General features: G+C 48.9%; 7 protein-coding genes, 4 long non-coding RNA genes, 1 other non-coding gene and 1 pseudogene across 31 annotated transcripts; 9 read left to right on the top strand and 4 right to left on the bottom strand.

The window, feature by feature from the left end:
- The first annotated feature begins 6 nt into the window (after window positions 1-6).
- SNX12 (sorting nexin 12) lies at window positions 7-8,365 on the top strand. The gene is made up of 4 exons (XM_038416715.2): window positions 7-22; window positions 3,876-3,971; window positions 4,275-4,399; window positions 6,079-8,365. The coding sequence occupies exons 1-4, from the start codon at window positions 17-19 to the stop codon at window positions 6,179-6,181; spliced, it is 330 nt and encodes a 109-aa protein (XP_038272643.1). The 5' UTR covers window positions 7-16; the 3' UTR covers window positions 6,182-8,365.
- Window positions 8,366-15,270: 6,905 nt separating this feature from the next.
- LOC119861887 lies at window positions 15,271-27,355 on the top strand. The gene is made up of 9 exons (XM_038417627.2): window positions 15,271-16,935; window positions 21,074-21,284; window positions 21,461-21,592; window positions 22,050-22,205; window positions 22,570-22,683; window positions 24,061-24,164; window positions 25,980-26,052; window positions 26,354-26,422; window positions 27,062-27,355. The coding sequence occupies exons 1-9, from the start codon at window positions 15,271-15,273 to the stop codon at window positions 27,115-27,117; spliced, it is 2,580 nt and encodes an 859-aa protein (XP_038273555.2). The 3' UTR covers window positions 27,118-27,355.
- Window positions 27,356-31,132: 3,777 nt separating this feature from the next.
- On the top strand, window positions 31,133-52,196 carry SLC7A3 (solute carrier family 7 member 3). 3 transcript variants are annotated; one of them, XM_043492115.1, is made up of 12 exons: window positions 31,133-31,359; window positions 42,433-42,841; window positions 43,450-43,608; window positions 43,796-43,976; window positions 44,387-44,499; window positions 46,008-46,230; window positions 47,825-47,964; window positions 48,049-48,151; window positions 49,162-49,367; window positions 50,396-50,562; window positions 50,900-51,008; window positions 51,570-52,196. In XM_043492115.1, the coding sequence occupies exons 2-12, from the start codon at window positions 42,472-42,474 to the stop codon at window positions 51,698-51,700; spliced, it is 1,902 nt and encodes a 633-aa protein (XP_043348050.1). In that variant the 5' UTR covers window positions 31,133-31,359; window positions 42,433-42,471; the 3' UTR covers window positions 51,701-52,196. The 3 variants fall into 3 exon arrangements, with proteins under 3 accessions (XP_043348050.1, XP_038272531.1, XP_038272532.1); XM_038416603.2 differs by lacking the exon at window positions 31,133-31,359 and adding an exon at window positions 34,614-34,743; XM_038416604.2 differs by lacking the exon at window positions 31,133-31,359 and adding an exon at window positions 40,156-40,595.
- Window positions 52,197-58,859: 6,663 nt separating this feature from the next.
- Window positions 58,860-65,643, top strand: LOC119860927 (annotated as a pseudogene).
- Window positions 65,644-67,580: 1,937 nt separating this feature from the next.
- Window positions 67,581-74,350, bottom strand: LOC119861198 (nuclear cap-binding protein subunit 2). 2 transcript variants are annotated; one of them, XM_038415938.2, is made up of 4 exons: window positions 74,139-74,350; window positions 71,764-71,945; window positions 68,998-69,136; window positions 67,581-68,304 (listed from the first exon to the last, which is right to left on the bottom strand). In XM_038415938.2, the coding sequence occupies exons 1-4, from the start codon at window positions 74,223-74,225 to the stop codon at window positions 68,206-68,208; spliced, it is 507 nt and encodes a 168-aa protein (XP_038271866.1). In that variant the 5' UTR covers window positions 74,226-74,350; the 3' UTR covers window positions 67,581-68,205. The 2 variants fall into 2 exon arrangements, with proteins under 2 accessions (XP_038271866.1, XP_038271865.1); XM_038415937.2 differs by having other exon boundaries at window positions 74,124-74,284.
- A 1,985-nt stretch (window positions 74,351-76,335) lies between these two features.
- Window positions 76,336-206,237, top strand: TEX11 (testis expressed 11). The gene is given in 32 exon segments (XM_043492957.1): window positions 76,336-77,555; window positions 80,379-80,500; window positions 83,274-83,313; window positions 83,316-83,366; window positions 93,826-93,905; window positions 102,103-102,183; window positions 102,282-102,401; window positions 104,727-104,807; window positions 108,168-108,253; window positions 113,544-113,601; window positions 114,444-114,539; window positions 122,500-122,598; window positions 129,907-129,986; window positions 131,601-131,731; window positions 131,734-131,751; window positions 144,588-144,673; window positions 145,652-145,789; window positions 147,977-148,036; window positions 151,539-151,641; window positions 156,215-156,339; window positions 159,718-159,803; window positions 160,540-160,593; window positions 162,803-162,843; window positions 169,782-169,868; window positions 172,044-172,114; window positions 183,801-183,917; window positions 185,270-185,342; window positions 190,808-190,957; window positions 192,647-192,755; window positions 199,755-199,875; window positions 202,169-202,333; window positions 205,848-206,237. Coding segments are annotated over 32 exon segments (2,841 nt in total). The 5' UTR covers window positions 76,336-77,521; the 3' UTR covers window positions 205,926-206,237.
- LOC122455936 lies at window positions 195,016-198,387 on the bottom strand. The gene is made up of 2 exons (XR_006274472.1): window positions 196,458-198,387; window positions 195,016-195,777 (listed from the first exon to the last, which is right to left on the bottom strand). It is a non-coding gene; the product is annotated as an uncharacterized LOC122455936 (long non-coding RNA).
- A 5,648-nt stretch (window positions 206,238-211,885) lies between the features above and the next one.
- Window positions 211,886-397,000, bottom strand: DLG3 (discs large MAGUK scaffold protein 3). 13 transcript variants are annotated; one of them, XM_038415195.2, is made up of 25 exons: window positions 396,430-397,000; window positions 393,274-393,405; window positions 378,685-378,777; window positions 374,353-374,501; window positions 367,675-367,833; window positions 308,339-308,392; window positions 289,637-289,687; window positions 282,925-283,049; window positions 280,622-280,791; window positions 280,033-280,169; window positions 277,374-277,518; window positions 276,920-277,079; window positions 268,410-268,566; window positions 264,820-264,922; window positions 245,965-246,079; window positions 233,262-233,438; window positions 231,710-231,785; window positions 230,861-230,960; window positions 225,655-225,696; window positions 223,949-223,999; window positions 222,763-222,864; window positions 222,381-222,553; window positions 221,689-221,798; window positions 216,820-216,911; window positions 211,886-214,617 (listed from the first exon to the last, which is right to left on the bottom strand). In XM_038415195.2, the coding sequence occupies exons 1-25, from the start codon at window positions 396,443-396,445 to the stop codon at window positions 214,511-214,513; spliced, it is 2,796 nt and encodes a 931-aa protein (XP_038271123.1). In that variant the 5' UTR covers window positions 396,446-397,000; the 3' UTR covers window positions 211,886-214,510. The 13 variants fall into 13 exon arrangements, with proteins under 13 accessions (XP_038271123.1, XP_038271124.1, XP_038271125.1 ...); XM_038415196.2 differs by lacking the exon at window positions 225,655-225,696; XM_038415197.2 differs by lacking the exon at window positions 378,685-378,777.
- On the top strand, window positions 285,444-292,953 carry LOC119860965. Its single transcript, XR_006274473.1, has 4 exons — window positions 285,444-285,840; window positions 289,757-289,860; window positions 290,148-290,190; window positions 291,712-292,953. It is a non-coding gene; the product is annotated as an uncharacterized LOC119860965 (long non-coding RNA).
- A 3,236-nt stretch (window positions 397,001-400,236) lies between the features above and the next one.
- On the bottom strand, window positions 400,237-437,105 carry GDPD2 (glycerophosphodiester phosphodiesterase domain containing 2). 5 transcript variants are annotated; one of them, XM_038416988.1, is made up of 17 exons: window positions 437,013-437,102; window positions 418,332-418,538; window positions 415,401-415,546; window positions 413,441-413,544; window positions 413,264-413,357; window positions 410,245-410,304; window positions 408,768-408,866; window positions 408,095-408,188; window positions 407,078-407,223; window positions 406,157-406,239; window positions 405,361-405,511; window positions 404,498-404,713; window positions 403,094-403,245; window positions 402,711-402,858; window positions 402,471-402,553; window positions 401,848-401,876; window positions 400,237-401,368 (listed from the first exon to the last, which is right to left on the bottom strand). In XM_038416988.1, exons 3-17 carry the CDS (start codon window positions 415,500-415,502, stop codon window positions 401,316-401,318), a joined length of 1,614 nt encoding a protein of 537 aa, XP_038272916.1. In that variant the 5' UTR covers window positions 415,503-415,546; window positions 418,332-418,538; window positions 437,013-437,102; the 3' UTR covers window positions 400,237-401,315. The 5 variants fall into 5 exon arrangements, with proteins under 5 accessions (XP_038272916.1, XP_038272920.1, XP_038272917.1 ...); XM_038416992.1 differs by having other exon boundaries at window positions 404,498-404,710; window positions 437,013-437,092; XM_038416989.1 differs by lacking the exon at window positions 418,332-418,538 and having other exon boundaries at window positions 437,013-437,105.
- LOC119861632 lies at window positions 426,837-431,567 on the top strand. Its single transcript, XR_005294968.1, has 3 exons — window positions 426,837-426,859; window positions 429,772-429,865; window positions 431,516-431,567. It is a non-coding gene; the product is annotated as an uncharacterized LOC119861632 (long non-coding RNA).
- Window positions 431,623-441,842, top strand: LOC119861633. The gene is made up of 3 exons (XR_005294969.2): window positions 431,623-431,679; window positions 439,379-439,593; window positions 441,538-441,842. It is a non-coding gene; the product is annotated as an uncharacterized LOC119861633 (long non-coding RNA).
- LOC119861968 lies at window positions 437,720-437,822 on the top strand. Its single transcript, XR_005295084.1, has one exon. It is a non-coding gene; the product is annotated as a U6 spliceosomal RNA (small nuclear RNA).
- Window positions 441,843-478,882: the final 37,040 nt, after the last annotated feature.

Here is a 478,882-nt window from a genome sequence, read left to right as displayed (position 1 = left end):
CAGCTACGAGCTCCGCATGCGGGTGAGGGGCCTGGGGGCGGGGCCGGGCGTTACAGGGGCCCCGCGGGCGGGGGCGGGCGTTAGAGCGGCCTCGGGGCCGGGCGTTACAGGGCTCCCGCGGGCGGGGGCTGGCGTTAGAGGGGCCGCAGGCCTCGGGGCCGGGCGTTAGAGGGGCCGCAGGCCTCGGGGCCGGGCGTTAGAGGGGCCCGCGGGCGGGGCCGGGCGTTAGAGGGGCCCCGCGGGCGGGGGCGGGCGTTAGAGGGGCCCCGCGGGCTTTCTCTGGCTGCCAGGCATTGGCACCGGCCCGCTCGGGTCCGGGCGTCTCTGCTGTTGTCGGGGCCCCTTGGCTCCCGCAGTCCGCCGCCTGTCTGGGCTCGAGTCGCCCTTCCCGGGCCTGCAGCGAGCCCTTGCTCTGGGCAGCCTGGAGCCGACTCCCGGGCCGTGGGGGGCCGCTTATTCAGGCACGTGGCTGCAGGCAGAGCGACCGATGGCAACATCCCCACGCCCACCTGCGGGGTAGGGCCGGCCGCCCTCCGAATGCCTCTGGGAATTGCTGCACGCCCTGAGGTGCTGTGTCTTATAAACCAGGGGTCCTCACCAGCAGCCCAGGGGCTGCCAGCAGGTCTCGGGTGGCCCTCCAAGTAAGGCCAGCATTAGACTCACGGGGGCCCAGGGCAGAAAGCCAAAGCCCCACCGCATGGGGCTGAAGCCCAGGGCCCTGAGCCCTGCTACCTGGGGCTGAAGCCAAAGCCTGAGCAACTTAACCTTGCGGAGGCCTTGTGGCATGGGGCCCCGGGCAGTTGCCCTGCTGATACCCCCTAATGCCAGCCCTGGCTTTTTTATGCAAAAAAACCAGTTGTTGTGGCACAGGTGAGCCATGGAGTTTTGTATCCTGTTGGGGGGGCCTCAGAAAGAAAAAGGTTGAAAACCCCTGTTAAAAACAGTACTTGGGGCCTCATACAAGGACCCCAAAGGGTCCCTTGACCTCCTTTCAGCAGCCTCTGGGATGACCAAGCTAGCCTCTTATTTTCCAAGTGCAGACTATAAAGGGAATGCTGTTTGGAATTGGGATGACAAGGTTTTCTGCTTCCTTTCTAAAACAGTCCTCTGCAGAGGCTTCTCGTGAGCCAGGCCCTTGAATAACATTGGTCTATGAACACCCTGTACTGGAGACAGAACCCACAGGGGGATGTCTGCAGTGGGAGGGTGGCTTCCAGCTGCTGACTGGGTAGACAGGCTCATGCCAGTCAAGCTCAAGCTGGCATGCTAAAAATAGCAGTGTGGATGTTCCAGCTCAGGCAGCAACCCAGTGCTCTCCAGCCACCTGACCCCCTGGCTCTGAGTGTGGGCGGCCAGGATTTGGAACCCCGAACTCTCCACACCACTATTCTTTACGTGCTCACTCGAGCCCTGCTAGCCTAAGTCTCTCTACCTGAGCAGGAGGCTTGCTCCCAGCAGCAGTGTAGACAGACCCACAGAGGCCTGGGCCATTTCACTCTATTTTGTTGGGTCGCATGGACCTCTGTCTCTCAAGATATCTGGCTGCATGTTGAACTGTGGGAAAGGATCTCAAGGTCAGAGTATCTCTACAGCCAAGTCCTGTCCAGGAAAACAGGCTTTATCATCTTGTTGGCATGGCTGTTTTCTGACTTGAGCGTACTGATGGAGGTGTAGGATCTCACCGCATTCTGTGCCTCCGAAGTCTGCAATCCTGTAGAAACCCCGGTCTGACCTCAGAAGGGTTTGATCAAGGCCCCCTGGAATTACCAAACTTTGAGAGGGATACACTACCATGTCTAACAGAGGATTCCTGTCCAGTGCTGCAGAGAAGGTGGTAAATCCCAACATGTCTGCTGAATCTCAAGAGGAAAGAAAACTTCTTGTCTCCTCACCTCTACATCCCACGAACCTGGTGCAGTCCTCACTCTATATATGTGAACAAGAATGGTGGTGGTGAAGCACCAGGTTCTGCTTAAATCCAAAGTCAGTGGTTTTATGCACTCACCAGTCCCTCTTAAGTGGATTCTGCTGGCAACAGTGAATCACAGAATATCAGGGTTGGAAGGGACCTCAGGAGATTATGTAGTCCAACCCCCTGCTCAAAGCAGGACCAATCCCCAATTTTTGCCCCAGATCCGAAATGGCCCCCTCAAGGATTGAACTCACACCCCTGAGTTTAGCAGGCCGGTTGCTCAAACCACTGAGCTATCCCTCCCCCAAGTGCAGCCACTTTGTGCCCCTTCTTGGTGCGGGAATTCGCTCCAATTGGGGCAGAGAGAAAGAACACTATTTAGGGGAGGGGGACTTTTGTCTGTGTCTTGGCTAGCTGCTAGTTAACAGCCTTCCTAGATAACGGTGCTGAATGGCTTTTGTATTTGGTTGCCAATCTAATTGCCTACCAATTATCGACAAACTCTAGTCCTAAAAACAGATATGCTTATACAAATGAGTAGTGCAGCCCTGGAGGTTGTGCAGTACAGCCTGCCTAATCGGTATGGCTGAGCACTCCTTGTGTACTCAACATCCCTTTGCCTGGTCTTGTCCTAAGTGGTGAGCTCTTCGAGGCAGGGTGTCCTTATAAGGTGCGATGCATTGCCATGGTGCCATCAGTAATAAGTTAGACTGAGAAGCTCCAAGCTTCCCCTGAAATTTACACAATCCACAGGAGAGGGGAGTATGTTGTGCTTGCACTCGGTGTGGTAGGTGCTTTCCAAACCATGGAAGATACAATCCCCTGCCCCCTTAGAGGCTACAGTCTGTCCTCGTTAGCTAATTTTACCGTTCCTCCTCACACCCTACATGACTGACTTTTCATCTGAGGATTGGATGATGATATTCCCCACTTCCACAAAAAACTGTCATTGTTGGTTCTTCAGTCAGCTAGAGGTGGCTGCTAGAGAACAGTAGGAAAACTATCTCCAGAGTTTCTCTCTGCAGTTCTAGTCCCTGGTGGGCACCATACTCAGTCCCAAACAGATGTACAGCCTAAAAGCTGATCAGAGGCTTAGTAAGAACTTTTAAATGTAGCAGCAATAGGTTTAACATGAGGGTGTATCTGGTCACTAAAAAGCTCATCCAAGAGCTTTTGTTACCTCCCCTTCTCCCTCACTCTCCCCATAAAGTTCTGTAACTTCTTCAGGGGGAGGGGGTCAGCATTGGGAAGGTGGAGTTAACATAATCACCAGGTGAGAGATCAGGCTTCAGAGCTAATGCAGCTTTGGGAAAATTCCTACAAGCTCCTGGCTAGATCCAAACTACACAGGCTAGACATGCAAAAGCCTTTCCTTGCAATGGGGAGGGTTGCTACTGCTGTTTGGAGATCTTAAAGCAAGGTCTCTGCAGCCTGTTGCTTGGATGTAGTTGGGGATTAACCTCCTTCCTCATCCTCTCCAAAAGGGTTGTATGGTCTGGGGTTGCAGTCTGCTGCGGTGCAGAATGGCAGTGTGTATCCCTCTGTAATGCTGCTTTGAATTCATAAGGGTGAACATCTGAAAGGGATGAGGCCTAGACTTTTCTTGTAATTACAAATAGCACATGCAGAATGGTAGCATAGGCACCACCAATGCCCCGAAAAGGGAGACTGTGCATCTGAAAGCATGGCTCATGGAGTGTGAAGGACACAGAGATGAACAGTTCTCTCTTCTCTGCCCAGAGTAGTCTCGAAAACACCTGCTTTTTTCTGAAAAACCGCAGGGAGGCTTGCAAATGCTTTCATGTATTGCAGCATTCTATGCACTCTTTACTGACCTCTAATGCCTAGAGTGTCTAGAGGTTTCAGGCCTCTGCATGCAGCTCTGCAGACTTTAGTAGGACACAGTAAAGTCAGCCTGGCTTCTACAGCAAACTGCAAATTAACAACCCCGCCTTCCTTGCAGACAAACCTCCCTATCTTCAAACTGAAGGAGTCTTGTGTGAGGAGGCGATACAGTGACTTTGAATGGCTGAAGAATGAGCTGGAGCGAGACAGTAAGGTGAGGGCCTCTGCACACAGACCTATTCCTGTTACCGTTGCACCAATCCTGCTCCTGAAGAGCCCAGTTTTAAACAGCTTGGGCCTATGAGAACAGTCTGTGCAGACCTGCACAGAGAGGCTGCTGTGGGTGACCATCCCAGGAAATGAGAGGAGCTTCCGGAACTGACAGCCTTGCTTTCCCAGCAAGCTAGTGAATGTTGTAGGAGCACAGCCTGTGGGCCGGAGGGGACCACTGTGAACACTTGAGGGGCCTGTCCATTCCTACTCCACTGCTAGCTCACACTGGTGTGTGTGTTTTTAGATTGTAGTTCCACCGCTGCCTGGAAAAGCCTTGAAACGACAGCTTCCATTTCGAGGAGATGAGGGGATCTTCGAGGAGTCTTTCATTGAGGAGAGGAGGCAGGGACTAGAACAGTTTATTAACAAGTAAGCTTCATGTCCTGGGCTTGCCCTGTATTTGATATGCTGGTTAATGGCCCTGGGAACAGGGATGGGGAGGAGGGCTGTCCCAACGTCAGTTCTGGAGTCTTGATCCAGTTCCGTCCCCCACCCACCTATCTACCTAAAGTCTCACGTTTCGGCCACCATTACTCTGACCGGATAGTCAAGTGGCAGCTCTGAAGGAAGTCCTTTGTAAAGGGAGCACTGATGTGCAACACAGTGTAGTTCCCTTTGTTATACCAATAAAATAAAAACCAGCAGGATCTTATTAAAGGGGAAAAGGCAAAATGCCACACTTATTGTAAATACAGAAAGAATCATAGTAAGCAGGTACTTATAGCTATAACATTCCATTCCATTCAATTTCATATTTACATGCGCACGCACGTTCTGCAAGGTTGTTATCATAGTTACCAGCCTTAGTGTTCCTCATGCTAAGCCACTGGCCAGGTGGCCTAGACATGAGGAGGGAGCAGGGCCTTGTCAGATGCACATCTGATGCTCCTGGAAGTTGGTTTGCAGAATCAGACCCCAAAGTTCTCACTTTCTAGAGTCCATTTTTATAGGAATTTCTTCCTATGCCAGTCTGTGGGAATTGCTTCATCATGCTGTTGCTGAATCAATCAGCCGATGGCACGTTCCTGACAGCTCCGTGCTGCCAGATGTTATCTTGTTCTTTGGTTCTCCCATCCTTGAGGCTGTTGGGTGCATTCCAGTCTGCCCTCCGGGGGTCCTCTGGTTGTTTCCACTTGACGCCGCCTTCAGCCGAGGGACACTGGATTCTTAGGCTGGTACCTCCCTGATTGTTCAGTTATTATCCACACCCAGCATCCATCCACATACATCCTCTATCTCTATTTTAATCACAATTGTTAACAAAGCGAGATGAATACAACAAAAGGGTGGGGAGTCTCTGGGTGCTGTTTCTGGTGTTAGAGTATTGCTTTGCGTCTCTCTCTGTGTGAGTAGTAGTTACGAAGAATTGCTGTGAGAACAGACTCTGTCTTAGGATGTACTAACACAATTAGCAGCTTGCAAGTTTCACACAGAGAGGGAGAGAAACAGTACCAAAAACCAAGAGACCTCTTAATTAGTAATACCCTGGAATTTAAACTATGGGGATTCAAACTCATTTGTGATTTTAATACAGAACTTCTTTAATATGATCCAACACCTTCTCCTCTGGGGGCTCAGTGCAATGCATCTGCAGCACTGTTGTCCTGAGGGAGAGATTGTTTAGATACTTCTCCGCACTTCAGTGTGGCACTGAAGTGTGTAAAATCCTGGGCCTGCCATCTTCCTCTTGTGCTAGTCTGGTATTGTGAGGCTGCAGAGCTGACCATCACTGCTGTTGTCACAAGCAATTCTGTCCTCCAAGAGCTGATTGTCTGGCAGTGGATGTACTGGGAGTGGGGAGATGAGTTATGCACCTGCCCCTCTGTCCTTAGCAGAGCTGATTAGGTGCATTGTCCATATGTATAGACTCTGACTCTGGCAACATGTGTAAGTGCTGCAGCTTCTCTCTTCCTCTGCCCCTAATGGGAGTGGAGTTGACCCTTCATTCTACATGGCTCTGAGGTCCAGGTGTTTTCCTTTATTCTCTTAAGATGGTGCTCCAGCTGGTGCATGTGTGCTAACCTCTGCTCCTCCCTGTTCCCTTGCAGAATCGCTGGACACCCGCTGGCACAGAACGAGCGCTGCTTACATATGTTCCTGCAAGAGGAAACTATAGATAGGAATTACGTCCCAGGGAAAGTCCGTCAGTAGGAGATCCTGATGCTCTGTCTTCCTCCATTCCACCCACCCTCCTGCAGAAATGACATTTATTTTTACACTAAATCTGTCTCTCCTGAACCAGCTTTTCCTCTCTGAACCTCCCCGTTTGTCCAGTATTTTTCTTTTTTGTATCTGGCAGCAGTGTTGCGTTCGGATGAGCTTTGATATCTGCCAAAGGGTGTGAAGATTTAAGCCATGAATCTGCTATTGTGCACCCAGTGGCAGGAGTGAGTAGGTGTGAGGGTGGTGCATGAACTGTCTTGGGGCATAATTACAATGTCACGAGGCTGTCTCTTCCCTGTGAAAAGGGGTATAAGATGTCCTTCCAGCCTCGTCCTTCACCCCCCGTCCATGCGGCCTCAAGCATTGTAAAGAACACCAGAGCAGAACAGTGATTGTCATATAGGTCAGTGACTGCAGCAAGTTTTAGGATGTTGGTAGGGTTTAACCAAAAACTGAGCAAGCAGGTGCCAGGTAGGATGTCCAGTCCCTTCCTTATCCCCACGATAAATCCCCTTCTACCCTGCATGAAACCTTCATCCTGTGCTGTCTGCAAGTGCTGAGACCCAAGATTCCACTCTGACCCTGCTCCAGATCTCCTGCATTACAGGCCTGCTCAGCATAGCTGTATTTATCCCTCTCCTCTCTAACATGCTGCTGGCAGCTTTGGGGGTGTTCGTACTGTCGGTGCGTTCTCTAGATGCTCTGAGAGTGCAGCCTGGTGGTGGTGTGAAGGTGGGTGGAGTTGGGCCTGGGCTGCCCAGATAGCAGAGCATGGACAGCTGATGAGTTCAGAAAATGCCACAGCTTGCTCTTGACTGGTATGGTGCAGAGGATGTCTCAATAGAGTTGCACTGGCCTTGTCTCTCCAAAGACCTGGTTTCCAGCGCTGTACCTAGAGGGAAAGGTCCTGCCCATCACTGAGAGAAGAGAATGGAAGGGGGGAATAGGGCACAGCTACTCCCAGACTGCATAGTGCTGAGTGGCTGCTATTTCGCTCCCATGCAGAAGCATTCCAGTCACCTGAATCGGGAGGCAGGAGATTTGTGACCAGTAATCTGCACTGGAAGTGTGCCTTTAGAATGGCAGCACAACTATCAGCCGTCCTCAGCCCTTCCTTTTCACGCCTCCCTTGCCCCCCCCCCCCGTGGTGGTTTTGCAGGCCAGGAATGCTTTTGTATGGGGGACAAAAGACATAGGAACTAGTCATGTAGCTGCTCTTTAAAAGCACTTTCCTTTGGTGAGAGGGTGCAATGGGCTGTGAACTGCTGATGCACCACAAATACACATTCCCTTGGAGTAACCATAAAAGATGAAGTTGAGCTCTTTGCTCAGGGGTTCCCCAAAAGTCAGGCCCAGGATCACAGTTTGCTTTGCAGTGTCACTAAGAACTTAGCAGAGGAGGTAAGCTCTGGGGAGAGTGCACTATGTCAAGAAGCACTGAGTGTCTGGGTTCTAGAGGGAGGCATTTCCTAAGTTCTCGGAGTTGTTTCTATGCAGTGACCTGATTTTTCTGTCTTCACAAAGAAATGGGATGACTAGGCCCCCCACTGTATCCACAGAGATTCCTGCCAAACTTATTCACAAGGGTATCCGCTGTTCCCGTGTTTGTGGATTTTTTTCCAGTGAGGAACTTGTCTCGGGGTGGAATGGGTAAAGCTGAAAAAACCCAAATGAAGAGTGAGTCACTGAAGTAGCCCGGAGAGAGCTGCTCTTGGGAGTGACACAAATTGAGGAGTGGCTGATTCAAAATGTACATGAAATATAATCCTGGCACTAGATTCAGAGCCAGCTTGAAAGGTGGATCTTTGACTTGTAATGCAAACAAGGAGAGGGTTCCAGAAGGAGAGTGTGGAGTGTCTAGGTCTGCTCCTTTCCTCTCTGAACTCTGCAAAGAAGCACTCTGCACTGACCAGTTACTCTGCTTTTTTGGATTGAAGTGGCATATAGGTCCTGCCTTGCTAACTTTTTGTTGTTTGAAGCAATCTGCTGCCTTTTTGATCTATATTAGTCACTTTTTAAAAACTCCCTTCATGCACAAGAGCTGAGCGATTGAAGGCTGTTTCTGCTGTGTATATATCTTGATGTGGGGCTTTAATTCACAAACTGTCTTCATTCTGCTGTCTGATAATGTAATGTCCAAGTTCTGTTCATATTAAACCACTGTGAAGCCAATATGTCTGCATGTTGTGACCTGTGGAAAAAATGAGGGGTTCTTCTAAATCTGTTACGTCATGCTTGTGAAAATGGAAACTAGTAGCACTAGTTGGAGCCCCAGTCATAGTTATGGCAGGCTCGGTGGGCTCTAGGTCCCCCGGGTGTCTAGCCAGCACGCCTCAGTTACAAGCTCCATCAGCACCACTGTGCTCCAGTTGGGTGAATATCCACTGTTATACTGAACTGGACAGTATATTTTGCAGGTGCAGTTAAGGAATTGGTTGGAAACCAGAAGTCCACACATGAAGCTTCTGTCCATAACAACGAATTGAGCACAAGTCTCTAGAGGTGAAAAGATCTTGTATTAACCCGAGTCATCCTGTTTACTAATCAGTTTAATTTGATACTGATGATGTGCTTGTGTTGGTCAATGACTTGTCTAGGTTGCTTGCAGGATGAGGTAGACATAAGTGTACTTACCAGATCACAAAGAAGGAACCCTAGGTTCCTATAGTTCTGTCTCGGCCTTCTGGCAGGATGACCATTTCTCCATAAGCGTATCCAGAAATGTGATGCTTCTGCAGATGGATATATTCTGGCCTTTGCAGGCAGACAAGCGACTGGTTCTTCCTAGACCCAAATGTTCAAAAATCATGGCTTTTTTTTTTTTTTTTTAGGCTTGGCTCATAAGGTTCTTTCCTTCTTGATTTTTAGAGTGCCCTTGGCACATATATTCAAGGTTTCCTCTGCAATTGTATGGATGAGAACCCTCAATTTTTCTTTAAATGAAAGCTGAGTTGGCACACTGTGACTTGTTCTACTGTAAGATTTTAGGGATTTGATCGATTCAGACATGCCCTATTTTGTGTAGGAACCAGAGAAATAAAATTGCTTCCATAACTGAACAATGAAACAGCAGTTTAGAAATCCCTGTGTCATCACTGCAACTAAAGGTGAATCTACTTGCATGGATTTTATTTTTCTTCTCATCTTTGAAAATTAAAGAGTATAAATGGGGATAAACCAGATTTTCTGTTTTCTATTTAAAATTTTAAAATTTTCTCTTCTAATCTAACCTTACACTTGAGAAGGATGAGTAAGAGTAGACCCCTGAGGACTTATCTATAATGGGAAACATGAGCGGCGGTTTAGAAAAGGGTGTATGCACTAACTTTGACCCAACTAGGACCATTTCACTAGAAGGGTAGCATTGCGATTCCCCTTGCTGTAATGGAGCAGCTGGAAGTAAGCACTGGGGAAGCCTAGCAAACATTTTGTCCTGTTTTGAGGGCAGGAAAGGATGTGTAATGGACTTGCAGGGAAAAGGTGGAGGATAGGTGGGGAGGAATAGCTAGTTTTCTAGCGTAGGTAAGCATAAATGGTTAAACTTAATCTCTTAATAAACTAAATTACAACAGCTTTAAAAATCAGCTCCCTTGGTCTCCCTTTCAGCTAGGAGCACCTGTCAGTGGTCTCAGACAGACAAAAGGACAGTGATTGAGCTGGTAGCACTACCTATAGTTGATTGCCCAACACTGGAGATCAGTTACAGCTTTGTCCAACTTTTCTGTTCAACATGGAATTTTCTATGCTAGGTGTCTGCCTTAGGGCAAATTTCTTTGGAAAGTTTCAGCAAAAATTATTCAACCATTTCTGAGAATGAGATGGGGGAAATGTATGGTTTTGCCCACTTTTTTTTAAACACAGCCATTTACCTAAGAAACGCTGGTGCCTCTATGTTTTGTAGGAGGGTCTTGAAATTTGGCAGAAGGGGTGCCATGGTATGTATGCCTTGTGTTGTTCCTGTGGAAAAACTACCCAAACTTGACCAAATTATCAGCATTGGGGGGGGATCTGCTTTGCACACAGAGACTTGTTATAAGTGTGTAAAGCCCTTTGTTTTTACCAAAATATTCCTGGATTTTACAAAAGCTACTCTGTACTGATTTTTTTCATGAGAATTTCAGACCACTCAAGTATAAAAATAGTGATTGTTAGGAAAATCAGATAATTACATTAGTTAATAAATGAGTCTGTCTGTTAAAGCTAGGGCCTATAGTGGAAGATGCACGCACACACACACAAGCAAGCATCTAGGTAGATACTGATAATGTACAGTTCATGAAATAAACCACCACATTAAACTGCTTTTACTTCAGTACTCTTATCTGTTGCTTTTTCTATCTTCTTATCCCCTGATATTTACCCAGAACACTGTGATGTTATTTTTGTGCACTGATTTTCACCTGTTTTTTGGTAACAAACACCAATAAGTTCCCAGGAAACGTTAAAATAAAAAAACAGAATCACAGGGATCAGATGAGGAGCTCTGGGGAGAGGTCTGGGACTGACTGGGCAAAGATATTGAGGTCTCTAGTAGATGGGAGGGGACTGAAATTGGACAAAGGAGGGGGGAAGATAGGACCAGGGAGACTAGGAAGAGGAGACTTGGGGAAAGACAGGATGGAGGGGATGGGCAGAGGTTGTACTGGAAAACCTGGGAAGTGGGCGGGCACAAGTCCACCCATTGCTAAAGGCCCCTCCCCCAACCTAACAGGAGGGACCACTGGACCCAAGGATCAACTGATTACGGGGGACAACTAATGAAAAACAGGGATCGGAGTGAAGGTCAGAGGTTCAAAATAAGGATATCAGAGGGCAACATCAAGCAGAAACCCTGGATGTGGGGACCATGGCCAGAAGAGTCTGTAAACACTAGACCATTCCTCCAGAACCTTGAGCCTGAATATTTCTCTGCTGTCAGCAAATATCTGTGGAAACTCAATGGCAAAGTGTCTCATCCCCCTCCAGTGCTGGTCTACCAGGATGACAACCTACACCTGCTGTCAGTTACTCTGTTAGCTCAAATAGCAAACATCTGTGTGGTGGATCTAAAGGTTCCAACCCTGCTGATCACCCTTCCATATGATGAAATTTGGTTGTTTTAAACCGCAGAAATTACATTTAAAATAAAGAGAAAACTGTTAGGTTAAAGTTTCGATGTCAACCACTTGACAGGAAACACCAGGATTATGCCAGCTTATGATCACACTGCTTTTTCCACAGGACCCTGCCTCATTTAGTGCACAGGCTGGGCCTGCCCTGGGTCTGAATCAGTGTAGTGAAAGTAGGACCCTGCCTCGTTAGCTGCAGAAATTTGAAGATGTGTAGTGAATGAGGAAGAGAAAGGATAGTCTCATGGTTGAGGCAATTGAATGCTGCCTGGGAGAACTGGACTTTTTTAACCCTGTCTCTGCCACAGAATGCTTGTGCATGATGCTGGGTAAATCACTTAACCAAATTGTCACAGGTGGTCACTTATTGGGGGTTCCTCAATTTCATGGTGCCCAACCTGCTAGCTTGGGCCAGATTTGGTGACGTACTAAGCACTTTCAGCTGCAAAGAAGCAAGTCACCTGCCTTTTGGCGGAGGACGGCGCCCCCCTCACAGATCTGGAGGAGATGCGTGGAACGGACAGAGCCTTCTACGCCGGCCTCTTCTCCCTGGATCCAACGGACGCCAATGCTTGCAGAGTACTCTGGAATGAACTCCTGACGGCCAGCGCGGGCAACCAGGACCAGCTGGAGCTGCCTCTCACTCTGGCTGAGTTCTCAGAAGCCCTCTATCTCATGCCTACTAATAAACCTCTAGGCATGGATGGGCTGACTGTGGAGTTCTACTGCATGTTTGGGAACATCCTTGGCCCGGATCTTGTCACCGTCTGGGCCACGTCCTTGGGGAGCAGGGTCCTCCCTTTGTCATGTAGGCGGAAGCTGTGCTTGCCTTGCTTCCAAAGAAGGGGGACCTCCGTAACCTTCAGAACTGGTGTCCTGTCTCACTCAGCACAGACTACAAAGTCGTAGCGAAGGCCACATCACTGCAGCTGGGGTCCATGCTAGTGTACGTAGTCCATCCTGACCAGACCTACACCGTCCTGGGTCATGCCATATTTGGTCCAGGATCTCCTGGAGCTCAGGTATAGGGATGGTCTGTTGTTCACCCTCCTGTCCCTGGACCAGGAGAAGGCATTCAACATGAAGGACCCTGAGTATCTCCTGGGCACTCTGTGGGCGTTCAGCTTCAGGCCCCAGTTTGTGGGTTCTCTCCAGGCGTTGTATGCTTTTGCAGAGTGTTTGGTCAGGCTCAACTGGACCGTGACCGAGCCAGTCAGCTTCGGGTGCGAGGTGCGTCAGGGATGTCTGCTGTCAGGCCAGCTGTATACTCTGGCAATCAAGCCCTTCCTCTGTCTCCTCTGCCGGTAGTTGATGGGGTTGGTGTTTCGGGAGCTGGAGCAGCAGCTGGTCCTGTCGGCGTACGCCAACGACATGCTCCTTGTGGTCCAGGACTCCTTTACAGTGCAGGTAGCTCAGCGTGGAGCACATTGGTGCACAGCTTCCTCTGCCGTCGGCAAGGGCTCTGATATGACCGGGAACTCTTTTTTTCTCCATCCAAGAGGTCTTCCACCAGGACCTCCTCCAGACCTGGAGGCTTGTTTCAGCAACCAGGTCATGGTAGCCACCGAGGGGGTAGATTTCCTTGTCAAGCCCCTGCTACACAATCCCCATCTTTGTGTGAAGGTGGCAGAGTCCCCCTTGATGTGTCGGAGGTTGGTCCTGGCGGGAGTCAACAAGATCGGAGACAACCTGGACTATGACGTGGGGGGTTGGGTGGATCCCCAGGCACTTGGTCGGCGCATGGAGTTCTCCACCCTTACAACCCCCCGGCGCTTACTCCAGGAGATGGAGTCAGCCCTTCCCCCCCCCATGCCTTGAGTAGGTTCTGTGAGAGAGTGCATCCCACCCGCCTCTCACTCCCGGCCTTCCAGATCTTTCCATTGGTCCACTGCCCCATGAGCCTTCCCGGCCTCCCCTTCCCGTAGTCTGAGCCGGCTGCATGCTATGTAGCCGGTTCATTTCCAAACCGCGCCAAGAGACAATCTACACGTGCCCGTGCTGCACATGCTTCATTGCCCCACTTTTGGGTCCTGCCCAGATACCAAGGGGCAGGACCTTTTACCACCAGTGGAGGGTGGGGAACCCTGGTGGGCCAGTTTAAATTCCAGCTTAGTCCCGCAGCCTGCCGAGAATATCAGCTGGTAGCTCCTTCATGGAGTCGTGAGCACGGGCATGTACTTGTTGCGGTTCACCTCTGTCCCTGAAACCTGTCCCTTCCATGGCGAGGGAGACCCTGGCACATGTGTACCTTCAGTGCGCCAGCCTGCAGCCCCTCTTCCAGCTCCTTTTATTCAGGGTCTGCCTGCACTATTCCCTGAACCTGTTTATTTGCGCACACCCGATCCGAGGCCCCATGAAGTCGCAGGACCACCTCATCAACCTCCTCCTAGCCATGGCCAAGGTGGCCATTCGCAACACCAGGGAGAGGAGGTTGGCTGGGAGGGACTTTGCGACTGGAGGGACTGTTTTCGTTCCTTTATCCGTTCACGTATCCGGGCAGAGTTCCTCGGGGCAGCAGCCGGCGGCTCTCTCGACGCCTTCGCAGAGCAGTGGGCGTTGTCCGGGGTCTCTGATGGGCATCCCCTTCTGGCTCCCTCATCTTGGCCCTTTGACCCTCATGCCTGTTCCCGCTATTGCCTTTGTTGTGTCCCACCCAGGGATTCCTGTTTTTACAGGCTAGACTTTCAGATCATTAGTTTAATCACCAGCCCTTTCTTACCTGCCTCTGCTTGAAAAAAAGAAAATACTGACCTCTGCCCAGGGCTGCTCCCCTGTGCAGCTCCAGTGGCGGTGAGGTTAGGGGCCGCCCTGCCGAGCTCCACCTGGGAACACCCAGCCCCCCGCCCGAGCTCCACCTGGGAACTCCCTCCCTGAGCTCCACCTGGGAACCCCCAGCCCCCCCCCGCCGAGCTCCACCTGGGAACTCCCTCCCTGAGCTCCACCTGGGAGCCCCCAGCCCCCCCCCCCCGCCGGGCTCCACCTGGGAACTCCCTCCCTGAGCTCCACCTGGGAACACCCAACCCCCCGCCCCCCCGCCGAGCTCCACCTGGGAACCCCCAGCCCCCCCCCGCCGAGCTCCACCTGGGAACTCCCTCCCTGAGCTCCACCTGGGAACCCCCAGCCCCCCCCCGCCGAGCTCCACCTGGGAACTCCCTCCCTGAGCTCCACCTGGGAACCCCCAGCCCCCCCCCCGCCGAGCTCCACCTGGGAACTCCCTCCCTGAGCTCCACCTGGGAACCCCCAGCCCCCCCCCCCCGCCGGGCTCCACCTGGGAACTCCCTCCCTGAGCTCCACCTGGGAACCCCCAGCCCCCCCCCCGCCGAGCTCCACCTGGGAACTCCCTCCCTGAGCTCCACCTGGGAACCCCCAGCCCCCCCCCCCCGCCGGGCTCCACCTGGGAACTCCCTCCCTGAGCTCCACCTGGGAACACCCAGCCCCCCGCCCGAGCTCCACCTGGGAACTCCCTCCCTGAGCTCCACCTGGGAACCCCCAGCCCCCCCCCCGCCGAGCTCCACCTGGGAACTCCCTCCCTGAGCTCCACCTGGGAGCCCCCCGCCCCCCCCCCCCCCCGCCGGGCTCCACCTGGGAACTCCCTCCCTGAGCTCCACCTGGGAACACCCAGCCCCCCGCCCGAGCTCCACCTGGGAACCCCCAGCCCCCCCCCCCGCCGAGCTCCACCTGGGAACACCCAGCCCCCCGCCCGAGCTCCACCTGGGAACCCCCAGCCCCCCCCCGCCGAGCTCCACCTGGGAACTCCCTCCCTGAGCTCCACCTGGGAGCCCCCCCCCCCCCGCCGGGCTCCACCTGGGAACCCCCAGCCCCGCCCCGCCCCCCCGAGCTCCACCTCGCTAGGGGGAACTAGCGGCCTGGGCCACGCGTGACGGCGGCCCAGGGCGGAGAGACCCCGCCCACTCCTATTGGACAAGGCCGTTTCCGCCGCGCAGCGATCCCCCTTCCTATTGGTGAGCAATGGGCACGTGCCCAGGGGCGCGGCGCGGTGACTGGCTGAGGGAAGGGAGGGCGCGGATTGGTGGCGAGGCGCCCAATAGGCGTGAGAAGCGGCGTATGAACGCGGGGCGGGCGGAGGGCTCCCCCTGCCCGGGGCGCCGCTCGCAGCTGGCCGCGCGTGTCCGCGGCATGGAGCCCCCGCAGCCCCCGCCCGGGGCCGCGCACGCGTGGGGCGCTGCCGGCGCGGAGGAGGCCGCTGTCCCCGGCGCGGTGCCCGCGTGGGGCGGGCGCGAGGCCGGGCTCGGCGAGGCGGCGGCTCGGGGCGCCGCGGTCCCGGGCGTGGGGGCCGCGCCGCCGGCCAGGGCCCGGAAGCCGCGGCGCCTGAGCCCGCTCTGGGAGGAGGCGCCGGAGCTCGCCGAGCCCGCGGGAGCGGCCCGCGGCGGGGAGCGGGAGGCGCTTTCCCCCGAGCCCCCGCTCTTCCGCAGCTTCTTCGCGGAGGAGTGCCTGGCCATCGCGCGGCAGCTGGGGCGGCCCGGCCCCGAGCTCTCCGGCATTGAGGCCGAGCCCCTGCCCTTGGAGGCCGCCTGGTCTCTGCTGGGGGGGCGGCCGGGCCCCCGGGCCGAGTGTGAAGCGGCCCGGCGGGCAGAGGCGCTGCTCTGCTGGAGCCCGGCGGGCAGCGAGCCCGGCCGGCGGCAGCAGGTTCGCCAGCAGGACGGAGGGGGGCTCCGGGACCGGGACCGGGACCGGGAGCGCGGCGGCCAGAGCCACGGGGCTACCGTGGAAGTCCTGCCTGCCGGGGCCGGGGGAGCCGTGCCCGGGAAGGGCGCGGAAGATGCAGAGCAGAGGCGATTGCCAGGTCTGCAGGCGCTGGCTCTCAGTGCGCTGAACCTCACCGTTGAGCTGCAGGGGCCTGGTCACGCCAGTGCTTCCCTTAGACAGATGACATTTGAGATCTCCGCTGCTAATCCGCTTGGGTCGACTGTGACCTTGCCTGTGGAAAGGGAGCGACTGGCTGAGCAGTCAAGCTTCAAGGATTCAGAGGCAGATGATCTAGAGCGGAGTGGGTCTGCTTATAGAACCCAGGAGCTGGAAATGGTATCCAATGAAAGCACGGTCTCTCTAGGCTCCAGTTCCTTTGCAACCTCCACCCCACTGATGGGACCAGCAAAGTTTCACTTTGTGACAGGTAGTCCCCTAGGAGAGGACTTGGAACAGAGGGACCCAAACTCCTCTAGACGTTCAATGCCAAGAGAGCTAACCTGCCCACGTCAGGCTGGCTGTAAATCTGCAGCGCCCAAGGTAACCCAGAGCTCCCTGTCCAAGTGCAGGAACCTACCTGAAGAGACCTGTGGCAAGGTCACTCTCAAACCACCTCAGAGGAGTACTGCATTGCCTGTGTCTTCTAGAAACTGTTCCAGTGCTGAAGGCCAAGCTGCTATCAAATCACTGCCCCTGGCCTTTACCACCCCAAGAGCAAGTAGGAGTCTGGCCCTCACTTCCTTTGAATCTCGGAGAGCTTCTCGAGAGCTGCTGAGAGCAGGCCTGCCTCCAAGGAGCAGAGGCATCACCTTGGAGGGGAAAGCAACAAGACTGTCTCTAGGTAACTCACGACCCAGCATGCAGAAAGCAGCTGCCACTAGAAAAACAAGCCAGGGATCCAATGTGGAGACCCAGCCTGCTGCCCAAGTAAGTGGGGGAGGGTGCTACAGCTTCCTGCTGCCTAGTAATGCCAAGTGCCTCTTCCAACTGCCCCTTACTTCAGCATCCCATAGGAGCAGCGTGAGGGAGGGCCCAGGAGCCATTTCAGATTTTTTGGGGGTCAACTTCAATCGTGATTCCAAGGGTTACTTAGGCACCTGGGAACTCTAGGGTGTTTTTTTGTGCAGATAATTCAGAAATTAGCTGATAGGAGCGCTGTATCTAATTCCTATGTTTGTTAGACCCACTCAGCTCCAATACTAACTTGTTCTCACATGTTCTGTCAAGTCACTTAAGGAACACTGGTTAGGTTTAAAATTTTAATGTATGTTCTTTGTTACTAACTCTTAAATACAACCATTCTAGAAAAATCTAGATGACTTTTTATCACTTTTTTGCAGTTCATCAATCTTGGAATAGATCATTTAACTTTGGAAACATCCAAGTAGGGCAAAGCCCTCAGAATTTATACTGCACCTGCCTGGAGTTGTTGGGGTGTTACCTCACTACAAATAATAGACTAGAAACTGACCTTAAACAGGAGGGAAAGTGACACTTTCAAGTCACTTTCACAGTATTGCTAATCCCAAATGGTCAAAAGTCATGAATCAGGCTCACCAAAAATCACGAGATTGGCTTTAAAATCATGAGATTATGTAAAAATAACAGATTTGGGGTTATTTTTATTTACCTTCTGCTTTTTTGAGCCTTTCGGGGTCACAATTATCATGAAACTCATGACAAAATCATGAGCCTTGGTAACACTGCTTTTATTTCTGTTTAAAGGCTAGTTACTTTCCAGAAGGCTCTTAAGCATAACGCTACAGTGATTGAGTTGCAGTTCTCACAGGAGGATATTTAAAACTAAACACCAAGCAAATTCTATATTTTAAAGTTGAGGAAAAAAAATAAGATTTCTGAGGTATATCAGGGCCACTGCAGGCAGGAAAGGGAAATAAACAGGCACAGGAGCGCTGGGCAGTTCTTCCTCTTGAAAGAACATTGGAGGGTCAAATCTTCTAGTTCTTAATCCACTTCTGTTGCCATCAGTGCCTCAACTCATAGATATAAACATCACAGTGACCATGTGATAATGTGTGCGATCAATAACTATACACTTCACACTTAAATATCTGAGCCATCTTATCCAGAGTTACACAGCTTAGATGCATTGGCTCAGGGACTGGATTTTCTGGCATATTTTGAACAGTGCTGAGCACACAGATGGTGCCCAGTGAATAACACAAATCATGGCAATAATGGTCGACTTTATGAACTCGGTGGATGTAGTTTCTGTTCTTTGTTGTGGAATTGGCCTGGATACAGCTGAAACCCTAAGAATTTGATGTATAATCGCATCTGATACTCAGACGATAGTTTCTCATTCCTTCCTTTTTCTCAAACTCAGAACAAAAAATCACAAAACAAAATGGTTTTCAGTTAAAATTGCACAGCAGCCATTGCTGTACAACCCAGCGTGGGGCAGAACCTGCCACCCCTTGGGAGTTAAGTGATCTCCTCTCATCTGACTCTTTCTCCAGCCTTCCTAACCTCTGTGCTGATTTTTATGCTGTCAACCATGACCTCCATCCCGACCTCCTGGGACTGATTGCTGGAGTCTCGGAGAACTGGCCGCCTTGGTTTTGCTCCCATCTACCAGAGTCCTCTCCTCCCTCCCACCACCTGCTTTCTCCCCCCCCCCCCCCCAAGCATACAGCAGAGAGAGCAGCTGGTCTGCTGGATAGGGAGCTAGCTCTGAAAAACTTGGATTCTACTCCCCCCATGGACTTCCTGTCTGACCCCAGGCCAGTGCTTTAAGGACAGAATTTCTAAGACTTTTAGGCCCCCAAAGATGCTGCTAGGTATCTAGTGGGATTTACAAAGAACCAAAACTTCTAAGTGCATTTGAAAATCTCACTAGGTGCCTGAATACCTTTGAAAATCTGGCCTTTAGTTTGTGTGTGCCTCAGTTCCCCACCTGTACAATGGAGATGAGATAATAGCACTGCTTGACCTCTTTGAGGGGCAGGGAGGAGAAATAGGCTAGACCTTGCGAGGCGCAGCCTTGGGGCTTGTCTACACTTACATTTTATAGCGCTCTAACTTGCTGGCTCAGGGATGTGAAAAATCACCCCCCTGAGCGCAGCAAGTCTGAGCGCTTTAAAGCGCTAATGTAGAGCACTGGGAGCTTGGAGCTAATCACCTTGAGGTGGATTACCAAGAGAGTGTTCCCATGGCAGCACTTTGAAGTTTCCAGTGTAGACATTCCCTTAGATACTATGGTGATGAGGCCACGTAAGTACTGCAGGTAGTGTGGGCACTTCTCTATATACAGCTAGCCCTGCCCTGGGTGTCTGACTCCTTCTTTTCACCTGCACCCCCAAATCTCCCCCTTTTCTGAATGTAACCTGGGCTCAATGCTTTGCTGTATTTTTTTCTGAATTCTCCCCCCGCCCCCTTGTTCTCTCAAACAATCTCTCCCCCTCCATGGGGAGATTCTTCTTTTACATCTAAATATCCATACCCTTCATTTAATCACCAGCCCTTTCTGAACTTAATCACCCTGCCTCTGTTTGTAAACAAAATACTGACGCGCTGCCCCAGGGGCACCTCTCCTCTGTAGAACTCACATTTCACACCAAGGCTGTGTTTACACTGTCACTTTCAGCGCTAAAACTCATTCAGGGACAAAAGTTTTAGCGCTGAAAAGCGCCAGTATAGACCACGCTTTGTCCCGATGATAAAGCGACCACCCCTCATTCGGGGTGGCTATTGTTTATTGCCAGGAGAGCTCAGCTCGTGTCTCCCCCCACCCCCACAATAAAGCATGATTACACTGCCCCCATCACAGCGCAGCTGCGGCAGGGTGGCTCTGCTGTAGCCTGGGCAGTGTAAACTACAGCACAGGATTCGGGTATGTCAAGAGCTCAGTCTGGGAGCTTGCAGATCCCTGTATGAAACTCAGAGCAGAGGCTCCTGCCTCCCCAATTGGTACCCTTGGGAGGAACATGCCCATGTTTCTGGGAGAATAACTGAACTGAGGAAAGAGTTAAGTCAGGAGCCAGGGAGAAGACACTGAGTCAGGGAGGCTGCGCCTCTCTTGCTCCACCCACAGGTGGATCCACTGGGGGTAGAGAGAATGTGGGTTGCCCAACCAGTCCATAGAGGAGCTGGATGTCTACCATTCCTAAGGGATGTCTACCATTGTGCTTCAGAGCATGTCTCCCTGGGGTGGGGAAGGAGCTACTCCATAATTCCTCACAAGGGGGGCTCACAACTTCTGAAGCACATGGTACAGGATACTGTCAGATGGGATGCTAGACCTTGGTCTGTCTACACAGCAAAAGTTGTCCGTGGCCAGCCTACCTGAGCTGGATTGAATCTAGGTAGCATGGGTAATGACAGGGTGACCTGGGTACCCAAGGGATGGGTGGCTGACCTTCTACTGTTGTGGGGGACGCTTGAGGCAAAGCAGCCCTGCCCTGGTGGCTTGGGAAGGATGAATGTGAAGTTAGAGGCAGGGGATGTTGGCTTATGTTGACCCTTAGAACACCCTGGTTTGGATCTGTGAACTGGAGGGCCTTGTGGTAGAGCTAGGAGTTGGTGAGACTGTTGGTTTGAGGAAAGCCGGTACAAGTGGGTGGATACTAAGACTGGGGCTATGGACCTCTCAAAAGCTGGCCTAGGCTTAAACCCAAGATATGTGGGAGGTGACTCCACTGTGGAAGCTCCCCATGCCGGGGGAGCCTTGGCAGTCGCACAAGGAGTAGCAGGGGGAGCAGAGGGCTTGGGACTGACCATCCGCAGGTTCCTGGTGCTTCTCTGGAGACCTGGTTTATTGCTGTTATGATGCTATGATGGCTCCAGAAATGCCATTTCAGAGGGGCTGCTCCTTCTCCAGCGGGGGGTGGGAGTGAGCCATGGACTCCAGGCCAGGGGGTGTTCAGGAGGCAGAAGGGTCCACCAGAGCAACCCCTGGGCTGGCCGCTGTTCTGGAGGTGGTATTGGACAGACTCGGGGTCTGAGCCTGCGTCTGAATGGTAGTAGGGGAGGGGGCAGGAGAGGCCTGGCCTGCCTTCCTGCTTGCCATCAGGGTCTAATCCATGGCTCATCTGTCTGGCTCTAGCTCCCTGCCAGCAGCACTGTGAAGAGGAGTGCTACAAAGCTACCTTGCAGTGACAAGTGCCCCTCATCCCTCCGGCCTCCTGCCAAACTCCCAGGACGCAGCAGCAGCAGCAGACCCTTGCTCATGGGATCCCAGGTTTCTCTGGGTCCAGGGATCCTCTGCATGAGCAAAGAGGCTGGAGCTCCTGGAACCAAACTCCCAACTCACCCAGGTGAGCAGACTCAATGAAAGGAGGCCAGTAGTGTTGGGGAGAGGCTGGGAAGGAGGGTCTGACCTGATGGTGAGACCAGCTGCTGTCTGTGGCAGTGCCCTGGCTGGACGTTTCCGCTTCCCTGGCTGCGCTCTGGGGCTGTGAAATCCTTGTTCTCCTTTTCTTCTCATCCCCAGGTACCAGGCTAAGACTAATGAAGCCCAGACCCAGCAGCGTGGAGCACACCAGTGGGACCCTGCAGCCAGCATGCTCTCTTCCCAGTGGGTATCCAGGAGCCAGATCCAGCCCCCAGGACAAAGAGACTGAAAGTAACTGCCCGTAATCCTGCTGGGTGCAGAGCAGGGAGCTCCTGTAGTGCTGCAGGCAGGGAGCAGCGTTGTGGGGGAGCTGGGGGAGCACCCTCAACGCTCATCGGGAGAGTTGCATGGGCTGGGAATGGAAGGTGCCTGCTCACTTGTCTTGGGATTCCTGTGCTGGACCCTAGCTCCAGCTCTGTGGTGGTCTGTGAGCTGCCGCGGTCTTGCTGGCCTTGCTTTCTCTGCGCCTTGCGCTCACTGTGTGGTGGGAGTGCTGCGTTCTGGGCAGGGGAGGCCGTGGGGTTCCTGAGCTGGGGTTGGAGGCTAGGGGGGCAGAGGGTGAGGAGCATGGGTAAGCACTGAGGTTGCATACGCACATGCTCCAGTCCCTGGCATTGCTACTCTGGGGCCAGCCCCTCCGTAGCTGGGCTAGATCTCCTCCAGGCTAACACTCCTCATCTCCTTGCAGGTGTTGCCAAACTTAGCTGCAACAAGCTGCCTGTTCGAAGGGCTGCCACTGCCACGATTCCTGCCAGGGCTCCCCACTCCCGGCTGAGACCAACAGGGAGGACAACAGCCTCCCCCAAAAGGCTCCCTTCCCCCAAGCGAGCTCGCCTAGGTAAAGGTAGGTCTTGGCAGGGAAGAGACTCTTAGTCCTGTTGCCTCCCTGCTGCAGGCAGGGCTGGTGGACAGAGAGGGCTCAGGGCAGCACCGAGAGCTGCAGGGCCAGGTCAGATTATCCATCTCCTCCCCTGTCTCCAGAGAATCGGGCTGATTCCCAGGGCGGGGGGTGGATGCTGGCTCCGCAAAGGGCTGCCCAGTGTGAAGCAGAAGTGCTCCTTTGAGCCTCCTTCCCCAGGGCCCTGCTGGGCTTTCCCAGCCTGGAGCTCTAGTCGTGGGCTCCATCATGGAGTGTCCTGGTTAGTGCAGATCCCACTGTCTTGACGCTACCTGGGCAGAGGCTGACGCCCTTCACCATCACTTTCTAGACACTAACTCAGCAGCAGCTGCACAAGCCGTGGAGCCCAGTGGAGGAAAAGTGCTCTCTGCAGACACTGAGGATAAACCAGCGCTGGCTGTGGGGCAAGACTTACCCAGTGCAGGTGAGTGAGCGGTTCAGTGGCTTTGGGATGCTGTGAGACATGGTTAGCAGTCCGGGGACTGGGTTCTTGGCAAACGGAGCAGGAACTCCTGCCTGAGTGGTTCCTTCACCAGGTCTGCTTCTCTTGGCGCTAAGGCACACCTTATCCTTCCACTGGAATTAGGGAGCCTCTCGGGTGGGGGGCCTGAAATGATTAGACAGCACACAAACCTGGCATCTATCATCACCCCACCCCTTCAGAGCCACTGTCCTAGGCCAGCCACTGGCTGCTTAAGGCTCCCACCCATGTTCATGGCTCCTGAGATTCTCTGATTTGCTGGCCAGGGCTAAAGGGGAGCTGGCAAATGGCATAGTGTGTTTGGGGCCCATCTCCACATCCTCCATGGGCTCCTGGCAGGAGAGTCCGTGCTGAGCTCTGCTCCTGAAGGGGAGGAAAGACAGCAAATCTCTGCCAGTAAACAATTAGAAACTTAGTTCCCTGAAAAAAGAAAAGGAGGACTTGTGGTACCTTAGAGACTAGCAAATTTATTTGGGCATAAGCTTTCGTGAGCTACAGCTCACTTCAGCTTTTTTCCACTGAATGCATCCGATGAAGTGAGCTGTAGATCACGAAAGCTTATGCTCAAATAAATTTGCTAGTCTCTAAGGTGCCACAAGTCCTCCTTTTCTTTTTTGCAGATACAGACTAACACGGCTGCTACTCTGAAACCTGTTAGTTCCCTGACTAAGCCAGTGGACTGTTCCATGCTCTTGGGGCTGGAGCCTGTATTGCCCTTTGTGCAGCTGAGATTGGCAGGGTTGGAGCTGCCAGATCTTGTCTCCAGATTGCTCTGGGGCAGGAGGCAGGGCCTTCCCCAAGGGCTGCAGCTCTGGAGTGATCCCACCCTCCTATGCAATGCCCCATCCTCCAGGAGCTATGCTCTGGGTGGCAGGGCCTTTCCCACAGCCCATCAGGATAATTCTTGGCTCTGCCAAAGAACTGCACTGATGCTTGGGGCATTGCTATGCTGTTCCCATCCCTTGGTAGAATTGGACTAGCCTTGGTGAAGGCATTTGGGGCATCTGAACAGTAATCAGTATTAAGACTTGCTCGCCCCTCGGGTGCCCATGGGCAATTTGGGGGAAGTTTTAAGTGGTGCAGGTGCAACTTCTTTCCAATGGAGGGCAGCAGCATCCCAGGAAAATGCCCCATGCTGGAACAAAGACTTGTCCTGTGCCGTGAGTGGCAGCTGTTCAGACTGCAGCACGAGTGGGCAGGGCAAGCCTGGGACCCTCCCCAATCCAGGTGCCTGGAGCAAGGCTTGGGGGGTGGGGAGGGAGGACAGGAGAGCAGATGGGCCTGGATAGTTCTGCACCATGTCTGAGTCTCTCTTTGCAGGTGAAATGGCCCAGCCTCAGGCAGGTGGGAATTCCCCAGCTTCTCTCAGTAGTTTCCTCCCTGACTCTGCCCTGGAGAGTAGAGGTGCAGCGCCCTCCATGCAGGTAACAGAAGGCCGTCTCCTGGCATCACTCAGCACAGCTCTCAGAAGGTGTCTGGGGCATGGCGCAGCAGGGCCAGAGGAACGGTGGGATGAAGGAGGTGCTCTGTGGGACTGGGATGGTCCCTGGGATACCTGAGCCTTTAAAACATGGGCTCTTTAGGGCAGGGGCTCTTGTGACTTTCGGCCAGGCCGGGGCTGAATGCAGAGCAGCTCCCAAAGCTGCACCCAGGTACCAGTAAGGTGAGACTTGGAGGGGAAGGAAGAGCTTCAGAGCATTCTCCTCTCCTTGGCCTCTCACCCTTAGTCGCCAGCAGCCTTGGGACCCCCGGATTTCTACCGTTGCTTGATGCCCAGATCCCACAATGGCAAAAACCACCCACATCTACGTGACTAGGCAGGACTCCATGTTCCAGCTAATGGACATGGACTGGCCACGGTGATGTGTGTGTCCTGGAAGCTTGACTGCTGCCACTCTGAAAATCGAGGGCTGAAGCCACTCATTAACTGGTCCAAAGTGCACCCTGCCAGGCAATTCTGATCTCCATGAACACATCGTCCCAGTGCTGCTCTCAGCAGTGGCTCCCTACTCCATAGAGCCCTAGAGCTGCACTCGTCCTGCTAACGAAAGCCCTGCCTGGGAGCGGCCTGGATGTGTGAGGTGCTGCCCCCTCTGCAACCCTGACCTCCCCTGACCAGTCTCCCCATTGGGAGATGCTGGTGGCCACAGGAGACAGAAATGTCATAGGAACTGGGCACAGGCCATGGAGCTCTGCTGCAAGGGGGAGGAGTGAGCAGCTCTGACTCAATGCAGGACCATTGCTTTGACTTGGCTCTGCCCAGACGTGTGGCCCTGTTCACATGCAGCAGACGGACTACAAGCCAAGCAGATGGGAACAGTGTTCTTCTAAATGCTTGGGAGGTGCCCAGCGCTGTGGTGATGGGGCCATGTCCGTTCTCTGCCCTCTCCCCTATGCAATGCCATGTCCACCTCTGGTGCTCAAAGCTCCCACTTCCCAAGGAATTACTTCCATCAGGCATGTGCCAGCTACAGACTGTCACGATGCCATGGGCTGTTCTGGTCCCTGCCTGGGTGGGGCTGGACACCAGGGTCCCCCTATGAAACTCTGCTCCAGACCCCTGCAGCATCAAAGTGCACTAGGCAAGGGGCAGCAGAACGGCTTGTATCTCACTGGCTTCCCTGATTGAATCATAGAATCATAGAATATCAGGGTTGGAAGGGACCCCAGAAGGTCATCTAGTCCAACCCCCTGCTCAAAGCAGGACCAAGTCCCAGTTAAATCATCCTAGCCAGGGCTTTGTCAAGCCTGACCTTAAAAACCTCTAAGGAAGGAGATTCTACCACCTCCCTAGGTAACGCATTCCAGTGTTTCACCACCCTCTTAGTGAAAAAGTTTTTCCTAATATCCAATCTAAACCTCCCCCATTGCAACTTGAGACCATTACTCCTCGTTCTGTCATCTGCTACCATTGAGAACAGTCTAGAGCCATCCTCTTTGAAACCCCCTTTCAGGTAGTTGAAAGCAGCTATCAAATCCCCCCTCATTCTTCTCTTCTGCAGACTAAACAATCCCAGCTCCCTCAGCCTCTCCTCGTAAGTCATGTGCTCTAGACCCCTAATCATTTTTGTTGCCCTTCGCTGTACTCTTTCCAATTTATCCACATCCTTCTTGTAGTGTGGGGCCCAAAACTGGACACAGTACTCCAGATGAGGCCTCACCAGTGTCGAATAGAGGGGAACGATCACGTCCCTCGATCTGCTCGCTCTGCTTGGTGGTGAACAGCCTTTCTCTGTCAGCTTCCAGGTCAGCTGCTCTCCCAGGAGCTGCAGAGAGTAAGGAGTGAGCTGCAAAGAGTGAAGAATGAGCTTGGTATGTGGGGTAGAAACCCCTCCCCCTCCTAGACTGTGCCATGCTAGTGTGTAAGTGGGAGCTGGAGTGCTGCTGCTGAAACATGGCCACTGGGTGGGGTGGAGGTGCCCCCTCCAGTTCCTGGGAGCCCCAGGAACCATGCTGCGGTTGGGCACTGAGCCATTGTGTCCCTATCCCATGCAGTGGAAACAACCACAAGAATCCTGCGCTCGGGCTCCCTTCCCCTCTGCCCACAAGCATCCCCGTTGGGTGCTCTGCTGGGGCTGGCTGGGCACACGCTGAACTCTCCCCTGTTCCTCAGCTGCAAGAGATGCCCAATGTGAAGCCTATCAAAGGACGATCTCCTCCCTGGAGGCTCAGCTGAGAGCAGGTAGGTGATCCCCTCCTCTGACAGTGGCCATGCCCTGGAAATCCCTCTTGCCAACCTTCCCAAAGCCCCCTCCTTGCATGAGGAAAGGTGGCACTGTGAGCCCAGCGCCTGGGGAGAATTAGACCCGCAGCTTCACCTCTCACCCAGCAGCTAGAGTGCTGTATGTGAGGTCACCCCATTATGGACCAGAGCCAGTGAGTGCACCCTCTGCCCCTGGGGCAGACAGACCATGCACTCCCTTACAGTGCCCAGGATGAGGTGCTGTCCTTAGCCCAATGTCTCCAGCCCCTGCAGAGAGTTGGGTCAGGAGCTGGGAGCATCTTGTCTTGTACCAGCCTCCCTGGGCTGGGGTCCTGGGCCTTTCCCTCACGGGTGGGCCAGGCTGTGCTGGAGTCTCCTTCCTGCAGTGCCCTTCCTGTAGGCAATGGGAGCGTCATTATGCAGACTAGGCCAGGAGTTAAGGTTTCATGCTACCGGGCAGCTGGCCTGCTTGTCTGTGCCAGCTGTTCTCCATGTCCCCTGGTCCTGCTTGTGGCTGCCTCAGACCCAGGCATGTGCTGAAGTGACAGGAGTGAGTAGCAGTGACTCGCTCTGTCTCTTTTGTCCCATGATGCTCTTGTTTGTTCCCCCCTCCCCCAGGCTCCCTCTCAGAGGGCTGGGGAGAGAAACAGGCATGTGCCTTGGAAGGCGAGTGACAGCGAAGCATGGAGGGTCTGTCTGCCTGTTACAAGAACCCATCTAGCAGGCTCCTCGCAAGGGTGCCAGGCTCCTCGCAGGGGTGCACTGCTCTGGAGAGCCTGAAGGAAAACCCTGCAGCCCAGTTCCGAGAGCGAGCGGTGACTGTTTTCATGGACACCTGTGGGGGGGATGGGGACTCTTAATTGTGGCTTTTGTTTTTTAAAAAGTAAATAAAGTTCTCTTCCTTCCCCTTGAGCAGCAGGAGGGCTCTGCAGCACCCCCGGTGGCATGCGTTACCCCCCTGGCCGGGGGGGCTGCAGCCTCGCAGGACCTAGTGCTCCTGGCAAGGCCAGCTGGAAAGAGCCCCCCAGGCTCGGTTGCAGCCAGTGCCCAGCACAGGAAGTACCACTCTAGGGTCTGGACGTGGCCCCATTGCAAACTGGGTCCTGTTGTCTTGCCCTGAGGCAGCCTGGGATGTCTGTGGTACATGGGGTCCCATAGAGCACCTCCCCAGCCTGCCCTGGGCACAGCTCCCTTGTCGCAGCTTCCCTCTGAGGCCCTTACAGGTGTGGTGTGAGGTACTCTGCTGTGGGGCTGGTACCCACGGACCCTTGGGCTGTGGGTCCCTCTGTGGCCCTCACTCACATCACAGCATCTGTCAGCTGAGCAGGGAGTGAGGACAGACTGGCTCTAGCAGTGCTACCTGCTTGGGCTTCAAGGAATCCTCCTCTGCACTCTTGAGGGTGCCTGTCTCTCCTGGCAGGGGGGAGAGGCCATAGACCCCTCCCTTCCGTAGTGCCCTGTCCCAAATCACCCTCCCTTCCTCCCCGTTAGAGGAAATGTCCCAGGGTGGTGGCTGGCATGGGGTCATCACAGCATCTTCTAAGCCTCCTGCAGCTGAACTGGGGGTGGGTGAAGCTTCTGCCACTAGCTGGTTCCAGCCTTGAGTTTGCGGCAAGGAGAAATCAAAGTCCCATCTGCTAGCGCTGTGCCAGTGGAGGGAGAGGCAGCGTGGGGAGGCAAGGGGAGATGTCTTCCCTGCCTGGGCTTCCTCTGGCCTCCTACTCAGAGGCACAAGCTAAAGGAGGGGGAGGCCGACGTGTTCCTCTCTGAACTCACTCCTCCAGTGGGGCATGCCTAGGCCTCTTGGTAGAGGGATTACTAATCCCTTCCGAAGTGCAGGCAAACAGCCAGCATGTCTCATGCAGCATTAGCCTCTGGCCTAGGAAGGTCTCTGCAAGCTGTACAGCTGGGGATCGCTACCCTGGGGCTGAGGAGGTGCCTGGCCTGCAGCCCCAGTCACTGTTACCTTCCTTCAGAGCTTTGCTTAGATTTCTGTCCGTGTGGCTGCTGCCACTTGTGTCCAGTCCTGGTTGCTAGCAGAGGCTGGGCCTAGAAGGGAGCCAGCTAGTTCTGGTTAAAGCCAAAGAGGGCAGTGTGATGCTGCCTGGCAAAGGAAGCCTTCTGTGGAACTGGCCAGGAAGGTGTGAGCACTTCTGTCACTCACCCAGTGTCTCTGGGGGCTGGCTTGACTCCTCCCTGCACTAGATTTCCAGGAGCATGCCCCCACAGCCAGCTCTTTGTGCTGTACCTGTGCCCTTTCCTGTGTGATCACTCCAGTGGACTGCTCATGGGGGGTGAGCTGAAAGGTCCTGGGGGGGAGGGGGCTGGGGCTCTGCTGCCAGCCCCCCCACCCCAAGGTGGGCTCTGAGATAGTGGCACAGAAGCACTTTGTGCTAGTCACTTTCCAGCCAGAACACACACCCTGAGCCTTGCTCTGGGGCTCAAAGGGCTTCAGGCCTGGCTGCCTCTGACCTCTGCTTCAGGCCTGGCTGCCTCTGCTGTGCTCAGCTGCCCTGGGCATGAGGCCAGAGGAAGCCAGGGCAGTTTCTCCCGTGTGGAAGGTTGTCCTGGTGAGCCTGGGCAGATCAGTCAGATGTGTGGCCTCAGCTAGCCCTAGTCTACAGGCTGGGGCACAGCCAGTGCTCTAGCCGGCGGGGCCCAGGTTCTTAGCTCCCTAGGCTTGGGCAGTAGAGCACATCCAGCTGACGCAGGGCTGGATGCTGCAGAAACACCAGAGGCTTGGACTGGCCACCTCAGGCCTGGTGGGTGGACCTGCTTCCCAGCCGTGTTATCAAATCCTGCTGGTGCTGCTTTCTCCTAGCTTCTCCTTCGTCCACCCACAGCGTTCCTTGGACGTGACTTCTCTCCAGGGCACTGCAGCTGGTCAGACTCACCCACTGCTGCACTGAGTCCCTCTTCTCCCCCTGCGCTGGCTCCAAATGCCTCACTCCGCAAGCCAGGACCTGTGCCCGTTCAGTGGGGCCATCTTCTGGGGATGCCTCAGAACCTCCTGTCAGGCAGCCCTGAGCCTGTTCCCTGCCTGCCCTGGTCTCTGCTCTAGAGCTGGGAGAATGTCTGAGGAATAGGAAATTTGCCCATTTTGCAGGGCCCTGAGCTTATTTGGCAAATAGATTAGGCCAAAATAAAGCAACTTTGGAATGACTGAAACAACCCACCCCACCTCGGGATTTGATTTTTCACTTCAGTGTGTATGGAACCCACACAGTCGTCTTCAGTATGAAACAACACCAGGTATTTTTGTTCAGTAGGGGGCTGAACCAGTCACTTATTGGACCAGCTTTTTGTTCCCTCGAGCTGCTGCATCAGTACCCAGAACACACCCTCCCGGCATGCAAGAGGGAACTGAAAGCAGTTGAGGTGCCTTTGCCCCTCCTGTGGCACCCTGCTCCGGCTGCCTCTAAGGGAAGCAGGCCCAGGGCCCAGTCTCTTGTGAGTAAAGCCCCCAGGCACAGATCAGCTGGCTGAGAGCAGCCTGGACTGCGCTGAGTTGCTGCTGATTGCCATCAGCTCCCATGCTCTGCTCTCTGCTGTGGAAACAAAAAGGAAGGGCCAGTTGCTGCCTGCCCCAAAGAGCACAAGAAGCCAGATGACAAGGGAATGAGTTGCTGGAGCCTGGCCATGCCTCCTAGATATTTGATGCTCCTTGACCCACTTGTTGGCTAGCTGCCTTTTTGCAGGTCTCGGGAGGGTGTGAATGCCGAGGGTGCCTGCCAGGCTGGGCCCTGTGTTGCGAGGATGGCCTGGAAGCAAAGGCAGAGGTGCTCGTGGGAGCAGCACCCGGCTAGAGGAACACGGCTGGGAGCATGGGCAGAGCAGGGCATTCAGCCATCTGAGCAGGAGCTGCAGCTGTTGAGAAGGGAGGGCCTGACAGACTCCGGACTAACGCGTTACCATATGTTCTGAATCTAGCAGCTTGGGGCTGAACTTCTGCAGCTTCCCGTCAGCCTGCCAGGGATGTCTGCTGCAGTCGTTCTCAGTCTGCAGCTCCAGTGCCATGAAGGCGAGTGAGGGGGCTGGCTGGGCAGTTCTGTCACCAGAGCTAAGGGGGGTTGGAGGGGTTGCCCTGAGCCAAGGGAAGGGTGCTGCGGGCTGTAAATGCTCCCATGGCTGCTAAGCGTGCAGAATAAAGGAGTGGGAAGCTGGGTCTAAGGGGAAGTGGGTTCTTGCCCCTCGTGGGAGGTGAAAGCGGGGGAAGAGTCTGGGAATTACTGCCCACTGTTGTTACAGGAGCAATGCCATAAGATGCTTTCCCTTTGCTGGCAGGTAAACCTGCCCCCCTCCAGCCCATGATCCCTGCCAGAGGTTCCCTGCTGAAGAACAAGGAACTTGTGCTCTGGCTACCTACAGGGCTCTGTCTGAGGCGCCCTGAGCACCAGCTCGTACCAAGGGGCAGAGACTGGAACGTTTCTCAGGCCTGGCATGTGCACATTGCCCCAGATGTATTTCTGGGCTGAGCAGTGCTGCCTCGTCCTGCGGGCATTGCTTGAGAGAGTGCTTTTCTTTAGCTACAGTAATAAAGGGGCCTCCCTCCCAGCCAGCCTCAGAGGACACAGGCTGCCAAGGGCATTAGCATAGGTGCAGCAGGAGTGTTAGAGGCCCCCCCTTGCTGAGATCCAGGCAGCTGAGGTGTTTCCGGGCTCTCGAGCATGTGAACACATGGTGCTGTACTTTTCCCCGGCCTAGGCAGGTTTCCTTCCTTCTGAGCAGCAGGGAGTGACTCTGGGACACTTCCTTCTGAGCAGCAGGGAGTGAGTGACTCTGGGACAGTGTCTGCTTGTCCCTCTGTATCTCAGCCAACGCAGGAAGAAGTGGCAGTTTCTGTCCCTCTGGTCACGGAGCCCGGAGCCCAGCAGCAACCCACCTCCAGCTGCGTGGGAAGAGGTCTGCAGTTAAGGGTGGGGCACTTTTGCTTCCCTTCCCTGTGACTCAGCTCTGCCCTGGGGTAGAGCAGAGGGTTCTCAGCAGGTTTTACTGTCTCTGCTTCCTGGAGCTGGCTCCTGAGCTCTGGGAAGTGGCTGGGCCCCCAGCCAGAAGGGTGTGATTGGGGGCTGGCCTGGAGTCCTGTTGTGCACACACGCTGTTCAAGTAGCAGTTGAGTTGGGGTAGCAGTGGTGGGAACCTGAAAGCCTGAGTGTTTCTGCACTAGAAACACGGTAGTCTAGACACTTACACAGCAATGGAAGAGGTTCTTCCATCACTGTCATTCAGTGGTTCTCAAACTTCAGTGCACTGCGACCCCCTTCTGACAACAAAAATTACTACAAGACCCCAGGAGTGGGGACCAAAGCCTGCCCTGCTGCCCTGGGCGGGGATGGTGAGGGGCAAAGGCTAAGTCCAAGGGCTTCAGCCCCAAGTGGGGGGCTATAATGTGAGCCCTGCCCCTCGGGGCTGAAACAAAAGCCTGAGTACTGCCTCCTAAGGCATTAGGGCTTAGGCTTTGGCTTCAGCCCCAGGCCCCAGCAAGTCGTAGGCAAGACCCATTAAAATGGGGTCACGACCCACACTTTGAGAACCACGGCTTGTTGTGAATCCACTTCCCCGGAGCCAGGTGAGTGAGGAACTCTGTAGCAGGCTGACGGCAGCTTGACTCTGGCACAGGTAGTTTGAGTGAGCCGACAGCGCGCTCCGCGAAAGGGCGGCTCGCTGCCTCCTGCTGCACTTTACATCTGAGCTGCTGGGTGCAGAAGGAGATGATGACACTCTGGGGCCGCTTGCAGCAGTGGCAACACACAGCATTCTGGGAAGTGTAGTTCTGAGCTGGTCTATGTTGGTCTGACAGAACGAGGAGTAATTGTCTCAAGTTGCAGTGCGGGAGGTTTAGGTTGGATATTAGGAAACATTATTTCACTAGGAGGGTGGTGAAACACTGGAATGCGTTACCTAGGGAGGTGGTGGAATCTCCTTCCTTAGAAGTTTTTAAGGCCCGGCTTGACGAAGCCCTGGCTGGGATGATTTAGTGGGGATTGGTCCTGCTTTGAGAAGGGGATTGACCTCCTGAGGTGCCTTCCAACCCTGATAGTCTATGATTTTATGTCTCAAGGCTTTTGTTTAACAGGCAGCAGGTTTAAAACAAACCTAGGGAAGTACTTCTTTCCTCAAAGCACAGGCTCTGGAACTCATTGTCAGAGGACGTGGTGAAGGCTAAGACTGTAATGGGGTTCAGAAAAGAACTAGAGAAGCTCATGGAGGACAGGTCCATCAAGGGCTAATAGCCAGGGGTCAGGGATCCAATCCCATGGTCTGCGTGTGCCTAGCCTCTGACTGCCAGAAGCTGAGTTTGGACGACATGGGATGGATCATGTGATAACTGCCCTGTACTGATCATTCCCTCTGAAGTGCCTGGTGCTGGCCACTGTTGGATGACAAGACCCGGGGCTAGATGGACCATGGGTCTGACCCAGTCTGGGGGTAAAGATGTGCAGCGCTAGCGCTCTCGCTACTATAAGGGGCTCACAGGGCCAAACTGCACTGGAGGGGCAGAGGTGAGGCACAGGGGAGTCCTACAGGGCGCAGCCAGAGCCCCGGGGTGAGTGCAGGGGCAGCACTGGTTGGAAAGTTGCATTGAAACATTAATACACACTTTAAAAGCATACATATGAGAAAATGCTTGTACTTGAAAAAGCATCATAGGTTTGAAAAATATGATTGAAGACTGGCTTCCTCACACCGCTCTTTGTTATGACAGTGTTGGCACATTCATTTCAGTGATGTTGGCTGACCTAATGATTTCAAATTATGATTTATAGATCATCAAAGTCCCAGGCTGACATTTATTGGTGTTTAACATGTGGGCCGAGAGTTAGCGCCAAATCGCCTTGCTGACGAAAACGTACAGCCCACCTTTGCCCTCACGGTCTCACTCCTCAGCCCTGTGCGGGGCCCTCTCCCTAGGCCCTGCCCTATCCTGCGTGCCCCCCCTTCCTGCGCCCCGTGCGGGGCCCCCCTCCCTGCGCCCTGCCCCATCCCGCGGCCCCCCCTCCCTGCGCCCTGGGCGGGGCCCCCCTCCCTGCGCCCTGCCCCATCCCGTGGCCCCCCCTCCCTGCACCCCGGGCGGGGCCCCCCCCTCCCTGCCCCATCCCACGCGGCCCCCCCTCCCTGCGCCCCGTGCAGGGCCCCCCTCCCTGCGCCCTGCCCCATCCTGCGGCCCCCCCTCCCTGCCCCATCCCGCGTGGCCTCCCCTCCCTGCGCCCCGTGCGGGGCCCCCTCCCAGCGCCCCACCCCATCCCGTGCGGCCCCCCCTCCCTGCGCCCCGTGCGGGGCCCCCCTCCCTGCGCCCTGCCCCATCCCGCACGGCCCCCCCCTCCCTGTGCCCCGTGCGGGGCCCCCCTCCGTGCGGCCCCCCCTCCCTGCCCCATCCCGGCCCCCCCCTCCCTGCGCCCTGCCCCATCCCGGCCCCCCCCTCCCTGCCCCATCCCGCGGCCCTCCCCTCCCTGCGCCCCGTGCGGGGCCCCCCTCCCTGCGCCCTGCCCCATCCCGCGGCCCCCCCCGCCCCATCCCGTGCGGCCCCCCCTCCCGGCCCCATCCTGCGGCCCCCCCTCCCTGCGCCCCGTGCGGGGCCCCCCTCCCTGCGCCCCACCCCATCCCGTGCGGCCCCCCCTCCCTGTGCCCCGTGCGGGGCCCCCTCCCTGCACCCTGCCCCATCCCGCACGGCCCCCCCCTCCCTGTGCCCCGTGCGGGGCCCCCCTCCGTGCGGCCCCCCCTCCCTGCCCCATCCCGGCCCCCCCCTCCCTGCGCCCTGCCCCATCCCGCGCGGCCCCCCCTCCCTGCCCCATCCCGCGGCCCTCCCCTCCCTGCGCCCCGTGCGGGGCCCCCCTCCCTGCGCCCTGCCCCATCCCGCGGCCCCCCCCGCCCCATCCCGTGCGGCCCCCCCTCCCGGCCCCATCCTGCGGCCCCCCCTCCCTGCGCCCCGTGCGGGGCCCCCCTCCCTGCGCCCCACCCCATCCCGTGCGGCCCCCCCTCCCTGCCCCATCCCGCAGCCCTCCCCTCCCTGCGCCCCGTGCGGGGCCCCCCCCTGCGCCCCACCCCATCCCGTGCGGCCCCCCATCCCGGCCCCCCCCTCCCTGCGCCCTGCCCCATCCCGCGTGGCCCCCCCTCCCTGCCCCATCCCGCGGCCCTCCCCTCCCTGCGCCCCGTGCGGGGCCCCCCCCTGCGCCCCGCCCCATCCCGCGCGGCCCCCCCTTCCTGGCCCCGCCCCTTCTACGCTGGTGAAAAGCGGCCGCGTCCCGCGCGCCGGCCCTTCATTAGCTGCGGAGCTGGCGGGGCGGACGCGCGCGTGCGCGGTGAGTGGGGCCGGGCCGGGCCGGGCCGGGCCGGGGCTGCCGGCGGCGATCGCGCAAGCGGGGCTCGAGGTTACATCAGCCGGGCCGGGCCGCTCGTGGGGCGCCGGGGCCGGGCCGGGCGGAGCGCGGGGGCTTCCGGGAACGGCGGGGCCGCCCCGGTTCCGGAGCCGGGAGGCGCCGGGTGCCGGGTTCGTCTCCGAGCCGGCGGGAGGATCCGCCTCTGATCCCGGCCGCGCTTTGGTGCTTTGGTCGCGGGCTCCGGCTCCGCGGGGAACTGGGGCCTTCGCGCGGAAACTTCTGCCGAGGGGCGGCCGGGCAGGTCCCCTGCGAGCCTCGGCTCCGAGCCGCTGTTGCTGGGGCGGAGGCGCCTCGCTCCTCGCCTTCGCTCGGCGTCTCTGCCGCAGCCCCCCGGGCCGCTTCCTCCTCTGGGCGGCCGCAAGCGCTGCTGCCCGGGGCTCTCCGGGAGGGGTGCGGGGGCCGCCGAGCTCTGCCGGGGGCAGAGCCCCCCAGCTGGAGATTTGCCTCGGTTTACAAGAGGCTACATGAAAAGCAGCAGCGAAGTCACTGCAACCTAAAATGTCTCACAACGTGGACTTGTTTGTCCTGCTCTGTGTATCGCACACTGACCCGCACCCGCAAGCTTATTGGGACAGGTTTCAGAGGAGCAGCCGTGTTAGTCGGTATTCGCAAAAAGAACAGGAGGACTTGTGGCACCTCAGAGACTAACACATTTATTTGAGCTTAAGCTTTCGTGAGCTACAGCTCGCTTCATCGGATGCATTCAGTGGAAAATACAGTGGGGAGGCTTATATACATATAAATACATATAACATGATCTCTGTGTATATAAATCTCTCCACTGTATTTTCCACTGAGTGCATCCGATTGAGTGAGCTGTAGCTCAGGAAAGCTGATGCTCAAATACATTTGTTAGTCTCTAAGGTGCCTCAAGTCCTCCTTTTCATATTACGATAGCGGCTTGTGGGGGTCCTGCTGCAACTGGGGACAAAGCAGTGAAACGGCTGGGCGTGAGCGAAGCCTGGCCTCCTTCCTCACCCTCCAGTGTTGGCTGCCTGGCCTTGTTCCTTCTGTCCGATATGCCTCTGCACAGAGTAGCAGTCGTAGCCTTTGACGCTGCTCCAGGCTGGCCATTCCTGCCTGTCTCTTCGTCTATGAATCGCTCTGTTTAGAGCGCGAGTGACGCACTCACCTCGGCTTTGGGTTGAGCTCACAGTGGTGGTTGCATTCGGCAAGACTTCCACATAGGCAGTTCTGTTAAGAGCAATGACAAGGTGGCACCCCAGGCAGTCATGGGTGTTGAGCAAACGCTGAAAACTTCCAGGGGGCCTTAGGAGTCAGTACAGTGTCTGCCATGTCCGTTTCCCTCGGCTGGCTTTCTGGCATTCCAGTACCAAACCTGCATGGCAATAAGGACCAGGAATGCTCCTCTGGAGGAGAATGGCTGGCAATGGAGCACATGAGCATGGCTCTGGCTCCTGTCAGTTGCTGCTGGATGTGCTCGCTTGCTCCAGACTGCCCCTTTCAGAATGTGACCTAGGCTAGGCTGTGTAGGACTTCAGAGGAGACCATCTGCTCCTGATTGGTTTGGTTGTGGAACCTGAGGGCATTGAGGCAGCTGGAGGAGCAAACGGGGCCATCTCCTTTCCTCCCACGGAAAGGAAATTGTTTTCCGTAGACAAAAATGAGACTTCGAAGGATCAGCTGAAATATGCTGAAGTGATAACACTTGATTTGTAGCCTTTTCAAATCGGCAACATAGCATGGGATGCTTTCAGTCTGCGCCCCTCGCCCTGCAAGGGTGCTCATGGGAATTGCCCCCCCACACACCACAGGTGTTGTGTAAATAACAGCTTTAGGAGCAGCTCCATGCCAGGTACTCTTTACAATTGAGCGCTTTTGGGCCAGTAGCTTGAGTAAATCAAATTCTGTCTCTAAAATATGCTTCCATTACTGCTGTACTTTCTCTTCATTCTGGTTTATCTGGAGGCTCATGGTGAATGGCACAATTAACAGGAACACCTCTCCCTTTTTCCCAGACTCGTGCCTGCTTTGATTCTCTCCCCTCTTGTTTCAGTCTGGCTCTTCAGAGCCTGGAGATGGTGGCTCACGCGTGCTGTGCAGCACTTACCACGAGGGAGTGCTCTCACTCCTCAGCGCTGTCAGTGTTTGCTTCTTGCACTTGGATTTAGCATTGATGCTACTGACTTGCCTCTCAAAACATACCTAGGCATACCCAGACTTCTGATGCTCTCCCAGCTGCTCTCTCCTACAAGTGCTGGCACCCTGAAGACTGGTGTAGTGCTTCTCCACTGCCTAGCCCCGAGGAGAACTTGGGGTCCCAGTTGGCAGGCAGCTGTTTCTCATGGGGGTTTAATAGCTCTTTAAAGCCCACTTGTCTTTATTCAGATAGATGTTGCCCAGCTTTGGCAGACTAGCTAGAAGCATGTGCGCTGTGGCCAAGTGAGTTTTGCTAGAGGAAGGTTGTGTGTGTCCCTTGAAATGCTGCTGTTTTACTGTATTAGGCTGGAGTCTGCCTGGTGTGTGTTGTATGTGCTTATAAAGCTTCCTATTCGAACATGCTAAGGCCTCCTAAGTGCTTAGCCTTACTGTTGCAATGCTGTCATTGCTTAGTTCCTGTAGGCAGCACGAGGAGAATGGTTTTCTGTGTGGTTTAATTCTATGTGGCTGTTGTTCTCCCCCTCCCCAAACAGGTGCTACTGGAGTCCTGTGCAGTACCTGGCAGATCTGTGCGGTCTGTATGACTGCAGCTGGTAGGCTCCACCTGGTAACAGCCAGTTTGTTTCTTGGGCAGTGAATTTTGGAAGGCTTGAGCTGAGGTTTGTTTCATGTCTGACTCAGATGACTGTTTGAGAAATGTGGATGGCGGCTCGTGGATGCTGAAAATAGATAAACCCAGAAGTTTATGTAAAATAACACAAACCAAATTACTGGGTATTTACATAGGGCTAATGTTTCCTGTTTTGGTGGAGGCCAGGTCAATCACATGTCCCGATTTTATTGGGGCAGTCCTGATATTCAGGGCTTTCTTATAAAGGTGCCTATTACCCCTCATCCCCGTCCTGATTTTTCACTCTTTCTGTCTGGTCCCCCTAGTGGCGGCTGACCGCTGGTGTGCCTGGGATTGCAGTCTGAACTGAACTTTGTTGCTATTGCCAAGGCCACCCTCTTTTGTTCTTCTGTCCCATCTCCGCTTTACACGTTTGTTATTGAACGCCGGTGTCATGCTGATAGCCTGGCTCGCTGGGACATGCTTCTGAACGGCCAAGGGCAAAGCTTTCCAACGGCCACGATGGAGTTGAGAATTCCTCCCTTGCAATGGCTCTGATTGCGGCGCTTTACTGCTATAGCTCATATCCGCATTCACTGCTGTACTAGGACATGAAATGTCCAGAGTTTTATCGATCCGTGTTTCTTTTGTGATGAGTGTAATACCTCCTGCTTCAGCCCATCTCTGTTAGGGATTGGGAGACCTTCACGAAGAACAGGTTATACTGCATTTCCCTACCGCAGGGTTTCTTACACCTTCCTTCCTCTGAAATATCTGGTATTCGTGACTGGAAACCTGCTACTAGAGTAGATGGACCTTGGGTCTGATCCACTCTGGCAGTTCCTATCTTTGCAGTTTTCACACTTCACCATCCAAGCTTGAGTTCCCTGAAGCACGTAACAAGCCATGCTTGGAGGTGCAGGAGCTACCTGCCTGGCACTGCTAGCCACACGCGATTGGACAACAAGAGATGCATATAGGCCAGGCCTGAGGTTTGAGTTCTGCTGGGTTCGTTAGCCCCTGTAAGGTGGGTGGTGGTCAGAGTTTAAAATCTAGAAAAACCTCTTCAGCTGCGTGACTCAGATGGTTGCAGTTGTTCATCACTTTCACAGCAATAGAATCACCATTGGGTAGAGGCCAAACATGGACAATTCAGCTCCAGTAGCAATTGCTGCCAGAATTGGATCATGATGAAGCAGCTGGTTATAGTGGAAACGATTTTGCAATTATAATTCCGGTGGTCACTATCAGCAACTACTGTAATTCCTCATCAGCATTACTTAAACTGACAGTTTGAAAATTGCTGGGGATCCTATCTGTGTGCCTGCATATTCCAGCAATACCTCCCAAAAAGCAAGTGATCCTACACTCCAATGGCTGCAGTGATCAGGTGGACGAACAAGCCTGCATGTCTGGCATCTGGCTGTCCCCGAATCTTAGCAGGACAGCTCTCTTCATACTCCTGGAGTTCTGTGGAGAGGAATTGCTATGATTTGATTTGTGCTCTGTTAGAGCAATCTGTCATCCTGTGTGACAGCTGAGTTAAAGGCAACTGTGTCTGTTCTCCAAAGCAGAATGGATCAAGAGTCATGGGAAGTTAGGTTTAAAAAAACAATGCAAAGCTCTGAGTGTGCTGCTTCATTTAGGGATTAGGTGCAGCTGCACCTAAGGTGTGGTAACCATCTTCCAGTAGATTGTTGGTCTCTGCTGTAACTCTGGCTACATCTACGCTACAGGGCTGACCGTGTAGCGTAAGCACTTGTGGTGGAGATGCTCTAAGCCACTGAGCGAGAGCTCTCCCATCCCATTAAATAACTCCCGCCTCCATGAGAAGCAGTGGCTAGGGTGGCAGGAGAAGCTCTCCTGCTGACAAAGCGCTATCTACACTGGTGCTTACATTGGTGTAATTTATGTCGCACAGGAGGTGGATTATTTACACCCCTGAGCGATGCAAGTTATATCGAAGGAACCTGTAGCATAGACAAGGTCTCCCTTTACCAAGCTGGCCTTGCAGGTTGTGGTGACGTGGTTTGGAAAAGCAAGTCTCTCCTGCTCCGTTCACGTTTCCATTAGAGAGAGTTGCACTGTCTTGGCTTGCTCTGCTGTTGCTAATGTCTGAATCCAGTGTAAATCCCTTGCTTTGGAGTCTTACTCTTTCATTAAGTATTTGCCTGGTGTTGAAACTTGGCATGTAAGAAAGAGCTCATGTTACCACATTCTGAAGATTAGTTTGTCCAGTTCTTGAATTGTGCAAGGGAAAAATCTGGCTCTAAACTTTGTTGCATTTCAAATATCTCATTTTTAAATGGTGCTTTCGTCAGTGACTTCTGGAATGCTGCTGGGCTTTGGACTTTGGGGAAAATGCTTTGGAGTTTGAACAGCCAAAATGAGTACTTGTGGCACCTTAGAGACTAACAAATTTATTTGAGCATAAGCTTTCGTGAGCTACAGCTCACTTCATCGGATGCATTACGATGAAGTGAGCTGTAGCTCACGAAAGCTTATGCTGAAATAAATTTGTTAGTCTCTAAGGTGCCACAAGTCCTCCTTTTCTTTTTGCGAATACAGACTAACACGGCTGCTACTCTGAAACAGCCAAAATGTTAGCATTTGAAAACTGCTCTGCCTTGTTGAATTTCAGATGGTTAGTGAAGGTCCAGCAAAGGGACTCTGTCGCGATGGGCTTGTCGTAAGGACCGAGAGAGGCACCATTCTGGTCTTTTGGGCACTGTGTGTACTACGTTCTTTCCAAAAGGAAATGAAATACGAAAACTCTGCTAATAAAATAAATTTCCCAGTGGTTGAAGCGAGGCATTTCCAGACTTTCACATGTCAACCGTAAATGTGCCTGGCCAATGACATTAACTCCAGCATGATGTTAGAAATGCCATAAAGACCGTGCAGAGTATTCCAAAAGTGAATTCAAAGTCCCTTTTTCCTGCTGGGTTCCACGAACGCTGTGGCTCTCCTGCCCTGTGTAACCCATCTCCATCGCACAGGAGTCTCCTGGGGCTTAGGGCCAGCCACCAAGATGGGTCATCAGGTGAGCAGGGATTTCAGCGGATTGTGTGGATGTGTAGAGTTCAGCTGCCCTTCTGAGAGGCTGCGTGATTATGAAGTCCTTGGAGATCCTTGGATGAATGGCATGCTCTTACTTGAGGGTCCAATATAAGGTCATGAGAAGTTTTCCAGACCTGCACCATATACTGTAGGGCCTTTTCCCGACCCTGTCCCTATTCCCGGGCTCATGAACTAGCTCCTCTGGTTGTTGGCATCATCAGCATAGTGCTTGCTGGGAATCTCTGCAGCGCTGACCGTGACTTAGTATGAGAGGCTGGTCTGGGGTGCAGGTGCTGTGCTGAGCCAGGCTGGGAGTCCGGCCAGGCACCATGGAGAGGAGCTTAGTGTAAATGCCAAGGGAAAAGTTGCCTCACCCTAGTGACTCAGCCCAATTTACCCGATTATCCATTTAATTGGCAGAATGTTCCGTGCTGAGATGGTCTCTGCCATCCATGCCCACAGACTGTGTCATGACAGGAATATTCAAACAGTCACATTTGGGCCAGGGGATGTCTGGGCTGCCAAGCGGAGTGGGAGTACGCACCAGACAGCTAACTGGTCATGAGACCTGCCTTTAGGTGTTGATGGGTGTGGAGTGTTCAGTGCTTGCATGGGGAGTCTCCAGTTTCTACAAACAATTGCTGGGCTTGTCCTTTGCTTGTGCCTCCTACCACTGAAAAGCAAATAAGCCAGAAGTTGATTCAGCGGGGGCTGGGCTGCAGACAACGCTGGCTCACAACCCTTAGCCAGTGATGGGGAATAGGCACCAAGCAGGGTAACGAGTGATGGGCACCATGAAAGGAGGGCTGATGCTCATCAGTGTGGTGGACTAGGTAGCACTCTGCGCTAGTGGGATCAGTTGACATGCGTTGGTGGGGCCTAGGACTGTTCCCCAGGGTTCTTTGAACCCAAAGCTCTTGGTGACTCTTGCTCTGTGTGAGGTGGTGTCAGGAAGTAAATCAGGGGAGACACGGCCGGCTGACCGATAGATGGCTGGCACAAACAGGACAACACGAGAGTGCTTTCACTTAAAGCTAAACTGTATTTAGTCTCAAGCACTTACACACATGTCCGCAAGAGGTTAGTAAAACACCCCCAACCCTTGATAATTACCGAAGCTGAGTGTGGCTCTCGAGTGGCACAGTGGCAGCCTGTCTGCCGCTGGGAAACACAAGTTGCATCCAGAGAGAGAGAGTCCAGTCCTGAAGAGTCCCCCTACCTCAACTTTCCCCCTTATTTATACATTAGTAATAGAATGACATGTCCCTTAAGAGAACTTGTTAAGCAAGCAGTTCCAATGGGCAAGCAAGAGGCTCCTTCTGATTATCAATTAACCAGGGGTGGGTTTTTCCAGAGTTTGCAGCCTTGAGGCCCCAGTAGATATTCCTGGGGCACATCCTGCTCTTCTAAGATGCATGCATCAGCAACTTCAACACAATTCTTCTCAGGAAGGATGCGGGGTCAAGCTGCCTTTTCTATGGCACCCAAAACCCCCCCTCCCCTCCTGCCTTGGTTAAGCTAAGTCTGCTGACTTGGCTAATTTACAGCGTGCTGACTTGGCTGCTTTTAGCAATAAGCCATAGTGGTTTCAGGCACTTGACTGGTTTGCCAAAGTCTCCCCGTACAGTTTGTCTTCACCAGGGATGCAGCAGTGAGGTCACTGCGAAATTCCAGCTAGCCTAGCCTCAGGGTTGCCGGAGCGCTACAGCAGGGTCTCCTCCGGTTGGCTGTGGGCTCTTGAGATCTCTGCAGTCTAGTCTTGCTGACACTGTTGCTACCTTTAACGTTCCTTGTGGTAATGGGGTGACCTTTTCTTCCAGGGGTTTTGAGTAGTCAGACGCCTCCTGGGAGTGGATACGATGTTTGAGAAAACAGTGACTGGCTTTGGCAAGAAGCTGATCCGCCGCCGAATCGTGGATCTTGGCGTGGAGGACTCCCGGCTGGCCCGCTGCCTCTCTACCCTGGACCTTATCGCCTTGGGGGTTGGCAGCACGCTGGGGGCAGGCGTGTACGTGCTAGCTGGGGAAGTCGCCAAGGAAAAGGCTGGCCCCTCAATTGTTGTCTGTTTCCTGGTTGCCGCACTCTCTTCTGTGCTGGCTGGGCTTTGCTATGCAGAGTTTGGGGCCCGGGTTCCCAAAACTGGCTCTGCCTATCTCTACAGCTACGTCACCGTGGGAGAGATCTGGGCCTTCACAACTGGTTGGAACCTGATCCTGTCCTACGTGATAGGTACGAAATGGTGGCCAAGCTGCTTAGGCTTGCTGAGGAGGAACTTGGAATGGACTGGGGCAAGCTCTCCCTAAACACTCCAGTGGGCGGAGGGCAGGGGGGAACTTCCTGAGTTTGTTGTTCTCGGGGAGGCATCGCTGCTAAGATGGAGGGTCTGACCAAGCCCTCCCGGGGTGGGGGCTCTCTGAGGCTGTGGTGGCTGTGCTTATTGGACATCTGGAGCACGGGGGTCTTGGGACAGAGTTCAGGGTTCATATGCCAGGCCAGACAGTGCTGGGAGCCCCTCTCTGGTGACCCCAGTCTAGGCAGCGCTTGGTGTTTCCAAGGCCCAAAGAGCAGTAGAATGAGTCAAAGGCTTAGGGGTGGTGCGGTGAGGAATGGCGATCCCAGAGGAGGCCCCACAAGTTCTTGCCTTCAGGCACAGTAATGCCCTGGTGATGGTGCTAGAGGGCTCTTGTGACAAAGGCGGGTATGCTCCCAGTGCTTGGTGACAGAGCTGGGCTCCCTGTGATGTGGGGCAGGGTCTCCACAGCTCTGACATGTACTTGGGAGGAGGTGGGGGGAGGAGGCTTCTCTGGTTAATGTGCAGCTTTGCTCTTGGTTGCTAGGGACGGCGAGTGTCGCCCGGGCCTGGAGTTCTTCCTTTGACAATATCATTGGCAACCACATCTCAGTCTTCTTTAGAAGCAACACCTCCCTGCGTGTGCCGGGTGTGCTAGCCGAGTACCCAGATTTCTTCGCACTGCTCCTGATCCTGCTGCTCACAGGTGAGAGGTGCCAGAGCTCTGTAAAGATACATGAGCTTTGTGACATAGGCAGGCGAGTTTGGGAAGGCCATGGCTGGTGCTAGCCCCAGGGGAGTGTTTGAGGGGAGGGTATGGCCCAGGGGCATTGATCGTGGGGAGAGTGTGGCTGGCACTGCTCCTCCAATCCCCTCTTGTGTTCCTTTCCCAGGTTTGCTGGCATTTGGCGTGAGCGAATCAGCCTTAGTGAATAAAATCTTCACTGCGGTGAACCTGCTGGTTCTCTGCTTTGTCATCATCTCTGGTTTTGTGAAGGGAAGCGTCAAGAACTGGCAGCTGTCTGAAGAAGACTATTACAACCACTCAGCCATGGCCATCAGCCAGGACGTTAGGTAGGTGGAACATCCCACTCCCCAAATTCTGCCCTCTAGCAGGAGCCCAGCCCAGCTTTTTGCCCACAGTTGGTACCTGCCTAGGGAGTCCATGCCCGCTCTGGCTGCTGCTTGCTGTTCCCCTGGCAAGTCGGGTTCCAAAGGGCTGTGCCCTACCCTGGATTTGTCCTTGGCAGGGAGTGTGCCATGCAGCTTCCCCTGCAGTTGACAGTTGCACAGTCTGGTTTGTGCCTGTCGCAGGCTGTTAAGCTGCATATTGATGGTGACTGTAGACACCTGCTCCCATGGCAGGGATGTCTTACACAGGATAGCATTTGCTCAGGGCCTTTTCAGCTCTGTCTCCAGCAGGCAGAGGAGGTAGATGTTAACGGAGACTCCTCCAGAACAATGACCAGTCTTTCCTCTTTCAGCATTGGCTTCCTGGGATCAGGGGGTTTCGTTCCTTTTGGATTTCAAGGGATCCTCGCTGGAGCTGCAACATGCTTCTATGCCTTTGTGGGATTTGACTGTATCGCTACAACAGGTAAAGCAGTTGCTTATGCATTATCTTCCGGGAGTTTGGGATGGGGTATTTCCCCACATTCTCCCCGTGAGTCACCATCTTTCGTGCAGTGATCTCTGGTTGCAGAATTTCCAAATAGGTTCTGGGTGTGGGTGGGCAGTTGGCAGCTGCACTTGCCAAGCCAAAGGATCAGCTCTCTGATATCCCTGCATGGCCCAGGGTGAGTTGTTGGGGGGCCTTTGAGTGTTGCCAAGAGCAGAGACTTCACTTCCTGATCTGGGAAATGCTCAGATTTATGAGCCTTTCTGCAAACATGGGGATTTAGCCATGCTAATTGGCACTGTGGGTACAATGAGATTTCACCAGCCTGCACCTAGAAAACTGATTCTTGTAAACAGTCTGCACCATTTAATAACAAAACACCCAGCAGGCAGATGGAGTCTTTTCCCTGAAGTGTCGTCTGCTTTCTGATGCAGAGCCTGGAGTCTGCTCTCCCCACCATGTGTGTGGGCTCCTGAGAATGCTACTAGGAATGGCACGCCCATGGAGGCGAGCGTATGGACTATGGCTTGGATGCCTTGTGTTGACATCCCAGCCCACAGTAATTTACTCTAAATCCCCGAGTTCATTGACAACGTGCCCTTTGCTGTGAGGGAGCCTCAGCTTCCTCCCGTCACTTCCAGGAAATGCTGTGAGCAGGCTTCCGAGTGAGATTCACTGCGTGGCCCCAGGCCCCAAGCCGGCAGGATCTCAATGCAGCCCTCGCCATGTCTGCACCCAACCGAACCGAGGCCGTGGCAGTGACAGGAGCAGGGTGTTCTCATGCCCCAGGAGTCCCTATCCTCTTGTGCCTGTTCACCCCTTTTTGAGCACTCTGCAGCGTTGTCTGACCTGGCAGATGGGGCTTGAAAAACGTACTGGACATCCCTAGTCAGAGCACTAAACCTACTAGCTGTAGAGGAGGCTCCACGGTGACATCCCTGGGCAATCGCCTCATGACGAGCCCTGCCCTGACTGGTTCTGCTGTGAGAAGGGGAGAGTGCTGGGATTTCTACTAGGATGTTGTACCTTTGGCCTGCTTGGATGCTCCCTCTTCCATGTCTGCTTGTGGCTAGTGCTGTATTTCATTTTAGGGTCCTGCACCATGGAATAACCCCGCAATCGCAGCAGCTCTATGAAATCAGCCTGATGACTAGCAGCTTTACTGTTCTCTCCAGGTTCTGGAGCTGACCCATCTTGCTGATTTCACTGTGTAGCCAAGCTCAGAGCAGCAGCTGCAGTGGAGGCCCTGGAGCTGTGGGTAGGCTCAGGCAGACAGCACTACACTAGGGCACGTTGGGAAGGCTCTCCAGCTTCCTGGGCTTTCAAAGCAAAGCAAAACTTCCTCAGAAGCTGACTTCATCTCCACACATCTGCAGCAATGGGGTTGCTGAGGCCCCTTTTATCACGTTCCAGTGGCACAGCACGTGTGAATGTGTAGGAGAGGGAAGATGTTAGTGTTCCAGGTCTCATCTCTGTTCCTCTTTCAGGGGAGGAGGCCAAGAATCCTCAGCGTTCTATCCCCATTGGCATCATTGTGTCTCTCCTGATCTGCTTTGTGGCATATTTTGGAGTTTCTGCTGCCCTGACCCTCATGGTGCCCTACTACCTGCTGAACAAGGACAGTCCCCTGCCCGAGGCCTTCAAAGATGTGGGCTGGGAGCCTGCCCGTTACGCTGTAGCCGTTGGATCTCTCTGTGCACTCTCAACCAGGTAAGGAACTCAGGACTTCGTCCAACACCCTGCTCCAGTACAGCTTCCCCAAATCTTGTTCTGGCTCTGGAAATGATGGAGATGGTGTCTGGCTAACAGTGATTAAGTGCAGGAGGCTAGATGGCCAGGGGAGAAGTTTATTTCCTTCCACAACATGGCAGTAATTGTTTACATCTCTGCTAGACCAATTGTAGCTTTAAACCAGTATAAGCGGCAGTCACAAAATGTACAGGTATTCTAGTGTATATGGGTGAAAAGCAGAACCTTGCCCAGCCTCGGACAGGAACGTTCCCTCCCAGACAGCTCACCCTTGTGTGTCCAGTACGGGCCCATGCCCTCATTGAGGAGCCAAGCTCCCCAGGAACCTTGTGAGCCCAAATGTCTCCTAACCGGTCACGAATGACCTGGGAAGACACCAGTGACAGGCACTTGATGCCGTTTGCACTGACTCCATGCAGCCAACGGCCAGGAGAATGAGAAACTCATGTGGTGGGAACTCGCAGCAACAGAATTCAAGCGATGGAAAGCAGGGGCCTTTGTCTAACATCTGTGTACTTGCTCCGAGATAGCCCAGGCCCACCAGAAATGCATAATTTGTGCCTCTTCTATAGCTTCAGATCCTAGCAAATGAGAATCGCTGAGTCTGAGTCATTTGTTTATCTGAACAGTATGGAAGCCCCAAAACCTGTTGTCTGCCTGCTACCACAGCACGTGGATGTAAACCAGGCGTCCATGCAATGCAGGCTGTTTCTCGGGGTGGGTGGTACTTGTCAGCCCATCTTGGGGCTTTTCCTGAAGAGCAGGAACTCCCTCCTGTGGCCAGTTCCTCACACACCCCTCTTCATTTGAGGCATTGTTTTAAGTTGTTGTCATGGTTCTGATGTGCTGAGAGCTGTGCTTAGAAGTTCCATTCTCATGGCTCATGGTAAGAACTTGTTCTTATCAGTGCAACAAAATAAACTGAAACAAAAGCCCTAAGTTCTAGCCATGGCTTCTGTGGCTCCTCCTGCTCCGTGTCACATCTGTGTGGCTCTGGTTAACTGGCCTTGTGTACATGCCCGAACTGTACTAGCTGAGCTGGGTTGGCTTAGGAACAGATTTAGTTCGACTGTGCGACCCGTTGTGGGGAAGCACTTGCTGTGCTTTGAGTGCCATGTGTCGATCTGGCCTCATTCAGTAAGGAATCTAGTGGGGAGTATGAGCCCACAGAACCCTGCCCCACCGCTGACTGTCAAACATGGTCGTCTGTGTTCTCTTCTCTTCTCCTCCCCCTCCCTGTGTCGTGTGTGTTTGTCCCAGAGCTGGGAGTGACCCTTCCTGGGGGAGATGGCTGTGGCTGCCATTGCTGTGAGAATGTTATCACCGGCCATCAGTGGGGCATCCCCTACGTTTCTCCAATTTACACCGACTCCAAGAGTCAGATCAGAATGTACCAGCTGTGATCTAAAGGAACCAGACGAGATATGAGGGGTCCTTCTGGGCTGATCTCACTACTCATTGCTTTTGAAAAGGCCACAGTGACTGGCATGGTGGTGAGAGGTCTGGATTGAAGTGGCAAATACTGAATGTGTTGGTGAAATCTTTCTCCCTGCAGTTTGTTGGGCTCCATGTTCCCCATGCCCAGAGTGATCTATGCCATGGCAGAGGACGGGCTGCTTTTCAAGTTCCTCTCCAGAGTGAACACACGGACAAAGACTCCCCTGGTGGCCACCGTTGTGTCTGGCATCGTTGCTGGTAAGCAGATACTTGCTTGTGCTTTGCTGCTGTTTGGAGAGCAAGCCCACGGCTTTTGCTCATGCTGTACCTGTCGTCTTGCAGCTCTGATGGCGCTCATGTTTGAGCTGAAGGACCTAGTGGACCTCATGTCGATCGGCACTCTGCTGGCGTACTCTCTGGTTTCTGTTTGCGTGCTGATTCTCAGGTGGGTGTCTGCCTACAGCCTGCCCCTTGGAGCATGAGCTGCCTTCTGAACAGGGCCACTTGGTTCACGTACTGGAGAGCGTGTGCTGCAGCCAGAGCTTCCTGCCCCCAAAGCCCCCTGCCCAGAAAAGCCATTTCTTGCCTGTTGGACAGGAAGCTGCCCCAGGGAGCCAGCAGCTATCTCCATGGAGGTATATGGCAGTAGCTGGTTCTGAGACAGGCATGGGTCTGGGCCTAGTCAGGCTGTGGAGGCTGAGCCTGGGCCTTGGCCTCAGAGGGAGCTCATGTGGAAGCTGTCCTTCCTTCCCCCATTTGGACGCTCAGTGTGTGTTTGGAGGCGGGGCAGGAGGGGAGGGGTCCAGGTGTTTCGTGCTCTAGAAGCTCCACAAGTTTGGGCAGGGGAACCTTGGCTGACATCACAGGCCACTCTTGCACCCTGAGCTTTGTAGCCTGTGAATATAGCTCTCCTGCATGCTCGCTCTCTGGCCTTCCCTGTTGGCTCCTCGCTCGGGATTCAACGGAGCGGAGCCTGAGCAGCCACCAGGCTGCCGGGACGCTGGAACAATGTGTGTCGTGGGGGTGCTGAGAGCCATTGACCCAAACTGCAAATCCTGGATATGATGGAAACCACTTCACGCCCGGGGATGTGCAGCACCCGCAGCACCACCCCTAGTTCCAGCACCTGTGCCAGGCTGGCCAGGCCCTGAGCCTTGTGAAAGCTACCCCAATCAGTGGTAATGGTAAATCACATCCAGAAGCATTTGAACACTGTGGTATGTAGTCCCTGTGTGGGCCCGGACACAGCGAGCCTGATGAAGGTGCCAGGCTGCATTGGGCCAGCTAGTTACTGTTGGCAGCGGACTTTGCTCCAGCCTGCACATTGACAGTCTTGGCCTGGATACAGCTTTTCAGAATTTAGTGCCCTGGCAGGGAAGCACCTGAATATGTGCTACTGCTCTGGAGGCAGCTTGGACAGTTGTTGGGTCACCACTGACTTGGGGTTTGATTCAGGTATCAGCTGGATCAGCTGAACTCTCCAAAGGAGATGGTGGAGCTGAATGGAAACGAGGAGGAGAAAGCGATCATGAACCCCTCCGCCAGTGACTCCCAGGCTGCACTGCAGGAGGAGTCCACCTGCAGGTGCCTCTTCAACCCCCGCAGCAAAACTCCAACCGGCTTGTCAGGGAAAATTGTCTACGTCAGCACTGCGGCCCTTGGTAAGTGCACCAGGGCGTGCCTGACCTCGGCCGGGTAGGAGCACAGGAAGTGACAGCGATTGACTTAATTGGGTCTGCGATGTGTGCAAAGGCAGGAAATTAGCAGGGTTGTTGCCAAAGCCACACAAGAGCATCCTGTGTCATGTGCATGCCCTGGCTTTCCAGCATGGCCCTGGAGCTCAGCACAGGGTGAGCACACAGCCACTGCACACCTTTGCAGAACTCCCGGGCTGTCACTGCCATGAATGGCTGCTGGGTCGCTGTAGGGTCCCCAAGATGTGATGGGGGGCCTGCTGAGTTCATGGGTGGGTAGAGTGACTGGGCCAGGATGTGTGCCCCCTGCTGGGCTCGGGGGCAGCTAGCCTGGAGTGCTGATTGGAATAGTGGTGTCTGGGGAAAGCTCACAGGCAGACCTGCTCGACAAAGCCATCAGCGTGGAGCTAGAGGTGTCTGTGTTAAGCTGGGACTGCTCGGGCATATCCTACGTGGAGTGCATGGGGGAAGGATTGGAGAGCTGAGAACCCCTTCAGGTCTCCCCCGACTGCCAGGAACTAATGGGAAGCACTAAAGCTTCAGTGCACCTGGGTGTGCTGCGTTACCCCCTTAATGAAGGTGTGTCACTAACTCTGTTGCTGGACTAGGGAAGCTGCCCCTCAGTGCTCCTGTCTAAGCAGGAGTCTCCTATAGGAGTAGCACAAATACTCAACTCCACATCCCATCCACGAAATGGGGAGATGGGACAGTGACTGTCGCCCGGGGTGGAGGGCTAGTGTTTGCAGAGAGCTATGCAAATGCTTATTGATTACCTCGGGGCTTCTGGGTGCATTTATTTGGAAGGAAACTGGCTCCAGTCACATGGAGTTGGGCAAGAGAAGAGGTCAGGCTCTTCAGCAGGCAGCCTAGAGAATGAAACCTGGCCAGCAGCTATGACCACACTGGTGCCTGCTGGCTGTGGCTGGAATCAGAGCAGGGAGTGAGGCAGTAGCCATTTTGCGTGGACAGCACAACATGTCTCTCCTTTCTTGCAGCTCTGTGCATCACCATCCTGTGCCTGGTCCTGGCCCAGAGGATGGACTACCTTTTGGAGGGCAGTGTGGGCTGGATCCTAGGCTGCATGGTCCTCCTGGTGCTTATTCTGCTCTTCACCATCATTGTCTGGAGGCAGCCGCAGAGCAACGCTCAGCTGACTTTCAAAGTAAGAGTAACAGCCGGGAGCTGGATTCCCACCACTGCCGCTGCCATGGCAACCTTTGCTGGGGACAGCGGGATTCGCTGCTGGCAGCTTGGCCGTGGGTGCAGCCAGGGCCGTCTGGCCCAGAGACAGCCTGTCGGAGAGCTGCCTGGGGTCCCTGAGATTTTTCTGCCAGATAATTGGACAAAAGAACGAATGTTCCCAGCGTCTCGGTCCCCAGGTTGCGACAGACTCTGGGTGGCCCCTCCTTGGCTGGAAGCACGGGGACAGGGAGGGCAGCCTTTGCCTGCAGTGCTCCTTTCCGCAGGGGAGCAGTGTCTCAGTCTCTCTTGTCTCACAGGTGCCTTTCCTGCCGCTGCTTCCGCTCTTCAGCATCTTCGTTAACGTTTACCTCATGATGCAGCTGAGTGCTGGAACCTGGGCCCGGTTTGCTGTGTGGATGGCCATAGGTAAGCGAACACACCGCTCCGGGCATCGTGTCCTGGCCCAGAGGCAGGGACTCTCACTCTTCACCTCCCCTCCTCATGAAAAGCCCCATAAGAGGGACCTTACAAGGGCTGGACTCCCCACTATTCACCTGGTGATGGGCTTGGGCCTGGCAGAGGAGCTCCATCCCTGCCTGACGGGGGCCCAGTTCCACCCTGATTTTCATACCTTGCTGCGGAGACGTCTAGAAGCAGCAGGGTGCTGCAGTGTCCTGCCACTGTGTGAGAGATGCTGAGAGCTGAGCCCTCTGGAGTCAACAGCTGGCAACGGGTGATGTTAATCTGCCTGCTGTGGCCACTTTGTCTAGAGCGCACCAGAAATGGGGTTTGGGCCTTGCCTGCAGCTCACTAGAGCACTAGGACAGGCCTGTTCCCTCTGGGGAGAGGGAGGCAGCGCTTGGGGGAGGAAGCGAGAGGCCCTTAGCCTGTCTGGGCTCTGGGGAGGGTGTGCCGGGGCTGGGTGGCAGGTACCTGCGGCTCTTGGGCTGCCTGGGGGCTGATTCCAATGCTGAAATTCCCTTGCAGGCTTTGCTATCTATTTCGGCTATGGAATTTGGAACAGCATAGAAGGGAAGAATGAAAATAAATCCCATTCCACAGTGGGCAAGTTGCACTCCTCCGGGATAGATCCCAGCCCTGAAGCTGCTACAGTCTGAGACTGAAGATGTTCAGAGCATTCTCATGTGCAACCTGGACTCCCTGAAGGTCCTTGTCCTCCTGGCCCCTCCTTTTTGTGGAGCAGAATGGCAAACTGAGCAAGACTGCAAAGCCCTAATCAGATGGATTCTGAAATGAGGTCATGTGGCAAAGCCAGTTGGGTCCTCTCTGTTTACCCTGATGAACTGGTTGTTAAAATCCCAAACCAACCTGAGGATAGGGACAGGGCCAGTCGTCTGCCAACCTCCCTTCCCCTGGATGGATGTTACCTTTGACGCAGTTGTGTGTCAGGAATGCTGCTTTCTTTGGCTGACAGGAGGCCCCCATGTAAATAGTGCAGCTATATTTATTCTGTCCGGCCATGTGGTTGGGGGCTGCCTTTCTCTTCTGTCTGTGTAAATAGAGTGCAGTATTCCATGGTTTCTAACTTGCTCCTTGTATAGAATTGTTTTTAAATATTGGCTTTTGTACTATTAAACTCCAGGGTTTTTTAAATACTCAGCTCCTTCTGGTGGCTTGTTTCAATGCTTGTTTTATTTCCCAGTCCACATGTGGCTGTGGCAGCTGGAAAGTGGCCGCTCCAGAGCAGTGCAGTGGAATGCCTGGGGAAGGTGCACACAGCAAACTGGACAGGGCTCTTTCCCAGAAGCTTTCCTTGGTGTTGGGGGGAGAAAGAGGCCTGGGTAATTACTCAGAGATACTAGAGGCTTTTGTTATCAAGGCATGTGTCCCTGAGGAGCCCTGTTCCGTTATCATTTTAATTAAGTGTATCCAACAGTAGCATTTCCTCTGGCACAGTCTCAACCTCCTTTAATAGCACTTTTACCTCTGCTGGTCTGCAGATCTCCCAGGGTTTAAGTGCTGCAGCCAGTGATGTTTTCCTGGCGCTCTTAGGCCTTGTCTATACTAGAAGAGGGTTTGTCAGCTTAGCTACCAGTAAACCCTCCTAGAGGGGAGACCATAGTGATCCTGTCATACCAGCAGCGGTGCTGTTGCCAGTGCCACTTAGACCAGTTCTGCAAGTGAAATAAGTGGTTCTAGAACCTCACTTCTCTGTACAACTGCATCTACGCTAGGGATTTTGCCAGCAGAGCCAGACCTGTTCCGCGTGTGGGGGTTTCACATGCCTCACAGACCTAGCAATGCTGACAAAACATAAGTGGAGACCAGGGCTTTACGAAGAAGGATTTGTGTTACATAGTACTGGGGAGCCCCAGTCTTGGTCCAGGACCCTGTTGTGCTAGGCGCTTGCCGAGGCTGGTCTGGAGTGACCTTCCGCTCACAGGGAGTTTCATGGAAGATCAGCCTTCTCCTGGCCATCTTTCACCTGCCCCAGAAATACACCCAGAGCTCCGGGTGTAGTGTCTGTAGGAGGCAGTGGGATGGTGGCTGGCCACAGAGGAGCTGGTGGTGGTGGTGCCCAATAGCTTCTCAGCAGCAGCTAGCGGCACTTCTGGTGGTTGAAGCATAATGAGCCAGCCTGTCTGGAAGTGCCCACAGCTCCCACTGCAGGGCAGATGAGGTAGAGAATCCTGGGTTCCCAAAGGTGCTCGGCACCTGGACAATTGTATAACCAGGCAGACCTCTAGGCTCTGGCCAGCTTGTTAATCCTTAGAATGGCATCCACTTGCCAGGCATGTTAGTCTGAGCACTTGTCACTGCAGATCTCAAAGTAGAAGGAGATTAGGGCATTGTGCTGGGAGCCATGTGATCTGGACTCCTAATCCCAGCTCTGCCAGAGATGTGGGGCAAATCTCTTCCTGTGTTTGTGGCTGTTTCCCTGTCTGCAAGATGAAGCTAATCCTGTCTGCATGCGTGAGGCTCAGACACTGCAGTGCTGTGGGAGACCAAGAGCCCTGTAGATACGATGGGGAAGGAGCATTATTCTGACTTTACAGTGGGGAAATTCAGGGGCCTGAAGCTAAGGCAGAGGGTCCAGCTGGCTCCAAGGGAGCAAGGCATTGCTTAGGTGCTGGCCTGGAGGAACCAGTGACAAATCTCTCAAGTCAATGGCAGAGCTGGGAGTGGAGTCCAGGTTTCCAGACTCCCACTCCTGGGCCCTCTCTGCTGGGCCATGTTCCTTCCCAGCTGCAATGGAGGCTGGACCTTTGGTGGAGCAAGTATTAAGGAGCATGTCCAGCCCACCCCGTTGCAAGCTGCAGGGGCTGCTCCTCATCAGCTTGGGAGAATGCCCAGGCAGGTGGCAGTGTTTTGGGGCTAGTGGGTGCAGAGGGGAGCTGGCTGCTCTGAGAGGGTTGGTTCTGGCTCCAAAGTCCTTGTCAAGGGCAGTGGAGGCTACAGATTATGTATTCAATGTCTCCCTTCCCTCCCATGGGGAGAAGCCAGCAGCCTGGACTCCTTCCTTCAGAGGGTGGGGGAATGTGTTGGGGTACAGTAGGAACTTGCAGGGCCTGGCACCTGAAAATCCTGAGGGGAATGGGACTGGTCATGCAGTGCCCTGGGGGTTCCCGCTGGCAGGTGTAAGAGTGTCTGACAGGAACCAAGATGGGGCCCTCCTGCTGCTGCTGCCTGGATTTTCAAACTGCCGCCATCTCTTGTGCAAGTCATTTATTAAAATGAAGTTCAGTTGACATCTGAAATGGCCTTTGCCCTTCTCCCCTGCTGGGCTCAGCAAGTCTGTCCCCAAAAGCCTCCAGCTCCTGCTGCCTGGTGTTTCCTTGTCTGCTTTCTGCTCTTGGTAGGTTGTGCCATCAGGCTGGCGTGGAGAGCCCTGTCCTTGGGTCCATCTGGATCCCTGTGATGGGGCTTCAAGCCTCAGCCCCTCATAGCCCTCTGTGCCAGGGAGCCCTGCCCGGCCCATTGCAGATTCAGCTCTTCCTGACAGACCTAGCATCTGGGTCTCTTCATTCTTGTCCCCAGCCTCCCAGTGTGATGCTTGGTCACTTGACTCACCTACAGGCCCAAACCCATCAGTGGGACTGGATGACAGGGCACAGGTGGGGCTGGGCCCAAATCCTTCAAAGGGTCAGCTGCCCCTGACAGCAGGATTCCCACTTAAATCCCTGTGTGCAGGGGTTTCTTGCCCTGGGGGTGTTCTTGGAGCATCCAGTGTCCTGGCACCACAGGCTCTCAGATCCTGCCCAGCCTCAGTGCTCTGTGTAGTGTGTGCCCTCACAACTCTGCCAGCATGTCCCTGGCTGCCCCCTGGTTTGAGTAGCTTGGCTTCCTGCAGCCTTGGCAGGGGCTCACTCCCTGTCTCTGGAGGGAGAGTTCTGGTAGCTTCAGTGCAACTCACTGGATGTGTTTGGGACTCTGCTCCACTCTGATCTGTAAGGTGTTCACTACTAGCATGTGCCCTGGCCAGGCCATATCCCCAGAGAGACCAGAGCGCCTTTGGGTCTGAATGTGTAGGCAGTAAAGCTGAACTCTGGTCTGTAGGGGAATTAGTGTGGTTAGTATGTGCCATGGAGTGTGAACTGCGGGAAGTGCTCAGCCGAAGGTGACATAGGCTTGGTTAAGAAAGCGGCTATGTCTTTAAGCAGGTGCTTGTGACCCTCAAAACAGGTAAGGCGCAGTCAGACACGGGAGCTGGTCCTGTCCAACAAACAGACTTTATATATACCCAGTGGCAGGAACAGAGCTCATTTGAGGGCTACCAGCTTCTAACTCAGCTCTTGCAAGGAGGCAAGTCTTTCATCTGTCTCCTTTTGGTCCCCAAAACATGGCAGTGTTCTGGCCTTGTCAGCACAGTGCAGAGAATTCTGTCTTGCAGTATTTGTGCTTCCTGTCCTGGTTACAACCACAAAGTGTAAATGTGAAAAATAACAGAATTATTGGGTGCCTAAAAACTATTTCAGAGTTCTGTACAAGGGCAGGTTTGAGTTGGTGGTGGGGCCTCTCTCCAAACAGCCCCTGAGGTCAGAGCAGCAAGGGGGAGGCTGGTTTAAAAAAAGTTTTCTCTTAGTGATTTTTGCTATCAGATGGAGAACTGATTGCTCACCCTTACAGCTCTGGAATCAGGCAGTTGATACCTGCTGGATAACAGACGGCACCAGTGTCAATCCGAAGAACTGGAATTGACCATGCTTTATTCAGCTTGGTACAGAAGGGGCTGGAGGGAGTGGACAGGCTCGGGCTGGAATGTTCTGTTGTTGGTGCCTTCCTTACAAGCACCTCTTCTCTCTGATCATCCCTGCTGGTGCTGTGCCAGACAACACTGGGCTGAAGACGCTGGTGGCAGTCAGTGACATGTCTGCATTCAAGCTCCCACTGTTCCTAAACCTATAGGAACTCTCAGGGACAGAAGCCTAGGTGCAGCTTGAACTCCCAGATTTCTCCTGTGTGTGGGAGTGAGGAGTGTCCCTCTGCTTCAGCCTTCCCCAGAAAGGAGAATGCCTAGTACTGGGATGGTCTTGGAGCAGAGGCAGGTACAGTCCTGAGGCTGCCAGGGCAGCGTGTGCAGGTGCTAGCTGTTCCCTAGAGTTTGCAGGTTCCCCTGGGGCAGTGTGGCAGGGATGAACATTGATCCTTGACATGGCAGCAACCAGCCTGATCTCCTGACCCAATTAATCATAGAATATCAGGGTTGGAAGGGACCTCAGGAGGTATCTAGTCCAACCCCCTGCTCAAAGCAGGGCCAATCCCCAACTAAATCATCCCAGCCAGGGCTCTGTCAAGCCTGACCTTAAAAACCTCTAAGGAAGGAGATTCCACCACCTCCCTAGGTAACCCATTCCAGTGTTTCGCCACCCTCCTAGTGAAAAAAGTTTTTCCTAATATCCAACCTAAACCTCCCCCACGGCAACTTGAGACCATTACTCCTCGTTCTGTCTCTGCTACCACTGAGAACAGTCTAGATCCATCCTCTTTGGAACCCCCTTTCAGGTAGTTGAAAGCAGCTATCAAATCCCCCCTCATTCTTCTCTTCCGCAGACTAAACAAGCCCAGTTCGCTCAGCCTCTCCTCATAAGTCATGTGTTCCAGCCCCCTAATCATTTTTGTTGCCCTCTGCTGGATGTTTTCCAATTTTTCCACATCCCTCTTGTAGTGTGGGGCCCAAAACTGGACACAGTACTCCAGATGAGGCCACACCAATGTTGAATAGAGGGGAACGATCACGTCCCTCGATCTGCTGGCAATACCCCTATTTACACATCCCAAAATGCCATTGGCCTTCTTGGCAACAACGGCACATTGTTGACTCATATCCAGCTTCTCGTCCACTGTAACCCCTAGGTCCTTTTCTGCAGAACTGCTGCCGAGCCATTCGGTCCCTAGTCTGTAGCAGTGCATGGGATTTTTCCTTCCTAGGTGCAGGACTCTGCACTTGTCCTTGTTGAACCTCATCAGATTTCTTTTGGCTCAATCCTGTAATTTGTCTAGGGCCCTCTGTATCCTATCCCTACCCTCCAGCGTATCTACCTCTCCTCCCAGTTTAGTGTCGTCTGCAAACTTGCTGAGGGTGCAGTCCACACCATCCTCCAGATCATTAATGAAAATATTGAACAAAAGCGGCCTGAGGACCGACCCTTGGGGCACTCCGCTTGATACCGGCTGCCAACTAGACATGGAGCCATTGATCACTACCCATTGAGCCCGACAATCTAGCCAACTTTCTATCCACCTTATTGTCCATTCATGCAGCCCATACTTCTTTAACTTACTGGCAAGAATACTGTGGGAGACCATGTCAAAAACTTTGCTAAAGTCAAGGAACTCCATGTCCACTGCTTTCCCCTCATCCACAGAGCCAGTTATCTTGTCATAGAAGGCAATTAGATTAGTCAGGCATGACTTGCCCGTGGTGAATCCATGCTGACTGTTCCTGATCACTTTCCTCTCCTCTAAGTGTTTCAGAATTCATTCCTTGAGGACCTGCTCCATGATTTTTCCAGGGACTGAGGTGAGGCTGACTGGTCTGTAGTTCCCAGGATCCTCCTCCCCTTTTTTTAAAGATGGGCACTACATTAGCCTTTTTCCAGTCGTCCTGGACCTCCCCTGATCGCCATGAGTTTTCCAAGATAATGGCCAGTGGCTCTGCAATCACATCCACCAACTCCCTCAGCACCCTCGGATGCAGCGTGTCCAGCCCCATGGACTTGTGCTCGTCCAGCTTTTCTACATAGTCCCAAACCGCTTCTTTCTTCACATAGGGCTGGTCACCTTCTCCCCATGCTGTGCTGCCAAGTGCAGCAGTCTGGGAGCTGACCTTGTTCGTGAAGACAAAGGCAAAAAAAGCATCGAGTACATTAGCTTTTTCCACATCCTCGGTCACTAGGTTGCCTCCCTCATTCAGTAAGGGGCCCACACTTTCCTTGACTTTCTTCTTGTTGCTAACGTACCTGAAGAAACCCTTCTTGTTACTCTTAACATCTCTTGCTAGCTGCAACTCCAGGTGTGATTTGGCCTTCCTGATTTCATTCCTGCATGCCCAAGCAATATTTTTATACTCTTCCCTGGTCATTTGTCCAATCTTCCACTTTTTGTAAGCTTCTTTTTTGTATTTAAGATCAACAAGGATTTCACTGTTAAGCCAAGCTGGTCGCCTGCCATATTTACTATTCTTTCTACACATTGGGATGGTTTGTCCCTGTAACCTCAATAAGGATTCTTTAAAATACAGCCAGCTCTCCTGGACTCCTTTCCCCCTCATGTTATTCTCCCAGGGGACCCTGCCCATCAGTTCCCTGAGGTTGTCAAAGTCTGCTTTTCTGAAGTCCAGGGTCCGTATTCTGCTGTTCTCCTTTCTTCCCTGTGTCAGGATCCTGAACTTGACCATCTCATGGTCACTGCCTCCCAGGCTGAACTTCACCTGCTTCCTCTTCTCCACATTAAGGCAGAATCAGCAGGGTGAGTCACAGCAGGAGCCTGGGGATTGAGGGATCTGGGCAATCCCATCTCCCCAAGACATAGAAGCAAATGCTTTGTAACCATGGCAGATCACTATCTTCCTTACTGACCGGAGAGCAGCTGCTCTCTGTATTCTCCAGAGATAAGAGCAGACAGCAGGGTCCTGTTCAATGGGAAAGCAGCCTGGCCTCCCACTCTGCAGTTAGTGCGAATCTCTAGCCCTGGGAAAGACACTGACAAAGCCATGCCAGCCCCTGCAGGGTGGGCAGGAGCCCTACCGGACACAGCGCTGGCTGCCTGCCCCACAGGTCCCACCAGCAATGCAAGGTGATGGTCTATGTAAGTAAAATGGCGGCCTGGGCCCAGGTACCTTCAGAGAACTGCCAGCCACGCTTAGGGGAGAGAGAGGGTATTGTGGTTTGCTGGATGCTCCATAGCAGCAAGAATCAGTAAGCCCCAGGATTGCTGGGCTTTTCGTTGAACAGCTAGATACTCATGCAAAAGACTGGCAGAAATCCAAGCAGTCATAGGAGTGGGCTGTGAGCTGTGGAAAGTGGTGATCGCATGCCTGCCTTGCCCAAGCTATTCTGACCCTATAGCTCAAGCAAGTGTTAAGTGTCCTTTGTCCATTTCTATTAAATATCTTCATAAATTATTTGGATAATTGCCCAGAGCCGGGGTGGGCAAACTTTTTGGCCTGAGGGCCACATCTGGGAATAGAGATTGTCTGGTGGGCCATGAGGCCCATATGAAGAGACATTAATAAAACTGGGACTTTTCAGCTTGAAAAAGAGATGGCTAAGGGGAGATAGGATTGAGGTCTATAAAATCATGACTGGTGTAGAGAAAGTAGATAAGGAAGTGTTGTTTACTACCTCTCATAACACAAGAACTAGGGGTCACCAAATGAAATTAATAGGCAGCAGATTTAAAACCAATAAAAGGAAATATTTCTTCACAAAATGCACAGTCAGCCAGAGGATGTTGTGAAGGTCAAGACCATAACAGGGTTCAAAAATGAACTAGACAAATTCATGGAGGATAGGTCCATCGATGGCTATTAGCCAGGATGGGCAGGGATGGTGTCCCTAGCCTCTGTTTGCTAGAAGCTGGGAATGGATCACTTGATGATTATCTGTTCTGTTCATTCCCTCTGGGGTACCTGGCATTGGCCGCTGGCGGTAGACAGGATACTGGGCTAGATTGACCTTTGGTCTGACCCAGTAGGGCTATTCTTATGTTCTTATGAATGCTCACAAAATTGGAGTTGGGGTGCAGGAGGGGGTGAGGGCTCTCGTTGGGGGTGCAGGCTCTGGAGTGGGGCTGGGAATGAGGAGTTTGGGGTGCAGGCAGGTGCCCTGGACTGGGATCGAAAGATTTGGAGAGCAGGAGGGGGATCAGGGCTGGGGCGTGAGGAGAGGCTCAGGGGTATAGGCTCCGAGCAGCACTTACCTCAAGTGGCTCCCAGAATCAGTGGCATATCCCTTTTCCAGCACCTACGTGAAGGTGCAGCCAGGCAGCTCTGCACGCTGCCCCATCCCCAGGCGCTGCCCCTGTAGCTCTCCCATTGGAGTGTGTAGGAGCCGGAGTGGGGCCATTCAGCTGCTTCTGGGTGCTGCGTGGTGTGGCCCTGACCCAGTGCCCCGGCTGGAGCGGGGCCCAGCTGTGTGGTGCAGCGCCGGAGCAGGGCAAGCCCCAGACCCTGCTCCCCAGCAGGAGCTGGCTGGCCAGCTTAAAACAGCTCACGGGCCGTAGTTTGCCCATCCCTGGCCCAGAGAGTACCTCTGTCAAGTTTGCAGATGATACCAAGCTGGGAAATGTTGTAACTGCTTTGGAGGACAGGATTAGAATTCAAAATGATTTTGACAAACTAGAGAAATTTCTGAATTAAATAAGATGAAATTTAATAAGGACAAATGCAAAGTACTGCACTTAGGAAGGAATAATCAATTGCCCAAATACAAAATAGGAAATGACTCCCCAGGAGGGAGTATTGCAGAAAAGGCTATGGGTGTTTATAGTGGATCACAAACTAAATGAGTCAACCCTATACTGTTGCATGAAAAGCAAACATCATTCTGGGATGTATTAATAGGAATGTTGCAATCAAGACAAGCACTAAAGAAGTAATTCTTCTGGCTCTGCTGCTGACTGGCTGTATGGCCTTTTGCTATAGTAACAGTCTTTGCTGAAAGAAAAGGAGGACTTGTGGCACCTTAGAGAATAACAAATTTATTTGAGCATAAGCTTTTGTGAGCTACAGCTCACTTCATCGGATGCATTCAGTGGAAAATACAGTGGGGAGATATATGTACACAGAACATGAGACCTCTCCAATCCCTTCCCCTTCTCTTTGTCTCCATCTGCCAGATGGGGATATAATGTTTACCCAGATAGCACCAAGAATGTGCAAGAGGCTTTCCAGATAAATCAACACACAGTTCCTGCCCTGAGGAGCTTATGCTGTAAAATACTCAGCACTGTGACTTCCAACAACCCTTACCTCAGAGCATGCTGGGAAATGAAGTGTTCTTAGAGACTAGAAGCTCGATCTGCTTTGAATTTTGCTTCTCAAATGATCTATCCAGATGGTGGCTTGTCCGTTTGGACAGAACCTCTCTTAGATTTTGGAGAAAGCTAATTATAACTTACATTCTGTGTTGTGGTTATTCTTGTGCCAGTCTAAGAAGCATTAATTACTGCATGAGACTGATACCATATGACAAATTACATGTACATTCATCTATTTTTGAGGATTTATCTTTCCAGCTAAAATGGGCTTCAGAACTTGATTTTGACTGTCTGTTTTGTAGTGCTTTGCCTGTATCCTGAGATGGAAAGCACTAGATCGCAGAACCCTTCACAATCCCCCGGTAGGCAAGTGTCATGATTCCCCTTCTGCAAGCTGGGAAGCGGCAGGGAGACAGAGTGGAAATTTCTTGCCTGAGGTCACCCAGTGAGTCTGTGTCAGGGGGGAATTTTACCCCACATCTTCCGATTCTCAGTCCCATGCTTTAGCCACTAGACAATACTTCCCTTCATGCTTCTTTAGTGGTAACATCTGACAGTTACATGTCTTCATCTTGACAGTTTTCTCCAGGTTTGAAACCTAAGAGGAAGTCCCATTGCTCTGCGGTTTGCTGTGCTCTGGGAGGGATGTGAAAGGCAGCCTGAACTCTGCTCTTTCTTATCCCCTTTTAGCTCTATTCTGGGCTTGAGGAGCTGTCAGGGATGACACTTGCCCCTTCTCAGCAGGCCCCTAGGGCAGTGTCTGTTCTTCACAAGGGCCATATTAACTTCAATGTGCAGCTCAAAACATCAAAAGGGGAAATGAATAATGGAGTCATTATAAGGCGCCTTCCCCTTTCGTTCTGTTGCTTGCCTGAGCCCAAGCATGTTGCAGGCATGAGAGAGATGCTTTTGTTACCTGGGTGTGCCCCTCTCATTCCTTTTTACTAGAGCCTTGCCAGGCTGCCTAAGGACCTGTGCATGCATGTGTGTGTGTGAGCTGGGTCTCCTGAGTTTGGAGAGAGGCCTGGCTGATGGGGGGAGGAAAAGGCCGTGGAGGGTTACCTGTTGCTGGGTAAGGAGAAGCATAGTTATCAGATTATTAGGGTAGGTGTATGCGTCTCTCTTAAGTAAGATGGTGTGTGGTGGTGGCGGGAGCCGGATAAGAGGAAAGTGGCAAATGCAGCATTAAGGACCCCAACACGATGGGCAGTGAGGGAGTTTGAACAAACCCCTTGAAGAGAAGTGTCTATGGCCATGTACCAGCCCTGGAGAGCAGAGCGCCTTGTATGGAATGCTAGTGTGTCTAGCATGGACCACTCAGAGGCCCCATCTCCCCAAGGGCTCTTCCTGTTCTGCCACCAGGTGGTGGTTTCAGCTTTCAGAGAAATTGCTGAAAGGGAATCTGTTCCCTAAGTTTCAGAGTAGCAGCCGTGTTAGTCTGTATTCGCAAAAAGAAAAGTAGGATTTGTGGCACCTAGAGACTAACAAATAAGTGTGTCTGTGGTTTTCTCTCTAATCCCTCCCTCCAGCTATGATGCCAGTTGGGTAGGCTGGGGCAACAGGAGTGTGGCAGATGGAGCCTCTGGAATACCCCTAGTGCATGGTCCCTCCAGAATTAAAGAAATTTTCCAATTTCTATAACTTTCTTGGTCACACAGAAGCTGTCAGTAAACACCAAGCCAAGTGAGGAAGGTTCACGTGTATCCTGGGGAGTCTCAAACAGGCTGCAGCCATGGAGCATTTTGCTCACAACTTGGAGCCTGGGTTTGTTCATAGCAGGGCCTTCTAGGGTAACAATAAATAAATAAAATGGACTTTTGACTGCCTTTCAACTACTTTTTTGCACAGCCCACAGAGTGGCTTGATATGGTTGGCAACCAGAAAATGTTCAGACCTAGAAGTACTGGCTGGTGGGTCAAGATGAGATGCATTTGCACAGTGTGCGGGCCCAGGACAGGAAGAGTAGGCTCAAGGCTGAGGTGCATTTCTAGAGCTGTGTGTGTGTGTGGGGAAACCCAGGGCTGGCATAGCAGTGGGGGCTGCAGGACAGAATTGAGGCCCTTGGTGTGCAGAAAGCCTGCACAGTGCCTGCTGCTCTGCCTGGCTCCAGCCAGTGCTCTCCTTCTCTAATTTTTATACAAAATTAACTTCCACATTTTTTTAACAGAAGAAAATATTCTGTCAAGACCTGGCTGTGGGTACAGGGGCTTTCCAGGTGGCCTTGCTGGGGTTGGGTTTAAGCAGCTTCCTTAACACACGAGCTGTTGGCTGAGGGACACTCCTCCTCCAGGTGTCTGTGGAGGGGATTCCCTTCTCTCTGTGTGTATTTAGGGCAGGAAAGCTATGAAATGCTGTGTGTATTTAGACTACCTGTGCAAATTTGTTTTGAAGTTACAAAATTAGCCTCCTACTGGAGACAATTGTATTGATTACTGCCCCTGCTGGTAGCCCCAGTGGCTTATTACTGCTCCAGGTGGTTCTTCAGTCTGCTGGGTAGAGCAGTTATATAGTTAATCCACTGAAAATAGGTGGGAGGAGTAAATTCCTTGTCCTCTGGGAAGGTGGCAGTTCCCTGTTGGAATGTGAGGAGTTGCTGTCAGCTATCCCTGGAGGTGCAAATCCTGGAATGCAGAAAATCATCCAACAGGCAGCTAGAGCTATTGAAGTGAAAGAGGAAACCTCACCTGCCTGTGGCCTGTACACATCTGCAACGGTCTGTGCTGCAGGGCCTTCTGGCAGTGGAGAACTGGGAGCTCAGGCTGCTAAAGGCAAAGGCTTGGTTGGCTTGATAGTCACTAAGCACCAGGCAGGTTCTGACCCCTCCCACATACTGCAGGCATGTGGCAACAGCCTGGCTGTGAGCTACACAGTCACAATGCTCGGACTTCAAGCTCCTGGCATTGGGGGCCAGCCCTTTGGGCCCCACTGGCAGGAGTCTGTCATATGGATTAATTTCCTCCTTGCTATGCCTTTGCAGGTCCTGCACAATGATTTGCCTGCAGGTGGTTGCTGCCCTATTTCTCTTGCCAGCCCTTCTTCCCAGCACTGCCTCAGGTGACCCGATCCCTGCTCTCAGTCCACACTGCTGCTATCCAAGCCACAGTTCTGGCCCAGCCAGTCCTGGAGCTGGCAATGTACTGCAACGAGGTGTATGCCCAGCGAGAGGCCAGCCTGGTCCCCCAGGATTTCCAGGGCCACCTTTCCTCTGAGATTGTGTATGCCAATGGTACCCTCACGCTTACCACAGTGGAGCTGGGCCCATTTCTGGGCAGCATGGAGAGGCAGAGACACAGATGGGTGATTTTCTTGCAGTGGGCACCGTTTTCTGCTGATATTCCCCTTCTCTGCTGCAGTCAAAATCTCCACAGGGTGCACTGGTGTGTGGTATCTGAGCACCACATGCTCACCGCTGCCCACTGCAGCCATGACAGCAAAGACTATACCAAGAGGGCCACGAAAATCAAGGTGGGCTTCTTAACATTGGCCCAGAACACTGGGAGTGAGACTGAGCTGGAGAAGCTGGTGATGCACTGGGCGCGGGTGAAGTGCACACAGGTGCCCAAGGGCTGGATCTGGGGCTCCGATTCCATCAACACATGGATTATGATTATGCCTTGCTGGAGCTGTGCAGACCCCATCTGTGCCCCTACATGATGCTGATGGTGGCATTGGCAGTGGAGGACATGGCTGGGAAGAGGATTCATTTCTCAGGGTTTGACAATGACTGGCCTGGCAAGCTGGTTTACCAATTCTGTGGTGTGGAGGATGAGACGGCCCACCTCAGCTATCAGCACTGTGATGCCAGGCCTGGTGCCTCTGGGATCTATGGCAAGATGTGGAACCCCAAGCAAGTGGGAGAGGAAGGTCATTGGGATCTTCTCAGGTCACAAGTGGGTGGGGAGCAACATGACTGTAATGTGGACATTCGCTTCACAGCCCCCAAGTTTGCTCAGATTTGTTACTGGATCAAAAGAGATTATACCAACTGTTAGAACGAGTGAGCTGGGGACTTACCCACCATCCACCCCAGAGACAGTGTTTATGGGCTCCCTGCCACTGAGCCTGCCCTGTCCCTGGGGTCTGCACAGGCGTGTGCGGAGGGTCAGGGACCCACTGCTGAATGGGGATGAGCCTGTGCTGTTTCCTAGCAAGGCAGCTACACTGCCAAGCCTCATCCTACTTGTGTCTCGGGAGGTCTGTAAGTCCCTTGGGATCAACCAGGGAAAGGCACCCCATGGCAGGATGAGTCACAACTTTACCCCTGTCCTCCAGCCCCAGGCAACGTTCACTTAAGGGCAATTACAATAAAGCTTTTCCTTCCCATGCAGCTCAGTGTGGACAAAGGTGCACTTGCTCTGCCTTCCCTGGGGCTGGTGGGTGTGTGGAGCCTGTGGCAATGTGCACACAGAGGCTGGGCTCGCTCTTTGTTCCTGTGGCATTCAGTCCAAGGTGCTTGGCCAGGTCCTAGTTCCACTACATGAGCAGAGGCAGATGCAGAGTCCTCGTTTCCAAAAGGGCTGGGGGGTAGTTTGAGACCCTGTGGTTGAAGTTAGTGTGATCTCTGTCCCCCAGCATCTTGGTTCTGCACAAGCAGTCTGGGCCTTGGTCACTGAAAAGAGATCTCCTGCTCTCAGTGTGTTACTTCTCAAGACTGTGAGGAGCAGTCTCCATATTTGCTTCTGAGCTGCGCGGACTTTCTATTGGGTCCTGGTGAAAATTTCTGTTGTTGTGCTGGTGAAAGGGGCCTGCATGGCAGCCCTGGAGACTGACTCTTCTATGCACAGTGAGGTGCTCAGCTGGGGTGGGAATGAGGCCAGTCTCCATGGCTCATCCAGACATTGCCCTCTGATGACACTATCAGTGAGGCCAGTTCTAATTGGTGTAGGATGGTGTGATGTAAACACCTGTTCACTAAGAACTGGACTGAGACCCACCTCCCCTCCACCCCCACCAGTTTTTTCCCCACAGCAGGGCTCCCAAGTCTTTATCTACTGGTAGTGGCCCTTACTGTCAATGTAATGTTTGTGATGGATCCCTCTAGGCTAATATATATCTGAATAAATGAGAGTATGGATTTCTCCTTTGCATCATGCATGAAATGGGAAGGGAATTAATCTGTCTGGACTAGGAACCTGCCAGAGGTGCTGTTCCTACAGAGCGGGAACGGTCAGAAACTTCACTGCACAGTATGGTGCTCCTCGGCTTCCTGAGATTATGCCACCAGAGGAATTTGTCCTGGATGTTCAGGGACTCCTCTAATGAAGGTGCAGGGCTGCTGTGCTATAGGGCAGCCCTGAGATACTCCCATTCCTGACAACGGTGGGGAAGGGGGCTTTGGGCGTAGCACCACTAGTGTTTATGGCACTTTACAGAGAAACAAAGACAGTGTCTGCTCCCGCTAGCTTATAATTGAGGAACACTGATGCTTCCAACACCTGCTCAGGCTGTTGTAGATTTCCAGCTGCTCTCCTATCACATAGATGAAGAGACCTCATGGGTCACAGCCACTCCTCCATGGGTGAGTGGCAGGGGGTTAGAGAAGGATTATTCCCTGTTGTACATTTAATCCCTGTGCAGTTCTGCTCCTTGTCCTGGGAGACACTCCCACAGCCTAACAGCTGTGAGAGTGAGATTCTCCCTGACACTCTGCTTCTGTTTTCTTATAAGTGACTGTGCCTCCCTAAACACTTCTTGGGTGATTATCCCTTAGTCATCAGGGCTGTTGGGTAACTCAGTGTAACCATAGCTTAGTTTGGATGCCTGGTCATGTCCTGCCACTGAATAGAACAGAGGCAGCCCCTGCTCCCTCTGAAGCTCAGAGGCCATGAGCTGCTCTAAAAATGTGATCTAATGCAAAAGAGATCATTGTGACACCTCATTATGCAGGGACAAGCAATTGGTGCTTATGTGACCTCAAACCAACTCATAGTCAAGGCTTGACTTATGGTGGCCGAGCAAAACTTGTTGCTGACAGCACTTACCAAGTTCCACCTTTGCGATTCCTTGCTACTGAGGGCTCCTCAGACCCCAGTCACAAGTTAGAGCAACCTTGGCCATGCTCCTTCATAGGTCTCAAACTTGATGAGGAGTTAGGAGAAGTCTTCACAAGGGTGATTCTCCTGTATCCAGCTAAACTGGCTTTTAGCACAGCAGCGTACTGGAGGACTCAAGCAAGAGCAGTAGGCTTGCAGCTCCTGCTTCTTGGTCTGGCCTCAAGTGCACTCTGGGCATTCACGATGATTCATATACTCTGTTACAAGACCTGGCAACTGACTGTGATTGTAGGAAATGGGGCGACTTCCCAGCATTTGCTGATGTGGGGAACTGTGGGCTGAATCTTCATCTTACTAAGCAGGTGACCGTAAGTTTATCCATGCTTTCCATCTGGTGACAAACCAGCTACTAGCACAGAGTGCAATGGGAAGACCCAGACAATAGCATGCAGGATTAATCTCCTCCACTGTGGTCAGATGAGAGCAGCTTTCACATGCCAACAGGATGTGTCCACCAGAAACCCTGCCACATACCCAAAGGCAATGAAGCACAAACTGCAGCAGGTACAGGATTCAATGTTTATTTAAAAAACCCAAAGACACAAACAAAACCATGGTGTAATAGTGAGGCTCTGCAACAGCCAGGTAACACCACAGCAAGGACTAAGACACTGCAGGACTGACTGAGCTAAGGGCCAGGAGTGCAGAGAAGCACTTGCAAGTGACCAGTAAGATCTTGCTTTGCTTCTCAAATTTATACCAGCAACAATGCTTTAGAGCAGCAGACAAGATTGTAAATGATATATTTTAAACTCCTGCCCCTACCGCAAAGCTGCACAAGCAGCCAGGAGGCTTTGACGGCTGTTGTATTTCTCAGAAATCTGTGCTCTAGAGCAACTTCAGCTGTAATGACAACTGGAGGCAGAAGTCTGAGCGTGACATGCTGCACTTACTCTTAGTGAGAAATCCTGCAGAGTTGGCTGCTCTATTTTCCTGCTGCCCTGTATCAGGACAGAACAGCCATTCCAGCCCAGAAGATATAAGGAATGAACAAATGTTAAACAGCCAGTCTAAGGGGGATTGCCTTTTGCTGAAACTTGGCTTCCACTCCACATCCCCATCCAAAGGGCCAGGACAGGACTAGCTGCGGAGGGACACAGCCCCTCTATGTGCTAGGACAGATTAGGCAATTAGTAGATTATAGTCTGGTGGTTGGTTTTCTGCATCTGAATGATTTTGCCAAAGCCACCTCTTCCCACATCATAGTCTGTCCGATACTCATCTCGCACCTGAGGCAAAGCAACAACACAGAAATTAGCATCCTGCACCTGCCTAGACACAGACATTCTAAGAATCAGCATCTTCTTCCCACTCCATTGGTGGTGGGTTACAAGCCCTTGCAACTCCCTGAAATATCTTGCCAAGGAACCATTATCAAAGTGACTGATGGGAAGATCTCACATTTCTAATGGTGAGATCATCTTTAGCCATAACAAAGCAACAGGGAAGGGCAAAACACTGCTTGATTTTGCTTTGCAGTTCACCTTTATGAATCACCAAGGCTTGAGCCCAAAGCTGGAAATCTGGGCAGAAATGAGGGAAGGAATCTTACCTTCTGATTGGTGGGTATCGTTTGATGATTAGATAAGCCTTACAACCTTGTCATCCCCATTATTATCCTGTTTCTCACTCCCCACCTTGATTCCTGCACCCTTTTGAGAACACTAGGTTGAGAAGAGAGCAATGTTTCCTTTGGGCCATAAGAAGTTTGGAATCCAAACTTTCAAATGACATTAAGGCACCATGCTCCAACTCTAGTGCTACTACATAATCAGTTCTTCAAACAACTTTGGATTAACTTCAGTTCATTATTGGGTCCGCCATGCATGTCCGTCTTTGTATTGGATCAGCCAAAGGTAGCACCACACATCACCCAGCCACAAGGAAGCCAGGCTCAGTGCTGATGCTAGTACTCTCTTTACCTGTCCTCCAGTCTTTCCTCTCCCAAATTGTCGTCCCTCCTTAAACCCTGCATCCCAGTCAGTCCTGATGATCCGGTCATCCAGCCGGGTGCCATTGATAAACCGCATTGCATGCTCAGCATCTGCTCTTGTGTAATATCTGGAATTTGTTATAAGGAAGACTCAAAGTGCTGTTAAGCTGGTGAACCCCAGCTGCTCATGAGCAAAGAGGAGGAGAATGGTATTCACAGCACGGTGGAGCCCGGCCTTCCAAGCCAATAGACACCAGTATTCTTGACAGAGCCAACTGCTCTATTTACAGCCATCTGATTCTACCTCCCTCCTCGCATAGCAACATGCTACACTTTTGTACTGTAGTGCCATTGCAGAGAAGGAAGTAGCGGGTCATCTCTCGCATCAGAAAGAGATGAAGCAAGCAGGACAAACCTGCCATCACGTTGCTAAATACATTTGTTTTGGGGTCAGGATCTTCTGAATGGTTTTGAGGATTTGAACCTGCACTGGTCCTGCTTCCAGCCTTGCTTATGTAACAGTCTTAACAATCCTCTTTATGTTACACTAGAGTCTACAGGGTGAGTGGAAAGGGGAGAGACCTAACCCAAGAGGCTCTGCAAGGATAGCTGCCTGTTAGACTGGGGTCAGGGCAGTAGCCTGTGCCTAAGGAGAGCCAGGATCGTGAATTCATTAAAGGTCGATTGACAACAGCTTGTCTTGGCAGGCCCCTCCTTGACACACTCTGCTGCGATTGCTGCTGTTGAAGAAACTGGGGTTGTAAAACTGATAGTTTACCTTGATTTTAACCAATAAAACATGGATGCATAAAGAACAAAAAAACCCACACTAGGCTACTGTAGTAGCCCAGGGGTCGGCAACCTATGGCACGTGTGCCAAAGACAGCACACAAGCTGAGTTTTAATGGCATGCTGCTGCCTGCTGGGTCCCAGCTGCCTGCCCCACTCAGCCTGCTGCTGAATCCAGGCCGGGACCCTGGCAAGCAGCAGCGTGCCATTAAAAATCCTGCCCACCCCAGCCTGCTCTTCTCCGCCCCCGCCCCCAGCAGGGGCAGGGTGAAGAAGCTTGGTCCTGCCAGCTGCTGCTGCAGGGCAGGCAAGCTCCCCGCTCCCCTGCCTCTTCCCTCAGTGTGCTGGGTTCCTGTCCCTCCTCCTCTCCCTGGATCAGCTGATGGCCCTTGCAAGGGGGGGAAGAAGTGGAGCCCGGGGAGGAGATGGAGAAGAGGTGGGGACGGGGTCTTGGAGAAGGGGGGTGGAATCAGGGCATATCCCCTCCAGCCCCCTGCTGTGAGCTGCTCTGGGCAGGGGGCTGGGAGCACCCCCATGACCCTAGCCCACACCCCCAGCCCTCTGCCCTGACCCCTATACCCCCCCCACACCCCAGCCCCCTGCACCCCCCCCACACTCCCAGCCCTCTGCCCTGACCCCTGCACGACCCCAGCCCTGACTCTTGCAGCCCCCCACACCCTGACTCTTGCACCCCCGCATTCCCATCCCCACCCCTCACACCAAACGGAAACTCCTGCACTCCCCCCCACTACATTCCCACCTGCACCCCTTGCACCAAATGGGAGCTGCCTAGGTAAGCGCTCCACACCCAAACCTCCTGCTCCAACCCTGAGCCCACTCCCTCATTCTAGCTCCTGGCCAGACCCTGCACCCTAACCTCCAGCCTGCTCCTTCACCCCCAGCCCTGTGCTCAGTGCACTCCCACCCTCAGCTCAGTGCAGAGAGAGAGGAAGAGAAAGGGCTAGAACCAGGGAGAAGGTAGGTACCCACTCTATGTGGGCAGGGCTGGGATCCCAGACCGGCAGCGGGCTGAGAGTGGCCGGCAGCCAGGACTCTGGCTGGCAGGAGCCAGCGGATGGAACCCCAGACTGGCAGTGGGCTGAGTGGCAGCAGGCTGAGCCGCTCAGCCCACTGCCATTCTGGGGTTCTGGCTGCTGGCCCCTTGCCAGCCGGGATCCCACTCAGCCTGCTGCCAGCCTAGGTGAATGGAACCGGCAGCGGGCTGAGCGGGCAGGCGGCGCAAGATCAGCATTTTAATTTAATTTTAAATGAAGCTTCTTAAACGTTTTGAAAATGTTGTTTACTTTACATACAACAATAGTTTAGTTATATAATACATAGACTTACAGAGAGAGACCGTCTAAAAAACTTTAAAATGTATTACTGGCATGCGAAAGCTTAAATTAAAGTGAATAAATGAAGTCTCGGCACACCACTTCTGAAAGGTTGCAGACCCCTGTACTAACCCATTCATCTATAAAATGAATGGGCTAAGGAAGGTACAGCTAGATGGTCTTAACACCTGGTGAAATTCTCTGGCCTCTGCTATGCAGGAGATCTGATTAGATAAGCACAATGATCCCTTCTTGCCTTAAAATCCATTAAATCAATTTAAGAGATGGAAATAAAGGGACCAAATGGTGTGGAATCCCTGTGACACACACAAAAAAACCGAGAGGCTGTCCAATTGTTTTAATTTTCATTGCAAGCACCACAGCAATGTCTATGACTGAGGCAGTGTGGGAGAGAGAAAGTAGACCCTGTAAAGGGAAGGAAACTGTTTGGTACTGTGATGTTGAGAGTTCACAACTGTCATGCTTGCCAAACATATCACGGTGCATACCCAGTTCCTCCAGAAAGGCCAGGAACACTCTGTAACATGTTCAAGAGGGATGACAGGATGACGTGATTCAATCAAAAGAGCAGTGGGAGAAAAACCATTGCAACAGAAAATGGGAAAGGATACTCCACAAAGCAGAAGCCACAAGGGGTTTTCTTGACCTTGTCTAGCCCCATGACAATCCTCTTGACATCTCCGCATTTGGAGAAGAGCTCCTGGATCTGCTCCTCAGTGGTGTAAAAGGACAGGTTGCCCACATACAGTGTGGATGAGAACTTCAGGGCCTTCTCCTGTAGGTACCGGCTACCCTGAGAGCACAACAAAGAATAAGTGCAGCCTGAGTGACCTGCTGTTCAGTGGCTGCTTGACCCAGAGGCTGTGTGACCATTACACATGCCCATTTGGGGACCTCCACCTTCTACTCCAGCTACTCCTACTCGGAGTTCTGGAGTGCCTGGGTTCAAGATGGCAAAATTGGCAATCACTGCACTGGGCGCAGGAATGTCTGGGCTGCGCCCCAAGTACCGCTCCCTGTCCCAGAAACCCCTGCCTCCCTCAGGCACCTCCACCCCTGGAGCTGTACCAGCCCTGGGCTCCCCGCAGGCTCCATCCCTGCTCCCCGGCACTGTGCACCCCATGGGCTCCCCTCAAGCTCTGCCCCTGCCCCCTCCCGGTGCTGTGCACCCCCTGGGCTCCCCTCAGGCTCTGTCCCTGCCCCTGCCCCCCCCGGCGCTGTGCACCCCCTGGGCTCCCCTCAGGCTCTGTCCCTGCCCCCGCCCGCCCCGGCGCTGTGCACCCCCTGGGCTCCCCTCAGGCTCTGTCCCTGCTCCCGCTCCCCCCCGGCACTGTGCACCCCCTGGACTCCCCTCAGTCTCTGTCCCTGCCCCCGCCCCCCCCGGGCTCCCCTCAGGCTCTGTCCCTGCCCCCGCCCCCCCCGGCGCTGTGCACCCCATGGGCTCCCCTCAGGCTCTGTCCCTGCCCCTGCCCCCCCGGTGCTGTGCACCCCCTGGGCTCCCCTCAGGCTCTGTCCCTGCCCCCGCCCCCCCCGGCGCTGTGCACCCCCTGGGCTCCCCTCAGGCTCTGTCCCTGCCCCTGCCCCCCCCGGGCTCCCCTCAGGCTCTGTCCCTGCCCCCGCCCCCCCCGGCGCTGTGCACCCCCTGGGCTCCCCTCAGGCTCTGTCCCTGCCCCTGCCCCCCGGTGCTGTGCACCCCCTGGGCTCCCCTCAGGCTCTGTCCCTGCCCCCGCCCCCCCGGCGCTGTGCACCCCCTGGGCTCCCCTCAGGCTCTGTCCCTGCCCCCGCCCCCCCCCGGCGCTGTGCACCCCCTGGGCTCCCCTCAGGCTCTGTCCCTGCCCCCGCCCCCCCCGGGCTCCCCTCAGGCTCTGTCCCTGCCCCCGCCCCCCCCCGGCGCTGTGCACCCCATGGGCTCCCCTCAGGCTCTGTCCCTGCCCCTGCCCCCCCGGTGCTGTGCACCCCCTGGGCTCCCCTCAGGCTCTGTCCCTGCCCCCGCCCCCCCCGGCGCTGTGCACCCCCTGGGCTCCCCTCCGGCTCTGTCCCTGCCCCTGCCCCCCCCGGGCTCCCCTCAGGCTCTGTCCCTGCCCCCGCCCCCCCCGGCGCTGTGCACCCCCTGGGCTCCCCTCAGGCTCTGTCCCTGCCCCTGCCCCCCCGGTGCTGTGCACCCCCTGGGCTCCCCTCAGGCTCTGTCCCTGCCCCCGCCCCCCCCCGGCGCTGTGCACCCCCTGGGCTCCCCTCAGGCTCTGTCCCTGCCCCCGCCCCCCCCGGCGCTGTGCACCCCCTGGGCTCCCCTCAGGCTCTGTCCCTGCCCCCGCCCCCCCCGGGGCTGTGCACCCCCTGGGCTCCCCTCAGGCTCTGTCCCTGCCCCCGCCCCCCCCGGCGCTGTGCACCCCCTGGGCTCCCCTCAGGCTCTGTCCCTGCCCCCGCCCCCCCCGGCGCTGTGCACCCCCTGGGCTCCCCTCAGGCTCTGTCCCTGCCCCCGCCCCCCCCGGCGCTGTGCACCCCCTGGGCTCCCCTCAGGCTCTGTCCCTGCCCCCGCCCCCCCCGGCGCTGTGCACCCCCTGGGCTCCCCTCAGGCTCTGTCCCTGCCCCCGCCCCCCCCGGCGCTGTGCACCCCCTGGGCTCCCCTCAGGCTCTGTCCCTGCCCCCGCCCCCCCCGGCGCTGTGCACCCCCTGGGCTCCCCTCAGGCTCTGTCCCTGCCCCCGCCCCCCCCGGCGCTGTGCACCCCCTGGGCTCCCCTCAGGCTCTGTCCCTGCCCCCGCCCCCCCCGGCGCTGTGCACCCCCTGGGCTCCCCTCAGGCTCTGTCCCTGCCCCCGCCCCCCCGGCGCTGTGCACCCCCTGGGCTCCCCTCAGGCTCTGTCCCTGCCCCCGCCCCCCCCGGCGCTGTGCACCCCCTGCCCCTCCCTCAGCTCTGCCCCTGCGCTGTGCACCCCAATCCCTGTCCCGCCCCGCGAGGCTCGGGCACCGCTCGCCTCCGGCCGGCGCACCCGGAAGTGCTGGTCCCGGTACTGGCTGATCTCGCAGTAGGAGTCGCTGTTGAGGCCGCTCAGCGTGGCGCTCAGCACCCCAGACATCCCGGCCCCGGTTTCCCGGAACCTTCCAGAACCAGCGCGGCTCCGCCTGGGGGGAAGGGGAAGGGCCGAAGCGCCCCATTGGCTCTGCGCCTGCTACTCATGGCGAGGAGGTCGGGCCTACACCCTCATTAGAGAGGCGCACGGGGGCTGCCGTCCATCAGGCCCTGGAAAGCCAATCAGAGCGCTGGGCGCGGCAGCTCCCGCCAATACAAGAGAGGCGGGGCCTAGCGTCCCGCCCCGCCCCGCCCCCTCTGGGAGCTGTAGGTCCTCGGTCGCGCGCGGTCGGCGCCGGGCACGACAGACCCCAACGTTCCGCCCGCCGCCGGGCGGGAAGCGGCGCCTCGCTGAGGAGGCGCGAGGCGAGTGCTGCTGCCTCGGGTCTGCCCGTGACTAGAGCCCTGCCCGGCGGCGGCGGGCGTCCCTGGGCGGAGCCCGAGCGCTCCGAGAGGCCGGGGTTCGAGAGCCAAACGGGCCCCGCCCCGCCCCTGTAGTGCCTGGGTTGGCTTCCTGGGCCGCGAGCTGAGGCGCTCCCCCGGGGGGGCCGCTGCGTTAGGGCCGTAGCGTGGGGCTCTGGGCTGCTTGCCCTCAGGGAGCGCTGTGTGTAGGACCTGCCCCCAGGACGGGTGCTGGGGGGGGGTCAGTGAGGAGAAGGGCCGTGCCCCTGGGCCGGGAGCGAGGGGCGGCCCCGAGAAGGGCCGTGCCCCTGGGCTGGGGCGGGTAGAGCGAGGGGCGGCCCCGAGAAGGGCCGGGAGCGGGGTGGCGGGTTAGAGCGAGGGGCGGCCCCGAGAAGGGCCGTGCCCCTGGGCTGGGGTGGGTAGAGCGAGGGGCGGCCCCGAGAAGGGCCGTGCCCCTGGGCTGGGGCGGGTAGAGCGAGGGGCGGCCCCGAGAAGGGCCGGGAGCGGAGTGGCGGGTAGAGCGAGGGGCGGCCCCGAGAAGGGCCGTGCCCCTGGGCTGGGGTGGGTAGAGCGAGGGCGGCCCCGAGAAGGGCCGTGTCCCTGGGCTGGGGGCGGGTAGAGCGAGGGGCGCCCCGAGAAGGGCCGTGCCCCTGGGCTGGGGCGGGTAGAGCGAGGGGCGGCCCCGAGAAGGGCCGTGCCCCTGGGCTGGGGCGGGTAGAGCGAGGGGCGGCCCCGAGAAGGGCCGTGCCCCTGGGCTGGGGCGGGTAGAGCGAGGGGCGGCCCCGAGAAGGGCCGTGCCCCTGGGCTGGGGCGGGTAGAGCGAGGGGCGGCCCCGAGAAGGGCCGTGCCCCTGGGCTGGGGCGGGTAGAGCGAGGGGCGGCCCCGAGAAGAGCCGTGCCCCTGGGCTGGGGCGGGTAGAGCGAGGGGCGGCCCCGAGAAGAGCCGTGCCCCTGGGCTGGGGCGGGTGGAGCGAGGGGCGGCCCCGAGAAGGGCCGTGCCCCTGGGCTGGGGCGGGTAGAGCGAGGGGCGGCCCCGAGAAGCACCACACATCCAGGCTGGGTGTGGGGGGGCTGGGGACAACAGGAGAGGCATCGTGCCCCTGGCAGAGTTTCAAGGGACAGAGCTGGGTGGGGGGAGAGGCCAGGAGAAGTGCCAGGGTGTCTTCCCAGGATGCTTTTTGTCTTCCCTTGGTGTTGTGTGTCAGACATGCTGATGGCAGGGGGGAGTGTGTCTGTCCATGGTCAGCCCAGCTGTGTGCCAGGACAGTCACCTTCCCCCTGGGCTGGGACAAGCACTGTGGTACAATAAATGCATTAATGTGATCCCTACCACCCTGTTGTTCCCTGGCCTGGCTGAAGAGCTGCTGGCTAGACCCTTCTCCAGATTCCCTTTGGCTCCTGTTTTAAAGAAAAAGTGCACAACGGTCCCTAAGCTACTTAAGTGTCCCTCTAAATGCAAGAACTACATAGAGCTTTGATTACTTGTGTAATATTTCATCTGTGGTCTGTGCATACCTGTCAATCTGGTGAGTCCCAGATATTACTCCTGGGGGGGAATTCTGTGCCAAAAAATTAAAAGTTCTGCAACAACAACAGCAAAAAATTGTGAACACAATATTTTCAAATTCTGCATATTTTATTTGTCAAAATAACACAATATAATCACATCAGTTCAATTATTTTGGTAATTAATTTCAAAGTACCTGTCAGCAAGTATGTCTGTAACAATACAAACAACAAAGAAGATTCAGGAAATGTTTTTTGACAAATGGATTCTTTACTAGGCATATTAACCCAGAACTCTGAATAAATAAATCTTTTAAACTACAATATAGAGCCATATTTCCCGCACCATTCAGCAGCAGTGCAAAGGTTTGGGGGAGTCAGGAGTAACAAAGGAGCTGAGAGAGAATTAATTGCTGGGAAGGAGCCTGGGTGTGAACTTGTAGGGCTGTTGGGTATGGGTGGGAAAAGTATGGAAGATTTGGTGGTGGGGCTGGGAGGGATTGTTAGGGAGCTTCCCCCATGCAGATCCTGGCTGACCCCTATCCTCTCCTATTAAGTCAGGCACATCTGTCCCTGCACACCCATGTGTCCTTGCACCACCTGTCCATGTGTCCTTCCAGCCCCTCTCAGACACCAACTCCCCCCCATCCCCATGTGTCCCTGAACCCCCTCCCCCCGTGTGGCCCTGCACCTCCACTCCCACTCAGCCCCTGCCCCAGGCTGTCCTCCCACACTAGCCCTTATGAGCCCCTGTTTAGACACCCTCCCCCGGTAGGCCGATGCTGTTTGTCTCCCTATATTCTGCAGTATCTTGACCTGGCCTGACAGGCATTGTGAAGAAGGCAGGCTCTTTCTCTTCCCTAGCTGGTTGGGAGCTGATGCTCTGTTCTGGTGCCATAGAACCTTCTGGTGGGTAAAAAGCAGAACTGCAGCAACTTTCCGGCAGAAGCTTTTTTCTGTGCAAAAAATTAAAAATATGGGTGGCTCATTAATTACGCATGTACAGTGGCACAGAATTCCCCCAGGAGTAAGATATGAGACAAGAATTAAAAATGGGAGAGTCAAAATAGCCAATCAGAAATGTGGCAGGGCATTTAACATAAATCACAAATTCCGTAACTTAGTTCCTGAATTAGAATTTTTGCAGTAAATCACTTGTGGTAATGGAAGTGAGGAAATAGCAAGTAGATGTTTGGACAATGGTAAAAATGGGTCTATAGGGATGCTGCTTCTATTGAAGTCAATGGTAAAATACCCTTGACTTCAGTGGGAGTGAGATCAGGCTTATAGTAAGGAATAGTTGAGAGGTGTAGGCCTGTGTAGTAGAAAATTGAATATATGGCTTTAAAATAATTTTGTTTGTGTATGTTAAAGGACTTGATTCAACGCTTTAGAAATGAAGGGGGAATCTCACTTACTGGAAATTAAAGGTACAAATCAATAATCTTTGAAAAACTAAACTTTTAGTCCATAATTGTGTAAATAATTCAGTGCTACACATGCATATTTTGTGTATCATGAGAGAGGCCACAGGGAATAAAAGCCTCATTCCCAGGTTTTTCTAATTATAATCAGGAAAATCTGACTCTTCCTGATGATATGCTTGTCTTGGAGCCTGAATGTCAGGGAACGCTTGATTAGTAAGAGCTAGATGCACTTTGGAAGGACGGTGTTCTTAGGCAGCTAGGGAGAATAACATTTCTGGCCCTGAATAAATGCTAGAGATTAGTTTAGTGTGGGCGGTAAAGGTTTTGTCTAGCTCCATGCCCAGTAAAGTGAGCACACAAGTACAGAGGAGAAACAGGGAAGGAAATATCAATCATGGTGTCCAATTTGCAGTCCATAATAGCCACTTGATGACTATCTTCAGCCCAAGAAAAACAAATCACATTACAAAGCTTGCAAACAAAGAATTTGTGATTAGGCTTGATGTGCTAATTTTTCAAAGTCAAAGAAATTTTGGAGACAGGATGGATTTTTATTAGAAAAAATGTAATAAATATATATAGTCAGCTTTTTGTGAAATCCCACAAAATGGCCTTGCGTGGTGCTGAAGAAACCCTCCCCTTTCAGTTAGGACATTTCAACAAAACATGTTTTGCTTTTTCCAGAAGTTCTTTTTGGTGACTTTATAGGTTAAATTTATTATCTGACCCTTGGTATTTAGTTGGGTAAAAAGAAATATCTGTAGTGAATAAAAAATGTTCCTGCCCTGCATCTGACTGAAGGTTGTTCTCAGCAAGGCAGAGGTATCTTATTTTCCTTGTACTGTGCTGAGCTAATCAGTGCTCGAAAAGCACTGGTTAGTGGATAAAATAACACTTGAATAATTACAGAACTAGAGACAAGGGAGACATTGAGAGATTTTGTTTCACAAACCTGTACGTGGAGAAGTTTTTACATTATGATGAACACCACATATTGAAAGGGTGTGAGAGCCTTCCATTGATTGGAAACTCAGTAAAGTGATCTAATTCTGTCTATATTCAGTGACTGGTTAATACAGCAGGTAATTGAGTTTGTCAGTTTTCCTTTTAAACGAGGGGAGGAATTTAGAGACCCAGAATAGCAGTTTTATTTATTTATTTGTTTTAAAAATCATATGCTTCATAACAGATTGTAAGGGAGTTTCAGGATTCTAGGTTCAGTCTATTATCAGAATTGTGACATTCCTTTCAGCCTTCTTAATAAAAGCACTGGCTTTAACTCACTCACAGTAAAGTTACTGAATGTAGGTTTCGTGCAACATTGTACTGTTAGAGAGTGCCAAAGGGTAAAAGTCGTTTAGAATGGAAACAAAAGACACTGTCAGGAAGAGATATTTTTATTAGCAAATTAAATGTTGAGCAAAATTGCTCTCGTGCCTGGATTGAACTCCATGTAAGTCAACAAATTTAATTGGTGCAGCTCACCAGAATTTAGCCTCATTGCTTAGCATTTAGGATTAATAACAAGAAGTTTAGTTATAAGTTGGGACACATCAATTAGAAGTAATGGAGGAGGAGAAGGACCTTGGAGTTATTGGTTGATCATAGGATGACTATGAGCTGCCAATGTTATATGGCTGTGAAAAAAGCTAATGCGGTCTTGGGAAGCATCAGGAGAAGTTTTTCCAGTAGGGATAAGGAGGTTTTAGTACCGTTATACTCTGGTGAGACCTCACCTGGAATACTGTGTGGAGTTCTTGTCTCCCATGTTTAAAAAGGATGAATTCAAACTGGAACAGGTACAGAGAAGGGCTACTAGGATGATCCGAGGAATGGAAAACTTGTCTTATGAAAGGAGACTCAAGGAGCTTGGCTTGTTTAGCCTAACTAAAAGAAGGTTGAGGGGAGATATGATTGCTCTCTATAAATATATCAGAGGGATAAATACAGGAGAGGGAGAGGAATTATTTAAGCTCAGCACCAATGTGGACACAAGAACAAATGGATATAAACTGGCCACCAGGAAGTTTAGACTTGAAATTAGACAAAGGTTTCTAGCCATCAGAGGAGTGAAGTTTTGGAATAGCCTTCCAAGGGAAGCAGTGGGAGCAAAAGATCTATCTGGCTTTAAGATTAAACTCGATAAGTTTATGGAGGAGATGGTATGATGGGATAATGTGATTTTGGTAATTAATTGATCTTTAAATATTCATGGTAAATAGGTCTAATGGCCTGTGATGAAATATTAGATGGGTGGGATCTGAGTTACCCAGGAAAGAATTTTCTGTAGTATCTGGCTGGTGAATCTTGCCATATGCTCAGGGTTTAGCTGATCGCCGTATTTGGGGTCAGGAAGGAATTTTCCTCCAGGGCAGATTTGAAGAGGCCCTGGAGGTTTTTCGCCTTCCTCTGTAGCATGGGGCATGGGTCACTTGAGGGAGGATTCTCTGCTCCTTGAAGTCTTTAAATCACGATTTGAGAACTTCAGTAGCTCAGACATAGGTGAGGTTTTTCGTAGGAGTGGGTGGGTGAGATTCTATGGCCTGCATTTTGCAGGAGGTCAGACTAGATGATCAGAAAGGTCCCTTCTGACCTTAGTATCTATGTAAAAACTTCCTTTAGGTTTCAGAATTATTTCTTATGAGCTGTTTTATTTATCTTCCCTCAGGCTCTGCCTTTGCTTTGTGTTTATTTAGTAGACAGAAGGATATGGAAAAAATGTAAACTGATTGTTTTCTCTTGTTCAGACATTCAAAAATGATGAGTTGCTCTTAATCTTTGTGTGAAGTTCACTGCATTGCTGTCTTTTGTTTGTCTTTCTTTCAGTGCTAATTCAAGAGCTGGTGAAAAAAGACACCTCATCAAATGTACCTGAGATCATTGACAAACTGTTCAATGAGATAGAATGTGTGGATAACGAGGCTGGGAATGAGATTCAGGAGGTTCAGGTAGAAGGCCGGAAATAATTGCTGAGAACACTGGGTATTTAAAAACAATCTAATCTTGTGGCCAAGGTAAAGGTGAACAGCTCTGTGTTGGCTGTGTAACATAACTTGAATGCCTATTGGCCAGTGCAGATAATGAGTAGACCTGGTTCTGACACTTCCTTAGAATATGTTCTATTCACATTTTTATAAAAGTATGGAGCATATAGTATAACATTTCTTTTTTTATATCTCCTTCAGCACATTTGAAGAAAGTCGAGATATTTCTGACACATTAATATAAAACATGAGGCAATTAAAGTAATAACTTCTTAAATGTTCTCTAAAAAAATCCAGGGGCCCATATTAGCAACTGGCAGGAGATGTTTATTATATAGTATGGTAGGGTTCCAGCAGCTCTTCAGACAAGATTAATTTCCTTTCATTTGGAAAGAGAATGCCATATATTTAGTTCTAACATTACTGACATATAACATTCCTTCTAAATTTTCTTCATACTGAGGGGGCTTCAAACTGCACTGAGCAGTTTTTTGTTCTTGGGCAAGCTTATGCTTTTTTTGTGTGTATTAAATAATAGAGACAAATCCCTTACAGAACTGTATGAGGGTAGACACAATGGATTGTAATTGCTTTTTAAAGAGATTAGTCTATTGTGTAAATGAGTATTTCAAGGGTGTTTAAAGTATGGATTATGTAAATGTGTTTTGAGGACTTTAAAAATGTAATGACAGGGCCTACTACAATAGGGTTTCATAAAAATATGTGAGTTTGGCCTAGCCTTCCCTGCCGATTTTCCCCCCTCTGCACCTTTTTAGCCTGAGTGAACAGCAGAGAGCACAAATGTGGTTCCGAGTGAGGGCAGAGTAAGGCTAGCTTCAGCAGATACGACTGAGCTTGTCAGAATCATGCATGCTCAATATATGGTACCAAGTCCATTTAAATAAGTGACTTTTTGCTTGTTTTGGGGCAGTTGGGTTGGCATTTTTATGCAGTCACATCCCGCAGGTTTTCTGCTTGTCTTGTGACTGCTTCTGCTTTTTTTTTTTTTTTAACTATGCTCCCCCCCCTCCGTGGATGTTTTTTGACACAAATCCTGCCCAGCATCATGGCATCCTGACACAAACCCTGCCCAGCATAATGATGCAACGCCGCCCCATCCACTTATATTTTCTGGCTTGTATTTGGGTGGTATTCTGGCGAGTGCTCTGTGTATACAGGCATGGCTGTGCCTGTGTGCAGCTTACAAGGAACATTGTTGTACATGTGAATGAGATATTACGAAAGTCCTGAGCGCGTAACAACTGCAGCCTGTCACAGTGGAATCTTTTGGAGGTTCAGCACCTTAGATCAGTAGTATATACATAAGGGGAAGTGCAAGGGTCTTGACTGTTTCCCGCCTCAGCCCTGTTCCCCCTCTGAAAATGCTACTTTTGCCTTTTCAGTTTGGACTCACTCTTATGAGAGCAACCTATTGTTAATTAAACATTTACTTCATAAATTTGATGTGAAACCAATATTTCCAGCTATTGATGTTGTATTGATTCATAGATGCATAACTTTTAAGGCTAGAAGGAACCATTCTGACCATTTACTCTGACCTCCTGCACAACAAATTGCATCCTGTGATTCTGAATCAAGCCATAACTTCTGGTTGAGCTAGAGAGTATATCTTTTAGAAAGACATCACTCTTGATTTTAAAGACATCAAGTGATAGAAAATATATCATGTCCTTGGTATGTTGTTCCAATGGCTAATTACCCTCACTTAAAATATGTGCCATATTTCCAGTCTGAATTTGTATAGGTTCAACTTCCAGCTGTTGGATCTTTTGCTAGAATAAAGAGCCCCTACTGTCCGAAAGGTCTTCTCCCTGTGTCAGAATTTATTCACCATAATCAAGTCACCTCTTAACTTTCTTTTTGATCAACTAAGTAGATTGAGCTACTTAAGTCTGTCACCGTGAGAGGATTTTTAGACCTGAAGCCATTCTTATAGCTTTTTTCTGAACCTGTTCCAATTTTTCAACATCAGTTGGGAACTTTGAACGTTTTGAATATCCTTATTAGACTTTGAAAGACATTAATAAGTCAGTTGCATCTTAATGGCAATGGATATGCTATTGCACAAGGTTTGTGTGTGTGAGATCATTTCATTCCAGACAGATGGAGTAAACGGGATCAAATGTTGACAAGTTCAGGAATGGGCTTGTTGTAAATGAGTGTAAGGACAATTGAGTAAAATGATAGATGAAGGGCATCTGTTCAGGAAGATGCTTTAATGACACAAAACAAAGGATTTAAAGTTTAATGTTTCTGAATCTTGCATTTCACATACAAAATTCCCTACTGTGCACAATTCAAATTATGGCTGAAGACCACTGATGGCCGATGTCAGTATGTGTTGATGGGTGCTATTGCCATCAGTCTAATTAGATCTTTTCAATTTTCAGAGTAGCAGCCGAGTTAGTCTGTATCCACAAAAGAAAGGAGAACTTGTGGCACCTTAGAGACTAACAAATTTATTTGAGCATAAGCTTTCATGAGCTACATGCACTGATAAAGTGAGCTGTAGCTCATGAAAGCTTATGCTCAATAAATTTGTAGTCTCTAAGGTGCCACAAGTCCTCCTTATCTTTTCAATTGCAAGTCATGTCATTCTTTGATTACACAGACATATAGATATTACCTATATATGGTTCTGTACATCAAGAGTTCAAATAGGACCCAAATCAAGACAAAAAGGCAATTTCTAATGAAATTTTTTCTATCCTCCTAGATTGAAGAAAGTGCAATAAGCTTATGGAATTGGGCTGTGACTACCGAGTAGATGCAGTCATCAATGATGAGCAAAAGCTAAAGGTAGGTATGTGTTTTGTGTCCTAGATTAAAGTTCTTTTATATTATGAAAGAAAAGCTCTTATGGTACCATTATTTTATTTAACATTTGTATGTAGTGCCATAGGGTTGTGTGTGTCTTTGCAGATAAATGAAGGTAGAGAGTACTTTGCAGCTGCTTTGTGTAACCAACTAAGGAAGGATCACTGCAGTGCAAGGATGATCCTCTGGTGACACAGTCCGTGTAGGAGCTGTGATTTTGCTCCCCTTTCCTGCTGCTTGTAGCAGTGAAAAGGGTTATGACCAGAGGAAAGGAGCTATGTCTGGACTCCTCTGTGCTCACTAATCCTTGGCTATGTTTTCAGCCATACATTTTTGGAAATAAACTGAACTGATATAGGTGTCTGGGCTGTGCGGGGCTGCACTGATAGAAGATGTATAGACCTCATGAGCTCTGTGCACTCAAATGCTTGTATCTTTCACCAACAGAATTTGGTTTAATAAAAGATATTACCTCACCCACATTGTATCTCTAATCAACCAGTTTAGTTAAATTGTTACAAAACTGTGTGTAGACAACTGTGTGTAGACAATCCGTAAGGATTCTGCAGACCTAAGGTTGATCTAACCTGGTGCAAGGCAAATGGCCTGCACAAGGGAGCATCATGATTGGTGGAGTGCAAAAGTGAGCTTTAAAGCCACCTTTGTATCTGCACCTTGACCTGCTCTCTCTGCAAAATTTGCAGAACACCCAATATCTGGTCCATAGTTTTTGCTGTAAGGGGCTCACAGTCTAAATTATATATATAATGCAGGAGAGATGATATTAGGCAAAGGAGAAGGAGGGAGGCTTACTAGTTTCTAGGGCACAATCTCATCAGCTCTCATATCATAGTTAAAGGTGACGTGCAAAGGATATCTAAAAAAATTGGGGTTGTGTTCTTTTTTACTTTTGATATATGAAGAAGAAATGAAAGATTTTGTTCTGTTAGCTTTTAACTTTTGAAATATAAAGAACGTCAATCTTGTCTTCTTGGTTTTGCCAGAGGATATTTTGGTGTTTCTTTGAATGATTGCCCAAATGTATTCATTTTGGGTGTTTGTGTGCTCAGCACATGGCCTTCAGAAACTTTTTTGCTACAGCAATACCCATTGGGCAGCTCAACTCCCCCTGCTGATGTGCGCTGCTGTGTGTATGTATAAAGGGCAGAGCTGCCTCTGGCCTCACTCAGTTCCTCCTTACTGCCCACAAAGGTCATTGGAACTCTATTCTATATCAAAACAATTCTTCTCTTAGCCTTTTTGTACCATAGTGTCTGTGTATATATAGATAGTCTAGTTTTAAGTGTTGTTTGGATAGTAGTAAATTTAAATTTTGTTTGGGGGGAAAATGGCTTTTTTTTTTTTGACTTGTTTCCCCATTTGTGGTTTTTCTGTTTCTAGTATGGAGGTACAGTATGCCCTGATTACTAGGTTTCCAGGGTGTGTGCTTCTTCCTTCAGGCCTGTGCCAGTGAGCAACCCACACAATAGCTGCCTGAAGTGCTTGGGAGAGACACACATGAACTACCGGTTCCAGATTTGCAGGGAGTTCAAGCCTAGCATAAAGAGGCTAGGCTGAAATTCTTGCTGATGGGGTGGCGCCTCAAGCTACTGTCGGAGTTGTGCTGGTCTGACTTGGTGCTGGAGTGCTGCGGCTTTAGTAAGAAGCTCACTTCCAGCATTAGCAGAATCCTGGTGGTATTCTCCCTCACCTGTACTGAGGAAAAAGTACAAGGCTTCCAGACAGGCATCTGCCAAGAGAAGATCTCCACCAGCTTAGGCTGCCTAAGAATTTGAGAAGGAGTCCGAGTAGAGTGCACCTGAGATCTAAGCACGCTTCCTCCAAATCTGCTTAAATCGTCACAATTGGCCTCAGTGCTGCAAAGGGCATCGTTGAGCCTGCTGTTGGAAGAGGCAATGTCAACTTCTTTGGCACTGCAACAAGAGATCAGCTCAGTGCTGACTACTTTAGAGGCATTTGTGGTGGCAAGAAACCTGCCTTGTCTTTCACTGCTGGCATCTCCATCCTTGCAGAGTCTGTCTTTCACTGTTGCTAGTGATGTCCACCTTGGGTACCATCCAAGGGAAAGCCTGCTATGACGGCTTCACTCTGCCCATTGTCTGTCTCCTGGTACTGTTCCAGGCACCAGTTGGATCAGCTCCACCGTAGTTAAAGGAAGAGAATCTTCCTTGTTGGAGTCGAAGGTAGGGGTCGTATGTATCTCAACCTGAAGCAGGAACCAATGGTCTCCACACAGATCCTCTCTTCCCATTTACCACTTTGACTCTTCAATGGCACCTCCCAGGGGAATGTGGCCAGGACAGTGGCCATTTTGAACACTTGGGATTTTCCCCTGATGTCCAGATCATCTCCACATCTTGCATATTCAGTCCATGTCTAGAAGGACTGACTCTATGCACCAAATGGCTCCATCCCCAGAGTCTGTATCGGGGATCAAGAGGAGGTTTCAGAGCCAGAACAATCGCCAGAGGAGGAGATTCTACCTCCTCTCCAGATGATGAGGCCATACTATCTGGCAAAACTTCACCTCCTTCTGAAGTATTTTAAAGTTTATCAGGAGTTGCTAAAGAGAATGGATGTCGATTTTAGTTTACAGGTCAGAGGTCAGTGAATCTTCACATCATCCTGGTTGATGCTTTATCATTGGTGGGTCCCTCCAGGCTAGCTCTGTCTATTAATGATGCAATACTAGACACTGTAAAGGCTCTATGGCAGACTCCATCTTCACTGCCTCCCACCGCAGAAAGGGCAGAAGGGAAAATATTAAGTGCCCTTCCAAAGTTTTGAGTACCCTATACTGGACTTATTAGTCCTGACAGCAGCTAATGAGAGAGGAGAGCATTAAGGGAACTAGGCTGCCACTCCAAATCTAAGAATGCTAAAAAGATGGACTTATTAGGCAAAAAGATGTATTCAACGGGTTTGCAGCTGCCATGTTGCTAACCAACAGGCGCTGCTGGGGCGGTACGATTTTTAATTTATAGGGCTCCATGGAAAAGTTCAGAGAACTGCTTCTGGAGAACACTAGACAGGAGTTCTCTTCCCTAGTCAGTAAGGGCAGACTAGTCATGAGGACATCACTGTAGGCAGGACTAGATTCAGCATCTAAAACCATGGCTTTGGCAGTGGCCATGCATAGATCATCCTGGCTACAGTCTTCTGGTCTTCCCTCTGAAGTACAGAGCACTATCCGGCACTTGCCATTCAAGGGTCCTTCTCTATTCTCGGACCTGATGGACAGCAAGCTCCATGGACATAAGGACCTTAAAGCCACCCTGAAGTCCATAGGTCTGTACATGTCTGCTCTGGCCAGGAAGCAGTATCGGCCACAGCAGCTGCACCTATTTTCTGCTCTTCCTCTTTGGGGAAACCTATGAAAAAGAGGTTAAGATGTTATGGGCATAAGCCTCCCCCTCCTGCTGCTTAAGCTCTGGCTCTGGGCCTGGAACTGCAAAACAGCCATTTTGATGGGTCAGTCAGGGTCAGCCTATCAGTCTCTGTGTCTTCAGTCCTGAACCCCCTCACCTTCGCAAACTGTCTGTCCCTCTCCCACAGTGCTTGGTCTAGGATTACTTTGGATCAGACGGTCTGGAGCAGGTAGAAGGGGACATATTCTCCAGTTTGCTTCTACTCGTCTGTCCCACCGCAACTCCCTTCCCTCTTCTGGGACCATTCTCATGAGAAACTCCTTGTCCAGGAAGTTCAGTCACTCCTTTGGTAGCCATAGAGGAGGTTCCATGTGATCTCAGAAGGAATATTTCCTAATTCCAAGGGCATAAGGATGGCAGGTAAGGTGGGGAGTCTATGACTAATTTTAGATGTGTGTCAACTCATCAAATTCTTTAAAAGAATAAATTTTTGTATTGACACCCTAGCTTCTGTTATCCCTTCCCAGGATGCTGCCCTTAACTTTAAAGATGCCTACTTCCATGTGGCAATGAATTAAGCTCACAGGAAGTACCTCGGTTTTCTGATAAAATAATTACCAGTTTAATGTACTACGTTTTGGCCTGCCAGCAGCTTTCAGGGTCTTTACAAAGGTCACAACAGTAGTACCTGCATTCCTTTGAAGATCAGAAGTGCAGGTTTACCTCTTCCTAGATGACTGGCTTGTTAAGGGCTGGTCCAAACAGCAAAGGCAGAGCAGTGTCCCTCTAATCCAATCAACATTCAATGCTCTGTGAGACAGAAAAATCTCTCCTCTCCCTGGTCCACAGGATAGAGTTTATAGAGTCTGTACTAGACTCAACTCAAGCCAAGGCCTTTTTTCTGGACGGCAGGTTCCAGGCAGTTTGGTCAATTGATCATAGGTTTGAAAGCTCACCCCATCACAACGGCACAAAATTGTTTGAGGTGTCTGACTCACGTGGCATCTTGCATCTATGTGGTTCAATAGGTCAGACCAACTCAGAACTCTAAAGGACTGGCTGGCATCAGTCTACTTGCCAAGCTGCCATCAACTGGACTCTGGGGTAAGAGTGCACTCCCATGTCGTCATGTCCCCAGGTTGGTGGACAGCTCCAGCCAATGTATGTGTAGGCATTCCATTTACTCACTCACAACCAACTTTCACACTAGTGACAGATGCTTCAGTCCTGGGATGGGAGCCCACCTCAGTTCTCTACGGATGCAGGGTCTGTGATCCTCAGAGGTCTTAGCTTTATACATCAGGGAACTGAATGCTGTCAGATTGGCTTGCCTGGTATTAGTCGCAGATCAGGAGAGTCAGCTTGTTAGTCCTGGAGAACATGGTGGCAGTGTTTTATCTCAACAAACAGGAGGGAGCCCTTTCTTTTCCACTCTGTCAAGAAGCAACTCTACTCTGGGGGCTCTGTATTGCCAACTCAGTAGATCTAAAAGCATCTTACCTACTGGGCATGCAGAACAAACTAGCAGACTACCTGAGCAGATTTGCAAGTCACCATGAGTGGTCTCTTCGCCCAGATGTGGCCAGATGCATCTTCCTGCTGTGGGATTTTCCATAAGTAGACCTATTTGTGACAAAGTCCAAGAGAACGTATCAGCAGTTCTGGTCCATATATGGTCATAGCCTGGGTTCCGTGACAGATGCCTTTTTGCTGATGTAGTCAGGCACACTCCTCTATGCTTTTCCACCATTCACAGAATATTGCTAAAAATAAGACAGGACCTGGCCAGAGTCAAACTTACTGCCCCAGCATGGGCCTGTCAGCACTGGTGCTGTCAGTGAAATCTCCAATTTCTCCTGCTCTAAGCTTGGACCTAATCTCCCAGAATCATGATTGCCTTCTTTACCTGAGCCTACAATCCCTTCGCTTACCTGCATGGATGGTCCATGGCTAGACAGTAGGCAGCAAAGCACAGCATGGGGAGGTGACCAGCCCTCTCTGAAGAAAAAAGTGGTTCGGGACTATTTAGAAAAGCTGGACGAGCACAAGTCCATGGGGCTGGATGCGCTGCATCTGAGAGTGCTAAAGGAGTTGGTGGATGTGATTGCAGAGCCATTGGCCATTATCTTTGAAAACTCATGGCGTTCGGGGGAGGTCCTGGACGACTGGAAAAAGGCTAATGTAATGCCCATCTTTTAAAAAGGGAAGGAGGAGGATCCTGGGAACTACAGGCCAGTCAGCCTCACCTCAGTCCCTGGAAAAATCATGGAGCAGGTCCTCAAGGAATGAATTCTGAAGCACTTAGAGGAGAGGAAAGTGATGGAACAGTCAGCATGGATTCACCACGGGCAAGTCATGCCTGACTAATCTTATTGCCTTCTATGATGAGATAACTGGTTCTGTGGATGAGGGGAAAGCAGTGGACATGTTGTTCCTTGACTTTAGCAAAGCTTTTGACATGGTCTCCCACAGTATTCTTGCCAGCAAGTTAAAGAAGTATGGGCTGGATGAATGGACCATAAGGTGGATAGAAAGCTGGCTAGATTGTCAGGCTCAACGGGTAGTGATCAATGGCTCCATGTCTAGTTGGCAGCCGGTATCAAGCGGAGTGCCCCAAGGGTTGGTCCTTGGGCCAGTTTTGTTCAATATCTTCATTAATGATCTGGAGGATGGCGTGGATTGCACCCTCAGCAAGTTTGCAGATGACACTAAACTGGGAGGAGAGGTAGATACGCTGGAGGGTAGGGATAGGATACAGAGGGCCCTAGACAAATTAGAGGATTGGGCCAAAAGCAATCTGTTAAGGTTCAACAAGGACAAGTGCAGAGTCCTGCACCTAGGAAGGAAGAATCCCATGCACTGCTACAGACTAGGGACCGAATGGCTAGGCAGCAGTTCTGCAGAAAAGGACCTAGGGGTTATAGTGGACTAGATGCTGGATATGCATCAACAGTTGCCAAGAAGGCCAGTGGCATTTTGGGATGTCTAAGTAGGAGCATTGCCAGCAGATTGAGGGACGTGATCGTTCCCCTCTATTAGACATTGGTGAGGCCTCATCTGGAGTACTATGTCCAGTTTTGGGCCCCACACTGCAAGAAGGATGTGGAAAAATTGGAAAGAGTCCAGCGGAGGGTAACAAAAATGATTAGGGGACTGGAACACATGACTTATGAGGAAAGGCTGAGGGAACTGGATTGTTTAGTCTGTGGAAGAGAAGAATGAGGGGGGATTTGATAGCTTTTCAACTACCTGAAAGGGGGTTCCAAAGAGGATGGATCTAGATTGTTCTCAGTGGTAGCAGAGACAGAACGAGGAATAACGGTCTCAAGTTGCAGTGGGGGAGGTTTAGGTTGGATATTAGGAAAAACTTTTTTCACTAAGAGGGTGGTGAAACACTGGAATGCGTTACCTAGGGAGGTGGTGGAATCTCCTTCCTTAGAAGTTTTTAAGGTCAGGCTTGACAAAGCCCTGGCTGGGATGATTTAGTTGGGGATTGGTCCTGCTTTGAGAAGGGGGTTGGACTAGATGACCTCCTGAGGTCCCTTCCAACCCTGATATTCTATGATTCTATGAGCTGGGTTGCTCAAAAGGCATTCAAGAAATCTTGCTAAATAGTAGAAAGCCTTCTACAAGAATGACTGACCTTTCTAAATGGAGATGTTTCTCCATCTGGTCTCACCAATGTGGGGTATCACTGACTGGTTCTTCAGCTCAACATATTCAGGACTGCTTGTTATACCTGAAACACCAAGGTTTGGCAGTTAGTTCCATTAAGATACATCTGGCTGCTATTTCAGGATTCCATCCGAAGGTGGGCTATTGGTCTGTTTTCTCCAATAACATGTCTGTATGGTTTTTAAAGGGCTTAATCAATTTATACCCTGAAGTGCAAGACTCCATTTCACCATGGGATCTAAACCTAGTATTGTCAACTTATGGTCCCTCTCTTGAATCATTGGCTACTGCTCTCAGCTGTTTCTGTCAACGAAGGTGGCTTTTCTAGTGGCCACTACCTCAGCCTGAAGAGTAGAGGAACTGCGGGCATCAATGTGACGGGATCTCCATATACAGACTTTTTTAGGGACAAGGTTTGCTTGTGCCCTTATCTGAAGTTCCTCCCAAAGGTGGTTTCCTCTTTCCACATCAATTAGCCAATTTATTTGCCTGTTCTCTGCCCAGAACAACACATGAGCAGGGAGGAAGAGTATTTGCATATCTTGGACGTCAGAAGAGTCTTGGCATTTTAACAGATAGAACCAGACATTTTTCAAAATTTTCCCAACTGTTCATATCAGTGGCTGACAGAGTAAGAGGTCAATCATTCTTCACCCAGAGAATTTCTTCCGGGATCACATCTTGCATATGCATGTGCTGTTATTTGGCAAATGTTGCTCTGCCTGTTAGTTACAGCTCATGTGACAAGGTCAAAATCAACTTTGGCAGCCTTTCTGGCACAAGATCCAGTGGCAGATATTTGTAAACCAAAAAACAGTAATCTGGTTCTCAGTCCACACGTTTGCCTCCCATAGCTTTAAGACTGCAGAGACGATTCTAGAGTGGGTTGAGTTGCTCTCTATCTTTATTGAAATATACTCTGATCCTGCCTCCTGTTCTACGGCTTGTGAGTCACTAAGAGTGGAATACACATATGCAATCAGTTGAAGAAAAAATGGTAACCTGATCTATATCAGTTATTCTTTGAGATGTCCATTCCATGACCCGCCCTCCTATGCCTCTACATCAGAGTTACGGCAAAAAGGAACGGAGGGAGGCCAGGGGTGGCTATGCCCTTTATACCTGCACGCAGTGGCATGTGTCAGCAGGGGATCTTGAGCTGCCCAACAGGCACTGCTGAGGGCAGATGTTTCTGAGTGGGCACTCAGACTCCAAGAATGGAATGGATGGTGCAACACATCTCAAAGAGCAACAGTTATGGAGCAGGTTAATACTGTTCTCAGAATGCATGAGCACTCGCAGTATAATAGAAATATTAGGGTATTGCATTTTTATCTAAGACTTTCTTCCAAATGTTCACTAGACATCTTTGATAAATAAGTATTAAAAAAAGCAAGCAAAAAATGCAGTTTTAAACAATGGCTAAAATTCACTTCCTCTCTTGCCTGCTGCACCTTTTAATCTTCTGTCTCTTGTGATGTTGTATCATATATTCTCATGTCACCCTCGAGTCTTCCAGCAAAGATAAGATCTGAATTTCTACTGTAAAAAAACAAGCAGAAAACCTTTCAGGCTTTCTTTGTATGTCACAAAGAAACAAAAAGGGTACTGGTTCAATTATTTTTTGTAAATCACCTTTGCACATGGTCAGTACTTGGATGGTTCAGGAAAATACCTTAGTATCTAGACAGAAAAAGAACCCAAGTGCTGCAGGAAATGTTTGTGACTTAGTAAGTGGTACCTCCTACCTCAGTCAGTACTGAACCAATGCCCCAGCATTGTGCTAGTAGACTCTGTTGTTGCTGTTGCCATCTTTTAGGTGAGATAAAAAATTTAGGTCCTGCATGCTTGTGGTTGCTAAATTCTAAGTTCCTCAGAGCAGCACACTGTTGATTCTTAACAAGCAATAATAAATGAATTGCATCATAGTGTTTACATTGATGTCCATTGTTATTGTTTGTTTGTTATCCATTCATTACAAAATGTTTATCCATGTGCCTAAATTACACTTCTTGTGCCAGCTAATCTCCATGCACAAGAGATGGAGAGAGATTCACTCTGATGAAGGGCAGGCTGTGTTTTCGCAGTTGCCTTTCCTTGCGGTTTCTGCTTAGGACAAGCTTTAAATCCTGGAACTTTGTAGAAGCTACAGAGAGAAGGTGCTGAATCAGGCCATTCCCTGGTCATGTTCCCTTCCCAGCTAGTTCCACCCTGCTTTGTGGGCTGCACTGTACTCTAATGATCCTCTGGGCATAGCTAAGATTTTGACTTCTATGCGCCTCTCTATAGCCTTGTCCCTTGCAGAATTATTTGCTGCCACAGACCTCCAGGGTTTATGCCAAGATAAACACTAGGTGAATCTGCTCCCAAATATGGAGAGTCTAAGTCTATTCCAATTAAGTTAATAACAAAACTTTTGTTGTCTTCAGTGGGGACATGCATAGGTGCCAACTTTTCCCCACGCCGGTGGGTGCTCAACCCCCCCACCCAGCCCCCATTCCAACCCTTCCCCAAAGTCTCCGCCCCAACTCCACCCCCTCCCTGCCCCTATTGGACCCCTTCCCCAAATCCCTGCCCCGGCCCCGCCTCTTTCCCTCCTCCTCCCCTGAGGACACCGTGTTCCCTCTCCTCCCTCTCCCTTCCAGCACTTGTCGCTCGAAACAGCTGTTTCGCGGCGGCAAGCGCTGGGAGCTAGGGGAAAAAGCAGACACGTGACGTGCTCAGGGGAGGAGATGGAGTGGAGGTGGAGGTGAGCTGGGGCGGGAGGCGGGGCAGGGAGCTGCCAGTGGGTGCAGAGCACCCACCAATTTTTTCCCGTGGGTGCTCCAGACCCAGAGCACCCACGGAGTTGGCGCCTATGAGAACATGGTTAGGTCCCACATGATAGAAACATATACTACCCATCATACTTTACAGTGGAGTAAGGTTTCCAGGCTGGCTGCAGTCTCCAGGGCGCTTTCCCATTGGTGTGGTGCTTGGGTATGATGTGGAGCTGGAGATTCTAGTCTGCAGTGGATCTGCTCTATGAGATTTGCAGTTATAAAAACATCAGTTGTAAGCTATTATTGCTGAATTCCATTTTACTCTGATTATACGGGACAGGCAGCATACAACAGTGTTCTGGTTGTTAAGTTAATGGGGGTTTACATTACCTAAAAAATTACAAATTTGTTAGTCTCTAAGGTGCCACAAGTACTCCTTTTCTTTTTGCGAATACAGACTAACACGGCTGCTACTCTGAAACCTAAAAAATTATTGTTTCTGATTGCATCAGTTGGTGACGAAGTAGCTTCTCCATAGTTTGACTTTAGAGTTGGAGTTCATAAAGGCTTGAAAGAACAGGGGAAGTGACGCATCCTTATGTATGCATGCATTGTTTTCTTGCAGTGCGCCATGTTTCTTGCAGGCTAGTGTGCTTGTGTGAAGGCAGCGATCCTCCAGAGGAGATGGTGCGAAGGCAGATTTTGGTAAGTCTAGCTAAATGGTGAGAATGCCAGTGCAGTATGGTGGGTTCCAGGAGAAGTCTTGGAAAGGTACTTTCAAATGACAGAGTGATTCAGGAAAGTGAGTGAAATTATATTTCTGAGGGATGTATCTTCTAAAATTGGACCTGTGTTATCACAATGACACTTGGTTGAGCCACTATAGTTAGGGGTTTCTCAGCCATACCATTATGAGCCTTGACTTTCATTGACAGCTGTTAGTCTTTAAGGTGCAGGCGGACTCCTTGTTGACTTCCATAGTAAACCAGCATAACACCCCTTAGTTCATGGTGAGAACATGAGTTGCTGAGGTCTCCCACATGGAAACTAACGGCACTAGGTCTGCCTTACCCAGCCAATACAAATACTGTGAAAGAAGTAAATTACTGCTTCAGTACCTTATGAAAAGAATACACCTGTCGTGATAACTGGGCCTACAAATTTACCCTATTTATGAGCTCAACTGTAAAAAGTGAGTGCAAGTTCATAAAATCCCACAGTAACCTGTAACAACAAATGTTGATGGGAAAAGGTGCAAAAGCGAGACAGACTGAATTAGTCCAAGCAAAAATGCCTACTGATATAACTCAAGGAGTGTGTTAAGATCATGCTTGGTAAACAAGAAAAGTGTGGAACTGGAAATCAGTGAACCAAAATTGGTGTGTCAGACACTAGGCCTAATTGATGGACAAAATGATGAGAGAATGGGCTGCTCGTCCACTCACACTCCCCTTTTGAGGTCCTCAAAAGAGACTTTTTTGGGAAATAGGGCTACCATAATGCTAGCTGACGGAAAGACTAGAGAAGAGGAAGGAACGGTCTTCACAATGATAGCTGTTGCCCCCCACTGTCTCTTGGGACCCAGTACCTTCTTCATCCTAATCTTGATGGATGTCCTGATCAGGCCAGAGAGTGGGACCCAGATGATACTAACACCTCCACTGGCTCTAGCTAACTCCCAGATACCATCTGGGATGTGAGACTGTCACATACACCCCTTATGTCACCTTTTCCTTCCCCACCTTATTTCTTCTCTCTCCTATTCCTCTCCTGTTTCCTTCTATCTAATAAGAGTCTGGCTTAGCCAGCCATGACGGTATTTTGCAACACTGGTGTAAGGCTGTGACCAAAAAGAAGAGGTAGCTAAATGGAATGCCCTAACCGCCTGGTACTGGTGTACAAGTTTGCAAGGTCTTGGAGTGGCTGATGGGAATGGTGGTATGCCTGTGTTTTTCGAACAATGAGGTTGCAAGTGAAAGTCAACACCAAAGACATAAACTGCATTTTTATCTTCGCTGTTCTCCCCTTTTTGTGTTTATCTTCTTTTATCTTCTTAGGAAACAGAATCAAACTTTAACATGACCAATAACAACAGCTCAAGCCCATCTGAACTAACATCTTCTTTTCCCTGAAACGACAGTTATTACCATCTTTATATCAGGGATCGGCAACCTTTGGCATGCAGCCCACCAGGGTAAGACCCCCTGGTGGGCCGGGCTGGTTTGTTTACCTGCTACAACTGCAGATTCGGCTGATTGCAGCTCCCACTGGCCGTGGTTCGCTGCTTCAGGCCAATGGGGGCTTCAGGAAGCGGTGCGGGCCGAGGGACATGCTGGCCGCCACTTCCCGCAGCCCCCATTGGCTTGGAGCGGCGACCCGCGGCCAGTGGGAGCTGCGATCGGCCAAACCTGTGGAAGTGGCAGGTGCCAAAGGTTGCCGATCCCTGCTTTATACCCTCTAAGACAGTGGTTTTCAAACCATGGGTCATGACCCATAACTGGGTCATGGAATGGAAGGAACTGGGTCATGGCGGCTCTGGTCAGCACCGCCGACTGGGCCATTAAAAGTCCTGTTGGTGGTGCTGCCCGGCTACGGCAGGCTAGTCCCTACCTGTTCTGACACCCGGAAGTGGCCAGCAGCAGGTCTGGCTCCTAGGCGGCGGGGGGCACGGAACTCTGCCCTTGCCCTGAGCACCGGCCAATGGGAGCTGGGGGGGATGGGTGGTGCCTGTGGGCGAGAGCCACTTGCGTGCCTCTGCCTTGGAGCTGGACCTGCTGCTGACTGCTTCCAGGGCACAGCGCAGTCTATGGTGCCAGGACAGGATGGAAGCCTGCCTCTGCACCCCCGTGCCCCAACCCCAACCCCCTGCCATAGTCCTGAGACCCTCTCCTGCACCCCATATCCCTCATCCTGGCCCCAACCCAGAGCCTGCACCTCCAACCCAGAGCCCTGACCCCCTCCCGCACCCTGAACCCCTCATTCCCAACCCCACCCCACAGCCCTTACCCCCACACCCCAAACTTCTGCCCCAGCCCTGAGCCCCTCCCACACCCCCAAATCCTCATCTCCAGCTCTGTTGGGTCTTGGGCATCAACAGTTTTCTTCAACTGGGTTGCCAGAAAAAAGTTCGAAAATCATTTCTCTAAGAGACTGTATAAAGGGGTTTTTCCTTCTAAGAAGTCTCTCCAGTTAAAGGGAAAAGGAACAAGGGTTGTTGAAGTTAAGAAGGAAAAATACCTAAAGCATTTAAATTGTAAAGTATTAAATAAGGCTTTGTCTGTATAAAGGGTAAAAGGATTTTTAATGGTGTGTTTGCCATGGTACTAAGCAGGCTGAGGTATGGGGTGCCATTTCATATTTTGGTAGGGAATGCAACTTTAACCGGGAATCCAGGGGCTACTTAGGCACCTGAAAACTCTAGGGTTTTTTGCAGATAATAATTTAGAAATTAGCTGTTAGGGCACTGTATCTAATTGCTATATAAAAGAAGAGGATTAAATAAATATTATACCCACTCAGCTCTAATACTAACATATTCTCACATCTTTTGTTAAGTCACTAGAGGGACACTGGTTAAGTTTAAAATTGTAATGTATATTCTTTGTTACTAACTCTTGAATACAACAATTGAAACAACTGTAGAAAAATCTAGATGACTTTTTATCACTTTTTTGCAGTTCATCAATCTTGGAATAGATCATTTAACTTTGGAAATGTCCAACTAGGGCAAAGCCCTCAGAATTTATACTGCACCTGCCTGGAGTTGTTGGGGTGTTACCTCACTACAAATAATAGACTAGAAACTGACCTTAAACAGGAGGGAAAGTGACAATTTCAAGTCACTTTCACTTTCACAGTGTTGCCAATACCAAATGTTCAAAAATCATTAATCAGGATCAGCAAAAATCACGAGATAGGCTTTAAACTCATGAGATTATGTAAAAATAATAGATTTGGTGTTCTTTCTATTTGCCTTCTGCTTTTTGAGCCTTTAGGGTACACTGGGGTTACATTTTGAAGCTTTCTCCATAGCCACAAGGGCTAGAAACTTCATTTTTCTTTAAGAATGAAGGCTGAAATAATCACATATCCCCTTGACTCCAGGAGCCGGAGCTTTAAGGAAAACAATTATCATGAGACTCATGAAAAAATCATGAGCCTTGGTAACACTGCTTTTACTTCTGTTTAAAAGGCTAGTTACTTTCTGGAAGGCTCTTAAGCATAACACTACAGTGATTGAGTTGCAGTTCTCACAGGAGACTATTTAAATCCAAACACTAAGAAAATTCTATATTTTAAAGTTGAGACAAAAACTGAGACTTCTGAGATATATCAGGGCCACTGCAGGCAGGAAAAGAAAATAAACAGGCACAGGAGCTCTGGGCAGCTCTTCCTCTTGAAAGAAAATTGGAGGGTCAAATCTTCTAGTCCTTAATCCAGTAAAACTTCTGTTGCCTCCACTCATAGATATTAATGTGCTTAATAACTAAACACTTCATACTTAAATATCTGAGCCATCTTATCCCGGGCTACACATTTTATACACATGGCTCTCAGGGACTATATTGTCTGGCATATTCTGAACGGTGCTGAGCACACAGATGGTGCCCAGTGAATAATACAAATAATGACAATAGTCGTTGACTTTATGGACTCTATGGATGTAATTTCTGTTCTTTGTTCTGGAATTGGCCTGGATATAGCTGAAACCCTAAAAATTTGAGGCATAAACACATCTGATACTTAAGACACTTTCTGCTTCTTTCCTTTTCTCAAACCTAGAACAAGAAATGACAAACCAAAATGGTTTTCAGTTAAAATGTAAAATTGCACAGCAGCCATTGCTCTACAACCCAGCATGACGTGGAACCTGCCACCCCTTTGGAGTTGAGCAGTTTCCTCTCATCTGATTCTCATTCTCCATCCTTTCTGACCTTTGTGCTGATTTTCATGCTGTCAACCATGACCTCCATCCCAATCTCCTGGGACCGTTTGCTGGAGTCTCAGAGAACTGGCCGCCTTGGTTTTGCTCCCATCTATCAGAATCCTCTCTTTTTGCAGCATGCAGCAGAGAGAGCAGCTGGTCTACTGGATAGGGAATTAGCCCTGAAAGACCTGGGTTCTACTCCTCCCAATGGACTTTCTGTATGACCTCAGGCCGGTGCCTTAGGGACAGAGTTTCAAAGGTTTTTAGGCACCCAAAGATGCTGCTAGGTATCTAGTGGGGTTTACAAAGCACCTAACCTTCTAGGTGCTTTTGAAAATCTCACTAGGTACCTAAATACCTTTGAAAATCTGGACTTTAGTTTGTGTGTGCCTCAGTGCTGCACCTGTACAATGGTGATAACAGCATTGCTCTACCTTACCGAGGGGCTGTGAGGAGAAATAGATTAGACCTTGTGAGGCACTCAGATATTATGGTGATGGGGCTGCATAAGTACCCACAGGTAGAGTGGGAACTTATCTGTACCACTTCTATCCCTTCCCTGTGTTTTTGCCCCTTCTTTTCACCTACACTCCCAGATCTCCCCCTTTTCTGAATGTAACCTTGGCTCAGATGGGCTTGGCTGTATTTTTTCGGAGTCCCCTGGGTTGGCTCTAAAACACACCGCCCCACCCCGGGATTCCTGTTTTACAGGCTAGATTTTCAGATCATTAATCACCAGCCCTTTCTTACCTTAATCACCCTGTCTTTGTTTGTAAAGAAAATACTGACTCCCTGCCCCAGGGGCATCTCTCCTCTGCAGAAGGTACATTTCACACTAATGTTGTGCTGTAGTTAAGAGCTCCACCTGGGAGCTCGCACACCTCTTGTAGGAAACTCAGGGTAGGGGGCTCTCCTCCCGCTCTCCCCTGCCCCCCTAATTGGCACCCCTGCTGAGGTATCTGTATACCTGTGATGGTTCTTGGGATACCCAGGACTGTGGGCCAGCAACAGTGAAAAAAAGAAAAGGAGTACTTGTGGCACCTTAGAGATTAACAAATTTATTTGAGCATAAGCTTTCGTGAGCTACAGCTCACTTCATTGGATGCATCCGATGAAGTGAGCTGTAGCTCACGAAAGTTTATGCTCAAATAAATTGTTAGTCGCTAAGGTGCCACAAGTACTCCTTTTCTTTTTTTGCGAATACAGACTAACACGGCTGCTACTCTGAAACCAGCAACAGTGAGTCTTTCTTGCGTCAGCTCCCTGGGCTTTCAGTCACTTAAGTACTATCCTCCGGAGCCACATGCGGTTCTTCAGAAGTTAATATGCGGCTTCTTGTCTAGGCACTGACTCCTGGGCTGGAGCTACAGGCGCCAACTTTCCAATGGCCCGGGGGGGTGCTCACTACTCCCCCGGCTCTGCCACAGGCCCTTCCCCAACTCCACCCCTTCCTACCCCCTCCCTGAGCCTGCCATGCCTTGGCTCCTCCCCCCCAGCCTCCTGCATGCCACGAAACAGCTGATCGGGAGGTGGAGGGAGGAAGGGAGGGGGAGGCGCTGATTGGCAGGGCTGCCGGTGGGTGGGAGGCTCTGGGAGCGGGGTGGGGAGCTGATGTGGATGGGGCTGCTGATATATTACTGTGGCTCTTCGGCAATATACATTGGTAAATTCTGGCTCCTTCTCAGGCTCAGGTTGGCCACCACTGCTCTGGGCTATGCTAGCCCTAACTTCACCTTGCAGGTTAACAGTGAGTACACCCCAGTCCCTCTGACACTGCTACTCCCAAAAATTCCAGATCCTTGCCTCCAGGGAGTAGGTATCTCAGTTTACCAGTTTTATCTTTAATCACTGCTTCTGTAACCGCACAACACTTGTGAGCACTTACAATAAACAAAATAAGGTTTATTTAAGACAATATAAGAATTTAACTAGGAACGAGAGTGTGGTAGAAAAGTAGATTTCCCTCCAAAATTCAGTCTGTTGCAGAGCTGCTGGTTTCTCAAGAACGGATCCAATTTCATGAAGCTACCCTGCTCTATAAGGGGTTTTTCTCAGCGAATGGATACAGAGTCCTCTCCCTCCCCTATGTTATACTGAAAACAGCCTTTGTTTCTATTTATAGATCGAGCAATCCACAATCTTGGTTAAAGTTTTATTTTTTTTTCACTCTTAGTATTTTCAGTTGTTGTTTGTTACCTCTGATGATTTCCCATTCACAGTCTTAGTACTGCACAAGGCTAAACAGTTGAACCTTAAATTGCATCAACTGGCCAAACAGGGAGTTGGGCAATTTCTCTTTGCTCGAATGGGCTGTCACCAAGACACATTATCTCCTGGTGTTTGTACTCCAGGTTCATAAAGCAAACTTTCAAAATAAATATGTTATTCCTTAAATATTACCCATACATGCATCTCACAATAATTATGAATCTTGACAAGTTACGAGCGTTCTGTAGATACCTTTTATGTTACTCTTTATGGATAAATATCTCTTAAGACATGTTTGGCATAGTGAATTTGTCAGCTCTGAGATGAGAGATGTCTCAAAAGGGTCCCCTGTTCTTTGCAAACATTACCCAGGGTACAATCTGGACTGATGGATAGCTGTGTTCCCTCAATTCTGCAACCTTTTATCCTGCTTCGCTATGAGAGTAACCAGTCCAGGTCTGCTCTCATGTAGCCGCCAGTATGTAAATCACTCCCTGCTATATTCCATGAGTACTATGGAATTACACTACAAGGCAACACCAGCAAACTTTCAGTTCTGGATTTCCTCCAGAAATGTGTGTCTTGTATTGCCCAGCACCCTCCTGGATGATACGAGCTCATATAAGGTCTGTCATTTATTAATAGAAAATGATATTGTGACGGGGCAAGGCCAGATGGCTATGGAAGAGTAGTGGAGAGATATATTAGCTCCAGGCTAAACAAATCCCTAGTACCAGGATAAGTGAAATGGCAGCTGCTCCAGGTCAATTAAGACACCTGGGGCCAATTAAGAACTTTCCAGAAGGCAGGGAGAAGGCTAGGTTGGTTGGGACACCTGAAGCCAATCAGGGGCTGGCTGAAACTAGTTAAAAGCCTCCCAGTCACTCAGGTGGGGGTGCATGTCAGGAGCTGTGGGAAGAAGTTGCGTTGGGAGGCTGAGTAGTACACACCATATCAGGCACAAGGAAGAAGGCCCTGAGGTCAGGGTGAAGTGGAGCTTGAGGAAGTGAGGGCTGCTGTGGGGGAAGTAGCCCAGGGAATTGTACATGGCCTGTTTCTAAAAGGTCAGCTACCATAGCTGATACTATTAGGGTCCCTGGGCTGGAGCCCGGAGTAGAGAGTGGGCCTGGGCTCCCCCCTCCCACACCTTTGCCCCCTGATTAATCACTGAGACTGGGAGACAACAGAGACTATGCGAGGAAGGATAACTTCTCCTCACCTCCCTCACTGGCTTATGATGAAAATGGCTCAGTAGACTGTGACCCTTGTCTCTAGAGAAAGAAGGGTTATGTGGAGGGTCACAGTGAGCTTCTGAGGCTAGCGAAATCCACCAGGAAACGCGGGACCCACAGAGGCAAGGACAGAGCTTTGTCACAATATGCACAAATCTTGTTATTCCAAATGGAGTTTCCCAAACATTTCAATCTTATACTGGTTTAGATAAACAACAACTAAAATTAACTATAGAAAGATAGATTTTAAGTGACTTCAAGTAATGAGGGATATAAGTCAGTATTGGTTACAAGGAAATAAAAGGTAAAATGGAACTAACACCTAATTTAACAAGCTAAGGGAATACAAAGCAAAGGTGAATCTCACCACATGTTCCAACAGTCTTACTGGCTGAACCTCTTTCAGTCAGGATCTTTCTCCCCAGTGCAATTCTGCTTCCTTTGTTCTTCAAAGGTTGATGATGCCGAGGATAAAGAACAAGTGAGAAATGATTTGGGTTCAATTTTCACAAAACACATTCCTTTTCTGCTTCAGATGACCATGAAGACTGGAAAAGGGTGGGTGGATGTTGGAAAAGCCGCCCTTGCTGATGGATTTCTTGTGATTGCCATAAATGTAAGTTTCTGGCTAGGTATAGTCTCCTGCAAACACTCTTACTAGCAAGTGCTACAATTGAGTAACAGCTTTCTGGGTGCTTATGTTTTCTTTTCCAGAGTCTAGAAAAACTATATGCCCAATTAATGAAGAGGAGCAGTGGTGAGGCAGATATTCAGGTGCACAAAGCTGATGTAGAGAAGGACCTGTTCAAAGTACTGTCTTATCAGGCTGAATCAGTACGTGTCCTGGCCGGTTTCCCTTTGTAGGTCACTGGGGCATATGGAATGTATGAATGATCATACTGGAACTTTGACTCATTTGTTAGAAGTGTGAGTTCCTGTCATTAAACTGGAAAGATAAGTTTCCTAGATCTGCTGTAAGGTCTCAGATTTGACCCCTCAGTGTTGCAGTAATTTAAGCATTCTTAATATACCTATTTTTTCGACATGTAACTCCACTAATTTATCATAATCCTGCAAAGTTGTTTAGATCATTTCTTGAAGATTTGGAGTATGTCTACACAGCAACTAGACACCTGCGGTTGGCTGGTGCCAGCTGATTTGGGCGGGGGCTGTAGGGCTGTTTCATTGCTGTGTAGTCGCCTGGCTTGGGCTAGAGCCTGGGATCTATGACCCTGCGAGATGGGAGTGTCCTAGAACTCAGGCTCCAGCTTGAGCCCAGAAGTCTACACAGCAATAAAACAGCCCCCTCAGCGCAAGCACCACTAGCCTGAGTCGGCTGGTACAGGCCAGCCATGTCTTTTTTTTTTTTTTCTGTGTAGACATACCTTTTGTGATTTAGCTAGCAGGAGTGTTTATAAAATAGACAGGTATCTTTTCGAGGCCTGAGTCATCTCCTACGAAGGTCTGTGCTTCACTGGCTGAAGAAGCAAGATATCTGATGTTGGGGTTGAGCCAGGGTCTCCACATCCACAGCAGTGCGACATATATTTAGTGAGATACGTAATTCAAAACCACATATCTCTGTGCCAATATTCTGTCATTAAAGTAATCAAATAATACTTAAGTGCAACATTGCATCTAGATCACAAATAGCCAAGATCTAAGAGGTGTTAAACAGTTGCACACAGGAAGCTACTTGCAGTGCATAATAACAGCTTTATTGAATGTGCCACTAGAGGGTAATCTTTAGTTATACTTACTATGCATACACACATATATAAACTATTTTTATGTACAGAGTTTTTTATATACAAGTAGGGAGGTCATCGTTGCCAACTCATGATTTTAAGATGAGTCTCACGATATTTGGTGATTTTTCTTAAAGCTCCAACCCCTGCAAATCATGTGAATAGGCAAGAATCTGTTTTCTTAAAATAATTTTAATAAAAGTACATTTGTAGTCCTTTAGAAGAAAAGTTTGAAAATTACACAAGTGTACTCTTCTAAAGCACCAAAAAGAAATACAAAAAAAATCAAAAAAACTCATGATTGTAAGTCACCCATGATTTTGAATAGTTGGGGTTGGCAAAACTAAAAAGTGGTACAGAAATTGGGGTACAAATAGGAGAAGGCCTCAATCCCAAAGTTGCACAGGGAGCCAATGGAGGGGCCAGTGTGTCTGGAGATCAGATTTGCTGAACTGTGTTCCCAAACTTTTTACTACAATGACCTACCAACTGCATTTTATTGGGGTTTTTTGTGTTTGACCCTCTCAGGGTCTGTATTCCTGGAAGAGGCCCAAAAATCATAAGCCAGCATCCTTCTCCTCTTCATCGCCTCACTGAGGGGCATTGACTACATGCAGCAGGATCCTCTGCCTTGGCACCGCAGTCATAATCTGGGCTTGGAGTGGGGAGGAGAGTGAACCTACGCTGCATCCACTTTACAGTGGTGGCTCCAGTGTAAATGGGCTTGGCTTCCCATTCCAGATGTTTTGACCTGATGCATGAGGTCACAGCGCCACTCAGGGTTGACCTAGCCAATGGAGAGGTGCCTGGGCCAAACCTGAGTGCCATGGCAATCATGTGCACCAAGTTGTGACACCTATAGTAGGGAGGTGGGCACAGCCCTGTGGGACAGGACAGAGCCACTACTGTCTGATGGTGTGGACTCATTCTCCAACACCCTCTTTCCTCCACATTGGGCCCATGACCTATCTACAATCTTCCCATGACCAACTATTGGGGAAACTCTGGGTTATACCATATTTCATGTATCTTCATGGCAATTTTAGCATTGGAAGGAAATGATCACATGATCCTACATGTTTATACACTATAACCTCAGAATTTCACAGTGTCTTGCTGTCTCTGTGTGTATATAAATCTCCCTACTGTATTTTCCACCGACATCCGATGAAGTGAGCTGTAGCTCACGAAAGCTTATGCTCAAATAAATTTGTTAGTCTCTAAGGTGCCACAAGTACTCCTTTTCTTTTGCGAATACAGACTAACACGGCTGCTACTCTGAAACTTGCTGTTTTTGTTATCTCTCCACTTACAGTATAGTGAGTTGCAATGTATTGTGAACCGAGAGGGTATTTAAAGACAAATTGATTTTATTCTAACAATTTATTGGCATGTTCTGTTGCTTTCTTAGGCAGTTGTTCAAGGGTATTTTCAGAAAGCAGTGACATGTTTGCAACGCTGCAAAGATATGTTGACAAGGCTGCCAAAACAGGTCAGTGAAATCAGTTCTTTTGTGTCCTTCCAAAAGTTTAATATTAACAAGAAAGAAAGCAGCTTTTCAAGGATATATTGATGTCTCAGAAAATTCTGAAAAATACTCATCAAGATAATTCTCTGTACGTCTATTCTGTGTCTTTGCTTGTTCTTTTATACTAAGGACATTTGTTTCTTCAAAGTTCACCTGCTCTTGCTGCTTCCTGCATCTCCCATTGGCTGGGAACGGTGAACTGCGGCCACTGGGAGCTGCGGGTGGCCATGCCTGCGGACGGTCAATGTAAACAAACTATCTCGCGGCCCGCCGGCAGATTACCCTGACGGGCCGCATGCAGCCTGCGGGTCACAGGTTGCCCACCACTACACTACAGTGTAAGTTATGAAATCTAAAGGGGTGGATGAAGGCTGAAATATTACTTTTGAAAGTGAAATGTGGCATATTGTGGTTGAAGGGGATTTAACTGGTTTCTGTGAAAATCTCTGCATATCCTTAAGAGTCTGAGTGTAACTGATTTGAGGAGTTCTGCTTTCATTCTAGTTGCATGGACAAAGCTACAATCATTGGATGAATCATTAAAGTGACTCACTGGGGTATTTGTATTGCTCCTTTTCATTTCATTTTAAATGTTACATGAAACTCCTCCATTAAGTAACGTTAAACTTGATGGCTTAGGACAGCGGCTCTCAACCTTTTCTGGGAAGGTCTCTAGGTAATGTTTTAAGAGGGAGTTGGGTCAGAGGGTGGGTCTTCACTGACTCTGATAATTGAATCTTGAATGTCACTGGATTGATCTGCTTGAGAATCTTGGATGGGCTTAGGTATTGGTGATCCAGCTTAGCTGATGCTCAGGTTGATTTGAGATTCTGAGTTGATAACCAGACCTTGCTGGTTGATAACCGGATCAGATGACCGATGCTAAAGTTAGGTGCAGCCTGGTGACCCCAATCAGCTTAATGCTTGTAGACCACATCTGCTTGCAGAAGTTCACGCTGTAAAGTGGGTGCTGATTGCTGGCTATCTGGTTCTGTTAAGACAGGTGTGGGTCAAGAAGCCACCCTCCGTTCTTAGCAGCATTACAATAAGCTATTGGCAATCTTGATGTGTAGCTGGAAAAATGCATCCAGCCCAGTTGGGGATTCTATTTGTGCCAGCTCCTCCTTGAGTCCATCCCAGCTGGAAGTGATAGCACTGAGCGGCCTTGTTCCAGTTTGTGTCTGTTACCAGGTGCTGAAAATCTGCAGCATAGTGAGCAACCAGCTGGTATCCTTGCCTCAATACCTGGTGCGTGGCTTCTGCTGTATGTTACTGTTTGAGTTGTTGAAGGTCATTAAGTGGCTTTGACAAATTCCTTGAACTGACTCAAGAGGGGACTAGATTTCTCAAGCAGTGGAGAATCCCAAGTCAATGCTTCCCCAGTCTGCAGACTAATGACGAGTCCCACAATGGTTTGGTAGGCAGGAAATGACTGTTGGCACAGAAGGAACAGGAACTGGTGCTGGCTTAAGAACCCACAGTATTTTCCACAATCACTATCAAGCTTGTCAGACAATTCGGATCTTTGGTACTCAGGAAACCTGAGTCACTGATGACGTGGCTTGTGCCTGCGGCACTACATTCTGTGCCTGAAGGGTATGGACCTGGCTTTAATAGATTCTTCAGGGTGCTTGCTAACTCTGCCAAAGAGGCATCAACTTTAGTGTGGTCCATTCTGCAGCTAAATTACATCTTGTCTTTTTGGGCTGCTCAAACTGTCACGGATCAGGGTGTGGGCAGTTATGCCTAGTGATTGGAGCAGCGGCGGTCAGACCTAGTGGTTGGAATCAGTGTCAGAGGCCAGGGACAGCGCTGTGGATCAGAGATGGAGCTAGGAACCAGGGGTCAGGGCCAGAGCTGGGAACTGAGCATGAGTGGAGCAAGGCTGGGAAGAAGGCATATAGGATCACAGCTGCAGGCTTAAGTGTTGAGCCACCAGCAGCTTGTTGCTGCTGCTGAGCTTAAATGCAGACCTGTAGCGATCTTGAAGCCAGTTGGGTGGGCTGGGCTGGCCAGTCAGGTGATTCTGCTGCCAAACTGGCTAGCCCCAGGTAGAACCCTGCAAATCTGCAGATATCTGCTTCATATCCACAGACCGTTTTTGCGGATAGTGGATTGGCTGCAGCTACAACTGGGCAGGGCTGTAGTCACTGGTGGCACCTGGCTTGCGGTGTCCAGCTCGGGCAGCCTGCTCAGGACTTGCAGCCAGTAGCCAGTGGCTGGGCAGCAGATCAGAGTTGGGGCTGTCAAGCACCCGCTTGTCGTGCCACTTCCTGTCCAGCAGCTTGGGCCCCTCAGGCAGTGCCAGCGTCCCCATCATGGCCTGGCCCGGCAGCACTGGCCACATTCCCAGTCCCGGTCCGCCGGCTCCTGGGCAGCAGGGCCTGTCCCCAGCCCTGGGGATTGGAGCGGGCGGGGCCCTAGCACGCCATCCCTCCAACACACTGTGATGCAACATACTGATCTGCCATGTGCCATTGCTTGAGAGGCCCCTGGGAGCAGCATGCGATGCAACGCTCCTTCCTCCCAGCAACCCCTTCTGCTCTGCCTCTTCTCCTCGAGACCCGCCCCCACGTTGCCTTACCCCCAGTCCCTATCCTCGTGCTGCCTCTTCCCTGTAAGATCCCCCCCCCCACCCTCTTTTCCCCTCCTCCCCCTGTTGCTAGCCCTGTGAGATGGCTTGCTGCTGTGGATGTGGGTGTGGATGTGGATACAGGTAGAAGACAGCTAGTGGATTGGATTGTGGGTTGATCCTGGCAGATTCAGATTGGATGTGGATCCACGTTTTTGTATCTGCGCAGGGCTCTAGTCCGAGGCTTAACGGAGGAAACTCAGGTACCTAATACTTACACACAGAGGAGCTGATGAAGCAGCAGTATTCTGAAATATCAAACGTTGGAAGAACCTTTTCCCCCCAAACTGTACAGTGCAATAGTTCCTGCTTTTGTGATGGGTTTTTATTCGCTCCCGAGTGTTTAGCTCTCTAGTGTTTCCTATTCTAACTTCCCCTTTTTTAGTTGTCCCTGTTCAAGTACTCTTGTTGTATTTATTGATGGAAGTGGACTGCAACATGTACTCAATCAGTTCTGCTGTTATGTGTGACCTTGAGGGATTTATTTATTAATGCTGCTTTAGTTTCCCATAGAACAACAATACAACAATTTTAGTCAGATTCCTTTTCCCTCCTATAAAATCAGCTCTGATAGTGGTGGGTGTAGCTTTGATATAAAAAGTATTTTAAGTGTGCCTGAGACTCAACTGCCTTAGATTTCAGAAAGTCGTTACAAGAACATAATAGGAGAAGCACTTTTTTTTTAATTGCAGACCTGTTATCTATCAATCCTCTGCTATAACTTTGGAGTGGAAACCTATGAACAGAAGGGGTATGACCAGAGCTCCTTCTGGCTCAGGTAATGTAAAAGGGAAAACAAAATGCAAAGTACTTTTTCTGAGAAAATAGCAAATGCGGTTGAAGGAATAGGAAAAAGCAATTTTTAGTTTTTGGATTTCATTGAAAAAATGCGAAATTTTGTTAAATTCTTTGTGAAACTTTTTTTTTTTTTTTTTTTGGAAAAAGCAGTTTCCTGATGGGGAAAAAGTTGTTTGAAAATTTTCATATAGCTCTAGTATTAAATGAATCAATCTGTAACCCTTCTGCCAGTCAGAGTTGGCAGGAACAAGGGCCAGGTTCAGTACCTAAGGGTTCCTTTTCAACAATACAACACAAAACCATCTTGAGTCCCCACCCAGTGACCTGCGACAATTACACACCACCCCCTGGCCACCACTAAGAGGCAATATTTCCCTTCTCACAAACACAGAGTCTGAGTTAGCAAAAAACAAAACAAAACCTTTTAGTAAAGGAGGGAAGTAACTTAACATTAATTTGGGAAAATGCTGCAAACAAGGTTCATAAACATAAACTATGAGCAAAAGACCCACCCCGCAAGTAAGTTGGGCAGTGTCCTTTTCCCCTTTGGTTCTTAAGTGGAGCAACCCAAAAGTCCCTTTAACATGCCTGTCCCTTCTCTGCACCCCACTCACAGTTGCTGTTCTTGGTCAGTGCAGCCCCAAAGTTCAGAGGTGCATCTGCAGCGATCACCTCCCACCCTGGGTGGAGGGGGTGGTAAGGAGGCACATTACACACGCCGCTGCTTGGGCACTCGGTCGCCACACCTCTCCCTGCCAGCCACTTGCCATGCCTCTCCACCAGTCACCCTGCTAGCCACTCCTCTCCAACAGCCACCTTGCTGGCTGCTCACTGTACCTCTCTGCCAGCCACCCTGCTGGCCACTCATCAAGATGTCTCTGGAACCACCACTTAACACAGCTCTCGGTGATTTCAGTAGTGGGGGAGCCTCACTGCTGGTGCACACTGGGCAGTCTCTTACGTCAGAGACACTATCCCAAAGCAGGTCTAATAATTAGACCTAGGTATCAGTGATTTCAGCTCTGCAGTGTATAACAAGACTGTCAATTAAGTCTAAATTAGCTCTTTTATTACACAGTGGAGAGAGGAAGGGTCAAATGGTGTCTAGGAGCCTTAAGCAGGGCCCACACCATCAGGTGCAAGTACCTGTCCCCACCCCTTCTCAACTCACTGGGTTTTGGAACCCATGTTCCCTGCCTACGAGTGCTGTTTCATTGAAGGTGAGTCCCTCCAGCAGGGTATGCCAGGTACAGTTCTGCTGCCCTTGATTCACAACAAGGGTAACGATCTTTTATTACTCCTGCCCCAATAACAAGGAGACTGGGGATCCAACACCAGCCAAAAGTGATCATTTGGGCAAGCAATCACATCATACTGAATACTAGGCAGAGTAGGTGTGCCCATGCAAACAAGATCAGTTCCTGAAGTCCTCTTCCACAGCTCATCACAGATGTCAGGAAAGAGCTCATTCAGACTCTGCTTAAAAATCTAAAGCTCTACTTGGCTGAGCAAAGCTAGACCTATACCCACCTCAGTGGCATTTCTCTGTTTACAGGCACATCCTTTCATGTCAATCTCAGTGTAATCTCAACGTCAGGAATCCCTTTCACGTGGATTTTCATGTTCCAACATGAGGTCCCTTCTTTGAATGTAGAAATATTCATGGCTCTCCTTAATTCTATCCATACCACTTATTCTCCCACGGAGGCTGTGCTCTAGGGGGATTGTTCCCAGCTATTTCCTCTTTCATAATGCCATAGTGGTGGTTGCACCTTAAAAGATGTGGAAAGTGTAGAAAAATGCAGAAGAATAATTCATGTCAGCATTACATGCATTTGCTAAAAGTAGTCTTTGAATTGCTCATAAAAGAGTTACATACCAAAAGCCATAATTTATACTGTTGATGAAAGTTTGTTTCATTTATTAGTTCTCCCTGCTTTAGTGTTCTCAGCCACATTCATTGGGCTACAAGGGCAGGCAGCTCCACAACTGGCTGGGTGCCTTTACTGCTCATTCACTGTTACATGTGACCTTGACAGATTTATTAGGTTTCCAATGTTGAGAACTTGGAGAGAATCCACAAAACAGCAACACAAATGATTAAGAAGTTGGAGGAATTGGATTATGAGGAAAGATAAAATGAATTGTCTGTCCATTTGGGCTAAATGACAGCATGCTAACTATTTACATATAGGGTGTAAATTCCAACATGGGAAAGGAATTGTAAGGGGTGGTAAGGTGGACCAAAAAAGCAGTGCAATAAATTAAGAAAGGAACATTTAGGCTATCAGGAAAAATTATCTTGTGCCAGACTCAGAAAATCAGAATAGATTTTTAAAAAAATTATTCAGAAGAAATCAATTTGACAATGCCCCCTTTAATCTTAAACAATTAATGATCATAGATATTGAGTCAAGGAAGTCTTGAAGTAGTGTTTAGGGTTAATTAAAACTGATATTTTGGAGAACATCTCTTTATTTTGTTCTCTATACTTAGAAGATGGAATACTAAGTGCTCACAAACACCAATGAGAAAATCTTTGGAGTACAGAACTAATCATTGCAAAGCACAAACATTTGCCTGGATAGGTTTCAGAGTAGCAGCCGTGTTATTTGCCTGGATAGAATGTTGTAGCACCATCTAGTGGGATTAATGTTATCTCATACTGAGAAAATATCAGATCTGGGAATAAATTTCTGCAGACAGAGGCAGATTAAGGTTTTGTGGGGCCTTGGGCCAGAGCACGTGGGGGCCCCCCTCCGCACACTTTCTGCCTGTGGCCCTGCCCAGGGTCCCACACCATTCTGTCCCTTCCCCCATTCCACCCACGGTCCTTCCCTATTCCACCCGCTCACTGCAGCCCCCCTTTGATCCTTTCTCCCCCCCACCCCTGTGGCCCCAAGACCAGAGAAGCTCTGTCCCCCGCAGAGGGCCCTGGGGCCGCAGCGGGAGTGAGATCTCTCCCAGCCCTGAGGCTACAGCAGGGAGCCAGAGCTCCTCCAGCCCCAGGGCGGCAGCCGCTATCCGGGGTCTTGCCACTGGGGCTTCCTGTGCCGCCTGGAGTGGGGCCGGGGTGCTGGGGCTTCCTCCACCCCAGCACTGCTGCCAGGGAGCAGAGTGGGGTCGGGGCGCTGGGGTTTCTCCCACCCCAGCACTGCTGCCAGGGAGCAGAGTGGGGTTAGGCGTGGGGGCTTCCCCCGTCTGCTCAGCGCTGCTGCCAGGGAGCAGAGTGGGGTTAGGCGTGGGGGCTTCCTCCATCTGCTCAGCGCTGCTGTCAGGGAGCAGAGTGGGGTTAGGCGTGGGGGCTTCCTCCGTCTGCTCAGCACTGCTGCCAGGGAGCAGAGTGGGGTTAGGTGTGGGGGCTTGCCCTGCCCTGCCCTGTGCTCCTGCTGGGGAGAGGGGTCAGGGCGTGGAGACCCCACCCTGCCACGGCGCGTGTCCGCTGGGGGCAGGGCACCCATTTTTCTGAGGCCTCCCAGTTGGCTGGGGCCCACTGGCTAATCCGCCACTGCCCATAGATGTAATTTGTTTTTGCATCCCTAAAGTTTTGTTTGCACTCATGTCCCATTTGTTACCTAGCTCAGTTTTATGGAATTACCCACAGGCATTCACCTCAGAGACCTTTTATACTGTGATTTAGTTTTTAGAACAAGGACTGGGAATTGAGACTCCTAGGTTCTGTTTCTGGCTCTGCTACTGATTTGACATGACCTTGAAAGCAAGTCACTTACCTTCTATGTGATTTAGGGCTTGTCTACGCTTGAAACACTACAGTGGCACGGCAGTGCTGCAGCTGCACCACTGTAAGCTCTTCAGTATAGACACTACCTATGCTGTTGGGAGGGGTTCTCCCATCTTTATAGGCAATCCACCTCCCCAATAGGCGGTAGCTAAGTTGACAGAAGAATTCTTCCATTAGCCTAGCGCTGTCTACACTGGGTGTTAAGTCATTTTAACTTAACTGCTCTGGGGTGTGGATTTTTCACACCCGTGAGTGATGTAGCTGGGTTGACTTAACTTTTTAGTGTAGACCAGGCCTAAATTTCCTCATCTGTATAGTGGGAATGATAATTCTGTTATTCTGAGAGGTATTGGTGACTGCTTGGGTCACACTCCTCTTTGAGCTTAAGGTGAGAATGTACCCTGTAGTTAACATGAGTATCAGAATGTGTTAAACAGAAGCACCTCACCAAAGACAAAATGGGTTGTGAACCCATCTAGGAGTTTAGATTGAGTGGGCAGAGTGGTTTTGCTGAACAATGTGTGTGTATGAGAGGGAAGGCAGAGCACACACAAACTGATAACACACAACAGAGAGAGAGGCAGAGACAAAAAGCAAGAAAACCAAGCAGCAGTCTGTGAGCAGAGCATGACCTGAGAAAAGTCAGTGAGAGCTTTTCAGACTGTTGGCTAAAAAGACTTCGGGGTACAAGCTAAGAAATTGATTCTTTTGTTCTTGGTTTCTCCTGTATTTGGAGAGGCAGGACTTTGTACATTCCTTGTAAATAAACAAGATTGCATCAAATAAAATATCAGACTCCATCAATTTCTACTTCCACCTGGAACATCTCCAGGGCCCAGAAATTTGACTAGCCACTGAGTTCAAAAAGGAGCAGCACTACATATCTGCCTCAAAGCGGGGTTATGAAGCTTAATTAACTAACTTGAATAAAGCAGGAAGAACTTAGTGCAATTCAGAACTGGGGATTTAGAAGGCAAATTAAATCCTGTCTGTTCTTAGATAATGGTGAAGACTATGTATGATTGCGTGCTCTGTCTTGTTGTCGTCGTCTTGTCCCATGATAATCATATCAGGCTGTGAAGTTCAAGAATGAATTCAGTTACTCTTACAGCGTCCTTTGTAAGGACACCTTGAGCCAAAGTGCTAAATCCAAAGAGTAACACTTTCTTTACCATATGACATTCAAAAGTGTTAGCAGGTGTTAGAGCCTGCTTCTGACACAGCTTGCACAGTTGACATATCTTGGTCCTATCTCTATTGATTTTTATTCCTGTAATGTGCCCTGTCTGCAGTCTCATGGATATTATTAAAGTATATTATTTTCTGATGCTTTTATATCAATCAGAGGATCTTTTATCTTGTGACCATTTATTTTAGCTAATATTTTCCTCTGTGCTCTATGTGGCTCCTAGCAATCAATGAAATGGAAAAGGTAAGTATGGAGCTCACTGCGTAGCCCAGGAAGCTGACTGAGTTCTTCTTACATCTCTTAGCCCATACAATTCTGATCTTTTCTTTTAAACTGTAGCCAGAGCTATGAGATTGGGAAAATGGATAAGAAGTATTCTCCTGGGAAAGAAATGCAGGTAAGAAATAAACATACAGAAACTTCTGAATTACACACAGACTAATAGCAGGATGTCATTAGTGCCAGTCCTGCTCTGCAACCCCCAGTGCCTCTCTGTGCCAGTCTTGGACTTCCCCTCATAGCTCTGCCAGTGGTTATCCATCCTGATCTTTAGCACTTCCTGCTATTTTAGTCCCACAGAATGGTAGTGTAGTGTATAATTCTCCACTAGATACTAGGTTGAGTCTGAGACCGAGTCATTGCTATGTGTGTCCTTAGTCATATTTGAATCTAGATTTTCATAAAGACGTAAAGCTAGTGCATTAGTACTCTGCTCCAGCTAGTGTATTTGGAGAAGAATTACGTTATAACCCATAGGCTCTGTCTTGACTGGGAAAAGTGGTCTAGGTTTAGTGAATGTGGTGTTATTTGAGTCTGACCTAAATTTGTTCTTTTTCCAAGTTTAAATGAACTTTGAACTTGACCAGCTAAATTGAGCTAAAGATTATCCTGCGTCTACAGAAGGAAAAAGATCAAGTTTAGGTCAGGCTTAGCTAGCACGTTTACTAAAAGCCTGACCTAAACTTAACCAATTTACCATGTCAAGACAAATCTTCAGAAAGGATAAGAATACAATTGTTATATGGGTAGTGCCTAGCAGTCCCAGTCAAGGAGCAACATTGTGCTTGGCACTGTACCTCTAGTAACAGAGAAGACAGTCCCTGGCCCAGTGTGCTTCAGTGAATATTATCCTCAGCTTATATTTCCATTTCTTTATTTCCACTCTTTTGTGCAATATTTAAGTGTTGTTTTTGGTTATTTCATTTGAGTTTAATTATTCATTTTGTCTTTTTTTTCTAGGCTAAAGTGCTGCGGTTATTAGCCACTGTCTATTTGGAGTGGGATTGCGAACAGTATCAAGACAAGGCTCTCAGGGCTATAAGCCTGGCTAACGAGGTTGTAACTTACTGTGATGTCTAAGCAGGCTGGATTGATTTAATACATAAATTTTAATAATTAAATTGGGAAACAGGAAACCTTGATTTAAATAATTGATTTTAATCTTGTTTTGCATTTGTGTTTTTAGTTATTTTCCTAAAGAAAGGTTGGTTATCATTGGTTGGTAACCATTAAAACATATTGATTTGGAACTAAATATGGCATTTACACTAAATTTGGTTCTTCTTTTTGCTACCATATATTTGTTTAAACAGTTATATAGCTTAATTTTCATTTATTCAGATTCTCAATTTTTCCATTTTTATTTTGCACCATTTACCATTTTCTAACATTTCTTATTTAGTAGGTTATTATTAATTTTTTACTTATGATTTGTGTCAGGCTCTGTTTGGATGGACATTCAGATTACCTTAAATGTGCTGGACACATAGGAAAAAAAGTTTATCAAAACATATTTTGTGATTAAAACTATTTTATTAAACTGTAGTTAGTGAAGTGAACGGGATTGTTTCTAGTCACCATGTTCTTCAAGATTTTCGAATTAATAGATGTCATCCTCTCAGACCCAGTGTTTATCCTTAGATTATAAGAGGAAAACAAGCTTTCCTGCTTTTTCAGCTCCCACTGGTTTCTTCAATTTAATGACTAGATCATTCAAAGTTAACTGGTTAAATAAACTCAAGTGAAGAAATAGTCTCTCTGAACCTGTGGAAAAAGATATTGCTGTCAAAAAATGGTTTAGCAAACTCTGGTTCTAGGTGCTTACCAGTGACTTCCATCAGTTAAGTCGTTTGACTTTCTTTAAAACTGATAGCAAATATATACTGCTTAATATTGTTTTTTCTTTAAATTTAAATTATCTTAAAAGATGTTAGTAAGTTTTGGTCTTAACATATGTTGTCATAATTTAAAATTTAATTTTAAATAGGTTTATTTTTAAAAATAAACTTGTATTTAATATTTTTTATTAAAATTGATTTTTAAATATTTAAACAAAAACATTTATTTTTATCTACCTCATGTCTAAACCATCACCAAAATCATTTCCAATACATTTGACTTATACTCATAACACTGTGGGATAAATTCATCCATGGTGTCAAGTATCGGTGGTAGCCGTGTTAGCACTGTATCCACAAAAACAACAAGGAGTCCGGTGGCATCTTAAACAGATTTATTTGGGCATAAGCTTTCATGGGTTAAAAATCTACTTCTTCAGATGCATGGAGTGAAAATTACAGATGCAGGCATTATTATACTGACACATGAAGAGAAGGGAGTTACCTCACAAATCGAGAACCAGTGTTGACAGGGCCAATTCGATCAGAGTGGATGTAGTCCACTCCCAACACTGATGAGGAGGTGTCAATTCCAGGAGAGGCAAAGCTGCTTTTGTAGTGAGCCAGCCACTCCCAGTCCCTATTCAAGACCAAATTAAAGGTGTTAAATTTGCAAATGAATTTTAGTTTTGCAGTTTCTCTTTGAAATCTGTTTCTGAAGCTTTTTTGTTCAAGTATGGCTACTTTTAAATCTGAAGTCAATGGAGTGCCATCAGAGATAACTTTGGCTCGCTCTATAAATTTTGACAGGTTTCAGAGTAGCAGCCGTGTTAGTCTGTATTCGCAAAAAGAAAAGGAGTACTTGTGGCACCTTAGAGACTAACAAATTTATTAGAGCATAAACATGCATCCGATGAAGTGAGCTGTAGCTCACGAAAGCTTATGCTCTAATAAATTGGTTAGTCTCTAAGGTGCCACGAGTACTCCTTTTCTTTTTTCTATAAATTTTGTGTTTTTTCTGATTCATTTGCCATGTTCACAAACCTGTGTAGTGCTGGTAGCTTTCATTAAGAAGAAGCCCTGCTGAATGTGCAGATCATGCATCTGTCTTTCTGCTATGTATTTCCATCAGTAATAGATGCCTGTTGATAATAATGGTCATACCATTTTTTTTTCATGGACGCATAAAATCTGCACATACAGAATAGAGTTCAGTGGTGTCCAGCTGAGATGTAGAACACCTGGCTTTTCAAATGACAGACTGGAAGACTATTGCTCTTGGGCCACAGTGTGTGACCCCAATAAAATAATGCTCCTGTAGAATTCTCTTTCCCATATGAACATGTCAAATTAATTTCATGCCTCCTTCCCTTTGGGTTAGCCAGTGCAAATGAAATTTCAGTAGAATTAATCTTGGGCTGGACATCTTTACATTTCCATTTCTTTGGCTTAAAAATGAATTGTAAATTCAAAATTTTGATTAAGATTTTAATGATTTTAAGTAAAAGCTAAAATCCAACTTTACCTGCAGCAAATGCTGTCAAGGCTTTCAGTCAAGTGATATAGTGTGGCTTAGAGACAATGGAGAATCTTAGGATATCTTAGGATATCTTAGGATATCCCCCCATCACCGTAGTATCTGAAGGCCTCACAATCTGTGTGGTAGACAAGTACTATTTATCCTCATTTTACAGATGGGGAACTAGGGCATAAAGAGAGGCAAAATGACTTGTCCCAAGTAACCTAGGAAGTCTGTGGAGGAGCAGGGACCTGAACCTAGGTCTCACAAGTCTAAGGGCATGGCTAAACTTGCAAATTAGAGTGCATTAAAGCAGCCCCGTGCACTCTAACTCACGACGTGTCCATACTGGCAAGGCACATGGAGCGCTCTGACTCCGTGGCTAGAGTGCTCCTGGTACTCCACCTCGGCGAGTGGAATAACGTTTGATGTGCCCCTGCTGGAGTGCCACAGCGCCAGTTTGGACGCCCTGGTCTGTTAATGCGCTCTGATCGGCCTCCAGAAGTGTCCTACAAAGAGCTGGACGCAATACTTGGGGGCAGCCCCACCTCCACTCCGAGTACCACGATGGACACTTCAGAGCCCAGTTCAACAAGGGAGGAGGAGGAGGAAGAGGAAAACAGGAGCGAGGGTGGTGAGGAGGAGGAAGACACCCCGGAATCCCTAGATGCATGCAGCCAGGAGCTGTTCTCAATCAAGAGGAAGGTAGCCAGTTGTGCGGCTGGTGCTTGGGGAAGGACAAACACCAGAGGAGGTTCCCGGTAAGTGGCTTTTATTTTGGGAAGGAAGTTATTCGGTGCAGGCTCTTGGGGCAAAGAGGGTTAGGGCCGCATGCATGCCTAGATGTGGAATAGGGCGTTGATGTGCTCTCTCACATCATGGTAATCAGCCTCAGTGATCTCTTCAAAGGTCTCATCCACTACTTGGGCAATGTGCTTGTGCAGGTTTCTTGGGAGAGCCACTGTGGTCCTTGTCCCAGTCAGGCTAACATGTCCGCACCACTGTGCTGTGAGAGGCGGGGGGACCATTGCTGCACACAGGCAAGTTGAACATGGGTCAGGGCGGAAGCTGCATTGCAGTAGAAGACCCTCCCTTGTTTTCCTAGGTCACCCTCAGCAGTGAGATATCTTCCAGGACGAACTCCTGTGGAAAATGTGGAGACTGTTCAGTATAGGGGCCCCCTGCAGCTGTTGGCTCTCCCAAGGCACAGAAACCCAGAGGACAGTACAGCCGTGAAACAGTCAGTCACGCTTGTGCTTACTCACCATTTTGGGGCTCCCGTGGGTTATATGCGCTCGCTTTGGGACAGGCTAATTATGCTATTGTGTAGACTGTGCTTGCCCTTAAGTATGGGGGAATCATTGCTCTGTTTGGTGTGAACAATGCTGCCTCTGTTAAGTGTTGCATTTTACCTTTATAGATGCAACCTTGAGATCTCAGCTGTCCGAGTTATCACCAGCCAAAAGATTCCAAAGAATTAGGAAGAGGCCATGTAGAAGCAAAGAAGACATGCTGCATGAAGTAATGCAGCAGTCTCTTAATGAGAATCTAAAAGCACAGGAGTGGAGGGAGAATGAAAGGAGGATCCGTCAGCAGAATGAGGAGCACTGGCATAAAAGCGCAGAGCTCTGGCAGCAAAGTGCGTATCGGCTGATAAGCATCATGGAGCGCCAAGCGGACTCAATGCAGGTGCTCATAGCACTGCAGACAGAGCAGATCCGTGCCTGCCCCCCCGCTGCAGCCCTTGTCCCAAAACTCTTTCCCTTGTGCCCCCATGTCACCGCCAACCTGCTTTCCCCAATATCTGGTTTCTTATTGCCACCAGCTGCCTCCAACACCTGTAGCTTCACCACCCAACCCTGCAAACTTACCCACTGCACTCAACCCCCATCACCATGCAGAATAGCCATCCTGAAGTGCAGCACTCATTGCACAGCACTCCGGACAGGAAGGCTGAGTATGATAACAGGACATACACAAATGTGTGATTGTACTATTCACCACCCCACCTCCTTGCCCTTTCTGTTTCCCAAGCAGTTGTGTTTTTTTCAATAAATGAATTTTCTTTTCAATAAATGGATTTTTTGGCTTTGAAAACATTCTTTATTATTGCATAAAGTAAATGATACTTTAGCCCAGGAAAGCAACAGGCACTGCAAGTCAGCGTAGCAAACACAGATTCCTACTAACATTGGAACCTCTGCACTTCACTCCCATTCAAGGCACCAAACATTACCGGTGGCTTTCAGCCTCAAATTGCTCCCTCAAGGCATCCCTAATCCTTGCAGGCCTGCACTGGGCCCCTCTAATAACCCTGCTCTCTGGCTGTTCAAATTCAGTTTCCAGGTGTTGAACCTCCGAGTTCCATGCCTCAGTGAATCTTTCGCCCTTCCCTTCACTAATGTTATAGAGGGTAAAGCACGCGGATATAACTGCGGGGATGTTGTCATCGGCCAGGTCCAGCTTCCCATACAGAGAATGCCAGCGGCCCTTTAAACGGCCAAAAGCACACTCCACAGTCATTCTGCACCAGCTCAGCCTGTTGTTGAACTGCTGCTGGCTGCTGTCAAGGCTCCCTGTGTAGGGTTTCATGAGCCACGGCATTAAAGGGTAAGCAGAGTCTCCAAGAATCACAATCGGCATTTCGACTTCCCCTACGGGGATTCTGATGTGGGAAAAATATCCCGGCTTGCAGCTTCCTGAACAGGCCAGTGTTCCGAAAGATGTGCGAGTCATGCACCTTTCCGGGCCAGCCTGTGTTAATGTCAATGAAACGCCCACAGTGATCCACAAGCGCCTGGAGAACCATAGAGAAATACCCCTTCCGATTAATGTACTCGGAGGCTAGGTGGGCTGGTGCCAGAATTGGAATATGCATGCCATCCATCACCCCTCCGCAGTTAGGGAAACCCATTTGTGCAAAGCCAGCCACAGTGTCATGCACGTTACCCAGAGTCACAGTTCTTCTGAGCAGGATGCAATTAATGGCCCTGCACATTGGGACAGGACCCAGGATGCCCCGCACCCCCTTCCCACAAGCTACAGTGCCAGAATGGGAAGAGGTGCTCTGTGGGATAGCTGCCCATAATGCATCGCTCCCAGTGCCGCTGCAAATGCTGCAAATGTGGCCACACCAGTGCGCTTGCAGCTGTCAGTGTGGACAGACTATAGCGCTTTCCCTGCTGCCCTCTCCTAAGGCTGGTTTAACTCAAAGCGCTCTACATCTTCAAGTGTAGCCATGCCCTTATGCTATTGTCTAACCACTATATCATCCTTCCTCTCCTGAGAAGTACATGGAAGGTGTTGAAGACTGAGGGAAATTTTGTACTAGATTCTGAAATGCACAGCAATCCAGCGAGGACTGGAGGGAACTGTTTCCACTTTTCCCATGTGTTAATATTAAGGGAACTTCTAATTCTTTTTGCTTTGTTATTAAAATCACACAGATAAACACCCCAAATAGACATCATCATAAAATGTGCTGGGTTTAGTTTTATTGCATATACTTCACAGAATTTTGCACAATGTTGTGAGTTAAACAACAAAAGTGGCTAAACAACAACGTAAATGAAGCAGTGAGAGGCACAAAGGCATCCTTTAAAAAATGGAAGTTAAATTCTAGTGAGGAAAATAGAAAGGAATATAAACACTGGCAAATGAAGTGTAAAAATACAATTAGGAAGGCCAAAAAAGAATTTGAGGGCCTTTTTTCTGGACTCCAGGTTCCAGGCAGTTTGTTCAAGTGTCATAGATGTGAAGGTTCACCCGATCATGGCATGAAACAGTTTAAGTCTTCTGGCTCACATGGCCTCTTGCACCTATGTTGTTCAATAGACCAGACTGTGACTCAGAACTCTGCAGGTCTGGCTGGCTTCAGTTTACTTGCCAAGCCGCCCTCAACTGGACTTTGTGGTAAGAATGTCCTCCCATGTCATCACCTCCCTAGGTTGGTGGACAGATCCAGCCAATGTATGTGTAGGCATTCCATTTGCCTATTCACAACCAGTTCTCTTTAAAGTGACAGATGCTTCAGCCCTGGGATGGAGAGCCCATCTTGGATATCAGAAGGGACTTGGCATTTTACCCACATAGAACCAGACATGTTCGGAAATTTTCCCAGATGTTCATAGCAGTGACTGACAGATTAAGAGGGCAGTCAATGACCCAGAGAATTTCTTCCTGGATTGCATCTTGTATACACGTGTTATAATTTGGCTAATATTGCTCTGCCTGTCAGTCACAGTTCATTTAACAAGGTCAAAATCAACCTTGGTGATCTTTCTGGAACAAGTTCTAATTGCAGACATTTGTAAACCAAAAACAACCTGGTCCTCAGTCTACACATTTGCCTCCCACTATGCTGTGGCTCAAGATGGCAGAGATAATGCCAGAGTGGGTTGAGTTGTTCTCCAACCTTTATTGAAGTAGACTCTGATTCCACCTCCTATTCTATGGCTTGTGAGTCACTAAGAGTGGAATGCACATATGCAATCAATCGAATAAGAAAAATGGTTACTAACCAGTTTCGTGTCAGTTCTTTGAGTGTTGCACATATCCATTCTACGACATGCCTTCCTATGCTTCTCCATCGGAGTTATGGTAAGGGAAGTGAAAGAGGCTAGAGACAACTCTGCTCTTCATACGTGCATGCAGTGGTGCGCACCAGTGGGGGTCCTAGCTGCCCAATGGGTACTACTGGGGGAAAAAGTTTCCAATGACAATGTGGTGGACGTGCAGACACCAAGAGTGGAATGGACACATGAAACATGTCTTGAAGAACAATTACACAATAGGTTAGTTACATTTTTCTCAGGTGCACTTTCTGTTGATAATCAAATGTGGGAAAGAGTTCGTGGCATGCAAACCCATAAGCATTTGAAGTATTAGTCTATTCAGGTTTTTATTTTGCTGCCATCACAGTAGTTTCTAAGCAGTGAAGTGCACCATCTCCTAAACTGCCTGGAATCCTACTTGTTTTAATTCTACATTAATCCAGTCAATTCAAGCCCTTGTAGAGGAGGAACAAATTCTGCCAGAATGTAAACATTCAGAACACACTCAGCCTTTTTTCTGAAATGTCTATAGATGGATCCAGCAAGATCAGGTTACTGCATTTCACTCTTGAGACCTACTCAGAACCTCTTGGCAACATAAAAATTAAGAAAGAAAAATGAAAATTTAGACACTGAGTGTGTCAGAAATTTGCATCTCCTCCCAGAAGGAAAGATTGCCAGTTACATAGGCATTGCTTGGGACATTTAAAACTAGATTGGAGAATACTGTGGAGACTATAGGCATGTTTTCACTGGCAATGTACAGCGCTTTAACATGGCTTATGTCTCAGCATAACGACTACAGGAGGGGAATAGCTCCCTGCACTGGTGCACTGTCTGCACTGGCACTTTACAGTGCTGAAACTTGCGGTGTTCAGGGGGATGTTTTTTCACACTCCTGAGCGAGAAAATTGGAGTGCTGTAAAGTGCCAGTGTAGACAAACCCTATGTTGTTGTGGGAAAAGCCTGTCCTGGCTAGAATTTCCTGACATTCTTTCATGTTTGTGAATGTGCTGGACTCCTGATAGGATTCAGCTGAACTTGCTCTCTGAGTTTCAGAAAATAATCTGGCTGTTCATATAATGTCATTGTCTTTCAATATGCAGGAGAATATGCATCCAGCTGGGTTTTTCTTGAAAATTAAAATCCTTCTGAAAAGTGGAGCATCTGATGAAGGCGTCAGGACAGGTATCACAGCTCCGTATGTATTGTGGTTCAGAATAATAATGTGGTCATTGTATATTCCAGGCCCAAGAAGTAAGAATGAATGATGTGGGAAAAAGATGAAATTAATCTCTCATCTATTGTAGAAGAAGGGGTCTTATTTGCGAAATGTCACAGCCTGGTTTTGGGATGTATGTGGTGTGGAAATCTGTCTAAAATTATTATAGCAGTCCTTGGGAATACAAATGCTATTGAGGGCCTGGTGTAACTTTGAGTAAAAGGAAAAAGTTTCTTTTGCTGCTGAGTGAGTTACATTCATTTGCTGGGGGAGGACTTGTTAGTACTAAGGTAGTGAAAAGACAGCTGTGTAAAAATGTTGGTAGTTTTAGACTTTGGGCTGTATTCACTCAGGGTGAAATTAAATTTTGTGCAGAAGGCCAGCACAGTTACTCTTCTGCTTGTGGGGTAAGATACTACTTCACATGAGTAATGATGCAGAGTCTGGCTGAGTATAAGTAGAGTGGTCAAGATAGTGATTGGCCATGTGTTGATAAAATAAAGTTCTCCTTCGAGTAGTGTCCCTATGACTGCTCCACTGTAGCTGTGTCCCTGTGCTGCTGCTTGGTGAACTTCGGTAACAGTGTCTGTTGGGCTCACACATGTGGTACCTCTCCTCATGCTGTGCCAGGAGGCTAGTCAGTGTGCTTGGGCTAATCGTCCTCAGTACTTTCTCTGGTTTCAGAGTAGCAGCCGTGTTAGTCTGTATTCGCAAAAAGAAAAGGAGTACTTGTGGCACCTTAGAGACTAACAAATTTATTAGAGCATAAGCTTTTGTGAGCTACAGCTCACTTCATCGGACGCATGTACTTTCTCTGCCACCCCAGCTAGAGATGGAGCCATTAACTGTCCATTAGCAGATCCTTAACTCTTCTTTCAGTTGTTAATTTTTAGCTTCTAAAAGTTCTTTAGCCTTTCCTTATCTTTATTTTGGACCTGCCAGAAGAAAAGAAGAAAAAAGAAAAGAAAAAGGACTTTGTTTTTCCAGCGTCCCTGGTGGGGGTAGGGGACCCCGCTGGACAAGGGTATGCCTGGCTCTTGGGGCTTCAAGAAGTGTCATACTGGAGCAAGGCAATCCCAGTCACGGACAAGCACTCTCAATGCATTTGCTGCCTTGGTGGGGGCCACATTCAACAGAAGTGTTCCCTTTGCCAACAACTTTGACTGAAATCCTGCAAAGACCGAGAGCTTCACCAGAAGATCATCTTCATAGAGGAGGATCTCCGACCACAGCCCCAAGTCAGGTGTGAGTCTTCCTCCCAGCCTTCGACTTCAAAGGTCAAGCAAAGGATCTGACAGTGAGTCAGATGGGCTTCTGAGTACTCCTCCCAGGCTTCATATGGGACCCAATACCAACAGAGTCCAGGAATGTACCACCAGATGGCACTGCTGACATCCTGGTATGGTCACCCATGGGCATCTCCACCAGGCCCTATGCCACCACAGTGGACCTACAGGGACTGCTGGACAGCTCATCGCCAGCCTTCCTCCAGGACACCACGTGTCATCAGAGAACCTCACAGACTGGCTCCCTCAGCTGTAGAATTGTGAGCCTCAGTACCCTTAGAGGTTGTGGAGCTGGAGATGGATGCTGAGGAGCAGATCGCACCCAATGCCATATCCTCCTCTTCACCAGACGAGGCGGTCATGCCATCACAACCCTCCATAGCAGATGATTTTCACCTATTCCAGGAGCTGGCAAAGAGAGTGACTGACACCCTTCATATACCATTGGAGGAGGCTACGGATACGCACCACCAACTTATTGATATCCCCCACGTCTCATCCACCTCCGACGTCATCCTCCCAATTATGAGGCCATCCTAGACCCTGCTAAGGCAGTGTGGGAACCCCAGGCCTCGATGGTCCCAACTTGCAAGCAAGTGGACAAAAAAATACTGTGTCCTCACAAAGGAATCAGAGTTCCTATTTGCCCACCCACCACCCAATTCCATCATGGTAGATGCTGTGAATTCTCGTGGCTGTCAGCACCACTTTAGAACGATGCCCTACGACAGAAGTTGGTCATGTCTTGATCTCTTTGGTAATAAATGTACTCTTCAGCCACCTTACGGTTCCAAATTGCAAACTACCAGGCATTTCTGGCAAATAATGATTACACAAATTACAGGACTTTATTGATAAAGTGCCAGAGAGCTCCTAGGATTCCTTCAAGGTTATCATCCAGGAAGGCCAACTGGTGGCAAAAACAACTCAACAGTCAACTCTCAATGCTGCCGACATGGCTGCCAGGACTGTCTCCACTGCGGTGGTGATGAGGTGAGTGTCACGGCTTCACCTCTTGGGTTTCCCGAAGGAGGTGCAGACAATGGTGGAAGACCTCCCCTTTGAAGGGATGAAACTCTTTGCCAAGAAGACCGATGCCTCCCTCCACTTCCTGAAGGGTTCCAGGGCCACTCTCAGATCACTGGGAATTTATACACTGGGGCAAAAGAGACGAATACCAACACAGACAGTATTCAGCAGCGTTCCCAGTGCAGCAGCACTATGAGCCCCAGAGGAAGAAGAGGAGATTCTCGAAGTGGAAGCCCTCAGGCTCCCAGTCCTTGACCTAACTGCCTGCCCCTAAACACCACTTTTGATGGGGAGGTTGAGGTGCCATAGACCACTCCTCACCACTGTTCCCTCTAAGCTGTGCATGAGCGCACACAGATCCTAAACCCCGTGCACACGGTGAAACACCACGCACACAAAATTTGCACAGAAGCACAGCAATTTGCACAGAAGAAATTTTTTGCGCACATGGCCTGTCAAAATTTGCACAGAGGAAATTTTTTGCACACACGGCCTGTCAAAAATTAGAGGGAATGTTGCCCTCACTATTACCTGTGACCATACACCTATTTGGCCACTGTTTGGTAGCATTCCACAGTGCCTGGGAGCGCATAACATTGGACAGATGAGTCCTAAAGATTGTCAGATCTGGATATTCCATCCATTTCATCTCCTATCTCCTCCACAACACTTCCCTGTCCCGCTTCAGGGACCCTTCCCATGAGAGTCTACTATGGCAGGACATAGACTGCCTCCTGCAGTTAGGAGCCGTAGAACCAGTACCTCAACATCTATGGGGCTAGGGGTTCTCCACTCTGTACTTCTTCAGCCTCCCTTCCTTTTGGGTATTGAGACCCATCCTGGACCTAAGGAACTCTCAACAAGTTTGTCAAACTCAGATATTCAAGATGGTCACACCGTTGACGATCATTCTGTCACTGGAACAGGGAGCCTGGTTTTCGGCCCTCAACCCACAAGATGCCTATTTTTACATCTCTATACTACTTGCTCACAGAGGTTCCCTCAGGTTCACTCTGGGAAACAACCATTACCAATACAGAGTCCTTCCCTTCGGACTTTCATTGGCCCCGAGAGTATTTTCCAAAGTTCTCCGTAGTGGTCACCCATTTAAGATCTCAAGGGATGATGATCTACCCGTACCTAGAGGATTGTCTCCTCAGAGTCTGGTTGCTTCAGAAGGCTCGTCGAGCCACTGAAGAGACAATAACTTTGTTCATGGAACTGGAGTACAGATCAACTCGCAGAAGTCAACCCTTATGCCAGTGCAATGCCTGGAATTTAGAGGGGCCGACCTAGATGCACTACAAGCCAAAGCCTTTCTACCTCAGGACAGATTTCACTCCCTGATATCTTATAGACACAACTCAATACAGCCTCAGTGCCAGCCAGAATCTGCCCCCGCTTCTGGGGCATATGCGCTGCCGGCATGGCGGTTATTCCTCATGCCAGACTTCACATGTGATGCCTACAGCTGTGGTTCCAGCTTGGTGTACCAGACTGATCAGGCACAGTCTGGCCAAACTCTGTCACTACCCACCAGGGTCCAAAAACTCCCTGGACTGGTTGAAAAGACCCAACCAATGTATGCAACGGATCCTCTCCCTACAGGGGCCACCTTTGTCACTCCTTACCATGGACGCATCCCTCCTAGGGTAAGGTGCACATTTAAACAGTCTCACGCAAAGGCAGATGGTCCGCTGGCAGAGATCTCCCTTCATATCAATCTCCTCGAACTTAGAACAGTCAGGAATGCCTGCCCCAGTTTCCTCCTGCTGATAGCAGGCTCACATATAAAGGTCCTGACGGACAACATGGCCTACATTGTATTACATCAATCTCCAAGGAGGAGCCCGATCACCCTCTCTATTCGCAGGGGCGATGAAACTATGAATTGGTGCATCTCTCACCGTTTCACTGGTCCACGGCTTACCCCCACTGGCACAATAGCATACAAAGTCAGTTGCACATTCCTGCATGACCACGAGTGGGAGATGCACCCATCAGTACTTCAGGGCTTGTTCACACGGGGGGGAACACTGTCCACAGATCTGTTCACCACTTAACAGAACAGAAGTGTCCCCGATACTGTTCCAGGGTGGTGATTGGACAACGATCTCTAGGCATGCTCTCCTCCTTCCATGGACAAAGACCTTTCTTACACCATCCCTCTGTTTCTCTTTGCTGAAGGTCCTGCTCAAGATAAAAAGGATGAGCCTCACGTGATTCTGATCACCCCTACCGGATGAGACAGACCTGATACCCTTACCAAATGCAGCTTGTGATGTGCCTGCCGATCTCCCTTCTGACCATCCCACACCTCCTCACACAGGACAAGGGGCACACCATGCATCCCAACTTGGGGATCCTCTGACTCAAAGCATGGCTCCTATGTGGTTCCACCTCCTAGAAAGCTCATGCTCCAAGGAAGAGCAAAAGCTCCTACTACACAGTAGAAAGTCCTCCACACACATGCACTTACCTGCAGAAGTGGTCCAGGGTTCCAGATTTGGTGCATGTCCCAGCAACTCTGTCTAGAGTTGGCAAACTCTTCCACATATTCTGAAATATGCCCTGACCCTTAAAAAATTCAGGACTATTCCTTGAACTCTCTCAGAGTCCACCTCACTGATTACAGTATTTCAAACATTCCAAAGAGGGGTACTCGGTAATTTTGCAACTAACCATAAAAGGTTCCTAAAGGAATAACAAACATCTTCCCTCAGCCTAGACTTCCCTTCCCCTCTTGGGATCTAAATCTAGTATAAAAGGCCACCTGTTGAACCCATGGCCACCTGTTCGCTAACTCATCTGTCCATGAAAAACGGTCTTCTAGTTGCAATTACCTGGCTAGAAGAATATGGGAGATAGCAGCTTTACTGACAACATCCTCCGTACTGGTATTCTTCCTGGAGAAGGTCACGCTTAGGCCACATCTGAAGTTCCTCCCCTAAAGTGACCTCCTCATTCCACATGAACCAGTCTATTCACCTTCCCACTTCTACTCTAAGCTCTCTGGGAAAATATGCAAGGTCATACTACATACCGTGGATATTAGGAGAGCCCTTGCATTCTGCCTGATAGAACAAAAGCCTTCACGTCATCTGCTAGATTGTTTCTCTCTATGGCAGACAGGTCAGCGATATCAGCCCAATAACTTTCTAAGTGGGTTTCAAATGTGTTAGAAATTGCTACCAGATTCATTACATGACCCCTCTGGACTCGATCCATACACACCCACAAGATTGGTCTCTTCATCTGTGCCTTCTTAGAGCATGTTTCCATCTTGGAGATCTGGAGAGTGGCGATTGTGGGCTTCGGTCTGTACCTTAACAGAACGTTATGCGATCACTGAGGACTCTGCCTCTGATGCCATATTTGGCTCCATTTTTCTTTCTTCTTGGACCAATCCGACTCCGAAGTCCCAGCCTCCTCGGGAACACCCATAGGGAACACAACCGAAGAAGTTACTCACGCTGTTCAGTAACGATGTTCTTCAAGATGTTCTCCACTACCCTCCCTCCTCCCATCTACTTTGGAGTTCTCACTATGACTCTGCAGTAGAAAAGGAACTGAGGACGGTTAGCCCACGTGCACGGCTAGCCTCATGGCATAGCACAAGGAGAGACGTGCATGTGTGGGCCCAACAGACACTGCTACCAATGTTCTCCAATCAGCAGCTCAGGGATGCAGACACACCTGCAGTGGCAGCACCCATAGGACACACATATTGAAGAACCATGTTACCACACAGGGTGAGTAACTTCTTTGTTTAACACAGATTTGTTTGTTTCATATAGGATATATAAACTATTCTTACTTGCTCTTCAGACTTGTCAACACAGTATAAGTCAACTGGTTTCTTTGTTGTATTACAGCAGAAGAGTGTCTTCAGGAGGGATTTGAATTCAGAGAACTGGTGGCTCAGGAAGAACTTTCTGTTCATAGATGGTGAGCTGTTCAGGAAGGCACTGTGCTGTCTTCTCTGGAAAGCACCAAGTACACAGTGGGCACTTCCAGAAATAAATTTTGGTCTCCAGGTAACTGGTTTGAATTCTGTCAGATTGAAACTCTCCTTCAGACGGCTGTTGAGGAATTTCAGTCAGTTTCTAGGGACAGGTGTCAAAACCCACATCATGCTAACTTGCTCTTTGTTGCAGTCTTAACTGAGAGGTCCATGGAGACTGAACTCCCCACAGTCATTGAAATGGTCCTTCCAGGCCAGGTGGGAGGCACATTGTGAGGGGACAGCTTGAGGAGGAAGCTTGCATTGTTGTTGTCCTTTCTGTTTGTGTCTTATGAGAGACAGATGACTTGAGTCTCCAGAGCTGTCAACTTGGCACCTTTCACTAGCCTCAAATTCATTTTGAAACATGAAAAGAAAATGAAAATATGAAGAACATGTTTAACTGTTGCCTAGTTTTAGAATTATGATTTTCCTAAGAAGACAAAAGACTGACAGTGAGTGTGAAGGTATATACTTTATGGACAGGCTGGACGGCCTGGAGTGTAATCAAGAAGGTCCTGCCTTGCACTAAGACTGGGCTATTTAAACAGGAACAGGAAGTTAAGCAGAGAAGAGGAGAGTAGAAGCTAGGCCAGGCTGCAGTGGCTGGTGTTTTTTTAATTCTGAGGCTCTAGGAGACCTGGTTAAGATACCAAATACTTTGTTTTGTGGTCTTTAAGTAGGGAGCTCTGATCTGCGGTCTTTAGATGAGGACTTTATGAACAGTTTATTGTAATTGTTTGTCCTGAAACCTTATGAAAAGATGTGCTTTTTTGTTCATGTATGCTGGCTTTCTACTTGCCCCTGGCTGTTAAAACAAACCTAATGCTGTCCCAATTGGGGGAAATTAAAGTGGAGCATACCCACAACACCATACCAGGCTGAAGGTGGAGCTAGGGACAGCCCACATCTTTACAGTGAGCAGATAAATTTCCTTAGTGACTCAGTAATCCCCACTGTTTCTTCTTTCTAGCTGCTGCTGAACTTCCTGCATCATGAAGTGTCACTAGATTTCTGTTTGAACACTGCTAAGCTGCTTCTGGAATATGAGAGGTACAGAACCTCAGCACCCACTACTTGAGGGAGAACATACATTGCCTGGGCTTCCAGTATTCTTACAAAGTGATACCTAACAACAGGAGAGCTAAGTTGTAGAAATAGTGTGTCAGGGGCATGCTACAGTGTGAGTTGAGATGGAAGAGAGAGTTGCTACACCTTATCCTACATTGGCATAAGTAGGTTGTCCCTAGGGTGACTAGATAGCAAGTGTGAAAAATCGGGACAGGGTGTGGGGAGTAATAGTTGCCTATATATGAAACAGCCCCGAATATTGGGACTGTCCCTATAAAATTGGGACATCTGGTCACCCTAGTTGTCCCTGTGTAGCTTTAATTTGTGCTTTGGCTTGGCAGCCCTGACTTGTGGAGCTGCTTCCTCCACTCTGTCCAAGCACAGCTCAGGATGAATGTTGAATCAGGGGTGCTTATTTATAGCTATACCCTTTTATCTGGAGAGATGCTGTAGTTCAAGGACTGTTTTAAGTTTCCATTACAAATTCCTGTTGTCAGGTCATCCAATTTCAGGTAGTTTGGCAGTACTATGGTGCATTGAAGTGTGAGACGTTGGTTCAGAGCAACTTGTGCCAATTGTTTCTCTGGCATGTGAGTTCAGGCACTGATGTGATGTGCTTGAGGCTCTGAGGAAGGAGATTATACTTTCTTGGGCCCCATTATGAAGTTGTGTTGGCATTTATTTTGCCAATCTTTCAACAGTTAGATAAGAGAATGTCAGAAAAGGAGCAAAGGGAGATTTCTGGCAGCCAGCAGGAAAGCTATGATGGACCACAAAGCTATTTTGAGGGAATCTCCTCCAGGATTCTCCCATTTACACCATGGACACTGTGATCACAGATATAGTTCTCTTGAGGGTGTTGCAAAGGGCTCCCTTCTGCAGGGTTTTGAACATGTTATCCCATAGTGCTTCTATGACCTGCCAGCAAAGGATTGAGCATAGTGCCAAACTTTATCCCCTATGTGATAATACATTTCCAGACTGTCTTAATCAAGGATTTAAGCCCTTGAAATACTATTCTGGGGCCTGCAGTTCTGGAAACAAACCATAAAAAAGATTAGGTTATAAGCAATATGTCTGTGAGCAGGGAATTCCCATTTCCACACTCCTGTCCTCTGTTTCTCCCTCTGTGTTTATGCAGGATACATATCTTGGAATCATATAGGCTATCGAGGTTAGAATTTTAGCCTTAATGCTGGATTTATTTCCTTTTGGCAGGGTTAACCAGACTTTGAATGTTTCTTAAATGTAGATGTTTATGGACTGACATGTTACAGTGGTGTCCTGAAGCCAAATGAGCAATTACTGGTTAGGGCACTAGTTCCCAGTCTGCTTTGTTGACCACAAGGGATCCACAGAGCCTTTGAGAGTCAGGAATTGAGGGTGGCTCATAGAAGCGGTGGAGCATCTTTTTGCTATGACCTGGTCCTCAGAATGAAAAAGCTGGAGGATCACTGGGTTAAACCATCTAGATTCTTTTTTGTGAAAAGCAATCTAAGTGAAAAACGTATTTTATGGGATGTATATATTGGGCCCCAGAATGGGAAGTCAACCGCTCCTTCTGCACAACTCCTTAAAATGCATCTCTGTGAATAGGGAATTGGTTGGTTTTGATTTTCTGAAGTCCATCTCTGGGCGGTTTGCGTCTTCACCTGACCTCGGAAAAATCATCTTACTCCACATCGAGTTTCTGTTACAGAGGATGAAGGAGCCTCTAGCCAAGCAAAAATTCAAGATATCATTACAGGTCAGTGTCCAGCTTCTGTTGTCATTTGCAGATGACAGGGCTTAATTGACTTAAGCAATTGATTTACCTCTTCTCTCTCCTTAACCCCTACTCTCCTCCTCCTTCCTTATATCTTTTTCTTACTCTTTGTCATGTATTGTATATGGTAAATTGCAGGGCTGCTACTAGCAGGTCATGCTCCTGTACCAGATTTGGACTGGCTGGAGCTTCCTTCTCAGAGAGATGCAGACTGATGTGTTCACTATAAGATTCTTTAATGTTATGCCAGGTATTCACTGAATGCATCCGATGAAGTGATGAAGTTGTAGCTTACAAAAGGTTATGGTCAAATAAATTTGTTAGTCTCTAAGGTGCCACAAGTACTCCTTTTCTTTTTGTTAAATAAAGTATGATTTCAGAGTAGCAGCCGTGTTAGTCTGTATCCGCAAAAAGAAAAGGAGGACTTGTGGCACCTTAGAGACTAACAATTTATTTGACCATAACCTTTTGTGAGCTACAGCTCACTTCATCAGATGCATTCAGTGGAAAATACAGTGGAGAGATTTATATACACAGAGAACATGAAAGAATGGGTGTTACCATACACACTGTAACAAGAGCGATCAGGTAAGGTGAGCTATTACCAGCAGAAGAGCAGGGGGGAAAAAGCCTTTTGTAGTGATAATCAAGGTGAGCCATTTCCAGCAGTTGACAAGAACATCTGAGGAACAGTGGGGGGTGTGTGTGTGGAATAAACATGGGGAAATAGTTTTTACTTTGTGTAATGACCCATCCACTCCCAGTCTTAATTCAACCCTAAGTTAATTGTATCCAGTTTGCAAATTAATTCCAATTCAGCAGTCTCTCGTTGGAGTCTGTTTTTGAAGTTTTTTTGTTGAAGAATTGCCATTTTTAGGTTTGTAATAGAGTGACCAAAGAGATTGAAGTGTTCTCCAACTGGTTTTGAATGTTATAATTCTTGACGTCTGATTTGTGTCCATTTATCTTTTTACGTAGAGGACTGTCCAGTTTGGCCAATGTACATGGCAGAGGGGCATTGCTGGCACATGATGGTATATATCACATTGGTAGATGTGCAGGTGAACAAGCCTCTGATAGTGTGGCTGATGTGATTAGGCCCTATGATGGTGTCCCCTGAATAGATCTGTGGTCAGAGTTGGCAACGGGCTTTGTTGCAAGGATAGGTTCCAGGATTAGTGGTTCTGTTGTGTGGTTTGCTGGTGAGTATTTGCTTCAGGTTGGGGGGCTGTCTGTAAGCAAGGACTGGTCTGTCTCCCAAGATCTGTGAGAGTGATGGGTCATCCTTCAGGATAGGTTGTAGATCCTTGATGATGCGCTGGAGAGGTTTTAGTTGGGGGCTGAAGGTGATGGCTAGTGGCGTTCTGTTATTTTCTTTGTTGGGCCTGTCCTGTAGTAGGTAACTTCTGGGTACTCTTCTGTCTCTGTCAATGTGTTTCTTCACTTCAGCAGGTGGGTACTGTAGTTGTAAGAACGCTTGATAGAGATCTTGTAGGTGTTTGTCTCTGTTTGAGGGGTTGGAGCAATGCGGTTGTATCGTAGAGCTTGGCTGTAGACAATGGATTGTGTGGTGTGGTCTGAATGAAAGCTGGAGGCATGTAGGTAAGCATCGCGGTCAGTAGGTTTCCGGTATAGGGTGGTGTTTACGTGACCATCGCTTATTAGCACCATAGTGTCCAGGTAGTGGATCTCTTGTGTGGGACTGGTCCAGGCTGAGGTTGATGGTGGGATGGAAATTGTTGAAATCATGGTGGAATTCCTCAAGGGCTTCTTTTCCATGGGTCCAGATGATGAAGATGTCATCAATGTAGCGCAAGTAGAGTAGGGGCATTAGGGGATGACAGTTGAGGAAGCGTTGTTCTAAGTCAGCCATAAAAATGTTGGCATACTGTGGGGCCATGCGGGTACCCATCGCAGTGTCGCTGATTTGAAGGTATACATTGTCCCCAAATGTGAAATAGTTATGGGTGAGGACAAAGTCACAAAGTTCAGCCACCAGGTTTGCCGTGACGTTATCGGGGATACTGTTCCTGACGGCTTGTAGTCCATCTTTGTGTGGAATGTTGGTGTAGAAGGCTTCTACATCCATAATGGCTAGGATGGTGTTTTCTGGAAGATCACCGACAGATTGTAGTTTCCTCAGGAAGTCAGTGGTGTCTCGGAATTAGCTGGGAGTGCTGGTAGCGTAGGGCCTGAGGAAGGATCTACATAGCCAGACAATCCTGCTGTCAGTGTGCCAATGCCTGAGATGATGGGGCGTCCAGGATTTCCAGGTTTATGGATCTTGGGTAGCAGATAGAATACCCCAGGTCGGGATTCCAGGGGTGCGTCTGTGTGGATTTGTTCTTGTGCTTTTTCAGGGAGTTTCTTGAGCAAATGGTGTAGTTTCTTTAGTAACCCTCAGTGGGATCAGAGGGTAATGGCTTGTAGAAAGTGGTGTTGGAGAGCTGCCTAGTAGCCTCTTGTTCATTTTCCGACCTATTCATGATGACGACAGCACCTCGTTTGTCAACCTTTTTGATTATGATGTCAGAGTTGTTTCTGAGGCTGTGGATGGCATTGTGTTCTGCACGGCTAAGGTTATGGGTCAAGTGATGCTGCTTTTGCACAATTTCAGCCCGTGCACATCGGTGGAAGAACTCTATGTAGAAGTCCAGACTGTTGTTTCGACCTTCAGGGGGAGTCCACCCAGAACCCTTCTTTTTGTAGTCTTGGTAGGAAGGTCTCTGTGGGTTAGTATGCTGTTCAGAGGTGTGTTGGAAATATTCCTTGAGTCGGAGACATCGACAATAGGATTCTAGGTCACCACCGAACTGTATCATGTTAGTGGGGGTGGAGGGGCAGAAGGAGAGGCCCCGAGATAGGACAGATTCTTCTGCTGGGCTAAGAGTATAGTTGGATAGATTAACAATATTGCTGGGTGGGTTAAGGGAACCACTGTTGTGGCTCCTTGTGGCATGTAGTAGTTTAGATAGTTTAGTGTCCTTTTTCTTTTGTAGAAAAGCAAAGTGTGTTGTAAATGGCTTGTCTAGTTCTTGTAAAGTCCAGCCACCTGGAGGTTTGTGTGGAAGGTTGTTTTTTGTATAAAGTATGTTACACACAGTGCCACCTAGTGGCTGAACAGTATAATACAGAAAAAGAAAAGGAGGACTTGTGGCACTTTAGAGATTAACAAATTTATTTGAGCATAAGCTTTCGTGAGCTACAGCTCACTTCATGCATCCAATGAAGTGAGCTGTAGCTCATGAAAGCTTATGCTCAAATAAATTTGTTAGTCTCTAAGGTGCCACAAGTCCTCCTTTTCTTTTTGCGAATACAGACTAACACGGCTGCTACTCTGAAACCAGTATAATACAGGTTAGCATTCCATTACATATCTCCCTTTAAATTCTACATTCCTACCATTTACAAAATTTACACTAACACGGTATCTTTGAAGTTCAGTATGGATCGGTCTGTTACATGTCTATGAATTATGCTGGTTTCTAATTACATTATTTGAAAGCATAACAGCTTAGTCATCTGGCTGTCCATTAGGGGCAAAGACTGGCTGTGATTGGTTTGGAATCCTCAAGTCATCTTCTTGTTCTTCATCTGTCAGCTCTGTTGGTTTTGCTTTGTGAAGAACAAACTGTAGATGTCGATGGTTTCTGTTGATCTCTCTACTGTAGTCTTGATCACAAATGATCTGGATGCTGAATTATTTTTTCTTTACAACAGCTGGAGTTGTCCATCCTTTTTCTCTATCCAATTTGACATGAACACGGTCAGAATCATCCCTTGGGTACGGTGAATCGGGGCGACTGCTCTGGGCCCTACGGGCCGGCGTGGTCAGTCCCGGAAGTGATGGGTCAGTCCCAGAAGTGATGGCTGTGTCACTTCGGCCCCGGGGCCCACCCCCCCCCGCAGGGACGACCTTGAAGATGGGCAACATGTTTTAGACCCGGCAATTCTCTGAGTGTTGTCTGTTGGAAAAGTGATCATAAGTTCTTTTTGCCTTTTTATCTGATTTGGCTACTCTCTTTGTGGCTAATCACTTTGGAGATATGATTATTTTCCAAAGTTGGAATAGTAGTTCTGAATTGTGTTCCTATCAGGAGTTGTGTAGGAGTATATCTAGTAACTGCTATTGGCGTTCATCTGTAATTGAGAAGAGCAAGGAGTGGCTCTTCCTATTGTCGGATTTTCTTGGCTGTCTTTACAGCTCTTTCAGCTTCTCCATTCGCTTTTGGTGAGGTGGGCTGCTAGTAATATGATCAAAATCATATTTTGTTTGGAATGACTTAAATTCTGCTGCAGTGAATTGTGCTCTGTTGTCCATCACTAGTTATTCTGGAATATCAAGGTTTCAGAGTAGCAGCCGTGTTAGTCTGTTCTCTGTGTGTGTATATAAATCTCCCCTCTGTATTTTCCACCAAATGCATCCAATGAAGTGAGCTGTAGCTCACGAAAGCTTATGTTCAAATAAATTTGTTAGTCTCTAAGGTGCCACAAGTACTCCTTTTCTTTTTGGAATATCAAAGTAAGCCAAAATGCACTCCAACTTCTTGATAATACTGTGAAATGTAAGTTCTTTCACGTTCATTTATTCTATGTACCTGGAAAAATAGTTCACTACGATGTAATGATGTCCTCTGAATTCGGGTAATTGTTAAGCTAGTCTTTTCCAAAGTCTGTCTGGTAGAGGTGTTTGTACATGGTATGGTTCAGCATTGTCTTTTAAGTTCAATTGTACTAGATCTCCTTTCAAAAGTCCAGTATAATCAAATCCTCCGTTGAGTTCTTCCAACTTTCTCATTAGGCCCATCATGGCTGACATGCTGGAGCTGAGAAGGTTGTTGGTTTTTAATCCTTTCATCACATGCACTCTGAATGCAAAGCTTTTGCCTTTGTAAGTTGTTTCTGTGGTTAAATGACCCATGCAGTTCAGAGTACAGTAACTCCTCACTTAATGTTGTAGTTATGTTCCTGAAAAATGCTACTTTAAGCGAAACGATGTTAAGCGAATCCAATTTCTCCATAAGAATTAACATAAATGGGGGGGTAGGTTCCAGGGAAATTTTTTTTGCCGGACAAAAGACTGTATTTTATATAGTATATATATATTGTGACAGACTCGGTCCAGAAGAATATAAGAGAGTAGTAGAAGGCAGCTATATCAGCTTCAGAATGAGCAGGTCCCTGTTCCCTGGATAGCCAAACAAAGGCTACTCCAGGCTAATCAAGACACCTGATGCCAATTAACCAGTAAAGGTCATTAGGTTAATGCCGGCACCTGACCCCAATTAACTGGAAAAGGGTCAGTTAAGGCCATTAAGCTAATGGACACAGCTGGAACCAATCAAGGTCTCACTCATACCGCTTAAAAGTTCTTTCCAGTTCCCTCGGGGGAAAGCCCAGGTGAAAGGAGCTGTAGAAGAGGAAGCATTGCTGAATCCTGAGGTAAGGGTGAAGCTAGGAAAAGGGGATCACAGGGAAGTGCCCAGGGAATCAAAGCAGCGTCAGTGGTGAAGGGAAAACCGCCAACAGCTGTTCCATTAAGGTCCCTGGGCTGAAACCCAGAATAGAGGGCAGGACTGGGTTCCCTCCTTCCCCCCATGCTTTACAGAGAGGGGAAACAGACTTTGGTCCAGGCAGGAGCCCAAACTGCACCTACTGAGCTCTAAGGAGTAACAGAGACTGTGGGTATTCCACCTTCCCACCTCCCATACTGGCCTCTGATGAAAGTAGCTCAATAAGCTGTGACCTTTGCCACTATACAAAGAAAGGGAGGTCATATTGAGGGCTTTAGTGAGCTCTGAGGGCCACTGAATCCGCCTGGAAGCACGGGACCCACCAATACAGGCCCGGAGCTTTGTCACAATATATATACACACACTATACACAGTATAAGTTTTAAACAATTTAATACTGTACACAGCAATGATGATTGTGAAGCTTGGTTGATGTGGTGCAGTCAGAGGGTGGGATATTTCCCAGGGAAAGACTTACTGCTAAATGATGAACTAGCACTCGGCTGAGCCCTCAAGGGTTAACACATTGTTGTCAATGTAGCCTCACACTCTACAAGGCAGCACAAATGGAGGGAAGGGACACAGCATGACAGTGGCTGCAAACATTCCCTGTGGAAACTGAATGTGATGATGAACCCATGCTATTCCAGTGGAGCGCACCACTCCCTCCACTTTCCAAAGTGCAGGGGTGGGTGTGCATGTGTGTGTGAGACAGAGACACACACTGTCTCTGTGTGTGTGTGTGTGTGTGTGTGAGAGAGAGAGAGACAGACACACACTCTGTTTGTGTGTGTGTGTATGTTAGAGAGAGAGAGAGGGAGAGACAGAGACATGCATCGTGTATGTGTGAGAGAGATGCGCATTGCTGCTTTAAGTATGCGGACCCCACTCTAAGTACATTTCTTTTTTAAGTAGATCAGCAAGTTGACAGCAGCTGCTGCCAGCAAGCTCCCTCCGTCCTGAGCCCTGTCGCTCTGTGGAGATGGGATACAGGAGCGGGGGGCAGGAGCAGGGGGAGGGGGACACCCTGACATCAGCACCCCTCTTCCCCCCCATCCACCTGCACAGCAAGCAGGAGGCTCCCGGGAGCAGCTTCAAGGCAGAGGGCAGGAGCAGCACATGGCAGCTGGGAGAGGGACACTTGAACTGCCCGGCAATTGATAGCCTGCTGGGCGGCTGCCGTATAGGGAGCTGATGGGGGGCTGCTGGTCCATCCCGGTTCAAAGCCCGCACCACCTCCAAAGGGCTGCTCTTTCTAACCATTGTCAAATTTTTTTATAGGCATCATGGCAAAGGAGAATTTTAAGGAGGGATTTGAAAGTGATGTGAATATTCTTGTGCTTCCAACTGAGTGCATAAAGGGTGGGTCACCCAATTTCCCTCAGAGTTTGCAGTGATTTTCTCTTTGCACACTGCATGGCCTCTTTCTTACGCAAATTTATGTAAATAGATAGAATCATAGAATCATAGAATATCAGGGTTGGAAGGGACCCCAGAAGGTCATCTAGTCCAACCCCCTGCTCAAAGCAGGACCAAGTCCCAGTTAAATCATCCCAGCCAGGGCTTTGTCAAGCCTGACCTTAAAAACCTCTAAGGAAGGAGATTCTACCACCTCCCTAGGTAACGCATTCCAGTGTTTCACCCACCCTCTTAGTGAAAAAGTTTTTCCTAATATCCAATCTAAACCTCCCCCATTGCAACTTGAGACCATTACTCCTCGTTCTGTCATCTGCTACCATTGAGAACAGTCTAGAGCCATCCTCTTTGAAACCCCCTTTCAGGTAGTTGAAAGCAGCTATCAAATCCCCCCTCATTCTTCTCTTCTGCAGACTAAACAATCCCAGCTCCCTCAGCCTCTCCTCATAAGTCATGTGCTCTAGACCCCTAATCATTTTCGTTGCCCTTCGTTGTACTCTTTCCAATTTATCCACATCCTTCCTGTAGTGTGGGGCCCAAAACTGGACACAGTACTCCAGATGAGGCCTCACCAGTGTCGAATAGAGGGGAACGATCACGTCCCTCGATCTGCTCGCTATGCCCCTACTTATACATCCCAAAATGCCATTGGCCTTCTTGGCAACAAGGGCACACTGCTGACTCATATCCAGCTTTCTCGTCCACTGTCACCCCTAGGTCCTTTTCCGCGGAACTGCTGCCGAGCCATTCGGTCCCTAGTCTGTAGCGGTGCATTGGATTCTTCCATCCTAAGTGCAGGACCCTGCACTTATCCTTATTGAACCTCATTAGATTTCTTTTGGCCCAATCCTCCAATTTGTCTAGGTCCTTCTGTATCCTATCCCTCCCCTCCAGCGTATCTACCACTCCTCCCAGTTTAGTATCATCCGCAAATTTGCTGAGAGTGCAATCCACACCATCTTCCAGATCATTTATGAAGATATTGAACAAAACGGGCCCCAGGACCGACCCCTGGGGCACTCCACTTGACACCGGCTGCCAACTAGACATGGAGCCATTGATCACTACCCGTTGAGCCCGACAATCTAGCCAGCTTTCTACCCACCTTATAGTGCATTCATCCAGCCCATACTTCCTTAACTTGCTGACAAGAATGCAGTGGGAGACCGTGTCAAAAGCTTTGCTAAAGTCAAGAAACAATACATCCACTGCTTTCCCTTCATCCACAGAACCAGTAATCTCATCATAAAAGGCGATTAGATTAGTCAGGCATGACCTTCCCTTGGTGAATCCATGCTGACTGTTCCTGATCACTTTCCTCTCCTCTAAGTGCTTCAGGATTGATTCTTTGAGGACCTGCTCCATGATTTTTCCAGTAAGATAGGTACTTAGTTAAATTAGTTTAGTGATAGAGTTTCCTTTTTTCTTTGTAAGGAAACTGGTTTTTGTTTCTTTATGTGGGAGGTATCTTGGTACCACTTCAGTCATCACGGCCGAATATAATTCCCAAGTGTTAAAGACTACCCATTCGTCACAGGAGCAATGCCCTTGAACAATGAGCATTCTAGATATTGACTTTTCTGGGTGTGGCACATATCACAGATTGATGTGCCATCTGCAGGTTGTTCTCAGAGAACCCAGAGGGTGCGAGAGTCTCATCAAAAATTGCTGTTAGATAGATTGATGCATCCAGCCTCTGATATTGGTCTGCCTAGGGTGGAACCATATGATTAGTTGTCTTAAAAGAGTGTTTCAGCTGCTGCCGCTACAGGAACTGTCATCTTGAGTGTAAGAGGCCCACCATCTAACTCAGATAAATCCTCAAATGACAGAGGAAGAAAGGTGCACAAAATTCAGAGAGAGAAGAGACAGAGATCTTCTCTTCTGGGTCTTTCAGCCTGCAAGAGCCATAAATTCTCTTGTTTTTTTAACCTAAGGGTACCTTGAGACCAAAATGGGTTCTTCTAGCACCTGTTTAGGCAGTGGACTCCGTCCCTCAGGATTGGCTACTCTGTTACCTCAGAGATCCTCCATTTTTGACCCTGCAATGTTAAAATTCCAATGTTGATGACTGTGGCATAGATGACTACTGTTCCGATGGCCCCTGTACTGACTGTTTCAGGATTGTCTTGTCCTGTACTGACTTTAGCAGCACCGTTATTCTCAGAACTGACATCTGCATTGAGTGTATCAGAGACATCAACTTCACCCAGTGCCAAGGGCTTACTTGGTAATTAAGGACCTCTTTATATCCTTGGTACTGGACTTACCTTCAGGGTCACTAATAGGGGAATCTGCACCGATACCCGTATCAGCTCCAGTACCTAGTAGATCTTTGATAGTCTCAAGAACACAGTCAGGATGATTGCCAAACACACCAACCAGTACTGCCCTGCCTCTGCATGAGGGGTATTCTTTCTCCAATCCAGAGGACGAGAACAGCAGAGAAGCTTCATCAGCCAGATCTCTTGGGTTGAAGTATTTATGGTCATCCATGCAAGGCAGGGATTCTTTTTTTTTTACTATCAGGGACACAGGAGTCTAGAAAGGATAATACTTGATATCCTTTCCTTGGACACCAGCCTGATATGTTTATCAACTCCCTTGGCCTTATTGGGCCCCTTGAGGCATCCCTCGTGCTCAGAGAACTCCATCTACATCTCAGTCTGGATCCAATTTTCCTCTCCTCAGCTTCCTGAGAAGGATATACCTCAAATCATGTGCCTGATTACATCTTATGAGGAATTACAGGCAGGGAAACATCCTACTTCTGCTCACATTTCTTTCAGAAGAAGTGGTAATGTCAGAATTATCTGTGTCCACCCAAGATAACTGTAACTCATTTCAGGCTGTGATGAGGAGAACTGCCTGTAGTGATTTCTGTAGAGGTAGTCCATGACAAACCTCACAAACTCACTTTTTGAGTTTGTCAACACCTCTGTCCCAGATTGTTTGTTTCTACCCATAAATGAGGGTCTGTTAGACCCTGCCATACTACTGTGGCAAACCCCTGCCTTGTTGGCCTCAACATCCATCAGAGTGGATTGCCAATATAAGGTTCCCTCAAAAGATTTTGGAGAGTTTTATAGAGCTGTCAAATAATTGCAGTTAATTCACATGATTAACTACAAAATTAATTGCAATTAAAAAAAGTAATCACGATTAATCGCAGTTTTAATTGCACTGTTAAACAATAGAATACCAATTGAAATTTATTAAATATTTTGGATATTTTTCTACATTTTCAAATATATTGATTTCAGTTACAACACAGAATACAAAATGTACCGTGCTCACTTTATATTATTATTTTTATTATGCGTATTTACTCTATACAGATGATAAACAAAATAAATAGTATTTTTCAGTTCACCTCATACAAGTACTGTAGTGCAATCTCTTTATTGTGAAAGTGCAATTTACAAATGTACTTTTTTTGTTTCATAACCACTCAAAAACAAAACAATATAAAACTTTAGAGTCTACAAGTCCACTAAGTCCTACTTCTTGTTCAGTCAATCACTAAGACAATCAGGTTTGTTTACATTTTTGGAGATAATGCTGCCAGCTTCTTATTTACAATGTCATCTGAAAGTGAGAACAGGCGTTCGCATGGCACTTTAGTAATCGGCATTGCAATATATTTACGTGCCAGATCTGCTAAACATTCATATGCCCCTTCATGCTTCAGCCACCATTCCAGAGGACATGGTTCCATCCTGATGATGCTCCTTAAAAAAATAATATGTTAATTAAATTTTGACTGAACTCCTTGGGGGAGAATAGTATGTCTGCTACTCTGTTTTACCTGCATTCTGCCACATATTTCATCTTATAGCAGTCTTGGATGATGACCCCATCACATGTTGTTCATTTTAAGAACAGTTTCACTGCAGATTTGACAAAACACAAAGAAGGTACCAATGTGAGAATTTCTAAAGATAGCTACAGCACTCGACCCAAGGTTTAAAAATCTGAAGTGCCTTCCAAAATCTGAGAGGGACAAGGTGTGGAACATACTTTCAGATGTCTTAAAAGAGCAACAGTCCGATGCGGAAACTACAGAACCCAAACCACCAAAAAAGAAAATCAACCTTCTGCTGGTGGCATCTGACTCAGATGATGAAAGTGAACATGTGTTGGTCTGCGCTGCTTTGGACCGTTATAAAGCAGAACCTGTCATCAGCAGGGATGTGTGTCCTCTGGAATGGTGGTTAAGATAAAGGGACATATGAATCTTTAGCACATTTGGCACATAAATATCTTGTGATGCCGGCTGTGACCACAGCGGGGAAAGGAGTAGAACGCCAGCAGCTCCTCTGGTGGCTGTACCGCCCCCTGCCCTGCCCCCCCAGCCCTGTCCTCCGGTGGAGCTGCTGCTGTACAGATGGAGGAGACGCAGCTCCATGGAAGGGCAGGATGCAGTACTAGGGGTGGTACAGTCGCACCAGAGGAGCTGCTGGTGTGGGGTCCCCAGCTCCTCCTGTGTCTTTCCAGTATGCCATACCGGCTATAAATATCTTGCTGGTACGGCATACCGGAGCCTACTGCTGTACTTGCACTGCTAATATATATATGTAACCCTTTGGGGTTTAGAGAGCATGGCCCCTTTAAATCTTTTTCCTAGTGGGGAAGGGGAGCAGTGAGAGAAAGGAGGGAAACTTGGGAGTGTGGCTTTGGAGCCCTAGGACAGAAGGGCTGAAGCTGGGAGGCCCTGGACAAAAAGTGAAGGAGAGAGAACCTGCCTGAATCCTGGGAAGGACAGGGCGGCCGACTGGGGACATCCCAGGACAGGAGCCAGGAGGAGCACTGTGCCAGGGAGGAATCGCCCAAGAAGGACAGGCCAGAGCTGGACCCAGTATCACTGCCGCCCAGAGCTGCATGGGGCTGTGAGTACTGGGGCTTGTGACTGTGCACTGGGAATAAGGAGGGAGGCTCCTAGCTAGTTAAGTGGGGAGGTGGTTGCTCTGTGTGGCTTTGCAGAATGCGGCAGAAGAGGGCACTGGAGGGGTTTGTTGGGGAAAGTTCACTAGTGCTGAAGATGACCAGGAGCACCCAAGACTCACCATTGAACTGGAACTTTGCTCAGGACTTCTGAACTCTGTGTGCAGGTGCATTGCTCAGTGTCTGCCCTTTCAGACTGTGCTACCACTGGGCCTGTGGGGTCTTGGTTTGGATGCAATCCTGTTCTACTGCTCCCCCTATACTTCCCCTTGTTGTTTTTCTCCTCTTATCCCTCTGTAAATAAATATCTCTATTATATCCATTGTACTTTTCCTGTGGGAGTGTGTGTTCACTCTGGGGGGTTTGGAACACGTGCCGCTGGGGTGGAGGGATTTTTTCCTGCTGCATTCCTGTGCGTGACGTCTCTTGGCCAGAGCTGCCTGCAGAGCAGACTCCATCTTGGCCATGAGGGCGCTAACGTTACGTGTATATATATGTGTGTGTGTGTGTATATATATATATTTACACACACGCTCCCCACCAAGATCTGCCCCACCACATCCCTGTTACCACAGAGTCCATTAACATCAAGTTTCTGTATGGCAAAGGAACAGAGGGGCAATTGGGGTGGCCTACTCTTTATGCCTTCAGTTCAGTATGTGAGGACACTCAGGGTGCAGGCACTGCTGCAATGGACATTGTAGTCCAAGAATCTGTTTGGAGTGCACTGGGCTCATGCGCACCAATAGTGGAACTCATCTTGAAGAATGACAGTTACTGTACAGGTTTCAGAGTAGCAGCCGTGTAGCTCACGAAAGCTTATGCTCTAATAAATTTGTTGGTCTCTAAGGTGCCACAAGTACTCCTTTTCTAGTACTGTACAGTAGGTAATAGTTTCTTCTTTATTTAAGACCTTGTTATTGCTTAATTTCAATCACTTCTCAGGTCACTATACAGGAAAACAGCTGTCACCTGAAATACTGAACCGGCTGCACATCATTCTGTGGGACAGAGCTGCCAAGAGCTATGAGGTTTGGAAACAAACAGTATCTTTGTTCTTTGCTTTAAAAAAACAATGAAGCATCACTGGTACAGGGTGATACTGGCCATTTAAGAGAGAGCAAGGCTAGTGCATCTTTGACTCATCAGCTACACCAACTGGATTTTACAAGAGGGCACTTGTAGATGGAAGATACCTGGTGAGTCAAGGGGAATCTGAGAGACAGGAAAGGGGGCTGGTGAGAGCTGCCTGGGAGAGACAGTTATCAGAGACAACACCACATACCTAATATAGAACCTTAAGTCACTCTGCTCTTAACTTTTAGTCATGATGAATATTGACCATTTATTCATACCCTTTGTTTCTCATCTCCGAAACAGTTTATAATCCATGATAATACTTTGCCTCTCGCCCCATGACAACTAAGTTTCCTTAAGGATCCTAGCCAAGGGCTTTTGAAGCCCTAAATAATTATTCATTGGTTCTCCTTTATCTACTACTTTATTGACAAGTTCAAATAATTCTCACAGACAAGACATGATTTTCCTTTGCAGAAACCATGCTGGTTAGACCCTGTTATATTTAATGAAGTGAAAGTCTGTAACATGATCCAATGGCTGGAAGTTGAAGCTAGACAAATCAAGACTAGAAATAGGGTGTAAATTTTTAACAGGCTGATAAACCACGGGAATAGTTTACCAACGGTCATGGTGGATTCTCAATCACTGGCAGTTTTTAAATCAAGATTGAATCTTTTTCTAAAAGATCTGCTTTAGGAATTATTTTGGGGATGTTCGATGGTCTGTGCTCTATGGGAAGTCAGACTAGATGATCGGAGTGGTCCCTTCTGGTCTTGGAATCTATGAATGTATGTGACTATTTCAACCTTTTGATTCTTATGAAGCCTGATTTATTTAGCTTAGGAAAATGTAGTCAATTTAAACTTCAGTGTGGCTGTTTGTTTGTTTGTTTGTTTGTTTATTTATTTATTTATTTATTTATTTTCTAGGCAAAAAACTACTCTGAAGCCCTTCAGTGGTATAACTATTCTCTCAGCTTCTATTCATCTGGGCAGATAGATCAGAACTTGGCTAAGTTGCAGAGGAATATGGCTTCCTGCTACTTTCATCTGAAACAACTTGAAAAAGTGTTTATTTTTTTTGTGGTATTGCAGTGTCAAGGGGACTTGATTTCAAATTGTGAAAGGGTAAAGGGGAATGGAAATTTGTTCTGTAGCTTTTCTGTGTTGAGTTACATGATTATACTTTGGACTTTAAGTTTTAAAAATGTACCCACTTAATTATTAATATATTTGTTTTCATTAGGGTCCCCCCACTTCTAGGTGCTGTACCAACATAATAGAGGGCATGATTTCTGCCACAAACAGTTTACAATCTAAAGAAATGATAGAGTAGAGAGAAGGGGTCCAGCAGATAGATAAAATGGCAAAAGTGGAGATTTGTCATATCTTGATAATAAAATGTTTTTGATACTAATATGTTTTAAAATGGAAATATAAAACTATCCCCATTTGCTACCTGACATGGACATTATTAGTTGGGTCATTTATTAAGGGTATCATGGTAGAAGTTTTTTCTTCAGAGCAGGCAATGGAGTTTTGCACCAGATCAGAGAGATGAAGCAGCATGACTGCATCACTGGTGGAACAAACAGATGGGGAGCAATGTAAAAAGACACAAAGGTGGAAAAGTTGGGAGGGCCTTGAAGGACAAGAAGTTTGAGCCTGTTGTAGTGGGAAAGCTGATGGACAGCAAGGCTGCCTTGGAGTTGCTGGTAAATGGACTGTCTTGTGTAAAGTTATATTCCAGCATGTCATCAGACCACTAACTTCAAGTGAGCTGAGTAACAAAATGATTGCAATGAAGTATGCATTACAGAGAGGGAGCCTTAACAGTTGTAAAGACCTAGAGAGATCTTAGCATAACAACTAGTGTCACCAGAGCAGACTCATAACTAGTATCATCTGTGTGTAAGTCTAAAAATCTTGCTACTCATAAGATAGGACTTACAAAATTAATTAATTTTTGTCTAAATTAAAAAAGCATCTTGAGCACTTGCTTTAAGCGATTACTAGATGGAGGTCTAAGCTATGTTTGTACTTTACAAATGATGTACAAACTTGTCTGCTGATACTGTCTATGTGGTCTCTAATTCTGAATGGAGAGCAGAGACATGCCGTGAGGTACAGCCAGAGTTGCCCCTTGAAGTTAGACTCACAGCAACTAGTGTGATATTCTCATTGAAGTTGAGGGCTATTCATTTTCCTGCGTACACACCAACCTGACACTGCGAGTCTCATGTCCTGTAGCACAGTGAGAGTCTTTTGGAAATTCACTATATTCTACGAATGTGTGTGACAGATGTTAGGGGAGCAGTGCTGCATCCTCATGTGTCCCAGCCCAGTTAAATTTCTAGAACTGAAGACTTTATAGAAAAGGGGAGAGTTGAAGCTGGGAAAATAGTGGACAATTTACTGGAGTCTGGTCTCTGGAAGGGCAGAGTTGCTTTTTGGAGTTCTCCTAGACCAGTGTTTCTCAAATGTGGCCAACAGGGGCTTTTCTTGTGGCTACAGCCTCCTGGGCTGTGATGGGGGAGGGTGGGAGCAGTGGCTCCTCCCCCTCCCTGGTGCACTTGGATGCCTTGGTGTTGGTTGCTGGGGCTTCGAGCAAGTATTGGGCCCTGCCGGCCTCCCTCTAGAGACACCTGGGGCACAATGCTGGAGGAGCAGGCAGCCAGTGAGTTCTGCATCTTCCCAGAAGTATGGGGCGCAGGATTCGGGCTTAAGCCCAGGGATGGCAAGGAGGTAGGTTCTGGCTGCCAGGCTTCGGGTTCCAGCCCCAGGCTCTGGCTGCACCCCCACCCCCCATCGCCCCAACCCCTGATGTCTCCCACGATCCCCACCCTGGGTTTAATTTGTACTTAGACTTGCCAGGGCTGAATAAGTCTGGTGTGAAAAATGATACTTGCATGTTTGTTAATATCACTTTTCACTGCAGACTTACTAGCTAGCAATAAATAAATTACAATGATTTGGATATGTATATATATGCATATTTATTTGTTTTTCCTTAAGCTAATTAAGTATTTTAGAAAAAGTGTGAGAGTGGCCACCAGCAAGAGTTGGTGGCCGTACTCTGAGGCCACCAAATAATTTGTCCTAAGAACCCCTGCTCTAGACACCATGCTAATAAGCACCGTATTAGAGCTGGTGCATAGTTGCAGATATTGTTAAAAATTGCCTAGGTGTTTACATTCTAGGCCTCTGTTTTGAGTTCCTCATAACTTTTAAAAACTTTAATCTTTTGGGCTGAAGTTTTCCAGATCTGGTACGTGCCTGAAGGTGAAACTTGGAGTAAAAAACATTCAACTGTTTGTGAGTAGAAGGAGAGAGAAAAAAACATTTTTCCCCATTAGAAAGAAATTCTTTCAATTTATTTTAGAGCTTTACAAGCAAAATGGCTGAGGGTATAACGTGTAAATTTAACTGGGAAACAGCCCTCACTGCAGAGAAGTGCCTTTACATATTCTTGTGATAGAGGGTTTTGATTTGGCTAAATAAGAAGAATTTGAACATCACATTGCACCTTTGTAGGATGTTTTTAACAGTAGCTCTTTAAAACAATGTTTGATCAGAAACTAGGCTGCACTATACATGTGTGTTTTAAGGGGTCCTTTAATCTAACATACAAAGACATATAACAAGTTCCAGAGTCTGGAAGTTGAAGTTAGAAAAATTCAAATTGGAAATAAGAAATTTTCACAGTCAAAAAGTTGCAATTAACCACTGAAACAGGTTACTATGTGATCATGTAATTAAAGCCTATGATAGTGTGTAAACATGAGGGGACCAACTTAAGGTTGCACAATGAACCTTAATTATGGCATTACCTAACTTGAGTGCTTGGCTCTGCAACCTTAATGTTATTTTAATGTTGTTTTGTGATGTAATTTCCTATTAAAAAAAACAAAAACAAAATAACAATAATTATATCATTAGGAACTATACTGACCTCCAACTTGTGTCATCAGCAGGGTTTGTGACCATTAGATCCACAGCACTGACCTTTGCCACTTGAACTAACTGGTAGCAGTAGGAAAGGAGTACATGTGGCACCTTAGAGACTAACAAATTTATTTGAGCATAAGCTTTCATGAGCTACAGCTCACTTCATCTGATGCATCCAGTGACAGTTCAAAATACTATTTCCATTTGCTTATAACATTGCCAAACTTTGTCCCTTCAAGCTAGAATTTTCCATGCTGAGTGTCTGCCTCTGGCTGAATTTTTTTAGAAAGTTTCAGGTCAAATGCATCCGATGAAGTGAGCTGTAGCTCACGAAAGCTTATGCTCAAATAAATTTGTTAGTCTCTAAGGTGCCACAAGTACTCCTTTTTTTTTTTTGCGAATACAGACTAACACGGCTGCTACTCTGAAACCTGGTAGCAGTAGTCGGCTATTAACATCTCCATGGACCAGCCACTAGAGGGGGATGAAGACACACATTTTAGCAGTGGGTTTCACAGCTATTTATTGACAGCAGAAAAATGTAGAAACTCAGGACATCTGGGTTCAATTCTGGCTTCTGAAGGAGAGTTTTCTATAGTGGTTATAGACCTGTCTGCCCCTGTGCTTCCAGCTGTCCCAGTCCCCTTCTTCTCATATATACCCTCTGCTCCTGTCCACCCCTCCACCCTTGCTTTTGCCCCCATCCTCTCTACTCTTACCCTATTCCCCACTCCCACTCCAGCTCCTGCCTCCCTCTGTGCCGATCCACTTTCCTCCCACCCCAACTTCTACTTCCCTCCCCCTGCATGGTTCCTGAAATCCCTTCTTCTTGCTCACCATTCTTCATCCCTCTGAATTCAATACAGGCTTGGCTGATCCTCTTTCACCATGCTCAGCCTGCTTGCTAGCATCAGGAGCACTGAGATCATAGGAGAGACAGTCTCCCTGCTCTCAGTTGCTGTGCCCAGTGCCATGTTGGCCCCTGGCTGCTAGAAAGAGCAATTTCAGCAAAAGTCCTCCTCACCACCTCCAGGCTGGGCTGGAACATACTTGGTGCAGATGGAATCATCAGAAAATGTAGCTGCCAAACTCTAATCCAATGAAGTGAGCTGTAGCTCGTGAAAGCTTATGCTCAAATAAATTTGTTAGTCTCTAAGTTGCCACAAGTCCTCCTTTTCTTTTTGCGAATATAGACTAACACGGCTGCTACTCTGAAACCTGTCAAACTCCAAGAAGTCTCTACTGAGTTTCTATAGATTGAGATTTTCCAAAGGCTCTTAGCTTGGCAAATTTGGGTGAAATTTTCAAGGGACTGCAAAAGGCGAATCTCTGAAACTAGGAGAACTGCTCTGATAAATTTACAATTCTTTCTCCAAAGCATGAAGGCTCTAGAATTTCTTAACGAAATAATTGTAATACTCTTTTAATTTGGGCCAAACAATATATTTTCCCTAATCTCATTCTCAGAAATGGCTGAACCATTGGACCTGAAACTTTTTAAAAATTTCAGCTAGAGGCAGACACTCAGCATGGAAAATTCTAGCTTGAAGGGACAAAGTTTGGGAATGTTATAAACAAACGGAAATAGTATTTTGAAGTGTCAGACACTGTTAACTATTGATGGCATTACTAGCCTTCTTCACTTTGTTATGCTGTGCCACGAGGTGGGTCCTCGGCAGTAGCATAGAACCCTGGCTCTCTGGATCTTAAAGCAGAAGCCTTGACAGCCTGAATTAAAGGTGCCACTCTGTTAGCCAGCTCATCAATCTCTATATGTTTCCCAGCCACCACTAGAGAGGGACAGAGCATCACACTAAGTGGGTATGGGTTACATGTTCCACCTAGATGAGGAAGCTTGCCTGAGTTTTAGAAGTCCATCCAGCTCTAATCCCCATACATGCCCTGACAGCAGAGGTTGAACCTGGGACTTCTACATCTAAATGCAAGAGCCTGAACTGCCAGAGCTGAATGATCCACATCTGAGAATCAGGGATGCAGCAAGCTCATCAACCTTTGTGTCCCAGTCACCACTAGACAGGGACAAAGCACAACACTATTATCTAACCTTGGATACATGTGGCAACTTCTGTTTCCGTGTACTGCTGTGTATGCCAAGTAGAGTCCAGGAGAGTCATTTATAAACAAGATGCTCTGCAGACCCCTACCTCATTCAAGGTGAATTTCACCCCATCCAGAGGGTTAGCACAGTGAAACTGTAATGGAGCTTAGGCCTTGTGCTGGCCTTCTGCACTGGGTTGAATTTCACTCTTAGCTCACAAGATGAAACTTTCAAGGTTGTGGAAAAAATGGTCTGATGTTATTCTGTATCAGTTGACAGGTTTCAGAGTGGTATCTGTGTTAGTCTGTATCAGCAAAAAGAACGAGGAGTACTAATAAATGTACAGCATGCAGCTGATGAAGTGGGTTTTAGCCCACGAAAGTTTATGTTCAGATAAATTTGTCAGTCTCTAAGGTGCCACAAGTACTCCTCGTTCTTTTTGTATCAGTTGAGAAATAGTATGTGACCCTGGAATTAAAGACTATTGTTAAGGGGTCAGAATTAAGGGTGTGTTTGCAACTGTAATTTTAACATTTCTTGAGTTTTAAATGTTTAACTGCAACATTAAAGTTTATTGTCCCTCTGTATGTGCTCAAAAGCTTATTTTTGTGACTTTTATTTTGTTTTTCAACTCTGGATTTTCTTTTGTCTGTAAAGCACCAACCTTTATATAGCTGTGGAGCAGTATAAACAACACGTACATAATCCTTAATATGTTCTCTCTCAGTTTAGTGCACCCCTGCTACAATATGTGTTACTGACTCCTTGTCATGACTGTGATAAAATCCTGTTAATCTTTTCTGTCAACAGGCAAAAGAGGCAGTGAAGGAAGCAGAGAGGTGTGATCCCAGCAGCATCTTCACTCAGTTTAGTGTGTATAAGGTTGCGGTCTTGGAGGGTAACACTGAAAAAGGTAGAAACAGTCAGAAGGGTAATATGTTGCTGTGTACATATGAACACATGATTATTTTGCAGTTTTATTGATTTGGTATTTTCCCAACAAAAAAACCACCTTTGACTTAGCCTGTTTTTCCACCTATGCCCCAAATTCCTTTCTCCCCTTCACCTTGAAACTAATTGAAAATGCTGTCTGCATCACTGCCTCAAGTTTGTCTTCCCCAGCTACATCCTAGACCCTCTCCAATCTAGCTTCTGCCCTTTCCACTGAAACTGCTCTCACCAAAGTCTCTAATCACCTTCTTTTGGCCAAATGTCAGTGCATCAGTTGCATCCTTGATTTCCTTGGTCTCTGTTGCTTTTGACAATGTTGATCATCGTCTTCTTGATTTCTTATCTACCCTGGGCTTTTGTGATACTGTACTTTCCTAAAAAGAAAAGGAGTACTTGTGGCACCTTAGAGACTAACAAATTTATTTAAGCATAAGCTTTCGTGAGCTACAACTCACTTCATCGGATGTTGTAGCTCACGAAAGCTTATGCTCAAATAAATTTGTTAATCTCTAAGGTGCCACAAGTTCTCCTTTTCTTTTTGTGAATACAAACACGGCTGCTACTCTGAAACCTGTACTTTCCTAAGTCTCCACTTATCTCTCTTACCATTCTGTCAGGTTTTTTGGTGGGTGGTCCTCCTTTCTCCCACTTTCTGATGGGATCTCATAGGTCTCCATCTCCACCCCCCTCCTTTTTTTCCATATATTGTATTCTAGGCCAGTGATTCTCAACCGGTGGTCCACGGACTCTTGGGGGTCATAGACTATGTTTGCTCTTATTCTCAGACTTGACTCCTTTTTCTACCTTCCTTTCTGGAGGGTCATAATCTGAGTCTTCTTGATTACAAGTAGCTTGTTTGCTGACCAGGTATGTTCATTATCTGCAGGTCCTTTGTGCTGTCATTTATGGGCAATTGTCTCCTTCCACTATCAGCTAGGTAATTTGCATCGACACAGATGCTTTTTAGCTTGCTTTTGGATCCAAAGCCATCAGCAGAGCTCAGAGACTCTGTCTTAAAAGGGACACAGTGAACTTCCACCTGAGTTTTGATTACTTTCCACTTTTAACTCCTGCTTCTAAAACACAAAGTGATCTGAAAAAGAAAACACAAACTATTGTGGCCCCTTTTTGGAGCCTTAATAGGATTTTAATTAAGTAGCATGGTTTGCTTGCATTTTTTTCTTTTAACCCCTTCTACAATATACACTGCATATGTCAGGAAAATGCACATTTTTTCAAAGTGTAACTTCTATAACTTTATATTAACCATATAAATTTTTAACATAAGCTGTAACTGTTTCTTTTGTGTTCACAGTTTTCATGTACCCTTATCAAAGTGGCAGTCTGATTACTGGTTTCAGAGTAGCAGCTGTGTTAGTCTGTATTCGCAAAAAGAAAAGGAGTACTTGTGGCACCTTAGAGACTAACAAATTTATTTTAGCATAAGCTTTCGTGAGCTACAGCTCACTTCATTGGATGCATTTGGTGGAAAATACAGTGGGGAGATTTATATACACACACAGAGAACATGAAACAATGGGTTTTATCATACACACTGTAAGGAGAGTGATACTTAAGATGAGCCATCACCAGCAGCAGGGGGGGAAAGGAGGAAAACCTTTCATGGTGACAAGCAAGGTAGGCTATTTCCAGCAGTTAACAAGAACATCTGAGGAACAGTGGGGGATGGGGTCGGGGGGGAGAAATACCATGGGGAAATAGTTTTACTTTGTGTAATGACTCATCCATTCCCAGTCTCTATTCAAGCCTAAGTTAATTGTACCAATGTTTGCAAATTAATTCCAATTCAGCAGTCTCTCGTTAGAATCTGTTTTTGAAGTTTTTTTGTTGAAGGATAGCCACCCTCAGGTCTGTAATCGAGTGACCAGAGAGATTGAAGTGTTCTCCAACTGGTTTTTGAATGTTATAATTCTTGACGTCTGATTTGTGTCCATTTATTCTTTTACGTAGAGACTGTACAATTTGACCAATGTACATGGCAGAGGGGCATTGATGGCACATGATGGCATATATCACATTGGTAGATACATAGGTGAATGAGCCTCTGATAGTGTGGCTGATGTGATTAGGCCCTGTGATGCTGTCCCCTGAATAGATATGTGGACAGAGTTGGCAACAGGCTTTGTTGCAAGGATAGGTTCCTGGGTTAGTGGTTCTGTTGTGTAGTGTGTGGTTGCTGGTGAGTACTTGTTTCAGGTTGGGGGGCTGTCTGTAAGCAAGGACTGGCCTGTCTTCCAAGATCTGTGAGAGTGATGGGTCGTCCTTCAGGATAGGTGTAGATCCTTGATGATGCGTTGGAGAGGTTTTAGTTGGGGGCTGAAGGTGATGGCTAGTGGCGTTCTGTTATTTTCTTTGTTGGGCCTGTCCTGTAGTAGATGACTTCTGGGTACTCTTCTGGCTCTGTCATTATGTTTCTTCACTTCAGTAGGTGGGTATTGTAGTTGTAAGAATTCATGATAGAGATCTTGTAGGTGTTTGTCTCTCTCTGAGGAGTTGGAGGAAATGCGGTTATATCGTAGAGCTTGGCTGTAGACAATGGTGTTTATGTGACCATCGCGTATTAGTACCGTAGTGTTCAGGAAGTGGATCTGTTGCGTGGACTGGTCCAGGCTGAGGTTGATGGTGGGATGGAAATCGTTGAAATCATGGTGGAATTCCTCAAGGGCTTCTTTTCCATGGGTCCAAATGAAGAAGTCTGATTACTCAGAGCCAATTTCAGTGTTCCTGACATTGCTTCTTTGTGCACTTCACCCCTGCTGTTGCTGCAGAGGGTACTGTCTTTTTCATTTCTTATTCTTTTACTGCAGCTTTTATCTGCTACTTTGTTTAAAAAAAAAAATCCAGAATCTCTCCCTATTCTCCTGATTGGTCTTTAAAAAGATATTGAACTTTTAAAGTTATAAACTTTATAAGTTTATAAGTTATAAACTTATAAAGCATTGAGGTACCTTAAGGGTTAAATATCAAAGCCAAACAACACTAATTACCTGTGTCTGGCAAAAAGTGCTTGTCAGTTTTGCATCTTTGAATAAAAGATTCAAATGGATTTATAGTGGTATTATTTTAAAAAAACAACCCCAAACCAAACCAATTCATCTTAAACCAACAAAACAAGAGTTTTACAAACCAGTAGTGTTGATTTAGGTCCTTTAAACCTCACATATTTACACAATATATTTGCACACACACACATATACATACATATACATACATTCTATTTTTCTTAACATCCCTTGCACTGCTCTAATAATTTTTCCAGAGCTATACATAGATTACATTCCCTTTTATACATTTGGGGGCAATTAAGTTCCAATAGAAACCACTTATGTTCTTTTAGCGAATTTGACTAAATTGTCCATAGTCAAATGATTTAAATCAGATTGTCTCTTTGCCTGGATTATTTATATTCCTTTGGAAAACGGCCCATTTTTCCTTTGAATGGCTGCAAAGAAACCAAGAATTCTTTTCCTATAACACTTTTTCTTTTTTAACATTTTCACAACTTTCAACTATTTAATTTCCTCCAGCCTCTGCAGAGTTAACTTGTCACTCTTTTTCCTTAAATCACTTGTTTATCTCCCAGAATGACACTTTCATCAGCTCAGATTGTCACAATTCCAAGTATTGTCCGAGGGATCTGAATTCCTCATGCCTGTACTTACTCCTTCCCTTATTCCTGCCACTAAGTCCCTCAGGGTTCCCAACCTGTTTTCCAGTCTCTTTATCTGTTGCCTGCCTTCTTGTCTGGGACCGATCCTGCTTTCCTCGCTGGAGCCTCCACATTTATTTGACAAATAAAATTTGCAGAATTTTGCAGAATTTTAAAATATTGTGCACATAATTTTTTGACACATAATTTTTAATTTTTTGGTGCAGAATGCCCTCAGGAGTAACTCTTGCTGGTATGAGCCAAAACATGGGAGAGTGGAGCCTCACCCAGCCTATGGGTTATATATTAGAGGGAGTGTTCTGCTTTCTGCGACAACCTGACATTTGGACAAGATCGGGGTGCTAGACAAGGTTTTCATTGTTTGGCAACACTGTCTGCAGTAGCCAGAAAAACCATGTTAACCCCTTTCTAGCCAGCACTGTGCTTAACTGTGGAGAAATGGTTTCAGAGTAGCAGCAGGGTTAGTCTGTATTCGCAAAAAAGAAAATGAGTACTTATGGCACCTTAGAGACTAACAAATTTATTGGAGCATAAGCTTTCGTGAGCTATAGCTTACTTCATTCGATGCATCCGATGAAGTGAGCTGTAGCTCACGAAAGCTTATGCTCCAATAAATTTCTTAGTCTCTAAGGTGCCACAAGTACTCCTTTTCTTTTTTGTGGAGAAATGCTAACATATTTACCTAGTCAGAACAGTTTTCCCAGGGGGAACGTGTGAAAATTAGTTGAAGATGTCAGCCTTTCCACAAATCAGTATGATATTTATGTTAAAATATCAGAGTATAGCTACTTTCATGTGCTTCTATGAAAAATTCTGCTAACAGCTGGTTCCTTGTGTATTTCAGCTGTGGAGGCAGTTGTTGTAATGGGGAAGTTAGCAGCAAAACCAACTCAACATGAAGATAAGCTACTAGCAGATGGAAGTGCAGCCACCAGCCTTCTGAGTTTAGCTGCCCAGATTGCTTTAGAGGTAGGTAGAACTGATAATATTTTCTTGGACTTCAGCTTCATTTTCAAATAAATATAGCAGTTGTAGCCTGTCCAACTTGTATTTTTTTCTTGCTGTGTGCTACACAAGAGAAGACTTGGTTATGTAAACTCAAGTATGTTGAATAAAGTGAAGCAGAGGTTTATTTCAAACCAAAGAAATAAAGTTTTAAAAGAATTCTTAAGGTAAATTCCTGAGCTATAGACGTTAGTAGATGGACATTGCTTCAGATGCTTACTTAGGTCTCTCTTCTGTCACAAGCTACAGAATTTCTGTCGTCTTCTATGGCTTGATTGCTGAAGATGCTCAGTTCAGAAGGAAGAAAAGGAGTACTTGTGGCACCTTAGAGACTAACAAGTTTATTTGAGCATAAGCTTTCGTGAGCTACAGCTCACTTCATTGGATGCATTCAGTGGAAAATACAGTGGGAAGATTTTACATACACAGAGAACATGAAACAATGTGTGTTACCATACACATTGTAATGAGAGTGATCAGGTAAGGTGACCTATTACCATCAGAAGAGTGTGTGTGTGGGGGAATCTTTTGTAGTGATAATCAAGGTAGGCCATTTCCAACAGTTGACAAGAACGTGTGAGGAACAGTGTGTGTGGGTGGGGGTGGGGGGAAATAAACATGGGGAAATAGTTTTATTTTGTGTAATGACACATCCACTCCCGTCTTTATTCAAGCCTAAATTAATTGTATCCAGTTTGCAAATTAATTCCAATCAGCAGTCTCTTGCTGGAGTCTGTTTTTGAAGTTTTTTTGTTGAAGAATTGCCACTTTTAGGTTTGTAATCGAGTGACCAAAGAGATTGAAGTGTTCTCCAACTGGTTTTTGAATGTTATAATTCTTGACGTCTGATTTGTGTCCATTTATTCTTTTATGTAGAGACTGTCCAGTTTGGCCAATATACATGGCAGAGGGGCATTGCTGGCACATCATGGCATATGTCACATAGAACCCCAACCAGGGGTATTCTATCTGCTACCCAAGATCCATAGACCTGGAAATCCTGGACTCCCCATCATCTCAGGCATTAGCACACTGACAGCAGGATTGTCTGGCTATGTAGACTCCTTCCTCAGGCCCTACGCTACCAGCACTCCCAGCTATCTTCGAGACACCACTGACTTCCTGAGGAAACTACAATCTGTCGGTGATCTTCCAGAAAACACCATCCTAGCCATTATGGATGTAGAAGCCCTCTACACCAACATTCCACACAAAGATGGACTACAAACCGTCAGGAACAGTATCCCCGATAACGTCACGGCAAACCTGGTGGCTGAACTTTGTGACTTTGTCCTCACCCATAACTATTTCACATTTGGGGACAATGTATACCTTCAAATCAGCGGCACTGCGATGGGTACCCGCATGGCCCCACAGTATGCCAACATTTTTATGGCTGACTTAGAACAACGCTTCCTCAACTGTCGTCCCCTAATGCCCCTACTCTACTTGCGCTACATTGACATCTTCATCATCTGGACCCATGGAAAAGAAGCCCTTGAGGAATTCCACCATGATTTCAACAATTTCCATCCCACCATCAACCTCAGCCTGGACCAGTCCACACAAGAGATCCAGTACCTGGACACTATGGTGCTAATAAGCGATGGTCACGTAAACACCACCCTATACCGGAAACCTACTGACCGCGATGCTTACCTACATGCCTCCAGCTTTCATTCAGACCACACCACACGATCCATTGTCTACAGCCAAGTTCTACGACACAACTGCATTTGCTCCAACCCCTCAGACACAGACAAATACCTACAAGATCTCTATCAAGCGTTCTTACAACTACAATATCCACCTGCTGAAGTGAAGAAGAGGATTGACAGAGCCAGAAGTTACCTACTACAGGACAGGCCCAACAAAGAAAATAACAGAACGCCTCTAACCATCACCTTCAGCCCCCAACTAAAACCTCTCCAACGCATCATCAAGAATCTACAACCTATCCTGAAGGACGACCCATCACTCTCACAGATCTTGGGAGACAGGCCAGTCCTTGCTTACAGACAGCCCCCCAACCTGAAGCAAATACTCATCAGCAACCACACACCACACAACAAAACCACTAACCCAGGAACCTGTCCTTGCAACAAAGCCCGTTGCCAACTCTGCCCACATATCTGTTCAGGGGACACCATCATAGGGCCTAATCACATCAGCCACACTATCAGAGTCACTCGTTCACCTGCACATCTACCAATGTGATATATGCCATCATGTGCCAGCAATGCCCCTCTGCCATGTACATTGGTCAAACTGGACAGTCTCTACGTAAAAGAATAAATGGACACAAATCAGACGTCAAGAATTATAACATTCAAAAACCAGTTGGAGAACACTTCAATCTCTTTGGTCACTCGATTAGAGACCTAAAAGTGACAATTCTTCAACAAAAAAACTTCAAAAACAGATTCCAACGAGAGACTGCTGAATTGGAATTAATTTGCAAATTGGATACAATTAATTTAGGCTTGAATAAAGACTGGGAGTGGTTGTGTTATTACACAAAGTAAAACTATTTCCCCATGTTTATTTCCTCCTCCCTACTGTTCCTCACACATTCTTGTCAACTACTGGAAATGGTTGATTATCTTGATTACCTTGATTATCACTACAAAAACTTCCCCCTCCACCCCCCCACCTCTCCTGCTGCTAATAGCTCACCTTACCTGATCACTCTCCTTACAGTGTGTATGGGAACACCCATTGTTTCATGTTCTCTGTGTATATAAAATCTCCCCACTGTATTTTCCACTGCATGCATCCGATGAAGTGAGCTGTAGCTCACGAAAGCTTATGCTCAATTAAATTTGTTAGTGTCTAAGATGCCACAAGTACTCCTTTTGTTTTTGTGGATACAGACTAACATGGTTGCTACTCTGAATTCAGAAGGAGAAGCTGCTTATATGTTCTTAAGGAGCTCAGATTCTGGGGTTGGGAAATCCTGAAGGACTATGAAAAGTTACTTGTCCCTCTTGTTTGTCTGTGAGCAGTGACTGAATGGTGTGTGCACTGAATGAATGAATATTGGCATATATAGAGCAGCCCTTTTAGCTATCTCTTGGGCTTTGCTAATAATATCCCAGGTTCTAATGGCTTCCCCAAGCTGTATTGATCCTGTTCTGTCTATGGACTGATTGTGCAAGGAATCACAGGTTCTTTCCTTAAGATTTTTTCCCTTGCATCTGGGGATGTTTCTTATGCAGAATCCTCTTGCCTTTCCCCCACGAGAAGGGCATATAAACCCAGCAAACATTTTCCAGTTGTGGGTAGGATGGTGTTGTTTGAGGATTGGCACAGCTTTTAGAAAATGTGTTTACTTGTTTTCAGACTGAACAACAGGCTGTGGCTATCAAAGCTTTGGAGTATTTATCTCAGCACTCACAAGATTGCCAACAAGTGTTCACAGCTTTAAAGTGAGTATTTGAGATACCCGTAAAGGAAGGGAATTTCTGCTGCTTTTCTTTCTTTTAACTTTTTACATCTGATGAATTTTTAGTTTTCATGAAGGTGAAGAACTGAGCAGGTAATTTGTATTATGCTAGCCATCAGCTCCTATGCTGTTGAAGTCCATATCATCCCATGACATTGCAAAACATACCTCAATCTGAACTGCCACACCTTTAGCCAAGCCTGTCATAGGCCTCTCTTGAGCAGCGGATGCCAGTTGCTGTGAGTTTAATGTTGTTTTTTGATGTGGACCAATGACCAGTAGTGACTAGAATGAAACTACAACAAATGCATTTGACTTGCTATTGATGATCTCCAGAGGTGAAAAGACTGCTTTGGTATCTAGCCCTAGAATTTGGGTTTGTTGATAACTAAGTAATTTTTTAAAATATCATGTTAAAATATTTTGCCCTATTTTAAGAATAATAATTATAAGACAAACATATTTCTTTTATTGTTTACCCCAAGCCAGCCAGGCATTGATTTAGCAAAGTGGAGGACAAAATAAAGGGTGAGGATGGGGAAAATCTTACAAAGGTCTTAATCCCAATCTGATACCTTGTATCTTTCAGTAGGTATATTGAATTAATGGCATGGAAAAGAGCTGGGAAAAGGTTGTCTCTTGTTGGTGCTGAAAAGGCACAAAATATTGATGGAGATGTAATTTCTAAGTCTCATTTTCTGTGTTTCTCTTACATGTAGGTGTTTGGTTCGCCTTGTGTTGTCAAAAGTCATGGCAGAACCCAAAGAGACCAGGTGAGGCCATTTGCTAAATACATTTCTGTATTATGACTGCCCACTTAAAAAGGTATATATGGTTTTTATTTTCTTATCATGTGATTATGGGACCAGTCCCTATTCAAGTCAAACACCAATTGACATAACTGAATAAGAACTTCAAGGACTGGGCCTAGTGGCATCATAGAATCATAGAATATCAGGGTTGGAAGGGACCTCAGGAGGTCATCTAGTCCAACCCCCTGCTCAAAGCAGGACCAATCCCGAACTAAATCATCCCAGCCAGGGCTTTGTCAAGCCTGACCTTAAAAACTTCTAAGGAAGGAGATTCCACCACCTCCCTAGGTAACGCATTCCAGGGCTTCACTACCCTCCTAATTTTTCCTAGTTTTTCCTAATATCCAACCTAAACCTAAACCTCCCCCACTGCAACTTGAGACCATTACTCCTTGTTCTGTCATCTGCTACCACTGAGAACAGTCTAGATCCATCCTCTTTGGAACCCCCTTTCAGGTAGTTGAAAGCAGCTATCAAATCCCCCCTCATTCTTCTCTTCCTCAGACTAAACAATCCCAGTTCTCTCAGTCTCTCCTCATAAGTCACGTGTTCCAGTCCCCTAATCATTTTTGTTGCCTTCCGCTGAACGTTTTCCAATTTTTCCACATCCTTCTTGTAGTGTGGGGCCCAAAACTGGACACAGTACTCCAGATGAGGCCACACCAATGTCTAATAGAGGGGAACGATCATGTCCCTCGATCTGCTGGCAATGTCCCTACTTAGACATCCCAAAATGCCATTGGTCTTCTTGGCAACAACGGCACATTGTTGACTCATATCCAGCTTCTTGTCCACTGTAATCCCTAGGTCCTTTTCTGCAGAACTGCTGCCGAGCCATTCGGTCCCTAGTCTGTAGCGGTGCATGGGATTCTTCCATCCTAAGTGCAGGACTCTGCACTTGTCCTTGTTGAACCTCATCAGATTTCTTTTGGCCCAGTCCTCTAATTTGTCCAGGTCCCTCTGTATCCTATCCCTACCCTCCAGCGTATCTACCTCTCCTCCCAGTTTAGTGTCATCTGCAAACTTGCTGAGGGTGCAATCCACACCATCCTCCAGATCATTTATGAAGATATTGAACAAAACTGGCCCGAGGACCGACCCTTGGGGCACTCCTCTTGATACCGGCTGCCAACTAGACATGGAGCCATTGATCAGTACCCATTGAGCCCAACAATCTAGCCAACTTTCTATCCACCTTATAGTCCATTCATTCAGCCCATATTTCTTTAACTTGCTGGCAAGTATACTGTGGGAGACCGTGTCAAAAGCTTTGCTAAAGTCAAGGAACAACATGTCCACTGCTTTCCCCTCATCCACAGAGCCAGTTATCTCATCATAGAAGGCAATTAGATTAGTCAGGCATGACTTGCCCTTGGTGAATCCATGCTGACTGTTCCTGATCACTTTCCTCTCCTCTAAGTGCTCCAGAATTGATCCCTTGAGAACTTGCTCCATGATTTTTCCAGGGACTGAGGTGAGGCTGACTGGCCTGTAGTTCCCAGGATCCTCCTCCTTCTCTTCTTCAAGTGCGACCATCTCTTCACCTTCTATAACTTTCCTCCAAATACCTGCACTCCTCCCCCTCTCCTGTTAACTGGATGCCAGCATGATACTAAATCAGTCCTCAGTGGGGAATATGTATCAGGCTGCTTCTCTGAGGTTGACATCTCTGGTTGACATTTTGAGGATGTGCCTGTCAAGAGCTCTGAGAACTGTGTGGTCTTCCCTGCCAGAGATCAAGCATTTTTCAACTCTGTTGAGTGCCCAAAAGCCCGGGAAAGGAATACTGTTGATGGTAGACAATGGGTCTCCTTGGACTGGGCTCTATTACTTTGCTATGACCCAAGTTGGAGTTAGTGCCATACAGCTTACTTCTGATATTGCAAGGAAACAAGGCTATGTAAATGAAACTTGGAAGTTGAGTCTGTGGCCTCCCTTCTGAAAATCTCCTACAATACTCATCCTTTGGGCCTACAGATCTACAGGTCTATAACACTCTTACTACAGGCCTGCAATGCTGCTACTCCAGGTCTTACAACGCTATGGGTTTTGAGTCTATATGCTTTTGACAAAAGCAGGAGTATTGTATCTGTAATTAGAGTTATTGTATTCTGTCATACCATATAAAATAATAGAGGTTTTGTAAAACTGGATTTTTCTTCCATTCTAGGACTAAAGATATGGACATGCTTGTGACTTACTTGAACTCAGGTGCGTAGTTTAATTTTCATTTTCTGTGGTTGTACATCTATGAACATATTGATGGTACAGTTAATGCTGTGTGTTTCTGCTCTGGAAAGCCTGCAGACTAGAGCTGGAAGAGCATCATTCCTAGTAGGGCCTGTAACAGTGTTAGCTGCGTTCCTCAGACAAAAGGCTCCCCGGTCCTACACAGTTTCCCCTTGGGGAAACCTTACTTATGATCACAAATGTAGTCAAAACAATCATGTACCAGCCACACTAGCAGGCTTAGGAGCTTCAGTCTGGGATGGCTCAAAGTGACAGTTCTCTACTCTATCTGCATGGATAGGGCTCAAAACAGCATCTTTATTAGGCAAGCAGGAGCTATGACAAAAGAAAAGGGTTGTTTTGTTGTTATGAGTTTCCAATGTGAATTTTTAAATTTGGTAGTTAAAGGCCAAGTGCTGGGCTCTTCATTGTCCTAGCTATTTACAAGAAGAGGATTGTTTATATTAAAGTGACTTCTGTTTTTCCTCTGAAACTTAGAAACTGCAGAAAATAATATAGAGTTGGTAAGAGAAATGAAGGGCTAATTACAATACTGACACTCACTTCAGTTTACCCCTCGCCTCCCTCCCAAAAAATCCCTCTTCTTCTTCAAGTAGTGTCCCTATGGGTGCTCCACTGTAGTTGTGTCTGCATCCCTGCGCTGCTGATTAGAGAACTTCGGTAGCAATGTCTGTTGGGCCCACAAACGTGCTGTCTCTGCTTGTGCTGCATCACGAGGCTAACCAGTGTGTGCCGGCTAACTGTCCTTAGTTCGCAACCGCAACCGCCCCGACTAGAGATGGAGCCTTTAGCTGCCTGTTAGCGGATCATTAACTCTCATTTTCAGTTGTTAATCTTTAGATTTTAGAAACCCTTTAGCCTTCTTTAGCCACTTACAACCATCAGGCAGGATTGACCCGGAATGGACAGCTCCACCATTCCAACAGGAGCAATTTTCAGATTCGGACAAATCTGACGAGTTGGTTCCTACTTCATTCTCACAGAGAGAGTCAAGCCTGGACAGGCAATTCAGGACTTACAGTTGCTACTCTTATGGACATAACCTCCCTAGGGACTGATGGGTCTTGGGGTCCCCCTCAAACAGTTGGCCCCTCTTTTTGGCCTTAGATCCAAATACCACATGTATAGGACCCACTCAGGAGTCTTTCCCCTCTTCTCCCATGCATCAACAACTGGTTCCATTGGAGTATGAGGAGGAGGAGGAGGAGGATGTTGAACCAGAACCTTGGGTACCGATGATTCCAATGGGAATCCCGTCCTGTTGCCGGAGGAGGTGGTCTCTCCTTCTTCACCATCCCCACCAGCTGACCATAAGCAACAGCAGGACTTATTATGAAGAGTGGCTAACAATCTCCAGATATCTCTGGAGGAAGTCCAAGACTTGGTAGCCAAGTATGTCTTTAATAACTACTCTAGGTTGGCGGCCTTTCAGCAGAAACTTTCCTCTCAGGACAGAGCCCAGTTCCTCTCCCTTTTAGAGGAGGGCAAGTTGGTGATATAAACGGCCCTTCTGGCTGCAGTTGATATAGCAGATACACAATCCAGAAACTTGGTCACGGGTATTGTTATGAGGAGGGACTTGTGATTGCAATCCTCAGGCTTCCCCAGGGAGGTGCAAAATATCATCCAAGGGGTCTTCTCTTTGATGAGTCCAACCTTTTTAATGAGAAGACTGATGACGCTCTCAATAACCCTCTGCTTCCTGGGGAACTACACACCAGTCTCAAGGAGGAAGCACCAAAGGGAAATCTATAAACCAAGACCACCTTCTCCTCATATGTTCTACTATCAGTGTTCTGCTGAGCCTCCCCACAAGCAACAGAAGACACAGAGAACCTGCTTTTTGGCCCACTCTATCACTGCGACCCAATCCCAGCCCTCTACTAGGAGCCACTTTGACGTTTTAATTGAGATCCGCTTGTCATCTCTGATGCCACCTGCCCCTTCTTCTGTCACCTATGGAGGCTGTCTCACTCTGTTCGCCTGCAAATGGGAACTAATCATGATGGACAGTTGGGTCTTGGAAGATTGTCCATCAGGGATACTCCATAGAGTTCCTTTCCCTCCCTTCCTCCCTAACAAACCCCCTTCCCAGTCCCCCTTTGAGGACCATTCTCATTAGGTGATTCATCATCAAGAAGCAGAATTCCCATTGCAACAAGGGTCAATAGAGCTCATCCTGCCTCAGTATCAAGGAATTGGGTACTATTCTCTGTATTTCCTAATTCCCAGAAAAGAAGATGAGTGGAGACCCATTCTGGATATTTGACAACTCAACATCTTCATTTGGAAGTTGAAATTTAGGGTGGTTACACTGGTATCAATAATACCCTCTTGTTAAGAAGAGATGTGGTACGCAGCTCTCGACACGAAGGAAGCATATTTTCATATAGACACCCCTCCCACAGGGTTCCTACATTTTATGGTGGTCTGGGAGCACTTCCAATTCCGAGTCCTCCCCTTCAGACTAGTGATGGCCCCCAGCATGCTTATGAACGTTTTCTTCATGGTGGCGATCCAAATGAAAAATCAGGGCCACATAGTCTTTCTGTATCTCAACTATTGACTCCTGGTAGGTCACTCGCGATAGAATGTCAGGTCAGCTATTCAATGCCTTATTCAAAATCTTGCAGCCCTAGAGGTTGTGTGAACAGAGAAATGTCTCTTTTATCCCACACAAAGACAATAAACTTTACAGGGGCAATGTTGGACTCTGTTTCCGCAAATGTCAACATTGTAACAGATGCATCCCTTCTAGAGTGGGATGTCCACCTGAACAGTCACATTGTGTAGGGCACATGGAATCTGCAGACTACATATCAGCATCCTGGAGCTGCAGGCAGTCCACCTTGCATGCAAGGCCTTCCTCCCACTCATTTGCTCCCTCCACATCCCAGTGATGTTGAGCAATATCACCACTGTGGTCTATATACACAAACAAGGAGGAGCGAGATTTCTCTCACTTTGTCTGGAGGCAGTTGGGCTTTGGAATCGTTGCATGAGGCAGAACATCACCATCCAGGTAGCATACCTCCTGGGAGTTCACAACTCCTTAGCAGACAACCTTAGCAGGCACTTCTTGGTGAACCACGAGTGGGGAAATCCAGGATTGTTCTGTCAGAAATATTCACGCAGTGGGACTTAGCTCTATCAGACTCTTTGTATTATAAATGAACAAAAAAATTCCTTGATATTGTTCTAGAAGATCCATAGGCTCTGACACCCAAAGTAATACTCTTGTTTATCGTGGAAAAGTGGTTTCAGGTATGCCTTTCCTCCTACTCCTCTGATTCCCCAGGTGCTGAGAAAGATACATTGCAAAGAGGCCATGTCATTCTTCTAGTACCCTACTGGTCCAGACAGTTTTGTTTCCCAGAGCTTCTGACAATGTCAGTCCACCCTCCAATCAAAATCCACCCCTTCCCAGAACTTCTGATGCAGGACAGGGGAAGGGTCAAACACCCAACCCAGGCTCTCTTCACCTTATGGCCTGATGTTTGGATCGGTGTTGGAAGTAGAGGGCTCTTGTTTGTTCCCTCTCCAAGCTATAACCCAGCGTAGCAATGAATCCTGAACCTGTTATTTGTCTAAATGGAAATGCTTCTCCACCTTGATGCAGCACAGTCAGTCTCACCCAGTCTCCCCAAGCATCCCTATTGTTTTAGATTACCTCCTGTTTCTAATGAAGTCTGGTCTCTCAATCAGCTCGTTATGAGTACATTTAGCATCCATTAGTGCCTTCCTCCTTTGAATAGAGGGGTGCTCTGTCTTTACTCACCCAACAGGGGAATGAGAGACAGGGACTGGATCACTTGATGATTACCTGTTCTGTTTATTCCCTCTGAGGCAGCTGGTATTGACCACTGTCGGATGACAGGATACTGGGCTAGATGGACCGTTGGTCTGACCCAGTGTGGCTGTTCTTATGTAACTACGACACAGTTCATGAAGGGACTCATAAGGCCTCATGGCCAGTCATTAAACCGACACCACTATGAGATCTGAAGCTTATGCTGTCAAAACTTACTGGTCCTTTGAACTCTTAGCAACATGTTCCACGTCCCTCCTATCCACGAAGATGGTGTTTTTAGTGGCCATCATTTTGGCCAGGAGGGTTAGCAAACTGGGAGTTCTCATGGTAGACCTCTCCCCTTTATATTATTTCATAAGAATAAAGTATCCCTTCACCTTCACCCTAAATTTCTACCCAAGATCATCTATGAATTCCACCTTAACCAGTGTATTCACTTACATGTTCTTTTTCTGAAACTCTGCTTTCTGCTTTGTCTGAAGAGAAGAGACTTCACTCCTTCAACATCAGATGTGCATTGGCCTTTTACCTGCAAAAAAACGGGACCGTCAGGAAGTCTCCGAGAATCTCTTTCGCGATAGCAGAGAGATCCCATGGTCAAGCTAAATCCTCTCAGAAGATTTCTAAGTGGGTTCTGTTTGTATTATTGAATGCTACAAACTGGCTTGCGTCCTGCCTCCCAGCGGTATAACGGCCCACTCCATGAGAGAGCAGGCTGCCATGGCAACATCCCTGCAGGAGGTCCCGATACAGGACATATGCAGAGCAGCCACCTGGAGCTCCATACACACGTTTGCTAGGCATTATGTTCTAGCTGTGGATGCAGCAGTGGGATCTGTAGTACTGCACACATTTGTTTCTGACTTCCTTGCACACACGTCCAATCTGAGAACTGCTTGTCAATCACCCATGTGTGGAATGCACATAGGGACCAGCACTTGAAGACAGAATGAAGGTTACTTACTGTAACTGAAAGTTCTTTGAGATGTGTGATCTATATCTATTACACTACCTGCCCTCTCTTCCTTCTACTTCAGCTCTGGATTGGATTCGTGGTAAGAAGAGGAACTGTGGGGGCATTGACCCTCACTGCCTCATGTACCCTCGCTCAGGAGCACGAGATGATCTTTTGTGCATGTACAGGCCAATGGACAATGCTTGTTAAAATCTCTGAGCTCGAGCGCATGGTGTGCATCGTGGGCAGCACATGAACTGCTTGGCTGGAGAAGGCTAGCCCCTGGCCCTGCCCCTTCCACCTGAGGCCCTGCCCCTTCTGCGCCCTGGAACCCACAGCTCCCCCACCACAGCTGCCGGCCCCCGCCCCAGGCTGGCTAGTGCCCGCAGCATCCCCAGCCCTGGAGCGCTGGGAGGCAGAGAATGCAGCGGCGCCACTGCAGCCTCCGCAGCCCCAGAGTCTGGTGGTGCCGCAGGCCCCCAGCCCTGGAGTGTCGGGAGAGAGAGCGCACGGCGGCGCTGTTACAGCCCCCCCCCAGCCCCGGTGCACTGGGAGGGAGAGCGTGTGGCACTGCCACAACCCCGGGAAGGTGGGTGGCATGACCCCAGCCGCTGGAGCTCAGCGGCACTGTCAAAGCGGGACCCTGAGGGTGGAGTGTGGGCGGGGCCACACCTGGCTGCCCACCACTCCTGGTGTGCATGCATATCCTATGTGTGAAATACAGGGACCACACATCTCGAAGAATTTCCAGTTACAGGAAGTAACCTCTCTTTTTACTAGACATTTTCTCTCCTCTCTTCCTGTCTTGGAAGCCCCTGAGAAAATATACATTTAGTCCTATAGCTGCTATAGTTACCATGACCATATCAGGGAGAGTGAAGAGCTCATGTAAGAGAATCATAGGACTAGAAGGGATCTCGAGACTTCATCTAGTCCAGTCCTCTGCATTATCTAGACCATCCCTGACAGGTGTCTGTCTAACCTGCTCTTAAAAATCTCCAATGACGGAGATTCCACAACCTCCCTAGGCAATTTATTCCAGTGCCTAACCACCCTGACAGTTAGCAAGTTTTTCCTAATGTCCAACCTAAATCGTCCTTGCTGCAGTTTAAGTCCATTGCTTCTTGTCCTATCCTCAGAAGCTAAGGAGAATATTTTTTCTCCTTCCTCCTTGTAATAACTTTTTATGTTCTGGAAAACTGTTATCATGTCCCCCCTCAGTCTTCTCTTTTCCAGACTAAACAAACTCAGTTCTTTCAATCTTCCCTCACAGGTCATGTTTTCTAGACCTTTAATCATTTTTGTTGCACTTCTCTGGACTTTCTCCAATTTGTCTACATCTTTCCTGAAATGTGGTGCACAGAACTGGACACAATACTCCAGTTGAGGCCTAATCAGTGTGGAACAGAGCAGAAAAATTACTTCTTGTGTCTTGCTTACAACACTCCTGCTAATACATCCCAGAACGATGTTTGCTTTTTTTTGCAACAGTGTTACACTGTTAGCTCATATTTAGCATGTGATCCACTATTACTATCAGATCCCTTTCTTCAGTACTCCTTCCTAGGCAGTCATTTCCTATTTTGTAGGTGTGTAACTAATTGTTCCTTCCTAAGTGGAATACTTTGCGTTTGTCCATGTTGAATTTCATCCTGTTTTTTTCAGACCATTTCTCGAGTTTGTCCAGATCATTTTGAATTTTTTTCTATCCTCCACTGAAGAAGTTTCCTCCACTGGACTCAAGTGGGACCCTAAGAATAGTATTTCAGAGGGCTGAAGGGATTAATTTTCTTTCCCCAACCTCCTCCCATCAGGTTAAGCCAAACCCCACAGACCCCCAGTTGGTCCCCAATGTCAATGAATTTCTTGGTGAAGGGGCATGACTCATTTTGTTTGTATGTCTCTTGTGACAGTCCTGCCTATCTAGCTGGAAATGCTAGTTTGGGCACATTCTAATGTTTTTCTGTGAGCTCTCTCTAAATATATTAGATCAAACCTGTGAGTGGTACCCCACATGCTGAAATACTCAGATTTCTGAAGCCCCATATTGTGTGTTGTAGTTAATATTGGGCATAGGAAATGCAGTTCTGCTCAGGAAATGTTTCATATCTGTCAAATGACATGTTTCTGCAGCACATCAGAGACTTGCTGAGTCTTTCACAGAAGGGAGTATGACACTGGATATGAGGACCCATGAGGCTCACTGGTTTAGAAAAATAGGTGAGTAACACTGCCAGCATGTAAACAGAGGGAGGAAAGGGCAAAGGGTTGGGAATAAAAACCAGTATGTGAAGAACTAACACTTGGTGATCTCTGAATCTTCCTGCAGCAAAGTTTTGACTTACAGAATAAATTTCTTATGGAAACTTAGAGCTTGTCTACACTTAACGAGGGATCGACGTGCAGCAATCGATGCATCAGCGGTCGATTTAGTGGCTCCACTGAAGACCCGCTAAATTGACTGCAGATCGCTCTCCGGTCGACTCCTGTACTCCACCTGAACTAGACACGCAAGGGGAGTTGACGGGAGAGCGTCTCCCATCGACATTGCGTAGTGTGGACCTTGCGGCAAGTAGATCTAAGTACGTCGACTTCAGCTACGTTATTCACGTAGCTGAAGTTGAGTAACTTAGATCGATCTCCCCCCATAGTGCAGACAAGGCCTAAGTTCTGATTTAGGGAAGGCATGACCCAGGGAAGAGGGTAACATGCAGGTCAGAATCTGCAAATCATTGTAGAATCTGAGCAGCTGATTGGGCCAGTTAGATACTCAGATTCTTCAGTGATGGGAATGACACAACTGTCAAGAGGGATAGATCACTGATGAATCTTTATGGGAGTGGTATGCTTAATTCTCTTCTGAATGTATTTGTCAGGATAGAAACTGTATGCAGAGCAGTCTGAAATGAAATCTGGGGATGGTATTGATACTTTCAGCTAGATTCTGTGTAAATCTGTAGTAAATCCATTAAAGTTAAAGGAATTATTCTAGTTTCATACTGGAGTAATTTAGATCAGAATCTGGCTTTTCTTTATTCAACTTGGTGTGAATGGATTTAATGGCAGAATGATTAGTTATTGAAATAACGGATTTGAAATCATGAATAATCTATATTAATAGCATCTACTGACAGTATTTCCTGCTGTTGTTAAATGAGCCCTATGATGGGTTCAATCACAGAGACCCCCTTGGGACTGTCACCTGACGTGCTGAAGTTACCTCTGAGCCCTTTTTCCCTGCCAGCTTGGGACTCCAGAACCCTGCCTTGTTGACCCAGACACGCTAGAATGCTGCAACACAGACCCAGGGCTGGTCCATGCCGCCAAAGCTGCAGACTTTAACCAAAAACTGCTCAGCAGGTCACCTATCTCCAGCACCCAGACACCCAGCTCCCAATGGGATCCAAACCCCAAATAAATCCATTTTACTCTGTATAAAGCTTATACAAGTAAACTAATAAATTGTCTACCCTCTATAACTCTGATAGACAGATGTGCCCAGGTATTAATCACTTACTCTGGGTTCACTAGTAAACAAAAGTGATTTTATTAAGTATAAAAAGTAGGATTTAAGTGGTTTCAAGTAATACAGACAGAACAAAGTAAGTCACCAAGCAAAATAGAGCAAAACCATGCAAGTCTAAGCTAATACATTAAGAATTTGTTTACAGGTAAAAAATCTCACCCTTAGCGATGTTCCAATAAGCTTCTTTCACAGACTAGACTTCTTCCTAGTCTGGGCCCAATCTTTCCCCTGGTACAGTCCTTGTTGTTCCAGCTCAGGTGGTAATTAGGGGATTTCTCATGACTGGCAGTCCCCTTTGTTCTGTTCCACCCCCTTTTATAGCTTTAGCCCAAGGCAGGAATCTCTCTGGGTCCCCACCCCTCCTTCTAAATGGAAAAGCACCAGGTTTAAGATGGATTCCAGTATCATGTGACATGGTGACATGTCACTGTAAGATCTCATTCTTCATTACACAGGAAGGCTTGCAGGTAAATGAACCCATTCACTACCAAATGTCCGAGTCAATGGGATCCATCAAGATCCTAAACCACCATTAATGGCCCACACTTTGCATAATTACAATAGGGTCTCAGGGTAATTCTTTCATATTTCTAGTTTCAGGTACAAGAATGATACATTCATACAAATAGGATGAATATATTCCGTAGGTTATAACATTTGTAATGATACCTTACAAGAGACCTTTTGCATCAAGCATAATCAGTTACATCATATTCACATTTATAAAGCATGTGGAGTGCAACGTCACAAGCCCCATGATTCAAATTTAATACTGGGCCCAAAATGCCTGTCACTGGAGATTTTATGGGCACAGATTATACCAGGCTAAAGGTTTTTATTCTAGTCTCCTGTCTTATTGATTTTATGAGCTTGGAACTTGGCTGTACAGTTCGAGAACTGCCCAGGAACAATGAGGGATTTCTTTGTACTGTCGTTCAAGGTATGTGCTCTGCCTAGTATTGTCTGTGATGTGATAGATGATGTCGTGCAGCTGGTTTTGTTACAAGCTCCAAACAAATACATCAGATGTTTCCTTAGAGCAGTGCTACTCAAAGTGGGTCTGCGAGCCATCGGCTGCCAGTATGCGCACACATTGGAAAAAAAATTGCCGGTCCCCCACATCAGATAGCTTGAGAAGCACTGCCTTAGAGAGCTTCACTTGGGTACCCTTGGGGTTAGATGCTTTGGTCACACAGAGGAAAATCAGTGACAACTTCAGATTTCGGAATTATAGTCACACTTTACATTATGTGGTTTAAAAACTGGAATTCAAAATATTTAAATTAAAAGGACAATTTCAAACACCAGGTGATCACTGAAGTTTGGCTCCTGATTCAAATCTATTACATAGACAACTCTTCTCCATCTCCTCTGCATGCAGAACTCCCTTTAACATTATGGTTTATATACATGTTAATAGAGAGGGGCCCCAAAGTTGTTAGACCTCTGATGTTGTAAATAATCCTCTGGTTTAATTAATACTTATTATCCAGTGTACTACACCTGATTAATTACTAAGAACCTAATTGTTAAGGTTCAATCATCATCCATTCAGTAGGATATTCATGTACTTATCAATTACATACACACTATACCTCAGTAAATACACTTTTAATAATCAGTTCTTCAAGTAGTGTCCCGTTGGGTGCTCCACTTCAGGTATACTCCCTCCCCTTGCACCTTTAATCGGAGGTTTTTGGTGGTGGTGCCTGTTCGGCCAACCACACACCCTATAGTTTCTTGTGCTCCATGCTGAGGCTATACATGGTTGCATAGATAAGCCACCCTCAGTTTCTTCTCAACCATCTCTGCTTGAGATGGAGCACTAGTGTGCCTGACTTTCGAAGTCTCTTAGTCTAGTTGCCCTTCTTTAGCTTCTTGTTTTTTCTTTAGTTAGATCATTTACTTTTTATTTAGGAGTTTGGGGGGACGTTCTTTTGATCCCTTTTTCCTTTTGGGAGGGAGACATTCCCCTGTTACATACTGTTGTCCTGGGATATGCTAGATTCTCCAGGTGTCACGTGGTGCATTTCTTGCCAAGAGGCCATCCTTGTCAGTGACGGGCATTCCTGTTGTATCTGCTGCGTGGGAGAGTCTCAGATCCTTCAGAAGTAATCCATCTGCACTTCTTTTTAGGGCAGGGCAAGAAAAAAACAGGACCTAAAAGTGAGACTCCTAATGATGGAGCATTCCCTCCAACCAGCCTCAGATCCAGGCTTGGAGGGCCCCCAGACATCAGTTGCTGAATTAAGATAGTGCCATGTTCATCCTGGTCTACCCGAGATAAATCCATGGAGAAGACCCATAGAAAATAGTCATTCTCCACAGAAAAAGTCAAATGCAAAAAAGACCTTTGGTCCCCACAGAGCAAGGGGACCTCATGTCCCACCCTGGATATGGCTGTGGCTCCAGATACTCTTGGTATGGATACTGTGCCTGGGGGTCTGAGCTCAGCAGAGAAAAAGGGCAGCAAGCATGCCTTGGTAACTAAAACCTTTGGTGCTGCACAAGCAGGACACTGCCTTATCAAATCATTCCACCTCTAAGAGAACGGAACCCACAACTCCTTCAGTACTATCTACATCTAAATTGACCACTGAGATACCGCAAAGACACCATGCCTCTCATATGATCTTGGCACCCCCCAAGGCATTCTCATTGGTATTGTCCACTTTGACTGGAGTGGACTTGCCAGAGCAGCATATACTCTCGGTACCGACAACAGAACAAGTCCTCTCACTCCAAACCCAGCTGGTACCTCAGGAGTTTGGATTCTTGCTGGATCTGTTTGTTTCAGAGGAGCTGGAGTTTCCCTTGTTAGTTGGTACTGAAAGATTATTGGTACCGAGACAAGCACAGTCACCAATGTGGGACATTTCTCCAGTACCACTTGATTTTCAGATATGCTGGAACTCCCCTTCTTGAAGAGGAGGAATTTTCCTCCAATTCGAATATTTTGATCCAGGATTCCTCTGACACTTCAGACAAGGGATTTCTATCCTGGTACTTTTGAGAAGACGGGTGAGTTGCACCAAAGACAGACCCATGTTCCCCCGACCTGGTTCAAGCACCAGGTGAGACCATCACCAATGCCTTTCGGACCTCTCCAGTGGCCATATTGGGATCTTTGGGCGACATATCCTCAGCAATTATCCAATGCCCCTTGTCTCTCTCATGGGGAATACAGAGTGACATGCTCCCCTACTCAAGCTGTGCCTCCTCCATTACCTCAGGCACAAAAATCTTTTAGCAGGAGGCTAGGGTAGAGAAAGAGGGAACTCCCCAAACAAATATTTCTTCATCTTCCCCAATGAAGTGGCTATGCTTCCCCCACTGACTGTGACTGATGACTTCACACATGTCCAATAGTTAAAGAAGCATGTTGCGGAGTCCCTCCATATTCCCTTGGAAGAAGTCATGAGTCACAACATAAGGTTCTGGACATCCCCCAGTGGACTGCCTCTACCCGAATTGCCCTGCCTATTAATAGGCTCTGATAGATCCTGCAAAATCCATCTGGCGGACTGCTGCAACAATTCTGCTGATCTGTGAATGGGCCAATAAGAAATAATATGTCCCAGCTAAAGACTCTGAATTTCTGTTCATCCATCCAACTCTGAACTCCCTGGTTGTGCAGCAGTGAACAAATGTGCCAGACAACATCATGCAAAGGCCACACCATACGATAAGGACCAAAAATGCCTCCATCTATTTGGCAGAAAGACCTACTCATCCATGACTCTTCAATTTAGGATCATGAACTCTTAAGTTTTTATGGCTAAATACAATCACTCAAATTATGCCAAATTCATCACTTTTATTGAGCATTTGCTGGGTGATAAGCATGACCAGTTTCAAGCTATTATTGACTTGTGTCATCTGTTAGCTAGAACATTGCTACATGTCTCGTTGGATACATTCGACGCTGCCGCTCAATCCATCTCTACTGCAGTAATCATGCAGAGGGCATCCTGGCTCCATATGTCTGGAATCTCAAGGGAGGTCCTAAACACTGTTGAGGACCTTCCCTTCAGTGGTCTCAAACTGTTTTCTGAGTTCTCTGATGATTTGCTGCATACTATTAAGGATTCCAGAGCCATGCATCCGATGAAGTGAGCTGTAGCTCACGAAAGCTTATGCGCAAATAAATTTGTTAGTGTCTAAGGTGCCACAAGTACTCCTTTTCCTTTTGCGAATACAGACTAACATGGCTGCTACTCTGAAAAAAGAGCCATGCTGAGATCTCTCGGGATTTACAGATCTACAAACAAACAAAGGTTTAGTAGATCCCAGATGGCTCAAAGATCCCACCATACTTCATTCTCAGGATCCCAGAGACTGTATGAACTGCATAGGAAAAAATTGAGATTCCAGAGAAAGGAACCACTTGCTCCCTATATGCCTGCTGTTGAACCATCATCGTCACTTAAGCTCTACTTTTGATGGCCTGGTGAAGGGCCTGAAACTATCCTACAACACTGAGATTCATGTACACCATTTTACCCATCTTTCACCTTTTGGAAACCATCTCTCCACTTCCTTTCTGCATAGGAGAGACTCACATTGGACAAATGAGTGCTGGAGGTTATAAGATTAGGTACGCTATCCATTTTACCTCCCTCCCTTATACCCTATCCCCTTCTCCGTCCCCCTGCCGGGAGCCCTCTCATGAGCACCTGTTAAAGCAAGAAGTTGACTCACTTCTGCAAATGGGTGCTGTAGAACCAGTTCCTGTTCAGCACAGAGGGAAGCGGTTTTATTTTAACCACTTTCTAACCACTTCCTGAAAAAGAACAGAGGGGCAGAGATTGATTTTAGATCTAAGGCAGGGGTCTCAAACACACGGCCCGTGGGGCTATTTCCTGCTGCCTGCCAGCTTCCTGCTATCCCCACCCCCCAACGTTTACCTAGAGCAGCTCCAGCCCGACGTGCACCATGCAGGCTCCCTGCCTGCCTGCCCTGCCCCACACCACTCCAGGAAGTGGCCAGGACCTGGGGGGGGGCACAGGAGTCTGTGTGTTGCTCTTGCTCCAGGCACCGCCCCAGCAGCTCCCATTGGCCTATGGGAGCTGCTGGGGACGGTGCCTGGAAGCAACAGCAACACACAGACCCCTGTGCCCCCCCTCTCCCAGGTTCTGTCTGCTTCCCGGAGTGGCGTGGGGGCAGACAGGGAGCCTGCCCTGCCCCCGGTACGCACCAGGCCAGAGCCCACCCCCTGAACCCTTCTTGCAGCCGAACCCCCTGCCCTGAGCCTCCTGCTGCACGCCGCACCCCTCCTGTACCCCAACCCCCTGCCCTGAGCCCCCTGCTGCACCCTGACCCCTCCTGCACCCCAACCCCCGAGCCCCCTGCCGCACCCTGCACCCTGACCCCCTGCTGCACCCCTCGCCCCTCCTGCACCCCACACCTCAACTCCCTGCCCTGAGCTCCCGCCACACCCCACACCCCTCCTACAGGTGGTGGAGGAGGGTTTGGAGTTGGGGTGGGGATTTCAGGGAAGAGGTTGGAATGGGGGCAGGGGAGGGGTGGGAAGAGGTGGGGCAGGGGCGGGGCCTCATGAAAGGGGTGGAGTGGGGCCGGGGCCAAGAGTGACAGGTGGGAAGGTGTCAGTAATGCGGCCCTTGGGCCAATGTACTAGTCCTCATGTGGTCCTCGTGGTCATTTGAGTTTGAGACCCCTGGTCTAAGGGCTTGTCTACACTGGCACTTTACAGCACTGCAACTTTCTCGCTCAGGGGTGTGAAAAAACACCCCCTGTGCAGAGCAAGTTTCAGTGCTGGAAAGCGCCAGTATAGACAGTGCACCAGCAATGGGAGCCGCGCTCCCAGCACTGGTAGCTACGCCCCTCGTGGAGGTGTGTTTTTTAGAGCGCTGGGAGACCTCTCTCTCTAAGCACTCTGCAGTGACTACACAAGCCACATTAAAACGCTGCCGCAGCAGCGCTTTAGCATTGCTAGTGTAGAGTAGCCCTAAGAGTCCCAAACAACTTTGTTAGGTCTCAAAAATTCAGGATGGTATCTGACACAGCTGTAATTCTGTCATTAGAACCAGGAAAATGGTTTATGACCCTTGATCTATAGGATGCCTATTTTCATATTGCAATTCACCTGTCTCACAAATGATTCCCGTACTTTTCAGTAGGCCAGGATGACTTTTAGTATTGAGTACTCCCATTCGGCCTTTTGTCTGCCCCAGAAGCATTCTCAGTGGTGCTGGAGGTGGTCACAGCTTACCTCTGACATCGGGAAATTATCGTTTTTCCATACTTTGGCAACTGGCTACTCAAGAGCTAATCTTACAATGAGGTCTTTGACACCATAAAGGTGATGAGACCCTATTCCATGAGCTAGGGTTGCAGCTCAACATTGAGAAATCCATTCTGAGCCCAGCAGAAAAAATAGAGTTCATGGGAGTCTCCTTGGGCACTATTTCAGACAGGGCTTATCTTCCCTCCAACAAATTCTTGACATTAGAAAATCTCATCTCAAAGATTCAAGTCAGTCTACAGACATTAATAAGAAGTTGTCTTCAATTACTCAGACCCACAGCAGCCTGTACCTTTGTGATGCCATATGCCAGCTTCCAGAGGTGGTTCAGTACTGTTTATACTCTGAACAAACACAATATGAGCAAATTAGTGTTGGTCCCTCATCAGGTACAAGACTCTCTCAATTTTTGAAGGGACCCAGACAATGTCTGCATGGGGATTCTATTAGTTTTACTTACTCCCTCTATCAGCATAACAACGGATGCATCCCTGATGGGTTGGGGACACATTTGGGAACCCTCACCACCCAGGGCAAATGGTCTGCCCAAGAGACGTGACTACACGCCAACCTCCTTAAACTGAGGGCAGTCAGGAATGCCTGTTTCTTGCCTGTAATCAAGAACAAGTCTATAAAGATTCTGACAGACAACATAGTTGGCATGTTCTATATCAACAGATATGGAAGAGCCAGGTCCCCTTCCCTTTGTGCCAAAGTGGAAAAGTTCTGCAAATGATGCATAGCCATTTCCATCCTTATTTTGGCAACTTACCTTCTGGGGATACAGACCAGTTTAGCAGATGACCTTGGTAGGCCAGAACTCCCAGAACTACAAATGCGAGTTGAATCCTCAAATTCTCAGTCAAATTTTTCAGACTTGGGTCCCCTCCTCCCCCCCCCCCCCCAAAATAGACCTCTTTGCCACGGTGACCAACAAGAAATGCAAAAAAATGTTCTCAAGGGGGAACTTGGGTACTCTCTCTTTGGGAGGTGCCTTCCTCCTTCCATGGACAAGAAACCTTCTATATGCTTTTCCCCCAGCACCATTTATTCTGAAAGTGATCAACAAGATCAAACACAACAAAGCCAGAATTATATGCTTTGAGCAGGGGGTTGGACTAGATGACCTCCTGAGGTCCCTTCCAACCCTGATATTCTATGATTCTATATTAATAGTCCCAACATGTCCAAGACAGAGATGGTATCCTTACCTGATTCACCTACGTGACTGCAGGTGATCAGCCTCCCATCCATTCCTCATCTTCTTTCCCAGGGCACCGGCTGTACTTTTCATCCCAACCTGAAGATACTTCACCTCAAAGCTTGGCTCCTTGATGGTTCATGGGACTAGAATCAGCTTGCTCCAAGAAGGTAAACAGGTATAATTGAACAGTTGGGAAAGAGTCCACAAAGTACACTTATCTCCGCAAGTGGAAAAGATTCAGCCTGTGGTGTGTCCAGAGAGGTGTTCCTTCAGTTTATTCTTTTCTCTCAATCAGTCCTTGATTACCTCCTACAGCTAAAAAGATGGAATTATCTAGGAACTCTATCTGGGTCCACTTGACTGCAACAGCTTTTTATTTAGTAGCTGAGGGATTCTCATTCTTTACCCATCCTACAACTGTAAGGTTTCTTAGAGGATTGGGGAACATTTTTCACCAAGTTAAGGAACCCACACCTTTCTGGGATTTGACTTTAGTACTTAAATGCCATATGAGGCCTCCCTTTGAGCCAATGGCTACATCTTTCCTCATCAGTTTATCTTTTAGACAGCATTTTCGGTTGCTTTCACCTCAGCTTGTAGGGTGGGAGAAATAGAATTTTTATGGCAGATTCTCCATTTTATAGTATTTTCCAAGGATAAAGTTTCATTATGCCCACACCCTAAATTTTTACCCAATATGTCATATAAATTTCGCATCAACCAAGTTATCCACCTTCTGTTTTTCCCCCAAGCCTCATCAGGTGAGAGAGGAGGCAGTTTTGCACACTTTGAATGTTTCCGTCACTCAGGAAATCACCCAGACTGTTTGTGGCTGTTGCAGATAGATCAAAAGATTCGGCGATTTCCACCCAGAGACTCTCTAGGTGGATCTCTGACTGTATCATATTGTGCTATAAATCGTCAGATATACAGGTTCCTTCTAGAGTGTTGGCCTGTTCCACAAGATCTCTATCTACTTCTATGGTATTACACAAGAAGGTCTCTATTCTGGACCTTCTGTAAGGCTACCATTTGGTCTTACATACATACTGTCTTCAAGCATTATTCAGTGGTTTAGTCTTCTAGATGCTGCTGTGGAAATGCTGGGTTGTCTTGAGTCATGACTTGGCTCTGAAGTTCCTCTCTCCAGCCTGGGTTACTGCTCAGTAATCACCTTGGTAAGCACCATAGGGGCCCTACTGAAAGGAGAGGTTACTCACCCTGTGCAGTAACTGGAGATGTGTCCCTCTACGGGCACTCCACTACCCATCCTCCTCATTCTCTGTTTTGGAGAATCCTCTGGGGACATCATGGTAGAGAAGGAACTGAGGGCGGTTCGCCCGGGCAGCCCTGTATAGCCTGAGAGTGGGGGATGAGGAAGCATAGGGCATATGCACAGGCCGAATAGGCACTACCACCAAAAATCTCTGATTAAAGGTGCCAGGGGTGTGAGTATGCCTGAAGTGCTGCATCCACAGGGACACTTCTCAAAGAAATCCACTTACTGCACAAGGTGCGTAACCTCTCCTTATTCATACTCCTGTAATTATCCAAATAAACTTACACTTCGTTATGTATAAAATATATCAGAAATACGTTGTATTACATTTACCTGAAGTCTGGTCTATAAACAACTCCTCTCTGTAGAACTGGGTTCTGTACAGGACAGGTTCATCCCAGCCAGCTACCTGAACACTTATGACCTGAGGCTGAAGCTAAAAGCAGGGTTCTAGGAATACTGTTTAATCTTCAAAACTACACAACCATCTGTCAATCCTGGTTTCAGAGCAAGTGCAACATTATCTGTTCTACTAGTAAAGGTGGGCAAACAAGGGCTTCTTTAGCTGGGAAAAGCTGTCAATGAGAAGAACACAGACGTGTAGTTTAAGCCCCAAATCTATGAGGGGAAGGATATTTCCAGATATCTTAGACTTACTGAATAATTTAAGATTTCAGAATAGCAGCCTTGTTAGTCTGTATCCGCAAAAAGAAAAGGAGGACTTGTGGCACCTTAGAGACTAACACATTTATTTGAGCATAAGCTTTTGTGAGCTACAGCTCACTTCATCGAAAGAGCTGCTATTTGATGGACGTTTGAAATAGTGTGAACTCCCGCAGTTACTGTGATGTCCAACCCCTTCTGGGATGAATGGACATGCAGTATCTGTGTACTTACCGCCCAAAATGTGATAAATGTGTCCTTCTCCAGCACCTCCTAGTGGAGGCACAGCATGTGTGTGACAGTCAGAGTCCCACTGAAGATTAGTTTTCATTGCATCTTCAAAAGACTCTGATTTTCAGACTATTGTAGGGATGTCAGGCTGGGACAACTGACTTGTGGAGATTTCAAAATTTTCAGTGAATCACATACTTGAATTCTATTCAGGTTTTAATATATCCCTCATCATAGTAATAATTGAGCATCTTCCAGAAGTATGGTAAGCGATGTGACTAGACCCTGTCATGTGTGGTTCATTCTTTCTGTATTCCTCTCCCCAGGGAAGAGAGTTTCTGCGTCTGGGGGTTACTTCTCTTCTTCCAAGTAATGTAATATATTAAGTGTACACTGTGCTCTGTGTTTATATTAACAAGTCAGGTAGACTTGTACCTTGCACCAGGAGTGGAAGGATAGTGAGGGTTATGATGGTCTTTAATGCCTGTGGGTGTATGTTCCACAGTTCGAAATTGGCCCCTGAGAAAGTTCTGTCTCTTTCACAGATGAGCCTTACCTATTCAATTTTATTGTATTGTAGTTTTGGTCCTCATCCCAGGCTTTAGGCTTTAAGGCAATGTGGGGACAAAGGGTTGAGTGCCTTAAAAAGTGACTGAATGAATATCCATCAACGTGAGAGAGAGAGAGAGAGAGAGAGTTTGGATTAAATTTATTTACACTAGTCTAAATCTGGCTTGATTTTATTGAAATCAGTAGAGTTATTCCAGATTTTCACTGTTGTAACAGATCAGAATCTGTCTTAAAATAAATTCAAAATCAGGGTGTTTCCCCTGGAAATAGTGAGACTTGCCAGATCCGCACATACAGCCCTTGTTTGGGAGGTGAGAGCCTTTTGCGTACTAGAGACACATTTAAAATGTGTTGCTATTTTCAGAATGGGAAGACATATTTGGAGGTTGTACAATGTCCCTGTAAACAAAAAATGTCTGTTAATTTTAGTTCTATACAGACCATGGGAAAAAACAATGTTTGCCTATCAGAAATGGAGAAAGTAATTTTGAGAGCTAGCAATACAGGAAAAATATAAAAGAATGATTGAGAGTATCCATTTAATGTATGTGATGTTATAGCCTTGTTGGTTCCAGTACATTAGAGAGACAAGGTGGGTAAGGTAATATCTTTTATTGGACCAACTGCTTTTGGTGAGAGAGACAAGCTTTCGAGCCTAGAATTATAGAATCATAGAATCATAGACTATCGGGGTTGGAAGGGACCTCAGGAGGTCATCTAGTCCAACCCCCTGCTCAAAGCAGGACCAATCCCCAACTAAATTATCCCAGCCAGGGCTTTGTCAAGTCTGACCTGAAAAACCTCAAAGGAAGGAGATTCCACCACCTCCCTAGGTAACGCATTCCAATGCTTTGCCACCTTCCTAGTGAAAATGTTTTTCCTACTATCCAACCTAAACCTCCCCCACGGCAACTTGAGACCATTACTCCTTGTTCTGTCATCTGCTACCACTGAGAACAGTCTAGATCCATCCTCTTCAGGTAGTTGAAAGCAGCTATCAAATCCCCCCTCATTCTTCTCTTCCGCAGACTAAATAATCCCAGTTCCCTCAGCCTCTCCTCATAAGTCATGTGTTCCAGTCCCCTAATCATTTTTGTTGCCCTCCGCTGGACGCTTTCCAATTTTGCCACATCCCTCTTGTAGTGTGGGGCCCAAAACTGGACACAGTACTCCAGATGAGGCCTCACCAATGTTGAATAGAGGGGAACGATCACGTCCCTCGATCTGCTGGCAATGCCCCTACTTATACAGCCCAATATGCCGTTAGTCTTCTTGGCAACAAGGGCACACTGTTGACTCATACCTAGCTTCTTGTCCATTGTAACCCCTAGGTCCTTTTCTGCAGAACTGCTGCCTAGCCATTCAGTCCCTAGTATGTAGCAGTGCATGGGATTCTTCCATCCTAAGTGCAGGACTCTGCACTTGTCCTTGTTGAACCTCATCAGATTTCTTTTGGCCCAATCCTCTAATTTGTCTAGGTCCCTCTGTATCCTATTCCTACCCTCTAGCGTATCTACCACTCCTCCCAGTTTAGTGTCATCTGCAAACTTACTGAGGGTGAAATACACACCATCCTCCAGATCGTTAATGAAGATATTGAACAAAACTGGCCTCAGGACCGATGCTTAGGACACTCCGCTTGATAGCAGCTGCCAACTAGACATGGGACCATTGATCACCACCCGTTGAGCCTGATGATCTAGCCAGCTTTCTATCCACTTTATAGTCCATTCATCCAGCCCATACTTCTTTAACTTGCTGGCAAGAATACTGTGGGAGACCATATCAAAAGCTTTGCTAAAGTGAACCTGAAGAAGAACTCTGTGTAAGCTTGAAATTTTGTCTCTCTGACAGCAGAGGTTGTTCCAATATAACATATCCTAGGGAGGTGGTAGAATCTCCTTCCTTAGAGGTTTTTAAGGTCAGGCTTGACAAAGCCCTGGCTAGGATGATTTAACTGGGACTTGGTCCTGCTTTGAGCAGGGGGTTGGACTAGATGACCTTCTGGGGTCCCTTCCAACCCTGATATTCTATGATTCTATTCTATGATTCTATGATTCTATATATCCTCACCCGCCTAGTGTCCCTTTAAGTAAAATGTGTCCCCCAGTTGTGCTGTCATTATTGCTGCTGCTGTTGTATAAACCAAGGACAAAACAGAAAGGCCAGAAGGGTCAGCTTCAACAGAAGTGACGTAATCAGTGCTCTCCAGGTGGAAAAAGATGAGTGGGAAGGAAGGAAACGGTACTTGAGCCTCTGGAAAAGTGTCACAAACAATGGGAGATAAAGGAAAAATGGAAATGATAAGTAAACTGCTTTCTTTCTATCACTGCAGTAGAAAATGTTTCTTTCTTTGTTGATTGCTAGCCGTGACTTGGCAGTATCCTCACTGACTATTCATGTTTCTGTTTTAGTTCTCCCAGTTTTGTCCATCTGATATAGCTGTTCTGATTGCCCAGAAGACATGCTTGCTGTTGGCTGCAGCAGTTGATCTGGAAATGGGGCGATGCAGTTTAACACTCACTGAACAGGTAGAGTGCTGGCCCTTTACGTATGAGGCAGGTGAACAACTGGCTTTTAATGTACCCTAAACATAGCTTCTTTTGGTGTTTTATAATTCTCAGTTATTTCACGTAGGACGGGATCTTGAAAATACAATCCTTTCACAATATAGAGTAAATTTTCATGTTGCTTTACAACCTATATAAGATATTGGACCAAATTCTCAGCTGCTGTAAATTGATTTTGTTGACTTCAGTGGAGCTAAATGGATGTACACGATCAGAGGATCTGGACCAGTGTCCCTGCCCCAAGGAGTTTACATTACAATCTACATTAAGATAACATGTATGAAGGGATGATGACAAACCAGGGTGGAACAGGCAGATTAAGACTATAGCAGTAGGATTATGCAGTTGCTGAGGTGGTGATGTGAATATTATGAAGATCACAGTTTTTATTTTCTGATGCATACACACACACACACACCTTGGAGGAGATTATTTATGTTAATAGGCTGTGGAAGAAGTACAGAAATCTGTTGAGTGGTGATCAGTGCAAAAGTTTGCTGAGTGGGGTTCAGTGCTGGGGCCTCTGTCTTTTCTGCAGAGAACACTGCACAGAAATCGGTTTCTTTTTTAAAAACACTCTGGGAGTGACTGTCCTATGAGTATGAGCCCTAATTGTGACACTATGATCTTGCCTTTGCACCTCTTTGACAAGGATTGAGAGCCCAGCCATGCAGAACAGACCAGTGCTGCTAGTTGCTCTCATTTTGTTTGCAACCTATGCATGACCCTTCTTACAGCTATGTATGGTGTCAGGTCATAATACCATTCTGGATTCCAGGGTTTGATTTCTGGTACAAATAGAGGTGATAATGCCCTCTGTTACTCTGCCAAGGGGCCTGAGGTTCAATTTCTCATTCCATGTCCGATTATAGTGCCCTGTGTTACTGCTGTGCTGGGTACTTGGGTTCAGTGTCTGATACTGGTCTCTTACTCACCAGACAGGCTGTAATTATTGTACTGCATAGACAGGAATGTTCAACTTTTTTGAGAATGTCTTGCACTCAGTAGCAATGTTTTCTGGCTGATGGTTCATATACGCCATGTCCCTTAGAGTCATCTTAGTGCTATGTGCCTGGACCAATGGAGCCTCAAGTGTGATGGATCATTGAGGCTTTGAATGGGGTGTAGAGGTCTCTCCTAAAGAAGAAAAAGAAAACTGGGTGCAGATGATGCATTAGAGTTACCCTGGCTTTTCACTTACTATGTAGCCCGGTACTGTGGAGGCTTCTCTACTGTAGTTTGCTGTGAGATTTATATTCATGTTTCTTTTTAAAAACATAGTTTAAAAATAACATATTAATTTTACAAAATAGATTGAGCTTCTGTCTCAGGCCCTTCATCACATCCAGGCATGCAGGGAAATCTGGAATATTCTGAAGCTAACAGGTAAGTTAGAAATTCAGTACTTAGAGCCAATGACTAGAGCAGCTTGTACAAAAATTCCCAGGTTCTTTAAAACAAAGTTTACTCTGCCAAACCTGCTTTCTTGCACTGTGCAGTTTAACAGGAGAAAAAATGCCTAGATTTCCCAATTTAACTAAAGTGGCACATTAGGATTCAAATTCATGGATTAGGTACTGTACCAAAAGCCAGAGAACTGTTTGATGCCTTTTCTTCTCTGGATCTCCAGCAGGAAGAGCATACAGGAAGGCTCTGGGGGGAGGGATAGTTAATGGTTTGAGTATTGGCCTGCTAAACCCAGGGTTGTGAGTTCAATCCTTGAGGGGGCCATTTAGGGATCTGGGGCAAAAATTGGGGATTGGTTCTCCTTTGAGCACTGCGTTGAACTAGATGACCTCCTGAGGTCCCTTCCAACCCTGATATTCTATGATTCTAAAAGAAAAACTTGTGTGGATTAATGTGTTGTTTTCCTGAAGATAATAGAATAAGGATAAGATATTATTGTAAACTTTCTCTTGCCATTGTGGGCTCATTATGGGGCACTAAAATGCTCAACATAGTTATAGTGCAAGTGGGAAAAGTAACTTTATGAACAGGACAGGTATTTCAGTATGCAGCCCTCTTAGGACTGAGAATGAATTCCTCTTCTCTTCTCCCAGGCTCTAACCTGACCTGAACCTGAGCTCCTCAAAGTAGGAAGAGGCATATTCATATGGTTCAGCCCTGCCTCTTTTCATTACCACCAGCCAGTGACAGGGTTTGTTATATGCCTGCTTTCCATTAACCTGAGTAACTTGAGTCACTCTCAATTTTCCGTCTGTACCTACATGGCAGCAAGTATTCCTGGATTTTCATAAGTGATCTCTCTTCTGCCAGCCATCTCCACCCTCTGACAAACAGAGGCTAGGGACACCATTCCTTACCCATCCCGGCTAATAGCCATTAATGGACTTAGCCTCCATGAATTTATCCAGTTCTCTTTTAAACCCTGTTATAGTCCTAGCCTTCATGACCTCCTCAGGCAAGGAGTTCCACAGGTTGACTGTGCGCTGAGTGAAGAACTTCCTTTTATTTGTTTTAAACCTGCTGCCCATTAATTTATTTTGGTGACCCCTTGTTCTTATATTATGGGAACAAGTAAATAGCTTTTTCTTATTCACTTTCTCCATAACACTCATGATTTTATATACCTCTATCATATCTCCCCTTAACCTCCTCTTTTCCAAGCTGAAAGGTCCTAGCCTCTTTAATCTCTCCTCATATGGGACCCATTCCAAACCCCTAATCATTTTAGTTACCCATTTCTGAACCTTTTCTAATGCCAGTATATCTTTTTTGAGATGAGGAGACCACATATGTATGCAGTATTCAAGATGTGGGCGTACCAGGGTTTTATACAAGGGCAATAAGATATTCTCTGTCTTATTCTCTGTCCCTTTTTAAATGATTCCTAACATCCTGTTTGCTTTTTTGCTTGCCGCTGCACACTGTGTGGGCATCTTCAGAGAACTATCCATGATGACTCCAAGATGTTTCTCCTGATTAGTTGTAGCTAAATTAGCCCTCATCATATTATATGTATAGTTGGGATTATTTTTTCCACTGGGCATTACTTTACATTTATCCACATTAAATTTCATTTGCCATTTTGTTGCCCAATCACTTAGTTTTGTGAGATCTTTTTGAAGTTCTTCACAGTCTGCTTTGGTCTTAACTATCTTGAGCAGTTTAGCATCATCTGCAAACTTTGCCACATCACTGTTTACCCTTTTGATTAGTCCCTTTTCTCTTTTGATAAGTCCCTTTGCACATGCAGTGTAAAATCTACAGGTACTGTTTTATATGCAGTTAATTAACCCCTTCAGTACCATTGGGATAGGGTGAAACACACAGGACAAAACTGTACCCAGATAGGCATCATGATGTTTTCTTATGATGATTATCACACAGTTGAACTGATTCAGCCTATATCTTGTGCAGCACTCGAGAAGTTAACAGCTCAGGGTGGCACATACATAGTTCTCAGGAGGAGTTACATACTTGCCATTCTGAGTACGTGAAACTGGGGGTGGGCAACTTTTATTGAAGTGTTAGTGGGAACTGAAGTGAACCTGTTAGAGTGGGTCACATTTAGTGGAGTCACTGTGGTGATAAATTTGGCTCACTATGTTGACTGCCTGTTTTCCACGGAAAGTGAAATTACAAATCCAGATGACTGTAGTGAGTTGTAATTATGTTGTAGTTGGTAGCAGCAGCAAAGAGGAGAGATGACTCTGGAATAATTTCTAAGATGACACAAAAGAAAAAACAATACATTTTACTAAATATGTTCTCTTTATTCTTAAAATGACTTTTTTTTCAAAAGCATCTAATTTTCACACCGTATCAAATCGGCAAATATTCCTCTTCGCCCACAGCGACCTTTATGTATGGGAATTTATTTGTGCAATCTCCTGGTAGCAGTGGGCATAATCTTTGCTCTTATGTTTGTGCTGACTATTTTCTGGGTGTCCTGAGTGGGCCAATTTTCAGCTATAGTTTCAAATGTAATATACTCACAGGAAAGGTTTATTATAAAGAAAAAAGAAAGAAGAAGAGAGTTGTTAAATGGTAAATCAATCAGATACATACAGAGACTTCAAAGTCCATAGATCAGGTTCTTAGCAGTATTGGTGAGTTTGCTGGCTTGAAAGTCCCTCTGGAATACATCCACAGCTTGGATGGGTCATTCAGTCCTTTGTTCAAAGCTTCAGCTTGTAAAAAAGTTATTCCAGAGGTAAGAAGCAGGAATGAAGATAAAAAGGAGAAGATACAGCTGCCTTTTATATTCTTTTGTCATGTGGAAGGTACTTCCTTTCTCCCAAAACACAAGCTTCACGGCACATGGCATGGAAAAGCCTTAAGAGTTCTGTGGCCACAGACATGCCCCTACATGTCTTGCTGACTCATAAGGTGTAGTCCCTGGCTTCTTTCCACGGCACAGTGGTGCGGACATGTTAGCCTGACTGGGACAAGGAGCACAGTAGCTCTACCAAGGAACCTGTGCAAGTGGATTGCCCAGCTTCTGCATGAGACCTTCAGTGAGATAACTGAGGCTGATTACCACGATGTGAGAGACCACATCAACGCCTTATTCCTCATTTAGGCATGCACACAGCCCTAACCCTTCTTTTTCCAACACTCCTCGCCCCAACAGCCTGCACTGAACAACTTCCTACCCAAAATAAAAGCTGCTTACTAGGCACCTCCTCTGCTCTTTGTTCTTCCACAAGCACTGTCTGCTGCAAGTGGCTACCTACCTCCTGGCTTGAAAACAGCTCCTGGCTGCATGCATCTTGGGATGCCGAGCCGGCCTTTGGCTCTGGACCCCACCCCCTTCTCAGCACCCTCATTCCCACTTTCCTCCTCTGGGCTGCCATGGCCTCTGAAGTGTCCCTGGTGCTCTTCGAATTGGAGGTGGGGTCACCCCCAAGTATCTTGTCCAGCTCTTTGTAGAAACAGCAGGTCATAGGCGCAGCACCAGAGTGGCGGTTTGCCTCCCGCGCTTTGTGGTAGGCATTCCGCAGCTCCTTCACTTTAACCCTGCACTGCACTGCGTCCCGGTCATGGCCCCTTTCTATCAGGGCCCTTGATATCTGCCTGTAGGTACCATAATTCCTACAGCTAGAGTGCAGCTGGGATTGGACAGCTTCCTCCCCCCAAACACTGATGTAGTCCAGCACCTCGCCATTGCTCCATATGTTATATCAATAAAATAAAAACCAGCAGGATCTTATTAAAGGGGATAAGGCAAAATGCCACACTTATTGTAAATACAGAAAGAATCGTAGTAAGCAGTTAGTTATAGCTATAATATTCCATTCAATTTCATATTTATTCACACATTCATTCATACACACAGACACACACAGGTTCTGCAAAGTTGTTATCATAGTTACCAGCTTTAGAGTTGCTCATGCCAAGCCACTGGCCAGGTGGCCTAGACATGAGGAGGGAGCAGGGCCTTGTCAGATGCACATCTGATGCTCCTGGAAGTTGGTTTGCAGAATCAGACCCCCAAAAATTCTCAGTTTCTAGAGTCCATTTTTTAGGAATTTATTCCTATGCCAGTCTATGGGAATTGCTTCATCATGCTGTTGCTGAATCAGTCAGCAGATGTCACACTTCTGACGGCTCTGTGCTGCCAGATGTTATCTTGTTCTTTGGTTCTCCCATCCTTGAGGCTGTTGGGTGGATTCCAGTCTGCCCTCCGGGGGTCCTCTGGTTGTTTCCAGTTGACGCCTTCTTTGGCTGATCGACACTGGATTCTTAGGCTGGCACCTCCCTGATCATTCATTTGTTATCCACACCAAGCATCCATCCACATAAATCCTCTATCTCTATTTTAATCACAATTGTTAACAAAGCGAGATAAATACAACAAAAGGGCGGGGAGTCTGTGTGTGTTGTTTCTGTTGTTACAAAGTATCGCTTTGAGTCTCTCTATCTCTGGATGAGTAGTTGTTATAAAGTATTGCTTTGAGAACAGACTCTGTTTTAGGATGTACTAACACAATTAGCAGCTTGCAAGTTTCACACAGAGAGGGAGAGAAACAGTAAAACCAAGAGACCAAAAACCAAGAGACCTCTTAATTAGTAATACCCTGGAATTTAAATTATGGGGAATCAAACTCATTTGTGATTTTAATACAGAACTTCTTTAATATGATCCAACATAACACATACTGGGGATCACCTGGCGTGTGGAGGCATGGTCACCTGGAAAGATGTGCTGAGAGCACTGTATGCCTTGCTGAGCAAACAGGAAGGGGAATTTCAGAATTCCCAGAGAATTTAAAGAGCGAGTCTGACGGTTAGTCGCTTGAGGGCAGGGCAGTAGAGTTCAAAGTGATGACCAGAGTGGCTAGAACAGGCATTGTGGGACACTTCATGGAGGCCGATCAGAGCGCATTAATAGACCAGGGCATCCACACTGGCACTGCGGCGCTCCAGCTGGGGCACAGCAAGCGTTATGCATCTTGTGGAGGTGGATTACCAGGAGCACTTCAGCCACAGAGTCCGGGCGCTCTATGTGCCTTGCCAGTGTGGACACCTCAGGAGTGAGGGCACCCGAGGCTGATTTAATGCGCTCAAACTCACAAGTGTAGCCAAGACCTAAGAAAGTTGCTTGCTTTTGAGGTAGTCCTCTCTATGTAGGTATAATTTACTAGGGATTATTCACTCCAGATTAATGCCGGGAGAAAACTTCAGGAGTTTAATCTGTTCTGTGTGTATTTATGTGGTTCAAACATGATCATTAAACCTCATAGTTTGTTCCTTACTGTTAAGTCTCAGTGCCTTGGTTTAAGGATTTTCCTGGTACTGAGAGCAAAGCTGCACCTTGCACCTTCATTTATAAACTGACTGTAACAGATTGACTAATAACAGGCAATACTGTGTGTCCTCTGCAGGAGATTTCTCCAAAGACCCAACAGACACATTGCTGCTGGTTTATGAATTTGAAGCAAGAGCCAAACTCAATGATCCAAAACTGGACAGCCTGCTGGAACTGGTGTGGGAACTGCCACAAACAGAGACTAAGATTCTAGAAACCATTGCTTGTAAGGGCCCTATTTACATTTCCATAGTTGTTAAGGTCATGTAAAGAAACTTGGCCATGACTGCATCTTACGATATTCTCTTTCATTTGTAGTGAGTAGGATTATTACTCTATAGCAGTGAAAATCTATGCAAAATCCAGGCATACTGTGTTGCGTGGAGGAGGTGTTTGTGATCATTGTAGTACCCAGAGATCTCCATATTTCGAAGTATCAACCTGTTGGTGATACATATGGGACGTGAGCCAGTGCCTTACAGATTCCCTCCGTCTCAAAAATCCAAAACCTTTTCATAGAGTTTAAGGCCAGAAGAAATCATTATGATTGTCTTGTCTGACCTCCTGCCTGACACAGGCCAGACAATGTCCCATAGTGGTTCATGTATCCAGTCCAATAACTTCTGATTGAGCTAGAACAGATCCTTCAGAAGATGTTCGGTCTTGACTTAAAATCCAAAGATAATGGAGAAGCTTGTAACTGGCATTTGCTTTACTGCTCTGTGTCCTCATCACAAAGCTCTAGCGATGCCTTTTGGAACTTGAGCATTTAGAATGGACTTTCAGGGAGGTGAGGGAGAATCTTAGAACCCAAATGACAAATTGTTTACATTTCACTTATTTTGAAGCTATTAGTGTTGATCAGGGAATGACTCCTAGATTTTGCATTTCTCTTTTTTTTTAAATCAGCCATGGTATTGCCAGGAAATGTAAAACAAAATCAAATAGCCATTGTTAATGCAAGACACCTCTATTTTTGTGTTGCTGCAGCAGACGTAGCCAGTCAACAAAGAGAACTCTCATTAACTACAAAACCTATTTTCTTAAGCTCTGCAACTATCATTTAAACTATCATTTTATCATTTAAAGCGAGCAGATCGAGGGACGTGATCGTTCCCCTCTATTCGACACTGGTGAGGCCTCATCTGGAGTACTGTGTCCAGTTTTGGGCCCCACACTACAAGAAGGATGTGGATAAATTGGAAAGAGTACAGCGAAGGGCAACAAAAATGATTAGGGGTCTAGAGCACATGACTTATGAGGAGAGGCTGAGGGAGCTGGGATTGTTTAGTCTGCAGAAGAGAAGAATGAGGGGGGATTTGATAGCTGCTTTCAACTACCTGAAAGGGGGTTTCAAAGAGGATGGCTCTAGACTGTTCTCAATGGTAGCAGATGACAGAACAAGGAGTAATGGTCTCAAGTTGCAATGGGGGAGGTTTAGATTGGATATTAGGAAAAACTTTTTCACTAAGAGGGTGGTGAAACACTGGAATGCGTTACCTAGGGAGGTGGTAGAATCTCCTTCCTTAGAGGTTTTTAAGGTCAGGCTTGACAAAGCCCTGGCTAGGATGATTTAACTGGGACTTGGTCCTGCTTTGAGCAGGGGGTTGGACTAGATGACCTTCTGGGGTCCCTTCCAACCCTGATATTCTATGATTCTATGATTCTATGATTTAAGATCTTGTGACAAGAAAGAAGTAAAGCCATGCTGGCTTGTGCTCTGCACCAGCAGTCACTAGTACTGAGCAGCTCTGAAGGGCAAGAATAAAATTGCTGCTTATGAAATAACACTTCTGTTGTACAAATCTAGATTCTTTCATCACAGGGGACCCTGAAACAATGCAGTGACCAATGTGCGGGAGGTCTGACCTTGTTCATTTTAATTTTCCTTCTCCATGTTCTTTTGTTTTTCAAGCATTAGCGATGGAGTCTCCTGCTTATTATCCCTCTGTGTGTAAGAGGGCCCTCAAGAGCGCTCTGACCCTTCATAGGAAACAGAAAGCCATTGATGCTGTGAGAGTCAGGTTAGTGTTCACACCAATTACTGCTAGAAGGACTGAGGCCGGTAATGTGCACAGGCAGTCAGGTGGTCATGTATCCAATCAATTGGCCATTGTTTATCCTTGATGTATGTCAAATTGTTCCAGTGAGGGACTGGCAGGGAAGGAAGACAAATAAAGGAATCAGTTGTTGATTGCATTTTAGATCCCTTTCCCTGTGTTCTCAGATTTTTGCCTTGTGGGGCAGGAACCTGTCTGTATTATGACTGTGAGGCATGCAGTAACATCTTAGTTACTTGATAGAAGTAGTAGTAATGAGCACAAAGGTTATGATGATAAACAGAAGGGGTCAAACTCTTTATGTCAATAGCCACACTGACTTCAGTGGATCTGCTCACTTGAATAAGGCTGTGTTTTCACTGCAGAGTTAACTTGGGTGATCAGCATGCAGGTTAGCTTAGTCCAGCTGTGAACAGCCACAGCGACTGCTTAAAAACATGATGCTCAAGAGATGAGCCCGTGTTCATTGAATAAAAACCACTCTCACTTAGGCCTTGTCTACACTACAGAGTTTTGTCAATGCAAGTTACCCCGACGATCAAAAACCAGTATAATTACATCACTTTTGCATGTTCACACAACGCTCCTTCTGTGGCGGAGCGCATCCACAGTTGGTGCTCTAGCATCGACAGAGCAATGCATTGTGGGTAGCTATCCCACTGGGCTATTTGATACCTTCTGCAGCTAGAAGTTGTGGGAAGGTGGAGTGGATCGCAGCGCATTATGGATGCGGGCTCCACGTCCTATGATGCACTTTTTTTCCGTCCCACCATTCCAACTGCGTTTCAATTTTCCCCGTTTACTGTTTACCTGCCATATCTGAAAGCATGGACCCTACAATGCTCTCTACTGTTGTGGTCACTGTAATGAACCCATCATGACTAATATGCAATATATCATGAGAGTCCAATGTTAACAGGAATCCGAGGTGCCTGACTTGCTGTGTGCCATGGAAAGAAACAACACCAGATTACTTTTGGCATTCATGGAGCAGCTGCACACGGTGGACTGTCGCTTTTGGGCTTGGGAAACAAGCACTGCGTGGTGGGATTGCATCATTATGCAGGTGCAGGATGATGAGCAGTGACTGCAGAACTTTTGGATGTAGAAAGCTACCTTCCTGGAACTGTGCACGGAGCTTGGCCCAGCACTGTGGGGCAAGGACACCAAAATAAGAGCTGCCCTCTCTGTGGAGAAGAGCATGATGATCACTGTGTGGAAGCTAGCAACTACAGACTGCTACCTGTCAGTTGTGACTCATTTTGGAGTTGGGAAGTCCACCGTTGGGGCTGCGTGAATGCAAGTGTGCCGGGCAGGTAATCACATCCTGCTACAAAGGACTGTGACTGTTGGCAGTGTGTGTGAAATAGTAGATGGCTTTGTAGCAACGGGATTCCCTAACTACGGCAGGGTGATAGATGGCATGCAGAGTCCAATTTTGGCCCTGGACCATCTTTTGACGTAGTACATCAATACAAAGGGGTACTTCTCTATAGTAATGCAGGCGCTTGTGGATCACTGGACGTGTCACTGACATCAATGCGGTGTGGTCCAGGAAGGTCCATGACACATGCATCTTCAGGAACACTGGCCTGTACATAAAGCTGCAAGCAGAGACTTTCTGTTCAGATCAGAAGTTTCCACTGGAGGCTGTTGAAATGCCCATGGTGATCCTGAAAGACTGAGCATACCCTTTATTCTCATGGCTCATGAAGTTTTACACAGGAAACTGGACAGCAGCAAGGAGCGCTTCAACAATAAGCTGAGCAGGTGCAGAATGACCATAGAATGTGCCTTTGGCAGATTAAAAGCACACTGGTGCTGCCTTTATGGCAGGTTGAACCCAAATGAAGAAAATATTCCCATGGTCATAGCAGCCTGCTGTGTGCTGAATAATATTTGTGAGGCTAAGGGTAAAAAGTTTCTCCTGGAGTGGAGTGTGGAGGCGAATTGCCTAGTGGCTGATTTTGAGCAGCCAGATACCAGGGCTATTAGAGGGGCACAATGGGGGGCTACCTGAATCAGAGAGGCTTTGAGGCACCATTTTGACAATGAACACCAATAATGTGTCTTTCTGTACAGCACGCCGCCATGCTTTGTTAATTTGCTGCCTTTCATGAAATTTTGATGATTTTTGACCATGATTTGTAGTCAGCAAGTGATCAAATTACAACTGTGTATGAATTCCAGCAGCAAACACCTTATGTAGGAGACAAAGATTGGGTATCTTTCAGAGAGCATGTTTTTATTAAATACCGATTAACAATACACACAAAAGGGTTGGTGAAAAGGGAGATAACAACGATGGGCAGTGTAGACTCTTATTGCTGTCTGTAAGTCCAGCTGTCATTTTGGAAGCTGTCCGAAGGGGTGGAGTGAATGGGTTACTGAGTAGGGCTGGAAAGTTGCAAGGAATGTGTGGGAGGAGTTTGGGGATGGCATGGAAAGCAGTTCTGTATCAGCTGTGGGGGGCTGGAGGGACGAGTATGCATTAATTCTGCAAGCAGCATGATTAGACATTTAACATCTCAGTTTGCTCCTCCATCATTTTTATCATCCGCTCCTGGCCTATTAAAATTCACTCCTGGCTCTCCTTGCTGTCCTGTTTTATAATTTTCTTTTAAACTCTCTTTCCATGCCCTGCATTCTTGGTTTTTGGCCTCTGAGGATTGGAACACCTCTTGAAACATGTCTTCCTTGCTCGCTTCCTTATCTGGTAGACAGTGAGGAGTCTGGTGGCACCTTAAAGACTAACAGATTTATTTGGGCATAAGCTTTTGTGGGTAAAAACACCACATCTTCAGATGCAGCTGAAGAAATGTTTTTTTAACCCGTGAAAGCTTATGCCCAAATAAATCTATTAGTCTTTAAGGTGCCACTGGACTCCTCGTTTTTGTGTGGATACAGACTAACATGGCTACCCCTCTGATACTTATCTGGTAGAGATGCTCTGCTGGTGTGTAGAGTGTTCCTCTGAAGGCCACATCTGTAGAAGCACGAGAAACAGTAAACAGAAGCATGATTGTTTAGTGCATGCATAGCATCAAATCGTTATAGTAAGATGCACCTTCTTTGAGATGTGAATCAGTTTCTCACTATCTGTTGCCAAGCACACATCTCAGCAAAGGCCCTAAACATGATGAGTTTGGCCCCAGGGAGCACTTAAGATGGGACAAAGGGTCTAGGAGGCAACTAGGGACAATATTGTAAATTCTGCCACTATTTTCCACAGGCGGGGGTCACTGAAGCCAATATTTCACTTCTAAGGGTATGCAAGCATGCATCTCCTGCATGTGTACGGCTTCAGACTGAGTTCCTATGCTGCTTGTCTTTGTGCTGTGTTGGTCCATGAATGATTGCCAATTGGTGTGGGAGAGTTTCCTAAAATGACAGGAGGAACAAAGCAGCTTTGCCACGGAATCTTTGGCTGATGATGGGCGAGTACATCCAGGAAAGTTTCCTAGAGATCTCTCTAGAGGATTCCTATGAAATCTTGGTGTGCATTAACACACTGTTCTGCCGCATTGCTTAGCTGCACATGGGAATGCGAATCACATGCAAACACAGCTAGTCTTGTACATTTCTATCCCTTCACCCACTTCTAGAAAGCAAAGGACAGCTCTACCTCATATAACCAAGCAGCATCAACTCAAAAAGATCACTTACCAGAGCTCCCCTCTCCTGCTTCATGCATGCCAGAGATGGACTGCTGGGACAGGCTCGACCCCTCTGGAGTGGAAGAGAGGTCCTGCTGTGTGCTCCACATCGTCCTCCAACTTAACCTCTTTGTCCATGACTTCATCCTCAGGGTTGAATCTCCAGCCCCACCAAAGTATCCACATGGCTTGTGGCAGAGGAATTGGGGTCACTGCCAAGGATGGCATCCAGCTCCTTATAGAAGCGGCAAGTCTTCGGGCAGCACCAGAGCAACAATTTGACTCTCTTGCCTTCTGGTGTGCTTGCCTCAGCTCCTTTATCTTCACATGGCACTGATGCGTGTCCCGTTCGTAGCCCTTATCCAACATGCCACAAGAAATCTGATCATAGATATTGAAGTTCCTACAGCTGGAGCGTAGCTGGGACTGCAAAGCCTCCTCCCCACAGTGCCAGCAGATCCAACACCTCGGGTGTACTCTGAGCGGGAGAGCATTTGCTGCGTGGTGATGCCATAGTCAGCTGGGAAAATGCAATGTGAGCTGTCCATACTGAGCAAACAGGAAATGGAATTTCAGAAATTCCCAGGTGCAGGGCAGCAGAGTTCAAACTGCTGACCAGAGCGGTCAGAATGGGCATTGCGGGACACCTCCTGGAGGCCATTTACAGCGACATAACCAAGCACAGTGTCTACATTGACACTTTGTTGATATTTTGCTGCAAAAAGCTCTGCGCCTCTCGTCGAGGTGGTTTTATTTTGTTGGCAAAGCAGGAGAGTTTTGTCGGTGGAAGGAGCATTATAGTGTGTGTATCTCCACTGTTCTGTTGATGAAAGCTGACTTTTGTTGACAAAACTCTATAATATAGACAAGACCTTAATAGACACCCTTTTTCCAGAACATACTGTGAGCTTCTGGGTACAGGGACTCTGTTTCCTCTCTGAGCTCTTCAAAGGTGAGCTCATTAGTGCTGATAATGGTAACGGAGTAGGTTTGTGTACTTGTGCTGCACACATACAGTATGTAAGGAGGAAATCTTCTGTTGGCTTTGTTTAACTAATATGTTTTAATATGATGTTATACATCACTTGACCACTAGTGTAGACAAAGGTAGTCATGTTTAAAAATGTGTTAGCTGGTTATAATTAACCCTAGAGCCTCCAAGAAGGAAACTGGCAAGGAGCTGGTTCCATCCAAACATGTCTGCGCTTCCTTTGTGGTGCAGAGCTTCAGAACAAAAAGAGTTCATGCCAAGGCTCCTCTTGCTAGATCATGCAGTCCAGGGCAAGCAGCTTTGGACTAAGGGTGTCCCAGATAAAAGACTCAGGCTTATGCGAGAACAGAGAGTGTGCTAAGTAAATTAGTGCCAAGAAGGGAGCTGCTGCTTGGTGACAGGGCAGTAGTGGCTGAGGTTGTTGCAATTTTGGTTATCTCTGCTCAAGATAAACAGGACTTTTGCACATTTTGTAAGTTAGTAAATTACACAGAAAATACCTTGACTCCATGTCACCAAATTCCCTTCAAGTGGGAGACTAACCTGCTGCAAGGTTCCAATATCTGCTACTACAAATGGGCAACACTAGTCATGTTAGGATTATCCATGACTAAGGCTGCAAGTTTGTCCTGGTGGTCATGAATTCTGAGACTTTCCAGGAACTCCGTGACTTCTGCAGCAGCCTGTGTGGCTGTCCCGAGAGCCACCTGAGCAGCTCGGGCAGCCCCTGGGCCAGCTGTATGGGCTGCTACTGGGGCAGTTTTGGGCCACCCCCCGCCTAGCAGCACCAGGAGTTCGGGTGTGGGAGGGGCCTCAGGGCTGGGGCATGGGAGGGTATGAGGGCTGTGGGTGGTGCTTACCTTGGGGGGGGCCTCCCCAAAAGTGGCAACATGTGCTACCCTCAGCTCCTAGCTCTGCACACTGCCACCACCCACAGGCACCACTCTCACAGCTCCCATTGGCTGTGGTTCCAGGCCAATGGGAGCTGCAGAGCCGGTGCATGGGGCAGGGGGGCAGTACAGGGAGCTAGGTGCTGAGGGAGGGACATGTTGCTGCTTGCAAGGAGCTGGGTACGGAGCCTGCCAGCCCTGCCAACCCCCTCCCCCACCAGCACCAGTGGGGGTTCTGGCTCCTCCCCCCTTAGCACCTGCAGCACCCCCTCCTGAGCACCTACAGCATCCCCAGGCTGCCCCACCTCCCAAACACTTGTGGCACCCCGGGCTGCTCCGCCCACCTCAAGGTTTAGTCAGGGGTATATAGTACAAGTCGTGGACAGGTCACGGGCCGTGAATTTTTGTTTACTGCCCATGACTGGTCCATGATTTTTACTAAAATTTCCCATGACTAAAACATAGCCTTATCCCGGACTAGTCAACACTTTTTTCAACATGATTATCTTTGTTGCACTAGTGTTTAACAACAGAAAACATGTTAAGTAAACAGGTTTTAATTAACACTAACACAATTTATATTCACAGTGGTAACTAAGCCAATGAAGATGATTGGCTAAAATAGGTGCCAGTAAGCAGTTTTGGCTTTATACTGTGATATGCTCCATAGGGCACTCTACAGCTGGTTGGGTGTGTTGTAGTCCTCTCAAAAGAAATTAAGTGAAGAGAATTGAGGGGAAAGCCACATGGGCTGGGAGGAGTTAGCTTTAAAGATATGATGCCAAATATATGGTATAGTGGTGATGAGTAACCAGCTGCCCAGGGTACCTGCTGTAGATGGAATCTGAAATACTACCTGATGTCCTTTTGCCTCAGATTCCATTCCCTGTAATGGAATCCCCTCTTCTGCTCCCCCTGCACCTGAACTACCAATGCAATGCTCTGTGAATCACTCTGCTAAAGTCCAGGCTGAGTTATCATGATGGAGCTGCCTCTTCCCTTAATGAGCAGGATGAACCATTTCAAGGTGCATGTGTTTGCTGCTGTTTTTCTTTATTTCAAAGGGCAGCAAGGCATGCAGGGCCCTGTAGTTAGCTCCTTCTTAGTGGGATTGGGATAGGAATAGCTGCTCTCCCCTTTCTTTCAGTTGAGCAACTCCTAAAATACAATAGCTGCTCCCTCCCAGCTATAGACTGCAGGAATGAGCTCATACCCAGGGTAAAGTCGTCTTTCTGCTTTCAGAAATGGGTAGAATACAAAGCAGTGTAGTGCAGACAACATGGAGACACATGCCAGAGTGCTGCTGCTGTTACAACTCAGCTAATTTGTTCCTGGTTGCTGACTGGTTGCTTTGCTGAGTAATCAAAGATGCATATTCCATATGGTATTTAACAAGTTTCCTCTTTGTTGCTGTTTTGATTCCCAGCAAATGTCTGCACAGCTTGGTTCACCTTTCTCTGCCAACTGGAGTGATAGACACAGATGCTTGTGTACTGGAGGAGGTGTGGGGCTACTTTGAAGATGCTCTGAGCATTGTAGGCACCACAGTAAGTAGAACAGAAAAACAAAAGATTGGAAATGATACTGAGTAAGCTTTAAAAAGTCCTCACCGGAATGAGAGCAATCAGCAAACAAATCTTAAAACATTTAGGCTCTCACATTCAGGGGCGCCATTTAAGGGGGTTGGGGGAAGTGGCTCTAGCCTCAGCTGAGTTTAGTACCTGAGGTCTGCAGTCACAGCGCATTCCCTAGCTGCAGCTGGAGCTCTTAACCGCGACACAGCTTGAGTGTGATATGTGATGAGTTCTGTGCTGCTCCCAGCTTCCGCCTCTGGGGCAGGGAGTTTGCTTATAAACAGAGGCAGAGTGATTAAGATAACAAAAGGCTTGTCCTTAATGAAATTAAGGATCATTAGATGATCCTGAAAGCATTGCTAGGCACTCAAGTTAAAAAGAGAGGAAACAAAGGGTAGGACTAAAAGGTAAATAGGGGTGTCCCCCAGGGGTCTGTAGTGGACCAGTGCTGATCAACATATTCATAAATGCAAAAACAATGAGTCATCCTTGTGGCACCTTGACACTAAACTGGGAAGAGTGATAGATATGCTGGAGGGTAGTGATAGGATACTGAAGGACCTTGACAAATTAGAAGATTGGGCCAAAAGAAATCTGATGGAGGTTCAACAAAGACAAGTGCAGAGTCCTGCTACAGACTAGGGACCGAATGGCTAGGCAGCAGTTCTGCAGAAAAGGACCTAAGGGTTACAGTGGATGAGAAGCTGGATATGGGTCAACAGTGTGCCCTTGTTGCCAAGAAGGCTAACAGCATTTTGGGCTGTATAAGTAGGGGCATTGCCAGCAGATCGAGGGACGTGATCGTTCCCCTCTATTCAACATTGGTGAGGCCTCATCTGGAGTACTGTGTCATTTTGTGCCCCACACTACAAGTAGTATGTGGCAAAATTGGAAAGCGTCCAGAGGAAGGCAACAAAAATGATTAGGGACTGGAACACGACTTATGAGGAGAGGCTGAGGGAACTGGAATTGTTTAGTCTGCAGAAGAGAAGAACGAGGGGGGATTTGATAGCTGCTTTCAACTACTTGAAAGGGGGGTTCCAAAGAGGATGGATCTAGACTGTTCTCAGTGGTGGCAGATGACAGAACAAGGAGTAATGGTCTCAAGTTGCAGTGGGGGAGGTTTAGGTTGGATATTAGGAAAAACTTTTTCACTAGGAGGGTGGTGAAGCACTGGAATGGGTTACCTAGGGAGGTGGTGGAATCTCCTTCTTTCGAGATTTTTAAGGTCAGGTTTGATAAAGCCCTGGCTGGGATGATTTAGTTGGGGATTAGTCCTGCTTTGAGCAGGGGGTTGGACTAGATGACCTCCTGAGGTCCCTTCCAACCCTGATAGTCTATGATTCTTAGAGACTAACAAATTTATCTGGGCCAAATAAATGCGCAAATAAATTTGTTAGTCTCTAAAGTGCCACAAGGACTCCTCATTGTTTTTGCTGATGCAGACCAACATGGCTACCACTCTGAAACCTATAAATGATCTAAAAAAGGGGGTAAACAGTGAGGTGGCAAAATTTGCAGATAATACAAAATTACTCAAGATAGTTAAGTCCAAAGCTGACTGCCAAGAGTTACAAAGGGATCTTACAAAACTGGATGACTGGGCAACACAATGGCAGTTGAAATTCAATGTTGATAAATGCAAAGTAATGCTCATGGCAAAATGTAATCCCAACTATACATACAACATAATGGGATCTAAATTAGCTGTTACCACTCAGGAAAGAGATCTTGGAGTCATTGTGGATAGTTCTCTGAAAACATCTGCTAAATGTGCAGTGGCAATCAAAAAAAACTAACAGCATATTTGGAGTCATTAGGAAAGGGATAGCTAATAAGACAGAAAATATCATATTGCCTCTATATAAATCCATGGTATGCCCACATATTGAATACTGCATGCAGATTTGGTCACCCGAGCTCGAAAAAGATGTATTGGATTTGGAAAAGGTAGAGAGAAGGGCAACAGAAATGATTAGGGGTATGAAACAGCTTCCATATGTGGAGAGATGAAAAAGACGGACTTTTCAGCTTGGAAAAGAGACGACTAAGGGGGGATATGACAGAGGTCTATAAAATCATGACTGGTGTGGAAAAATTGAATAGGAAAGACTATACGGAATTCTGGCTTTTGCATGCCCAGGGTGAAGAACTTCCTTCTGTTTCTCTATTCTAGTAATAAACTCTAATGCACCCTAGACCAGGCATCTTTAAGAGTGAGAAGCCTAATCTTTGCATTCTTGCCTTGCCTTGCTGGCTACTTTAGGATGATTACCCAGAGGTGGAGACCCTTTGGCTGATGACCAGAGCCTGGAATACAGGAATATTTCAGTACAGTGATGGTAAATACAAGGAGGCTGAGCACTGGTGTGGGCTGGGTATGCGCTTTCTGAATCACCTGAGATCCCTGAAGAGCAACTATGAAAGCCAGGTGAGTGTGAGCAGAAGGCAAGGGGGGCGAAAACTGCAAGTGGAGAGGAGAAAGCAGGGAAGGAACTGCTCCAAAGGGAAATGGACAAGGCAGAAGAAGTCACTAGATGCTTAAGCAACACGAGCTATTGTGGGTCTAAGCCTGGAATTGTGTTCCAGAGCTGCAGCTTCAACGGTCTAAACCCAAGGGGGAAGAGAGGGCAGAATGGATGTGGCCCACAGGCAGAAAGAGGAATTTATAGTCCTGATACTAGTGAGGTTGTGCAAGCAGCTGAATGGAGGTACTTTTCAGCTCAGCTGTGCGCAAACCTTTGGCTCTATGCTGGCTTCTCCTTGTGCAGGGTGGCCAACTTGCAGCCTGCGCACTATATGCTGCCACAGCATTCTACAGTGGGACATATTTCATAGACATGTGGGAGGCATGAAAACTTCAGATCCCAGCATGCAGTGTGGCTGGCTGCTCAGATAAAGATGGAGAAACTAGTTATTGCTGCAGGTTGCACTACTCTATCCATGATGAGGCCAGTTGCCCTCTGCTCCATTTTAGGCACAGCTTTGGACAAGCTCCCAGAGTGACCCTCTCTGAGGCAAAGCTTGTGTGCTGCCATGGTGGGGCGTTGCATTCAGTATGAGGGGCCGCAGGAGTCTTAGGATCAGGGCAGAAACTGTTAGGGAAAAGAATAATTTTGAACATGAGAGGTAGGGGAGAAAAACCTGGGTAAAGTTCTCTGACAGGTGTTATACAGGAGCTCAGAGTGGATGATCACAATGGTCTTTTCTGGTCTCTTCCCCATTCACTGCATCCCCAAGCTGTTACCTCTCTTTTTTAATAAGATTGCTGATCACTTAACTGAGCCTCTTACCACAGTACTGGGAAACGGTAATCTAACCCCATCACACTAAAGCAGCTACAAGCAATGAAACATTAGAAGCAGCACAACTAACAATGCAAGTAGACAAATGGAGAGGACATTCTGCAAAAAGGCAGGTGCTTTAACTAATTAAAAAGAAAACAAAAGTATTTTCTATACACACAAGTAGCACCAGTATTACTAACAGTGGGATGGTGTACTGATTTTATTAAACCAGGGTGACTGTGTATGTAGATGCTTACATTGTTGCTCTAAGCCAGGTTTAAACTAAACTGAACTGCCATAAGCCTGGCATTAAGTGATGTAACTAAACTGCGGCAGCATCCCACCTTTAGTGAAACCAGTGCAACTTCTGGATGTAGACCAGGCATGATTCTGCAGTGCAGGACACTTCAATTATCAGCCCTCTGTAGAAAGCTGTATAGCTTTTCTTAGCCTTTTACCATGCACATTTCTTTCTGCTGCTCTATTACTTTTGGGTCCATTGTCCTTAGGGCTGCCCATCGCTACTGCAGCAAATTTATAGACTGGATAATGTGTGCAGTCATCATGCATTATCTTACACACACCCCTACACTGGCTCCAGTTTAACACTGATTAGTTGTGGGCTGGTCAGTAGTTTTTGTGCCCATTTAATTGTATCAGTTTTTGAAACAGATACAATCCCTAGTGTGGCTGCAGTTGTAAAAAGGGCTGTCGATTAATCGCAGTTAAATCAGGTGATTAACTCAACAAAATTAATTGTGATTAAAAAAATTAACCACAATTAATTGCAGTTTTAATCGCACTGTTAAATGCGAATCCCAGTAGAATCCCAACTGATATTTATTAAATATTGTCAAATATACTGACTGCAATTACAATAAAGAATATGAAGTGTACGGTGTTCACTTTATATTGTTATTTTTGATTACAAATATTTGCAATGTAAAAATGATAAAAGAAATAGTATTTTTTAATTCACCTCATACAAGTACTGTATTGCAATCTCGTTATCGTGAAAGTGCAACTTACACATGTAGATTTTTTTCTGGTTACATAACTACTCAAAAACAAAACAGTGTAAAACTTTAGAGCCCCCAAGTCCACTAAGTCCTACTTCTTGTTCAGCCAACCACTAAGACAAACAAATTTGTTTACATTTACAGGTGATAATGCTGCCCACTTATTTACAAAAAGAAAAGGAGTACTTGTGGCACCTTAGAGACTAACAAATTTATTAGAGCATAAGCTTTCGTGAGCTACAGCTCACTTCATCGGATGCATTTATTTGCACTTATTTACAATTTCACCTAAAAGTGAGAACAGGTTTTCGCATGGCATTTTTGTAGCCAGCATTGCAAGGTATTTATATTCCAGATATGCTAAACATTTGTATGCCCCTTCATGCTTCAGCCACCGTTCCAGAGGACATGCTTCCATGCTGATGACGCTAGTTAAAAAATGTGTTAATTACATTTGTGCCTTCTGCTCCGTTTTACCTGCATTCTGCCATATATTTCACATTATAGCAGTCTCAGATGATGACCCAGCACATGTTCATTTTAAGAACACTTTCACTGTAGCTTTGACAAAATGCAAAGATGGCACTATTGTGAGATTTCTAAGGATTGATACAGCACTCAACCCAAGTTTTAAGACTCTGAAGTGCCTTCCAAAATCTGAGAGAGGGACGAAGTGTGGAGCACATGCATTCAGATGTCTTAAAAGAGCAAACACTCTGATGTTAACCTGAAACACCAAAAAAAAAAAAAATCAAAAAAAAAAAATCATCAACCTTTTGCTGGTGGCATCTGACTCAGCTAATGAAAATGAACATGCCTTGGTCTGCACTGCTTTGAATCGTTATCGAGCAGAACCCGACATCAGTATGGATGCATGTCCTCATGGAGGGACATCTGAATCTTTTGCGCCTCTGGCATTTAAATATTTTGTGATGCCTGCTACAACAGTGCCATGCGAACACCTGTTCTCACTTTTAGGTGACATTGTAAACAAGAAGTGGGTAACATTATCTTCTGCAAATGTAAACAGACTTGTTTATCTGAGCAATTGGTTGAACAAGAAGTAGGACTGAGTGGACTTGTAGGATCTGAAGTTTTATACTGTTTTGTTTTTGAATGCAGTTATTTTTTGTACATAAGTCTACATTTGTAAGTTCAACTTTCATGATAGAGATTGCATTATAGTACTTGTAACGGGAATTAAAAAATACTATTTCTTTTTTTACAGTGCAACTATTTGTAATCAAAAATAAAGTGAGCAGTGCACATTTTGTATTCTGTGTTGTAATTGAGATCAATATACTTAAAAAAGTAGAAAACATCCAAAATATTTAAATAAATGGTATTCTATTATTGTTTAACAGCGCAATTTTTTTTAATCACTTGACAGCCCTAGTTGAAAGTTATACTGCTATAAGCACCTTTCCATTATATAAATGAGTGGTGGGCTGCACTGATTTAACTAATCACTTTCTTAACAGATATAGTTATATTGGTTAAAAAACCAACTGTGTATACATCAGTGTGTAGTTCAGGTCATAGGGACAAGCTCTGACCCCTGCCCTTCCCCTCTAATTGAATGGCAGCGCTTTGTTTTTCTTTATCTGCTCAGAGGACTGTTGGTGATTTTATTCTCCAGATGATTGGTCTTTATAGCGAGGTGCTGGATAAGTTGGACAGAGCAAAAGCGTTCCTTCCAAATGAAGAACAACACTAAGTGCAGCAAGCCAGGATGATAGCACCCCTGTAAAACATTCAGCTGGATAGAAGAGGCTGCTAGCTGTTCAGCAAGTGCTGGGACCAGCATCCAGGTCCTCCTCCTGTTGGCTATTTTAAAGCTATGTACTTTTAAGGAAGTTTTTATTGGCGAGATGTAACTGTTTCCCGTCAGGGACTTGTATTCATTCTATAGAGCTATTTAACGGTAAGAAGCTGAGTCGTAACTTAATGAGATGGGGCTGCTGTTGTACAGCCAGGCTAGTTTAAATGTTTAAAGGTTGGAAGTAGCAATGTGACCAATAAAAGGGTTCCAGCACCATGTGCATCTTGTGGCTGCCACAGTTGTCTTCCTACATAAATATTTACTGGGTTGTTTAGTTTTCAGTCCATTTCAGTATGGACAGGCATTTAGAACTGCTGGCCAGGATTGCAACTATCAATCACTTTGTTATAATAAAGAGAATAGGTGGTTCGCTCACACTGTTACACATAAAATGCTAAAGCTCTGGCTAGCGCTGCTATTTATAAGCTGCTAAATATAACATACTGAGTTAGCCACCGCTCACCCTTAACCTCCCCAAAAGCAGTACACAAGCTGGATATTCTATCCACAGCCAAATGGACTGGGTGAGCAGACACCACCCCACCAGTTAAAATTTAATAGGACTAATACAGCCTTACCTAAACAGCATGGTGCAGTCCCCGTTTAACAGGCAGCGGTATCGCTCAGTAAAACTGGTGTACAGCCGCCATTTCAAAAAAGCAAATAGAATGTTTGAATAGGTCACACACACAACTGAAAACATTGGTTACATGCTCACTTAAAGCAGCTTGAGTTGTAATTACCTTCTAAAAGACAGCCGAGTGGGGAAGGAGAGAACCTTCGGGGATACACTGTCAATATATTTCAGCCAGGGCAGCCCTCTAGTAAGCAGACATGAGAAACAATCAAGTAAGTGGGCATTTCATGTGGGGTGGCCCACAGAGTTGTAGCCTCATTCATCTGCATGCACTGCAACTGCTCTTCATTATGTTAGGGACCATTGGGTTAACAAGGGCAGGGAGTAGTTGCAGCATACTGCTACACCTCATGCTGAACTAGGAGAGATGCATTGACACTCAAGTCATCTCAAGATTGGATCACTCATTCTACCCCAAATGCCCATGAGGGACAGTGATTTTTTTCAAGGTAATCTGAGAAAACGTGGATTTTAGAGCACTTTACTATAGTATTGCTACCACCACTTAGAAAAGATCACTCCAGCTTTACTGAAGGGGTCAGCTTTGCTGCTATTTGGAAGGAAAGTTGAGAATCAATGTCACAGTACAACACTGGCAGATGACTTAGTTCAGCTGGATGTGCACAAGATCAACAGCTAGCACTTAACTCCCACACCAGTGCACAATTGGCAGACCACAAGGAAAATGGCCAAGTCCAAGCAACACTGCATCCCCCCCTGCAATTGTTAAGTGCTGTATGAAAGGGCTTTATTAGCAGAAACCTTGCTCATGGTCAGAGATGCTCCTGAATGTAAAATGAAGGCTGCAATGTTACTCTGTATAGTGAAAGTATTATTTCTGTAGGCCTGACACAACAGGGTGCCTGTTCCCACTCAAGCATTCTTCTTCCCTCACTCCTCCCCCCCACAAAAAAAAAATCATTTAAACCAAACAAAATAAATTTTGGATTATTTGCCTTCTGGTTTTTGAGGTTTACGGTTCACAGTTTCACCATTTTCTCTACAACCATCTGGGCAGAACCAGGTATTCACATAACTCCAGGAACTGCTTTCATTTAAAACAACATAAATGCCAAGCCCTCCTGGCAGCATAGAGAAGCTTAGAAATGTGAAGCTTAAAGGCTCAACAACCAGAGGGCAAATTAAAAAGCCAATGTTTAGTTTTAAAAATCATGGCCTAAAGTCAAGCAAATGGTTTTGGGGGCCTGATTAATGACCAGTCTGCAGTGTGACGCCCCATCTCCACCCAGCAGCTGGAAGCCCAGCCCTTATCTAAGCCTCCTCCTGAGGCATTCTACAGCTGAGCTCATTTCCTGAAGACTGACACAAGCTGATGCCATTGCAGCACTCACAGAAACCGACTTACATTATATACATTGGACTAGATGCTTTTCAGTATGGCTCAGGTCAGCAGTGAGAGGCTTTGTTTCAACGGTAGTTAGTCAGAATTGAATTGAGGTAGTAGACTTAGAAGAATTACGTACCCTAAAGTAACTGTGATTCCGTGATATGTTGTAGTCAGTATGGATCCATCTCTTGTATGCGAGACCTGTATTTCTTTGAATAGCAGTAGTTGTTAGGAGGGCTGCACATGTGCCCTATGCTGTCTCATGCTCCCTATGAAGGCAGAAAGGGCAGAGTGACTGACCCCTCATCAGTTCCCTTGCGGTTCAAAGCCTGTGGTAGTTGTGAACTTGGAAAAATGACGATGGAGGGTGAGTTGTCGGATATGCACTGACATCTTGAAGAATCACAGTTACCTTAGAATAAGGAACCATCCCTTTGAGTATGTGTCAGTGTGGAGCGGAGGAGCATGGATCAGTGTTCATGTCGTGCTCCCTGTCAGTACCTGGCCCAGGCCAAGGAAGCTAATGATCCAACCAGCAGACCAAATTTGGTGATGAGTCACATGCCACCTGAGGCACGTTGCGCATACACTAAGAAGGTGTGGAATTCACTGTTGGAGACTGGCAAATATTCCTCCCTGATGGTGAGAATGGAGTTCTAGCCATATCAGTCAAACAACAACTGGAGTATTGCCCTGCCAAATAGGCATTTGCCCAGGTAGCCATGTCAAGGGCAATGTTCAACAAAATTCGGTGAGTTACTCCAAGCTGCAGCTTTACCAGCCTGAGAGGTTGGACTGTTCCTGAAGCAAGTGGTTGACATCCTGTGCCCTGCTGGAGATCGCCTTGATGTTTGGCGGGACAGGCTCACCAGTCAGCTAATAGCAGATGGACATACGCTGTGAGATCAAGGTGGAGATTCTCTGTGAAAAGACTGCGTGACTGGAAATAGCCACAAAGAGGCAGGGAGAAAGCAAGAAAAGCTTAGTCCAATCCAGGTATTATAGCAAAGCCCTGCTGACGTCCAGAGTCTGCAGCTTCTTCTCGGTATCAAGAGTGCATCATGAAGACTGACAAAGTGAGCGACTGGTTCAGGTGAAAGTCAGACCATCTCAGGGATGACCTTGGGATGTGTCCTGACCACTATTGTGTCCCTATAGAAGGACATAACCTCTCTAACCTGAGGGCAAGAATGAAGGAGGACCTTAAGGCATTTCAATACTGTTTGAGGAGAGACAGTTTCGTGACTGTACCAATGTGTGGCACATGGATATTGCTGCTAGGTTGACCTTGAGAGTGTTAAATGCCAATCCATCCTGTTTTAGTAGCAGCGTATAATCAAGGATTGTCAGTGTATCTTCCTGTACTAGGTCCGTGTTCTTTTGGACCACCCGTGTGGAAAAATCTTTTCCATTTGGAGAGGTAAATCTTCTTGGCAGATGGACTTCCTGCTTTGGATGAGACTTTTCTGAATGTCTCTCTTTTAGTAGTGGTCAGTCAGCCAACATCAAAGCAGTCAGATGCAGTGACTGCGGGTCTGGGTACAGGAGTTGACCTTAGTTCTGGGATATTACATCTAGATTGGCTAGGAGATAGCTGTCCATGTGGCAACCTGAAGCAGGGCTGATGGCCAAAGCTGTCTCGGCCAGTAAGGGACTATCAGGATGACTTTAGTTTTGTCGTGCCTGATCTTGTATACTATTTTAGAGATCTGGGCAATTGGTAGGAAGGGATATATGTATCCTTGAAACCACCAAAGGAGAAAATTATCTGGCAACAAGACTAGGCTCACGCTTCTGTTTGAGCAGAAGTTTAAAGGACAATTCCCCCCACCTCTGCTCTTCCATGATAGACCTTAGCTGCCTGACAGAGCCATTCAGTAACCAGTTGTGAATGGTCACTGCATGTCTGCTTGAGAAATCTGCTCAGTCGCTGCTGACCCCGGTACATGTAGAGCCCACAGGGTTAGCCTGTGTTGGTGACACTGCTTCCAGAGCTTGATGGCTTCCTGACAAAGAGGGAATGCTTGAGTGCCTCTTTGTTTGTTTACATAGTGAAGTGCAGCCATGTCACTCAGAATTTGCATTGTGGAGTTTTGCAGAACAGGTGGAAACGCTAGACAGGCTGGGCTGATGGCTCTCAACTCCAGACATTCATGAGTAGCTGTTATTTGTTCTGAGACAATTTCTTGTAGCTGTAGCTGGTTTAGGTGGGTACCTCAGCCTGTCCCTGAAGCATCTGTGATAAGTGTCAGTTGGGGTGGGTGCAGAGAAAGGAACCACCTTTCCATTCATTTACTGGGTCTAGCCACCAAACGAGCTCTTTTAGGACTTGAGGCAGGACCGTTACCCTGCTGTTCATGTTGTGTTCGGATGGCAAGACCTGTACACCATAGAGTAATTAAGCTGAGGAGCTTGCTGCCACGTGGTATTATTGGGGCGGAGCATTCAGTATGATTCAAGAAAGACTTCAACACTTGTATGGTATCTGCATTTACAGCAGGCTTGGATATGTTTGTAAGCTATGTGACTACCTATGCTTCAGGACATGAGCCAACCCCTAACAGCCCGACTGAGGAAGGAACCTCTACCATGTCATGCTATTTCATTACTTGTCTTTTCTGAGGCTTTTACGCCTGAAGGATCAGGTATATACACCACTGTCAGAGACCAGACTAGAGGGACTATTGATCTTTTCAGTCTGACAATCACTAATATGCTAACTAAACAAAAAATTAAGTATGTGGACTATAAACTGAGAGTCATCAGTAAACTACCTTGTGCTTTCTGCTACCAGTTCTTCAAAAGCCACTTTATTCCGGCATCTCCAGCTTCTGAAAGGAAAACTGCAAGGAAAGAGCTTTCAATCACTCCAACTAAATCAAAACTCAGTTATTCAATTACACTGTATTAGAAATAACCATACAAGAAGCCGCTTCTTTAAAAATGGTTTATGAGCTAGTAGAATGGGGAAAGTTCAGCTCATCTACATGATCTGGAAATGAGCTCTAACTTTTTATGTTTCAATTTAACAAGTTAAACCAACCATTAAATTAGGTCAATTTTTTTTTTTAAATTAGGCTTTACTTCGAAACACTAATTTCCAGCCCTTTGATGTGGGAGCTGATTTTTTTTTGGATTCTGAGGCTGGGCCTGCTACCGGGATTGTACAGTGATGCACCATTAAAATAGTAGCCTCTCCCCATGAGAGCAGATAACCCATTCACACACTGAATGAGTATACTGGGAATTTCAAAAATAGGTTTTAACTACATTTAGTAAAGACAACTCCATCCCCAACATTTTACTTCAATGTAACTGTCACTATAACTTCTGCCCATCAATATTGTACAAATTGCATGTTTGACTAAGTTAAATTTTAGTATGACCTTCCCCCAGCTTCATATTCCCATCAGTGAAAAACAAGCCACTTCCCCTCCTTTTCAGTATAGGCAGGACCAGATGCAGCAGGGATTTCATAAAGGCACATAATTTCCACTGATAAAAAGTGGTACAGCTAATTCCCCACATGGCATGAGAATCTGTGGCCCGCAAGCAATCAAGGGGCTTTGGTCCAACTGTGTTGGCTGAATATATTATGATGCAGTGGCATTGGTAAAGCTGCAGAGGGGGCCTTCTTGTTGCTATAGGCACTAATCTAAACCCAACAACTGCTCTTTTTCAGGATTGATCTTTAGGGGCCACCCCCTCCCACCTGGAACCCTAAACATTTTCAGGCTTTGGCATGTTGAACGTAACCCTTCGGTTCACTGCAGCCCAGCTAGACTAAACTCAGGTGCCAGGATCAACCTCCAAATGGCAGGGATCCACTACACAATAAAAGGTTTTTACAAGAAGGTTTCTGAGTCAGAGTTCATTGCAACTCTCTGTTTATTAAAAATATATATGTCTCCTTGGAAGAAACACTGGTAACCAACTAGTGTCATAACTGATTGGATACTTTCACCTATGCCATGGAGTACACTGGCCTTTTTCTCCATGTGACTAGAAGAGAGGGAGACAGGCTCTTAGAAGAAAGTAAAGGAACTAGAACCTTGTGACTAGCATCTTAGGTACTTGCTCCTATTTCACTTATGCCAGCTCTCCAGAGCATGGGGCTCGTGGCATCCAGAGCAGAACCAATAGAGCAGGCAGTAGCTATAAACACTGGACATTGGTCCATGGCCAGAATCTCCTCCCATTGAGAGACTCTACCTCAACAGCAGTCCTCTCTCCTTTAGCTCCACTTCTTAGCAGCAGTAGTACCATCAATGAGCTTTGCAGTGTTGCTTTAGTCTCTCAGGATTGCCAAATCCCTTTTGGTCTCCAGCGATTGACAAGTGTCACAGAAGGAATAGCTTCTCACTTACCAGAATGCATCTCTACAAACTTACAGCAGTTCTCACTCATATTTAAAACTGAGGCCACTGCACAAAACACACTGACACAAACAGCTATCTATCACCTCAGGGAGTGGACAGCATTAGTATGGTGTTGTCTAGCTGGAAACAGCAGTGGTCTGATCCTATTAGGTTAGGTCAGCAACACCTTGGTTTCCTTCTGTAGCATCCAACTGTCACCACATGGAAAGGAGGAAGACATACCTGTTCACATTTTTATGGTGACCTCCGTTGCTCTGGTAGACAGGAATGTGGCATGGAGATAGTTTTTACATTTTTCCCTGCAGAGGAGAGCGCTCTTGCACTAGAATTAGGGATAATTGAAAAACAACATCTAGATTGGAAAATCCTCAAATCCTTTTGGAAGCTCTTTCCCTGAGGTGGAGCCATATTCGAATGCACACACCTGAGCTTCTCAAAAGCAGCAGTCTCTCAGTCCAAGGAAGACTACCTGTCTGTGGCCTAACACCACTCACCTGGTCACAAGATTTCTTGATTATACAGCGTGATGGTACAATTCTGTCTGTATTTCCACACCCAACAGACTGCAAAGCTCCTAAGATCCTGAAAGTGGATCCCAAACTTCAGAACAGGCTTTATGCAGATACTTGTCAGTAGTAGAAATATTAAACAGAAGAGGTGAACAAGCACCGTCTGCCAAGCTCCGAGTCCCAGGGACTCAGGAAGGGGCACTGCTGCATTACATGCACAGCTGCTCCACAGCAAAGGTCCTCACCCCTTCCAGGGGAAATGGCAGTTTTCATGGTTACTAAAATTCTGAACTCTATTAAATTCCATTACTCATTTGGGAAGTTGTGAGCTTCCATCCCAGGGACAGCTATGGTCTTCTTCCAGCAGCAGAGGGGAATTCCAGTGTGCTTCCATGAGGAAGACTGGAATTCCCTCACCATATAACATACCCAATTCAAATCCAGTCTAAGATCCCCAGGGAGACCAGATGGATGGCATTTGCTGCATCCACACTGAAGTGTTCCGGCAGCAGCACAGACAAGCCGGCTTGCTCATTCCATATGGTCTGTAGATTATTTCCTAACTATGACACCCTGGGTCTGGATTCTATTTACAATGTAACCATCTTAAAAAATAAGTTAAAAAATGGATTTTATACCCACAGGTCATTATTAACATGAGAAAATTCTAATAAAAAAGCTGACACAACACCACAATATGGTTTTGGTTTAACATCTGCTTAAAAAAATAGAACAAAAAGGAAACCTCTCATGCAAACACATTAGGTGGTGTGTAAAACAATGTGCAATTTAATAACGTCTTATCCGTTCTCTCTCGCTCTGCAACCTCCTGCTCAGCCTGGGTCTTCATTTCACTCAGATCAGTGGCTACAGGTTATTCTGGACCTTTGGCCCCCTCTGCACGTACACAGCATCCCAGTTCCTCTGATCTACCCCAAAGATCTGGGCTTTGGTTCTCAGAAACCTGACCAGATGTGAGAAGCTTCCAAAACCATTTCAATCTCTTCTTGACCAGAGTGGGACTTCCTGTGCCCAGTGACTGGGATACAATAATTCAAAAGATCCTTGCAATAATATAGTACCATTTTAGGAGGTCCCTCAGGTTTTCTAGTCCACATATATATAATATATATATAATATCTTTATGTATTATATATAAATTACATATTCAGATAAATAAAATGCTTTCTGTTGTACTGTTCAGAGCTACAAGGCAGTGATACATGCTTGGAGAAATGCCCCCGGAAGCTCCAGTCTTAGCTCATTTTCAAAAAATCCATTGTTTCAGTCGTTCTTTACATAAGTCCTCAGCTGCCTCCTCCCATCTAGCTTCTTCGGTTAAGTTTTAATAATAATAAAAAACGACTTGAATGGGATCTCATCTGTCTCTAATGGAGCAGCGGGAAGGTCCATGCAGGAATGGTGGGGACAGTCACGTGGTAAGTGAGATTGATTCATCCCAACAAAAAGAAACAGGACTAGAAAACTCAATCTTGCGACGATCTAAAAAAGGGGGCAGGAGAAGTATTTATGTCCCCCCCCTTTGGGGCATAGGTGAGGGAAGGATTTCAGACATCTGCTCACAAGGAAGGTGATGGGGGAAGTCTTCAGAGTTTCTCAGAGGATGGGACCCAGATGTAGTGCCCAGACTGGTCCTCAATGATCTGTTTGATTTTGTTGTATATCTCTTCCAGAGAGTCTCCTTGTACAATGGCTAAAAGGGGAAAAGAACAAGCCAGTCAGTCAACATTAGGCAGCACTGCACCACACCTGCACAGGCTGTGTTAAAGTCCTTGCCCGGCTAGTGGAGCAAAGCAGCCAGAGGGGTGGGAGGGGATGGTGTGGCACAGCTACGAGCAGACCTGAGCGAATCCTGTAAGTAGTTCTGGATGTGCACTAGATGAACAACAGGCAAACAGGGACATGGAGAGTTAAGGATACAGAGTACCTCCAAGCAGATTAATTCTAGGGAGAGCTCATACTGATTTCAGGTTGGCATATTCTTCTCATGTGAGCAAAGTACCAACTAGTGTCTCAACAATGGGCTGGGAATCAACTTTTCAGACAATTTCATTAAAGCACACTAGGTACAAGGCCTTTGGAAGCTCAGTGTCCGTTACTTCATCCACCTTTGAGCAGGAACTGCAGGCACTTTCGTAAAGAGGGACTCAGTACAGCTTCCAGCAGGCCCAGGGACCTAGTTTAGTTTCCAACTCCCAAGGGGAGAAGTCCTTGGGGCTTCCTGGGAGAGGATTCCCCAGCCAAGCACATCTCACTGCCAAAAGTTTCAGGTTCACAGCATGTGTTTTCCCTTTTGCAATCCCATTTTATTTCTCCGATATCACCCTAGGGGATCACAATCCCTCCCTGTTGTTGTTGCCTTCACTTAACTGTAGATGATTGGTTTTGCCCTATTGAGTTGGACTCAACGCTTAATGAAACCAGGCAGATTTGGCTTTTTCTTTCCTCAGAACTCATTTGCTCCAGCCCCCAGATCATTTTGTTGCTTTTTGTTAGATTCCTCACAATTTGTTTTTTTCTGGCTCCCACATCACACCAGAGCCCTACAGACAGGCAGCCCATCCCCCCTCCACGATCCATGACACAAGGCCTTTCTACATGCAGCCCAGAATCATGGTGGCTCTTTTGCAGGCATCTTACATTTCAAAATAATATGATCTGCTCTCCCTTTTTGCTGCAGGGCTCACTCTGCCATTCCCGCTCCCCAACGTACCCCTGCCCAGCAGAATCCCATTCCATTATTTCCTGCCCATGTTTCCAGCCTCCTGGAATGTCACCTGGAAATGTCACCCATGTGCTGCGCACCCAGTCTCCATGATCACTAAATAAGGTCTGCCTAATGCCAGTCTCTGCTGCTCCCAAAGAGGCACCTCTCTCCCCTTGAGATGCTCCCAGTTATCGGCACCCTGTTTAAGGGTTTTACCCAAGTTTTCAGCTCAATGAGCCAATCTGAACTTATTTTCTGTATGAAACTATCTGTAGGTAGCAAATTAAGACACAGTGTGCCTTGCCTACATTTCCCCCAGCTGTTGGCATGAGCGTATCAAAAAGCAACCCCAAAAGCACTGGGAATTCCTTGGGCTTCTCCTGCTCACCTTTGTGAAAGGACAATATTCTGGGGAGGGTTTTAACCTCCCAGTAACTGGCCCATTCTACCCTGAACTCCTCCTCTGCCAGATGTTTTGGCTGGGAAAGTTCCTAGGGTAGCAGTCAGGCATACGAAATGGCAAATGGTGGGATCACTGCTTTCCTGTCAAGCTGGTAACACGTTTGCTCCCCTTCAATCTTGGTGCCTCCAAAGCTGCCCATTATTTTCCAGAAATAATTGTGTGGTACAGCATGTCCAGTATTTCCCTTAACGCGTGAGGACATCTGCTGCGCTAGCCAGCTGATCTGTGGAGGCACAAGTTGCCAAGTGCTCCCTTACTGGCCCTTCAGCAAATGCTCCTCCTCTTCCTGAGCAGCCAAGTTGCCATGCTTTTCTTGAAGACAGACTGTAAAAAGCAGTTCAGTCTTCACCCGTCAAGTCCTAATTTCATCCTTCAACTCTTTTAAATGATCCTTCTCTCTCTAGTGCTCCCTGCCCTAATGTGCTGAAATCCATGGTCCCATGCAGCCCTTCAGCAGCATTCATAAGTCTTGCTTATTTATTGGCCCCCTTTCTCCTTGCTGCCTTCAGCATTTCAGAAAATCCTTTATGGCTGCCTCCCTCTGCGTCTCCAGGGCAGGTTTGCCATTACCTCTGGATAGCTGAAGGACCCCTTCATGAAGCCACATTCACAGACTTGTATCCATTCCTTGCTTCTTTTATTTTCGGAGGGGCGGGACAATTTCCCATGTCCCTGACAGCAAGGTGGTGCTAATGGGGTCATTCCTGCCCATCCAGTACTCTTACCTGTAAAATACTCTCCAAACTCCTGCTCCAGTTTCATGGCTTTGTCAAAGACCTTGTTGGCTTGTTCATATGTCTGTCTTCGGTTCATCTCCCTGCCAGGCATGGATGAGAACAGCCTGAATGTGTTTCTTTTTACATAAAAAAACAAGCCAAAAGCTACTGCCACTACCAGTGCCGGGAACCCTCCAGGCATCGGTGAGGTAGGCCCTGTGCAGCCCCTACAGAGTTCTATTGCAAGAGACTGGGTAACGTATCTAACTTCACATGCTCTCTTGCTGCCCTATGCAATACAACTCCAGCTCCAGCAATTCCTTCCAGCACCAACATCTTCACCCAAAAAACAAAGGTATGCTGGGAAGCCCAGGCAATCCCTAGCCTTCTGCTGCAGTCCATGTGACCCCAGAACATTGTAGTGCAAACTAGCAGAGGGCACAGAGAATTCAGTGTTTCACAGAGATTCCATAGGTTGGATATAAATCAGAAAAGGATGGTGTCTGAGGTCTCTGTAGAGAGCCAATAGCCCACTGGTCATCAATCACTGAAATGGATGGACGGATCATATTTAAGGAGTTGTGTGTCTATACTGAAAATTATGTTCTTAAGAGACAGGTAACCAGGAAGTGACATGTTTCGGACAGATTCCTTTCAGGCACGGGGTAACAGATGCTTATCTCCTTATCTCGCCATTGTGCGTTGTGTCTGCCAACTTAGGCCTATTTGCACACGGAGCCAGATGCTGATTAAGAGATTTCACAATCTACCAGAAAGGAGTGTACAGAGAAAAGACTGTCAGCAGGGGGTGTCTTGCTTAGAAATTATGGCAGTGGATTGTCCTATCTGGAGGTGCAGATGGGCACCTGGGATCTTTCATCAAGGAGGCAAGCTGACAGTGTGACTTATTTAAGACCCTAGGCAAGCCTGAGTGTAAAACACTGGAAGGACTTTGAGTGACCATTGCTCTGTAAGAGAGAAAAGCAGCTAGTGACGTAAGTGTAGGTTCTAGAATGCACATTATGATTTACTTTTATAGATAACACTTGTTTCCAATACTTCTACTGCGGTCACTGAGCATCTCCCGAACAGCAGAGGCATTAAGAACGCCCATCACTGGTCAGGACAGCCTTGCAGTGAGAGAACCGCCTTTTAAATCCCAGGGAGCCCGGCATCCCTGAGCAAAATAAGCAAAAATAGGGAAAAGATTTTATATCTATAAAATACTTTTTAAAAAATTGAAAGAAAAAAAGGGAACAACTGTTCCAAGAACTATAAAAACTACCAAAGAACTAACTATATACTAACTAACTGCTAAATTCACCATTAAAGAGAACATGTACAAGGTAGACACTGTCAGACTGAAGGTGTTTGAAAAGAAACTGAGGGCTGTTAGTCCACGCAGCTCTTTATACTTTCTGCACAGGGCACAAGGGTGTGGGGGCATTGCTACCAAAAAATCTCTGATGAAAGGCACAGGCTCCCCTGAAGCAGAGCGCCCACAGGACACTAGTTGAAGGACAGATTTCATGATTCCAAGAAAAGGAAGGAGTGAGAGCAGCAGAATAAGCATAAAGGACAAACTCAGACAACTGGTAGATAAGGTCCCTTGGGAAAAAAAATCTAAAGGGACAAAAGGAGTCGAGGAGAGCTGGCAGCTTCTCAAGGAGACAATATTTAAGGCACAACAGCAGGCTATCCCAATGGGAAGGAAAGATAGAAAAAATAGTAAAAGGTCATTACAACTCCATCAGGAGCTCTTTAATGACCTGAAAAGAGGAATCCTACAAAAACTGGACACACAGATGAAGAGTACAAAAAGAACAGCACAAACCTGTAGCGACAAAATCAGAAAGGCTAAAGCACAAAATGAGTTACACCTAGCAAGGGACATAAAAGGCAGAAAGAAGAGGTTCTTTAAATACATTAGGAGCAAGGAAAGTGTAAATTTTCTACTTAATGGCTAAAGAGAGCTAACAGAGAAATGTGATATGAAGAAAGCAGAGATATTAATTGCCTATTTTGATTCAGTCTTCACTAAAAAGGTAAATTACAACCAGATACTTAACACAATTAATATTAAAAACAATGGAGAAGGAACAAGACAAAATAGGAAAAGATCTGGTTAAAGAATATTTAGATAAGCTAGCTGTATTCAAGTCAGCAGGGCCTGATGAAATTCACCCTAGGCTACTTTAGGAACCAGCTAAAGCAAACTTGGAACCATTTGTAATTATCTTCTAGAACTCATGGAGGACTTGTGAGATCCCAGACGACTGAAGAAGGGCAAACATGGTACCTGTCTTTAAAAGGGGGAATAAAGAGAACCCAGGGAATTATAGAATATTCAATCACCCTATCTTCGATACCGGGGTATATACTATAACAAATTGATTTGTAAGCACCTAGACAATCATTGGGTTATATCATCAAGAACAAATCATGCTAAACCAACCTAATTTCCTTTGATGGGGTACCTGGCCTAGTGGATAGGGGAAAGCAGTACAAGTGATATATCTTGATTTTAGTAAGACTTTTGGCACACTCTCTCAGATGACATTCTCAAAAGCAAACTAGGGAAATGTGGTATAAATGAAATTAAATACAAGATAGGTGTACAACTGGTTGAAACACCGCATTCAGTGGTTCACTGTCAAACTGGGATGGACATATGTAGTGGAGTCCGGCAAGGGTCAGCCCTGGGTCTGGTACTATTCAATATTTTAATTAATGACTTAGATAATGGAGAGTAAAATATGCTCATAAAAATCTGCAGATGACACCAAGTGTGGAGGGGTTGCAAGCACTTTGAAGAACAGGATTAGAATTCAAAAGGACCATTGCAAATTGGAGAACTAGTTTGAAATCAACAAGAAAACTTCATTAAAGAAAAGTGAAAAATATTACACTTCGGAAGGAAAAACCAAATGGACAATTACAAAATAGTTATAACTGGGTAGGTGGTATAACTGCTGAAAAGGATCTGGGGGTTGGATCACTAATTGAACACAAGTCAATGTGATGTGGTTGTGAAAAAAGCTAATATGTCATAAGAAAGACATGGTAGGTAACTGGCCTGGATTACATGGCTCTGTGAGACCTTAACTGGAGTACTCTGTCCAGTTCTGGGCACAATACCTTAAAAAAATGTGGACAAATTAGAGAATGTCCAGAGTAGAGCAACAAAATGATAAAAGGGCTAGAAAACCTGATCTTTGAAGAAAGGTTGAACAAACTGGGTTTGTTTAGTCTTAAGAAAAAGATGACTAATGGAGATCCTGGTAACAATCTTCAAATATGAGAAGGGATATTACAAAGAGGATGGCGATCAATTATTCTCCATGTCCATTGGTTAAGTAGCGATGGTCTTAAACTGCAGCAAGGAAAACTTCAGAAAAAGTTTCAGAATGTACAAACATAAAGACGGCTGTACTTAGTCAGACTAACGGTCCATCTAGCCCAGTATCCTGTCTTCTGAGAGTAGCTGGTGCCAGATACTTCAGAGGGAATGAACAGAACAGGGCAATTTATTGAGTGGTCCATCCCATCATCCAGTCCCAACTTCTGGGAGTCAGAGACTAGAGACACCCAGAGCATGGGGTTGCATCCTTGACCATCTTGGGCTAATAGCCATTGATTGAGCTATCCTCCATGAATTTATCCAATTTTTTTTGTGAATTATACCTTTATTGAATTATACAAGTTATGGTTTTGGCCCTCACATCCCCTGGCAAGGAGTTCCACAGGTTGACTGTGCTTTGAGTGAAGTACTTCCTTATGTTTGTTGTAAACTGTTGCCTTGTGATTCCATTGGTGACCCCTTGTTCATGTGTTATTAGGAGGATAAAATGACCCTTCCTGATTCACTGTCTCCACACTAGTCATGATTGTATAGACCTCCATCACACCCCTCTTAGCCATCTCATTTCTGAGCTGAACAGCCCCAGGCGTTTAATCTCTCCTCATACGGAAGCTGTTCCATACCTCTCATCATTTTTGTTGCCCTTCTCTGCACCTTTTCCACATCTAATATATCTTTTTTGAGATGGGGCGCAGAGATCTACATGAAGTATTCAAGATGGGGGCGTACCATGGATTTATATAGAGGCAATATGACATTTTTGTTTTATTATCTATCCCTTTCCTATTGGTTCCTAACATTCTGTTCGCTTTTTTGATTGCTGCTGCAATTGAACAGATGTTTTCAGAGAACCATCCACAATGACTCCACAATCTCTTTCTTGAGTGGTAACAGCTAATTTAGACCCCATCATTGTGTATGTATAGTTGGGATTATGTTTTCCAATGTGCATTACTTTGTGTTTATCTACACCGAATTTCACCTGCCATTTTGTTGCCTAGTCACCCCATTCTGTGAGATCCCTTTGGAACTCTTCTCAGTCAGCTTTGAACTTAATTTTGAGTAATTTTGTATTGCCTGCAAACTTTGCCACCTCACTGTTTACCCCTTTTTCCAGATCATTTATGAACATGTTGAATAGGACTGGTCCCAGGACTGGGGGAAACCACTATTTACCTCTCTCCACTGAGAAAACTCTCTCATTTCAGAGGATAGTTAAGTTCTGGAATAGGATCCCAAGAAAAGTCATGGAATCCCTTCATTGGAGATTTTTAACAACAGGTTGGACAAACACCTGTCAAGGATGCTCTTAAGTATCTCTGGTCCCTGCCTCAGTGCAGGGGGCTGGACTAGATGATCTCTTGTGGTACCTTCCAGCCTGACATTTCTGTGATTCTATGACCGCGACAGTAGCAGCCTTCCCCCGACCCCTTTTCTGAATTAGAAGCAGCAAGAGTGCAGGCTCCTGGTCCCTGCAGCTAACATACCCAAGAGGTAGGTGGCAAATATGCACTTACATGAGAGCTTCAATGGATTTTGGCTTGATGAAAATGGCAATAGAGTAAAGTTGTGCTTGTTGCAACCTCTTGATGGCGTTGCCAGACACATCCAGGATGCAGTGCTTCCCCTGGCAGGGCACAAGAGGGGACCAGCGTCATTCAGTCACACCTACCTCTGGCTTTCCCTCTCTGAAAGCAGCCTGGAGCAGGAGGACGAGGGATGGAATATGCCAACCCACAGCATGGACAGCATGGGCCCCCAACTTGGGCAGGTGGCAGCACCCAGGAGAAGGGACAGGGGCTTCTTTTCAACATTCAGGACATTGTTTATAAACCAGCAATGGGCTCTGTCATGCTCTGAGCACAGAGCAGTTCTGTTGTTCTACCCACCGCAAAGAACCCTTGCATCAGTGCTTGTGAGGATAAAGCAGGCACCGGTGCTGCTAATGGTGGCCTTGGTAGCCCAGTGGTTTAGGAGGCCCTGAGTTCTGTAGGACTCCTGCCTGGGGAGGGTGGGTGGGTTTAGTGGCAGAGCACTGGACAGTCTGGGGTTCTGGAACAAGGCCACATGGCTTGGCAGGAATCCCTGTCCAATTGGCTCTTGCTGCAGTTACATGGGCAATGGATGCAGGAGCGAGAGGGTCAGAAATCATTTGGGTGAGCTGCGGGCTTCCCTGGAGCAGTGTCACCGCCTCCACATTTATACTCACTCTCTCTGCAACTGCCCGCACCGACTGGATACTGGTCCCATAGAGATTGTCATTGAACTGCCCAGCCTCTATGAACTTGTTGTCCTGAATATCTTTCTCCATCTGTTCTCGGGATACAACGAAGTGATAGTCCTGCCCATCCACCTCATTCTCACGCCGAGGCCTGGTAGTGTCTGAAAGAGAGGGGCTTCATGAGACAGAGCCCACTGCAACCAGGCATCTTCCTTCCTCCAAAGCTCAGCCCGCACCGACAGCGACCCTACCTTGCCTCTCTTTGCCATCACGTGGCTCAGGCAGTAGGCAGGAGAAACGGCAGCTGCCCAGAGCTGCACTGGGTCACTAACTCACAACCCCAGAGACATACACAAACACCAACACTTACGTGGCACACAGGAGCCAAACTTGTGTGGAAACTCGGAGATGAGGTCATCGTTGACTCGGTCTTTCATTGGCCCCAGGATGATCACTGGCCTCGCATAGTGAACTGGAAACAAGAAAAGCCACAGCCCTGAGGCTGAGTCTCTGATCCCAGTAGCTGCTCCCACACTCGCTGAAGCCTGGAGTGGGCCATGTGGCTCCAGAATACTTGTGGTCAATACACCACAGCCATTCACACAGCACTCATGCTTGTGGTCTGTGGAAATTCTGAAGGCCCTTTTCCTTCAGTGGGGACTAAGCTCAGCAAAGCTCCAAGTCTACCCAAGGACAGAACCCTTCTCATTCTAGAACAAGGACACCTTTCCCATGCACACGGAAACAACTTCCAGGGACTTGTCCTTGGGCTCAGCCCACAGAGTGCACCAGCAACACTCACAAAGAGGCAAATGTTGCAGGACACAATAGTGCTTATTACCTCTTCTCCTACATGCCTCCACATGCACTTCCATGTTCGCTCCTCCATGAGAGCACCCGAATTATTGCCTCAACACACCCCTCTTCCCAAGCCCTTCCACCACAGCCGCTCAGACAAGTGCAGGAGGCTGACCTCCCAGCCGGGATCATGGTGAACACTGGCCCGCAAGCTCCAGGGGAGGAATGCACCTCTTCTCCCCAGGCATGCTGCTGGCACTTACACTACTCGTGTCTGGAGGATATGACATGTTACTCTCTGGCTGAGGAACCAGCAAACTGGCAGCTCACGGTTGAATAGCTGCCTTGAGTTGGTACAGATGAAGCACCAACAACGTGCTAGGTGCTTTAAAAATAAATGAGCCCTCTCAGCCTCTGGCCCCAGGCACTCAACCCGATACAGTCACGAGGTGCAGTATGGCTGGGGCATGAATCAGAGAGAGTGTGTGGGTAGCCTGTGGTGAAGGCGGGCACTTGGTACAAGAAGGACCCAAGGCTCTGGAAGGGCAGAGCAGAGAGGGCTGGGCTGGCGCAGGGCAGAGGGCATTAAATTTTTAGCAATGGCGGTTTCACAGCCAGCGTTTCAAACGTCTGCCGTTTACTAAAGAGGCATGTCATGAGCAGTGTCTGCTTGCTGCGTGTAGACACTTCTCAACACCACCACATGCTGTAGTGCTGGGACTCAAGACTGCACACTCCAGACCTCATCCCATACTTACTTTCTTGCCGTGTCACTGGTTCATATGACAGGATAGTGTCCTCTTGTCCTTCTGGAATAGAGCCAGGAAGAAGCAAGTGAGTGTTTGCAGGGGCCTCTGCTGCCTCAACCCTTTGCCACCAGAAAGCAGCATGAAGGCAACAGCCAGCCAGGAGCTGCCACACACAGAAGTACCCCAAAGGCCTCTGGGTTGCCCTCCCCACCGGATAGCAAAATGAACAGGCGAGTCCCAGCCTAGAGTGCTGCTCCTGACCAGGACTGCCTCAGGGTGGTGTTCCATTCCGACTGTCCCAGGAAGACCCAACAGTTCATGAGCGAGAGCCATTCCCATCACACTGCTCCTGCAGCCAACCCAAAGGCTAGTCTGTGGCCAGCAGGTGCGGCTGCACTCTAAGCCCAGCTGGCCCACGACTTGGTCACACATTTGCTTCATGGCAGTTTGTCTGGAACACTTGTGCAAACACCAGAGGGCACTCTTTCTGCAGGCTGTGACCCAGCCTAAAGACCAAGAGTCCTCCCCCCTTCCCATGGCTCCCCCCAGCCCAGAGGGGCAACCCGGGCTTTGAGGATCCTATTCCACAGCCTGACTGCTCTCTGGGTTACCGGGCTGAACGACACCTGGAACAGCCACTTTCTGGGCTCAAAGCCAGGCCGGACCAACTCAGCCATTCATCCTTTCTGGCTAGCTGTATGGAACCCATTCCTCTCCATGTGCAGGGAGACCATAAGCCCCAGCTCCCATCAGCTCTGTGGGGACACTCCAGAGACCCTAAAAGAAAAGGAGTACTTGAGCTACAGCTCACTTCATGGAATGCATCCGATGAAGTGAGCTGTAGCTCACGAAAGCTTATGCTCTAATAAATTTGTTAGTCTCTAAGGTGCCACAAGTACTCCTTTTCTTTTTGCGAATACAGACTAACACGGCTGCTACTCTGAATCCAGAGACCCTGGATCCCTGGCACCAATTTCCCTTCCTGTGCTGGGTGCTGCCTGTTTGAAGCCTTGTGGGAAGAAAGGTGCTGGGGACACGGCCCTCATTACACACTGCTTCGGTTCTGTGCTCGGCCCTTCTGAGCTGCCTGACCACCACCACCAGCACGTTTGGTTCAGAGCTTCCCAGCAGGGCAAACTGGGGACACGGCGGGGCAGCAGCAGTTTGCGTCAGATGTGCAGCTACAGCTTTGTCACAGGAGGAGAGAGACGCCTCAGGCAGAATGCGCGTTATGGCTGCAGCAGAAGCTGTTAGCCCCCCTGCAGGGCTTGTGCTGTAGGTGGGCTGCAGAGCGCTAGCAGCTGGTAGAGATCTTCCTCTCTGAGCACAAGCTTTCCAAGACCTATGGGGTGTTATCCCAGGGGCTGGAAGTCAAGACACAGGAGCCATGGGGCACCCCAAAGCCAGAGTGCCAGGGGGCAGGATCCTCTGCTTGGACAGGTCAAAGAGCAAACCCTAACACCTCATGGCACCCATGTCCATGCATCTCATCGCTGACACTAGGGATACTGCTAACCAGCCCTGGCAAAAAGCTCCGATCCCCTCGAGGGAGCTGGCCATAGCATCTCTAGGACCTTCAGTTCGAGTGGCCAAAGGAAGCATCGGCCTCCGAACAGGGAACGTCATGGGGACAAGAGGAATGAAAATGCTTGGAACACACACACACACACACACACACACAGAGGTGAGAGACAGCAGGAGAAAGAGACACTTACTGGAACTGCTCTCGCTGTCACTGGTGTTTGATGTCACGCCCTCTGCAAACCAACAAGAAAAAGACGCCAATTCAGAACACGTGCAGCCAGGAACTCACAAAGGGCACATGGGGTAGGAGACAGACAGTCACCGAACGCTAGTGGCCACAGGACACAGGTAGAGGGCATGGGCGAGCACAGCCTCGGGGCCCCCACAGCCGATGGCAGCCTGTGGACCCAGCGAGATTCCTCTCACAGATTCAGCGCCCATCCCTTATTCCTGCATTAGAACTGGCATTTCCAGATATAGGGCATCACTGTAGGAGGTTCATTTCAGGGTCCTTCAGTCAGTAGCTTCAACATGGAAATCCAGTTAAGTATGTCTGGGGCACTTTGACGAGCGTGAACGGGAGGAGATGTGAACGCCGGAGGCAGGGCTTTCTCTGTAGCCAGTAGGCACGAGCTCACAGCTAACTGGGCTCCCTTTCCCGAGGCAGAGTGCACAGGGATGGAAAGCTACTCAGCCTGATCAGCTCTGCCCCGGCAGTAGTAATGGCCTCCCCAGGTAATGCACTAGGCCTCGTCCTGCATCGTCTCCAAGGGCAGGGAACTGGCCCCCTTGAGGATACAGCATAAACCCACACAGAGAGGGGTGGTGCATGGGGCAGGGCCCTGCCAGCTGTCCTGTCAAGTTTCAGTAGGAGAGTCCCCATTGGGCCAAGTGTCATGAAGGGAGGGGGAGCAGAGGAGGGAAGCTGCCGTGGCACATGGGATACACCAGCACAAACCCTAAAGCAAAGTGCAAGTCTGACAAGGGCCAACCAGCCGGGGGGGAGGGAGGGGGGGGGGAGGAGAGAGACTCACAGAGACAAGACACTGACAAGACGGAACAGAGTTCGGGGCCTTGCTTGTTTAGGCCATTTCCAATGCTGTGGCCCCTCCGCAGACACTGGGTCACTCACTCGGCCTGCACCTCCCCCTGGTTGCCTGCTCCCAGGTGCATCGGATTGCGCTGGTCCCCAAGGTGTGGGCAGCCATGTGACTGCTTGCATAAAGCTGGCCTCTACCTGGAAGCTACGAAGACTGTCTCCCCAAAAGGGAGTCAGTGAGTCAGGAAGAGGAGCAGTTCCACAGCTCAGGGTACATGTGCAAGCTCCTGGCATGGGGAGCAGGCAGGTAGCACTTAAAGATGTAGCTACCTGCTTTGTGAAGTGCCTGCAGGCCAGGTCACTTGTCCCTGATTGCATGCCAGCAGCAGTCTCCAGGGCAGGCATGATGCTAACTCATCTGGGCTGGCATTAAACCAGGGAGCCAGCCGGATGCAAGCTCCAGCTATGACCATCAGTCTAACAAGAGGAAACAGAGCAGCTCACCCTGCAATCTGGAGGGACGGGGCGCAGTCAGGGCAGGATTAGGGAATTCTAACTCTCCATGTGAGCAGGCACAAGGGGCAGTTCTCCCTCCCCCCCCAGCCCCCTCCACCTCCACTGATGGGGACTGGAACCCACAGCCTCAGAACCAAGAGCAAAGCCTTCAGAGCGAGTAGTGCTGTACATCAAGAGCAGCATTAACTCTCAGGGCCTGGATCCCAGCCTCCCCCCAGGCATAGTGCCAGACATGGAGAGCGAACGATGTGCATTTAAATGAGACTTACTCAGGTTCTTTGCTCCATAATAATCGTCACTTAACCCAGGGAAGTCCTGATTTCATAGACCGCAGGAAGGGGCAGAGAGCCAGAGAGGGGAGTAAGAGACAGAGAGAAGAGAGGAAGAAGACAGAGCCAGGTGAGCATTAGTGACAGGAGTGCAGAACGGCTGAGAGCTGCAATTGCAAGTGAGGTTACAAAATTCAGAAGTGTCTTTGCTGGGGCAGGCAACACATCCAGCCTTTGCACTGCGGAGCTGAGCAGTGTTCTCTCGCCCAGCCAATGGCCATCTCAGAGCCTCCAACCAGCCCCCACAGGGCCAAGGGCAGCCGTGCCAAAACCACAGCCCAGATACCAATGGTACCAGTGTGCCAGACTCCTTCTCGGGCTAACTGCTATTGAACACACTCTGGAAGGAGCTCGCTGAGGAAGAGTTGGCCTCCTGGAACAGGCTAACACATTCTCCACCCCCGAGTGAGCTGCTCCAATTCCAGAGGTGCTGTTGGCAAGTTGAGGGGAGGCCTTCCCAAGATTGTGGCTCACTCAGCTTTTTGATGGACTGGTGAAGGCCAGGTATGTTGCATCTCCCACTCCAGGTGTCTGAGGGATTGTCCGTGCCCCAGAGCCCCCTGCCCACACCCACTCTCTAGTACAGTCCCAGATGGAGCCTTTCATCTTCCCTGGAAGGACTGAGAAGCACTTCAAACTCCTCTGCAGGTCTTTACTTCAGCTCCCCATATCCCAACATTTCCACATGCAGAGCATGCAGGGGAAGGACTCTACTCCCTGACCAGCACTCCACAAGCAGATTTAGTCAAGTGCTGTGAAGCATTTCAAGGGAGGGAGACTGGCTGCCAGTTTCTTCCTATAACAGGAACTAGACAGGGCACAGAGCTAACCTGGAGCTGGCAGAGAATGGGCCCTCAAAAAAGACGTTATAGAGCCCAGAGGCAGGTAGTGAATCCTCTTTACTCATGAATTCAGTTATGTTCAGTTGCCTGATGCCACCCTCTACATGCAAGCAACCACCCACCCCAACGACCCCAGACCACAAACCCTTCCAGGAGGGAAAGCAGCAAGCCAAGCCCCCTCCCCAGGGACTCTCCCACTCCCCCACCAATCCCTACAACCACTGGTCCCAGGCACACTGTCAGCTGTGCACCCTGAGCAGAGGGGGCGCTGGGAGTTCACAAGTCGCTGGCAAAGCGGGGGAGCCGAGAGAGGGGGCCTCCCTCCCAAGGAGGGTTTGTATATTCATTCAGCCAGTGCAGTTCGGGTCTGGCTGATCTTAGTTCCGACACCTGCAACCACACACAGGCAGATGCATCTAGCAAGTGCACTGGGCAGCCAAACCACCAACCATCCTACCCCAGAGGCCCCGGAGCATGCAGGTGCACGCACAGCTTTTATGGCTGAAGTCAGGCCCAGGAAGAAACACGGGGCATGCTGGACTCACCCAGAACCAGATTTTCAGAAGAGCTCAGCAGGTTGGGTACTGAACTCATTTGAAAATCTGGCTACCCTCTCCCTAAACACACCAGAGGGAGATCTGTGCCAGTGAAGCGAGACACCATGCAGGCGGCGTCTGGACAGGCTCTTGGTCCTGGCCCCAGCTGCACTGAGCCGCAGAGCAGAGACCATTCTGAGCAGTGCACCATGACATGGGAATACAGCATGGCAGGTGGATTCGCTCTGCCTGGCCCTGCCTCCTCTCCCACCTGTGAGGATCACAGCTGCCGACAAAGCACCCAGTGTATTACTGACAGCTGATGATGTATAGCAAATGCAGAGAAAAGACAGCGCAGGTTAGGAATACCTCGCTCAGTGGCTCACTGGCCAGCAAACCCTTCTGTAGGAGTATGTCGTAGGCGGTTTGTGTGTTAAACCCTTCAGCTCCTCAGAGGACCATGGTCCACACACATCTGTCTGACTGATTCGAATAGACTGTGCTTTCCTAAACCGGAGTGCACAGCCCCTTGCTCCCAGACACTGTGCAGTTTTCACCACACTGACATTTTAACATGTGCCCAGTTCAACTGTTACTCTGTAGAGAATGTGCTGCGGGGGAGGAAGCCTCTGACCATCCTGGTGTCTCTGCTCCATTTGCCCCATTCTGAACCCTCCATTCAACACAGGGGATTTGCCAGGGGTGTCAGAGCAGAGGCCATGGATCACAGCCATCCACCATCAGACCATGGCCCTAGCCAGGGTTTGTCCTCATGTGGAGCTTCCTAGCGCCATGTGGGAAGCGGGATGGGTGAGACGCCATGAATAGATGTGACTTTCCAGCAGGGAGAGTGCAATGAGGCTGCCAGCCAGGAGTTCATGCCTTACCACCCCCTTGGGAAATGGAGCCGTCCCTCCAGGAGCCAGAGTCACTATGGAACATGCCACTGTCTCTGCAGGCAGCTGGAATTCCTCCAGAAAGGGAGCCAGGCACAGGACAGCTCTGCAGACCACAGTGATTCGCCCACAGAGGTGCTTCTGGAGCAGATGGTCACATAACAAAAAGTGGCTGGATTCACTATTTCTAACAGGTTCACGCAGATGAGCACGGCCAGGTTCTCACCATGGACGGCAAGGGTGTTTCCCAATTCCAGGAGCGGGACAAAGGGCTGCACCCTCTCACACCTGCCCATTTACAACATTAAACATGAGGCTTTGAGCACCATATTCCCTCACCTTGTTCTGAGAGCGAGGGAAGGCAGAGCCCCCCCGGGGGCACATTAGGGAGAGAGCGGGGGAAGGCAGAGCCCCTGGCACATCAGGGAGAGCAGAGAAAGGCAGAGTAGAGGTTTGATCACGTCCTGAGAAGTTGTGAAAGGATGAAAACACCAAACAACTGAGAGTGTGCCAGGCAGGTCTCCATCGCCCAGAGGCTGGACAGAAATCCTGGGCCATGGCCAGAGGCAGCTAGACTGGCAGCAGCTGGGAGAGTCAGTTTTGCTGACATAGCACCTGTGGTTGGGAGATGAGCACTAGGAAAGGGATGAGGCAGGTAGGAGAGACGTCCCCTTCTCTACAGGCAGGCAGGCAGGGGTTGGCTTTGCCCAGTGACACGCATTGTTCTATGCTATCTCTATACTGCCAGCCATGGCGAGAGCTCAGCCTGAGTGCCACTGTACCTGGAACAGCTTCAGAGGAGAGGGCAAGGCAGGATCTCCGTTTCCACGATTGCTATGCAGTGGGAGAAGAGGCAACACTCCATCTGAGTCTCCTGAGCTTGGGAAGCCATTGCAGGCTCTGGGTCTGTCTCTCAATATGGGTGGGAAGCCCCTGGGACACTCTGGGAGGTACAGCCAGAGCTTGGTAAGCAGTTTCAGAGGGACCCACTGGTCCCACAGCAAGTCCCATCCTGCCTCTATCTGCTTGCTGAGCCAGTTCCAACCGAGAAGGCTCCCAGAATAGTTCTCAAAGGGCGGAGTCATGCCGTTTGGCCCAATGCAAGGTGATTCCCAGCTATTTTGAATGGAGGCTCTTTGCCGAGGGAAATGCACTCGGCCCAGCTTGCCACACAGGGAGCAGGTGCTGGGGTTTGGTGGGGATTGCACACTTTGCCCTCTCTGGCCAGCGGCTACTTACGTTCCTGTCCGCTGCTCTCTTGGGCCAGGTTCTCTTTGCTCTTGTAAAATGGAAACTTTCGGGAGAGGCGGAAACTCTTTTTACGTTTCGTTTTGATCGACTGTGAAGAACATGGAGATGGAAGGGAGGACAGAAAAAACAAATGGCGTTTAACGCATGCACGAAAAATTAAAATGAAGAGACAATGAGGATCTGTGGCAAGGCAATCACCCACAAATGAAATCATGGAGATTACATGGAAACTATAATGCAGGAGAAAAATTAAGTGTAGAGAAAAATGTTGTAGGGATGTTGGAAGGTTGACTACCCAATCCGCTTTCCACAGGAGGCCATGTCCCTAAAAGCCCCCTTCCTTGTCTGAAGTGTTGTTTATTAAGCAGCAAGGCTCTGACCTCCAGCCACCCATTGTAGGGAAGTCACATGCACCTGTGCAAGAAGGTCCAAGGTTAGCTCCACCCAGCCAGGTGTTTTGTGATACACTTTTTGTTCACAAGCAATCTAGGGCTTGACCATCAGCTTATGGGGTCACACACAGTTTCATAGGGAGGTTCTGCTACACACTTAAGTGTCTTTGTCCAAATTGCCTGGCCCATCCCAGGCTGCCAGCTCTGTAGATTTTTAGCCAAAACCCATGCAGCTGGGAGGGATCTGCTGTGCGCTTTGAACGGAAGCCTAAGAGGCAGCCCAGCCACACACAACTTGAGTCCAACTGGTCTCAACTGCTCTCTACTCAGGAGTGCTCTGGCTGCCTTCCCAAGTAAGAAGCGTTACAATGTTAGCCTCGGATGCTCCTTGGCCCCTCTAGCTACCGCCTCAGGCCATCCCAGGCACCGCCGCTCTGGCACTTACCCTGTTGGACTCAATCATCCCAGTCCGGGCATGGAACTTCACTGTTTTCAATCGTGCACGCTCCTTCTTTTCCACCCTGATTAAAGTCAAATGAGAGAAAGCCCTAGTTCACGTGTGTGCAGTTCGCTGCCCTGCCCTGGTCCTCTCCATACGGTGCCTGCTGAGCTACACTGGTGAGCAGCAAAGGGCAGAGGGTCACCTCTGCACCCCAACAGTCACCGCTGCATCCATGGACTAAAGCTCCCTCTGGCACCCAAACCACCTGACCATGCCACCTGTAAGGAGAGAACACTTGGAGGCGGCTCTGGGCCATTGAGCAGCTTCTGCTGTTAGCAGCAATTTGATCAGGCACCTTGTCATGAGTCTAACCAGCGCCAGGAATCTGGAGGGGAGAGGAGCCAGTGGGGAGCCCAGCTCTCAATAAGCTTATCAGCTGAACAGCGTGCCCTACACAAAGAGCCCCTCAGGAGGAAGGAGAGGATGTGGGCTGCCCCTTTCCAGGCACTCCCGAGGAAGGACAGATGGATGAATTGATAGACAGACATGTCGCACAGAGGCACACAGCAGAACAGCTCACCTCTAGGAGGGATCAGGGTGAGGACACAGAAAGCCTCTCTCCTCCCCTCAGCTGGTCCCCCTGGAACTAGGAATGGGGTTTATGCTAGGTCACAGCCCTCCCATGTGCAGAGGTTGCCCGGGGAGCAAGCTCCACTAGAGAGGCTGAATTTTGCCTCAGGCCTTCATCCCATCACACTGGAAAGCTGCCCAAAGGACATTCTCAGTCTCTGCAGACCAGGACCCTCCCCTCCCCAGCAGCAGGCAGATCCGGTTCTGCCAGCAAGAATTGGGCACTGCCCCTGCAGCAAGCAGAGCTCACCTGTACCCACTGGCACCTGCATGTTCCAACCCCTCTGCCCGGCGACAGAGGAGAGCAAAACCTTGCTCCCATCTCACACACCCCAGTGTCTGTTTCGACATTAAACCACAGCAGAGCTGGTGGTTAGCTGGTTCCTCCTCTCTCTGGGCTCTGTGGTTTCACATTGCCTGGGACCGGTCTCACAGACAGATCCTCGGTGGCACAAGGCACAGGCTGCATAGCTCGGGCATCAGGGGTCTTGACCTCCTCAGGGCTAGCAAGGCTGGGGACTCCCCAACCCCAGTTTTCAACCATGGCAGAGCCAGACTCTCATCTGGCTGAACAGGACCAACTGCTCTTCTCGTCTCCTCAGTTGCTCTTCAGAGAAGTCACAATCCAGGTCACTTCAGGAGAAAGGGCTCACTGCAGACCTATCACCAACCCCTGCTTCCTATTCGCCCCGACCTTGATGATGCATAGCCCCACGGGGGACCAGTGAGAGCTGCCTCCTGGCAGCTGCCAGTGAGGGTGTCACACATACAGTTGGGGGTGGGATTCACTGGCATCACCACCACCCATGGCTCCTAGCAGCTGGAGCAGGTCCATGCAATGCCACATAGGTGCAGCCCCTGCGCTTGGCCAGATCCATTGTGGAGAATGGGGAGAGGGGAACGGGGCTGCTGCAATGACACTCACCTTTTTTTGCTGGGGATGACCCCAATCTGCTCACTTTCTCCATGGGGGGTCACTAGTCTCGCTTGCCACCACTCATCATCTGAAGCATTGATAACATGAAGAATGTCCCCATAGGAGAAGCTGAGCCCCTGGCTCGGCAGGCAGCTGTCCCGGGTCCTGTCATAGTCAAACAGGGCTCTGCAAAGGAACAGAAGGAGAAGTGAGACTCTCCCCTGCTGACAATGGTACAGGCCACTCCAGCAGGTGAGTCTGCCACAGCCAGTGGCTACTGGACGGCAGGGGGGTCAGACCGGGGCAGAATAGGCAACATTCCATAACCTGCTGGGGTGGGCACCCCAAGGAAACCTGACCAGGGTGGAGTCACACGTTTGGGATCCTCAGTAACCAGTTCATTTCTTATTCAGACCTGGCTCTGCTGTGAGGACCTCTCCCAGCCTGAGACTTTGACCCAACAAACAGAAACTGTCTGCATAAGCCCAGCCACCCACATGGTGAGCCATTTCCTGGGCAAGTGATACCCCTGCTATGATAGAATTTGAGGCCCCTTTGTCCCCCTCCATTCCAGCAGGACCCTCTGACTAGTGCTGTCTTCCCCTGGCTCAGAGGGTAGGGAGGCCAGAGATGTTAACAGCACATTGAAAAGATACATTTTAAAAACTCCTGCAGGCTTCCAGGATCTCTGGTTTCCTAGTAAGATAGAGCAGGCGGGTTTATTTAACCTGCCAGGGTCTCTCTGATGTCCTGTAACTTCTTCAAGCAGTTTCAGCCCTAACCAACATTAATGATAAAACATCTGCATTGTCTATACACACCACACTCGGGCTTCCCTCTCCAAGGGATGATGGGAAAATTCACTGTAGACAATCAGCCATGAGCTCCCCTGGCTGATGAAGTATTGTAACAGGTCAGACACCAGAGACTCCTACAACACGGTGAGGGGTTATTCTCAATCATGAGAGAAGGCCTCCTGATGTGCTTGTAGAAATGTAAATTGGCTGAAACATGAAAAGAAACTGGGGAAGTAATAACCAGCAGAGGCTGTTGGACCAAGGGGGCAGGAAAAGAGACTGGGGGAGGCCAAAAGTCAGATTTATCAAATTCCCTTCCATCAGATGAACCTGCCCTCCAGATGCGCACAGATAAAGGTGGACGGATAGAGCATGGAGATGCCACCCTTGCTCTCATTGTTTAACACCACCAGTATCCTGGATGCAAGAGGAACCTCGGATTGCAGGAGGAGGGGAGAGACCTGAGGCTTTGGCGCTCAGAACACAGTTGCAGAGTATGTGCAGTCTGGGCTTCTTTTGTTTCTTGAGATACCTGAACCATGGACCAAAGATCCCAAATGCTGGCATCAGCCTTACTGAGTGCGCTCACCCTGCGGGGCTGGTCACCAGCCTGCCTTATTAGACAAGAGGGACACACGTGACTTTTGAAGACACTTCTTTCTTTGTCGCTTCGTGAATTAATTTTCTTTGTTACAACACTGAGTCCTACTCCCTGCTCCAGTGGTTTAACAGCAGGAGGCTGTACTGAGCTTGTTCTGATGCAGCCCAGATTTCCTTGAGGAAGTTATGGATAAAAGAAAGCACATCATCTCTGATCTCTCTTCCAGAGAGATCCATTATCCTCAGGTTCCTTCCTCTTGCTCTATCTGCCAGGCCTGTCAATTCTTCCTTCAGCCAATTACTTGCATTTGTTTTTTTACTGATTCAACCTGCGGCTAGAGATTCTCTGCCTTCAATACTCCCAATCCATCAGAATTTCTTGAGAAAGTCATGCTCCAAATCAACTCCAGTTACATTCACTCTTTCATGAAGTGTCATTTGCCCAGAAAGGCTCAGAAGGGTCCATTCCACATCAGAGCGGTCTCCCCACAACTACTACTACTTCCCTGCCCTGGGTTTGGAAAAGTTGCCATTTAATATTTTGTATGGGATTAAATGAGTCCCAAGGGTGCCTTTCAACTCCTGATCAGCTGAGCTGAGAAGCTAGCAGCCTTCTTCCCCTGCCCCCTCCCCCAGGACCTCTCAGGCTGGCTACATACTGTATGCGAAGCAGTAAAAGCCAAATGGCTGTAACCTACATTGTGTGTGCAATTATTAACTGACAACAAACTTTATCAGAGGAATAAAGCTGAAGCCTGTGCAAGCCAAGGAATGCCAGAGTTAAAACACGAGAGAGAAATATTCAAATATCACAACACGCATTCTAAAAGCAACTCAGCTCTTGCACTTGCCAGCTTCAATCTGCCAGTGTCCAATACCCACTCCTCCTGCATCATAAACCTTCCCAAAATAGACGACCTCAGTCAGCTGCACTCCACACATAACCACAGACTGTCCTCCAGTTCCACGCCCACTACCAGCCACGTACACCTACTCTCCATATAGAGACCACACTCAACTCTCTCCTATCCCAACTACCCACTATGGTCAAAGAGACCCACTGTATTCTTCATGTGTATTCCAGAAACAGCTTCCTCCCACATGGAGCAGAAAACCCAATCTAGCAGTCGGGACAAGGAGGACAGCAGCAGCGTTCTCTCCTTATTTGCCCTTTGGATGCAAGTCAGACATTTCTACACCCAACAATCTGCATCCATATAGGCTGCAGAACTCATAGTAGACCTGTTCTCCAAGCCAGGCTGGTACATTGCTCATTTAGCAAGGAGGAGAGAAGAGAATTTACAGGCCTGCAGAATGCGTTAACCTGTCCTCTATATGCAGGGACTGTGAGTGTTTCTAGAGTTGTGGTTAAATCCCATGTAGATGGATAGGGACCACTACACAAACAGGTCAGGACATTTTACGAATTTACATTGACATTTTACATGTGTACATTTTATTTCGGAGACTGCGTGAACTATGAATGTGTCTGAATATTTTTCTATCTTCCCTAAATAGTTCCCTTCCACACTTTTAAATGCTTCCTGCACTAACAGTTTATCTAACGTATTTCGTTTACAATGCAGGAGTTCCATCGTTAATATTTCCTAGCAGTGACAAAATTACATCTAAAGTTTGAGCTGATAATTTCCATTGAAGGGAAAGGAACAACAGTACTTTTTCTATGCAAGTTCCGAGGGGAGTGAATACAGAGTGTATACTGGAACCCAAACTGCAGCCATATCTGTGGAGCTGCTCCTGAGTGGTTCCACACGGCAAGTTTTTAAATGACCTCAAATTTCCAAATCAGTGTTACCTGCTTCCTTCACACAGACTCACTCATTCTGCAACAAATGCAGGACTACAAGTGAACCGTCACAGCGTGAGCCACACATGGCTGCAGAATGGGACTGGAAGCCTGGCTTCACAGTCGCCTTCACTCAAGCTAGATGAAAGCTCTGTTAACTGTCATTGTAAGAGGACCCTTATGTTCACTCTAAGATGCAATTAACTCCTAGCTTCCTGTGATCAAGTAGGATCTAACACAACACACACAAAATCCTCTCTCCCCGTACTTGTCTTTATTCTGTGGCTCTAAAGCAGCATTGGACTCCAGTAGTTCCCTGCACAGACCCTGGCCCCGGCTTACTCTCAAGATGGCTTAATCACAGGCCTCTAACTCATCTCAGAGATTCACTTGGCTTTCTCTCATGCAGAATTGGTCCTTGGTTGAGTTAGCAAAATAACTTTAATTCTACACAGAGCTCCATAGCCTGATGGCCTACACCACACACTAATGACTGTCCTAGTCTGTAATAACTCTGCTCACTGACCAGCTGGGTTGAGTTTTAACCTGGGCACTAGCTTCCCAGGATGATTAGCCAAGTAGTAATTTGGGCTAGACCTGTTAGACAACTACAGTGTCAAGTCAGAGTAACGAAGTGGTTTGAGTGATTTTCTCCAAACTTGCAAGAAACCTTTTCTCTCCATTACCTTCTGAATTATTGGGGAGAGACGGGGGCTAAAACCAGAGCTTCTAAGAGAATCTTTAAAAGGACAGCAACAACTCAAGATCTAGTCTTTCTAGTTTTCACGTCCAGTCGTCGAGCCCCAGACGACATTTGTGCATTTACAATCACATTCCCCTATTTTTCATGTGTTCTTCTCTCCCCTGTTGCTGTGAGACCCCCCACCCCAGACAAGAGGAGAAGCAATGACACTGGCTAGACACAGCATGCTGTCACACACAGGAAACACGCAAAGGCCAGAGAAACTCTTTTCTTTCTCTAATCACTTTCAGTTTCAGGAACATTAGGTGAGGCTTGTAACCGTGGAAGGTACATGTCTCGGTGTGATTTTTTAAACTGACCACGTCCCTTTAACAAAGATAGCAAAGCAACAGACATGCTGTGTATCTCGTGCAGCCTTCTCCCAAACCGTGACTTTAAAAACGGTTTTCCTCCTGTGTATAAAAGGAGCCTCTCCTCTCCCTTCCCTGAGCACTACCCTGGAGGGGGATTTATGGCTCACGGAGTTCTAAGTGGGATGCAGTAGTGTGGGGAACCCTGTGACCACGATGAGTGTGGTCATGGCTGTGGTCAGGAGCAACACCTGTCCCTGGGGCGGCACCCCTGCCGGTAACCGCTGACCCAATGACGAAGTCGTGCAGACCCTCTGAACCAGTGCAGTCACCACAGAGGGAGCCACATTCTCGTCTCTCTCACACCTTGTTCTCGGCTTCCCTGGCTATGTTCTTTCTGTGGGATCTTTATTCCCAATGAGCATGACAATGTCTCAGCAGGAAAGACCCAGGAAAAACTCAAGACACTAGCAACAGATATGAATGTCTCTCAATAACCGCAATCCAACCCTGCCTCCACAGTGCCATTCCACAGCCACTCTTCAGAGCAGACCTAGGAGTTCAGGGGCTGACAGGGCCCTTTCAAAATTAAAGCCAGCACGTTCAGATGCCAGCTCAGATTTGCAACCTTGAAAGGAAGCCTCATGCTGTGTTTGGAGAGAAATTCCTTAGGATCCACCCCAGCAACACCCTCTGCTCCAACCGCAAGTGCAGGGAAGCCAGGTAGAGAGGCAGAAGTGAATCAGATGTCCATGGTCTGAACCCAGCCACTTGTGCTATATTCACCCCTGCTCTAGCCAGCCTAGTGCAGTGGTGCTGCGGTCAGGAAAGCCCTTCGGGACACCTGGAATTTGGCACGGAACAGGTCACAATGCCTCCCAACATCCAGGGAGAGGAAAGAAGAGATTCCCATTTACAGCCCCTCCACACACGAGTCACAGCATCGACTGCAGCACCACGGGGCTGGAGACAGCGAGTGATCAAAGTCAGTTAAATGGGCTTTCTGGAACTTATGGACTACAGCAGAGGGAATAAGGCACTTCAACATCCCAGGCAATTCCTGGAAACAAAAGCACTTGTCCTAGGGCTCTGGTATCATGGGGTCCCTACTGTGGGCACTGCTTTCATTCACACTGTTGGGCACACCTGCAGCGGACTGAAACCATTTACACTAAAACCAGGGAGCAACATTAGAGGGTGGGGGTTGGGGAACTTCACAGAAAACCCAGCAGAACCTTAGCTTAGATTCATAGATACTAAGGTCAGAAGGGACCATTCTGATCATCTAGTCCGACCTCCTGCACAGCGCAGGCCACAGAATCTCACCCACTCACTCCTATGAAAAACCTCACCTACGTCTGAGCTACTGAAGTCCTCAAATCATGGTTTAAAGACTTCAAGGAGCAGAGAAGCCTCCCTCAAGTCAACCATGCCCCATGCTACAGAGGAAGGCGAAAAACCTCCAGGGCCTCTTCCAATCTGCCCTGGAGGAAAATTCCTACCCGACCCCAAATATGACTTTGTCCAGTTTTAAGCATCCCAGATAATCCAGCCCCAATCTGTCTCCCAGGAGACCAATCCTAACTTGTTAGACAATAACTGACAAGCCACATCCGAAAACACGCTACTTTTTTGTTCAGCAGTAAACTCGAGACTAGGAACTGAAGTCAACATGTCAGATGTAGCATCCCCTGGCCCAAGCCCAGGATGAAGGAGCCAACAGCAGAACATGGCAGGGTCCTTTTAGCTAAGGGCACATAACCCACAGAGAGGTCGAACTTTTGAAGCCAGTGAATTAAAGCTGTGTGTGTGGCTGGCACAGCCTGCTTGGGAGCAGTGTGATTAGGAATATAAAGAAATGTGAGAGCCCAGGAGAACAGGTCAGGCAGGTTCCAGAGCGTAAACAGGCCCTTTGAGCATTCCTTCAGTCTCCAAGCTGTGAACTTGCTGCGCACACAGCATGTACATGCAAAAACCACACAGTCTCTGCCTTTAACACACAGGGAGCTAGGGAGTGGGCTGCGAATATTACTACAGGGTAGAACCAGTGGCTCACAAAGGAATTAACTAAGCAGAGTCCAGACACCAGATGCTCAGCAGGACTAACATGGCCACAGTACAAGAGGGAAAAAGAAAAGGAGTACTTGTGGCACCTTAGAGACTAAAATTAGAGCATAAGTTTTCGTGAGCATCCGATGATAATAAATTTGTTAGTCTCTAAGGTGCCACAAGTACTCCTTTTCTTTTTGTGAATACAGACTAACATGGCTGCTACTCTGAAACCTAAAAAGAAAAGGAGTACTTGTGGCACCTTAGAGACTAACAAATTTATTAGAGCATAAGCTTTCGTGAGCTACAGCTCACTTCATCGGATGCATTTGGATGAAGTGAGCTGTAGCTCACGAAAGCTTATGCTCTAATAAATTTGTTAGTCTCTAAGGTGCCACAAGTACTCCTTTTCTTTTTGCGAATACAGACTAACACGGCTGCTACTCTGAAACTCTGAAACCTGTCATAGTACAAGAGGGAGAATTATTTAACCATTCCTCTCCCGTGAGACAAACACAGGGAGAATAAAAGCTAGTGATGTTTACATAGCCAAGGCTGCTGAATCCTGGCTACAAGACTGAATCAGTTTAGAGAAAGGTTTTGCTGCATTTCTGGCCATACAGCTGCACATGCACTGCTCTCTGAAGGTATGTCTACACTGCAGTTAGACACCCAGCGCTATCCAGTGCCAGCTGATGCACTAAGGGGCTCAGGCCCTTAGCTCCATGTAGACATTTGGGTTTGGGAGCTCCGGGACCCTCCCACACCTCACCCGATGCTAGAGCCTGGGCTCCAGCTCAAGCCTGAAAGTCTAAACCACAATTCAGTAGTCCCTTAGCCTGAGCCCAAGTCAGCTGGCGTGGGCCAGCAATGGGCTTTTAATTGCCATGTAGACATACCCTGACTACACTGATGTTAGATCATCCAATGCATGGTCAACAGGGTGTGCCTTCGGGAAGCCAGGCAGTGTTCAGAAGAGCTGTTATGGCTTGAAGAGATGCTGTATGCAAGCTGCTTCTTCTTATGCAACAGCTCTTCTACCCTCGTGTGTCAGGAGAAACTGCTGATGCCCTGCAGAGCCAGTACAGATTTGGGAAAAGGGAACTGGGCTCCAGGCTGGCTCAAAGATCAACCCAACTGTCCGATCTACCTACTTAGGACATTCCCAAAGGGTCGGTCATCTTGCTATCTCAAGGGTTAAGTAGTCTGAGCCTCCAGATGCAGCCACAGAGGCAGCCTCAAAGAAGGCAAGGTACTAATGAGAATGCCTGCACTCTGGCACCTAGCAGTACTGCAATACTGCTCTGTGGCTCAGGCAGGCATCACTTTGGGGAGGGTGTGAGGACAAAAGATCCATACAGGTTTCACTGAGAGTAGCATCTGACCTGCAAAATCTGCATTACCATGACAACACAGGAGAAGGAAAGCCACCGTGGACCTCAGGGGGAGTTTAACACTGGCAGCTAGAAGGTGAGCGGCAAATCCTGCCTGGGATTTGCAATCTGCTGCAGAACATGGAGCCTTGCTCGAAGGCCTCGTCTAGACTAGGTGCGGGTTAATGCTGATCATCGGCCAACAGACGCATTCTCAGGTTCAAATCAAGGCTGGATGTTGTTCTAACGCATACCTTGTGCGAGTAGAGGATGCCCTAATCACTGCAGTCAGGCACCTGGGGGTGGGGAGGAGAAACTGTGGTTCTATGAATCAGTGATACCAGGCTGTGCAGCACTGCACTGCCCTCCTCCTCGAGTGATTTTTTTTGTGGGGGCGGGGAAACAAACCCAGCTCTGGAAGTGAGCTGCCTTATGTCTGGGATTAAAGCAAAGAGCAGACCCATAGAGAGTACCCACAACAGGGCTCCAAAATGGGCATGACACACTTGACTAATCCCAGACCCCAGCGGGATTCAGCCAAGGCCCCAGACCATACACACAGCACGGCCGAAAGCTGCACACCACCATTTCCAAAGTGGCTTAGGGATTCTAGGTGCCGTATCTGAGACTCTGCAAGGCCCACTTTGGGGGGCAACAGATGGGGTGCTCAGTGTTTCCTGACAATCAGTCCCCATTGGGAGCCAAGAGAAAGGACTTGGCCTCAGAATGCACCCAAGGCTGCCCTGCTCTGTGAGCGACAGCAAGTGTCTGGGGTCTCCAATGCCAGTCCGGGGGAAGGCCAGATGACTTTTAAGGAAGCCACTTTCTTCAGCTGCATTGCGACTGCCGGACTGGAGCAGAGCTACGGGCATCCAGCTCAGTACCCCACTCTTGACAACAGCCAGTACCAGATGACCCTAAGGTACCTAGGCTTTGGAGTGGGAACAGAAACTAGAGCATTCAACATAGCAAGAGGGCCAAGGCAGGGGCAGCACAGCTGGCTGGTCCCTGGCCTCACTTCCAGTTACATGGGCATGAATATATTTTACATCTATTTCCCAGCCCAGGTAAAGCCTTATCCAGGCTCTCTGGAGCCAGTTCAGATGCACTTTGCCTCTTGGGGCATCACAGGGCTGGCATTGGGGCGTGATGTCCCATGAGTCTATTCATAATGACCTACATCTCACAGGGGGAGGGGGACATCCAGTGTGCATTAAACTATGGTACAATCACATTATCTTACAGACAAGGTGAAGGGGTGACTTGACTGCAGTGTATAAGTACCTACACTGGGAACAAATATTTAATAACGGGCTCTTCAATCTAGCAGAGAAAGGTCTAATGTGATCCAACATCTGGAAGCTGAAGTCAGACAAATTCAGACTGCAAATTTTTGACAGTGAGAGTAATTAACCATTGGAACAATTTACCAAGGTTCATGATGGATTCTCCATCACTGACAATTTTTAAATCAAGATGGGCTGTTTTCCTAAAAGCTCTTCTCTAGGAATGTTTTGGGGCAGGTCTCTGGCCTGTGCTATACAGGAGGTCAGATCAGATAATCACAATGGTCCCTTCTGGCTTTGGAATCTAACAACCTATAACCAACAGCAGGGGAGGTCTGGGGTATCCACAGTCAGGGAATGCAAAGTGCGTTCATCTCAAGAATAGGGGGTTATTTCCTGCTTTGGAAGACAGTGTGGCAAGCATTTCCCATACTGATGTCATGCCATGCACTGTAGGATTGCCTTGGAGGACTGACTAAGGCAATTTGGCAGCAAACCTAGTAATTACTGTCCTGTCCACAGCATGACAGCTCAACCAGTTTCATCTAAATCGTGCTCGAAACTACCCCACCCAGAAGGGTTGGGGCAGGGCTCTTCAAGACAGGTGTAAAATGGCTTTGAGAAGTGTGATCACAAACCACAGGAACCACTGACCGTCTATGGCCGAATACAGTTTAATCGGACTGCCATTAATGAGAGCGGTTAGAGGTGAGCCAGGGAAGTGGCAGGCTGAGGTTAAAAATCATGCTTCAAAAGGGATGCTCGTCAGTCATCCAGGCTTGTATGCATTTATGCATCCTGGCAGGAAGGAGTGGGGTGGTCATCTGAGCCATATCCCATGAACAGCCCTTTCCAGAAGGAAGGCAGATGTATACACCAGCTCCTGTTTGGCCCAAGGGGGACACTGCACGACCTTCCCGCAGGGCCTGACACCTGGCAGACACAGAATAGTACATGCTGATGGGAGGCCGACAGATCCGCACTGGGACGCTCTCTTGTACAGGTGTAGCTCCTCTCCTTGCCCCTTCCCCAGATGCCCCAGGCAGTTTGGGTGAGAAGAGTGAGAGGGAAAGATCATTCTCTCCTGGCTAGTCACCATCACTAAAGGAGCCAACCTGCCTTCCCATTGGCCGAGCACCGCAGAGAACAGGGAAAGGTCACACTGCCCACCAACCCCCATGCCCTTCTGCAGCTCAGCTCCCGGAACCAGACTGTGATATTGCACCCACCAGCCACCCTTGGGCACCATCATCTTCAGTACCCAGCACTTGGGTGTGCCGGTCAGCACAGCAGCTCCTGGCGTTTACCAAGACATACCCCAGCCCCCATGTCGCCACATGCAGCTTGGCTTGGCCACCCGGGGCTGGACCCGAACTGAGAGGGTGATAGCATGAGCAGGGCCCGGGAATACCAAGGGGTGCATCAAACCACAGCTAATTTAGCACGAGCCCTGCACCTTTTAATTACAAGCCCGTGAGGGAAAATGCTAGTCCTCAGGGAAGCGATTACCAGAGACAGATAACCTGCTGCTGGCCGAGTGCCTGGAGTTACAGAGCAGGGCCAGCGTCCCCTCCAGCAGTGGACCCAGCACTCCTCTCCTGGGAGCTCCACTGGCTCTGCTCTCCCCTGGCTGGACTGCCACAAGACAGTGAAAGGCTCGCACAGAGAGCCCCATGCAGGACCCTTTCCTGGGAGTTCTCACGGGGTTAGAGTACAGCAGAGACCGTGGACTAGAGCCATCAGGAGAACTGGGCCCCTTGGCTCAGTGACAGCCCTAGGCCAGGACTCACCATAGAGAGACTTCCTGTGCTACAGGACAGGAGGTAGGACCCCAGAGCAGGTAGAGTCCTACAGACTTGTCACTTTCTATACAGCCTTTACTGCAGCTTGCAGATTCCCCTCTAGGAAGCCCGCTTGGAGCCAGAGGCCCTACTCCCTCCTGCGGCACAGTGCTAGGTGGAGATGTGTGGGGTTATTTTATTTAGCAGTTTAACAAAACACTTAGTCACTCACACAGCCCTGAGCTAAAGAGAAGGGGGCATGGCTGGATCCCTGTAAGGGGGAGCCCTCGGTGCTACAGCAGGGGTCTTGGGGGAATAAAGGGGCTACAGCAGCTGTCACTTAACCCATCTCGTTTCAAACTTGGCTCTGACCTATAAGCATATCCGGGGATCAAAGCAATAATCCAGCTAAGAGCTCCCCTCCCCTCCAGCCAGATCCTGCCTCAGGGATGTATGGGGGGGAAGAGGGGAGGAAAGCATCCTACACCCTGACCACAGCCCTTGGGAGTGCAGCAGAAGTGAAAGCCCCGACACAGATTTCCAGTCCTCCCCACTCAGGGTATGAACCCACACCCCCAGCTGCAGCCAGCAGAAATTCCCTTTGCACTGCATGCCAAGATGAGCTCTGGGGGCTTTACATCTTCCACGGCATCCATTGCAGCCTCTGCCTGAGCGGGGCTCACTGCACCATGGGGCTGGCTTGCTAGGATGTGTGCCAAGTTCTGAGTGCCACCTGCTTGCCTTCCCTGCCCCAAATGCCTCCTATGGGAAAACGCAGGGCACTCTGACCACGCAGAGAGGACAGATCTTGGACGTCAGGATTCCAGGTCAGTGCTCACTCCAGGTGCCTGGCACACTCACTTGAATTTCTCCACCTATTTCCTATTGGTCCTTTTAGTCCCAAATGGCCCACTCCCTGGAGAGTGAGACACAACGCTGCCCTGTGCCTGGATCTGCCACAGGCTCTGTGCAGAGAGACCAGCACTAGGAAGCAATGCATCTCTTAAAGGGGGAACTAGAGATTCAATGCAATGCAAGGGCTACCTTAGTGCAACGTTAGGGCTTGGTATTATAGGCACCAAAGTCACGGCTCCCTCAGTAATATGCACTTGGCCTCAGGCCTCCAGGGCGGTCTGTATCAAGAGCTATAATGAGGCAAAAGTTGGACCTCACCGACTCTGCACAGGTAAACGGACCTAGTCAGGGCAGCAGTGGAAGCTGGAGCGATGGGTTGAATCGTTAAGCTACAAGGTTGCACTTGGGTTCTATTTCCCCTCAGCAGGCACGGCCTGGGGGCCAGAGACGTTTCTAGGAAGATAGGTTCATTTGAGCAGCCAAGCTCCCTCCTCCCTGGGTTAAGGAGGGTCATGCAGCTCACAGCCTGCAGTGCCCTGAGTGGGCTCCAACAGAACTGCATTTGTCAGCCAGCTTCTGCTCAGGCCTGGCCAGAAGGGAGCCCCTTGCGGAGGGCACATATGCACCACGGCAGGGGACTGCCTCTCTGGACTGTGAAAAGCCAACTTGCCCTCTGGTGAAGAGAAAACTCTCCTGGGGTGCTGCAAGCAAAGGGAAGAGATTCTGCACAGAGACTGGCCTGGTATAAATGCTCAGAGGTGGGGCCTGAGCTGCAATGATCTCTACCCAGCAGGAGCTAGTCACTGCAGAGGTCCCCCACAGTAGGTGACTCCAGAGGGCGGACAGAGCACCCGACACTTCACTGCAGCAGGGATGGGGCATTGCACCAGGCAGAACGGCCTCACACGGCAGTTTACCAAGGGAAGACTTGGGGTGAAATCCTGGCCTAACGAAGTCAATGAGAGTTTTGCCTTTACTTCAGTCGGGCCAGGATTTCACCCATAGCATCTGAACTAGGCCACCCAAACCTCAGCAGCCCCAGGGGTGGGTGGTGGGTTCCCTGCAGCCCCCTCCTCATGAGCCTGGGAAAGGGAGAGGAAGTGTACCTTACCGGACATAGAGAGATCTCTTCTCGCTTGTCCGGAGTGAGCCCGACCCAGAGCTCATGCTGCTGTTCATCATTTGTTCTCTTAAGTCGTGGATTTTGGATTCAAAGCGGCTGTACTCTGCGGAGAGAGAGGGATGGTTAGTGAAGGGAGGGAGCTGGCCTGTCATACCCCCACCAAACCATCCCAGCCCCAAGGAGCAGGGAGAGCCAGAAAGCATGTTCCTAGGTTATATAAGCATCATAGAAAGGAGGCAGCTGCAGCCTAGTTGGAGGGGACACAACTTCTCTCAGACACAGGACAGGGGAGGATACAACTGCAGCATCAAACCAGATCCATCTCTCTGCTCAGATGTGTGAGCATGGGGTGCTAGCATGAGAAGCACAGAGCAGGCACTGCCTCCTTGGCCCCAAATCTACTCTATCTGCAAACAACTAGTTCTCTGTGGTGGGGAGGGAGCCCCACTGCTTGCCATCCTCAAGCACAGACCATGACTCTTGAGTGACGGAAGAGAAGCCATCCCCGTTGTGCAGCACTTCTGCAGATCCAAGAGCTGAGCAGTGGATCATCTGCTGCTGCCCTGCTCAGAAAGTGCATGGGCCCGAGTGCTCCCAAACCTGATCACCTTTCCAGTGAAAAGAGGGGTGTGCTGCACACAGCATTTCCTAGTGCAGGGCACTGCGCTGCAGAGAATGACCCTTTTGGAACCAGGCATCCTAGTGCTGGGCTAGCCAGCTAGTGGCAGGAGCAGTTGCACCCTCTGGGGACAGGGCAACAGCCCACTGCAAGGGTCTCCTATTGCTGCTCCCAAGCCAGCTATTCCCCAGTAGCAGCATAGACTCGTTACCAAAGCATTTCAGAGTAAGGCGTGACCACCGTTAGTCACTTAACGCACCCCGGAAGGTGCGGGGATACTACAGCAAGGTAACAGCCTAGTTAGGAGAAAGTCCTGTGCAGCTCCGCGGGCACCAGCAGCCCTGGGCTCACAGCTCGCACTGGAGCTGAGCTCACTCTCCAGTTCCAAAGGCCTCCCTAGTTTGGGGACCCCCTTGGAAGTAGCCCCCCAGCCTGTCCCTCACGCCAGAGGGGTGTCAGTGTGCATACAGGCAGCTGGGATGGGCTGACTTGGGAAGAATCAAAGCCAAGCCTCAGCTCTGAGAAGGTAGGAGGACGAACACAACAAATTCACGGCATGTCCCCCCACCCCCCAGGAACCGTAGAACAAGCTGAACAGTAACTCACAGGCTGGAGAGAGCTCCCGAGAAGCTGGCAAGACCCTGCAGTGAGCTGCTTGCAACCTCATTCCCAACACCTGACGCTCCTCCCAGCTCCCTCACCAGAGGCCAGGCTGACCTTCAGCTGGGTGTAAAGGTTGGGGAAGGAAGGCAGAGGGTGGAGACAAGGGTTCTGCTCACCAGAAGCAGCTTAGGGAAGGATTGTTCCAGTGCTGCCACTCACTCTGCTAGGGGATTTCTGAGCATTTGTATTGTAAACAGTGGGACTGAGACCACCTGTCCCAGACTCCAGGGCAGAAGGGGCACAGCACTCTCCTCTCACTAGCACCATCCCTTAAATTCTGATTTTGGGGGAGGAGGAAGCTCGCTTAGAGACAATAAAGAAAGGAAGTCACTGATCCAGCCATAGCACAGCAAACACAAAGTCACTTCCTGCAGGAGATACTCAATAGCTAAGGTTAAGATTCTGTCACAGTTATTTTTAGTAAAAGTCATGGACAGGTTGTGTCACGGAAGCCCGCAACCTGTCCACGGAGGAGAGAGGGACTGATAGTCTAAGCCCCGGGAGGGGAGGGGGGAGACACGACACGGACGGATGGGAAGGACCTCACAGCTCCTCCGGCCCCGCCGTGGGCAGCAGGGGCTGAGGCAGTCACACAGGCCATGGAATCCGTGATGAAATCGTATCCTTTTACCAACATCCCACAAATCCCATGAGAAGGAGACACCCCCACCCTCCTCTGGCAGACACTCCTGGGGAAACATCTGCCCAGGCCATCTGTCACGCTCAGAAAAGCGGTGTCCTTCCCATCGCACATATAGGCCCTTTCTGTCTCTTCCCAGTATGGAGGCACCATTCACATACGTTGACAACAAAATACAGCCACAGATTCCGCCAAGAGATAGATCCAGAGGCCAAGAGCAAAAAAGTGCCTTGGCAAAACCAAGTCTCATTCAGGGCCAAGCTGCCTTGGCTGGGTGGGGAGCATAGTAGACAGAGCGTGCTCAGGTCACGTGGGGTTGGGGGAACTCTCTGTTTTAACCATTCTCTTGCTCATTCACAGAGCAGAGCTGCCTCCCAGCCTTACTCAGTTGGGAGGGTCAGTGCAAGACAAAATCCTAAGCAGGGCAAGGAGGAGAGAGAAATGGAATCAGGGAACCTGAGGGTTGTAGGTGTGGAGCAGGGGAGACAACCCTACTCCCCAACCCGAGTGCTGCTCCAAGGCTTGAATTCTTCCTGCTTTGCAGCCCAGGGCTCCCAGAGTCTCCTCCTTGGGAACAGGCCGACCGCAGCTACTCAGCAAGCAATGGCCTTTCGTTTTCCTCCTAAAAAGGCTGGGCAGCTGCTGCTAGAGCTGAAGACACCCTTAGAGATGCACGAGGACCTGGTGCGCCAAGCAGAGCGGCTGCTTCGACAGCTTTAGGGGATGCTGCTGTTTCTTGCGGTGCAGTTTATACTCAACGTTTACCTCCCAGATATTCTCCCTCCTTTTAATGGTCATGTTGCGGTTGTGTTCCACCTTTTGCTGAACCAGTTTCCTCCTCACAAAGTATTAATCCAGCCAAAAAACTACAGCCGTATAATGGTAGGGTTGAATGGTTAAACACAGAAGAGTCAGAAAATGCCAAAGGAACGGAAGCAACTTGAATCTAGGAGTCTGTTTAAAAAAACAAAACAAAAAAAACCCCACACGACTGAAAAGTCATTTCAGGTCCTGTGCAAGACCCCAGCCAACATGTGAGCTTTTCCAGACACGCTTCCCTTCTCTATGATGTTCTCCTCTCCCCTCTTGCTGTGAGATCTCCACACAGACAACAGGGGAAGCAGAGACACTGACCAGACACATTGTGCTGTCACACACAGAGGACAGAGAAATATTGGTCCTCTTATTTCAGTTCTCGTGTCCCCTGGCGTTACCTTAACGTGCTTTCGTTAAACGTATCGGAGGAAATTTAAGTCACCGTATGGTGTGTAAGTTGATGGTGTGTCTTTAGTTTTGTCCCCTGTGCAGGTGCATTGATAGTTTACATGGTCACACACTTTCTCAAATACACCAGTATCACAGTTTTTAGTAACCTTAGATACATGCCAACAGCATAAAAGGCTTTGCACCCTTGTAATTTCATGTGATTTCTGTCAGAATGGTTCAACCTTATCATTACTGGCAGACCTTTTAGACAAGCTCTCTTCACTATAAGGTAGCTACAGTAATTTTGTCAGCAATGTACTACTTATTTTCTTGTTAAACCAGCAGCACATCCATCCTTGCATGCAATTCAGGGGCTGAGAGAGGTTGTTAGTTGCAGAGCTAAGTTTACAGCTGAGACTCACGGAATTTCCTTGAGCTGCGTATGGGCAGACTGTGTCAGCACAGCCCCACTGAAGTCAATGGGGCTCTGCACAGGACCAGGGCCTACCTACACCACATAACTTTGACCACGAGTACGTTGTAACTTCTGTCATATGCTGTACATAACAGCATTTGCTGTACTACTTCAAAAAGCTTTCATGAATTGATTACCTAGCATACACAACTACAAGATACTGCACATGTCTAGCAAAGCTGTACAAAAATATACGTATTATGGCATTTGAACAACAGTTTGTGACAATATAATTAAAGACTACCATATCAATACAAATGCACAAAGGGGGCGGGGTTAGGATTATGCAACCTGAACTCTTCGCATTTCCTGACTTTCCACCACTTAAATGTGCAGCCGTAGCATTCTTGGAACAACGTTTTTATATTGAACTGCCAGAGTGAGGCTAAAAAACAAAGGGTCTGAGCTGGACATGCACAGACCAGGCCTCTGAAGCTCTGCTAGCTTGCATGACACCCCAAAGCAACACTGCACACGTCCACTGATGTTCACAAGAAGGTCATAAGGACTTTTATAAAGTCAAGAAAGTATACCCCTCCCTGGTCCTCCATCCCACTCCCCAGGAACTAAACATATTTTGCCCAAAGTTAAAAAAGAAATTATGCACACAAAAGCCAAACAAAATGCCTCTTAAAATGTCATTTAGGTTGCAAAGTCAAGCACACTAAAGTTAGGAAATGCCAGTTTTACACCTGCCTATGCAGACTTAGTTCTGCCCCCATGAGAGTCTCTTCTGGGCACTACAGGAAGCAGGACTCCTGTGGAAAAAACAGGATGTGACCATGTAATCAAAGTCAGCATCATAACACACATGCACAAAGGGACCAAATTAAAGTTGTATAGGCAACTGTACATTTGTCATTACTTAACTTTTGAGTGTTCGTCTTTGCAACCTAAACAGCAGCTTTGGCATGCAATTTTCTGGTGTGTTTTTTTTTTTAAAAGAGTTAAATATTATGCACATCTGTAACAACCTCCCCACAACGCATCATCAGCAGTGTTTGAATGTGGAACCTTCAGCACTGAAGCACAGACTGCAATCACTTGAGCTACAGGATTCAGTGGCAGCAGAAGGCTGCTGTTCTGGGGAGGAGGAGAGAACAAGGAAAAATGGGTTTCCATGGGGTGGTTAGGAGAAGCCTGTGCTAGTTCTCTCTCTCTTCCCCTATCTGGGAGTCACAGGAGCTCCTTTCCCATGTTGAGCCCCCAGAAAGGGAACTTAGGCTGCTGGGTCTGGCTCGCCCCCTCCCCACCCCACACTTGCTACAGGTGGGCCGAAAGCTCCAAGGTATTGCCAGCATGGCATGTGCTGCTGCTACAGTAGCAGCTGGAGCCCAGCATTATAATGTTCCTGTTCAGTTATTCTGACAGGCTGCCACAGTTTTCTTAAGGAACACAAAAGTGAAAAGGAAACCGGCAATTTTTAACAGTCTGCCTTAGCAAAAGCTGAATGGAATGTCATGAGACAAAGAAAAGACACTTCTCCAGCCACAGGGCATCCCCTTCTCCAGAGGAGTGTTACTCACTAGGTTTCATTACAAGTGTATTAAATCAAAAAATAGAGCCTGGAAAGGCAGATCTCCACTACCCTGTACCATATGCTGACAAGAGGCCAGGATAGTCATTTGCTGCAAGAACATTCAAACTCCATCACCTGCTTTTTAATCAGGAAGCTGATTTTTTGCCAATTTAACTTAAAGTCAAAGAGCCACATACAGGCTGGCACCAAACAGCCCAGTAAAACCCAGTTGGTTATTTTGGTTTTGGTTACCCAAATCTAAGGGGAAAGCTTTCTGTTTTTGCCCTCAGCATGTGAAGCAGTTTGGGGCCCAGCAATTGCCTTTTTACATAAGTGGAACGAGTCACTATTGAGTTTCCCGGGTCACTAGGTGTCTGTCTGTCCCTTCGGGGAGAGGCTAACAAGCAACCTTGGCTATCCAGCCAGCTGAAGCAGTGTTCCTAGTGAAATGACAGACCGAAACCCCGAGATCCAGCACTTACTGCCCATGCCTATAAGAGGCTAGAACAGGGATCAGCAACCCTTGGCACATGGTCCATCAGGGAAATCTGCTGGTGGGCCGGGCCGGTTTGTTTACCTGCCGCGTCCGCAGGTTCATCTGATTGCAGCTCCCGCCGGCCGCAGTTCGCTGTTCCAGGACAATGGGGGACGCAGGAAGTGGCGGCCAGCACATCCCTCAGCCCATGCTGCTTCCCGCAGCCCCCATTGGCCTGGAGCAGCAAACCCGAACCGCGGCCAGTGGAAGCTGCGATCGGCCGCACCTGCGGACGCGGAAGGTAAACAAATTGGCCCGGCCTGCCAGTGGATTTCCCTGATGGGCTGTGTGCCAAAGGTTGCCAATCCCTGGGCTAGAACATTATTTGTGGGTCACATGGCTTCCTACCCCAGGATCCTCATCAGATGCCCCCTCTGCTTAGCTCAGTCTGGCCACCGTTCGAAGGAGCCAGATGAAATGTGGCATCCCCCCATTTCAGAGAAGCAGCACCCTGCACATACCCAAGCACTCCACTGGATCACAGCTGTCTTGTCTCCCACGTCACTAGAGGGAGGAGTCCAACTCCCTGCCTTTCCCACAGGCTGTCCTGAGTTGATCAAGGACCTCCCAGCCCTTGTTACACACAAACCCTCTCTGCCTGCTGACAGATGAACCTAATTGCTGCCAGAGAAAGCCAATGGATTGGTTTAGGAGACAAACAGCCAGAAAGGGCTGGGGGCAGGTTTAATATTAACTAGCAGAAGGATTGGTGTGGAACAGCTCACTAGCAGGGATGGGGGAGGGGAGGGGACTGCTCCAGCTCCTAACGCCCTCTCTGCTGCTGCCAGCCAGGTAACCATTAGCTACAGCAAAGGCCAAGGTGCTGAGCAGTGTCCCTGGCACACTGTGCAGAGACACACCCTTGCACTAGAGCAGACTAGACCAGCGTTTGCTCAGGACACCAGGCAATGACCGGCTCTCCAGCTGACTAGAGAGGCAGTAAAGATGTTGGTTCTGGAAAGAGCCCAGGCTACCAAGGTGCTCTGATCCTGCACCTCTAACCCGCCACTCAGAGCTTTCTTTCCTGCAAGGCCCTGCATTCCTGCTGTGTCAGCCCCCCCACTCCCATTCACAGTGCCATTGCCTAGCTTCCAAGCCCCGCTACAGGTCAAAGAGCCCAAAGCTGAGTGGAGGCAAAACAGAGAGCCCAAGGCAGCAGGGGGCTGTTACTGGTTTGATGCGAGTGGGAGCCAGACAGATGAGCAAGGAGGGCCCTACAATATCTGCAGCCACCCCAGTTCAGCAACGCTGATTTTATTTTGAGCAGCTAGCTAAGAGTAGCGCATACTGAGCTGAGTGAAGGCTCCTGATCCCCAGGCTGCCCATCACAGCCTGGGTGGGAACAGCTGGGCAGGGCCTTGGTCTCTCCTGCAGGGGCTCCCACTCGCCTGACACACACACTTGGCAAGCAGTGCAGTAGCAAAACCCTCTTCTCCATGCTCAGATCCGCTCAGAGAGGGTGCCAAGTGACCAGGGTGGGGAACAGCACACTAGGCAGGGGCATAGGGATTGGGAAAAGAACAGAGGAGAAGAAAGGCCATCCCAGGAAGGAATGGGTGGCTGGCTAGCAAGTCCAGGCCTGGTTGGAGGAGTCAGAGCCATGGTCCCATTGCGAGGAGGGTATGTATCTGGTGGGAAAGGCACAGGGTGCACTCACTCAAATGCATATGCTCTGGGACCCAGCTTCACTTGGTACTTTATTGGCAGAGGACCTCTTGGGACTGTCAAATCAATCTTTGCTTGGTGGCTAGGTAGCTGGGGAGAGTGACTGCTTATGGCCTGGGAGCTGAGAGAGGCTATTAGCATGAACTGCTACACTGCAAGCTAGTCCCCAGCACAGCTGGGAGGAGCAGCAGGATTACTGTGGTTCCCCGTCCAGCCCATGCTCTCATGCAGGCTGTTAAGAGAACACACAACTAATCTGACAAAATGGTAACAGGTAACATTGCTTCTCCATTTAAGTGTCACTGCTGTATAAAATGTCTCACTGGGGAGCTGAACCAGGGAATTGGGGACACTAAGTCCTACATTAAGAGAGGAGGAGGATTTATTGTTTCTACTTCGCACCTTGGTGAAGAGCCTCTAGAGCCATTCCTCTCGCCAGGCAGGCTTACTGACCTGAACATATATGCATGCTGCATGTTGTCGAGTCTCGTGAAGTAGATATCTGTCCCTTGAGGCCACAGGGCAACGCTACCCCCACACCCACCCTGAAGAAATCTCTGTGCTCTGAATTCTTTCCACAGCAAGCCTGAAAGGACTGGAACTCCCCAAACTATGCTGCTCTAGGATTAGAAATCCACTGGGCTATTGTCTGCATCTCTCTCTGCCTCTCCTCCCCCACAGTGGAATAACGAGCCTGGGTGTTAATGGCCTTAGTTACAATTCCATGTGGGCTCCTGTTTATTGTGAACCGAGCACTCCTTCTACAGGACTGTTGTTTCTACGGTAAACGCATTCAGTGAGCGAAGCCAAAACAGTGAAGCAGCTAGGCCTTAACCCACAGCCCCAAGAAAAAGCAACCCCCCAGGACACAACTGCCACCCACCAGTGCCAGAGTTGTGGCTGAAGCAGGACTTCCCGGGAGTCCCATAAGTGTGCAAGAGCAGTATAGGACCTCATGTACCATGTGGGCTGTGATGATTTAGTACAGATCAGTTAAGATCAGGGGCTGGAATTGCAGGCCTAACTTCTGGGATTAAGTTAGATCTTCATGCCTGTTTGTATAATTTCCTGCAGTTCAGCTGCAGGTTGCACAGAATTGTCGGTAAGCAGCTTCCTGTACTGAGCAGCAAAGCCCTGCAAGTCAAGCTGAGCAAGTGACTGGGCCCAGAATCTCCCTCCCATTAAATGTCACTTCATGAAGAACATTGCACCCTGCAGACTGTGGATCTCTGGCCCAGTACAAAAGGGCTCTCTCGGATTTCACCTGCTTTGGCACTGGACCCTTAGCTGGTGATACTAAGTGTCCCCCCCAGATTATCAACCCAGGCTTCTTCACTAACCCCCAAAAGGAACTGGTCAACAGCACGCCATCGAACAGCTGCTTTCTAGGACACCAGGAAACAGTGAAACGGGAGGAAATGAAAACCATCAAGGAGCCAGGTGAGAAAAGAGGAGAGTCTCAGCAAGGCGACAGTAAAAGCTGGAAAGGAACCGCTCCTGAGGATACAAGGAGCCCTGCACATGGGAGTTGTGCTCAGAGCCAACCAACATCCCATAAGATTGAAGACCCAGTGGGCAAGGAAGTGACTGTGAATCATACCTAGAGTAGCAAAACTCAACAGGACCCATAATGACTATTTCTAGCAGGAAGTGCTGCCCAGGACGGATGAACTTCAGCAGGGCACAGGCTGGCTGCATCCACCTGCAAAGCCAGGGAAGGGACACGACACTCTGAGGAGAGGTGGGAAGGCTTGCGGAGTACGTTGCCACAGCCTCAGACTCCACGGAACAAGTGTCTATGGTCTGGGACCATCCATGGGCAGCCTCATTGCAGAGGGAAGAAAGGGAGCAGCTCCTGTAACGGTCCATTGCTTTCACTTATGGAACCTGTGACTTGCCTTGTGCTAAAGTTACAGTCAGTGACTTTTAAAGCAGAAAAGAATGACTTATTTTATTGCCGTTACTGTCTCTCCCTTTGAACTTTGGGGTTAATTCATTCATCTCTCCTGACTGCGTCCAGCATGTACCTCTGGCAGTGACCGCTCTGTATGTTTGGAGGAGAGGGGCTGAGGCATGATGCTGAGAAATGCCATGTGACTTTCTAAAATCACTGTACCCGCTCCTTGGTTTCCCGTTCCCTTCTGAAGTCAGCTGCAGGAAGAGTCACCACAGTAAAGTTCTTATATTTTAAAATGAAGGGAGCATCTGGCTTGGGTCACATGCCTGACAATAACTCCTTCCTGGATATTTATGGCATTGCCAAAATCTTGGCCTGTGTGCCCATGTACAGCGAAGTTGACAGGAAGAGAGAGAAACATGAAAGGGCTCCTTTTATAATCACAACACAGAACAGCACTTGGAAGTGGCTTTTTCTTTTAGAAGACTTGAGGTAACCCTCCAAAGGCTTTGCACCAAGATAACATCTCTATGCACAGGTGCTTAGAAGACAGAAGTAACTTGTCTCACCATGATTTTATCTTTGACCTGTTTGTTTGGGGTGAAAAGAAGCAGAATTCCTGGGATTAAGAAGATACACAAGTTGTTGGGATTTGGGCAAGTGACTAAGTGTCAGTAGTAACTCAGAATTTCCATGTGTGAGCTCTGGCACTCAGCAGCATGAAAAAGGGTGCATTCACTTACCACAGCCGCAAGCAAGCACCCCAAGCCTCTCCTGTAATCAATCACATGAGGCTTGGAGGGGATAAGTTTGCAGATCCTGCATCTCTGCTGATAAGGGTTAGTTTCTGCCAGCTCTTTCCTATGGGCCTGCATTGCCAGGCTCTGAACAGGGAAAGTTCATATCCACTGCTTTCTAAATGCCTGTGTCTTGTGTTCATCCCAATAAGGGCAATCACGGGTTTTCATCTGCTCCTTGGTTTACCATTCCCTTTTCTTTGTGCATAAGCAGGGACCATTGTTGCTACCAGTGCCATTCTGACTGGATTCTCCTTCTCTAGGGTTGTTCTTAGGGTCCCAATTCTTTTGAGCTCTCAGTCTATCGTCCAAAAAAAAAAAAAAAAAAAAAAGGAGTACTTGTGGCACCTTAGAGATTAACAAATTTATTTGAGCATAAGCTTTCGTGAGCTACAGCTCACTTCATCGGATGTAGCTCACGAAAGCTTATGATCAAATAAATTTGTTAATCTCTAAGGTGCCACAAGTACTCCTTTTCTTTTTTGCGAATACAGACTAACACGGCTGCTACTCTGAAACCAGTCTATCGTCTGTAATGCTGACCCATGATTTTGTTGAATGTCTGGACATATTATTTTGCATTTCCTTATAATTTATTGCCATCCCTAGGAGGAGGTATTGGGATACTCACTACACCGGCCTATCCAGATTAGCAGTTTACTACTCTTAGCTTTAATTTGTTGTCTTCTAACTGCTCTCAAAGGATGGCCTCCCCGCACCTCCCATGAGTTAAAGAGATCCTAACTGCTGCAGAAGGCCAGGCCTTCCACTTTTGGTTTTAGTTATAGGCAGGATCCCACACACCCAAATACTTACTGTCCTCTCTGCCTAGGCTGGATTGAAAGCAGCAAAGCACAAGCAGATTCTGATCCAGAGGAAGCACATGGGTCATGGAGCCATTCAGCTGGCTGACTTGCCTCAGCAGTCTAGGGCTCTGCTCATCTCTTCAATACCTAACATTTTTCTAGGGATTATATTGCTTTTCTTCATGCAGACAACAGATCATTCCAATTGTCTTTAATGCACGTGTGCGCCTGAGGCCATCATATTATGACACTTGACATGTAACATACAGTACATGAAGGCCAGGGGCTTCAAACCCCAACAACATATTAGCTGTGTAACCAGCTGTGTATTTTAAAATCTCACTCTGCCTTTTCCTACATTTAAGAAATGCTCAGCCCACACCTGCTTGTTTCTTTGCCAAATCTCACTTTGCAAACTGAACCTGAAATACAGGAGCACAAAGTACTTCCTGAAACACCACCACATGCCATACTCTTTAGGCTGCACAAAGCGCTCCTCTCCGGGAAGAGCCTTTGCACCTCCCTTCACAGACGGGCTTTGTGACAGAAGAAGGAATCACATGAACATTTCCCCCAAAACACCTGCCTTGGAAATGATAGAAGAAACAGAAGAGGTCCAGGGAAAGGCAACAAAAATGATCAACAGCCTAGAAAGCCTTCCATATGAAGAGAAAAGGAATAAAGAGCCTAGAGAAGACAAAAACTAAGAGGGGATGTGATAGAAACCTACAGAAGAATGGTAAAGAGAAGGGATGTTCTTATTACACTCATAATACAAGAATAAGGGCACAAAGGAATCAAAGGGAACCATTTAAAACTGACAAGAAAATCTATATCTTAAAGCCACAACACATAGAATATGGAACTAACTGCAGCAAAATATCATGGCGGCCAAAAGCTCAGTAGGATTCAACAAAGCGTTAGCCATTTGTATGGCTAGTGAAGCCATTCAGTTACAAGTTTCCTGGGTCTGTGGTGCCCAGACAGGATGGTCCATGGTTCTGACATAGTGTGGCTGTCCTTATTGCTTCCAGCGGGTCAGTACATAACAAACAGCTGCCTTGCCCAGCGACATGCAAAGTAAGGTCTCAGAACCCAACTGTTCCCTTTTTTCAGGGACACTTGAGATTAGTTGTCTTGCCAAATAGCTGCCACTCAGCCTGGCACAGGCAGCACCACTTGGCTGTTAACACCTTTGTGAGGGGATTAAAGGCAATTCTGTTAATTTTAAAAGCAATATTTAATTAGCATCTTTTAAAGAGAGACTCTTACCACCTGCTCAACCTTCACAAGGATCCAGCCCTGAGCACAGACCTCCAGCCCTCTTTGGACTTTTCAGAACCAACTGCTTTCAAATTAAAACTGATTAATACACTAAGAGCTATCTCCCCCATCCATCCTAGTCCCCCTGTGGCAGTAGCCTAGAGAGAAACAACCTAGCCCAGCCTGCTCAGGGCCAGCTTATTTCAGTGGGCTACAGCAACTACCAGGTTAGCACATTACTAAGTAGGGATCAGAGCCACATACTTAGCAGGATGCGCTCTTCTGCTTCTGTGCCCAGTCTCCTGGGCAGTCGGCAAGCTTCGCCTCTTCACAGGATCTCATGCGAGTCCACCGCTGGCTTCTCCTCAGCTTCACCATGGCACTAGATTTACTGTTCCCATCACAGAAACAAAACACCTGCACTCCTGCTCAGTCTCCCCCACAAACTCTGCTTCCAGTAGTCAGAGAAAGAGTCAACAGGATTGACTCCTAAGCAGCACACAGGTTCCAGATTTCACCAAGCAGTGCCAGCTGTGGCATCAGCAAGTACCTCTTCATTGCTGACACAGCCACTCCAGCACCTGCTTCAGACACAGGAATAGCCCCAATGCGCCCCAGAAATGGCAGCTCTGTGTACATCCAGGTGCCAGAAGAGCCCTCTAAGGAACTAAAATTCAATGTGTTTGTAAAGCCCATTACCTCCCCACCCTCTTTCAAAGCCATCTTGAGCATCACCAAGGGGCACCAGTAACAGCCTTCAGAGGTCAGAAGAGCTCATGTCACTTAACCATCCCCTCGCCCTGCACCCATCACCCCCACACCCAGGAGAAAGACATTAGGCTAAACCCCAAGAGCTCAGAAATTACACTATCGCAGGATACCAAAAGGTTTCTGCCAGGTCCCAAGACATGCCCAATAGAGAGTGGGATACAGTGCTCACTTCAGAACATGCTGAAATCTATCTGTACCTTGTCCACTTGTACCTTGTCCACTAGAATTTTACAGCAAGATACCTATCACAAGTTAGATGGCTTTTTTTTTTTTTTTTTTAAACAGAGAGATCACTTTTTTTTGGCGGTGAAGATATAGTGTAAACCAGAAGAGTTAAAGCCTAGTGCACCCCAGGCTACAATACAACCAGATAAAGCACCTTCAAATGTGTTAGGCTTGGTCTAAGCCAAAAACTTTTGCCAGTAATGTCACTTACTAGCATGATTTTTTAAGGACATTTCTGTAACTGCACAATCATTCCAGACACAGTTATACTAACAATATATGCTTCTTCTGGTATCTTATTTTGTTTAGGGAACCAGTAGAAGCTATAGTGGAAAAAGCACTCTTTTGCTAGTACAAACAGCATTTTATTAAGAACCTCTATGCTCTGACGATAGTTCATTTTTGTAGCAAATGCCAGACTTTAGGACTTGCCTACTCTTGAAAGTTCATTCAGATTAAGGTTGGGTGTGAGCTTAAAGTGCAACCGTGATTCCTGAATTCCAGAACAAGTGTCCACATATGGAGTTGAGTGTGAGTTATTCCAGTTTAATTTAATTCAGTGGATTAAACTAATCTATCAGACAATGGCAGAAAAAGATCCAATGATGGGAAGAAGAAGCTAAACAAAATCGGAACAGAAATAAAAATGTAAACTTTTAACACGGAAGAAAACTAACTATTTGATCAATTCACCCCGGGACGGGGTGTATTCTCCATCAGTAGAAGTTTTTCATCAAGCCTGGATGTCTCTCTAAAAGATACAAGCAACTCAGCCAGCAGCTGTGGGTTTGAGGCAGAAACCACTGGGAGAAACGCTGCGGCCTGTGTTACCCAGGAAATCAGCCTAGACAATCACCAGGGCCCTTAAAGCCGCCGGGCGGAAGGCTTGGGGGACAGGGCTGCTAGCGACTGTCCGGTAAGCGGCGACGAACTCCTGCCTACAGACCCAGCCCAACCGGCCAGACCCGCTGGGCCGGGGCGACAAAGGGCCCGGGCCGTGGAGGAGAGGGCGGCTGCAGGTCACCAAGGTGGGCTCGGAGGTGCAGCCCCCTAGGAGGGGCGGAGCCCCCCGGGGACAAGGGAGGATGAGCGCGGGGCGGGGCGGGGCGGGGCGGGGCCAGGCCGACCCCCCGGGGTGAAGGGACCTGGGAGGGGCCGAAGGGAGGGGGGCTGAGCGGGTGCGGGGCCCAGGGACGGGAAGACGAAGGGGGAGGGGAGAGCCCCGCGGGGGGCCCGGGCCCAGGCCGGGGGAGGGGGGGGCCCGGCCCCAGCTCACCTAGCAGACCGGATCGCAGGCGGCCCCGCGCCCCATAACAGCCCGCGCCGGACCGGACCGGACCGGACCAGCCCGGCTCCCGACTCCCGGCTCCCGGCTCCGGACACAAAGCCGCACGGGCGGGGGGAGGGGGAGGCGGCGGCGGCGGCGGCGGCTCCGCCCCCGCCCAGCCTCGCTCCAATCCGCATTCGGGCCCCACCTCCTCCCCAAGCCCCGCCCCCGCGCGCTCGGCCTATCACCGACCGGGCCTTTCCGTGCGGCGCCCCGCCCCGGTCGCGGGGAGCGCGAGGCGTCTTGCCGGCCTGGTCGCTCCCCTCCCCCCGTCCGGCGGCGGTTGCCGAGGCGGCCCGCGCGTGCCCGCCCCGCCTCCCCGCAGGAGCTCGGGCCGGGGGGGGGGCCGGGGCCCGCGGCCCGCGCTCGGCCCCGCCCGGCTCCTGAGGGGACGCGCCCGCGGGCTGCCCAGCGAGAGGGGCGCTGCGACGGCCCGGCTCGCACCCTGGCCCGCCCGCGGGGTTACCGGCGCGGCGCAAGGCTGGCTGCGGACCGCTCCGCTCCGCCCCGCCCGCAGGCGGAAAGCCGCGTTCACACGCCGACCGGCACCGGAAGAGCGAAGTCGGTGCAAGAGGCGAAGCTCTGCCGGCGGCCCCGCGTGTGTCCATCCGCCGGCCTGCTGCCCCAGGGCCTCCGTTCCCCGGGAGCGCAGAGCGGGGGCTGGCCCTGCCTGGCGGCGGTCCAGGAGGGCGGGAGCCGAGTGACTCGGGCTTCGCCTCGGGCAGGCAGAGACTCCCCCTCCGGGCGGGGATGGAAGCGGGGTCGCCCGCCAGGAGCGCCCAGTAACGCGGCAGGCTGAAGCAGCCGGACAGTCTGGTTCCAGCACGATGGGGACTTTCTGCTGAGTACAGCCACAGGCCGGGCCCTTCCCGCAAGATGCACCATTTCCTTTTAAGGAGCTGCAGCCAAACTGGGCCAAAGTCATCCTGAGGGTAATGCAGCTTCAGCACAGTTACACGAAGGCTGAACTACTCAGCGCTCTGGTGTTGCGGACTGGGGACCAGAGCCATTGTGGGAATAAAACTACAAAGCCAAAGTGAGCAGCCTTGCCCGTGGAGCTGCGCAGATGACCAGCCTGCAGGGAGATGATGAGCAACCCCCCTGTGAGCAGGTACAGTTAGTGAAAGTCACTTCTGGTGTTGGTTTAATACAGCGTTGTCTAGTGACTTGGAGCAAAACTCGGTTATTAAATGAGAAATGACACAGGAGGGTCGGTTTTGTGTAGAACCTTCCCCTCCACCCTGAAGAGGCTGCTGCCCCTGGAAGAAGAATCTACAGCTGGGAATGAGACGAGCAAAGCTTTAGCTAGACAGTGTGGACATTGCTGCTTGGCCTACAGCTTGCCTCTCAAGCCTAAGCAGTTGGATGCGCTCGGGAGGCCAAACTGCAATGTCCACACTATTCTTAGGACACTAGCTAGCTTCAGCCCCAATATCCTGAGTCTGTCTATCCAGGCTGGGTGCCTTGCTCCCAGCTGCATCGTAGACGTACTCAGAATGGCCTGCTGGGACTCTAGGATTTTAGATTGGCTGTAAATGAGAAGGATTCAGAATTTCTGCTCTGGCTCCAATTTCAGCCCATGGCCCCTTGCTTCACCTGGCAGGAGCTGCTCCAATAGATTTTCTGAACACATGAAGTCCTGCTAATTTGCAGGGATCCTGGATTACCCGGGGCAGGATGAGGGCTCCCAGCTGTAGCAAGTTATTAAACACCAGTATTTCAGGCCAGTGAGCCATGCTGACCTGGAGAGAAGAAGACACTGCCAAGGGCTAATCTACTTGCTCTATTAAACACCTGAATCTTACTCAAAGACACCTGACTACTTCCCCAGGACTCCACTGTGTCAGATATAACAAGGGATGGTAAAACAGTTGAGTCTTTCCCACATTCTTATCCCTTGCCGGGGGCTCTGGGTCTGAGTGTGGGTGTCATTGAGGAAGGGGATTTTTTTTTTATTTAGCTTGTCAGTAAAGTATTTCCAGATGCAGTTTATATGAAAGATGTTTTCCAAAATAAAGTTTTGTTTTATATTGTATAAATCTGGCACCCTGAGCAGCAGCCCCCCAGCTAATCCAATCCTGGGTGTTCCTTTATGCAACTCTGCAGATGCACCTTACTCCTGGCCTCCAGCACTCCCTGCTACTCCAATCCTGGGAACCTCCTCCCCACAACTCTGGTGAAGCATCCCAGTCCCCTGAATTGTGGGGCTTTTAGCCAGCTCTGCCCATGTGCCTTGGGTCTGACCTACAGCCCCCCGGCTAATCTAGTCTCACCACAACTCAGTTTTGACCTATGACCCCAATTCCCATTTGCCCCTGACATTTCTGGAAATGTATGTGCCGCCTTCTTGAACAATAGCTAAACATTAGTAGTTGTCCTCTTTGCACCTCCTCACCTGTTCTTAAATTTCAGAACAAGGGATGATGCAAAACATACGAAGCGGAGCACAGAGCTCTGGATTAGGATGGACAACCCATTCCGCTCCCTCCTGTACCAACAATAAGCAGAACTCCACTAAGGGCTTGGGGAAAGATAGTTTTTCCCAAGTTTTTTTTTATGCCATCTCTAAATACACAGACTCTTTGTCCCACACACAGAAGGCTGCAGATCCCTGGATATGGACATGGGGACTGATGCACAGCAAGAGCACAGCCCCTTGTGGGCATGTCAGACCTGGGGTATTAGTCTTTTTCCCTGAAGGCTGGTAGTATTAATGACCCTGGCTGTCTGGCCTGGGATGATTTGGAATTCAGACTATTCAGATCTCTGCAGTGTTTGCCCCTTCACCAGTAGGAGGCATGTGCACATACCAGCAGCTGAGAACAGATGCGCCTCTGCTCTTTTCCAAATGAGGAAACAACACTAGATCTGTCCCCACCTTTGTGAGGCAGGTGGGTGTGCAAATGTGAGCAGGATCGTTTTCAGCAGGATACCTCTTGAGAACAAGAATCTCTCTTTTCTCTAATGGCAGTAAACTGTAACAGGTCCCCGTTCAGTGGAGACGAGAGCTCCCAGAAAGTCTCTGTCTAGTAACAGGAATAAGAGTCAAGATGGCTGACTTACCAAGCATAAAAATATAGCCTCAATCTTCTCTATAACGTCAAGCACCAGACCCACATTTTTTACCACCCAACTGAGCCAGTCTGCTGCTGCGGTCTCCTTCCCCACCCTTCTGGGATGTCCTGCAAGGTGAGGCTTAAGTCCACATGCCAACAGCTTCCTGTTGCGGGAGGCGAGAGCCTGTCCCTAGCAGCTTGTGGGGGTGAAATGTGATGAGGCCTGACTGTCCATTTAGATCAGCACCAGTTTTTGGGATACTGACCCTGTGGGAGCCTACAGTGCACTCAGGGCTGCCCTCACTGCTGCAACATTTATTTGAGAAGGGGACCAGACACCTTAGATGTTGCCCTCTTACCCAAGGGTTCCCCCTTTGGCTGGTCACCAACATTGGTCTGGCTGGTCACTGATGGAACTTGGAAGTTCCCTGCATACTGTAGTCAGTCTGTGAACCTGCTAGCAAGCTTAAGCTGAGGGAATCAGGAACGATACATGAGGTGAGTGTTCTTGTCTGGCTTGGGACTGCTGACATGTCATTGTCCTTTCAGGATACCTTAAGTGACAACTTGGAGTGGATGGCACACCAAGAGGGGCAGGGATGGCAGGTGCAGGAATGGGTGGTGTGCCAAAGGGGGCAGGGGTGAGGGACATGCCAACAGGTGAGGGGGTGGCGGGCATGCCAAGAGGGGGGCAGGAGTGGGGAGTGCCCCGAGAGAGGTGGGAGCGCCGATGGGGGCAGGAGCAATAAAAGCACCACTCTCGTCCACCGGGGTGGATACTCTCCAGTTGCACTTGGGATGGAGACTCGTTCTCCACCTCTGACTAGAGATGATAGGGGACTGCAAACCCAAAGGACCGTGTGACCTCAGCTGAACCATAGCATCAGCCAGATGTGATGGCAAGAAAACCAGCATGTCAGGGACACAGCCTGTCCTAGTCTCTATGCATAGTCTAGGCCTGACCTCTAGAACATGGAGAAACAAACTTCACAGACTACTTTAGAGCCAGGAATGTCTGCAGAAGTCACCACTAGGCGTAGATGCCAGTACTTCCAATTCCATATATGGACAAAAAAGGAGGGGCTGCTAGAATGTCAATGCAAGGAGGAACATATGCTTCCTGCTAGAGGTGGGCCAATGACACAACACTGAGCAGCATCCATCGAGTGGGGAGCAATTTCAGCTGAAGAGCCTTTAGACTTAGCACTCCAGCCCCATGTCTAATAGCCAGGGTGACATATCCACAGTGAAAAGCCAAAGACTAAGGATCACCTTGGAGCTGGGGCCCTTGATTTGATTGGCTGGGGCTAGTGTATAAGGGAGGGGGGCCCCGCAGCCGGGCCTTACAGTGGGTGTCAGCACTCTTGGCAATTTCCTACCTTCAGGTCTGTACTGAGCGATGATGGTCACCGTCTGCCCTGCCCGTTTCAGAGCTGCTGCTGCCTGCTCGTGAGTTGCATTCCGGAGATTTACACCATTTACCTGACCAAACACAAATGGACAAATGAGGGAATCCGATTAGTTATTGATAGGGCAGCTTAGAGCCACCATGCCTTGAACTGCCCTCAGCTCACCAGCTGAGACCCCCTTCTCAAGTCTGCTTTATACACTCTGCTCCGAAGCCCCTTTCCAAAAATAATCCCCTTATCTAACGTCCCCTAAGATGCTAAGCTCTGCAACGCTACTAGAAACCCCCCATTTATATCTTGACCCCAGGCTTTAGTCCTAGCCGGTGATACACCTGCACAGCTCGCTCTCTCTCTTGTTGCAAGTTGCAGTTTGGCTACCACAAGTAGATTGCTGGTTGAGAATAGTGCAGAGAGAAGATGGCTTCACTCACCCCCTATACAGCCAGGGGAAGGTACTGTATCCACACACAGCTACCCTGAGCACACAGTGCTACTGCCCCTGTTTGCACCTTAGGACTCCTCACTCTTTGAGGCAGGGAGTCTTCCTGCGAATGCACCCATTTTCCCCTGGACTGCCTGCTGGTGAACTGAAGGAAGCCTGTGAGGGAGCTGACAGCTCTGATGGTAAAGGTGACAGTTGTCAGGTTGACATTCCTCTGTCTGTGCCACCGAGGTGTTCTGGACTGATTGAACCTGCAGCAATTGAAACTCAGTTGGTGGTCACCTCTACAAAATCTGGGTTAACTTGCAGTCACTGCTACACGCCTAGCAACGGACTGAAATATTTGTGTGTGTGGATTCAAAATGCATTTCAGTCGTCTGAGGGGGAAGGACAATTTCTCCCATGCAGGTCAGGCCAATATCTACAACCTAACAGTAACGAATTCACATGCATTAGAGAGAAAGGGGGTTTCCCATCACTAAGGCCTTACCTACAGGGAAAAGATTTACTTGTTACACTGATCTAGTTATACAATCCCCCTGTATGGGCACTTACTCCAATATAAGGGCTTGTCTACACTGGCACTTCACAGCACTGCAACTTTCTCGCTCAGGGGTGTGAACTCAGCCCCACCGAGTGCTGCAAGTTTCAGTGCTGTAAAGTGCCAGTGTAGAGAGTGCACCAGCGCTGGGAGCTACACCCCTCATGGAGATGTTTTTTTTTAGAGCTCTCCCAGCACTGCGACCACACAAGCCACATTAAAGTGCTGCCGCCAGTGAATACATGCCCTAAGAGTGGCTTTCTTAAAACCCTTCCCAAGCATCATAAGCTACATGTAAAAAGTTACTCTTATAACTGAATAATACGTCCAAATGGGGAGGGTGGGGTATACCAGTTTAACTAGACCAGTTTGAATTCACACCTTAGCTCATACCGAAACACTGTCCTGTGTAGAGAAGGATTAGTACTCCAAACTACAGGCTGAGTAAGAGCAACAGCCGACAGAAACAATACACACCGATTTCAGCAGCCAAACAGGAAACCATTACAAATAACACACACACTCTGATCCCTCTCCAAAAAGGCTCTAGATACGAACACAGTCTCTCAGATCAAACTGGAGCAGGGGTGGCCAACTGGAGCCTGAGAAGGATCCAGAATTTACCAATGTTCATTGCCAGAGAGCCACAGTAATATGTCAGCAGCCCCACATCAGCTCCCTGCCCACCGGGGGGCGGAAGGGGGTGGAGTTGGGGCAGGGCCTGTGGCAGAGCCAGGGGTTGAGCAGTGAGCACCCCCCAGGCACATTGGAAAGTTGGTGCCTGTAGCTCCAGCCCCGGAGTCGGTGCCTAGACAAGGAGCCGCATGTGGCTCCGGAGCCACAGATTGGCCACCCCTGATCTAGAGTCCTTCACCCAGATGATTGAGAGCCCCTGCCCTACCCCATGCGCTGTCCAAGAGAAGATACTAGGGCATTCCTCCCCAGACAGTGCCCTCCCAACTGCTTGCTCGGGGCCAAATGCTCAGCTGCATCTGGGGATCTTTTCAGCTCAAAGTCCAGCTCCCAACTGAACCCTTATCAGATACCCCACTAGAGTAAATGCCTCGGAATCTGGGATGCCTGGGTTCCAGGTGACTAATGTCTTCCCTAGCAATACAGATCTCCAGCAGCCCTAGAGAACTCCTTAGAGCTAGGGATAGCGGAGGCAAGGGCTGTGCAAGCTTCCCTACTCACTGGTCTGCCAAGGCACCTCCGGCTAGTCCCATCCTGGACTTCTAGCCACGCCTTCGCAGTCCCAACTGCGATTTCAGCCCACGCCAGTTACGCCAAGTACCGTTGTTTTATGATGTGAACCAAGGCATCTTGGAGATTTCATTCAAAACTCCCTTGAGACCCTCTCTGTTTTTGAACCGAGGTCTCTAGAAGCGTAGACATGGTACCATGGGCTAGCTGAGTACGTACTTAGGTCCCCAGGGGGCTCGGATTCCAGCTGCTGGCCCATGTCACCACACCCGCACTACTCTTGTTGCCTGCACTAGTTAGCTGGAAGCGAGCATGGGTATGCCTCCCTGCTCTACAATCACACCTTCGCTTGTTGTGGAGACACACCCGGAGAGAATCATTCCCCTCCTAAGCATTGTGGCAATCTGCGTTTCTGCCCCAGGGCTCAGCTGCAATTCCTAGCTTCTGCTTCTCCCTCCCTGGGCTGGCAAAAGCTTGGACAGTGGTGCTAGGAACAACAGGGTCAGGCTGAGGATGGGGAATTTGAACCTTGCTCTACAGCGGTCACTGCTGCTCAGTGTTGGGAGTCACATCTGTGGGTCAGTCCCTGTGAGGTAAGGGCATAAATTGGTGGAAATCTTCAAAACCCCAGGGAAAGGAGGGAAAGTCTTCCCCCCCCAGATCTGCTTTGGCCTCATCTGCATGGAGTCAATACACTCATCCCAGTGGCAGGGGCCAAACAGAGAGATGGAATGGACCCTGCCAGGCCAAGCTCAGAACCCCGCTAATGAATCTCTCTGGTGTGTGGCTGAAAGGATGGTTTCTAGGCAGCATCCACATACACAGCTATCCTGAGCACACAGTGCTACTGCCCCCGTCTGCACCTTGGGACTCCTCAATCTTTGAGGGAGGGAATCTGGGTTTTGTTGGCCAAACTGCTCAGTTTTCATACTGCAAAGCTCCTCGTGCACACTCATAGCTGAGGAACGAAAACACACGTGGAAGTGACCCTGCTGTGTCTGTGACTGGGAACTCCAGCAGGACTGCGTACATTGCTGTCCTGACTCAGCCGCTGGGGCTCTAATCACGGGGCCTGGTATCTAGGCCTCGCTCTCCTAGCTTTGCCTGGGCAGCCTCATTTTGCTGTGAAAAGAGTCTGATGCATTTGTGTTTGCACTGCTGAGAATGATAACTAGGGATGCAAAACACAAGGAGATCAAATGAACTGCTAGAGGCCAGGGGACAGGCGCTCTGTAAATGGCCGAGGTAGGGGAGACAGGCAGATTGAAGAGGCAGACTGCTAGACATCATGCAGCTATAACAGCGAGAGCAGCTCCTTGCACGCGAGCCCTGCAGCTGATCAAGGCCTCTCTCGACAGCAGTGACAGGACTCACTGATAAGATGCGGTCTCCTCTCCGCAGCTCCCCACTGAGGTCGGCGGGGCCGCCAGCCAAGATGAAGGAGACGAAGATCCCCTCTCCATCCTCTCCCCCGACGATGTTGAAGCCCAGTCCAGTGGAGCCTTTGTGCAGGATGATTTTCCGGGGCTCTCTATGTGAACAGACAGACATCAGACATTTAGAGAAAGGAGGGCATAACTGCCAACAAAGTCAACTGCAGTGCCCTGGGATCTGGTGCTTCCAGCTGTGCAGAAAGCAGGAAAGCCACCGAGCACAGCAAGGCGAGAGCTTCCTGACGCACCTGGAATCCGGCAGGGGTGAAGTCTCCCCTGCACCCAAGCTCAGCCTCTTGCGACTCATCAGTCAGAAATGAGGAGGCTGGCAAATCACAGAGCAGGTGCTGGGAGTTGCACCATCCAACAGGCTGGAGCCTAGGGCTCCCGTCAGTCACAGGATCTGGGCCAAGGGCTGGAGGCGTTTGGAGCTTAGCAGCCGGCTGAACATGGCTCTGTACACAGAGGAAAGGAGCTTGGGAAGGGAAGGACTGACTCTGGGGGACTACAGTAGGGCTCCAGGAAAGCTGCAGCCTGGGCAACATGCCACCAGGCCAAAGCTTCCAGGCAGTGAGCTGGGAGGCAGTTTTATGCCAGCCAGACTTTCACCCTGAGAATAACCAAAGAGCACTGACTGGCAAAACCCACTCTGTCAACGGAATGGATTTTACAAAATCATTTGACAGCCTCCATCGCAATTCACTCTGGAATATCTTGAAGTGCTATTGAATACTAACACAAATAATTAACAGGTTTCAGAGGGGTAGCTGTGTTAGTCTGTATCAGTAAAAACAATGAGGAGTCCTTGTGGCACCTTGGAGACTAAGAAATTTATTTGGGCATAAGCTTTCGTGGGCTAAAACCCACTTCATCGGATGAAGTGGGTTATAGCCTACAAAAGCTTATGCCCAAATAAATTTGTTAGTCTCTAAGGTGCCACAAATAATTAACTTTACCAAGGCTTTATATCAAGGTGCAGGTCGCCCAGGTGAAATAAATGCAGATGTGAGTGAATGGTTTAAACACAGACACTGGTGTCAAGCATGGATGTGTTCTGTCATCTCTCCTGTTTGGCTTTGCCATTGATTTCCTTATGGACAAATCCAACACAGGTAATGCATGGTTCAGCAACAGGACACTAGAAGATCTAGATTTTGTTGATGACACAACATTCTAATATTCTAAGTGATAGTTCAACTAACATGTAAGCAAAGACTGAAAGACTGTCCAGCATCACAAAACAGGTGGGATTAATAGTTAATTATGAAAAAACAAATTGAACAAGAACCCCAGCAATTACCAACTCAAGCATTTCTTTGGAAGGCAAAGGAAGAAAGAAGTGAGTCAATTCACGTACCTTGACATTAACATGCAAGCTAATGGGAATGTCCAGAAAGCAATAATGTCACAAATTGGCAAGGCAGCAGCTGCATTTACCACAAGGTTCTCAAACTCTTTTTGCTGGGACCCCCTTTGAAAACATTTTAGGCTCTGACAACCACCTCCCTCCATACCATGCCACCATTACTTCTTTGTTGCTGCTGGCAACAGCGCTGTCTTCAGAGCTGGTCGCCCGGTCAATAGCTGCCACTCTCCAGCTGCCCAGCTCTGAAGGCAGCACAGAAGTAAGGGTGGCAATACTGTGATCCCCCTACAAAAGGCTTGTGACCCCCTTTTGGGTCGAGACTCCAGTTGGAGAAATGCTGATTTACTAGCTTAAACAAGATTTGGTCATTGAAAATCTAATTTATAGACCAAACTACAAATCTTGAACCCAAATGTTATTTCTGTCATAACATATGGATGTGAAAGCTGGAAATCCACCAAAGGTACAGGGAGACAGACATTTAAGTGCCTTAAAAGCAAATGGCTGAGGAAAATATTAAGCATTAAGTGGAACAAATGTATACCAAAATGCTGAGATTCGTCAGAGAGTTTAACAACACTTTATCTCTAAAGTTACCCAGGAAGATGATGGAAATACCCAGGACATGTATTAATAATGAAGCCAGAGCGTCTGCTGTGGAGGAACATGTTAAAATGGCAGCAATCCAGGGGAAGGGATGTGGGTCACTTACTTATCCTAGTAAGTGTCCAATAGAGAACAACCCTGCCCTGGCCCCTAAGAGATGGACTGGATGGGAACTCTGGACCTGACTTCATAGGCTGCCCTGAAAGCTGCCATCTCTGTGGCTCATGGGCACCAGCCCTTAAACCACTGTGGCATTTCTGCAGAGACAGGATGCTGCAGGGAAGGGGGCCAGGCTGGCTCCCATGAGCTCTCAGCTGGCCTTGTTCTCTGTGACCCTAGGAACTCTCAGACAGCAGGGAGAGCAGTTTGTCTGGCTGTGACACTTAAACCACTGTGTCCAACCTGGAGTGTTCAGTCTTCTGCTTACAGAATCTGGAGTCTGTAAGTCCCAGTGCCCTGCAGTCTTGCTGACAGACAGACCCCCCCGCTCCACTGCAGGGAGGGGTTGTTTGAAGGCTCATGTTCCCCCAATACCAACCCCTAATTCCAGTTCTGTGTCTGTGTTACATCCAGCTGATGTTAATACACACTCCTGTCTGCCTTCCAGTACAAGCATTGTTAACTCCTAGGTTATACCAAGGCTTGGCACAAGCAGAAATGCCAGGCATTGAACAGCTAAGACTTTTCAGTCTGTTCCTGTATCACCCCAGCCAAGCACTGCACCCCATGCCCAGAAACCTCTCCCAGATGCTCCTTGCTGCCTGGACAATGGTCCCACTCCCTTTCCCTACATCAGCTCAGACTAAGTGGTATTACAGAACAGTACCTTTGGTCCCATTTCTTCCTATGGCCTGGCTGCTGCCGGGAGGGAGAGAGAGATGGGGGTCCCCCATAGGACATGGATGATGAGATGTTAACAGTGAACATTGCTGTGCTGCGCGCTCTGCCTGCCGTTTCCCTGCCTGGTTCTTGCTCCCCAACTGGGATGCATGCGAGGAACAGGAATGTTCTGAATGCTCTCAGCTGTCAACCCCTGCTCTGTTTATCTCTGCCTTCTCTCTCTTGGGGCTGCTGCAGGACACGTGTCTTCTTCACCCGCACTCAGCTATTGAAAGGACACAGACTTCAGCACTTAACTCATTCTTGCCCTCACAGGCAAAGCCAGTATCATCCAAGCCAAGGTGCAGAACAAAGGATAAGCTGGCAACCTTACTTTGTATACTTGGAATATTCTCCAATAACAGATCCTGGCTCGTGTTAACCTCTCCCACCAACACTGACACTAGGCCCCTCAGTAGCACCTTCCCCTAGAGTACAGAAGTGCAATGGCATCAAAATGCTAATCAAACTCCATAGTGTTTCCTGGGTGTGATTCTTCAAAAATGCAGACGCAGTTGGGGCCAAATCAGCATGCAGTAACAGAGTGCAAGGAGGCAGATACACTGCTCACCAATACAGGCAAAAACACCTGATTCATGTCAACCATCTGCTGTACTAACAGCCTCTGATTGTTCACCTAGAGCACTGCTCACACAGTCAGCTGACGGGGCACTCCGATACTGACGGGAGGACTGGCTGCTGCCCATCCAGGCAGATTAGGAGAACAGACAACACAATTCTATCTGCTGCCCTACCACATAGCTCAAGAGGCTCAGTGCGCAGGGAGCCCTCACACCCCATCATCAATACAATAACCCTGCATTAGAAGAAACCATCAGATTAAAGTGATTGTATTCAGACCCTACCACTCTCTGAACATCTGACAAAAGGGAACATTACCCTCATGTGGTTCTGCAGAAGAGCAGTGAACAGGGGAGAGCCCTTTACACAGCCATGGCCTCTTTTGCATGGAGTGACTCACCCACATGGGGCTGGAATGAGACAGCACCAAAACCATGGCCCCTTTTATTCAAATCAGGATTGGCCCCAAATGTTGGGGTGGGGGGTGGATGGCGACCGGTACCCTGCCTTGTGCTAGCCCTGCATGGCTGGACTCGTGTCCTTTGTGTCCAGCATCGCTCTCTGGACTGTCTATATCAGGCTAGGACTCAAGGAAAGGAACCAGGTTTTAATTTGGTTTAGCACAGGTCCACCCAAAAAGGTTTCTAATGTGGTCTGGGCAGCCTGTGGTTAGCCACACCTCAGACTAGACAGGACTCAACTAGATGAGGCTAGCAGTGTTCTGACATGGTGTGACCCCATCCCCACTGACTGGCCAGATCAGGCCAGCACCTTTAACCCTGCTTTCCTAGCTGTGTTTGAACCACTCTGTGGATGCAGGTTTGGGTGCATTTCCTCTCAGTTGCTCCCTTTCCCTCTTGGCTTTGGAAGCCACATCTGAAGTGTCTGCCTGGAATAATGGATGGCAGCTGCCTAATGTAAACGCTTTGTCCCCGCAAAGGCACGGACGCAGAGTGATCTCAGCCAAGTCCTATGGAAACATCACATGGTTGGCAGCACGGGGGCCTGGAGGGGTTAGTTTGTAAATAGGCGAATGACTTGGCCAAGAGCTCCAGGAGCAGATCCCCACCCCAAAAGGGGACATCACTCACTCACAGCTGTGGTGCATGGTAAAGCAGGCTGCAGGTGGTGTGATCTCACTTCAGCATACCTCCATGGCAGAAAGGAGCTCACTGCCAGCTCCTGACACACAGATTTCCCTTGCAGAGTGTGCTGAAGTCCTCACCCTATGGCAGCTAAAAGCAGGCAGACAACTCTCTTGTTTCATCCAGATTTTGAATGAAAGAAAACAACGGCCCAGCCCTAGAGCAGCTGTGTGGTTCGTGGGCCCCTTCCTCCACTCACACCTCAGACCGGTGCTGAGTGCCTCTCCTCAGGCATGACAAACAGTCATTTCTGCCCTGGGATGCACAGTCACATTCCGGGCAGAAGGAAGTGGCTCCACACAGACTCCTTACTCTCCACAGCTGGTGTCCCACTCTAGGCAGCCCTCTCCTCTCCAGGATCGAATGCACTAGAAGAACTATTCTCCATACTGGCACACAGGGTGAGTCCCCTGTACCATAATAACCTGCAGTTCACAAGCACCATGCCTTAAGGGTGTCAGGACACAGTACTGCCTGGAGGCGCCATTTTTCCTCATGACAGCCCATGGTCTTTCACAGCTGGAGTTTCTCCATGTGTCTCCTGTATTACAATGCCAGGAAGACCTTGGCTCGGACCCTCAAGCTGGACTTTAGCATTTTTGCAACAACAGCTACAAGAGAGTTTATCCTGTTATCTGAGGCAGGTTTGCTAAGGAATTTGTGCTACAGCTTCTGCTGTTGTTGAAGGAAGCTGCAATGTCACTGCAGTCTGATCTTGTTTCTTGTTCACCAACATCAACAGGGAAAACCATCTAGGGTTATATCAGAGACCTGCTCTGCTTCCTTGAACCTTGGAAAGGCCTCTCCATACTACTCCTTTGTGGTCCCCAGCGCTCTCACATCTACACACAACTTGACCTCCTGGAATCACAACGGCCACTGCTACAGCAGGACAGCACTGATGGCCTGGAGGTTTGATCCACCACTGAGCCCAACAGTGAGTTCTGTCCACAGTGAAAAGTCCTTGGCTCTCTGGCTTTGTAAAGAGAATAGAAAGAGCACAACGCTAGGTCTGAAAGCTGTGCCTATACAAAGGTGATCTCCTGGGCTTCGTACAGCTCTCCTTCTGTTGTCTCCAATGCGAAACAGAAGGAAAACACAAGAACATTCTGCATCAGCCCAGCGGTCCAATCAGTCCGGTATCCTGTCTCCACCAGTGACCAGCCCCAGACAATTCGGAGAAAGACAGAACAACAAGATCCCATCAAAGGGTGCACTACAAGAACCTGGGAAGAACAGGATAAAGCCCAAAGAACTATGTCTCTTATTCCACCCAACTGATCTCAGTGATTATTCACACCCTTCTCTTCTCTTACACTTATGTGGAAGTCAGATGCAATTCGTGAGTAGGACATTGCAGCATTAACGCCCCAACTCTCATTTCAAACAAAGTGCAGTGGTGTTGTTAATGACTACAGAAAGGCCAGGACTTGGATGTTATGCCGCACCCCACCCACCAAAAACCCCCAACTGCCTTCAGCAGTAGAGCACCCTCTAACAGCATGGTGGGCACTGAGGTCTGCGCTAACTGTAAGAGCAATGGCTTTTCCTGAATCAACCCTCTTCCTGTAGTGCAGCCCCAAGCAGGGATAGGGGCTCAGTGCTGACTCAGTGGAACGGCTGGCTACCAGAGACCCCTAGCTGCCCTCTGGGCTAGAGGTGACTGCTGGTCACGCAGCAGTAAAACGCATGTGGAGACTGCACTGGCTCCTGCACAGGGTCCGGAGTGCGTCAAGGTGCACGTGGTACAGGAGGATGAGTTGCCGTTTGGTCTCTACCCAGATAGAACTTCTCCAGCAAATGATCCCCCACCCCAGTCCCCCTGGCCTAATGAGTGCATAGCTTTCCATTACTGCTATCTTCCCTTCAGGCCTGAGTGGGCGAGGGGTGAGCAGGAGGGAAGCCGCTTGCACAATGAGCCAGAGCAGGAGCACGGCATGGGCCCTGTCTGCCATGGGAGGTGAGTGCAGGGCTGGCTGCGGAGAATGCACGTGCTGGAGGCCTGTGCATTGAGACGCCAAGTGAAGCTGGCCTAGCCGAGGAAGGCAGAGCCCACCACACAACAAGTCAAAGACTGGAGAATACAGCAGCAGCCGGCGCTGGCCTGTCATTCCTGTTAGACACGGCTCCCCCCAGCCGCCCTGGCGTCTCTGCCTTGATGGCTCCTGGGCAGCAGCATCCTCTAGTGGCCAGTCACTGGCACTGCATCACAAACAACGGCCCAGTCACTGCTTCTTCATGCCTAGTCCAGGCTTAAGGGTCTAGAGGGGAGAGGATGGAGGGGAGGGGCTGCTTTAACCATGTCTGTCCACATGAATGTGCGTCTGACACAGAAAGGCCCGACAGTAATGGGCCGAATGTGCATGATACACCTCACACCTCCAGTCACAGCCCCCAGGGTTACGGCTGCCAGGGGCAGGGGAGCTGGAGCCGCAGGATACTGCAGACCTTGGTTATGGGGACAGAAGTGCATGTTCAGGGCAATGTGGAGGGACTTAACTACTTGACTGCATTTGAACTCCACACACAGGAGCTACTGTTCAGGGAGAGAAAATAAAGCAGGGACAGAACCCAGCCTCCTGGACCCGAGTGACAGGGCCCAGCGACAGCACAGGGCTGCAAAGGGGGCCCCAAGCTGTCACCCCACCCTCACCCAGAGCCAGTCCCAACCCTGTCATCGTTCCAACCCTGCTGTCACCCTAACCCGCACCCTGAGCCAGACCTAACCCTACCGTCAACCCCACCCCGAGCCGGTCCTAACCCTGCCGTCACCGCAACCCTAAAGCCAATTGTAGTCCTGCTGTTATCAAACGCTAAAGTCAGTTCTAACTGTGAACCAACCCCAGCTATATGCTGAAGACAGAAAGTAGCAAATCACAGTAACGGTGACTAAAGCCCTTTGTCTTTCTCTGCCTCAAAGAGCTTTGTGTCCTACTTCACACTCACCCAAGACCTATTTCTGCTCCTTGCTCCACCGAGAGAGAGGCAAGAGCTGGCACCACTTAGGAACCAAAATGAATTGCTCTGTATATGATAGGTTTCAGAGTAGCAGCCGTGTTAGTCTGTATTTGCAAAAAGAAAAGGAGGACTTGTGGCACCTTAGAGACTAACAAATTTATTTGAGCATAAGCTTTCGTGAGCTACAGCTCACTTCATCGGATGCATTAGCAGAAACGCATGCATGGCCCAGGATGAAGAGATGTACTTGGGCTGCCAACATTTTTCCACTACTATCATCCCAAAGGATCTCAGTATCATCTCCAGAGGTTTTGGTGCATTGGTGGGGAGCATCCCTGGGCTCTGAGCAGGGGGAAGGCCTGAATTGCCTGTGTGGGATTCCACCATAAATGTGATTTGCCTTTACAGGATTTTTAATGAGCAAAGGAAATGAAAACCAAAAGAATAATAAATGTAGGTGCACTTAAGTCTCAAAAGAGTTCAAAGAAGACCAGAGGGGGCAAAGGGGAATGGGAGGGACATGGGGAATGGGGTCAGAGCCACTGAAACGATCTCTCTAGCTTAGTGCTTATCCCCATGGAATCTACGCATCAAAATCAAGAGGGAGACTCAGGATTTCCACAGGCCTGAGGAAGCAGAATCTGTCCCAGGGACTTTTAAAGAACGCTAAACCCCCTAACAAATAGGGGTTTTATGCTGGCACCAGCTGCAAGGAAGCTCAGCACCTGTGGCCCTAGGCCTGGGGGATGGGGACGGATTCACTAGGTCAATAAATATTGCCACTCAACCCACAGATCCCTTGGAAAAGAAGAGAGGGAGGAAGGGAGGGAGAGAAAGAGAAGGGATTCGAGAGGGAGGGGGCTCTCCCAGAGAGTTTTTTCTCTGAGCTGTCTCTGCCCTCAGGCCCTCGCTCACCTGGTGAAGTCCTCCTCCCCAATCATATGTCGAGGGATGGGCGAGTACCTAGATGGGGTTGCCTGTGGCGGGGCTGGGTAGGTGGGTTTGTTCTCAACACTGCTGAGGTAACCCAGACTGGTGTTATGGCTTATGTGGTTATCGGCCAAGGCTGAGAAGGCTGCAGAGAAGGAAAAGAAAAAAATCAGGAGCAGAAGTCCTGGGCCCGGCTGCTCTGGTCTACAACTGGGGAGCACGAGCCCTGTGTTCCCATTGCTAGCACACATTTCCCTCCAGTGCCCCACACCCTGTGGGGCGCCCCCCCCCCCCAAGACCTTCCCACCCCTTTCACACTCTCACATGCCCCCTCCCTTCGGCCCTGCTGTTCACCCCCCACATCCTTCCCCAAGGGTTCTTGTGGCGCTGTGGCACAGCTGTGCTCTCCTGGGAGCCGGGCTGAGGCTGGCGTACGTACTGCTGGCATAGTCGGGGGGCGCGTACATGTCGTTGAGGTGGACATTGCCAGGCTTGGCCACTTTCAGGTACACCATGTCAGAGGTGTTCTTCAGAGAGGCCACCGCCTCCTCGTGCCGCACATCCTGCAGGTTCGTGTTATTCACCTGCGAGAGAGAGAGAGAGAGAGAGAGAATGGGCCGAGGGGAGTGAGGGAGACAGAGGAAACAAACAGAAAGGCATGAGGTCCTTCCCACTACTTGAACTTCTCCAGCAAATGATTCTCCACCCCGGTCCCCCTGGCCTAACGAGTGCATAGCTTTCCATTTCTGCTATCTTCCTTGGGATTCCAGGGATTGGTCCTGCTTTGAGCAGGGGGTTGGACTAGATGACCTCCTGAGGTCCCTTCCAACCCTGATAGTCTATGATTCTATGAGAGGCAGAGGAGGGGTCAGGGAGAAGACAAAGGACTGGGTTCAAACGATCCCAGTTTTATTTCATTGATACATCCCCAGTGAAGTGGGATGTGATGGGTCTCCAAGTGGCGTTTCAATAGCATGAGCTGGGTTGCATCTCAGCTGCAGAAACAGCTAGAGTCTGATTCCCAGACAGCATGCCACAAGTACAGCCATTCACCAGGCCTTTCAAACACTGCTGTTGGCACCATTGTTGCAGCCGTGTTGGTCCCAGGTATCTCTTATGGGACTAACTTCTGTTGGAGGGACAGCTTAGAGCTTCACAGAGCTCTTCCTCAGGTCTGGAGAAGGCAACCAGCATGTCCAAGTTAAACATAAGGCGGAACAGATTGTTAAGCAAAAAAGGTTCACACATGCTGTAGGAGACCACTTAAAGTGAAGTGGGCAATTAAGGGTTAGCGGGCAGAAGGGTGTGTTAAAATGGTTGTTATGAGCCATAAAACCAGTGTCTCTGTTAAGACCATGGTTTTTAGTGTCCAGCCAAGTTCTGAATGGAAGTTCCCAACCTCGTCTCTAGAAGGCGTTGTGCAGGCTTCCTATGAGGACCAGGACTGGGAGGTCAGATACCGAGTGATCCCTTTGAGAAAAGTTTTCACCCATGGGTGACAGGATGTTTTTGTCTTAAGACAGCGTAAGCCTTTCTTTGGGGTATCATCAAATGATTACAACTCAGACTTGATGGGGACTGCATCCTTAAAAAAGTCTTTCCTGAATCCCCTTTTCTAGCCTTCAAACAACCCCCAGCCTCGCCTGGCTCATCATCAGAAGCAAGCTCCACACAGACCAGGAGACACCAACTCAAAGCAGCACCAGACCCTGCCAGAACAGATGATGCAAAACCTGCAGACACAGCTCTGCTGATACAATGATCAACACCCCCCACAACACACCTTTCAGGATCCATGGGTCATACACAAGCTTATCACAACGTGTGGTGTACCTCATCCAATGCACTCAATGCACCAATGACAATGATGTGGGTGAAACCCGACAATCACTACGCTCTTGAATGAACTCACAAAGAAAAATAAGGCAAAAACAGCTGGTCACCCGTGGGTGAACACTTTTCTCAAAGGTATCACTCAGTATCTGACTTCCCAGTCCTGGTTCTCATAGGAAGCCTGCACAACGCCTTCTAGAGACGAGGCTGGGAACTTCCATACAGAACTCGGCTGGACACTAAAAACCATGGTCTTAACAGAGACACTGGTTTTATGGCTCATAACAACCATTTTAACACACCCTTCTGCCCGCTAACCTTAATTGCCCACTTCACTTTTAGTGGTCTCCTACAGCATGCGATCTGTCCCACCTTGTATTTAGCTTGGACATATTGGTTGCCTTCTCCAGACCCGAGGAAGAGCTCTGTGAAGCTTGGCAGCTTGTCCCCTCCTCTAACAGAAGTCGGGTTACTTACCTTGTCCCTCTTTTACATACAGGGTATTTGTTTATCTTCATGACACAGAAACTCCTCCTTACAATGCCAGTTATACCCTCTCCGGGTATGCATGTCACTCATTTCACTGCACCACACAGCCACTATCCCAAAATACAGGAACATGATCATCCTTTGTTTATTCAGTGTCCAAAGTGCGGTCCCTTCCCAGCCATGGGGAGCTGGGGAAGCCACTCCCTGACTTCAGTGCACATCAAATCTCAGGCATGTCATTAATGTCATATCTGGGAATTCACTCAGGGCCCCCGGCCCCAGCCCTGCCGGGACATTCACCATGTCAGCAAACAGTGATAGTAACAACCGGGAACAATCCTACATCCAGCAGGCCACATTCACCAGCTCACTCAGGCTGCTTTGTGTCACCCTGGTGATGCAAAGCAGCCACTACCCATTGGTCTGTTCTGGGACAAGCTCTCCCCTGTCCCTTCTCCATTGCCCTGATAGGAATCCAGCTGGTGGGACTTTGTCATTATGGCAATCTAATTATCAGTGAGTGCAAACTAACAACTCCTGCTCATTGCTCAAGGGGGTGCCCCAATATAACCCTGGGTGCCCAGGCCTTGGGAAGGAGAGCTAGTGCACTTCTGGTGGGGAGAAAGGGCACTGGAGCAATGGGAAGCCTAGGCTGTATATGGAGCAAGAGCCAGTGCTAGGCAGAGAGGGCTTTAGAGCAGATACCTCACAGAGACCTGGCATCCCCACCTCCCTCTGTCGCTCTCTAGAGCCCAGAGGAAGGTGCGTGCGCTCACCGCCAGCAGCCGGTCCCCAATCTGCAGCCGGCCGTCCTTCTGGGCAGCCCCTCCCTCAATGATCTTGGTGATGTAGATGCTGTTGTCTCCTGGGATGTGCTGGTTTCCGATTCCACCTGCGATGCTGAAGCCTAGTCCTGAGGGGAACACAAGAGGCAATGAGAGGAGACTGAAAAGCCAATAGATGGTGAGTGGAAAACACCTGCCTGGGACGCGGGGAATTTACAACGCCAGTGGGTCACTCACCTTGCTCCTCCGCCCACGCTTTCATGCAGCTCCTCCTGTTGGTGACCTGTTACTTGGGCTTGGCTAAGCACATGGAGCAGATGGAAAGGGTGGTGGGCTCTGGTCCCTGAGCAATCAGGGAACATGGAGAGTCCAGTACGCTCTGACTACCAAGTGTTGCTATAACCACACATCTGTTCAACTGGCGCAGGGAACCCTGTGCTGCCCAGACCCTGAACCATGATTTCCCTGGCCCCACACAGCTTGCTGCTGTCCCTCAGTCCTGACCCACTGCCCCCCAGGCCATTTCTGTCCCAGTCGCAGGAGCTGGGTTACGCTACCGTGGCCATTTAAGAGATTTCACCTTTGGGTCCTTTCATCAGGTTAACTTCCATTATAGTCTCAGGTGGGGGCTGCCTCCGACGCACCACAAGTCGAACCACCGGGCCTGCTTCCTTCAGTGCCTCCACTGCCTTGCTGTGCACCACCTCAGAGACATCCACCTCGTTCACCCGCAGGACGCAGTCGTTCACCCTGCAAGCAGCACACACATCATTGGCTGACCCCCTGGATGCTCTCATTACGGTGTTTAGACAGCTCTTGCCTCAAGTCTCTGGGGAATCTCCTGGGAGTTCCCCTGAATCCACTGCCCTCCAATCTCCTCTGACCCCTCCACACCTTGGCTTAGGCCACAAATCTCCATCCAGACCCCCGTGAACTCCACTGAGAACACAGTTCTCTCTCCTTCCATCCAACTCAGCCCCAGAGATGCTGAATCAGGATACTGAGCTTGTGGACAGGACTACAGTATGGACACTCTCATGCCAAGCCCAGCCACTTAACAGGAGGTGGGTGGAGAGGGGTCTGTGATGGGGTGTTCACCCCACACTTGCTTCAAAGGGGTTAATGGAAGGCAGGTGGGCCAATTAACCTATCAGGCTGAGAAGAAAGCCCTAATTAGAGGAAGCTCACCTGTGCAGGAGCAGGTGGGGCTTCTAGAAAGCTAGGGAGCCGACAGCAGAGAGAGGCTGCAGGGAAACAGTCTACAGTCACTTCCTGGGGGGAGGGAGTTAGGGCTGGCACACCTGGTGTGGGGAGCCAGAAGGGGCAAGAAAGTCTCAGCGAAAAGGCAGCAAAGCTCAGGATGGTGCAGACCTTGGCTGCTGATCAGATGGTCCCTGAGCTGGAATCTGGAGCAGAGGGCAGGCGCGGGTTTCACTGGGGAAGTGGCACCATGGGGCAGTGAATGGGAAGACTGCCTAAACCTGCTGGTAAGGAAAGACTTTGATACCCTGGAAGGGGGAGACAGGCATAGAGACCTGAGCCACAGAGAGGGAGAGAGCGAGCAGCAAAAGGGGGTCTCAGACCTGGAAAGAGCTAATCCCCAGAGCGGCCAGGAGGAGGCGCCACCTGCAATGAGTGGGGGATCCTGTGGGAAGAGGATCCTTCAGCATGACAGAGGGGTGAGAGAGACCCCCCTCAGCTGGGGGAGGGGGAAGCATGGCAGATCCCTGACATGGACAGAGGGGACAGGGGGTCTGATGACTCATTGGTGGTAAAGGGGGAGATAAAGAGAATAGGCAAAGAAACCAGTCCCCAAATTCTCTTGTCCAAAATCACCCTCAACATGGCCCATCACCCCATTCTCCCCACGAGGGATTCAGCCCCTCTCCTTGTCCTCCCAGCACCACCCCTGCTACTCAACAGCACCGCATATACAGACCTCTGGCGATGCCTCCCAGTTTCAACCTGCAGCTCCCGGCTTCCCCCCAGAACCCCCCAGTCCTGACACATAGGCTCCCTGCTGTTCCTGGCAGGGATCTCCCCTGAGGAGACACTGTCAAACATACCAAACCATGTGAACAAATTCTCTGATGAAGGTTGCTAACCATCAGAGGAGTGAAGTTCTGGAACAGCCTTCCAAGGGAAGCAGTGGGGGCAAAAGACCTATCTGGCTTCAAGTTTAAGCTCGATAAGTGTATGGAAGAGATGGTGTGATGGGATAACATGATTTTGGCAATTAATTGATCTTTGACTATTAGTGGTAAATAGGCCCAATGGCCTGTGATGGGATGTTAGATGGGGTGGGATCTGAGTTACTACAGAGAATTCTTTCCTGGGTATCTGGCTGGTGAATCTTGCCCACATGCTCAGGGTTCAGCTGATCGCCATATTTGGGGTCGGGAAGGAATTTTCCTTTAGGGCAGATTGGCAGAGGCCCTGGGGGTTTTTCGCCTTCCCCTGCAGCTTGGGGCATGGGTCACTTGTTGGAGGATTCTCTGCACCCTGAAGTCTTTAAACCATGATTTGAAGACTTCAGTAGCTCAGACAGAGGTGAGAGGTTTGTTACAGGAGTGGGTGGGTGAGAATCTGTGGCCTGCGTTGTGCAGTAGGTCAGACTAGATGATCATAATGGTCCCTTCTGACCTTAAAGTCTACGAGTCTATGAGACTCAGCTGAGACTCGCCAACTCATTGCATGGGAGAGCCAGTTCCGCATGGCTGGAAAGCCCTGTGCACTAACCCTGTGCTTCAAGTCTGCCTATCTGCTGGGCTTGAAAAGCGAGCGCCGGGAACACCGACCTGTGCAGCATTAAAGCCACATCGAGCTACCACGTGACCCCATTGCATCATGCTCAGGCCGGGACAGCAGTTTTCGGATACTCACCCTAGGCGGCCATCCATCGCTGCAGCTCCACCAGGGATGATTTTCGTGATAAAAATCCCTGGATCATCAGGAACATGGGGATTATCAATTCCCCCTGCAATGCTGAAGCCAAGGCCAGAGTTACCCTGAGGAAAAGCAAAACACAAGGAGACTTTCTGAGGAGGGAACTTGCTCCCTTGGTGCTTGTACACACCCCAGGCCAGAGGCTGAATTAGGGCACCGCCCTCCCCGCTCTGATGGTGCCATGCCAGCGAACCCCTCTCAGACCAGCAACTCTGCAGAATCTGGGTTCATCCAGGTCCCCCTGGCTCTCAGGCAGGCTGAGAGGACAGTGGTTTACAGAGGCTCATGCACGTGATCTGAGGTGTGTGGATACTCCAGCAAGGCGTGCTGAGAAGGTGGAGCAGCAGAATGGGAGATGCTCAGAGCCAGAGCTCTTCCTCCCAGGAGCCATGTCGCTGCTGACAGCCTGAGCCGGGGTAAAGCTACCACCAGTGCCAGCTTCCAAGGAGTAGATCCCAATATCTGCCAGGGGAAAGAACCACGACTTGTGCAGGTACCAACATGTCTGATCCGATGACATGGGGAATCTCCTGCGCCTCCCCGGAGAGAACACCTGCACAGGGGCTCAGCACAGAGCCAGTGCTAGGCAAGAGGGTTTTAGAGCAGAAACCTAACAGAGACCTCCCCTGGCATCCACGCCTCCCTCTGTCGCTCTCTCAAGTCCAGAGGAAAGTGTGTGCACTCCCTGAAGAACTCCAGAAATGTGATTTTTGGACTCTGATTCTCTCAGATGCACCAGTTTACACTGGGGTAACTACTGACTTCGGCAGAGTTATTCCTGAGGCACACTGGTGCGAATGGGTCCCCGGTCTCTGTGTTGGAGTAGGAGTTACAGAGAACGCTGGAATGGCCAGGTGTACACACAGCTCTATTATGGGCCTGGAGCAAGAGAGCGGGGGACAGTGCAGAATCGCATTATGCAGGGTCCTCCTTTCTGACACACTGAAACTAAGTGTCTTGGGCATTGTCCTTTCTTGGTGAGAAACCATGTAGGCGGTGTTGACCATCCAGCTGGGGTACTTATGCCGCACCCCACCCTGCCATATCCTAGTGCCTAAGGCATCTGCTGCCCAGACCCCATCCCTCTGTCAAAAGCCCAGCAGCATGGCTCCTGCTTGCAGCAGCCTTGTTTAGTGACAGGACTTCGGATTAAGTTTCTATTCTCCTATGCAGGGTGAAGTGGACAAGACCACCTTGTCTTGCTGTTCTGCCTTGGTAAAGTGTATTTTCTCCTCACACAGAAAGGCTGACTATCTTGTCTCGCCCTCTCGTGAATTTCTCACAAGGGAGACCTCGGACTCTGGGTCACCTCTGTGGCCCAGGACCCGAGAGAACTGAGGCTATCAATGCGGTGATTGTGTGGTCAGCCCCTCAGATGGATCCCATCAATGTCAGACAAGCACTGGCATTGTCTGCTAGAAGTCTCTCCTTAAACAGCTGGGCTTGAAGAATCACTTGTGAAGAAACCTGGTGAGATGGACAAGAACACTCACAGGACTAGATAGATCCTTATCTGGGGAATGCCAATAAGCCAAGAAACGTAAGGTGGAATAGGGCCCAGGGTTTTGAATACAACCCCGGAGCTGAGAGTTTGCAAACACTGACAAACCGCTGCCTGGAGATTCCATGAGCTGTACCAGTTGCTCTTTAGTTTTCATGATGTGGTCCTCCGAGACTCCTCTTCTCCCCACTGTAAACAACTGGGTTAATCCAATGTATCAGCTCTTCAAACATGCAGTGAACACTTCTATGACATTACAACAAACCCATCATATGGCTTGTTTAGTCTGCAGAAGAGAAGAGTGAGGGGGCATTTGATAGTAACCTTCAACTACCTGAAGGGGGGTTCCAAAGAGGATGGAGCTTGGCTGTTCTCATTGGTAGCAGATGACAGAACAAGGAGTAATGGTCTCAAGTTGCAGTGGGGGAGGTTTAGGTTGGATGTTAGGAAACACTATTTCACTAGGAGGGTGGTGAAGCACTGGAATGTGTTACCTAGGGAGGTGGTGGAATCTCCATCCTTAGAGGTTTTTAAGGCCCGGCTTGACAAAGCCCTGGCTGGGATGATTGAGCTGGGGTTGGTCCTGTTTTGAGCAGGGGGTTGGACTAGATGACCTCCTGAGGTCTCTTCCAACCCTAACCTTCTATGATTCTTCTATGATTTAACATGTTCAAAGCACTATATAGACATTGTCTCAAAACAGCCCTGAGGTAAGTGTCCATATCATGACTACCCCGTTTCCCAGATGAAGAAACTAAGACATTGAGAAACAAAGTGAATTGGCCAAGGTCACACGCTGAATCCGTTTAAAAATTACACAAGATGCTGGATAAAAACCAAAAGCAATGACTGCTTCTGTGCAGCATGAATAGAAGGAATCCAACATGAGTTGGCTGGATTGAGGTATGCCATCTATGAACGATAGGTGATCTAGCAATCTCATGGATTACAAAATTGAGATTTTCCATAAAATTTGGCTTTTCTTAGCCCATCTGACTGAGGAAGATCAATCCAAAACTGAACAAACTCCTCTTGTTCATGTGGGTATCATCCTACACTGAGAATAGAAGCTGCAAAATCTGTTACTCTGGAAAAGATTAATCTCTTCCATACATTGTAGATTTTCTAGACCAATTTAAAAGGCACTCTGTTTCCCCTTGGCTTGCAGAGAGATTTTGGGGGGAGAGCAGCTGAATTCTATACAATAACATTTGCATATGATTTCCAGTTATTTGTAGGATGTCAAGGTAGTGCAGGAGGTGTTGAAATGTTCCTCCCCGCTGTGCTCTGAAAGGCTCCTGGTTGCTGTTCTGTGGGATGGAAACTGGCTCTGACATGCAGGCACTTGACAGGTAATCTTTGGTTCCAGAAGAATAAAAGCTGCTTCTCCTGCTGTGGGGTTACCCTCCCTCCTTTCGGCTGACTTCCAGCAGCTTTATGGTCAGTCTTGGGAAAGCTGCAGAGTGCTTTACTAGCCCCCGGAGCCTCCTTCATTGCGGTCTTGAGTCCATTCCCCAGGGAAGCTGTGCTAGTAAAGGAGAAGGCTGCTCTAAGGTATAGGATCATTGTCCCAGGCCTTGAACCATTAATCGTCTAACTATGATGGGGCAACCCATACTGTGAGCTGAGAACTTGGCTCCAATAAAATATCTTAGAACCATTTCACTTCCCTTTGGTAGCCCAGACAACAGCAGGCACAGAGAACTCTCCAGCCTGCCCCAGGGCTGCCCCCGGGGAGCACGCAAGGCACGGCGGCTCTCTGAGGGGCTGCAGGCTTGTTGTGTAGAGAGAGATTTTTAATCTTACTAAACAAACTCCCTGAGAGCTCCCGCCCTTCTTGCTAGGGAAGAACTTCTGTGGCTATTGCTGGAGTAGCGGCGCCCTTCATGGGGCTCACATCGCCTTGTGTCAGGGACTTCATGCGAACAGGATTGAGCAATACTCAATAAATCCTGGGTAACCCAGGGCAGGATCTGTCCTTCGGTCTCTAGAACCTATAGAGCAACTCACCTCCTGCTGTGTTCTGACCTGGCTGCAGCTTTTGAAGCAGCCAGCCTAGTACTAGAATAGCTTAGAGTGACAGCGATCAGCATGTGAGGTCAGCAATATGTGGTGCCTGGGGCTAGGTCCGAATCCGGCAGAACAGGGCAGTCTTCTTGCTAGCTACAGGTGTCAAGAGTGCTTGTCACACCCTTGGTTATCTGGGTTTTCAACTGCACTGCAGGTCCAGGTGGCCACCAGAGCTGTGGACTGTCTTCCTGGTGGGAGGGCAGATGGCCCACTGGAGGATAACACTGTAGAGGCAGAGAGTTCCCAGTACCTCCCTCTCCCGACCAGCACCACCCATGCGTCTCCAGGACTAAGCTTTGGCCAGTTGCTGATCTCACCAGGCCCCTGGAGCGCTGGGGTTATTTGTCTGCTGTGAAGGGGATGTAAAGCTGCTGTCGCCTCTGTGTGGCTGGCACCTCAATCCACACTGTTCATAATCTCCTCGAGTGGGGCTTCTCACAGCTGTTGGAAAGACAGAAGGATCCTTGTGGGGCTTCATGGGTGGGGGCTCGGGAGATGTAGGAGCAGGTGCCCTTCATGACCCCCTGTGCAGCTGGAGAGGAACAGACCTGATCTCAGTGCGATCCTGCTTGCCCCTACCATGTCTCCGAGGTGAGACAGCAGCATTCCAGGGACAACTCTGTGGAATGCTATGGAGAGGCTCCACAATGCATGGGGGTCTGACCCCTCCTCTGAGCATGGCCAAGAGTGGGCAGTAGCCGGTACAGGAAAAGGGGGGGTTTCTTGTGCTCCATACAGCTACATCCAGACTGACAATCTGACAAAAATGGCACTCAGAGCGATAACACCTGCTGATCAGTGTGCGGGCTTGTATGCCCCAGGGGCTGCTAAACTGTGCTGGGCTCTTGGGGGCTTGCAGAGTCTGTCGCTCCCGCCCGTGAGAAAGATGCTTCCTAGATTTCTGCAATGGTGGAGGAGGGGGAAATCACCTCAGACCGGTCCTACTTACTGTACTGTGGCTCCACTTTGGAGCCTAACTCCAGTGTAATTGGAAGTGCCACTACCTACATCCATGCAGCTCACTCCCGAGCCATAAAGCGCTGTGGAAGGGTGGGTGGATGGAGGCTCCGTCCCTGGATAACCCCCCAAGATACAAAGTGGAGGAGAAGAGGGAGACGGCTGTAGGACAAGAAAAGCAGAGTTACACGGTTTGTCTTCCTCTGCTATGGACTCACAGGGGTGTAGCTCGGTAACGCAGGAAACTGGTCACTGCCATGGGCAGCCCTAGAATAGCCTCTGGCCTTGCTGGATCTACAGGCTAAAGAGACCAATACGAGTTCTCCAAGGTGATTATGTTTCTAGAGGACTCAAAATGGGATTTGCCTTGGCACTTGTACGAATTAGTGTCGCTCTGCTCACATTAGTGTGCCCCTGTGCGCATCCCTCGTGAGAAGTGGTAGAGCAGGGAAGTCAAGGTCTCTACAAGGGAATAACCAGAGGGTATCCCTTTACCCTGGAGTCAGCTGGATACCCATCTGCAAGAAAATCTCACTGTCCTCTCACTATTGAGGTGTGAACTCCAGCCACTCTGTGTGTGAACACTGGGACTGCCTGGGCCCATGGGCTGAAACCCACATGGCTGCTGTTGCCAGAAGGTGCCGTGCAAATGAAACAATGGCCATAAAGCTGTTGCTGTCCTGGCCAACCTGAGCCTGGCATTCACCAGCTTTACCACAGAGCCAGGAGTGGCTTTCTAGTCTGTGTGGTGACGTCCTGAAGCGATGTCCTATGCATTCCTGACCCTACAGGATATCGGAATGCCAGTATGTCTTCTCAGGCCATGACATGCCAGAAAACCTGAGCAAAACCCAGCTTTACCTGAACGCAGGGACCCCTGGGCAAATGGTGGTTGGAAGAAAGGGGGTTAGCTGGTACCCTGGAGTACCAGGACATTTTGTCATTGGTCTGTGGTGCAGAGACCTGCAAAGGCTGGCACCCTGGCCACCTTGGCTCCAAAAGCACCCATCAAAATAAGCCACTTGCTTTCTCACATGCAACATATCATTCTGCTGGGGGGGAGGCAGGGGCTCAGCCCTTATCCTTATGCTCTTGGAGCCTGGGGTGAGCCCCTCATGGTGTAGGAAGGGGGCAGTTTAACACAACCGTGCTATAGAGCTCAGCATCCTGGCCTCGGTGTGCAGATCCCATGGCCTTCAGCAGAGCTGCCTGTATGTCTGAGGGCAGATTCTGGCTCTTTGTTCGACACTCTAGGGAGCTGAGAAAACCGGTCTCCCTTGAGCCTGCCCAGTCCTGAGGGAGCCCTCTTCCTGCCTTGCTGAAGGACAGCCTCTCTCCACTGTCACTGCTCATCTGGGCGTTACAGGGAAAGTCTGCTCCCTTGCTTGCCGGAACACAGGCTCCAGGATGGGGCACTTGCCCTCCCACGCAGGGCCTGGAGCAATGCCTGACTCACCCGCGCAGAGGATGCAAGGAATGAATGTGTGGCAGAGACATGTTCTGCTGAAAGTCCCAGCTCACCCTCATAACAAGATCCTGTGTGGGAGCTAGTTTTAGCTCTTGTCTGTACAGTATATGCCATCAGCCCTGCACCATCAGTAGCTCACAGAGAGACGAGGAGAAGGCCCAGGCAGAAATTCCTCCCGTTCCAACCCAGTTTACTAGAAAAACTTGTCTCTGCTGGTTAATATCATCGTGATTAATACTTTGAAGTGATACGCAACGAGCTGACAGGGCAGAAAAGGGTACAGCTGACTTCATGTGCCTGTTTGCAGATTTCTGACCCTAGCTACTCTCCATCTTGTGCATGCGTGTGCGTCTGTGTGTGTGGGAGACAGAGATTCCACCTACTTGTGCATGAGCAGACGTGTGTGTGTGTGTGTGTGTGTGTGTGTGTGACTCGCATGCATACAGGCACACGGGATGCAAGCATCAGGCGGCCAGCTGGGTGAATGAGTGGGAGATTGCTGGGGGGACTGTGTAGTGCACAGGAAAATCCTGCTTTTCAACCCGTGTGTGGTCAGCCTGTGCTGGTGCTCTGCTCCTGCATAAGCAAACCCACCTGGTGACCCACAGCATTCAGAGCGAGACCGCTTTGGAAAGCGCCAACATCGCACTTACCCTCTCCAGGACAATCTCCTCGTATTTAAACATGCCATCACTGCCGTTTACCTGGGGAAAGAGAGACCACGTGTTACACCCCCTGCCAGCTCACAGAGATTCACTTCTTGCTTTGGGCAGGTGCCGCGTTCCCTTCCACACCGCCAGGGCCGGATTTCCAATGAGGCATAGCAGGCATGTGCCTAGGGGCGCTGGCATCCTAGGAGCACCTTACCTGTCAAACGGTGAGCAACACAAAGGTCCGTTGTAGGGGGTGGTGCTGAAGATACTGTGCCTAGGGGCACATAAGGTGTAAACCCAGCCCTGCATCTTAATACTGAGAATCAGGCCCCATATCCATGGCTCTGAAGCTGAAAATCGCAAACATAATCCCCTCCTAAAATTAAGCCAAACGCTTCTTTCTTTGGGCCCGATCCAAAGCCCAGAGTTCCTTTGTCATCTTGGTTCTCTCTTGTGTGACTTTAATGGCAGCACATTTAAAACAATGAAATTTTTTTTTTTTGTTCTGCAGCATAACTAACCTCTGGAACTCACTGCTGCAGGATATTATTGAGGTAAATAAAGTGGATTAATCAATTTTAAAAAGATTTATACATAACACTTAGCTTGCAGCTTACACCTTCCAAATGCTTTACTAACAAACTAGTTAATATGGTGGAGTAAGTAATTCAGAAAGTAATTTATTCCACTAATTTAGCTGGTCAAAAGAGATGTTAGGAAGTATCAGGAATGGGATGGAAACTGGAGGAAGTATTATAATGCCATTACTTAACTGAATGGTATTCTCTTACCTGGACAGTGTGTGCAGTGCTGGTCACCCCACTCAGAAGGATACAGCGGGGGGGGGGGGCGTGGAGTTCAGAGAAGGATAGATTGGAAAGACTGCAATTGTTTAGCTAGCCAGGAGACTAATAAGAGGTGACATGATAGAAGCATATAAAATAATAAATGGTCTAGAGAAGGAAGATTTGGGAGCTTTTTGTTCTCACTTTCTCTTAACAAAAGAACAAGGGGACATTCAATAAAGTCAAAAGGGGGTAAATTCAAAACTGAAACAAGGAAATACCTTTTCACACAATGTGAATTAGACAGTGGAACTCATGGCCACAGGACGTTATTGAGACCAATAACCTCGTAAGGTTCATAAAGCAACTGGACATTTATATGGATCACAAAAATATCCTTAGTTGTCATTAATTATAACAAAAAGTGTGGAAGGGATATTAAGACTTCAGGCTTAAGGGTTAAGCCAGTATCTATCTTACTATTAGAGACTAGAATGAGGCCTGTGAGGAGACCAGTTTACCCCACATCTGTTACTGCGGGGTTCCTACGCTTTTCCTCTTAAGCATCTGGTGCTGGTTGTTGTCAGAGATAAAACAAGGGACTAGATGGACCTTGGGTCCAATTCAAGCTGGCAGTTCCTATGTTCCTAGACTCTTTTGTTGTTGTCCAGAAATGGCCTGTGAGCAGTTTACATGCTTTTTGTTTGTTTTTTATTAGTGATTAATTGACAGCCCATAGATTGTGCACAAACAGCTTGCTGCAAATACTTCAGATCCAAAATCTGAGAGGTGTTGGTTATTTTTGACTGGATTCACAGGTCACGTTTTATGGATTCTGTTCCCTGATTGGATGCACATGAACAGTTGCGTTCAAGGTTAAAAATTCACATCCTATGCCTATTCTCTCAGATTCCCTGTTTCTGTGACATTCTTGCCAATAAACTTGCTCAACACAAGATTCATGGAAAGCAAACTCAAAAGGGGTATGAATTCAGCCAAAGCAAAATTGCTGAAAGATGCAACCAAATAGCCACAGCATTGTTCAGCAGTAGTTTCCCTGCTCTGCGATTTAACTAGAGTAAGAACAGCACGCATTTCTAGAGGGACACATTCACCAACATCCCAAATGCACCTTATTAGCTCAGTTTCAAGGTAATAAAATTACTAAAATCTGAAACCCTGAATCATGAGCGTTAAAGAGGCCGGAGTAAATGTTATTTACATGGGGAAGAAAACTTCATGTCATTCCTATTTCCTTCTGGGTTCATTTTCTTATCTGCCTTGTTTCAGATCCCCGTCACCACATTCTGCCTAGTGTCTGGGCCTTGGCAAGTTGAGAAGTACGAGCTCATGTGATGGTGGACAGGAGGAGAATGGCTGTGATGGCAGAAGGGGAAGGAGAAGGGTCTGGTTGCTGTCACCACTCAATACCGCTCTAGCAGATAATGATTGTAATTGCCTGGTACCAGCCATGCTGAAGCAGAAAGGAAGCAGGGGGTAATTTACTTGCACAGAGCTGCAGATTCACAGAATCATTTCCATTTACTTGGCATCCTCCTTTAAATCTCCTCCGTGGGGATGAGGCAGTAGCGCGGCCATGCTCATGGCTCATTCCCTGTGTCTGGCTCCTTCCGCTCGTGGTGCGACAAGGGAGGGAGGGTAAAAGCTCCCTTTCACACCTCTAATTCCTTTTAACGTAAAGGCTTTTCAGACATGTTCCGGGCAGTGCCTGGGAGGCTCCATCACTATTCCCCAACCCGCCATGTCTCACTCATTGGAAACAGGAATGGGTGCACCTCTTTTCTTGGGGGAATGGACCCCATGAGGTTTTGATTTGTTGCTGCTGGTTCTTGCAGTCCTATTGAGGGGTGGGAGTAAATGTGTTCACATGCTTCAGGAAGACACTCAGGCTCTCAGCATGTGGAGCAGAGACACCAGCTTGCTCCAGAGAGTCTGTAGTGGCAGGATGAAGTTAATGAAGTCAGGAAAGGTTATGTTACGTAGCACCTGCTGGAACACTCTGCACGTTCCCACTATTGGGTGCAGCTGGGCTGGTGGGAACCTCTAGCAACAGTAGTGCCTGAAGCAGCACTGTTGTGGCTTTTAATTGTCCAGGAACAGGGCTATGAATGGGAGCACCGTGCTCCAATCACTTCTGCTCCTTTCACTGCATGCCTGGAGCCCAGCAGATGGTAACAGGACTCTGAGGTGTGGGGAGGCTGAGCAGGGAGCATGGATCTGTAGAGGCTTCTTTCGAAGAAACTCAAATTTCTGGTGAGTATTCTCCATTTCTTCTTCCAATGGCCTCCGTACACAGCCACTTGTGGGAGCTTAGCAGGCAATGCATCCTCCCCAGGATGGCAGGAGAAGGAGGACTAATGAGAGACTGTAGTACCACTCTGCCACACTGCGCATGTGATCTAGATACAGTGTCTACTGAGTGGTGTCTGGTAACTGTGTGGATTGAGCTCCAAGGAGCACCCTACAGATCTATTGGGATAAGTCTCAAAAAAGTCAGAGTTTGCCTTATCCCTGGCTGAAAGGGTTTTGAGTCCCTTGGGTATAAGGGACTTTGGTGACAGTTCAGAGTCCGATCCACTTGGACAGGCACTGAGATGTAATGCCCTGGCCCTTGTGACTGTCTCCATAAAACAGAAAATCTTGGTGAATTTCTACGTTATTTTGACCTATTTAAATAAAAGACTAATGCCCTCTTAGCATCCACCATCCTCCAGTCCTTAGGGTGAGAGTAAAGTCTGGGAAAGATTACTGGCAGAGTCAAGGTTTGATTAGATGAAAGTCAGTTCCCACCCTGGGCACAAACTCTGGATAAAGAACGAATGACCACTCTGTCCTGTGAAAGGGAGGTCAGATGCAAGGGCGTGCAGCTTACTAAGTCCCCTTGCTGCAGCAGTAGCTATAATAAAAGCTATGTTGACAGAAAGATGGAAAAGGGAACGTCCCCCTGGGTTCAAAGGGAGACTGTGTTTGTTGGCGTAGTGAGGACAAGATTGAGGTCCCAGGGGGGAGGAGGGTCTTTTACCAAAACATAATTTTGTTAGACCCTTCAGAAACCATTTTACCTCAACAGTAATACACCACCACCCAGCTCTTCTACAGAGACCTTCCCCGCAGATCTCAAAGTGCTTTCCAAAGCAGGTCAGCATCACTGTCCACATCTTACGCACAAGAAGACAAGCACAGAGACGGGAAGTGACTTGCCCAGGGTCACCCAGCGGGCCAGTGGAAGAGTCAGGACTAGAGCCCAGTTTTCCCAAGGCCCAGGCCAGTGCTCCAGCTCCTAGCCCACACTCTCACAGGATGACTGAATACGTTTTGTGTTCTACTTGTACGTGAGAATCGGAGAAACCCAGGAGTGCTCTAAAGGAGGAGAGGGACAGACCCAGCGGTAAGAGAACAAGGAAATAGTCCATTATGGACTGAATAGAAGCCACAGATTAAACCATACTACTGAGAGCTGCCCAAAGGGAGAATTTATTTAACTTTCAGGTATAGTAGGAACAAGCGGATTGCTTTGTGAACTCAATTAGAGCTGCCAAGTGCAGGGGCAGTGTAAGTGGATATGGCCACACTATAGCACCCTCTGCTGGCCAAACATTGCATTGCAGGCGCTCCCCAAAATGTGTCTCCTCAGCTGTCCACACACTAGGCACTTGTGGAGATGTCTTCACCGTCCAGCCAAGGCACAACACAAGAAATCTCCAAAAAAACAAAGGTTCTTTCAGCCCACTATTCCCAACCTTTTCTGTGCTACCTTTGAGAGTCTCTGTCTTTCTCCCCTTGTTCCCCTGGTGTAGCCTTTCCGCTCAGACCCTGGCTCAGGGCCTTCCAGAGGAACACATGAGCAAGCCAGCTTTTCCAACAGCCACGTTGCACTCACCTCGCTCAGCCCTTTCTAAGGTCCAGCTGTCCATCAGGCTATCACCTGCCTCTCCTTGGGCCTACCCCCTCACGCTGGGAAACAGCTAATTCATTATGGCACAGATGTGGCTGGCCCCATCTCCCCTTAAAGGGGAAGTCCCACCGAGTCCTTCAGTGATCATTTATATTGGTCTGGCCGATTCCTGCTCAGCTGGCCTTTTGTCTGTTTTGGCCAGGACAAAGCAAATCAAGCAGGAACGGCGCTCACTCCTCAGAGACAGCAAAGTCCACAATGAGCAGCTCGACATAGAATCACCCAGGCTGTGAAGACAAGTGAAGGTGGTTGCACTGCTCAAACCACATAAAGACCCTAACTCTGCAAAGAGTTACCACCCAAAAGCTTTATTCTGCTCGACCTATAAGCTATATGAGCAGACGATAATGGTAGAATGGAATCAATAGTGGAAGAGCAGCTGACAGTGACCAATCCAGTTTCTGCTCAGGCTGTTCATGTTGTGGCCAAGTTGTGAACCTAACTTAATACATCGAAGATAGTTTTGAAGCCCGTGAGTTTACAGTGGTTGTGTTTGCTGATCTGTCTGCTGCTTATGACACTGTGAACCAATGTGCACTTCTACTGAAATTGGCAAGAATTTTGAGAAATAGCAAGATGGTCAGGTTGAGAATGAGAATAGACATTTCTCTATCGAGATGGTCAGAAAAGTCTGTGGCGTATTGCACAGAATGCACTGCCCTATGATTCAGTGCTGTCATGTTTGCTCTTTCATATCTTCACAAATGACATCCAGAATTCCCTGATGGGTGAAGATTCATTATGCAGTTGATCTTTGCATAGCTACCCAATGCCTTCAGTAAAAAGGACAGAGAAAAACAGGTGCATGATCCAAATCATCCAATGCGTGGAAACTAGGCTGCCGTCTAGAAAGAGAAAATCTCTTACCACAAACTACCACTGTGGAGGGCTGCAGAGTAACGAAATGGCACTAATTACTGATGATCCTGGGGAAACTGGCTGCTTCAGAACCACTCCCTCTGGGCCATGACTTCGAACAAAAACGCGGTTTACTAAATTGAGCGGGAGCTGGGCTGGCAAAGGCTAGTGACAGTAGGATCATGTGGAAGTTGAGGAATGATTCCAGACGTAAATGTGGAGATCAGAGGCAGAGACTTGAAGACTGCCTGATGCAGTGCCCCCGTGAGCATCTCCTGAGGAGCTACTGGCGCTAAGTGACATCACCAGGTCCTGGCTGTGGTTTCAAAACAGGAAGCTTTGATCATAGCACAGAATGGACCCCAGCAGATTCCTATGCCCTTGGAGGCCTGTGTGCTTCTCTGTACTCTACTCAGTCTATTTTCAATTTGGGCTGGAAACAGTAACTTCAGTTCCCATTACTTGGAGCTCTGATCACATCTGTACAGGGCTCCGGAAGTGGCATTTCCAGGCCTCGCAGATGTCATGTCTTTCAAGTCTAGTTTTGCAGCCTATTTACATAAGTCCCACTGTTCAGACTCATTAACCTTTCCAACTCTTTCCAGGGCAATATTCACACAGGAGCATCTGACACCCGTGGGTGGTCCCATCTTGTTCAGGTACTGCTGATAGCTTCCTGGATGTCATGCCTGTGTCACCAGGGGCAATTCTGGGCACAGTCAGGGAAAATATGGTGGCAGTTTTACCAACTATTAAAACACATGCCCTGCCCTGGAATCAGACTACAAGATGAGCTGTAATCATTGCAGATCAGCAGCACATCTCCCTTGGGATGTGTTAGAAAAAACTCTCTCCTCTGAGCACAAGTGGCAGGTTCTGGCTCTCCCCCTCTGTCTCTATGTCTGAGGAGGTGCCTGTGCCATGCCTTGTCTATGCTGCCTTCTGCAACTCTACTTTATGTCACAAGCAAGCTGCACGAAAAAACTTATCTGGCTCCTTGATCTACCGCCAAGATGTTCAGCCACAACATCAGGGCCTACTATCTCCTCTGCACAGCACAGTCTTGGACTGGAGACTTCTAAGGACAAAATTAGACTTCTACAGGAAGTAGTGGTGCTAGACCCATGTGCCAGCTAAACTCTGGCTCAGGTCATTACATTCTTTGCTGCTACTCCAAATTCCCCGTGAACTTTCAGTTGAATAGAGGATATGTATGGCTCCAAGCAGCTGTGCTGCATTGCTGTGCAGCTGTTAAACAACGGTTTCCTTCCACCACAGGTGGCGAATTGATTCCGGTGCACAGAGTAAAGCCCTTTGCTGGGGCTAAAGGCTCCATCTTAAGGGTCTCATCTCCCTTACTCTGGGCTCTCCCACAGACACAATTTACCCACCTTCTCCTCCCTTTCCCATCACACTGACCTATACAAAACTCAGAAAACTGGGTCAGATCTTTGCTCTGCCTCTCCTTCACATGCCACTCTCTCTCTGAAGCCATTGGGTTCAGGAAACCTTTGGAGCTGGGCAGCCCCCCTCACTTGGCCCACAGTCTCATTTCAGTTTATCAAGTGTCCAGAGTTGGTAGTTGGGAATCTTATTTCTGACACACGGTGTTCTCTGTGCTTATCCCAAACACTTCTCTAGCATCATCCTGCATTAAATCCCAGCACCCCACAGATACAACTATGCCCAAACTCATGATCACAGAGAAACACCACACATACACACGCACACCCAAAAAACACAAGTACACAGAAGTCCTTGCCAACCTCTCACCCTCATTGAGGGCCAATGTACATAGACCAAGCAAAGACCAATAACCTCTCATTGTCATGGACCGAGGATGGCAAACGGCTACAGAGATATCACTGCAAAATATCAATCTCAACCTGTCCAAGAATAAGCAAGGCATACTTACTACGACATGGACAACCCTGAAAACTAGAAATGGATTGAAATGTATTTGTACAAAATGCAGGATCATGCACCTAGAGACTAACCACATGAATTTTTGCTATAGACTGGGGATGTATCAGCTGGAAGCAACAGAGGAGGAGAAAGACCTGGGTGCACTGGTAGATCACAGCATGAGTATGAGCTGCCCATGTGATGTGTCCATGAAAAAAGGGTAATTGAATCCTAGGGTGCATCAGGTGAGGTAGAGATAGAGAAGTGCTATTATCATTATATGAAGCACTGGTGAGACCTCATCTGGAATACTGTGTACAATTCTGGTCTACCATGTTTAAGAAAGAAGAATTTAAACTGGAACAGGTACAGAGAAGGGCTGCTAGGATGATCAGAGGAATGGAAAACCTACCTTATGAGAGAAGACTTAAGGAGCTTGGGTTGTTTAGCCTAACCAAACAAAGGCTGAAGGGAGATACGATTGTGCTCTATAAATACGTCGGAGGGATAAATACCAGGGAGGGAGAGAAGTTATGTAAGTTAAGGGCCAATGCTGGCACAGGAACAAATGGATATAAACTGGCCATCAAGTTTAGGCCTGAAATTAGATAAAGATTTCTGACTCTTAGAAAAGTTCTGGAACAGCCTTCTAAGGGGAGCAGTGGAGGCCAAAAATCTGTTTCAAGACTGAGCTTGATAAGTTTATGGAGGGGATGGTACGGTGAGACTGTGTACAATGACCTATGGTCCTTCCACAACTGCTATTAGCAAATATCTTTGATGGCTGGAGAGGGACACTAGATGGGGAGGGCTCTGAGTTATGACAGAGAATGCATTCCCAGGTGTCTGGCTGCTGGGTCTCATGCACATGCTCAGGATCTAACTGATTGCCATATTTGTGGGTGAGAAGGAATTTTCCCTCAGGTCAGAGACCCTGGGGAGGGGTTGCACTTTCCACCCCAGCATGGGGCATGGATCACTTGCTGGTTTAAACTAGAGTAAATGGTGGATTCTCTGTAACTTAAAGTCTTTAATGATTTGAGGACATCGGTAACTCAGCCAGAGGTTAGGGGTTTGCTACAGGAGTGGGTGGGTGAGGTTCTGTGGCCTGCAATGTGCAGGAGGTCAGACTAGATGATCATGATGGTCCCTTCTGGCCTGAAAGTCAGAGTCTAAAAATAAGCAGGGCATACTTGCGAGGCGACAGACTCACACTGCTAGACCTTGGCCACCGTGACAGGGCACACAGCCCATCAGTGATCAGAGAGAGCCTGGAGCACTGGGCCTGGTATCAGACCTGAACCAAAGTCAGCAAAAAGCGAGGCTCTGAGCAAATGGCAGGCCCCGTCCTAAAGCAGACACTTGCTTACAAGTTTGCTGTCTGGCACATGAACTGACAGAGGCACAGCGAGTGTCACTAAGACACAGACACCCCTAAGTACTAGGTATCCATGTAAACACTTTTGTGGGTATTGTACAGGGACACACCGACCCCGGCCAAGACAAAGACAGGAGGACAGACTCATGGACAGAGATGTTTTATACGAACCCACAGGTACCAGGTGTAGGTTGGTAACTAACCACGGCAGGAGTGTGGTACGCAAGTTGTTTGTATCTATGTATAAGAGAGAAGCCACCAGAGGAGCACCTTTGTCCGGCCGAGAAGGCAGCAGAAAGTCCCGCTGCTGACGGGAGCCAGTCCGTTGTAAGGGGCGTCCGTGTGTTAGCATATCTGTAACCATTGAGCCGGGCACTAGGACCGGACTTTGCTGACAATAAACCCGTCCAAGCCTTCGCCACCCAGCTGAGGCTGTGCTCTTCGTGAGCGACACGATGAGCACTGAGCTGGCGCAGCACACGGCAAGCACATGCATACCCACAGTGCTAGGCGCTAAGGTACATCTACATCGCAGTAAAAGACCTGTGGCCCGGCTGCGGCTGGCCCGGATCAGCTGACTTGGGTTCATGCTGCGGGGCTATAAACTTGCAGTGTGGAGTCTGGGCTCGGACTGAAGCCCAGCCTTGGAGACCCTGTGATGTGGGGAGGGTCTCAGAGCTCAGGCTCCAGCCCGAGCTCAAAGATCTACACTGAAATTTGACAGCCCCGCAGCCCAAGCCCCACTAGCCTGGGTCAGCTGACCCAGGCTCTGAAACTCGGGGTGGTGGGGGGAGCGGTTATCGCAATATGGAGCTACCACAGGGACAGGCTCCATGGTAAAGGCAGACCCTTACAGAGCGCTGGCTCAAGCCTGGTGCCTGGCAGAGGGGCTGGGAGCACAGATACTCTTCTACAGTGGATCTCATTTTGTCAAAGCCTCGGAAGGTGTGAGCAGGATAATAACAAAGAACAAACGAAGCATGATACTATGGTATCCTGTTAAAATGCAGGGGAGGTGATCAAATTAGAGGTGAGGCAGCCCATTATGTAAAGAAGGGGGCAGTCATCAGTGTCGGTATATAGCCCAGTAAAGAACACACACTCTTCCCTGGGCCACTGGCAGAGCTCTGAGCAAGGGAGGCCTATATGGAACCAATACCACTAGTCCCCTGATGGTTACAGGGAACAAGGTGGTGCCTCACGTGGGAATGGAAGACCAAGACCTTCCCTCTTATTTTCCGGGTGCTTCGTTCACTCTAATATTAAACGTCCCAAGCTGCAGGGCTTTCTTCCCTTCCCTGGACCTCAGACATTTCACACGGACCCTGACTTTCAGCCCAATAGTTCCCTGTCTCAGTTCCATCCTGCTCCTTGTTAGGAATGAGCAAACCGTGCCAACATTTTCCTTTACTTCAAACATAAATTTCAACGTAGATGAGTCCAGGGCTCTTTTGCATTCCCCTTCCCCCATCTTGTAATGCTCGAGCTTCACACACCCTAATTCTGGCCCAACACACACTGGGAACATCCCCATCATGCCTGGACATGTGGATAATCACCAAAAATGAATTTCAAATTTTAGATTTGATTGCAATATTCAAACTTCATGCAACAGTATGTTGGTTAGTTGCATTAGGCAGCCAGCTGGGGAACAGAAGAGATACCATGTAATTTAACAAACCAACAAAGCACATATTCCAAAGTCTGAATACTGAATATCCAGCTATTCAGAGGGGGGAAAACCTGTTCCTCCACACTACAAGACATTCCAACACCTTAAGTCTGCCTCTGACTGGCCCTCTGAACAGGGGTGGATTTCACCCAGAAGAAATTATTTGCCCAGTTCTATATCCCCTAGCCCCACACCACAGTCTTCCTTTCCCTCCTTGGTTAGCATGCCTCTGACTCTGTTGGGTACATGATGCTGATTGAGGACCAGATTCATCCTGGGGTCAGCAATATTGTTAGCCCTGTACCGTGATCAGTGGAACTGGAGTCAGAGGGCCATGTTCCCTGGAGGGCTGTTATGGAGGGGCCATCAGGAAAGCATGTGTGTGAGGAGCTAGGCTGGAAGCAAGGCAAGCCACACACACAGAGCAGTGCACAGGGTTTAATAAAGTCTCACTTATGCAGCTTAACTTGCATCCAGCTTCACTTTTCACTAATGCAACCCCCGGGGGCGGAGGGCAGTGGGGATGCCATTCCTCTGGTCAGCAGTTGCTGGTTCCACCCCCCAAGCAGTGATTACAACACACAAGCACTGCGGTGCAAGAATGCCCCTGCCACTCCCCTTCTCACCCTCACCTGCCCCCAAATGCCCACTACAGGGGGAAACCTGCATTCCCCAGAGGGGCCTTACCAGGCATGTCTACACTGCAGCTGAGTGTGTGTCTGGCCACTGGCGGTGGCTCAGGCTCGCCACCAAAGCTTAGACCCAGAGGTCAGGCAGGCTTGGACTTGGGTGCCACAATGTCCACACTGGTGTTTTTAGCATGCTAGCTCACATAGAGCTAGTGCAAGTCTGTCTACCCGAGCTTGGGAGCTCTCTCCGAGCTGCAGCGTAAACATACCTATAGGCTCCATAGCATGGGGATTCCATAAGAACCGCCAGACTGGGTCAGACCAAAGGTCCATCCAGCCCAGTATCTTGTCTTCTTACAGTGGCCAGTGCCTGGTGCCCCAGAGGGAGTGAACAGAACAGGTCATCATCAAGTGATCCATCCCGTTGCCCATTCCCAGCTTCTGGCAAACAGAGGCTATGCATGCCATCCTTGCCCATCCTCACTAATAGCCATCCCCTCATTAATGTTGCTCCCTAAATCAATCCTTCCCTCTAAGAAGCTGTTGCTCTCATCTGCGGGCTTGTCTTCATGTACGGTGCTAACGTGGCGGTACCACTGGCGCACTTCAGGGAAGACGGGAGAGGTGTAGTTAATTCTCCGTCACCCTGAGAGGCAGTAGCTCTGGAGGGAAGAAGCTCTCCCCGCAACATAGCGCTGTCCACACGGGGATTGCAATTACGTCGCGCGCGGGGATGGATTTTTCACACCACTGGGAGACGTCGTTATACAGATAAAAGTCTGTATCGTAGACCTGCTCTGAGCTCATTTCAGTTTGTCAGTAATCTTTCAGACGCCACTCTCCAGGTGCAATCGCACAGCAGACATGCAGGGAGGGACTACTCCATCTCCTGTCCCATGATGTGATGTATCTGCATATTCAAACCAAATATTTGCCGGCATACTGAATTGCGATCTCATGTCTGATATGCTGTTTATTTTCACTCCTCAGTTTCTTTCAGCATTACAGTTTCCCAGGAGACAGGCCTCCTGGGTTATTGGTTCTGCCACTGACTTGCTGTGCAAGTGCAGGCATATCTCACTATGCTTCATCTTTCCCATATGTAAGATGGGGATTCGCCGTCCCTGACAAGTCTTAAATCAAGGTCAGATGTTTTTCTAAAAGCTTTGCTCTAGGAATTCGTTTGGGCAGTTCCATGGCTTGTGCTATAGAGGAGGTCAGACTGGGTGATCGCAGTGTCCCTTCTGGCCTTGGAATCTATGAAAATGCAGATAGTGATATTTACTTATGAAACAAGCATGTTGTAAGGCTTAGTCAATTGTTCCCAGTGATCCATCCTGATCAGCAGTCAAGGTGGAGGGGAAAAATGTAGTGGTACTTTCCCAAGGTCCTCCCACAAATTAAGCCCTGCCTCTTTGAGGAACTCACGCGAGATTGTGTAATTTTTCAGAATATACTCATCCCTCTCTTGCATGTTTTGATCAGCAGTGACATAGTTAACAATGGTGACATTTAAATTATAGTCACAGTGAGATAAACGGGACAGCACATTCCTTCCAGAGCCATTGCAGGCTGTCTGCACACTGACAGGAATGCACACTTGGTCAGTTACACTTGGATCACAATTGCAAGGTTTTCTCGGCAACTACCAGAGCTGGAGGCTCAGTTTTTTAAAACAGATGTTCAGATTTAGGAGCAGATGCAAACTCTTAAAAAAAGACAAGTACCAGCTCTCCAAGCAACAATGAGCCAGCCCATTTCAATCCCAGATCCTGATCGGCAGCACTTTGCTGCTCTTCCTGTCCGTGGCCTCCTCTGAGCAAGGGAGCAAAACTGTAAGCTCTTATCCCAAATTGTGTAGTCATTTTTTGATGTGGGCAATTATCTAGATTGAAAAGATCAGCCTCATTTCAGAGTAGTCAGGTAATGATGCTTTCTACTGGGGGCTTGGCTACATCTAAAACGCCGCAGTGACACAGCTGTTCTGCGGCAGCTGAGTGGCTGTAGCACGTCAATGAAGGTACCACCTATGCAGACAGCAGGGGTTCTCCTGTTGGCGTAGGTAATCCACCTCCTCAAGAGGTGGTAGTTGGATTGATGGGAGAATTCTCCTGTCAATCTCGCGCTGTCTACACCAGGAGTTAGGTCGGTTTAACTGCATAGCCACGGGGGTGGATTTTTCACACCCCTGAGTGACACAGTTATACGGCCCTAATTTCGTAGCAGACTAGGCCTGAATCTGGAAGTCTGAATCCAATGAAGCATGTAGCCAGGCTGAATTTTTCTGTTTTGAGGCCAAAACTAGGATATTTAGAATTGCCACTAACCAGACACCTGTCTGTCTCTGTAACTTGAGATGTGGTGAATGTTGGCAGATGAAAGCACTCATTGAGGAAATTAACATGCTATAAACACTGGTCATTTTAGTATCGCATAGGGCAACTTTGCAGCATTTTTACACAAAGCACAGGGAGTGGCTTTCTGGCGATGGTGCCATGTACAGAGTCTAACCCGTGATCAGAAGCAGCTTGCCTCTAACCCTGTTTCTAAACAGAACGTGAGCTGCTGTCTCCCCTCATTCCCTGTAACACACTGGGGATTCTTAAACCAATCTCTAGGGCAGCCATGAACAGCCATGCCACGCCCTCGAGATCTGCCCTTCCTTATAATGCTGCTGGGAAGGGATACGATTTTCCAGGTGCAGGGTTTTTGCTGTTTGGTTTGGTTTTTAAAATAATATTCTATAGTTTTATAATTTCCTGTGATCTTGAAAACATGCATTTGACCTGGGAGGGGAGAATCAAGAACCAGCACACTGCATACACATGCCTGGATGCTGAAGGATGCCTTATCCCCCATCCATCTATTGTGGAAGAGGTAGGTTTGTGGCCTGGGCCATCCAGAATTTGCCATCTTAAACCGAGGGGTATAAAGATTGAGGCACCGCAAGTGATCCTTCTCTGATCTGAGACCAGGAGGGGGGAATCCCTGGGACAAAATTATTTACAGTAACCCAGGGTTGAGGAGGGGGCATATCAGGGGTTAGCAAGGGGACCCTTATGGTGTTAGCCTGCAGATGGCAGGGGGTCCCATAGACAACAGGCTGTATGGTCTCTTCGCCTGTTCTTTGACACTAGACTTCCTGCTGGGTTACCAAACCCTAGTGACGCATTTTCAGTCATGTCCACTTTTATGCTGCATGTTTTGCATGCCAGGGTTGGCACTGTACACAGCGCAGATAAAGAATACATGCTAGCCCACTTTCACTGCTCCAGCAAGGGCCCGCCCTGCTCATTCAGCGCAGCGTGTCACAGGACATTCATTACGGGCCAGTGTGTTTGCTCTTCCCTAGCTGGGACAACAGGAGAGTGTTTGAATTGCAGTCCTACTCCTCTGGTTATAAGTTTGAGATAAGTCACAGAGGCTGAGCTGCTGGGAGTACTCCTGGGGTACGGCTACACAGCGAAGAAAAACCCGCGGCAGGCCTGCACCAGCTGACGGGGGCTCGTACCGTTTCAGTGCTGTGTAGACTTCTGGGCTTGGGCTCAAGCCTGAGCTCTGGGAGCCTCCCACCTCGCAGGGTCTCCTGAGCCTGGACGTCTACATAGCCATGAAACAGCCCCACAGGCCAAGGTGGCTGGCATGGACCAGCCCCAGGTTTCCCTTGGCTGTGTAGACAGACCCTTGGCTGCCTATTACGAGTTGGTGATTGTGACATGAAGGTGAGCATGGAATGGCCGTAGGAGTGTGGTAACTAGGGCTGGACACCATGATGGCTGTAGTGACCTGCAGCAAGATTTGCCAGTAGATGCTCAGTAGGCAAAACATGAGGGTATTACTCACTGGTACCAATGTGTCTGGCTACCCAGGCTCACAACACAAGTTCAAAGAGGCTGTGACAAAGTCAGCAGTGCCCACGTGGCATACAGTGTTCTGCTGTGTCCGCTCCTGGGTGACCATCTTTAGAGTTAGGAGTTCCCCAATGTTTGCTAGTATGAACCAGACCTTAACAAAGAGATGGTCTTATAGCCACCTCTGCTCAAGTCGCTCTCCAGTAGCGTCCTGGCGGCTACTACAGGGCAGTTGGTTACATGGAATAGTACCACTGGGAAAGTATTTCAGGTATTTGTAGCTGTCTTTTAGTGTAAAGAAGGAGCAGCAGCTAGGAGCATGTGACCCACGAGCTTTCTGCAGGGTGCCAGACAAGTGCTCCATGGGCCTTAGTCTGGGACTGGCAACTACCAGAAGAAGATTGCAATGCTTTGGAGTTGCTTTTCATGCTGATCTCTTGGAATGGCCATCAAAGGTATTGCATCATCTGAAAGCAAAGGGAGGTTTCCTCGCTCAGTCTCCGGGGGCACCTCTGACACACTCAGCACCGTCTATAAGGTAGATATGCTTTTTATAACCCACACTCTGTGCTGGGTAAAACCCCCTGATATGTGCAAAATCTATTATGCTAATGCACCAAAAAAAAAAAAATCAACTCCCTGGAAGGGGAGTTCTAACCCTACAGGGTGTCTTAGCACAGACAGGAGAGTCACCTACTCACACTGCACCTACTCACACTGGCTACAGTACACCTTGAATAATACTTCTGTTTGGAAACAGTTCTTCTAAAGGGGACTTGGGTTACATTGGAAGGACATTGCTGTCTGGGTAGCATTTGTCCCCAGTGGCTCTCTCTGAAAGGACTACGGACAGGTTGGAGGGTGGGAGAGGACATCTGGAAGCCATGGATGGAGAATGTGCGGAAAGTGGATTCGGATTCACAGGTAGGTATTTATTTGTGCACAGAACTGGCCCACAATGGAGATTATCCTCTGAGGGATTCTTTCACTTAGGTGCTCAGATTGTACGGTGATAAGCATGGTATAAACCCCTATACAGAACAGAATTTAACTTACTCGGGAATAGTAGCTGGAGCGCTGGGTTTTGTTAGATTAAATTCTGTGGTGGATGTACAGAGATCCCTGTCCCAAAATGCTGCCAGTCAAAGGCGATAAGACAAAATGCACTAGATCTCGAAACCCAGGGCCTCTCCTAGATTTACAGCCAGTAAAATCCACAGAATAATGCCCCAGCCACAGCCACTTGTGGCCCTTGATTTTGGTGTCCGTAGCCCTGAGTGCAGCTGATTTTCTGGACATATTTATGGGTGCCTTAATCAGACCCCCAGGATCAGCCTCAGGAGATGATTGGGATAATTGGCCAGCTGTCTCCATAGTGATTAGTGTGCTCTAATAATCTAATCAAACCCACCAGAACAGGGCAGTAGGAAGAGACCTCAAATCATAGACAGGCAAGACAGGGCTCCCAGCCAAGGAGCTGGGAATGGGGGAGGAGGACAGAGACAGTAAGCTACCCAGATGGAGGAAGAGGGGGTAGAAGGAAACAAAACAAAGGAGGAAGAAAAGTGAGGGGCTATCTTGAGCCTCTAAGGCCCAGCTTGCACTTCAGGAGAACTGGGGCTCAGTCCCAGGGAGGGTGGAGCCAGCCCTGCGGGTCTGTGTGGAGTTGGGGGGCTAAGACCCCCTGGAGGAGCCCAGTATTGGTTGTGATGTCAGTCTCACAGGTCCTTGTGATCCCTGCATGCAAAGCTGTATGCAGGGACATGGAGGGAGGGGGAACTGCCTGCATCCTCTGCCTTCATTGCCCATCTGCACGGGGCCAGGCACAGCTGAGCCAGGGGCTGGGGCTGGTGTGGGAGGAAGAACAAGATGATGGTGGCTAAAGTGGAAAGAGAGAGAACCCAGGGGCAAAAGGGGGAGTCTCACTTGCCACCCTGGTGAGTTCCAGGTGACAGGCAGAGGAGACAAACCGGGCTTTTAATCCCAAACTGCCTTCGGCCTGTTCAGGGCAAAGCCCATTCTGCCCCCCCTGCCTGTTTTAGGGCTCCTGTTCCCTTCTAGGAAACAGTTTCCTCTTTCAGACTTACTGGTAAAATGACATCAGCAAAGGGGACCCAGATGGCCCCAGGCCCAGACCAGGCAAGGCAGGCTCTTTCTGTGGCTGGGAGAAGCCCAGCTCACCTTGAGGCAGGATATGATCAGGAAGACTGGAAAGGGGGCACAAAGCCAGCCATTCAGATAGTGAGCTCAGCAGGGAAGGGACTGGCTCGGATTCTGGCTCTGCAGAGCTGCTCTCGATCGGCAGCACATGGTCAGATTTAAACCCTGCTCTCTGCTCAGAGTAGGTCGTAGGAAACATTTCACCTCAGCCAGCAGCGTGTCCCAGACTGCAGACATGCGTTGGGTGATGCCCCTACATCAGAACTCTGCATCAATGCAGATTGGTGCCAGCTGGGGCTGAGAGCAAGGCATAGGCATCACCCGTAGCTGACCCTACCAGATCGTGGCAGCTCAGCAGGGTCAGACACGGGAGCTAGCCCCGCAGCCAGCAAGGAGAGAGAGGAGACTCACCCAAGTCCCCACCAGATGCCCCGTGGGAGAGATGGTGTTGGAGGTAGCCCTGGGCTGAGATTTAAGACAAAGGTAAGTGGATGCATCAAGTAGCGCAGTTTCCCTCCCTCCCTCCGACTCAGCCCTGACCCACCCCCCAGCATGGTGCTGGCACGCACTGGGCTGCGTGCAGAACTGGCGTTTGTGTCAGATCTAAAATGCTTTAATACAGAGGTGCCACCTGTAGCCTACTGGCCCAGTGTGCAATACTCTGTTCTGATTTAGGGGACCAAGCAAAGCCCGGCACAAGGCATCTGCAGAGCTGCCCCCCGAGTTAAAGAGGAGGGTGGCTGCCATTTGCGGCCTCCTAAGACAAATGGGTGCAGGTGGCAGACGCCTGGCACGCGGTCAATGCGTCTCTCCGCGGGGTGAAGGTTGACTGCCCCAAGCCTATGCAGCCAGTGCTGCAGGAACCACATATTCATCTCTCTGCCCTGTGCAGGGACACTGCCAAGTGTTCTGGCCAAACCCTTCCGCTGAATGGCGGGGGCAAGGCTGAAGTGGGTCAGTGAGGAAGCGTTCTCATGGCACACCAGGTTAAACCCCCTGTCCAGTAAGATTCGCCTTTCTGGTTCCCCCACCACCAAGTACATGTTCCCTTCCCCAGAATCTGCCCCCAGAGCTCATTCCACACTCTTCCACCACCCCCAGGCTCTCTCCCTGGCCCTGCCTTCCTGTTGCTAACACCCTCAGCATGGTCTCCATGGAGAGGACTTTCTTGATTTCCTCCTGGGGGCTGGTGCATTGGCCAATCACCCTGATCAGAGCTTTGCTTTCAGGTAATAGCTCTCCTTGTGATGCTGAGAAAGGCCACAATGGGGGTGAATGGACAGAAGCAGCACTAAAGTGACCTTCCCTCAGCAAAGGAGCTGGGAACAGCTGGTGTGAGGTGTGCACACAGAGGAGCAGCTCTAGAGAGGCCAGCTCCCCCCTGATAATAGCCATGGCAGGATGAAGTGGTATCCCCAGGGCACAGGCAGGCAGGGTCAACATATTAATTCTACAGAAAAAAAAAGAAAATCCAAGCAAGAGACTTACAGAGATCCCTGGTTCCAAGGAGTCCGTGTTCACGATAATGGGAGCAGGGTTAGCCTGTTAGACAGAGACAAAACCCAGAGTATCACACAGCAGAACTATAGGTCCCAGTGCTCCCAGCCACCCTCTCCAAGATTTGCCCACACAATCACATGGTACTTAGAAGATCAAGGCATGAAAATAAGGCAGTGTTCTCTGGCACTCTCCCTCCACCACCCCATGCTCTCAGATACCCCACACAGGCTGTCTCTCTATTTGGGCCAGGTCTGACTGGAGGGGGCCTTGAAAGATTTTCACAGGCTTTCCAGGTGCCGCATCCAGCCCAGTAGCATTCCTGTCTCTGGGGAGCCCAGGTGCTGTGGCACAGAAGGGGAAGGAAACAGACCCCACCCCTAACCTCTATCCCAACTCCAGAACAGTTGTACCTGAATCTCCAGCTAGTGGAGCCTGGCAGCTGGGGAGAGGGAGAAAGGTACTTTTGGCTGATGTGGACAGGCTCCAGGGGACTAAGCTCAGCGTAGGAGCTGGGAAGAGCCAAGTTCCAGTCCCCATTCTACAGCAAATGCACCCTGTGACCTTCCCCTCATCAGAACATGGGGATGGAGGGGGCTGTGAGAATTAACTCAGTAATACGTGCACAGCACACAGGCGCACACAGCCTGACCAACATGCTGAGGGGAGCGGCCATTGCAGAAACTCTGGCATCAACATTTGTTTCACAAATTGCTGTCCTGCCTGTTTAGGGCGTGTGGGCCTCTAATCGGACCCACAGGTTCCTGTGCAGTCCTCACGCCCAGGCATCACTGGACAGCTCATCCAGAACTACTGGAAGTGGGGGCTAGCAGAGCTCTGGCCCACCCAGAGGCCCCAACCACAAGGATCCTGACTGGCCCCACCATACCACATTAGACAGAAGGAGGCACAGGAAGTTGTCTGAGCAATGGAGAGACTTGCTGACTGGCTGCTGCACTGCACCCGACACTCGTTTGAGCCTTGGATTCTGCTTCTGGCTCTGACCTATGCCTTGGCCTCTGGCTCTGACCATTAGACCTGACTACTCCTGCTCCGATCCCTGGGCCGCCTGTCCATGTCCCAGTCCTGACACTGCCTCCCTGGGTTTTCAGCTTCCTTTGAGCAGCCAACCAGCAGCTGAACTACCAATAATCAGCTGACCACTCTGTCCCAGCACCCGGAAGATGAACACCATGGAGGGCCCCGGGATGGGCCATGGCATTTAATGATTTGGAGATAATGGAGAGGAGCTTCCATTTCCCCAAACCACTTGAGCTGCCCATAACTCCTCCAGGGCACCAGGTTTACATCCCCCAAACCGCCCCGGCAGTTGACAGCTATCCTCCCAAAGCACCACACGGACTCTTCCCCCAGACGGCCCAGGAATGTCTCTCCTCCCCTCAGCCCCAGGTGATTCCCGCCCTCCCCAGAGTCTGGGCTGTTCCCTCTTAGTGTTGCTGATCTGTGACCTCGTGGCTGATACTTGGCGCCTTTCCAGGCTTTGGGGATCCTCTCTTCCCTAGACAAAGAGCTTCTCCATCGCTGCAGTTCCCCTCGCTGGGTCTCCTCTGCGTCTGGCACGGTGTTTGATGGAGGAGATTCTACACGTGTGCTGGAGAAAGGAGGTGGCGCAGGCCCGAGTCATAGAGTCATAGAGTCATAGAATATCAGGGTTGGAAGGGACCTCAGGAGATCATCTAGTCCAACCCCCTGCTCAAAGCAGGACCGTGCTCCTGAGGCCAGGTGAGAGGGAGGGTGGTGATGAGAGGTAGCCACAGGTGCAGGAATGTCTTTGTGCATCAATGACCTGGAGCATGGGCAGGTAGGGAAGCACATTTCCTGACACAAAGTCAGGCTGGGAGGGCAATGACATTCAGAATGAGAATGGGGGCCGGAAAGGGACTGGTCCAGCCCCCGAGGATGGGAGGGGAATACAGACATCACCCAATGGCAGAAGGTGAGAGAGATATGAGCACTGGAGAGGTGGGGAAGAGCATGTGACAAAGCTGCAACGGCTTGTGTGGTTAGAGAGTAAGATCTGTACTGAGAGATTCAAACGTTCCATCCATCAGGCGCTTTCCATCCCCTCGAGACACGTTAGGCATGAGCTTTTCATCCCTTTTCTCTGCTGTGTGTATCAGGGAATCACTATCTTCCAGCCTTTGCTTGGGCTCAGAGTCTGGAATGAGTGCAGGTGAGGGACAGAGTGAAAATGGGACAAATCACATGACACAGCTACTGAGGTCTCAGCTGTAGGTCCATTCATGGGACCTGCCGCCCCAGCCCTGGTGCTGATTCTATGTTCAGCCCTGCTGGGGAGCTGTCCAGCAAGAGATCCTCCCAAAGGACAGGACAGGTTTCAGAGTAGCAGCCGTGTTAGTCTGTATTTGCAAAAAGAAAAGGAGTACTTGTGGCACCTTAGAGACTAACAAATTTATTAGAGCATAAGCTTTCGTGAGCTACAGCTCACTTCATCGGATGCATTTGGTGGAAAATGCTTGTCACCATGGAAGGTTTTCCTCCTTTCCCCCCCCTGCTGTTGGTGATGGCTTATCTTAAGTGATCACTCTCCTTACAATGTGTATGATAAACCCATTGTTTCATGTTCTGTGGGTGTGTATATAAATCTCTCCTCTGTTTTTTCCACCAAATGCATCCGATGAAGTGAGCTGTAGCTCACGAAAGCTTATGCTCGAATAAATTTGTTAGTCTCTAAGGTGCCACAAGTACTCCTTTTCTTTTTGCGAATACAGACTAACACGGCTGCTACTCTGGATCCCGAAGGACAGAGATCCTCCCAGCTGATGCCCAGCCTGAGAAAAGGAATTCTACTCCTGTCCCTCCCACCCAGGCAGAACCTGCTACTGCCCCGGGCTCTTCCTCCCCACAAACTGGTCTAGAGAGAAATGCAAGAATTGAGAGCGGCAGGGGGCACCAAGTGTATCCTGGCCACTGCAGGCCCTCTGCAGCTCTGGGAATACACACGTACAATTGTCCCAAACACCTAGTAAACAATGAGCATGACTTCACCTGGGCCAAAACTATTATGCCCATTAATTGGCTGATGACATTGAAATCTTTCCCAGGGCTGAGCTCAATTATCTAGAGGCAGGACCATGTCCTATCACACGGGGGATCAAAGGTTGGCTCCTCAACTCACCGTTTCTCTCCACAGTCAGGGCTGATGTGGAGACAGCATGCTCCCCCCAACCCCTGAAATGATGCATCACTTGAATGGCCATTGCCGGCCATAACCATCAACCACAGGGTTTTGTCCTTTGAAGCATCTGACTAGATGGTCTGATTTGGTGAGGCAGTTCCTATGTTCCAGCCAGAAGCAGCGCCGAGGTGTTCCCAAGAGAGCCACATTCAGCCCTCTGCCATCAGAAAGAAGCGGGGTTGACGAGGATTGCAAGGCAGTAAAGGGGAACATTTCACAAGATCACTCACCCTCCAAACACAAGACAGACATTGTACAGAAGTATGGAGTTTAGAAAGTTCCTCCACACATTTGTGCCCCACCTAGGCCCCTCCCTTCCGACACTCACCTCAAGCACAGAAGAACAAAGCTACTGTACCAGATTCCCCTCCCTCTGCCTCTTCCAACACAGCTCGTAACCAGCTGTGTTCTACCTGCGGCTGCTTGGTAACCTCCTCCTCCTCACTCCCCACAAACAGTGCTCTCAAGGATGCGCCTCCTTCCTCTCCCCTGCCAAGCAGGTTCAATAAAAACAGATGTTATCTTCCACCATAATTAATAAAAGTATTCAAAATAACAAATGGCCTAGAGAAGGATGATTGGGAGCCCATTTTCATGCCAACCTATTTATCACTGTGGGCCAGGCGGCAGGTCCAACCCTGGACCCCCACCATGTGGGGCCAGCCGGTGACCCTGACCCTGGACTGTGTGGGGCTGGGCAACAGCCCCAGACCCCACAGGTCCGGCTGGCAACCCCGATCCCAGACCCCATAGGGCCAGTTGGCAGCCCCAAACCATGCAGGGCTAGGTGGCACCTCTGGACCCCAGACTTCTGCTGGGAGGGGGAGGGCTGGGCAGCAGTCCCAGACCCCCGCTGCGCTAGGCAGCCAGGAACCCAGACCCCACCACATGGCTCGGCAGCTGTTAGCACGCAGATGGGCTACTAATTGGGCTGCATGTAGCCCATGGGCCGCAGATTGAGAACCGCTGATCTATAGACTCCCTTTCTCATAAAGGGACAGACAAGTGCAAAGTACTATATTTAGAAAGGAAAAATCAAATACACAGATATCAAATGGGGAATAACTGGCTAGGCAGCCCCCAGCTAGCCCTGATATACCTGCAGCTAATGCCAGGCCTGGAGGGCGAGAAAAGGAGAGAGCTGGGCTCAGTTCAGGGCTGACTGGCACAGCCACCTCTCTAAGTGAGGGGAAGGATCACTAACCTGCCCACCCAGGCAGCCACCAGGGAGGAAGCCCTGTCCCCACAGCCGTGGGAAACTCTGGAGGAAACCTAGGAGCCTCCAGCTCTGAGTGCAACTGAGAGGGTGAAGCCCAGTACATTGTGGGGCTTGGCCTCACCACTGATGGAGCCTGGGACCATGATGAGGTGACACTCCAGACCCATGGGAAGAAGCCTACAGGAACAGGCCATCCAACTAAGAGGACTAGAGGGGCTATGCCTCAAACCGAACAGACTGGTAGGAAGTAGCCCAGGGCAGCGAATTTAGACTCCCTGCTGAGAGGGCTAACAAACTTAGGAACCAGGGTCAGGACCCAGTGGAGAGGGAGGCCCTGGGTCTCCCTACCTCCCCACCAGCCTTAGAAACAGGCCCCACAACCAAATAGGCAGTTGGGAGCCATGCACGCTAAGCACTAGGCTGTCCATCCCTCCAGGCTGGCTGTTACAGAGCCGTACTGCAGAAAAGTATCTGGGGGGTTTACAGCAGATCAAAGTGAACATGAGTCAACAATGCAATTCTGTTGCAGAAAAGGCAAATGAGATTATGGGATGTATTAACAGAAGTCTCGTATGTAAGACATGGGAGGTAATTGTTCCATTCTATGCAGCACCAGTGGGGCCGCAGCAGGAGTACTCTGTCCAGTTTTGGGCAACATATGTTAAGAAAGATGTGGACAAGCTGGAGTGAGTCCAGAAAAGAGCAACAAAAATGATAAAATGTTTAGCAGCCCTGACCTGTGTGGAAAAGTTGAAAGAATTCGACATGTATATTCTAGAGAAGAGAAGACTGAGCGCAGGACATAAGAGTTTTCAAAATATGTTAAAGGTTCTTACAAGGAGGGCAGCGATCAACTGGTCTCCATGTCCACTGCGGGTAGAAGAAGTAATCGGCTGAGTTTGCAGCAAGGGAGATTTAGGTTTGAATTAGGAAAAACTTCCTAACTTTAAGAATAGTTAAGTACTAGAACAAGTTATCTAGGCAGGTTGTGGAATCCCTGTCGCTGGAATTTTTAAGAAAGGGGTAGGCGAGAACTTGTCAGGGATGGTCTAGGTATACTTAATCCTGCTTCAACGCAGGGGGTTGGACTAGATGGCTTCTTGAGGTCCCTTCCAGCCCTACATTTCTGTGGCTCTATAACAGAACAACAAGAGGACGCTCAATGACATTTGAAAAGTGGCAAACTAAGACAAGGAAATACTTTCCACACAGCGCACAATCATATGGAACTCATTGCCACAAGGTAGCACTGCGGCCAAGAGTTTAGCAGAATTCCAAAAATGTTGCACGTTTGTATGGATTAAAAAAAAAAAAAAAAAGTTCTGGAAGGGATATAAACCCTTCTACTTTAGGTCACCAGAAAGCCTCTAAGTAGCGGAGAGTAGGAGAAAATTCAAACTTACGAGCTCGATGCAGCAATTATTGGATGAGTTTCTCTGGCCTGTGTTATGCAGGAGGTCAGGCTAGATGAACCTACTAGACCTTTCTGGTGTTAAAACCTATTAATCTATAAAGCTTGCCCTGGTGACAGATTATCCTATTACTACCTACTGCTGGGTTTCTGGTACCTATCTCTGAAACCTCTGGTCCCAGCCACTGGCAGAGGACCACGAGTGTGATCCAGCTTGACAGTTTTGATTTTTTCATGTCTGACCTGTTTGAATTTCTGAACTTTTAACTCTCCTTGCACTGTAGGTGGGGGAATTGGGAATCAACAAGCTGGGGGTTCCGGTCTTACCCAGAAAGATTCTGATGACAGAATGAAGCAGGAGATGGTTAATTTGATGAATTCACTGATGCATTCTCATCTCTCCTGCTGCCATAACTACAGGCTACAAAAGGATAGACTTTGATGAGGGCTAATTCTCCTTTAGCTCAGGCAAACGCAACCGCTTTCAAATGCTCCTGCTGAACTCCACCCACACATAAAGCAGTGTCACACTTAAGGTGCAATGTTTTGGGAACTAGGAGGCTTAGAAGCAAGAGCTGTGTCCCCACGTCAAAGCTCCCCTTTCTGGCACTATGGAGTGCTCATATTGGACCCTGATAAGTTGTGAGGTAGCGTATCTTAAACCCAACACTGGGCCAGGTCTGAATATTGCATGCCCGTGGTCCCAGATCAGTACAATTCTGGGAGAAAATTCCACATTTCACAGTAAAAAGAAAACAAACACTTATAGCTGGTGGTTAAAAAGCAATGGTGGCTGTTTGAAATTGCTCAGAGGTTTGAAATGCTAGAGGCCATCTCGTCGGAGATGGATTGGTGGCAGAGTGCAGAGGAAGTGGTTAAAGGTAAAGGTAAATGCAATTTATCACATGGTAGCCTGAAGTATTGTATGGTGATTACCACCATATCTGGTGCTTTGTGATCCTTCTGGAGGACAGGTGCTATCGGTGGTAAAGTCACAGAAGCTTTTACATACCAGCCGATGTCCCCTGGGATGCCCCATCATAGTCCCTTTGCTCCATTACTAATCCCACAAATCATGGCCTCCCTGAGCCTTGCTACACATTGTCTAGCCTGCTCACTGCGTTTCTGCTCTCCATGCACCGAGCATCCGTCCCAGTCATTCCACACAATCGCTTTTTATATTTGAAAATACTGCTGGGAGTGCAATTTCCCACATGGGATCCAGGAGAACAGTAACGTAAGTGGCTGCATAAAATAAAGCCATATCCCAGCAAAAGGGTTTCAGACCAGAAATCCCTGTTTGTTCTGTTGGGAGTGACTCCAGGAAGCGGAATATTATGGGAGAGGGGGTGTTTAGATACGAGTCACTAGTGACTTCGCACTTGCAGGGATCCCTACGTTTGCATCTTGCCCATGTTTTTCGGAAAGTCTGACAAGCCCAAGAGAGGGTTTATAGATGAACTGATTGTCTTCCCCGTTCACAGACACTGAGTCCTCCAGAAGCAGTAGGAGGGGCAGGAATGTCATTATGGTTTGCTAGGCAGCAAGAAGATGCTGGTGAATTGACTTTTTCCTTGTTTATGTGGAGTTTTAAGTAATTTCAGCCTTAGGGTGAATGGCATGGTCCCATGAAGAGAGGAGAGGGAAAGAGAGCAGTGCACTTAGATCACATTCAATGGGGCTGTCAGAGCTCTTCCATCGAAAACACCCAATCACATTATTATTGTTTACTGAGCCCTGCCATCATGCTTGGGGCGGTACAAATGGAAGCGGCAGCCCTGGCCCTACAAAGCTCACCATCTTGAGCAGGCGCAAACCAAGCGGTGTAGACACATGGCTGAACACCCACAAATCCCACTGACATCCACGGGCGCTGAAGGTGCTCAGCAGCCTTGAATATTGGGCCAAGAGCATGTGTCCATTGCCAGTCTGAGTTTGAGGTGCTGCAGGAGTCTCACAGGGCTCACTGCGGGGCTTCATGGGAAATGTGAGATAAGGAGGGAGGGAGAGGTCGCCTGACATGAGAAGAGTCTGTCCCAAGCTAAAGGAAAGCCGGCACAAAGCCAACGTGGGCGAAGGCTGCAGCGGGAGAGGCTAGCTGCGGGGCTTGGACAGAGCAAAGGAAATGAGCAGGGATACTGACAGGGTGGAGTTGTGCAGGGTCTGGATGGTGGGATGAAACCCTTGAACGTGATCTGCATGGAGGGATTCAGGGGGGCGTGGATGTGGCTGGAGCGAAGGTGAGGAAAATGAGGCCTGGCAGGGAGTGCAGGGAGGCCGGAAGTTACAGCAGTCAAGGTGAGAAGGAGCCAAGGCATGAACAAGCTTCGGGCATAGGGATGCAGAGGGAAGGCCAGACTTCCCCGGCACCAGAGCTCCAGCAGGAGTAGGCTGCCAGCAGCCCTGGCAGTCTGTGGTGCAGGTTGGGAAAGATCTGCACGCTGTACCGAGGCATCTACAGTCCAGAGCACCAAACACTGACACTGATGGGAGCTAGCACTGGACCCAGCCCTCAAGTAACAATGGAGGAAGCAGCCAGTGACTGCCCAATCACTGACTCTCTGGACGGGTCTGGCGCCCTACTGATCTCCCTGGGAGGCAGAGTGTTGGCTAGGGCCCAGTTGCTGCTGGGATGAACTAAAGCAAGAACTTCTGCCAGCAGGGGAGACTGCAGGTTTGGGTGGAAGAGGTGGGGAATTTGTGTTCCTCCTTCTAATAGCTCCTCACAGTAACCCCAAACCTACCCCGGGCCATACAGACCTGCCAGGCTGGCATTTAGTAGTTGTGGAGTCAATTTCTATCCTGTAAGGTCAGGTCCTATCATGTTTATTGACATTGTGGTTGTGCCTATTGGCCCCAGTCAGCACTGGGGGAGCTACACACAGAAGAGTTTCCAGGATAATCCCATGTCTTTTCCAGCTTTTTACCACGCATTTTCTTTGGAGTCCACATCACTCTTTCCTACATTGGCAAGCTGATCGCCATTCGTCCCCATTTAGAAGCCCCTCCATTCTGATTCTGGACCCTTGTGAGATATAACGCTTCTTTAGTTCTTCATCCTCCTCACAATGTCTGTCAAATGCTGCTGTTGCTCTCTTCACACCAGCAAGTTGTGAGGTACAACAGCACAGCTGGTTAGGAGCTCGTGGCAGCCAGGCCCATGGAGGGCAGGAGACTGAGTACACAGAGACCTGTTTGCCTTCCAAAATGCAGCCAAAGATCATGCCAGCTGGCCAGGTATAATAAGGGGCAGGAGTCTGTCCATTTCAGCTATATTGCAAGGAGGTGGCTGCTCCCTTCGGCACAAAGGCCTAGTACAAGTCACACTCTTTGGAAGTTTACACTACTACTATTCCTCTACTCCTGTGCTCAGTTCCTGAGCCAACATTCAGGATATGTAAAAAGAGGCTTTTCCAAAGCCGTAGGCCCATAGAAGTGTTCCAGTGACAGGAAAATGGGAATTGGGTTTTTTTTTAAAATAACCCAATGACCTTTCCCTTCCAGCGTGGTTTGATGGCTGCACTCTCTCAGACAGGCTCTTTAACAGACTCGCATGCCCTGTCGCTTAGGCACAGAGTGACACACACACACACACACACACACACACACACACACACACACAGACCAAGGGCCACATCTGTAGCTTTGGGCTAGGGCATGAGAAACAATAAGTTAAATGAAAATAGGCGAGTCAGTTTGGTAGTTTCTGCATCTCCCTCTGTTTGAATGAACCACACACAGAGGGAAAGGCCAATCAGACTTTAATGTCTTCACTTTGTAATCTTCTCAGGGGTTACTAGGAACAGACAAGGAAATGGTTTTTCAAATAGCTGATGAAGCTTTGTATCCTTTCAAAGCATGATGCCTGGAATCTCAGAGCGGGGAGAGAGAGGCTCAGTGACAATCCCATCCACAGTGAGGAATGGGCCACAAGCAATCCTCTGGCGCCCACTGCCACAGGACAAGCTTCTACACAAATGTAGAAATTTTTTAAAAACTGCCAGCTTGAAAGGCCCTAGATTGTCAGACACTGACTGGGAAATGGACAGGCACCTGCACTGGAGTGTCAGCGCCACAGGGGTGTGCAGAAAGCAGATTCATGGAAACCCTGCTCTGCTGGCAGGTCACCTCCACAGAAGCACAGTGTCCTGCCATAGGTGGGGAAGTTTCTCACGATTTAAATTCATTAATTTCCCAGGAGTCTCTGGGAAACAGCATACCAAGCTGGCTTACCATTAGCAGGATTCACCCTAGTATGGACCGAGTTCTCGTCTGTTTCTCTCCAGCATCTGCTGAAGCTTTTCATGGAGAATTCTTTTCCCACCATCTAATCTACCTGCTGTGCTATGAACAAGCTCTGTAGGATGCCAAGAAGCATTCGCTCTTATCATGCCTGGGACGAAGACATTCCTCCATGGTGAGCTGAGTGAGAGCCAGGAAGGTGCAACTTGCAGATCAGAAGGCAGAAAAACGACCCTTCCAGCTCCTTCCTTTGGAGCGTAGATGTGTGTGCAGTTATTCTGGGACTAAATCTGAACTTTTGGGGCAGAGCTAACTGAGGTCCTGCTTCTCTTTGCACCAGAGATACATTTACCTGGATCTGATCTAAGACTTGGCACCACTGGGAGGGCTTGTCTGGATCCAGTAGTCCCCTTTCTAGGTTAAGTGAAATACCTCCTACCGTTAGTTAGGGGGTGATGCTGCTACCTTCAGATCAGAGGCCTGGAGTTTGAATGTGGAAGGTGCTACAGGATGTCTGTGTATAATGAAGCCCATGACAGCATAATCCTCAGTGTTCTAGTTCAGTTTGCACTGATGTTCTCTCTGGGTCTCTGAATGTCACTCTACATATCAGAAGAAGATATTCTGGTTTCTTCCTCCTGCTCTGTTTGAAGGGATTCCAAGCTGTCCTGGCTCAGCCTTTATGGAGCAATCCAAAGGCTGGTCACTGTGCCTTACTGTCAAAGGTCTGGCAGGATTCTCACCCGCCACGTCCAATGTGACAGAGCAGATTTCCTTCCTCTTTCTAATCCTGGGAGATTGCAGAAGAAAAGGAGAAATCTGTATTTCTCCAATGGGGTAGAAAGGAACTCCTATCATATGCCTTCAGACTGCCCAGTGCTCACATCTGTCAGTCTAACCCTTGGGAGATTGCAGATTTATACACCGTTTCTAAGCATATCTGGCTGGTGGCTTAGAAAAGCTGCTTTTATAAGGCTTCCATGAAGAGACGTATAGTTCCTCTTTCATGCCGAGATGGGCTCCCTACAGTCCCAGCTCACATTCTTGCCATTTGCCAGGCTTCTTGGAAGTCTCTGCACTGCACTCTTGCTTTGGCACTCTTTCTGCTCTTTCCACTCTGGTTGGGACCGGGCCATTTCTTGCAGCTCTCTGGAGCTGCCTTTATTACCTGCATCATCTCTTTATAGGACAGCTGGAGAGGACAGAGCAACTGTCTGCATTTGTCTGAGGTGTGCAAACTCCAAAGAGAGAGGGAGAGTTTAGGGAGCCCACGGAGCTGAATGAGGAGGAATGGAATGAAATTGAGCACAGGAAAATCTAAGCTGAACATCGGGAGATTTTCCAACCAGTGAGTGGGCAATAAGGCTGTAGGACAGTCCTGCAGCAAAGTGCAGGAAGGCCCATCTCATGACTGGGGTCAACCAAAACTCCATTTGTTTGGTTTTTTCCCCTTGGGTTTGACAAAAGTGATACCAGGCTGAGGCCATTTAAAACATTTCCTGAAGATAAAGGGGTGAAGCCTGCTGTGGTAAAGAAAAGCTACCAGCTTGACTGCAAAACCACACACAACCCACCCCAGCCCCAGTGAGTCTGAAGAGGAGCCAGCAGCCAAGCCCTATACCCACTGCGAGGCTGGAAATTGTAGGAGAAGCCATGGAAGGGAGGAGAAGAGATAGGCCATGAAGTTCCAGCACAGGGATCTTGTCTTTGCAAACCCCTGCTTGCTGCTGAGCAGCACTCCAGCTGCTCTCTGTAGGTGACCACAAGCAGAGTGCTGCTGCTGGACTGGGAGCACAGCCACCCAACCACTTAGGGTATGCCTACATGGCGGTCAGTGATCTGATTAAAGCTAGCACACATATTCCTATGCCAGCTGCAATCTAGCTAGTGCCGCTAAAACTAGCGGTGAAGACAAAGTAGCGCAGACTTCAGCCTGGGCTGTCTAGCCTGCCTGGAAACATACTTATAGGCCTAGCCCATGCCAGAGTCCACACTGCCATGTCTTCACAGCTAGACATACCCTTACTCAACCAGAGACTGTTCTACTGTTCACCTTCCCTTGATACTTTCCCCCTGTGACACTGGATACAGGCACCAAACTCATTGAAGCAAAGACTGCTTTTTGGTCTGTGTCTGTACAGTGCCTGTCACCATGGGGCTCCTAGGTCCTACTGCAATACACACAACAACAACAGACACATCCAACCACCCCAGCTTTCCTAATGTACAGCTTTCATGCCAGGAGTCTGAGATTTTACAACCTTGCAAACTCTGTACTATGGTCAGCCACTCTGAATCTGAACCTTAAGCTGGAGACACCTTTGCACTTAGGCTGCATACACTCTGCTGCATAAATCATTGTGGACCTAGGTCTGTGCACTCCAGATCTGTGCAAAACAGTGAAATATACACGGCTTAACACATCCCCAGTTGCAAGGATTCTTGGCTGGGATGCTGAGATATGCAGGGTTTAACATTAACTAGCAGTGACACAGAGCTCCATGCTTTTCCATGTTCACTCTGGGGGTTTTAGGGACTAGAAGAGACCCTTACCCAGCAGAATAGGGCAGACCGGAAGCTTTCCCAGGCAAAAGCAATCAGCTTCTGAAGCCTGTAAGTTTTCATTTAAAAACAATTAAGGCAATTAGGTTTGAACATGAAAGCTAGGCATGTTGCTCCATATTCAAGCCTCTAAACCCAATTTTTTTAGGTGCTATGTACTCACAGATCCTTTTTGTCCTGACAGTTACCCCCTAAAATTGACTTTTTCCCACAAAAAACATTTAGTGCCACCTGATACCCTTGTGAGAGAGTGTTTCTCCCTTAAAAACAGACAGATACAGAAAAAGGGAATATGGGAGGTTGTTTAAAGGACAATTTGCCTGATCTTTGGAGTTTCAAATATTAAATTTCTTTTCTGTTTTGCTTTGTGTTGTGTATTGAATAGTTACTGAACGTTAAGAAGCATTTCTTGGGTGCTGTAAAAGCAAACCACATCCTTGGTAACAGAACCTCAAATCCAAACGATTGTTCACAGAAGGGTAAAACAAAGTAACAAAAAGGGGAACTTTATGCTGATAGCATCCGAATAGCCCTGTCTAATCCTCACTTGAGGCAGCCTTGGCATTTTACACCCTCACACACTCCTCGGGATAGTAGGTATCAAATAAAAACTTTTTGATGTTCTAACTTTACATTTCAGATTGAGATGCTTGGGTTTGTTAACTGTTGTATTAAGGTTTTTTTACCCCTTAAATTACTGGTCTGTATTTATAACCATAGCTCCAACTTCCCATCTATTTTTCTTAACCGTGGGTTTATACATAATCATTTGATTTTACACAGCACTTTCCACCTATGGCTTTCAGATCACTGTACAGTGAAGGTATGATCCCTGTAGTACAGATGGGGAAGTTGAGGCACAAGGAAATGATGTGACTTGCCCAAGACCACCCACCAGGTCACTGCAGAACTCGGAAAAGAATCCAGGTTTCCTTCCTCCTAGTCCAATGCCTTATCCACTCAAACACACTGACTCCCTGCAAATCACGGCTTCCCTGAGGTATGGCTAACCACAGGTCCATACATTATCACACACCCGTATATTTTATAAAAACATTCACTTGTTCTATTTAAAACCCACTTTCAGAGTTAAGGGTCTATTTTACTACACTTTTGGACGCTTCTCCTTTGCCATGTGGGAGCCATGATGGCCCTGGCCTATCTATGTGGCCCTCTGGGTGGTTCCTGTCTGCAATGATTTGAGCAGCTGGGAGCAGCTTTTTTCTTTCTTGCTTGGTTGCCCTGGGTTTAGCTGCCTGCCTGTTACAAGGGCTCTGTGCTGTGTCAGTGTGCAGCTTCTGCAAGCCAAGTTGGGCAACCCTCCGAGCTTGTCAATCATATGTGCCAGCCAGCCACCCACTGGTGTCTGAGACTCACACCTTCCTCAGTCGGCAGGCTTTGTACCTTGGGATCCAGCTTGGATTTACATTCTTGAAAAAGACTTACACATGTGGGTTGATTTACTCTTTCTACAACTCCATGACAGGACTTGGCTCAGTATTTCCAATGGTGGTATACCCATCTGTCTCACCATGTGTCACGGTGTCACATGTCAAAGGGCCAATGATTCTGTGGCAGGAGACTTGCTTTTGAATGGAGTTATCAGTGAGGGCTGTAGGCACAGAGAGGGAAAGGAACAGGCTTTTCAGATGCTTTTCAGGGAGCAGCAGCAGGATTTGGACACAGATGAAGTGAGCTGTAGCTCACGAAAGCTTATGCTCAAATAAATTTGTTAGTCTCTAAGGTGCCACAAGTCCTCCTTTTCTTTTTGTATAAATTTGTTAGTCTCTAAGGTGCCACAAGTACTCCTTTTCTTCAGACTGCATGTGGAGGACATGGGAAAGGGAGGAGCTGCAGAGGGTATTAGGGTATGGGCATGAGTGACAGGGAGGAGGAACTGTCCAAGGGGAAGTGGCGAAGGTCTGGGAAGGAAGATGAGCAGTTCAGTTTCTGGCCATGTTCAGCTAGCGTATGGCAAGACAGCCAGGAAGCACTGTTAAGACATGCTCACGTGTAGGGTTGGATGGAAGGAGACGAGGCGAAAGCAGCTATGTGGATTCACACAGCAGAAGCGAAGAGGTGGTAAATGAATGTAGGTGAACAGAAGAAATCATTCAGAGAGAGGGTGTCAAGTGAGAGAAAAAGGAAGGCCCCGGGCAGCAGCAAAAGACCCGTTGGGAATGGTCAGAGGTGACAGGAAAAAAAAAAAAAAAAAAAAAAAAAAAAAAAAAAAAAAAAAGGAGAGGACAGCAATGGGGAGAGGAGGCGAACATACATAGGAACAGAATCCATACATCCTCTTTTGCACTGTACCCAGCCCCTGAAACAGCAAGGGGAGAGGAGAGGCTAAGGGCGGATTTTGCTATTGTTTTATCTACATCTAAATAGCTAAAAATAGCTTTCACAGGGTTTGAAATCTTTAATTAAAACCTAGTCCTGATGTGCAGCAGAGCTCGCTCCTTCCATGAAAAGGCCTGCTTGATATGTTCCCGTATGGCCTGCACGTGCAATTCCCCATTCCTTCTGGAATGTATCAGTCACACCGGAGACAGCGGACAGGCCCACTGTGCCTTGGAGACTCTGCTGCTACTGTGCCTTATTTCTGGTCTGTAAATTCTCATCTTCCTTCACTTTCTCCAGCCTGGACAGGCTAGAATTCACACCTTATAGAATTACTTCTCCACGCACCAGGAATGACACTTGGAAGGAAAATTTACCCCTTTCCTGCTTCAGCTTCTCTCTTTCTTTCTCTCTCCCTGAAACACCGAGAACTCCCTCCTCCTCCATCTTCAAGTGCAAAGATTTAGCTAATTTCTTCCATGAATAGACTATAAGTAGCCATAGCAACATCAGCCTGCCAACCTTACCACCTCATATAGCTCCATGTCCCCATCACCCCTTTTCTCATTCACCATCCCCTCCATTTCTCCTGGAAACCAGCGAGGCATCGTCTCTGGCTTCTAGCCTACTCCCTCTCACTGTATGTCCTGCTTGCTAGTCCTGCCCTTTCCAGCACTCCAGTAAATCGTCCGTTCACCACTCACTAGCCCACTGTGTCTTCCCTCATATTTTGAAGGCCAATATCCACACTCTCATCTCAGAAATTCTCCCTACGTCTTCTCTTTTTCAGATACTGACCCATATCCAACCTCCCCTTTCCCAGCAAAATCTCAGAGAAGGTCACTCATCTAAGCAACCCCTCTCACAACAGCACCTGAGACCATCTCCGGATGGGCTTCTTTCCTTTTCACAATGCTGTGAAGCCTGGCTTACTCCTCTTCTCCTTATCCTTCCGAGCCTCAGTGATCCCTGTGATGTTAAAAACCATTTCCTCCTTCCCAAATGTCGGGTACAGTTCTTTGGATTCTTGGTGCTCTGTCGTCCTGGTTTCATTTCTGTTCATCCAACCCCTTATCCCCTGGGGTCTCAGAATGCCAACATCCTAATCCTTGTCAAATGCAGCAGGTTGGCCCTTGTAGAGCGAGTGCTACCTCCAGACACGCCTGCCGCGATTGTGCCAAAAATACCATGTCAATTCTCTCAATTGAAGGGAGAAACTAAAGCAAATGCTACTTTCAGCGTTCAACCAACCTTTCCTTAGCAACTCCCCACAGAAACCAAACCAACCCACGCCCTTGCACATGGCTGCCTGACCCTTCTACTAATTTTCCCTGCACAGGCACAAAATCCTGCCAAAGGGGACATTCCTGCGTGCTGCTGGGATCCCCGAGATGCCCTCTCCAGGAAGTTTAGTCCTTCGGTTCCCTCAGAAGAGACACCACCAGGCACCTCTTGCTCCTTTAGCTGGGGCATGGAGCCACAGGTACTCGGAGCCATCCTCATCACCTACCTCCTGGTTTGAGTCTGTGGGTACTTCCTACACTCAGATACAGTCACGTTTGGCTGTTTATCGAACGCCACTCTGCCTGCATGACCATATTTCCCCCCATTTGCATAGTCACCCCCCCACACCCCCCAAAATGACATGGATGACATTGTTTTTAAACTTCTGCAGTGCCACAGAATTCCAGAGAGGCCCATGGAAGGAGAGAGCAGGAGACCTCTACTGCACTGGATACTTTACTCAGTAATGGGCATTTCAGATCAAGCAGGGACAGTGAAGCTGAGGCAGCCTCAAGAAACACAGGACATTTGCTAATAAATGGTTAGCGACCTGCAAGGCTCCAGCTTAAAGTATGGCTATGCCTCCCGGCCTCCCCACCCCCGAAGTTCTGCCCGTGTGGCAATTCTCCATCTGTGTCCCATGGACACAGGAAATTCTGTCACTGGAAATTCTTAGTGTCCCAGAACAACTCACTGAAGTCTTGGACACCTCAGTTTGTCTCATTCTAACTATTGGGGCTCCCCTTCAGAGTGACCAGAATCCCATTGTGCTTTGGGCTTTCTTGGGTGGAGAGGAGACCCTTCGGCCGAGGTTCGTTCCGAAGGTTGCTCCATGGTGTGGGGGGGGGGGGAGGGGAGGGCCTGGTTCCTACCTGCTCTGCTGGTGATGGTGCCAGGCCTGTGGCTTGTAAACACTGGCATCCACGTCCTAGCACCTCAGTGCGGGGGACAAACAAATATGTCAGTGCAGCCTTAGATGGACGTACTGGGAATTTCTAAATGCCTCTCTCCCCTGGGAAGCCTGGAGCATCAATGTGAAGGGGAGGGGAGGGGCTTCTGGCACTCGGCTCCTCTAGCCACTGCAGATCAGTGATACTGCCCAGCTGGCTAATGCTGCTCTCTGCCTTTCTTTCCCTTCTCTAGTAAAGGGTTAGCGCAGATTCCTCTGCTCACCCACGCCCAGCCCCACTTCCCATTCCCAAGGCGCTGGCAGGCAATGCGGGGAGGAGAGAGGGAGGAGGAAAAACAGAACAATTAAGGAACAAGAGAGAGACGGTGAAAGAAAAAGTGGAGGAGAAAAAAGGCACGAATTAATAAGAGGAAAAGAGATGACTTGGGGTAGGAGAGATGAGAAGGAAGAGAGCTAGAAAAGGAGGGGGAGTTGGGGATAAAAAGCCTATCTGAGCCCTTGTGCCCTTTCTGGATCCGGGCAGAGGGGCTTCTCAATTGCCTGCATAAGCCAATTTGTCGGGGGAGGAGGGGAAAAAGCCAGGCCATGAGAAGTGGGAGGAGGTGTGTGTTAATGTTTCTGATTATATGATGCGGTGCATACAGTACATGTGTTTCTAGGAGGTAAATGAACATGTACCATTTGGGAGTGAACACTGTGTGCACGAACCCCTCGTATGTGTCACAGTACACTGCATGCCTGCAAGCATCTGAGCAGATCCTGTATGCACACGTGCCTCCTTGCATGTGAGGGAGAGAGAGAACAGGTTGCAACAGAGGAGAGAGGTGCAGAGCCCACAGCAAAGCGAGCGGGTCCCTCCTCTCACAGTGCAGTCCCCCAGCCTCCTCTTCCTCCTCCAGCTCTGTCTACACAATCCTTTTCATCTCAGGTTTTTGAAATGGTTCCAGGAACACAGATGCCATTTAAAGGGGCAGCCCTATGTAAGAGCAGGCTTGGCTTTATCCCTAGTGCGACACAGTGCCATGATGTTTGAACAATTACCTTTAGCATTTGCACCCCCATCACACTCCCACTTGATCGCAAAAGCCCCTTCAGTCTCACAGAAGGAATCTCCGTTACTGTTGTAGTGGCCAGGCACAGGTGTTTCTACTTGCCCACCTTTTGTCCCTCTGCCTGTCCATAACTGGACAGCGAAGAACATTGATGCCTAAGGCTCAGACATCTTGCACCTTCATAGCAGAAGCATTTGCTGCACAGCTTTACTCAGTGCATACATTTGCTACACACCAAGGAGCAATTCTGCCTTCTCTGATACGGTCGGTGTTCATACCACACACACACACACACACACACACACACACACACACTTGCACTGCTGGGAGATGATTTTGCCTTTTAGCAATGGTAGAACCTAATAAAGCATTCTCCAATCTGCAGACATTCAAGTCAAACCAACCTCTAACACTCAGTGGTAGTATCACAAAGAAAAGGACTCCTGTTCTACCATTGCAAAACATGAAAGATTCCTGCTTGTGAAAGCATGGCCCCTTCTGCCCACCCCAGCTCTGCTGATGGCACTGATCAAACGGACATTTCTCTCTGTCTGTCACCCTTTGCAATCATCTTAACAGGACCATCCCAGCACCCGCCACTGCCAGGGTTAAGGGGGAGGGGAGGAGAAATGAAGGAATAACAGGCACTGCCTGCTTTGACATCCTGTGCCTATCTTGCCCTTCGAGATCCATGCATTGGATGGAGCTACAGCACAGACGGGATGGAGCCAGCTTGCCAGGAGCCAGCAGAAAAGCTAGAGACAGATTTAGGTGAAGAGACAGACAGACAGACAGAAACCATCCTCCTAGGAGGACGTTTGGTTTTGGGGCACTTTCTGTAAACACTCCTCTGGGAATTTCATTTCAGAATCAGATTTCAGAGACACACAGGGATTCAGCCAGTAACCAAAAAGGACGTAGAGAGGAAAGAACAGGGTTTGGAGGGGAGCTAGTTTCCAACTGATTATTGTTGTCGGTTCATATCTAGCTCTTAAAACGATAATTAGAAGAATCAATAAAAAGTCCAATGTAAGGGTTGAAGCTAATGAGAGAGAGAAGCAGTGAGACGGAGGTAAATGCTGAATTACATTAAAGCAAGGTAAATTGTTTCTCAGCCTGGGCCCAGCCTCCATTTTACAGCTTTGCAAACAGACTCCATCCATTTTCTAAGCTGGCTGATGTGTTCAAGAGAAGAATGGTCTCTCCATGTAGAAAAGACGAGAGAGACAGCCCAGCAATTTCTCCTTAAGGAGACCAGTAATAAAATGGGAAGAAATAAAGGCAGTGAAATGGGGCAGAAAGCACACAACATGCCAGAGACCAGAAGAGGATTATATAATTATCGATGGGGATGGAAAGCTTGGAACAACGAGTGGGGAACAGGCTTCCAAGCCCAATGGAAGGTGGGAAACTAGTTTGGTGAGTGCTGGCAGTTGGCACCAACAGCCTCAGAGACTGCCCTGAGGGCAGTATGCCTGGTGCCTTGCTCACAAGGGCTGACGGGACACTTGGCATCACCGAGACTTCAGGCAGCTGCATTCTGAGCAATGAGAACCTGGAGTGGGGTGCCAATGACCAGCGGTACTTGTGCCAAGCAGAAGTCAGACAGGCCTTAGCAGCTAAGGCCTCAGGAGGCTGTTCCTAACCCAGAGCAGAACGAGAGAAGAGAGAGGGAACAGCCTCGATGCTGGCCTGGAAAGTCCTGGCCCATCCAGTCAACCCCAATAGCCAAGCAGTGCCGAAATGTGCTGCAGGACACCACCTTCTTGCTAACACATAGCTCCTTTCAAATGACTTACCCACATTCTGCAGAATCCAGGGGTCCTTCCAACCACCTGCCCCATCCACGGGTACCTCAACCCCCCCTCCCCATTTACTCTAGACACATGGAGGCAGAACGAGTGCTTAGGATGCTTGGGGAGTGGTAACAAGCCCTGTAACAAAAGCCACCCCTTGCCCCCCGCACCTTGGCCATGGGGAGCCAACCTGTATCCCATACCTGTTCATACCAGTCGCGGTTCGAACATGTGCATTCTGGCCACCAGTTTGTGCTGTTCCCGTTCATCTTGGGGGTGCTCTTCCCCTGCCCCTGCTTCAGGGGAGCAGGGACATTGTCCCGGGAGGTGGGGATAAGTTTGCTCTTATTCCGAGAGGTGGGGGTGGCTCCCCCCTGGGACGGCAGGGTCTGCGAGCTGTAGCCCCCGTAGCCGTACTGCTCATGCTGCCACTCGCCATAGGACGGAGGCTCCATGCGACGCAGGGCCGCCATCCGCGTCACTTCGTAGCACTCTGGGCACTTACAACAGTGATGGTGCTTGTGCATATTTGCTTTCATAATATACACACAACCAAGAACAAAAGGGAAAAAAGGCAAGGGATGGAGAAAGGGACCCCCCTCCCTGAGCAGAAAATCCGTCCGCCTCCTCTCCCTCTATGCACCCCCTCCCCCTCTTGTAGTCAGAGATGGTCCAGAGTCTTCTGTACAAAAACCAGAATTATAAATCGATTATCTCCAAAGGACAGCCACACCATAAAAAAGGTTTCTGTTGTTCTGCATTGCTGGCCATTCAGGTGCTAGCATGTCAGCCTGCCCCTCAGGCCCTGGAGAGCTGCTGGCATGGGGGGCTCGGTGCAATCAGCTCTCTGCTTTGCTTCATTTAGCTGCTTCCCCAGTGAGGGTCCGTGGCAGAGGAGTCCCTGGCCCTGGCAGCCGTGTGCGCAGTCAGGCTCCCTCAGTGGGTATGTGCAGGGGGTAGGGAGAAGGTAGATGGCTTCACCTGCAGGGCTTGGGCTGGAGGATTCTGCTGTTTCTGGTCCATGGACGAGAAGAGAGAAGGCGAGAGCATCTATCTCCAGCCTCCCCGTTCTCCCGGCCCTCAGCCAATCACAGTACAGGGCAGCATCAGCAGCAGCGAGAATATTAAACAGCAGGCCCTTAAAGACACAGCTGCCTCATTCCTACCCTGGAGCCTGCTGCACCATTCAGCCCCCTCATGGAGCCAGCTGCCAATCACAGTGCTGGGAAAAAAGGGGCAAAACCCGTCCTGGCCGAAATGACTCAGTCAGAAATCCCACAAAATCCACCCACCCACAGAAGTTACTGGTGGAAAAGGCCCAGGAGATCACTAGGAGAAGCAAGGGATACTCTTGTCATTCTACAGCCTACACAGACAATACCCTTTTGATCTTGCAGTTGGGTGACACCCAAATGCCATGTACAATGGTCACCTTTCAGAACTGTAGTTAAAATAACCACATATAAAGTACCGTCACTATTTGCAATGCTCCCAGTATACAGGACAGGGAACAGATAGGAAATATTGAATGCACTGAAGCAATAGTAATTATCTAAAGCAAAACTGGAAGGTGCATCAGGGTAACCACTGCACCGTAAATCCAGAATTTACATTAAAACAAACTCAGGAGGCCTCTTCCCTCACGACAGGGAATTCCCAGGGAAGGCCACCTGCTCATTTGCTTTCCAAACAGCCAGGGGCCTATCACTCTGTACCCCATGTGCTGCAACACCTAGGCACAATGGAGGGAAGCTAAGAATAGAGGGAGATCGTTAAATCCTTATGTTCTTGCTTTGAGCCCTCTACCATTAACTGGAAAGGAGAACCCTTGGCGTTTTCTCTTTTAGCACAAGCAGGGAGGAAAATGCGTTTTCAGTGGGTAGACTCCATGCTGGGATCAAAGGGAGCACAGGAAAACGCTGGACCCACCTTCCACAACACAACTCTGCAAACACATTTCATTCCTGACATGTAGCCACCCTTCCCAGTGCAGTTCTGTCCCCATCCGGACATGCAAACTTCCTGGTCACTTCCGCCTCGGAACCCACACACCACTACCAAGAATCTTAGTCTTGCAGCTCCCACTGTTATTTCAGGGCTCCCCACAGGCAGCACCCCTGACACCCTTCAGTCCCACCTGCTGCTGCCTGCTAGCCCAGCCCACCTGGACACGATAACCCTCTCCTGTGCCCACCCCCAGCTATCCCAGCCCACCTGGACACGGTAACCCTCTCCTCTGCCCGCCCGCCCGGACACGGTAACTCCCTCCTGTGCCCACCACACCAACTATCCCAGCCCACCTGGACACGGCAACCCTGTCCTGTGCCCACCCCACCCTGCTATCCCAGCCCACCTGGACACAGCAACCCTGTCCTGTGCCCACCCCACCAACTATCCCAGCCCACCTGGACACAGCAACCCTGTCCTGTGCCCACCCTACCCTGCTAGCCCAGCCCACCTGGACACTGTAACCCTCTCCTCTGCCCGCCCCCCCCCAGCTATCCCAGCCCACCCGGACACGGTAACTCCCTTCTGTGCCCACCCCACCCTGCTAGTCCAGCCCACCTGGACACAGCAACCCTCTCCTGTGCCCACCCCACCAACTATCCCAGCCCACCTGGACACAGCAACCCTGTCCTGTGCCCACCCCCCCCAGCTATCCCAGCCCACCTGGACACGGTAACTCCCTCCTGTGCCCACCCCACCCTGCTAGCCCAGCCCACCTGGACACGGTAACCCTCTCCTCTGCCCGCCCCCCCCAGCTATCCCAGCCCACCTGGACACGGTAACCCTCTCCTGTGCCCACCCCACCCGGACACAGTAACTCCCTCCTGTGCCCATCCCACCCTGCTAGCCCAGCCCACCTGGACACGGTAACCCTCTCCTCTGCCCGCCCCCCCCAGCTATCCCAGCCCACCTGGACACGGTAACCCTCTCCTCTGCCCGCCCGCCCCAGCTATCCCAGCCCACCTGGACACGGTAACCCTCTCCTGTGCCCACCCCACCCAGACACGGTAACTCCCTCCTGTGCCCATCCCACCCTGCTATCCCAGCCCACCTGGACACGGTAACCCTCTCCTGTGCCCACCCCACCCTGCTATCCCAGCCCATGATAACTCCCTCCTGTGCCCACCCCCATCCAGCTATTACAGATCTAGAACAGAGATGGACAGTCCCGCTGATTTATGCGCTGGTGTTGTGATATGCACAAATTGGGGTCAGGATAAGACTAAATTCAAAGTCACCTGTGACTCAAGCTAGAATGGGAATGCAGAGGTGAAAAGGATAATGGAGGCACCCAACAGCACCGGCCCCTCTCATCCGGGGGCATCAAAGCGCTATCTCCTTTGTTAGAGGTGTTCTACACAGCTTCATTACTGCACCTGGTGTTGTGCTTCCAGTCCCTTCCATTTCCACATATGCCAATGTCCCGGGTATGTGCGTGCGTGTGCAAGGCCAGTCAAAAGGATGGATCCTCAAGAACCCAACCACCATGGGACAGTAAAAGAAGCTTGTTAGGGCTGTGGGCAGGCAGAGGGCAGTGCTCTGTGCCCAGATTCCTAGGTTCCAAGGCGAGAAGCGCTCACCGTGACCACCCAGTCTGACCTTCTGCATAACACAGGTGGTGGAACTGCCCCAAAAGAATTCAGAGAGCAGAGCTGTTAGAAAAACCTCCAATCTGGATTTAAACATTGCCCATGATGGAGACTCCCCTATGACCCTCTGGAAGCTGCTCCAGTGATTAATTACCCTATTAAAAATTGGTTTCAGAGTAGCAGCCGTGTTAGTCTGTATTCGCAAAAAGAAAAGGAGTACTTGTGGCACCTTAGAGACTAACAAATTTATTAGAGCATAAGCTTTCGTGAGCTACAGCTCACTTCATCGGATGCATTTGGTGGAAAAAAAACTTTTTTTGCATCCGATGAAGTGAGCTGTAGCTCACAAAAGCTTATGCTCTAATAAATTTGTTAGTCTCTAAGGTGCCACAAGTACTCCTTTCCTATTAAAAATTGACACCTTATTTCTAGTGTGAAATTGTCCAGCTTCACCTCAGCCAGGGGATCGTGTTGTAACTTTCTCTGCTACACTGAAGAGCCCATTAAGTATTTGTTCCCCACATAGGTATTTACAGATGACCCCTAGAATGCAGGTCACCTCTGTATTAGGAAGAAAGTGAAAAATAGGAAGGAGTTCAGAGAAGAGTCACTGAAATGATCGGGGGGCCAAGCTACAAGGGACAATCACAGGAATATGTTTAGTTAGGTTACGCTCCTGCTAAGTGGGAAACTGAAAAAAGCTTGTAAGTATCTGAAGGGTGTAATCCACATCCAGGTGGGAGAGGAATTGTTTAGAGCAGTAGTACAGATGTATGCAGTTAGGAGCAATGGGATGAAAACAGAGTAATAGCACGAGCCTCGAACCTAGATAACCAGATCAGATACCAACAAACAGTGAAAACATGAAACACCAAGACAAATGCCCTGACACTGAAGGATCTGTTAGCCTGTGGGACTGTCTCCAGCGGGAAGAAGGGAGGAACCACCACTCGGGATATTTAAAACTAGACTGGATAAGGCTCTGGAGACTGTTGAGGAGAACAGTCCTACCCCAGCTCCCCGGGCCCGGGCTAGACAGAGCCTAGCTGTGATAATTTCTGTGCTATGATTCTATACAATGAAAGAGAGGCTGGGACTAGCTCAGTGTATCTCCAGGTACCAAACCCAAGCGGAGATGGAGATACTAAGAGCACGAGAAATTCCCCCTCAGTATGCAGCTTCCCCTTGGAATGCTCAGTGTGTGAGAAAGGTGAATAACGAATACACCTTTCTGCCCTGGCCCAGAGCCCAGGGAGCTGCTACCACCCATCAGACAAAGCTCGGAACCACTGCCGTTGGGTGTTAGGAGATGCTGAGAAATCCAAATGGCTCAATTTTTACCCACTTTAATCCCCACCTCCCCCACTCCTTTGGGACACATAAGTGCTGCTCCTACAGCACGACAGCAGACAGACAGTGCTGGTCCATGGAGCATCTCCTGGTGGTGTGCACAGTCCTGATGCTCACACTGTTGCGTCTTCTCTCGACTCTGGCTGCGGGCACTATGAGGCAGGGACTGTCTCTTGCTATGCGTTTGTACATCAACTAGCACTGGGGGTCCTGATACTGACTGGGGTTTCTGGCTTGTTGTGCAATACAAATAAATAATATGGACGGCACTGGCTGCTCTGCCAGTTTCCAGCTGTTAAACTGCAACAAAGAGCTAAAAATACAGAAATATTTTCCTAATGTCACTTCCCCCCTGAGCAATTGCTGGAGTCGCTACAAGGATGTTGCACAATCGCAGAAGGAGGGGAGATGGACACAAACACTCTCTTGATTAAGATGTGGCGCACATGGGGACCCTAAGGACCAACCCCAGGCCCCAGCTGAGATGTGTGAAGCCCCCACTGTATGTCACTGACGTGGGGCTGAGCAATAGATTGAAGTTTCCCCATCATCTGCAGAGCCCCTCACTTGTTTAACCCCAAGGGGGCTGTGGCACAGGTTTCTAGGGGGCTTGTGTGTGTTCAGGTTAAAATTACACCCGCTACCAAGTTATGAACATTCGTAATGCCACCTCTACCCCCACAGGCTTTTCTAGAGAGCCCAGGCCTACCCTAAGTCAGCACAAACAGAAGCCAAATAATTCCAAGCCTATGAAAGCCCAAAGTTCTCTGCAAACCAGCACATAAGTCAGCTCTTCTTGTTTAATAATGGCTGTTGTGTCTGCCAGTCCTGCAAGGGGGCATCACAGATGTACCCGTAACCCTGTAATGGGGTTCCATACCAGGATTCACTGAAAGAGCCAGTCAAAGCAGTTAGGCTAGTTGTGCGTTGAGTGAAAGGAAATCCTTTTACAGGCAACACATAATTAGATTGTGGAACATAGCGCCACAGGATGTTGTTGAGGCCAAGAATTTAGTAAATCAAAGAGGGATTGGACATGTATAAGTTATAATAATTAGTGAAGAAAGATGGGGGCTAAGGTTTGGGATGGATATAAAACTTCAAGTTTCAGGGTTTAAACCAATCCCCAATTTTTACGGATTAGGATGCAACCTTCCTGGGGGGCAGATTATCCCCCATCTGCCAGTTGCAGATTTTCTTGCATTGTTTTCTGAGGCATCTGATGTGGACCACAGTCAGAGACAGGATACTGAACTAGATGGACCCCAGCTCTGATCCGGTCTGGCAACCGCTATGCGATGCTTTAGTAGCTGACGTGCCAGGGCCAGGAGTAGCAAACTAAAACGAGATGGAAGGGGCAGGAGCCTTGTGAGGAGGCTGGCAGGGGCATTAAAGAAACTGGTGCTCTCCCTTCTGCTTGAGAGGATTCTCACACTTACACCACCAAGCAGAGCAGCAAGTTGTGAGCTGGAGGGACAGCCAGCAGCAACTCCAGAGCGAAGCTGGAGTTCTCATCCAGCTAGTTACACCACCACATGGACTGCGTAAGCTTTCCTCAGATACACCTCACTCACACATCACAAGGAGATTCTTCATGGATATTGTAAAATACTGACAATGAATTGTTGCTCCAAAATCAAAGGTCAGAAGCTGAAGTAAGTCCCCCCCAAAAGAGCAGAGTGATCATGCTGGGGCGGGAGATGAATGAGCCTGACTTCGATTCATAGATACTAAGGTCAGAAGGGACCATTCTGATCATCTAGTCCGACCTCCTGCACAGCGCAGGACACAGAATGTCACCCACCCACTCCTATGAAAAACCACACCCATGTCTGAGCTATTGAAGTCCTTAAATCATGGTTCAAAACTTCAAGGAGCAGAGAAGCCTCCCTCCAGTCAACCATGCCCCATGCTACAGAGGAAGGCAAAAAAACCTCCAGGGCCTCTCCAATCTGCCCTGGAGGAAAATTCCTTCCCGACCCCAAATATGGCAATCAGCTAAACCCTGAGCACATGGGCAAGATTCACCAGCCAGATACCCAGGAAAGAATTTTCTATAGTAAATCAGATCCCATCCATCTAATATCCCATCTCAGGGGATTTGGCCTATTTACCCTGAATATTTAAAGATCAATTACTTACCAAAATCCCATTATCCCTTCATACCATCTCCTCCATAAACTTATCGAGTAGAATCTTAAAGCCAGATAGATCTTTTGCCCCCACTGCTTCCCTTGGAAGGTTATTCCAAAACTTCACTCCTCTGATGGTTAAAAACCTTCGTCTGATTTGAAGTCTAAACTTCCTGGTGGCCAGTTTATACCCATTTGTTCTTGTGTCCACATTGGTGCTGAGCTTAAATAATTCCTCTCCCTCTCCTATATTTATCCCTCTGATATATTTATAGAGAGCAATCATATCTCCCCTCAACCTTCTTTTAGTTAGGCTAAACAAGCCAAGCTCCTTAAGTCTCCTTTCATAAGACAAGTTTTCCATTCCTCGGATCATCCTAGTAGCCCTTCTCTGTACCTGCTCCAGTTTGAATTCATCCTTTTTAAACATGGGAGACAAGAACTGCACACAGTATTCTAGGTGAGGTCTCACCAGTGCCTTGTATAACGGTACTAAAACCTCCTTATCCCTACTGGAAATGCCTCTCCTGATGCATCCCAAAACCGCATTAGCTTTTTTCACAGCCATATCACATTGGCAGCTCATAGTCATCCTATGATCAACCAATACTCCAAGGTCCTTCTCCTCTTCCGTTACTTCTAATTGATGCGTCCCCAACTTATAACTAAAATTCTTGTTATTAATCCCTAAATGCATAACCTTACACTTCTCACTATTAAATTTCATCTTATTACTATTACTCCAGTTTACAAGGTCATCCAGATCCTCCTGTATAATATCCCGATCCTTCTCCAAATTGGCAATACCTCCCAGCTTTGTATCATCTGCAAACTTTATTAGTACACTCCCACTTTTTGTGCCAAGGTCAGTAACAAAAAGATTAAATAAGATTGGTCCCAAAACCGATCCCTGAGGAACTCCACTGGTAACCTCCCTCCAACCTGACAGTTCGCCTTTCAGTAGGACCCGTTGCAGTCTCCCCTTTAACCAATTCCTTATCCACCTTTTGATGTTCATATTGATCCCCATCTTCTCCAATTTAATTAATAATTCCCCATGTGGCACGGTATCAAATGCCTTACTGAAATCTAGGTAAATTAGATCCACTGCATTTCCTTTATCTAAAAAATCTGTTACTTTTCCAAAAAAGGAGATCAGGTTGGTTTGGCACGATCTACCTTTTGTAAAACCATGTTGTATTTTGTCCCATTTACCATTGACTTCAATGTCCTTAACTAATTTCTCCTTCAAAATTTTTTCCAGGACCTTGCATACTACAGATGTCAAACTAACTGGCCTGTAGTTACCCGGATCACTTTTTTTTCCTTTCTTAAAAATAGGAACTATATTAGCAATTCTCCAATCATTCGGTACTATTCCTGAGTTTACAGATTCATTAAAAATTCTTGCTAACGGGCTTGCAATTTCAGGTGCCAATTCCTTTAATATTCTTGGATGAAGATTATCTGGGCCCTCCGATTTAGTCCCATTAAGCTGTTTCAGTTTTGCTTCTACCTCTGATATGGTAATATCTACCTCTATATCCTCCTTCCCATTTGTCATGCTACCATTATCCCCAAGATCCTCTTTAGCCTTATTAAAGACTGAGGCAAAGTATTTGTTTAGATATTGGGCCATGCCTAGATTATCTTTAACCTCCGCTCCATCCTCAGTGTTAAGCGGCCCCACTTCTTCTTTCTTAGTTTTCTTCTTATTTATATGGCTATAGAACCTTTTACTATTGGTTTTAATTCCCTTTGCAAGGTCCAACTCTACTCGACTTTTAGCCTCTCTCACTTTATCCCTACATCTTCTGACCTCAATTAGGTAGCTTTCCTTGCTGATCCCTCCCATCTTCCACTCCCTGTATGCTTTCTGCTTCTTCATAATCACCTCTCTAAGATGCTTGCTCATCCAGCTTGGTCTACAACTCCTTCCTATGAATTTTTTCCCCTTTCTTGGGATACAGGCTTCCAATAGCTTCTGCAGTTTTGATTTAAAGTAATCCCAGGCCTCCTCTACCTTTAGATCCATAAGTTCTTCAGTCCAATCCACTTCCCTAACTAATTTCCTTAATTTTTGAAGGTCAGCCCTTTTGAAATCAAAAACCCTAGTTGCAGATTTTTGTTAATCCTTCCATTTAGTTTGAACTGAATTAGCTCATGATCACTTGAGCCAAGCTTGTCCCCTACAACCATTTCTTCTATGAGGTCCTCGCTACTCACCAAAATTAAATCTAAAATGGCATCCCCTCTAGTCGGTTCAGCAACTACTTGATGAAGGAATCTATCAGCTATCGCATCTAGGAAAATCTGAGCCCTATTATTATTACTAGCACTGGTCCTCCAGTCTATATCTGGGAAGTTAAAGTCTCCCATGATCACGCAGTTTCCATTAGTATTTACTTGATTAAAGACATTAAAAAGGGCTCTATCCATATCCAAATTAGATCCCGGAGGTCTATAGCACACCCCAAGCACTATCGTAGGAGAGGCTTTACTAGTTATCTTCCCCAATGTAATTTTTGCCCAGACGGACTCTGTCTTATCCATTGCATCGCTTCTTATTTCTTTACATTCTACCTCATCATTGATATACAATGCTACTCCACCCCCTTTACCTTTGTTTCTGTCTTTCCTAAACAGCACATACCCTTCAATACCTGTAGTCCAGTCATGACTACTATTCCACCATGTTTCTGTTATCCCTATAATATCTGGTTTCACTTCCTGCACCAGTAGCTCTAGTTCCTCCATTTTGTTACCTAGACTCCTCCTCCTTGGTGTACAAACATCTTAATTTTTGCTGTTTGTGCCTAATAGGGTACAAAATGTGAGCGAGTCCAGTCATTCTACAGCCAATATAACCTATTAGACTAGTATCCACACCGCCCTCGCTCCTTACATACGTTCTCCTACCCATGGCTGTATCCTTTCTTACTTCATCTTCTTCCCTCTCAATGCTAAAATCTGGCGTGGAGATTTTCTAGACATCTCCCATCCATCTCCCCCCAATTCCTACTTTAAAGCTCTCTTTATCAGTTGTGCCAGCCTCGATCCTAGAAGTCTATTTCCTTCCCTTCTCAGATGAAGTCCATCCCGAGAGAACTGACCTCTGTCCGTGAATGCCTCCCAGTGGCCATACATCCCCAAGCCCTCCTTATAGCACCACTGCCTAAGCCATCTGTTGACAGTCATAATCTTGTCACACCTTTGTTGCCCTTCTCTAGGAACAGGAAGGATCCCGCTAAAGATCACCTGAGCCTCAATTTCCTTAAGTGTCTTCCCCAGCCTAGCATAGTCTCCCTTAATACTTTCCAGCGAGAATCTGGCTGTATCATTTGTTCCCACATGAAGGATAATTAGGGGATTCTTTCCCGCTCCCTTTAGGATCCTTTTCAACCTCAAGTCTACATCCCGTATCTTAGCACCCGGAAGACAGCACACCCTTCTATTCTCAGGATCAGCTCTAGTTACAGGCCTGTCTATTCTTCTCAATAAAGAGTCCCCGATCACATAGACCTGCCTTTTCCTGGTGACAGTGCTATTCTCCAGTCTCTCCCCTGTTCCCTCTGGCTGCAAGTTCTTTCCATTCCTATTTTCCCTTACAATCCTCTTCAACCCATCCTGTATCCTCCTGGGGCTCATATTTGGTGTAGTCTCCATTGACTCTTCCCCTTTTTCTATAGGACTAGCCTCTCTTCTCTTCTTCCTTACCCTTCCACCTTCAACAAGTACCTGCTGAGCCCCTTCTTCCTTTTCCAACTCTGCAAACCTGTTCCTAAGCTCTATTTCTCCTTCACTAGCCCGTCTTTTCCTCTGCCTGGTTCTTTGAGTCACATGTTTCCACTGACCACTTTCCTCATCCAGTCTCTCCTCAAAATTCCCCAGCCCTGGTTCCATCTGTGAGTCTGAGCTTTTCCCTTCAGATACCTCATATCTTTGCTCCATCATCTGCTCAAACCCCTTCCTAAACTCAACCAGACTTTCCACCTGCATCTCCAAACCTCGGATCTTTTCCTCCATCAGCTCTATCAGACGACATTTCATGCAGACAAAACTCTTACCGGTTCCCCCCTCCAGGATCATGTACATACCACAGCTTCCACATCCAGTCATCCTCAATGTGTCTTTCACTACAGGAGTCACTCCCACAGCTGCCTCTGTATCTGTCATCTCCTTCCCACCTAAATCCTGTTAATCTGGGAAACACAAGCCACACCAAAAAGACCACACACCCCCCAGCAAAAGCAAACCCCCAACAAGCACCGCAATACAAACTCCCCTTGCAAACTCCCACTCAAATTCCCCTGTTTAGAGCTCTGTTTGCTAGCTCCTGTGCCGCTTCAGCTGTCTGACTTGATGCTAGCAGGGTAATGAGGAGGCCCATTTCATTTACTAATCCACAAATAGCTGAGAGCTCTTTCTCAGAGGTGGGGTGACATCGGACCTGGAGGTCCACCTCATGGAGGGATTGGACCAATCTTAAAGGAAGAAACATTAAAATCATACTTGGGGGAAATCCACTGCTTTATACAAAGAGCTGCCTCCTCTTGTTGGCTGGGGTTGTCCCTGGCACCTTCTCCTGCTACAACTACTTGTATTTTGGTAATGGTTTTCTCTTTCCTGCTCTTCAGCCCTGCAGTGAAGTCAGACATGCATATGTGACATGACAGTCTAACTAGGAAGGACTGAGGGAAAGGGGGATGGGGGCAGAGGCAACGGCCAAGGAGGAGGATTACAACAGAGGGAACTTTGGTAACAAGCGAGTGTGTTAGGAACAATTAAGAGAAGCATTAGGATCTCTGTTTTCCATCAATAGATTTGAACATGGCCTCCTGCAGGAATGGCGTTTCTCTTCACTAGCATCCAGGCTTCCACGCTGCCTGCTCCATCTCTGTTGAACTCCTCAGACACGATAGCCATGTGGCAGCCTTGGGTGGAATCCTCTCCATGCCATGTCTCCAGTGTGGCTACTGCTCCCTTTAACTCAACTTTCCTTCCCTCAAAGGCTAGAAAACTTGGAGGCATCCATTACCCAAACCTCTCTTTCCCTCTGCAAATCTCCATCATCTGTAAACTACTTATCACCATTACCGAATGGCCAGAATACATCCTAATCTTGCATCCTCCTCTTCTGAAACTCTTACTGGTGCTTTTGTCACTCATTCCCTGTCTCATGTATCATTCTCCAAATCCCCGCACATCTGCTCTACAACTGCTGCACCTTCATCTCTGCACAAATTTGTTGCTTATTTCATGTTTTTCTACAGTTAACCGCATTTGTCTCCTCCTGGTCTCATTGCTCTAAAGGTCCATATCCATTGCAAAGGACTTGCACTGCTCTTTACCAGTTGCCCTCATTTATTCCATGGCAGCTAGTCTCATCCACACAGGTAAGCTATGCACAATAAAAGGGCTGCAAACATCTGTCTCAGCAACACTTTGTACAGAGTAGGAAATACTCCCCAATTCTTACAGAAAAGAGATCACATAATAGCTCTTTGCACATTTGGCTCTCAAAAGCACCTTGCAAACATCAGTCAATCTTCACAACACCTTCAGCAAAGTGATCCTAGTTTTCACCCAAAGAAACTTCAGCATAGAGAAGAGAGGTGACTTAGCTAAGGTTGCACAGCAGTCTGATGGCAGGGCAAGGACTGTAATGTTGGAGTCCTGATCCCCACATCTTTGACCCAGCCACATCCCCGTGCTCCATCAAAGGCTGGTGGAGCCGTCTTGATTCGTTCACTCACACCCTGGAAAGAGGAAGCATTTTACTTTTCTTTTTTAAAAATAAAACTTGTTTAAAAAGCAGAATAATCCAAATAAAAAAGGTGACTGGATTCTTCAGTAGAGAGCCACTGCTGAGAGCAGCACTGAGACGACATTTTCATGGAGATCAGAATTGCCTGGCTAGGTGGGTGACTGGACTTTGATCCAGCCAGTGAGTGGCTTCAGCCCTCAAATTTTCTGAGTGGCAGCAGTTGAGCCTCCAGGACACGAATACCTGGATCTCCAGGGCCAGGTCTGCGTCCGACAGGTCAGGACTCCGTGTTCTGGCCAGTCACAAGACAATTGTGGATGGCTTTTGCCATCCTGGCTATTTGGGCATCCAGCAGCAGTGCTGAGTCCAAGGACCTGATTTCACTAACGCAAGACCTGTTAGCAGAGCCAAGCACTAAAGCTCTGCTAATGGGGGATATTACTCAGAAGGAAAGTGTTATTCCGATGCTCTTCCTCCTTCCTGCCAAAATCATCTCATTCTTGCCTGGGTTCAGCTTTAGCCACCTGCTCTTTATCTAGGTGCTCTCTTCAGCCATGCACTGAGAGATGGTGCTATTCATGTCGGATGCGAAGGAGGTGTAGATCTGGGTTTTGTCTGGATATTGCTGGCACTTTAGTCCATATTGTCTCCCGGTCTCTTTGAAAGGCTTTATATCAATGTAGAATAATATGGGGAAAAGTACAGGGGATAGTGGGACTCCTGAAGAGAGGACTTGGAGGTAGAATACTTGCCAATAATAATAACGCTGCAGCCCCTTAGGGTATGTCTACACTGCAGCTGGCTGTAGGCCCGAGAGTTCGAGCTGCAATGTTTATACTGCTATTTTTACCGCACTAGCTCCAGCTCTGCTAGTGCAAGTCTGTTTCCCTGGGTTGGGAGGCTCGTTCTCAGCTGTTGTGTAGATGTACCCTCAGTGGTGGGACAGGAGTGTGTGGGGAACAGCATCAAACACTGCAGAAAGACTAAGCAAGGGAAATGCGGATGGCTTCCCCTCGTCTCTGGGAAGGAGGAAGTCATCCACGAGAGCAACACATGCTGCTTCTTTCTGTACTGTGCCCGGGCCTGATGCCCAACTGAGAGGGATACTGAACATTGACAGCTAACACATGCCACTAGAGAGACTGGCTTTTGCAAGCTTCTTGATTAGCTGCTCTGAGAAACAGAGGTGACACTGGGTCACAGGCCACAATGTCTGTTGAATGTAGCAATGACAATTTCTCTAGGACTGGTTGGACTTTGGCTTGTTTTACAGTGTGCAGCTGATTCCCCTTCTCACAGGTGCTGACAGTCTCTGGTAGTTGGGCCCCCAGGGCTTCTGTGCTCCTTTGCCACCCAGGAAAGGCAGGGATCAGAGTCCAATGAGGTGGCCTGATGGCTGTCAGTGCTTCTGTGGGAACGGGCTCAGTTCTTGGAAGTCTTGTGTTCTCTGGTCCAGCTCTGGGCTCTTGTGATTTTGGGAGCCTACAAGGCCCTCCTGGAAATGGGTGATCTCTGTGAAAGAAGGTAACAACTGCATGCAGCGGGAAGTACTGTGTCTAGAACTGAGTGGGGACAATCTGGGTTTACTCTTCTGGGATAAACCTTTGGACAGTTTTACCCTGGGTGTCTCTCTCTGTTAGCCACTGCAACCTAGAGCACAAGAACAACGAGCAGTCTGGTGGCACCTTAAAGACTAACAGATTTATTTGATAACTAAATACATCGGTTAGTCTTTAAGGTGCCACCGGACTCCTCGTTGTTTTTGTGGATACAGACTAACATGGCTACCCCCTGATTCTTGCAACCTAGAGCAGGTGCTGAAAGCCCAGCATTCTGAGGGCTAGGCACTCTGATATCTCCCACATACTCTGCAGCCGCAGAGAAGTGAGGAATTGGAGACAGCGGAGTCTGCAGCCATTAACCCAACAGATGGGAGCACAGAGGAGGTAATGTTTCTAGTGAGACTAGGTCGAAAGGGAGGGAGTGAGAGAGGAAGTAATGCAAAGATCTGAATGCTGGGCTCCTCGTTCCGACTCCCTAGAATGACAGACAGTCTCCCAACTCAGCAAGGTTGATTCGCAACTTACTGCATGTGGGTTGTTCAGCCGAGACCTTCACAACCAAGATGCTGTCTGCTCTACAAGGACATTAAAGAGCCCAGGCTGTGGGAGAAGAAGACAAATGGGATCAAGGCTAGCGGGACATGAGTGGGGGTGCACATGACAAGAGCTGGAAGAGTCAAGTCAATAAATGTTAAATGCTGAGTCTGGGTTTCCCCACAACCACCAAGGAGTAATTCATGTGGGGCTAAATACAAGGAGGAACAATAACTGGACACCCCAGGGAACTGGTTGCATGCAGTGCCCCAAGGTGCTTCTGCCAAACCCATTACTCCTCCCCAAGCCAAAAACACCTTCATTCTATGGGACGATTCTGGACATGTTACCCACAACCATTGGGCCAATTCCTACAGCTTTTACTCCCAGAATCAACAGGTGAGGCACCGCACTAAGCACCCACAGTTCATTTTTGTGACCAAAAATAAGGCAAACCAAATGCACGCTGCAGTGGTGACGATGGGGGGAAGGGGATTGTTGCATTATTCTCTTTGCCGGGGGGCACAGCTGCATACTCCACAAACAGAGTCCAAGCCCCCCTCTGTAACAGTCACTTTCTATTTTTTGCTACAATATCATGAGACCCCCCCAGGGCCCCAGGACAGGGGCTCCTGCTACAATCCTTTTATTTATTTTTATATATATATATATAAAAAAAGGAGTTTTAGATAAACAACCAACAACAAGAAAGGAAACCCTAGGAACTACCCTGCAGAGAAATTCCCTCTTCCAGCTATCTGGACCACAGTCCTTCCCTGGGGCCAGTCTCTGTGACTCCTTAGGCTCTTTTCCACAGCAGGTCAGCAAGTTATATGCTCCCTGAGGGGTTCATTGGCAGAGTAACTAGAGACGCCTGCCAAGTCAATCCAATTGTTTAAGCCCTGCTGAATACCTCACTGCAATGGACACAGGGGTAGTAGGTTTTCTCTCCAGAGACCTGTTGGGGGCAGGGTGCTACCACCAGAAAAGGGATCTCTCACCACACATGGCTACTAAACCTTGTCACATTGCACAGAAGCCATAAAAAAAACCCCTCACGGCTGGGTACAGTTTGCCATGAGGGCAGGCACTGTCCACAGGTCTGGAGTGAGCTTGCAGGGCTAGGAGATTGCTGCCTATTCTGAGACCCTCTTCCTAAGGGAGTGTGTCATGGCAATACCTAACTGGAAGGTGGGGAGATAAAAACCTGCCGTGGACCTTTCCTCAGAATTTCCTGGTTATTATCAGCTAAAGTGTCTTTCTACCCTGAACAAGGACTGCAAATGAAATCATGGGATTCTGCACTTAGCGTCTCGCCTTGATACCCAACAAAATATGCTCAATTTACAAGTCAAATTAAATTTTTTTTTGACTGCCAGCGCCACAAGAATCCCTAGGGCTCTCAGAATCAGGCTGGATTTTTCCCTCCTCCTCTGTAATAAAGGTTCTGCAGGACAAATGTTGCCTTCAATGACACCTGTGCAAACCTATTGGCTTCCAGTGAAGTTGCACAAGTGTAACTGAAGAGAACTTAGTAAGAAGGAGAACTCTGTTACTTCAAAAGCTTCTCTCTGTCACAAACAGCATTTGGGCCAACAAAAGATGTTACCTCATGCACCTTGTCTCTGAGCTTAGGAAGCAATTCTGTTGATGACACACAAGCAGGAACAGAACTTGGGCCCCCCTCCTGTACTTGCACTGGCTCTGTAGTGCCAACAGAAAGGAAAAGAAGGGAATACTAATTTTTCTCACTAAAGCCAGCAGCATCTTTGCTACCAGCATATGTGGGCATGAGAAAACAACTCTGCATTAATCTGGTACTAGTCAATATCTTCATTAATGACTTTGATAACAAAGTTGAGAGTACACATATGCAATCTGCAGATGACACCAGGCTGGGAGGAGTTGCAGGCAGTTTGGAGGACAGGATTGGAATTCAAAACAACCTGGACAATTTGGAGAAATGGCCTGAATTCAACAAGATGAAATTCAGTAAACACATGTAAAATATTTCACTTGAAAAATCAAATGCACGACACAATGGGGAACAACTGGCCAAGTGGTAATACTGCTGAAAAGGGTCTGCAGGTGACAGTGGATCACAAATTGAATGAGTCAACGTGATGCAGCTGTGAAAAAAGCTAATATCCTGTGTTGACTAACAGGAGTGTTGTTTGTAAGAGACAGGAGATAGCTGTCCTGGGCACTGGTGAGGCCTCAGCTGGAGTTCTGTGTCCAATTCTGGGCACTGCAGTTTAAGAAAGTGTGGACAAACTGAAGAGAGTCCAGAGAAGAGCTACAAAATTGATAAAAAGTTAAAGAAAACCTGGGGAAAGGTTTAAAAACTGGGTAAGTTTAGTCGTGGGGTCCCTTCCAGCCCAATATTTCTATGGTTGTATGTGCCATGGGAGCAGCTTTGATAACTAAGGAGCCCATTTTTAATATTCACATTTCAGAACAGACCTGCACTTTAAGCACCAAGGACATTGTCAGTGTCATACAAGACACATGGATAAAACAAGCCCTTATTCCAAAAGGGTGACATTAACATGACTTTTTCACTAGTCTCGTGATAGTTGGTGTTTTTCTTAAAATAATTACATGGGAATCTCAATTTCATTTAAAAAAAAAGGGGGGGGGGGGGAGTTTCCAGGTCTCACTGCAGAGAAAAGCTTGAAAACATGACCCAAGTACAGCCTCAAGGCTCAAAAGCCAGAAAACAAAGAAAAAGATCTATTTTTAAGATCTCATGATTTTGAAACAAATCTCAAGATTTTTTGGTACTGACTGTTCATTTTTGAATTAGTGATGCTGCCCCATTTCCTTTCACCCACTCCTCACTATCCCATGCAGGTATCAGAAACGTTCACACATTCAGCCTTAGCAGGAATTGACAACAGAAGTAACAAGCGGGCTTTGAATACATAGAAAATATTGTGACAAACAGCTACTAATTTTCAGACTTTGGTAACTTAATCATTCCCAGTTTGGGAGGGGAACTTGGGAGACTGTTTCTAAAGTCCCTTATTTTATCTCCTCCTACCAGATCAGCCAGTTCTTTCAACCAAAGCAAGCAACTCCCTCTGGAACACATCAGTGCTATTCCTAAGTCAGCAAGATCACTTAAGAGCCAGGTGCCTGACCCCAAACCCACTGAAATCAAGAGAAAGATTCACTGATCTCAGTGGGCTTTGTGCAGGCTCCGTGGGATTTGCCCCCTGGTCCCAGTGCCCGAGTTACACTGCCACTCTGAAGCATTCCCCAACCAGACCATACTGGGCTCACAGGAACTGAGCTCTGCTGCAAAACCATCCTAAAGGGAAAGAAATACCAAATGGGCAGAGTCCCCTTTAAGATCTTCCTGCCTACAGCAAAATCTCCCATTTCCAAGCTTCCAAATAGGATCCATATGGAGTTGCAATCCACAACTAGTTTCATGGGGTTTAACTATTGCTGCCTTAAATTCCCATTGGCAGGTTCCTGGGCCTGTCTGCGTGCGGAGTGTGCTCAGCACGACCAAGCCTGACACCCATTTGCTTTCTGGACTGACAGGGCTTGGAACCAGCAGGCAGGCGCAGAGCATACCCAGCCTCCGAGGAGGGGGCAACTTCTGCCAGCTGCTCTAGAAGCCTGGATGACAAAGGAATCTCCTCTGACCCTCCTCCACAGAAGGGAGGTTGCAGTTTGTAGGGCCCCGAGGGAGGAGAGGAGCAGTCTGCAGATAAGAGAAAACAGGTAAAGGCTCCCTGTAGGGCACAAAAGGAGAACAGGATATAGAGGCTGCCAACTTGCACACCAAGGGACCCTCCTGTGAGGAGCTGAGCACCTTCATCTCCCACTCAAGCTATCGGGAATGGAAAGTGCTCAGCACACTGCAGAATCAGGCCCCACCTGGTCATGATAAACTCGAGAGAATCTGGGTTTAAAACCAAACCACCAGCTGAGCTGAGCAGGGGCTGTGTCATCCTCACATCCCAGTCCAGAAAATATCCCTGCTGAAACAGGGAACAATACCTCTGAACAGGACAGACTGGAAAGGTGACAGGATAACCAGAAACCCTGGGTGCTGCTGGACTGATTGAAATACATTGCTCATTATTTGTTTGCTGCCACTTTTCCTGGCCCCTCAGCCTCGTGAAATTCTGGTTAGTTTATTAGCTGCTGCAGGGACAAACATATCTGGAGTTCATTTACTAAGAATCTTCCAAGAGATTCCGTTCAATGGACTCAGTCTCCTTACTGGATTGGAACTACATAAAAGTGCGGTCACTGGGAGCCTGGGGGACCCAGCAGGAGGTACCCGGATCCAGAGACACCCCATGTTTCAGACTGGGGTGGAAAGTTAGGATGTTCCTTCAGCCACCCTCCCCTTTTCTGTCCCCTTTAAAGGCGGCAGTAATGCAGGAAATTTCTGAATGGCTGCCCCCTCCTTCAGCCTGCCTGCTAGTTTCTCAGCCAATCAGGTGGCACGCTGAAGCTGCAGCAGGCAGTTTACTCATCTCCCTTAAAGGTACACTCTTCTCATCACCCATTTCAGTTCCTCAAAGACAAGGGCAGATGGGTTGTTTAGTGTAACAGAAAAAACACAGAATTTATGTCCAGAGTTCTGATGTGATTCAAACATGTGGCCATCCCTGAAATAAGTTGAAGGGTCCCCAGGCAGCCTAACCGACTCTAAGCTATGGATTGCTTGTGTTTAGCGTCAGTAACCAAAGGTCTCTGGGAAACAGAGGGAACTTGTCCAGTGTAAATCACATTTGCATATTCTTCTGTGCGCCACCCATGCCCTGAGATGCAGCAGAGTGTTCCCGGTCCCAGCAACAGCAAACCTTTAAGCCTTCGCAAGTGTAACCGCCCTCCCCATAAATTACCAGCAACACTTAAAACCAGAACCTTGAGCACCAAAACACACAGGCTTCTACTACCTGAAGAATAACTTAATTAGCTGGTAACAATAGCAGGCTGTTATCCTCTGTGTGGAACAGCTACCAGAAGGGAACACAATACATCCCTCACATGTTACAGAAGCACAAGAGACAGCTGCACAAATTCTCACTGCTGAAAATAAAATTAGATCCAACTTGGGAAAATTCACCTGACGTGTGGAGAACGAATAAGAAACAAAAACAACAACAACTGAGGGAGAAAGGAGGGGTGCAGGAAAGGGCCTGCACTACTTCTGGGAAACCATGTAACGCTGTGACAAGGAGCGTTACAAGTCGTCTGTGTAACTAAATATACAGGAAATTAAATCTGAAGATAATTTCTTCCAAGAAGCTACAGGCCAGGAACCCAGTGTTTTCTGCCAGACTTTCAGTCACTGGAATATTTTTTTTTTTAGGTGTAGTGCTCTTGCCTACATACTGTACCCTCACCAGCAAAAACAGAACATTACGTGGTGTCAAAAGCATTACAGTGACTGGGTGGCAGTTGGGGGCAACACAAAAGACCTACATTTGCAAGGTTATTTGACACTGTCTATGCAAATACTTGGCCAGGAAAGCAACAGTCCTCTTCTAGGTAGCTCTGGTCTGACTTCAACATTCAACTATGAAAATAGCAATTTGACCTCAATATCACACCTGTGTTCAACCCCAACTCAGCTCTCTCCACTGGCTCCCAAACCAAATGGAAGCTCCTCATACTTGCCCTAAAGTCATCCACTATCCTGCTCATTCCCTTTTTGCTCAGCTAACATCTCTGTCTGACTATGCTTTATTCTCACCCCTTCCTTTATGAAGTACCCTACGCCTAGAACCCCCTTCCCGACCCATCTGCCATTCCTCATTCCCTTCCTCTAAGTCTTTTCCAAGCTCACTCACACAAGGAAGCTTATAGTCTTCTCTATATTTCAATTAAAAACATTCTCTCCCAAGTGACCGTGGCCTTCATCCTCTCCTGCACCCCTTTCCATGTCATCATCTCCTGTTGTTCTTTTCCTCGCGTAGGCTGTGAACTGTTTGGGATACGGAATCCACAATTCATTTAACTAGTTATTTGTAAAAAGAATTTTCAGCCAAGACCGGGGCCTCATTGTGCTAGGCACTGTACAAACAATAAGAGCCCCAGAGAGCTTAGAGACTAAATAAACAAGATAGACAAAGAATAGGAGGGGAAACTGAGGCACAGAGCAGCAAAGCGACTTGCTCAAGTTCATACAGTAAGTTAGTGACAAAGCTGGGATTACAACTCAGGTGTCCCTCATTCTAGTCCTCTGCCCTCGACTGGGCCACACTGCCTCTGATAACCCTGTTGGCTCCTTTTTTGTTGCTTTACAAAGTGCTATTCACATCTACGGTTCTGTGTAATTAATAACTGTTGGTGAGATTTTCAAAAATGGCTAAGTGATTTAGGGGCATAGTCCAATTGTCCTTAATGGGACTGTGATCCTAAGTCACTTAGTGCAATTCTGGGCACCTGAAAACTGAAAAAATATTAACAAATCAAAGAAAATCCATAACAGTAATCAGGAAGCTGGAGGGACTGGTTTTACGGAGAGGATTAAAAGAGCGAAATCTGTCTGTCTTGGCTATGAAATGACTGCAGAGATGGGGAACTTGGTAACATTCTGCATATATTTAAAGGATGGACACACAGCCCTTCCTGTGGTATTTACTACACAAATACCTCCTGCCATCCAATCCATCAAGAGGCTGTCCATGCCCCTCCCTGCCCGAAGCAGGGCACAGATGAAAACCGAGGAGTATATCTACACTGGGATTTTACCAGTGCAGCGTACTGATGTAGCTATTTGGGTACAAACACCAGTATAAATGCACAATGTAGATGTACTGGACCAGTGCAAGTCACTTTTTTCAGTGCAATGCATTTGCTCTGAAAGTCTGCATCAGTGCATCTACATCATTGCTAACAACCCCAGTGAAGACATGACTTAAGGAAAAAGTTTTAGGAAAGAAAAATGGTCTTCGAAAGAAGAATCAAAGAGTCATTTGAATTTATGAAAAAAGAAGGGGAATACTTGTGGCACCTTAGAGACTAACAAATTTATTTGAGCATAAGTTTTGTGAGCTACAGCTCACTTCACCGGATGCATTTGAAAGCTTATGCTCAAATAAATTTGTTAGTCTCTAAGGTGCCACAAGTACTCCTCTTCTTTTTGCGAATACAGACTAACACGGCCGCTACTCTGAAACCTTGAATTTATGAGAGTCAAGACCATTTCCAAACCTGCACTCATCCATCTCTCTCATTCCCTTTCAAGCAGGTTCCTCTAAGATACGCCTGCAAAGCCAGGGATAAGGATCTCAGCACCGCTCAACACTGATCCTCCAAATCCTAAAGACTAAATACCTTTGTGAGCAGTTATTCTAGCTGCTCTGTTTAGAATAGCATTGGTATTGCCTCTGCAACTAGCATCCTGGTTTCAATACAGCCCAGCTCCATTAAAATGCAGGGATGTTCCCCCTGCTCCACCATTCCAGACAGAAAGCAGCTGGGCTGCCAGACTCTGCATTCAAGTTTGGGTTGTTCTTTTAAAAATGGAGTTTGTTTTGCAGTGACACACCCAGGAGATTTGCCCCTCCATGCCAGAGATTTTAGGGAGGTTGTAGACAGAAGCATGGACTCACCCTTCCATTTGGGTAGGGGAGAGGGTGCAGCTGCAGGCAGACAGTTTTCTGCTCTGGACACTCTGGTAAAGGAATATTGTTCCACAACAGAAAGAACTACCATGTAACACCAAGTAATTGCCCACTTTGCGCACAAGACCAGGCCTGGCTGGCCTGGGAAGATCTGGACTCAGGGGTTTGGAGAGAGGCCAGGACTGGAATAGCAAAGGGTTGGGGGGGGCGAGTTGCAGGACACAACAGAGATGTTATCCGAGCTGTGAGGGGGAGCCCAGATGTAGAACAGCAAGGCAGCAAGTCTGGGCACAGGGACAGCAGAGCTGTCTGGTCAGTCCCAGGCCCTTCATTTTAACACCAACTGAAATGTACAGAATTTCCACAGCCTCCCGAACAATCCCTGGTTTCCTGCCCAGCTGCACCAGGCAAAGGCGGAACACGACTGCGCCGTGATGCTGCGTGGGAACAGCAGGGCAAGGGGCACAGAGATGCAGGATGCGCTGCTGCAGCTGAACGTGCCAACAAAGCACAGGCTGCAGCTGGTACAAAAATGGGGCTGCCTGCCTTCTCCACAGCTTAGGCCACTATGAAAACAACGAACCTGTCAGCCAGTTCCCGCCCTGGCTCCGAGTCCACCAGTGATGCCAGCTCAAGGCCTTGGTCCTCACAAGAGATCCACTTCCTGGACACTACAGTATTAATAAGCGATGGTCACATAAACACCACCCTATACCGGAAACCTACTGACCGCTATTCCTACCTACATGCCTCCAGCTTTCATCCAGACCACACCACACGATCCATTGTCTACAGCCAAGCTCTACAATACAACCACATTTGCTCGAACCCCTCAGACAGAGACAAACACCTACAAGATCTCTATCAAGCATTCTTACAACTACAATAATCACCTGCTGAAGTGAAGAAACATAATGACAGAGCCAGAAGAGTACCCAGAAGTCATCTACTACAGGACAGGCCCAACAAAGAAAATAACAGAACGCCACTAGCCATCACCTTCAGCCCCCAACTAAAACCTCGCCAACATCTCATCTATCCTGAAGGACAACCCATCACTCTCACAGATCTTAGGAGTCAGGCCAGTCCTTGCTTACAGACAGCCCCCCAACCTGAAGCAAATGCTCACCAGCAACCACACACCACACAACAGAACCACCAACCCAGGAACCTATCCTTGCAACAAAGCCCGTTGCCAACTCTGTCCACATATCTATTCAGGGGACACCATCATAGGGCCTAATCACATCAGCCACACTATCAGAGGCTCGTTCACCTGCGCATCTACCAATGTGATATATGCCATCATGTGCCAGCAATGCCCCTCTGCCATGTACATTGGCCAAACCGGACAGTCTCTACGTAAAAGAATGAATGGACACAAATCAGATGTCAAGAATTATAACATTCAAAAACCAGTTGGAGAACACTTCAACCTCTTTGGTCACTGGATTACAGACCCTTCCACCCCCGCTGTTCTTCAGACCTTCTTGTCAACTGCTGGAAATGGCCAACCTTGATTATCACTACAAAAGGTCGTGTCCGCCCCCCCCCCCCACTCTCCTGCTGGTAATAGCTCACCTTACCTGATTACTCTTGTTACAATGTGTATGGTAACACCCATTATTTCAGAGTAGCAGCCGTGTTAGTCTGTATTCGCAAAAAGAAAAGGAGTACTTGTGGCACCTTAGAGACTAACAAATTTATTTGAGCATAGCTTTTGTGTAGCTCATGAAAGCTTATGCTCAAATAAATGTGTTAGTCTTAAGGTGCCACAAGTACTCCTTTTCTTTTTGCGGATACAGACTAACAAGGTTGCTACTCTGAAATCTTCAGAGCAGTTACTGGATTAATTCCCAGCAACATTAAGGGGTGAATGTGGACAGATGAGCCACCTGACGGCCATGCTGCTCTGGGACAGGGCACACCTCAGCGCCCAGCACAGAGCACTGGGGAGCTGGACGCAGCATTCCGGACCCAAGGGAAGTGGCTTCGGAGAGACCCTCCAGAGGAGATGGGATGAATCCAGAGTCTGGCTGTCCTCAGGGACTGCTGAGAAACCTGCCACTTCGAACAGGCCTTTCCACTACTTGCATACACCCCCCCCCAGCCCTTAATACTGACACCCTCTCCTGCTCCTCTCCCTGATACTGACATCCCCTCTTGCCCCTCACTTCCCCCCCCAACCCTGACACACCTTTTCTGCCCGTCTCCCCGACCACAAGATAAAATAAACCCCAAACCAACAAAATTAGATTTGAAGCTAACAAACAAATAAACTAACCAACCAATGAATAAATAATCCTTCCTCAGGACATGTTTTTATACTTGGAAATGGAGAAGTGCCAGAGAATCCAAGAAGTCCACTAGGGACTTCACTATTGCTACTGATTTTACATGGATGGTTCTCAGATACTGTGGTGATGGGCAGCAGTAGGTGATTACATTAATCTACTGACTTTTTCTACTCTATTGAAGCCATTTACACATCTCCCTTGCCTTCTTGTTCATCCCTGGGGTAGGAATAATGAGAGCCTCTAGTAAAACTGGAGCCAGTCAACCCCAAACTGTCCAGGGAAGTAAGAGTTCACACTGACACATTCAGTGCTGAAATCCCCTCTAACAGCAGCATCCTCTGGATGGTAGATTAGACATCCAGACTTGTTTCAATTGTTATATGAAGCAGCTTGAATAATTCACTCAGACCAGAGCTTGCACCAAAGACAAAATATTTGCTTGAACCCCAACTGTTCTGGCTTCTGCACTTGTGCGCTCTACTGAAAAACACAAAATTGCTGAAGAGCTTCTAAATTCCAGTGGCTGACACCAATCGACCCCAGCAAGAGCTGCTATCATGCCCCTGGGCAGTGGGTCACAGCTTTCTTTCTCGTCCTCGTCAGCGATAGCAATAGCTGCTCAGCATTTCTAAAAATAACCACGGGGGAACAGGGAGGACTTCACTCTCCCTCGGTGCTTTGGGTGCCTCTCTGCTCACCTCTTTATTATTAGCAATTCCTAGGTACTTTGATGTCACAAGGCTGGTGCTAGCACTGATCAGCTGACAGCCTCCAAATAAGGCAGCAGGAAGTTCATTCTGCAATGACAGCTTCTGCATGGCCAAGGGCAGGAGCCATCCTTTGACAAGACTAGGCATCTCACTCAGAGGGGAAATGCACGAACAGCAGAGCACATGCCACACAGCCATGCAGTGATGCATTGTGGGGTTTGTATTCTTTGCCAGCAGCCTGACTGGATTTTTACATGTATCGGGGCCATTTCTGTAGCAAAAGACTTTATTCATAGGTATTAAAATCTCAGAAGCAGGGACCCTGGGCCCTTGCTTGGTTAGCAAGCAGCTGCTTCATGTTCACCTGCTTATTCCTTCTCAGTTTTGTTCCAGGAGGCCAGAAAAGTGGGAATTTCTATTCCCTCCCTCCCATCAACTCGCATGAGCTACGTATTCAAAGCTGCAGGATGGATGTTGGACTTATACAACTGCCATTTCTGTAGAGCATGACAGGTCAGAATGCCTAACTGTTTGCAGGCCAGACCGGAGCCCCCCAGACACACCTAGTAGTTTGATCTTGGGAGTACGTGTCTCTGACTCTTGAGAACCACTATGAAACAGCAGCCTACAGTCATGTGGCTTGCACCCACTCCTGCCCCAGGAACAAGCTTTGTGTAGGACCTTTAACTGTTTGAGCGTGGAGAAATCAGAGAGTGGGGAAAATCGCTCAAATACAAGAGGCAATAAAGACAAGGAGTCACCAGCACTGCCGCACAACTCAGCTGCTTTCTTTAAATTCTCTTTAAATGCCCCCCAGGTTCCTGTTTTCAGCTCTGGAACTGAGCCCTGTCGCTCTGAGCAGGGTGGGATGAGAGAGGCTGGCTGCACAGTGTGAAGCTCCAGCCCCTAGGGTTGAGTTCACTGCCCCGGCAGCACACATGGACTAGCCAGCCTGAGGGTGGATGTGTGATATGGGACCAATGAACTAAAGCTAAGAGGTTTGCCAGCTAATACAGAGTGACGCATGAATGCCCCCGCCCACACGCACTGCTATTCCCCATGGCGTCTCACGACCAACGGAGCTGCACATCTGGCTTTGCTTTCTACTTAAAGACACCTCAGGAGGAACATTAGTGTATCTGTCCCCAGTGTCAATCAGGCTACCTAAGTGCTGGCTCTAGGGAGGGGAAGAGACACATGGAGGCAGGTCCCCGACTAGGAGAAGGGGTTTTCCGTGATTTATGTGACCATCAGAGCATCTCCTGCCTCACTCTCACACAGCCATGTGTACTGGACTGACCACCACAATACACCACAGCCAGTGCCTGCTCCCAGGGGGCCGAGGTGATATGCAGTTACACACTCTGTGCTCGTTTCTTAGCACACAGTTTGCTTTTACAGCAATTTCCCCACTGTTTTGCACCCAATAAAATACTAGCCAGTTCTGAAAGGGGGACAGTTTGCCCTCAGCTCTGCTGACACAGGGAAAACTGCTCCTGCCATTACCCCTGCTGGGCCCAGAGCAAGCTACTGCGTAACTCCCAGGTCTGTGCTGTGCATTCAGCAATGCCCTTGCTCGCCCACATACTGTCAATAAGGCAGGATCTCCACACACGGATGTTTCCTATTTATAGGCTGCATATAGAAATCAGCAGATGTTACAGCCACCCAACCCAAACTGGGCAGGCTGACAAAGCCCTGCAATTTCGGAGCACTCAGGAAATGTGCTCTCTGAAATAGTCTCTCTGTGTCCCTCTTGTTAAGACGGGCTGTTGCTCACACTAAGGACAGTCTTAGAGTGGTAGCTGCACAGATCTAGGAAATCAAACTGACTGGAAGGGCTGGAGCCAACACCTCACTGAAGGTATGCTCAGAGCAGAGGACTGTGGGAGGGGATAGACTACACCAGCAGGCCCACAGAGAGGAGGTCCGAGTCGGGTCAGAGTCACGTGGGAAACAGATGTGCAGTGGGGGGAGAGCACCGTTTGCCTGGTGGTGCTGAGCATCGGCTCATCAGCGTTATTGTTCCTGTTCAATTTTATCTCTACAGCTGCCTGCACTCTGCTCCCTGGATGGGAGCGGGGAAAGAACAGCATTTAGGAAGGGATGAAACATCAGTACAGGCCAACTCAAAGCAAAAATGGTCTTGAGTAGGACTAAAGCCTGGGGAGCCAATATGCTTGCAGCAGTACAGCCCCTGTGTGGATGTGGTTACACCTGGAGAACAGTGTTTTTATCCCACCATCCCTTATTCCTGTCAAGTGAGGAGACTAAAGTGTGATGGGGTGCGACTCACCACTGCAGCGCCTCCTACTGGCTGCCCTGGGAATTAGCTCTGCACCCTCTTCTGGTGGTGTCTCACCCACCATCACCTCTGCTCCTGGACCCACATCACTCCCAGGACTGCAGCATCCTCTTCATGACACTGCCCTCTGGCTGTGCCACACTCTGTGGTCGCCCCTTCTGGGAGACCTGCAATCTCCACCCAGCCACTTCCCTCAGTGGCAACTGCAGTCCGTTGTCCCGTGGCCACTTCCCATGCAGCTCTAGTGCCCTCCTCTGCCCTTACCTCAGGGCCTCATCCTGCAGGCCCTAGCAGCCAGGAGCTCTCCCTTGTCCCCAGTCCCCTACTTGCAGCACTGAATTGTCCCTGGTGCTGGGGCTTCTTTCCCCCAGCTAGGAACCTGGTCTTCTCCCCTCAAGTTCCAGTCACTACTGACCTCTGCTCTGCCTACAGCCCTTCTTATATGGGCTTGCCAGGCCATGATTGGCTGCTCCTCTCAGCCCCTTTCTAATTGGCTGCCTCTGGCACAGCCTCCCTAGGGCTTTTAACTCCTTTTCTGCCAGTGAGGGGCAGCTGCCCCCTCACACTAAGTGATACCCGTATAAGGCACTTTGCTGCTGGTATAACTGCATCCACATGAGGGGCTGTCCTGACATAACGACTTTGGTAAGAAGCCACACCTGTAACCAGTCATGTCAGTCCCAAAAGTGTGTGTAGACGAGGCTTTTGCAAGGTGGACGGAGTAAGTTAGGTTTGCACATACCCAGCTGGCAGTTTGAGACAGCAGGAGTGTGCATGAATCTGTTGGTTCCCTGGATCCCAAACCCACCCCTCCTAGGAACACGGGCCCCGACATGGGGATGGCTGGCAAAATGCCTAGGGCTGCTCCTGGCTGTGTTCCCTGGTCGGCAGCACTGTGCTCTCTGGCAAACACCACACTAGTCTTCTTTAGACAGCTCTGCCATTCTCCAGCAAGGCTTCAGCTTCTCCTTTCTATGCCAGAGTCACACACAAGTCTGTCTTCATGGCCTTGCTCTGTGGATCAGCCTCAGCGCCAAAGGATCTGATCCAGCCCTATACAGAACTGCAGCTCCTCAGTAACACCCACTTTTCTCCTGGTAATCTCAATGTATAGTTCACAAGATGAGACAGGATGTAGCTGAAGGCAGAAGACAGTACGTCCATTTCCTGCACAGCAGCCTGCCCTGCAGTGAAGCCCAACACAAACTTTTTCTGTGTGGGGGGCAGAGACCTTGTGGGGTCCCGTCTCCTCATCCTGAGATAGTGGCAGCTCCTCCTAAGCCCCTCCCCACACAGCCTGGGCAGGATGGGTCTCAGTTGTTCTCGGGGGAATTAATGCTGGGGCTGGCACAAGACGAGGCTCTGGAAGTGAGTAGAGCAGAGCTAGCCGTCTCTCACATGGCAGGGCCCAGGGCTACGCACCGGTTCCTGTGATCAGTCCCCTTGGGACCCATCAATCTGCAGCTGCCCCTGCTGTGGTGAGAAGTGTCCCCAGCAGCTCAGCCAGGTGAGAGCAGGGACTGGCAGGGCAGCTGCCCCTCCGAAAGGGTCACCAAGGGCCTGTGGAATCACTCTCGTGGGGCATGCTGCTCCCCTCAGGTGGAGGCAGGTATGAGCCCTGCTAGGCCCCAGCAACTCCCCCCTTCAGAAGCCGCAGTGGCTCTTTTAGTGGCCCCCCTCATTTTAGGACAGACCAAACCAACCACCTAGCTCTCAGACTTCCTCCTCCACACTCTCAGTGGGCTTCTGTGAAAGGCAGCAGGAAAGCCTGAGCTCTGGGATCCCAGCAGGGTCCTCAATTGCTGATGAGGCAGCTCTCAGCAGCTCCAGCTCCAGCAAGTCTCACAACCGGCTCTCTCCCCCAGGGTGAATTTCACTCCCTCGTCCTCCTGCTGCCCAGTCCCTCCACAGCCTGAGATCCAGCTGGAGTGACTCATTACTCCTCTTCACTCTTACAAACAGGAGCAGTTTCCCTTGCTCCTGTCCCTTCCACCTCTGCAGTAGAGGAGGTGGCAGTGTGGCGCAGGCACTGGGAATGCAAGAATCATCCAGAACGAGCCAAAAGCAGATGGGAGATTTTCACCTCTAGGTCCCTGCTTTACATTCAGCTATAGTCTGCAGACACCAAAGGGTTGGTTTGTTTTTCACTACCCAGCAAGGGGCTCCTGCATGCAGTGAGCTGGTAGGTCTCTTGTTCCAGGTGGAACAAGATGTTCCACATCAGAGCTTGCCCCTTTATCGGTAGCCTCAGCAGAGCCCCAAGTAGACTGAATTCCATCTTCCCTAGAGGCAGCTCCTTTAGAGTAGTATTGAGGAATAGTGGTGAGGGGCTGGGCATGTGGAAAGCCTGTACTGCCAGTGGTGAATGTCCTGGGGGAATAAATTCAGGACTTCAGACTCCAGGACTGGCAATCAAAAACTGAAATGTAAATGTAAAGCAGATTCCTATATTACACACACCAGTCCTAATCCAACGCCCAGCATATGGTTCTTTTCTAATGAGAAGGGCCCACCGGTTAGCCTGGGAAGCGGTGACTCTGATCGGGACTTGGGGCATAGTGGACAATGAACTTAACATGAGACCCCATTGCAGTGAGGTGACTAAGAGAGCTACTGTGAGCCTCAGATGTGTAAGCAAGGCAATACTGAGTAACAGCGGGGAGGTGCTACTACCACTGCAGATGGCATAGTGAGGCCATTAGTGCAGATTGTCCCCAGTTCTGGTGTCTACGCGTCAAAATGATGTTGAAAAACTGGAAAAGGTCAGAAAAAAATGACAAGAAAGAATTCTGGGCTGGAAAACCTGCCTTGGAGTGAGAGACTAAAGAAGCTCAGTCCATTTCATTTAACAAAGAAAGAGCTAAGAAAGGGATTGATCATAGTCTATAAATATCGACATGGGGAGAAGATTTCTGATTATTGAGGTCTCTTTAATTGCACCAACAAAGGTGGAACAAGATGTAATGGCTGGAGCACATTTTTAACAGAGAGGTAATTAACCATTGGAACAACTTCCCGAGGGAGGGGTGGATTGAAGTATTTAAATTAAGATGGACTGTCTCGTTTGAAAGATCTGCTGTAGCTCAGCCAGAAGTTATGGGCTGGATGCAGGAATCACTTGGTAAAATTCTACAGCTTGTGCAATGCATGAGATCAGATGACTGGTCCCTTCTGACCTTGCGTGCTATGAATCTCTAACGGATTCCTTGTCAGTCAGCTGGCTGGCTTTGCCTCCCCAAAGATTTCTTTGTTTAATTGATATTTGAAACTGATGGAAAACAAGAGTGAATTAGTCAATTGCCAGGAGAAGATCCAGGGAGAGTTACTGCTCTCCTCTCTGCAGGCTCCTTCGCCAGCATCCTCAACCACTGCCTGAGGTGAGCTATTAATGAGCCATCTTCAGGGATTACACTAGATCATTCATAGCAGACAGACTCAGAAGGGGAAGTGACACAGAACTGTTGGGGAAGGGGACAAGAGGAACCAGAATAGGACAGTGGCTGACAGGATGTAAAATGGGCGATGCAAAAAAGAGGGGATCAGAAAATCCAGGCTGCATGAGGAGTAGAAAACAACTCTACAGCATTGCGAGAACCTCCTCCACTCCTCACACTGCAACTTCAACCACAAACACTGACTGAGCTAGAACGGAGACTCTCCAAAGTTTCCAGCAGGAGAAATTCTGTTATTGCTTAGGCTCAAGAGGGCCTTGTGGTACTTTACAAACAGAAAGACCATGTTTCTGTCCTGCAGGGCTTCCAGCCTAGCACCAGTTCCCTTCCTCCTCTCTACATCCCGGTGCCCCCTGGCCAACATTCTTCTCCAGTGCCCTGCAGGAATCATGCTATGCTAACCCCATGCCTCCACCACTCAAGGGCACGTACATTACCTCTCCCGCTGAAGTACCTATGAAAGACCTGGTATTGGCTCCCCCACAATGAAGTATAAACCAGACTAACACTTGCAAGCATGGTCCATGTGAGAATCCCAGACGGCATGGTTTGCTGACAGATTATACACTAGTCATACACGGAAGACTCTTAGGACACACCAGCTGTTGACAAGAAGTGACAGACGTAGGTCCCCTTATTACCTCTCACTCCCCAGGGGTCTAGCTACTGTTTTGTAATAGATATTGGAGACAGTTTGGTGCTGCCTATTCTGGCACCAAAACAATTTTCAACCCCAGTGGAGAGAACATAATAGCAGCCATTTTGGGTCTCACCTAGGGTCCATCTAGTCCAGCATCCTGTCTGACAGCGATACAAGATGATCTGACTCCCACAATACATCTTCTAATCCCTTACAAATAGAGACTGGTTTATACCCGGAACCATGAGGTTTAACAACTCTTCCAAAATGTGTTAGTATTAACTACAACAATTCTGGATATTCTGGAGATCCACATAAATGTCCAATCCTTTCTGAATCTTGTTAAATTCTTGACCGCAATGACATCCTGTGACAATGAGTTCCACAGTTTAATTACATGTTGTGTGAAAAAGTATTCCCTTTGATTTGTTTTGAATTTGCCACCTTAAAATTTCACTGAATGTTCCCTTGTTCTTTTGTTATGAGACAGGGAGATCAGAAGCTCCCAGTCTATCTTCTCCGGACCAGTCATTTCAGATACTTGTATCATGTCCCCTCTTATTTGTCTCCCTTCTAAATAAACAATCCCAGTCTTTTCAATCTCTCCTCACACAAAAGCTTTTCTAGGCTCTTCGTCATTCTCGTCTTCCTGCTCTGAACTTCCTTCTAATTTGGCAAAATCCTTTTGAGAGGGGGTGACCAGTACTGCCCACTGTGTTCTAGGTGAGGCTGTACTATTGATGGATATAAAAGGCATTATAATATTTTCCATATTATTCTCTAGGCATCTTGACATTTTATTTGCTTTCTTTGACCACCACTCCACACTGAGCAGAGATCTTCACTGAGCTGTCTACAGTGATGCCCAGGTCCCTTTCCTTAGTGGATACAGTTAACGTAGATGCCTGTAAGGTGTAAGAATAGTTTTAAAATTTCCCTCCAATGTGCATTACTGTGTATTTATCGACAATGAACTCCATCAGCCCTAGGGTTACCCATTCACCTAGCTTGGATGGGTCCCTCTGAGGATCTCTACCATCCTATCTGGACTTAACTAACCTAAATTAGAGAGACGAGGAGATTCATGGTTGACTCCCACTTTCAAAGGATAATTTTCTTAGTGAAGACTGCATGTTTTCCTCTGCTTATAGTAAAGACCATAAGAAGAGAAAACTGATGTGGATTCTGTGTCCATGTAGAGTGAACTGAGAGTAAAATCTCTGGAAGGAGCAGAACCTGAACTGGATTTCTGTTCCCATCTGTAATCATTACCCTCGGCTCCTTCCTCAGATTTACATATTGACTCTCTCAGTCTTCTTAGGTTTCAGAGTAGCAGCCGTGTTAGTCTGTATTCGCAGGAGGACTTGTGGCACCTTAGAGACTAACAAATTTATTTGAGCATAAGCTTTCGTGAGCTACAGCTCACTTCATCGGATGCATTCAGTAGAAAATACAGTGGGGAGATTTATATACACAGAGAACATGAAACAATGGGTGTTACCATACACACTGTAACAAGAGTCAGGTTTCAGAGTAGCAGCCGTGTTAGTCTGTATTCGCAAAAAGAAAAGGAGTATTTGTGGCACCTTAGAGACTAACAAATTTATTAGAGCATAAGTGAAGTGTAGGTGCCACAAGTACTCCTTTTCTTTTTGGAACAAGAGTGATCAGGTAAGGTGAGCTATTATCAGCAGCAGAGCGAGGGGAACCTTTTGTAGTGATAATCAAGGTGGGCCATTTCCAGCAGTTGACAAGAACGTCTGAGGAACAGTGGGGAGTCGGGGGGGAGGGGGGATAAACATGGGGAAATAGTTTTACTTTGTGTAATGACCCATCCACTCCCAGTCTCTATTCAAGCCTAAGTTAATTGTATCCAGTTTGCAAATTAATTCCAATTCAGCAGTCTCTTGTTGGAGTCTGTTTTTGAAGTTTTTTGTTGAAGTATTGCCACTTTTAGGTCTGTAATCGAGTGACCAGAGAGATTGAAGTGTTCTCCAACTGGTTTTTTAATATTATAATTCTTGATGTCTGATTTGTGTCCATTTATTCTTTTACGTAGAGTCTGTCCAATTTGACCAATGTACATGGCAGAGGGGCATTGCTGGCACATGATGGCATATATCACATTGGTAGATGTGCAGGTGAATAAGCCTCTGATATTGTGGCTGATGCGATTAGGCCCTATGATGGTGTCCCCTGAATAGATATGTGGACACAGCTGGCAACGGGCTTTGTTTTAAGGATAGGTTCCTGGGTTAGTGGTTCTGTTGTGTGGTGTGTGGTTGCTTGTGAGTATTTGCTTCAGACTGGGGGGCTGTCTGTAAGCAAGGACTGTCCTGTCTCCCAAGATCTGTGAGAGTGAATGGATCGTGTGGTGTGGTCTGGATGAAAGCTGGAGGCATGTAAGTAGGAATAGCGTTCAGTAGGTTTCTGGTATAGGATGGTGTTTATGTGACCATCGCTTATCAGCACCGTACTGTCCAGGAAGTGGATCTCTTGTGTGGACTGGTCCAGGCTGAGGTTGATGGTGGGGTGGAAATTGTTGAAATCATGGTGGAATTCCTCAAGAGCTTCTTTTCCATGGGTCCAGATGCTGAAGATGTCATCAATGTAGCACAAGTAGAGTAGGGGCGTTAGGGGACGAGAGCTGAGGAAGCGTTGTTCTAAGTCAGCCAGTGGGATCAGAGGGTTACCAAAAGAAACTACAGCATTTGCTCAAGAAACTCCCTGAAAAAGCACAAGAACAAATCCACACAGACGCACCCCTGGAATCCCGACCTGGGGTATTCTATCTGCTACCCAAGATCCATAAACCTGGAAATCCTGGACGCCCCATCATCTCAGGCATTGGCACCCTGACAGCAGGATTGTCTGGCTATGTAGACTCCCTCCTCAGGCCCTACGCTACCAGCACTCCCAGCTGTCTTTGAGACACCACTGACTTCCTGAGAAAACTACAATCCATTGGTGATCTTCCTGAAACCACCATCCTGGCCATTATGGATGTAGAAGCCTCTACACCCACATTCCACACAAAGATGGACAAGCCATCAGGAACAGTATCCCAGATAATGTCACGGCTAACCTGGTGGCTGAACTTTGTGACTTTTTCCTCACCCATAACTATTTCACATTTGGGGACAATGTATACCTTCAAATCAGCGGCACTGCGATGAGTACCCGCATGGCCCCACAGTATGCCAACATTTTTATGGCTGACTTAGAACAAGGCTTCCTTAGCTCTCATCCCCTAATGCCCCTACTCTACTTCAACAATTTCCACCCCATCATCAACCTCAGCCAGTCTACACAAGAGATCCACTTCCTGGACACTACGGTACTAATAAGCGATGGTCACATAAACACCACCCTATACCGGAAACCTACTGACCGCTATTCCTACCTACATGCCTCCAGCTTTCATCCAGACCACACCACACGATCCATTGTCTACAGCCAAGCTCTACAATACAACCACATTTGCTCGAACCCCTCAGACAGAGACAAACACCTACAAGATCTCTATCAAGCATTCTTACAACTACAATAATCACCTGCTGAAGTGAAGAAACAGATTGACAGAGCCAGAAGAGTACCCAGAAGTCACCTACTACAGGACAGGCCCAACAAAGAAAATAACAGAACGCCACTAGCCGTCACCTTCAGCCCCCAACTAAAACCTCTCCAACGCATCATCAAGGATCTACAACCTATCCTGAAGGACGACCCATCACTCTCACAGATCTTGGGAGACAGGCCAGTCCTTGCTTACAGACAGCCCCCCAACCTGAAGCAAATATTCATCAGCAACCACACACCACACAACAAAACCACTAACCCAGGAACCTGTCCTTGCAACAAAGCCCGTTGCCAACTCTGCCCACATATCTGTTCAGGGGACACCATCATAGGGCCTAATCACATCAGCCACACTATCAGAGGTTTCAGAGTAGCAGCCGTGTTAGTCTGTATTCGCAAAAAGAAAAGGAGTACTTGTGGCACCTTAGAGACTAACAAATTTATTAGAGCATAAGCTTTTGTGAGCTACAGCTCACTTCATCGGATGCATTTGGTGGAAAAAGCAGAGGAGAGATTTATATACACACACACACACACAGAGAACATGAAACAATGGGTTTATCATACATACTGTAAGGAGAGTGATCACTTAAGATAAGCCATCACCAGCAGCAGGGGGGGGAAAGGAGGAAAACCTTTCATGGTGACAAGCAAGGTAGGCTAATTCCAGCAGTTAACAAGAATATCAGAGGAACAGTGGGGGTTGGGGTGGGAGGGAGAAATACCATGGGGAAACAGTTTTACTTTGTGTAATGACTCATCCATTTCCAGTCTCTATTCAAGCCTAAGTTAATTGTATCCAGTTTGCAAATTAATTCCAATTCAGCAGTCTCTCGTTGGAGTCTGTTTTTGAAGCTTTTTTGTTGAAGGATAGCCACTCTTAGGTCTGTGATCGGGTGACCAGAGAGATTGAAGTGTTCTCCAACTGGTTTTTGAATGTTATAATTCTTGACGTCTGATTTGTGTCCATTTATTCTTTTACGTAGAGACTGTCCAGTTTGGCCAATGTACATGGCAGAGGGGCATTGCTGGAACATGATGGCATATATCACATTGGTAGATGCGCAGGTGAACGAGCCTCTGATAGTGTGGCTGATGTGATTAGGCCCTATGATGGTATCCCCTGAATAGATATGTGGACAGAGTTGGCAACGGGCTTTGTTGCAAGGATAGGTTCCTGGGTTAGTGGTTCTGTTGTGTGGTGTGTGGTTGCTGGTGAGTATTTGCTTCAGATTGGGGGGCTGAGGCTCGTTCACCTGCACATCTACCAATGTGATATATGCCAGCATGGTGCCAGCAATGCCCCTCTGCCATGTACATTGGTCAAATTGTACAGTCTCTACATAAAAGAATAAATGGACACAAATCAGACGTCAAGAATTATAACATTCAAAAACCAGTCAGAGAACACTTCAATCTCTCTGGTCATTCGATTACAGACCTAAAAGTGGCAATTCAACAAAAAAACTTCAAAAACAGATTCCAACGAGAGACTGCTGAATTGGAATTAATTTGCAAACTGGATACAATTAACTTAGGCTTGAATAGAGACTGGGAGTGGATGGGTCATTACACAAAGTAAAACTATTTCCCCATGTTTATCCCCCACCCCCTCTGTTCCTCAGACATTCTTGTCAACTGCTGGAAATGGCCCACCTTGATTATCACTACAAAAGGTTCCCCCCTCACCACCCCTCTCTCCTGCTGGTAATAGCTCACCTTACCTGATCACTCTCATTACAGTGTGTATGATAACACCCATTGTTTCATGTTCTCTGTGTATATAAATCTCCCCACTGTATTTTCCACTGAATGCATCCGATGAAGTGAGCTGTAGCTCACGAAAGCTTATGCTCAAATAAATTTGTTAGTCTCTAAGGTGCCACAAGTACTCCTTTTCTTTTTTCAGTCTTCTTAGGGACACAACTGTGCACCTAGATAGGTGCTTTACCTACCCGCCTAGATGTTTATAAAGCAACCACTCAGGAGGTAGCCTGATGCCAGGAGATCACACTGTAGATTATGAGCTAACAAGCTGCCCAAAAAAATGGACTTGGAAAGACACATCCCCAGTTTACTGGCTATGAACTTCTGAAAAGAGACAAGGTGGGTGAGGTAATGTCTTTCATTGGACCAATTTGCTTTGGTGAAAGAGACAAGCTTTTGAGCTTCCATAGAGTTCTTCAGGTCTCAAAACCATGCCTCACTCACCAACAGAAGTTGGTCCAGTAAAAGGTATTACTTCATCTACCTTGTCTCTCTAATATCCTGTGACCAACATGGCTACAACAACACTCCAATAAACTTGTAACGGCAGATACATGAATCTAGAGGCTTGTCTACACACAGTTTTAACTATAATATGGATTTGAAACCAATATAGTTACAGCAGTGCAACATGAAGTGAAACAGCAGCCACTAGCGGATGCACATGTGCAGACTGGCTGCTTGGGTTGCTAGGCTGCGTTTGTATCTCCATTTTTTGACCGGCTCTACTCACCTCACTCACTCTAACCCATGGGAAAAGGCATCACATGTTTTTTTCTTATTAATGCCTAAAGCTAAGTTAAATTCTCAGCCATCATTTTCTATTAGGGTAGCGACGAGAAAACCAAACCAAACCATTTACTCAGTGTGCAATGTGAATCCTTGGCATGCACAGCTATGAAAGATGCAAGAATCAAACACCTGGTGACCTGAACTCTGGACTTCACTGTTTTTAAAGTTCAGTGGAAAACGGGAATACTGCAAATGTGTGGGGAAGGATTTTCAGCTTCTTAATTTCTACCTCGTATTTCTCTCTGTCAGAGGACTGACACCACGATAAGGCTGGAGTTTTTAAAACAACCTGGTCTTTGGTGTTACCCAGGCACAAGAAAAGGCATCTGCTACATTTCTTATACCTGCTCTTCCCCATTCCCAGATGCCTCTAAAACACGCATATGGAAACGTACCAAACTTTGCCAAAGAATCGCTCTCAGCCCGGAGGATAATTCCTTTGAAAAGGGATCAAGAATGGAAGTGCCTTCCCAGTCCTTACACACGATTTGCTATGGAGACACTATAACAGCACTGAACTCACACTCCCACCTCTTGGGCAGACTCCCAGGAAGTTGCCTTTGAGAGCTGGAGTCCGTAGGGACCCTGGGATGGACTCAGGCTCAGCTGAATCGCACGAAAGAAACAGAAGTCTTAGTTTTCCCAGTAAAAATCTGGAGTCAGCATCGTTTCGTGGTGAGTCTGTAAACACCAGTTCTACAGGAAAAGAAGATGTGGGGAGCCGTGGGGTCCCAGCACCCGCTCATGCCCTTTCCCATTCTGTCACTCTACCCCTTGTGCCCACAGGACTGCATACGAGAAACGGATGTGCTGGTCCAGCGAGAAGCATCACGACCAGGAGGGGAAGGCAAGCAGCACATAAGAACAGACAAACTATCCAGCAGGAAGAGAAGAACCAGCACTGGGTTTTTATGTCTGTTTGAAATGGGCTCTGGCTGCAGCCCTGGGAAGCAGAGAACTGGAACTGGATTTCTACACATTCCTGCATGGTGGCTCTGCTCTGTCTGGTGCAGTCCTAAACCAGCTGAAAGGGGCTTTACCCTGCAGTCCAGGCTGCCCCTTTTCTTAGAACTTGTCTACATTTTTTGTTTTGTTGCTTTAACTCTACCAGCCTGGTTAAAGGCCTCGCGCTCACACGCAGTTCCACCAATGAAAAGTCCCTGTGCAGCCTTGAGTATCAAAGGCCAGATCCAACCTGGAGACTCACCTTGGGTAGGGTGCTGTAGGCACGAACCACCAGGCTGCAAACACTGGCTGGCAACTCCAGCCTGCTCTCAGTCACTCTCACCAGCTGTGGCTGCTGCCCCAGCATGCTGCTTCCCGTGGCCCTTTGCGCCAGTCTCTGCTCACGATCCAGAGGAGTGTCCTGCAATTAAACACAGAGATGGGTGGGACAGAGCCAAAGAAAGCAAAGGAAAACACGGGAGAGGCCAAAAAGGTGGCTGTGGAGGAGCCCAGATCCCACAGCGAGGGGTGCATCAGACAAGCCGAGAGGGATAAAACGCATCTCTCTTAGCTGAGTGAGCCAGGCCGACGGAAGTGCGCCTTGCTTGTCAGCGGTGTTACCACAGCCAAAAAGTAGTTGGTGGAGAGGAACCAGGGGTGGGGCTGCACTAATCCTACAGCCACTGAGGGTGAGGTTGCTAGAAGGGGCCACGTCCCCATCCCCCCCGTGGTTGTGCCCATGCTGCTGGTGAGAATTCACTGGTCCCTTGCAGGCATGTAAGAGGATCCTTTCTAGGCTCTCTTCTGGTCCCAGTGCCAGGGCTGGCAGGCTTATGTCTGCGCACTATTGCCCCCTGCTGGACTGGTTGAGAAGTGCACCACAAACTAGGGTACCCCTTTGGCTGAGAGAAAAGGAGCTCTGAGTGCATCCGATGAAGTGGGCTGTAGCTCACGAAAGCTTACGCTCAAATAAATTTGTCAGTCTCTAGGTGCCACAAGTCCTCCTTTTCTTTTTGCAAATACAGGCTAACACGGCTGCTACTCTGAAACCTTTGGCTGAGAGAATGCAATTCTATGCTGCTCACCAGAGTAGAAGCTTGTGGCTTTGGCACGGTTCAGTTTCAGACACTTCCTTCTCATGCCCTTGTATTCCTACAGAACCATGCCCCCCTCTCCCCCCCCGCGACACTGACAGTCCAGTGCCAGCAGCCCAGTGCTAATCTCTCAGTGAGAGATGCTACACCGGGATCCCTGGGGTTCTGTGTCCCAGAGACATCCCCCGTGGGGCTCTGTCCACTGCCAATACACAAATACCCAGGTTACTGCTGTCCTGAACTTGAGGAATTGGTGTTAGGCGGAGCCTCATTCGCACGGAAAGGGAGAAACTGCCCATCCAAATGAGTGCCAGAGACTGTGCTATAGGCCCCTGAAACCTGCACAAAAGGGACTATTCTCCACTGAGTTCAGTGACACACTAGGATTGCTACAGACCTACTCAATATCTCTTCCACACACCTCGCCAGTGAGACAAAACCCTCAGGTCTCCCTTAATAAGCTCAGGAGGCTACTCCTTCTGTGTTTGCTGTGCAGGCCATGGGCTCAGCATATCTGCCTCTGCAAGCCAGAGAGAAGGCTGTATGCACAGAGATGGGGAACAGGAAGGCATGGAGTGGGGCCAGGAAGCACAGCTCACAGAGTACAGGCTGTTGCACTTGGGAAAAGGACGACTGGAAACTCAGCCTGTCTCCACCAGCATGAGAGACCCAGGTTCCCTGGATAGAGGAGAGAGTGACGCAGGAGCCTGCAGGCAGGAGTGAAGGTGCCTACTATCAAGTGAGGAAAAGCAGCTCTGACTGGCTGCTCTACCCTCCCACAAGCCTAGCCAGTCTGGGGGGACAGGCAAGAGGCTGGTGCTCACACCTAGGGCTCCTGACTGGAAGAGCAGAGCACAGCTCTTGGGGGAGGGATTACTGCTCTCTGTGATTTGTATTCTAGCCCCACTGTGACAGGTGCTGTACATATATGCAGTAACTGTAGCCAAAAGGCCAGCCTTCCTCCTTCCCAAAGAGGATTACACTGGGAACTGGCTTCCTACACGTTGTCCCAGCCTGGGGCCATATAACGGGGCAGGCTGACAGGCCTGGCACAGCCTGCTGGCATCACAGCATCTCGCTTCCCAGGAAAACACCCTCTGGCTTCGGAGCGCTGCTGGAGAGGAAGGTGCCTTTTCTGCACCCTGGTGGCCAAGTTTTGAATAGGTTTAAAATTAACTCTCCTCAAGGACAGATGAACTACCTCGTGCATTTATAGACTCTTGGAAACGCAGGGCGGAATGGTCCCTTGGAGGTCATATTCCACCGTGATGAGATTCAGACCGTAGCAAGGATTAACTCTTTACTGTCTATTGGAGTCTTCAGTGCAGAACAGTGGACACAGGCTCCATAGGAAGGGGGGATTCCTCAGCGGCTACAGGAAGTCCCCCTACTCTCTGCTAGGCTGGGCAGGAGCCACTGTTTGGTTTTGTTTGCCAGCACTTAACTCTTTAATAGTAAGGATACTTCAAACATAAAGCAAACATATGTTTGAGGAAACAAAGCATGAGTTGCAGGAGAGATTTTAAGCTTTTGGAAAATGAGAAGCAGAGCAGGATGGGAGAGAACTGAGGGCTGAAGATGGGCAGATATAAGGGGACATTAAAAGATCTCTGCTATCCCATTCTCCAGCCCTGCTACCCGTACAACACAACTACTTAATGAAAGTACATGCAGCTGTCCCTTCCCTTCAAACACTCAACCGAGAATGTTTACAATCCTGCCTATCTGAGGAAGTCCAACTTAGTGGAGTGTAACAGGTCTTGTGGTCTTATCACTCGAGCAAGCATTTGAGGCCAGCTAAGATGCTATTGTAAACATTCCTCCTACTCTACTGGTCCAGGCCTGGTTTAGCTTTCCCATTTGTTTCCACATGCCTTTGCTGATTATCAAAGCTCCTCAGAGCTAGGTGGATTGGCTCATTCCCAGCTGCTGGTACCCCACACAGTCCAGCTGCTGACCAAGTGTAAGGCTGCTAAGATCTAAAGGAAAAGGAGTACTTGTGGCACCTTAGAGACTAACAAATTTATTAGAGCATAAGCTTTCGTGAGCTACAGCTCACTTCATCGGATGCATTTGACCAAATGCATCCGATGAAGTGAGCTGTAGCTCACGAAAGCTTATGCTCTAATAAATTTGTTAGTCTCTAAGGTGCCACAAGTACTCCTTTTCTTTTTGCGAATACAGACTAACACGGCTGCTACTCTGAAAAAAGATCTAAAGGGTCTCTGAAGCAGCATTTCTCAATCACAGGGTCACAACTAGACCTGGTCAAAAAAATTTCAGTGAATGGCAAATTTGCTGAAAAATGCATTTCTCAGGGCACCAAAATTAGTCATGACTTCAGGTAGAATTCAGCAAATAGTTTCAGATTAAAAAAAACCTGAAAATCATTTTATTATTTCAAAATGAAATTTGTCAACTTTTTGTTTCAAAACAGTGTTTCATTTTAAAATTTAGTTAATTTAAAAAAAACAGATGAAACACACCTGAAAATTTTTTACCCAAAATATTTTTGTGGCAGAGGGAGAGGTTTGTTTTGGTGAAAAAAAGCCCAACAAAATTCAGTTTTGGTTTGAACCAACCACATTTTTTTTTTTTTCAGATTTTTCAGTTCAGCCCTCAAAGCAAAAAAATCCATGATTTGCTGCTTTAGTCCTGACCCTCACAGATGTCACTAAAGGCAGTTGGGGAGGGTGTGTCTGAGGCATTAACTTTTTTTTACAAACTAAAGCAGGGAACATTTTGCACACCCTTCTGTTTCAAGATTATGTATTCTCTGTCAGTCTCTTGAAACACATACACAAATAAATGAGTTGGGCTTAGTATCGATACATGTTCTACGCTTACTCACAAAGAAAATGGAGGGGCTACAGAAATGTTTGACTTGAAATAAGGGGTTGCCAACCTGAAAAGGTTGAGAAATGCTGCTCTAGAAAATACCCCACAGAGAGTTAAAGCATTCCTGTGTCCACTACAGTTCCTTTGCATTGCTATCTATCCTTTCTACTCTCAAGTGTAGTTCATTTAAAGGGACATCACTTCTTTTAGCCCTGAAGTTCTCTATACTCCATACTGATCTGGAGTTCCCTCACTGGCATAATTGAAAATTATGTAAATCTGAAATGCAGAATCATTAAGCTAAAAGATTTTGATCCTTAAATCATTAAAGTCGTAGAAAGAGTTATTTAATTAAGGGAAGGATTCCTGCAACATTTTATGTTTTCAGTATGATTAAATTTTTTGTGTCCCTAATTTTGTGTCTGTCACACATTGTGTCCCATATTTAGGCTATGGCAGGTTGAGAAGCATAATCCACAGTAATGAACTCTTGGGGGTGAATGGATGGGTGGCTGGGATCTCTCGCTCAGAGTCCTGGGCTCCAGAGTTTGAATCTGGAAAAGGGGGAGGAGATTTTACCTCTGTACATGGTACTGGTGAGACCACTACTGGAATACTGTGTACATTTCTGGTGTCCACACCTTCTTAGAGAGGGTGCAGAAAAGATCCACAAAAATGATTCGAGGGCTGGAGAAAATGCCCAACAATGAGATTTAACAAGCCCATCAAAAAGAAAACAGAGAGATGATTTGTTTACAGTGGGATGTGTGACTGGGTGTCCAAGGCATTTTGACCCCCACCGGAGGCCCTAGTTTTTGCACACCCCAGCCTAAGAAGGTGTCCTTTTGGAGAACAAGAGCAGCAAGTTTAGACTTCAAAGAACTGCCTAGAGTGGCCACCCAGCTGCTGGAGCCGGCAGAAGCCAATCAGACAAAATCAAAGGTCTGGCTACAGCTGGGAAGGACAGGAAGGGTTTCCAGAGTCTTAACCAAAGAAACCCAAATTGATCAGGGGCCTAACTCTGGCTGCACCTTGTTGGCTGAACCTATTTTATAATATGATGCAATTTAAAGCCCAGCTGGCCATCTTGAGTTAAGTATGAATTTATTGCTATAAGATGAAGGTGAGCTCTCTTTGCAAGATGCCCTACTGGCTTAGGCAAGCTGTGACAGGGAGCAAATATGGGGTGCTAAGGGGCTCTTTAATCTAGCAGAGAAAGAAAGAACAAGAACCAGTGTTGGGAAGCTGAAGCCAGACAAGTTCAAATTAGAAATATGGGACACATTTTTAATAGTGACGGTGATTAACCATTTGAACAAACTGTTAAGGGAAGTGATGCCTCAGATGTCTTCAAATAAATACTCTATACCTTTTGGGATGTTATGCTTTAGCCAGACAAGTTACTGGGCTCAACACAGAGGTTACTCGGTGAAATTTAATAGTCTGTAATATACAGACTAGCAGGTTTAATGGTCCCACCTGGGCTTAAACTCTATGAATCTAGGTATTTATTCCCATTTGCAGCCTTCTGAATCCGAAGTTAGGCAGCTTTTTAGGACATCTGCTCTGTCCACCTTTGTAGCCAACAGTGGAGTAAATACCAGTGGGTAGTGAGTGCAAGGGCTGGGTTTATGGCCGATGATTTTCATTTTTGTACTTGTATTTAGCTATTGGCTGCGAGGCAAGATGAATGGATAGACCAGAGGCTAGCTTGGGAACTAGGTTATATTGGCACTTGATGTTGAAGCTATCAGTTCAGTATCCCTGCATGGGATTGCTGAGGGAGGGAGAGAGAAAGTCAAGCACCCATAACCCAGGGACCAGAAAAGCCTCCCATCTTTGCTCTTTCCGCCCTGAACACTTGTTCTTGCCAAGACAGTAGCGTGAATTACCATCCAGTAATGTTAGGCTTTAGGGGATGAATGGAGGGGAAGGCCCTTGAACCTATCCTTCCCTGTATCCTAGGAAAGAGTTCCACTGCTGACAGCCAGACCCTGGAGTCCCAACAGGGTAAGTTCTCTCTGATCCTAGTCAACACCTACATGGAGATGGCAGGTGAACTGGACTCAGGTGCCAGCATATAAAGGTGAAACACACCTCTATCTGTCGTTCACCCCATATGACCACACTGCTACCTCCACAGGGTCTCTCAGCAGCATCTGTAAGTAATGCTTTCTGCCATCTGCAGCTGGCTAGGAGGTTCCATTCCATCCTGGTGAACAACCACCTGGCTGCTGTTAGACACATCTTGCTCACCTGCAGTCTGGATTACAGCAATGCAATATACTTGGGCATGAGGCCCTCAACCCTGGAGAAAGTCAGGCTAGTACAGAATGCCACAGCATGACTCCTCAGTGACATGGGCTACCCTGAGCACATCACACTTGTCCTCTGCTCTGTGTACCTGCTTCTCAATAAATACAGAGTTGAGTTCAAAGGTTCCGGTCCCCATCTTCAATGCACTCACTGGCCAGGGCCCAGAAGCACATCTAAAAGATTGCCTGATGCACCCGGATGAGGCCTGTGGTCCACAGCTGCACGCCCCGGCACAATGGAACTTTCTACCGTCAGGATAAATGTTGTCCGTGCAGGAGACAGAGCTTCCTCGTGAGCTGACCCAAGACTATGAAATGAATTCCCACCATCCCAAATCTTCCATGTCATGTGCAAGGTGAGGAGAGGATGGGAGAGAGGACAAGCTACACACAACAGATGCTACTCACATCGCTTGATGCGTTACTGGAAGGTGCTCAGACACCACAGTGAGGATGGGTTAAGAATGTAAAGTGTCAGCATCCACTACCCCATGCCTGTGTTGAAAATAGCTTATCGGCCTGTATCGAGGGGACAAACCCATTTGCTGCACTGTTACAGGTTTGTTAGTTTGCCCAGAGAATCTTCTTTTTCCCCTCAATTGACTGGTATCTATGTAACTGAGGTGGGACAAAGTGGGGAGAATTGGGGTTTTCATGCAGCATAGCACAGAAAGGGGGAGTCACCCTTCTTACCTCCAGAATATGTTGGAGATCTCCAGGGCTACCAGGGGAGCCCAGCTCTCCAGCATCATGCTCATTCTTAGTTGTACCGGAGGCTGGATCTGGGATCTGATGCTGCGGGTGTGCAGAAAGTAAGCTCAGCCTATAGAACTCCTGAATATCTGCAAAACAATATGAGAAACATCCATAGACGTGGGGAATCCAAACTGAACAATTGAGAGGGCCCTGCCCAGTGAAACACAGACAGACCTCCATTCTCTCTGCATTCCCTTCAAGTTTAATGGCTGTGAGACCTGGTGCAGATAAACTTCTGCCTTGATAACTGGTACGGGATTCCTCTGTCTCCAACAGAACAGCCATCCTATGCTATACACCACTAACTCCACTGCGGGCTGTCGCTGTGAATGCAGTGCTTCTGCAGGCTACCAGACGTCTACAAGGAACTAACATGTACTAGGAGCTCAGTGGCACATGCTGGACATGGTTTCCCCTGCCCCCCACACTAGGCTCTTGGGGTGCTAGCCCTCCAAGGGTCCTACAAACACTTAAGCATCTCTAGTAAGTAACAGATGATTCATTTCCTGGGACTGGAAGGAAATCAGAAGGTGTGAATGCCCCAGACACAAATGACTGACAGTTCCAATGCAAACAGCACCAGTCGTTCTGAATTCAGCCCCGAGGGGCACTGCAGTAGAACTGTGTCAGGGTAACCACCATGTCTCACTGGGGCCCATCCAGACCAGCCTCCCACCACCCCCACGTCCTGCTTCCTGGCTGCCGCCCGGTATCCTCCTGCTTCTGCTACAGAGCCCCCAGCCAATGAGAGGCAATGCGTTGCTTCCAAGCCTGCCTCTCGGCTGCCTGCTGCGTGGCCTTCCTTCCACAGCCCGTGTCCAGGCTACTCCAGCCTGCTGCTCCCGGTATGCAGGGCAGCCAGGGTCCTGGGCAAGGTATGGGGGTGGCTCTGGGTCCCTGGAAGAGGCGGGGCCTCAGGCAGAAGGGGCGGGGCTGGGGCCAGACTCCCCCAGCCATCCCTTCAGCACTGCCTGGCCCATGCTGCCCGCGGCTCCAGCGACAATTGCCAGGCCCTGGGGCAGCTGCCCCTTTTGCACCCCCCCCACCCTCAACAGCAGCGATGCCAGTATGGTCGGCTATGTCCTGGCTTTCTTACCGGTATGCCGGACCGGACCAGACCGGCTTACTTTCACCTCTGCCTTTAGGTTGTGAATCTGGGGACGGAGATGTCTGATAGTCACGTCAGCGTGTTCAATAAAAGGGAATGAGTGGGAGAGGTGGCCAGCAAGGGCTGGAACCATCCAGGGACTCATAGAAGCTGTAGTGAGAGACAGACTGCGCAGGAGCCAAAGAAAGACCTACACAAGGCACCAGGAAAGAGGTGCTCTCCGTCCTTCCCAGTCAATGACAGCTGGAGATATCAACCAAAGAGAAACAAAGCTCACTCCCATACTGCAGACCCATGTGGCAAGTCTCCCCCTCCCAGGGAAGAGGCATGAGGAATTACACAGATAGCGATTTTCCCCAGGCTCTGCTCTGCAGCATCACACAGCCACAGGAACATGCTTTCACTGTTGCCCCCATACGGCCACCCTGCATGGCTCTGAGAGCAGCTCATTCGGGAAGTTTTTAAGAAGCAGGAAAAAGCCCTTTTGTACTAGAGCAGCAGAGTTCTCCCGGTGCAGGGCTGCTGAAGGCTGCCGTACTCCATTCTCCTGGGCATCCTTCAGGATCGGAGGATGTTGGGTGGGACATGTTCTGATCTCCTGCTCTGGCGGCAGCCCACTGGCCTGGGAAATGCCATGAATTCACGCAGCCTGCAGGGGGGCGGTACTGTATGCTAGGACCCAAGTCAGCCCTCCGAGCAGCCCAGCATCTAGAAGGTACAGAAGTGGCCTCTATGTGAGCTGCCTCTATATAAATCCATGGTACGCCCACATCTTGAATACTGCGTGCAGATGTGGTCGCCCCATTTCAAAAAAAGATATATTGGAATTGGAAAAGGTTCAGAAAAGGGCAACAAAAATGATTATGGGTATGGAACGGCTTCCGTATGAGGACAGATTAATAAGACTTGGACTTTTCACCTTGGAAAAGAGACAACTAAGGGGGGATATGATAGAGGTCTATAAAATCATGACTGGTGTGGAGAAAGTAAATAAGGAAGTGTTATTTACTCCTTCTCATAAACACAAGAACTAGGGGCCACCAAATAAAATTAATGGGCAGCAGGTTTAAAACAAACAAAAGGAAGTATTTCTTCACACAATGCACAGTCAACCTGTGGAACTCCTTGCCAAAGGATGTTGTGAAGGCCAAGACTATAACTTCAAAAAAGAACTAGATAAATTCATGGAGAATAGGTCAATCAATGGCTATTAGTCAGGATGGGCAGGGATGGTGTCAGGATGTTTGCCAGAAGCTGGGAATGAGTGACAGGGGATGGATCACTTGATGATTACCTGTTCCATTCATTCCTCTGGGGCACCTTTGGTCTGACCCAGTATGGCTGTTCTCATGTTCTTAAACCCACCTTCCCTCCCCGGACCCCACTGCACCTTCCTGGGCCATGGCATATGTGCGTTATCTCCTGAAAAGTGCAGTACAGAATGTGGCTGTAAGCATCCAGAAGAGAAAGTGGGGCAGCTAACAATACAGGGTGTAAGGGGAACCTGGGACTCATCCTTCGTGGACTCCAGCAGCACCACTGGTATATATGCCACATATCCTAAAAGGGCCCAGAAAGCAGTCAACTACCCAAGGAGCCCAGTTAGCTCAGACATGAGATCATAGTAACCAGTCACTACTAAGCAACACAAACAGGACTTTGTTTTAGTGAGAAAACATCTAGTCCTCTGTTATAAAAATAATCATTATGTAACAGAGGAGCACTGGCTCCTCCCTGTTCAGTAATTCTCAGCAACTGCCTGGAATGTGCTAAACTTTATGAAAATAGGATTAAAGAAACAAAACAAAAAAACCTTCTCCCCAGTGTGCCACCAAAAAATCCAGTCTCTGGATCTAGGTAAGTACAGCTGAGCTCTCATGGCATACCAGTGGAATGGAGCCAGGGGGTCTGATTTTTCAGCACTCAAGTACGTGAGACACTTCCCAGAGCACATACGAAGGTTCCTGCCCCAGAGCAGTGGATCTGTGCAAGAGAACCCCTGAGTCCATGTAGGCCATTTGCAGGATCAGGGACTCATTTTAGACGGGGATGCAGTAGATGGAAGTAAGAAACAGTAGGGAAGGGAAGGGCAGGGCGGAGAAGAAGGCAGATTACAGCAGCATCACAAGTGTCTTGGTTAGGGGTTGTGCACAGCATCATGGTTTAATTCACTAATTTCTCATGGGCATCGGGAACTGCACACGTTTGTTTCTCCCATATGTTTGGTTACACAGAATTATTACACAAAAACAACAGTAAAAGAATGTTATAGCTGCACAAGACAGGAAATACCATGGTTCGCGTTGCATGTTCAACTTTAACGGCCAAATTCTGAACCGTGACATTGGTGTAAATCCAGAGTAACTCCACTGAAGTTACTAAGAGTCACTAGGGATTTACATGGGATAATAGAGATCAGAATTTGGCCATAATCTTTCTCCCTGGGGTAGATATATGTCATGTGAATATTATTATTTAACAGCTATACTACAGTAGTGTCTAGAGGCCAAGAGACTGAGTGCCCAGCATGCCAGATGCTGTACAAACATAGAAAATGACAATCCATGCCCCAGAAAGCGTCCAGTTTTTAATTACATGATGAGAGACTTGATCAGAATACAGAGTAGCAGCTGGATCAGCTCCTGCTCTTAGCACAGGACCTTTGGCTGCCTCGCCGCCCCAGCCAGTTTGCTCATGGGTATTTCCAACAGGACTCCAGCCCCGGAGGGTGAAAGGGGAAGGCTTTGCCTGCTCGTTGGGATGCTGCCTCGGGTGGATTTGTGCAGGGAATGCCTGCAGCAGCTCTGTCTCTGCTCTCCCCGCTTAGATTTTCCAGCCTTCACAGAAGACACAACAGCTCCTTTCAGCCACAGGCCCGTTTTCAGGGAGTGAAATGTCCAGGGCACATTCTAACAGAGGATGTGGTTTCCTCTCAGCCCCACATCAGCCAAGTCTCCCAGGCTGGCCCTTCTCTGGCGCCTGATGCCATAAGACCGAAGCTCCCTCCAGCTTCTTCCCTGGGTGTAGCACAAATGACTTGAGTTTGAAACCTACGAGCCAAGTCTCACCCCCCTTACTGGGCCCTTGCTAATCCCACTTGCTGGTCACTCGCCCCCTCTCCTTCCCCACCACAGACTGATTCACCCTCATTCATTCCATACCTGTATTCGCTCCACCACTCTCTGCCCATCGCTGGCTTTCACTGCCCAGTCCACACTTCCTTGCCCTCACCTTCAGGCTGCGGGGCTTCTGCACTGTAGATTAAAGTGTGTTGTCTGTCACCACAGGTAAGTATATCTGCATGAGCTTTAATCTCGCCAGCATAAGCCGCTGCGGTAGCGAGCATGTGGCAGTGCAGGTGTTGGTGCAAGCTAGCTACCCACGTACATGCCCACTGAGGTCTCTGTGAATGTATGTGGGTCACTGGACCATGCTGGGGTCTATGCTACCACACCTTCACTGTTCTTGTTACCCGTGGTAACTAGAATAAAGCTAGGTCAGCTAATCCTTTAACAGACTCCGAGAACTGGTAGGTAAGCTCCCATGAGAAGAAAACTTAAGGGAAAAGGAGCTCAGGAGAACTGGCAGTTTTTCAAGTAGACAATATTAAAGGCACAACTGCAAACCATCCCAATGCAAAGGAAAGATGGGAAGACTAGTAAGGCTCCATCAGGAGTTCTTTAATAATCTGAAAATCAAAAGGAATCCTACAAAAACTGGAAACATGAACAAATTGCTAAGGAGGAGTAAAAAAAAAAAAATAGCACAAGCCTGCAGGGACAAAATCAAAGGCTAAAGCAAAAAATGAGTCACACCTAGCAAGGGACATAAAAGCAACAAGAGATTCTTTAAATGCATCGAAGCAAGAAAAAAAATGAAGGAAAGTGTAGGTCCTCTATTTAGTGAGGAAGGATAACTGATGACATCAAGGAGGCTAAGGTGTTTAATCCTATTTTGATTCAGTCTTCATTAAAAAGGTTAATGGTGACCAGGTACTAAACACAATTAATATTAACAACAAGGGGGAAGGAACGCAAGCCAAAGTAGGGAAAGAACAAATTAAAGAATAGTTAGGTAAGTTGGATGTATTCAAGTGAGCGGGACATGATGAAATTCATCCTTGGGTACTTAAGGAATCATAGAATATCAGGGTTGGAAGGGACCTCAGGAGGTCATCTAGTCCAGCCTTCTGCTCAAAGCAGGACCAATCCCGAACTAAATCATCCCAGCCAGGGCTTTGTCAAGCCTGACCTTGAAACCCTCTAAGGAAGGAGATTCCACCGCCTCCCTAGGTAACCCATTCCAGTGTTTCACCACCCTCCTAGTGAAAAAGTTTTTCCTAATATCCAACCTAAAACCTACCCACTGCAACTTGAGACCATTACTCCTCGTTCTGTCATCTGCCACCACTGAGAACAATCTAGATCCATCCTCTTTGGAACCCCCTTTCAGGTAGTTGAAAGCAGCTATCAAATCCCCCCTCATTCTTCTCTTGTGCACACTAAACAATTCCAGTTCCCTCAGCCTCTCCTCATAAGCCATGCGCTCCAGCCCCCTAATCATTTTCGTTGCCCTCTGCTAGACTCTTTCCAATTTTTCCACATCCTTCTTGTAGTGTGCGGCCCAAAACTGGACACAGTACTCCAGATGAGGCCTCACCAATGTCAAATAGAGGGGAACGATCATGTCCCTCGATCTGCTGGCAATGCCCCTAGTTATACAGCCCAAAATGCCGTTAGTCTTCTTGGCAACAAGGGCACACTGTTGACTCATATCCCACTGTAACCCCTAGGTCCTTTTCTGCAGAACTGATGCCGAGCCATTCGGTCCCTAGTCTGTAGCGGTGCATGGGATTCTTCCGTCCTAAAAACAGGACTCTGCACTTATCCTTGTTGAACCTCATCAGATTTCTTTTGGCCCAATCTTCTAATTTGTCTAGGGCCCTCTGTATCCTATCCCTACCCTCCAGTGTATCTACCTCTCCTCCCAGCTTAGTGTCATCTGCAAACTTCCTAAGGGTGCAGTCCATGCCATCCTCCAGATCACTAATGAAGATATTGAATAAAACTAGCCCCAGGACCAACCCTTGGGCACTCCGCTTGATACCGGCTGCCAACTAGACATGGAGCCATTGATCACTACCCATTGAGCCAGACGATCTAGCCAGCTTTCTATCCACCTTATAGTCCATTCATCCAGCCCATACTTCTTTAACTTGCTGGCAAGAATACTGTGGGAGACCGTGTCAAAAGCTTTGCTAAAGTCAAGGAATAACACATCCACTGCTTTCCCCTCATCCACAGAGCCAATTAGGTTAGTCAGGCGTGATTTGCCCTTGGTGAATCCATGCTGACTGTTCCTGATCACTTTCCTCTCCTCTAAGTGCTTCAGAATTGATTCCTTGAGGACCTGCTCCATGATTTTTCCAGGGACTGAGGTGAGGCTGACTGGCCTGTAGTTCCCCGGATCCTCCTTCTTCCCTTTTTTAAAGATGGGCACTACATTAGCCTTTTTCCAGTCATCCGGGACGTCCCCCGATCGCCATGAGTTTTCAAAGATAATGGCCAATGGCTTTGCAATCACATCCGCCAGCTGCTTTAGCACCCTCGGATGCAGAGCATCCAGCCCCATGGACTTGTGCTCGTCCAGCTTTTCTAAATTGCTCTGAACCACTTCTTTCTCCACAGAGGGCTGGTCACCTCCCCCCCATGCTGTGCTGCCCAGTTCGTGAAAACAGAGGCAAAAAAAGCATTGAGTACATTAGCTTTTTCCACATTCTCTGTCACTAGGTTGCCTCCCTCATTCCATAAGGGGCCCACACTTTCCTTGACTTTCTTTTTGTTGCTAACGTACCTGAAGAAACCCTTCTGGTTACTCTTAACATCTCTTGCTAGCTGCACCTCCAGGTGTGATTTGGCCTTCCTGATTTTACTCCTGCATGCCCGAGCAATATTTTTATACTCTTCCCTGGTCATTTGTCCAATCTTCCACTTCTTGTAAGCTTCTATTTGTGTTTAAGATCAGCAAGGATTTCACTGTGAAGCCAAGCTGGTCGCTTGCCATATTTACTATTCTTTCTACACATTCCAGAGTAGCAGTCATGTTAGTCTGTATTCGCAAAAAAGAAAAGGAGTACTTGTGGCACCTTAGAGACTAACAAATTTATTAGAGCATAAGCTTCGTGAGCTACAGCTCACTTCATCGGATGCATTTGGTTTTCCACCAAATGCATCCGATGAAGTGAGCTGTAGCTCACGAAAGCTTATGCTCTAATAAATTTGTTAGTCTCTAAGGTGCCACAAGTACTCCTTTTCTTTTTTGCGAATACAGACTAATACGACTGCTACTCTTTCCCCCTCATGTTATGCTCCCAGGGGATCCTGCCCATCAGTTCCCGGAGGGAGTCAAACGCTGGCCACTGTTGGAAGACAGGATACTGGGCTAGATGGACTTTGGTCTGACCCAGTATGGCCGTTCTTATGATTAGAATTCAAAATGAATTTAACAAATTGGAGAATTGGTCTGAATTCAACAAGATGAAATTCAATAACGACAAGTCCAAAATACTTCACTTAGGAAGGAAATATCAAATGCACAGCTTCGAAATGGGGAATAACCTGCTATGTGGAAGTACAGCAAAAAAGGATCTGGGGGTTATAGTGGCTCACAAATAGAATATGAGTCAACAGTGTGATGCAGTTACGAAAAAAAGATTGATTATCATTCTGGGGTGTATTAACAGGAGTTTCGTATGGAAGACCTAGGAGGTAATTGTCCCACTCTACTCATCACTGGTGAGGCATCAGCTGGAGTGCTGTGTCCAATTCTGGGCGTCAGACTTTAGGAAAGATGTGGACAAAATTGAGAGAGTCCAGAGTAAAGCAACAAAAATGATCAAAGGTGAGGTAAGGCTAATAAAACGGGGCATGACTCGTCTTGAGAAAAGACGACTGGGAGGGACCTGATCAAAGTCTTCCAGTATGTGAAGGGCTGTTGGAAAGAGGAGGGTGATCAACTGTTCTCCACATCCACTGAAGACAGGACAAGAAGTCATGGGCTTAATCTGCAGCAAGGGAAATTTAGGTTAGATGTTAGGAAAATCTTTCTAACTAGAAGGATAGACAAGCATGGGAACAGGCTTCCCAGGGAGGTTGTGGAATTCCCATCATTGGAGGTTTTTAAGACCAGGTTGGACACACACCTGTCCAGGCTAGTCTAGGTTTACGTGGTCCTGCCTCAGCACTAGATGACTTCTCCAGGTCCCTTCCAGCCCAACATTTCTATGATCCTACCCACACTGAATACACCTGGATTTATGGTGTAGATGTACGTTGGATGTGCTCATGTGAGAAAGAAAAGTCAGGAGAAGGGAGGGGCAGGTAGAAAAGGACCCTGGGTGACAATGGAAGCAGCCTGAGGAAGGAAGGGGAGCCCAGGACCAGCCCCCCCCCCAACACCTCTCGCCCTGTGACACCACAGGGCAGTGTCCCTCCAAGGCAGGTTTGTATCCGTGAACGGTGCCTAGCAGCAAAGGACTGCAAGGGGGCCACCCAGTACTCCATAAGGATCACTGAAAAACTCCTGATCAGACAAGCTGGTTTTCAAGCAAGAATCCTGCAGAGGCTCAGATACTGAGACACACACAGAGGCTTCTGTTCCATGAACACCACGCTCTGCGGGTGTGCCCTCTGGCGTACTCTTTGTACTGTGCCCATTGCTGAGAGGTTGCTGTACCCAGCACACCCACCCGCTACCAAAGCCAGACAGACAGACAGTCTCACAGCCCAGCAGAGGTCAGGTTATCCTGGGAGAGACTCATCCTCCCATTCATCAGTGTTTACAGCAGTAGCAGGAGCTGGTGTCGGTTTCCGAGGAGACAGGACACCAGCAAATCCACAGCAGGGGTCTTGCTGGAGAGGAAGAAAAGGGCTACATAAGGCACTAATCCTCAGCAGCATCTGCAACGATGCAGGGCAGCATGTGGTGGCTCTGGCTGGTTTCTGATGGTTTCATAGGGATCACGTGCAGCACACGGGACATACAAGGGGAGCAGAGGGCACACAGCAGGAAGCAGGGTGAGTGCGCCAGGTGTGGGAGGGGAATCTGCGGATTACCACAAATGGGGTAGGGCCTGCAGTAATGAAATGATCAGGCTTCCAGGAAGCCCAGCAAATCCTCCAGCACTAACTGCTCCACCAACACTGGAGTCTCAGTGACCGCATGTGTCCTGTGGGCCTTGCAGGCTGCATCTCAGCAACCAGCCCGCGAAGAGCTGTCAGGGGCTGCTTCCTGCACAGCCTCTGCTGTGAACATCGGAGAGGGCAATTCCCGAGAGAGGCCTGGAATCAGGCTGCTCACGCACCCACTGGCAGGAGGCCGAGTGGCCTCAGGATCACTAGCCCTAAACATTCAAACATCAGGAGATGGGACCAAACAGAATGAGACTTTTAGTAGATGAGATTGGGCTTTTTGGGCTGTCTTCTAATTTTTGCACTTACTTCCCTGTTCTCTGTGTGTGAAACAAGTACAGTGCTGCTGGCTGGGCCAGATGGAAGTGAGTAAAGTACTGTGGTCCCTGCTACAGAAGCTCTTGCCAGAGGCCCCAGTTGATATCAGGGCTTTGTTGTGCGAGACAAGTCACTGCACAAACACACACCAGAGACCCTCCCTGCCCCCTGCAGCTTACAGTCGAATGCAAAGCCTGGTAGCGAGCTTGTGACATGGTAACTGGAACAGGAACCAAACTAATTCCCTCTCGGGTCCATCCACCAGCCATTGCCTGGGAACGACTTTTAATCCCTGCTGAGCCAGACAAAATTCAAACCTGTGATTAACAGGTGAAAGACACCCTAGCACATTAGAAATGCTCTGAGGCCGCCAGTCCCCCAGGAGCACCAATGCTGCACCTCCGGGAATGAAGCAGCTGTTTGGAAAGATGAGGTTATTCAATCAAATTCTTACCTTTCTGGAGCTCAGACACACAGGCAATGTTTCCCACAGGCCCCCCTGAGTCTCAAACATACCCAGCCTGCCACAACCTGTTTCTAGAGGGACAGCTCTTCCTTAGCTACACACAGCTAATAAAAAGGCAACAAGAAAAGAATTGGCACATCCAGTTTCACTTCTACATACAATCTTGTGCAGACTAAAATACTCTCACAATATCTCTAGGGCTATCTCTTATGCTAACTTCGGTACATAGAGGTATTTGTTTGCACCCACCCCCTTCAGATGGAGAGTACAGGCCTTTTCTGCTTCACCAATAGCTCTGCACTTACAACACTGCCCCGCTGCTGCTGTGTGGCTGTTGAATTTCAGTGAAGACTGTGCCTATGCTGACAGGAGGGATTCTCTCTTTGGTGTAGGCAGCCAGGTTGATGGGAGAATTATTCTGTTGACCTAGCGCTGTCTACACTGGGGTTAGGTCAATTTAACCGTGGTGCTCAGGGGGGTGGATTTTTCACATCCCTGAGCAACATCCTTATTCCAACCTAAGCTCCTAGTGTAGACTGGGCCTAAGAAACTGCTATCCTCTATACAAGTCAGTCCAAACAGGGAGCCAGCATGCACATGCCAGTGGGTTACACAAATATTTGTGAGACAGCACTGTGAAACTGAGCACTAGCATTCTTGGTTCTTCTTCCTGGCTCTGGGAGCAAATTGTGGGCTAAGGTTACAAACATCATAGCCAAATGTGACCAAGCCTTTCTTTGGATTGTCTGCAGGGACTGCACTGAACCTGGGATCTTTGGACGTAAAAGCATGAGCTTCTGCGGCATGAGCTAAAGCAGCTCTCTAAGGGTACATCTAGACTGCAATTAGATACTGGTAGCTGACCCGTGCCATCTGACTCGGGCTCGTGAGGCTCAGGCTAAGGGGCTGTTTAACAGCAGTGTAGATGTTTGGGCTCAGGCTGGACCGTGGGCTCTAGGACCCTGCGAGCTCGGAGGGTCCCAGTGTTTGGGTTGCAAGCATTAACAGAGTCATAAACCACAACAGTCTAGAGAGTGACACAGAGCCACTCTTGTAGCGTAGATTACACAAGTACTTAATTTAGCATGATCCTTCTGTAAGGCTATATGGCAAGGTGGCATCTGGTATGTTAGAAACCTGATTTCTGTTCCCAGTTCTGCCTAAAGTGACCGTGTGCAAGTACAACTACCTTCTTTGTAAAACTGGTGAATAATAGTTATCCCCCAAGGACTGAGACCCTGCCTCATACTAAGGATTGTGAACGTCACAGCACTATGAACAGTAGCTAGGAGAAGAGCTAGGTCGAGAATGTACGGTCTCTGGGATAGCAGTTTAGTACACCTCCCCCTATACTACATGGTACTATGGGTCAGCCTCTTCCTCCCCACACAAAGTCACATACAGGCTGCAGTTTTGAATCATCATGAGACTCCTGAAGCAGGGGCCAAAACTGCATTATTTGTGGCTGTTCCCATGGTCCCGTAGGTCCCTGAGTGCCTGAACTGTTCCCTCGGCAGTTTCACTACAAATCACAAACTTGGCTCACCAGCAGGCAAAGGCCTCAAACACATTAAGAAAAAGGCCAGGAGGCAAGAGGCAGCAAATCCTGTTTTCCCTGCTCAAGGCCAAGTAATTTCTTTTGTGCCTGAGCCCAGGGCTCATGCATTCCTGAGCAGCAGCAGCACTCTGTCCGGAAATAACCACCCTCTCCCACAGTGACTCTCAGCCAAGCACGGGCTGTTCCCGGCACAGAGCCGAACACAACTCAGCCCCCACCAGTCGCTCCCAAAGCAAGCAACCCCGTCCTAGCCCAGAAGCGACCCACACAATCCCTGAGCAGAAGGCCTGTTCGCTGGGATGCACTAGCGGAGGAAGGTAGGTGCTGCCCAGGTCCTGCAGGAGTGCGAGTGCCCCAGTTCTGAGGACAGACACATGCTTTTGGGTCCCCCACAGGGCACACACGGGGCCTAAAGAAAGCAGCCACCACATTCCTGAAAACATGCAAAGTGACAGACCTCCTCCTCAGCCCAGCACTGTCTGAACCAGGGCAGGTGCCCTTCTGTGAAGCTGCGCAGAGCGCAGCCACGTGGGGCTGCCAAGCTGCCTGGGCACTAACTAAACAAAGAATAATGCCACTCCTTCCTTGGGATAGCTCACTGCCAAGCCCACGGATTTACGCACACGTTGGGTTCCAAGCTGGAGAAACACCACCCCAACGGGAAAGTGACCAGAGAGACGGAAAATTGACTGGGACTGAAACTGCCTCATCTCTCCCAGAACTACACAGCCCCACTGGCTGCTGCCACCACCATAGTCAATAAAGCCACACGCAACGATGTGGATTCCACCCAGGCTGCTACAGCCTGAGCCCCATTTTCACAGATTAATGTTATCACGAACCCTTGCGAGTCACTGTGTATTTAGACTTTCTACTGTGGTAGCCCCTAGGTGCCCTGGCTGGGGCTCAGGACTCCATTTTTCAAGGTGCTGTTCACACCTGTAGTAGGAAGACAGTCCCAGACTGAAAGCCTATAATCTATGCATATGATGAGACAAAGGCTGGTGTATAAAACAAATACATGGATGGAGGAGAAGGTACAAAGCGAAGCTGCCCTGGGCAATGTATCGAGTAGCAGCATCTGCACACATACACCTGCGTGTCATATGGTTTGTCTGTCGACTGTAGAAGCTGCTCACAGGGACTCACTGACCCATCACTAGATTTAGTTTTATTCCAAACCAGCTAGACCCTCAGAGAGGAAACCTGGCTCGTAAACAAACATTGTGAATTTCAAATGTATTTGATATGGAAATTCCAGCTAATTCACCAGGCCTCCCTGCTGGACTCTCAGCCTCTCCCCCAGATTAGCCTGTTTTGAGCCAGACTACACAGGAATATAGCTGAACGCCACTCCTGCGCTAACAAAACACCACCAACCCGTTTATCTTTACGCCTCCTGCTGACACCACAGTGCCCCCTGACCCGCTGCAGCATGTTCTGCTGCCCTCCCTTTGCTGAGGACAAGGGCTCTGCATTCCTCTCCAAAGCCATGGAACAGCTCTGTCATTGTTCCCAGGACAATCATTCATAGCTCCTGTCTCTCAGGGAGGGAAGACAGAGCTCCTGGAACCCAGCAGAAAAGGAAAGAGGGGTAGAATGCAAGGAGTTAGTGGGGCAGGAGAGGAGAGACTAAGGAGAAGACCCTCTGTTGGATTGCTGTGTGGGAAACAGGTTCTGGGTGCAGCTATGTGTAGTAAAGCGGCAAACTGCCTAGGTAATATGGTGAGGTGAACCTCAGAAATGCCTGAAAGAGAACTGGTTGGCATTAATTACCATAACAGGTTTTACTGAGAATGGATAGATGGATCCTCCAGGCTCTCACCTCCTGGTCAGAGCTAACCAGATGCTTTTGAGCTCTCACTTGTACCATGGTTTACTCAAAAGATTTCATACAAGCCTGAGACACATCTCTGAGGTCTGGGGGAACAGCAGAGTAGGGGCATTTCTTCTCTTTCCAAGGGACTGGGGAATCAGACATCCCTTTAAGATACCTCTGAAGACACTTTGGAATTGCTGCACATTTCCCTTGAGGTCTGGAGTCTCTAGGCATCTGGCAGGTGGAATCCAAGGGGAAGAGTTCAGATAGGGAGCTCCTGTGTCTCACTGAAGATTTTTTCTGCTGTAAATTGTTCCCTGGTATTGTCTTTATATTTTTGTATCTTAAGAGCCAATCATAACTAGTTCCTGCCCAGAATTTATCCTGACCTGGTACGGCACAAAGCAGAGCAGACTCTGGGTTCGAGATGTCAAATTATTTCTGTTTTTTTAAAAAAAATCTTTCACCAAAGTGTTACATTTTTAAATGGCCTCATTTTTATGTAACCCACAAAATTATTATATATTTGTTGTTCCCACTGCTGGCTCCACACAGAACTAAAATTAATGGTAGCTTGGGTACAAGTGATCATGACTTGATCACATTTATAATGTGCAAGCAGAATAAAATTCAGACAACTAAGATATACACTTGGCAGTTTAAAAAGTCCAGTTTCACAAAGCTGAAAATAATTACGAGGCAAATTGGCCGTGAGGAAGAATTTGTTCAGAAAAATATGAAAGATAATTGGAAATAATTTAAGGACACCTTACTAGATGCCTCAAAAGCCACAATCCCACAATCAAGCAGAAGGCTGTACTGGTTCAAAAAAAGACCTTGTTTAGAGGGGAAGTGAATGCACCTATAAAAAAAAATACTAACAAATGAAAGAAGGGGGAAATTGATAGTAATGAATATAAATGAGATGTGTTAGGAATGGAAGAAAATTGATAAGGAAAGCAAAAGGGACACAAGGAGAAATCTATGGCCAGCACAGTTAAGGACACTCAGAATTTTTAAAAATGTATTATGAACAAAAAGAATCTGACAATGGTGTTGGTCTATTTTTAGATACAAATAGTAAAATCATCAATAATAATTGGCAGAAGTGTTCAACAAATATTTCTTTTCTGTATTTCAGGCAAAAAACAGATGATATAGTCTCATCACATGGTGATGATAACACTCCTTCCATTCCACTAGTATCTCTGGAGGATGTTAAAGAGAACTGGTTGGCATTAATTACCATGACAGGTTTTACTGAGAATGGATAGATGGATCCTCCAGGCTCTCACCTCCTGGTCAGAGCTAACCAGAAGCTACTAAAGTCAGACATTTTTAAATCAGCAGGTCCAGAAAACTGGCAGCCAAGGGTTTTAAAAGAGCTGGCTACGGAGCTCACTTGACTGGTAAAGGTGATTTTCAATAAGTCTTCGAGCACTGGGGAAGTTCCAGAAGATTGAAAGAAAGCTAATGTGGTGCCAAATGGGATGACCCAGGCAATTATAGGCCTACCAGCCTGACATCAATCCTGGGCAAGATAATGGAGTAGCTGATATAGGACTTGCTGAATAAAGAATTAAAGGGGAGGGTAATGTAATTAATGCAAATTAGCATGGGTTTATGGAAATAGATCCTGTCAAACTAACCTGGTATCTTTTTTTGATGAGATTACTAGTTTGGTTGATAAAAGTAATAATGTTGATGTAATGTCCTTAGCCTTCTCTAAGGCATTTGACTTGGTACCACACACCATTTTGATTACCCAACTAGAACGATATAAAATTACCATATTGTTGTATGCAGTGTTGTACCTGTGTTGGTCCCAGGATATTAGGGGGACAAGGCGTGTGGACCAACTTCTGTTGGTGAGAGGGACAAGCTTTCGAGCTACACAAAGCTCTTCTTTAGGTCTGGGAAATGTACTCAGAGTGTCACAGCTAAATATAAGGTGGAATAGATTGTTTAGCATAAGAAAATGTAAATGTATACAACTAGGAACAAAGGATGTGGACCCTACTTACAGGATGAGGGACTCTACCCTGGGAAGCAGTGACTCTGAAAAAGATGTTGGGGTCATGGTAGATAATCAGCTGAACATGTGACACTGTGCCCAAAAGAGCTAATGCAAACCTCGGATGCATAAACAGGGGTAGAGAGGTTATTCTACCTCTGTATTTGGCATTGGTGTATGCACTGCTGGAATAGTGTCCAGCTGTGGTGACCACAATTCAAAATGATGTTGATAAATCGGCCACAGTTCAGAGAAAAGCCATAAGGATGAGTAAAGAATTAGAAAACATGCCTTATAGTGTAGTCTATACTCAAGGATCTCAATCTATTTAGTTTAACAAACAGAAGGTTAAGGGGTGACTTGATTACAATCTATAAGTACCTACTTAGGAACAAATATTTAATAATGGGCTCTTCAATCTAGCAGAGAAAGATCTAACATGATCCAATGGCTGGAAGGTGATGCTAGACAAATTCAGACTGGAAATCAGTTGCAAATTTTTAACAGTGAGAGTAATTAACTATTGGAACAATTTACCAAAGGTCATGGTGGATTCTCCATCACTGACAATTTTTACCCCAAGATTGGATATTTTTCTCAAAGCTCTGCTCTAGGAATTATTATGGGACAGTTCTGTGACCCATATGATGCAGGAGGTCAGACTAGATGATCACAATGGTCCCTTTTGGCCTTGGAATCTATGAGTCTATGAAAACAAAACACTCTTCTTAGATGGTTATACATTTGGTATCAAACAGCTAACTCTTCTTTTTAATGCCCAGAAAACTACCATGTGTAGTTTTAGCAGAGATCCCTGCCCAAGCAGAAAGCCCCTTGATGAGAATCAGTTTATCAGAGGAAAAGACAGCAGCAGGGAGCGATTTCACTAGCCCCTTCTGAAGGAGGAGGTGAGAATCATCTATAGCAGCGGTTCTCAAACTGTGGGTCACGACCCTGTTTTAATAGGTTGCCAGGCCTGGTGTTAGCCTTGCTCGGTCCTGGAGCTGAGGCCGAAGCTGAAGCCCAAGCCCCACTGCCCAGGGCTGAAGCCTGAGGGCTTCAGGTTATAGGCCCCATGTCTGGCTTTGGCTTTGGCTTTGTCCCCCCCGATCCGGGGTGGAGGGGCTTGGGCAGGCTCAGGCGTCAGTCCCCGTCCTGGGGTCATGTAGTAATTTTTGTTGTCAGAAGGAGGTCACAGTCCATTGAAGTTTTAGAACCCCGGACATATAGGCAGGCTGGATTTCAGTCTGGTGGGATACAGTTAGAGATGCCATCCAAACACAGTGTACTCCTCAGGCCTGGAAATGGGAGGTGGAAAGACATTACTGGCCACTGTGTTCTCTCTCTGTTCAAAACACCTGTTCTTCTCTATAGCCTGAGCCAACATGACTCAGCAAATGGAGCCACACCCTCACCACACAGTAGCCCATGAGCCACCGCACCTGGGCGCTGACAAGCGCCTGACTATGCTGTGCCTGCAGGGCCCAAGCAATCACATGGAGTGGGAGCGAGTGAGGCAGCAGTGTGTCCCTGAACATGTCCCGCAGAGGGTCCATCCATCTCCAGCAGCAGGAAAGGAGGTAGGAGACAGCCTCCTAGAAATACCCATCCTGCCTCACCAGCTTCACATGCACCGTCATTAACCATTCATAGTCATTCATTTAGCAAGACAGGAGGAAGGCCCCAGGAATTAGAGTGTTAGGCTGTGTCTCAAGAAACCCTAGTTCAATTCCCTGCTCTCTCACAGACTTCATATATGACCTCAGCTTAGGCAGATCACTTAGCTTCTGTGTGCCTCCCTTCTCCTCTGTACCATGAGCAGGCTAGCAGTTCCTGCCTCGCCAGGTGTGTGAGGGGACGTGCATTAAAGATCGCGAGGAGCTCAGGTACTAGGGTGATAGGGGCCATACAAGTACCTTAGAGAAAGGCCAAGTTAATTTAATTTAGATGCCCACAAACAGACGGTGGTTCTCACACACATATTCATTATTCTAGCTTATTAGCAGACGGATTCCTGCAGATACCTTTTGGTCTCTGGCTTAGTGGAGCATTCAGAATTGGAGTTGTGTTAATGTTCACTGACACATAACTCACATGGTAGGGTTTGTGCACCCCAAGGGTTACTGTTAAAATCAGGTTTCTGCCAGTCATGAGCTCAGAATTTAGTTTGTGTGAATAGTCTGTAGTAATCATTTAAAATTTGCTGCAAAATTTGCAGGAACAGTCCTGGCCATTAATTTGTTTGCTAGAAAATTCATTGGAAGTGAACAGGAAAGGAGCATGAAAGTAGGAAGTCGGTGTGTGTAAGAATTCAACAGGATATTGGTGGGAGTTTCTCTCATTGTATTTGTCTAGTGTCTAATAAGACTCCAGCTGCGCTGATGTAATGCCAGGGGGTTGCCACGCTGAGATCCAAGGAAGGGGAAGACATTCTCAGTCCTCTGACCTGCAAGATGGGGCTGCCTATTATAGCCATTTCTTGTGTATAGTTCTTTTCCCTCAACACATCGTATTCCTTGCAAAATACTCCAGGTTCGGAGTTCCTGAAAGCCAGGGCTGCCTTGGGAGCTGCTTTTCCAACCCTGTGAAATATTATCTCCAACAGGAAGCAAGTGGAGAAGAACCTACTTCTCCCCAAGGGATGATAATAAGAATAGAGAGAAGCAATGCCGATACAAGCAGGCTGTGTGTGTCAGGGCCGGGAGGGAAAGGTGCATAAAACTCCATCACATGATCCATAGCTGATGGGCCATAAACACCATCATGTTTGAACACTACAAGAAGTGCTTTATAAAACTTCAAGGCCCCTTAACGTGCACTGCCCTGGGCATCCTGGGGTGAAAAAAAAAATCCACATTGCCCTACAAATTGGCAGTGAAAAAGAAAGACCGAGGCAACAATTAGAAGGTTAAGACCAGTCAGTGAGAGGAGCATTCTGGGAATCGTAGTCCACAGGACCTATGCATGACCCACTTTGCCTTTCACTATTACAGTTACTGTCTCACAGGTTAAGCCACTTAACAGCTCCAGCTGTACTGAAGCTTTGAGCTCTTTCACATGCTTGAATGGACTCGTTCTGTGCCACTGTACAGCCACATTAGGAGGGTATTGAGCTCAGGTCTCTGACTCCTGCTGACAAAGGGCGGTTCCAGGGCTCTTCCCAGGCCCCAGAGAGAGTGTAGAAAAGCCTTGACACATGGGCTGCAGAAAGTTCCTTAAAGCTCATTCCCCCAAGGAGCTGGGCTCCTGCCGCAGACACTAGGAGATCAGAGCCCGGGTCCCCAACATCCTCACCCTGAGCGGGGCAGGTTACGCATGTGTGTCAGCCACCGAGTGGCTGTTCAGTGCAAAGCCAGCAGTCAGCTCACTAGGCGGAAGGCGCTTACCCAGCAGGGCCTGAAAGAGGTCACTTCGGAAGATGTGCGAGACCTTTCCAATAGAGGCCTTCAACTGCTGCTCTTCAGGAGCCCTCAGAGTGGTTTGGTACCTGGTCAGAATCGCCACGGCCCGTTGAGTATCTGGGGAGACAGCACAGGAGAGCCCTCAGACTTCATCAGACCATCATGTAGCACATTGCATCCCCCACAACAATACAGAATAGCACGTCACCACACATCACTGCCCCCTGGCATTTCCCCGTACACCAGGAAGGGGTCTGCCACCCACCAGGTTCAATCCCTGCCATCAGGGACCCCTCAGGCACACCAGTGACTGTGGGCCAGACCCTGCACCACTGATTTACCAGGCAGTGAAAGACGAAGGGTCGCTGCTGAAGCCAGGAACAAATTATGGAACCTGTGGTTCTGTGGGTCCGATTCCTTTGAGCCTGAAGGTAAGAGATTGTACAGACTGTACCCACCTACCCCAAACACACCGGAATTACACTGCAACCCCAACCCTCAGCATCTGGCCCTAAGGCCGACAGGGCAATCCTGGGGGTGCCCCTAGCTGCACTGCGGGACCCCACATCTCCACAGGAACAGCATGGTTAGCGCCTCGGGGGGGGGGGGGGAAATGTGTCTGGCTGCATTGCATCCTGGTACTCAGTCTCCATGTGAGGTCCCTCACCAGCAGGGGAGAGCAGCCACAAGCTAGGGCAGTTATGCACAATGGGTGTTGCCTGCTGGCTCTCAGCGGGGCTGGGTTTGGACATCCCCCTGCTCCCCAAGCGGGTCTTTGGCAGACAGAGGCTGAGCCTGCTCTGAGCTGCCTGACGGGATTGAGGCACAGAGGCAGAGGTGGCCATGGGGGAGCCAAGGGCAGGGATAGCAGGGACCTGATCCATTTCCATCTGGAGAGCTGAATGTTTCTCTGGACGAGTTCCTTGCGCCATCAGCCCAGCTCTATAGCCCGACACAGGCCAGCTCCTGTAGTTCAGCAGCAGCCCCTTGTCCTAGCAGGGCAATGGATCTCACACAAACAAGAAGGTTTCACACAGATCTTGGGCTGGTCCCATCCCTGTCAGCAAATGTTTCCCTTTGTTTGGAGGCAGCAGGAAAAACAAAGGACTTCTGTGTGGGGGAGGAGGTGAGGGGGGAGGTCGGGGCACATCTCTGGACCTAGGAACTCATGCAAAAGGGTTGATCTGCCTTGCTAATCCTGAGGCATCCAGTGCCCACAGCAGGGGACAGTGCACAGAACAAGGGGATCTGTGTCCCTGAGAGCCTAGACTCGGGCACCTGGGGATTTCTGCAGGGACGCGGTCGGTCCCGGGAGGAGACAGAAACACCCCCATTCTCCTGTTGGCGGGAAAAGGAAGGTGGTTTTGTCTGTGTCACCTTCCCACACTGGTGGATTGCAGGCCCCAGAAGGGAAAGAGGAAGCGGTGAAGCATGAATAAGCCTTAATGCAAACAGAGTCCTTCCCCTCCCAGAGCCGGTGAGAGGCTGAGATCTCCTGGGACGCCAGCTGGATTTATTGGGTTTGCAAGGGATTACAGGCTCCTGCCATCCCTGGAACCTAAAACCCCTCTGCCTACAGAACCAGTTCAGCCCGGGCACACACTCTGCCCAGCTGTCCCTTCCCCGGCCAGAGGGTCAGTCTTTGTAGCCTGTTCACTCCCTGGCCTGGCTGCTGAGACTAACACCAGCAGAGCCAGCGAGGGCCAGTGTGACGAGGTGGTTTGCCCCCTAAATGGACAGAGAACCAAAACTCACGCTGCTTCGGCTGTGGAAAGCACATGAGCCCAGGGGACTCCGAGTCACATCCCTCCCCTGCGAGGCTACACAGAAGGGGGCTCCGGTACTGTCTGGGCATGACAGAAAGAGTGCACTGAACCCTGCACAGGCAAACGGACACCACGTGGGTGCTGGTGGGGAGGGATGCATCCCACAAAACAGAACCTCTGCAAGTGCCCCAGAATCGCCTTCTTCCATGACAACTGGGTCCCACTTTGACCTCGCTCGCATGCGGTCACGTACAATCAAAAATGAACGCAGCCTGAAGCTGGGGGGCCGGGCTCTCACCACACCAGCCCGGGAGGAGGGGAGGGCCGTGTCCCCAGAGTGGAGGAAGAAGAGGGTGGTCCCTCTTAGACGGCCGATAAAACGACTCCAGGGAAACATTCACATGACAGCCCCAATGAGGCCTGGTGGATGCAGTAATGACCGGGAAGAGCCTGAGCCCAGGGCCCTGGTGCCTCCTGCCCACTATTGAAGGGCTAAAGGCCTGATCTCCCGCCTGCAGCAAGGGCACAGCACAGAGGGATGAGAACACAGCTGACCCCCAGGCACAGCTGCCTGCTCAGGCCCTCAGCACCCTGAGACCAGCAGGACCCTGCCAGGGCCAGCGCCCGTGGCCCAATCCATGCCCAGGGTCTCTGGGCCTCGCTCGCGCTGATGCTGTGCAAGCATGGTGTGCCACTGCAGCCTGAGCCTCGCCATGGCTGGCTGGCCGAGGTGCCCTGGCTGACACGCCTAGGGCAGCCTCTGGGCCTTTTCCGGTCAGGCGCGGCCTGGTAGCCCGGCGGGCCCCTGAGCATTAGCCCCACGCAGGGGCTCATGGCAGCCAGGGTGCTTTTGCGCCCGCGCTGGTGCTGGGGTGGAGCTAGGAACTGCGGGGACAGGAGGAGGGGGAGGGGGGTCGCTCTTGCAACTAGTGCAGGAGGAATTGCAGAGGCACCTCTGGGCAGAGCACCCCAGGGCAGGGCTCAGCTACGCCAGCCCCAGTTAGGGCAGCTCCTCCGGTTTCCTACCTGCCAGTGCCCCAAACTCGCCCACACTCTGGGAGCCCAGTGGGGTTAGCACCGGGCAGAGCTGCTCTGCAGCCAGAGCCCTCCTCACTCACAGGTGTCGCTGGGTCCCCGCACGGCTCTTGGGGACAAGGAGCCAGCTCTGCCCAGCCCGGGGGAGCTGGGAAAACTGGCTTTACTTGCCCCTGGCTCTGATGTCTCAAAGCCGAAGCCAGGTGTCTAATCAAAGCTCCTGCTCCCTGGGTCTGGGCTGGGCTGTTTGCAGCTCTACGCCCCCCTCGCCACCCCCAGGCCAGGCGTCTCCTGCACTCGCCCCAGTGGCCTGGCCAGGGCTCGGGGCTCCAGTCCTTACCTTGCCTACTGATCATCTCGCCTCTGGGCAGGGCTGCAGGTCCCTTTGCAGCCGTTTCCTCCAGTGCTTGTGGCCCCAGGAGCCTGCCCTCATGTCAGCCCCACAGCCACAGGCCGGTCCCTGGAGCTGGCTAGCGGCTGGGACCCCCGGGCCTGGCCCGGCCACGGGAAAGCGATACAAGGAACCGGCTGCCTCCTTCCCCAGCTCCAGCCACAAAGGCTCCTGCTGCCTGGGACCTGGCCCTCTCCCCCCACTGCCCCCCAGCCTGGCCAGTGCTGGGACCGTGCCCCCGGGCAGCCCCAGGCGAGCCCCTCGGGCCGGGCACAGGCCAACGCTGCCTGCCAGGGCAGTGGGGAGCCAGGCTCCCTGCTGTCGCCCTGGGCTGTGTGTGGAGTGGAGCGGAGGGGGCTGGGCTGGGCTCAGGGGCGGGCCCAGCCATGGAGCGAGGGCTGGTCTGCCGTGCTGCCCGGGGGCCCTGGCCTGCAGGGAAGGGGGGCCTGCAGCCACTGCTGGGCGCTGCCCCCCAGGCCTGGCCCCGCACGGCCGCTTGGACCCGGGCCCAGCCCGGCCGGCCTCTGTCAGCCCTTCAGGGCTTGCTCGAAAGTTGGTGCTGGGCTGGGCCGGACATTAACCCCGGCGCTGCCAGAGGAGAGGGAAGCCAGGGCCTGCAGCCGGTGGGGTGGGGCTCCGTCCAGCCAGGCATGGGCCTTAGGGAACCAGGCACCCCAACATTAGAGGCTTTGCATACACAGGCACCTGTAACACCCTCCCCCAGAAAAAAAGGGTCCCAATTTTTCCACACTTGCCACCTGGTCACCTGCATGCTGTGGTCCCCAAACTTTTTACCTCGTGCCCCCCCCATTACCCCATCCATGCCCCTCCCCCCAAGCCAGGGCATGCAGCTCTGCGAGGGGAGGGACACAGACAGGGGTAAGAGCTGGGGGCAGGGCCGGGAGCGGAGCTGGGTGGCACTCCCACCCCATCCCCCTGTGGGGCTGGCCCAGGCCCCAGCTGCTTCCCCCCAACATTCCTCTGTGTCCTCTGGGGGAGTGCACCCCACAGGCTGGGGGCCTCTGCCCTAACAGGACTTCACCAAAACCACTTCACATAATTGGACCTCACCCCAACTAGTGCAAGCTGGCCTGGGAATTAAGGGTAAGGGGGGGTGTGTACATGTTGAGGGCCGTTAGCAGAGCTCGGGGAAGCCCACGGCTGGGATAACAGGGGGATCATGGGTCAGGCCTGAGGGGCACTGGCAGAGCTCTAGCCAGGGGAGGCCAGGGCTGAAGGTCAGGATCGAGGGGTGAAAGGGAGGGCAGAACCAGGGTGCTGGAACAATGTGTGCAGTGGGGGTGCTGAGAGCCATTGAACCAAACTGTGAACCCTGTACATGATGGAAACCACTTCAAGCCAGGGTGGGGGGCCAACCCCAGCATCCCTAGTTCCAGCACCTATGGGCAGAACTGAGAGGGGAAGATGGACAGTGTGATGATTTCCCACATTCAGCCTGGTTAACACTCAGTTCAAGGGGATGGAGAGGGAGAGGCAGGCAGGAGAGAGAGAGAGAGAAAACTCAAAAGGTAGCACAGCAGGAAGCCAAGGATGGAGACTCAAGGGTGCCATCAGCACAACTCTTAGCTGGAGGCCTGTGGCCCAACATGAGGCACGCAGCATGAGGGAGAGCGGGCTGCCAAAGTGCAGGGCTGCGGTCTGGGACAATAAGACTCCATAAGCTAGGCTGCTGAGATAGCAGGACCCCACTGCTATGGGGAGGGCAGCAGTTGGACTGGAATGGATTCGAGAACCGCAGCTTCGAGCGCAGCAGAGCAAGGCAGCTGCCAGGGGTTCCTAAGCATGCTCGTTCTTAGAGCAGACCTGGGCAGTGGCCCTAGGGGTGCAGGAAGGAGAGCCCAGGATGGATCAAGGAAGGAGGTGTGTTCCCCTCCCCCCACCAACGACTGCCTCTGCTCACTGCTCCTCACAGCATTCACCTCTCCTCTGTGCCAAGCTGCAGCAAGTGAGGACAAGGTGGTTGCTGAACCTTCCTCCAGAGAGAGGGTGCGTAGACATTAAAAGGTGCGGTACATAGAAAACAGAAGGTACCAGAACTTGATACACTCAAGAAGAGATGGAGGAGAGCCAGCTTCTAGGCCCGTGCACCCTCCCCAGTGCAGAGAGAGCATTTGACAGGGAGTGCAGCAGGAACCCAGACTATTTGGAAAGTTGTCTGCACAGGTTGGAAAGTGTTCTGGGGCCCAGCCCATTCACAACTTCAGCTTCTGAGGTGCACACTCAGTACCTCTGCACACTGCTAACTTCAGACCTATTTTCTCTGGAGCTGGGCTATTACTAGGTCACACAGCTTCCCACCCCTGGAGCAAGGGGACAGTTCGACAGGGGCCCTAGAAATTTTGCTGTCAGGGGAATCCTCCTTTCCCACTTCCCAGAGGCCAGTTGATTCAGGCAGAGGCCTAAGGCCCAGCTCCAGCCCCAACTCCGCATGCTTAGACCCTCTGCAGTCAGAGCTTGTACTGGAAATAACTTTAAATCTGACAATTGTCACTGCTGAGCCTGTTCCCACTCCATTCTCCCTTCCCTGAGCTTGGAGCGTTTCAACTATAATGGGGTGAGGGAATCTCTTTTATTGGACCTTTGTTGGTGAGAGACAAAAAACTTCGGAGCTACAGTGAGCTCTTGTCCAGGCCTGGGAAAGGAACTCAGTGTCCCAGCTCAGTACAAGGGTGAACAGATAACTACTTATGCTAAGCTAGCACATATTCTAAGGTACCACTCAAGGTACAGTGGCCTGTTAACATCCCACAGGCACAGGACCAAGACGGGAGTTAGTAGGTCAAAGATCCTTGTAATGAGCCATAACTCCAGCATCTCTGTTCAGTCCATGATTTTTAGGGTCTAGCCAAGTTATGAATTTAAGCTCCCAGGCTCGTCCGTTGAAGGTCGTGCACAGGTTTCCTTCGGGAATGAAGACTATAGGTCAGATACAGAGGGGTCTGCAAAACTTGTCTCTCTCCCTAACAGCGGTTGGTCCAATAACGTACGACCTCACCCTGCTTGTCTCTCGGCTACAATACTGCAGTAACTAGAGGTGCCCGTTCCTTGTTTCGGCACTAGGTGGTGGGGACACAACACAAATAGCACAGCTCACGTTTGCTTTTCCCAGTCTTACCCACGGAAAGGTCCAGTCTTCCAGAAGTAGCTCCTAATGCTGATGCCCACCTCAGGCCTGATCTGCAGACATGCCTAGTGCCTACAGATCCTGAGGAGCCCTTGGGAATCAGGCCCTAGGTGGGTACCCAAAGTCGGGGCCAGTGCTCCGTGAGAGCACGTGTCTGTTGGGGCTGTTGTGGGCACTCTGGCCCTGCTGAGCGCATTGCTCAGAGCTTTCATTAATGGCCCTGCACATCCCAGCTGAAGCAGCACTTGACCAGCCACCATGAACGAATCCTTCCAACCTGCTGCAGCTTCTAGGTCTTACAGATAGGGAAAGCAGAGCACTGAGCAGGAATGGGTGTAACCCAGGCCCTAGCAGGCCCAGCGCAGAGCTGGGATCTCCCCTCCTCATGCTCTCTGTGCGGTGAGGCACTGGCTCTGAGCTGTTGCTGGACCCTCTTACCTCACTAGTATAAGCAGGGATTCTTCATCTAATTGGTACAGCACCCCTGCAGGGCCAGGCGCTTTCCAGAGAGGAGAGAGACACGGCCTGCTCCTGAAGAGCTGACAGATGCCAGCTGCTAGAGCCACGGCTCCCTTTGGAGGAGTTGAGAATCAGCTCAGACATGCTAGTCATTCGGTTTTTTATCCGGTTGGGTCAGTTTATTAACATACATAATTAAGAACAAGTAAAACAGACGTGTGCTGCTGAGACCTCTGCAGCCAAGAGATCTTGGGGAGGCCACACTGCTTCATGCCCCAGCACCCACCAGGATAGCGCCACACCCAGTCCAGGGTGGTGCTTTGGGGGCCTTCACCCAGCACCAGTGTTCTCTATGGAAAGACAGCCCCCCACATCCCTTCCATCCAAAGCTGACCCCCCATCTCTGCCACTGGACAAGCGGGGTCAGGGTCTCATGGGGCTGGGCCTACCGTTGCCTCCTGCACGCCTGCCTAGAGGCCAGTGCCAAAGCCTCATATAGGATAATGCTTCCTCTGCTCTGTGAGGGACCCTTCGTTTCCATCCTGCTGCACTAGGGTCCCCCCACTGCAGCCCACCTGCCTGGGCCTGTGATGCGCTCCTGCCCCTTCCCCCAGACAGCTCAAAGCAATCTAGCCCTAGGCTCCCCAATGGCACAAAGCCATGAGCCTTTTAAACCTGGCTCCCTGTAAACAAAACCCTCCAGGCTCCCTTCCCGCCTCTAGTGGCCTCTTTGCACCCATGCTTTAGGAGACAGGAAAAGTCAGTTCACATCAGCAGCAGCTGCACTGGTCCCTGCTCTGAGGCAAGTGCCCCCTGCCCAGCAGGGTACGACCAAGGAGAATACCAGCTGGTCTAGCAAGGAGCCTCTAAGACAGGATCTGTTCCCACAGCCCCAGGAGGCTACAAGGCCAAGGTCTTGGTGTCCACCCCCAGCTCTGCCCACCATGGGAAGGTGAACACGCCTATCTACTCCAGGACAGACCCATCACCTAGGGGGTTTATGCACAGGCCCCTGACCTGCAGGGGAGATGTGCCCATGGGGGCAGGATAAACCCAGCCCCAGCAGAACAGGGCAGAGACTGAGGGTTTGTGGGAAGCCCACGGCCTGGAAAGGGCCCTGCAGAGGAGAGGGCATTCAAGGCTGGCAGAAGCAAGTTTGGGCGCTCCCTGCTAAACACCACCTGTGCTCAGCTCAAACCCCTCCACCAACAGTAACTGCGGGGGCTGGCCGTCATTCCTGCATGAGGCTGTTGATCTTTGTTAGTAGTACGTCTGTCTTGGACCCTGGGGAACCAAACAGGAGAAAGGGTCATTCCAGGAGCCTCTGCCCTCCCCAGGGCTGCCCCAGCCCAGCAACAATTGTGGGGAGGGAGACAGCTGCTGATGCAGGAGGCGCTGCCTGGCTCCCCCGTACCCTCATCTCAGGGACTAGCACTTGCTCAGGAAGCAGGCAGGATGGGAGCTCCCTTGGCTGTGCTCCCTCCCCTTTTCCCCACAGGGCTGAAGTGGGGTGCAGCTCCCTCTCGCTCTGTCAGGAGAGTTAGGCTCTGGGCCCAGGCTGTCCTGCTGGCAGAGCCCCCCAAAAGCTCAGCCTGGGGTGGGGAGAGCCCCTGGGAGCTAAGCTCTGGCAAGGGCCTGGCCCTGCAGGTGAGGAGAGCCAGTGATCTGAGAGGAAGAGGGAGGGGAAGACCAGCAGCAGCAAGAGGGCGTGGTGAGGAGAAGGACTGAAGGAGGGAGCGGGGTGGGGAGCAGGGGCTCATTACCTGCCGGTTCTTTTCTCCTGGAGCATTTCCTGGAAAGCAAACAGGATTGAAATTCACTCAGGAGAGAGTCTGTCAGCATTCAGGCCCTGCCACAGGGAGATCAGCCCACACCCAGGGCCAGGGCCGCTCCCCCAGGGCTCTGCCCCATCACTTGGCCACTGTGGTTTGAGCTCCGAGTTGGTAGTGGCCTTTCTGCCATAGCTGGAATGGGACGGGAGCTCCTGCCAACCATAACGAGCCATGGAGGGTCCCAGGGCAATGGAGTCACTCTAGTCCCCTTGGAGGGCTTTCATGCCAGTCCCACCTTGCTCAGCTTATAGACCAAGTTTATAGACCAAGTCCCACAGCAGTGGGATGGAGCAGCTCAGGGCCAGGCTCACGGCAGATGCCAGGGAGGAAAGCTCCCCCTGAGCCTGCTGTGTCCCAGGATAGCGCTGTGCGAGGCAGGAGAAGTGGGCTCCCAGCGCTGCTAAGCGGCTCTCCCAGATCAAGAGGGTGGGTGAGTGACCGCAGCAGCCCCTGGCTGGGCAGCCCCGCCCTACCTACAGCTCACCCAGAGGGCAGCAGACATGAGGCCTCCTATGCCATGGACAGCTACGGGACCCAGAAGAGGCTGAACTTACTGCAGCAGGAGGAAGGCTGAGAGGATCAGGAGGAAGGAGACGCAGTCTGTCACAATCCAGACCATCAGGTAGGTGCTGCGGGGCTGTGAGGCAACAAGACAGGATGAGTAGTTCAATGGGGACTACAACCCCGTTAGAACACGCCCTGGCCCCCTCGCTGGGGTGTGGCAGTGCAGACGGGCCAGGCGGGCTCGGGGCATGCAGGCCTCTGCCAGCGCCACCCAGGGTAGGTTCACTTACGAGCAGCCAGAGGGGGCGTTTCATCTCCTTCAGCACCTGGCAGGCGTTGGTGGTGACGGAGCTGGCCCCCGCGCACCACAGCACGGAGAAGAGCCAGGGCTCATTGACTACATACAGATTGACGGAGACGTTGTCCTGGCGATACCGGCTGTGGAGGGGATGGAACCTCGTTAGCGTGGCACAGGTCAGCAGGAACTGGGAAAGCCTGGCTCCCACCCAGTGCTCCCCGTGCTCGAGGCCGAGATCTGTGTGTTTGGGGTCCGAGCCCTACTGCCAGCCAGGGCGTCAGGGTTTAGGTGGCCATAGGGGGAACTAGACTTGCCTCTGCTGGGCTGAGCTGCCGAGGCGCCATTACTCTGTGCTCCCCGACAAGGGGCTCTCACCCAATCTCCTGTGCGCTGATGTCCTGGTACGGCAGGTTCACATGCAGCGGAGACTCCGTTTCATTCCAGCTGCTCTTCAGACCGTAGATTTGCTGAAAGCCTGGTGCCTGCCGTCTGACCTGCTCCCTGAACCCGTCAGGCAGCCAGAGAACCTGGGGGGAAAATCAGTCCTGGTGTGAGCTGGGAGACCAGGGGGCGCTCGCTGTGCTCTGGAACCCAGGCTGCAGGGCCAGCCGCACGGACATGCGCATCCCAGCCCCCTCTCTATGCACCCATCCGGTGCTTGGCCCCAGCAGAGTCCTCACCAGGCCACCTGCCATGGAGTCTCCCCAGTAGGTCTGGGAGCGACAGACCTGGATGAGGCATGATGGGGGCCAGCTAGGACCAGCCAAGATGTGCCCAGGACTTGGGGCTGGCTCAGAGCCCCAACAATCCCTTCAGAGCCCCTGCACCCAGTGAATCCTGGGCATAGGGGCTGGAACTCTAGGTGCGGGTGTGCAGCACCTCATGGCTTGAAGTTGTTTCCATTAAATACAGGGTTTACAGTTTGGTTCAATGGCTCGCAGCACCCCCACTGCACACATTGTTCCAGCACCCCAGTCATGGGCAGAGGGCACCCACTGGGCAGAGAGTCTGTAGGCGCCTTACTCAAGGGCATGTTGTGTCTGCAAAGTAAGCAAACAGAGCGTCGTATGAATAATTCCTCCCTAAATAGGGAGCAGGAGCAGGAAGGGGCAGTGAACCCAGATGCCAGGCTGGTCTTGGCAGGGCCACGTATATCCAGCACCCAAGGGCTGGGGCTAGGGAATGAAAAGGTGGCTGTAGCGTCAGGGAGCCATGGAGCTGCAGGGTGTGGTAGCAGCAGGGGGTACAAAGGTGGCAGTTTGTTGATTTTCCTGCTTCAGCACCAATTTGGCTCACGGCCACACCTGTCCCGAGTCACTGTTTACACATGGAGGGAGGAGGAGCAGGGAGTTCCAAGTAAGTTTACATCTCTCCCTGCACAGTTTGGGCATAAATTGTACTACAAAGCACCCCAGGCCATGAGGAACTGGCGCAGGGCAGCAGCTAGTCCAGCAGCCTAATGCAGACATGGGCCAGGGCTGGACCTGCAATAGCCTAGGACCCACTCAGGCATCTCATGTGTGACGTGTAGGGTGCTGTGGCACAGAGGGCCTAAGCTGGGGAACTCAGGGTACCTGGGATCATGGTAAGGGCAGATCCTGAGCACGCTCAGGGGACACTCTAGGGTGGGTCTGACCCACCCTGTGGGGCAGGGAGCTCACTGCTAGTGAAGGGCAGGCTCAGGGAGCCCTGCGGGAGGATGTCTGGCCCAGACACTCAGCCATTTCCCCCTCCGCCTGCCCATCAGGCATCAGACTCCAGGGGCAGAGCCAGGCTCACCAGCTGCGGCAGGATGCCCGATTGGAGGATGGTGTCCACGGTGACGTTAACAAAGCTCTGGTAGTCCGTGTGGTTCTCGGGCCGGAGGTCGAACATGATGGAGACATTATGCTGCTTGGCCTCCTGCAGCACCTGCTGCAGGGTTGGAATCTTCTGTGTCCTCGCCTGGCCTTTGTCCTTGCTGGAGAGGCCCTGCACTGAGTGGAACGGCTTCTTCTGGAAGGGACAGGCCAGAGTCAGCAGCTCCCCTGCACGGGCGGCACTGCTCCCAGCTAGCCCAGGGCCCCGGCCTCCCACACTGCCCCCTCAACACCAATCTCCCAGTACCAAAGGCACAGGGTGCTCCCCCTTGCACCCCCCAGTGCTCACTAGCAGGCAGAGCAGCTGCTCAGACCCCAGGCTGAGGGCATAGAGGGAGAACAGGTCGCCCTGCCACCTGCAGGAGACCAGAGCAGCTCTGCAGTTAGGTGCGAACCAAAGCATCCCTGTGTGTACAGGCACTGAGCTCAGCCAGGACACGGCTCACCCCGTCCCTCTGCCCAAGAAGCCCGACCCCTCCCAGCAAGCCTTCCCCATGCCTCTGGAAGGTCAGAGCAAGTTCCAGCTCTAGCAGTGAGGCTTGGAAGGTAGCCCCTCCACCCCATGGAGGGGGGCACTATAATCTGCAGAGGCAGAACTCTCCAGGGCCTGGGAACTCTGGGAGGGCTCTGAGCGGCTGGCCCCAGGGCTCTGCCAAGAGCAGCCTGGATCAGTGCAGCAGGGTAGAGCCCTCTGCAGGGCACCGCAGGGCCAGGGCTTTCAGGTCACAGCAGCTGCAGGACATATAGAAGCCCTGCCACGCCCTGGGGATGTGCGGGTCTGACCTCCAGGAACCAGCTGCCGGCGTCGAGCTGTTGGAGATCAGTCCAGTTAAAGGCCGTGCCGTTCATGGTGGCCCGGGCAGGGAACACCTCTCGCACGTTGGTGGTCCGGGTGAGCTTCTCGTCATGCATGAGGAAGGGGATCCCATCAGCACTGGCAAGGGATGGGGTAGTTAGGACCTTGCCCAATGAAGCATCATGGGCAGTTTGCACCCCTCCCCCTAACCTGACCGCCCTGGCACCTCAGCCAGGGATCAACCTAGTAGCCCTTTGCACCCTGCCATGCTGTGTCCCAGGATGTTGGGGGAATCCCCTCCCAAACGCCTGCCTTAGGATCAGGCCTTTGGGGACTGAAACTTCATGAGGCTGGGAGCCAGAGCTAGACATAGGAGGAGTCGGTGCTAGTTGCTAAGGGGCGACACATGGTCCTGCAATGGCAGCAGCTGGTCACTTCTCCACAGCAGGGGAGGAAACTTCCCCTCCCCACACCAGACCTGTCCAGGGTCCCACCCTCACTGCATTCACAGGCCAGTGAGGGGAGCCCTGTGTCTCTCCCTGAGAAATGGGGATCAAGCAGGGTGGGGTGCCAGGCCAGAGCACCAGACAGCTGGGCTGGGCTCAGCTTCCCTTGGGAGGGATGGGCAAGGGGTTAGGAGAGGAGGGACTCTCACACGCCTCCCTAGCGTGGAGCTGCCCCCTTCACCCCAGAGGGTGCAGCGGGCAGAGGCCTGGGGCTCAGGGAGCTGTGGCAGGCGAGCTGAGCACACGTTCCCCTTGGAGACCCTGGGAGTCACTTTACCTCACCATGACATCGGTCTCAAACACACGCACGTCACAGCCCACTGACTTCCGAAATGACATCAGGGTGTTCTCTGGAGCCAGCTAGACAAGGGAGAGATGGCACAGGCAAACCAAGCTGTGGAGGGGCAGGGGCACAGCGCGTCGGGTGCTTGCCCCACTGTGCTGAGCTCGAGTCTTCTGGGCTCAGACATGCAGTGAGTTTGCTGGGCTTGATCTAAGGCAGTGGTGGGATTTCGGGAAGTAGCTGAATCCCCAGCTCTGCCCAGGAGCGACCCAGGGCTGGGATAGCAGGAGGCTGCAGGGCAGGATTGAGGGGCATAGGCAGGAGTGTGGAGGGGGGGACCACAGTGCTGGCAAGCAGGGAGTCTGCAGGTTTGGATTGAGGGGTATTGGTGGTGGTCAGGGGAGCCCAGGGCTGGGGTTAAATTCTACTCAGAAGAAACACGTCCCAATTACCTCCTGGCCCCATGTGTGAGAGCTCAACCCCGAGGGCTGCCTCAGCCCCTCCCAACCATGCCCTACACCCTCTCCAGCCTGGCTACCCACAGGGCAGGCTGCAAGGACTCCCTTCCCTGAGCTGGTCTGAGGAGACTGGAGGTGGCTCTCTGGGGGTTACCTGCTTGCCTGTGTCTGAGGAGTGAGCAGGAAACGCTGCTTCTGGGACCCAGGGAAGGGAAGGGTGGGGCTGGGGCAGGGGGCAGAGGGCACCCCCCCCCCCCCGACACCCTCCCAGCCACCTGCGCTGAGGGCTGTAACTGCCTTTGCCTCCAAGCAGTCCCTCGTGGGCACGAGCCACTCCAGCCTGCTCCCAGGTACAGTGCTTGCGGGCAGCTGGTGCTTCCCAAGCTGAGCAGGGAGGGCTCATGCCCATTGCAGGCAGGGGGAGAAGGGCAGCTGCCCTTGGGCGCATGTCACTCACCATGGGGGCCCCACGGTGCCCAGCCAGCACTGGTTTGGGGGGCAGCTGGCTCTCCTCCATGAGGCAGGGGGAGGAGATGATCAGGGGAGCCAGGTACAGTGCAGCTGTCACACCAAAATACACCAGCAGAAGCAGCACCTTGGGGGCTGCAGACAGACACACAGACAAGGCAGAGCCCGGTCAGGGACAGCGTCACTGCAGGCACTCTGAGATGGGGAGGGATTAGCCAGGGCTGCTCCCCCTGCAGTGTGTGTGGGGCTCCCCACCCCTGTCTGAGAATAGGGAGCGACAGGTCCCCCCTCTGCCTCCCAGCCCCCTGCAGAGCAGCCCTTAGCCAGGGGCTCAGATGCCCCTGGCCACCATGCACTGTGCCAGGTAGTGTCCTTCACAAGCTGCCTGCTTAGGTGTGTGGGCAGCTCCAGCGCAGACAGTCTCTGGGCACCAAGCAGCGCTGCATAGCTGGGCCTTCACAGCCCCTTCCTGCCAGGGTGCTGCCCACACAGCCCCTGCCCAGAGGGTCGCTGGCATTTGGGGCTCCCGGCCGTCATGCCAGCCTCTGCACAGCCACAGCCGCCCCAGCCCTGCAGAGCTCCCAGTCTATGAACAGACTGAACCATGGGGGCTGCTGGCTAGGAAGCGTGTGCATGTGCTGGAGGGAAGGGGAACCTCCTGCCGCGTGTCCTAGGCCCTGCATGGCTGAGAACAAAGGGAGAGCTGCCTCCCAGCCTACGCTTTCAGGGCAAATACTGGGCACTAGCCCATCCTCAGGTGACGCGGTGCAGGGACAGCTCTGGGGTCCTGTTGGGACAGCATTTATGGCCCATCTCTGGGTGCAGCCCTGGGGAGCAGGCACCACAGCTCAGCAAGGCTATGGCATCGGGGCAGGTGCATGCTGGGGGCAGGATGCAGACAGGCCTTTGCTCTGCACCAGAGGGGAGGCGTGGGAGGGCGAAGCTGACCTAAAAGCTGCGTCCCCATGGCCCCACCCCTGCTCAGCACCCTGGGGCCCAGGAGTACCTGCATGGCGAGTGCGAGAGGAGCAGTCAGCCACAGGCCAGGCAAGCAATGTCATGCCTGCCACGGCTCCGATGTGCAGGAAGGGGCCCGTTGCCTGTGGGGCGGACACACCAGTACCACTCAGTGCCCAGCTACCAACTCCGGCTCCATGCTCCCATCAGACACACTGACCCTGAGCTCCCAGCAGCCCACCCTGCATGCCTGGCTCCCCTGCACCTGCCAGGAACAGCCAGCCCCCCAGGGCTCCCCCTTGCTGGGCTGAGCCCGGCCCTCTGGGCTGCCCAGCAGCTGGCATCGCTGGGTTTGAGGTGACCATGCCAAGGGGAGTGACTGGAGGAAGGACAGGTTCTGGGAGGGGTTGAGCCAGGTGGCTTTGCCCCAGGGCTCTGGGAGTGGCTATTTATTCTCTGGGGCCGTGCAGCACCTGGCACTCACTCAGTGAGAGTCCCCCGAGGGCCCTAGCCTGGAGTGACACAGGGTCCGTTGTGTGGGGGAGCTGCAGGAGTCAGACAGGCCTGGTGGGAGAATCAGCCAAACCACACTGTGTCTGCGGCTGGGCCTCATCACAGGGTGGCGAGGCCAGGGGATCCCCTCCCCCATGCCCCGAGGCCGGTCTCCCCTTGCCATAGGGAAAGCCCTTGGGACACAGGAAGGGCTCTACCTCTGCTCTCACCTGCAGAGAGATGTGCGCGCTCTGCCACTGCTCAGGCCACTTCATATTGAGCGAAACGAAGGCTGCGGCCACGACCAGGATGGTGAGGATCAGCAGGCACTGGGGGGGGCCGGTGGGGGGGGAGCAGGACACATGGCAGTTAGGACCAGGTGCATCTTAGACACCACAGAACAGCCAGGGACCCTGCCTGTGGCCTACCCTCCTCTGGGTGAGCCAACCCCTGCAGCTGGAGTCGCTGCTTCTACCCTCACCCTGCATTTGCTGGACCCCTCCCCCTTGGGGCCCTGCTGCCCTGGGTTAAACACTGAGCTCGACTCCCTGTAGTGAAGGGGGAAATGTTCTGTAATATTGTTGTAAATACCATGTGTGCCTCAGTTTCCCTGATTTCATATTGTTACCCTGTGTGAGAGGGGTCGGGGGCAGGAAGGTTTGCTCTCAGGGGAGGCTAAGAGATGTCGGGATGAACATCACCCGGCTGTCTGACTCAGGATGCCTCAGTGCAAAAAGACTGGCCGTGGCTGACCCCACATCAGTGAGGCGTCTAAGACAACGACAGCGAACCCAGTCAGTGGGACATGGATGTATAGCAACCCAGAGGGAGAGGCTTTCCTCACCTGTCTGCGCCATCCCCCAGCTCAAGGGCAAAAGGCCTGGGGGGAGAAGAGACGGGGACTGGAAGGAGTCGGGGCTCTACAGCCAGCTCACACCAGTGGGGCTGGGCTAGCCAGGATGGGCTGAGCTTTAGCCCTCAGCTCTGTGCTGGCCTCGGACCTGCCCATGTGTTCCAGCTGGGCCCTGCGGACACTGGCTGAGTGCATTGATCCCTGCAGCAGGCCCCAGTCTCTCCCAGGAGTCTGTCTCAGTGGCACTGGCTGATCAGAGCTCAGTGTGAAGCAGGAGGGCTGGAGCCACAGGGGTTGGGTCTAAGGGGGAAGTGAAGCCTCATGGCTCACTCTGGAGGAAGAGAGACCGCTGAGGGGACGGGGGGGGGGGTCTGGCCCGGCCCACTTCGGGGGGGTCTACCAGGGCTGACCATGCCAGGTGCTGTCCCCCAGAGCAGTTATCACCCCACAAGAGGAGAAACAAACCCTGGCCCTGTAACAGAAGGGTGGGGGGGAAGCTGCCAGCTGGGTACCAGGGCCTCTGCTTCTGCATGGCAGGGACAGCAGGCAGGGCATGGAGAGAGAGTGTGGCCAGCAGTGGCCCTGCTGCATGAGGGGCAAGGCACTGGCTCAGGGGGAGCCTCAGCATGTGGCCCTGAGGGGTATGCAAGCCCACACCATGGGCAACAGGAACAACCTGAACTGGATCCCTGGGCCCTCAGGCAGGAGGAACCTGCAGGTGGCTGTGCCATGGGAGCGTTGGGTGTAGAGGCATCTGGGGCTGGGGCAGGGGCAGGGCTTGGATACTAGGTTTGGGGAGGGGATGAGCTGTGCAGGGGCCCCTCTGTTGGCACTGGATGCCAGCCGGCCCTTACCTTGTGCACACAATGTAACTTCAAGGGCTGGCCACAGAGCTGCAGGCACAGAGCAAGAACCTGCAAGAGGAACAAGGAAGATGCTGGAGCCGGAATACATGGAGACCTGGGAGAAGAGTTGGAATTTGGGGTGCATGGGCTGTTAGAGCAGGGATAAAGGAGAGAAGACAGAACTGGGGTGGGGAGGAAATCAAATCAGTATCAGAAATGTCTGTATACTAATGCAAGAAGTATGGGGAATAAGCAGGAACAACTTGAAATGCTAATAAACACACACAACTATGACATAGCTGGCATCACGGAGAGTTGGTAGGATAATACACAGGACTGGACTATTGGTACAGAAGGGTACAGCTTGCTCAGGAAGGACAGGCAGGGAAAAAAGGGAGGAGGTGTTGCCTTACATATTAAAAATGTACACACTTGGACTGAGGTTGAGATGGAAATAAGAGACTTGCTGAGAGTCTCTGGGTAAGGATAAAAGGGGTAAAAAAACCAGGATGATGTCATGGTCGGGGTCTACTACAGACCACCTAGCCAGGGAGAAGAGATGGAGGAGGCTTTTTTTTTAAAAAACAGCTAACAAAATGACCCAAAGCCCAGGACGTTGGGGAGACAAGGGACTTCAACTCCCCAGACATCTGTTGGGAAAACAACCCAGCAGGGCACAGATTATCCAACAAGTCCTGGGAACGTATTGGAGACAATTTTTTTAATTTTAGAAGGTGGAGAAAGCTACAGGGGAGAGGCCGTTCTAGATTTGATTTTGACAAATAGGGAGGAACTAATTGAGAATTTGGAAGTGCAAGGCAGCCTGGGTGGAAGCGATCATGAAATGGTAGAGTTCACGATTCTAAGGACTGGCAGGAGGGAGAACAGCAAAAGACAATGGATTTCAGGAAGGCAGACAGACTTCAGCAAACTCAGGGAATTAGTAGGCGAGATCCCAGGGAAGCAAGTCAAACTATCTAGAGACATAAAGGGTAACAAGAAAACATTCTACAATACATTAGAAGCAAGAGGAAGACCAAGGACAGGGTAGGCCTGTTACTCAATGAGCGGGCAGGGAGAGAAACAACAGAAAAGGTGGAAATGGCAGAGGTGCTTAATGACTTCTTTGTTTTGGTTTTCACCAAGCAGGTTTGTGGCTATTGGACGTCTAACTTAGTGAATGTCAGTGAAAATGAGATAGGATCAGAGGCTAAAATAGGAAAAACAAGTTAGATGTCTTCAAGTCACCAGGGCCTGATGAAATGCATCCTATAATACTCGAGGATATGATTGAGGAGATATGAGCCAGTAGCGATTATCTTTGAAAAGTCATGGAAGATGGGAGAGATTCCAGAGGACTGGAAAAGGGCAAAGATAGTGACCATCTATAAAAAGGGAAATAAAGGACAACCTGGGGAATTACAGACCAGTCAGCTTAACTTTTGTACCTGGAAAGATAACGGAGCAAATAATTAAGCAATCAATTTGCAAACACCTAGAAGATAATAAGTAATAGTCAGCATGAGTTTGTCAAGAACAAATCGTGTCAAACCAACCTGATAGCTTTCCTTGACAGGGTAAGGGGGGAGAAAAAAAGATAAATGTGGTATATCTTGAGTTTAGTAAGGCTTTTGATACGGTCTTGCATGACCTTCTCATAAACAAACTAGGGAAATATAGCCTAGATGGAGCTACTATAAAGGTGGGTGCATAACTGGTTGGAAAATTGTTCCCAGACAGTAATTATCAGTGGTTCACAGTCATGCTGGAAAGGCACAACGAGTGGGGTCCTGCAGGGATCAGTTCTGGGTCTGGTTCTGTTCAATATCTTCATCAGTGATTTAGATAATGGTACAGAGAACACACTTATAAAGTTTGTGGATGATACCAAGCTGGGAGGGGTTGCAAGTGCTTTGAAGGCTAGGATTAAAATTCAAAATGATCTGGACAAACTGGATAAATGGTCTGAAGAAAACAGGATGAAATTCAATAAGGAAAAATGCAAAGTACTCCACTTGGGAAGGAACAATCAGTTACACACCTACAAAATGGGAAATGACTGCCTAGGAAGGAGTACTGTGGAAAGGGATGTTGGGGTCATAGTGGACCACAAGCTAAATATGAGTCAGCAGTGTAACACGGTTGAAAAAAAAGAAAAAAAAAAAAAGAAGCAAACATTCTGGGATGTATTAGCAGGAGTATCGTAAGCAAGACACGAGAAGTAATTCTTCTGCTCCACTCCATGCTGATTAGGCCTCAACTGGAGTATTGTGTCCAGTTCTGGGTGCCACATTTCAGGAAAGATGTGAACAAACGGGAGAAAGTCCAAAGAAGAGCAACAAAAAAATAATTAAAGATCTAGAAAACATGACCTATGAGGGAAGAATGAAAGAACTGAGTTTGTTTAGTCTTAAGAGAAGACTGATAGGGGACATGATAACAGTTTTCAAGTACATAAAAGGTTGTTACAAGGAGGAGGAGGGAGGTGAATTCTTTTTCTTAACCTCCGAGGACAGGACAAGAAGCAATGGGCTTAAATTGAAGGGAGGGCGGTTTAGGTTGGACATTAGGAAAAACTTGCTAACTGTCAGGGTGGTTAAGCCCTGAAATAAATTGCCTAGGGAGGTTGTGGAATCTCCATCATTGGAGATTTTTAAGCAGGTTAGACCAATACCTGTCAGGGATGGTCTAGATAATCCTTGGTCCTGCCACGAGTGCAAGGGACTGAGCTAGATGATCTCTCGAGGTCCCTTCCACTTCTAGGATATCCTCCCTGGCTTCCTGCAAGGACAGCTCCTGAGCCCCTGCCCAGTAGTCCTCCTAGAACACTCTGATCTCGGAGAGCAGGGCTCCACTCTGAAAGCCAGGGCCCCAGCCCCTGGGTCAATCCACCCCCAGCCCCTGAGCCAGTCAGCGTCGTTCAGGAGCTTCCAAAGAGCAGAGGGCCTGAGTGAGCTCAGCACAGGAGATCTGGAGCAATGTCTCCAGCAGGCAGGATGCAGTGAGGGTCCCAGAAAGCAGGACCTACCAGCAGCAGGGCCGAATACGTAACCAGCAGCACCGTGACTCCGAGCAGGGGCAGGGACCAGTCTACCCACCACTGCGTCCGTCTGAAGAGGAACCTGCCAAGCAGAGAGGACAGTCAGATGAGGCTGGGTGCACCAGGGGCAGGCACAGACTGTGGGGAAGGGAGGTGCCTACTCACTCGTTGAGGTTGTGGAAGTCATTGAGGATGATGAGGGCAAGGTACAGCCATACAAGTGCGAAGAGGCAGGCGCAAAAGAGGAAGAAGAACCAGGCACAGTCGCACTGAAAACCAAAGGGGCCGCGTAAGAGACTGCGCGGCTCCTGCCAGCCACGCCCTGGCCCCTCCAGCACAACTACCAGCTACCTAGGCATGCAGAGCGCCTGCAGGAGAGCCCAGGGCAGCCTGGTCCCACACCTGTCCGCCAGAGGCCATCATGCCTGCTTCCCTGGCTCTATGCTCTGCCTGCCCCTACCCCCACACTACAACGGAAAGAGGTGCTAGGACCTCCCCCAAGCCCTGAAAGAGGGAGGTGATCACCACCTGGGGGATGCCATGCTTTACCCACTTCAGGGACAGGCTGGAGCAGGACCGGATGGAGCCACAGCCCCAAATGGGGCAGGCACAGACACAGGCGCCCCATAAGAACGAATGGGGGTTCAAACAGCTTAGGGTCAGAATAGTCCCTACAGCAGGGGCCAGGACTCCTGGGTTCTATTCTCAGCCCCTCCCCTGACTCGCTCTGTGACCTTAAGACAGTCTTTCCCCATCCTCACCCAGGGAGGAGTCGCCATCCCCGTGGCCTCAGGGCCCTGTGCAATGGAAGAAGGGCTGGGGCTCAAGTAAGTTTTTTACATTCATAACTGATGCCCCCAGTCCTCCCAGAGCTTGCTGCTCGGAACCACCCTGGCCCACTACAAATTAAGCCCTGCCTGTGCACCTGCCAGGTACGTTACACCCTGAGTGGAAGCACAGAGCCTTCAGTGCTGTTACTAGATACATGTGGGCGTGCTGGCAGCCCGGGTGCCCTATCCAAGCAGCTGAAGCAGGGACCAACCCAGAGAAGGTGTCTTCTGCCCTCAGCCAGCCCCACATGCCCCACGCCCAGGGAGCTGGAACAGCACTGCTGCTGCCGCCAAGTGGGGCACGTTTCTAATCAAGGTTTGCTCTCAAATTCCCAACAAGATGGAACAAGCTGCTACTCAGCCCCACCCATGGGAGCTGGAGGCCTCAGAGGCTCCCAGGGCCCCAGGGATCCCTATCCCCAGCCACAACCCCACCCCCCTGCACTGCAGAGCCTCTGGGATATCCCCCAGCCCCCCCCCACAGCCCCAGCCCCCCTATACTGCAGAGCCCCTGGGATCCCTGTGCCCAGCCACAGCCCCCCCCTCCCAGCCCCTCTGCACTGCACCGCAGAGCCCCTGGGATCTCCCCCCGGGCCCCCACACAGCCCCAGCCCCCCTGCACTGCACTGCAGAGCCCCCTGGCTCCCCACACAGCCCCAGCCCCCTGCACCGCAGAGCCCCCGGGATCTCCCCCCGGCCCCCCCCACAGCCCCAGCCCCCCTGCACCGCACCGCAGAGCCCCCGCGATCTCCCCCAGCCCCCCACACAGCCCCAGCCCCCCTGCACCGCAGAGCCCCCGGGATCTCCCCGCCCCAGCACTGTGGGGCCTTGGGGACCCTGGCACATGCTGGAGGCTGTGGGCCATCTGTGGTGCAGGAGCCCAGCAGGGCTGGGAGCGAGTCCAACGTCACCACTGCTCCCAGGGAATGCAGCCGTGCCGGAGGGGACGTTACCCCCTAACCCCACCATGGCCATGCCCCCGGAGCACGGGATGGGCCATGTGCCCCTGGCCCAGCGTTTGGTGACGCTCCCAGCCCCAGCAGGGCTCCGGGCCTCGAGCAGAGGGGAATGTCTGAGCGCCCCCCTCGGGGCAGCGCTGCCGTGACCCAGCACCTGTGCCCCACTGAGAGCTGGGCGTGAGGACGGGAGCTCCCCCCACCTGCCGCACAGCTGGGGACAGGGAGACTCCCTTGCCCCAGAGCGGGCTCAGCCCCCCGTGAGCAAGAGGGGCTGGCTCTCCACGGCCGGCTCCGTGGGAGGGGCAGGCCGAGGGCCCGAGCTCAGCACCCGCTCACCTTGGTGGTTCTCAGGCCTTTCCTCTTGTCCTTGGCCCAGCGGCAGCTGTACAGGCCGATGGCACAGCCGGGGCAGCAGCAGCAGCTGGGGCTCTGCGCCATGCGGCGGGTCTGTGTCCCCAGCACCGCAGTGGGGCTCAGGCCTCCTGCAGGGGAAGAGAGCACATGGGAGATCCCCCCTCACAGGAGAGTGGGGCTGGGCAGCCTGGCGCTGGGGGGCTCAGTCAGCAAGCTGCCCCAGGTGCCTGGCAGAGATGCAGAGGCCGGGCGCCAGGCCAAAGGCGAACAGGAACCTACCCGGTGCAGCCTAACCAGCTCAGCCGGCTGCCCCTCCGGCCCCTCCCGCCCGGGCAAGCCCAAGCCAGCTGCACAGCATGGAGCCGTGCCCACCCCAGGCCCGGGGGGAGCGGAGAGCATCCTGCGTCAGCCACGATAGGGAGGATCTCACGGGGAGCGAGACGAAGGCCGGGCCGGGCGGGGGGCCCTCACCAGGTCTGCCCTGGGCAGCTGCTCCGTTCGGAGCACCCCTGCCTGGGTCCAGGCCTGGCCTTCCTGGGGGCGAGTGTCACGGAGCAGGGCTGCTGCCAGCACGGCTTTGGGCTCAGTGCACGCACAGGGCACATGCCCACATGCACAAGTGCCCTGGCCCTCGGACCTGCCAAGGCCCTGCCATTCCCCTCAGCTCTCCCACAACAGCCGTAGCTCCCTGTATGTCACCGGGGGGCTCACCAACCTGCCCTGACCCTGAGGGGACACTCACAACAGCCCCAATGTCCCACTTCCCAGCCAGTGGCTGCCGTTCCCTGTTGCCCTGAGCACCGGGGCAGAGTTGCCTGGGAGGGCCTGGCATTTCTGACTTGGCGGTTAATTCCGTGCAAGGGAAGTAGTGGGATCCCCTCAGGTCCCAACGCCTGCTCCTCCTTCCCCAGCTCTGCAGGGCACCAGGAGCCAGCTGGATACAACCATGTGCCCCCCAGCTACCAGGGTGCTGCATGGACCTGCCGGGCTCCCCGCAGCTGGAGGTGGGTGCTGCATGAGCCTGGGCTCAGCAACAGCGAAGTTGTGGGGCTGTGCTGGGCCAAGCCCCTTCCACCCTCCCCTTTGTTAATGAAGGACAGAAAGGTGGTAAGGAGGTGAGGGAGCCTGGGGGGCTGGCGAGCAGCTGGACCCACAGGGAGGAGGATCCTCAGAGGCAGCAGCCAGGCTGTGCCCGGCCAATAGGCCATGCCCCAGGGCAGGGGGAAATCACCCTTGTCCTGCAACAGGAGGATTGCTCTGGCCAGAAGGCCGGGGAGCGGAGGTTGCTGGTGGAAGTGCACAGCCTGAGCCATGGTGCTGGTCACAGGGCGGGCTGCTGCTGGTCTAAGGGAGGGAGGCCCTCCCCAGCCCATCAGCACTGGCGTGTTTGCAGGGACCCCTGCCATGCAGCTAGAGGAAGCAGTCAGGGAAATCCCAGCTGCTGGCTTTCTGCACAGAGCTAACCTGTACCTGTACTCAGAGCATCTCCCCAGCCCTTCAGGCATTCCTGGATGCCCCTCACAGCCCCTTCTGCAGGGCTACCTCTGTGTGCAGGAAGGAAACCACAGCACAGAGGCTTCAAGTGGCTCTCCACTGGTCACAGAGGGACTTGGGGGCAGAGCTGGACTCCCGTTCCTCCCCACTCTAACCTCTAGACCCCAGCCAGAGCAGAGACTAGAACCCAGGAGTCCTGGCCCCAGGTGAGACAGACCCATGACCTCCAGCACTGCCCTGCCAGCAGGCTGCTCCATGGTCTTTGCAGCCCTCACGAGTACCGAGTGCTGCTCCATGCCAGGACATCCTCGACACCACCAGCGGCTCAGCCTTCCCCAGAGAGCAAAGGGCGCAACTGGGCTGGAACAGAGCTGGCTGCAGGGACGACCGGCCTGCCTGGCTGCGGCGTGCTCACCGGGGGCATGTGCCTGTGTCCCTGGGGCAGTGCTGAACCCATCGATACCAGGGAAAAGGGACAGCCCTGAGCTGCCACCCACTGCCCCTGCTCTGAGGATGCTCTGAGAGTTGTTAGCCAAGATGATGCTTCTCTGTCCTCTGCGGTCCAGGCAATGGCAGGAAAAAACTCAGCCCCAGCCACTTCCATGGAGACCAGAGATCTCAGCCGTGCCCTCCCCAGCCAGCCCGAAGGGTGTGTGCCAGAGCACACTGGGGTCCCTGCCACAGCACCATGGCTCAGGTGCACGTCACACACTGGGAGTGTCAGTCACAGCCCCTCTCGAATGCCCCAGACCCAGCTGGTATGTGTCACCAGGGTAAGAGCCCTAAATCCAAGCCCCAGTGAAGTCCCCAAGGCCCAGCAGCTAAGGGGCCTCTTGCACCCGTCAGCAGGGACGGGGCTAGCATAGTCCCCGACAGGGCAACATCCTGCTCACAGATGTGCTGGAGCTGGGCTGTCTCCCCACCAGAGCTGGCTGTACTGGGGCATGGTCCACACTGGCTGGCAGCGGTCTGGGACTGGAGCCACACGTGGATGCGGGGTGTGAAGGTGGCTGAAGCTGCCCAGCGCCTGGCTCCTGCGAGTAGCCCCAGGCACGTCACAGGGCTGGGCAGTCACAGCCCCTGGCTGCCACACTCCCGGAGAGGATGCCAGGGGCCTCGATGGGCTGGGGCTGATGCCAGGCACTGCCTGCAAGTCCCCGAGCTCCCTACCCAGGCTGGCACAGCACAGCTCTGGTGCTCACCCAGTGCCCTACCCACCCTGAGTGAAGGTAGCACTCGCCCGCCCCACCTCCCCAAATCCAGCAGCTGCTCTTGCTCCCCAGCCCCGTCCGCCCCACTCGCTGGCAACCCACCCCCACCCTGGGGCAGCCTCTTCTTATTGCTCATGCCCCTCCCCTCCCAGCAGTACAGTGCTCCCCCTCCTCTCGCTGGGTGCAGCCAGCTGGCTCAGGGGAATACCTGCTCTGGCCTTCTCGTCTCTCCGCTGGGGCACGCAGGGGCTCAGGCCTGTCCCTTGTTCTCCCTGCTCTGGAGCCCTGGGATCTCTTCCTCCTCTCGCCTGCACCACAGGGTGTGGCCGTCCCAGCCAGGGCCACCCACAGGGCTGCTCCCAGCTGATTCACAGGCAGGTATGGGAGCCCAGGCAGAGGCAAGCTGCCAGGCTGCCTGGGGGAGGAGGGAGAGGGGAAGCAGTTGTGCAGCTAGGGCTCCAGATTGAGGGGGCAGCAGAATGCCTTTGTCCTGTCCCCGGGCCTGTCACTCACTCCCAGGGCTGCCGGCCAAGGGGCCCAGGGGGAGAATGACAAGCCACAGCACTCTGGAGTTTGCAGGCAGCCCATGCTCCCGCTTGATTAAACGCCAGGGAGGGCTGTGCGGGGAGGTGGCAGAGGCAGGCTCAGACTCATGGCTCCAGGCTGAGCCCCCTTCAGGAAATAGGGGCACTGGCTAGGGCTGCACGAGGCTCTTTATTTGCATCCCCGCTGGCTCAGTTTTGTAGAGGGGCAGGGCCACGGGGGGACCAGTGCAGAGACCAAGGAAACCCAGAAACGCCCCCCCCCCCCGCGCAAACACTGCCATTCCATGGAGTAGCAGCGAGGATTGGCCAAGACTTGGGTTTCTGAACCTCCTGTCTCCATGCTCCCTGTGACTGCATCCCACCCGGGTGGGACCCGCTGACATGGCTGCGCAGGGAGCCCATGGCATCGCGCTGGGCCCTGCTGCTGCCCTTGGAGACAAGTGCTCAGCTACAGAGCGTGGGCACTCTGGTGCTGCGGCTCTTGAGGCTCAGGCTGACAGTTGGTCCGTTTTGAAAAGTACCAGCACCGGGAGTCACGTGACTGCAGAAGACCCCACCTTGGGTTTGTATAAAAAAAAAAAATTGGTTCTAGCACTTGTGAAAAGAGCAGAGGAGATTGAAATTGGGCCCTGTGTGCAGCCTAAAGGCTCAGAAACGAGGAGACAAAGAAAGAACCCAGCCGATTCCCTGCAGCTCTGCCCCCAACCTCAACACTGTGCAGAGTGAATGTGAACGGCTCCTCTCTGGACTGGGGCTTTCACACCCACTTTGTGCGGATAGGCCCTGTTCTTTGGGAGGAGCTAGTAACGGGTGAACTCCCTTCCCGCCCTCTAAATACAGACTGTTACTGGTCCTGCCAGGCAATGCGGAGAACCACCAACGTCTTCTCAGGCCACTGAGCGGCAGCTGTTACCATAGACCCCCTGCAGCCGTGAGCAATCCTGGCAGCAGGCCCAGCTGCATTTACCAGACAGGTCAGGAATGATCTCCTAGGGCAGGTAAGCTGTAGGGCTACCGGCAGTAGCAGCCCAGGGAAGCAGCCTGTCCTCGTTGCCAAAGGCAGCGGGCAATGCACTCAGTTAGGCCATGTCTACACCACCACTTATGTCGCTTGAACATGTCGCTCAGGGATGTGAATAAACCACACCCCGAGCACCGTCCATTACACTGACCTAGGTGCCAGTGTGGACAGGGCTCTGCTTCTCCCACCAACCTCTACGGCTGTCTCCTGCCGGCTTAGAGCGGCTCCGTTACAGAGCTTGTAACAGTGCAATCCTACAAGCTCCCTAGTGGAGACACTGCCTTAGAGGCTCTAATATTGTAGAGACCAAGAACAGTCTTATCTCTAAATTCTCATCCTCCAAGTGGTTGGCAGCTGCTGCAGCCCCTGAGCACCATGGAGATTAGTCACTGGTTCCTAGTCCCTATTTTACTGCGTGGGATGCCAAGGTCAGCTTTGGGCCCAATGTTATTTATTGTCAGCTGCCATTTGGTGTCTTTGGGATCAGACACCAGAAGGACTCAGAGACCAGAAAACAACAGGCCAGAGCTGGGTTGCATCAGGCAAGAGAACTGGCTGCACAGAGAATAGCTTAATTTTAGTTTCCTTACAAATTGTGCACCCGCCCCCGTCGTCATCTTCAGTGCATGTGGGCTGAAGGAAAGCGATTCCTGCTCCTGGAGACCGGTTTCTTAAGAAAAGGGCTTGAAAACTGGTCAGACACGTAGCATAAGCCTGTGTATGCCTGTGCATTACGTCTTACTTTGGGGCCTAGATTTCTTGTCTTCCACATAGGAGCCAGCTCCCCCCAGGAGTTCTGGTTACTCTGCTCCCACCTGGGATGGAATTGCAGGGTTCAATTCTGACTGGGGCTGTTCCCAGGAGTTTGGGGAACAAAGGTACCAACTGCTTGAGCATGGATTCAATCACAACCAAATTACCCCCCCCCCCGGCCTACACTTACCATTTAGATTGAGCTAGCTACATTGCTCACGGGTGTGAAAAATTCACGCCATGGTTAAACCAGCCTAAGCCCTGGTGTAGACGTGGCTAGGTCGATAGCAGAATTGTCTCAAACCTCCCGGGCACTGCTTGGGGGCTGGGTTACCTGGGCCGAAGGAAAAGCCCCTTCCAGTGCTGTAGGAAACGTCTATAGCGTGGTGCTACGGCACCATAGCTGCCGTTGTGCTGCTGTAGCGTAGACATGGCCTGTGTGCTGACATTTTAATTTTCACCAGTTTAGAGACCTTCCATTTTCTCCTGACCCCAAGAGAAGCTTGTTTCCCAGTGGCCCCAGATTCCACAGGATATGGGATCTGCATATGCCCTTCGTGTACAGGGAAAGGGATTTTGCCTTCTAGCCTAAGAAAGATGGACATTCCTCTAGAGGTCTGCATTACAGAGCCTGTGCCAGCTCAAACCCCCGGTGGAGAAACAGTACACCCACAGAAGGGGCTCTGCCTGGGTAGGAACACCCAGCCTCCCTGGACTGCATTACTTACACCAACAGGAGATCTCTGTCGGCATAGCGGTATCACTGTGGGGGTGGTTGGTCACACCCTGGCCTGACATAGCTAAGCTGGTACAAGTGTTACATGCAGACTAGCTTGGCCGTGGACTGTTTGCACAGTCTGTTTCTGTTTGATTCTACTGGATTTGCTGGTCTGAGCCTTTGTTGACATACCCAGGAGTGTAGCTTTGGCTCTTCAACTGGAATAGTGTTCACTAATCTGGTGACCTCTTATGCAGGTGAGAAAGCTTTCTGGCCTGGCCTGCCTGGAAGGCAGGAGAGAGCGTCTAGGAGATGCCACTGTCTTCCTGAGGAAACTACAATCCATCGGTGATCTTCCTGAACACACCATCCTGGCCACTGTGGATGTAGAAGCCTCTACATCAACATTCCACACAAAGATGGACTACAAGCCGTCAGGAATAGTATCCCTGATAATGTCACGGCAAACCTGGTGGGTGAACTTTGTGACTTTGTCCCCAAATGTGAAATAGTTATGGGTGAGGACAATGTATACCTTCAAATCAGTGGCACTGCGATGGGTACCCGCATGGCCCCACAGTATGCCAACATTTTTATGGCTGACTTAGAACAATGCTTCCTCAACTCTCGTCCCCGAATGCCCCACTTTACTTATGCTACATTGTATACTTTGACAACTTCATCCTCTGGACCCATGGAAAAGAAGCCCTTGAGGAATTCCACCATGATTTCAACAATTTCCATCCCACCATCAACCTCGGCCTGGACCAGTCCACATAAGAGATCCACTTCCTGGACACTACGGTGCTAATAAGCGATGGTCACATAAACACCACCCTATACCGAAAACCTACTGATAGTGATGCTTACCTACATGCCTCCAGCTTTCATCCAGACCACAGCACACCACACGATCCATTGTCTACAGCCAAGCTCTACGATACAACCGCATTTGCTCCAACCCCTCAAACAGAGACAAACACCTACAAGATCTCTATCAAGCGTTCTTACAACTACAATACCCACCTGCTGAAGTGAAGAAACACGTTGACAGAGCCAGAAGAGTACCCAGAAGTTACCTACTACAGGACAAACCCAACAAAGAAAACACCAGAACGCCACTAGCCATCACCTTCAGCTCCCAAACCTCTTAAACGCATCATCTAGGATCTACAATCTATCCTGAAGGACGACCCATCACTCTCACAGATCTTGGGAGACAGGCCAGTCCTTGCTTACAGACAGCCCCCCAACCTGAAGCAAATATTCATCAGCAACCACACACCACACAACAAAACCACTAACCCAGGAACCTATCCTTGCAACAAAGCCCGTTGTCAACTGTGTCCACATATCTATTCAGGGGACACCATCAGCCACACTATCAGAGGCTCGTTCACCTGCGCATCTACCAATGTGATATATGCCATCATGTACCAGCAATACCCCTCTGTCATGTACATTTGCCAAACTGGACAGACTCTACATAAAAGAATAAATGGACACAAATCAGACGTCAAGAATTATAACATTCAAAAAACCAGTCGGAGAACACTTCAATCTCTCTCGTTGCTCGATTACAGACCTAAAAGTGGCAATTCTGCTACAAAAAAACCCTTCAAAAACAGACTCCAATGAGAGACTGCTGAATTGGAATTAATTTGCAAACTGGATACAATTAACTTAGGCTTGAATAGAGACTGGGAGTGGATGGGTCATGACACAAAGTAAAACTATTTCCCCATGTTTATTCTCTCCCACCGTTCCTCAGACGTTCTTGTCAACTGCTGGAAATGGCCCACCTTGATTATTTCTACAAAAGGTTTGGGGGTTTTTTTTGTTTGTTTTGTTTTTTAAAAAACACTCTCCTGGTGGTAATAGCTCACCTTACCTGATCACTCTCCTTACAGTGTGTATGGGAACACCCATTGTTTCATGTTCTCTGCGTATATAAATCTCCCCACTGTATTTTCCACTGTATGCATCTGATGAAGTGAGCTGTAGCTCACGAAAGCTTATGCTCAAATAAATGTTAGTCTCTAAGGTGCCACAAGTACTCCTGTTCTTTTTACTAGAGTACTGTGTTCCTCCACAGCAGTCAGCAGATTACAGCCAGTGCTTTATACAAGTCAATGCCCTCTGCTGTCAACTTGGTTCTATTGCAGTGATTCATTCCTGCCATGCTGCCAAGCGAAGGGCTCAAAAATTAAGAGTCAGATCCTGAAAAAAAAAATAAAAAAAAATAAAAAAAATCATGGGATAAAAATAAATAGTCCGGTGGTTTTGGTTTCATTCTTGCTTGAGCCTTGAGGGCAAAGGCCCCAGCCCAACTTCTGCCCCCCCTGCATTGCAACGCAAGAACTGAGGGCCAGTCAATGAAGTTAAAAAGGGGCAAATTCAAAATTGGTAACAAGAAATATGTTTTTCAAACAACCTCTAATTAGTCAGTGGAACTCACTGCCACAGGAAGTAGTTGAGGCCAAGAATTTAACAAGATTAAAAAAGCAAGTGGTCATTTATATGCATCTAATGACTGTCCAGAGTTATAATCAATGACATCTACACTTTGGGAGGGATACTAGATCTCTGCTTTAGGGCCTAAAGCAAACTATTAGACCAGGATGAGACCTCGTGTGAGGGGCAGATTAACCCATAACTGCTACTATGCGGTTTCTTGCATCTTGCTCTGAAGTATTTGGTGCTGGTCACTGTTCAGAGACAGGACACTGGAGTAGACAGGGCCTGGCTCTGATCCAGTCTGTCTGTATCAGGGTTCCTACATGTTTTACCATCTTTGGTTCAGGAATTCAAACTGGGATCGACTGATTAGAAAGGCAGCCTCCCTGCTGGGCCGGGAGTCCCCCCAGCACTGGTTTTCCAACAGTTCTTTCATCCTGGCTCTCTATCCCCCTCCTTCTTCACTACCCTCTCCCTGCCCCTCACATCATCGTGCTCCCTAACAGCCCCCTGCCCTACCATATCCCCCTCACGTTCTCCCTCTGCCCCACAGCCGCTTGGCACTGCTCCCGCGTGTTAAGGCTGAGGGGCACCAGTCTGCAGATTAGGGCATTAAGTCATTTCCATAATGAGATGATTAGACGTGGCTTCGTTTGTCTAATGACGGGACGTCACCCTTTACCCGCACTGGGGTTTCCTGCCATGTACCCAGGAGCCCCCAGGCTCTCTCCCGCCATTGCCCCCCACCTGTCCCCGTCTGCCTGGGTGCAGGCTCAGCCCCGTGCCCAGTGCACCTGGAGACCAGGGCTCACAGAGCGGGGTCACGGCGCCTGATTAGACTCATTTCAGAGGAGCAGCCGTGTTAGTCTGTATTCGCAAAAAGAAAAGGAGGACTTGTGGCACCTTAGAGACTAACATTTATTGGAGCAGAAGCTTTCGTGAGCTGCAGCCTGCTTCATCGGATGCATTCGGTGGAAAATACAGAAAATACAGAGCATCCGATGAAGTGAGCTGCAGCTCACCAAGCTTCTGCTCCAATAACTGTGTTTAGTCTCGAAGGTGCCACAAGTCCTCCTGTTCCTTTTAGATTAGACTCAGTCACTCTGCGCTTGCTCAGCCCGCGCTGCGCGGCCAGGCCTCCGCCGCCGCTCCGCGCTACCCCGTGCGGGCAAAGGAAAGAGGCTCCCGCCCACCCCGCGCCCCTGCCCCGGGGCCGCGCTGGCCCGCCCGCCGGCCGCGGGACCCTGCTGAGCTGCAGTGGCGCACTCCAGCCACGAGAGGTGCACTCCCCGCCCCCTCCAGCTCTATGGCTCTTTCGGGCCGGCCATGCGGTTACTCCGCCCACGCCGCTTTTGCTCTATGGTTCGTTGCACGAGGGCCCCTCGTAGGGCTGCCAGAGCAACCGCCTGGCCACAAAGCTCGGGCGGTTCAGGCGGCTGGGAGCAAGGCCTGGGGTTCAGTCACCCCTGTTCTAGCGGCTCGGGCGCCTCCTCACGGTCCCCGTCTCCTTCCCGGGAGCGCAGGCGGCCGCCATCTTCCCCGAGGCCAGCCTGGCCTCAGCCCCCTGGGAGGCCATTTTCACTAGGGGCAGCCTCACGGCCACACTCAGAGCCGCCCGGGACTGGCCGCCATCTTGACTGAGGGCAGCCTATAGCCTCGGTCCCCTTGTCCTCTGAGGGAGGCAGCGGCCATTTCGAATAAGGGCAGAGTTGGGACGGCGGCGGAACCGGGAGCTGGTGAGCCGCAAAACCTCGCCGAGCCAATAGCGCGATAGTCACGATTGGCGATGGCCGGCGGCCTTCACGGGCGCGTGACGCTGGGCGCGTGAGCGGAGCCGCCGGGCCCGAGCTGCCTGCCCCGCCCCCGCCGCGCGCGCCGCCTTTCGCCCGCCCCCGCCGCGCGGGAAGCGGCTCTAGGGGCGGGCGGCCGGGCCCCGCCGGGGCAGGGAGCGGCCCGCGCGGGGGAGAGCCGAGCAGGCAGCCCGGGGCCGTTGCCGGGCGCAGAGCTGCGGGCGGCGGCAGGACCGGGCGGGAAGCGCCGTCAGCCGCTGGGGGCTCCCCGCGCCCGGCGGGGCGTTGTCGGGGCACCCGGTCTGTGCCCTTCCCCCTGCTCGTGGGGGATGGAGCCGGCCTGGCAGACTGGCGGCTGAGCAGCGGCAGGGGGCCGGGGTGCGGGGCACCGGCGGTCAGCAGCAAACTGCTGCCTCAAGGCATCCCTGTGGCCTCGCCCTGTGCCCCTCCGAGAGCCCTGGTCTCCGGCTGCTCAGCCTCCAGGCGCTGGGCCTCTGCGCTCCAGCCCCGAGTGACGCTCTCCCCCTTCCCTCCACAAATATTATGGCGGGGGCAGCATGCGGCGATCAGCCTAGGAATATGGTAGTCTGCCAGGTCCAGCCTCCCGTAGAGGCAGCGCCAGCGGGCTTTTAAATGGCCAAAAGCACATGCCCCAGTCATTCTGCACTTGCTTAGCCTGTTGTTGAACCGCTCCTTGCTGCTGTCAAGGTGGCCTGTGCCTGCCTTCATGAGGCCTGGCATGTGTGGGTAGGCGGAGTCTCCCAGGCTCACAATGGGCATTTTGACTTCCCCTACGGTGATCTTCTGGTCTGGGGAGAAAGTCCCCGCTTTCAGCTTCCTGACCAGGCCAGTGTTCTGAAAGATGCGTGTGTCATGCACCTTTCCAAACCAGCCTGTGTTAATGTCTGTGAAACGCTCATGGTTAATTCACAAGCGCCTGGAGAAACAGAGAGATACTCCTTCTGATTAATGTACTCGGTGCCTAGGTGGTCTGGTGCCAGAATTGGCCTCTGCTTGCCATCTGTCACCCCTCCGCAGTTAGGGAAGTCCATTTGTGCAAAGTATTTCAGAGCAGGATGCAATTAATGGCCCTGCACGCTTCCGTCAGCACGAGTCCAACGGTAGACTTGCCCACTTCAAACTGATTAGCAACCAATCAGTAGCAGTCTGGAGTAGCCAGCCTCCATAGTGCAATCACCAGACACTTGTCCAACAGCAGGGCAGCTCTCATTCTTATGTCCTTTTGCTGCAAGGCTGGGGTGAGTTCACACAGTGCCATGAATGTGGCTTTCCTCATCCAAAAGTTCTGCAGGCACTGCTCCTCATCCAAGACCTGCATCATGATGTGATCCCACCACTCAGTGCTTGTTTCCTGAGTCCAAAAGCAGCGTTCCACTGTGGTCAGCACCTCTGAATGCCACAAGCAAGCCTGTGTTGTAGCTACTATGCATGGTGAGATCAATGTCGCACTCCTTGTACCTTTGTAGTTTAAGGAATAACTGCACTGCCACGCTTGACATGTTGGTCAGAGCAAACAGCATATTGGTCAACAGTCCGGGATCCATTCCTGCTGCCTGAAGAGACAGGGTGCACAGTACACAAACAGTTGAAAGATGGTGCTAAATGCAGACAGAAGCACAGGGATTGCTGGGATGCGAAGCTGGGACCCAGGATGCCCCACGACCCCCTCCGCCTTCCCACAAGTTAACGGCAGAAGAGAAAGATGCTCTGTGGGATAGCTGCCCAGAGTGCACTGCTCCAAATACCACTGCAAGTGCAAACACGCTATTGTGCGGACAGCTGACAGTGTGAACACACAACAGCGGTTTTCCTTCAGGGCTCTCTGAGTGGCACTATAACTGCCGGTGCTGTAACTACCAGTGTTGTAATTGCCGGTGCTTTAACTCTGCCAGTATAGATGTACTCAGTTGCAGTTCAAACATACTCATTATAGACTTTAAAGTTTGCCAGTTAAATGCCTAAAGATTTTGGCTGCACTGGGCATACTCCAGCCTGGGCCTTAGTAGGACTTTCCCTGTAATTGCAGCTCTGAGCTGCTGCAGGTTCTGCTGGAGTCTGGAGACCTGAACTGAGAGAGCTTCTCTCCTAAGCACTAAATGCCCCCCTGCTGGGCCCAGGTGGCATGGAGGAGGCAGCTGCTTGATTCAAATGGAGAGGGAGGAAAGCTAGATTGCAGAGGGAATAGGAAATAGATTAGGACAAATAGCTGGTGGGGGGAAGACACTGGACTGGGGGCTGGTGGGAAGGTAGGGACGGAAAGACTGGGAGTTGGGATGGGGGAGGAACTAGGTGGACAAAGCTTGGAAGGGGAAGTGTGGGGCGACTGGGTGGAAGACTGACTGGCAGGGAAGGAAACTGGGACTGAGACCCAGTTAAACAGGGGGAAGATCTGATGAGAAGCCTGGGGGAACTGGGACTGGCTGTGCAGAGACTGGGACAAGGACCTGGGGTGCAAACTGAGCAGGGAGACTGGGATGAGAAACCTGTTGAGTGGAGACTGGGATTGTCTAGGTGAGGAGAAGGGTTAGATGAGGAGCCAGGGTGGAGAAGAGATAGGACAGGGACTTGTTAGAGAGAACAGGGCAGAAAGGCCACACTTTCAGGTGGAGGGAATGGGCAGAAGAGTTTTGCTCTGTAGAGCACACTCCCCTGAAGAGCTGGGAATGGAGGCCAAGGTTTGAGTCTCACCATTCCTCTGCCGAGAGAAAATATTTATGAACTCCATTCACAAAATGTTTCATCTCCCTCTAGTGCTGGTCCACTGAGGAGGAGAGCCTACTACTGCTATTAGTTACTCCATTAGTTCAAGTAGATCTAAAGATTGCAACCCTAACGAATGAGCCATGTCAGTGTCCATATGATTGAATAAACAGAGTTCATTCAGTTTGTTTTTTGAAAGCCTACGATATTACACACAAGAATGGCCATACTGGGGTCAGACCAAAGATCTTTCTAGCCCAGTATCCTGTCTTCTGACAGTGGCCAATGTCAGGTACCCCAGAGGGAATTAACAGAACAGGTAATCAAGTGATCCATTCCATGTTGCCCATTCCCAGCTTCTGGCAAACAGAGGCTAGGGACACCATCCTTGTCCATCCTGGACAATAGCCATTGATGGACCTATCCTCCCTGAATTTATCTAATTTTTTTTTGAACCCTGTTATAGTCTTAGCCTTCACAACAGCCTCTGGCAGGGAGTTCCACAGATTGACTGTGCATTATGTGAAAGAAATACTTCCTTTTGTTTGTTTCAAACATGCTGCCTATTCATTTCATTTGGTGACCCCTAGTTCTTGTGTTGTGAGAAGGAGTAAACACTTCCTTATTTACTTTCTCCACACCAGTCATGATTTTATAGACCTCTATCATATTCCCCTTTAGTCATCTCTTTCCACACATTACTAAGGCTGCAAAGTCAAACACAAAATTTAGGAAATACCATAATGAAGGCTCCCTGTGCACTTGCATTATGATAGAGTTTAACTACATGATCCCATGCTATGTTTCCACTGGTGTATACACAGCCAGCTGAATGCTGCCCTAGAGAATTGGACCGTGGCAAAGTCAGAGATACAGAATTCCTATGTGATACTGTGCAAGTCATTTAAATCCAAGCTTGTCACTTCTGTATGTAATTAAAGACTAGCATAATGCATATGTACAAGGAGGCTGAATTAAGGTTACATGGGAAATGTTAATAGGCATGTCTTAACTTGAGGGTGCTTGATTTTCAAGTTTTCCATGGTTTAGTTTGATTAAAGCAGTCATTACTAATGTCAAACAAAGTATTTGTGAATTTATTTGTGTCACAGCAGTGCTTAAAGGCCCTAGCCCCCCATTCTGTAGGGTACTGTACAGATATATACCAAAGAGATTGCCCCGCCTTAGAGAGCTTATAGTCAAACTACAAGTTTAAAGGATTTTATAGTTATTTGTGGATCTGACCTTCAGGACTTCTTGTTTCCCTATGATGGTAAAAGGAATTCAGGTCTGGAACAGGGCTCTGTAGAGGGTTTTAAATTCAGAGTACATAAAGAGTGATATTCTGGCATCAGCTGTGTGTGTGGGGGGGGGGGGGGGCGGGGGAAGAGACACGGACGGGATGGGATGCTTACAGGAGGCCAGAGTTTGGCCTGTAGTTTTAATTGGTTGTACTAATTTTTATGCTCCCCAACTCAAGAGTTGAGATATTTTGCATGCAGTTCAGAGGTTGTTGACTGGAAAGGATGCATGATGGCCTACTGTAATATCTGTGCAACCAGTGTTCATGTGTAATGGTCTTTAAGCAGTTACAACACTTCCTTTTGAAGTAAGTTCTTTAATTATCTGTTCTTTTCTTAAAGAAGATTCTTAGTCTTGAGACTCACAGCTGGACACCACTGAAATCCAGCCCTACTCAGGAAGCCCCACACTGTGTGCGTTTTGCTGGCTTTCAGGGTAATTATTCAAATCCATCTCTGATGTAAGAAGGTCAATGACAGTATAGCACAAATGCTATTTAGTTTGCTTTTGCCCTTATTTTAAGCACTTGCCTAGCTGATCCTCAGGCACTAGGAGTCAATAACAAGGTGTTGCTGCTTTTGGAATGGCATGCAGCAGAGACAACTGTACAGGGACAGATGCTATGTTAATTCCGTTTAAACTGTTTGTTTCAGCATGAATATCACCTAATAAATTTCAGGTCCCTCCATTTGGTACATGGACTGATTTGTCCATGTTAGACACATTCTGCTCTCATTTGCCAATGAAATCCAGGGGGATTGCTAGCAATGAAAGAGATGCAAGGGTTGACAGTGTCTTTGCTTGTTCCTGTGGCTGTTTGTTCTGAAACTGGAGTTCTGTCTATACACAATGTGTTACTTTAATGGGAGTAGAGAAAAGACACACTGGGATTTGTTCTGAGTGGATATGGAGGTTTATATTGGTATATCACAATGCTGGCTGGAGTTGCTTAAATCCCATGGCCAGGGACAAGGAGTTGTATTCAGCCATGCTGGAGTGAGCCCCAGATTTATATTATGCACTGAGAAATCAAGTCCTACTTCATCAACTTGGCTAGATCTTAAGCCAGTCAATTTACAACATAAATTTAACACATTTTTATGTTAACAATAACAGCCTGCTATTTCATTCTGCCTCTTGTTTCTATTACATATAGCCGTTTATAGGATTGGGCATTTTTCTTGGAATATTATCCATTAATGTAAGCTTTCATGTGCCACACATTACTGAATTAGTTTAAGATGTGATTTGAAGCTGGGAAAGACCAATATCTAGTTTTAAACACTCTGTATTGAAACTTTTAAATGACTGAGGCAAACTATGTTTTTATAGTGGGGTTTTTCCATTATCAAATGGAAACTATTTTGATTAATTTTATTGTTATAGTTCAGCCCTAAAGCAAGAGAGACTTATTTAGAGAAAGTATTAGTGTTTCTGACAGTCATCCACATATTACTGCAGATACAAACTTCCTGTATATCCTGATATCTGCATTTTTACACCTAGACACAGCAACATGTTAAGTTTTGATTGAGAGGTTTTGAAATAATTTCAGCTATTATCATTAAATAGCATGAGTCCTGACTTCATGACAATGATCTTACATGTATATATGACCTTTCATACACAGATAGCTTAAACGGATTTATAAGCACTGAAGTTAGTGGGAGATTTTCCCAAAGAGAGAGTGCTGGGAGGGGTTGTGTGCTTTATTTGGCAGATTTAGAATAGGTGATGTAGGTAGAGCTGCCTACAGTTAAGTGTGCCTGATGTTTGCATTATTATAAGACCCTGTTTTCAGTTGCTTATAAAATTTGTCAAGCTATCTGGGATGAAGTTTTTCATGCCTGGTATCGGCCTGTGGGTGAATGTTTTGGGAAGCATCAGCTAAAATGGTTCAGGTTTTTCCAAGACCAGTATTAAGGGAAGTATGTTTTTCCATCCATTAACATTCAGACAATCATTTCATTGAGATGCCTTGGCGCCTCCATTCTTTGGAGCAGAGACTTGGCAGGGGTTAACATAAGAATGGCCATACTGGGTCAGACCATAGTTCATCTAACTCAGTATCCTGTCTTCCAACAGTGACCAGTGCCAGATGCTTCAGAGGGAATGATCAGAACAGCATCTGATGAAGTGAGCTGTAGCTCACGAAAGCTTATGCTCAAATAAATTTGTTAGTCTAAGGTGCCACTCCTTTTCTTTTTGCGGATACAGACTAACAGAGCTGCTACTCTGAAACAGAACAGGTCTGTTATCACATGATCAATCCACAGCTTCTGGCAGTCAGAGGCTTAGGGGCACACACAGCATGCGTTTACAACCCTGACTGTCTTGGCTAATAGCCATTGATGGACCTGTCCTCTGACTTTTCTAATTTGTTTTTGAACCCAGTTATACTTTTGACCTTCACAACATCCCTTTGCAGCAAGTTCTACAGGTTAACTTTTCACTATGTGAAGTAGTACTTTCTTATGTTTTAAGCCTGCTGTCTCTTAATTTCATTAGGTGATGCTCTAGTTATTTATCCCTTCACACAACATGAGAACACTTCCTCATTCACTTTCTCTACACCAGTCATGATTTTATAGACCTCTATTATCCTTCCTTAGTTGTTTCTTTTCCAAGATGACCAGCTGCAGTCTTTTTAATCTCTTCTATATAGGGATGCTGTTCCATGCCTCTAATAATATTCCCCCCCCCCCATTCTCTGAATCTTTTCCAATTCAAATCTATCTTTTTGAGATGTGATAACTGGAACTGCAAACAGTATTCAAGGTGTGGGTGTACCATGGATTTTATCTAGTGGCATTATGACATTTACTGTCTTATTAGCTATCCCTTTCCTAATGGTTCCTAACATTATTAGCTTTTTTGACTGCTGCTGCACATTGTGGCTAGTTCTCTGAAAACATCTGTTCAATGACTCCAAGAGCCCTTTCTTGAATGGTAACAGATAATTTAGACCAGGGGTGAGCAAACTATGGTCCATGGGCCACATCCGGCCCATGGGACTGTCCTGCCCAGCCCCTGAGCTCCCGGCTGGGAAGGCTCACCCCCGGCCCCACCCACGCAGCCATGCGGGCAGCGCGGCTTGCGCATGCTCACCTCCCAGGTTTTCAAATAAGCCTGTCCTGCTGCTCTGAGTGGCCTGGTAAGGGGGTGGGGGGAGAGGGTTTGGATAAGGGGCAGGAAGTCCCAGGGAGTAGTCAGGGGACAGGGAGCAGTTGGATGGGGCAGAGATTTGGGGGGGGTCAGGAGATGCAGGGGATTGTATAGGGGTGGGGTTCCGGGGGGGCAGTTAGGGGACAGGGAGCGGGGGGTTGGATAGGTGTGGGAGTCTCAGGGGGCAGGGGTGTGGATAGGGGTTGGGACAGTCAGGGAACAGAGAGCAGGGGGGTTGGATAGGGTGTGGGGTCTCAGGGGGACAGTTAGGGGTGGTCAGGGGACAAGGAGCGGGGGGGTTGGATGGATTGGGGGTTCTGAGGGGGGCAGTAAGTGGGAGGGGCAGATAGGGGGCAGGGGCCAGGCTGTTTGGGGAGGCACAGCCTTCCCTACCTGGCCCTCCATACTGTTTCACAACTGCAATGTGGCCTTTGAGCCAAAAAGTTTGCCCACCCCTGATTTACGCCCCCCATCATTTTATATGTATAGTTGGGAATTGTTTTCTGATGTGCATCATTACTTCGCTGTTTTCAACATTGAATTTCATCTGTCATTTTGTTGTCCAGTCACCCAGTTCTGTAAGGTCCGTTTGTAACTCTTCACAGTCTGCTTTGGACTTCACTATCTTGAGTAGTTTGTATCATCTGCAAACTTTGGTATCTCACTGTTTACTCATTTTTCCAGATCACTGATGAATACGTTGAACAGCACTGGTCCTAGTACAGACCCATGGGGGAGTCCACTATTTACCTCTCCATTCCAAAAATGGACCATTTATCCCTACCCTTTGTTTCCTGTCTTTTAACCAGTTACTGATCCATGAGAGGACCTTCCCCCTTTCCCATGACAGCACAAGAGCCTTTGGTGAAGGATGAGGTCTCCCTGATGTCAGGGACGTGACTTGTCATCCCTGTGACAATACACCCAAATTTTGCCACGTCAGAATCCTGGAAGATCTCCGTTCACAAATGCCCAGTAGAGACTTGCTCAGAGTGTGGCAGCTAAATTCTCTGAATATTCTGTCTGTCATAAGCAGTCTCTGTGCCCTCACAGCTCTTATGTGCCATCCTCACAGTGCATGGTCCTTCCCTGAAGTGCAGGGGCTGAGCAGGCTCTTTTTCCTGCAATTGCTCCTCTTGGATGCTGGGGGCCACCATGGTGCCAGGCACCAGAACTGAGAGCAGGGAGATTGAGAGCACAGGAGAGATGATGCCCACCTGCTGGGCCCAGGCAATGATGAGGAAAAGGAGGGAACGGAGTGACTTGACTTGAATGCAGAGGGGACAGGAACAGGAGTCAGGACAGAAGATGGAGGGAGGAAGAAAGGGGTGGGGAAGGGCAGAAGTTAGGGGACACAGGGTCTGTAGCTTCCCTACAGAACCTGGAACTGAACTCAGGAGTCCCAACTCTCCTCATTCCTCTGCTGTCAGCAAACAGCTGTCAAATCCACTGGCAAAGCATGCATCTCATTCCCCTGTACTGGCAGGTCCATGTAGAGGATAACAGCCTTCTATTGCTACCAGTTACACAGTTAGTTCTGATGGCAAAGATCTGAAACTTGATGATTACCTGCACCTTGATGATGACCTGCGTGGGGAAGGTCAATATAGTTCTGCATGGCAATTTGTTTTGTTTTTTTAAATTTAAGGAGTTAATAAAATATATTAAATGAACATTAAGATCACACAGCCAACTACTCAAAAGTTAGGAAATGCCAGAATTAAGGATACTCATGCAACTCTAATTGAGCTCCTTGTGCTTATGCATTGTGTTACAGTCCTTAATTACGTGATCACATGCTATTTCCACAGGAACCTGCCTCATTCAGTACACAGGCTGGACCTGCCCTGGGGATGAATCAGGGCGGTGTAGTGAAGGAGGCTGTTGTCTGTAGGACCCTGCCTCATTTGTGGCAGAGGTTGGAAGGTGTGTAAATGAATGAGGTTGAGGACAACAGGAAGAGGAAAAAAAAAAAAAAAAAAAAAAAGTTCTCATGGTTAAGGCAGTTGAATGCCGCCCTAGAAAACTGGATTCTATTCCTGCCTCTGCCACAGGGTTTTTATGTGATGCTGAGCAAATCTCTTAAACCAAACTGCACGAGTGATCTCTAATTGTGTGCCCCATTATTTGGGTGTCCAGCATGAGATACCTGGGGTCTGATTGTCAGTGTAGTTGTGAGTGCTCAGCAATAACTGAGGTAAATGGAAGTCAAGCTTTGAACATTTAAAATGTTACATGCTCAAAATAAAACAAACAAACAAAAAACCCAAAAAAACAAAAAACCACCACTCAGGCCCTTTGGAGACACCCAAAATTAGTTAGCATTTTTTAAACTGCTTCTTTAATCCATGCCTCAGTTCTCTGCACGTAAATGGGGATAACAACTCATCTCACAGGGTGTTGTGAAGATAAATTCAGAGTTTGTGATGAATTAAGAAACTATGATGAAAGCACCATCAAAAGCACACAAGGAAGTACAAAATAGTTATCCATGCTGTATGCTAAATGAGGCAGCAGTCCTGTGGAAGACCTATAATGTGATCATGTAATTAAAAGCTATCATAATGCGCATGTATGAGGGAGACACCATTTTATTCTTAAGAATATTTGCAGTGTGCCAAACAGCCCTGCAGTGAAGCTTTATGCTTGACTCTGGAAAGGAGCAGCTCCAAGCTTTAGTCTTTCCTGCAGGAAGCACATGCCCGAGTTCACTGGTGAGTTCTAAAGGATCACAAGGGATTGTTTTCCTTTAGATGATGATTTGTTGTATGAAGAGTTTATGACTAATTTTGAACTGAAAAGTATTTATCGTTCACTATTTCCTAATGGACTTATAATTAGCAATTAAGTGTTCAATATAAAGAGATTTGAAACAAGCATATTAAAAGCAGATTTTATATGTTGAGAGATGCTGGTAAGATACATTATGGAACTATAATTCACTTTGATTTAGAAAAGTACATAGTTCTCTTTGGGCTTGTCTACATGGGAAAACTGACTGGCATAGCAATAGCAGAATAATTATTATTAGGGTTATTTCACTCTAGCTGAGAGAGTCAATTTCCTCATGTAGACAAGCCCTAAGTAAAGCTAATTAGCCCAGCAAGAGGTAATTTGTTGAAAGAGGCATGTTGAGGTTCTACCTAGCTTAATCTGCTCTGAATTTGAACATATTCAGAGCAGTGATTGATTGGCCCATAAGATACCATTGCCTGATAATGAAGTTTTCCAGGAACAGTGCAGCCTTTTTCTTTTCAGTAAGCACATACACCTCTTATCTGCCCCTTCCCTGTGTACCTTTCTGCTAAAAAGAAAGGCTTTGGCATTCAGACTTCTTTATTGGTTGCCAACTGTTAAAATATACCATTATTTCAACGCTGAAAACAAACCTGTGTAATAGTATGTTTTCTTTCCGCTGTTGGCAGGCCTGTAATTTGTGCTCAGAGTTATAGTTACCACAGAATTACACTTTTTCCTGTGGACGATAGGAGGCTGGCTGTGAGGTCAGCACATTAACGAATATTGTGAAATGAAAAGCCATTTGCTACATGAACCAGCGTCTCTTTCTTACTAGTTTCTAGTTCAGAATTCTGCCATGCACTGGCTTTAGCTCACTGCCTACCCTGGTAAACCACGATCTCAGTTATAGCATCAATGAAGAACTAACAGACTCATAGAAATAGCAGTGCTCTAGCCATAGCATGCAGCATAGGACCTAGAGATCACAAGGCACAGAGTTAGCAGTTGACCTTGATCACCCCCATTAGCATTGTGGTGCCCAAATGCCAATTTCAGCACCCTAACATAGAACTTGCCTTAATAGAGATGCTTGGGTATCAGTACAGACTGTTGCACCATTACTCCTGGTTCTGGGAGTATCATTCTCCATCACAATCAGCCATGCTATGCTATGCTATGCTAACAATGTTTTTTTCTCTGCTCTCTAGCTCTGAGAGAGAAGACCAGAGCCCTCAAGAAGTAGCCACCACCATTACCTGTACCTTGTTATCTTCAGGGAACCTGCAGCCCACCCTGAGCAGCTCTGTGCCCTTACACTCTGCTAGGGTACAGCAGATCCTCCCCAAGGCCTGTAGGATGTTTTAGTCCGCCATACTACCATTTTTTAAGTATAAGGGACAACTAGATAGGGCCCCTACCCTTCCTCCTAATCCCTGCAGACTGTTTGGGGAGGAGCTTTGCCAGCATAGTCCAACACACCTGTTTATTTTGAGGTAAACTTTTACTTCCTTTCAGGGCAATACTATCATTTGACTTTCCTAATTACTTCCTAGCTATATTGTAGCAGCTCTTTACAGGTATAACAAACTGAGCCCTAGCACTTCTATGAGGCAGGAAAGCAGGATAACTAACCAGCTTCTACAGCAAAGTAGAGAGGGAAATCATAGTAGGTACTTACCAGCTGAAACAGCCAGGAAATGCTACTAGTTGCAAAATCTATCTTGCAATCCTGTAGCTGTTGGCTTGTGCCAATTTAAGGGGCCGCCCCCACAAAGGCATGCTGGGGAAAATTTATATAAAAGGGGACTCCCTCAGCATGGTGAGGATGATGTTAGGAAAGGAATAGCTTTACTAGAACACTTACATGTAGGTTAGTACAGTAAATCGGTAATAGTATTTTTATCCCCATTTTTCAGAGGGGAAGAGCTGATAGTCAAAGAGAACACCATAGTCACAGTGGAGTTAGGAGTAATAATACCTAGTTCTTAGAGAATGCTTTTCCTTAGTAGATCTCAAAGTGCTAGAACTTGTGAAGTCTGGAGTCACAGGCTTGCACTTAAATCACTGGGCTTGAAACTTCCCCTTCCCTACATAAACCCTTTTCTTCTGTCTCCTTTCTCTCCTAATTGTTCTGTGCAAGGAGTGCAGCTTTCTCATATCCATTTAAGACTTTATCAGTAATCAAATAGGCCCTTTAGGTAAGGGAGTTCAGCTGGTTAGTTAGTGTAACTAAAAAGGCTTAGGAAGTGCTAAACAATCATATCTCTGCCTGTGCTCTCTCTATTCCCAGTCTGCTAGCATAAACGTGCCTGCTATAAGTCCTCATGGTGCCTGTCTTGTGATAAAGTCTATGCCCCTCTTCCTGAGTTTGCACTATCACAGAACTTGCTTCGGTAGCACATATACTAAAATTGGAACGATACAGAGAAGATTAGCATGGCCCCTGCGCAAGGATGACACGCAAATTCGTGAAGCGTTCCATATTTTGGAGGGAGGGATAGCTCAGTGGTTTGAGCATTGGCTTGTTAAACCCGGGGTTGTGAGTTCACTCCTTGAGGGGGCCATATAGGGATCTGGGGCAAAAGTTGGGGATTGGTCCTGCTTTGAGCAGGGGGTTGGACTAGATGAGGTCCCTTCCAACCCTGATATTCTATGACAGGTGTAGGGAGTTCTTTGGGGACTGGTAGCCAGTTAGCTGCATTTCTAGTCTTCCCTTTACACGTTGCTAATCCTGCTGTGTAATCAGCAACGCTGGAGTTTGGGGCCTGTTTCTTCTGGCTCTTGGTGCTTATTTGGGGACACTTCACTGCTAATCTTGGGAGCAAAGTGTCTGTCTGTCTTCAGACTGCAGGGAGAGCAGAGGGTCCTGTGGTAAGGTGGGTCCCTCCAGGTCTGAGCTGGTAGAAGAGGAAGAGCTCTGAGTCTTGCAGAAGGGGAAGCACAGATGTGAATTCATGGGGGAGGGGGGGTTTAAAGGGAAGCTTACAGTGTCCGTGAAGGAGTTTGGGGGGCATTAGTGGGGAGATGATGCTGTGTATGTGTGTGGGGGTGTTGGAGGAGAGCTGATGGGATGTTGGAGGTTTGAGGGCTTTTTAGAGGAGAGCTGATGGTGTGTGTTTCTGGGGGGAATTGGAGGGGAGCTGATGGGGTGCAGGGGAGGTTTGGGGGCACTGGAAGGGAACTTAGGTTGTGTTTATGTGTGTGGTTGATGCTGGATGTTCACACTTTACAGTGTTCTCTTGGCCCATGTACTGTGGGGTTTTGGGGGCATTAGAGGAGAGCCGATGGGGTGGGGGAGATTTGGGGGGGTGTTGGAGAGGAGCTGATGGGGTTTGGGGGGTTGGGGAACATTGGAGGGGAGCTGATGGGGTGTGGGGGGACTCAGGGAGGTGTTGGAGAGGAGCTGATGGGGTTTGGGGGGTTGGGGAACATTGGAGGGGAGCTGATGGGGTGTGGGGGGACTCAGGGAGGTGTTGGAGAGGAGCTGATGGTTTGTATGTGTGTTGTTGATGCTGGATGTTCACACTTCACAGAGTTCTCTTGGCCCATGTACTGTGGGGTTTTGGGGGCTGGGGGGGTTAGAGGGGAGCCAATTGGGTGTGGGGGGTTAGTGGGGAGTTGATGCTGTGTATGAATGTGGGGAGCTGATGGTGTTTTCTCTCTGGACATCTCTGCTGGGGAGATTCATTTTATCTTTTTTAAGCCTGAGGCTGTCTCTGGGAACGTGTCAGTAGAGGGCTGGATTCTGGCAGTTGTCACAGCACAATCTCACTGGTAACTGGGAGACCAACTGCAAATGACTGAATTTAGCCAGTTAGGCTCCTAGTCCGCAAGGTTGTCTGCACCGGTGGATTCCATTAAAATGAAAGGGGCTCTGCACAGACACTGACCTCAGCCAATGTGGAGTAATTTGTAAGACTGGCACCTTAGAAAGCAGATGACCATATAGGATACAAAAGCCAAGAGAGTACATCATAGAAAGAACTTAATTTATTCTGGAACTGACACATATAGTTTAATTTCAATTGGTATGTATTATAATAGGCTGTCCTGTAACTTGGAGTGATGGTGGAGCACCCGGGAGTTCTGAATTTGCCCTTAAACCTGCAAGCAGACTGAATGTTTCTGCAAAAAGAAAAGGAGTACTTGTGGCACCTTAGAGACTAACAAATTTATTTGAGCATAAGCTTTCGTAAGCTACAGCTCAATGTTTCTGCTGTAGCTGCACACCTGGCTTCTTGAACTGAAGAGATTTTCAGGTAAGCATGAATACAAGTTTTGTTTTTCTAAACATTACCCATCAAAGTCAGGCTCCTGGGAAGCCTATCAATTTGTGAATAGAGCTGTATTTCTGTAGCCCTAGGTAATGACAAAACTTTGCTTTGTAACCTTATAGCACGAGAAATATGGACAATTGCTTTGGATAAAATAGAGCTTCACAATTTCAAATCACTTTATATTTTGGAATGAATGAGACATTGGAGACAATTTCACAAAACTTAGATACTGATTAGACTGGAAAAATATTAATCTCACTAGCTGGATAGGATAATGGTACTTAGAAATTGTGCATGTCTTAGTAATTAACTCAGCAAATTCAACCAGTTCAATATCTATGGATATGCTGAACTGGGGGTGTGTGCTGAGAGCAGAATTTGGCACCCTGTTAGTACAGATACATTCCTGCTTCAGATGTAACCCACACACATCCTGGTGCTGTATCCTCTTGAGTGGTACTGAGACCACTTAGAGATTAATGAATCTGCTACTGCCTTAGCAAAGAGCTATATGGCTTTTAGCTCATGCAGTAGAGGCTCATACACTAAGCTCCAGAGTTCCCAGGTTCAATCCCACCTGCCGACGACCAGGGTCTGTCGGTTTTACACAGACACACCCATTAATCTTCTAGCATGTTTTTATAAAATTAAAGTATTTTTACAGACAAATAACAGTACTCTGAGGAAAGTTTTGTAAGTTGGCTCTTGATTCCAAGTTGATTGTCAGTTAGTTATAAATTAAACTTAATTGACAAAGAGAAAAAATTATCCATATTGAATAATACAGAACAAGTGCATCTCAGTCCAGAGAGTCCCAACCACCTTCTGTTGGAGGCCTGTCCTTCTGAGGAGTCAGTAACCTTCTCTCCCTACCCCACTCCATTGCACTGGGTCGCTGCACTCTTACCCTGACTCTACCTCTCTCCATTCTCTCTCTGAGCAGAGTTGACCCTGTATGCTCCAACTGAGTATTTCAAAGTATAAGATTCTAAAACCAGATAAAGAGATCACTGACTAGTGTAAGCCCATAGTCACTCTGTTTGAGGCCCGTGAGTGACTCCCAACTTGCACTGAGGCCTTGGACAGCAGAGCTGACCTGCAATGATAGGAAGACATCTCTGTGCTGCTCTTTCAAAAATTTTGAATAATAAAAGTTAAGGGTGTGTGAATGTCAGTGTGGTACTGGCGCATGGTAACTGCATGGACTCCTGTGCAATTACTTACACGCATACATTTAACTTAAACCATCGTTTCCCTCTAAGTGAGTACTCATCAACAGTAGCTCAGCTGTATTGTCTGGGTTCTGAATACAGGCAGAAATTATCTTCTATCCACTAACTTCCCTCTTTAATCCTTTTTTCAGTTATCTTTTTGATAACATTACCCATTTCTACCTCACTTCATGCTTTCAACCATATTTGAATTCTCTCACCTTTGATTTCAGTGGGAGTTAGCTGACTAATAACTCTGAGGGTCTGGGCCTAAATTTAGGGTTCTTGTCTAAAGAAATGCAGAGTACAACAGTGTGTCTGATCTAAAGTATCCAGTAAACACAACCCCAAATATATTAGTGTGATGCATGGTTAGAAAGGGTTAAACATCCTGCAAAATAAATAACCCTCAAAAGACATGTGGGGAGATTATGTTTGTGTTTTTGTGTATTTACATTTGTATGAGTAGGGTCGACAATGTAATCAACAGTCCCTGTCTATGCTGTATTCTGATAATTCAGAGGTCAAAAGAACATCCTAGCATTTAAATGAATTGTAAACACGGGATATCGCTGTATTCATCTCTCTTTGAAATGTATAGCAAATAATCTGTGAATGGTGGAGGAACAAGCAAATGGCCTTATGTTAATTCTATACCTAAGTACCGGCAATGGATCGCCTTCAAAATCATGCTAATTACCTTTTGTTCCCCGAGGAACTCCAACTTGTCAAAAAGACATGAAATTGTGTAGAAGATCCTTGGGTCCAGTGTCTGTCATCTTAGATCTGCTTAGGCTTCATCAGGGGAAATTTGAGTTACAAGACATCCAGTTATGCTGGTGTTCCCTGAATATGATATTTGAACATTGGACTATAAACTATGCACTATTTCTGAAAGATCTTTGTGCAACTACAAAGCTCACCATCTCTGCTATGAATCTGCACCTCAATGAATTGAACTCATGTCTGTATGTAAATTGATTTTTTAACCATACTTTCTCTCTCTTTTTTGTTTTTAATTAATTTTAATTTTGTTAATAAGAATTGGCTGTAGCACATATTTGAGTAAGATCTGAAACATTCATTAACCTGGAAGGTAATGTGTCTGATCCTTTGGGATTGGTAGAACCTTTTCTTTTATATGATGAAATAAAATTTAAAGAAATGTTCATCATATTTGACGTGGGTACCTGGATGGAGGCCTGAGGCTGGATCACTTTAAGGGAACTGTGTTGTTTGGACTTCTGAGTAACCAGTAAGGCAAGAAAGGTTTCAGAGTAGTAGCCGTGTTAGTCTGTATTTGCAAAAAGAAAAGGAGTACTTGTGGCACCTTAGAGACTAACAAATTTATTTGAGCATAAGCTTTCGTGAGCTACAGCTCACTTCATCGGATGCATTTCTCACTTCATCGGATGCATTGGGTCAAATGCATCCGATGAAGTGAGCTGTAGCTCACGAAAGCTTATGCTCTAATAAATTTGTTAGTCTCTAAGGTGCCACAATACTCCTTTTCTTTAAGGCAAGAAAGAAGCTCTTTTATGCTGTCTTGGTGTATCTAAGTATTGGAATATCCAGCAGCTTTGTGGAGATTGTCTGCCCCATTCTTTGCAGATTACTCTAATTGAGTGACCACAGCTGGTCCCCACTAGGACCCTGGTCACAACTAGTCACAGCCAAATCAAGAATAATGCACAAGGTAAGCACCAAGTATTAGGGAATGCAAAATCAGTGATACTTCTAATGCAGACGGACTGAGGGATCGCCCAAGTACTGGTGTGAATCATCAGTAATGTCGTCTAATGCAATGAGTTTGTCGATGTAAAAGACCAGAATGAACCCCTACATCTGTACACCTCAGTTAAAGGACTTGTTACCTTCATTCTCCCTGGGTACAGAAGGTATGAGAGTCACCACAGTCCATCTGAGACCTACTCAGTCTAGGGTAGTGGTCCCCAAACAGAGGGGTGTGCCCCCCTAGGGGGTACAGAGGAACGTTCAGGGTAGCGCGGTGGGGCTCAGGCCAACCCCCATGGGAGGGAGCACCACCCAGCCCCATGATGCCCCCAGCCACAGGTCTGTCCCGGCTGCCGGCCACCAACTTCTGGCCCCAGCTGCAGTTCTGGCCCAGCCCTTGGCTGCGGGCCCACTCCCAATTGTGGCTTCTGGGTGGGAGGACGAGGTAAGGAGTGGGGGAGCATGACCAAATAAGTTTGGGAACCACTGGTTTGGGGCATTCTTCCTAGAAGGGCAGGCTGTGTCTCTCAGCAATGACCTGAGGAGCATTGGTTGTTTGCACCACTTTTCTCTTTAGAATTTGGAGACAAAAAGACAAATAGATGCTATTTCAGTTATAGATGGGGCTGGTAAGGTTGCCTAACACTTCCCATTAATAGACTTTGTTTTCAGTTGCTTATAACTTTGCCAAACTTTATTTGTTCAGGCAGAAACTTGTGAGAGCACAAGAAGGACCTGCTATAAAGATGAATCAGAATTGTGTACTGAAGGAGGCTGTTGCAAAAGTTGGAAGGTGTGTACTCTTTGTAGTACTGGGGCAGGCTGGTCTAGGCCTGTCCAGAACTAACGCATACCCCTTCAATTAAGGGGCAAAAACCACTAAGTCCAGGCTACAATTGATTTCTGGGGACAACAAATGAAAAAAAAAAAAAGGTGTGGGGTCAGAGGTAAAGAATCAGGGATCTAGAGGGGAACACCAATCAGAACCCTCCCTCCCCCAAGAGCGCCCACTACTCCTGAAAGGCATGCTGGGGGCCAGTGGCTGCTGCCTAGAAGAACTCTGCCCCAAGTTGTGATCGGACAAGGCACAGGAAATAGATCCCTCAGTCAGAGCTTCGTCCTCCTGGAATGACGGATGGCTGTCTTGGTCTCTCAACTTAATGGGTCCATGGATGGGATGCGCAAAAATTTGGAGGTGAGGGGAGAAGCACAGCCAGAACTTCAGTAAGAGGCTCTGAAGGAGCTGGAAGATGGGCTACAACCTGATGAACTCTATGTAGATGTGCGTCGGGGTCTCCCTCTTGCTGCAAAAGGGGAGGTGTCAGGGGAGTTCATGAACCGTGCCAGATACATGTCTGTGCTCACCACTCCATGTAGGAGGTGACAACTAATATCCCTGCTGGGCCATAGGACCGGAGTGGAGTATAGGCTGCTCCATCAGGTTCCTTGCCCTCCTCAGGCAGTTGCAAGTCCCACTGGTTGGTTATCAGGTGGAACATGAGGGCAAGGAAGCAAATAGAATAGAAGATAATAAGGTGATAAATAACAGTCATCATGGATCTGTCAAGAACAAATTGTGTCAAACCAACCTGATAGCTTTCTTTGACAGGGTAACAAGCCTTGTGGATATGGGGAAGCAGTAGACATAGTATATCTTGACTTTAGGAAGGCTTTTGATACTGTCTCACATGACCTTCTCATAAACAAACTAGGGAAATATAACCTAGGTGGAGCTACTATAAGGTGGGTGCATGACTGGTTGGAAAATCATTCTCAGAGAATAGTTATCAGTGGTTCACGGTCATGCTGGAAGGGCATAATGAGTAGGGTCCTGCAGGGATCAATTCTGGGTCTGGTTCTGTTCAATATCTTCATCAGTGATTTAGATAATGGCATAGAGAGTACATTTATAAAGTTTGTGGATGATACAAAGCTCAGAGGGGTTGCAAGTGCTTTGGAAGATCTGGAGAAATGGTCTGAAGTAAATAGGATGAAATTAATAAGGACAAATGCAAAGTACTCGACTTAGGAAGGAACAATTAGTTGTACACATACAAAATGGGAAATGACTGCCTAGAAAGGAGTACTGTGGAAAGGGATCTGGGGGTCATAGTGGATCACAAGCTAAATATGAGTCAACATTGTAATGCTGCTGCTGCAAAAAAGCAAACATCTTTCTGAGATGTATTAGCAGGAGTGTTGTAAGCAAGACATGAGAAGTAATTCTTCTGCTCCACTCTGCTCTGATTAGGCCTCAATTGGAGAATTGTGTCTAGTTCTGGGTACCACATTTCAGGAAAGATGTGGCGAAATTGGAGAAAGTCCAGAGAAGAGCAGCAAAGATGATTAAAGATCTAGAAAACATGACCTATGAGGGAAGATTGAAAGAACTGAGTTTGTTTAGTCTGGAAAAGAAGAAGACTGATAGGGGACATGATAACAGTTTTCAAGTACATAAAAGGTTGTTACAAGGAGGAGGGAGGTGAATTGTTTTTCCTAACCTCTGAGGACAGGACAAGAAGCAATGCGCTTAAATTGCAGCAAGGGTGGTTTAGGTTGGACATTAGGAAAAACTTTGTAACTGTCAGAGTGAATAAACACTGGAATTAATTGCCTAGGGAGGTTGTGGAATCTCCATCATTGCGGATTTTTAAGACCAGGTTGGACAAACACCTGTCAGGGATGGTCTAGATAATACTTAGTCCTGCCTTGAGTGCAGGGGACTGGACTACATGACCTCTCGAGGTCCCTTCCAGTTCTATGATTTTATGTAGCATAAGTACATACAGATGTTTCTTGGTGAGGTTTGGAGGTGGACTGGCTAGATATTATGCAGCTGGCTCAGATGGCATGTCAGCAGCAGCAGGGGAGGTTCCAGGGGCAGGGTCCTGATGACAAGGTTGGAGGGCCAGGAGTGAGAAGTGGGCAGGGAGCACCCTCAAGGAAAGAGAGAGAAGCAGGAGTCAAGGCTGCCTTCACCCCCTGGAGCATATGACAGGGGATGAGTGGGTTGGACCACTTCATGCACTAGCTAAATGCCACGGGGTCACCTAGTCCCTCCGATCGTAGTCCAGGAGGTCTCCTTCTCTGGTGGTACCAGCCAGGACCAACCTCTGACACACCATGGGGACTCCACCACCTACACATGGAGATGGGGTATGGAAGGTATATAGTGAGTAAGGCAGTGCATTGCAGGAAGAGAAAGAATGGTCTTATGGTTAATGCAATTGAATGGTGTTCCTCAAAAGGAAAAAAGACATTTACATTTTAACCAAATTCTACAGTATTTTATGAAGTCTGTATCATTGTTTTATTATAGCATAGCAACTATTCATGCAGCCCTTATCTGGCAGCCTTAAACTCGGAAGTACAGTAGAGCTTGTTGGTATATTACAAAGAAAATCCAGCTGGGCTCCACTCCAGAGCATGGAGAAGGCGATGGTCTTATTTACTGCCTTGGCCAGGGCCTCACTTATATGCTGGGCACTACTGCTACTTTCCTTAGAGGGCTCGCGGGTCCTGGGTTCACTTCAGAAGGTGTTATTTCTGTGGTGCAGCAATGAATTAGAGCCACATGTGTTCTCTAGAGAACAGTTAAAAGATAATTCTCAAAACCTCATTCGACTACACTAATTCCCAGTGTAACTCTATTGACATCAGTGGTGTTACATTGTATCTCACTTTGGCCTATCTCTTTGTTAAAAACAAAGGTGCATCTCCCTTCTGTTGAGATCCCCTGCACGCAGTGTGTTATCTCTGAATATGCCAGCTTGGTAATGCTGCGATACCTCCACTCTGATGTTTAATTTGTTGCAGAATTCCACTTGAAAATAATCCATTCAGCACCTGTAGCTGCTGGGATGAGGAGTGACTTCTGTGTCTTGTTCAGAGATGTTCTCTACATCTTTGGTCAAGCAGAATGCTGCAAGTAAGAGTAATACTCAAACTGTGAAAGCAGCCAAAATCTACATGTAGTAATCTTCTGTTGAATTGGTTTGATTTAACATCTAAGGTTCCTATATATTTTCTATTTGCTGTGAGGTTACCAGCTAGATACTAACTGCACTGGAGAATACCCAATGGCTTTCAGAAGGAAACAACCAGTATTTTCATTTCACTGTGCAAAGACTAGTGTTCGATTACCATTGTGACACTAGTGCCACACACACGATGATACACACTGCAGTCCCTGCAGGTTGTTTTACTGAATACTGGAAGTGGCTTGGCAGAAGTAACTACCTATAATAAAGCTATTACTCCAGGCCCTGAGTGGGACCAGCCATTTATTTTATGTTATCAAACAACTCACTTCTAATGACATGCAAAGCCAGGCAATTAGAAGCCATTAAAAAATCAGTGTCTTCTAGCCACAACCATGCTGTCCCTACTTCCATGTCATCTTCTGGAATGTAGGGAAACACTGACTTTATAATGGTAGCTGCTGTATGTGGTTGGATAGCAAGCTCCTCATGCTTCTCCTGGAGGATATGTCCTCAAAGCTCAAGAGAAGTGTGTGAGCGGGTTAGTTGCTGTTAAATCCTCACTCAGGCCCAAGTACTGTTCTCTCACCAATACTATAGAGTTTTCCTGTCTCCAGGCTGTCTGGACAGACACTTGGGTTTGTCTGCACTTGAATTCTTTGTTGCGTCTTGACACGTGAATTTACAGGATTATAAATCCTATTATGGACACTAAACAAACCTTGGTTGCTAGTTGTTTCACCCTAAACTGCTAAAGGCTTGTATAGTGTCTGCACTATAATTTACAATAATGTTGTGAAACATATCAAAACATGACTAAATATTCAAGTGCAGACAAGCTCTTCTAGAGTTGCGTAGGAGTATATATAACTCTGGTGGGTTCTTGGATATCCACATCCAATACAGAGCTAACAGTGTTAAAATTCCCCATCTTTTGGAGCCATCATCCAAGGATTATGAAGGTTTTACTATTAATAATTGAGGGAAGAAGTAGAAAAGACCCTGTGATCCCAGCCAGTATTTAATAATTTTAAAGTTAGAATTCTTTTCCAAATACAGTATCTAATACCTGTCACTTTTCTGATGGGAATTATCTTGCTTAAGGTGGTACAAGGTTGAAAAACCAGATGACCCCCATCCCCTGCACCATGCTTTGCCCTTGTATAAAATCTGCTAGTAACTCTCCATGGATGAAGAGTTCTGGAGCATGCTGACTTCTGGTAGAGGGGAGGTAAGTCCATATACCTTAGATTCCTGAGGTGCAAAGTATTACTATATAGCACCTTCCCACTACCCCAAGGATCTCAAGGTTCTCTACAAACATTGCAGTATTGCAAAGCTGGATGTGAAATGTCACATATTTCATACTCGAAAGAACAAGGGACCAATTCTGCTTCATGCACACTGCAACCCCCGGGTCAATGGGGTTGCAGAAGGTGTAAGTGGGGGAAGAACTTGGCTGCAGACAACTGGAACATCCAAAGTATCATCTAAATATTAGAAATGAGCAACTGCAGAAGCATTCACAGCAATGATGGCTAGATTCATTCAGAGCTTCACTGTATAAAAATAACTGCCCCAGATGCATCTTTTTGCTTTACACTAGTGAGCTCAATATGGCAATTTAAAAAGAATGCCAATAAAGATGGCAGAGCTTGTTTCCCAAGAGCCTGCATAACAGAAAAGCAGCAGTCACTTAAAGCAGAGAAAGCCTGTCTGCCAAGCATTCCTCTGACCTTGAGAAAATCTGTTTGCTCAGTAGGGGAGCCTATCAAATGTGATAAGCAGCAGAGTGAAGTAATCTTTTTTGCATGTGTTTCATTCTTTATTTTAGCATTATCTTGTACATTCTGACTGATCAAGCAAAAGTGATAGTCCCCTCCAATCTGTCATATTGACTTTTGTAATTCACTGGTTTGCTGTTTGCATAAGTGAATTCTCAGCGTGGAAGGTCATGTGTGCCTTTGATTGCTTCACCTTGTTTGGTTGCCTGGGAGAGCCAGGCTACGAGTTTTTTGTTTTAGGCCAATGAGAGCATCTTCAGGGTGTTCGCAATCAGCTGATGCCATAATCATCGAGGCTGATATCCACTGACACAGAAGATGATGATGAGAATAAATAATCTCTACAGACTTTATAAAACCTTAGGCCAGTGTTTTTCAAAGTATGATGCTGTCTTCCTTGAGGAGACTAAACTAGTTCACACTTCACCTAGAAGTGTGAACTAGTGGCTAGAGTAGGGGACTGAGAACCGGGACTCTTGAGTTCTGTTCTTTGGTCTGGTCTGCTGTGAAACAGAGGACAAGTGGCGTAATCACTCCATGTCTCCCTCTGTGTAAATTAGAGATGAAGACACTTGCCTTCCAGACAGGGGCTTAATGGTGAGGTTTAATGAATCAATGTTTGCAAGCCACTTTGGGCTGTTTAGGTGAAATATGATATAAAATGATAAGTATTATTGTTTTAGCCTTCCCATGGATTTGATCAAGCTACAGGCAGATGGCCATATGAGGAGGGGAAGGATACTGTTCCCAGTATTCTCATGTCCTAAGCAGAGCTCAGTAATGAACTCTTAATACTTGGGAGATACTATCTGCTTTGCTTAGCAAGAGGTGGAAATGCCCCGACATAGGAGATCCTAGCAGGGCCTTCTCTTCACTCTATGGGCACTAAAACCGACTCTCAAAGTACTTATTTCAACATTTTCCTTCTGGATTATTTCCCTGTGTTGCAGTGGAGCCCAGCAGCCTCCCTGAGGCTGGGAGCACTTTGTGCTGAATGCTGGACGAACATGTCCCAGAGAGCTGACAGCCTAACAGAGAGGAGATGGAACGAATGGATGTTGCATGGGGTAGGGGGAAAATGGAAGCCAAGGTGATGGTGAGGAGATCCTGTGGTTCCTTAGGCCAACGGCATGCCTGATTTGATGACTGATCATTCTCTGTCCTTTTACCCCCTGCCAATGTACAGTTACACAAAATTACAGCTTTCCCAGAGAGACTATACTAACCATTTACTCATGACCCTGTCCTGCAGCCTTCTGCCAGGTGCACTCCTCATGGCAGCTGTGGAGCAGAGATCAACAGTGATAGGGTGACCATATTTCCCAAGGAGAAAATGGGACACCTCCAGCCCCTCGCTCAAGGCCCCCCCACTAGACTGTTGCCTGTGGCTAGAACCCTGTGGGGAGGGAACCCTCAGGAGACTGTTGGGCCCCGCGCTGGAACCCTGTAGGGGGACCCTCAGGAGGGTGTCGGGGCCCCTTGCTGGAACCCTGCAGGGTTGGGGGTGGGCTCAGGAGGCTGTCGGGGCCCCTCGCTGGAACTCCTGAGGGGGGGAGCCCTCAGGAAGCTGTCAGGGCCCCTCGCTGGAAGCCTGCGGGGGGGGGCCCTCAGGAGGCTGTTGGGGCCTCTCGCTGGAACCCTGTGGGGGGGCCCTCAGGAAGCTGTTGGGGCCCCTCGCTGGAACCTTGCCGCCCCCCATCCCATGCTGGAACGCTGCTTCCCCTCCCAGCTCTCTGTCTCCTGTGCTGAGGTGGAGGGCTGGCATCTCCACTTGCCCCTCCATGTTCCTCTGCACTGTGCCCCACTTTTTTGACAAAAGTGGGTGTTTGTCCCATTTGCTCTTTCCAGCTGATCAAGTCAGCCAGAGCAAACAGGACAAATTCCTTCTTTTGAGAAAAAAAAAATCGGGACAGGGCTTAAGAAAGGGACTGTCCTGGCCAAAGCGGGACATATGGTCACTCTAAACAGGGAGGGGCCAGATTACGTTTCAGCGAAGGTGGTCTTGGGGGAGCACAGGGACTGACTGACTGGCCAGTGTTCCCCTGTCTCCTTTAGCAGCTGCAGAAGGGGGGGAGGGAGTGTTGGTCAGAGGGGAGAGCTGGCGGCACCTGCAGAGAGGCCTGTATCTTTTTTTTCTCCTGTATCCTCCTGTTTATGAAGGAATGTTTTGAACAAATTTTTTTCAAAAGCTTGGTTTATCCTATGCCAAAATTCCAGGGATCCCAACAAGTCTGCACCTTTCTCCTCTGCGTGGAGGTAAATAGGCTGCTGCATGGCCACACAGCTTACGGGGATCTTAGTTTATGGGGGAAAATGTTGACAGGTTTCTTTTATAAAGTTGTGTGTTATGTTTCCAATAGTTGCTATAACCAGAAAATAATTTATAAAGCAAGGGAGCCTTGTACACTAAAGAAACAGGAATAGTGCTAGAGCTGACCAGTTAAACAGTCTTCAATTTTAAATGCCTCAATAAGCACAATAAACCTTACTGAGATAGTCTTTACCTTTCTGCATCATAATAGGAAACTGAGATTTAGTATCTAACCCTATAAAGAAAATTCTTTCACAGCCTGCTAGGAATAGGACAAGCAGGTCTTTGTGTTACAAAGCAAACATTTTCAACACTTTTTTTTTTTTAATAGTGCAGAGAAATAGTTGTCATTTTAGTGTTGAACTCTGTTTCCTCTGAAACATAAACCCCATTCCAGGCATAAAGCTGATTAGTTCAGAAGAGATTGGTGGTTTGTTTTGTTTTTAACAGAAGACAAAGCTTATCCCAGGAGTTGTGCATCTGGATGGCAAGTTGGCAGTACAGTTAGCACCAGAAGAGGGGCAGCTAGAAGAACCACTAGTAGGAATAAAACCATTCTGATGTCACTAGGAAATTATAACATTCAGAGGAAAGGAAATGCCTGGAGCGTGTGTGCAATACTGCAAGTACAGCCACCACGCTCCTGTGGGGGGAACATCCTGTTTTCAGCATCTCCAGCTCCGAATAGGCTGTTGGAATGGGTGATTGTGTCCTCCTGGCAACTGAAAGTGCTGCCAAATAAGCAGCAGAAAGTGCTTCCAGGAAAGGCCCCTGAAATAAGAGGAGTCTCTGCCACAGCATCTCTGGGTGTGCTCTAATTAAATTAAACCAGCAATGCCAGCATTACATCTGGCTCTGCCCATGACAGCTGCATTCTCTCTGCTGGTAGTAGCACAGTTTTGGCAGCTACTCTGGCCTTGGGGTCTGACTAGTTTGACAGGAACAGGACTCCTGCTGGTGGTGGTGATGGTGGGGGGTAGCTCTGTAAGTATTGGAGTTTGTTTTCTGCGGCCTGCCCCTGGAAAGCCAAGGAGGCTCCTCTGCAGAGGGGCCTGTGATGCCAGGCTCAGGTGCAGCCTGTGGCTGAGACACACACACTGGGTTCTCTTGTGGAGTCTTGTCTTTGGGTTTGTCTTATTCTCTCTTTAACTGAGGGTTTGTATAAGGCCAGGTCCTCAGTCCCATTCCAGCTACTTGGTGCCACTATGGCCCTATAGCTGGCTTAATCAGCTCTCTCTCGATTCTCCCTGCCTAGGGGAATCCCCAGGGGCATAGAACTGCCTAAGTCTGCTCTGTTCTCTGCACAGCCTTGCCATCACCATTAGTTATGTTCTCCTTAGATGCCTTTCCTGCCCTGGTTTAATTAAATCTGTTTTTAAATCCATTTACCTAAACGGTGCTCTTTTCTAGCACAGACAAATCCATAGACACCAGTAGCATACAGATCTTAGAACAGGGTGCTGTAACCTCAGGCAGCTCCCTGAGCTATGCTCAGGGCCATTTCATCCCCTAGAGCAGCCCAGAATCAGTATGGGGAAAGGTGTGTAGACACCTTTGTATCCTAGTAAAGAGGAGAGGATAGAAGTTGATCAAGTACTGGTAGGAATGACGAGAAACAGTCAAATGAAAAAGCGTCACATCAGTTACATCATGTGAAGGCAGACCTCTGAGAAGTGACAAATGGCATAAGTGCTTATATACAAATGCTAGAAGTCTAAATCCCACACAGTTCTAGTGTTATGCTGCTCTATACCTGCTGAGGCTCCAGCCCAAAGTTTTTGAAACAACAATGCGTAGCGTAAAGCAAGGGCTGTTCCTGTCTGACCTTGCTGATCAGGGAACTCTGCATTCGAGAGCCTACATTCAGATAACCAACTGCTGTCTAGGATCCTGGGGAAATGGCTTTCTTGAATAAGTATGGAGATAAAGTCCAGTGTCAGATTCAATGTAGCGATGGTGCTGCATTGAGCAACCTTGTCTCATTTGGGAGTGTTTTGCAGTTATGGCGAATGGTGGGACTAAGACTAAATTAACACCAATACTTTCAGTGCCTTATCTCTACATGGTGGTATTAACGTTTATGTTGGTGTCATTAGAAAAATTGCCCATTGTCTTCAGCATTGTGCATTTTGAGTTATGAATGAGTGTCAAGACAGACAAGTCATGATCCTGCAACCCTCATCCACATAAGCAGTCACAAGGGTGAGAGGAAAACTTGGATGGGATGTCTGTAATGGGACTCTTTGTAGGACTAAGGTGAGCAGGATTTGGCCACTAGCATAATAAAGACAAACTGGCCCAACTATTCAGGGATGAAATGCCCCAGGAAATACTATGTAGTTTGTTTTTATAGTTGAAAGCTTTTCTCTGGATTCATGCTGCTTAAAACTCCTATGTAATTAGTTTATTTTTCATTTCTCATGGGTAGGTGATTTTATGCATTCCTAATCCATCTATTGTACAAGGTGTAATTCTTCATTTCTTTCTAGAAACTAATTACCTGTTTTCCTATTCTGATAATAGCAAAGATTAATTAGTATTAGTGCAAATATCCATGGCTGTATATAGGATGTTGTCAAGACATAATGCTTGCCTACATATAGTTTCTCAATTACAGCATGTAATCAAGTGATTGTCTGAAATGCTTTAAGATCTTCAATCTCTTGAGATGTTCTATAGAAATAAATTATGGTGAGGGTTGTTTTATCTCTGTTTTTCAGCCAAAAGGGGGGCAGAGAGCCAATAAGCTGCATTCTTTCCAGAGACCACTTGGGATATATTGTGAATGTATCCAAGCACCCTGATACTCCAAAAGATGTTGGTGGTAACGCAACAGCTGCCATCCTGGCTGACATCAGGGATTGAACCAGGGGCCTCCAGAACTGAAAGCATGAGCTAAAAAGCCAGCCTTGCGAGATGGGGCTGTAGCAGACTAGTGGGTTATAATAATACTTAGCACCAACTATCAGATTATGATAATACTTAGCACTCTGTAGGTGAACAGTGTTTTACAGGCATTAATATTTACCCAGCTAAGATGCTGGCAAATCAGAGGGAGTTCAATTATTATTATTGGGAAATGACTTTTTCCATGTGACTCAGGCTGTCCAGGAGTCTGTCAGCAACAAGGAAGAATTTTGTGCTGAAGCCCCAGAAGGAAAGAGTAAGGTCACAGGAACTGCTGAGGAAATGGGAGTGTATCCCTTTAATTCCTCTGCAGCCATGGAAAAGAGTGCTCCCAGGGGGAGGGTGTGGTTGAGAGCAATTCCTGCGGCCTGGTGGCTAAAGGCAGTTTTTCCTCCAGGGCAGAAGGGAATGTTTTGTCTGTCTGTGAGAAGACTGTCCAGGTTGCTGGCTGCCCGCAGGTTGCAGATATGTGAGGGATAGACCTCACTGTAGAATGCATAGGAAGATGTGTCCTAGAGGGAAGCCCAGAGGAGGGGGATGGAATCTAGAGACTGCTGCAGGTTTCATGGGCTCTGTAGCTGGAGGCAAACCCAATTCAAAGAGGGAGGAAGGTGTAGTGCCGACCAGTGAAAGGACTGCTCTGACTGTTAGTTGTGAGCCCACAGCTGAACAGGGGATAGATCCCATGTTGGAGAGCACAAATATGTGTGCCTTGGAGGGGGGCCCAGAGAGGGGAAATTAAGAAGAAATGGGGCCGGGGTGGGGAGATTTACAGGAATGTCTCCTCACTGATTACAGGGGAGGGTCTGTCCAGGAGAAATTTGCTGGATCCGCATCTGTGCTCCCAGGCACCCCACCTGCAGCTCAGGTTATAAGAGGGAACTCTGTGTCACTGACCTCCCTGAGGGGAGCAGTCATACAACAGACCTCTTGGGAACAGAGAGAGGCAATCCCGTAGAGCAGGGGTCGGCAACCTTTGAGCAGTGGCGAGCCAAGTCTTCATTAATTTAAGGTTTCGCGTGCCAGTAATAAATTTTACATTTACAGAAGCCCCCCAACGGAACCCCAGACTGGCAGCAGGCTGAGCGGGGCCGGCGGCCAGGACCCCAGCTGGCAGGGGGCCGGGCGTCTGGAACCCCAGACCAGCAGCAAGGTGAGCGGGGCCAGCGGCTGGCAGCAGGCTGAGCAGGTCTGATGGCTGGGACCCCGGCTGGCAAAGGCCGGTAGCCGGAACCCCAGACCATCAGTGGGCTGAGTGGGGTGGTGGACAGAACCTGAGACCAGTGGCGGGCTGAGCCACTCAGCCCGCTGCCAGTCTGGGGTTCCGTCTGCTGGCTCCTGCCAGCCGGGGTCCCGGGCGCCAGCCCCGCTCAGACTGCTGCCGGTCTGGGGTTCTGTTCACCCAGGCAGGCAGCAGGCTAAGTGCGGCCGGCAGCTGGGACCCCCCGCTGGCAGCTGCGGGCCAGTAAAATTCGGCTCATGCGCTGCCTTTGGCATGCGTGCCGCAGATTAAGCCCGGGGTTGGCAGAGCTTGGCACAGCAGAAAAAGCATAACAAACCTAGACTGCAAAATGTTGTTCCTGCTGTACTTGTGCAAATTAACTCTGTCTCTTTAAGGCAGGATGAGAGTCTTTGTAATGACTTGGTTGTTCCCCACGTTGAGGGAGGGAGCGAATTTAAATGAGCGTATGCTGCATAGTTCTCTGTGCAGCGCAAGACTATTTTGGGTTTACACTCCAGAGGGGGTGTGCACTTGAGTACTGGGCAATTCCCTAGTTGAAGCCTTCCCATTCAGTGCTGATTTCAGTGTCTTTGTCTTTCTGCAGCTGGGTGTATCCCTACCTGTGTGTGTCCTAGAGTGGGCTTGAGGCCTGGCTCAGCAGGACAGGGTGAGGGAGCCCAGGCTGGTGGAACAGGTGGGCTCAGTGGTACCCCAGTATGGCAGGTGGCATACCTGGGGGGGGGTAACCCGTCACACCAGGGACCATTCCTAATGTTGCGATCAGTTAGGCTGTGGAGTGGGATTGACAGATGTCCCAGCACTTCATTCCTTTTAAAACTAGACTGGAGAAAGCACTTAACCATAGGCTGTAGGGCAGAGATGACGCATAACTGTTGATAGTGTGTGTGGGGAACAATTTAAAGGTCCTGGTGGTATGAAGTGGGTTTCAGGGCAGAGCGTATAAACCTGGGTAGAAATCTGGGGTGGCATGTGATCCTCTGCCCCCCCCCCTCCCAACCCCATGCACATGTCGCCTCTGATGTAGGGGAAAGTCCTATATGGGCAGGGAAATGATACAATGACACCATAGATTTTCCCTCTCTAATCTCTGTTATCCTATAATGGCTTCATACTATCTTGCGGATCCATAGCGTTCATGATCAGGAGAGACCATTCTGATCCTGACCTCTGACATAACCCAGGCCTAGGGTGACCAGATCGCAACTGTGAAAAAATGGGACAGGGGGTGGGGGGCAATAGGTGCCTATATAAGAAAACGTCCCAAAAAACAGGACTGTCCCTATAAAAACAGGACATCTAGTCACCCTACCCAGGCCAGAGAATTTCACCTGGTGATTCCTGCAGCAAACCCATAACTTCTGGTGGAGATAGAGAACCAGGTTTTGTTGGACCCAGTTCTGATGTGAAGTGTACGGTTTTCTAGGGCAAACCCCTTTTCTAGTATGTGTGTCTTTTTTTCTCTATTCCAGTTATGTATTTTGTAAGATCCTACCTGGGTTCAATTCTTATCCATGTAGATGGTTTGCAACTTAAATGCAAATTGATGGCCTAAACCTCTTTTTAGGCAAAGTTTCCCATTCTGCACACATACCTTAAACTTGTAGTAAACTAAGCAGAGGAGTGGTTGACAGAAATCTCCTGCTTAACTTTATGCACTACAATGTACTAGTATTCTGCTGGTGTGGGAAGAGGGGAATGGGCAATAAGTAATGCTCATACGGGAGAACCACTGGAAACTGTGATGCCAGCATATGTGATATTTCTGATGTATCTGCCCATCAAACTGCTCAGATGAATTTAATTTGTATCTCACCTGCCAGGGGATTGGCATTAGAGAGGCCAAAAATCAAAAGTTTAAAAGTTAGAATCAAGAGTCTTATTACCAGGGTGAATAGAATTGACATCAAGCCATCAACCTATTGTGTCTAGTCTTGGTTTTGTTTAGAGTTCTTTTCATACTGCTTCTGTGGATGGTTACGAACTTGAATATAGACAATAAAGTGTGTGTGTGTGAGAGACCGAGATCCCTGTTCCTGATTGGCTAACAACTGTGCTTGTCCTAGGATTTGTGTTATCCCATCCTGGCCCCCTTGTTTGTCTCCTCCATCTGTCATGCCTTGTCTCTGAGACTCTCGGCAATTTGGGGCACGGATTGTCATATATTATGAGTTATTTCTTTTTTAAGAGCACTCTGTGCAGTGGGACTCTGATCCCCTGGTTAACCTCTAGGTACTACCGCAATACAAATGTTTAATAATTATAATTACACAGAGGCTTAATTGAGAGTGAGTATTTAAATTAAATGCCAGTTATTTGGGACCAAGGTGCTAAATCCTGATTAGGTTTAAGAAGTGAAGGGAAGATAAATATTCTCAGACCCAGTCTCTCAGTGTAACACTAGCAGGAGCTGCGGGTGGGTGTGATTCTGTGCTTTGGGAGTGGGTTTTTGTAATGTTGTTATGTGTTGATGAAAAGCAATGAACTGAGAAGATCATAAACAAAGTCAGGAGCTGCACCCTGGCTGCTGATTCCTCTTCCAAGTGTCAGCAGTACTCTCCTTTCCCTGACTTACCTCAGCATGGCCTGACCAGCCAGCCTGAGGGATGCCTGTGAATTGGAGCCTGGCTTTAATTGGCTCCGTGAGTGGGAGCCAAGGGAACCATGGCGGTCATGTGCAGTGGGAGCTATAAAGGACCCTCAAGACTTGTAGCTGGATTCTCCTGTCTGCTAAATCTGCTCTGCTTCACAAAGTGGACGGACAATGGCCAGAGGTGGCGGGAGGAGAATCCCCCACTCTGCTGACTGGTGGAATGATGGCAGAGGACACTCCGTGGTCCCAGGGTAGGGGGTAGGGTGCCCTGGGGGCATGGCAAAGGGGAGCGCTGATGCCTGGTGCACCACTGGTATGAGCCCCTCAGCAGGACTCACGCAGGTGAGAGTCCTTGCCTTTGCTGTGTTGTGTGTGTACAGTGGCACCTGCTACGCTCAGGTACAAACAATTGTACCCTGGGACAAATGTCTGGGGGGTGTCCAGACTGGCCTGGACGATGGTATTAAACCTGCTCAAGGGGAGAGGAGAGGTGGTTCTTGAAGGGTTCTGAGATTCTGCCTTGAGCAGAGCCCAGCACTGGGCTCAGGCACCACTGAGCTCCCACTTCAGAGAACACAGTGGTTTTATTTCTAAGCCACACGCAAACCCCAGTTGCATCAGGGGACGTCCTGCCTGAAGAAGTACTGTGGGGTTGGGTTGTTCCTTCCCTGGACGCTTCAAACAGTGCGGCCTCCTTCCCTGCACCATTCACACCCCAGACCTGAGCTACCATAATACAGCTGATTCTGGGAAAGAAACTCCCCCGATATGATTTCAAAGACAGGTTTAATTTCCTAGCAAATGGTTTTGATTTAAACCCCAGAGATCTTTTTCCTTTCTTTATGTGAAACTGTTTTCCAGATTCAAAGCCAGTATGACACTATTCTTTCATTTAGGAAAAAAAAAATCTTGGAAAGCACTCTAAGCAGTGTCGAGAGGCAAATATAATATCTGACACTATAATTTTATGTGAACCAGGCCATATTCTCATCCTTACTCTGGGTGATTGTTTTCAATGTCACCATAAATAATCACTGCTCCTGATTTCTCAGTGTGCTGAGAAACTGCTGAGATGACACTTGTAGAACAGAGCATTGGACAGTCACAAGCCTTGATTAGCTGGTGGCACTTCAAAGATGTTCCTTTTGTAATAGAAGGAGCAATAAAGCTCATTTAAGCAACAAGCTAGCCTCCAGCTACTACAATCTGTGCAGATGCCTTCAAACATTTCCTTAAAACAGTTAGTTGCATTTCTGTCTGATTGTTTTTGCTGTTGAACTAAATCACTTGTCTGGGGAGACAGCTCTAAATTTGCTAATGCATTTCATTACTGTACTCCTGATACTGCCTTAAGGGCCATTTATATTGGGCTTCCGTGTGATTGTCATAATATCGAAAGCAAAATCTTGGAGGACACTAGATTTAAATTTCTACCTCACAAATACATCCCACTGAGAAACAATTTCCTTTCCTGGCTGCTAGTACAGAGTTCTAATGACTATCTTGTGCAATATTTGAGCATGGACACTGCCAAGAGAATCCTCCATCTGCATTCTCCAAATGCAGACCAGGTATGTAGAAATTCAAACCTAGAGCCAATGAGATGGCAAAATAATTCAGGACTGTGACTTCTTCTCCCTTAGTGCTGGGCACCAGGTGGATCTGGTCCTGATTTTGGCCTCTGGGGTCTACAATAATGCAAATAATTAGTAACAGAGTGTGATCTCATCTACACCTCTGTATATCTGGAGTAAGTCTGGATTTACTATGCTGTAAAAGAGATCAGAATCTGACCCTCAGACTTTAGAGTGAAAAATCATATGCTTCCTGGAGATTAAATGAATCCGAGATTGCCGATTGACTCTACACAGGTATGGCTGTACTCAGATCTTGAGCTGCGAGTAGGTGATAAATGTGGGGAGCAAGGGGCCATTCTTACAGCTGGTCTTCACACAGGAGTTGCACTGGTTTAATTTGATTTAAATCCCATATTAGTTCAACAGTTGCTAACCCTTGTATGGACCTACTTATATCAGTATAAAAATGGCTATATCAGTTTAGCTTGCCAGGTATAAATTTATAAACCAAGTGTAAATGAGTTTAACAGAGTCCACACACAGTTACAGCGGTTAAACTAAACCGGTTTAAAATTGCACCTCTATTTAAACCAGAGTGCTTTGTGTGTAGGCTAGGCCTGGGCAGCATGTGGAACAAGGGGGCTCAGTCCATGCCGTTCAATTTTCCAATAGCTCGCCAGGATTAGCTGTGTAATCTCTACGGGCAACTGTTTAAAGATTGTGTTCAGTCCTAGACCCACCAAACAGCAAGCATGAAGAAGGGCTCATGGTCATGCTCAGGGTCATAGTCTGGTGCCTCAGTGCATTGCTTTCATAGAATCATAGAAATGTAGGCCGGAAAGGGAGCTGCAGAACTCCTCAACTCCAGCCCCCAGCATCACAGGGATGTGAGAGAGAGAGAGAGAGAGACCTGCGCTGAAGTCATGTTTGACATCCCATCATCACAACATTATTCATCGGGCCCTACCAAATTCACGGTCCATTTTGGTCCATTTCGTGGTCATAGGATTTTTAAAATAATAATTTTCATGATTTCAGCTATTTAAATCTGAAATTTCACTGTGTTGTAATTGTAGGGGTCCTGATCCAAAAAGGAGTTGTGTGTGGGGTGGATCACAAGGGGGGCATTGCAGTACCGCTACCCTTACTTCTGCAATGCTGCTGCTGGCAGCGGCGCTGCCTTCAGAACTGGTGAGCTGGAGAGTGGCGGCTGCTGGCCGGGATCCCAGCTGTGAAGGCAGAGCCGCTGCCAGCAGCAGCATTGCAGAAGTAAGGATGGCCTGGTATGGTGTTGCCATCCTTACTTCTGTGCTGCATGCAGAGCTTGGCCCTCAGTCAGCAGCTGCCACTCTCCGGCCGCCCAGCTATGAAGGCAGTGCAGAAGTAAGGGTGGCAATGCCATGACCCCCTAAATTAACCTTGTAACCCCCCTGCAACTCCTTTTTGGGTCAGGCCCCCCAATTTGAGAAACACTGATCTCCCCCCATGAAATTTATATAGTATAGGGTAAAAGAACAAAAGACCAGATTTCACGGGGGGGAGACCAGATGTCATGGTCCGTGATGCATTTTTCATGGCCATGAATTCGAGGGCCCTAATTATTCAGTTTAACAGGAAAAACTGTAATGACCCAAGCATTTTACAAAGGGAAAATGGTAGCTGCAATTTATGAAGAAAGGGTTGAAGATTGAGCCATCCTTGCCTATAGCACTGAATGACTGGTCTTGTAGCCTTGCACTCAGCGTGTGAAGTTATGTGCTGTTTGTATCATATGGGCATAAAAGGACAACTATATCACAGGGCACTAAAGTCCATTGTGAATTGCTAATTTCCTAGTGGGTAGAAATGACCTGGGAATAGATGGAAGGTGAATGAAAGTTTTAGCTGTCAGCTGTATGGATTGACTGCCTGGGAGGCCTGGTGGGCTGGGGCCTGGTAAGGATCTGTCTGGATTTCTTCCACGCCGTGGAAATATTCCCTCTTTCTGACAATAAAAATTAAGCACTTTGTTGAGGAAATCGAAGTGGATACTCTGTGATTCTTCTGTACACACCATGGTACATGCAGATAAGGTTGTACCAGATGGCACAAGACAAACTGCTATAGATCCAAGCAAAATAAGTGAAACATCTCATCCAGGAAGAGAGGCAACAAGAAGAACTAAGACTTATTGTGCATTTTTTTGCAGTGATAGAGCTTTCATAGGAAATGACAGATTCAAGCCTAACCTATCACATCTGACATCTGGTGCTAAGATCTCTCTGCTTGTTAGAACTTCTGTCCTAGAGTATTCAGTTTTTCAGTTCATCATAAAACAATGCTAATAACTCAGCCCCTCACTTACAGGTACTGTAGCTCCCATCTACCCCTTGAATAGCAGCTCTTTAGACAGAGATATGGAAAGAAAATTTCAGAGGCAAAACTGGGAAGATGTGTGGCAATACAAAGGAGTGTGAATCATTTTGGAAAGTTGCCAGTGCCTTAAATTACAGAGATTAAAGAACTAAAAGAGCCCGATGAGATACTTATTCCCCAGGCACCAGCACAGCATCAAAAGGCAGATTATGTTGATTCTTCTGACTTTGAGAAAACATTTGTTCCTAATGATGGAAGTGAAAATTTTTTATTCAGAGATGTCTGTACTCTAACAAGCAATTTACATTATCTTTTGATTGCACTTGTCAGGAAATTAACAAGTTGAAATCATTTAAAGTTATGTATGCCACTGAGGCTACTCTCACAGTCTAGCTATAATCAAGAGAATTATTTGTGAAGGAGTGGGGTAATCCAGTGCCAAATTAATGCTTTTTAGCTTGCTGGGTTGGTGAATAAGCCCCAGCAGGGCTTCAATTAATACAGATTTTGAAGTTTTCTTTAAAAGAATTGTGAGTAATTGCAAAACAACATATTTGCTAGTTTACTCCTTCACACTAGTTAAAACCCCTACAACTAAACATTACAGTGACTGAGTTCTTGCCAGGCCTGGTGTTGGAATCTGCAGGGCTTATGTTACATATTACCAGAAACCCGGGGGAGATGATTGCTCCCATCGTGTGCCCACAATGGAATGATGAGGGTGGATTATTAATGGCACTAATTACCCTGTGCTGAGCTCTGAAACTGGTGCTGCAGTTGCTACTGTACACCCAGGGGCCAGAGCAGAGTGCACTTTGCAGCTACTCTGTTATGACTGTGGTAGCAGTAGAACAGTAAGGCACACCCGCAGTGTACTAGTGCTGACAAATAGATTAGAGATCAAGGCAGTGCACAATAAAAGGAGCTGGGACTACTTGTTCTGCTCCTTCGGTTTGATGCGGGGGTAGTGATGAAGTCTGGCCGGCAATCGCGGCTTTGGTGGAGGGAGCCGGGCTATCATCAGACAGCTACATCACACCTTTTGTTCTCTCCGTGTCTCGTCACTATGGATACTGAGGAGCCCCTGCTATTAAACGCCGCCTGCAAACTGCTGCCCAACTTATCTGGCATTCTGCAAAATCAGCCGAGTTGCATTGAAACTGTTAATTCGGTAGTGCACTCAGCTAAGGAAGCCCCTTGTTGCTTCTGAGCTTTCAGCTGTAAAAGTGGGTTGGTTTACAGTGGGAATGCCAGCATTGGTCTGTACGGGAGAGCAAGCCTTTAACTTTTGTGCTATTAAGCCTGCAGAGACTGTCTGCTTAAACAGATAAGCCCACATCCCAGAACTTCTCAAGAGCTGGAGTGAGCTGTTCTGCTAGAACACTGACGAGGTCAGCTGCAGATGAGGTCTCTGTGATGTCTTTTCCAGGACGTGTGAGAAATATGGGGACAGACATAGAACAGTCCTTCTCTTATAGTGTATTATACACATACACGGCACCGCCTTCAATCCATGAATCTCAAAATGCCTTGGAAACAGTAATGGAGATATTGAGCCAAATTCCGGTCTCATTTATAAGCATACAACCCCATTTCAGTCCATGGGGTTTGCATGGGTTATTTTTTATTAATTGAGGCCTGTATCAGCCTCTCCATTATCTTGCCTAGAATCGATGTCAGGCTGCCAGGCCTACCTGGGTCATCCTGTTTATTCTTTTTAAAAATAAGCACCATATTAGCTTTCTTTCAGCCTGCTGGAGCTTCCCCACTCTGCTAAGACTTATTGAAAATCTGTGTTTACAGTCCAGAGAGCTCAACAGCCAGCTCTTTGAAAATTCTCTGGCTCGGGCATGGGCCTCAGCCTGTACTACCTTATCATAAATCTCATAACTGCTGTCATTTTCATATACACAACATTGGGACCTGACAAGGGCACAAACACCCCCTTGGGATGCCAAAAGGTAGTCCAAGGCCAGCCTGTTTTGGAGGGAGTACGTTCTGAGCTGCTGTACCTTCTTATTTAATGTTACTACTGCTGACCCTAGATCGCGAATTGAGTCCTTTAATTCTAAGGTGACTTTTTTAAGCACCATTTGAAGCCTTACAATATAGCGGCCTACGCATGCTATGGCTGGCCCGGTAATCAGTGGCACAATTTCCAGTATGGAGCACCCTGTAAGCTTTTTAGTTGTGAGGGGATTCTTAGCATTGCCCTTTAAGGCCGCATTGAGTCGCCACAGGGTCTTTTTTCGTGACTTAACAGAGGTATCTCGGGTATTCCTAATCTTTCCTTTGGCCAGTGTGGTGGTTATTGAAAGATGAGGAACTTCATGAGCTATATAACAGCTACCTGTCCAATTGGCTGGCAATACCTAGTAAGCCTTTGGGCCGCATACAAAATAGTGACCCTGTAGGGCCCAGTAAGGACTGTTTCTTAGAGGGATTCCTGCGATATTTAAGGCCGCTTTTTCAAACTATTTATATATATATATATATATATATATATATATCTTCCCATCCTCCCGAGTGGATATGCAGGGGGTGGGGGGGTGTATTTCTAATTGTGCCATTCAAATTGCACTTACCATAAGGACCGCTGCAAACCCACCATTGGCCTGCTATAGTGGAAATATTAAGTGAACGGCAATTTATATTTCCTGACCCTCCTTTTGTGGAAAGATCATTTGTAAGAGTTTCCCCAAAAGGGAAGAAACCATTACATCCACACTGCTGACTTTCCCTCTTGGTTTTTATTCAGTATCCATCGGCCCACTGTGTAATAACACTGGAGCTCCTTCCCACAGGACGCCTATAGTGATCAGATTGATTTTGGGTAAAACAAAACACTCCCTCAGTGAGCCCTGCAACTGAGTACTCCTGATCCTGGTAGGTAGCTTGCTGCAAAGAGTTCTTATCCCAGAACGGTGAGTCCGTTCGATTTCTACTTTCCTGCTCTTTGGTGGCAGCTAATTCTGCTAGGGTTAAGGGCAGCATGACAAGGGACACTCCTGTTCTGGGCGGGAAGTGGGGTTGGAGCACACACCCAGCAATCAGTTTGGTTTGTTAAAGTAGCAACATGGTGCACAAGTAAAACAAAGGAATTATGTTTTCGATATGCACAGTTTAGAAATAACAGCATAGAAAATAACAGGGTTACACGATTAATTATTACCAGGGTCCTCCCGGTCCAGGTTTTCCAGTTTTTGAGTGGACCCATTTTGGCGCTAAGGTGCCCGCTGTTTGTGTCTCTTAAACAGTAACTTTAGCCCGAGATCGTCACTAGATGAGGAGTCAATGGGGTGGACAGTCCACTGCCCTGCTGATGAAGGGGTGGGTACTGCCTTCAGACGCAAGTGATGGATCCAGTTCTTGTGTCCCTTGACCTTTGCTGCCGTATGGGAGATCAGCAGGACGATGTAGGGTCCTTTCCACTTTTCCTGGAGAGGCTCGTCTTTCCAGGTGCGAACAAGCACAGAGTCGCCGGGCTGTAAGGAGTGGACCGTAGACTCCAAGGGGAGAGGCTGGGAGTCTTTAGTATAACTGTGAAGAGACAAGAGAACAGCAGACAGGAAACACATATACTAATATGTATATTATAAGGACATTGAAGTCAATGGTAAATGGGACAAAATACAACATGGTTTTACAAAAGGTAGATCGTGCCAAACCAACCTGATCTCCTTTTTTGAAAAAGTAACAGATTTTTTAGATAAAGGAAATGCAGTGGATCTAATTTACCTAGATTTCAGTAATGCATTTGATACCGTGCCACATGGGGAATTATTATTTAAATTGGAGAAGATGGGGATCAATATGAACATCAAAAGGTGGATAAGGAATTGGTTAAAGGGGAGACTGCAACGGGTCCTACTGAAAGGCGAACTGTCAGGTTGGAGGGAGGTTACCAGTGGAGTTCCTCAGGGATCGGTTTTGGGACCAATCTTATTTAATCTTTTTATTACTGACCTTGGCACAAAAAGTGGGAGTGTGCTAATAAAGTTTGCAGATGATACAAAGCTGGGAGGTATTGCCAATTCAGAGAAGGATCGGGATATTATACAGGAGGATCTGGATGACCTTGTAAACTGGAGTAATAGTAATAAGATGAAATTTAATAGTGAGAAGTGTAAGGTTATGCATTTAGGGATTAATAACAAGAATTTTAGTTATAAGTTGGGGACGCATCAATTAGAAGTAACGGAAGAGGAGAAGGACCCGTTCGCCACGAGTTTTCAAAGATAATGGCCAAGGGCTCTGCAATCACAGCCGCCAATTCCTTCAGCACTCTCGGATGCAATTCGTCCGGCCCCATGGACTTGTGCACGTCCAGCTTTTCTAAATAGTCCCTAACCACCTCTATCTCTACAGAGGGCTGGCCATCTCTTCCCCATTTTGTGTTGCCCAGCACAGCAGTCTGGGAGCTGACCTTGTTAGTGAAAACAGAGGCAAAAAAAGCATTGAGTACATTAGCTTTTTCCACATCCTCTGTCACTAGCTTGCCTCCCTCATTCAGTAAGGGGCCCACACTTTCCTTGGCTTTCTTCTTGTTGCCAACATACCTGAAGAAACCCTTCTTGTTACTCTTGACATCTCTTGCTAGCTGCAGCTCCAGGTGCGATTTGGCCCTCCTGATATCTTTCCTACATGCCCGAGCAATATTTTTATACTCTTCCCTGGTCATATGTCCAACCTTCCACTTCTTGTAAGCTTCTTTTTTATGTTTAAGATCCGCTAGGATTTCACCATTAAGCCAAGCTGGTCGCCTGCCATATTTACTATTCTTTCGACTCATCGGGATGGTTTGTCCCTGTAACCTCAACAGGGATTCCTTGAAATACAGCCAGCTCTCCTGGACTCCCTTCCCTTTCATGTTAGTCCCCCAGGGGATCCTGGCCATCTGTTCCCTGAGGGAGTCAAAGTCTGCTTTCCTGAAGTCCAGGGTCCGTATCCTGCTGCTTACCTTTCTTCCCTGCGTCAGGATCCTGAACTCAACCAACTCATGGTCACTGCCTCCCAGATTCCCATCCACTTTTGCTTCCCCCACTAATTCTACCCGGTTTGTGAGCAGCAGGTCAAGAAAAGCGCTCCCCCTAGTTGGCTCCCCTAGCACTTGCACCAGGAAATTGTCCCCTACGCTTTCCAAAAACTTCCTGGATTGTCTATGCACCGCTGTATTGCTCTCCCAGCAGATATCAGGAAAATTAAAGTCACCCATGAGAATCAGGGCATGCGATCTAGTAGCTTCCGTGAGTTGCCGGAAGAAAGCCTCATCCACCTCATCCCCCTGGTCCGGTGGTCTATAGCAGACTCCCACCATGACATCACTCTTGTTGCACACACTTCTAAACTTAATCCAGAGACACTCAGGTTTTTCCACAGTTTCGTACCGGAGCTCTGAGCAGTCATACTGCTCCCTTACATACAGTGCTACTCCCCCACCTTTTCTGCCCTGCCTGTCCTTCCTGAACAGTTTATAACCATCCATGACTGTACTCCAGTCATGTGAGTTATCCCACCAAGTCTCTGTTATTCCAATCACGTCATAATTCCTTGACATCACCAGGACCTCCAGTTCTCCCTGCTTGTTTCCAAGGCTTTGTACATTTGTATATAAGCACTTGAGATAACCTGTTGATCGCCCCTCATTCCCAGTATGAGGCAGGAGCCCTCCCCTCACAGACCTTCCTGCCTGTGCTTCCTCCCGGTATCCCGCTTTCCCACTTACCTCAGGGCTTTGGTCTCCTTCCCCCGGTGAACCTAGTTTAAAGCCCTCCTCACTAGGTTAGCCAGCCTGCTGGCAAAGATGTTCTTCCCTCTCTTCGTAAGATGGAGCCCGTCTCTGCCCAGCACTCCTCCTTCATGGAACACCATCCCATGGTCAAAGAATCCAAAGCCTTCTCTCCGACACCACCTGCGTAGCCATTCGTTGACCTCCACGATTCGACGGTCCCTACCCAGGCCTTTTCCTTCCACGGGGAGGATGGACGAGAACACCACTTGCGCCTCCAACTCCTTTAACCTTCTTCCCAGAGCCACGTAGTCCGCAGTGATCCGCTCAAGGTCATTCTTGGCAGTATCATTGGTGCCCACGTGGAGAAGCAGGAAGGGGTAGCGATCCGAGGGCTTGATGAGTCTCGGCAGTCTCTCCGTCACATCACGAATCTTAGCCCCTGGCAAGCAGCAGACTTCTCGGTTTTCCCGGTCAGGGCGGCAGATAGATGACTCAGTCCCCCGGAGGAGAGAGTCCCCGACCACCACCACCCGCCTTCTCCTCTTGGGAGTGGTGGTCGTGGAACCCCCAACCTCAGGACATCGCATCTCATGCCTCCCAACCAGCGGAGTCTCCTTCTGCTTTCTCCCCCCAGACCTATCATCTGGTCCACTCTCCGCATTGGTACCTGTGGAGAGAACATGAAAGCGGTTAGTTACCTGTGTCTGTGTTACTGGAACCCGGACATTCCGCTTACCTCTTCTGGAGGTCACATGTTGCCAAGCTTCTTCACTGGCCTCTTGGCTCCTCTGTGCAACCTGCTCTACATCTTTAGAGCTTTGTGCCCCTAGAAGGCTATCCTGAGTTTGGTCCAGACTGCTGTGCTGGGCAACACAAAATGGGGAAGAGATGGCCAGCCCTCTGTAGAGATAGAGGTGGTTAGGGACTATTTAGAAAAGCTGGACGTGCACAAGTCCATGGGGCCGGACGAATTGCATCCGAGAGTGCTGAAGGAATTGGCGGCTGTGATTGCAGAGCCCTTGGCCATTATCTTTGAAAACTCGTGGCGAACGGGGGAAGTCCCGGATGACTGGAAAAAGGCTAATGTAGTGCCCATCTTTAAAAAAGGGAAGAAGGAGGATCCTGGGAACTACAGGCCGGTCAGCCTCACCTCAGTCCCTGGAAAAATCATGGAGCAGGTCCTCAAAGAATCAATCCTGAAGCACTTAGAGGAGAGGAAAGTGATCAGGAACAGTCAGCATGGATTCACCAAGGGAAGGTCATGCCTGACTAATCTAATCGCCTTTTATGATGAGATTACTGGTTCTGTGGATGAAGGGAAAGCAGTGGATGTATTGTTTCTTGACTTTAGCAAAGCTTTTGACACGGTCTCCCACAGCATTCTTGTCAGCAAGTTAAGGAAGTATGGGCTGGATGAATGCACTATAAGGTGGGTAGAAAGCTGGCTAGATTGTCGGGCTCAACGGGTAGTGATCAATGGCTCCATGTCTAGTTGGCAGCCGGTGTCAAGTGGAGTGCCCCAGGGGTCGGTCCTGGGGCCCGTTTTGTTCAATATCTTCATAAATGATCTGGAGGATGGTGTGGATTGCACTCTCAGCAAATTTGCGGATGATACTAAACTGGGAGGAGTGGTAGATACGCTGGAGGGGAGGGATAGGATACAGAAGGACCTAGACAAATTGGAGGATTGGGCCAAAAGAAATCTAATGAGGTTCAATAAGGATAAATGCAGGGTCCTGCACTTAGGATGGAAGAATCCAATGCACCGCTACAGACTAGGGACCGAATGGCTCGGCAGCAGTTCTGCGGAAAAGGACCTAGGGGTGACAGTGGACGAGAAGCTGGATATGAGTCAGCAGTGTGCCCTTGTTGCCAAGAAGGCCAATGGCATTTTGGGTTGTATAAGTAGGGGCATAGCGAGCAGATCGAGGGACGTGATCGTTCCCCTCTATTCGACACTGGTGAGGCCTCATCTGGAGTACTGTGTCCAGTTTTGGGCCCCACACTACAGGAAGGATGTGGATAAATTGGAAAGAGTACAACGAAGGGCAACAAAAATGATTAGGGGTCTAGAGCACATGACTTATGAGGAGAGGCTGAGGGAGCTGGGATTGTTTAGTCTGCAGAAGAGAAGAATGAGGGGGGATTTGATAGCTGCTTTCAACTACCTGAAAGGGGGTTTCAAAGAGGATGGCTCTAGACTGTTCTCAATGGTAGCAGATGACAGAACGAGGAGTAATGGTCTCAAGTTGCAATGGGGGAGGTTTAGATTGGATATTAGGAAAAACTTTTTCACTAAGAGGGTGGTGAAACACTGGAATGCGTTACCTAGGGAGGTGGTAGAATCTCCTTCCTTAGAGGTTTTTAAGGTCAGGCTTGACAAAGCCCTGGCTGGGATGATTTAACTGGGACTTGGTCCTGCTTTGAGCAGGGGGTTGGACTAGATGACCTTCTGGGGTCCCTTCCAACCCTGATATTCTATGATTCTATGATTCTATGATTCTATTGGTTGATCATAGGATGACTATGAGCTGCCAATGTGATATGGCTGTGAAAAAAGCTAATGCGGTTTTGGGATGCATCAGGAGAGGCATTTCCAGTAGGGATAAGGAGGTTTTAGTACCGTTATACAAGGCACTGGTGAGACCTCACCTAGAATACTGTGTGCAGTTCTGGTCTCCCATGTTTAAAAAGGATGAATTCAAACTGGAGCAGGTACAGAGAAGGGCTACTAGGATGATCCGAGGAATGGAAAACTTGTCTTATGAAAGGAGACTTAAGGAGCTTGGCTTGTTTAGCCTAACTAAAAGAAGGTTGAGGGGAGATATGATTGCTCTCTATAAATATATCAGAGGGATAAATACCGGAGAGGGAGAGGAATTATTTAAGCTCAGCACCAATGTGGACACAAGAACAAATGGGTATAAACTGGCCACCAGGAAGTTTAGACTTGAAATTAGATGAAGGTTTCTAACCATCAGAGGAGTGAAGTTTTGGAATAGCCTTCCAAGGGAAGCAGTGGAGGCAAAAGATCTATCTGGTTTTAAGATTCTACTCGATAAGTTTATGGAGGAGATGGTATGATGGGATAATGGGATTTTGGTAAGTAATTGATCTTTAAATATTCAGGGTAAATAGGCCAAATCCCCTGAGATGGGATATTAGATGGATGGGATCTGATTTACTATAGAAAATTCTTTCCTGGGTATCTGGCTGGTGAATCTTGCCCATGTGCTCAGGGTTTAGCTGATTGCCATATTTGGGGTCGGGAAGGAATTTTCCTCCAGGGCAGATTGGAGAGGCCCTGGAGGTTTTTTTGCCTTCCTCTGTAGAATGGGGCATGGTTGACTGGAGGGAGGCTTCTCTGCTCCTTGAAGTTTTGAACCATGATTTAAGGACTTCAATAGCTCAGACATGGGTGTGGTTTTTCATAGGAGTGGGTGGGTGAGATTCTGTGGCCTGCACTGTGCAGGAGGTTGGACTAGATGATCAGAATGGTCCCTTCTGACCTTAGTATCTATGAATCTATATACTGAGACAAAAAACCATTACCCAGCTCCCACTCCCCGGTGTGCCATTCATAGGCCATACCCTCCCAAACATAATTTTAAAGGGACTAAGCCCTAATTTACCCTTTGGGAGAGTGCGGATGTGGAGCAGGATGAGGGATAAGGCATCAGGCCATTGCAGGGAGGCCTCTTGGCACACTTTTGAGAGATGTCGTTTAAGGGTTTGATTTGTTCGCTCTACTACGCCGCTGGCTTGTGGTTTCCAAGGTGTATGGAGTTTCCAGGGGTTTGCAAGGCATTCGAGATGCTTTGGACGATTTTTGATGTGAAGTGTGTCCCATTGTCAGATTTCATTCACTGGGGAAGTTCGAAGCGAGAAATGATCTCCTTAACAAACTTAAGGGCCACCGTCCTGGCAGTGCAATTGTGGCATGGGAAGGCTTCTGGCCATTCGCTGAATCGATTCACTAAAACAAGGAGATATTTGTATCCTCGGGTCCGGGGAAACTCAGTAAAAGTTATTTGCCATATCCGTCTGGGGCCCAGAGTGGGTTCCAGAGCAGCGGGTGGCCCTGGATGTCCTGGTCGGGGGTTATTCTTTTGGCAGACTAAGCAGTCCGCCTGTACCTGGGTAGCCAGGGGTTGGAGTCCAGAAGTTATAAAGTATTTTCCCATTAGTTCGATAAGTGCTTCCCTGCCAGCGTGAGTGGTTTGATGTAATTTTTGAAACACTGGTCGGATCAGGCCCTTCGGTCGGAGGACCTTCCCTTCCGGGGAATGGAGCCATTCCTCCTTTTCCTGGAGACCGAGTTTGTTGGTTAGCCGTCTCTCCACCCCAGAGTACCGGGCGGTCGGAAGCTTCCCCACGGATGGGATAAGGGCATGAATTTGGGCATTTTCAGTCTGAGGGGATATCAGGGTGGCAGCACGCTTAGCCTTTTTATTTGCCCGGGCGTTACCCCTGGCCACATCTTGATCTTCCCTCTGATGGGCTTTACAGTGTACCACCGCCACTTCCGAGGGGAGTTGTACGGCTTCTAGGAGCCGGAGGATTTGGGGCCCGTACTTGACTGGGGAGCCTTGAGCTGTCAGCATTTCCCTTTGCTTCCATAAGCCAGCATGAGCATGTAGCACTTCAAAGGCATATTTTGAATCGGTAAAAACATTGACCCGTTTTCCTTTTGACAGTTCGAGCGCACAGGTCAGGGCGACTAGTTCAGCCAGCTGGGCAGAGGATCCAGTGGGCAAACCCTTGGCTTCCACAGTGTCATGGAGGGTTACGATAGCATAGCCCGCCCTCCTTTGCCCATCTATCACAGTGCTGCTGCTATCAGTATACCACTTATGATCTGCGTTTAGGAGGGGTATATTTTTTAAGTCTGGGCGGCTAGAGTATTGGGCATTTATGATCTCTAAACAATTATGTTCCTGTTCCTCAGTCTCCGGTAACAGGGGGGCAGGATTAAGGGAGGGGCAAGACTGTAAGGTAACTTCAGAGTTTTCTAGAAGTTTAGTCTTGTATTAGCCATCCGAGCCTGGGAGAGCCAAAGGCCTCCCTTTGCATTCAATAAGGCTCGGACCATATGAGGGATATATATTTGTATTGTCCCTCCCAAAGTTAGTTTCTCAGCTTCAGCCAGCATCAGGGCTGTGGCTGCAACTGCCCGCAGGCACGCTGGCCATCCCTTTGCCACTTATAGATTCATAGATACTAAGGTCAGAAGGGACCATTCTGATCATCTAGTCCGACCTCCTGCACAGCGCAGGCCACAGAATCTCACCCACCCACTCCTACGAAAAACCTCACCTATGTCTGAGCTATTGAGGTCCTCAAATCGTGGTTTAAAGACTTCAAGGAGCAGAGAAGCCTCCTCAAGTGACCCGTGCCCCATGCTACAGAGGAAGGCAAAAAACCTCCAGGGCCTCTCCAATCTGCCCTGGAGGAAAATTCCTTCCAGACCCCAAATATGGCGATCAGCTAAACCCTGAGCATATGGGCAAGATTCACCAGCCAGATACTACAGAAAATTCTTTCCTGGGTAACTCAGATCCCATCCATCTAATATCCCATCTCAGGGGATTAGTCCTATTTACCCTGAATATTTAAAGATCAGTTACTTACCAAAATCCTTTTGATGTTCATATTGATCCCCATCTTCTCCAATTTAATTAATAATTCCCCATGTGGCACAGTATCAAATGCCTTCCTGAAATCTAGGTAAATTAGATCCACTGCATTTCCTTTATCTAAAAAATCTGTTACTTTTTCAAAAAAGGAGATCAGGTTGGTTTGGCACGATCTACATTTTGTAAAACCATGTTGTATTTTGTCCCATTTACCATTGACTTCAATGTCCTTAACTAATTTCTCCTTCAAAATTTTTTTCAGAACCTTGCATACTACAGATGTCAAACTAACTGGCCTGTAGTTACCTGGATCACTTTTTTTCCCTTTCTTAAAAATAGGAACTATATTAGCAATTCATCAGTCATTCGGTACAACTCCTGAGTTTACAGATTCATTAAAAATTTTTGCTAATGGGCTTGCAATTTCAGGTGCCAATTCCTTTAATATTCTTGGATGAAGGTTATCTAGGCCCCCCGATTTAGTCCCATTAAGCTGTTTGAGTTTCGCTTCTACCTCAGATATGGTAATATCTACCTCCATATCCTCATTCCCATTTGTCATGCTACCATTATCCCTAAGATCCTCTTTAGCCTCATTAAAGACCGAGGCAAAGTATTTGTTTAGATATTGGGCCATGCCTAGATTATCTTTAACCTCCACTCCATCCTCAGTGTTTAGCGGCCCCACTTCTTCTTTCTTAGTTTTCTTCTTATTTATATGGCTATAGAACCTTTTACTATTGGTTTTAATTCCCTTTGCAAGGTCCAACTCTACTCGACTTTTAGCCTCTCTCACTTTATCCCTACATGTTCTGACCTCAATTAGGTAGCTTTCCTGCTGATCCCTCCCATCTTCCACTCCCTGTATGCTTTCTGCTTCTTCTTAATCACCTCTCTAAGATGCTTGCTCATCCAGCTTGGTCTACAACTCCTTCCTATGAATTTTTTCCCGTTTCTTGGGATACAGGCTTCCGATAGCTTCTGCCGCTTTGATTTAAAGTAATCCCAGGCCTCCTCTACCTTTAGATCCATAAGTTCTTCAGTCCAATCCACTTCCCTAACTAATTTCCTTAATTTTTGAAAGTCAGCCCTTTTGAAATCAAAAACTCTAGTTGCAGATTTATTTTTGTTAATCCTTCCATTCAGTTTGAACTGAATTAGCTCATGATCACTTGAGCCAAGATTATCCCCTACAACCATTTCTTCTATGAAGTCCTTGCTACTCACCAAAATTAAATCTAAAATGGCATCCCCTCTAGTCGGTTCAGCAACTACTTGATGAAGGAATCCATACCATTATCCCTAAGATCCTCTTTAGCCTCATTAAAGACCGAGGCAAAGTATTTGTTTAGATATTGGGCCATGCCTAGATTATCTTTAACCTCCACTCCATCCTCAGTGTTTAGCGGCCCCACTTCTTCTTTCTTAGTTTTCTTCTTATTTATATGGCTATAGAACCTTTTACTATTGGTTTTAATTCCCTTTGCAAGGTCCAACTCTACTCTACTCGACTTTTAGCCTCTCTCACTTTATCCCTACATCTTCTGACCTCAATTAGGTAGCTTTCCTTGCTGATCCCTCCCATCTTCCACTCCCTGTATGCTTTCTGCTTCTTCATAATCACCTCTCTAAGATGCTTGCTCATCCAGCTTGGTCTACAACTCCTTCCTATGAATTTTTTCCCCTTTCTTGGGATACAGGCTTCCAATAGCTTCTGCAGTTTTGATTTAAAGTAATCCCAGGCCTCCTCTACCTTTAGATCCATAAGTTCTTCAGTCCAATCCACTTCCCTAACTAATTTCCTTAATTTTTGAAGATCAGCCCTTTTGAAATCAAAAACCCTAGTTGCAGATTTTTGTTAATCCTTCCATTTAGTTTGAACTGAATTAGCTCATGATCACTTGAGCCAAGCTTGTCCCCTACAACCATTTCTTCTATGAGGTCCTCGCTACTCACCAAAATTAAATCTAAAATGGCATCCCCTCTAGTCGGTTCAGCAACTACTTGATGAAGGAATCTATCAGCTATCGCATCTAGGAAAATCTGAGCCCTATTATTATTACTAGCACTGGTCCTCCAGTCTATATCTGGGAAGTTAAAGTCTCCCATGATCACGCAGTTTCCATTAGTATTTACTTGATTAAAGACATTAAAAAGGGCTCTATCCATATCCAAATTAGATCCCGGAGGTCTATAGCACACCCCAAGCACTATCGTAGGAGAGGCTTTACTAGTATCTTCCCCAATGTAATTTTTGCCCAGACGGACTCTGTCTTATCCATTGCATCGCTTCTTATTTCTTTACATTCTACCTCATCATTAATATACAATGCTACTCCACCCCCTTTACCTTTGTTTCTGTCTTTCCTAAACAGCACATACCCTTCAATACCTGTAGTCCAGTCATGACTACTATTCCACCATGTTTCTGTTATCCCTATAATATCTGGTTTCACTTCCTGCACCAGTAGCTCTAGTTCCTCCATTTTGTTATCTAGGCTCCTCGCACTGGTGTACAAACATCTTAATTTTTGCTGTTTGGCCTCACTCACCTTTTTTACCCTATTAGGCACAGTCATTCTACAGCCAGTATAACCTATTAGACTAGTATCCACACCGCCCTCGCTCCTTATATACATTCTCCTACCCACGGCTGTATCCTTTCTTACTTTGTCTTCTTCCCTCTCAATGCTAAAATCTGGCGTGGAGATTACCTGGACATCTCCCAACCATCTCCCCCAAATTCCTAGTTTAAAGCTCTCTTTATCAGTTGTGCCAGCCTTGATCCTGGAAGTCTATTTCCTTCCCTTTTCAGATGAAGTCCATCCCGAGAGAACTGTCCTCTGTCTGTGAATGCCTCCCAGTGGCCATACATCTCAAAGCCCTCCTTATAGCACCACTGCCTAAGCCATCTGTTGACAGTCATAATCTTGTCACACCTTTGTTGCCCTTCTCTAGGAACAGGCAGGATCCCACTAAAGATCACCTGAGCCTCAATTTCCTTAAGCGTCTTCCCCAGCGTAGCATAGTCTCCCTTAATACTTTCCAGCGAGAATCTAGCCATATCATTTGTTCCCACATGAAGGATAATTAGGGGATTCTTTCCCGCTCCCTTTAGGATCCTTTTCAACCTCAGGTCTACATCCCGTATCTTAGCACCCGGAAGACAGCACATCCTTCTATTCTCTGGATCAGCTCTGGTTACAGGCCTGTCTATTCTTCTCAATAAAGAGTCCCCGATCACATAGACCTGCCTTTTCCTGGTGACAGTGCTATTCTCCAGTGTCTCCCCTGTTCCCTCTGGCTGCAAGTTCTTTCCATTCCTATTTTCCCTTATAATCCTCTTCAACCCATCCTGTATCCTCCTGGGGCTCATATTTGGTGTAGTCTCCCTTGACTCTTCCCCTTTTTCTATAGGGCTAGCCTCTCTTCTCTTCTTCCTTACCCTTCCACCTTCAACAAGTACCTGCTGAGCCCCTTCTTCCTTTTCCAACTCTGCAAACCTGTTCCTAAGCTCTATTTCTCCTTCACTAGCCCGTCTTTTCCTCTGCCTGGTTCTTTGAGTCACATGCTTCCACTGACCACTTTCCTCACCCAGTCTCCCCTCAAAATTCCCCAGCCCTGCTTCCATCCGTGAGTCTGAGCTTTTCCCTTCAGATACCTCATATCTTTGCTCCATCATCTGCTCAAACCCCTTCCTAAACTCAACCAGACTTTCCACCTGCATCTCCAGACCTCGGATCTTTTCCTCCATCAGCTCTATCAGATGGCATTTCATGCAGAAAAAACTCTTACCGGTTCCCCCCTCCAGGATCATGTACATACCACAGCTTCCACATCCAGTCATCCTCAATGTGTCTTTCACTACAGGAGTCACTCCCACAGCTGCCTCCGTATCTGTCATCGCCTTCCCACCTAAATCCCGTTCATCTGGGAAACACAAGCCACACCAAAAAGACCATCCCCCCAGCAAAAAACAAACCGCAAACAAGCACCACAATACAAACTCCCCTTGCAAACTCCCACTCAAACTGCCCTGTTTACAGCTCTGTTGGCTAGCTCCTGTGCCACTGCAGCTGTCTGTGCCACTACCTGACTGTCTGGCTCCCTTTATAGGACCCCTAGTCACTTGGTCCAGCTGCTTAGAGAAATAGGCCACGGGACGTTTTTATGCTCCCAACAACTGTGTGAGCACTCCTAGGGCCATCCCCTTTTGTTCATGCACATACAGCTGAAATGGCTTAGTGAGAACCGGGAGGCCCAGAGCCGGAGCTTCCGTTAACTTTCTTTTCAAGATTTTAAATGCCCTGTCGGCCTCTGGGGTCCAATAGAAGGGATCATGATCTGCTCCTTTTACACAATTGTACAGGGGTCTAGCCCACAGTCCAAATTCCGGGATCCATATCCGACAGAACCCCGCCATGCCCAGGAAGGCTCTGAGGCGTTTATGATTAATGGGAACGGGAACCTGGCAGACAGCCTCCTTCCTTTCATTGGAAAGCTGATGCTCCCCCTGCCTTATGTGGAACCCCAGGAATTGTATCATCGGGAGGGCAATTTGAGCCTTGCTTCTTGATACCCGATATTCTCAGAGGCCAATAACATTAAGGAGACCCACAGTGGCTTTGAGGCATGGGGTTAGGGCCCACTGTAGCAATTAACAAATTATCTACATATTGAAGAAGAAGAGCCCCCTCCTCGTTGTTCCACTCTTTCAGATTCCTGGCCAAAGCTTGGCCAAAAAAGGATGGGGGAATTTTTAAATCTCTGGGCCAATACTGTTCAGCATAGTTGCTTTTTAACCCTTTTTGTGTCCTCCCACTTGAAAGAAAAGATTTCTTGGGACAAGGTATCTACGGGAATAGCAAAGAACGCATCTTTCAAATCAAGGACCGAAAAATGGGTATATTGGCCTCCTACAGAAGCCAGTAAGATATATGGATTCGGAACCGGGGGGTGCAGAGTTTTAACTCGTTCATTAACCGTCCTCAGATCCTGTACTAAGCGATACATGCCATCAGGTTTTCGTACGGGCAGGATGGGAGTGTTCCAGGCTGACTGGCATTCCCAGAGGATTCCATATGTTAGGAACCGATCTATAGTGTCCTGTAAATCTTCTCTGGCTTCCCTCGCAACTGGATACTGTTTAACTTGCACTGGGCCTTTTCCTGGCAGGAGCTGAACCTTAACAAGGACTTGATGGGTAGCTTTTCCTGGGACCTCCGCAGCCCACACTAGAGGGTACAGCCGGTCTTCCCACAGGCTCCATTCTGGGGCTTGCATAGCTGAGGGCTCAGCTGTAAGGGTCATGATCCCTGCATTCTCGGGGGGTAGGGTAAGGGTTATTTCGTCCTGAGTAAACTGCAAGGTGGCGCCTAGGCGACAAAGCAGATCCCATCCCAGCAGAGGTGCCGGGCACTTGGGGAGATAGTCCTATTTCCCAAAGTGCATCCGCTGGGGCATACACTGGGCACTTGGTGCCTCTGCCTGTGGCACCCACCACGGTAAGGGAGTCTGCTACCGGCAACTGAAGGGGTCGATTCACGGCAGTTTGTGCTGCTCCAGAGTCCTCTAAAAAATCTATTTCCGAACTTCCCACCCGCATCTTTACTCGGGGTTCTGGGGGCAGGGCGGTCCATCCCCCCTGACACCACTATTCCTGTTCCTCCATTGCCATCATAGGGGCACCCCCTTTCCATTCCTCTCTGGGCACTCATTCTTCCAGTGTCCCTCTTGTCTACACAAGGCACCTGGTTGCGACCCAGTCGTCTCTCCTGCGGGCCCGGACGTCTGCGTCCACGGCCCCTTCCTCCCCCGTCACTTTCCGTAGTGCCGGCCTGTACTGCCACTACCATTATTCTAACTTGCTTTTTCTCCTTTTCTGCCTTCCTTAGACTATAAGCTCGGTTTGTGATCTCTAAGATTTGTGCCATGGTCATGCCCATTAAATCCTCTTCTCTTTTTTTTGTAACTTTCTCTTAATATCAGGGGCTGCTCTGCTCATAAAAATTCCCTTAATGATTGCCTCAGTTTCCTGATCATCGGGGTCTGCATTGGTGTTCTGTCGAATCGCGTCCGGAATATGCTGTAGGAAGGCCCCTGGGCTTTCCTTTAGATCCTGTATTGCCTCATACGGTTTTGCCCAATTATTATGTCGGACAGCCGAGTGACGGAGTCCATGCAAAAGCAACTGCTTATAGGTGGTAAGCCGG

Source organism: Dermochelys coriacea, chromosome 9, assembly GCF_009764565.3.
Source record: "Dermochelys coriacea isolate rDerCor1 chromosome 9, rDerCor1.pri.v4, whole genome shotgun sequence".
Taxonomy (NCBI): domain Eukaryota; kingdom Metazoa; phylum Chordata; order Testudines; family Dermochelyidae; genus Dermochelys; species Dermochelys coriacea.
The sequence above is the reverse complement of the archived record's forward strand: the minus strand, read 5'-3'. Positions and strand labels throughout refer to the sequence as shown.

Coding starts and splice junctions, on each gene's coding strand:
- GDPD2 (XM_038416989.1), bottom strand. CDS start 415,502: ATGGCGCAGAGCCCCAGCTGCTGCTGCTGCCCCGGCTGTGCCATCGGC. Junction 408,189..408,767: donor GCGCGCACATCTCTCTGCAG/GTGAGAGCAGAG, acceptor TCCGCCCCACAG/GCAACGGGCCCCTTCCTGCA. Junction 407,224..408,094: donor CTCTCGCACTCGCCATGCAG/GTACTCCTGGGC, acceptor GTCTGTCTGCAG/CCCCCAAGGTGCTGCTTCTG.
- SNX12 (XM_038416715.2), top strand. Junction 3,972..4,274: donor AGCTGGAGCGAGACAGTAAG/GTGAGGGCCTCT, acceptor GTGTGTTTTTAG/ATTGTAGTTCCACCGCTGCC. Junction 4,400..6,078: donor CTAGAACAGTTTATTAACAA/GTAAGCTTCATG, acceptor GTTCCCTTGCAG/AATCGCTGGACACCCGCTGG.
- LOC119861887 (XM_038417627.2), top strand. CDS start 15,271: ATGGGCACGTGCCCAGGGGCGCGGCGCGGTGACTGGCTGAGGGAAGGG. Junction 21,593..22,049: donor CCAGGACAAAGAGACTGAAA/GTAACTGCCCGT, acceptor ATCTCCTTGCAG/GTGTTGCCAAACTTAGCTGC. Junction 26,053..26,353: donor AAGAGTGAAGAATGAGCTTG/GTATGTGGGGTA, acceptor CCTGTTCCTCAG/CTGCAAGAGATGCCCAATGT.
- LOC119861198 (XM_038415937.2), bottom strand. CDS start 74,225: ATGTCTGGGGTGCTGAGCGCCACGCTGAGCGGCCTCAACAGCGACTCC. Junction 71,946..74,123: donor TCCGGGTGCGCCGGCCGGAG/GCGAGCGGTGCC, acceptor TTGTGCTCTCAG/GGTAGCCGGTACCTACAGGA. Junction 68,305..68,997: donor GAGGAAAGACTGGAGGACAG/GTAAAGAGAGTA, acceptor GCTTTGCCTCAG/GTGCGAGATGAGTATCGGAC.
- SLC7A3 (XM_043492115.1), top strand. CDS start 42,472: ATGTTTGAGAAAACAGTGACTGGCTTTGGCAAGAAGCTGATCCGCCGC. Junction 47,965..48,048: donor TGTGTCTGGCATCGTTGCTG/GTAAGCAGATAC, acceptor GTCGTCTTGCAG/CTCTGATGGCGCTCATGTTT. Junction 50,563..50,899: donor ACGCTCAGCTGACTTTCAAA/GTAAGAGTAACA, acceptor CTTGTCTCACAG/GTGCCTTTCCTGCCGCTGCT.
- DLG3 (XM_038415195.2), bottom strand. Junction 264,923..268,409: donor GAGGAGACCGCATCTTATCA/GTGAGTCCTGTC, acceptor GTGTTTGGTCAG/GTAAATGGTGTAAATCTCCG. Junction 216,912..221,688: donor AAATCCATTGAAGCTCTCAT/GTAAGTGCATAT, acceptor CATGCCTGGCAG/GGAGATGAACCGAAGACAGA.